At 43.0% G+C, this 576,716-nt stretch overlaps 2 protein-coding genes across 2 annotated transcripts; both read left to right on the top strand.

The window, feature by feature from the left end:
• Positions 1-120,362: 120,362 nt before the first annotated feature.
• LOC124502292 (LIM zinc-binding domain-containing Nebulette) lies at positions 120,363-481,110 on the top strand. The gene is made up of 7 exons (XM_047066887.1): positions 120,363-120,545; positions 121,796-121,890; positions 247,591-247,675; positions 312,369-312,476; positions 449,748-449,919; positions 476,324-476,430; positions 478,317-481,110. Exons 1-7 carry the CDS (start codon positions 120,477-120,479, stop codon positions 478,491-478,493), a joined length of 813 nt encoding a protein of 270 aa, XP_046922843.1. The 5' UTR covers positions 120,363-120,476; the 3' UTR covers positions 478,494-481,110.
• LOC124501166 (nebulette) lies at positions 370,837-445,759 on the top strand. Its single transcript, XM_047065157.1, has 20 exons — positions 370,837-370,910; positions 373,946-374,017; positions 380,736-380,840; positions 382,476-382,586; positions 389,177-389,287; positions 397,944-398,045; positions 399,262-399,363; positions 409,976-410,089; positions 411,679-411,780; positions 415,869-415,973; positions 417,701-417,808; positions 422,555-422,665; positions 425,282-425,392; positions 427,369-427,479; positions 432,529-432,639; positions 432,808-432,918; positions 435,899-436,003; positions 438,374-438,466; positions 443,977-444,069; positions 445,661-445,759. The coding sequence occupies exons 2-20, from the start codon at positions 373,979-373,981 to the stop codon at positions 445,757-445,759; spliced, it is 1,944 nt and encodes a 647-aa protein (XP_046921113.1). The 5' UTR covers positions 370,837-370,910; positions 373,946-373,978.
• Positions 481,111-576,716: the final 95,606 nt, after the last annotated feature.

Below are 576,716 nucleotides of genomic sequence, written 5' to 3'. Positions count from 1 at the left end.
TCTGGGCCAAGAGTCTAAGAGGGGGTGTCCTCTCTCTACCCTCTCCTTCCCCATCCCCAACCCTATCCACTCAAAGGACAGTACTCTGAGGACTTGGGAGGCCACAATATTAAGTGGTCCTGAGTCCCTGAATGACTGTCAAGCAGAGCCTACCTGTCACATTGGAATGTGACCTGAACGGGACATAAACGTTTTATTGCTTTAAACCAATGCGATTTCAGGGTTATCCGTTACATAGCATAACTTACGCTAAGCAATGCATTTGGTGAGCATGAAATTAGAGTGAAGGGATTTGGGTAGTCACAGAGAATGCTGCATTCAGATGGTGATAAATCTGATGAATTGCTCCTTCCCCACCATCGAGTTGGCTTTCCAAAAACAGTGTAGTGTACTATACGTATGTACATATTTTTTAGTGTTTATTTATTTTTGAGAGAGAACAAGAAAGAGATTGTGTGAGCTGGGGAGGGCAGAGGGAAAGGGAGACAGAGGCTCCGAAGCAGGCTCTGCGTTGTCAGGGCGGAGCCCAATGAGGGGCTCGAACTCATGAACCTTGAGATCATGACCTGAGCTGAAACCAACAGTCAGATACTTAACTGACTGAGCTACCTGGGAACCCCAGAAAAAGTGTATTTATGTTCTCAAACCTAGTGGCTCTCTCCCTGGAAAGTACTGGATAAACACTGACAACTCTTGCTCCACGGGCCTCTCATTTTTCCGATCTCCACGCCGAGGATCCTTGTTCTGCTAAACATCCTCATCATGGAGGGATCTAAGTGTGAGTCTTATCCCCCCATGTTCCCTATGCCCCAGTCAGGTGGATTAGATGTGGAGATTCTCCAAACAGCTTCTTAGCGGGGAGGTTTCAGAAGGAAGGGAATGGTCATCAGGGAGGTCAGGTGTGGCCAGGCATGTTCCCAGCAGGTCTGAGAATTTGTCATTTTATTGGAAAAATGTTCACAGTTGAGAGTGTGCTCCCAAGCCATGGAAGCGCAGAGACCTAATTCGTCAACCCGTGAATTGTGGAGAGTGAAACGTTTCTCACTGGGGAAGGCCCGTGAACCAAACTCAGGGAAGGATGGAGAAGGCAAACAGACTGCCGATTTATTATTACCGAAAGGGCCAGGCGGGGCCAAGTACTGGCAGCTTCTGGCCAATAGCAAAGGCAGGCTACGTGGAGAGTCCTATTCTCTAAGAGGAAGTTGCTTAGTGACTACAGAAATTAGAACAAGGGGGAGTTAGTTCTGCAATTCGGACGTTCGATGACTCCAGACTATGATGACCTGATGAGTCCGTCTCCACAGTGGGAGGTACACGCCATCCTGCCCAGAAGGGGAGAAGTGTCAGGTGAGAATGGCTGCCTCTCCCTGGCCCAGGCCGAGGGGCCGCTGCCAATGTTTGCCTCTGACATTCTACTTTTTAGAAAAAGATCCTATGGCTCACCGTAATCTTAGGAAGACTATGCCGGGTTAGGTTGAGCTGGGGGGTCTGGGACTCATCCCATCTTTTCAGAGCAGCGTTTGTCAAAGGGTAAGCCTCTGAATCCTTGCATCAGAATCGTGTCTGTGTGTGTGTGTGGGGGGGGGTGCTGGATACACATGCAGATTCCTGGATCTCATCCCCACAGGTGGTCTGAGTGTGGGGTTTCTGGGGACCGGGCCTGGGAATCTGAATTCTAAATCACCACACCACTTGAGTCTAACATGCGAAAAGTTTGAGGATTGTTGTTTTGGGGGTCACCTTGCCTATCTCTCATCCACTATGAGTTGATTTTAGGGTGGGTCATCTAATATCCAGGTGTTCATGGAAATCCTTGGTACTGATGGTTCTTTTGGTATCTTCATTATATCTTGGGTGAAAAACTCTATGGAGTTCTGCTAAATAGATTCTCAAGTGGTGTAATCCTATCTAATGAATACATTCATGACTCTGTTCCAGGTATACGTAGGCTTTTCATGAGTTCTGTCTTAATGAGGCTACTTTTTGTCTTGTAACCGCCCTTAGTTGATATAGCTTAACTAATTCTTTAAATTTTTTTTAATGTTTACTTATTTTTGAGAGAGAGAGACAGAGCATGAGCGGGGGAGGGGCCGAGAGTGGGGGAGACACAGAATTCGAAGCAGGCTCCGGGCTCCGAGTTGTCAGCACAGAGCCCGACGAGGGGCTTGAACTCACAAACCTCGCGATGATGACCTGAGCCGAAGCCAGACGCTTAACCAGCTGAGCCACCCAGGCGCCCCGCTTATTAATTAATTCTTATAATAAAGGAATAGGCTCTTAAACAAATGATTAGCATGTCAAATAGTACTGTACACAGGGCTGTTATTTATTTTGTTTTCCTACTGCTTAATATCGCTGATGTTAAATTGGTTAAACAAGGTGGCCATTCGGCTGAGGTGGCTCTAATGCTATGGCGACCTACTTAAGCAAACCCAAATGTAAGCCTGTAAATGCCTCAAAGTTATGAAATTGAAACCTCAGGACAGCCAATCATAAGAGATAATTAGGCTTTAAGCTACGGCCAATCAAACAATTTCCTTTCTTTGCTTCTGTCTTTTCTCTATAAGAGTCTTTTCCTTGGCTCCTGTCAGAGAAGCACTCTAACTACTTCTGTTTTGGTGCTGCCCAATTCCAATCCATTTATGCTCAATAAACTCTTTAAATTTTCCATATGCTTCCTTTCATGGTGACCACTGGAGGTGTGCACAAGCCAAGGGCCTTTCAAAGAGCTCTGATAAAACCGTTATTCATTGGCTTGTCATAGGAAGGTCATCCTAACAGAAAATCTGGGTTGTGGAAGGAGGGAATCCCCACCAGGAGCTGAGCTCAGAAAATATTATGCTGGTTTCGATGAGGGTAAATGAATTCTAATGGTTGCCTAGAAAGCAGAGACCATTTCTTTTCTTCAGTAGGATAGTTTTCTGGTTCTCCCTGCCTTTTCCCATTCCCTGAGATATCTCTGACCACCCCGGGAGGGTCCTAACTTCCCATTATCTCTTCTCTACATAATTATCCTCTGGCCCAGGCACTCAAGGGGTTAGGCTCATTTTACTGACAAAGACTCCCGGGTCAGCTACAGTCACATGAGGACACAGGAGCAATGGCAGTTCTCAACCCGATTAACCACAGGTGTGTGATCCCTGGGCCCCAGTGACAGCCTTTCTGAATGGGAGAATTTTGATTTAACATCAGATGGAAACCAACCGGCATCACTAATGACAGTTCCTACAGACGTTAGCCTCTTAATTCGCCAGGAAATGCAAACCGCAGAACATTCTTAAGGCTTTACTTTTGACCTCTTAAGACAATCATGTGATTTGAGAAGGGAGGGAGAAGTGTGAGAGTGAACTTTCTGGACAGATAATGTGGTATACTGCAAGGTGACTGCACCTTAGAAATAAAAGAAACGACGACAACAGTAACAAAAAGAAATAAAAGAAACAACAAAAAAACAAAAATAATGCTGATTTTGTGTATATTACAGTGAAAGGAGTTCTATTTTTATGTTGTATCTTGTATAAAGTTAGTAATATTAGTTGCCTTTACAGTGGGTTTTTAAAATGCTGATTTGAAATGTGTTTACCTATCCGTTGGGTTAAATTAGTCCGCATTCTGAAAGCCTGTGTGTTACGGAGGTTCACTCCTTTCTGTGTCCGTGGGGAAGGAAGTTAGACACTGACATTTTTCTGAAACATTCCCCCGCCTGATGCAAATTTCCTATTGCTAATCCCTTATGCTGATCCCTCTCCTAGGGAGTCTTGTTTAACCCCAACCTGTAAATCTTCTGGGCAAAGAATGTTGGCTGAGAAAGCATTAGGTTTAGATAGGAATTTTTGTTCCTATCTTCTGGCGAGCCGCAAGATTTTTATCAATTTGATTCATCACCGTGAAAGTGATCTCATGATAGATTGAATTTCCTCTGAATTTTTAAAGGGACAAATGAATAAATTGATCCTTTTTTTTTAATGTCGGAGAACGGTTGCCGTAGTTACTTTTTTTTTTTTCCCCCTGCATATAGCTTATGTATGTTGTGAGCTTATTCATAGCAATTCAATTTCTTTCTGTACCTTGGGGGCAGTGATACCTTCCTGATTTTGTTTTAAGATAATGATACATTTATTCTTAAAAAGTGTGTGGGAGATTAACATTTGTAGAGCCGTATTCTTGTATCATTCTCTTTTCTTTTTTATTATTATTATTATTTTTTTTTCTTTTCTTTTTTTTTTTTAAAATTTTTTTTCCCAACGTTTTTATTTATTTTTGGGACAGAGAGAGACAGAGCATGAACGGGGGAGGGGCAGAGAGAGAGGGAGACACAGAATCGGAAACAGGCTCCAGGCTCCGAGCCATCAGCCCAGAGCCTGACGCGGGGCTCGAACTCCCGGACTGGGAGATCGTGACCTGGCTGAAGTCGGACGCTTAACCGACTGCGCCACCCAGGCGCCCCTCATTCTCTTTTCTACTGTAGTTCTGCACATTGGCTTCCATTTCTTGGGACCATCTTCCAGCCTAAATCATCCTTGGAGCTATATTTTTCCTTTTTTTTTTTTTTTTTTTTGTTTCCTAAAAAGACTCTTCACTAATAACTAGGGAGATGCAAAGCAAAAACACAATGAGATACCACTCATACACATTAAGATGGCTATGAAAACAAAAACAGAAACAAAACCAGAAAATAACAAAGTTGATGAGGATGTGGAGAAAGTGGAAGCCTTTCGCAGTGCCGGAAGGAATACAAAATCGTGCGGCTGCTGTAGAAAACAGCATGGCGCTCTCTCAAAAATTAAACATTGACCCACCATATGTATCCCGAAAGAATTGAGAGCAGGGACTTGAGTGGATATTTACACACCCATCGGTGGACAAATGGATCGAAAAAAATGTGGTATAGAGATGCAATGGAATATTATTCAGCCCTAAAGAGGAAGGAAATTCCAACACATGCCATGAAATGGATGACACTTGAAGGTATGTGCTAATGAAATCAGCCCATTCACAAAAGGACAAATACTGTATGATTCTACTTATACGAGGTACCAGAGTAGTCCAATTCATAGAGACAGAAAGCAGGACATGGAATGGTGGTTGCTGGAGAGGGTGGGGGAGGGTGGTGGGAGGAATGGGGAGCCAGTGCTTCATGGGTACAGAGCCTCAACTGGCGAAGAATAGTTATGGAAATGGATGATGGTGGTGGCTTCACAACCATGGAAATACACAAAATAGCACAGAGCTGTACGCTTGAAAATGGTCGCAATGGGGGCACCTGGGTGGCTCAGTCCATTGAGCGTCCAACTTTGGCTCAGGTCATGGCCTCCCGGTTCATTGAGTTCTAGCCCCACGTCAGACTCTCTACCCTCAGCACAGAGCCTGCTTCTATGGTCCTCTGGCTCCCTCTCTCTCTGTCCCTCCCCTGCTCATTCTCTTTCTTTCTCTCTCGCTAAATAAATAAACTTAAAAAATATTAAAAAAAATAATAAAAGTGGTGCATTTTATGTCATGGAAAGGAAAGGCTTGTACACTGTGATTTTACAAAATGCAGCCTTTCCAGTGACTCTTCCATACAAGTCACAGTGGCGGACATCACTGAGACCATGTAATGACGCAAAGACTCATGGTTACCTCTTCCGTAGGGCTTGCTTTAGGCTTCACCTCCTCCAGCCCATCCAGGAAACTAAAAGGTTGGGCGATGCATGAGAACGGCTGATGCTTTGCAGGGATGCAGTGGTCCATTCTCCTTATGTGAGACCAGCGCCTGGCCCTGAACTGTGTTGGAGTCAGGGGTGATGGTATCCAAACAATCTGGCCTGCCATTTTGCCGAAACGGGGTGAAGAAAAGGGTCCAGTAGAGGGAAAGTAAACTCGTAGTTTAGACATTGTAGGGCAGGTCAGTGTTTCCCAAACTTGCCTGATCATCAGAATCATTCTGGATGATTGCAGGGCTCCGTCTCAAGCTTCTGAAATCAGAACATCCACGGGCAGCTACCTGGTTTTGTTTGGGTTTGTTTTAATCAAGTGTTTTAGGGGATTCCTAACGATCAGGAAAGTTTGGTATTATGGACTGAATATTTGTGTCATTGCAAAATTCATACGATGAAGCCCTAACCCCCAAGGTGATGGAATTTGGAGATGGGCCTTTGCGTGTAATTAGGGTTAGATGACGTCATCAAGGTGAGCCCATGATCCTATAAGTCTCTGTGTAAGAACAGACATCAGCGAGCTCGCTCTTTCTCTCACCAGGTACACACATGGAGGAAAGGCCATGTGGGCACACAGTGAGCAATGAAGCCAAGAAGAGGGTTCTCATAAGCAACTGAATCAGCTGGCACCTTGATCTTGGACTTCCAACCTCCAGAACTGTGAGGAAATCGATTTCTGTCGTTTAAGCCACCTACACTATGGTATTTTAGTATAGTAGCCCCAGCCTACGAAAATGTTTGGGAAATGCTAATGAGCAGTGAGAGTGTGGGCTTGATTACCCTATAAAAGGAGCAACAACCTGGAAAGCTTGAGGCTTATTTTTTCAGATGCGGGTTCTGTTGCTGCTCCAGAGTCCCTGTTGGAAAGAGGTAGTTGGGATGAGTCCCCCAGAATGTAAGGGGCTGCTTAGGCTGGTGAACTTTGAGGCAAAGCTCTATTACACACAGATGCTGGTAGGGTGCCTGGGTGGCTCCGTCGGTTGAGCATCCGACTTTGGAGCAGGTCATAATCTCATGGTTTGTGGGTTTGAGCCCCACATCGGGCTCTGTGCTGATGGCTCAAAACCTGGAGCCTGCTTTGGATTCTGTCTTCCTCTCTCTCTGCCCCTCCCCTGCTTGTGTTCTGTCTCTATCTCTCTCTCAAAAGTAAACATTAAAAAAAATTAAAAAAAAAACAACATAGATGCTGGTGGCTGACTGCAAGTGTGTCTTACTTAAGGGAAGGGATGAGGTTCCCGCCAAGCTGTTATGCTTATGGTGACTTCTGGAAGATGTTAAGGGTCTCCCCTGCTCCCCTAGCACCGAAGCACATCAGTTAGTTGAAGCAGTGTGTTTGGTAATACCCGTAATATAAAAAGTATCGTGCTAGGTATTGGAAGGTCCACATGAACCTGAGATAGAAACACGGGAGATAAAAAAAAATACACGAACTTCCTGTTCTCCAGAAACTTAAAAATAGCAATTCTCATCTTCGCTTTAAACTTGAAGAATTAAAATGTCTTATATTATGTTATATTTGTAGGATGCATTTTATACTTATTAAAGTAATTATGTGCAAATTGCAAGCTTCTAAAGTTCTAAGAACTGGCAGCTATTTTGTTTTTGGAAATTGAGAGGATGAGAAAGAAAAAAATAAAAACGAAGCTTTTATTTTTCCATTTCAGCTAAGCCTCAAAATTCTAGGGACAAAGACTCTAGATTTTGTAAGGTTTTCTGGATTTTCTTACGTTCAGCTCTGACTAGTCCTGTTTCGTCGGTATATTTGAGTTTATACTAGTATGTACTGGCTCTATTTTTGTTAGGCTAATTTTTTTTTCTATTTCTCAATCTTAAGAAGTTAGTTTTTTGGGGAAAAATTGTTTTCCATCAGAGACTTGGATAAGTCATTTGGCCTATGCCAAATCTGCCCTCGGAAAATTTCCTTTCCAAAGTGATTTTTTTCCCCTCACTTGGTATGTGCATCTTCTCAGTTTTTTAAGACATGATTTTTTTTGTCTGAAAGATCAGGTGAGTAAATGAGTGCATTCATTAGAATAAAAAATGTTTGCTTCTGGAGATATTCGTCACCAGGCAGGTTGGATTTGTACCTGAATATGCATTAAAAGAAATAACAGGGGTGCCTGGGTGGCTCAGTCTGTTAAATGTCTGACTCTTGATTCAGCTCAGGTCATGATCTTTTTGGTCATGGGATCAAGCTCAATGCTGGGTGCGGAGCCTGCTTAAGATTCTCTCCCTCTGCCCCTCCTCTGCTTGTGTGTGCATGCTCTCTCTCTATCCTTCAACACACACACACACACACACACACACACACACACACACGAAAAACAATAGCACTATTTTCCTGTCTCAAAGGGCAGTAAATTATATCCCTCAAAAAATTAGGAATCTCATATTATGGTCCTTGATCAGGTGTGTTCTTATAGGCTAACACAGATGAAAACATATATGTGCTTTTGGGGGAATTCTTTTGGGCAAATGAAGCAATATTTCATAAATTTTCATTTTTATGTTCAATTTATGGAGCTACTTATCACTAAGCTACTAATTAAGAATAGCTATATTTCTTTTTTTTTTTTTTTTGGGAGATACAGGTTTTTAAGAATGTTTATTTTTAAGACGAAAAGTATTCTTCTAAATTTCACATTTATAATACGGTGAATATTGATAGATATAACCCACACTAGCAAACTTTTTGAGGCTCTCATTTTTAAAGAGAATAAGGTGGTCTTGAGACTAAGAGTTTGGGAACCGCTGATCGAATTTAACCGTGACTGCAGCTCTAGAAGATGGTATCACTTCCCTAATGGAAACACCAAGGCCGGGAGCGACCTGCCCTCCGCTTCGCCATCGTTACGTGGCAGGGGCAGATTTCAAACCCCAACCTCGAGCTCAAGGTCCACGAAACCCACTCCTCTGGCAAAAGCACCACTTAGGAGTCCACTCGCCTCTCGGAGCCACGCTTCCTCGTTTGTACAGTGTACAGAGCGCTACCTCGTGGGACTGCGGGGTGATTCTGCGTCGGGTAACGAGCAAACGGTGATATTAATAACTCGTGTGAGATGAGTCACATCCCACTTTACAGAAAAGGAAGCGGGGGCTCGGAGCCGCCAAGTGCCTTACTGGGGCTTCCACATCTCGGTGGTCCAAGGTCCACGGACCACGCACTCCCCCAACCGCCATAGCCCCCGGCCTGTGTGGACGCCCCCGTCCCACTTGCCAGCTCGCCCGTACACCCCACTGCCCGCCGGCTGGGCTGCGTCTTCCCTATCTCCCAGGCCGCCGAACCTCTACTCCCGGCCACGCCGGTCCCGGGCGCCGAGGAGCCCGCTATGTTTCTTTTTAAAAAAATTTTTTTAGGGGCGCCTGGGTGGCGCAGTCGGTTAAGCGTCCGACTTCAGCCAGGTCACGATCTCGCGGTCCGTGAGTTCGAGTCCCACGTCAGGCTCTGGGCTGATGACTCAGAGCCTGGAGCCTGTTTCCGATTCTGTGTCTCCCTCTCTCTCTGCCCCTCCCCCGTTCATGCTCTGTCTCTCTCTGTCCCAAAAATAAATAAACGTTGAAAAAAAAAATTTTTTTTAGGGGCACCTGGGTGGCTCAGTCGGTTAAGCAGCCGACTTCGGCTCAGGTCACGATCTCGCGGTCTGTGAGTTCCAGCCCTGCATCGGGCTCTGTGCTGACAGCTCAGAGCCTGGAGCCTGTTTCCGATTCTGTGTCTCCCTGTCTCTGACCCTCCCCCGTTCATGCTCTGTCTCTCTGTCTCAAAAATAAATAAACGTTAAAAAAAATTTTTTTTTTAAATAAAAAATTTTTTTTAATGTTTATTAATTTTTGAGAGAGAGAGAGAGACAGAGAGCAAGCAGGGGAGGGGCAGAGAGAGAGGGAGACACAGAATCGGAAGCAGGCTCTAGGCTCTGAGCTGTCAGCACAGAGCCCGATGCAGGGCTGGAACTCACAGACCGCGAGATCGTGACCTCAGCCGAAGTCGGCTGCTTAACTGAGTCACCCAGGTGCCCCAGAATAGCTATGTTTCTTATACAACTCAACACCCCAAAAAGCAAATAACCCGTTTAAAAAATGGGCAGAAGACATGAACAGACACTTCCCCTGGAAGACATCCAGATGGCCAACAAACATATAAAAAGATGTTCATCATCACTTACCATCAGGGAAATGCAAATCAAAGCCAAGATGAGCTATCACCGCACACCTGTCAGAATGGCTAAAATTAACACCACAAGAGACAACAGGTGTTGGTGAGGACGTGGAGAAAGGGAAACATTCATGCACTGTTGGTGGGGATGCAAACTGGTGTAGCCAATGTGGAGAACAGTATGGAAGTTCCTCAAAAAGTTAAAAATTGAACTACCCTGGGGCACCTGGGTGGCTCAGATGGTTAAGCATCTGACTTCAGCTCAGGTCACGGTCTCACAGCTCGTGAGTCCAAACCTCGCATCGGGCTCTGTGCTGACAGCTCAGAATCTGGAGCCTGCTTTGGATTCTGTGTTTCCCTCTCGCTCTGTTTCTTTCTCTCTCAAAAATAAATACACATTAAAAAAAAAAAATAGGACTACCCTATGATCCAGTAATTGTACTCCTGGGTATTTACCTAAATAACACAAAAACTGTAATTCAGGGGCACCTGGGTGGCTCAGTTGGTTATGCGTCCAACGTTGGCTCAGGTCATGATCTTACGGTTCGTGGGTTTGAGCCCCGTGTCGGGGTTTGTGCTGACAGCTCAGAGCCTGGAGCCTGCTTCAAGTTCTGTGTCTTCCTCTCTCTGTCCCTCGCCTGCTTATGCTCTGTCCCTTTCTCTCTCTCAAAAAGAAATAAGCATTAAAAATGTAAAAAAACCCTCTAATTCAAAGGGACACATGCACCGCTACGTTTATAGCAGCATTATTTACAATAGCCAAGATGTGGAAGCAGCCCAAGTGTCCGGATAAATGGATAAAGACGGTGTGATATATATATATATATATATATATATATATATACACACATATATATACACATAGAATATTATTCACTCATAAAAAGAATGAAATCTTGCCATTTGCAATGACATGGGTGGAACTAGAGTATAATGCTAAGTGAAACAAGTCAGTCAGACAAAGACAAATACCATACGGTTTCACTCCTATATAGAATTTAAGAAACAAAACAAACTAGCAAAGGGGAAAAAAAGAGAGAGAAACGAAGTAACAGGCTCTTAACTACAGAGAACAAACAGATGGTTACCAGAGGGGAAGTGGGTGGGGGATGGGTGAAATAAGAGAGGGGGATTAAGGAGTGCACTTGTTGGGATGAGTACTGGGTATTATACGGAAAAGTGTTGAAATCACTATATTGTACACCTGAAACTAATACAACACTGTATGAACTAACTGGAATTAAAATAAGAACTTTAAAAAAAGGATAGCTACGTTTAATATTAAATCTATGTCATTACCAGCATTTACTGATGATACAACATCAATATTCTAAGACTTTGGCTGCCTTGTGCTTCACGTCGGTAACATTAAGGGAGTGCTGTGTAGACACTCAAGGGATTCCTGCCAACTAAGGCAAAGATGCTTGGTATCCTTGTGTTATGTGCGGTTGTGCTTTCAAATGGCTGCTGGTCATGCTTTTCAATAATAAGTTCCTGTTAGTTTGAGTGATGTCTGGTGATCGTGTTTATGGTGCACATTTTCACGACCACCATTTTTGGCCTGCGACTTTCCAGTAACTAGTCTTGAATCCACACATGGATGTGCCATTGTTCTAGTGCTGTTCATCCAACGTGTCTTTTACTGAAGTGGATAACATATCATTCTCCTAACATTTCTGTTCGCGGGGATAGGTCATTCGTGATATGCTACCGATCCATTTGTCCTTTAAATACCTTATAAAACACTAGCAAATTATACAGTTTCTGGGTTACCTTCCAGGTACAGGTGGCATTGTTTTGAAACATCAACTCATGTGATTGTTGCCTTTCCACTAGACTTCTTTTCTACTGGTAATTGGGAATGGGTGAGGTTGGGCGGGCTTTAAGATCTTTTCGCTTTGCCTCTGAAGGATGTGGTTGGGAGCCATTGCTTTAAATCAAGACTTCCGGGAATTGACTATTTGAACGTACGTTTATCATGAATGATTTTCCTATAAATCAGTGAATCTCAAGCCTGACTGCACATTAGCGTCTCCTGGGAATTATGTTTAAAATATTGATGCAGAGCCCAACTTCAGACCAATTGAACTGAAATATTGGAAGGTGGAGGCCAGGCACTGTGTCTTCTAAAGGCATCCTAGATCATTACAAGGCATCGTGAAGGTTGAGAATTCCTATAAATGAACACCTCGAGCTCCTTAGGTCTAGAAGAGGAGCAGCTACTGCCATCGTTATCCAGAAACAGAAATCTTACAGAGATGAAAACATTAAAAAAAAGCATTGTTTTAGGAGACCTCATTGGTTAAAAGGGCACTAACTGTATGACAGTAACAGTAAAGAAAACAGGTAGTTATTTATATGTAAAATCTAAGTGTGCCCTTTCAACTTATGACTTGTATTGTCAGATGCTCCCCTTAGAGGTGGAAGGAGACGAAAGTCGTGGGGGAGGGGAGAATGACAGGTGAAAGAAATGAAGCAGGCAGAGCCTGGTATCAGGAGAGGGGGGCTGTGGGGAAGAGTGACATTTGCAAGAGCAGGTGGTGAGGGTCCTGGAGACCAGCAAGGGGCAATCGGTGGGGTTGGGGCAAGTGGGGGCAATCGTGACAGAGGGGATTGGCGGCAGGCTGTGGATGAAGTCTAGCAGTGGATCACAGGCTGTGGGACATAGGGACGAGGATTTGGGGGCAGAGACGGGGCAAGAGAAGCCAAAGAAGGAACTGGAGTCAGGGGCAGGTGTCACACACCCGGCCACTGAAAGAGTTGGAGCCGCAGATCCTTGGACTGGAGGTTAAGCACAAGGGCTCCATCCCATGGAGTCGGTGGAGAGCCCAGCGCCGGGTGCACAGGCAACAGAGAGGGCTGGAGCCCGCCAAGTGGTGACGCAGAGCTAACCCCAGAAATCCTTACGTGTCCCCTCACGTGGAACATGCTTGGGACCAGAGCCTGCAGGTAACAGTATAGGGCACCTATCTTTCAGGTTCCGATTGAGCATAACCCTCCCAGAGCTCAGTCCCAGTAAAGATGGCTTCCCTGCAGGAAAGGGAGCTTCTATCAGCTTCCTCTTCTGGCCCAGGCGTTTACAAGTCCAGTTCCCACCATGATGCCCAGCGCCTGACATTAAGGAATGTGGCTTGGTCTCCTTTGCTACCCCTCTCTGAGATAGAGAGGTGCTAGGATTTCTTGAATTGAATAAATGAAATTTTGCAATTGCCTTTCTCTTTGCTTCTCTTCGCTTCTCTCCTCTTCTCCCCTCTCCTCTCCTCTCCTTTTTTAACTACTTACTTATTTTGAGAAATACAGCATGCACGCTCGAGTGGTGGGAGGGGCGGGGGGGGGGGGGAGAGAGAATCCCAAGCAGGGTCCACGCTGTCAGTGCCGAGCCCAGCGTGGGGCTCGATCCCACAAACCGTGGGCCACCAGGCACCCCTGCAATTGCCTTTCATCTCCTACTTCCTAACAGAGGAAAAGCCAAACTCATGTTAGTTAGCAGGGATTCTGCTTTGGGGTGTCCACTCACACATGACTCAGGAGCACACACGTGGGCTCATCCTGGAAATGACAGAAGGCTTAGTGATGCTGACAGTCAACCCGTGTAACTTGATGAGCCAGATTCCCTCCTGGTGGGCAGAAAAGAGTTGTAGAGGGGTGCCTGGGTGGCTCAGTCGGTTAAGCAGCCGACTTCAGCTCAGGTCATGATCTCACGGTCTGTGAGTTCGAGCCCCGAGTCAGGCTCTGTGCTGACAGCTCAGAGCCTGGAGCCTGTTTCAGATTCTGTGTCTCCCTCTCTCTGACCCTCCCCCACTCATGTTCTGTCTCTGTCTCAAAAATAAATAAACATTAAAAAAAATTAAAAAAAAAAAAAAAAGACTTGTAGAAAGAGGGGAGAGAATGGAGGTCCGTCAGCCTTTAGGGAAGCCATTCCCAAACTGGATTGTCCAAATCTCTCGGAGCGGTTTTAAAAACTCAGAGTCCGGGGCGCCTGGCTGGCTCAGTTGGTTAAGTGTCCGACCTCGGCTCAGGTCGTGATCTCGCTGTTCGGATCCTCTGTCCCCCTCTCACTCTGCTCCTCCCTTGCTCGCACTCTCTCTCTCAAAAATAAACATTTTTCACAAATGCAGATTCCGGGGCCTACCCTTTGCGATCTGGGCCGGGGCGCAGCTGATCTACTTCCATAAAGCTCCCGGGTGGTTCAGGGGCACACACAGCCAGGTCTGGGAGCCGGAAGTGCCACCAAGTGGTGGTTTTCACCGCCTCTCACCTCAGTACAGACTCCGGGAGCACAGCCTGGCTCCTTGGGTGCTGAGTTGCTGGCAGTCCCAGGCTGGGGTGACGTCAGGGCTCCCTGGGGCCCTCCAAGCATCACTGTCTTGGGAGGGCCAGCTCTGTGCTCACCCTGCTTGGGTTGGGCCGTGTGGGCATGAGCTCCTGCGGCAGCCAGCAGAATCTGCCCTTGGCAAATGCACGCAGCTCTGCTCTCAAAGGGTTCTGCTATAGCTGGCTGTTTCTCGGCACCGACTCAAGAATTCTGGCGCCCCGGAGTTTCTCCTCTGACTCTGGGGATGAATGCCCATTGCCAAGCAAGGGAGGGGCTGGTGCCGGAGGGACTTGGGGGAGAGGTCAGCCTCAGGCCTAGAATCCGAGAGAGAGAGAGAGAGAGAGAGAGAGAGAGAGAGAGAGAGAGAAACACACACACTAATTCTTTAGTACCCAGTAACATTTCAGCATGGACTAATTCACAAGAAAAGGTATTTATTCCCAGGCGAGGAAATGAGACATTGCAGATGGCCTTCAAGGATTCCAACAGGGGTGGGAAGGGCCCTTGTGCTGAACTTTCTAAGCCTAGAATGGAGGCCAGGAACGGATGGTCTCCAAGGCCTGCTTCTGCTCAGGCATCAGTTTGTCCTGTGACTATTAGTAGCGACTTGTCTCCCACTGTGTGCCAGCCACTGTCCTGGGCACCAGGGACACGCACAGTGAAGAAGACAGAGAAGGTCCAGCCCCGGCGGAGTTCACAGCCTGGTACCTGTGACTGCCGCTGCCTGAGGAAGGTGGTCCTGAGGGTGGGCCCTCCATGGGCACACCCTTGGACACTGGATGTAACTCTTGAGACAAATGTCCCTTCTTTCCTGAGTGGAAGCGGACGCCAGAGACAGACGATGTCACTCTCCCACCCCACGAGTGCAGCCATCCCTGGCCAGCTCCCGGAGTGGCCCTGCCTCCCACGGGGAGGTGGCGTTTCAGCCCAGCGGATGGGTGTGGCTGTGCCCGGAGGGCCATCTGAGTCAACGACACTGGCTCTGGGGACATAGGATCATCCCTTAGTATTGGACTTAATAAGAAAGCTGAAGGCTGGAGAGACACCCAAAGGCCTTAGAGAATGAAAACTAAGAAAAACATCTAGGAATTAAGTGCTGGGTAATGTCATACCAAAGATTTTGGCTTTGGCTTTGCAAAGTGCTTGGATTCAACGGTAAGAATCTGTCTTTGGCTTTTGTTGTGCGGGAGACTGAAACAGGCTAATTCTGGAGGTGTAAAGGGAGCCTACAAAGGGATGCCAGGAAACCTGGAAAGAAAGGAAAAGAATGGCCAATTAGTGTATTTATATGGAAGCTAATTTTCATATGAAAAAGTGAGAGATTCTTACTTAGGAAAAGGGCAGTTACTAAGGGCCTGCGGTTAGTTACCTGCGGCGCCTCCTTCCCTCTCCCACGGAAAAGGACTCCATTTCTCTTCCTCGTTCTCATTCCTGGCATGCCTTCCCTTTTACCTCTTCCCTGACTCAATTCTGCGAATGCCAGAGTCCAAAAACCAGGTATGCGGCGAGGACAAAAGCGCAGAGGCTCTGGGTGGAAGGAAGCCGCAGGGACGCGGGGACACTGCGCGGGCCTCCCCTCCCTCCCCCTCCCCGGCTGACCTGACGGGGTCGCCCCGACCTGCCCGAGAAAATGGGCCCCCCCTCCCTTCACTTGCCAAGAGCTCCAGAGAAGGAGAGGCCCCGATCGCCCCCCGATAACTTACCCCAGGTTCGATGTCCTCCTTGGCACAGATTGTTTTCTTGCTGGAATCACTCATGTGGAAGCCGGCAGTGCGTTTCCTTTTGTTCGGTCCTCACTGGAGACAGTGAGCAGCTGGCCTGGGCCCCCCCGAGGAATATCCCTTTAAACCTTGCTGGCCATTGTTAAATGGCCTCTGGGCCTTCTCTCCCTCAGACTAAGAATCCTAGCTTCTTTCCCCCATTCCTCATGGGTCCTATTTCCCAGCCCCTTTCACATCTTTGTTCTTTGAATGCTCTCAGATTTTTCTAAGATATTCCCCTTTGGAAGTTATTTGAAGGAGAGCAACAGAAGGGTCTTTAGATGTACTCGTACCGGCGGCCCGCGCACCTGACCACAAACCTTGCCGCTCCTGCTGGCTGGGTGGCTCGGGGCCCCTCAGCCTGAGGACCCAGCGGCCTGTCCAGAGGCCAGGGGGCTCACGGGTGACCGCAGGCCGGGAGCAGGAGGCCCCAGCCCGGCAGGGCTCACCCGAACCGAAAACAGGGTCTCACATTTGTAAGGCTCTCAGAGACTTGCCAGATGAACTCGTGTCCCTGTGTTGTCTCGTGTGGACTTCTCTGGGACAGAACGGGCAACTGAAGTCCTGATTGCTTGTGGTAAAAGGTCTCTTTTCTAAGAAAGGCCAGAAAAAATGAAGCTGGGAAAAGTCTGATGGTTATGTTCAGAACGCAGCTGCCTCTGGGCACGTTGCCTTCTTAGTGCGGATCTGGGTGGAGTTAGGGGGCTCTGGTGCCCCAGGGTATGAGGTTGAGGTCCTAAGGTGCGGGACTGGGGGTGAATGACTGTAGTTAGAGGGGCAGAGGTTTAAGGAGACACTAGCTCGGTAGGCTTTGGAACAAACTCTGATAGAGATAGTAGGGAGAGGCATATGTAAATAGGGAGTAGCTCAGGGGAATCAGAAGTGGGGGGAGGGGTAGGGAGAGATTAAGAGGAAGATAAAGTCTAACGTGAGGTCTGAGATGGGGGCAGGAGCAGTGAGGATACTGGCAAACTTAGCCTACGGATGGCCTGCAGGGGAGGGTAAGGAAGACTGGAGAAGCCATGCACAAACAGCTTTGCTCTGCAAGAGACCAAGGAATTAAAAAAAAAAAAAAGCTTTATTTAGAGGCTGGGGAGTCTGTCTCCCCAATACATTCACAATGGCATTAAAAAAAAGGGGTTCCCCGGGTGGCTCGGTCGTTTAAGCATCCGACTTTGGCTCAGGTCGTGATCTTGAGATTCGTGGGTTCGGGCCCCGCGTCAGGCTCTGTGCTGACAGCTCAGAGCCTGGAGCCTGCTTCGGATTCTGTGCCTCCATTTCTCTCTGTCCCTCCCCTACTTGTGTGTCTGCTCACTCTCTCTCAAAAATAAATTAACATTACCCAAAAAAGGGGGGGGGTGCCTGGGTGGCTCAGTGGGTAAAATGTCTGACTTCCGCTTGGGTTATGATCCTGTGGTCTGTGAGTTGGAGCCCCCGCATCGGGCTCTGTGCTGACAGCTCAGAGCCTGGGGCCTGCTTTGGAGTCTGTCTCCCTCTCTCTCTGCCCCTCCCCTGATCTCACTCTCTCTCTCTCTCTCTCTCAAAAATAAACATTAAAACAAATTTTTTTTTTAAAGACAAAATGTCAGGGACCACAAAGGGATGAGATATTCTTATAAAGGTCAAGTTAATACGGAGGGAAATAGTGTGGTTACTTCCTGCACCAAGGTCTCATGTTATTCCTCTTGGGACACACGGATTTCATGTAGATACTGCCTCTATTCCTAGTAGCACAGTCCTGCTGACTTACATCCATATATATGTGTGTGTGTGTGTGTATGTATGTGTGTGTATTCTCAGCTTTGGCCCCTGTATCTTTTTCTGCTGTTCTTGGTCTGACAACTTGTGAAGGATGAATATAAGCAGCCAGACACAGAGTGTTTTGTGAAGGAAAATGCATGTGGGAGGGCTCTGAAGAAAGGAAAAGAAGGGTATATATGTAGTTAGATAGTAGTTGAGGGAGAGTGGTCCACAAAGGTGCTGAGCTTTGCATGAATTAACTCACTTGGTCCTCACAACAATCCTAGAAGATAGGTATTATTATTATTATTATTATCCACTTTTTAAAAAGTTTATTTACATTAAGAGGGGAGGTGAGGCAGAGAGAGGGAGACAGAATCCAAAGCAGGCTCCGTATAGACAGTGCAGAGCCCGATGCGGGGCTTGAACCCACGAACCGTGGGATCATGACCTGAGCCAAAATCAAGAGTCGGATGCTTAACTGACTGAGCCACCCAGGTGCCCCTGTTTAATGTTTTCTTATTTATTTTTGAGACAGAGATAGAACATGATTGGGGAGGGGCAGAGGGAGAGGGAGGCACAGAATCTGAAGCAGGCTCCAGGCTCTGAGCTGTCAGCACGGAGCCCGAGGCGGGGCTCAAACCCGAGAACTGCAAGATCATGCATGACCTGAGCAGAAGTCAGATGCTTAACTGACTGAGCCACCCAGGCGCCCCTGCATTCAGGCTTTCAATACCTTAAAGGACCTTTGAATACCTTAAAGCATAAAAATGTTTCTGGAGTGGGTGGTACATCTCATTCTTGTCCTTCCACAGCAATACATTGGCACTCCAGTGAAATTTCGTTTGAATGCTATTTCGTTTCACCTCCTTAGACCCACAGGACGTTAACTCTTAGACGCTGAAAATAGCATTGCTCTCATCTCCTCAGCCATGATTTCTGAGTTCCTACCTGGTTCTGTCTTCAGCAGTGAACCATGCCTCCGTCCTCACTTGGGGCCAGTTACTTAAACACCCTGAGCATTAAAGAACCAGTCAGGTCTGTGTGGGGAGCACAGGGCACCAGAGGCGTAACCACGCCTCCAATAAACAAGACATTGGCGGGTAACAGGCGCTCTCTAAGCTAAGCTGCCAGAACCTGTTGGACCACCTCACGGATTCCCACTCTGGAAACTGCACTACGGCTTATACTTGCTTAGGGGGGCATCAGCCATGACACCAGACACGTGTTACATGTATACTTAACTATTTTAAGTGAATATTTTTATTTGTTTTATTTTATTTATTATTTATTCTGAGAGAGAGAGAGAGAGCGCAAGCAGGGGAGGGGCAGAGTAAGGGGGGGCCGGGAGAGAATTTTAAGCAGGCTCCCCACCGAGCACGGAGCCCCATGCAGGGCTCGATCTCATGACTGTGAGATCATGACTTGAGCCAAAATCAAGAGTCGGTCGCTTAGCCGACTAAGCCACCCAGGTGTCCCTTGTGCGACTGTCTTTTAATGACACCTTGACATTTCCCTCTTCCCCATTTCCCATATGCCATCCATCATTAGCGCCCTGGGTCTCCTGTTTTGGGGCTCTGCTCCCTCTCCACGCTGCCACTCCAGTCCTGGCTTCATTATCTCTCCTGTGAGTTGCTTCAGTAACACCCGAACGTATTTACCTTTCCCACTCGGACCCCTTCCATTCACAGTCCCACAGCATGTTATTGAAAACAACCATCTCTGGGCACCTGGGTGACACAGTCGGTTAAGGGACCGACTCTTGATCTCAGCTCAGTTTATGATCTCATAGTTCGTGAGTTCGAGCCCCACATCGAGCTCTGCACTGACAGCACGGAACCTACTTTGGATGCTCTGTCCCTCTCTCTCTCTGCCCCTCCCTCACTTGTGCGCGGCGCTCTCTCTCTCAAAAACAAATAAACATAAATAAATGAAATAAATAAATAAAATAACCACCTCATCACAACACTCTCCTTCAATGGCTTCCTGTTACCCTGAAAAGAAGTGCTGAGCTGGGAACCAACCTAGAGATCCCTGCACATTGGCGCCCCCTTCTGTCTCCAGCGTCGTCCTGCTGGCCCCATGCTTCTGGTGCCCAGTGCTCCCCACGGTGGTCTTCTTGGCGCCCCTTCCCATCCATTTCTGCCCATCACAGTGCCTTTCCAGAGTGGTTGCCCTCCTTGTACTATCTATTGCTCCCTCCTCTCCTCTCCTCTCCTCTCCAGATGCTCCAGTTCTCCTTCTCAGCTTGGGGGGGGTCACTTCCTCCAGGAAGCTCTCCTTGCCTTAGTCAGCATCCTCTATCTTCAGAAGTTGCAACTTTACGTGTGCTTTGCATCACACTCACATTACTCTGTATCACAGATTAGTGTAACGTCATGTCATACTTCTGTTCACTTCTTCTCAACGGTACCCTCACTCCCTAGAGGCTGGCCTAGTGTTGGGGCTAGATAAATATTTGCTGAGTGAAGTGTGCAAAGTCTTAAAAGTAGCTAGGCATTGTGTGCAAGTCTGTTAGAATGAAACTTGGCTAATTCTAAGTGTTCTTGGAACACTGTCCCGTTACAGCACTACACCGGGGTGTGGAGGGCCCTGCACCAGGAACCGGAAGCCATGGTAAAACCGGGATGTCTCCAGCTCCCTCACCTGCCCTGAGGGCCTGATGAAGAAATGTAGGCGAAGCACTTCATAGGCTAGAATGTTCTCTGGAAATTAGAAAATGCAAGATATTCTTCTGGGTCAGATTTAAGAGCTGAATCACTCCTGTTGAAGACATGTTCATAGATTATACTGAAAATTAAGGTCTACGTTGTCTTGCGTGAGTAGAAAAAACATTGGGAGCTCTTTGGACTGATGTCTCTTTTTTGTAAGTGGGAGCCAGAAATAGAACAGGAAGCTACCAATATGAGAGGTCCTCAGAAGGCCATAACTTCCCCGGATAACTCACGGTTGAGATGCAGTTTGTTCTGTTTTGTTTTTTATTTACTTTTGAGAGAGTGCAAGCGGGGGAGGGGCAGAGAGAGAGAGGGACACAGGACCCGAAGCTGGCTCTGCGCTGACAGCAGTGAGCCTGATGTGGGGCTCGAACTCACGAACCGCGAGATCATGACCTGAGCCAAAGTCAGACACTCAACTGACTGAGCCCCCCCCCCTCCCCCCCGGCACTCCTGCAGTTTGTTTCTTTCAAGTGCACGTGCTTCCAAAACCCCTCTTTCCGCTCTGTCTGGGAGCAGATGTGGAGACCCTATTTCCGGCAACTGTTCCGTGGGGCTTGGCACCCCACGTAAGGGGTGGTGATCCCTGAGGCTGGGCCACTGGGGCAACAGGACTGCTGAAGCCCGTTTCTGCAGAGAGAGCAGCTGCCCCAGCTTTGGAAGAGTGAGGGACCAATCCTTGTATGGGTTGGGGGAGGGGACACGACTAGAGTAGGGGGTGAAGGAGGACCAGAAAGCCAAGACCAACATAACCAGATGCCTTCTCTTCAGGTAGAGGTTTGGTTCTCTGATTGCTGCCTTTAATAACGTTGACATTTTAATGGCAGGGGAGAGGGTGGAGGCCGCGGGTGGGTGACTGAGTTCTCCGGTTTACTGCTGCCATTGTGGGGCTCTGGGCTATTTTCTGCAAGACTGCATGAATACAAAGCCTTCGCTGGGATGATGTCGGAAACTTAATTAAAGTAATAAGAAATAAGACATACAGCAAAGGGTGATGGTGAGGGGTGGGGGGTCGAGAAAGATCTAATTTCTTGGTTTGCACGGTGCTCTGGGGAATCATCCATTTATAAGCTGGTGGGAAAGCCCTTTTCCTGGGACGCTTTGCTTTCCCGGTATTTGTGTTGTTCTTGGAATTCTTTGGAACATAAGGAGACCGGCCCTGGATTCTGGCCACTGAACTTTAAATCTCCTCGAGTCAAATATAATTAAGACATCAAAGGGCCCAGGAGGTAAATAGTGTATGACCAATAGACTGTATAGTCTAACTTGACAAAGTTACACAGATACTAAGAACGTAACTTAGACCAAGATGAAATGTCAGTGATTGATGGGAACCAGGCTCACTGAATTCTCTTCTACGTTCCATTTCCGTGACAGTAGCTGACCTCTGGGTATCAGTTAAGTATTTAACCTCTCTTGAGTTTCCAGCCGTCCAGTTTCCCAACTAAGACAATGGAAAAGTGTTTCAATATTCTCTTAAGAAAGTGTAAGCATTATTAAAAGGATTGTTTCTGGTGTGGAAGGTTGACAGTGTTTATGTGTTGATGCAGGACTAAAGAACATTCATTCTAAGAGAGAGAGAGAGAAAAAAAATCGATCCTAGAGCACTCCATTGGCCTACTGGCCTTGGTTCATTTATCTCTGGCCTATCCCTTTGCCCTCCCCAACAGCTATCATCAGCAAAGTCCTGGTTCCCCTATCTTTGATGAGGAAAGAGGTCCTGGTTCCCCACTTTGAGAGGACAAAGTTCAACAATCCTGAGGTTAGAACATAGGCCCCTTAAAGAACTATCTTCTGAGATTTTAGAAAATAATGCAATACGCAGGACATTTTTTTGAGGAATTAAACATAATTACATATTCTTAGATGGGAACATATATGTTTTATCAGATCATTTCACAAAATCTGAGAACAAACATGTTTTCATATGTTCAACTTAAATATGAATGGGCTACCGTTGGAACAAAAGGCTTCTGATGAGAAGAAGGCAATGTTAGGGAGAAAAAAACTTTTCCTCAATCCTCTTAAGTTCTTGCTCAGGGGGCCTGCAAATTAAATCGACATAAAACAGATCAGCAAGAGAATAAAAGATGTAATTACCTACTTAGGCATGGGCATTCGCAAAGAAATGCGACTCAAGGAAGTGGTTAGATTTGGGGGGTTATGTACCTTCATGATAGGGGAGGGGGAGGGGCCAATGGACACCTCTGGGAGAACAAATGATTTTGAAAGATAAATGGGACCTTAGTAAAACAGTTGGGAGATAGTTTTGTAGTATTGTCTGCTTGGGTGTGGTACTTCTCTCTCCTAGAAGAGATTAGAGTTGCTCTCTGGGGAGGGACTTAAGACAATTGAGTTATTTTGGTGCTTTTAGGCCGATAAGGGATTTCAGGGACTCAAATGTCTTCCGGTCAAAAGCATTCTTATGCCAAAGCGGCATATTTTGGGGTGGCGTGTCCAATGTCCTCACTGATGTCCTTAACCCTGATACTAAACACTCTCGGTTCAAAGCTGTCTAACGTCTCATTTTGCTTAGCAAAATGATCTGAATCTTTCTCACAGCCCTTCTCCTGGAACTTCACCCCCACCCAGGGCTGCTCCTCAAACAGATCAGGGGGGCTCCTGCCTCTGGGACCACGCCTCCCAGATTTCCTCCTGGGAAGGCAAGGCCTTTCCCGGCACCTACCTCCGGATCCCATTCCTGTCTTTCCACTTTTTTCTTAGCTCCTCTCACATCTGATGTGTGTTTACCCGTTTGGGTGCACAGGAATGCAAGCTGCCCGGGGAAAGGGACTTTATTTCACTCACTTTTCTGGCTCTGCTGGACACAGAGTAGGTGCCCAGTAAATGGTGAGCAGGGCAGACTCGTCTGCTGTTCTTTACCGTTTGGAGGGAGAGCTAGACAAGGAAAAGATATGGAATCTATGGCACGGTTAGTGCCTGGTGGGGACAGCTGTGTCCCGAAGCGGGGGGCCTGGAAGAGGAAAAACCCTGCAGAGCACGGCAGCACGTTGGGATTGCTGTGGGGGCAGAAGGAGGGCATCTCTGGTCCTTCCACCTGTCCATCCGTTCAGATGTACCGGGTCTCTAGAACCAGACTGAGTGGAATGCCGTTCCTTACGGAGGACCCCTCAGTATGAGTGGTTGGTTGGGCTGGTTTCGTTAAATCCCGTGTAGATTCGAGTGTCGCCATTTTATCCATTTAAAAAATAACTTCTTGTTCCTGTGCTCGTCTCGTTGAACTTCTGGTGTGGTTGTTATGAAGGATGACGGTGATGTTATCCGTTGGGGGGGGGGGCTGGTGAACCCACCAGCGGTTTCCCTTCTTTCTAGAGAGCATGCACTCCTCCGTCATCCCACGGGGTATACAGCTACTAGATCATTCTCCAGCCATCTCGACCGAGGCTAGTACCTGGACTAAATTATGTCGACCGTGGGTTCATAAAGTAATTGCATGAGGGTCTTTTTTCCCTAACCTTTGTCTCTGTCCCCCTCAACATTTAGTATGGCATTTTACCCAGAAGGGGTGTTCAAAAAGGTAGATGACTTGATAACTTATCACACAAACACACAAAGAGAACAGAAAGTGGATTTTGACAACACCTACAGTCTCCGATAAGCCTTAATTAGGAGCGTTTTCCTTCCTCGAAAAATCCAGTGCCGGCCGCATACGTCTTCCAGAAGAATTGTTTCTCATTTTATCTTGGCTGAGGCCGTCCTTTAGTTGCTTGCAAATAATTTTCTTACCAAAAAGGCAAGAAGACGCGCCCTCGGAAATGCATCCCCAGCGTGAAGGACGTGGTGCGGGTTGGCGGGTGTAGCAATAACACCACAGCATTGACAACTGTGCCTTCACAATTAACGTCATGAAGGAATTATGGTTCCTGTGTGACCAAAGAGGAAACAGAGGTTTAGAGAGCCTGTGTGATTTAAATGAAAATCGGGAGCCAGAGCTGGAGAATAGCCTGGAATTCTTGCTGGGCTCCCCTGGGAGTTTTCCCTGTTGCAGGGGGAAGATCATTAACCTCTCAAGGGCCTTCTCTTGCAGATTTGGGATTGTTCTGTCGTCGCACAGGGAGGCCGCGGGCTGAAGGAGATTTATAATTGTCTTCAAGCTTTTCTAGGCTCAAGGTGCCTGGGCGAAAAGTCAGGGGCCCTGACGGTTTCCAAGTCCATGTGGCTCGAAGAGCTTTCCCAACTGGAATCCAAAACACTTTACAGATAGGGTGGAGCTGTTCATGTCCGGAATCTCCTCTGTGGAAACCCAGTGAATAGTTCTGGGGCAGTCAAGTGATGGCTTAGCCAGTACAGAGCCATTTCACCCTGTGCCCTTCTGCCAGGAAGTGAGGCAAGACTCCCCTGCCCTCGCCCTCATGGAGAAAACGGCTCCGGCCCTGAAAGCTTGGCAAACAGACCTGCGGGCTGTAGGGATCTCTCTTCTATTTGTGTTGACTTTTTATTTATCTTTTTAGATTAATTAATTTTTTTAATATATTAAATATAATTTATCGTCAAATTGGTTTCCATACAACACCCAGTGCCCATCCCGACAGGTGCCCTCCTCCATGCCCATCGCCCGCTTTCCCCTCTCCCTCATGTATTAATTTTTTAAAAGTTTATTTATTTACGAGGCAGCTGGGTGGCTCAGTGAGTTAAGCGGCCGACTTCGGCTCAGGTCACAGTCTCACGGTTCGGGGGATCGAGCCCCGCGTCGGGTGCTGTGCTGACAGCTCGGAGCCTGGAGCCTGCTTCGGGTTCTGTGTCTCCCTCTCTCCCTGCTTCTTCCCCGCTCTCTCTCTCTCTCTCTCTCAAAAAATTAAAAAAAAATTAAAAAAGAGTATTTATTTACTTAGAGAGAGAGAGGGAATGTGAGCAGGGAGGGACAGAGAGTGAAGAGAGATAGAATCCCAAGCAGGCTCCACACGGTCAGTGTGCAGAGCCTGACATGGGACTTGAACCCACAAAACCATGAGATCATGACCTGAGCTGAAATGAAGAGTCAGATGCATAACCCACTGAGCCACCCAGGCGCCCCAGGATCTCTCTTTTTAAAACAGATCGCTTTTGACCGCACTGGAGCTGCACCTGAAATCTGTGGTGCTGTGAGAAGGCGATGGCCCGCAGGTGGCATTGTGTGAGGCCGCCTGGCTGGGCCTCACGTGAGGGTTGAGCCTGTGGAGGACATTCGCCCTGTCTGGTGACTTTCCGCAGCTGTTGTGTGAAGTGAAAACCTGCTTCCACAGTCCCGTGGAAGAGGTGGAGGGGGAGACGGAGGGCAGCGGGGACAGGAGCACCCCCTGTACCAGTGTGGCAGGATTCTTTACCTCCATGCCCGGGGTTCGTTGTCGCGGTGCTTCGAAGAGTGAAGAGGTGGGCCTAAAATGAGCAGCAGGCAAAAGATTACTAGAGTATCAGATCAGAAAGAAAGAACGGCAGGCAAGCTCTCTTTATAAAAGTGAGTGCCCGTGCCTACAGGTAGGCAAGGGTCCCTGTTTTATAAGGTTTTGGTCGCCCCCCCCCCCCCCCCCCCCGCCTTTCCTTCCCTCTTGTTCCGTCTCAGGTCCTACCCTTATTTGGCTGGATGACTCTAGGTGCTGGGTTGTCCGTTCCTGATTGGCCCCATCCCATTGTCTGAGGGGTGGTCTATGGGCATATCATTCCTAGTGGGTCATATATTTTATGGTCTACTATTTATTTGTAGTTAGGTCTTTTGTCAAATTCTGGAAGGGAACCTAAGGGGGAGTCATGTTACCTTCTCAAGAGGAACCTTATGCCTGAGGGGGTTTACTCTGGTCAGACATTCCCAGCATTGTTCCAGAATAGGTGTTTTTCCCCACCCAGGGACATCAGGTCCTAATCTTTCCCTCTCTGCCTACTGAATCTTATTTTTTTAAAATATATATATAGCTATAATTTATTGTCAAGGTAGCTAACATACAGTCTATACAGTGTAGTCTTGGCTTCAGGAGTAGATTCCCATGATTCATCACTTACATATAACACCCAGTGCTCATCCCAACAAGTGCCCTCCTCAATGCCCGTCACCCATTTCCCTACCCTCTTAAGCCTTCAGTTTGTTCTCTGTATTTAAGAGTCTCTTATGGTCTACCTCCCTCTCTGTAACTTTTTTTTTTCCTTCCCTTTTCCCTTTTCTTTCCCCATGGTCTTTGGTTAAGTTTCTCAACTTCCACATATGAGTGAAAACATATGATATCTGTCTTTCTCTAACTGACTTATTTCACTTAGCATAATACCAGTTCTACCCACGTTGTTGCAGATGGTAAGATCTGAATCCTATTTTTAAAAAAAAAATTTTTTTTTTAACCTTTATTTATTTTTGGGACAGAGAGAGACAGAGCATGAATGGGGGAGGGGCAGAGAGAGAGGGAGACACAGAATCGGAAACAGGGTCCAGGTTCTGAGCCATCAGCCCAGAGCCCGACACGGGGCTCGAACCCACGGACCGCGAGATCGTGACCTGAGCTGAAGTCGGACGCTCAACCGACTGAGCCACCCAGGCGCCCCTGAATCCTATTTTTAATTATCATGCCAGGTCCTGGTTATTGTTAGCATCTTGGTGTCCTGGGTGTACCAGGTTGTCTTTCCTTCTTTCTGCCATCGTGTTTTTACTCTTTCCCCCTGATTGCATAGAAATATCTGATCCTGGAAATAGGGAATTCGAAAACTGCCCATTGTAGGGAAGGAAAAATGGTTTTCCCTCTATCCTTTGAGTTCTTGGCTGAGATCTCTGTAATAAGAGAAGATTAACAAGAAAAAACAAATGGGTTTATTAACATGTACATCTCATGTATTGGGGGTGGTACACAGGGAAAGATGGGTAACTACCTGAGGTGGGTTAGAATTCAGGCTTAAATGCCATCTTATTAGCAAAAGCGAAGGGGAGATGTAGGTCTCTTAGGGGAGAGTAATGATTTTCAGGAAAGATGAATGGGCCCATAGAGTAGATGGGAGGTATGGTAATCCCCCCATATCCACAGGGGCTATGTTTCCAGACTGCCAGATAGCACTGTTAAGAAGAAAACCACAGGCCCGAGGTGGAGTTACTTGCCCTCAGAAACAGCAAGCCAATGCTTAATTGCAGTGTAAACCTTTCCTGGAATGGGATTTTAAGCCAATCAACCTGGAATTTTCTGGTCAACACCAATGGCTTAATCTATCACATGGGCCCTCCCCATGCCTGCCCCTCCCTACCCTTAAGGGAAGGTAACCTGGCCAGAAACAATCTTTTTTTTTTTCCTTTTTCTTTTTTTCCTTTGCTAATAACTTCTTGTCCCACCCTCCTTCCTAGAGAAATCTTCTGTTTTGTACAAGTCCAAGTTCTTGGAGTTTGCTGGATGGGGTGCTGCCAGATTCATGAGTCACTTAATAAAGCCAATTCGATCTTCACGTTTACTCAGGTGAAATTTTTTAACAGTACCGAACCCTCTGTATACTGTGTTTTTTCCTTTCCACACATACCTATGATACATTTAATTTAGACACAGCAAGAGATTAACAACAATAACAAATAATGAAATTGTTGCAACCCTTGATCTCAGGGTCGTGAGTTGGGGCCCCTCATTGGGTGCCGAGACTACTTAAAATAAATAAATAAAATGAAGGACAAACAAATAATAAAATAAAACAGTCATTAGCAATACACTGTAATAAAAGTTCCATGACTGTGGTCTCTCTCTCAAAATGTTTTTGATGCTGTACCCCCCTGGTGATGATGTGAGATTAGATGCCCCTGTGATGAGGTGAATGAAGGGCATGATATGTTAGGCTACTAGTGACTATCATCTCCTTGTGGACTTGGCGTTGATTATGGATGACCAAAAATGCAGAGAAGAGGGGGGCTCTCACTCCTCTATGGTAGATTGTGACAAAGTGTCCATGTCTCGTCTCTTCTCCTGTGATAAAGGTCAGCTTTCCCTGGTTGATGCAACTGCCCAGCAGGACATTTATGACCACTGAGTTCCTTTTGGAGGGTCTGTCTCTAGGAGGATAAGGGGAGTCCGGAGAACGCCTTTACTGTATTTGTTGTTTTTCAAGTGTTGTTTTTCAAGTGTTTCACGGCGCAGAATAATCGTGTACCAAACTGGCATATTAGGGGGAGGCAGGTCCTGAGCTCCCATGGTCATATTTTGGGGCGACGTGTTGTGCTACCCTTCACCATTGAGAACCTGATCTCTGGCGGTGTTTGCGTCAATGGATCTGTTGGAACCAGCCGTCTAATGGAGAAAAGTTCACCTGCGCATTTTTGACTCCACGTTCTGGGCCATTTGGTCTCCACAGAGAATGAAATGTATGCTGTATCTTGGAACGGACGGGCTTGAAAAAATAAACGCGACACATTGGCATCAATTTTAGAAAACAATCATTTCTTTGCAAAGATGTAAACAGTAATTTAAAAAAAAAACATTAAACAATATTTCACCAGGCAGAGAGAACATTTTAAGAGGGAGGCTGCTAACGGAGTGTTTGTTATTCACGTCCAGCGCTGCTTCTGAGGAAGAGCTGAATCGGTCTGAAGAGAAAGCTCTGGTGCCTGGTGGCTCAGTCGGTTAAGCGACCGACTCATGATCTCTAGGTTCGTGGGTTCAAACCCCGTCATGGGCAGTGCAGGGCCCGCTTGGGATTCTCTCTCTTTCTGCCCCTCTCCTACTCTCTGTCTCTTTCGCACACACTCTCTCAAAATAAATAATTAAAAAATATATATATAGAGAGAAGGCCCCATCTGTAACCTCACTTAAAGCCCCGGTTTTACTCCGGGCCCAGTTGGAAGGGACAGAGTTGCCACTGTGTAACAGCTATTGCTGGTGGGAAAGAGGGAACTGGGCACTCATACCTGTGATCACCTCAAGTGGCCGATGTTGGGACACGAGTCCAGATCGACTTGCATTACCAGGCAAATGCCCCGATAAGTCAGTTATTCACCAGAAAATTCATCAGGTTTTTTTTTTTTTTTCTACCTTACCACCTCGAAGGTCCTCATAGCAGGGAATCCATAAATGCCACGTGGACCTATAAGAATGGTCTGCCACAAGGGGCGCCTGGGTGGTGCAGTCGGTTAAGCGTCCGACTTCAGCCAGGTCACGATCTCGCGGTCCGTGAGTTCGAGCCCCGCATGGGGCTCTGGGCTGATGGCTCAGAGCCTGGAGCCTGTTTCCGATTCTGTGTCTCCCTCTCTCTCTGCCCCTCCCCCGTTCATGCTCTGTCTCTCTCTGTCCCAAAAATAAATAAACGTTAAAAAAAAAAATTTAAGAATGGTCTGCCACCAGAAACTGCCCGGTGTGATGTGACAGTCCTGGATGCTTCTTGCCTCTTCTTGATTATTGCCAAGTACGTACTTGGTTTGCTAAAGTCACCCAGCCTATTTTCCTTCCAGATTGGTCACCGAGGGGGGAGCGGGGGTGAATTCCGTTGTCTGATACCCTGAATAAAGCACCACGATAGCATGATAGGGGCATATTTCACTTTTCTCTCTCTTCCCTTTGAAATAGTCAAATGCTCATCAGTGGATCAGTTGGTAAAAAGCCAACCTGATCCGGTAGTCGATTGATACTGAAAATGAACCAAGTTAACCTACTCTCCTCTCTGGGAACTGAGAGTTTTGGAAAAAATTGCCCTGTAGACATTCAGACAGTGTTGTCGTAAAGATGCGTTCTCTCATTCCTGATGGGGAATGCACAGCCCCTATCTCCCCAGGCGGAGTTAACGAGGTTTACGGGATATATATGCACGGCTGTTACTGAGCTCTGGAATGTACCGGCCCATCTACAGCACCAGAGAAATCCAGATTCTAAACACAAATGGAGACGCTGTGGGAAGTGCTGAATTTGTGGCAAAGTACGTGTCAGTCACTGGTAATGGGCCATGACCAAAGGGACCTTTCTGCCTCTTTCATCTTTACCCTGAAGATTTTTTTCCCTAATGAAAATGTGCTGGGAGGGAATAGGGTTGGGATAACAATTTCCTTTCTTTCCCTCACCTTGGCTTCGCCAGGCAACTTCTCCTTTAATATAAAGCAAGACAGAGGCGCCTGGGTGGTTCCCGCGTTTGAGCTCTGGCTTCGCATCAGGTCATGATCTGGCGGTTTGTGAGTTCGAGCCCCACAACCCGCTCGCTGCTGCCGGTATGGGGCCTGCTTGGGATCCCTCGGTTCCCCTCTCTCGGCCCCTCCCCCACTTGCACTCTCCCCAAAGTAGATAAAACATTAAAAACAAACCAACAAACAAAAAGCACGATGGGCATATGGGAGAGCTTGTAGCTTGAAGTCAGAGACAAAACCCCATCGGAGAATGCCAGCCGTCCAGCAGGGGAAATTGAAAACTGACTCCTTTCCCCACCCAGGGAACAAGGGGGCACCCCCGCAGCCCTCGCTCTTCTAAGCCCAGACCCTTGAAGCTGAAGATTTTCAAAGAAGTAGGGTGTGTCGCTGCAGCTGCCGCATCAAACAAAAGCAAACAGATTAAATTAATTTAGGCTTCAAAATCAGTCCCATTCTCTAATTCATAAAATACTTCAAACACGGCGAGAAATGTCATCTCCCAGATGATTGAGGCTAATCCACTTTATCTCTTTTTCCTCTTGCATCTGAATGCAAACTATCAAGACCCACCTCAGCAGTCAAAATAAACCCCTCACTCCAAAACGCGCCCGGGCCGTCAGCTTTGAATAAGAGTCTTCTCTGCTCTGTACCCAAAACAAACTCCCGTTTGCAACAGCCGAAGGGGGCTGTGTGCAAAAAAAAAAAAAAAAAAAAAAAAAGGAACAATGTACTCATTAGAGTCTGTTAAGTTGCCAGCACTCCGCAATTAAAAGGTATGGCCGGTGGAAACGCTGCAAAACAGCAGTTAGTGCCATTGTCTTCTCATTAACAAGATTGTTATTTTAGCTCTCCAGGTACCAGGCTTAAGAAACAAAACATTCTTGGCTCCTAAAGCACTCCGGGAAAATAAGAAGTTGTTGACAGCTGGGACTTGCAGAAAGCACCGTTTATAGTATAAATAAATTTGCACATCCTTGTGGTTGCAATAAATACACTTCCACACCCGTGCGATTGGACTAGATGCAGAAACCATTGAAAGGGACGTCAAAGTCCTTCTGGAGCAGCCGGCTCTTGTCTTACTTATGATGTCAAAACGGGTGCTGCTGAGTAATGAATGCCTCCCCTCGAGACACGGAGACTTGGAAACAGCACAGGACATGGTCTGTTGTTGACACGGAGGACGGAGCGCTAGAAGCGACCACGGAGACTTCTTCGCGCTTGGCCTCAGCGCCTCGCTGCTTGGTAATCATTTAAAAGCGATGACCCAACTCTTTGCCAATTGCCAAGTGTGAGTATTTTGTGGCAACCGGGGAATGCAGCTCTTTGATTCCTGCATTCCTCCTGGTTTCCCTGTGTGGGTGGAAAAATGGTCAAGAAGGTTCTGAAGAAACCAAATGAAGCAGTATATCTTTCCGATGCTGTCGATATACGATTTGACGTTTGACGTGCGTGTGCTTTCCTTTCACAACACAGATAACTTCCGTAGTTTTTCTTATGATTTCACTAGAAAATGCAAAGCACTGATTTCCTTTCTAGGTGAATGGCGGGGGTGAGGGGAGTCCCTTTTGAAAGACGAGGCACACGGGATTTAAAGAAAATTATAAAGGAGGGTATTTTCTGTAAGATTAAAAGTATAATTGCAGTTGCTTAAGGCTTGAACAGTTTTCCCTGCAGAAAAGTCCCCAAAGTTACTTTCTCAGTAAATGTCAGTAAATTTCTCAAAGGGCCTGGTGTTGATTTTACCCCGACCCATAAATTTTCTTCCTAAGTGCCGTCTTTTGCATTGAGACTAAGAATAAGAAGATCATTGTGCAATTTCAGTAATATGCTGGTTTACGCTTTAATGGCCAACTTGCATTTTTCAGGATTTTGCTAGATAAGTCCACACAATGCTTTGTTAATTGAAACTTGATTTTGGAAAACATGTAAATCTTGTACAAAATAAACACACACCCTTGCATTGGTTGCTTTTGATGAAAGACTCCCCAGAAAAACCCTGCGTGGAGACAGAGAAAAATAAAACCACTTTCAGCTAGAGGGAACTGGACCTCAAATACCTTGAAAATCAGATGTTTTGCTCCTCATTAAGTGAGATTCAAGAGCATTACTAAGTTCTAGCCTGACTGATTTTTCACTTTTTTTTTTTTTTTGGAAGAGAAACAAGCCTGGGCATTAAACTCATAGCAGCAATTATCATGTGCATGTGGGTTTAATTATGAAAAAAATTAAGGTTTTTACTTTTCATAATTGTCATCATCGTGATCCAATTTCCATGTTGAGCCTGGCGCTGAGTGGGAAGGAACACTCCAGCTCTCCTAGCCCTAAGCTTCCGTGGCACGCCATCCTTCTCTTTGCCTGGCATTTCTTCTCTTAGCTTCCAGTGGGACCTGCTGAAAACTGATTATTTGGAGGAACTTAGTAAAGCTCTTAAGAAGAAGGACAACTTTAGTGAGAGGTCTAAGAGAGAGGAATCCTTAAGACCCAGGACTGAAATCTACGATGGGGACATGTGATAATTCCTTTTGCTCTGACTGTAACGGCCTGCATTAGGGTAGAATATCCATGCAAACACCAGGGAGGGGTTGTTTCAATTTCCTGCAGTCTTGTGTGCGCGCGTGTGCGTTGAGAACTACAATGAATAGGATGGCCTCTCTTTAATGTCAGAGTGTTTATAACGTTGCTTTCTTCCAAAATGGATTTGACGTGGCTTAGGAAACACACAACGGGGTAAAAATCAAGAGAACAAGGTTGGAAGGAAGTACGTCTGGAGCAAGGGGTGACAAACGACTTCTGTAAAGGGCCAGATAGTACGGACTTTTGGCCCTTCTGGCCACACTGTTTCTGTCTCGACTATCAGTTCTGCTGTTGTGTCACAAAAGCAGCCATAGGAAATCGTCAAATGGATCAGTGTGTTTGTTGGAACAATAAACAGGCAGTAGGCTGGATCTGCCCATGGGCTGTAGGTTTCGGGCCCCTGGTCTAGATCCAGAGAAGGCAGAGAGAGAGGGAGAGGATCCATGCAGGGCTCGAACTCATGAACCATGAGTCACGACCCCAGCCGAAGTTGGATGCTCAACTGACTGAGCCACCCGGGTGCCCCTACAGCATGGTATTTTCAACAGCTAGCTTCAGAGCCAAGGGCACGATGATTTCAGAGCGCAGTTCAGAAAAAATTTGACGACATAAGGCACTTCATTTGGATTGCTGGCCGTCTGGGCTTGAGTCAATGTAAAATGGAGACCATTTAGCTGTAGGAATGAGCTGCATTCTTGTCTTCCAGACAGTCTGCTGTGAACACTGACTCGTTCTTCTCACACCCAGCTTCCGGCAGGTGTCAGGATTTCCCTGGAGCTACAAGGCCCTCGTTCAACCGAGGGCAATTACGTTCCTGTTCATTCTTTCAGGTTCAGGATCCATCAGGCTTTGGTCGGAGTCCCCATTCTATCATAAAGCATAAAAAGGAATCAGATGGCAATTCTTCTCATGTCTTGTTACTGCTTCACCCCCTAGAACCCACGTCTTCAGTGGTTTCTAGGTGCCAGATACTTGGCTGAGCACACTATAGGCACAAGCCCATTTTATTCTCACACCCTCTGGGGACACAGGCTACTGTTGGAATTCCTGGCTTTCAGATGAGAAAACTGAGCTCAGAGAGATAAGTAGCTTGCCCAGCATCATCATGTAGTATATAGACAAGGATAGGCTCTATCTGACTCTTAACCAAGGCCCTTAACTACCGTCTCTCTCAACAGAGCTCTCTTGACTTCCTGGATTCCCGACCTTGACATGCTTCTGGTGACTTCCTGGTCTTTACGATTTTCTGGATGCCAGGCCTTGCTTGTCTATCGTAGTTACTTATGGTTGTGGCTCTTCAGCTCCCAGAACCTTCAGCTCCCAGAACCCTTACCAGCTTCCAGAACCCTTGATGTCTCATCATAGAATCCTGCTCAGGTTTTCACCTTACTTTCTCAGATCTTGACCCTTTATTGGTTTCTACTTCTGGTTTTCCTCTAGTCCTTAACTTTCTGCATCTGGACCACCCTTTCTTGGTCACACTTGTGCCCAAGTGTGCTCCAGTGTGAACAAAGAAAGGATTTTCAGTTTCTTTACGATGCCTACAATCTTTATAGCTGTCGTCTACCTCTGGTTTTCTAAAGGCCAGATGAAGTCTTGAAGGGATATTCAACCTCGTGGTGACATGTACAACATAACATGCAGAAACAGAATATCTTTTTTTTTAATTTTTCAAAAATTTTAATGTTTATTTGTTTTTGAGAGAGAGAGAGAGAGATACACACACAGAATGCGAGCTGGGGAGGAGCAGAGAGAGGAGACACAGAATCCGAAGCAGGCTCCAGGCTCTGAGCTGTCAGCACAAAGCCCGACGTGGGGCTTGAACTCACCAACTGTGAGATCATGAACTGAGCCCAAGTCGGCCGTTTAACCGACTGAGCCGCCCAGGTGCCCCCAGAATATCTTTCTTGATGTGGCAATTCTCCTCAAATATAACATCAATGGAGACTTCATGATAATGCTGGGAGCAATTCATTGGCCTGGCCATGCCCCACAAATGGAGAATGTTAGTAATTTTCCAAGACCAGTTCTGGGCTACAAAGAATGTTATTAAACAAACCATCGGAGATATAAAGATTCCTGAAATGGCAAGTATTTTCTGTTCCCAGTGATGAAAACGAAATATGCTGTTCACATTGTAGGCATGTGTAACCTATTGGACTGTTTCAAGAACACAACGGGTTGGAATCAGTGACTAAGAGAGAACTGAGAACAAAATCCATTCATTTACCCAGGCACAGATAGGCTGAGAGAGAGCCAAGGTCAAAGCTAGGAAGATAATCTGAGGGCCAAGTCTAAAGAGAGGGGGGAACCAAAGATGGAGAATAAGCAATGACATAAAAAGCCAGAGGGCATGAAAGCTGCATGGAATGTGGCCCGAGGAAGGGGTCAGGGCAAGAAGTTAAAAATTAAGACCTTGGACAGTGGAAGCACTAAACTCTTATGTGGCATGGGGGCCAGCCAGCATGGCTGGCTTGAGCATAGAGAGCAAACATGATGACTCAGTGGCCCCTGAATGGGATGATTCACAAGTCGCGAGAGTTACTCTTTGCTATGCCAATTGATGCCTTATTCAATTCTTACAAGATCTGAAATCTCATTAAAGTAATAACTGTAGACACTTCCTGGAAGTGGAATGGCTTATGCTGAAAAATTTCCATGGAACCATACAGGTTGCACCAATTATCAACTGGTTAATGGCACATTTTTGTGACGCTGAATCTATTCTCCAAGAAGTAGAAAATTCAAATAGTCCTTTTCACACGGCCAACTTAAACTTTAAATAAGGTGGTAGCGCCCCTTTTAGGATGGCGCGTCTTAATGCAAAATGCTCAATCAGTTCACGAAAGCGGGCTAAAAAATGTCATAACCTGGTGTAAGATTTGTTAACTTTACGCAAAACACAGTAGAATCTTAAACCCTTAATGTTGGAGAACCAGGTGGTGAGATGTTGGCTTGTATATGATGGGTGTTCAGTCTTTTTATTTACCCAGGCCTGAGGAAGGAAAGAGAGAGAGAGAGAGAGAGAGAGAGAGAGAGAGAGAGAGAGAAAGCCTCCCTAAGCCCTTGAGGGGAAAACTTCTTCAGAGCAGAAGGAAGTTTGGCAAGTCTCTGAGGTCTGGAGTGAAATACAATAAAATTTGCATTTATATAGCACTCCTTATGCTCTTGCTTTATATGTGCTATCCATATTAAATAAAAACACAATTAAGAGTTAGTTCTAAAATACCAGGTCAAACATATCAAACAAAATCAGGAATGGCAATTAGTGCTAGAATACCAGAACAAACAGATGGCTATTGAGTTTGGATTTAAGAAGAGAAATGGAATGTGCCAGTTGCATATCAATAGAGGAGTAAGTCTGGAGTTTGGGCCGAGGATGGGGGGCTGGCGGTCGGGCTACAGAAAGAGCCAAGTTGGGACAGTGAGCAGGCCTGTACAGAGGAATTATTAGAAGTGCAGCTAACATCGCTGGGCGCGTACCCTGCGCTGGGTACCAGCCCTATGCTGAGCTCCCAAGGGTAATCAGACTTGAATCCTGTCGTCAAGCCACTTACAGTCCAGCTTAAAGAAAGAATGCATGTACGAGACCCCGTGGGCACCTTCACTATTTGTGGCAGCACATGATTTTAGCCCAGGTACAAAAATAAGCCCATGATACAGGTACAAAGTCCAGGTACAAAAATAAGCTTGAACTGCTCTGAAAACCAAAGAGCTTTGAACACCCAAAAGATTTTAGGACGAAGCGGAAACCTTGTGATCTACATCTATGTCGCTTGGTGTGAATATTTGTATGATTCACGGCAGAAATATTAATATGTGTGATCATGGGGTCTTCTTCCGAACTCCGTTGGGTGTGTTACATCGAATCTAATAAAGTATGGGCACTGTATCACCTTTCTAAAATCCAGAACAGTCTGAGTTCTGAAATCCATCAGACTTCGAAGGTTTTGGACAAAGGGTTAACGACCTGTCATCAAATGGTTTTGTTTTTTTTTTTTCCCCCCAGCCTCCACTTGTTCACTAGCAATTCCTATCAATTCAATATTTGGCTTTGTTCCCCAGGCTCCCGCTGAAATTGCTCTCACCGGTGCCTCTTTTTGCCAGATCCCCTAGCTTTTTGTTTGTCTTACTTCTAGATCTGGTGGCAAAGGCTTGACATCCGCTTTACTACTGGCTCTTTCCTTGACTTCATTCCGTGAGGCCCCAGGATTTACACTTCCCTGCAGCCTCTTGACCAAACCTATTTTGTTCACACCTTTCCTTAGGCCAGGCGGTGCTCCCCACAGGGTCTCATTCAAAGTAGGATCTAAGAAATAATTGTAATGAAGGAATTCCCCAAGACCTGGATCTCTGATCTTGTACTCACTATTCTCCCCGGGGAGAACTCCATTCCCAGCTGTCACCTGGGCAGAGGGGCTCTTGAATCTACACATTCTGGTCCGTCTTGTCACCGCACTTCCTTTTCCAACTGCTGTGGACACTTACTGATCTCTTTACCTAATGAATTGTCTTGCTAGCCCCTCATTTTCGAGCTTCCCCTCAAAAGTCACACACACCCTTGCGAACTTCCAAATCGGTAGAAAGTAGACTTTGGTGGAAGGAGGGAGACTTTCTTATTTATTTATTTGTTTTGGAGACGTACTACATTTATACTTATTACCGTCAGTGTGGACAAACTGATTATTTGTAAGAGGAGGAAATAGTCTGTTTCTACTCGGGTCTGTCCACTTACCCAGGCTGGAGCTGTTGGAGTCGCTGTTGACTCTGGTCTGTCCTCCAGGTCTGGTGAGTCTTGGGCCTCCCCATCTTTCCTTTGGAAGAGCATTTGTACCTGGCCTTCTTCTTCTATTTCTTCTATTTCTTCTTCTTCTTCTTCTTCTTCTTCTTCTTCTTCTTCTTCTTCTTCTATTTCTTCTTCTTCTATTTCTTCTTCTTCTTCTTCTTCTTCTTCTTCTTCTTCTTCTTAATGTTTATTTATTTTGAGAGAGAGGGAGAGGAAGGACAGAGAGAGAAGAGAGAGAATCCCAAGCAGGCTCCCTGCTATCAGAGCAGAGCCTCATGGGGCGGGGCTCCATCTCACGACCCTCAGATCGAGACCCCAGGCAGAATCAAGAGTCAGAGACTTAACCAGCTGAGCCTCCCAGGCACCCCTGTACTTGGCCTTCTGGTGTGACGTTGGCCACCTCTGTGGCTCAGGCTCCCTTCAGGTCATTTCTGAAATGGTTTCCAGAATTAGACATTCTGCCTCTTTCTCTACCAGTCTGTACAATATTCCCTGATTAAATGCATTTGCCTGCTTTCCTCATATCATTTCTTTCCTCTTCAAGTTTTGGGCTTTTTCTTGCCTCTGGGAGACCCCAGTTCACCATCCATACCTTCTTGCCAAATGTCTTTTTCACCTGGACCAATACCCGTACTCCCACCTCCCCCGCCCCCAGTCCTATCTGTCTCGGTCACCTCTCCAGTCTGGAAATCCTAGAATCTTCTTTCCCAGTCATCGTGCTGGCTCATTGCACCCCAAATCCAACTTCTGTAGGGGCTTAGGTCTATTTTGTTCTCCTAGTGCCTCGGGCAGTGCTGTAAACCGAACACTGAACTCTGATATTGTCGGTTTGGTGTTTATGGGAATGTGTGGGTGATCTGTTTTACAGGTAGAGACAAGAACTGCACACCTGGAAGGGACAGCTGTGTGTCCCATGTGTTCTGGAGCTCCGGCTGGTTCCAACTTGCTGAAGGGGCATAGCAGGGATTTCTGCTTGGTCTGGAACAAACCCTGGGGACCATAACTTGCAAAATCTGTACTAGGCAGCCTTGAGCAGAAGCTTATTTCAAATCTGACTCCTTCCCAAGGCTTTAGGGGACGTTGTGACTTCTCCAGAGAGGCGGGGTGTTTTAGAGGTTGGTCATCACAGTATAAATTTAACCTCTCTGAATTTTGGCCTGTGTATTTGTAGAGAGTGGGTTACTTTCTGTTTTGTTTTTTAAAACTTTTAACGTTCATCTTTTTAATTTCCAAGACCTCTCTTTTATTCTATGTCTGTCCTTTTCCCATAACACCTTATTTTATTTATGTATTTATGTATGATTTTATTGATTTATTAAATTACATCCAAGAGTGGATTTTATACTTGCCCTCCCATCTCTCCATCAACTCTGACAAAGCTCGAGTGAGACAAGAATATGAACAAATCGTATGGACCAGGGGTCAGCAAATTGCAGCCCCCAGGCCAAATTCGGCCTGTCGGAGAGCCTGCAAGCTAAGAATGGTTTTTACATTTTTAAATTGTTGAAAAAAATTAAACAAGGACATTTGGTCACATGTGAACATGAAATGAAATTCAAAATTCAATGTCCATAAATAAAGTTTTATCGGGACACAGCCAATAAATACTTTTTGTCTGTGGCCCATTTTTTTTGCTACCACGGCAGAGGCGAGAAGGTGTGAGGCTTGAACGGCCCGGAGGGGCGGAATATTAACTGTCTGGCCTTCGCATGGTACACTTGCCCCCCTCTGATAGGGACACACAGGCACAGAACACACAGAGGACCTTGTGATCCTTCTGCAGGCAACTGGGGCTTTGAGTTTTCCAATTGTCAGGTCCCAAAGTTGCCTGACCCCAGGGAGGGGCTAGTCAAATAAAATACAATGGGCATAGCGCCCCCTGGAGGAGGCCCGATCTGCAGCAGCCGCATGTGGTGGAAAGGCCCCTGTACTGTGAAGAGGTCTGACTGACTGAATGACTGATCACGGCCAGCTAAGACTTCCAAGGCTGAGCAACTCAGGTAGACCACCTAACTGCCCTGGGCCTCAGATCCTCAACTCTGTAAAAAGGGGGAGCGGTATCGTCCTCTCAGTGGCTCTCAAACTTCCTTTCTCTTTCCCTCCTGGCTTCCTTCTATGCCTTCTTCTGAGCAAAATCTTTTACTCAAGTGCATTCTCATACAGATGCCTAACGCATTACACAGCTGAACGCGGAGCATCTCTGCTAGAAGAGGGTACCAGCCCGAGTCCCTCAGTGGGAGACTGCACAGAAGAAACTCAAAGTCCTTCCGGCCCTTAGGGCCTCTCACTGAGAGAGCAGCCCAAACCCAAAGCTACCTCAGACTAGTTCTTTTCAGAGAGCTCGTTGGGACCCACCGAGCTCGTATGGGTCCCACATACTCTGAGACCGAGTGTTCTGGACAATCAACCAGAATTTTCCCTGGTGCCGGCTCTTCCCCTCAGGGAATCCATCATCGCCCAGATGCTGTTACCATAACAACAGCTAAAATGTACTGAGTACTTACTACTTGCGGGACACCGGACACCGGGCTAAGCCCTCGATGATGTGCCTTTTGTCATTTCATGCAGAGCACCACCCAGAGAAGTAGGTCCTAGAATTACTCCCATGTCGCGAAGGAGGAGGCAGTCCCGGAGAGGGTCTTGCACAAGCACATTGCCCCTTTTAAGGGTGCAGAGGCTGGGAATAAACCCAGGGAGTCTGACATCAAAACCCATCCCTTTAGAGGGAGTGTGGAGGCCTCATTCCTCTGGGGCTACCTTTAAATCAACAGGTGTGAAGGTTTATTTGTTGCTCACTTGCTGTGTGACTTTGGCCACGGACCTAACCTTGCTAAGCTTCATTTTCCTCAGCGGTCAAACGGGAATAATGACAGGATCAATAACACCGTGCGGATTAGTGGGATAAAACATGTAGTTAGTGCCTGGCATTACTCAGTGCTCAGTAACCATCACCTTCTTTTATTATCACTGGTTGTCGTCCACTGCCTCTCTCCTTTTCTTTTAGTCCCCGCGAACCGTTCCTCTGAACGTTGGGTTCCGAGCCTTTCCATGGTAACACAGGCTGCCTGGACCAGCTTTCAGGTCATGCCCGCACATGTCATGGAGGTCATTTTTGAAAGACCCAGTTCAAGGTTGCTTTCGTGAGGGGGGCCTAACTCTTTTCACTTGCCCTAATGGCCAAGGTAGCATCTTGTTTTATTGAACCTCTATCAATAATACCCTCATGTTCCTTGATTGTTCTCTGTGTGTGTGTCTTACCTTTTCATCCACACCACCAGCCCCACTGTGCTGGGACAGATGTTGGCTACACAGGGGCATAGAAAAATCATAGGCCTTTTACTCTGAAAGACCAGGGTTTAAATTCTGCATCTACCCTTGACTAACCGTGTTCTTACTTCCTCCTCGAAACAGGGGCAGTAATTCCTCCCTTACAAGTTACTGTGTGATTGAGGTGGTCTCCTGAAAACTCACCTGTGCCCGGCCTGCCCATAACTGCTTCCCTCTTTTTTGCACCTCCGATGGGGTTTTGCGCTCCGTAGTTGCTCTCTGAAAACCGGTTCGTCAGCTGGTAGTTAACGTTGTAAGAAGCAGGTTCAGTTTAAATATTTTTCCACCCTTCCAACCAATAGTGGAATCCGCCCCGGGGTGGCTGAAGTCAGCTTGCCCTTTTCTCCTGGGGAGTTTCATCATGAAGGCACCGCATCATGAGGTCTGTAAAGATCAAGGCAGGTCCTGTCTGGACTTTGGAATCTTTAAAATTCTTCAATAGAACTTTCTGCAGTGATGGAAATGTCTGATACTGGAGCCACTAGCCCCAGGTTACCAAGTCCTTGAAATGTGGCTGGTCCAACTGAAGAGCTGAGTGTTCATTCACTTAAATTAAAATGTCAAATAGCCGTGTGGGATTTGCGGCTTCTGTGGACCGGCCTAGAACAACTAGGGAGAGATTTCTATTTAGCTAAGCTCTCTCTGTGCAAAGCTTACACTTTTTCATTTAACCCTCAAAGCAGTCCTGTTTGGCCAATGAAGAAAGTGAATCAGCCCAGAGGGGTCAGGTGACATGCCCATGGTTTCCCCTGTGGAAACCATGGAAATGGCTGGGCAGTGGGGCACCTGGGTCACTCAGTCGGTTGGGTGCCTGACCTCAGCTCAGGTCATGATCTTGCAGCCTGTGAGTTCAAGCCCTGTGTCGGCCTCTGTGCTGACAGCTCATAGCTTGGAGCCTGGAGTCGGCTTTGGATTCTGTCTCCATCTCTCCGCCCCTTCCCTGCTCAAGCTCTCTCTCTCTCTCTCTCAAATATAAATTAAAAAGATTAAAAAAAAAAAAAAGAGAGAGACATGGCTGGGCAGGAACCAGGCATGATGCTCTCATCACTGTGAGAAGCTGTGCACAGGTGGGGCCCAGGTTGAAGACTGGATACCAGAGAGTTTCTTCCTCAGTTATCCCATGAGCATGTAGAGACCCATACATGCCTGCTGATGAAACTGAAAAGTTGGGATGCACTTACCCAGCCCTGCCTGGGAATCACGGAGCTGCTGGACCCTGAATTGCTGAATTCAAGCCACACAGCCTCAAATGGGGCTGAAATGGCCACAGAAGGACCTCGGCCACCTAATATCAAATAGATCAACAGTGAGTTTTGGCCAAGAAGAAGGTTCCAGAATGAAACCAAAGCACTGTGTTTTGGGAGGTACAGTGGGGGAGGCCTGCTGGGGGGCCCTCCCTGAAGGAGAGGTTTGGGGTTTGAAGAAATGCTGGCAGAGGACAGCAGTTCCGATTTGCCTCACCTCGCTGATTGCCAGCCTGCAGCAGGGCTCTGTCTATTGAGGTTTTGGTAACATACACACCATATTTAGAGACATAAGGCCATATTATTTGCAGTTGGGATCTTTCCTGGAGGAATCAGAACAATAAGCAGGCCCTGCAGAGTCCACGGAAATGTGCAGAGGCATCCTTTAGAGCTAAACCCACAATGGAGACGATGGGTCTCAGTTTCCCAGAAGAAAGGCACCAATCCAACAAGGCCACCTTTGAGAGAGGCTGTTGAGAATGAGACGTTTGTTGACAACCAGAATGCGTTCCCACTTGCCCGCGGGAGAAGATGATCACAGGGGCAAGGCCAAGGAGGGAGAGAATGAGAGTAGCTGAGAATCTTGCACTGAGGAAAGCCCAGAAGGTCTTGTCAGCACCCGAACAAGTATCTGAGGCTGACTCCTCAACGCAGACTCACTGTGGCAGAAATAAGCGACAGGGGGAAACTGACAGGGCCTGACATTACAATGGCTTGTAAGCCTTGCCAGTTGATGACAATGGTTTTCACTCCCCCGCCTCCCTCCCGCAGACTTGGAGATGCCTGCAGGCAGCTTGTGAGATATAAAATGTCTCTGGGTGCCTAGAGTTGAGGTCCTCCCTGATGCCTGTGGAACACACGCCTCATCAAATTAATCAGTGAATGAGCAGAACTAGAAGCAAAACGAGAAAAGTGGGGGGGCTTATTTTGCTTAGTGTAGACAGAACGGTTTTGAACCAAGATTTGTGTGAGAGAATAGGGACCCTGACCTTGGGCCATGTTCCTACCTGCAGGCCATGGAGAATAAGGTTTGAGGACACATCACCATATTCCTTGCAGCTTAGTTTTGGGGGAGAAGAGGCTTCCCTGAGGAAGATTTTTTGGAAGTGATGTGGGTCTTGTGGCCAGGACTTGGAAAACTGCTCGGGCCCTCTAGGGGGGCGGGAGGGGGTGCTGGAGGGGGATCTGGGGTGTTTGTGGTGGGATGAATCTTTTTTTTTTTTTTCACCAAGCACGTGAGTAGACTTCCTAATGGCAGAGCTCTGACACTTAGAGAAAAGAGTGTAGGTTTTTTATAAACCCAGGATGTTGGCAAGCCAATAGGTCTATGTCAGTTTAGGTTCTGACTTAAAGCAGACAAGCCTCGGGGTGCAAGTAGTTTTGTCAGAGGGAATCTCAGGAGACACAATGAAAGAGTGGGGGGAGTGAGAAAGAGAAGGGAGAAAAGGTAATGTATGTTACTGAGTGAGTTACCTCTCTGAGCAACTGGGGCCCAAGTTGCTAGGAATGCACCAAGATGGTGTATTTGGAGTCATTTCACTTAAGGTCAGGAAGCTGTGGAAATGAAACCAACTCCAACGGTTGGGGGCTGCTCCTTCGTTGTTACCTGCTGAGGTCGGCATGCTTCTGAGGCCAGAGAATGTCCTCAGGTGGAGAGATGCAGGATGCCAGGATATTCATTAAGAAGCTTAAAATGGTTTAAAACAACACACATTTATGATCTCATTGTTTCTATGAGCCAGGAATCAGGACACAGCTTAGTCTGAAGACCCTCTGCTTCACGGTCTCTCGTGAGGCTGCAGTAAAATTGTTGACCAGGGTATGGGTCTCATCTGAAGGCTCAGCTGGGGAAGAAAGCACTTCTAAACTACTGACATGATTGTGGGCAGGATTCATGTCCACGAAGGCTGTTGGACTGAGAGCCTTGGCTCTTTGCTGCCTGTTGGCTGGTTTCTGCTCAGCCTTTTTTGATGCGAGCCTCTCCAAACTGGCAGCTTACTTTTAAAGCCAGCAAGAAGGTCTTCTAACAAAATGGAAGTTAGAATGTTCTGTAACCTAATCATGGAAATGACATTTCCTCACTGTTACCATATTCTGTTGGTTAGGAGCAACTTTTTCAAGGGGAGAGGATTACAAAGGCCCCGAACACCAGTGGGTGTCCCTGGAGTTGTTCTGGGGCTGCCTCCCGCAGCCAGGGTGGGCAGAGAGAACGTGGGCAGAGAGAATGTGGGCGGAACTGACAGTATCTATTGGGGAGGGTAAGTACATTCTGGCAGAGGGGAAGGGGTATGATGAGGCAGGGGAAGGAGTGAATTATCCACACTGTAATCCTGTGTGGATAGGCCAAGCACCCCAGGGAGCCTTCAGGCCCCTGAAGGGGGGAGTCCCTCTCCCCTTGGCTGGGCAGAACAGTTCTCAGAAGCACCCTACCTGCTGGGTCTGACTAGAATTTGCACTCTGATGGAGGCTCTGCTCTCTGCCTGGTGGACTTTCTTGTGTTTCCCTACAGAACTGTCACCATGGAACCACAAAGCAACACTTGGTACAGGTAGGGCAGGGGAGGAACTGTCTTCTCAGTCAGCAGAGCTGGGACACAGAATCCCTGAATCTCGGAATGGATCACAACCCAAGACTGGCACTACCAGTCCCACGATGCCTAACCCTTTGCCCAGCTCAGTGCAAGGGGGCCTGCAGGCTGGGAATTCTCTCCCCCCCACTCTCTCCAGAACTATTACACAGAAATGAAATCTATTTCCCTGAAGCTCTGCTTGGTCTTAATTCCCCTTCAGAGAGAGTCAATTGCCTTTTTCCCAGGTCCAGCCCTTGAAGAGAGAAACCTGCTTCTTTGAATTCTTCATCTTGGCTGCTTTTTTTTTTTTTTTTTTTTAGAAAGAGTGTGAGTAGGGGAAGAGGGGCAGAGGGGGAGAGAGAGAGAGAGAGAGAGAGAGAGAGAATCTTAAACAGGCTCCATGCTCAGTGTGGAGACTGACGTGGAGCTTGATCCCACAACCCTGGGATCATGACCTGAGTTGAAATCAAGAGTTGGACACTCAACCAACTGAGCCATTCAGGTGCCCCCCATCTTGGTGAAGTTTTAAATGTGGCACTCAGAGCTGCATTTTGTGTCCTCTCTGTGGTCTGTTCAGAGCACACACTGGAAGAGTAAGGGGGAAGTCCCGCCTCCCCACAAACCACCCTTCTATTGACCTTGTCCAAGAGCCCACTTTGGCTCTCCACCCCCGTTGGCTGGCTGTCACATCCCATCATTTGAAACCTCCAGTCAATAAATGACTCAGGTTGTTTTCAGCCAGCAGCTGCTGAGTCAAACCTTCTGTCTCTGGTACCCGAGCATTTGCTTGTTTATTTTGGTTGGAGGGGAGTAAAAGGAGATTTGGCCACTTTGCACTCCCGAGGAGAGAAGGCTGGCATGATCCTGGGTTTAAGGGAGAATCGACCTCTCAGTTTTATGGTAAGATGGCCATAATGGATATAATAACAACAACTTAGAGCAGAAATGCATACTGAACTGTCCAAGGAGGGTGGACAGAAAGGACACCAATAGCAACCAACAATGACCTGTTTACATTGCTCTTCTATTCTCGTGACCTCGTTTCTTCTTCAAAACAATGTCGTGATGGAGCTGTTAATGTGCCCAATTCACAGATAGAGAAACCAACTTTCGGGGTCCCAGTGCACATAGTTATCCGATGGAAGATCTGGAACAAGAACTCTGGAATTTCGCCTCCAAATTCTGTACACACTATTCATTGCACAGTTCCGTTCTCCTTAACTATAGATGCTGTCTTCTGTAAACTATTCAGTCCTTAGCAAGTTTTTATTGAGAACCTACTGAGACAGCAGAAAGCATAGGGTATATAACAGTTGAAAGACATGTCCTCAAGGAGTTCATGACCTTCTGGAATGAGATAAAATCTAAACACCAAACCACTAAAAAAGTATGGAAAATAAGCTCAGGCTCTCTCAGACCATAAGCTTGTATGACGGTCTGTCAGTGCTATGCTAATTTGGAGATGTGCCTCTTAATCGAAGATGCTTCATGGAGGGAATTTCAATCGCTTACAATAACTCCTGAGTGATTCAGCGCAATTAAAACGTTAATATTTTTCACAGAAAGATGACAAAAACTTGAAGGGGAGTTGCAGTATCACTTATGTCCACCAGATGATGCCACTATTCAGGGGAATTCTAGAGTTTTTGCTTTGGGGATACAACTCCAGTTGTGGTAAGTTTGAGATAATGGCTAGACAGTTATTTTAGCCCTTTTCAGACATTTGTCACTTTCGCAGTGTAACTTTACACGGAGTTCACGCACATTAACAACAGAGAGTCTGAAAGGAAACAAAGGACAAGTCAAATTTCGCTTACGTAAATTTTGTGCCTTGACTCATTTTCCTAGCTGGGCCTCACTCCCTTTTAGCATTTGCTGTGTGCGAGTCAAGTGACCAAGAGATTAACAGAAGGCAGCAGAGAGCTGTTTCTGGAGACCAAGCCTGGGAGGGTAGGTCACCACGTTGGAGGTAAACTTTTCACTCTATTCGGCGTTTGCTCTCACTATATATGCAAATATATTCCCTACAGCAGATCTTGCTAAACAACAGATCTGGCCCAGTGGAAACGCCAGGATGGCCGGCCCGATGCAATTATATTCAGCATTAATGAGCTGTGGGCTCCATTCTAATGTGTAATATTTGTACATTAATGTGTAATTTTGTAATATTTGTAACATTTGATAATGAAAGAGAATAGAGCCTTTGAAGTCAAAATGTTCTGGTGTTGCTGGATTATTTTTAACCACGAACATTCATTATTTTGTTTGACAAATTGGCCTGCTTTGGAATATTAAACACCCAGTCTTTAGGGGGTGAAGGAGATAAAAGCAGTTACAACTGTTGTGCTCATTGAGAAGATTTCCCAAGAAACCCAAAGCACTTGCAAGGTTTTATTTGGCAGATCCCACCTCCGCGAACCCAGGCCTCTCTCTCTGGAGGTGGCCGTGAGAGATGTTCAGGTGCACCCTCATCTGGCCGGAGGAGGGCTTGTGGGCTTGAGGCCGGCCCGTCTATGCCCCGGGGCTCCGGGGCTCCAGGGCTCTGTGTCGTAGAGCACCCGGCCCCAGTCCGGGGACTCAGAGACCGCTGGGCACCAGACGGCTAAGACGCTGTTGGGAATGTCCTCATGGAAGGCCAGCTGGAGAGAAGAGGTGACACATGTCACCTGCAGCTCTTTCCCACAGATCTTTCTGTGATGATGAACACGTTCCGCACCTTCCTATACGGTAGCCACTAGCCCCACGTAGCTACTGAACACATGAAACGTGGCTAGTGTGACTGGGGAACTGAACTGTAAACCGCACTTAATTTTTATTCGTTTCAAAGGAGACTTAGAAAGCCCTGTGTAGTTTAATGGCTGCTATATTGAACGATGCGGTTCTAGAGCATAAATCCGTACCAGTACCCTCCACTGAGAACACATTTAGGAGAGCAGGTGTGTGCTAGTCACAGCCAAGAGCAAGCAGCTGTGAGCCCCCAAAGCCACATGGTGTTTGAGGAAGAGTTGCCCTTCTCCAGTTTGCATAAAGGTGGGGTGCAGGCCGACAGCAGCTCTGAACGGGCTCCACGTCTGGACGATGAGACAGGAGGAGAGGGCTCCTGGAGGCTTCCGGGAAAACTTTCTTTTCCCGAATCAAAGGAGGTATCTCAGAAGAAACAGCCCCACCCCCACTCTCTTCCCCGGATGTTGCCATTATCTAGATCAAATGTCTGGAATTGCAGCAGCCATGGTGTTACCGGCATGAAGATGCAGCCAGCGTGCGGAGAAATTGAACGAGAGCCCTGATGGACCAGGCTTAGAGGCTGCCCTCGTTTTGGAATTTTTTTTTTTTTTTTGGTCATGTGAGATTAAAAAATAAATCTGCTTATTGCTTAAGCCACTGAATTAGGATTCTCTGTGCTTTGAGAATCTGAGAGCAGCTGAGAGCACCCTAACAGACACTCCTCTATGTGCTTCATTGTTTATTTCTTTGTTTCTTTCTTTATCTTGTGTCTATGTTATTGATCCTGTCTTCCTTCCAGATGAGATCAGTCGGTCTCAGATTTTGCATGTCCAAGGTCATGAAGCCAGTCCTTTTTGCAAATTTGGGTGAGAGACAAATCCAGGTCTGTCTGACTCCAACATTCAAATTTGGGTGAGAGACAAATCCAGGTCTGTCTGACTCCAACATTCACGGTCTTAATTACTGTGCTGTGCTAATCTTCTGAATGGATTGCAAATCCCTCCGGTTTCAAAAGCAACGTGTAGCCTTTTGCTCCATTTCCTGCGAACGGTGTAAGTTCCTCCCTCTGTGCTCCTGATGTGGGTTGCCTTCGAGCTAGAGACGTTGCTTCCACTGGATCGGTCCTGTCTTCTGTCTGTTTAGCCATCTGTGGCCAGGACACAGGTTGGAGAGATGCCCATCCCCGTGTCCTGCCCCACTGAGGGCAGGTCTGTGGGAGGTAGGGCTGCAGGGCAGCAGCTAATGCCCCTAGTTCTCTGCAAGCTACCTGCAGACCTGACTGCCATATGAAGGTTGTGACTGAAAATTCTCAGAGTCTAGAAAGTGTTGCACGCGTAGGGAGACCGCTTCTTCAGGTCACTGTGGAGGGAGATGAGACGTGGCGGCAAATCTAAGGGATCCAGTTTCAGTGATCCTGAAAAGCATATAGGCTGGTGGCTGGATGAGTGGGAGAGGGTGGCGGCTGACCAGACCTCTCTGCTTCCGGCCTTTTTCTCTCTCCCCGGCCGATGGCAACCGTGCTGGAGCGGCTGTATCTCTGTGTGCAGAGGACTCACACACCTCCTCTCCTCCGGGCTCCAGCTAAAGGGCTCACGGCTGGGTATTTGAAAGCACTTCAAACTCCAAAGGTTGAAAGCCAATCTCAGGATTTTCTCTTCCGTTGAGTTTGGGGATGTTAACCACCGTGCTTTCCCTAAACGTTCAGGACTGTTTGAGGAAGGTGGGGGGGGGGGGAGGGAGGCATCGGGGAGCACAGTTTGGGTCAGACTTCAAGTCTCATGGCAACTCAGCTGGCTAATGCTTTGAGTGAACTGGAAAGAGAGTTGAGGCCAATACCTGCAGAATGGGGTCAGCTCGCTCCTGTGCGGGGTGCCGTGGCCCAGACCACTCCTGGGATTGGGATCCAGTCCCTGGCATGGTGGCCAGATGCTGCCTGAAAGGCCCCGGAGGGTGGCCCATCCCTGTCCCAGATTCCAGAGAGATGACCCTTGTGTCCCCTGGGCTTTTCCAGCTCTCCTAGGCTGTGTCCGTATGGGCCACCTCAGCTGAGGCCCAGGTAAAGGGGATGCGTCTCAAACCCCAAGCGCAGTCCAAGCTTCTCAGTGCAAGACTGGGAACAGTTTCTTCAACTGCGGTATCTGGAAAACAAGAATGCCTCAAGCAGAGAGTATGAGGATTAAATGGGCTAATACATGTAAAAATATTTAGTACTTAAAGCCTGGAGCATAGGAAGCGTTCAATTGTTGTTGCTGTTAAGATCACGCTTGCTTTATCCTTATAACGAGATCACCAGATACAGAAGTGAATCTGTGCATCCAGCAAAAACCCAAAGAGGATAATACATTTGTGTGTCCTTAACCGCCCACCCCCCCCCGAGGGATGTGGGAACTGTTTTCAGATGGCCTTTCTGCCCCTGATACTGGAAGAGGACCCAGCTCCCTGTTAGTTTCTGCGTTTGTGTAATCTTCTGTCTGGGTAATTGTCTCCAAACGTGCTATTTAGAATGTCTACTGTGCATTTAAAGAGTGTCTTATAATCATGGCGTACTGGAAATCACTACACTTGCCAGCAATTATCACAGAATCACAGGCTGGAAGGAACGACAGATGTCATTAAGTCCAGCCCTCAGCCCCCAGCCCCCAGCTCAGACACAGGCCCGGCCTTATCTCACAAATGGGGCTTTTCTGGGGAAATTCCTTTAACCAAACGTGACCGTGGGTCTGATCACTTCCTGAGAGAGAGAACATCCGGCCCTGTACTTAACTGCCCACAGCTTTGCTTTGGTTGAAGCCCGCATTTGCTTCCTATCCCAGACGACTTGCTTCCCGGGTCCACCCTGGTTTCCAGGCCCTGGCGCCGTGGGCCTTGCAAGGCTCACTTTCTTCAGAGGCCCAGTGGGCCCCAGGCCCGGCGCCTCTGTGCCCTGGAGCAGGCAAGATTCACGCAGCCACGGTCCCCCAGCGGAGGGGAGAGGAGCATCGTTATTTCTAAATCCTGTGACCCGGGAGGGCAAGCTTCTCGCCTTGACTTCAGGACGCAAAGGCACACTGTCAATGAGTTTAACCTCCTCCCCAGCTCGGCTTTACATGACGGCAGATTCCGGGCAACATCCATCCTCCTCCGACATCTTCCCCGGGGGCCGAGGTCCTTCATTCTTGGGGTTCATTTGAGCCGTTTCCATAGCGACAGCCACTTGTTGAGTTTTGAATCTCCCATCGAGGTCCTTGCAATTTGCCAGCTAAGCCACCGATCGCCAGGCGTGTGTGCCAGGTTAATAAGACAAAGTCTGTTTTATTTTACCCTTGCCTTTTTTGTCTGCCTTCAGCTGGGGGCAGCCTCACAAAAGAGAGGGCCTTTTGGCTTTCAGCATTCTTCGGCCTCTGCTCATTATCCCGGGCGCTATCTGGGACTGAACCAGCGTGCGGTGCGTTTCCCTGGCTGTCTCTGGGCCGCGCGCAGCAGCCATGGCAACAGGCTGGGGGCGTGGCCTCGCTCGGACCGGTCACGTGGGGCTGCTTTTCAAGCGCACGTGCGTGCGTGTTGGGGCTGACACCCCTGCGTCTGTGTGCCAAAAGTAGGGGGATCGGGAGGAACATAGTTCCATCGTGTGGCTCAGCGGCCGTTATCGAGGGCTGGGATCAAAGTGATTTTGCTTTCTTTCTAGAGAATTCGCTGTGACCCTCGGTCGGCGACCCACAGCAGAGAAGCCTGGAGCCTCGTGCACTCCCACCGCCCTGCTGTTTCCTGTGTGCACAGACGAGTCATTCTCTATCCCCCCCCCCCCCCCAGGGTGTGTTCCGTCTTACAGGTGTAAGCCAAGACCCGCGGAAGGTATTAGTGATTCAGAAGAACGCCTATCCCCGTAAGTAGAACAAAGGATGGAAGAAAGCCGATAAAGGGATCAGCAGATCAAAGCGCTCGCTCGTCGCCATCAGCCACCCCTTCTTAGTGACTCAGATGAAAATGCCTCCCGTCCTCGCCGTCTCCCGCAGCGCCTCTGCACACCTCCGTGGAATTTTTTAAGGACCGGGGCAGCTCGTTTCTCCCTGTGTTTTGCAAGTTATCTTGCAAGATTTTCTGGTTGGTTGCTGTTGAGCTTTCAGAAAAATCCCCACAGAAAAATTGTCTGATCCAAACGATTTGCTGTTTTGTGAGTGTGGCTGGAACTGCGGCGAGGACACGCAGAAGGGCGACGTTCTTCCCTTTGAGGAGCCACCGGGTGCAAGTGCAGGCTGACTCGGGCGCAGAAGGGAAAGGCTGGGCCTTCAGAAGAATGCCCGAGAGCCCTGCCTGTCTGGTTTCATCATGGGTTTTAACTGAGTGCTTGAAAAGGGAAAACAGAGGGACGTAATGATCCAGAGCCTAAGGCTTCTTGGCTGCAAACACACCAAATACTTGGACAAAGGAACACAAAAATCAGGGTGGTTTATAAAGCGGTGTTACAGCACGGATCTGTTTTCAGGCGGGCGGAAAGAAAAAGAGGGACATTATCTAAATTAAAAGGAAATGTTTCTAATTGCAAATAAGAGAATGGAAAACGTAACGACAGAATAAAGAAACCCATCAGACTGTGTCTGGAGCCAGTAAGCCCTGCCGGCAGCTTTGGCACATTATAGGCCCTGGGCTCTCTCCAGAGCCTTCAGGGCCTTTGGGAAAGTGGCTCTTAAGCAGATTGGGTTGGATGACCCACTCTGGTCTGGGGTTGTCCTCAAAGGGCCAGAGACTGCCGAAGTCTGGACTGGATTCTCAGATGGATTGTTTCGTTCTGGGGTTTCCAGGGGACTTCGATCATGAAGGAATCCTCTTGTTTGCACGTGACCCCATTCAAATTGGTTTAAGCAGTAAGGAAACATACTGATTTGCCTAACGAGAACGCCCAGATGTAAGACAGGGCTGGGCTGGTTAGACTCCGTGGTTCGGTGAGATCACCAAGGACAGGTTTCTTCCTCTCCTTCTGCTATGCCTCCAGTGGTATCAGGTTTATCCCAAGGCTGGCTTCTGTCCTGGTTGCAAGGTGGTTGCCAGCTGCCTTCAGGGCAATGTGCTTACTCATCTGTGTTCAGAAAAGAGTGAGTCTTCAAAGGCTCCCATTTTCCCAGTCCTCCCGAGGTCAACCCCCTGTTCACCAGAGGAGCTCCCTCAAGGGAAAATCTGGGTGTTGTATGCAAAAGGGACACACACGAGGGGATTGGATGCTGGTGAATCACCAATGTCCTTTCCAATTCCTGATGTCTGGGGTAGGAAAAATCCAGGGGGCACGTGTGTGGGCAAGCAGCAGAGGGTAGAGTTACATCCCGAACCCAAGGAAGCAAGTGTGGGAATGAGCTAGGAGCCTGTTGGAGTCATTTGCATAGCCAGACCTCACTTCTTCCTCCACCCATGTGCTTTCTTCTTCCTCAAAGAGGGACCAGCACAGCCTAGCAATTAGAGTGGGTGCCCCAAAATGGGCACCACCACCAGCTGTATAGCTTGGGGCAAGTGACTTAACGACTCTGGCCTTCAATTTCCTTGTCTGTAAAATGGGCACATTTTATCTAATAGTACCTCTCTCACAGGATTGTCAGGAAGTTTAAAAGAGAACACTGAAAACACATAGAACCGCGCCTGCCCCAACGTGGGTCCTCAGGAAATATTAGTTGTTATTATTCCATTAAAAAAAAAATCTGTTTTCTTGTCAGGCCCAGCATTAGACAAGGGCAGTCTTTAGATTTATTTAACTTCATGCACGCGGCTACCAGTGGTGCCCGCCCCTCAGTAGGTCTGTGCTGAATGAATGAATTCGTGGATGACGATAGCTTAGGCAGTGGCTTAAGAGACCCTAAGCCTGGGCAGAGTGTGGTTGAACTGGGCTGGCGCTGTTGAAGTGCCCTCTGGCATAAATGAGGTAACTTTTGGTTTCTGGGTTACAGTTGGCCTGTTATGAAGGTAGTTTGGCCTCTGGCGCCTCTCTACCCGGCTCTTATTTCCTGCGTCTCCCTTTGACAAAGCTGGGTCGCCTCCTCTCCGTGCTTCGCCAAACTCAAGCCCACTTCGCAGCCTTTGACCACACTCTTTCTCCGTTCAGCATGTCCTCTGACTTCCTCTTTCCATCCGAATTCCGCCATCTTGCCAGACCCACATCAGACCTGGCTCCCCTCGTGAGCCTTCCCAGGCCAGGAAGATCCCTTTCTTTTCTGAACGTCCCAGATACATAATAATGTTACCTCCTGCCACCCCCCTGGGCCCCTCTCACTTCTGCCTCAGCCTCAGAGGCAAGTTCTGTGCAAAGCGCCCCAAGTCCACAGCATCCCACCTCTGGAGCATGCCTGGGATCACCCTGCTTTTGGCCCCAGGAAGCCTCCCCTGGAGGCTCAGGGGGATTAAACCCCGAGGGGCCAAGTGAAAACCACAATGAGGTGCTATGTCACACCCACTAGGGCAGCTACAGTCAAAAAGTCAGATAACAACAGATGCTGATGACGATGTGGAGAAATCGGAACCCTCATATACTACAGGCCCGAATGTGAAATAATGCAGCTGCTGTGGAAAATAGTCTGGCAGGCTCTCGGAAAGGTTAAGCACACGGTTACCATTTGACCTGGCCCGTCTAATCCCAGGTAGGTAACCAAGAGAGATGAAAACTTCCGTCCACACAACAGCTTGCATTATTTGTAATAGCTGAAAAGTCGAACCACCCAAATGGCCATCAACTGACGAACGGAGAAACAAAACTGTGCTCTTTCCACGCGATGGAATGTTGCTTGGCAATAAAGAGAGATGAATTACTCACACATGTTATAATGTGGATGGATCTGGAAGACACTACACTAAGTGAGAGAAGCCAAACACAAAAGAGCACTTATTCTATGATCCCAGGCAATATCCAGCATAGGCAAATTCATAGAGATCGGAAATAGCTTAGTAGTTGCCTAAGGCTGGGAGAGAGGAAAGCTGTTGAGGGGAAATGAGGAATAATGCTAGTGAGTACAGGGTTTATTTTTGGAGAGACGAATATGTTTTACAATTGACCGTGGTGATGGTCGCACAAATCTGCGCATGTACTAAAAACCTTTGCCCTGGACGCTTTCAGTGAGTGAATTGCTTGACATGTAAATTATAACAACAAAGCCCAATAAAGCTGTTGTAAAAACAGGTAAGCAAACAAAAAACTTAGGGAGGCATCTTCCGCCCTGGAAGATGAGAGCTGGTGAACATATGCCTTGCCCGCCCATCCTTCAAATGGACAGTTCTGGAGGAAGGCATTCTTGGATGTTTCTAGAAGGTTTGGCCTCCAGAACCCCTCCTGTGTGTAGTAGTGGTCTTGATAATGTTTCTTGGTGTCACCTTCCAGATAAAATACCTGCACCACAAGATGTTATCTCAGGCTCTGCCTTTGGGATCATCCAAGCGAAGTCAGCATGCAATTCAGACATAAAGATGTTAAACACTATATATATACATATACATATATATATATACATATATATGTATATATATATATTCACACACACACACACACACACACACTTTCCCTTTTTTATTTCAACCAAATTGTTACGTCTTGTAGAAACAGACCATAAAGAAACTAAACAAAAAAAAAAAAAAAAGAAAAAAGAAAAGAAAAGAAAGAAAGAAAGAAAAGACAAAAGGAAACAGACCATGACTTAAAAACTGCATTAGTATTTTTCAAACCCTACACCAATGGAGAGGACCAGTGCTTACCAGCTGCTGTGTGCCAGGTACTTTACATAGATTTTCTCATATAATCCTCAAAAGAACTCTGTGAGGATCTTATTATTATTCCATCCTGCCAAAGAGGCCTTGGCTCAGCTCAGAAAGGTTAAGTTAATCAGATTTATTGAGGACGCACAGCCAGAAGGTTCACTGAGGTTACTGGGGACGCACAGGCTGGTGAGAGTGAGGATATTTATCCGGGTATGTTTGAACCTCAGTGGCATAGAGTGGATTGAAAATAATACTGGATGGTAGACCGTAGCCAAATTGATATCGTATTCTTTTCTTGGTGGTTGGTTGGTTTTTTTTTTTAAGTTTACTTTTATTTTGAGAGAGAGCAAGCAGGGGAGAGGCGGAGGGAGAGAAGGAGAGAGAATCCTGAGCAGTCTCCTCGCTGCCAGCGCAGAGCCCGACAAGGAACGCGAACTCGCAAACCGTGAGATCATGCGTGACCTGAGCTGACAGCGGGAGTTGGAGGCTTAACCAACTGAGCCACCCGGGGGGCCCTGCTTGGTGGTTTTTATTCCAGGAGCCAAATCGTATAATTTTCGTATAAAATGCTGAATGGATAATACATGGTGAGAAAGCAGTCGTGGTGTGTTGATAAATGTTTAGCAACTGGCACTCTCGGAAAAAAGGCCTATATTTAGTGGTTGCCAATTTCTGGAGTGTCAGTATTCCCACCAGGGCCGATACCAAGCTGTTGGCGCGCTTAGGAAAAGATGTGCCATTGCACGCCAGAATGCCGTATTCTTCCTTGGAGATGCACTCGACGTGTAAGTAACCCCAACGGCACAGGCGATAATGAAATGCAAACACATAGCTAGGGAGTAATAAGGCTAAGTATTTGTTGCCTTTGGTTTTAATGCAATTTATTTCATTGCAAACGTATATACTTTAATTTTTAGTAACGGTTCTGTTTAGCATCGGGCTTGCAAAATCCCTGAAAACTGAACAGCTTTCAGGGGCCAATCTGAGCCGCCTCCCCATACCTCTGGACTGTGGCCTGGATGGGAAATGAAAAGAGATGTTAGCAACGAACTTATCTTCAAAATTTCTCTCGAAGGCGGGAGGTGATTCACTCGCAGTTGTTGGACGACTCCCCGAAGCTAAACTCTCCAAGTAAATAGTAGTTAAGAAGGAATGTTTTGGATGCGGCATTGCCCCGTGGGACTCGCCTATTATTACTTATCCAATTGAACACTGTCCAGTACAGTAGGCACTAGCCACATGTTGGCTCTTTGAACACTTGAAATGTGACTAATGAATTTAGATGTAAAATTAAGTAGCTGCAGGTGGTTAACGGTTACCGCGTTGAACAGCACAGCTTACGCTTTGGTAAATAATTCTTAGTGGGTCTTTATTATGAAAGCACACGCCCGCTCCTCAGTTGCCTCACCTGCTTCTGGCTGTCTTAGCCTGTCTTTTATTGCTTTCTACTCCCAACTTGGTTCCTGTACGCCCCTCCACCGGTCTTGTTTCCATCCCTAACATGCGTACTCGGCCGATTCTCCTATCTGGCCTTCGGACGTGGTGTTCTTTCTCTCGTTCCCACGTGTGCCTCTCATGGGTTACAGACCGATGTCTCTGAGTTACTGCTCTTTTCAGTTTGGCTGGAGCTCCTGGGCAAGTCCCCCGCAGGCTTAAGTTGACTTGTCTGGGGCCCCTCAGAGGGTGCCGCGGTACCAGGGTCTGACAACCGCCATATGGGCCCTTAGGCAGGAGGGCTCCAGTGAGCATCAGCTTTCCACGGATCCACCGTAGCACTCCTGCGTGGCTGACGACGTACTCCTCCGTCAGGACTCTGACTTCGGCAGCCAGCCTCAGAGTGAGACACTGCCTGTTGTGGACAACTGGCTTTGGTGTGTCCAGTTCATGTTCTAGGTCCTTAGGAGGTAAGGCACGGCCCAAGGGGCGGGGAGTCAAGGGGGTACACCCCACGTACACTCTGCTGATTGAGACTTGCGTCATCACTCTGAAATTCTCCCGGTAAAAAGTTCTGATTGAATTAGAAATCCACCTGTATCATCATAAGGCATTTAAGTGTTGCATTTACCAATAGAAAAACGAAAGCACTAATAGTCCCGAATTCCAACCGTTGCGCGCTTTTGCCAGTTGTAAAAATAGTTTTCCGTTCTTTAAGTTCTATCCCATATTTGTGCAGAGTTCCTCACTGATGATGACTTGCAAGAATTTGAAGACATCATCCTCAAAAAGTTGGTGCTTTGGCCATCATTGGCGTAACTTGGTGTAAAAAAGTTACATTCTTGCCGGTAAGCTCAGGCTTTTGTTGAAAAACCTCAAAAAGATCTATTTGGAATTCATGCAAATTCATATTTAGTATATTCCCTAGTTATTGCCTTTTTTCTTTTTTTTTTAAAAATTTTTTTAATGTTTATTTATTTTTGAGACAGAGAGAGACAGAGCATGAACGGGGGAGGGGCAGAGAGAGAGAGGGAGACACAGAATCGGAAGCAGGCTCCAGGCTCTGAGCCATCAGCCCAGAGCCCGATGCGGGGCTCAAACTCACGGACTGCGAGATCGTGACCTGAGCTGAAGTCGGCCGCTTAACGACTGAGCCACCCAGGCGCCCGGCCTTTTTTCTTATTATAATTACATAAGGTTAAAAAGTAATAATCTTTTCCCACTAAGTACTAAATAAATGGCCCCCTCCCTCGATCTCTTCCAGTTTATCCCTGCTTTCTGAGCCAGTATTTCTTTCTCTGTGTGCCCTGACTTGAAAAAGGCTGGGCAGGGGCGCTTGGGTGGCTCCGTCGGTTGAGCGTCCGACTCCGGCTCAGGTCATGATCTCGCGGTTCGTGAGTTCAAGACCCACATCGGGCTCTGTGCTGACAGCTCAGGGGCTGGAGCCTGCTTTGGATTCTGTGTTTCCCTCTCTCTCTGCCCCTTCCCCGCTCATGCTCTCTCTCTCTCTCTCTCTCTGTCTCTCAAAAATGAATAAACGTTAAAAAAAAAAAAAAAAAGAAAAAGCCTGGGCAGCCTAGGTTATCTTCCCCCCCTTCCACTCGGCCTCTCTAAACCTGTCTCCGTGACTCATGCCCTCCTTGCTTCTGGATATTCCACAGCCTGTAGACTGGTTTCTGCCTTGCTGTGGTAGGAAGGCCATGCACTTGTGTGTGGCTCTGTTATTGTTCCGTACGTTCACATCTTTTCTTTCTGATGAGGGTGTACATTCTTGAAGTGTAGTATCTATGGGTACTTCTGGATAATTCAGTTCCTTAAAAATTCTCGACAAGAAATTACAAGATCCAAAGCTAATTCACCTAAAATGAAGAACCGGAGTTTATTTTCTTTCTATCTCCCTGTAAGGAGGTTAATGTAAAATTATCTATCTATCTATCTATCTATCTATCTAATCATCTACCAACATATTCTGGCATTTCTTGTCTGCCTTTGGTGCTTGCGTGCATTTCCACCTATTCTGCTGGGAGCACTTACTTGCCTTGGGGAGGATTAGGATTATTACACAGATGTGCAAAAAGAAAGAACAAATCAATGGTAAGTGTTTGATATCCAAAATAGGATGTTTGAGACCATGACAAATCTGTTGAAAACCAGGCTTTGAAATAGAGGAAATGTTTTCTAAGTTTCTTAAGCTCCTTTTAATGCATCAAAAGCTTGGAGACTTGAACGTTAGGCTTTTCTATAAGCCAAGGCTATGATGCATGTGGGAAGTTGGAGAAGCTGGTGCCTCTGAGGATGTTGAACAGCCCTGAGGATGTTGAATGAAGAGGCCCAGGAAGAGGAAGGCAGTGCGAGGCACCCAAGTCTGGAATCCTCTCCTCGGATCAGCGTCCTTGGATGTGGGGCTGGTTTTAGATGGGAAGAGGAGAAAGATGAAAGCTGAGGAGGCTCATCATACCCTGTTCCCCATTTATTGGTCTCGTAGAAAATGAGAAGATGTAAGATTACATTTACAGGTTTCGAGTGAACGTGAATTTTGGGGGGATACTATTCAAACTACTACACCGGCAGAGGAAAAATAAAACACTGAACATTCACCCAAAAGAGAAGGACCTAACTGAAAGGGACCCTTTCAACCCGATGAGGCTGAGACACCATGAACTGGCAAGTGTCAATTGCCTTCCCCCACCCTGGCCACTACCTAGAAGGACAGGGCGGCAGGGGGGCGGGGAGCGGGGGCAGTGAAGAAGATTAAATGGTTATAGAAAACGAACAAGGTACATTTTCTGTTTGTATCTGAGCCGTGTTAAAGTTAAAATTGCCATGTCACTATATCTGGCTAGCGACTGCTCCAAAAGGAAAGAAAAGAAACAGAAACTACCAAATCTTTAGAATCAAGGCAGGTGATCATACGCAAAAATAGTGCAGTTTGTGGAAGCACAGAATGGGAGGGGGAGGGAAGGAAATGATTACACTAGAAAACTAGGTTTAAGAGGAACAATTACAATTCATCAAAACGTACTGCTTCTTAGCCCTGAGTTTCTTGGCAACCAAGAAAAGAAAGGAAAAATGAAAGATTATAGGACCCTATTATTTAGTACGAGGAAGCATGCCATAATGCCACAAGATTAAAAAAAAATATTTTTAAAATACTGGATCTGAGAGAACTCGGTCATAAAGGGCATTTACAGACTACCATGAAACGTGATTTCTTTAATAGAAATTCTGCAGGAAGTTCAAGGACATTTTTTTTGTGTAGCATTTCTTGTATCTACACTTGATCTAGCTAATTTTAAACTCAGGGTATAGTATCAATTTGAAGTTCTGAAGGCTTTTGTGTGAAAAGCTAGAATAATACATTCTGAGTATATCAGTTTTTGGGAAGGAAGCTTTGAGAACCTAGGCATTGCATTGTCCCGTATGGTGGCCACGAGCCACACGAGATCACTTCGATTTAAATTTGAATTAACATAAAATAAAATAAAAATCCAATTCCTCTTTATACTGGTCATGTTTTGAAGACTCCATGGCCACCTATGGCTAATGGCTACTGTTTTAAACTGTGCAGAGAAATTTCCATCATTACAGAAAGATCTATCGGACAGATCCTAGAGGGATAGATTGGATGTACCTTTTGGGTAAGAGTTGTTTTGCAAACAATTCAATACTGCGATTGTTTGTGAGAAGTATGTCAAGATACAGGGTTTTGGATAAATTCAGGAAGTATTGTAGATAAAGATAAATTTAATATTTTAATAATTGTTTTATTATTTTATTTATTTATTTTTAGAGTCATTTTATTTTTGAGGGGCAGAGACAGAGCGCGAGTGGGGGAGGGGCAGAGAGAGAGGGAGACACAGAATCCAAAGCCGGCTCCGGGCTCTGAGCTGTCAGCACAGAGCCGGAGGCAGGGCCCGAACTCACCAACAGTGAGATCATGACCCGAGCTGAAGTAGGACGCTCAACCGACTGAACCACCCAGGTGCCCCTTAGTAATTATTTTAAATGTGATACTAAATAAGAATTAAATAGAATGTTTAAATAAGAGTTTTCCCTTACCTAATACCATACACAAAAATTAACTTAAAACAGATCAAAGACCAAAAAAAAAAAAATCGAAGACTTAAATGTAACATGTAAAACTATAAAATTTTTAGAAGAAAACATTGGGCAACAGCTTCATGGCATTGGATTTGACCAATGTTTTTGACTTGAAAGCAGAAGCACAGGCAAGAAGAGAAAAGAACAGGCAAATTAGACTTTCTCAAAATTAAAACCTCTTGTGTGACAAAGGACACTATCAACAGTATTGACAAAATCAACCCAAAGAATGGGAGAAACTATTTGCAAATCACTTATATGGTGTTAATATCCAGAATATATAAAGAACCCCCGACTCGACAACAACAAAGCAATCCAATTCAAAGTGGGCCAAGGACTTGAATAGACATCTCTTTTTTTTTTTTTTTGAACGTTTTATTTATTTTTGGGACAGAGAGAGACAGAGCATGAACGGGGGAGGGGCAGAGAGACAGGGAGACACAGAATCGGAAACAGGCTCCAGGCTCTGAGCCATCAGCCCAGAGCCTGACGCGGGGCTCGAACTCACGGACCGCGAGATCGTGACCTGGCTGAAGTCGGACGCTTAACCGACTGCGCCACCCAGGCGCCCCGAATAGACATCTCTTAAAAGACTATCTGCAAATGGCCAATCCGCACATGCAAAAATGCTCGGTATCTTTTCGCTTATCATTAGGAAATTGAAATCAAAACCACAGTGAGATACCACCTCACACCCATTAGGATGACTGTTGTCAAAATAACAAAAGCAATGAGAGCTGGGGACGATGCAGCGGAACTGGAACTCCCCGGCGCTTCGCTGGTGGGAATGTAAAATGGCGCCGCTGAAATTCACCCAGCTGCTGGTGGGGATGGCAGTTTCTCAAAACATTAAACATAAGATTATCATTTGATCTTGCAATTCTCCTTCCACATAAAAGATTTGAAAGCAGAGCCTCAAACAGGTATTTGAGCACCAATGTTCATAGCAACATCATTACAACAGCCGAAAGGTGGAAACAACCCAAATGTCCATTGATGGGTGAGTGGATAAACCAAATGTGTTATATACATACAACAGAATACTACTCAGCTTTAGAAAGGAATGAGACTCTGAAACATGCCATAACGTGGATGAACCTTGAACTTTATGCTCAGTGAAATAAGCCAGATGCAGAAGGACACATATTGCATGATACCTCTTACACGAGGTCCCTAGAATAGTCAAATTCATAGAACAGTGGTTACCAGGGACTGGTGGGAGGGGGAAATGGGGAATTCTTGTTGAATGGGTACAGGGTTTCAGCATGGGGTGATAAGAAAGTTCTGGAGATGGGATGGTGGTGATAACACAACAATGTGAAGGTATTTAATACCACTGAGCTGTAGATTTAAAAATTGTTAAAATGGTAAATTTTGTGTATATTTTACCACAATTTAAAAAATCTTGGGGATGCCTGAATGGCTCATTTGGAAGAGCGTGTGACTCTTGATCTTGGGGTCATGAGTTCAAACCCCATGTTGGGTATTAAGATTACTAAAAAAAAAAAAAAAAAAATTAAAAATCTTGAATAAAAAGAGAGAATCATGAAGGAACAAGCAGTCTCTCTACCGCTGGCGATGGTTGTACCCGAACGAGCCACGTGAACTGCCACAATTATCTGGGAACCAGGAGCAGCCTGACCTGTGGACAAGCCAACGTGCTGAGGATGATGAGGAAAATGGAAAAGGCCATTGTCTCTGGAGGTGCCTGTGAGACCCTGAACCAATCCTGGAACTACCCTACCTCCATGTTCCCTGATATCTAGATTTTCTTTACTCTTGAAACAAAAACACAAACTTCACACATTTCTAGGTGACTTTTAAATAGTTCACTTATAATCAACAAACTGAAAAAAATTACCATACATAAGATGGAGCTTTTTCCTTTCGCTGTACAGTTCTGTGAGTTTAAACCCATGTATAGATTCATGTTCCCACCACCACATCGGTATACAGAGTACATCCATCACCCTTCAAACTCCCGTGGGCTATACCTTTACAGTCACATCCTTTCCCTACCCCAACTACAACTATGATTTGTCTTCCATCACTATAGTTTTGTCTTTTCCAGAATGTCAAGGAAATAGAATCATACAGTATGTAACCTTTTGAGATGGACTTTTTTTCCTTCGCATAAATGTCTTTGAGATTCATCCAAGTTGTTGTTGCATATATCAATAGTTATTTTCTTTATTTCTTTTAGAGGGAGAGCGAGTGGGGGAAGAGGGGCAGAGGAAAAGAGAGAGAGAATCCAAAGCAGGCTCCATGTTCAGTGTGGAGCCTGACTTGGGGCTTGATCCTGTGACCCTGGGATCATGACCTGAGCTGAAATCAAGAGCCAGTTGCTTCCGGCCCCTGGGTGGCTCAGTCCCGTTAAGCGTCTAGCTCGGCATGTCAGTTTAGGTCATGATCTCATGGTTTGTGAGATTGAGCCCTATGTCAGGCTGTGCGTTGACGGTGTGGAGCCTGCTTGGGATTCTCTCTCCCTCTCTCTCTGCCCCTCTCTGCCCCTTGTGTGCTCTCTCTCTTAAAATAAATAAATCAATAAACTTAAAAAAAAAAAATCAGGGGCGCCTGGGTGGCTCAGTCGGTTAAGCGTCCGACTTCAGCTCAGGTCGCGATCTCGCGGTCCGCGAGTTCGAGCCCCGCGTCGGGCTCTGGGCTGATGGCTCGGAGCCTGGAGCCTGCTTCCGATTCTGTGTCTCCCTCTCTCCCTGCCCCTCCCCCATTCATGCTGTGTCTCTCTCTGTCTCAAAAATAAATAAGCGTTAAAAAAAATTTTTTTTTAAATAAAAAAAAAAGAATCAGACACTCAACCAACTGAACCACCCCGGTGCCCCTGTGTTTGCTGAAGAGTATTCCATTGTATGGATCCACCACAACTTTTCAAATCCATTTACCAGTTATTTCTGGTTTTTGGCAAGTATAATTGCTATATATTGCAAATAGAATTGCCTTAAACGTTTGTGTACAGATATTTGTGTGACCATAAATTTTCCTTTTTCTCAGACAAATACCCCCGAGGGGGCTTGCTGGATCATGTGGTAAGTGTATGTTTGAAATAGAAAGCTACCAAGCCATTTCGCAGAGGGGCTATGCCTTTTTGCATTCCCACCAGAAGAATGCCATTTGCTTCACATCCTTGTCAGCACTTGGTGTGTTACAAGTATTTTTTAAGCACCTGGCCTGGTACAAGGTGCTAGAGGTGGAAAAGTAGGCAAGACATAATTCCTGCTCTTGAGGCATTTGTGGTCAAGTTTACTAAAGCCTTCGAGCAATGACTGTCCCATGTAGCATGTTCCCCTACACATTACTAAGTTGTTCTGCTAAAGCAAAGGTGGTTGTGTGTGGAGACACAAAAGGAAAAAAGTAAAATACTTTCTAGGGAACCAGGAAAATTTTGTTGTCATAGCTATATACTCTGCTGTGAATGGCTTGACTCCAAATCATACGTTGTTGTCTTTTTTATTGTTGTTTTCGTCTTGATTGTGATGACATCCGATCATGATTTTGTAGTGGCCGCAAACAATATACCATCAATTTCAGAAATATTTTTGTTTTTGCCATTTGGAGAGCTGGTACATTCCCCACCTGCTTGGTCCAGGCGTCTCTATTACGATAAGATTGCCCCTCAGTTTAGAGTTTATTTCAAGATAATGAAGAGACATGAGTAAATACAAGAATAATCTACTACTTCCTCACGAGGGCAAACTGCTTGCGCCAATAATTAACTTGATAAATGTGAGAAATAAGCCCGCTGACCCAATCAAAGGAGGGACGTGGAGACTCCGAGCATAGTGAAGTGAGGCTTTAATCCGCATTCTTGTAAAAGCAGGTGTCTGATGGACAGGCACACTCAGGGCAGTTACAGCAGACAGTTTATCTCCTAGAGTTCAAGTCCCTCCCCTGGTTCCTCATTGGCTGAGCACTACAGAGGTAAGTCCCTCCCCTGGTTCCCCATTGGCTGAGCACTACAGAGATTGCAGCCTGACCCAGGCCTTGCCTGTGCCCATGTAAGAAGAAAAGTAGTCTGATTGCAACAAATGTACGTTTCCTGAGAAGAGGCAGAGACTCTCAGTCCCTCCTTTGTTCTTTGGCACGTGCTCATTGCGAAGTCCCCCAAATAAGCCCGCGAATCGGAGAGGGGAAGAAGAACAACCAGGAAGTGATGTGTCTAAAGGTTTGGGACTCCATTGTGGGGGTGTGGTTCCTACATATTTCCAATAGGTTGTCAACCTATCGTTAAGTAGGCAGCACAGCTTTTATTTGGTGTTTCTGAAAAGAATCATCTCCCTTACTTCTCACGATAAATATTATGAAGTTGGTATTATCTTTCAGTAAGATATTCAGAGTAGAATAAAACATACAATAGGTCAACACGTGTCTAGTCTAAATTGCTAAATTCTCTGATGTTTCTCAGAAGCTTGGCCAAAGTCCCTGTGTTCACTTGTGCTTAAGCTTTTTGGGGTTTAGTATTATCTCATTTTTCCCAAATGTTTTCTTTCAAGATATAGACCTTTATAAATGCTGACGTTTTTTTGCTAGATGGAGTTGTGGATTTCCCTTTTGGACTGAGTCAGGTATGGTGCCTCCTTTTACCACTAGGGTTAAATTCAGGCACCTCTCTTATCTTGTTTGCTCATTGTCAACTGATCGCTTTGATCATAAACAAGGGTCATCCATGGCTGATTGTAAATTAATGGTCACCATGGCTGATTGTAAATTAATGGTCACCAGCCAGAGACCAGATTCTTGGTTCAGCTCTTCCTTTCTGGAGGCTTATTTAGCAACACGTGGTTTATACTGAAAGTTTTCCTTTAGAAACTAGTAACTTTTTGTAGTATTAATAAGGCTGTTCAGATATAGGCATTGGAAACAGTTTTTGGCTTGTTTGGTTTTTTTCTGATCCTCTGAATCTCTTCTCAGGCAAAAACTAGACACTAAACGGGATGGAGAAATCACTCATTTTTCCTCCTTCCAGACTGACTGCCTGGCTCAGCCAGGGCCTTTGGAGAATGGTCCATGGTCAGGGGTAGGCTGAGCAAATGTCTCACATACTCTTCTGCTACCAGACTGAGGTGGCCCTGACCATTCTCAGGAATTCTTAGTGGTTCCCAAAGAACCTCCTGGGTGTCTGTGAGGAACTGATAAGAACTGATCTGTGGACTGATAGGAAATGCAAATTCTCTGGCCCCATCCCAACCTACTAAATTGGAACATCTGGGAGTGGGGCCCAGGGATGGTTTAACAATCTCTCTGGGTGATTCTTATGCATATTAATGTTTGACAATGACTACTTTAGAGGTATCCGGTTTCTGCAGACAAAATTGGACTCTTAGAAAATTGTAACTTGGGTGTTGGCATTATCTTCATGGGAAAACAGTGTTTAAGAAGATAGGCCCTAAAGGCAACAGTCTTAAATTTTAATCCTAGATCTCCCCCTTAATAGCTGTGTGAATGTAGGCAAGCTATTTATTCTTTCTAAGCCTCGATTTTTCATTTAAATCTCTAAAATAGGGAGAGTGAATATAAACTTTTGGACCACAAACTCAGGCCCACCAAAAATAACATTCTTTTTTTGATAACTGATCTTTATTGCTATCTTTAGACTGCACTCTACCAGCTGAAAAAGAAGCTCATATATGTTAGTTAATAAAGACTAAAAATTATTCAAGAAAGGAAATTTAATCATAGCACACTACTTGGCCATGCAGTGAAACAGTATTCCTAAAATCAAATAGTGTAAATATGAGATATTGACTTATTTTTTTACTAAATATATTTTTTTAAATGTTTATTTATTTTTGAGAGAGAGAGGGAGGGGCAGAGAGAGAGGGAGACACGGACTCCGAAGCAAGGTCTAGGCTCTGAGCCATCAGCACAGAACCCGATGCGGGGCTCAAACTCACGGACCTCGAGATCATGACCTGAGCCGAAATTGGACGCTCAACCGACTAAACCACCCAGGCGCCCCATAAAATACTGATTTAACTAAAGCCTATCATATAATTATTTTGGGAGGTTGGAGGATGGGAAAGTGGTGGTGGCAGTGTGGACAACTACATGTTCATCTATCATAACTGGAAGTCAATAGAAAAATATCTAATATCGAGAAGTCATTCTATCGCAGCATAAACATATAATTTGGTAGTAAGAAAATAAATGTAAGAATAAGCTTAAGCAGTTGCAAGTTGGGACTCAAGATTTAGGCTAGGGAAGAGCGGGAAGGAGTGGGCTAGAAGATTATTGATTTTTCTAATAATCCTTTTTAGAAAAAATTTTTTAAATGTTTATTTTTGAGGGAGAGGGAGAGAGAATAGGGGAGGGGCATAGATATAGATGGAGACACAGACTCTGAAGCAGGCTCTAGGCTCTGAGCTGTCAGCAAAGAGCCCGACGCTGGGCTGGAACTCACGAACGCAAGATCACGACTTGAGCCAAAGTTGGATGCTGAACCGACCGAGGCACCCAGGTGCCCCTTTGTTACAATTCTTCTAGGTCAAAATAAAAAAATAAATTACATCTTCATAAAGATACCCTTTTTTCTCAAATTATTTTCTTCGAGTTCCAAAAATATATTTGGAGACTGAGAATAGACTTTTTCTTGTGCATTTCTGCTGTAACACCTTTACGCTGAGGGGTGTGAGTATAGAACACTCTCATTGCTGCTACATGGGGGGGTGAGATGGAGAAAGGGGCACAAGGCTGCTATTTGTACATGTTCTACCAGATGGCGATAGAGTGGTGGCCTCTACCTCATACGGTGGCTGTGAATATTTAAGGAGATACTGCATGTAAAGTGCTTGGCATGGTTCCTGGCATGTTATAAAGATCTGATATCTGTTGTTAGTAATAATATTAATGTTATGATAAATCACCCGGGAGAGCTTACCTACAAAGAGGCTAGATTATGCTTGATCCTGCAGGTTGACAGACTGGTTATTATTTCTTTTTTGTCAGAGGTCTGGACATCTTGAATGGATGTCTACAGTGATTTTAATCCCCCTTATTAGATGCTGTAACAGATTCTAACTGGAGACTCACCCCTGGTGGCAATTAGCTCTCTTATTAAGTCCCCTGATCATTTGTTCCTTCAGGTGCTCATGGTTGAGAAAGCGGAGGTCAAAGGATCCTGAGACCCTCAGAAGATTAGAAATGCTACCGTGTATATCTCACACTCTGCCGCTGGTCCTCCCTCTCCTAGCCCTTGCCAGCATTCCATATGTCACTGTGCCCGCGACTTAGTTTATAACTCCCTTAGATAGAACTATCTGGACAAACTAGTTCTTTCTCCAGTCCTGGCTTGAAAAACGACAGTCAATTCTTTTAGCCATTTGATATGTTGAAATGTTCTTCACACTTTGCAAATACAAACTACCTATAGAGTCATTAGCAAAATGCCTCCTTTCCCCTATTTGCCCAGGTAAGTTGTATATACTTCAACCGGTACAACAGAGCATCTCTTACGTGAAATATGAGAACTCGAGAACCACGATGTACCGAGACAGGTGTGAGACGCCAGGTCCTGGTCTGATTTTACAAAACATCGTAGGCTTTGTCTCTCTTAATTCTTCTTTAATGCTGGATAGGCTTGTCACCACCTTCCTGACCATACTGGACCAAATGCGCCTGTGACCTGATTTCCCCATAGGCACAGGAACATCTTCACCCAGGTGTGGAGGACAATCTCACGCGTCCTGCGTCTTTCCAGCCTCTGGCAAATGCCTTCTTGTGAGCACGCAATTAGGCATCAACCACAGAACACTGGGGAGAGAGTAGACACCAAGAGCATTTCTCTAGCACAAAGGCAGAAACATCAGGCAGGATCGTGTTAGTGCCGTGTCGACTCCTTTGCAGAATATCCATCACTCTTGGGGCTTGGTGTAGGAGAGATGTTTCCAGATGCCGCAGAAGCAGAGCAGCCCCAGACGGGCCACGGGAGCGCAACCTGGGAGCCCATGGCAGCTTGGGCCTGGCTCAGGCTGGCCAGGCCTCTTGTTCCTGTTTTTGTTTTTCTTTCTGCTGGCATTGGGCTTTCTGGCTTGTGACTCTGTGAAGGAGGAGCTCTTTCCACGTTCGAGAGATACTAACATAAAACTGGGACATAAGCTTGAATGTATGCCCAGGAATAAACACGTGAAGGGTAGAGAAACATGCTTCAAACTGGGAAGAAATTCTCTTTTCACAAATCTGTGCGGTTGATAAAAATAAAGCAACAGAAGAAGCAGAAAATATGAGAGTGAAAACCCAGAGAGTGGGGCCCGATAGAAAATGCTGCACCTGCCAACAGTTTTAGACAGTTTGGGAGATGTTCTGATACTCTGTTTCTTGCCCTGTTCTGTTTCTGAAAACGAGTAGCCTCCCCTTTTTTGGGGGGGACATCATAGAAGACAATCGGGAAATGTAACTTGGTTATATACGTTTTCTCCTAACCCTTAGATTTATCTTACTTGTTGCAAAATAGCTAAAACTGAGAAAAGATACTTTCAATTCTGAGCTTGTAACTCCACTTGTTAGAAATTTAAGAAACACAGCAAAAGAAAAAAAATCCCATAATGACTGATAACGATATTAAATGTTATTTTTATATTTCATATATTCAAGATCATGACTTTTTAAATACATATTAAATATAAATATATATAAATAAATATGTAAAAATATAGAAAATAATGACTTTTTTTTAGCAAAACAAGTGATTAATATTCTTCAGGCCGATTTTATATGCAATGAATATGTATAATTCTAAACTAATAAAGGAATTTGCAGTGTGTGAAACGTATTGAGAGACTATAAAGGCGGGCAGAGCCCAACTTAATATTTCGTTTCAAGAATTCGTAATTTAGCTGCTTTGAACTTAGAAATGTTTCTGATGGTTGGGTGCCTGGGTGGCTCCCTCGGTGAAGCGACCGGCTTCGGCTCAGGTCATGATCTCGTGGTTCGTGGGTTCCAGCCCCCCATGGGGCTCTGTGCAGCGCGGAGCCTGCTTCAGCTTCTGTGTCTCCCTCTCTCTGCTCCTCCCCTGCTCTCTCTCTCTCTCTCTCTCTCTCAAAAATGAATACACATTAAAAAAAAAGAGAAATGTTTCTGATAGAAAGAGTGGTATCAGGCATAGATCGGTGGCTAGGCCAGTCTACAAAGGTCTATTTAGCTCATATTTTGTGGTACGAACAGGAACACGGGTATTAATTACCACTTGCAACACTTTTTTTTTTTTTTAAAGAGACAGCGTGCAGGCACACAGGGGACGCAGGGGAGGGGCAGAGAGAGAGAGAGAGAGAGAGAGAGGATCTCAAGCAAGCTCTGTGCTATCAGCACAAAACCCAGCCAGGGACTCCATCGCATGAGCCGTGAGATCATGACCCGAGGGGAAATGAAGAGTGGGACGTAGGCACACCAAACACTTACCAACATCTTTTAATGATGTCCTTTTAATGATGTCCATCTTTTAAGTCTGTCCTGAGTTTTGACTAGGCTGGCCAAGATCACCATTCCTTGGGCAGTTTTTGCAAGAATGTTCGGGGCCCCAGCAGTTCTGGCCGATGGAGGGGCAGTGTGGGGTTCACCCAGAGCTTTTAGGGGAGTAGCGCCAAGAGATTCTAGGTTTGGAGCTCTTGCCAATAGGTCCTTCTCAGGAACCTGTAAAGTGCCGGAAGGGACTGGGGCTGGTGTGGGAGGCAGACGGGGGCTGCTGGTGGTGGGGTGCGGGGTTCAGAGGGTCTGTTTCCCTTGGTGTCTGTAGCAATTAACCAGATCCTCGAGAAAATAATTTGATCTCTTCAATGACTACTTGTGGGGATTTTTATTTCTCATGAAGAGTGACATATTCGGCATCTGAACATTAGGTCAAAGCAAACTGTAATGCGCTTGTTAAAAAAAAAAATACGTAAAACGCACCCTGCCGTTTCACCAGCGCGAATTGGAACAAAATAGGGACTGTTATTCAGGAATTTTCGGCACTAGAGATAACCCACCCAGGCAAGTCAAGATAGGAGGTTTGCTGTGTCAGAATTATTAAAGCTGTGTAACTTTACCCATGAAACAAAAGATCTATTTACCCGAAAGACCATTTCTGGTGCAGTTTCAATATATCACAGAAACGAGAGTTTCAGGCATGGAGTCCTGATAAAATGGACTAAACCCACGAAGGCTTTGAAAGGGAATTTAGAGTCAAACGTGTGCAGGCCCGGGTTTCCTGTGTTGTCAAGGTAACCAGAGCCTTCTTTTTCTTGGTAACTTGAACCAGCCAAATCAGCATAGACACCTCCCGTGTCAGCAGGTCAACCACCTGCCACCGAGTTGCACGGTTTTCTGTGGGTTGCGAAGCCTAAAGGCCCGGTTTTCCTTCGTCTTCTCTACCTTCCAACCTTCTCTGGTCGGGCCTGAGTTTAGAGAGAACACTCCTCCGTCGCTTTTATGAAATTGCAAAGTGGAACTATGTCTTTAAGCTCTTTGGAAAAAAGTGCAAGTATTTAAGATATCTGCCCAGGCTACGGGGCAAGTGCCGATCCATACGCTTACCCTTTGCCCTGAAAGGACTTGAGACAAACATGTGGGAGTCCTTTTTTGGCTTCTTCCCGACTGCTATCGAAGTTGACCTAATGCAAGGCCAGGCCACGTGGTTATTACACCTGAAAGTTGAGCCTCTGGTTTTGTTTTGCGCCTCGGGAAAATTCAGATCGCAACAACGAAAAATGTTCATTAAGTGAACACGTTTGTCCAGAGCCCCCGCGTTCAGGGAGACTGCTGGGTTCCTGCGTGGGATATAGGGTTGAAGATGAGTTAGTCTCTGTGTTCAGGGTTTTGTAGACCAACGCAGCGTCTAAGACAAGGAAAACAACAACAACAACAACAAAAACAAAACCATAAATGAAGGTGGGATGTAATTAGAGTCATCAGGGAGATACGAAGACATGAAGAAAATGTGGTCTGTGCTCCAAGGAAGACTGGACAGGAATTGGACGCATGTTGCCAAGGAGGCTCGTGGAAGATGGGGTATTTGAAACAGGCTTTGACAGAATTTCCGTGATGGATTGCTTTCGAGGAGGACATTCAAAAAGTCTGGTAAAGAAGGACTCACAGGGTTGCCTGGGTGGCTCCGTCAGTTGGGCGTCGGATTTCTGCTCAGGTCATGATCTCGAGGTTGGCGGGTTCGAGCCCCGCGTCGGGCTCTGTGCTGACAGCCCAGAGCCTGGAACCTGCTTCCGATTCTGTGTCTCCGTCTCTCTCTGCCTCTCCCCCACTCGCACTCTATCTCTCTCCAAAATAAATAAATTAGAAAAAAAAATAGAAGGACTCAAGAAACAGGCAAGTTCAAAGATGTAAATGGTGAGGCGTGTAGGTTCAGGCGCCAGGCCGCCTGGGTTTAAATGGAGCTCCACTGCCTTCTGTGTGTGACCTCATGTCCTCAACCTCTCTGGGCTCCAGTCCTCTGTCTGTGAAGGGGAGGGATAACAATAGCACCTCACTGGGTAGTGGTGAGAATTAAATTATTTAAAACGTGCGAACTCTTGGAACTGTTCTGGATTCATAGTAAGCGCTTTAAAAGGGGTAGCTATCACGATTGCTTTCGCTGTGAGTGGAGTTTGGTGGGAGGTGAGGTGCTTATGAGACCACAGTGAATTGGGCCTCGTTTTGTGGCCTAAAATATAGCAGATTTAAGTTTTATTTTAATTGGATAGGCAATGGGGGAAGCACCGTCAAAGTTGGTTTTTTTTCCTTAATTTTTAATGTTTTAAAATTAATTAAAGCAGGTAAGTAACAGCACCGGCACGACAAAATATCAGGAAGCAACAGCGATGTAAAATTCCATTGTTAAACATGGGGTGTCGTTTATTTGTTGCTGTATTTCCAGCCATAGCCCCAAAGCGCTAACCGTGTTAACTTTTCCCTTCGGTGACTGAGAGTGTGAATTAATTTGATACAAAACACCTGTAGAAAGAATCACTGAATGCTAATCTTGTCCAGGTGAAGAGGAAATCGATTCAGAGACGAACAACTTGTATTTTCTCATATAAATAAAAACCATGGGGGCTATGAACGTCAAAGCCGGTGGCCTTGAACCCTTCTCTGGCATAAAGGGCTACAAGACTGTGCAATATATCATTAAAAAAAACAAGTCATTTCTTTTCCATTTTGTAATATGTTCTGGGAGATTTGACCGATGACCTATATTTCAGGAAGCATGAATGATTTCCACATCTCCGATGAGATAGGTATGTCATAAATCAATACGTGATGTAGTAAAATACTTTTTTCCCTGCCTTGACACAGCCTTGATCCCTAATTATAGGTGAGAACAAGGTAAATGTTTTTTTTTTTTTTTTAACAGCTAGCAATCTGGAAGAATTTTATTGACCCCAAATGTTTTTATTTGCCATTCTCAGTTCATAGATGCTGTTTAATCGACTGTGTCGAATTGCTAATACTCCCTCACGTTCGCTTTTGGGGGAACAATTAGTTGAGTTCTAAGAACGTTCCTGCTTCCGGTTTTCCTGACCGCTGGATACTATTTTTGTGACCTCTCCCTGGCCCTCCTTTGATCTCTGTGGGTCTGCTCCTTTCTCTCTGATCGGGAGGCCTCCGGTCTGGTTGTATCTCACCGCTAAGTCTGTTTTGGCCTGTGCCAACGGAAGCCAGCTGCCCCATGGCACTTCCCTTCAGACAAATCAGTGACTTTCAAGTGTTCTGAAACTAAGGGATAATGCTGTGAGCGACAGTTCACTGTGGGGGTGGGGGGTCCCGTGGATGCAGCTGTCTCCTCTGGAGCCATGAAAGCTGATACGGTCTCCGTTAAGGAAGCTACGTAGATTCGCGATCCGCGCCCGCTGAGGGTATCTTGGAGCTGGACAAAAAGGTGGGCTGCAGAAGAGAGAAGGGAATGATGAGCACGTTAATACTTAATTGTGGAGGAGAGGAATAATATCTTTTTCCTTCTCCCCTTCTAGATGCTCACTCAACTGGGTGTCTGTCATGAAAGGCAAATGAGCAAGAGAAAAGCACACAAATGAAGGAAATGAAGACCCCAAGACATGGTTACATCTGCGTGTTGTTATGCTAGGTTTGATGAAGAAATATCATAGGACATAGGTGAAAAAATATCATAGGACAGAGATGAGCCAAGTGTGGTGAACTGGGGAAAATTAGCAAGACCTGTATATTCGGATTCCTCTGGGCATGTTCCGTCTCAGAGGTAACGATGTTCCTCTGGTACAGGGGTGGCACCTTCTAGGAGGGTCTTATGACCTCCTTCAGGGGAAGGTTAGAGAGTCCTTCGTGCATCTGACATTTCTCAATTCCCTCAGCTTATGATAGTCAATATGCCCAGATGCCCTATTTTGGTGTGGCGTGTCCTAAACCCCGTTAACAAGAATGGTTTGATTTCTCTAAATCCAACCTGGTAAGGCATTGGAAAGTCAGATCCATTCACCCCCATCAATAGGTCTTTCCTTGTATTCTCAACCCTAAAATGAATATTTTCCCAGACTGTTCAGCTTTTTTGCAAATATATGCTGATGCCAGATGGATGTTAGGATGGGAGAGTCCTTCTTCTTTTTATTTTCTAGAGAGAGAGAGAGAGAGAGAGAGAAAGCAAGCAGGAGAGAGGGACAGAGGGAGAGAGAGGGAATCTTTAAGCAGGCTCCACACTCACTGCAGAGCCTGACACGGGGCTCAATCCCACAACCCTGGGATCGTGACCTGAGCCAAAATCAGAAGTTGGACGCTCAACCAACTGAGCCACCCAGGCTCCCTGAGTCCTTAAATTATAAGCAGTAAAGGTCGGAAGACCAGACGCACTCTTAAAATTCCGAGCAGTATGCCTGGAGTTTGGAGCAAGTTTAGACGTGTGTGGGCAATAGGAAGAAAAGGTGTTGTCATTGTTGGAAAGCACTGAAGCCCAGCAACTCAGAGGGGCAGTTTCTCTTAGCTGGGCCCCAGAAATATCTGGATGGAAGAGTTTTTTATCGACACCCCTAACAGGTGACTTTTTCATTTTGAAAATAATGATAGGGTCACAGGAAGTTGCAAAAATAGTACACGGAGTTATGTGTGGTCTCCGTCCAATTTACTCCAACGGTGACATCTTATTTAAGATGTTGCAGTATAGTATCTAGGAGACAGATGTAGTAGGTGACACTTCTTTCTTCCATTTATTTATTTATTTGTTTATTTATTTTATTTATTTAAAAAATTTTTTTTTAACGTTTATTTGTTTTTGAGACAGAGAGAGACAGAGCATGAACGGGGGAGGGTCAGAGAGAGGGAGACACAGAATCCGAAACAGGCTCCAGGCTCCGAGCTGTCAGCACAGAGCCCGACACGGGGCTCGAACCCACAGACCGCGAGATCATGACCTGAGCCGAAGTCGGCCGCTTAACCGACTGAGCCACCCAGGCGCCCCAATTTTTTAAAAATTAAAAAAAAATGTTAATTTATTTTTGAGAGAGACAGAGACAGAATGCGAGTGGGTTGGGGCAGAGAGAGAGGGAGGCACAGAATCCGAAGCCGGCTCTAGGCTCTGAGCTGTGAGCGCAGAGCCCAACGCGGGGCTCGAACTCACGAGCTGTGAGATCATGACCTGAGCTGAAGTAGGACGCTTAACCAATCGAGCGACCCAGGCGCCCCTCTCTTCACCATATTTTAAGTTTTAATAATCCATGTCAAAAACTCAGAAGCACAACATGGGAAGGAAACCGACATTTTTCTTTTTTTCTTTCTTTCTTTTTTTAAGTGAGCATTTACAGTACCCCCAGGTAATGCTCTCTGATATGCATACTTAGTTCATTTTTATGACTGTGTTCCAGAATGGGTCTTATTACTCCTTGTCGGGATAAGGAAATTGAGAATTAGAGAATAATGTGCTTGCCATAGGTCACAGTAAAAGGCAGAACGGGTCTGGGAGTGGCCTCACGGACTCCCAAACCCGCGTTCTTTCTACCTCCTCACACCGCCTCCCATGGGGAAAACCAGAGGGAGACTCTCATAGGTATATCTGAACTATTTTTATGGGCTATCAAAATTCCAATTTAAAAATGGAATTGAATGTTTGCATCTAAAAATGCCACAGCAGGGATCTCTAACCCAAGAGATGGAATTAGCTGATGAGCCATGAACTGGAGAAAGAAGAGTTGATGCATTTTGAGAAGCCACGCCACGCAGAAAACACTGTGCTGGGTAAAGCGGGTTCGACGGAAAAGGGAAGGTTCCTGCTCCGAACAATTTCTGATATCGTCAGGCCCCCGGACGAGGTTCACCGTGCATCCGTTAGGTTTACCCCCCGCCAGGCTCTGGGCTGGCACGTATTATTCCCATTTTACACATGAAGGTACATGACGTGCTTAAGGTTACCAGCTTGTGTGTTACAGAGATGCGACTGAAAGTCAGGTCCAACTGCTCCCGTCTACACCTTTTCCATTTGGACAGACCCCCTCCTACGTACTCGAGACACAAAGAATAGAAATGAAACAGTTGGGAACGACACCATGTCAAATGACACCCTTTGCCCTCCGGTGGTCCTAGGAGAGCCGAGAGGGTTCCAGTAAATGGTGAACTCCGTGGCGATTAGCTCGAGAGCAGACCCTTGTCAAAAGTTAGTATCTTTTTCTTGCAAGTTCTGTAATTTGGAGACATTACTAATTCACTCTGGCTTATCTTTTTACGGTATTCCAAATCATTGAAACTTTATGGGAAATGGTCAAGTCAAGAGAGAGTAGACTGTACTGTGGTAACAAACAATCCCAAATCTTAGTGGCCTAAAGCAACACGACGTTGTTTCTCTTCTTGAAAAACCAAACGTGGGTTAGTTGGGGGGGGGGGGGGCTCTGCTTTGTGTTGTCTTTGTCTTTACTCGGGGAAGCAGGCTTCGACAGAGGGAAAGAGAGCTATGGAAGTTCTCACGTGTCATTTCCATGGGCCATTACAAGCTATTGGGTCCCACCAAACACAGGGGCCATAGGAAGTGCAGACAGCTAGAAATATTCCGCAGGGAGAAAGAATCACTACCACAAGCCTGCAGTGAGGGGGAAGTTTCATGATGTGAAATTATGATGTATCTTGAATATCAAAGTTTCTAGCGTGATTATACTTTGGAAATCACACTTACGGAAAATAGGCTAAGATTCAGGTTAAACGTACGATGTCCGTATTTGATTTTTAAAAATTATTTTGTTTTTCATTGATCATTTTGAGTGGTTCTTAAAAATCATTTTGTTTTTCAGGGCTCCTGGGTGGCTCGGTCGGTCAGACGTCTGAGTCTTGATTTTGGTGCAGGTCATGATCTCACAGTCCGTGACTTTGAGCCCGGAGTCAGGCTCTGTGATGACAGTGCAGAGCCTGCTTGGGATTCTCTCTCTCTCCCTCTTTCTCTACCCCTCCCCTACTCGTGCTCTCTCTCTCTCAAAATAAATAAACTGAAAAAAAGTCATTTTGTTTTCAATTTGATTCTAATTTTTTTTAATTTTTTTATTTTTTTAAAATTTTCTTTTTTTGAACGTTTATTTATTTTTGGGACAGAGAGAGACAGAGCATGAACGGGGGAGGGGCAGAGAGAGAGGGAGACACAGAATCGGAAACAGGCTCCAGGCTCCGAGCCATCAGCCCAGAGCCCAACGCGGGGCTCGAACTCACGGACCGCGAGATCCTGACCTGGCTGAAGTCTGACGCTTAACCGACTGCGCCACCCAGGCGCCCCAATTTGATTCTAATTTTAAAAACTGGACCAGCTCTATACCTGCCTGTAGAGCGTAACCCACATGGAAGATAAGCCTGAGAATCAGCAAGATGGTACCTGATTGTCTTTGGGCGATTCAAAGTAACACTCATTGAAAACTTTGGATTATTAGTTCTAACTTCAAGTAAGCAGAGTAAAACTATCCTTTCCAAATGAGAATGCTACCATTCTCGGCTTTTCTAATTCCAGTTCGCAAAATCTGAACATTCCAGAACCACCTTTGAAAAATTTAAATATCTACTTTAAGAATCAGTGCTTGTCGCAAGATCGTGCGCCTTGACACGGGCGTTTTTTTACCACAGCTCTCTCTCAAGGTGTCCTGGCCAAGCAAGTGCTTCCGAATGACCTTAGTGACACTTGAGCACAGTGCGGTATTTCTTGACAAGGTAAAATGTACTTTGGAAAAGCTTATAGCTTTCCTCTGACCTGGGGGAGATGCTTTATGGCCAGAGAGGGTGAAAAGCCAAACACCTCCGAGAGGAATGTTTCCCTATGCCTGGAGACCACTTACAAAGATCACAAAGGAATCACCATTTTGGATGCAAAATTCATGTTCATTGCTTGTATTTTATTTTATTAAAAAAAATTTTTTTTAATGTTCATCTTTATTTTTGAGACAGAGAGAGACAGAGCATGAGCGGGGGAGGGGCAGAGAGAGAGAGAGAAGGAGACACAGAATCTGAAGCAGGCTCCAGGCTCTGAGCTGTTAGGATGACAGGGCCGGATGAGGGGCTCGAACTCGTCAACTGTGAGATCGTGACCTGAGCTGAAGTCGGACGCTCAACCGACTGAGCCACCCAGCTGCCCCTTATTGCTTTTAAATTAGCAATGGGCCATATGGCATTTTTTTTTTAAAGGAGAGGATACATAAATAAATAATGATCTAATGCTGAAACTCCTAACAGTTTGAGTTCTTTCAATAAGGAAAGAACAATAGCCCTGAAATAAGGAATTAGCTGAATGGAGGTAGGGAGGAGCTCTCTAGGTGAGGGAGGTTGCAATGAGATGAAGAAAGCATCCCATAGGTGGGCTTTTACGTTCACAGATCAGAACATTTCCAATCGGAAAAAAAAAAAAAAAATTTATACTTAAATCTACCCACCCAGCGAAGAGCAAAAAATTATTACTGTTTTGAGATTTCAGTTGTTTTGTAGGGAAGTGTATTAAGAATTAAATTGGGTGAAGGGGGAACGTGGGTGGCTCAGTCGGTTAAGCGTCCGACTTCGGCTCAAGTCATGATCTCACAGTTCCTGAGTTTGAGCCCCATGTCGGGCTCTGTGCTGACAGCTCAGAGCCTGGAGCCTGCCTCGGATTCTGTGTCTCCCTCTCTCTCTGCCCGTCCCCTACTCGTGCTCTGTCTCTCTCTGTCTCTCAAAAATAAATGAATGTTAAAAAAAAAAAAAGAAGAATTAAATTGGGTGAAATCTTACCTGTGAGATTCTGGGCTGGGGGAGGGTGAGGAATGCATATTTTAAGAAAATGGTGAGTTGGCCGGGTTAGAAATTTTAGATTTAGCAGCAATAATGTATTAGTAGCAAAAAATTTCTTTTAAAGTTCTCTCAACCAACGGCAGCAATTAACCAGTAGATTTCGTAGGAGAAAATGAGACTCGAAGAGTCAAAATAAAACAAACAACACAAAGCGAAACCTGCAACTGGAATGAGTTACTCTTTAAGATTTCAAAAACAGGGGAAGCGAAACTTAAACCCAATCATTCAACTTTGCAAAAGCCCCGCTCTGTGTTGGATATGCCTCAACTTGAAGACGTAAACTTCGAAATAAGACACTGGTCTAAAGCCCGTTGAGGTGAGCAGGGCAGAGCTCCCTGCATCCCACGCCGGCTACCTGCTTCCCCAGGGCCTCCTATGTCACCACCACTGTCACCGGTGCCAGGGGTTCCTAGACCCGAATGTGTACGTGCAAAGGTGGACAGCACAAAGATCGGTAAGAGAGGACAGAAGCCAGGAAACACACAGTATCCTGAAATGTAAACACCCAATCCTCTGATAAAACTTGCTGTCATTTTGTTTGAAAAGTAGAAAGACGTTGGGCATCTGTTCTCCCTGTAAGGTAGGCACGGCTCTGAAAGAAAGCCCTGGTAAGTTCCAGACAAATGAAGGCTGACAGGCATATATAGTTTGGCATGCTGTGGCTGCCAGGGGCTTGCTTCTAACGAGGGTAGATGAGCACATTTATATCGGTTATTTTTTTAAATGCCAAAACGGGGATATTTGGGATAAAAACAAAATGATAAGAGGCTAGGAGTACGGACAGGTTTACATACTTTAATGCTCCTGAATCTCCCTGGGTTTCAACTCCTAACATACACGTTTTAGTAGCAGACGTTCTAGTTCTTAAATCGGTCCTGGCTACTCTCTAATTTACGCAGCCCTCGGTTATGAAAATACATACATTTTATTTATGACTGGTGATCAATGCTTTCTCCTCTCACCGCATTTCCCGCTCTCGCCAAATACACACCGCATCGTGCTTCCTTAGAAAGTTTTTCTTTTCAACGAACCAAAGACTGAGGCAAATGTCAACTTTTTAAAAGTTTATTTATTTATTTCGAGAGTGACAGAGGCAGCACGAGTGGGGGAGGGGCAGAGAGCGAGGGAGACAGAGAATCCCAAGCAGGCTCCACATTGCCATTGCAGAGACCGATGCAGGGCTTGAACTCACAAAACTGCAAGATGACGACCTGAGTCGAAACCAAGAGTCAGGTGCTTAACCAGCCGAGCCACCCGGGATCCCAGCGAATATCAGTTCTCAGCCTGACCGCACACTCCCAATCTGCGGTTGGGGTTTTAATCCCTACTTAACAAGACGGGCTTTATTTACTTGTGTAACAGGCAAGGTCAGCAAACATTCAGGTGTTTTCTTAGTGTCACGGCAAAGTAAACGGAAAAGACAGTTTTATAGTAATGGCTACTCTTTGCTGAAAATGTCGTTGGTGACAGAACCATCACAAATGTCATGAACCCTCATCAATCCTATAGAGTGGGTATTAGGATATTTTTTAGTTTTGAGAGAGAGAGAGAGCTCAAGCAAGGGAGAGGGGCTGAGGGAGAGAGAGAAAGAATCTTAAGCAGTCTCCACGCTCAGCACAGAGCCCAACGTGGGGCTCGGTCCCATGACCCTGGGATCATGACCCGAGCGGAAATCAAGAGTTGGACACCCAACTGGCTGAGCCACCGAGGCACCCCTAAAGTAGGTATTATTAAACTCATTTTACAGGTGAGGAAACTGAGGTTGGGAGCAGCTACGTTCTTCACCTGGGGCCACTCAGCCAGGAACTAGCAGAGCCTGGATTTGAAGGCTCGGTTTTGTGAGACCTGCATCTTCCCAGCGGCCGGGTTCTACCGGGCTTCAGGGTTTCGGGTTAAGGGAAGGCAGCCGGCAGTTCGAACTTGCTGCCCTCCCTGGCGGTATCCGGGAGAGCTGCTCACCACCCTTAAATAAATAAATAGCTGTTACTCCTCCCGCCAGAGCCGGCCATATCGAGTTACTGCAAGGAACAGCTCCTTTGCAAATCCAGGCCTATAATTTGGAGATGGTCCCTGGTGACTTTTCACTGGGGGCTCCTGTTTTGGCTTGTGTTCTCTGTCCCTAGCTGTGGCTGGCCTCTTAGCTCTCGGTTTGGGAGGACCTTCTGGAACTTCTTTCCGGGACCTCTCAAGTAAATTTTGTGTTTCATCTAATTTGGTGACTACCCCCTCACCGGGTTTTAGCTTTTTTGAGGGGGATGCCAGCTTCTCTGGGTGCCGCGCAAAGTACTCCTCAACAACTGTGAGTATACCCTCGGGCCGGAAGTGGATTAACCGGGAAGCTGATGAGGCTTAATCAGGATCCCAAAGTGAATGACCCCTTGCTTCCCAAGGACATTGAGTTCGTAGGGTAGTAGTGTTAGTAAAATTAGCAAAAGGTGTTTCAATTGCCGGTGGTTAGGACTGTTGTGTCTTTCTTTTGTTTTTTAAGTTTATTTACTTATTTTGAGAGAGAACATGAGCAGCGTAGGAGTAGAGAGAGGGGGAGAGAAAGAATCCCAAGCAGGCTCTGTGCTGTCAGCAAGGAGCCTGACGTGGGGCTCGAACTCAAGAACCGTGAGTTCATGACCTGAGCCGAAGTCTGACGCACGTCCAACTCAGGTCCCCCCCTGACGCACATCCAGGGAACAGTGGGTTTCTCCTTTAAATTCTCCCTTCCCTTCCCCTCCCTTCCCCTCCCCTCCCTTCCCTCCCCTCCCCTTCCCTTCCCTTCCCTTCCCTTCCCTTCCCCTCCCCTCCCCTCCCCTCCCCTCCCTTTCCTCCTTCCAAAGAACACAGGATGTTCTCTTCAAAGAGTCTAATGTTAAGGATCAACCTAAGAATATCAACAGTGATTAATTCTGAGAGATGTGAATTAGAAGTGAGTTTCCTTGTTTTCCTTTTTATATACACAATAAAACCTTGATTTGTGAGCATAATTCGTTCCTGGAACATGCTTATAATCCAAAGCACTTGTATATCAAAGCAACTTTCAAAAACCGTTGGCTCGGTTGTGATCATGTGATGTGTGGCGTCACGGACCTCGTATTGCAAGACATCGCTCGTGTATCAAGTTAAAATTGATTAGAAATGTTTGCTCGTCTTGCGAACACTCGCAGAACAAGTCACTCGTGATCCAAGGTTTTACTGTATACTTTCTGATCTCTCTGTAAATAGAATGTATTAGCAATAAGAAAAAGAAGCACGTGAGACCCCTTCCCCCACTGCACCCACAACCGTGTGTGTGTGTGTGTGTGTGTGTGTGATTTTATTGTGGAAATCATTTTCCTTCCTTCCCTCCCTACCCTTCTCCCTCTTTTCCTTAGCATAAATGCATAAGCGCTTGCTGGCATCTTAATAACTCTCTGGGAACTTCAAAGAACGCCTTATTTCATACCTTTTAAAACTGTGTGCGAGATATAAATTTTTAATTTGAGAAAACAGAAGATAGGAGGCAATTTTCTTTGACTTTGACTTTTTGTGTGTGATTGTCAGAGATATGTAAAGGGGAGGTCCATGAGTAAACTGCCCGCTAGCAGTTGAGACCCGAACAACACGGAAGCAGAAATTAGGATCTAATTACCTGTCTACATTATTGTCATTCAAGACACGAGACTGCTGAGTTTTATAATTGTGGGGGAAATCGATTCCCTTAGTGCGTTGAGATTTTTGTGGAAGTCCACGAGACGCGGTTTGGCTGCCTGTAAGGACGCCCCCTGACTCTCTTTCACTAATGATGAGTGTGAGGCAGGTACCAGCCCTTGGTTTCACGTCCTCTGGACACAGAACTTAGGTACCAAGCAGGTGTACAAGGTGTGGATGTTTCAGTAGTTCTTTCAAAGACCAAAATATTTATGGTAAAAATGGAATGCTGTATTTAGAACATAAGCTGAATCCCTATTACAATTAACAGCTGCCATAGAAAGGTTTCTAGGATTGTCTTTATTTACTCTCTGCATCTTGGGCCGCCCCAGGCCTTCTTCTGCCCTTGCTTTGTGCCTCAGGACATTCTCATTGCAAGGTCCTTAGAGCCCTTGCTAAATGGCTCATTAACACTCCCCGGCTACTTGTTAGTGACTCCTCTGGTTTCCTTAAGGTCTCTTGGTTAGCCCTGTAACTGCACACAGTAGGCATTCAGATGGAGTTCTTTCAAATATGCATCACAATCACAAAGTCCTCTAGGTTGGACACAGGACTCTCCCCGGTGGCCCCACCCTCCCCTCCCCTGTCCCTTCCTTCAACCAGCCCCACCTCTCCGCCTGTGTCTGGTCCCCTCCCAGGTCCACTTTCTCTGTGTGCTGATGTTTTGAGAGGGGGCACTGTGCTCCCGGATTTCTGAAAGGAGCCATGCCAGCTTGCAACAAAACCAAATGCAAGCTACAGGCAGGTAAACCATTAGGCGAAACTTGACTGTGAAGCCTGTTTTTTTTCTACATTCTTGGAGCATTAGTGTGTGAATAGGAACTCCATAATGAACTATCACTTTCTTTCTTTCTTTTCTTTCTTTCCTTTCTTTTCTTTCTTTCTTTCTTTCTTTATCTTTCTTCTTTCTTTCCTTTCTTTCTTTTCTTTCTTTCTTTCTTTCTTTCTTTTCTTTCTTTCTTTCCTTTATTCTTTCTTTTCTTTCTTTCTTTCTTTCTTTCTTTCGTTCGTTCATTATCGAAATGGCCCACAATGTTAGGTTAGTTTTAGGTGTACAAGATGGTGATGTTATAGTTCCATACAGTACTTGGTGCTCGTGAAGGTCGCTGCGGTCCCCGCCTGTCACCGTGCGACGTTGTTACCGTATTATTGACCACGCCGTACTTTTCATCTCTGTGACTTATTAATTTCCAACCTGGAAATGCGTGCCTCTTACTCCCCTTCACCTATTTTGCCCACCTCTCCACCCACCTCCCCTTCTGAGAGGCTGTTTGTTTGTTCGTTTGTTTTGATTTCATACTAGCATTGACAGTCTAACTCCAGGTGACGGTCAGCAGGGAGGGCTTGGAAGATTGTGCGATTAAACGAGCTAAAATGTGGATAAACTGTCACCTGGTGCTTGGCACGCGGTTGGCCCTCCAGTAGTATTTCATTTTCTTCCTTTTGTCACGGTGGTCCGGTCACATTTGTAGCCCTGTGACAGTGCGTAGCTCTGCTCCATAAAGAATCACTTAGAACTTAATGAGCTGTCTTTCCTCCAATGCCATGGGCGGTGTCAACACAATGCTAAACATTGTGACAATTTTTGACTGAATTGAGTTAACTGACTGAATGTTTTGAAGTATTGACACAGCAGCTACAAGAGTGAGAAATGTAGTCAAGCCAGCTATTTGGTACGATGAGAAACGGCAACCGTTTCAAGAGTAAACTAGCAAAGAACAGGAGAAACCAGTGGGTGTTAGGTGGCCACAGGGCTACCGGGAAGCATTTGCCAAACGACCCGGTTTAGGGGACAGACGGGGGAAGTGGAAGTCTGAAGATGTCTCTGGATCACCTGACAAGCAGAGCAAAGCTGAGGGACCACGCGGTCTCACCCCTTTTTTACTGAAGCCTCTTTAATCGACGCCGAAGGAACGGCAGTAGAGAATGGAAAGTCTTCGCGAATGTTTGAGAAATGACAGGTGACGATTTGTTTCTTCCTTCTGTCCTTTTCAGCCACTGTCTGCCTTTAGGTCCCTTCGTCTGATGGCCCTGAGGATGGGTGTCATGCTCTCTAGTGCTGGTGGCCCACAGATGGGCTGGGGGTGGGAAATCTTTGCAAAGAAAGTTGGGGAAAGGATTGTTCTGATTGGGAAATACTTGTTCCGCAGTTCAATTTTCAGTGAATATTTTTTAAAGATTAGAAACATTGTGTTTTACAGGTACATGTGAATCTATAAGTTGTTACACAGACATATAAATAATGTATAATCAGTAATATAATTCATATTATCTCTCTGCTATATTATACATATAACATATACGGTATATATATATAGTACATATACAGTGTTATCTCTCAGATGGGCAGTGAGATAACATAGTATATATACCATGTATAATATATTGCATGTATTATATGTATAATGTGTAATGATACATGGATAATACATAATATATGGGGCAGGGAGAGAGAATTGAGTAATTTTATTATTATTATTTTTAATGTTTATTTTTGAGAGAGACAGAGACAGAGCATGAATGAGGGGTAGGGTCAATACAATAACTCTGTGTGAGGAACCTCCTCTGGCAAAAAGAGAGTTGGGAAAGGCCAACTTAGTTGACCCAAGAGACATTCAATATAACAAAATTTTACTTGAACCAAAGGACCTGGACAGGTTTGTGAGGTTGCTGTAAGAGATTCTGGTATCTCCGTGTGAGGAGACCACAGCTAGTTCACTGTCCTCACCAGGGAAGCCTAGTTCAGGTCAGACTGGATCAAGCAAATGAAGTAACTATTTTGACTGGTTTTTCGCTCCAGGACCTTCCCTCCTTCCAAGGCATTGGTAAGAGTGATCGAATCACTTTGTGCAGTCATAGACTTGAGACAGCCTATCGCTTGTGGCCTTTATTCCGATTCATTCTATGGCACACAGCTCGCGTCACAGAGAACCCGGTTGAGGGTATGAACCATTTTTTTTTCCCTTTTTCCAGTATTTTACGGTGTCTCCACAAACCCAGAGGGCCCGCTGGAGACAATAAGGGCAGCCCAGCTAAAATGCACTCCTGCCGGCGAGGATAGCTATAAATGTCAAGCTACAGGATTTTAAAGACTTACCGTAAGTAGCTCATCCCTAGCTTGTACATTTATAAGCATTATTGAGTTGGAAGATAATGACAGTCACATGTTGAGAATAGAATATGACATCCTAATGTCCACTCCTCTTCCCTGTGAGTCTCCCGAGTCCAATTACTGAAACCTAAAAATGCAGCACTTTAGTGCATGAACTACAGAGCCAGGGGGAATAATTAATACTAAGAATATTTATTTACAGGCCTCACAAAACACAGAGTAATAGGGAAAAAAAAACCATGCTCGACAAAGACATTTAATTGTACAATTTTCACTTTGAACTTTTGTTTACAAAAATGTACGTATTCCTACTGCACAAGGCCGGCCGTGTTGTTTCGCCTAATGTTAATTTTATTTCTGTGTCTTGGCATAATGAGAGAACTGTTGTCAAATCTGTTAGAAGTATAGGAACTGTGCTGGAGAATCTGGTTTTATCGGTTAAGATGTTCTCCCTACAAAGAAACACTCAAGTCCAACTCAAATGATCTTAAACAATAAAGACATTTATTGGCTCATGTAACTAGAGGGATGGTGAGATTTAGGGTCACTTAGCCTGGTGGGGCTGTTGGTTTTTTTTTAATTTTTAATGTTTATTTAGTTTTGAGAATGAGAGAGAGAGAGAGAGAGAGAGAGAGAGAGAGAGAGACAGCACAAGCAGGGGAGGGGCAGACACAAAATCCGGAGCAGGCTCCGGGTTCTGAGCCGTCAGCCCAGAGCTGGACACGGGGCTCGAACTCACGAACTGCGAGATCATGACCTGAGCCAAAGTCGGTTGCTAAACCGACTGAGCCACCCAGGCGCCCCAGGGGCTGGTTTTGTTTGGGGGAAATTCATCAGCCGGACCCTCACTTGGGTCTTGATTTAATTCTCGGGCTGCTTCCCTCATCCTGGCGAAGAGCCCCGGCAGTGCTCCTGGCTGCACACGTATAGTCATGGAGAGCAAGGAGACAGGTACCAGTTGGCACTATGTTCTGTTATAAAAAAAGAAAGAAAAAATAGCGGGAGGAAGAAGAAGGGGCGTGGAGAGAGAGAGAGAAAGAAAGAAACAAAGAATGAGCTACATAGCGACTGCCTACAGGGATGGCAGTTTGTCCTGGGTCTTAAGAAGCCTGGGCTGAGGCAGTCCATCCGGTTGGGACCCAGTGTGGCGATCCCTTCTGGACCCACGTTCTTTCCATCGTTCTGTTGCCGGGCCTGTGAGACTCATGTCTACAGTTCAGAAAACAGTCAAATCTGTCCTCTCGTTTCGGGAGAAAGACAAAACTTTCCTGAAAGCCACCCCCAACAGACCGCCACTTCTGTGCTACTGGCAGATGTTGGATCATTACCCAATGTCCATTTTTCCTTCTTCCTTATCGTCAGAACCTTGGCTTTTTTTCAGAGAGGCAATGTGGCCGTTAAAAAATACACATGTCCCCATGCTAGCTACACTATGGACAATAGCCAAATTGTGGAAAGAGCCCAAATGTCTATGACTGATAAAGGGATAAAGAAGATGTGAGATACATACGTGCGCGCGCGCACACACACACACACACACACACACAATGGAATATTACTCAGCTATCAAAAAGAATGAAATCTTGCCATTTGCAATAATGTGGATGGAGTTAGAGTGTATTATGCTAAGTGAAATAAGTCAGTCAGAGAAAGACAGATATCATATGATTTCACTCATATGTGGAATTTAAGAAAGAGAACAGATGAACATAGGGGAAGGGAAGGAAAAATGAGATAAAAACAGAGAGAAAGGCAAACCACAAGAGACTCTTAAGTCCAGAGAACAAACTGAGGGCTGCTGGCGGGGAGGCGGGCGGGGGGATGGGCTAAATGGGTGATGGGCATTAAGGAGGACACTTGTTGGGATGAGCACTGGGTGTTACATGTAAGTGATGAAGCACTAAATTCTATTCCTGAAAAAAAAAAACCAACATATCCTCAGGCTAGACTTTCCAGATTTAGCAAAAACAAACAAAAACAGGATGCCCAGCATGGGACAGACATACTTATACAAAAATTATTTGTTTATCTGCAGCTCAAGATTAGCTGAACGTCCTGTGTTTTATCTGGCAACCCTACCTTAGATTTCCTTGAAGGTAGCATGGCCGTGAAAGAGACATCTGCTAGATGGGGTTCCAGAAAAGCTTTCTGAAAAGGGACTAAACGTATCAGACACGATCCTTTTGTCCTTTGCACCTTGCCTTCCCTGCTTCATCCTGCCTGGACTTTGGACAGAATATCCAGAATGATTTTGTAGTCAGGAAATATGCCTTTTAAATGTTGCAGAGAAAATAAGGGGGGAAGCCTGGTTCCTTGAGCATCTCTGATTCTACCCCCAGATTCTTTACTATCCGAGACCAAATAAATCCCTTATTTGGTTAAGTCACTATAGTTCAGTTTGGGCTGCGTGCTTCCAAATGGAATCCTAACTGATATCAGCTACCCCTTGCAGGAAGAGTGAGGAAGAGGCTGGCTAGTGGTTCTACCAAACGACTTTGTTTTCTTGCTTCCTACACACCTAGACTACATTCCCAGCCCCCTGCAGTTAGGTGGGGCCGTATGACTGAATTCGGGCCAATGGAAAGTGAGTACAGGTCTTGTGCATAACTTCTAGGCCTGACTCATGCTCCTCCCTGTCCTATCTCTACATCAGGAGCAAGGGTCCTCAGGGAATAGTGGAGACACTGGATAAAAGCAGCCTGGACTGTTGATGACTTTGTGGACTAGACTCCTTCTACCTCATGCTGGCACTCATTGTATTGTAATGTGAGCAAAAGATAAGCTTTTCTTGGGGTAAGCTACTGAGATGTTGGGTTGCTCGCCGTCAGCCAAGTGAATGATATCTGGCCTAGGAGAGACTGCTTCAGGCCTAGAATTCCAGGCAAGAATCCCGAGATTCACTTTCATTGGTTCACACATCCGTCCACCCCTTCATCAGTGCAATGGAATGTTCTGATTGGGTTAAACGGATCCTCATGCATCCTGGAGCCGGAGCTGGGGCTGGGGCCGACTTTTCCCTGAGGCCCACGGTCAGCCAGCGTCCCAGCAGGAAACAGAGTAACTTGAGGAGAGTTTAATAAAGTGACTATTTGCAAAGATGGAGGTGTGTAGGGAATCCACACAAGAGTGCAGGACCCTGTAGCCGGTAATGTCAGCACCTTAGCACCCCCAGTCCTGAAGAGTGGGTTGGTGAATGGTTTCCAGAGCCCCGAGACAGTACCATAGATACAGATAGCGGGGAGAGGGCTGCTTGTCAAGGCTCATGACGTTAGGCACAGGGAAGCAGCCAGGCTGCACAGTGGAGCCAGAGGGGACAGCTGCCTTGGCTTTACTTTCCTGCTTTCTGATCTCCTTCGGGGCTCCCCACTGGCCAAACCAAAGTGGAAGCCCGAGGTCATCAGGGCCCGTAATGTAGTCCCTACAGGTCAGGTTCCCAGGAGAAAGGAGGGGGGAGAAGGGAGGAAAATGGGTCTGGAGGGGGCATTGTAGTGCAGGCTGTGCGTGCGAAGGGTCCACACCCAAACCAAACCTGGGCTCTGTTGGGAAGGCGAAAGAGGGTAAGGAAGCATGGGCAGCAATCTATAGTTTCTTCGTCGCTGGTCACATCTCAGGGCCTGGGGATAACTTATTATTTTTTTTTTTAGAAAGAAATCTTTTGGGCCTATGACAAGTCCATAGAAGGAATGGCTTTTGCATTTTCACGCACATGATAAATTCCAAGTTCTGGGAGATGTCGAATAACTTATTTATCAAAGCATTAGAGTTGCCAGGACAACAGAATTTAATTTAGTGGTGTTCGATTTACACATTGCTTTAATTCTTCTGTCAGGGCCATTTGTTTCGTTCTGTCTCCTTTGGTTTGGAAAGCGTTCCTGCTAAGAGCAATTATAATATCAGTAATATCCACTGCTTTATTAATATTTTTATATAATGCAATGCCTGCTTTCTTGGCCAGGACTTTTTGATCTCTTGTAATTGGTTTTATTCCAGGACATCTTGTTGCAACTGATGCTGAAGACAGTCTTAGGTTTGTACTTTTAGTACTGAATAAATTCTCGTGTTGATTCACACTTGATGGCTAATTGTGCATAATCTTAGCATTACTTTGGGGCCTGCTGATATTAATCATAACAGCCGTAGTAATGCGTTGTTAAATTGTATGTTAAGTGGTCTTGAAGATTTTCATGCGTCCCCTGTAGAAGCTTTCCTTAACTGCATGCTTATGAAATTTTTAGTGACAGTCATGCTTTCCTACACTATACTATCCCTGTGAGTTAGGTAGAGCAGGTATGATTATTACATAAAATTTTGGTAATTCTTATTATAGAACAGTCATGGGGACTCCTAGTGGCTCAGTCGGTTGAGTGTCAGACCCTTGATTTTGGCTCAGGTCGTGACCCCAGGATGCTGTTTAAAATTCTCTCTCTCACCCTCTCTCTCTCTGCCCCTCCTCCACTTTCTCAAAAACAAAACAAAACAAAACAAAAAACCAGTCCTAAATATATCTAAGTATAAGGTGAAAATAAATATCTTTGTTCTACCAGTCAAATATAACTTTGATTAATATATTGGTCTATATCCTTTCAGAATTTTCTCCAAGATTTATATATTTTTCTTCTTACAAAGATGGGATCCCACTGAGATACTGTTTTTCTGATTTTTTTTTTTTTTTTTTTTTTTACTTACATCATGAACATTTTTTCATATTAAAAAACGAACTTCAGGGGTGCCTGGGTGACTCCATCCGTTAAACATCTGACTTCAGATCAGGTCATGATCTCACGGTTCATGGGTTTGAGTCCTGCATTGGGCTCTGGGCTGACAGCTTAGAGCCTGGAGCCTGCTTCAGATTCTGTGTCTCTCTCTCCCTCTGCCCCTCCCCCACTCATGCTCTGTCTCTCTCTCCCTCTCTCTCTCTTTCTCAAAAGTAAATAAATATTTAAAAAAATTAAAAAAAACCCCATACTTCAGCAATGTCACTCTTAATAGCAGTAAACTATCCCACTACAGATATATTGTAATTTGTTACTATTCCCTTAATTTTGATTTTTGATTTTTTTTGTAATTTTTTGCTATTATCCACAGTGCCTGGAAAAAAAATACTGTGTATTCATCTTTGACCTCTAGTCCAGTTATTTTGTTTGGACAATGATCTAAAAATAGAACTGCTGGGACACATGTTAAACAAAATGTTAAAGCTTTTGATACATATTGGAGCAGATACTGTCATCATATCTTGCAAAAAGTATCTCTTCAGGGTCATCTACTAATTTGCCTTGTTTCAGTCATGAATTAGTTTTGCTTTTGTGATTTTGAATCGTAAGAGGCAGATGACACTGGTGAATTCTTGTTTTCATGTGTAGATTTAACTTGGAGTCTACAGCGAACGTTCTTTTTTTAAATTTTTTTTTAACACTTATTCATTTTTTTGAGAAACAGACACAGAGTATGAGTCGGGGAGGGGCAGAGAGAGAGAGGGAGACACAGAATCCGAAGAAGGCTCCAGGCCCTGAGCTGTCGGTGCACAGCCGGATGCAGGGCTCGAACTCACAAACTGCGAGATCATGACCTGAGCTGAAGCTGGACGCTTAACCGACCGAGCCACCCAGGCGCCCCTACAGCGAACGTTCTTAGTTGCAAGCAACAGAAACGGAATGGACCGATCAAAGCAGAAAAGTAATTTATGGAAAGGTAGCTCTTGGAATCCTCGGCAGGGCCGGGCTGGGGTAACCCTGGTGCAAAGCTAAGGCGCCGGAAAAGGTAATGCAAATGATGAAGTGGAGCTGGTCTGCCATAAAACACTGAATGTCATCGTTTCGTGGCTGCCCCTGCAGCAGCCCCTGTCGGTGCTCCACCTCAGCCCCTTGGCACCCACTACTCCTTCCAAGGTCATGGTTTCGGAAAGTCCGCGTGGCTCTCCACCTGCGGGCTTCCTCTGGCCCTGCTCTGCCCACCCCAGGCGGGGAAGGCTGGATGCTACAAGAGGATAAGTGATCTTAGGACAAAGGAGAATTGAAGAATATATTCCTCTGCTTGTGCTGACAGAACAGATACCGTGGAGCGGGTGGCTTAAGAGAAATTTACTTCCTCTCGGTTTTGGAGACTGGAGTATCCCAGATCAAGGCACAGGCTGATTCAATTCTTGGTGGGGGCTATTCTCTGGACTTGAAGACAGCTGCCTTTTGGCCGTGCTCACATGGCCTTTTCTTAAGTGTGCATGGAAAGAGAGAGAGAGAGAGAGAGTGCGCTCTGGTGTCTCTTCTTCCAAAGACACTAATCTTATAGATAAGGTCCTCACCATTATGACCTTTACCTTTAATTACTTCCTTATTCCAAATAGAGCCAGAATGGGGGTCAGGGCTTCAACACATGGATTTTGTGGAGGATTGAAACTTTCAGCCCACAGACAGGAGACATAGTCCGGATTTCTCCCCATCTCCTCGAGGTCCCCAACAGGACTGAACCTCTTGGGCTCACAGGGGTACCCTGTTCCCCGAGGCACCCTGTTTGGTTTTCTTCTGTTCTCCAACTTCTTGACCCAAGGTGCTTCCTGAGATCATGGCCCAAATAAACCACTTGTTTTCAAATTCTTTTTTTTTTTTTTTTTTTTTTTGAGAGAGAGAATGAGCACAGGAGGGGCAGAGAGAGAGAGGGAGAGAGAGGATCCCAAGCAGGCTCCACACCATCAGCGCAGAGCCCGATGAGGGGCTAGAACTCACAAACCGCAAGATCCTGACCTGAGCCAAAGTTGGATGCTCACCCGACTGAATCACTCAGGTGCCCCATGTTCTTCTTCTTCTTTTTCTTTTCTTTTCTTTCTTCTTCTTCTTTTTTTTTTTTTAAGAATACTAAATGTTCTTTAGGATGGGTCATCTGTGTATTTTTGCTGGGTTCTTCCATTTTCCCGTTATGGAAACCGGTTGCATTCAGACCTGTTGTAAAAGCCACCGTTGGCAGAGAAAATGCTGATATTATTTTCTCTTTTTATGCTTCTGTATCATTCAGCCCCGCTCTTGTGTTTCAATTACAGAGGCAGTAATACAGCATTTGCTGCCGTTCCACAAAGGTGGAAAATTATCTACTGGCCACTCATAGGCTAAAAGAGAAACGAAGTGAGAAATTCTTCTACCCAGAGAAACACCCATGGGGTTTCAGTCCACAAGTTGTAGAACTTTTTTAGGAAAGCAATTTCTCAGTTCTTTTCACACTGACTTATATAGATGATTGGGGAACCTCTAGGGAAAATACTGAGCTCAGGCTTTCTGAAGTTCTGATGTAGGAGCTCTTGGCCACCTGGGCCTGGGTGGTGACTGCAAAGAGAAGGTCTTGGGAGAGACAGATGAGTTATTGGCAAGGAGGGAACAGCATGGTACCGTCTTTCTTCCTTGTCGAGAATCTTTGACGCGAGAGAATGAGTAGTATATTAATCAATGCAGAGTTTAAAAATATACATATTTTAAAATGTGTATTCATTTTTGAGAGAGTGTGAGTGGGGGAGGGGCAGAGAGAGGGAGACACAGAATCTGAAGTAGCTTCCAGGCTCTGAGCTGTCAGCACAGAGCCTGATGTGCTCGAATCCACACGCTGAGAGACCATGAGCCGAAGTCAGATGCTTAACGGACTGAGTCACCCAGGCACCCCTAACCAATGCAGTTTTCAAAGTACCTACAGCAATGAGTTGATCCATCATACTCCAAGAGCATAGAGACTTTATCCCCAATCTTGGAGTGCTAATTTCTTTTTCTTTTCCTTTTTTCTTTTAGACAGAGAGAGAGAGAGAGAGAGAGAATACACATGAGTGGAGGAGGGACAGAGGGAGAGAAAGAGAGAGACAGAAAATTCCAAGCAGGCTCCATGCTGTCAGTGCAGAGCCCCAGGTGGGGTTTGATCCCCCTGAGCCTGGGATCGTGACCTGAGCCGAAATCCAGAGTCAGATGCTTAACTGACTGAGCCACCTCAGTGCCCCTGCGGTGCTAAGTAAAAAAAAAAAAAAAAAAAAAAAAAATTAAAAAAAATTTTATTTATTTTTGAGAGAGAGAGAGTGCGAGCCAGAGAGGGGCAGAGAGAGAGGGAGGTGCAGAATATGAAGCAGGCTCCAGGCTCTGCACTGTCAGCACCGAGCCCCATGCAGGGCTCGAACTCACGAACCACGAGATCATGACCTGAGCTGAATTTGGATGCTTCACTGAGCCACCCAGGTGCCCCTACGAGGCTGATTGTTAAAGTGAATTTGCAAATATGCTTCCAGTAAGTGCGTTGCCAAACCTGCTTACTCTGATAAGGCACCCTCATTCCTCAACCGTAGGGAGTAATTTATCCAGCTCCTGGAGCACAGAAATACTCCAGGAGCTGGATAAATTGCCCTAGGTGTACATTTGCCAATCGTACAAATTACTTATTTAAGAAAACTTTTGCAACATTTTAATGTATACTGAAGAAAACAGGTGAATCGATTCTATTCTATCCAAACCTTCGCCAATTGCTTTGAGATATGTGTTTCTAGAACGTGGGTGAATTGAGAAGACATCACAGACAATGCAACAGAAATTCTCAGGGCATCCTTTGTTACCTCACAAAGATAGCAATCACGATAAAAATCTTACATTAAAAAAACTTTTGGGGGGGCGCCTGGGTGGCTCAGTCGGTTAAGCGTCCGACTTCGGCTCGGGTCATGATCTCACGGTCCGTGGGTTTGACCCCGCGTCGGGCTCTGTGCTGACAGCTCAGAGCCTGGAGCCTGTTTCGAATTCTGTCTCCCTCTCTCTCTGCCGCTCTCCCACTCGTGCTCTGTCCCTGTCTCTCAAAAATAAACATTGAAAAAAAATTAAAATTTTTTTAATGTTTATTTTTGAGAGAGAGAGAGACAGAGCATGTGGAAATGAATAAGGATATTGTTACAGTTTCTTTTTTAAAATTTTTTAAATTAAAAAAAATTTTTTTTATGTTTTTATTTTATTTTTGAGAGAGAGAGAGACAGCATGTGAGCGGGGGAAGGGTAGAGAGAGAGGGAGACACAGAGACCGAAGCGGGCTCCAGGCTCTGAGCTGTCAGCACAGAGCCTGACGTGGGGCTTGAACTCACAGACTGCGAGATCCTGACCTGAGCCAAAGGGATGCCCAACCAACTGTGCCACCCAGGCACCCCTATTATTACAGTTTCTAAATTGCGAGATGTCGGTGGCATTTGTCACCTTTTGACATTTGTAATTTTTGGTAATTTTTTTCTTATGGAGCGTAAATACGTTCACGTCTACTTTTGTGTTTTGAAGTTTTTATTTTTATTTTTTATCTTAAAAAAAATTTTTTTTTAACATTTATTTATTTTTGAGACAGAGAGAGACAGAGCATGAACAGGGGAGGGGCAGAGAGAGAGGGAGACACAGAATCTGAAACAGGCTCCGGGCTCTGAGCTGTCAGCACAGAGTACGACACGGGGCTCGAACCCACGGACCGTGAGATCATGACCTGAACCAAAGTCGGCCGCTTAACCGACTGAGCCACCCAGGCGCCCCTCGAAGTTTTTAATTCTTTTCCCTGGAGAAGCGCTCCAGAATTATGTTGACGTTAGGACCCACAAAACCTGGGTCTTTCTATCCGTGAATAGAAATGTGCTAGTTACGCTCAAGATCAATTCTGGTGCCTCCAGGGGAGATGGTCTTCAGATTAGGTCTTTAGAATTTGGCATCTAAAAAAGCGTAAAGATGACACTCTGTTCACCCGGTCACCAAGTCAGGAAGCAACCTTCTTTTTTCCATCCCATACTTAGGGACAGAGCCCAACAGAGGTAAGGAGAACAGGCCCCTTTCTGAGAAGAAGTGGCAATTGTATCCTTTGTGAATTAGGCAGGTAGTTGAGGTCAAGCCACTTGTGTCTTGGCGCCCTGCCCTTAGCCTGCGTCCCTGTTGGTGTGGCACACAAAATTCTGCAGAAGGAGAGAACGGGCCAGCCGCTGCCAAATCTGCTTTTTTGTATCATCTTCCTGACCGTCGACTCAGCCCCTAAAATCCAGGATGACGGTCCCGGTGCGCTGGCCGCCCACACGTGGCCTCTGTTCTGATCCGTGGGTGCCACGCCCGTGCAGGGGTTCAATATTGTGCACACCCTCCTGCAAACCTCTCTGGAGTCGTAGCCGTTACGAAATCAGGCTCCGGCACCTGCTGCTTCACGGAATCAATTTTGACTAATCCCGTCAATAAGTGTAGCCAGTTGTCTTCGGTGCGGTTTCCTGGGAAACAGACCCGGAGACCCTGAGTCCCCGGGCAGACAGTTGCACCCGTAGAGCACCTGTAGAGCGGGAAAAGCACCTGTAGAGCGGCGGGGGGAGGCGGGGTGGGGCCTAGGCAGGTACCAACACACCATGGTGGTGTGAAAGAATGGATGGAACGTTCTAAGGTGCAGTTAGTAGGGTGTTTTCAAAGCGTTTGTGGCAGGCCTTCTTTGCATTGATAAAATCTCTCCGGAGTTCAAGAAAGCTTACAGGTTTTGAAAATTTCGATGATTAATTCAGGCTAATCCCTGCTAGGTGTTTGGGAACAAGTCTGATGGACAGAAAGCATTCGTTTGATGGCGAGGGAAAGAAAATGGTTGCCTTGGATTACCAAATAGCTGGATAGATTTTCAGGGCCTAATGGGGGAGGGCCCATCATACAGCAGCCTCTGGTTGATGTGCTGACGGAGGAAGAGCTCAATCACTCCACACCGGGAAAGTAGCAGGCCCCTACTACTAGGGGCCGGCAGCGGGAGGGGAGGGGATGGGGGACCGGGTGACAACCGGCAATGAGCAGGGCCCTACACGGAGGAATACAGAGGGGATCTTGGCGTAAGAATGGCCAAGGGGCACCTGGGGGGCTCAGGCGCTTAAGCGTCTGACTCTTGATTTCGGCTCAGGTCATGATCTCACGGTTCGGGAGTTCGACCCCCACATCAGCCTCCGTGCTGACGATGCAGAGCCTCTGGGGATTCTTTCTCCCTCTCTCTGCCCCTCTCCCACTTTCTCTCTCTCTCTCTCTCAAAATAAACACATAAGCAGCAACAACAACAAAAAAAAAGAACGGCCAAGAGACTTCGAGAACAGATTCCTAGTATTCAAGTTGGGATTTTAAGCAAATTCTGTTGCTCTAAACTCGCACTCTGCGTTTGCTACCAACCCTGTCGTGACTGGTGCTGCTGTAGGGAAGGATAGTGTCACCACGGCACCTGGCGGGTGGGAGAGCACTGAGGGGGGCAGCGCGAAAGAGGCAAAAGCAGGAGAGCCGGGAAAGGAATCGAGAAGAAGGGAGAATTTGAAGACTGCAGTGGACTGAGTGCGTCCCCCCTTGAATTCGTTCGCTGAAGCCTAATCCACAGTGTGGTGGTATTTGGCGGTGGGGCCTTTGGGAAATGATAAGGTCCTGAGGGTTGAGTCCTGGGGAACGGGACTAGAGTCCTTGTAAAAAAGAGCCCAGAGAGCTTCTTGCCCCTCTAGCGAGCAAGGACACCGTGAAAAGATAGTTGCCCCTGAACCGGGAAGAGGGCCCTCAGCCGAGACAGAACCTGCTAGCACCTTGATCTCGGACCTCCCAGCCTCCAGCACCGTGAGACATAGATGTTTGTTGTTAACGCACTCAATCTATGGTATTTTTATTGTAGCAGCCTGAACGGACTTAGGGAAAGAGGCGAAGTTCTGTGACTCCCGTCTCCCCTTCCAATAAGTCCCAAAGATAAGGGAAAGACCTCTGAACTTTTCCCCTGTTGAAGAATGAGCTCTAAGGACTTGGGGACATGCGAGCAGCCGACAGCTGTGCCACAGAGGGGAGAAGCCGGTGAAGGGGGTGACAACCGGGTATCAGGCTCTGCAGAAGAGCAAGGTTATGGTCCCTGCTGTCTGTGTCTTACATCGCCCCTTCTCCATCTGGGTTGCTACGTAAAAACGTGGGTCGGGGCGCCTGGGTGGCGCAGTCGGTTAAGCGTCCGACTTCAGCCAGGTCACGATCTCGCGGTGCGTGAGTTCGAGCCCCACGTCGGGCTCTGGGCTGATGGCTCGGAGCCTGGAGCCTGTTTTGTATTCTGTGTCTCCTCCTCTCTCTGCCCCTCCCCCGTTCATGCTCTGTCTCTCTCTGTCCCAAAAATAAATAAACATTGAAAATAATTTATAAAAAAAAACAACAACAAAAAAAAACGTGGGTCAATGTTGAGTTGCTGCTTTCAAAACTTAGGAGCTAATTCATCCCTACGAAGAAAAGCTTTCAGACACACTGTAGAACAGGGCTCTCGATGCTGGCTGCCCATCAGAATTACCTGTGGAGCTTTTATTTTTTTTTTTTTATTTTTTTTCAACGTTTTTTATTTATTTTTGGGACAGAGAGAGACAGAGCATGAACGGGCGAGGGGCAGAGAGAGAGGGAGACACAGAATCGGAAACAGGCTCCAGGCTCTGAGCCATCAGCCCAGAGCCCGACGTGGGGCTCGAACTCACGGACCGCAAGATCGTGACCTGGCTGAAGTCGGACGCTTAACCGACTGCGCCACCCAGGCGCCCCACCTGTGGAGCTTTTAAATATACAAATGCTAGCTGCAGATGCACACTTTCTGGTAGCAGGGCCTTGGGCATCTGTATGTTTAAACAACCTCACAGGGATTCTGATGCATAGCCAGGGCTGGGCGCCACGGCCGTAGAAAACCATTTGATAGAACTCACCCGAAGAGAAATAACCATTTTCCGCAAGTTGAAGATCAAAATTAAATATGTCATTATTTTTAGAGGAATCCGTGCCACTGTACCCTCATCATGCTTTTCGTTTGTAAGTATGAGATCCATCATCGCTGCTAACTAGCAACGTGAGAAAAGGAAAGAACATCCTAGCAAATTGCGCCTCACGGAGATGCTGCTGTGCATTTTCCTTCGCAGCAAAGCTTGAGTTTAAGGAATAAAGGGGAAAAAAAATGAGAACACGATCCTGAGCTTTTCATGCTCAATGATGTTACTCAAAGAAGGGTCAATTATGAGACTGGGTCAAAGTGACACCAGCGGGTGGCTTAGGAAAAAAAAATCATTCTCAGATCGGTTGTTTAAAAGCAGCCTGATAGGGGCGCCTGGGTGGCGCAGTCGGTTAAGCGTCCGACTTCAGCCAGGTCACGATCTCGCGGTCCGTGAGTTCGAGCCCCGCGTCGGGCTCTGGGCTGATGGCTCGGAGCCTGGAGCCTGTTTCCGATTCTGTGTCTCCCTCTCTCTCTGCCCCTCCCCCGTTCATGCTCTGTCTCTCTCTGTCGCAAAAATAAATAAACGTTGAAAAAAAAATTAAAAAAAAAGCAGCCTGATAGAGGAGAGAAGCCAAGCAGTGTCCTTGAAGCCAATGGAGAAAGAGTTCCAGAAATAAAGAGCTATCACCAGCATTCATAGTGTTAGAGTCAATGAAACAAAAAACTCGTAGCAGGGTTCAATATAGGTATAACTTCAATCGGTTGCTTGAATTTTGGCTGTGTATGGATATGGCCCTTGTGACATCAACTTCAAAAAGATGTTTGCAGAATCCCTGTAATTGATATAAAACACCACCAATATTTCTATTTGATTACAGCATATTTTGGTAATGTTGGTCTACTTAGAGCTAATAGACTAATAAATAACATGTGTGTTTTAAACTCCAGGGATAGTGAGAGGGGGGTAGGTTACGTGTTACATGGTACAAAATGATCCCAAATACTCTTGGAATTATGGTTCTGCAATTAAATGGCCCGCATTCAGTATTTAGCTAGTCACTGCAAGCACCTGTCTCAAGTCTCGGTGGCCTGGCAGGTTCATGGAGGGAATATATTCAGAGGGAATGAAAGTCCTTTCTGGTGACGGAGAATTGATTTAATTACTAGAATATATTGTATGTTTGGATATGTTGTGATTCTTAAGCTGAACACCACCCTGACAACTTGGAGATTTATGTTTTTAGAAAACCTCCGAAGTAGAGTTAATTTTATGGCTGTCACTCAAGTTGAGCCAGGTGTATTTCCTCACTTATTATCGTCTGCTTTTCTTCCTTGTGGTTTAATCCTGCTGAGTGCTGTCTCTCCAAAAATGCGAAGATCTTCCTTTCACAAAGATGGCAGTCCCTATCTGACACTCCAGGGTGACTGGAGTGGTCTGACAACGATCTTCACACGAGGAAAGAGAGGGAGCCAGGCGTAGGAGATTTCTAATTTTGTCAGTTAATAACTTGTGATATTCTAGAAGGTTCTTAGAAACGCACGTCGGTTTAGATTACTCCCTTTCCCTCCTTGCCTGTGCTCCATCAGTCTAGCCAGGTCCCATTTATCCAGGGTAGCTGTTGACCACCTGTGGAGTCCATGCCATCCCCACCTTGGTGCTTCGGGCAGGTGAACCCCATTGTTTTTCTTGGACTAAGTCATTAGCTTTCTATCTGGTTTCCCTGAAGTGAGTCTTGTAGGCCTGACCATGCTGTTCTGTAACAGTGAGGATTCCTTGGTAGCCAATGATTGAAAACCCGAACCAAAGCAGCCAATGCAGAAAAGGAATTTATGGGCTCATATAACTGAATCGCGCAGACTAGACTTGCCACGGCCTCAAAGGATGGGCACACGATTCGCTTTTTTTCCCCCCACTTTTGGCTCCTCTCCCAGGGTTGTTGGCTCATAAAATGGCTCTGTGAGACTTAGAAAAAGGTGCCCTTCCCTTAGGTAAGCAAGGTTTAAGTTAGCATGCTTGATTTCTCTAATAAGAACAGTGATTACAAAATCATTTTTGGAAAGTCACACAAGTAAAATTATTGAACACGAACTGATAATAAAATAGTAATCACTTGCAAATCAGTAACGAGAAAATTGAAATCTGGGTAATTTGATAATTTGTTGTAAAGTAGTTTACGTGTCTTGCTTTTGGTATCCATGTTACCTTGCTTCAATAACTTGTTTTCGATTAAAAAAATTGCTAGATTGGGGTGTTTTATGTAACTTTGAAGAGTTTAAATATTTAAAAACATTTTTGTTTTAAGAAGCTACTTCGTTGGGGAGAAATATAATAGCTTATCATTTTATCTTTGAATCTGTAACATTTATTTATTTTTAAAATTCTTTATGTTTATTTTATTTTTGAGACACACACACACACACACACACACACACAGAGTGCGAGTTGGGGAGGGGCAGAGAGAGAGGGAGACACGGACTCTGAAGCAGGCTCCAGGCTCTGAGCTGTCAGCACAGAGTCCGATGCTGGGCTTGAACCCACCAACTGCGAGATCATGACCTGAGCTGAAGTCAGCACTTCACCGACTGAGCCACCCAGGCACCCTACATCTGTAACATTTAAAAGTAACATGCATGAGGGGCGCGTGGGTGGCTCAGTCAGTGAAGTGTCTGACTTTGGTTCAGGTCATGATGTCACAGTTGGTGATTTTGAGCCCCACCTGGGACTCTCTGTTGTTAGCGCACAGGGTCCGTTTCAGATCCTCTGTCCCCGTGTCCCCCTCCCCCCGCGCCTGCTCACTCTCTCTCCCTCAAAAGTAAACATTAAAAAAAAAAAAGTAACATGCATGTAAAAGCTGCTAAATTTTAACAGCAGTTAATGTTTGTACTAAAGACATCCCAGAGACTACAAATAAACTGTGCTACAGTGTAAGTCACAGCCCGTGCGGAGTTCCTTACAGAATCATTTAAAGATTTAAGGGCATAATGCAGGGGAAATGTGTGATACTGTGCTTGAGTAAGCCCTCAATCAATATTAGCTGTAATTATTATCAATTCTTACTCAGACTTAGGCCGTGGAAGCCACATCTTTCCTACTTTTGTCATTCTGGCTCTCGGTGGTTGCTCTAGAATTTCTATAGAGAAGGGCTTTTGGAAAGCAATCTGGTTGGAAAGAGCTCTGTAGGACTTGGCTTGAAACAGTGTTTGCACAGCAAGCTCATCCCTTCTTCAAACTTGGATTGTAGGTTGGGGGGATGGGAGAAGCTGAGGGGGATTGCGGTGGGGACGGGGACTGCAGCTTTCCCTGCGCACTATTGGATGCCCCCTTGCTGGTCTGTGGCCATCTCACGTTTTGGGCACTGGCTCCCTGAACTCGTTGCGGTCGTCAGTAATCACTTCCTGTCCACTTCTGGCTACTGGCTGCGTTTGTTCAGATATCAGACTTCCTTGAATCCCTAGGTTTCTGCGGCTTCCAGGTCCCCGGATGCCGACCCACTGCCTACCCCATATTTCTGGCTCGTTCCTCTTTCCCAGTTCACCCTTCTGTTCTCATCTTGGTGACTGGCTTGCTGCCTCGCGAGATCATGGGCAGCTCCTCAGTGCATGTGGACACGCTCTTCATTCTATCTGGAATACCCTGTCCCCTCTTGACTGCCTAGCCAACCTCCCATACTTGAACTGCTCAGCTCTGAGTCGGTCTTGGAGATCTTCCACCCCTGGAGTAAGGTGTGCCTCTAGGGGGCTCCAATAACATGTCTTTGGGATTGAAGATGTCTGTAGATTGTTCATGTCTTATTGTTTATTCATTTATTTTGAAAGAGAGAGAGAGAGAGCGAGCGAGAACATGCGTGCGTGCACGCGCAGGGGAGGGGCAGAGGGAGAGGGAGAGGGAGAGAGAGAATCCCGAGCAGGCTCCTCACTGTGAGCACAAGCCCGATGTGGGGTCAAACTCACCACCCCTGAGATCGTGACCTGAGACAAAATCAAGAGTCAAGTGCTTAACTGACTGGAGCCACTCTGGCGTCCCTTTACGTTTTATTGTTTTTAGAGTGTGAGCACATGGAGGTCAGGAGTTTTGTCCTGTAGCTTTTTATTCCTGTGCTCATCGCTATGACTGCTGTTTGAAAAACAAAAAACAAAAACAAAAAAAACATTGGTTGAATGGCAGAATCAATGAAGCGCCTGGAAACTTCATTGTCTAGAAGAAGCCACCTATTCAGAAGTAGATTTGTTAAGAACACAGGAATGATGAGTTACCCATAAGACATCCTCTACTGCATAAGTCATTAAGAAAACAAAAACCTGGGGACCTCTTTGAGAAGAGCAATCAATAACCCTCTCCCCATAATGTGCCTGCTAAGTCTGTAACAGAGATACTCTAAAGACTTGTCTGTACAGACCTCTTACTGTCTTTCTTTCGGGGCCTCCCCCAACCCCCAGATCTCCTGTGCAATTTCCAGCTTTACGAGTTGGGGAAGTTTTCTATCATCAAATGTTTAGTGGGAAAGCATGTCAGTCCGTCAAAGGGAGGGGCTGGGAAAATGATCTTGAAGTCGATGGGATTTATTTTTTGATAAGAATGACTCAGTGTATAGAATGCCTTTAGCTAAAAACAATAATATTTTAATAATGTACCTATTGTCAAAGGCTTTGGGCATTGGGTCAAATGATTACATAATGGGATTCCAGAAGCCAGTAGCAGATGCTGGGTTCGTACTTTTCTTGTTGAACAGGCCTCTCTGACATATGCAGAATAACAACAACAAAAGTTCCAACCAATCAATAAACTCAGTTATTGTCCTGGCAATAGAATAGGATATTCCACAGATAAGAGCTTTCACTGATGGGAAAAATCTTAGGTCTGACTTCCTAACCTGGTATGCAGTTGCAACACAGAAGTTTCAGCTCTTTCCGATATTGAACAGAGGGTGAGAATTCAAACTCCAAAGTCAGATGGCCTGGGTTGACGTCCAAGTTCTTGCACAGATTACTCCTTGTCCACATACCTCATTTTTCTCATCTATGAAGTGGGTTTAATCACAGAACTACCAGTGTTCTTGGGAGGAGTATAGTCGCCAATATATGCAAAGCGCCTGACACATCACAGGCATCTGAGAAGTGCTCGCTGATGTTATGCTAGATTTAGGAATGCTTGGGGGTGGGGCCACAGGTGGGAAGTTGGCAAATGGAAGACAAACACTTGAGGATGCTCCTGAACTAAACACTGAACGTGTTTAAAAGTTGCGTCTCCCTCTCTCTATTCAAAGTAGCTGTAAGGTTTTCTCCATCAACAGAAACATTTTAAAGCCTTTGTCGATTATAAAGGGGGAAACGTTACAAACAAAAGAAATGATCAGTTAGCAGTGCCCAACTCTTTTCTGAAAACCTACCTGCTCTCAGTTTTCAGAGAGAGGGGAAAGCTGGATTCTGAGGAGGTAATTTGGAAGCATTCAGCTCTTATCACTTCCCTCCAACACTAGAATATAGCTGGTTAATAGAAAGGACGCATCTATTGCCTGGCTTTATTTACCTGCTGATTACATTTTTATTCTGTAAGTTTTAGAGCGGTTATTCTGTGTTCTAGAGTGTGTTTCAATTTCAGTAACAGTTTGGATCCTTAGATCTTTTGTTCTTAATGAATCTGTTCTTAACGATCTTGTGAGTGTTTGGTATAAGCGGATTATGACACCCAAATTGCATTAAGAGATTAATTACACTGTACAATCCACTTCTAATAATCAACAAATGGATCATCTGTACTCGTTGAGGCTTGGATGATCCTGCTTTCCAAATTCTTATTAACTAGTCAGAGAGGTTACTGGATCTAGCGTTTTTTGCTGTCTTTTCTGCCAATTGATAGAAAAGTACTGAGTGCCTGTAATGGGCCAACCTTCGTGCTGGGCTAGCAACATGAATTACCCATACTATCCCATCACTCAAAGAGTTAACAATTTAGTAGAGGACATGCTTCTTTTTGCCCTAAAGCAAAAAAGGCCTTTTGATCCCAACTATCTCAATTCTGGGATGATGTCTAGAATCTTGACAAATTTCAAAAGGGTAACTTGATTCCAGCAGTGATTTGGCATCAGCCACAGGTGAGAAGCCATGTCAGGGCAAGAGCTCTGAGCAGAGGAACAGAAGGAAAAAACTGCATGCTTTAGAAAACTCCTTTAAATATGCTAAGGCTTTGGGGTGCCTGGGTGGCTCAGACAGTTAAGCGTCTGACTTTGGCTCAGGTCATCATCTCATGGTTCGTGAGTTTGAGCCCCGCACCAGGCTCTGTGCTGACAGCATGAAGCCTGCTTGGGATTCTGTCTCTCCCTCTCTCTCTGCCTCTCTCTTGCTTGCTCTCTCTCTCAAAAATAAATAAATAAACTTAAAAAAAAAAGAAAAGAGTGAAATATGCTAAGGCTTTAATGGAAAAAGTAGAAAACACACAAGAACAAATAGGTAATGTAAGCAGAGAGATGAAACCTCTAAGATCGAATCAAAAGAAAGTGCTAGAAATGAAAAAACACTGTAACAGAAGTGAAGAATGCCTTTGAGGGGCTGGTTAGTAGACTGGATGTGGCTGAGGAAAGAATCAATGAGCTTGAAGAAATGCCCATAGCATTTTCTAAAATTGAAATTCAAGGAGAAAAAAAAAAAAAAGAATGAGAAAGATAGAACATCTAAGAACTCTGGGACAACGACAAAAGGTGTAATATAATGGAAATACCACCAGGAGAAGAGGAGGAAGAGAAAGAAACAGAAGCAATATATGAAACAATAAAAACTGAGAACGCCCCCAATTAATGTCAGACACCGAATCACAGATCCAGGAAGCTCATAAAATATCAAGTAGGATAAATACCAAAAAAAAAAAAAAAAAAAAAGAATCACATTTAGACATATCCTATTTGAATGCAGGATATCAAAGATAAAGAGAAATCTTGAAAAAAAATAAAACAAGAAGAAAAAAAAGTCCCTTACCTACAGAGGAGCAAAGAAAGGAATTGCATAGAAAGGAATCGCATAGGACTTCTCATCAGAAGCCATGCAAGAAAGAAGAGAGTGGAGTGAAATATTGAAATTGTTAAAAGAAAAAAAAAATCACCAACCTAGGATTCTGTGTCCAGTGAAATTATACTTTAAAAATGAAGGAGAAATCAAGACTTTCCTAGACAATCAGACGTGGAAGGAATTGTTGCCAGGGGATTTGCCTGGCAAAATTATTTAAAAGAGATAGTTAAAGAGAAGGAAAATGATGGATATCAGAAACTCAGATCTATGTAAAAAGAGCATTAGAGAAGGAATAAATGAAGGTAAAATAAAACATTTATTTTTTCTAATTCTTAATTGATCTAAACAGATCTAAACAGTCGGTTCAAAACAATAGTAGCAGCAATGTATTCAGTGAGCATTGTTTATGGATAAGTAAAATGAATGATAGCAAAGTTATAAGGGACAGGAGGGAAACACTGGGAAAACTCTGTTTTAAGTTGTTTGCATGTCTGTGAAGTGTTATAATATCATTTAAAAGAGGGCTTGGATTAGTTGTAAATGCATGTTGCAAACTCAGGGGCAACCACTAAAAAAAGAGTTAGACAAAGAAGTGTAACTGATATTCTAAGAGAGGAGAAAAAAATGGAATCATATAAAATGCTCAAAACACAAGGCAGAAAAGAGTGGAAGGAAAAAAGAAAGACACTAACAACAAAGGCAATGAATAGAAAACAGTTACAAATATAGTAGATACTAATCTAACTATATCAAAAAGTCTTTCTGGATTTTGTAATCAAAACCACTCCCTGCCTAGTGTTCTGGGATTTGCTTTGTTTTTTTCAACGCTTTCCATCTTATGCATCATTTTCAAAGGGTAGAATAATAGTACCAATCTAATAGTATTGTTGTAGGGTTTATGAGATAATATAGGGGTACCTGGGTAGTTTAGTTCACAAATCATCTGACTCTTGATTTTGGCTCAGGTCATGATCTCATGGTTCCTGGGATCAGCCCCTTGTCTGGCTCTGTGCTGACAACACGGAGCCTGCTTGGGATTCTTTCTCTCTCTCCCTCTCTGTCCCACCCCCACTTAGGCTCAGGCACACAGTGTCTCTCTCTCAAAATAAATTAATAAACAGACATTCAAATGAGATAATATATATTAAACGTTTAGTATAGCATCTGGCATACAGTAAACAATAAAAGCTGTCTGCTATTATTTTCCAATAGAATTAGATGTTTATTACATTTACTAAATGTTTATGAAAATGTTTATTAAGTGCCTACTCTGTGTTAAGTATAGTATAGGTGATATGGTGATACAATTTGGATTGTGTTTATTTTATTAAATAAAAATACTATACAACATGTGCACATAGAAAAATTAGAAAATACATCAAGTGTGTGTGTGTGTGTGTGTGTGTGTATGTGTGTGACAGAGAGAGAGAGAAAGAGAGAGAGCGAGAGATGAGGAAGAAAAAAGTCCTACCATTCAGCAAAAACCATTGTCGACGCCTTGGTAAACATCTTTTTAGACATTTGAATGTATGTATATAAAACACAATTTCTTTGATTTATGTATTAAAAATTTTTTTTGAGTTTATTTATTTATTTTGAGAGAGACAGAAACAGCACAAGTGGGGGAGGGGCAGAGAAAGAGGGAGACAGAGAATCCCAAGCAGGCTCTGCACCATCAGCATGGAGTCAACCAGACGTGGGGCTCAAAGTCATGAAACTGGGAGATCATGACCTGAGCCAAAATCAAGAGAAGGACACTTAACTGACTGAGTCCCCCAGACGCCCCTATAGAAGGCAATTTCTTACAGAGGCTATTGCATGCATATTTCATTATGCATGTTGTGTTTTATTTCCTCTTAAATGTTTATATTCAATATATCTGTACCAACTTTCTATGCATAGACACACTTTTAAGTTTTAAAGTGTGCATTCATTTTACCCGAAGTCTTAACAATTTAAGTCACTTTTTTGCTTTCCTTTTTCTTAAATACTAGGAATTTCAAGAGACGCAAATGGGGATTATCTTATCAGAAACGAAAGCCTCTGTAGACCCAGCTCTCTGATGTCTTAAGTGAGCTTTGTTGAGCATTCAGGCAGCGGCAGGAATAACTGAATTCTCCATTTTCAGCTGAAACGTTGAAAAGTAAAAGAAAGACAAAATGGAAGGTCTACAAAGGTCAGACACGAGCATTTTCCAAATAGCAAAATCTATTGCTTATACCGCTGGAATTTTATGAAGGCCACGTCCGTATGGGTGGGGTGGGGGGTGGGGCGAAGGGAAAGGGAGCGGGAAGAGAAGGTGAAGTTCTCTGCGCATAGCTGGGTGGTGAGCTTTGAGGAGCCCCACCCTCCTTCAGCCCTGGCCACCTGGAGTCCCACAGGATGGCGGGGAACTCTCTCTCACTCCCAGCAGGTCTCAGCCGTCTGGGAACCGGCCTCTTCACACCCTCAGGCTCTTGTCGGCAGCTGGAACCAGGGCGGTGGGGTGTTACCAGGCACATTCTTTAAACTGTGAGCGAAACAGAACAACCAACCACGCCCTGAAATCTGTCCTGCAAACTGCCCATGACTTCTCCACGGTTCCACCTTTCTCTCTAATGGAGCAAATGAAAGACCACTGGAGTGACAAGGAGAGTTGCCACTTTCAATGGCTGTCGCCGAGCCGGATGGAGCCCCCTTGCGGTGGACAAGGTGAAGGTGGGGAGAATATTAGACAGCCGTCTCAAAAACAGAGCACCCTTATGCTTTATAGAAGAGTTTTGTTACGATGATGTGTTTTTTTTTTTAATTTTTTTTTTAATTTTTTTTTTCAACGTTTTTATTTATTTTTGGGACAGAGAGAGACAGAGCATGAACGGGGGAGGGGCAGAGAGAGAGGGAGACACAGAATCGGAAACAGGCTCCAGGCTCCGAGCCATCAGCCCAGAGCCCGATGCGGGGCTCGAACTCACGGACCGCGAGATCGTGACCTGGCTGAAGTCGGACGCTTAACCGACTGCGCCACCCAGGCGCCCCACGATGATGTGTTTTGTAGACAATTGGAAAATATGGATCGAAAAGAAAATGCAAGCCCACGGTAATCCCACCTCTGTTGACATTTTAGTGTGTGCCCCCGTCCAACGTTTTCTGTGCACATTCACTTCCCTAAAAGGAACCAAAATGAAATCATAGTGAACCTTTGTTTTCACAACCTGCTCTTTCCCCCGTAACAGAATATCGGAGACATCTTTTCATGTCATTAAATCCTCTTTAACATTATGTTTTTACCTTTTCACTGTAATTTTTAAGAGGTACTCCGTTGTACTCCAACATTACATCTCTGTTTGGCTTTATTTGAGCTCTAACGCGTGTTTTTATTGGATGAAGCTCCTGGAGCAAAAGCTGGGGCTCCGATTTCTTTTTTCTTTTCTTTTCTTTCTTTTTTTTTTTTTTTTTTGTATAAGGAAGGCTCTTTCCTCCATTCGTCTCCGTGTAGTCGGTTCCATTCCTTTCATTTACCTTCTGTTACAAATGCTGCAGGACACTTACTGGCCCTGGGAGCTACCGCTAATGGGCACCAAGAGCGTGTGTAAAGGGGCGAGGTGTAGACGCCACCGGTCCCTGTTTGATGAGTCACTGTAAATGGAGGGAAAGCCACCTGCCCGCTCTTCCAGTGAGATGCCAGCCCCTTCGTGGAGCGAGGAGCCAGTGCATCAGCGCCGTGTAGTCTGGCCGCAAGGCAGACTTTGCTGCAGCACCTGCAACAGGGAAACACCTTCCGATGGGGCGCCTGAACCTCAGCCCCCTGAAAAGTGATAATCACGGCCAAGGACACACGAAAACTAAACAAAAAGCAACAAACAAAAACTGTTGGTCGCTTCAACTGCTGGCTCGGTTTTCCTTGGGGCGAGTCTTGTCTTCACCCCTGAAAAACCTGCCCAGCAATTATTTTCTCCTGGTGCGAGGCCTTCACACGGAGCTCATGACCAGCAGCTCAAGTCGATTAAGCGACTGTATTCATTTCTTGATGGAAAGCAACCCATATTCTATGTGTCCTTGACCTTGCTCTGTTGATTTTTCCAGCTCTTGATTTTTATGAACTGCACTTCTGGGCCCGGCTGACTCCAGCGCGCGCACAGACCTGCCTCCCCGGGTTTCCCCGGGCCCCTGCCCTTGGCTCTCTGTTGCGCATGCTCAGAGGTCCCTGCCCCCCGGGGCTCCCTTCTGCGCACCGCGGTGCCTTTTCTGTTGCTGTTCAAACCCCCTTTTGACCAGTGATCCCTGCACTCCCCGCTTCCATCTCTCCACACTCACACCTTTCTTTCTTCACCTTCTTTCTTCCTTCCCCACCTTCTTTCGTCTTCTTCCCTTCCTCCATGGTGACTCATTCACCTGCACCTGCGACGCCGCCTTTTTCGGGTGCCCGCACCCCGTTCTGACTGGAGATGAGCAGATCTGCTGTTTAGGATAATAATATAATCCAAATCTTATATTTATCATGTTATTATTATTATATTATGTATTACGTTTATCCAAAATATAATCATTATAATTACAAATATTTACAGTTGTAATATTATTTTTATAGAATTTAATAATTAAATTAATTTTTAACATTTGATTCTAAACACGTCTAATTATATATTATAACCATATCTTATATTTCTATTTTACAATAATGATATCATAAATATAATTATGCATACTTATAAATAGAATAATATTTTGGATAAATTAGGCTAAGTAAAATATAGTACTAAAATATCTTCCACTTGTTCCTTATTATAAAATGTAGCTACGAGAAAATGTGAAATTATGCATGTGGCTCACGTTTGCGATTCTCACTAAATTTCTGTTGGACAGCACACATACAGACCTTTGCATGGTTGCTTGGAACTTGCCGTTTTCCAATTGCTAAGAGCTGAGAGCTTTCTTTGAGGCCATTGCGGCTTCTTTATTCTTACTTACTTTTGCTTCTTAGAAATGGGAACAGCATATCTTAAAGACAAGAATAAAGTATACTTCTGTTTTAATTTATTTTAAATTTAATTTAAAAGGAAAAAAAAAAACCCCACAGCCACACCTTCTCTGTGGTCAGATTTTGGTCTATAAGGACATCTGGATTTAAAAAGTGAGCGTAGCCCCTCCCTCCTTTTTGTTTTGGAGCTTCCCTTAATATTCTCCGTAGGTCAGGCCATCAAGTGCCTGCCTGGCCACAGCCTCTGTGGAAGGGTGATTCCTTGTTCCTGTGATTCTGTGTCTCCTCCCCACTTTCCCCAGAGCCGCATAGACCTGACTTCAGGACAATGAAGAGGTGACCCAGAGATGTGAACAGACGAGTTTTTCTGAACTGGAAATAGGGAAAAAGAATAAGGCTGTTATTTATGGGAGGTGAAGATGGAAAGGGGCTGAGAGAAGCACTCGGGGCCGTGTGTGGTCATGGCCAGCCAAATTTATAAGGAGGAAATTACGAGTAAGCAGGATCTGTGAACAGGGAACCCTGTCTATGGAGAAGCACGTAAGATAGGCAAATGGGGGTGAGAAGAAGCAAGTTGGTAGTGACAGAGAGAAGCGGACGAGCGGAGATCAGCTGAATTTTCCTAACAACAGATGTCGGTGCACTCAGGCTGCTGTAACGAGAAAACCAGGGACCCGGAAGCTTACACACAACAGACGTTTATTTCTCACAATTCTGGAGGATGGGAAGTCGAAAATGAAGGCACTGGCAGAGTCGGTGTCTAGGGAGGGCCCTCTACAGGGGAGCACCCTGAGGTGTCTCTTACAAGGGCACTGAGCCCATTCATGAGGGCTCCCAAAGGCCTGGCCTCCTAATGCCATCACCTTGGGGCAGTAGGTTTCAAATATTCAATGAATATATGAATTTGGGGGGAGGTGTCAACGATCAGACCACAGGTCAGTAAAGTAAAGGTTCTTAAACTGATTCTATTATTGGATCTGATTTTTTTTTTTCTTGTGGCTTCACAAAGATTCCGTCTTTTTTTGGAGCTGAGTTGTTCAACTTTTCCTGGGTTTTTGTATGAAAGGATCATTCCTATGAGTCTGTTTTTTTTTTTTTTAACATTTTTATTCATTTTTGAGAGATAGAACACTAGTGGGGTTAGGGCAGAGAGAGAGAAACGGAGACACAGAATCTGAAGCAGCCTGCAGGCTCTGAGCTGTCAGCACAGAACCCAATGTGGGACCGGAACTCGTGAACTGCGAGATCATGACCTGAGCCAAAGTCGGATGCCTAGCCGACTGAGCCACCCAGGCGCCCCACTATGAGTCTGTTTTCACTGAATGTACTGGCGTAGCTCTCTAAAACATTATCTTCGTTTTGGATAAGTTTTAGAGTTAATATCTTCCCCCCCCAAAATAGCTTTGGTTGTCACGTATATTCCAGCCCCTCCCTGGCCCACCCTTCTGTTAGGTCCACGCAGATTTTTAATCAACCCAATCTAACCCGAGTTGTTTTTTTTTTAAACACCTAAAACAACCCTATTTTGACGGCTTCTAACCCATATAATTTCACATTACTTTCTAAAATGATTAAATTTTTATTTGCTTTTGTGTGTATTAAGAAGAAGATGATCCTTTAATTTGTCACCGAACATAATTGCAATTCTTGCCAGGCAGGTTGGAAATCTACTTTCTTTCGAAGTTCAGAATTGATGCGAATTAATGAGTCAGAGCTTTGGTGTGAAAAGCGTAAGAACTTACTACGAGGGATAGAAAAAAATGTATCTTTATTTCTGTTGCTACTGTCATCGGGCAAGTACATTTTCCTCGTGCTAGTTCTTGGTTGACTGTAAGCCAAATTGAGGTAGTAGATTAGTTAGCTCGGCTGCCATGATGCCGTGCCATGGACTGGGTGAGAAATTTGTTTCTCACAGTTCTGGAGGCGGGGAGTCTGACATCAGGGTGCCTGCATGGTGAGGGCTGTCTTCCTGGGTTGTACATGGCTGCCCTCTTGCTGTGTGCTCATGTATGGGAGGGGGGCTGGAGAGAGAGAGAGAGAGAGAAAGTAGTTGGAGGAGGCCATTGAGAGGACGTGACTGCTTATGGACCCATGAGCTGGACCCCGGCGACAAGAGAGCTCCTTACCTCCTGTCCTGTTCTCTGTTTGTATGTTTCCCACACCTTTCTTGTACTAGGGCACGTCAACTGCAAGATGTGGTCTTGACACAGGAGGGTGTCATTCTGGACTGTGTATGTGGCTGAACCTCGCTGAGGCCTCTCTATACACCTGGCAGGAGGGTGTAAAGACCTACTCATCTTGCAGCTGCAAGGTAAGTCTCGTGTGTCATGTCCATTGTTATGGCCAATCTGGAGGGTCTGCCTTTCTCTTTGATCTCTCCTGACCTTCCATGTACGAGGACCAGTTCCAGACTTCATCCTGGAAGCACCCAAGGCTGTGCGTCAACGCAAGCTCCGTGGTGTCTCTTCTTCTCGGGGCACTAATTCCATCAGGAGGGTGACCTCATCCAAACCCAATTTTCCTCCAAAGACCATTTCTGAATACTATCCCTCGGGGGTTAGAACCTCAACATGTGAAGTTTGCACCGATGTAACTCAGTTCATAGCAGGTGTTACAGGCAAATTACACTTTTAACAAACTGTAGACTTTTTTTCCTCATGTATGTTAAGCAAAGTAGTATTATTATTATTTTTAGTTTTTTAAAAAGTGTATTTATTTTGGGAGGGAGGGAGAGTGTATGTGTGTGTGTATGTGTGTGTGTGTGGGGGGGAGGGCAGAGAGAGAGAAAGAGAGAATCCCAAGCAGGCTCCACACTGTCAGTGCCGAACCCCATGCAGGGCTCGAACCCACGAACCGTGAGATCATGACCTGAGCTGAAGCTGAGGGTTACATGCTTAACCGTCTGGGCCACCCAGGCACCCCTTATTATTATTTTTAAAGTCCGTCAGGCAGGGCCTTTGCTAAGGCTGCCGGGCACCAGTGCAGGAACCGATCTAACGGGAGCCAGCAGGCGTGGGCTGCTACCTTCCACTTTCCTCAACCCTCCCTCTTCCGGGGCCGTGCCACTGTGCTCTCTGGCTGCCAGTCTGGGATCGCCAAGGCATCAGGCGTCCCGTGAGCCCTGCCGTGGTGCCACACCGCCACTGTTGTCCTTGCCACCACAGCCTGCTTCCGCCTCAGCTCGCCACTGATGCCCTGAAGTATTTTTTGATACTTTGCGAGTCTTATATAACGCAGGTTTTATTTTTGTAGCTTGATATTTATCAAGTTTGGCAGATGATTCATTCAGAAAGCAGTCTCAAGGCACATGGAAAGGGTAATAATAACTATCATCTTCCTTGTCACCTCCTCACTGATTCGTATTTAAATACGTCAAGGAGGTCAGTTTTATGTACTTATTTTTCCAGTTGTTCAATGGTTAAGCAAATATTTTACTAAGTTCTTACTGGATGCTAGACAGTGTGTATAATGTTTTATATGAGTTAATTTTTATTTGTTAAAGTAATGTAGTGTGGGGTCCCAGGATTTCCTATCTGCAGTGTCTCCGAGTCTTGTTTGGGAAGGCAAAGTCCTACCTCCTTCCATGTCTTGTCTGATGATAAGACTTCGTAGAGGGTTGTTACAGAACAATCCAAGGAAGACCTGGTAAGTTGCTAAGCTAAGGCAGCACCGGTGTCATACCGGTGGGTATGGAGACAGATTCATGAGTTCTTTTGGAGATAAAATCAACAGGGTTGAGTAACTGGACAGGGATGGTTCAGAAAAGAGGAAAGAATTTGGGTTGATTTCTGGGGTTCCGGCTGTGGAGATGTGGACGTTACTCATCACGTAGTTCTATAGAGGAGGAGAGGAAGATTCAGGGAGATTTGGAGAGAAATACGGTGACTCTGAACCACCTATACTTTTTGTATTTACATGTGAAAAATTAGCTGGAGAAGGGAGGCAATCATCTGAGGGTCGCAGGTAAAATAAGTCCTTTTATTAGGCGTGACCGTGAAGACATATTGGACTTTCGACCACTTTGCTTTGGGATGTCTCGCTTGGCGGCCACAATGATGAAGAATCGTAGCCATCTTGATTTCCAAGTGCTTCTTTTCAAGGTCCTGGAACTCACTGAGATCCTAAAGACCAAACAGAATTCGCACATAGACGGTGTATTCGTTTCCTATTGCTGCTGGGACAACACTTATCGTTGCGTTTTTAACAACACAAATTTAATATCTTACAGTTCTGTAGCTCGAAAGTCCTAAAATCAAGATGTTGCCAAGACTGTGTTCCCTCTGGAGGTTCTAGGAGAGAATCTGTTTCCTTGCATTCTCCAGCTTCTAGAGACTGCCTGCATTCTTTGCCTTGTGGCCCCTCATTCATCATCCAGGCCAGCAGGGCAGCGTCTTCAGATCTGCCTGGCCTCTGCTTCCATTGTCCCGTCTTCTTTTCTGACTCTACCCTCTTGCCTCCCTCTTACGAAGGACCCTCGTGATTACATTGGCCCACTGGGATAATCTAGGATAATCTCTATCTCAAGATCCTTAACTTAATCACATCTGCAAAGCCTCTTTTGCCATGTAAGGGGACATATTCGTAGGTTCTGCGTATGAGCACGAGGACACCTTTGAGGGCCATGGTTTGCCTACCGCAGGAGCCTACCTTCCCCATCATCCTAGGGTGCTCAGTCCCACAAAGACCAAAACAAGAATGATCCTGCTTCTCCTGCCTTTCTTTCCCCTTTGCAATTTCTAAAAGGTTTTGGGTCAAACTTAATTATGAGTTGACGTATCTACAAAAATTTTTGGTAAGTTGGGGGCTTTGGGGGGCCTGTTTGATAAGATGTGTCATCCATTAAGAAATGTTTCATTATTGTTTGAAGTTTGTTGTGGTGTCATGTTGGGAGGGGGCATCCAAGTGATGTAAATTCACTTTCAGCATGTGTATAAGAGCAGAGTAATCTCTAAAACGGGGGTGGGGGGCGTGGGGAGGGGGGAGGGGAAGGGTAATCAACCTAAACTCTCCATGTTAGCGGGTCTTGTATTCTTGGGAGGGGGTTGCCGGCTAGTTCCTACTCCTGGTAGAAAGTGTAGCGACCCCTTCCTCTGGTAGCATTTCCTGACTTCCTAGCTGAATTAGAAGTTCCTCCTCTGTTCTTCCATGATGTCTGGACAGAGCTTTAGTTTAGAGCATTTATCACGTTGCATTATAATTCATTGCTTGCTTATCTGTCCCACTAGATGTTATTATAAGTAGAGATTATGCCTTATTCCCCATTGCATCCTCTTGTGCCTAATACCTGGCTACCAATAACTGTATACTGAATGGATGAATGAAAGGAATCGTTTCTAGAATAGCTTCTGAATCTTGAATTTCCCTTTATGTTTTTATTTTATATTTCTCATTGACTTGCAGGAATACTATAATGGTAAATGAGATAATTTCTCTAAAATGTGGTAAGATCTTTGGAGAAATGCTTCATTGGGCTAAGGTTCATACACAGCTCGCAAATGAAACTGTGAGCTAAAGTTTTTTTTTTTTTTTTACCTACGAATGTTGTTGGCTGGAAAGACTTGCCTCCATGGGGAATTTGAGCCAACTGGCAAAAATGTATACAATTTTGCGTAATGTCTGACAAACGGAAGGCACATAATAAAGCTTTGTGTGGTGAGAGGATGAATAGTTAATTAATAATAAGGGCTATGCTTTATTGGCCATTACGCTTTTAACAGCGTGCCTTTTAGAAAAGTAAACAAACCAAAACAAAGCAAAACAAAACACATACTGAGTCTTGTATGTAAACCCATTATTTCCTCGTTGCTGAAGTAGAAAGCATTTCTCTTCAATTCTCATCATTGGTGTATTAGTCAGCACTTAACTGCAATAACAGTGAACTCCCCAAATTTCAATGGCTGACAGCAACAATTATTTTTTTATTCCTGGGCTTGCTACAGCTCTGCTGGGCGTGGCTGGGTTTACAGAACTCATTTGGGCTCTACTAGCTAGACGGGTTTTTGGATTCTTGGACAAAGTCAGTGAAGCAGCCACTCCCTGGGATATACTCGTCTCCTGGCTGGGCACCAGAGCTCAAGGGATGGGGGAACAGAGGTAAACTATGCAAGGTCCTTAAAGCTTCTGCTCCCTTGGCCAAAGGAAGTCGCGTGGTCAAGTGCAGAGTCACCACTGTAGAGAAATACACTATGCCTACAGGAAATGTTGCCAGGATGGAAGGGAACAAAAAGTTGTGAACTAGTAATACACTCTATCACATTCTGTGCCCGAGGTAATGTTTGTTAAAGCCACTCTTTGCCCTTTTGTGATTGCAACGGCTGGGTTAAAGCTTTTAATGTGAGGTTCAGTTTATTTACTTTAAATAACAAATGTGATTATACACTCTCCCAGTAGGTTCTATATAAATAGGCCCCAGAGGTAAAAGTAAATCGATTTGGGAAATTTAGCTAAAGAAAAAAAATTAATTTTATAAGCATATAAATGTTTTCATGAGGGTCATGATGGTTAGTCATTCTTTCTATCTATGGATGTCCAAGCCAGCAGAAAAGGATTTAATTAAAGTAGAGATGGGGGGGCATAGTTACCACAAGGAATGATTTCTTGACCAGTCAAGTGAGAAAGTCATGAAAGGGGCAAAGGTCTCCCTAGTGGATAATTAAATTATTCATCTGCTTGAAGGAGGAAGGCTGGGCCAGATGACAGGTTTCTGCCAAATCTCTTGTTTATAGTGCTTTGAATTTTGAAATAAAGAAGTCCTTTTAAGACAGATGGTATTAAAATTCTTCTTACATCAGTAAAATGACACTAAGCAACTTAAAAGCTGGCTTAATGCAGAAAATGAAAATAGTAAGAGAAACAAATGGGAAAAGTACAACTCTAAGCATTCATTGTTTACTCTTGAGAGAACAAAACATCATAGTTAAGTCCAATTTTAATGCATTCATTTGTTTTATTCATATTTTCTTTCAGAAAACATTGAATTAGTACCTACTATGTGTCAGGCATTGTGATAGGTGCTGGTTGGCTAAGAAATTGTGTAATTCATAGGTAAAAGGTCTGATAAATCAGCTCCAAATGTGACAATCACCGTCAATCTTCCTCAGAATTTTTTGCATACCATTTAAAAGAGAGAATAGGATTTTAATTTTTTATAAATATATTTTATATAAGTATATATTATTTATATTTTATTTTTATGATTTTATGTAATGATTTGCTATATGTATATCTTGTGAAAAGGTTCCCTCTACTGAATTAACACATACATCATCTCTCATATTTACATTGTTCATTTTTTAATATTTATTTATTTTTGAGAGAGAGAGAGAGGGGGCGCAAGTGGGGGAGGGGCAGAGAGAGAGGGAGACAGAATCCAAAGCAGGCTCCAGGCTCTGAGCTGTCAGCACAGAGCCCTAAGCAGGGATCGAACTCATGAACCACGAGATCATGACCTGAGCTGAAGTCAGATGCTTAACCAGCTGGGCCATGCTGGCGCCACTCATATTTACATTGCTTTTAATGAGAACAGTTCCAGTTCTACTCTCTTAGCAAATTTCAATTATACAATACAGTGTTCTCAACTGTAGGTACCATGTTATATATCTTAGATCCTGAGAGGTTATTCACCTTATAGCTGAAAGTTTGTACTCTTTTACCAACCTATTGTCTCCACCACCCAGCCCCTGGCAACCACATTTTTTACTGTTTCTATGAGTTATAGTATTTTTCCTTCCTTCCTTCCTTCCTTCCTTCCTTCCTTCCTTCCTTCCTTCCTTCCTTCCTTCCCCTCCCCTCCCCTCCCCTCTCCCCTCCCCTCCCCTTTCCCCCCTCCCCTCTCCTCTCCATTCCACATATAAGTGATACCAGGCAGTATTTATCTTTCTCTGGCTTATTTCACTTAGCATAAAATCCTCCAGGTTTATCCATGGTCTCAGGCATTTCTAATGAGCTCTGAGGTGTTTTAAAATGACAACTGATCCTCTCTGACAGCAAATTATTGTCTTCTTTGCCTTTGAGGGGGATTTGTGAGCAGGGCAAGGAGTGGTTCAAAGGCTCCTGCATCGGTGAATCTCTTTTCAGAAATTATCTCTTCTGAAAAGTCAAATAGCACAGCATCATTACGAATGATATTTCAACAACGCAGGCTGCCTAAGAGGCTCACAGATCAATACTTTTTTTTTTTCCATGAAGAGGCTGCAGCTATGATTATTGAAAAAAGGGCAGAAATATTTGTCACAGTAGTTGCTATGTGGCATTACTGAGCCTTAATCTGTGTGCTAGCAACGGAATGTGTTTGCTTATTTGTTCTACCCAACCTATGATAATCTTAGCTGACACTTATGTAGAGTTTACCACGAGGCAGGCAGATGGAAGCGGTTCAGAACTGCTGACTCACTTAATCCTCACAGTGGGAGAGTAGGAGTTGTTTTTGCAGCGCTAGGTTATCCCCATTTCGTAGGTTAGAAAACTGAGGCGTAGAGACGCTAAGCAGTAGCACAAAGTCATACGACTAGTAAATGGCGGGGTTGGGCTTTGAACTCAGGCAGTGACGCTCCGTGTTGCTGCCTTTTCCAAAGCGAGTCCAATAACCTGAGATCTGCTGAAAACTAGCCACGGATTCCTCTCCCGTTTGCTTTCATCCGACCCTCACCTCAGCCTTCAGCTCGATCTTCCGGACCTTCTGGTTAGGACCATGAGTTGGCAATTGCTTCCCTTAAGGCAGGAGAAGAACTTTTCCTGGATTCGGTGGTGTTTGATCGTAAAAACATACAGCGTACGCGCACATGCACGCACAGCAGAATGGATGATGACCGCTGATTAATCCAGAAGGGCGTGACAGGCCTAAAATGACCGCTGGTTTCCCAAGAACACATTAAAAAAAAAAAAAAAAGTGCGAGGTTGGGAGCCAGCGAGAGAAGTCGCTTCCCCAGCTGGGGTCCAAGGACCTCACACGCGCGCGCGCGCGCGCGCGCGGGGGGCCGCTTTTCTCCGAAGACTCCCCTGCGAGCGGGAGCGACACAGCCCTTGGCGCCGCGGGACGGGAGTCCCCGGGGTCCCCCGGGGGTCTCGCGGCTGCCGGGCCCGAGCGCGTGTCTGCGCGCGGCCGGGACGGCCTCCGCCCGGGGAGTCGGCTCCGCGTGGGGCGTTGGTGCGCCGCTGCCCGCGGCGCCGGGGCTGGCGGAGGAGCGCGGGCTCGAGCCCGCGCGTCCTCTGGGCACCAGGAACCCCGGCCTGCGAGCGCGGTGACCCGGCGGGGGCAGAAGCCAGAAGACCAGGCGCAGGGAGTGCGCGGGTTTGAGCCCCCCCTCCCCCACCCTCCCTTCGCGCTTCCCTCCTCCGCCGCCGCCCACCTGGCCGCCCCCGGCTGCGGCTGCGGCACCGGGCTCGCTCCCAGGCCTCGCAGTCGCAGCCCGCGGCTGTCTGCGGAGCTTTCCGGGTGTCGCCCTCCCCCTTCCCCCCCCGCCGCGCCCTCCCTCCCCGGTGCCCGACGTGCTCGTTCCCTGCCACTTGGGTCCGGGCGCGCCGGTGGGTTTGGCCTGCGCGGCGGCGGCGGCGGCGGCGGCGAGGCGGGGGAGCGAGTGAGCGCGAGGGGCGGGAGCCAGTGTCTGTGTGAGTCACCGGTACCTGGAGTGCGAGCGACGCAGAGCGAGCGGCGCGGAGCCCGAGCCGGAGCCGAGCCCGGGCCAGCGAGCGCGGCCGCCCCCCCACCCGCCCCAACCCCGGCGCCAGGCCCCGCCGCGCGCCCACCCGCGCCCCGCCGCCCTTCCCGCGCGCCGCGCGGCCGGCTCGCCAGGGGTCCGGCGCCGACTCCCGACCCCGGCGCCCGGCCGCCCGCAGCCCTCCCGCCTGCCCGGAGGCGGTGCGGGGTTCGCCGGGGGATGTCACAGCGGCTCCTCGGAGCCCCCAGCCGCTGCCGCACAGCCGCCGCCCCTGGGAACCGCGACGATGAACCCCCAGTGCGCCCGCTGCGGAAAAGTCGTGTATCCCACGGAGAAAGTCAACTGCCTGGATAAGGTGAGCGAGGGGTGCCGGGCCAACCCGGACCTGCCGGGGGCCCGGCTGCACCTGCTCCGAGAAGTTTTGGCACCTGGGATGCAAGGAGAGGAGTGGGGCTCTGTGCGCGTGTGTGTGTGTGTTTTGGCACCGGGTGAGGGCACGCAAAGGAAAAACGCCCGCAGGAGTATCCAGAGAGCACGCTTGGCGATGGTGATGTTGGAACCGGGGAGGGTTTTCGTCGGGGTGCGGGCGGCGAGGGTGCGGGGCTGCTGCGGAGAGCGCGCGGCGGAGCGCGCGCGGCCCGGGGGCCGAAGAGCCCAGGCTCGACCCCTTCGCACCGCCACTCCTGCCCCTCACCGCCCCGCACCCCACCTCACCCCCGCCCCAGCGCCTCCCGTGACGGCGGTGAGGCGGAGAGGCAAATAATAATTAATATGTCGTGGGGCGGCCGCTGCGGCATTGCTAAGAATAATCCCCGGCTCGGCGCGGCGAGCAGGATCCACGGGGGGTTAATCCACCCGGCTGGGGAATTCCAGAGGAAGTGGCTTTAGGCCCGGCCCCTGCAGCCCTGCTCCCTGTCCTTCCCGGGCGTGGATGGAGTTGAACAGCCTGGGGGAGCGAGCCCGGCGCTATCCTGAGTGACTGATCGTTGAAACCAGCCGGAGGCGGTCCCTGACAAATTTGCGTGTGCTGGTACAAATGCCTCTCGAGAGCACCCCGTCATCTCGCCAGCCCTCCCGGACTGGGTCCACCTTTCCTGCAATTTAGTAGAAGCTGGACAGGGATGGGGGGTGGGGGGGCCGAGGGTACTTGCCTAGGCCCCCTCCTGGCTCCTTCGGGTTGCCTGGTTTCCGGTGGACACACATTTATTGAGAGCCAACAAACTCCGCGTTTAGGCGCTTTGGACTGGATTCGTTTTCCTTCTGAAGCCACTACCCAGGTTCCACGTCTCCATTATTAACCAGCTTAGGATTCCATTCTGGCTGCTCCTAGGAGTGCAGTGTGGATGGAGCCCTGGCAGCTTTTGCCTCTGAATCTGTACGTTGCGGTGGGGATTCATTTCAAACTCAGTTTGCGTAGCTGTCTGCCTTATTTACATAACCGAGAGGAGGTAACCACATCGACTGTTACCTACAATCATTTTGTTGCGGTATTTTCAAGTGAGGGTGGGGACTGTGATGCACTAAAAAATCTCTCCTTTCTGTACCCGTCCCGGGAAGCGCTGGCATTGCACGAAACTTTTAAATATTTATTTATTTATTTTTCAGTATTGGCATAAAGGATGTTTCCATTGTGAGGTCTGTAAGATGGCTCTCAACATGAACAACTACAAAGGCTATGAAAAGAAGCCCTATTGTAATGCGTAAGTATTGTCAACAAGGTGTGCCAGGTGTGGTACAGCACCAGAACACAAAAGTGAGGGCATCTGCCTGTTCCGAGAGACTGACTCACTGTGTCACGCAGGTGTGGCAGGGGCCAGTTCCTGGTTTATGCCACACACGCTGGGGCCACGGACTTTGCGGAAGGTCATTGCACTCGTGTCTTTCTTAATGTGCAGGGTAATTTGTGTGGGTCTTCCAGCGGGGTCGATTTTTGAGGCTCACAGGGTTGCAGAGTGGGGGACATTTGTTAGAAGCTGAAGAACTTACACACAGCGAAAGTGTGGGCTCTGAAGTGCATGTCAGATTTCCATTTCAGTCACGTGATGTTGCCATATTGCAATTTTATATCTGAACCTAGTTGCTAGGGAAAGGAGTCTCGCTTAATCTTAGCTGAGATGGCTCCAGAGATCCTAGAGCTGAAACAGACCAAGGAATTGAGACACGGTGTTTCTGGCTGCTTAGGAGTAGGTCTGTTGGGGGAGATTAGGGAAGGCAACCTTTCTTTGGCAGGTTTTTCCGTAGGCATGCTTTTAGCCTATACTGGTGGCGGTTACCTAGCGTTTACGCAGTGCTTCCTGTGTGCCAGGCCCCGTGGTAAGCACTTTATGCCTCCTGACTCATTTACTCTTTACAGATTCTGTGACTTGGGGGTGGTGGTGGGGGGCACTGTTATCATCTCCATTTGACAGATGAAGAAATTGAGGCATTGAGAGGATAATTCTCAGGAAAGGGCTCCGATCACTCTTAGAATCTGGAAATTGGCCATTGGTTCCAAATGGCGACCTTGCTGCCCTGGGGCATGTGTCTCCCCACACCTTGAGTATTCTCCCATCCAAGAGTGTTTGTAGCACTCTTCAGAGCTCTTGGCCCTGAATTGTTGAGCCGCCTTCTTCCCCATTCCCCTGTGGGGGCCGATGGAGCCTACAGGTGGCATAGGACCCTTAGCCTTTTGGCTGGAATATGGCTGGAGATTCGTTCTCTCTAGAGTTTCGGAAATAGGTTCGGCCAGGTCTTCTGGAGATGGAGGGCCCATGGTTAACTGACAGTTCACTCGTGGGACTGTGTTTTCATAGTAAATTTTTGGTAAACAAATGTAGTGTGCTTATACCTCTCCGGTGAAGAACTTTTTTTTTTTTTTTTTATTACTCTCTTATTGCTTACTGATTGGTCCCAGCTTATTGCTTATTGACTGACTAGAAACTTTTCAAGAAATCAGAACAAGGGAGCACTGAACAGAATTCAGGACTTTTTTGGGTAAGTGAAGTTCACAGACATTGCCCAAACTCATTGATGTCTTCGGCCCTCCTGTACCATGTATCTTATGGTGATAACACGGAACAAAAAATGGGACTTCAGTGTCATAGTCTCCTGCTTTTCTTAAAGAGAGGTACGTGTGACTGGTTAAACATCAAAGGCAGCCGGCAGTACCTAGATGGGAAAGGGTCTCCTACAACCCATAAACGAGATAATTGTTCTTTAGTTTAAAGGAAAGTGAACCATTTTCCCATAACTACTCCAGCCCGTGGCCTGATTCGATTAGGCTTTATGGGCCACATCAAGATTCTTTATAGCTCCACATCCTGGAGTTCAGCCCGGTGATAACCATGCCTTCGGGTGGCCCTGATAGGCCTGGAGGAATTGGAGGAGAAAAGGAAAGACAGGAGAGAAAGAAATTGAGGAGAGAACAATTACATTTAATACGATGCGATACGGTATAACATGTATACGTATATAATTATGTGTTTACATATAGACACATACAGGTAGATAAAGAATTGAATTAGGGGGAAAAGAAATGATTAAAATAAAAGGACAGAAAAAAAAAAAGGTACAGCTGAGAGAGTCTTGGTTGCATGGGACCACTTGAAAACTCAGTGCTTACTGCTTAGTTTCGGTTCAGTCTAATTAAAAAAGAATATCAGAGGGGCGCCTGGGTGGCTCAGTCGGTTGAGTGTCCGACTCCGGCTCAGGTCATGATCTCATAGTTTGTGGGTTCGAGCCCCGCATCAGGCTCTGTCCTGACGGCTTGCTTGGAGCCTGGAGCCTGCTTCGGATTCTGTGTCTCCTCTCTCTGCCCCTCCCCCGCTCACGCTTTGTCTCACTGTTTCTCAAAAATAAATCAATGTAAAAAAATTAAAAAAAAAAAAGAATATCAGATTCTGCGGCAAGTCAAGGGTGGCTGGTTTGCAGTCTGACTTAATAGTGAACTAGTGCCCAGAACTGTTGAGATTTGGGCCCCAAAACAAAGAGCCTTGATCTGTAGATAGGAGACATCCTACTCTGTTGTCTCATAGGACGGAGTCTTATTTTAAATGCTTTAGGTATGTCTAAATCAAATGCTTACAGATTTTCTCTTTAAACTTTCTTATATAATTCAAGTGCTTTGGTATTAGGTTTAAGTGGAACTTGGGGGGGGTATCATCTCAGATTTCTTGTCGAATATTAAACCTGGTGGTCTACTTTGTTGAGCAGAGAGACAGGGGAAGACAAGAAATCTAGCTTTAGCGGGTGAATGATTCCAATTGATGGTGTCAATTTGTTTAATTTAGCTTTAAGTTCATGTCACAGCTTGATCTGCTGTGGCCAGAAATGGAACCTGTCTGCTGTGAAGGTTCCAGGCCGGAAGGCCCCTGTTCTCAATTCTTATTTTTCCAAGGGCACAGGTTGCCTTGTAAACTCGCTGGGCAGCATGGATTACCCTCTGGGGATTCTGATGCCTCTGCTCTAATTCAGGTGGTGTGTCAATGGTCTTGGCCAGAAGGGTTGCCATAATTTCTCCGGGTCAATGGTGGAAAATTGATTCTCTGAAGCATACGGTTACTGGAAAATGACACATTCTGTATCCATGTAGAGCAATATTTTATCTGTACTTAGTTTGGTTCACGAGTTGACCTGCATACATGTTGAAATGAAAATGACTATTTGTCCCCCCACAACTTGTCATTGGAAAAATTTCCATATACACAAAGTGGTTGAAAGAATAATACAATGGACATCTGTATACCTTCCACTGAAATTCCAGTATTATTAACATTTGGTCATATTTGCCCCTTATTTCTATTTAGTTATGTGTGCAGATATATTATTGTCAGACTGTTTTGTCAGTTTCATGCATCAAGGAAGGTAATTTCATACATTGATATTTCTTCCCTGAAAACTACATCATCCATGTGCTAAGAATGAGGATATTTTTTTTCTAACTTTGAAAATGTTTATTTGTTTTTGAGAAAGAGAGAGAGAGAGAGAGAGCGAGACAGACCATGAGTGGGAGAGGGAGAGGGATAGGGGCAAAGAGAGAGGGAGACACAGAATCCGAAGCAGGTTTCAGGCTCTGGAGCTGTTAGCACAGAGCCTGATGCAGGGCTTGAGCCCACAAACCACAAGATCATGACCTGAGCCGAAGTCGGATGCTTAACAGACTGAGCCACCCAGACACCCCAGAATAAGGATATTTTCTTAAACAATCATAGAACCGTTGTCACACCAAAGAAAATTAACCAAAATTTCGTAATATCTAAGATCCTGTCTACGTTTATATTTCCCTCGTCCTAAGAATGTCTTTTGTAGGGGCACCTGGGTGGCTCAGTTGGTTGGGCATCCGACTTCGGCTCAGGTCATGATCTCACAGTCCGTGGGTTCAAGCCCTGCGTCGGGCTCTGTGCTGACAGCTCAGAGCCTGGAGCCTGTTTCGGATTCGGTGTCTCCCTCTCACTCTGGTTCTCCCCCACTCAGGCTCTGTCTCTCTCTCAGGAATAAATAAACATCAAAAAAAAAAAAAAAAAAAGAATGTCTTTTGTATCTGCTTTTTTCTTTTTAAACCAGAATCCAATCAAGGTTCATACTTTACATTTAGTTGTTGTGAAAATGACAACTTTTTTGATTACTGGAGATTTAATATTCTTTAATTTCTTTTCTAGTGATTTATAAAATTTGTCAGAGTTTTCACAAAGAGGACTTATGTAGCATTTCTTGTGAAAAGAACATACCTAATTACCAAGAATATTTAAAATAAATATTAAGAATATGCTTGAAACTTGGAAAGGATAAACAGACATTTAAGATTATTTTTAGAAAACATAAAGGCTTTTTATTTTAATTGATACCTGGGGGCATTTTTTTTTTTTTTTAGTGGAATGAAGTAGTGAGAATTTTCTTCCCTTCAAATATGTTGCTTGTTTATAGTCTCATGTGTTCAGAGAAGAAACAAGTTTTCTGTTTGATTTCATGCAAAGGAGAACATGTATAAGGTATAATTTACATAATATTTAAATTTTGATCTTTTGATAGAATGATCAAAGTATATTACCCACTCGATGTAAGATTGGACTTAATACACATTTAGCTCCTAATGCAGTAGTCACACTATTAAAATATTTAAAAACAAACTCGTCTACTTAAATACATGCCACGTTTTCATAGCCTTTATGTTTCATAAGCAGGCCATGGATTCTTTGGCACATTCAGAATTTTTTTCATCATGAAACTTGCAAAGAAAAGAGGACGAGGTGATATTTTTATTGCTAAGAGATCTTGAGAAAACAACACTAAGATGATTAGACAAAAAACATACCTCATTTTTGTATGTGAATTTATATGCCAAGTTAAACTACCCAACAAGCCACACAAAGAATATAAACCCCAAGGCCATTTGACAAATAAATTATTTAACTTATGTGTAAAAGTCAAAATTGCACTTATTTTGTGTTTGTAAAAATAATACCTCATTTCTTCAAATTTTCTGAGAAATATTACTGCTTAGAAATATAGCAATGGCAGTGACAGGCCAGTTGATGTATTGGCACTAAAAGTCTAGTTATTTTAGGTCAGGGGAGGGCTCAGTTAATGATGCAATAGTTTAGCAGGACCTTGTCAATAATTTCCCCACGTCATCACTTCTGTGGGAATTTTTGAGGGGCTGAAAATTTGTCCTGATCTGCCCACATTTGATATACCTTGTGTCTGTGTCAAATGTATCTTTAAAAAATTTTTTTTATGTTTATTTATTTCTGAGAGAGAGAGACAGAGACAGAGTGTGAGCAAGGGAGGGGCAGAAAGAGAGGGAGACACAGAATCCAAAGCAGGCTCCAGGCTCCGAGCTGTCGGCACAGAGCCCGACGCGGGGCTGGAACCCACGAACCCGGAGATCATGACCCGAGCCGAAGTCGGAGGCTTAACTAGGCGCCCCCAAATGGATCTTTAAATATGGGGCCGAAAGAACACAAATATCTGTGTTCGACATGTTTCACTATCTTTCCAAATAAGAATCTCTGTTCAGCAAATAGTTTCACTTAGCATAATTTTGGGAGATGTTAAAAATAAACCAGTAGGAGCCGGGCGTCGTGTTTACTTTCGCTCTGCCTGTGCTAGCGGTCGTCTTGTGAATATTTATTGACTGTCGACAGCCTGGGAGATGCTGAGGTAGGTGACGCTCCCTGTGAGCCCCCCGGAGAGGTCAGTGCCACTCGGCCAGCCCGTCTTGAGGGTGACTATCTAGGCCAATGCTCCGCTGACTCTCACGTACCATTTCTCTGCTGGTCAGCCCTTGTTGATGCCTTTACCAAGGGGTGCTCCGAGGACACGGAAGGAAATTGAATTTAAACCTGAGAGCTTTCCACCATGTAGTTCCCTTATCTCTGTTTAGACCTCTCAACCCCGGTTCTGTAACCCTCCAAGGGCTTGAGTTATCTCAAGGGGACTTACGAAATTCTTGCTATTAAGTTGGCTTTAATTACTTAAGAACTTTTCACGAAAGGCACTGTGGTGTAATTGGAGTTTTGAAGCAAGACAGAACTGGATTTGAACCCTGGCTCCCGCATGTTCTGCCAAGCCAATCTTTTGATCTCTAAGCATCAGTTTCTTCTTCTGTAAAATGGGAATGGTACCTCTCACCCTACTGGGGCTGTGTGGGACTAAGGAGACAGTGCAGTATTTCTGGCATGCAGTGGAACTTCTGTAGACAGGACTGCTTTTATTTCTGCAGTGGAAACAAGTTTTTTGAGGGATGAAGGAGGAAAAAGAGGGTAGGGGGAGAAGAGGAAGTATATCAAAGAAATAATAGTTATGCCTGTTAAAAGGTTTATATCAATATTTTTCACACTGTGGGCTGTCATCCGTTAGAGGGTTGTATCCAGAACTTAGAGAGAGAGAGAGAGAAAGAAAGAGAGGGAGAGAATATCAGAGTGCATCTGAGTAGTGAAATGAATATTGTTTTGGCAGACATTTAAAAAATTTGTTTTGAAGTTTCTCATTTTTGAGAAAGAGAGAGGGAGAGAGAGGGAGACACAGAATCTGAAGCAGGCTCCAGGCTCCGAGCCATCAGCACAGAGCCCGACGCGGGGCTCGAACTCATGAACCGCGAGATCATGACCTGAGCCGAAGTGGGACGCTCAACCGACTGAGCCACTCAGGCGCCCCTCATTTCTTTTTTTTTTTTTTTTTTTCTAGTTGTGTGTATACAGTGTGCACTGGGTCATGATGTAAAAAATATTCTTACTGGAAATGGTGGTCAAGAAAGTTTGAGAATTACTAGTTCAGTGCCATATTCTCAGTGCCCCGCGCGTCAGAGAGCACTGAAAGCTGCCGGTCCGTGCAGCCCTGTACGCACTGAGTTCATGGATTCAGACAGCCGTGGCTTTCACGCGCTTGGTGCCAACCCCATCCTGTCCTGTCCCCTGTCACCCTTCAGGAATCGCTCAGCCGGCAGAGTCGTCACCGTCCTCTGAAGGAGCCGTGTGCTTATCTGTGTGTGCACCCTCCTCTAGCTTGGGGTGGCTCTGAGGACATCTGTCTTGCTCACTCTGCACCCCCAGAGCCTGGCACGTAGCCCTCCATAAAGATTAGCTGTCTCCGTGAGTGTGGAGGCCGTGCTGTTATCAGCGTAGCCCTGCCTTACCCCCCAGATCGGGATGCGGCCCAGCCTGCTTTCTTTCTCGGGCAGGCGGGCAGAGGTGGGGCGGGGTGAGAAGCTGGCTCGAGAGCACGTTTTGGGGAGCCTGAATGGCGGTGTGGTGGCCAGGTTGCACAGAGTCTGAATACCGAGGGCTGAAGTCTCCCCGCAGAGGCTGGCCATTGCCACGCCGTAACGAACAGGGTAGGGTTTCCCCTCGCTGCTTACGCGCTCGGTTTCCAAGCATGCCATCTTAAAAGATCCCCTAGTGACGTTCCTGTATTTTCTTCTGGATTTAATTATAGTCTGTGAAATAAGATAATAATTTCTACATAACAGGAACGCCGTAGAAATTAAATGGGGGAAATATTTGTAAGCCTCAGCACATCAAACGACACCTAACAGGTGCACAAATGTTAGTCCCTTCCCTTATTGATTTTATTTTATTAAAAAAATACATATTTTTAACATTTATTAATTTTTGAGAGACAGAGAGAGAGACAGAGCACGAGTAGCGGAGGGGCAGAGAGAGAGGGAGACACAGAATCCGAAGCAGGCTCCAGGCTCCGAGCTGTCAGCATAGCGCCCGACGCGGGGCTTGAACCCATGAACTGCGAGATCATAACCTGAGCTGCATGTGGCCGCTTAACCGACTGGGCCGCCCAGGCCCCCCAGTCCCCTGTCTTATTTATCATAAATTGAAAGTTGTCTCATGTTTCCCCCTTAAAGGGAGGAGAAAATGTCACATTGTTAAAAGTAACAGTGTCTATCTATGGGCGTTGTGGTCTGTGGGCGTTCTAGTTAGCATCAATTATAATATGCCTTGCCTGACTTCAGTTACATACTGCATAGAAAAAGATTCAACCTCTGGCTCCTTGACATAGACCTGATGCAGGAGGATGACAGGTGTTTGGTTTTTGCTTTTGTGTTTGTATTTTTGTGAAAATGGGAGGATCGAAAGTGAAGGGTGGAGACATTTTATTTGAACCGAACAAAACGGTTCCGGGCATATGCAGACCGATCTGTTTCTCAGCTACCTTATTGAACTGTGGGGGGTATCTCGTGAATGTTAGTGTCTTTTGAAATCATTGGAGAAGACCAAGTTTACACATCAGGTACTGAGTTCTGCCACACTTAAAAGTGTTTGCGCAAGGCGCCTTCCTTGTGTGGGCTCTTTATGATGATGTATTTGTTATGGAATGATGTCAGATAAGAAAAGATTTGGAGATGAAGCACAGATCTCCTAAATCACAGTGAAATGCAAGGTTAATGCAAGATATAGATGTGTGCGCTTAAAGGGGTATTGATTATGTGTCAGGGGCTTGTGTAAGGGTGCATTTCGGTATGTCTTCGTTAAACGTTTTCAGAGGAGTGCTTTACAAAGGCATTGTGGTTCCTGGGGATGTCGGGAGTGAGAGAGAACAGACATACTCCCCCCAAGACACCCCCTTCTCCAGAGCCTCAGGCCCCTCCAAGCTCCGTCTCTAGAGGAATAGAAAGTTGAATTTCTTTTCCTTTCTGTTTCTGTTCTCCTACAGTTAGTGTACCTTGGAAGCCTTAGGCTCTTTAGCAGTGTGAGAGAAGTGGGATCTAGAATAATATTTATGAGCTGAGTACCCAGAACATTTCTCAGGCTTAGTAAAAGCATTGTTATTGATTCTGAAGTTCTGCTAGTGAATAAAACATTCTGCAGCCTTTCTCCTGGAACCTAGACGTGGGGCAGAGACATAAGCAGAAAACAGGAAGTTGCCAGAAGGACCAGGTTTGAACAGCAAGGATTATTTATTCCGATGCTGGAAACCCATTATTCATTTTATCTGTAGCCGGCTGTGCATTTTTCTTTGTGGAGTCTTTGAGGGAGTCGCGTTGCGTTCAACTACTGTTTCCTTTTCCACACTCTCTGTTGACTCCTTCCCATCGAATCCTAGGCGCAGCCAGGAGAAAATTAGTTCGATGTGTGTATTTTTGAATAGCATCAGATCGATAGGTGGACTGGTGGTCTCTTATACTTCGGCGTCAGCTCAGCAGTCTAAAAAGCCACTTAGACAAAAATCCTTGATTAGATCCCCTGATGCTCATTACCCATCAAAGGCAGGTATAAGTCAACCACAGAGAGCCTGGGAGAAATGGGATGGCCGGGTACCGCAGGGGGCCAGAGATCTGGGGTGTGGAGTCAGATGACTGCCCACCAGTATCGAATTCGGTCTTTAAGTGTGACTTTGTTAGCCGTTAATGGATCAAGAGCATGAACTCCACGAAACCAGGCAACGTGCGGGAGCATCAGAAGGCAGCGTAGTCAGTGTATGCATCAGTACAGAGGGACGCCGGATGGACAGATGGATTTTTCATGATCTAGATGTCTGTGCCATCCTCTCCTGGCTACTCTTCCCCAATCCACCTGTGCCCCAGAGCCTTAAGCATCTCTGTTGTCTCCCACGCCCCCCTCCCCATCATCCCATCCCTGTGTTCATCCCCTCTGTCCTTGCCTTTGCTCAGGCTCTCTTACCATATTTGGCCATTGATCTGACCGTTGTCCCCTAACTGGTCTCCCTGTTCCAGTCTTTCTCTTTTTTGAAGGCTTTTCCTGCCACCACACTTGTCTTTTGAAACCATGGCTCTGGGCATATTACTCCCTTGCACAAACACGTCTGAATGTTCCCCATTGCCTGCAGAAAAAATAAAGTAGGTTTCTGACCGGCACCTGGGGGCTTTTTACCATCTACCTGCCTCTGCTCACATCGGTCTCCCCTCCTCCTCTCCAGTCATACTGGGCGGCTCGCCCAATGCCTTCATCAAATTTCTTCAGCTAAGTCTCAGTATCCTCATCTCTCAGATGGGTATGATATTAGATGAGGTTTAAGGATTCATTGGAATATCAAAATAATAAGGTGAGCCCAGTTTCAGGCACACAGTAAGGAGTTAATAAAAAAAAAATTTCTTCGTTAATAAACTTGCCCCATGATTTGACCCTTTACTCACACTGTTCTTAGGCCTTCCTGCTCTCCCCTCTGTTAATGTTACTGTCACCTGGGGCACCTGGGTGGCTCGGTTGGTTAAGCATCCAACTTCGGCTCAGGTCATGATCTCGCAGCTCGTGAGTTCAAGCCCCGCTGCTGTCCGTGCAGAGCCTGCTGTGGATTCTCTGTTCCCCTCTCTCTCTGCCCCTCCTCCCCCCTCTCTCAAACATAAATAAATGTTAAAAAAATAAAGTTACTTTCATCTTTAGGATGCACAGCTGCGACAGTTTTTGTGAGGCCGTCCTGAACCTTCCACTTGCTGGGCTCTCTTTGGGTGCTCATTTTGGTTTTACACCTCAATTCTGGCACTTACCCAAAGGCCTGCCCTGTACTATGGCTGTGTTGTGCTTGTCTACCTATTGGAGGCAGTGTCCTGCCGAGGGTGGACCATGGCTGTTCGCATCCTGGGTTGGAGGTGGTTTGGGGGCTGGGGAGGTAAGGTCAACTGCAAGAGCGTGACTTCCTAAAGGTATTATTTCTGGCATGTTTTTAAGGAATTGAGAATGGGTGTTGCAATGCTGCAGTGCAATTCTGACATCAGTCACCCGGAATTAGTGTCGAGTCCATAAGTTAAGGGTGCGGTCCCCAACGAGACAGATGGCAGCTGCAAGTTCAGAAGTCCCCAGGCCACCCACACTTCTGAAAACAAATAGGAGGGTGCCCGTAATGAGCTAATTAGCTAAGATGACTGAGAGAACTCAGAAAGAAAGGGGCTGTACTTAAGATTATGGTTTTATGATTGTAAAAGATACTAATCAGGACCAGCCAAATGAGCGCACACATAGGGCAAGGGTGGGGAGGGTCCTGGACACGTTTCCTTGCCCTTGCCCTGTGGAATCAGGACGTGTCTCCCTGTGGGTGCGGTGATGCGTTAACCGATTGAGAATCTCCACCGAGCTCGGTGTGCAGAGTTTCTACTGAGGTTTAATTCCACACGTGTGATGACTTGTTGACCACTTGTGATTATTCAGCCTCTTGTCCCCCTCCCCTCCCTGGAGGAGGTCCACTGATATTGCCCGACTCAAAGGCCCAACCCTCTAATCACGTGGTTTCTGGAGTGGCCAGTCCCATCTGAAGCCATCTTGTTAGCATAACTCAGGTATGGATCAAGACTGACGAATAACAAAGATATTTCCAATTACTTGGGAAATTACAACTATTTAGAGTACGTCCCAGGAAGCGGGGACAAATGCAGGTCAGATTTTTTATGATACAACAGGCGTGCTTCTCACTGTCCTTATCAGATATGCTGTTTGAACTGTTGATACGGTGTTGTTCTTTCAGTTCATGAACCTTCCGGTCTCATTATGACAAGAATGATGATCTAGAACCCACCATATCTACTTAATCAATCAACAGATGTTGGGTAAGATTTGTGAACTGTCGGGGCGCCTGGGTGGCTCAGTCGGTTAAGCGTTCAACTTCAGCTCAGGTTGTGATTTCATGGTTCGTGGGTTTGAGTCCCGCGTTGGGAGTGCTGACAGCTTAGAGCCTGGAGCCTGCTTGGGATTCTGTGTCTCCCTCTCTCTCTGCCCTTACCCCGCTGGCGTTCTGTCTCTCTTTCTCAAAAACAAACAAACATTAAAGAAAATATTTGTAGGGTCGCCTGGGTGGCTCAGCCGGTTAAACGTCCGACTTCGGCTCAGGTCATGATCTCGTGGTTTGTGAGGTCGAGCCCCGCATCGGGCTCTGTGCTGACAGCTCAGAGCCTGGAGCCTGCTTCAGATTCTGTGTCTCCCTCTCTCTCTGCCCTTCCCCCACTTGTGTGTGCTCTCTCTCTCTGTCTCTTTCTCTCTCAAAAATAAACATTACAAACAACAACAAAAAAGATTTGTAAACTGTTTGCTGAATGCACCCAGGAGGTGGGCGAGGGGACCTATTTGTGGAAGGAATCTTGATAGAATTCTCTAGATTTGTTCTTCATAAAAAAGCAAGTCTTTCCTACTAGCTAACTAGCATTTTTGAGAGCAGGAATTGTCCCAATTGCCTTAGTATACTCCAGCATCTACTGTGTGCTCAGTAAATGTCCCCTCGATAGAGCACATCGCCCAGCTGGCTCTGTCGGGACTGGTTGAGTTCCTCTGGCTGTCTGAGCAATTCAGCTCAACAGTAGGCCTCTCTGGCTGACAGAGCTGACTTGACAGGAGAGGATAGATTTCTTTCCATGAAGATCTTTGTGGCGATCCCAGCTGGACCCGGCTGTGCTTAGACTGATAACACACATGGATGGTAGCTACCGCTGGAGAGTTTAGGCAAAATATTGAAATTTATTGCTAGATTATTGGTCACTGATATGCAACTGAACAAAAGAAGACAGGAATAACATCTATGTAGGTACTTTGTAACAATCACTTTGTTATAACTCTGTTTTTGAAAGTCTTAGAAATGAACTCTGGGGCTCCCGGGTGGCTCAGTCGGTTAAGCAAGCATATGACCCTTGATTTCAGCTCATGGTCTGTGAGTTCGAGCTCTGCATCGGGCTCTGACAGCTGGAGCCTGCTTGGGATTCTCTCTCGCTCCCTCTCTCTCTCTGCCTCTCCCCCATGTGCTCTCTTTCTCTCGCTTTCTCAGAAATAAATATTAAAAAAAAGAGACGCGAACCCTGTGTTTAGATATTAGGCAATGTGCATATTTATTTGCATATCTATATATTTTTTCCTGGAAATAACAATGACTTATTTATTTGTGGAAACAAAACGTGATCAGGGATTAATGCATTAATCCCTGCTAAATGACGAGCCTTTACATTCTCTTATGGAAGAATTTAATTTTCTTTGGTGAATTTTTTCAATGCTCTGTCTCTTCTCTCAGATTTCCAGAACTTCAAAGGCAACTTATCAAGATCTGTGTTCTTCCCCCGTCCCTGTCCCCCATGCCAGCTCGCTCTCTCTCTCTCTCTCTCTCTCTCTCTGTTTAAAGTATTTTCTGTTGCCACTGACGTAGTTCTCTGATTTTCTTAACATTAAGTGCAATTCTATTTAAAAATTTCTAGATGCTTAAGGCACATAATAATTAAGGGTTATTCCTGTCAGGAATAGAAACACCATATTAGAACAGTTCTTCCTCAGAGGCTGCTAAAGAAGGAAAATCCTGTTTAGAGGGTTTGCCTCTGTGGGTTTTTTTTTTTTTTTTTTTTTAAATGGCAGTTATGTAATGTCAGGCTTAATTGGCCAGGAGTCAGGAGGCTGGCTTATTTGTGCGTCTCTTGGGTCGTATGTACCTGAGGGGTGAGTGGTCAGTGAATGCACCTGTAAATTGTACCTGGGGGCTATTTCCCAAGAAGCGTCCTGCATAACGACGGTGTCACAGATGTTGAAAGACAAGCATATTGGTTTTTCTTTATACGCTGATGGGTATATAACAGACTCTGAATGCACATGCGTGGATTGACTGTAAAAGTACATTTATTCCGAATGGGAGCAGCCCTTCATTTGACAGGAAGCCTCCTTCCTGGCATCCTTCTCTGGTGGGTTAGCAGAGATTGCGACTCGGGATTTAAAAATTAATTCCCCAGCAGGAGAAAACAGGTGGGAACATAAAAGACGTACTTGAATGGAGGAAGCGTCAAGCAATTCTCCAAAGGGACAGAGCAGAGGAGCGTTGATGACCTCATCCATCTGTACCAACGCAGAGACCCTCAAGGAGGTTCATGAGATCTGGCAGGGTCACCTGTGTGTGTGTGTGGGGGGGGGGGGCGGGGACGAGCTGATAATGAAATTCTGGCAGCGGGGAGGCTGGCTGTGCTAAAAAAGAAACATGTCTAAAAGGTGGATCCACGTATAGAAAGAAAGACACTCGAAGGTGGAAGAATGACGGAGAACATGGGATGTGGGCACCGCTACAGGCAGGTGGGAAGAGATAACCACCCAAGCTCTCTCTGCACGTTTCCACTTCGGCGCAGAGGCAAGACGCAGCGGGGAAGGGAGGTTTAATGAGCCGCTGGAGGCGGGAGAGAGTATCAGTGGATCTTTTGCTGTGCCTTTGGGTCCAGTTTCACTGTTTTCAAGTTGCTACGGACTTCACGTGGGACATAAGGAAGGACTGGCTGGTGATGTCGCGGTCGCCAGGACCTTGGAACAAGCGGTCTCTGGTGCCTCGGGGTGAAGGGAGGGGTGGCTGGTCACGCCACACGGCCGACTTCAGGAGAGCCCGGGGACTGTGTGCGAGCGGTCCTTGGCTGGCACTTGGCCTTCGTGTAGTTTACAGAGGAGAGGAAAGAAGGGATAGAGAGAAGGCTGACTCAGCGAGATAGAAGACTTGGAAAAATAAAGCTCTGATTGAAGGTGGGTTATTCCCACGAGTGAGAAAAGGGGAATGCCTCCCGAAACAAAAACCAAACCCCAAACCGAAAAGCCACATAGGGCATCCCCTGCGGGCTTTCTGAGCTCTGACGAGTACAACACACTATGTGAAAGATGGTAAAAAATGAGAATTCAAGAACGTACCGACAGTAAGAATAGGGCCAAGCAAGCCGACGGCCGGCGTGAGCAAAGGCTCGTAAGAAATTCTAAAGACAAGCAAGTCTCAAATGCACGTCTATCCCGAGACAAGAGATGAACCGTGGCTGGGGGGAGACGCGGCGATGATAAAAGAAGACAGAGAAGCAAGGAGAATTATTGGGTTGCTAGTTAGTTGTCATCCTCTCAACCAAGAAGAAGCCATTTCCAGCTAGAAAATGTTCGCAGGCGTCATCAAGGAGTTAAAGTGAACGTGCGTCATTCATCGCGGAACTGGAGAACGTTCGGGTCTCCAGGTCCAGACGGATGGCACCTCGGGGACCTGAGGATCCGTCCACCTGAAGCCCGTGATCCATGGCCCTGAACAACAAACGAGAGGGGACGTGGGGATGGGGGTGGGGGTTAAGGGAACAGACTCCGGAGCTCCGCTGGGTTACTTCGCCTCACTGTGCCTCAGTTTCCTCGTCTGTGGACAGGTGATGCTTCCTCAGTCCACCTGCGGAAGGAGGCGGCTGTGCTCTGTCTGATGACAGCAATGGTTCTTCCCGCCTCTTCCGGGGACTGGAAGGACCGAGTGAGGCAATCCGTGCAAACAGCTGACTCAGAGTTGATCGCGTGTAAGTATGAGTTATACTCGTTATTGCCTGGTCTTTTTGAGAAATTATCTGCAAAAGAGGGCTCCGTGAAAGTTCTGGAGAAGGCAAAATAGGCCTGGTTTTAGAAAGCGGAAGAAGAGACAGACTGTAGAAAGTACAGCCTAATAAATCTGACCTTAATTCCTGGCGAAAGTCTCCTGTGGGTGAGCACAGGGATGGTCTGCGGGACTCAAAGGAAAGAGCCCTCGTAGCTTCTGTATTAGTTTGCTAGGCCTGCTGTGCAAAGCCACCAGTCTGGGTGGCTTACCTAACAGAAAGAGGTGTACTGTCTGCCAGTTCTGGGGGCTAGAAGTCTGAAATTAAGGTGTCCACGGATTGGTTTTTTCTGGGGGCTCTCAGGCCTCCCTCCTTGGCTTGTAGACGGCCGCCTCCTCCCCGAGTCTTTTCACATCATTATCCCTCTGTGTGTCTCTCTATGTCCAAATTTCCCCTTTTTATGGGGACAGCGGTCATATTGGATGAGGGCCCACCCTCATGACCTCATTCTAACCCGATTGCCTCTGGAAAGACTCTGCCTCAACATAAAGTCACATTCTGAGGCACTGGGAGTTAAGCCTTCACCGAATCTTTTTTTTAGGGGGTGGGAACCCAGTTCGGCCAACCCGTAACAGGTTCACCAACAAAAGTCAAGCAAAGCAAGATCGGCCTCATTTTTCTGACGGTACAGAAGAAGGGAGATATATGCAGGGTGAAGTTTGAATTTTTAAAAAGGCATTCAATGCTGGTAATCTTCATAAAGGAATTTCTAGTGGGTGTATTCTCTTTCCCTCTCGTCTGCAGGCACTTGGTTTAATCTGCATTTGAATTACGCTCTGTTTCTTCATTTGATGAGTATGCTCTCAAGACCTCACTATTGTTTTCAAGGTTTAATCATAATCGTGTCTTCCATCCAGGACCTTTACTTTGTGACATTATATGCATTGTAAGCTTCGGAAACAATTATGGAATTGTTCTCTGATGGATTGTCCCTGCTCATAAGAATGGTGTTAAAATATTTATTGGGAAATGAATTTCAGTTTCAAATGGAAAAGGCCAGAAGAAATACGGTTTAAAACTTCATAGAAAATGACACAGTTCTTATCACTTTACTTTTAAGAAGGGGAAAAAAAAAAAAATCTCATGACCGTGACCTAGGCTGTAGTACAGCTACAAGACTCTGGTGTGGAGATTTATAATTGCAATATTCCCGCGATTTAGGATTTATATTTCAATTTCAGAATTGAATTATTAATGTTACCATGAAACTTACTCAGATGGCTTTACTTTCTTTTATTATTTCATGAAGCATGGAAGAATTTTATCTGGGTCTCGAGAGTTCGTTGAGTAGACTGACTTCTGCAGTGCTGGCATTTACACGGAAGTGTTGGGCTGCCCGAAGAAATGGTGTATACTCGCGGTGCCGGTGGATCCTGTGATAAGGCTCGTGTTGGTCCTGGTTTGTTTTCAGTGGACACGCTCTCTGGTTAGCCTGTTCTCCCAGGTGAACTTTAATACCAGATAGAAATCTTACCCCCAAATAGCATTTCTCCTCCACCCTTGCACTCCTGCCCCGGACTTTGAAAACAAATCCCAAACACACGCCTCCTGTTTCCTCCTCACAATCAGATCTTAACTTCGAATGTCTCCTAGTACTGTTGATGTTTCTGTCTTGAATTAATTTCTTGACGACTCTTTGTCCATTTATACCTGGCTGCTTTTTGCACGGTGCTTATGACACTCCTGGCAGGACGCCTGATGGAAATCTCTTTGGGCCTTATGAAAAGGACAAAACTACTTCTCCCCAGTTACACTAGCATGCCCCTCTTCCCTCCCTCTAGCCCCCCAATAAATCAATGACTCTAGATTTTTTTTTCCCCCTTCTAGTTTCTACTGGAGCTTTCTGTGTTTACCATTTGAGTGGCCAGAAATTCAGCCTTGGGGTATGATGGACATTCTTAACTTTTCTATTTCTTTTTCTTTTTTTTTTTTTTTTTAATGTTTATTCATTTTGGAGAGACAGAGACAGAGCGTGAGTGGGGGAGGGGCAGAGAGAGAGAGGGAGACACAGAATCCAAAGCAGGCTCCAGGCTCCGAGCTGTCGGCACAGAGCCTGACACGGGGCTCCAACTCACGCACCGTGAGATCACGACCTGAGCCGAAGTCGGACGCCCAACTGACTGAGCCACCCAGGCGCCCCCATTCTTAACTTTTCTAAAAGCCTTTGATCTCAAATAGGATTTCTGCCTGAAACTGTAGGGCAGTTACCTACCTGACTTTTAAGAGACAGCAAAGGCCGGTTGTCAGGCCCGCTCCACCTCTGTCCTCATCGTGCAGTGGGGCTTAATCTCTACGGAGGCACCATCTGTGAGAAGAAAAGGGGAAGTAGTGTTTAGAAAGAACAGGGCACAGCCCTCTGTTTGTGGGAGCAGTAAGGGCCACCAGTGATGCCTCTCCAAGGGGCTCAGTCTGTTCTCATCTCTCTAGAACTGGGCAGCCGGCTGTTCTCGTCTTTTCAAATGTAACCATTGTTTGAGCTGGAACAAAGCCATGATTTCCTGGGTTTTGAGTGTGAGTTTAAATTTTCTTTTTAATGTTTATTCATTTTTTTGAGAGAAAGAGCACAAGCAGGGGAGGGGCAGAGAGAGAGGGAGACACAGAATTGGGAGCAGACTCCAGGCTCTGAGCCGTCCGCACGGAGCCCTACGTTGGGGCTTGAACCCACGAATCTCGAGATCATGACCCGAGCCGAAGTCGGATGCTTAACTGACTGAGCCACCCAGGCACCCCACTGAGTGTGAATTTTAAAGTTGAACCGCTAAATTTTTACAGGCAAGATTTCAGAAGTGCTTGTGTGCTGTTTTTCAAATTGGAATGCAGTTTCAAATTATTTTAGACTTTTCTGTGAGATTCAGGTTTTGAATGAGAGTTTGGGAGGGACATTATTATTATTATTATTTTTTTCTGTCTGTTAGCTTTAAACTTCAAGTAAAAAAAATTCCTCATGGTGAACATATGAAAGAGACTCTTAGCTGTGACGATTCGTTTTATGATGTTGTTGAGGGAAATGCACATGCATCGTCTCTTTAACATTTTGAATAATGTTGGGAGTTGTGCTATTTTTTTTTTTGTACTTTTTTATATTGTGGATTTCTAAATGCACAGGTGCTATGAGACAGAGAGGAAAATTTTGTGCTATCGCTTATTTACATTAGGGCTCACTTTCTGAATTTGACTTCAGTGTTGCTTTAAAGAATATTTATGTTCTGTGTAGTATTAATAACATAAGGGCTTCTGAACTGGGAAATTGTTCTCTTCATCGTTAAGTCAATGTTTAGTAAACATTTCTCAAAGTGCAACATTTCTGAAAACCATATAGTCATGTATATGCTCATTGTGAATTTCCTATTTTGCCTGCTCCGTTTTATGTGGCCTTATTACATTATGCATCATTTAACAGATGTAAATGCAGCCCCGCATCTTACTTTTATGCTGCAAAAGACTTTTATTTTATTTCTGTGTATACTTATTTCAAGAAGTTCATTGGTAACGCGTTAGCCTCTGTAACCTTGCTGTATGGCGTAGTCGTGAGGGAACCAAGATTTGAAGTCAGACGTTTCAATTTGAGCTCTGGACTCCATTGGAAAGTCACTTCATGTCTCCAACTTTAGTTTCCTAATCTGTAAAATGAGGATGATCATAACACTGTCCCCCCCGGAGTTGTTGAGAGGTTTACATGAGACAGTGCATGTAAAGTGCTTGACCCATTATCATTGCACATTTATGAGCTAGAAGATGTGCGGTGTGGGCTAAACAATTTGGGACTAGCCGACTGGAGATCTGGGATTCAAGGCCAGAGAGAATCCACAAAGGCTGGAAAGAGAGGTTGAAACCAAGGAGACCCAGGACTTTGGTTTTAAGTACCTAAGGTGGTGTTGCTTTTCCATTGGGGTTTTCTGTTGTTTATATTGGTACAAACAAGGAAATGGGTACAGACGTTCTCCCCCCGCCCCGTGCCCCCCAAAGTCACGTTTTACTTTGGCAGAATACACAGGAAAAGGTTTGTGGTCATTGGTATTCTGGACTAGAACTTGATGCATCTATCTCTATATTTTCTCCAAACAGGAAGTTAAATTACTTCTGAGGTTCATGAGTTCAGAGTGGAGGTTCATGAGTTCTGAGGTTCATGAGTTCAGAGTAGAGTTTGGGCCTGGAACCAAGTATGTTTCCAGATGTTGGCTGGGTTAGTTAAATGTTTGGATGGAATGATATGCTTTTCCTTCTCTCTTTCGTTCGGCTTTTTCTGTTCTCGATTAATGTTGGATGTTTGTTGCCAGTGGACCCCTCTGTCCTTATAGCCTCTGTCATGAGGTGTGGCCCGGGGGCCTGGTGTGGCATTAGGGAGTGGGGGTGGGTTGATGCTTACTGGGTGCCACAGGAGTTGTTTGGATTAGTAGATTTTTTAAATGTTTATTTATTTGTTTTGAGAGAAAGAGAGCACAAGCAGGGGAGGGGCAGGGAGAGAGAGAAAGAGAGAGGGAGAATCCCAAGCAGGCTCCACACTCAGCAGAGAGGCTGACACGGGGCTTGATCTCATGACTGTGAGATCATGACCGGAGCCGAAATCAAGAGTCGGATGCTTAACCCACTGAGCCACTGAGGCGCCCCGCGATTAGTGGAGTTTGTTTCACTAAAAATTATTTTTTAATTTTTATTTAATTTGAGAGAGAGAGAGAGAGAGACAGGTAGAGAGACAGAGAGCGAGCAGGGAAGGGACAGAGAGAGAGAGAGAGAGAGAGAGAGAGAGAGGGAGACACAGAATCCGAAGCAGGCTCCAGGCTCTGACCTGTCAGCATAAAGCCTGACACAGGGCTCAAACCCATGAGCTATAAGATCATGACCTGAGCTGAAGTCAGACGCTTAGCCGACTGAGCCACCCAGGCGCCCCAGTGGATTTTAAATATGACACTAGAGTCATAACCAGAAGCTTAGTTTATAACCAGAAGCTTGGCATTGGGGGGAGAGGATGGCCAGATGAAAGAGGGTCCATCCTGGATTGCAGTTGTAGGCTCCTTGGAAGCTGAGGGGGATGGAAGTAAAATTGGGCTTGACTTTGTCTGCGTTCCTGTCAAGCCCAGTAAGGCTCATCTCTGCTGTCCCATTCTGTGAATGGTAGAATTTCAGTCCCTTCTTTGTTTATGCGTTCAGTGGTGAAATTCACTTGTTTAGTTAATATTGATTGACTGCCTACCATGACCAGACATTGTCCTAAGTATTGGGGAATACTGCAGTGAACAAAGCAGACAAAAATCTCTGCCCGCACGGAGTTTCCATTTTTAGAGGGAAGAAGTGGACAATATACACAACAAAGCAATAAGTAACATTAGAAAGTGATAAGTACTACGGAGAAAAATCAGGCAAAGAAGGGAGATAGAGTGTCAGAGGGTCAGGTGGGGATTGGAGGGTGGCTTGCAACTTAGAATAAGCTGGCCAGAGACATCGCGTTCTTACATTTGAGCAAAACTTGGGGGAGGCGAGAGAGCGAGCTCTGGGGAGACCCAGACCAAGGAAATAATACCAAGGACACACAGAGAACCCTGGGAGTGTAGGAGAGACGAGCCAGTCGGGGAGCTTGTGGCGAGCGCCAGCAGAGGTGACTGGGAGAGCTGGAGGGCAGCCAGCTAGTGGGGTGTGGGGGGTGGGGAGCAAGGGGGAGTACCGATGGGGGGCGTGAAGGGCCTTTAGGCTATTATAGGGACCCTGGAATTGGGGTAGCGGTGATTGAGCAGGTGCTGCTGGGGGCACTGAGCCACAGGAGTGACATGATGTGTGATAGGTTTTTAACAGGATCACTCTGTCTGTTGTGAAAGTAACGTACCTACTCTAAGCCAAAAAAAGGCTTTTTGTATGTGTGTGTGTGTGCGTGTGTGCCAAAGGGACGGTCACATGGAGGGTGTGCTGATAGCATCCTTAGTGTAAAACGGGAGTATATTATCATCAAATCGAAGCCCGAGTCCTCGAGGGAGTTTTATCCCCCAGGTGTAGCTAGGACACGAGGGTCTGTGGAAAGGGGCAGTACAGGGGCTTTCCGTCATCATCAGTGACTGCGTTTGACTTAAGCAGGGTGGACACATTGTGCACGTTGTTTTATTTCCTGGAAGTAAGTTGGGCCTTGACTGCTTTGGAGGGGGTTTGGAAAAATCCTGTAGACTGATGGAGTCTTGTGGATTTCCCGACAGACAACCCCATTCTTTCCCGTGCCCTCCCCCATTCCATCCTCCCCTTCCTGCCCTTCCGTGATGATCAGGGGTGAGGGCATTGCCCTAACAGACTGTATATTTCTGAGTGGTGGTCATTAATTTTCCTCAGCTTGGCTGAAGAAACCTTCCCGTCACCTCTTTTGAACGTCGAGCACCGCCTTGGCGTGAATGAGTTTGACAACAGAACCTTGTTCTGCAGCAAGAGGTTGGCTTGGTTCCACTTCCTATTAATTTTCTTGTACAATTAAGGCACCTAGGAAAATAGTTGAAGAAAGTTTCCATTTTGTGGGCTAATAATAAATGCCACAAGGTAGGTTGCCGGTATTTTGGCTTGGGTTGTGATTTTTGTACGGAAGGCGTACGAACGATGGTTACCATGAAGGTGAATTAGAAGCACATAATGACTTGTCTTTTGAACTTTGGAAATCCGGAAATCGATTTACACAGATAATTGTTCTGAAGTTTTCACATCTCACTTTCGTATTTGCCGAACATCCTCGCCAGTTTCGCTTCTTGGAGGGGCAAATGTTTGGAGACACGTTGTATATTCTCCAGCGCTCAAGACTTGAGTTCCCTCCCCCCTCACAGTCTGTAATTGTGCAGGTTTGTGGATGGAGCCAGTCTGCGGGGACTCAGCCCATCCTTTCAGTTTTAATTAGTTGTGAAATATTAGCAGGAAGGCAAAGTTATTTTACGTTGAAGTGACTTTTTTGGGAAGTGGCAAATTAAATTTTATGGTAGCAGCTGTTCGGAGTGGAATTTGTCAGAAAGTTGATGAGAAGTGAATGCTTCCAATACTCAGATATAAATCCTCAGCTTAAAAAAGGTACAAGCTGCGAATAAATGAGGGTGTTGAAATACAGAAAAATGTTTTTGTAAATACATGTTTTAAAACCTAAGCACTGTGTTTTTTTACATTACAGCCTAAGTCTTTCAAAAACAATGATTGCTCTGCTTTTGCAATGGGAGTCTTTGTTTAGTTTAGAAGCCAATAATGACATGCTAAAAAAGAAAACATAGCCTAGTAGGGAAGCTCCCTAATGGTGAGCATACTGGAGAAAGAAAGGAACAGGACCTTTGAACATGCTGTTCCTCTTCCTGGAGTACCGCCTTCCTCACCCCTACCTCCCACGGACGTAACTTTGCCTCCTTGATGACTTTCCCTCACTTGCCCGACCTCAGCTCTCAACAGGGATGTCTTCCTGACTTGGCTAGTTCTTTCTACTGTAAACTCCTACAAGCCTTATACAGTTCCTCTTAGCACTTACTTTATATTTACTTGAATAATTCTTTATTCTTCGAACTCCCTGAGATAAGACAGAGTTTCCTTATTATCTTCTGTTATTATCGTGTCATTGCTGCCTTCGTACAATGCCTGGCACACCGATAACTGTTTGTTCAGTGAAGGAGTCCATAAATGAATAGAGTTTGGGAGGCTAGAGGAAGGCTGGTCCAAAGATTTCGGCCCATGGCCTCAAGTCCAAATGCCTTTGGGGCTGGGCAGCCAAAGTAAATGAGCGGAGTAGACTTTTGAAGCAATGGGATGTGCTGGGCAAACCAGGTAGAATGTCTGGGGCGGGGCCCTGCTGAGTGGATGCTGTCTTACCTCCTTCAGTGGCGACTCCTTCTTTCTACCACAGGGATGTGGGCTTGGATGGTGGCAAATTTGAAGGACTCCCCAGGCAGATGGGCTGGGGTGGGTGGACTTAAATAGTAGAGAGAACTGGGAAGGAAGGATACTGGAGGGCATGGAGTGCCAGGAAGGTTTCTGAGCGGAGGCGAAAGATTGTCAGATCAGGAAGTGTTTAGGAAGGAAATTTTGACGGCGTGGGAAGCCTTCAAGTGGATCTGGAGACTTGTGGGTTCGCAGGCTAACGTAATAGTCCACACCGGAGCTAAGTGAGCCAGGGCCCTGGGAGAAGTGTGGTGGTGGAACCAATAATTTACTGTCTGGCAATATTTTTGCAAATACAGAGACAAACACGTATCAGAAGGATAGATTTCTGAAAATTCTGCTACTCTTCGTCAAAGCCTTTCTGGAAACAACAGAAATGGCCACTGGAAAAGGAAATCATGAGGTAAGGTCAGGTTGCTGTGGCTTGAGGATTGAGTGGGAGGTGAGAAAGGAACACCAGTGAGGGGAGACTCCTCTTTCGGAAGTTTTTCAAAATAGGAAGAAAAGAAACGAGAGCAGAGGCCGGGGCAGAGGAAACTACCAGAAAGATCCAAGGGCATGGATTTACTGTGCCAGTGAGGGTCCCTTCTTGGGAGATCATGAGAGCACAGCAGAGTGGGTGAAGGTGTCCAGCATCTGAGGTGGAGATGGCCAGTGGACGGAGAGGTCTTGCCCTGGGCCGAGGAGGCGGACGCCCAAAGAGGAGAGAGCGTGAGGTTGGGGTTTTGCTTTGGGGGGGGAGATGTGTGTTGGACGTAGTGCTGAAAGGCACTTCCATTTCCGCTTTTGTCACAGATTTTATTAGCAGGTGCTAAAGAAATATTCTTGGAAAGATTGAGGGGAAGCGTCCCTTGCTTTCCCTTCTGACTTGAAAGCTCACCAGACGCCTCAGATGCCTCCTGAAACCTTGAATAAAAGCAGCCTCAAAACTATGCCATGGAGGATGTTTCGGACCCGCGGATGTCCAGAAGCCACTGCTGTTCTGTGTGCCATCCTGCTTTGTGTAAAAGTCCCAGGCCTGTGTCCCAGAACTTTGGTACTCAGCTGCACCTGATGTGGGTCTGAAAATAATAGGTTGGTAATAAAGTAGAGTAAAATATTATGGAACCACTGCAGACATTCAGTAATGCCCTTGGAATTGGGGAATGCCTGAAGTTTGCTAGCGCTTTGTCAGTTAAAACATTTTTTTACTTTACCAGGCCCTTGCTATTTTTCCATCACGCCAAGGTCTTTTCAGACTTTCTCGTAATAAGTCAACAAATCTATTTCAAAAGTGTTTGTTACTAAGCAACGGTTACTAAGAGCGCCTGTAATTAAGATGAAAGTTCCAAGGTAACTCTGCCCAAACACAGCCCTGTTTTTCAGCATTTTCTGATAAAGCGAGTGTAGGGCGAATACAAGTGAAAGAGGACCGGTTCAATGACAGCGCCGTGCCCGACATTTCGGAACGCGTTGGCTGTCCCCTGGCTTATCTGGGACAGAGTGTTTGTGTTTTGCAAATCAGCCGGTAATTTTTCCCCGTGTGCCTGCCATGCGTGTTCCTGGTGTGAACAGGTGACTGCCCGGTGGAGGCAGGGCCCCCGCAAGGCTGTGGCTCGGCGGCCACGTGGTACCAGGCTCATGGCCCCTGCCGTGCGCACCGGGAAGAGGGAGGAGCACGGCGAGCGCCACGTGAACTCAGCTGCCTCCGCAGCTATGACTGACCTAGATTACGCAGCAAAGCAGGCGTGTTCTGCACTTTGTTTAACAGCGCACAGTGTCCTTTTCTCTTGGTGATTTGTAAAGGAAGGCTCAGATGAATTTTTTCCTATTCATCGCGCCTGGCTCATAGCAGGCACTTCACAAATGCTCCTCTCTCCCTTCCCACTCCATTCTGTTCCAGGGGCCAGGGGTGGAGGGTAGGGTTTCCATGACGACCTGTTGTTGAATGACCTCTTTTTAGACCTGTCGTTAGATGCCCAGTGGGCCCCAGTAGAGGTCTAGAGAGCCAAGCCTCACCTAATGGAAGGCTTTGCGGTAAAAGAGGAATCAGTCTGTCCCAGTCAACAAGCCATTGCTGAGTGACCCCCCCAGCTGCCTACAGACTTGCTGACCCCCTGAGGGTCTGCTGGCTGGCTGGCAGTCACTGTGAGCAGGGTGAGTGTTGGTCACCAAAGAGCGCTGGCCAGTAAGTACCTCACATTTATGATCTTGGGTAAGTCATCACCACCCAAGTTTCCTCCTTACATTGGGGACAGTAACATCTGCCTGGCTCGTATGGTAGGGTTGTGATGAGAATTAGATGAGATAGGGTATGTAAAAGTGCTAGGTAAAGCTGTATGTGAATTCATTCATTCATTCAAAAGATATTTACTAAGTGACTCCTACGTGCCAGGCACTTCCCGTTTCATAATGTATTCCATGTCAGAAAAAAGAAATAGATCTACTTAATTTTTTAAGAAGGTTTATTTATTTTAAGAGAGAGAGAGAGAGAGCATGCATGGCAGAGAGAGACAGGAGGAGAGAGAGAGAATCCCAAGCAGGCTCTGTACCATCAACACAGAGCCCGATGCAGGGCTTGAACTCAAGAACCATGAGAACATGACCTGAGCTGAAATCAAGAGTCGGACACTCAACCACCTGAGCCATCCAGGGGCCCCTACTTATTCTTTTTATTGTCCCTTTAATATTCCATAGTTTAGGGATATCAAGTAATTTATTTAACCACCCTCCAATTAAGTGAACAGTGTTGCCCGAACATCTTTATACATATATTTTTGGCGTATGTGAGAACATGCCTTTGGGAGGGGATTGTAAGAGATCTTGCCAGATTAAAAGTAGGCATATTTAATTCTTTGTTGGATACCACGAAATTCCCCCAAAAGATAATGACAACCCTCCCACTGAAATATATGTAACACCCATCTTCCTATACCCTTGCTAATACAATCTTTTACATTTTGCCAATCTGTTGGATGAGAAATAACATCTGAAGGTTGTGTTATTTTCACATCCTTGATTTATTAAGGAGCGGCTTTTCGTCTTTGTTGGCCATCTTTACTTCTTCTGTGATTAGCCTTTTCAGCTACTTCTTTATCTACTGGGAGATAGATCTTGTTCGTAATTTGAAAAGTGTTTTATATATTTAAAACATATTTGATTTTACTTACTTTTCCATTGAAATGACAGGTCCACAGTTAACTGCTATCTTTCAGAGTAGGTAAGAGGCATCCGAAGCTGAAAATAGCTAGTTACATACAGGTCACGCGGCCAATTATCGATGGGACTTGATTAGGCACTAGGCTCCTCTTGGTCCAGTCTGCTTTTCTTTGAGCACAAAGCATTATTTGGGAGGCTCAGCAGGCCCAGGAAGGTGGGTTATCTTAGTGGGGCAGGTGGAAGTCTGGAAGCAGCAAGAGAGAGGGCATTGGGTTACAGAAGGGAGGCAAGACTGAACGAGAACTTCTCCAAATGTCTGTGGCCTTTTCATCTTAGTCCGCAGGTGTTCCCTAATCCTGGGAAAACTGGAAGGGGGCTGGGGGATTGAGAGCTGCTGACCGTGTCTTTGCTCCTTAGGGGGCGATTGATGGAAAGGCCAAGGAGCCTCTGCGGGGTGCCGCTTTCCCTCCTTGCAAGGGCAATACTGCTTCTGCTGCCTTTGCGTTGCGGAGACTAGAGAATGTTATTATTCTTAATAATCACAAGAGAAACAGTACAGAGATCCTCTTATTTGAGTTTTCTACAATACCTCATTTAAATAATCGTAACTTTTGTTCTGATTGAATAATTACCGTTTCCTTCTCTGTGTAAGAGTAAACTATGATATAGTTTTTCTGAAATGGCCTAATTTTAGACTTTTCCTCCCTTCTTCTCTTGATCTGGCTTGTTATGTATGTACAATGGGACTAGGTCCTAAGATGGAAATTCTAGATTTTTTTTTTTTTTTTTTTAAGGCTGGAAGCAACTTTAGGGGCCATTTGGTTTAATTCAGCTGTTGAGCAGGTAGAGAAGCCAAGATTTTGGGAAGCGGGGTGGTTTGAGTAAAAGATTACCCAGTCTTCCAGATTAAGGATTAACACTGGGGACTCTTCAATTTTATTAGGATTTCTGGTTGTGCCATTTAACATCCTTCTGATGTTTGTCTAGTTTTTTCCTCCAGATTTCTTACCTTGAAAATGAGGGTGGTTGTACTTATTTCATTGAATTGTTGTACTAAGTATTCAATAAAGCACTTCTCATGTTTGAGTTTTAACCTCCATGTCTGCATGGTTTTGAAAGCCCCTCAGCTTCCATTGTGCATATAACATGTGCTTAGCCAACACTTACTGAATTAATGAAAGGGTAAGGTAATTGTTATGTATTTCTGTGCTTCAGCCACACACACACACACATACACACACACACACACACATTCTTAGTCTCACAGTCACCAGTGTATAACCACTTCGAGGTTATATAGGGTGTCTCCTGGTTTCAGACATGAGAATATTTGAAATATTCAGAGTAAAAAAATTCCCCCATGACCTCAAAGAATTTAGAGAAGAGGTACCATGACTTCCTTACATGGTCAATTTTGACTTTTGATCATTGATCCTGTTAGAAAACATCTTTGTCTGTTTTAGTTTCTGTTTCACAGGCTGCTATTGATTCCTGTTCTCTCTTCCTCTATGGTGAGCGCTCTGTTACGCCCCTTGGCTGGTAGTTTTCCCCTGGAGTGAGAGGTAAGGCGGCCTGTTGTGCAGAGCGCCCTCACGATCCCAGTAAGGCAAGCTGGAATCTGCAGGGTTATAGCACGTGGAGCGAGCGGTTCAGCCAATAGAAGGGGCTGGTGCAACCCAGAGTGAAGCCAGACTTGGTGTGTCTGTTTGGTTGTCGTCTCTGTAGAGAAGGTCCAGGCACATTTGAAGTCAGGTTATCTGCATATTGGGACCGCCACCCACAGGAAATGCTTAGGAATGATGGATTATATTACCAAGGAGAATGCTAAGAGAATTGCTGTTCCTACTGAATGAGGTCTTTTGTCCTGGCACAAAGCGTGATTCACAACTCCTTAGTCCTGGGCTGGCTGGGGTTGAGATGTGGGTACCAGGGGTGGGAACTGCCTTCTACCTAGGAGCATTTGGTTTTAGATCAAGAGAGAGATTTTCCAGAAGATGAGTTATGCTGAAGTGGGTGGGGCGGGCCGGGGCGGAGTACCAGAATGTGGGCTCCTTTGGCAGGGGGTGGGGGGGGAACCTTGGGGCAGGCGTTCGCAGTGGGCCTTCTACCTTCTTGGTGTCAGTGCTGTCGTCTGACCGGACGCAATTGACTTTGGGTTCAAAGTGGAGGAAAGCTTAACATACTTTAAGTCCTTTTTTGTCCTCTAATTTTCAGACTTTTCTTAAGAACGTGACGTTTTCCTCTTGTCTGTTTTTACTCAGTTCTACTCTTGTCTCTCAGATTCATTTTTCCAGCTTTTTATCGTCTTTTTGTGCTGCTTTGTCAGTGGGTGATTTTTGGTGTTCAAGGGTGGCATTTTTTTGAACTGCTACTTTAATATCAGTTCTTCTTTAATGTTGATTTTGACATAATACTAGGCATCTGGCAAAGTTGCACGAGTTTTGCCAAGAATTCCTGTATACCTTTCACCAGGGTTCTCCAGTGACATTGTAATACGTTTGTATTATCCTTTTCCTCTTTTGTCTTTTTTCCTCCCTGAATCACCGAGATGAGTGTAGACACAGTGTCTCTTTGTCCCTAAATACTTAACTCTGTGTTTCCTAAAAACAAAGGAATTCTCTTACATAAATACCATCCCGTTTTCAAAATTGGGAAACTAACGTTAATACCATCGTACTATCTAATCCACTGATCTCATTCAGATTTTCCCAGTTTAAATAATAATGTCATTTTTAGTGAAAGAAAATCTCAGATCATGCACTTTATAGAACTGTCAGGCCCTTTGGTCTTTAATTTGGAAGAGTCCATCTTCCCTTTTTTCCTTTTTTTGTGATGGTGACATATTTGAGGACTTTTCTTCTTTCCTTTTTTTTTTTTGTACAATGCCTGTTATTTTATATTTGATGTCTTCTCATGATTAGATTCAGGTTATGCATTTTTGGCAGAACTAAAATTAATATTAATTTTAAATGAATATTAGTCTTAATATTCATTTATTAAAGTAAAAAAACTAGATTTATTTAGTTATTTTAAAGTTTATTTTACTTAATTTTGAGAGAGCGAGTGAGCATGGGAGGGGCAGAGAGAGAAGGGAGAGAGAGAGAATCCCAAGCAGGCTCTGCATTGTCGGCGCAGAGCCCAGTTGTGGGGTTCGAACTCACAAACTGCGAGATCATGACCTGAGCCGAAATCGAGAATTGGATGCTTAACTGACAGAGGAGTGAGCCACCCAGGTGCCTCAAACTAGATTTATTTTTATTTTATGCTTTTATTTTACTTAAAATACTTGTTATTCTGTATATGGATCTCGTAAGTCGTATATAAAGTAAGAACAAACAGATTTTGGGTGTATGCTTTAAATAATGGCCAATAAATTCATGTGGCAAGGACTGAATTCCCATTTTTTCATTTAGTTTATGAGAGAATCACATTTCCTTCAACATTTAAATTTGCACTTGTGAATGAATATATCTGATCTTTTTAATCACTTCAAATGCCTACTGACCCAAACCTAAAGGTATTAGCAAAAAAACCACTTTACTTAAGTAATTCTTATAAATTTAAAAATTAAACTCATAAATACAGAGAGTTTCTCATCTTCCGAAGCATTCTAATACTGTTTGAGAACACCCATATTTTCACCTTGTCGTCAGTGACAAGCCTAAAATCAAGTACAATCTGGTACATTCTCAAAGATGTTGGATTCTTAAGCATTCCGTGCAGTTTAATACCTAACGTACAAAGATTATTCTGAACTCAACACAAGACTATTAATACTGTGGCTTTCACTAACTTTAGTGTATCTATATTTAATCCCAAATCTTATCAAGACACATGCTCACTGTGGGTAAAAAGAGGTATGTGAGATAGGCTGAGGTCGCCATGCAACCTGTTGAGGTGCCCGGGCCACCCTCCAGTTGTTTATCTGGCAGGGACTTGGGGTCGAGGAGGCATATCTCCAGGTTCTTTTTGAATTGCCAGTAAGTCCATTTTATGATCACTATGACAACAGGAGACTAAGCCCTTTATAGTTGCTATGACAACAGAGAGCAGTCCACACCCTTCAGATGTGATGGGATTTTCAGCCTTGATCTCCTGGGTCGATACCCTCATGTCCTTTGGCCTGATTTAGGTTGACGTACATCTGTGCCCTCATCCAGGCTGCAGCTAGTTTCCTCCCTTGCTCAATTACATTCTGCATTTCTTCAGCCCTTGGCAACATTATGTAGTCATTTTATTCCATCTGATTGGATTTTGCATCTCGTTTCAAATCTTTGGCCACAAGTCTAAAGCTTCACGTTAATGAAAATGTCTCTCTCTAATTTCTCCATGTTAGTTGGAATTATAGCCTTGAGAGTTTGGCTTAGATTCCCAGAAAGAGTTCCACTAGTGCTGTGTAACTTGATGGTGAAAATTCCTAGGCCAGCCACTGCTCTTAAGATCTGAGCGCTCTGTGCGTGTATTGTAACTAGAGACGGACAAAGTGTGATCTCCTTTGACTTTTGTGATTGGCTTGCTTTTGAACAGGCTTGAAGGCTTAATTGCAGTTGCATATAGAGACTCAAATAGGAATAGATCCTGTATAAGAATATCACAAAGTCACGGATAGAGGCCACCACTTGTTATGATGTGCTATTTACTTTTGGTAATCTAATTTCATTTTGCTTACGTACAGCGTTTGGGGTAGTGGTAGCCATTTTTTTCTTGGCAGACATTCTGTGCAATTATTACTTTTCTGGTTCTCCAACTTACCATCCATCTGTTTTTGTCATCATCTGTTGTCTCTGGTCTGGCTCGTCTCCCTCTTTGACATCTTGTTGAACCCTGAGCCTTCTTTTGGTTTATCTATAATCTGTGCATTGCTTATATTCGCTATGTTTTTTTTTTTTTTTAAACCTTGTAATCATGGTAGAGCCATAGTTGATGGCCTATTTATTTTAAAGAGATCTTCTCTCTGTCTCCCGGAGGAGCCCTTCAATTTTACCTTCTGGGCCACCACATGTTTAGCTTGGTAGGAACCCAAAGGCCATCAAGTCTCCCTACCTTACAGGGTCATTTCTTATATGTGTCCCATCTCTTGTTGGTCTTGGAAATTCCAAGCAGAAAATAGACACAGATTATGGGTGTGAGTTGGGACAATGCCATCCATTGTCTCAACGATGCAAGAGTGTCTTGGCATCTACTGTTTGAAGACGCCAGTTTGATGTTCCTTCCAACTTCGCCTTTATGATATAATCATCGTTACCCTGTAGAAGGGAGGCCTGGCAAAGACGAGCTGATTACCGTCCATTAGAAATCCTACTAGCCATCATAATGTTCCCATCATGCTCAGCTCTTCTCCACGTGCTCAGTTATGCTTTTGCTTAGGTGGCCACCTCTAGGAAGTGGCCAACGAGGCAGGAACCTCTGTGACCATCACTTTGAATGGATTTATTTTAAAGGCTGAAAAGCCAGGAGGAAATTAGCAGCAGCAGCAGCAGCAGCGGCAGTCATGGGGCACATAGCCACTGAACGGGATCATTTGGTAAACTGGACTTGTTTTTCCCCTAGTTTTTTTTTTAAAATATTTATTTAATTTTTGAGAGAGAGAGCAAGTGAGCGAATGTGTGAGCAGGTGGGGGACATAGAGAGAGGAGGACAGAGGATCCAAAGAAGGCTCTGCGATGACAGCAGAGAGCCCGACGCGGGGCTCAAACTCACGAACCATGAGATCATGACCTGACCCGAAGTCGGACGCTTAACTGACTGAGCCACCCAGGTGCCCCGCCCTCATTTTTTCAGAGTTATAAATGAACACCAAGCCTATGTGAACAATTAAGCATGAAGACTAAGCATGCAAGGATAGTGTAGTTGAATACAGCAAAGTTGTTTGGACGAATATTTACTATCTACATACTCTTATAGTGCTAATAGTGATAATAGTTATTATTTAAATCCCAGATGCCAGCTACTTTGAAAAATTGTTTCACTGAGTTCTAACCATCTTCTGAGATGAGTCTTACAATTATCTCCAGTTTTGCAAGCAGGAGGTCAAGTACGTGGGGAAAGAAAGAAGTACGTTGCAGAGAGCTGATGGTGGTAGGGTGGCCACTGAGGACGCAGGACTGTCAGTGCTGACACCAGGACGTCCCAGGCAAGCAGGGGTGTTTGGCCACCCTACTTGCACAAGAAGCCCTCATTGTGTAGACCCATCGGTGACTCTGCTCAGCATGCAGAAGCCTGGGCCGTGTGTCTCAGGCCAGGTGAATAGCCCAACAGGTATGATCCGGATGTCAGTTGGAGACATTCCTACTCCTTAGTGCAGAAGCCCTTTGTGGTATAGTTTCTTTGGCTCTTCAGGCTCATTCCCTGCGGCTGAGGGAGGCTGAGTGCAGGTAGCCTCCCCTGGACTGAGAGGTAGCCTCTCGATGCCTCCTTGTGTCAAATATTATTGTACCCAGAATCATCGCCAGCTCTTTTATTCTCTCTCTCATTCTCCACCGAGGCTGTAACTCAGGTGCCGTGTACTGAGGCCGGAGATGTCGGTTAGGTCTTAAAACAGCCCCTTGGGCAGTAAGGATGGGAAAACACCAGAGAAAGGGGTTTAGGGAGGTTGGGGAGGATGGGCGGTCCTGTTGGCAGAGGCCCTGTGGCCTCACCTCACCCAGTGGCTCCGCTCTTTTATTAGCTTTCTGCATTCAGTTTGGAAGAGGGAAATGTGTTTTCTTGAGTGAGGAATGTCCCGAGGGTGGAGTTCAGGCTGCTTTGCTCTCAGCTTGGCCTCTGGGATAAAACAGGGCCTACAGACACAGCTCTGTTTGAACTAAAATGACTCACAAGGGGTGTCCGTGGAGGAAATGAGGGAGTTCACTGGAACCTGCAGAAGGCTTGCCCTCAGTCGAGGGTGGACTGAGCTCATGGTCAAGCTGAAGGAAATAATTTTTGGTTTTTAAAAAAGGTATAAGATATTGACATGTGCGTACATAGATGGCAGTCTGAGAGGACTTCTTAAGAGGAATTCTGAAAACCGTTTTAAGCTGTAGAATCAGAGGAGCATACCTTACAGATGGAAAGGGGGCAGTGTTCTTCTGGAAAAACAAATCCTCATGTTTGCCATAATAGCGTCAGAGCTGAGCAATCACCCAGTACATGATATGATTCCAGAATGTTTCCTATCTTATTATATGTTGCAAATGCTAATGGTTAAATTTTAATTGCATTTTGCATGTGCCGATATTAAAATATTACATATACTAATATTAACATACTAATATTAAATTTTCAATTGCCGAACACACAACAGTTGGTGGGCTAGTTGGGAATATGGGAAGGGAAATGTTCCAGAAGCCTTCCAATGGATGGGAAATCACCGTAGAATGGAAACTTGTCCAAACCTGGGATAATTAGGGATTGACAGTGAAAAAGCCCTTAGAAAAGATACTTACAGCTGTTTATGATATGGGTTTACGTGGATTGAATGGTGTCTCCTACTATTTATGAGATGGGTGGGAAATTCCTGGAAAAATCGAGATGGAGGGAATTAACCCCTGCCCTCTGACTCCAGGGTTACAAAGTATTTCTAACACTGTTGCTGAAATGACCTGGAAACAAAAACACTATGGAGAAAGAATACTTTGCCCTTATCAGGTAGCTTAGAGTCTAACAGAGTAGACCGTTACTTCAGTAAGTTCAAGCTTTTTAAAAATTTTTTTCTCCTTTGGCGTGGAAAATTTGGCACGTGCTTCGAATTTGTCTCAGGTAAGTTTGCAAATCTGGAGAAAACAAAACAAAACTTGCACACAGGACAAAGGCGATCAGCAACGTTGGCTGGAGGCTCTGAGATTCAAGGACAACACCTGCGACAATCAGATATTTCTTGGAAGCCACAGCACCCAATCGGGCTCTACTCCGCTCTTATCTTGAGACCTACATTTCTTTGGAAGCTGTAGCTGTAGGATGAATATCATTGGGTCTTTACTGAAAGTCACGGCTACGTGTACCTGATGCTCACGATGGGCCCTGCACTGTTCTGAGTATTTTGCCTGTATTCACTCGTAATGCTTATGACTCTCTGAAGATGCTCTATTTTTTTCCCTCTCCTCGTTTTAAGATATGGAGGATCTGAGTGCAGAGAAGAGAATAACTCGACTTGAAGTCACACAGCTTATATCAGTAGTATCGAGACAGAATCTGGCTTGAGAACTTGTGTCCTACACACACTGCCCTGTGTACCGCCTCCCGCTAATTTCCTTTTGTTAAAAATAGTACCTGCTTCTCTTACCATGAAGATGTGACTTGTCCTGGGGCGGATGATGTGAGGACTACAGCCGTACAAACAGACTGAAGGTGTCACGGAAAAAACAGCTGGCGAGAGAATGAAGGACTCCTACCTCATTTCATATAAAAATATTTTTTATTTTTTTGAAATTTATTAAAACATTTTTTTTATGAATATAATTTATTGTCACATTGGCTTCCATATAGCACTCACTGCTCGTCCCAACAAGTGCCCTCCTCAGTGCGCATCACCCATTTTCCCCACCCCCTCATCCCCCCTCACTTTGTTCTCTGTATTTAAGAGTCTCTTATGGTTTGCCTCCCTCCCTCTCTGTTTGTAACTATTTTTTTTTTCCCTTCCCTTCCCCCCTGTGGTCTTCTGTTCAGTTTCTCAAGATCCACATATGAGTGAAAACATATGATATCTGTCCTTCTCTGACTGACTTATTTCACTTAGCATAATACCTTCCAGTTCCATCCACATTGCTCCAAAGGCCAGATTTCATTTTTTCTCACTGCCAAGTAGTATTCCCTTGTATATATAAGCCACATCTTCTTTATCCATTCATCAGTTGATGGGTATTTAGGCTCTTTCCGTAATTTGCCTGTTGTTGAAAGGGCTGCTATCATATAAAAATATTAACTCGAAATGGATCAAAGACTTAAATGTAAGAGCTGAAGTTATAAGACTGTTAGAAGAAAACAGGCATAAATCTTTGTGACCTTGGGTTAGATGGTAGCATAACTGATGAGACCAAAAGCCCTAAGCAATAGCCACAACACAATAAATCGAACTCTGTCAAAATTTGTGCTTTTACTTTTTTTTTAAGTTTATTTATTTTGGGGGAGCAAGAGAGAGCACAAACAGGGGAGGGGCAGAGACAGAGGGAGGGAGAGGGAATCCCAAGCAGGTTCTGTATTGGCAACGCAGAGCCTGACGCGGGGCTCAAACTCATGAATCGTGAGATCATGACCTGAGCTGAAATCAAGAGTCAGATGCCTAACTGACTGAGCCACTCAGGCATCCCCCCAATTTGTGTTTTAAAGGGCATACTCAAGAAAGCGAGAAGAAAACTCCAAGAATGTGAGGAAATATTTGTAAGTCATATATCTGAAAAAATTGGACATAAAGAACTGTTATAATTCAATAATAAAAACGTTAGCCAATTAAAAATGAAAAGACTTGAATAGACATTTCTCCAAGGCAGATATATAATGGCTCAATAAGCATATGAAAAGAGGCTTTGTCTTTAAGGAAATACACATCAAAACCACAATGAAATGCCATTTTACACCCACTGGAGTGTACAAAGTCAGAAATGTGGACAATAACAAGTGTTGGTGAGGATGTGGAGAAATCAGAACACTCATACATTCTGGTAGGAATGAAAAGTGTGCAGCTTCTTTGGAAAACAGTTTGGCAGTTCCTTAAGAAGTTAAACATAGACTTACCGTATGACCCAGCAATTCTGCTGATTGGCATATACCCAAGAGAATTGAAAACATAAGACTGCACAAAAAAACTCGTACATGTATGTTCATAGCAACGTTATTCACAACAGCCAAAAAGTGGAAACAGCCCATCAAAAAAAGTGCATCCATTAAAAAGTGGAAATGTCCACCAACTGATGAATTAATAAACAAAATGGCGTGTATGTATACACTAGAACATCATTTAGTCCGAAAAAGGAATGAAGTACTAAAACATGACGTAACATGAGAAACCTTGAAAACAAGCTAAATGAAAGAAACCAGACACCAAAGGTGATATACTGTGATTGCATTTATATGACATCTCCAGGACAGGCAAATCCATAGAGACAGGTTAGGCTCGGGGAAGAGGGGAGAATGGAGAGTGACTGCTGATGACAACAGGGTTTCTTTTTGGGGTGATGAAACATTCTGGAATCATATAGTGGGGATGGTTGTACAACTTTGAGATTACACTAAAAACCCCTGAATTGCATACTTTAAAAAGGTGGATTTTATGGTATCAGAATTCCCTTCCTATACAAACATACATACTTACTAAAAAAACACATAAACGAAAAAGAAAGCTGTATCTGTTCTTCTGGAAAAGCAGAAAACAAAGTTAATTGACCATTCAAAAAAATGCAACGGCTGGAAATGTTACCAACTTCATTTTGAGGACCAGAACTAAGAGAAACTGGGATCCACATCATCATCAAATGAGCTTCCCTTTTTTCTTTTTTTCCCTCTCTTTTTCTTCTCTCCCTCTCTCAAACTCAGCAGTTAGAAGAAATGAGTAGTTCAGGGGGGAGAAAAAAACGACGGTGCTTCTGTTTCAATCTTGAGGTCAGCGTTCAGTGTTATGACCTGTGAAACACTCCAGAGGTTCAAAATGTATTACAAAACAACATTTTGCAATGTTGATCCTCTCCACACTGCCTTTATTAATTTTGTGCTGTGCTGTGCTTTTTTTCTGGCTGGGTTTTTTTTTTTTTTTAATTTAGTTTTGCTACTTCCGCTTATTTATTTATTTTGACAGAGAGAATCCTCATAGTGAGTAAAGTATAGCCCCCTGAGACCTTGGATGCAGCACACTGTCATGATCTCTAGTCTGATAGTGGGCTCTTAGCACACTGTCCATTTTAATCCCAGCATGTCCTTTTTTTTAAAAAATTGAGATAGAGCTAACATATAACACTGTATTACCTTCAGATGTACAACATGATGATTGCGTATATGTATATATTGCAAAATGATCACGTCTGTAAGTTTAGTTCACTTCCATCACCACACAGAGTTTCACCTTTTTTTCTTGTGATGAGAACTTTTAAGATTTACTCTCAAAGTAACTTTCTAAATATATGAAATAGTATGTTTGATGTATGTTACATACACATCATGTATATGCATGTTACATACACATCATGTGTATGCATGTTACATACACATCATGTGTATGCATGTTACATACACATCATGTGTATGCATGTAACATACACATCATGTATATGTAGGTTACATATACATCATGTATATGTAGGTTACATATACATCATGTATATGTAGGTTACATATACATCTGGGGATATCTATGACATCCCCAGAACTGACTTACCTATGACTGGACGTTTGTACCTTTTGGCCCCCGTTCACCCCTTTCAATCTCTCCTTATCCCTGCCTCTGGCAACCACCAATCTCTTCTCTGTATCCGTGAGTTCGGTTTTTTTCAGATTCCACATGTAAGTGAGATCATGTGGTGTTGGTCTTTCTGATTTATTTCACTTGGCATAATGCCCTCAAGGTCCATCCATGCCATTGCAAATGGCAGGATTTTTAAATTTTTTATTTTATTATTATTTTTTAGTTATTTATTTATTTTTGAAAAATTTACATCCAAATTAGTTAGGATATAGTGCAGCAATGATTTCAGCAGTAGATTCCTTAATGCCCCTTACCCATTTAGCCCATCCCCCCTCCCACAACTCCTCCAGCAACCCTCTGTTCATTCTCTATATTTAAGAGACTCTTCTGTTTTGTCCCCCTCCCTGTTTTTATATTATTTTTGCTTCCCTTCCCTTATGTTCCTCTGTTTTATATCTTAAAGTCTCACGTGAGTGAAGTCATATGATATTTGTCTTTCTCTGACTAATTTCACTTAACATAATACCCTCCAGTTCTATCCACGTAGTTGCAAATGGCAAGATTTCCTTCTTGATTGCTGAGTAATACTCCATTGTATATATATATATACCACATCTTTTTTATCCATTCATCCGTTAATGGACATTTGGGCTCTTTCCATACTTTGGCTGTTGTCGATAGTGCTGCTATAACCATTGGGGTGCATGTGCCCCTTCGAAACAGCATACATGTATCCCTTGGATAAATACTTAGTAGTGCCATTGCTGGGTCGTAGGGTAGTTCTATTTTTAATTGTTTGAGGAACCTCCATACTGTTTTCCAGAGTGGCTGCACTAGTTTTCCTTCCCAGGCAGAATTTTTTTTTTTTAAGGGCTGAATAATATCCCATTAAATGTATGTACATGTTCACATTTTCTTTATCCATTCATCCCTCGATGGACAATTAGGTGGTTTCTCTGTCTTGGCTGTTGTAAATAATGCTGCAACAAAGAGGACCATTTTTTTTCTGCCCCAGTGTTATGTTCTGTACTTTCTGTACATTCTCACTTTGGTCACACCTAAAAAAAATTCTTTTTAAACAATCTTGGGCTAAATTGAGACTTGAAAATGTGTTGGTGGTGTTCTTCTGTCTCCCCCACACTGTGTTTTTGCTGCCCCATTTCCATTCTGAACTTTCTTTTCCGGATACTCATTCTTTTTATGTTCCTAGTAATTAATTACTCTCATTTTATCCCCCTTCACTCTCATTGATTCTTAGCTGTCCTACGTTCCGTCTCCTAGGATTTGGTTTAAAGACTAAATTTTATCTGATAAAGCAGCCGAGGACTATGTGTGCAGCGCATTATTTCTTCCAAATGGCAAATGTACTTCGCAATTTGAAGCAATCTCAGCATCTCTTGGGATGTCATGGGATGTTTGGTGTAGGGAGCTTCTTCCTCCTCAGCTGACACCCAAAAGGTGAGCTGATTTAATGCGCAAAACCCCGCAGCAATTACCGTAATCTGTAAGGTTGCTGGGTAATTGTGTTTACATGTTTTAGGTTTTTGTTTCCAGATGGAGAAAATGTGGCTCATCTGTGGTGTTCAAACATGGTTTCTTATCAATGGAGGGAAGAGAGGACACAAATGATGGTTGGCCGTTGGTTTTGTTCAAGAACTTAAAAAGAGGTTACTAGTTGTATATCCTTTGAATTTGGTTATAAGGTAGAGAGCATGTGCTGGGTACCCTAAGAGCAGGTCCGAGTCCTGACTGAGTCACTGACTTCTTCTTCTTCTTTTTTTTAACTTTATGCCAAACTATTTTAGTATGCATCTCTAATTAACAAAGCACCCTTATTTTATGAAAAACTACAACATAAATATTGCCCCAAATTTAGAATCCTCTGCATCCTGTGACACCAGTCCATAGTAACATTTCATTCTTTAACAAGGTTGTTTTTATGTTTGTTTATTTATTTATTTATTTATTTATTTATTTATTTACTTATTTCTTCATTTTTTAAATGTTTATCATTTTAGAGAGACTGAGCATGAGCAGGGGAGGGGCAGAGAGAGAGGGAAACACAGAATCTGAAGCAAGCTCCAGGCTCTGAGCTGTCAGCACAGAGCCTGATGCAGGGCTCGAACTCACGAACCGTGAGATCATGACTTGAGCCGAGGTCGGGCCCTTAACTGACTGAGCCACCCAGGCGCCCCTAACAAGGTTGTTTTTAAATTTTACTTTATTATTTTTTTATTTGTTGAAAATGTTTATTTATTTTGAGACAGGGAGCACACATGTGCGCACAAGTGGGGGAGGGCAGAGAGAGAGAGAGGGAGAGAGAGAATCCCAAACAGGCTTCATGCTTAGCACAGAGCCTGATTTGGGGCTCGGTCTCACAACCATGAGAACATGACCTGAGCTGAAATCAAGAGTCAGGCGCTTAACTGACCGAGCCACCCAGGTGCCCCTAGCAAGGTTTGTTTTTTTTTTTTTTAATTTTTTTAATGTTTATTTATGTTTGAGAGAGAGAGAAAGACAGAGCATGAGCAGGGGGAGGAGCAGAGAGAGAAGGAGACACAGAATCTGAAGCAGGCTCTAGGCTCTGAGCTGTCAGAGCCCGACGTGGGGCTCGAACCCACGAACCGTGAGATCATGACATGACCCGAAATCAAGAGTCGGACGCTTGACCGACTGAACCACCCAAGCGCCCCAAGGTTGTTTTTTTTTTAAATAGCTGGTCAAATTAGGAGTCAAACAAGGTACATCCATTGATATGGCTGTTTTTTTCTAGTAAGTATTTTTACATTTATAATTGTCCCCTTCCACCTTCATTCCTTTTATTGGCTGGGGAAACCAGATCATTTACACTGTAGAACGTCCCACAACTTTGGTTTGCCTAATTGCTTTTGTGTAGCATCATTTAACTTGTGCCTCTGTCCCCATATTTCTTGTAAACTCATAGTTAGAACAAGAGATCTGCTTAAATTCTGGTTTATTATTGCTATCATTTTTGTTTTCTGGCAAGAGCACTTGGTAGGTAGTGCTGTGTATTTCCCATTACATCACATTAGGAGGGACGTGATGTCTGACGCACCCATTTCACTGCTGTTAAGATTGAGCAGAAGATTTAGCCGCGTGCTTGATCCATCCTTTGTAAGTACCTCATCCGCCGCTTACTTAACGGTTTTTGCAACAACTTACCTAGGAGTTGCAAAGTGGAAACTTTCTAATTCCGTCATTATCTCTGCCTGTATTAGTTGGGAACCTTTCATATGGGTAAGATTTCCACCATCAGTTATTTGGTTATCCTGAAATATAGCTTGACGAGAAAAAGCAGGATACATTTTCGTCTTCGCCTTTTACTTATCAATTGTCAGCGTGATAATTGGGGCTGTAGCAACTTGTGCTGGCGGTTACCAGTAAACTGCTGTCTACTATTTTGCGGGTGGAGGTGGAAGGACATCTCGTCAAGTCATTACTGACCCCCAGGCTTTATAGGTTTGATGTATTTGAATCAGTTGCTGTCATTCTTTTTGATATTCATCTTGTGTCGTCTTTGGCCAGTGGAAGCTCCCTCTAATTGGCTTCTGTGTCACCCTATTAGTCTGAGTCATTAACTTCTGCACAGCAGTTTCCACCTCTTTAAGTAATTGGATTAGTTGGTCTTTAAGATTCCTTTTAGTTCTAGCTTACCTTCCAGAGAAAAGAGGCTGTACTCTAATGCTCTGCAGTAAATATCTCTTATGCTGGAAATACTCTGTTTTCTTCCTCAGTAGAGGGCACACAGTGAGTGAATTAATGCATTGGAAGATACGAAAGGTTTTTGTTTCTCTCCCTTTGATCTTTTAGCTCCCGCTTATGTGACACTGGCTCAGGACGCTTCCAGACCCTAAGCTCAGTATCTAGGTAGAAGACAAAACGAAACAAATGATATCAGCATTTCTCTGTACTTGAGGCTGTAATGAGGTTTACCAAGAAAGTCCCGTAGTTTGAAGATAGATTGGCTTGGAAATATACCAGCATTATGGTTGTTATTACTCCCATTGTGATATTTTTCTCACCTTCTATATGGGGCATCGGGCAGGAAGAATGGAGAGCGGCTGTTCATCCCTTAGCTCTGGGAAAGGGAGCGAGGAAGGGCTGAGGGCCCCCCAGTGAGCTGTTCAGGGAAGTCCAGAAGGCTGCAAAGCTGGCCAAGCCTTGCCAGGTGGCCGTAGAGAGTCCGCCCCAGTCCCTACAAGCCGGGAGCTGGAGCTCATCCATCCAGGCAGCGCCTGAACCAGATCCAGGCGACTGGGCCAAGTCCCCGAGGCTGTCCCTGGGACCAGAAGGTATAACCAGAGGGAAGCATGGATTTAAATTCCAGGGCATGCGACAAAAGCTTACCGTATCTGAGAAGAAGGAGCCGAAAATGACTTTTTATGAATGCTTGAAGGACACTGTCTTACAGTGAACCGTATATAATAAAATTTAAGAAGGGCCTGAGTTTTGTTTCTGTCTGTGTCCTGTGGAGCACATGTGACTTCAAAGGCAACTCTGTAGGGTGCAGGGAGAAAAGAGCATGCTTTTATTTCTGATTTTGGCACAGACCCTCCAAACTATTTTTGATGGCCAAGGAAAAAAAACCTTACATTCTCTCTAAATTCATTCGCGTTTGGCAGACCTACCTTTGTTTTCCTACCCTGGCAGTTTCCACTTCTTCCACCTGTGTGTTCTCCCTCCTTTGAGGCTTTATCTTGCAGGAAAAAGGCAAGGGTGATGTTAGATAATTTCAAGTGAGGCCTCCGACGGCCCAGTTCATTAATCGCCCCATCCTCGACCGTTCCTTTTTTCCCACCCTAAGTGCCTTCTGAATTTAAAGTCGTTTGCAAGACTTTAAAACCACAAAGCACCCCTTTAATAGGAGTCTGATATAAAAAGAGCTCCTGGTTTTATTTCAGTCTGATGGGACCCTTTGTTGACGAGCAGATAAAGCTTTAGCCTCATGCATGCACGCAGTGGCCGTGTGCGTGTAAGCTTCCACAGACCTGAAGATTGCATTAATTATAGAAATCGGGGACGTCACAGTTGTTTTCAATGAGTGTCTCTGCCTCCCTGACACGAGCCAGTATAATTAACATACAGTGTTATATTAGTGTCAGGTGTACAAATAGTGACTCAGCACGTGCATCCATCACCTAGTGCTCATCATGACAGGTGCCCTCCTTAATCCCCATCACCTGTTTCACCCCTGCCCTCCCCTTGGGTCACCATCAGTTTGTTCTCTACAGTTAAGAGTGTGTTTTGTGGCTTGTCTCTCTCTCTTTTTCCTTTCCTCATTTGTTTCCTTTCTTAAATTCCACATGTGAGTGAAATCAGGTGGTATTCGTCTTTCTTGGACTGACTTATTTCGCTAGCATTATACTCTCAAGCTCCACCCATGTCATTGCCAATGGCAAGATTTCAATTTTTGTTAATGGCTGAGTAGTATTCCATTGTATCCATATACCGCATCTTCTTTGTCCATTCATCTGTTGATGGACACTTGGGCTGCTTCTGTACTTTGCCTATTGTAAATAATGCTGTAATAAACATAGGGGCGCATATACCCCTTTGAATTAGTGTTTGTGTATTTTTTGGTAAATACCCAGATGTGGAATTACTGGCTCATATGGTATTTCTATTTTTAACTTTTTGAGGAACTTCCATACTGTTTTCCACAGTGGCTGTAAGTCTTCTGGCTTGTTTGGGGGCCAAGTTTCCTTTGTGGTGTCTTTGCCCTGCCTTTCCCTAGCTTCTCCTCTCTACTTGGACTTCGGTGCAGACTGATTCAGGGCAATGCAGTTTTTATTTCTTTTGGCCAATTTCTGATCATTTTTATTACTCTTCTCCAAACTCTGTATTGCCTATCCTGTTTGAAACTTTGAATCCTAATATAGGTGGGTGGTGGATTTGCCTAATTTTAAGAGTGGTTCTAATGAAGTTAATGCGATGGTTTTATTGCCAGAAGGGTCTTGTGGCTTCTCAGGAAGAAACATCACACTCTGTGTGAACCAGGAGAAAGGGCCCTGGTCTGATTATTACAGATTAGCAAGTGAAGGGCAAGGTATTATTAGCTTCGATACCTTTGGTATTAGAATTCTTTTTATCCCTGTATTAATAACTCATAATTCATTGGTCTTTTCTCTAATTGTTGTTAGTGATGTTGCTTTAAATTGTAAAGGACAATAATGCAGTAATGATAATAGTTATATCAATATGTTACAAGATTTACCCCTGTTTTCATCCTTCAGCAAAATAGAACCTTCTCTGAAGAGTTGGGTTATGAGTAGAATGAATTTATGTTGGCCTAGTAAGCAGTATTATGATCTAAAAGCATTTATCTAGGTGACAAATGTGGAAGGTATTATATGGAATTCTATAAATACCAAGAAGTATTTCATCCATTTGCATATATTTTCCATCTTCTGTGCACAAAATTGTATAAAATGGTGCTAGTGAGGGGGCACCTGGGTGGTTTGGTTGAGCATCTGACTTCAGCTCAGGTCATGATCTCGTGGTTTGTGAGTTCGAGACCCGTGTTGGGCCCTGTGCTGACAGCTCAGAGCCTAGAGCCTGCTTCAGATTCTGTGTCTCCCTCTCTCTGCCCCTCCCTGGCTCATGCTCTGTCTCTGTCCCTCTCTCTATCTCTCAAAAATGAATGAACATTTAAAAAACATTATAAAATGGTGCTAGTGAACACACACACACACACACACACACACACACACACACAGCAATTTCCCTCAAAGAGCTTACTGTTATACTCCAGTAAAGAAACAGAAAAAGAACTTATATGAAACATTTATTGAATAACACAAGGAAACTTGAACCTAAATGTTGAATTGGTTGAGGCTAGCTAGATATATATTACATGAACTCAGACAGGGAGACTATAGAGTAGATGAGTTGGAGATGCCACACCAAGAGGAAGAAGAATTTGGGCAATTTGGGTGGGGGCTGGTGAGGTGAGGAGAAGAAGCACATTAGGCACAAATAATGGCACTGGTAGGGCCAGAGAGAAGGACCGTCCGGTGAAGATTGATGGGCCGCTGGGAAGGCCAGGATGGTTTGAACTGAGGGCTTAGGCACACAAGAGTCTTAGTGAGCTTTTTGCTAGTGATTTCAGTGTATGAATGAAACTGAGGCTAGAGAACTGTGAGACTATGAAGTTTTATCTACAGATAGGAAGTAAGCAGCAGGTATACTCACACCATATCATTGCTGGCTTTGGTAGTTTAGACTGTTTGCCAAGTCAGAAGAAAACTATAAAGTTGCAAGCACTTGTATTAGCAAATACAGTGTACTTCCCTAACGTGATCCAAGGTACAAATTTGTCTTTGACTTTACGGAAGAGGATTATAATTCTGTAAGATCTATAAGCATGAAGACCTTGTCTGATTTAGCTTTATGTTTCCCAAAAGGTACATCCTAGCACATGGTGGGTTTTCATAGTTTTCACTGAATATATATACCTGAATTTAATATAGCACATCCTATGATTTTGGTCTCAAAGAGGCATTATAAATGACACTCCAGAGTACCCAGTAGAGGTGGGCCTCATTGTCCAGGGAGCTTCTTATGCATTGGTGAGGTCCCACTGCTAGCTTTTTCATGTATCTTTCTGGGTTGCTACCAGACCAGCCAAAATTATGTTATCGAAGTATCGTCTATGACTATAGTAACCGTAGTAGGTATGTGAGACTGGATTCTTGACGTTACAGAAATTATGTTACATTGGAAAGATAAGAGTATTCATTGGGGAAAAATCAGAAGATCCAAAAAGGCAATATATAAGGCAGAAGTGCTGGAGGGGTTTGTCTTTCCTGCTGCTCTCTTCTTCATTTGTCTTTTCCTTAGGAAATCCATCTGTGTCGTATTTTCAAGTGCTGTGTCTGCTGATGATACACATCGATACCTGTTTTGGATTTCATGCCTGGACACTGAGCATTTTTTCATCACCTCAAACTTCATATTGTTAAAGCCAACCAGATTGACTTCCTTTTCCTTCTTCTGCACTGTTGTTCTAATCACTGAGGCTCAGAATCATTGACTGTTTCTGTATATCCATATTTCCTTGTGTTCATCAGTTGCCACGAGCACTCTATTCTGAACTGTGAGTAGGTCAAGAGAATAGAAGATATTTTTAACCAAGCGAGCCCCAATATGCAGAGCAAATGGACAAAAGGAAAGAAAGTGATGTTCTCGAGACTCTGATGGAAGACACAGATGATAGAGTTTTGACTTAATGGTACAGAGAAAGATCTGTTTCAGGGCAAGAGAAACCCCTGCATTCCTTGGCCTGAAACATATGTTACCCGTTAACTTACTTAATGTTGGTATATCAAATTTTGATAAATAGAATTCTGCTTTAAATGTTTTAGAAAAGCTTAGGATAGACAGGAAGCCTATTATTAACTTTGTATTTTCCTATCACAGTATTTTCTGGTATACTGGTAGGTTTCCATGCAGTGTACACTGATTCTTAGCTCCACGATCACCAGGCTGTCTTGTGTGTGGCTTTAGGTTAATGGAATGAGCTGTCATGTGTGGTAGGCTCTCACTAGGGGTATTTAAGCAGAGATGGCATTACTCTTTCTGATACCAAAGACAGGAGGCTGGCCCTGGGTAGGAGATCGGACTACCTCTCTATGACCCCTTCTAAGATTAAGATTTGGGGGGCGCCTGGGTGGCTCAGTCAGTTAAGCAACTGACTTTTGGTTTCGGCTCAGTTCATGATCTCACAGATTGCGGGATGGAGCCCTGCATCGGGGCTTGGACTTCTCCCTCTCCCTCTCTCTCTGCCCCTCCTCTTCGTGCTCTCTTTTGCTGTCTCTCTCAAAATAAATAAACTGAAAAGATTTTATCATTTTATCGTGATTTATAAGAGGATTATTTAGTCATTAATTTCTACCATTATGTAATATCCTGGCAGTAGGCATGCATTGATTTTGGCTTTCTCTGTGTCACCTTGGAAGGCATGAGGTTAAATGCAAATGACATCCAAGGGGGGGGGCGCCACGATTATTGAATCGGGGGGGTGGGTGGGCTGTGATTGTTGAATTAAACTAAAATATTCTTTTGACTTTGTCACGTGGAGCTCAGTGGTAGGGGCTGAATCTTGGAAGAACTGGGCATAGCATTATCATAGCATTAAGGTGGTCCACAGACAATTAGCCGGACCAAGTTTATAAAATTACATTGTTATGAAGGCTCAGGGTATCTCTCTGTAAGGGAGGTAGAAAAGGGATAGGAAGAAATACCCTTTCCTTTGAACTGAAGCCATGCAAGACAAAAAGATAGCAGGGTGTAATTTCAGGGTGCTTGATCTATACTGTAAACAAAACAAAACAAAACAAAAAAACGTTTCAGAGCCAGGCATACTTTAGAAATTACCTCCTGGGTTTTTTAGCCATGTTTCATTTTCCCGGTCTCATACTTTAAGAGGTTCTCCCTCTACTTCATAGAGGGAGCTTGAGGTTATTCTCTGAAGCTTAAAAAGTGTGGCTCCCTTAGATCCTTTGCCAGTATCCCATCATCATCTTGAAACAAAGAACCTGGTAAACATCCACAGCTTACTCGGTGGAAAAATGCCTTTGAACCAGTTCGACCATCGAGAAGAATCTTTACAGCAGCAAACACAGAGCTGTATTGTATGTATTTAGTGCTTGCTCCAGACGTCTCTGGCATGTGTCTTTCTTCTGGAGCTCCCTCTTGAGCGAGCATTGTCCTTCTTGTGCCAAAGTTGTCCTGTCGGTGGTCCTAGGTGTTTTCTGCTATCATGAAATACTTAGGAAGAGTGCCGACTAACCAGTGTAGGAATGATGGAATGGAATGCATGGAAGAAGAAACCATAGCAATGAATAGTAATTAATTGATTCAGGCAAGAATGATCTATAGATGCTAAAATCAGTGAGTGAAAGATTGTTGGGAACAGAGTTTTCTCGAAGTGTCACCCCCTGGGCTACTCAGTTAAAAGGAAAACAGGTACCTTTACAGTGGAGAATACCTTAAACTTGTGATCAAATTCAGGCAATTTAACATCACCAAAAGGGGAACGAATTGACATCATGTACCTTCTGATTTGATCCCTGCCTGTCGCTTATGCAGCATTCCTGCCCCAAATGTTTAACCCAAATCTACTCATGAGGAAACAATCAGACAAATCCAAAAATGAGGGCTTGTTTTTTTTTTTTTTTTTTTTCTTAAAGAAATGCCGGTCGTTATAGATCGAAAGAGCTAGGGGAACTGTTTTTTGGTTGGAGGAGGCCAAAGAGATGTGACATCTAAAAGCAGTGTGTGATCTTGGGGTGCATCCTAGGTCAGGGAAACAGCTATAAAGGACATATATTGGGTCATTTGGGGATATTTGAAAATGGACTATGTATTAGGTAATAATGTTACATCAGTGTTGTTTCCTGAGTGAAATAGTTTTGCTTATGTCAAGAATGTCTTTGTTCTTAGGAGATTCATATCGAAGTATTTTTTTTTTTAATTTTTTTTTTAACGTTTATTTATTTTGGGGACAGAGAGAGACAGAGCATGAATGGGGGAGGGGCAGAGAGAGAGGGAGACACAGAATTGGAAGCAGGCTCCAGGCTCTGAGCCATCAGCCCAGAGCCTGACACGGGGCTCGAACTCACGGACCGCGAGATCGTGACCTGGCTGAAGTCGGATGCTTAACCGACTGAGCCACCCAGGCGCCCCTCATATCGAAGTATTTATGAGTTAATTGTCACGCTCCTTGCTATTAACTTTCATGTGAGTCATATAAAATATTATATATGATAATATTTGTGATCTATAACTTATAGTAAATATATAATAATATAGTATAATACACTGTATCACATATATGATGTGTATTTACCTTATGCATACATATATACAAATCATACATACATACATTTGTGTCATATATAAAGCAAATATGGCAAAATGCTGAAAATCTTTAAATCTAGGTAGAAGACATACTCATTGCACTGTTTTTGAAAACTTTCTGAGATTGGAAATTTTCAGCATAAAACGTTGAGGAGAAAATAACTTTTGTTTTTGGGAGGAGGTAGTGGAGAAAAATGTTGAGTTGTTAAGCTCATGTTTATGAGAAAATGGCATTTTATTACTGTTGAATAAAGCAGAGTTAGATGGTAACAGCCCATTGAAAACAAGTGTTCACAGCATAATTTGTTACGTGAGCTTGATTCAGAGAGTCTTGAATTCAGAAATTTTAGAGCAGAGAAATGATTGCTGTGGGATATCTCAGTCTTTCTCTTTTGTTTCCACAATATTGACTTTCTCCTGTTGTGAATCCCCAGCTCACAGGATTGTTGTAAGAATTAATGAGATAATGTATGTGCAAGTGCTTTGTAAGCTGTGAAAACAACGTCTCCAAGTTTCTTTGTGTTTAGGGTGTAACTTGTGTTGAATTGTAACACCCAGTGTTGTCTTTTATCAGTGTACGGGATATGCATTTGTGGGAAGACAAACTTGGGATCAGGGGCTTTATTAAGAGTCATTCCATAACATATGTAATTTAGAAAAATAAAGCTGCCTCCATTTAGAAGAGATTAACACAGTTCTGCCTTTTGGCATATCTAGAGCAGTGTCTAAATACGTATAACAAATATTAGCTTTTTCGGCAATGAAACAAACTTCGCTCACTCTTTATGCTCATTTAACCAGTTGTGCTTATGAAAAAATCTTTCCCCAGGGGTTGGAAAAAGAGCAAATGAGATTTAACATAAGTCGAGAGAACATTAAGTAGAGAAAAGCTAAGAGTTGCTTGCTGTGCTGTTATCTTGTGATAATTTCAATTTAGGTTTTTAAATACGCTTTTAGAATTTTATTGTTTCACTAAATAGAAAATGGAGTCAATGTATATGGAGGACTTGGAATGAATACGGAGAATGAACGCTTTGCTCCTTCAGAGGGAGGCAGGGTCAGAAGATCTATTATATGGTGATATTTTGACCCTGGCTGAGAGACGATTGCATAGAAAGAATGATGACAAGGAAGGAAATGGGGAGTGGCAAATTTTACACATTAGCTGGAGGAGACGTTCTGGTCAGTTCTTGAACTTGACCGGATTCTTCAGCTAGCATAGATAAGTCAGGTGCAGCCGTGGTCTGTACAGGTGTCATTGGTAATAGGTGTGAGGTTGCTAGATTAGCCAGGGTGACGCGAGGTGGTGATCGTTGTCAGTTGGCATTTGGGAAGATCATGATGATGAAAATTTTAAACAACAATGACCACTGAGCAACTACTATGTGCGAAGAGAGGCATTGGCTGCCTTATGTGCGTTTTCTCAGTTAAACCTCACAAAATCCCTATGAGGAAGGTATGTGCTCATAGGCTTCTCATTTTTCGGATGAGCAAGGTGGACCGAGAGAGGTTAAATAACTTGTGTAGGTCATGCACAGAGTCGTGGCAAAGTCGCTACAGGAACCCATGTTGTCTGACTCCAGAGCTCGTTTGACTACCGTGCTGTATAGTCAACTGACTCTCGAAAGTTGGTCTTGGAGAGAACCGGTGAAGATGCGGAGAGTTTTTAGAGATAAGACATGTTTCTGGCGACGACAGAGTAAAAGGGGCTGGAGTTGCTTTCTCAACTTAAACAGCTAAAAATGACCAGGGAAAATATGCGAAACAGCAGCTTTCAGACGTGAGACCAGTAGAAGGAGCACAAAACGGTAATCTTTCGGAGGAGGGAAACAAGTGGGATTGCTTCAGATCACTGCCTGGAGTACATATTGTATTTTCAGACACATAGTAGAGCCTTGCTGTCACCCTCAGTTGAGGAAACAGTTAAAAGAGGCTTCAGTCGCTAGAATTCACAGGGTGGCAAGGTCCTGGGTAGCAGAGAATGACACAGAGAGACAGCCCTTGAGGTCTGTGTGGTTTTCCGTGAACGCGTGGGAGGAAACTGCCCGAGGCCAGGGAAAGACATGGCAAAGGCTCGGGTGGAATCCACCACCCGGATCGGGAAGACGCGCTAACGTCCAGGTATCATTGGGAGTTCTCAGAAGACCACTGCCTCACTTGTGTGGCACAATTAGCCCTTAGACTAAAGACTGTTCTGGTCTTGCTTAGCAAAGCTTAAAGGCAAGCCACGGAAGGATCAAGTTATTTCCGAGTAACTTTGTTGCATCCAACACAAAGGCCAAACATATTTAATTAAAACAAAATTTTTTTAATGTTTATTTTTCAGAGAGAGGGAGAGAGAACAAACGGGGGAGGGGCAGAGAGAGGGAGACAGAGTCCGAAGCAGGCTTTGAACTGTCAGCACAGAGCCCGACGCGGGGCTCGAACTCACGAACTTCGAGATCATGACCTGTGCCAAAGTGGGACGCTTAACCGGCTGAGCCACCCAGGAGCCCCTAAATGGACCAAACATATTTAAAAGAAAACAAAAAAGCACCAGCCCCAACAAAATAAAATTCACATTGTGTGGCATCCAATCAGAAATTGCCAGGCATTCAAAGAAGCAGAAAAATGTGATCCATAATGAGGAGAAAAACAATCTACAGAAAAAGACCCAGAAATGACACAGATCCCCCTACCCCCCCACTTAAAAAGAAATGGACAAATTGAGTGATCATATTTTTATTAAAAAATATTAAATTTGTATTTAAAGACATTCCCACAAAGCTAACTCCAGACCTAGGTTCCTTCATTGGTGAATTCTACCCAGTATTTAAGGGAGAAATAGCAATTCTACATAAACCCTCAGAAAATGGTAGATAGAGGTTATGAGGTCAGTAGTATCCTAATTCCAAAACTAGACAAAGAAATTATAAGAAACGAAAATTACAGAGCAACATCCTTCATAAACACAGACATAAATGTTCTTAACCGACTTTTAGCCTATCAAATCCAACAATACATAAAAGGGATAATACATCGTGGCCAAGTAAGGGTTTAATCCCAGGAATGCAGGGTTGGTATAAAATTTAAACATCAATCAGCGTTATTCATATTAGCAGACTAAAAAAGAAAAAGCATATGTGTATCTTAACTAGACACAGAAAAAGCATTGGGCCATATCTCACATCCCTTCCCGATGAAAACTCAGCAAAATAGGAACAGAAGGGAACTTCTCCATCCTGATATGGGGCATTTGTGACAGACGTTTGTAAAGCTAACCTCTCACGTAACAGTGAAAGACTGAAAGCTTTACCCTAAGATGGGGGCAAGGCAAGGATATCCACTTTCACAACTTCTATTCAGGGTAGTGCTGGAGGTACTTGTTGATGCAATAAGGCAGGAGAAAGAAATAAAAAGCATATAGATTGGAAAAGAAAGATAGACTGTCCTTATTTATGGACAATATGATGGTCTCTGTAGGTAATCCTAAAGAATCTAAAAAAAGCTACTAGAACTAGTAAGTGAGTTTTACAGGATGGCAGGAGATAAGATCCTGCATACGGATTACATTTGACTATAGTTCTATACACAGTACTAGCAATGAGCAATTAGAACTTGAACTTGAAAAGCAATCCCATTTACAACAGCATCGAAAATTATGAAGTGCTTTGGGATCAATTGGACAAAAAAATGGGTAAGACCTCTATACTGGAAACTATAACATTCTGCCGAGAAAAATTAATTAAGGTCTAAAAAAATGGGTAGATCACAGATTGGAAGACTCAGTATTATTATGTCAGTTCTCCCCAAATTGATCGATATATTCATCATTCTCCCAGTTGAAATCCCAGCACCCTTATTGTCTTGCACAACTTGACTGCTGATCTACAAATATAATCTTGAAAAAAAAAAAGAAGGAAATTGTAACACGTATGTTGCCTGATTTCAGGATTTACTGTAAAGCTACAATAATCAAGGCCATGTGGTGGTAGCATGAAATTAGGAGACTTGAAACACAATAATTTTCCATAAAGATGCCGAGTTAACGCAATCGGGTAAGGAACATTCTCTCAACAAATGGGGCTGAAACAATGGTATAGCTGTATGCATGAAAAAAAAAAAAAGACTTCTCTCTTACTCAGACCACACAAGAATGAACTTGAAGTGGACCACAGACATAAATGTAAGACAATTAAATTTCTAGAAGAGAACGTGGAGCAAAGTTTTAGTGATCATGAGTTGGGCAGATATTGAAAAAATATGAGACAAAAAGCAGACACTATACAAAAATGGATACATCGTATCTCATGGAAATTAAAATCTTTTTTTTTCCTCAAAAGGTGCCAATAGGAAAGTGAAATGGGAGAAAATATTGCAAAATACTTATCACACAAAGGATTTGTACCCAGAATACATAAAGGAGTCCTTTTTTTCTAGTTTTGTTATTATTATTATTATTATGAAAGTATAGTTGAAATTATAAGGAACTCTTAAAAGTCAACAGTAAGAAGACAAAAACTTCATGAAGCCTGTTAAAAATGGGCACAAGAGTTGGAGAAGCATCTTTTTTCACATGGTTAGTCATTAAGTAGATGTAAATTAAAACCACAGATACACTGCTGTGCTCCTGTTACAATGCATAACATGTTACAACGCATAACATGTTTCCCCATGTTATATTCCCGTCATAAATGTTTCCCCAAAGGTTGGATACCATCCCTCCAGCAATTCTACTCCTAGTTAGACAAGAGAAATAAAGCATAGGTGTTCAACGTGTATGTATAAAGACTTGTACGCGAATGTTCATGGCTCTATAGCTTTATTTCTGATAGCCCCAACCCGGAAACAACACCAACGTCCATCAGTGTGAATGGATAAATGTGAACTGATTTTGGTATATCCATACAACGTAATACTACTCAACAATGAAAAGGAACAAAACGTCAACACGCTCAACACCGTGGATGACTCTCAAAGTAATTATACTGAGCGAGTGGGATTAGTTAGTAACACACCCAGTAACACAGTACACACAGTAACGTTCACATGTGATTCCATTTCCATCCAATTCTAGAAAAGGCACCATGATCTGTAGCGATAGAAAGTGTATTGGTGGTTCCCTGAGTTTGGGTTAGTGGAGAAGGAGGGGGAATGGAATACAAAGAAATCTGAGGAAACTGTTGAGGATGGAAATCTCCATTATCTTGATTGTGGTCATAGTTTCATGGGTATATATACGGATGGCAAAGCCCATTAATTGCACACTTGCAACATGTGCCTCATATTGTGTGCCAATTATGCTTCATTAAAGCTGTGAAAAGAACCCTAACTCCTGGCATTGGTGAGACACTGAAGTAGCACATTAACAGTTGCGGTAGTAGAAGCCTAGATATTTAGAGCAGATGAGACCGTAGAGATGCTCTTCGCCATCACCGAGAAGTGAGTGATCTGTCCAGGGTAGTCGCACACTATGTAATTAAGCCTCATCGAAATGTTACATCTCATGACTCCCCCATGAGAACATGAGCTCCAGGAAGACTGCCAAGTCCTGTCCACCTTTGTGGCTTCCACCCGGTTTGGGACAGTGTTTTGTACACGGTGATGCCTTAGTACATATATGCTGGTTAGTTGACAGAATGATGTTTCCTAGAATGAATTATAGATGAGAACCGCCTCACATTCTTGGTTTAGTGGAAAGATGCCCTCGGTGCGTGGTAGATCTTATTACAGTTTCCACTTCTAAAACGTTTTGGGGTTTCCTTTGGGCACAGAGTTGTTATACTGCCATTCGTGACACTACTGAGGCCTGGGAAAGCCTCTGAGGTAGAACGTGAATTACCGGGGTGCATATTATCGAGGGTCTTCAAGTGTCAGAGAAGCTAAACAACAGGAGCTTAAACAAGAAGGAAGGATGTTTCTCTGTCACCCAAGTCTGAGCTGATGTGGTGGCTCAGCTCTGTGAGGTCATCGGAGACCCGCCTCATTCTTGTTTTCCACCATCCGTCGGTCTTGCCTTGTCCCGACGTTTCATGGTGGCTCTCACCATGTCCACTTTCCCTGCAACAAGACGGCGTGGGGGCAGGAGAAACGTAACAGTTTCAACCATCACATCTCTGTACAGATGGTTTTGGCTGGAGCTGTTTCTTGGCCATAGCGAGCTGCAGGTGAGCTGGGCGTGAAGTCTTACAGTGGAAGAACGGAGAATAGACATCGTGGGGGTGACTGGCAGTCTTCGATACAGGGAAGGGTCTGAGGATCACAGGAAGTTCAGCCTCACAGATGACTAGAGTTCACGAAGTTCATGGTGTGGCCGTGTCACCCAGAACTTTGCTTCTTGCATCGATTCAAGGAAGGGACACAGAGGCTGTGTCACTGGAGACGTGGCTGGAGGAGGGCAGGCTGGGTCTTCGACCCCATCACTGGCCCACCCTCTTCTGTTTCGGGCTATGAATGAAGGAGCTGACCCTCCCTCCGCTCCCTCTGCTAGAGTTACTTCCTGATGGCTAATACTTTTTCCAAAAAAAAATCACAAAATGTGTCTGTGGAAGGTCGGGATGAGAGAATGGAACCTTCCCATGAGAAAACTGCTACAAGGGATACCTGAGGAAGACTGGCAGGAAATGTGTTATTAACATTTAATAACTTAGTGGCTTAGTCATTGCTAAGGATGCTATAACACTGTTTTAAAAATTAATTTCTTGGGGCGCCTGGGTGGCTCGGTCGGTGAAGCCTCAGACTCTTGATACTGGCTCAGGTCACGATCTCACAGTTCGTGAGTTTGAGCCCTGCATTGGGTTCTGCACTGACAGCGTGGAGCCTACTTGGGTTTCTCTCTCTCAATCTCTCTCTCTCTCTCTGCCCCCTCCCCTGCTCATGTGCTCTCTCTCTCTCTCAAAATAAATAAATAACCTTAAAAAATTAATGTCTCGCAATTTTGTGAAGCAGCTGATTTTAATTTTCACTTTTTTAAGTGGAAGAAACTGAGTCATGGAAGGGTATATAACGAAGCATCTCTGTGCAACGAGTGGCACAAATCAGTCCTGGAAACCCAAATTACGGATTTGCCATCCATTTCTTTGCCCACGAGGTCATGCTTCTTTTGGAGAAGATGAGAAATGATCTAAAGAAAAAGAAAGAAAATTTAAGAACTTTCTCCCCCAGCCCTGTATTCATAGAATAGACATTTCTCTGTTGATTGTCCCCGGGGGTGGCCCCCCAGAGCTCACAGGGAAGTGGACTGCCTCGTCCTCAGAGCCGTGCACGGTGCTCTTTATCTTTTACGCAGGGTGCACAGTGTTGCTTAGCAACAGTGATTCCTCCGGCCCTTACAACCGCCGCAGCCCGCGGAACTGACAATAGAGCAGAGTTGGAGAGTGAGATCCTCATTTTTCAGCGTCTTCACTGTGGTTAAGGGGGAATAAAGAAAGGAAAGGCAAACGGGATGAAAGAATCTCAACCAACAGCACAGTGTGGAAAAGCATCGGCTGATGCTGGAGAAGGGTGCCGTGCCACGCATCCTACACGTGATGAGTAGATGCTGGCCGTGAGAATTAAAAGGGAGTCACCACAGCAGCAGAGGTTAATTAGAGAAAGTAAAGAGGCGAGAGGAGGAGATGACTGTGCAGTCTAAAAATCAAAGTTTCTGACCGACTGGGTGTCTCGAGCAAGTTTATCCTCTTTCTGTTTGGGGGTCTGTCTTCCTCCCTCCCTCCCTTCCTTTCTTCCAGATTATCGGGCAAGACTTTGAAGGGAAATAGAAAGGATGGAGGGAAGCTTTTTGATTTTTTTTCCCTCCAGCTCCCTTATTGGCAGTCTTAAAGATGGGTGAAGCGGCTTCTTACTGGCTTGGAAGTGTTTAAAAAGATGTCCAGGGTGGTGACTTTCGGCGCTGACCTTGGGTTGGCTTCTTTGTGGTCCTGTGCAACAGGGCAGGGCAGCCCCGGACGCTCGGAAGCAATCTGCAGCATTTGAGGGAATTTTAATGTTAGAAATGCCCTTGTTTCCTGGTTCATATTCTTTCTCGCCCTTTCCATCATCTCATGGAGATAAAATGGAGGAGCATGTGCTGACCACTCACATGGGATATTTCAAACCTGAGAGATTACAATCTTTCATATCAAATGCAGTTACGGCCCTTTGTAGAGCAGTTTTCTGAAGTGAATCAGATGGGTTTTTCAGAGCCGAAGGAAGTCAGAGGATGAAATAAATAAAAGCAAAGAGGAAATTGGAAGGGGTGTGTGTGGGGGAAACATATGTTTTCAGATGATATTTTAAAATAGATGGAGAGCTGATGAGACAGAGATACTGAAAACCGGCTCCAGATGGTGGGAATAGAAGTGGCAAGCTGGTGTGAAGGGACAGAGCACAGGCATCAGACGGGGGGGGGGGGGGGTGGTGGGAGAAGGCGAGGGGAGAGGGGAGGCGGAGGCTGAGGGAGGCCACCATGTAGATGGGCGGGGTACTAAGAGTCGTTGAGGTTCCCCAGAAAGAAATTAGAATGATTGAATCCATACCCTTCACCTTTAGGTTAATAATTTATTCAATACGTTTCTGTCTCTGTATTAGATCTTTTTAAATGATATGTTTATGGAAAAAGGCAAACTTGTTTCACTTTGACTTCTTTGCAAAAGCTATGGCTGTAGACAAAACAACTATTCACATCATCACCGATGAGAGGCCGTGGAGGAAGAGGGCCAGAAGGGGACTCTATCAAAACTTGTTTTTTCTGTATACATTCAAATTATGGTGATACCTATGGCAGGATATTTATGCTTTCCTGTAATAGCCTTATAGAGCCCTAAATGACCTGAATTTATCTTCACCAATTGGTCGGAGGGGGAGGAATGATTGAGAGAGAGGAAATTGAGAAATAAGAAATTATTCCACGTCTGTATTAAAATATCCAGAATGGCTTCTCATTACTAAGAGAGAGAGAAAAATCCATCCACTTTCCCTTTATGTAAAATGATGCCATTTTATTTGCATGGTAATCGTTTTACATCGGTGGGTTTCCTGACTGTGAATTTGGTGCTGTATTTTCACTCAGCATTTATTGACCACCTACTGTGTGCCAGGAAGAGTTCTAGGGCTACAAAGAGGAACACATCATAGTTTTGCCTTTGTCTTTTGCGTCAGTGATGAAAATGTCTCCTTCCATATTCGCACTCTGTGTGTTTGGCTTTGTTATTACCCCAGAGGTGCCTACAGCTTGAGTTCTTTCCCTGCCATAAATCCACACCTCACTCTTGTCTCTTTTCAGCTGACCTGCCATTACTGATTTCTGCCTTTTCCAACAGCTGCTGGTGCTTAGATAATTGTTGGTATCAGCAGTTAGCTACCAGGGTTACAGAAAACATAAAGATTCAAAAGGAGATTATTTTAATGCTCATTTTATGTAGGGCCATGAATTAAAATGGCAACACTTGTCTAGTCCATTAAACAAGGAATAGAATTTGTATGCAGAAGGTGACTGCCCTCGTGTCACTAGAGTCTTTTGCATTGAGCTGCGTGTGACTATTCCATCCATAAAAAGTCCAGTGTCTTCATTTATTGTGTGGCCCTTATCATGTTTCAGGGAAATGCCCATAGCCTCACTTGTTGTGATTGACGCAGTTGCTTTTGCATGGGGTTGCTTGTCAGTTTCGTGTCAGTTTCAGAGATTGACTGAGCCTTATCTTTTCTGTTTACAGTTCTCTTGGACTTTTTCATTTGTTCTTGTTGCTTGCCATGGAAACCTTTTTGTAAATCTTTTGTTGGTGATGATGTAACCAGAACAGTACAGGCAGAGCCCCCAATGCCTGACAATACATGAAATGACTAGTTTAAGCAATACTGAAATAGAGGCAAGCCTATTGCTATAGGGAACAGAAGGGACACACTCTATTATTGGGTTCTTTTTTTTCTTTTTTGCTAAGAGGCAACAGTTGTTGTAAATTTTGTTTGGAAACAGTAAAGAATTGGCAATGTGTGGGCAAAAGTTTCCAAAGTAGTGGTATCTGAGAAGTCAAAACTCCTACAAGTGTATTTAAATGAAATATAAGCTGAGAGATCATTATTTTTTTGGTTTTAAGGACAGCTTGTAGGTTATTGATGCTGTGACTCAGAAGGGTAGAGGAACCAGTGAGGGAGCTAGGATAAAATACAGGGGCCCATAGTAGGTGAAAAGTGGTACAAGTTGAGGAAAAATAGACTGATGTGGCGAAACCAGTCTAAATCCCTGTTAAAAATAGACACTCAAAACCAAGTAGATTCAGAAATGTGTGTAAATATTACGTTGTTCTTTCTTTCTTTCTTTCTTTCTTTCTTTCTTTCTTTCTTTCTTTCTTTCTTTCGAGAGAGCGACCCCCATGAGCTGGGGAGAGGGGCAGGAGAGAGAGAGAATCTTAAGCAAGTTCCATGCTCAGTGCAGAGTCCAACATGGGGCTCTATCCCACGACCCTGGGATCATGACCTGAGCCAAAATCAAGAGTTGGATGCTTAACTGACTGAGCCACCCAGGCGCCCCAATATTATGTTTTTTGTAGATCCTTTAAAAATGTTTCAGCAACTTCTTCAGGCTAATCTAAGCTACATTTTCAGCTAAATTTTTTTTGAGGAGTAAGTTTTACATGCAAATCAGGTTATGCCCAACTCAAGCTAAAGAAATTAGCTGGTAGAGGGTGAGATTAGGGAGGAGAGAGAGCTGAAGGAAGGTGGATGGAAGGAAGGTGAGGAAGAGGGCCTTAGAATTTCCCTGGTATCTAAGTCCAAAGTAGATTTCTTTCTTTCTTTCTTTCTTTCTTTCTTTCTTTCTTTCTTTCTTTCTTTCTTTCTTTCTTTCCTCAGAATTGTTTTCATTTTCTCAATCAAAATCATAGTATTAGCAACAGGATCATTTTGACATATCGGGGTGGGGGGGGATACATTGAGATGCCTGTAGGTTCTATCCTCTTTAAAGCAAAAAGCACAGCATCAGGGTTGTGTGTAATGTGACATTTAGAGTTTTGGAGCCAGAAGATAATCTCATCTAACCTCCTCATTGTACTGGCGAGGAAGCTGCAATGTACAAGCTTAAATGATTTGTTCAGTCTATCAGTGGATTAGTAGAGACCAGAACCCAGATTTTCTTATGTTCCTGCTCTCATGTCTTATATAGTCCTGTGAGGATTGGTGTGGAAAGAGGCATGAGAAAGCCAAACTATGTCTTCCCTATCGCTTTCTCAAAAAGCTGACATTGATAGACTATCTCTGACTGAGACAGAAGGAAGTCAACCAGTGGCCAGGAGACAAACACCACTGGGGTACTCTTCTGTCCTCGAGCACAGAGTGCTCTAAATTCAATTAATATAGAAAATGCTTGAGATTTAAGAGAAAATTGCCATTCTGGTTCGAACCATACTTCCCATACTTTATCATTCTTCGTTATATGTATGTTACATACACTCTCCATAGTCTGGTTTGCTTCAAAATCCTTAAGCTCAACAATTTGAATAGCAGTTTAGTGCTTTGATTTTAAAAGGTAGACTTATGCTAATACCATGGTTTAACACCCTTAATTCAGTGTTTTCCAAAAGTTTATTGATGTAGAATTAAAACATTTTTTCTTAGGGGCACCTGGGTGGCTTAGTCGGCTGAGCATCTGACTTTGGCTCAGGTCGCGATCTTGTGGTTTGTGAATTCGAGCCCCATATTGGACTCGCGGCTATCAGCCTTCATGGCAGAGCCTCTGTCCCCCTCTCTCTGCCCCTCCCCTGCTTGTGCTATCCCAAACATAAATAAATATTAAAAAAATTTTTTTTCTTTATTTAAGGGAACTTGTAGGTGGTTTTGGTTATCGCTCCTCGTCAGTTTACCTTCCTCTGACCTTGGTCCCCTTATTGCTCCTTCTGCCCACTTTGCTTAGGCAAGATTTTCCCCAACTCAGTCCGTATCTCCTCCAAGCCAACCCATAACTTGGCCACCGGATAACTCTCTACTCTTCTTTCAGGGCAGGGATTCTGAAACTACCTGAGAATAGTCCTTGGAGTCGATATTTGGACCTCACCTCTTAGATTCCAATATAGTTGGTCAGAGATGAGGCCTTGGAACCTGTATTTTATTATTTATTTATTATTGAATTTATTCTTTAAATGTTTATTTATTTCTTTGGAGAGAGAGATAGAGACAGTGCAAGCAGGGGAAGGGCAGAGAGAGAGAGAGAGAGAGAGAGAGAGAGAGAGGGAGGAAGAGAGAGAGTCTCAAGCAGGCTCTGCACTGTTAGCACAGAGCCTGATGCGGGGCTCAAACTCACAAACCGTGAGATCATGACCTGAGCCAAAACAAAGAGTCAGATGCTTAACTGCCTGACCCACCTAGGCACCCCCAAACCTGTATTTTAAAAAGCACTCCTGGGGCACCTGGGTGGCTCAATCGGTTAAGCGTCTGACTTCGGCTCAGGTCATGATCTCACAGTTTGTGGGTTTGAGCCCTGCGTCGGGCTCTGTGCTGACAGCTCAGAGCCTTTAGGCTGCTTCAGATTCTGTGTCTCCCTTCCTCTCTGCCCCTCCTCTGCTCACACTCTGTCTCTCTCTGTCTCTGTGTCTTTCTCTCAAAAATAAATAAACATTAAAAAAAATTAAAAAAAAAGCACTCCCATTGACTTTGATGTAGGTGGTCCGTGAATCGCAGTGCTTAAATGATATCAGATTTTGAGTGCACTAATAAAAATCCTAGGGACATCTACACTTTGGATCCCTTTACCTAATGATAGGGAGCTTTTTTTCTGTGCTATTGTAGTCAATGGCTCTGTCTATGGGCCCTAGTTTTCCATTCAGCTGTACTTAAGAATAGTTAATGGGGAAGAATTCTAGTTCCCATACCGTATTGTCATCTTCCAGTTAATGAATCTAGTTTGGGGCAATCTACTCTCAGTGAGTGAGGCTTGAAGGCCAAGGGATAAAACTCATGCTGCCACCAAAGAGTGACATTGAGAAGGAACAGGTTTTAATCAGTAGCTGACTGCAGGCCTTCTTTGGACTCTTAAGAACTCTTAAGAGCAAATTAAGTTGAGTAATGATACTTAAAGTATCAAACCACAGATAAATAGAATTTTCTGTGGAAAGCTTGGAATGGAAAATAGTCTTTCACAAAAATGATAAAATGTTTTCTGGTTCTAAGGCAAAAAATAAATTATCTCTGCAAAAGAAAGCCAGTGAGAATTCTGGTGTGATTCATTGAATAGGAATAACACATCCAAGTGGAAGCTTAGAAAACCAGTTTAGGACATTAAAAAAAAATTTTTTTTTTTTCTCACAAATAGTGTAGTGATTTGTGTACAAAGCAGTAGATTTTTTGGAAATTTTTTTCTCTCTCCCTTTCCGGTGGGTGAACTTAGTAAGATGTATTTGATGAAGATAGAGATTTGTAGATTCGGGAGCTGAAGAGACCCTCCCGATCTTTTCGTCTTCCTGATTCTACCAACTCTCTTTAATTATGAAAGAAGCAACTGAAAACATTTTGACCACATGTAGATGTGTGTCCTTCTCTTGTTTCGGCTTGTTGGCAAGGGTGGCCATTTGGAAACATTTCTCCGTTTTCTTGGATTTGGTGAACTGGCTCAACACTGATGGAGTTTTCCCGCTGCTGGTGGAGGGGCTGATGGGCTTGGTGGTTCTTTCCAAGCGCTACTGGGGGAGGAGACAGAAGCAAACGGAGTGATGAAAGCCAGGTTTTCCTGCTCGTTTCTTTCTTTCTCATCTATAAAGTCTAGTCCAGCTTGCGGTCCTCTAAGAAAATGCCTCAGACACTGTAGGCCAGTAGACCCTGGTACCAGCATGCACTTTCTCCCCCCAGATACTTCTCTTCTGAGTCATCAGGACACGAGGTGAAAACAGATCAAATCTTGAAGAACCTTCATTTGCTTGTGTTAAAATGAAACAGGGTGGCCTGATTATCCGTAAATAGGAATGCTCTTAAAAACTTCTCGCCTGGGGGCCCCTGGGTGTGGCTCAGTCGGTTGAGCGTGCGACTTAAGCTCAGGTCACCATCTCGTTAAGCTCAGGTCACCATCTCGTTTGTGAGTTCGAACCCCGCATCGGGCTCTGTGCTGACAGCTCAGAGCCTGGAGCCTGCTTCAGATTCTCTGTCTTCTCCCCCTCTCTCTGCCCCTCCCATGCTCATATTCTGTCTCTCTCTCTCTCTCTCTCTCTCAATAATAACTAAACATTAAAAAAAAAACAACAAAATAAACCAAAAGAAACCTTGCCTGGTTTCCTTCCCCTTTGAAGGTGCATGAGAACCTGAGAGAAAAAAAAAAAAAAAAAAAAAAAATATATATATATATATATATATATATATATATATAATAAATTGAAAAAAAAGGCAATTTATATTCCCTCTTATTCTCTTGTCATAAACTTTTTCCACATCAGAGAGAATATAGTGTTCGTCCACTTTGGACCCTGTCCATATGGGCCGGTTACCGCAAGTTTCAGAAAGACTTTGTTGTAATATAATTTCACCAGTTGCTTGGCATGGGTCCCTGATAGACAGGCCAGGAAAACCGGTAACAGAAGCTGGTGAAAAGGCAGAGGCTTTTAATGTCTTATTCAATTCACTCTTCATAAGAGGTATCAGATGTGAAGGAGCCTGGAGCAGTTCCCAGTTTTGATGAAAGTAAAGAGAGTCAAAATAGAAAAAGAGTTAAAAAGTGCTTTGAAGAATTGGAACTATTTGTATTAGTTAGACATGCTGGGTACAGAAAGAACTACCAGGTGCGACTGTGGTGGTGGGTCATTATTGTTATTAGTTTTTAATTACGGAGACAAAGAGAAGTCTCCGAGAATTAAAAAGTGGTAAGTATTGTGCCTAGCTTGCAAAACAGCCAAAAATAGATTGACCGTGGAAATTGTAGACAAGTCAGACCAACATCAAACGTGTGGAGATACCAGGAAAAAGAAATCATCAAATAATTTATTATTATTTTTAGACGCACCTAGTAACCAACTGGGTTTTGCATAAACTCAACGGCATTAGGCTAATCTAATCAATCTGTCTTCTGTATATTGAAGGAGAGGACAGATAAATCATGGAAATACAATAGCTGTGTTCATCTGCGCTTTAATAATACGGTGCTTTCTCTTGACTGTAGTAATGGTACATGAATGAATTGCATGCATCTCACACCCATAGAGCATCTAGCATTATTCTCTCTGCCAATGAAGTGATATCAGGCATGGTAACCCATAGCGACCAGTTCTGCTCAGTGTATGTAGGGGTAACTCGATTAAGAATTAGGGAACATGATATCGACTTTGCAGATTTCACGGAGTTGCCGATACTCTGTAAAAATATGAAAGAATTCAAACTGACCTTAACAAATTGGAACACTAAAACATGCTGTAGGATTAAATTAATTACATATAAAACATCGGTAGCAAATTCAAGTTGAAGAAAAACTATCCTCTAGTAGCAGTCTAAGCATGGCATACTAAGATTCTCAGTTGGAGAGATGGAAAACATTGTTGAACTGGGGGAAAGTTTTAGAGGAACACTTGAAGGCACCTGATAGCTAATTGGATAAGGAAGTGAAGTGTTTATGTTTCGTATCGACTCTGTATTTTGAAGGCTCCCTGCTGGTCTCGTACTCTATTTCTTTGTAGTGGAAGGAACACGAGATCTAGTTAGGATCCTTAATCCTGTGTTCTTTCTTTCATTTATTAAAATGTCACAGCCACATTAAACACCCTCTGTATTTTTTTTTTTTTTTTTTTTTGAGGAAAATGAGGATCTAAGTTCAGACGTCCCACCAGGAAAATGTTATAACTGAGACATTAATCGTGAAGCACTACCTTGTTCTCTTGCTTCCAGTCAGGGGCTATTTTAGTAGGCTTGGAGAGTATGGAGGCTGGGACCTGGGCAGTAGTGGACGAATCTGAAGTGGAAATGACCTTGGGCGTGGAGGAGGGGGACATCCATGCTTAGGGTCTCGTTGAGATGATTCGTTGGGTGGTGATGGGACACTGGGAAGGAAATTGTAATTTCTCTTTTGTGAGGGTAGGTGACGAACTTGGTTTTGGTCACGTTGAGTCTGAAATGTCCGCAGGGTATCTAAGTGCGTCATCTTCACTAGCCGGTGGATATGCATATCTGAAGTTCAGTAGAGAAATGTATTCAGGCTGAAGAGTAGGAAGTGAGCAGCAGGGACCGGCAACCGTGAGCTGTGTGTTCATTCTGAGCCAGGTGGGAAATGGCTAATGACACATCGGGGCGGGGACAGGGAGGCTGTTCAACTTTCTAATTCTTAAAAAGCTGGCATGCGGCCCTGCCGACTTGGTGTAACACAAGTCAGTCAGGTGGGTAAGGAATAAAATAAAAATGGTAAGTGTGACTAATTTGTTCATTCTAGAAACATATGCTTGTAATTAAGGGGCAACAGCAAAGGTAGGAATGCATACGTACTTGCGATTCAGAAGGTAGACATTTTCTTTGCTTATGGCAAGAATCTGTGTTTGCACTCTTACCAGGCAGATGCTGCTTTGTGAGCAGTTCGCTGTGGGGACCGTGCCTCTCGAACAGCTTAAGTACCATATTGGTCTGACTGGACAGGGATTCCATTTTTTGCGGGGCTCACAGTGCCCTCGGGGGAAGATGAGGAGGTCAGCAGGGGCCAGGGTGGGTTTGAGTGACCAGCAGGACATTCAGTAGGACAGCTAGAACCCGGGGCAGAGATCTGGGCTGGAAATAAGAGTTTGAGACTCATCAGCGTGGAGGCAGTATGTACATTTGGTATCTTTGCCACGTTGTGAGGGATGATGTGTCATCGTTTTCAAGTTTAAAAGAAGGTAATGTGCTGCAAAGGATTAATTTTGAGTATTAGGGCCGTGAAAATATAATTTTTAGAAAAATGCACCCATTTTCATCTTACTTTAATTCTCACGGGCCCTCTACCTTGAGGAGCATTTGATTCCTCCAGGGAGGGGGGGAGGGCTGTCCTTGGGGCGCGTTGGCGAGTTAGGCAGTCTGTGCCCTCCTACCTCCCATTCACTGTCCTAGTCCCCGCAAGCAGCCACACTTGTGTCCCCATCCCCCTGGCCTCTCATCCTGCTTTTCCCAGGTCACCAGAACCCCACTTTTGGGTAAATTCAGCAGCTCCTCCTCATCCCCATCTGTCTTCGTCTCTCTGCCCCAAGCTCCCTGGGTCCCCCCCCCCACTCTCTGTTCTCTGGTGGGGTTCCTCTCAGCTCTCGTCCGTCTTCTGTGCTTCTCACTCTGATCTGTCCCTGAGCCGTCCCATTAGTTCCAGACCTTCCAGGGCTATCCCTAAGCCGATGATGCTCCTGTCCATTTTTGGAGTTTAGATCTCACCCCGAGTTCTCCAGCTGTGGCCTGGACAAGCCCCACGTACGTGTCTAAAGGCATAGCCCACAAGCGGCTCCAAGCCCAGGTGCCTGGGACTGGCCTTGTATCCCCCGCCACTCAGCCCTTCTTCCGTCCTTGTGCCTAGTTCTCAACCGTCAGCATCATCTGGACTCTGCTCAAGCCAGAAACCCACAGTGTCAATCCCACACACGATCTAGTCACATCCGTTTGACCTCCCTAGCACCTGTTTGTCTCAGTTTCCCCGCCCCGCCCCCCCCCCCCCCCCCCCCGCCGCCCCCACACGAGTTCAGGCTCCTTGCTCATCAGAGGGCTGTGGCATCTTGTGACATCTTGCCCGGAGGGGTTTCCGTGGGCTGCTGCTTCTGCCTCAACCTCTCCCTCTTTGTCACCTGGTTTGGAGGGGACCTGTTTTCACTTCAGACGTGACTTCTAGGAAGCCTTCCCTTAACCCTGAATGTTGGATTACTTGACTCTTTATAGAAGGGGTGGGCAGATATTTTTTATCTCACGTGCTGACCTCCGTCAGTTGGTAGTGGCTGTCTGGAGAGTTGGGGTGAGAGACTGTGAGGTAAAGTCTATCCCCCGTCGGAGGGAGTGCTGTCATCTCTTCGCCGTCAACACCGGGGCCTGATATCTGCATCCCCTTTCTTCGAGGGCCTAGAAGAGGAAATTAGTAGTAGCAGATTTTAGAGTAGTAAATCTGTTCCTGTTCACCGAATATTCCAGTTTCCTACCCCTCAGCTCGCTCCCTGGAGAGAGGATTGTACCCTCCTACCCGGCTGGACTCACGAGTGGCCATGTGACTTGCCTCAGCTGATGAAGTGAGGGCGGAGGTGATGTGTGTCACCTCTGGGCAGAAGTTTAATGAGCCCGTATGTGGTGCTCTACATCTCTTTCCTTCTGCCAGGGGGCTGACACTGTTGAGATCGAGAGTTCGGTTCCCAGCGTGAGGATGTAGAATGGGATTCGTGATGGACGGGTAGCACGAGTGAGGAAAGACAGAAAACCAACGGCCGTGGAAGACGTTGTGAGTCCTGAGCTGGTTGTTCCCACGGCATCATTTGCCTACCCTGATTGATACGCAATATCTATGTACAGTAACTGGTTTAATGGCGTTTCCTGTTTTGCAATCGGTCAGATTCGGTCCAGGAACTTCTTAGCCTATTTCAGAATGTACCAAGGGCCATTGAAGTCATTGTAAACGTGCCATTTCCGAGTAAAATGTCCACGTGAGTCTTTTTTTTCTGAGGAGGAATTATGGCAACTCGTATCTAAGATGCCTAATTGTTATAAAATCTCAGTTATGTGGAGGCCAGGACTGCAAACTAGGGCAGAGAACCCAGGAGGTCATTTCTAAGACCTCAAACAACTGAAGTATGTAGCAGTCATACATTCCAAATACCAGAGCCCCAAGACATTATTACTTTATAGGCACCAATTCAAAGATTATTTAGTCTTAGTTGCACAGGACTAACAAGCTTAGTTATCGAATTCCCCTGCCCTTAGCAGATTAAAGGCTACCAATTAAGGGAGGGTGGATTGTGAACACCACCAGAAGCAGTTATGCTAAACACTGGGAGAAGAGAAAGTCTGGAAAAAAAAAAAAAAAAAAAGAGGAGAAACCCAGAAACTTAAGAAGTAGCTTAAGAATTCCCAAGTCTCTGCCATGGGGAAGGTTTTGGGATTGTAGCAGGCGGTCCTTGTAGATACTAGCAGCCAGAGGGGGTGCAGTGATATTTTCTAGAATGAAGATGAACTTCGGTCATCAAGAAAAAAAAAAAAAGTTTAATTATGTGTTGTACCCTAACAAGGCAGGGTCCTCTTACAGTTTTTTTCTAAGTTTATTTATTTATTTTGGGAGAGACAGAGGCAGTGTGAGCTCAGGGGGAGGGGTCGAGAGAGAGAATCCCAAGCAGGCTTCGCACTGTCAGCCCGGAGCCTGTCGCCGGGCTCGAACTCATGAAACTGTGAGATCATGGCCTGAGCCGGAACTGAGGGTCAGATGCTTAACTGACTGAGCCACCCAGGCACCCCAGCAGGGCCCTTTTAGAAAAAGTAACCCTAAAAAGGACAGATGAGGTAAAAAACAGTAAGCTCTGGTTTTCAGAAAACTCATTTATTCAGTCAATAAACATGTATTGTTGACTACAATAGAAATTGCTAGTCATTGGGGACACAAAGACTGTTCACTGTGTCCTCTAGGCATTCCTAGAGAGAGAAGAATAAATGTCTGTGACACCGTGCCATGCATTTTATACAACGTGTGACGGAAGCCCGGAAGAGAGAGGCAGGCAAATTTTTGTTGAGGGAGGACGGATGCTGAACTGAGAAAGATCCCTTGGGAAAGTCATGGTTCTGCTGAGTCTGGATGGATAGTTTAGCAGATAAACCAGTTGGCTGGGATGAGTGTTGGGGGTAGGGAGGAGGGAAGATACTCCAAGCAAAGAACAGAGAGTGGGGACTGAAATGCCAAGGGGCATGAAAGCGTCTCGTGTGTTTGTGGTGAGGGAAGGGCGTGTGGGTCTAGAAGGAGAGGAGGCTGGCTGGTGAGGCGGGCTTGCCAAAGTCCTTAGCGGTGGCAGATACACGAGGTGTGACTGGACTCTAGCAAACTCGTATCAGTTCTTGGCTTATAGCTTCACCAGAAGTCTGATTTCTAATTCACACGTTCAGAGACCGATTCTCTAGGTCATCCTTCAGCCGTAAGTGTTTTAAAGAATAACTTTTTCGGGGCGCCTGGGTGGCGCAGTCGGTTAAGCGTCCGACTTCAGCCAGGTCACGATCTCGCGGTCCGTGAGTTTGAGCCCCGCGTCAGGCTCTGGGCTGATGGCTCGGAGCCTGGAGCCTGTTTCGGATTCTGTGTCTCCCTCTCTCTCTGCCCCTCCCCCGTTCATGCTCTGTCTCTCTCTGTCCCAAAAATAAATAAAAACGTTGAAAAAAAAAACTTTAAAAAAAAAAAAGAATAACTTTTTCATGTCTGAGAGGAAGCGGTGAGGCATGGACAACCTTATGGGAAGAGCATGATCCTGTTTTAGTTAAAGGGTCTTAACGCAGTCGATCGGAAATTAGAACTCTGTTACATCGTCGATTTCTCCTTGCAGAAATCGTGCAGTTTTGCGTAAACTGATATTTACTGTGGAGTATTTCTAAACACGGATACAAAAGAGGCCTGTTTTGGCCCAAATGATGAACAGCACAGGACCGAACCTTTAAATTCCCGTGAAAATTATGAAGCACACCCAGCAGTGTCTTTTGTTTACTTTCTGTATCAGTGCACCAGTAGAATACTAAATCTGCTGGGAGAAAACGTATTTACGGATTGCTTCAAAATACAGTTTATCAAAGAAATATTGGGAAGGTAGGGTGAAGGACAGGTGTAGACCATGCAGACAATCCTTAATGAAAAGGCGCAGGTTTCCTTTCAAAACTCCGCCAATGGGGGCACCTGGGTGGCTCGGTTAAGCATCTGACTTTGGCTCAGGTCATGATCTCACGACTCGTGAGTTCGAGCCCCGCGTCGGGCTCTCTGCTGTCAGCGCGGAGCCTGCTTCGGTTCCTCCGTTTCCCTCTCTCTCTGTCCCTCCCCAGCCTGTGCTTTCTCTCAGAATTTTGTCTCAAAAATAAATAAAAACATAAAAAAAAGTCCCCCAGTGTATCAAAAATATTTTTATATTTGTTCACGATATCTGTGTGACTTGTTTACCTCACAGGATAAGATGCCAATGAGGAAGGATGTGTTTGCCTTCTTTCATCCTGTTGCCTTGAGGTTCATTTGTATATTTATATTTCTGCAAAACATATTTACATAAATACTTTTATATAGTTTTATGTATAGACATAAACGAACCTCGACGACAGGATGAAGTATGTATATATGTCCATATTAGGACAAAATTTTACTTTAACAAATGTAGACTTTTTTATGCCTATGGAGAAAACTCCCTTTAATGGATTAAGTAAACAGGCATTTTACACGTTTGTTGTTTTAAAATGTCATAGCTGAAAATACACTGTTTTGAAAGTCTGACGTTTCTATAGCAATGAGAAGAGAGCTGAGGTGACTTCATAGTAGATCTGAAGTACATTCCCCTTTTGGAAGAAACAGAAGGTTTCAGGAATAGCATGTGATGCAACATAAAAAAGAAAGCGAGCCCTCCCATGAAAATCGAGCAGTTTTCGAGGGCGATCCTTTCCGATCTGTGGTCATTTGTCTTTCGAGAGTTCACGGTATCGGTTCATGGCTAGGAAGAAGCCGTTTAGGCACAGCGAGTGTGACAAGCAGTGACATCACCTTAGGATAGAGGAGATCAGATTGGCATCACCCTTTCACATTTTTCTGCACTAATCCACTGGTCTCTTTTCTAAAAAGCATTCATGTGCGACAAGGCAGCCGTGCATAAACTCCCCACCAGGCTTCCTAATGAGCTGACCGAGAATCATGACCAGACCAGGTGGTAAAGTCACGTCAAGGCTTGGCAGCAGGCAGGCTTGCTCTGTGCTGGTGTGCATGACCCCTGTGCTTTGGCTCCCGTGTTGCTGGCGATTTAACAGGAGGGGGACGGCGAGGTTACTTCATTCATTCGGTGTTTCTTGGAAGTGGAGGCCGAACGAGGCCCTGTGAATGTGTAGGGAGAGTCTTTTGCTCCGTTCAGTCTCATTTTTCACACGGAGCCTTGAGTTACCCCGTGATGTTTTATCCGTGATATCACCGTGCCGTCACGTTTATTGAATGTCTACTCAGCAGTTTGCAGTGGGAGAGAGAGGTAGTCTAGGTCGTGTCCAGAAAGCAGTGTTACTTAAAGTGTAATTGAGGAGATGAGCAGTGTGAACAGAAGGCAATGATGTAGACAACTGCAGTGAACACTCAGAGCATAAATGGATACGCTGTACAGAATCGGCCACTTGTGGTTGAATTAAAGGGGCAGAGAAATTGAAGGATGCCTCAAGGCCATTTCTCTGGATTCCAGGATTTAATTTCCTAGCTCCACCAATCTGGGAGCTCAGTGACTGTTTTATCCATCTAGTAGTTGGTTAGGGCCTGGAAACCAATGCATGGCACCCAAACACGAGGAAGTTGGTGCCAGAAATCTACACCGGAGACTTTTTACAAGATGGCAGTTGAATTCGTCATAACTCTTTGGGGACAAGTGAGAGAAACCCAGTCTGTAGTTAGTAGCTTAAGTGTGAAAGAGAACGCTGGCTCTGGAAGGGACCAGATCTGATGGAGTGATAGGAAGAGCTAAGTGACCTCTGTGCATGGAGAGCGCGCGTCTTTTTTCTAGCATCACGTTTCGGGAAGAACTCAGATTGGCTCTTTTGGGTCTCAGGTACCCCTTGAACAGATGACTACCGCAGGGAGGGGAGTGGGGTGCTGTAGTTGTGAGGAGGGGCGGGGTCCGTTCCCAGAGAAGGGGCAGGGAACCTGCCAGTATAAACAAAATAACGACACAGCTCCTTTTGGTGGCCCATTGGTGAAACCAATTGAAATAGATTCGTGCTTATCCTGGGGTCATGCTAGACTGCCCCTAGACTACTCTGATAGGTCCTTCCAACTCGGTTGGTATTCTTGTACCCTAAAGGATCTTGGAAGCTTGTATACTTGGAGGGGCTTGATGGCCTCTGGTAAGTGTTAAGGTTTCTTCTCATCACTGGGATCCTTGGTCTACGAAGCAGTCAACAAGAAAACATCCTTCCTGCATGTCCCAGGATTCCCCTTTTTAGATAAATGTATTTTCAAGTCCTTAGTGATAGGTCCAGTATGTTTTCCCTCCTGTGCTGGTTTACCAGTATAGGGTCCAGCTGGACGGTGGGCGGGGGTGAGGGAATGGCCCGTTTGCCAGAGTCAGGCTATTTAGTCTACTTTTTTACACATTTTTTTTTTTTTCAAACCTTTCTTTTTTGGGGGCGGGGGAGGAGGAATTTCAAACTTCAAATTTTAAGGTAGGGTGTAAGGAACATTTCTTTTGAGAGTCCGTTGCCAACGTGATGCCTCATCACCACCAGATATTTTAGTGTGGATTGCGCACAAACAAGGGCATTCTCCTGTAGTCCCAGGACAACCATCAAAATCTGGAAACTGATATTGATTTGTGACCGTTGTCCAATCCCCAGACCCCCTTCAAGTTTTGCCAGTTGTCCCGATAACCTCCTTTATAGCAGAAGCACCCGGGCTCGTCTCACATGTTGCATTTCCTTGTCGTGTTTCTTTTGCTTCCTTCCCCCGGGAACAAGCCCTTAGTCACCAGTCTTTCATGACACTTTTGAAGGTCAGTTAACGTTCCTCACTCTGAGTCTGGTGATGTTTCTTCACGATTATATTCAGCTTAGGCATTGGCGACAGGGACTCTGTGGACACAGCTCTGTATTCTCTTCACTGCACCCCTCCCAGGTGACGTGTATTTCGCCCCATTACCAGTGACGTTCCCTTTGATCACTTGATTAAGTTCATGTCTGTCAGGCGTCTCCCCTGTAAGGTCACCTTCTTCCCTTTGTAATTAATGCATATTTTATTGACAGTCCTTTGAGCCTAGCTCTGTATTTTAGTCCTCCTCAGACTTTTACTTTTTTCATGTATTTATTTTTATCAGTACTGACTCAGGATTTCCTGTTTCATTCAGTGGGTTGTAATCCATCACCATTGTTATTTATTTTGATCCTTCAGTTGTCCCGCACGTGGCTGGTGTGAACCCTTATAAGCACGTTTCTGTGTCCTTTTGACATGATTCTGTCATTCTTCCGGCCCTTACTGACGTTCTGGGACGTTCAGATGTTCCAGATGGGATATTTTCCCTGTCCATCTCTGGAATTGACCATTTCTCCAGGGATCCCTCTTTCAGTGAAGAACGGTATCTAGAAGTGAGGCAGTAGAGGGTGGGGGGCGCCTGGGTGGCTCAGTCGGTTAAGCGTCCGACTTCGGCTCAGGTCACGATCTCACAGCTTGTGGGTTTCGAGCCCCGCGTCGGGCTCCGTGCTGACAGCTCAGGGCCTGGAGCTGCTTCTGATTCTGCGTCTCCCTCTCTGTCTACCCCTCCTCTGCTCGCGCTCTGTCTCTCTTTCTCTCAAAAGTAAATAAACGTAAAGATAAAAATAAAACAACAACAACGACGAAGTGAAGCATTCGTACCTCAGGTACGCTTATTGCTATGGGGGTGTTGCTGCTTCTAGGCCCCTGTCAGTTGTCAGAGCTAGGAAGTATGTGTGTTTATGTGTGTGTTAAATGTCATTAATTTCTGTGTCTCTGAGCTCATACTGATATCTCCAGTTCTGATATTTTTTTCCTTTTCCATACCTGTAACTCCCTTCTCTGACGGTGAGACCCCTGCCTCCCGTCGTCTGCTGTGTATTTGTTTTTTTGACCGACAACCACCCCCGCCATCCCCGTAGGTAGCAAGTTGGCCACCACTGCAGCTGGCTGCCCCTCCCCCCACCCGGGGAGGCTCCTGTGCCAGGCCACCCTTAATGGTGGCCACACTGATTTTTGGCCACCTTAGGAAACATCATGGAAAGATTTCTTATCCTTTGGTATCCTAGCCCATGACTGCAGCTTTGTTGGGATTGGCGGACGGGACTATAAAGTAATACCTAGATGAAATTGTAACAGTAGCACATGCCCGGATGTAAGTATCTGGACAAACATCCTCCGTTGGACCAGCACCGTTGGGAGGTTACACACCGATGCACGGGAGCTGCCGTTGCTCAGACAGGTGTTCCACACCTCCTCCTGGAAGCTGCTTTTATGACTGCTTTCTGAGCCCATCCAGGGCCTCGGCCTTGTTACTCTTCAGTCGTAGCCCTCCCCAAGAGCAACGAGAGCTGCTTAGATGTCTGGGAAGATGATATTATTTGGGTTACTATTACTTGCTTACATGCTTTTCTTCCCTTCTGGACGGTGAGCCCCCAGGGAGGCTACCTTCGTCTTGTGTCGTGTCCAAGGCAATATCTGGTTGCATAATTCAGTGAATGAATCTTCTTTTTGATTCAAGCCATTTTCTCCAGCTTATGTGCCAGATTTAGCTCCAAATGACTCAGCTGTTTCCCCAAATGAAAACCACCCTCAAAGTATGACTATTTACCACAATTGACAAAAAATCCAAAGTATATATATGTCTCAGGCATTGGATACAGCATCAAAAGAGAAATTTTCACAGAGTTTGAAGCAGCCCCAAGGAGATGTCTCTAAGATTCCAAAGCGTCTATGTTCGAAGGTGGTGACATTCTTTTATTGTGTGTATAAGTTGTGGTGTTTGTTGAAAGCTCCACGTCATGACTTTATAGTCAGTTATTTTTTATATGCACCATAAACTAAATGCTGATAATAAGATCACAGCCACCAGAAATATCTCTCTTCGTTTTGTACTTCACTGATGACGATTTATGATCTGTGCTAGTGAAGACATCACAGAATGCTGTTCTCACCACTGAAATGTAATACGTGTTGTTCAAAGCAATAACAGAACAATTATTGGTATAAAATATCCATATCCTGCTCCTCCCCTGAGGATTCTACATTGTCATTGTTCAAGGCCCTGGCCGTGCCCTTCCTCATGCAAAAAGAGAAAGTTCAACGTAGAACAGGGGCAGGTCTACTCCAAGGGTGTACAGAACACAACAGTGGTCTTGTATGTCAGCGTATTTTGCTTCCTCCAAATGTTCGTGTAACTGGAATCTTTTCAAAATTAGCAACCACTGGGGCGCCTGGGTGGCTCAGTCAGTTCAACGTCTGACTTCGGTGCAGGTCCCGATCTCACTGTTCGTGGGTTCGAGGCCCGCGTTGGGCTCGGTGCTGACAGCTCGGAGCCTGGAGCCTTGCTTCGGATTCCGTGTCTCCCTCTCTCTCTTTGTCCCTCCCCTGCTCGCGCTCTATCAAAAATAAATAAGCGTTAAAAAATGTTCTTAAACTAGCAATCTTGTAGATCGCAAGAGAAGAAAATGGGAGTTGAGCATGAAGCAATGTGCAGCCCAGTACGGGTGTTTATGTGTTTGTGGAGTGGACGGGGAGTGGGCGAGTGCAGATCAGAGCCGTGGACCTTGGGAGGGAGGCTGCCCCACTTCGGTCCTGAGACTTGGGTCAGAAGTTGCTGGGCCTCCGCGTGTGTTGACATTGGGGGCCTTTTGATGGCTCCTGTCGTGCCAGGCAGTGTGGTGTGTTGGGGTGTGGAGATCGGGATGAGGTTCCAGGTCGCAACCTGCAAATTCTGGGTGCCTGCCCTTGAGCTTGAACCTTACTTTCCTGGTGTCAAAATAGGAAGCTCGCACAGAGGTGCTGAAAGGTTTAAACTAAAGCGCTCAGCGAATAAATGACGTAAATGGAGGTCTATCAAGACGTTGTCTGCCCTGCACTTCATGCTGTTTTGAAATCTCAAGATGGTGGTATTGCTTCCTTTTCACCAATACATTTTCTTTCCCAGTCCCTGTCTACTTGCCAGAGGCCAGGGCGACTTCCCCAGATTTGCCATGCCCAGTGGGGGACTGGCTGAAGTTAATAGGGAAGGTTTCACAGAGGCAGGCGAAGAGAGACACCTGGAAGGAGAGGTTGGGTTTCTGTATTTGGAGAAAAACCAAGGGGAGGTTCTAAGTGGAGGGCATTTACTATGAACTTACCATTTAGATTTGGGGGTGGGAGGAACATAGTCATTTTGATGTTTCTTTTAAGGCTGTCAGGGCTTAATGAAGTTCCTCCTAGAGCCAGAGTCACACGTGCTTCTGATGGTTGGATCAAATGACGTACCCACCCCAGTATCAGGGAGCAAACTGGAATCAACAGTGCCACCAAGTGGCAACAGGCTAATCAGCAGGTGGAAACACTAAGACAGCAACTTCTTCCAGTGCTCTGCCCAAGTGTCTTTGTTTTTTTGTTTTTTTTTTTTTCTCTCTAAAAGTATGATCAAGTGTCTTTTCCTTTGATAGATATGGAAAGAATGTTCTGGGATGTGAACCTTTCTCTGGCCTGTTGCAAAGTCTGTATAGACGATTCTTGTTCATTAAGCCATCAAAACCACTGACCGCTTGCCCAACTGAGCACGTCTTAGGAGTGATACCTCTGCATATGTGTGTTGAGGCCATTTATAAAAACAGAAATATAGGGCTGTGTGTGTTGGGATTTGAGAAGTATTTCAAGGTGCGTTGACCAGGAAGGAAGGTCCAGGAGGATAAACACTGTAGACAAGTTTAAATAGTACAGAAAATACAAATGTCTGTATTTAGGAGAGGAAAGTGTTTACATTATTGCAGTCTGCGATCTTTCCATTTTTTATTTAGAGGGTTGTCTTTTCATATTGTGACAGTGTTCACTGTGGTAATTTGGAAGGTTATTTTAAAAACAACACATTTTACTTGCGATTAAAAACTTTGTAAGTAACGCAAAATGTTAAGATTCTAAAGAAACACAGAAACCTACTTCATTCCTGTCCGTTCTTCTGTCGTGAAGACACGGGCACATTTCCGCTTATGCTGAGGTGTTCATTTTTAGGTCTGATTTTAGGGATAAGCTTCCAGCTTGGATTATTGCTTTCTCCCTTACTTCTCGTTTCTCTCTCCCATAGAATGCATTCGCTCTGCCTCCCTTCCCCTCCGCTCCCTACAAAACCTGGTTCTCAGAACAGGTTCCGTGATGAGAGCCACTGTTCTAGAGCCAGTCTCTCTGTGTCTTTTTAATGACCCTGACTCTGCAGGATGCATTTTGCTCGATATCTTGGCTGTTTGTAAGATGGCTCTTCTGAGAGCGAAAGCACTTTCTTGTGGTCAGTAATGGAATTGGGAAGCTCATAGCTGGGGCTGCCAAGAGGTCTATCAGTTGTATTGTGCCTAACGGGCGTTAACCCCAGAGGAGAGAGATCTCCTCCTCTTTCTGGGTTTGTGGGTGGGAGCGACCAGTGCTAGGGGATTTAGGAATGGGATGGAAGTGAGGACCAGAACATGAGGAAGGGGGGGTACAAAGGTGAAAGGGAAGCAATACATCAGTAGCCTAATTCTCACCATGAAAATGGCAGTGGTTTTATGTTTACTTAAAAGCAATTTAAACCTTCCCTTACCGTGCTGCCGCCATGAGGGGGATGCGTGAGGGAAGATGCTTTTATTTCTCTCCCCCACCTTTTTGAAAGAAAGTTCGAGGCCTGATTTTTTAAGTACCGTTCAGAACAAGAAGCGAGCCAGACTAACAGCTTCGTTATAACGTTAGCGTTATGATGCAGATCGCTTTTGAACTTGGGTGGCTATTATTTTCATATGTCATTTTTGGGGTGGTCAAGTGCCCACAACCCAAAAGCTACCATTTTCACCATTTTTCACAGTACAGTCCTGTGGCGTTAAGTTCCCGTGGTCTGGCAGTTTTTGCCACCGTCCATCTCTAGAACATTTCCATCTTCTCAAGTGAAACTCCCTTCCTCTTAAACGCTAACTCCCCATCCTCCCTTCCTCCTAGACGCTGGCAACCACCGTCCCGCTGTCTGTTTCTATGAAATTGACCAATTTAAGGTACTTCATATACACGGACTCCTGCACTCTTTGTCCTTATCTGACTGGCCACAATGTCATGAAGATTAATCTACGTTTGAGCATGTGCAGAATCTCCTTCCTTTTGAAGGCTCGGTCGTATTCCGTCATATGTGGACACATTTTGTTGGTGCGAATAGACGCTTGAGTTACTTCCACCTTTTGGCTACTGTGAACATGAATGGACGAGTACCTGTTGGCGTTCCTGCCTTCATTCCTCTGGCTGTGTGTCCAGACGTGGGAATGCTGGGTCTTATGGTAATTCCGCGGTTAATTTTTTGAGAAGGTGCCCTACCGTTTTCCACAGTAGCTGCCTCCCTTACATTCCCACCAGCAGTGCACAAGGGTTCCAGGTTGTCCACAGTCTCGCCGACACTTGTTATTATTATTTTTTGTAATAGCTTCACCCTAATGTGGGTGAAGTGTTATCTCACTGTGGTTTTGGCTTGCATTTTTCTAATGATTGGTGATTCTGAGCACCTTTTCGTGTGCCATTCAGCCATTTGTAGTTTTTTTTTTTTTTTTAGAGAAATGTCCATTCAAGTCCTCTGCTTATTAAAAAAATTTTTTTAAACATTTATTTATTATTGAGAGACAGAGAGAGACTGAGCATGAGCAGAGGAGGGCAAGAGAGAGGGGGAGACACAGAATCTGAAGCAGGTTCCAGGCTCTGAGCTGTCAGCGCAGAGCCCGTCACGGGGCTTGAATTCACAAATCGACAGATCATGACCTGAGCCGAAGTTGGATGCTTTACCGATTGAGACACCCAGTCCCCACCCCCCCCCCCCAATTTTTTTTTAATGTTTATTTATTTTTGAGAGGGATAGAGACAGAGTCTGGAGGCTCCGAGCTGTCAGCACAGAGCCTGATGCTTGACCTGAGCTGAAGTCGGCCGCTTAACCAACTGAGCCACCCAGGTGTCCCTTCCTCTGCTTATTTTTAAATTGGGTTGTTTGTTATTTTGTTGTTGAATTGTAGGAGTTCTTTGTATATGCTGGATATTAATTCCTCCTCAGAGAAATGATTTGCAAGTATTTTCTAAGCGTAGCTCTGTTGAAGGGAATTGATTATTTAAATGGAGGATGCCGTTGGCTGAGAAGTTCTGTCATCCTGCAATGTGACCGAATAGCTGCTTTGAGGACAAAGAAGGGTATCCTGTGGACAGGCAGTTCGTGCTGTAGAGCAGGGGCAGAAGATTACGTTTTTGGGCAACGACATCATGTTTCTAGTTGGATGGGGCTGGCCATGGTAAAACAACTTTTGCTGCCTCTTAGTGTGACCGGTTGGTTCCATGAAAACACTGCCATTGGGTGTAATGTCATGGATCGCAAATGTAACTGTGTGCGACCCAGGCAACCAAGTAATGGTGGCGCTGTCCTTAAGTCTTTTTACATCAGGGGACCGAAGAAGACAAACAGACTCTCCAATCACCGCTCTTCTGTTAATCCACTAGTGACACAGCCCGGGCAGCCACCAACCACTTTGAGAGGTGTTTTTTCCTTCGCATTGATGTGACTATTTGTTGCCAGGTCCCTTTATGGAATTGCCATTCGGATGTCATCACTGCATCTCGACGATGGGTATGCCATTCTTGGTTCAGGATAGAGAAACGTATCTTTCATATCTGATTTCCTTCTTTCTTTTCCTTCTTTTTGGGGGGTTATAGTCATAAAAGAAGAAGTCATAAAAGAGTAAATGAGAAACAACATTTTGCTAGAGATGCACTCATAGAATAGTCTCTTCACGAACAACATTCTCTGTGCAGAGGACCATATCGGTTTCTAGGAGGAAACCCATAGGGTTTATTTCTGCAATGAGCCGTCGGCCTCAGGCGTACGTCTAAGAAGACACGGGGATGCGTGGAACAGGCGTATTTACAAGTACATGCACACATGATTAAAATCATAAATGTTTATGCTGAGGGGTGTGGATTGTATGGTTCTCAGGCCTAGGCGTGGGGAGAAACCACGGAGAGGCAAGGATTTTGAGCATAGTTTTGAAAGAAGGGAATGACGTGCGTTGGTGTAAAAACAAAATTGTAGTCGTAGTAGGCCTTTTATAGCATTCTCACCTCTTTGCCTCGTTGCTGTGTGTAACAAGAATCATGGGAATCCATTAGGTGTGAGGATTTGTTTGACTTTGGGTGGGGGGACAACAGGGGAAAGAAAGTGGTAAAGTTACTGAACATAATGAACAAAGTAGGGAATGCGTAACTTCTTGAGAGGTGATGGTAGGCCTTTCCAAACTCTGGTCCCTCTTTGTGGAGGTCACACAACGTGTGCCTCTTCCTCCGAGCCTCTGTCCTGGCCCAGAGTAGGCCCTGGTAGAGCCTGCATTGTGGAACAGTCGTTGCCTCTCTCTTGACTCATTTCGGTTGAATGTAGAGTAGAGTTGACCTCACAGCTGAGCCCTGAGCTGCCGGTGGCAGTGGGCCTGGCAGTGGGCCACCGTGGCATGCCCTTCTGTCCCTTGTCTTCCCCGTAATGGCAGCCAAAGCCCCACGGCCTGCGTGGTCTCTGCACGGTGTGCCTTTCACTTGGCCTGCACCTGTTTCAGAGGATTTGTCACTGGCTTCTGATGAACGTGGCACCTCTAGCATAGAGGTGATCCCCAAAAGATGTCTACGTAGAACCTCAGAATGTCACCCTTTTTGTAATAATGGTCATTGCGGATGCAGTTAAAGTACAGTTCTTGGATAAGAGCGTCCTGGATTGGGTGGGCCCTAAACCCAATGATAAGTGTCCTTATAAGAGACAAAAAAGGAAAGGACATTCAGAGACCAGGATTCTGGGAGGTGGGGCATGGAACCGATTTTCCCTCCGAACCTCCTGAAAGAGTTGACACTGACAGGATCTTGATTTCAAACTTTGGGCATCCAGAACCATGAGAGAACAAATTTCTGTTGTTTGAAGCCACAAGGTTTGTGGTGATTTGTTATGACTGCTGTAGGAAACCAATCCGTCCAGTTTACTGGATATGTTAGCCAAGTGGTCACTAAATGAACAGAAGGACACATGGGGCTTTAGGACAGGAAGAATCCTGGAGACACCTAGATCAGTCGTTTCCAGCCCTTGCACATTGGAATCATCTGGAGAACTTTTAAAAAGGACAGGATCATTTTTAAAGAGGGTCTCTGGGGGCTAGGGTAAGGGATTAAGCATCCTGGGTGATTTTAATGCACAGCCTGGGTTCAGAACCACCGACCTCTTCCAACTGCCCCATTTTACAGACGAGGGAACGAAGGCTCAGCAAACCTGCCACGTGGGCCAGAGAAAGCTTAAAAAAAAAAAAAATCCTCTGCAAAGCATGAGAAGGAGAAAAACAACTTGTTCAAGGAGAACAGAAGGGGATGTTTGTAAAACAAGAAATTGGGGAAGCAAAGGAAAGAAATGATGGGTTTCGTAGGTGCTAGGAAAAACTCATCTGCTAATATTTTTTGGTCACCTCCCCCAACGCTGTAGTGAAAGAGTAGTTGTTCCCATAATACAAATACTTCCCTCCTTGGACATGCCTGCCAATTTAAAATGTTTATGAATTTTATTACCACCACAAATGAAGATTCTCAGTTTTTTTTTTTTTTTTTTTGGTTCCCTTAAGAAATCTGAATAGAGTCTCGATTTCTGTATGGTGAAGGAGATGAATAATTGTGTTTGCAGTCTTATTATGCTAAGTGTTTTAGTAAATAACACAGAAGATTTAATGTTCAGAGTAATTGTTTAAAAAAAAAAAAGAGTGTCTGTTGAAACAGGACCTGGGTTTCAGGGATGTGGTATTAAATCTAATCACCCCACTTACTGTATCCCTCCTTTGGAGACTCATAAAGATAAGGGCAATGGGATAATTGGGATATTATGTACTCTTTAAAACAGCATGATTTAGTCCAAGTAGGAATTGCTGGGGCTCCAAATTAATCCCCTGGGGAATAAATGAAAAATATATATGTGCTATATTATGGAGGTATATATTCTGGTGCTTTGATATCATGGAGCGTCTCACATTAATCCGTCATTAATTTTAACCGGGGCAATCTGACGGTGATTAAAGCATATCTAGATAATCAGAAGCTAAAGAAGCCCACCGAGAGATTTACTTAAATGATCTAATCAGCTTTTCTTTTCATAGAAGACACAAAACTGAGGTCCTGACAACTCGAGGGCATTAACAATCCCAGGGCACTTTTCATAAGAGTCCGGGTATTTAGCCCCAGTGTCCTGGCCAAATTCCAACTCAAGTAATGCCGTTTTGCCTCCCGAAAGTCCCCCTGCAGCTACCCGTGGATACAGTATTATTCTTCCCTTCCTGTCCCGAAGTGTGAGGCTTTGTGTGGAGGTAGGCACTGCGCGCAGCAAATCCCATGCTTCATTTCTATGCTGAGTGCCTGCCTTTTGGCTAAGCTGCCCTAAGTACATGGTAGGGGGTATTTACACGGCTTCCATCTTAAGGGGGGGAAATTGCAGAAGATTTATTCTTCTGGAAAACGTGTTTCCGTCTTTTGTAAACTGTGATACTGTGATTCATATTGTTAGATAAAATCAGATAACCATCAGCTATGGATATGTGTGTACGTTTTTATTTCCTTGCACCTTATTTTGTGCTGTAGGTTAGAACAACTACGGTGACCGGCGAGATTTCTATTCTAGCTCCCATGCCAGGTTGTGTTAAAAGTTGTAACACGAACCCTTTCTTGATTTGTTAAGAAAATGTAAATAGGGGCGCCTGGGTGGCTCAGTCGGCTAAGCGTCCGACTCTTGGTTTTGGCTCAGGTCGTGATCTCAAAGGTTTGTGAGTTTGAGCCCCGTGTCCAGCTCTGCACTGACGACACAGAGCCTGCTTGGGATTCTCTCTCTCTCTCTCTCTCTCTCTCTCTCTCTCTCTCTCTCTCTCTCCCCCTCCTCCCTTCTCCCCCTCCCCCCCCCTCTCTGCTCCTCCCCTGCTTGGGCTCTCTCTCTCTTTCAAAATAAATCAATAAACTGAGAAAAAAAAAGAATATGTAAGTAGAGATTTAAAAGTGCTCCAAAATGCAGAAAACTTAAGTGTGGAATGTTGAGATTCAGGATGCACAGGTTACTAGTCCTCTAGGGTTCATTGAAAAAATCCTGATTCGGGGAGCAAAGGGATTTATTCTTTTGGTGTGGCCAGGGGTTTTATAACAGTAAACCCGGACAGCTTGATAAACTATTCTTTTCACTTAGAGAGAGGAGTGTTTTCCTGCTGATGGGCAGAAATGCAGTGAGCAGGGAGGACTTGGTTGCTTTTCATGAACAGGACTGCTCACGGCACTGGAAAGTGGCTCTGTATCCCCTCTCTCTTGGAGGATTGGGGGAAACCAGGAGAGAACTTCTTGAGGGATTAAGGGAAACCCAGGCAGAAGACTGGGAGAAAGGTGTTTCATACAAACTGGGAAATAGTCACGACGAAAAAGATGAGCAAGTTCGTAGGGTACCAAGGGGATAACCTAAATATTTCAGGTTTTAAAGGTTGAAACTTACATAGCAAGTTAGATCACTAGCCAGGATTTAGACATTCCAGCTCCCTTCCTCATTGTTTCCTTCTTTGACTTTAGCCAGGACTAAAGGCCCGTTGCAAAACAGCAACTCAGCACAAACTCTCACTGCTCTAGAGGACATGCAGGCTTGCAGAGCTGACGGTCCCAGGGTTATCACGTTTCAGCCCTTCTCCGTCTCTCGACTCTTTTCCAGGTAGCCTCTTGCCTTGTGGTGGGAGATGGCTTCCTTTCAGCGTCAGGCTTATATCCTAGCCAGCTCAGCAGAAAGAGCTTCCCTTCCCCAGTAGTTTGAATGAAAGCTCCAAGATCATTTGGCTGGGTCTGATTTCAGTCACATGCCCATCTCTGTGGCCAGGAGGATGACTCAGACAGAAGGGGAAGGGGTAGGGGTGAGATGAGCTACACTCAAACCAGAGGGACTGGGTGCGTTCCAAAAGGAGAGCGCAAGCGGATGTCACCAGGAGGGGGAATATGGACGCTGAGCGCCAAAATGGAAACGTTTCTGACATGTGAATTATAATGCATGTATTGAACAGTGCTGATCTACACTTGTTTTGATTCTGTAAAAGAGGGTTCAACACATTTGACTGTGGGATCATGGAGCTGGTCCCCTGGTCCCATTTCCCACCTGGTAGAGAGAAGTTCACATTTTCAGTGTCCGTGCCAACTAGTCTTTCAGCTTCTACTTGACTTCCTCTAGGGATATTGTGTCTATCACCCCATAACGCAGCACATTCATTATAATATGACTTTGTGCTACCGGTCCCCCTTGAGTCTGTGCTGATGGTCCCTTCTCTGCGCTCTGGAGTTATGTGGAGTGAATTTAATCTTTCCAAGCCATAGTCTCTCAGCTCTTTTCAAATTTCCTTTTATCTCTTGGCTGGACACACCCATTTCTCTTCGTTGTTCCTTTCTCCTCCTCCTCCCCCGTTTCTGCTCTTTCTTTTTCGTAATATAAGGAAAGCTTATAGGTGCTCATTATCGGAGGGAACTCTGTCTCCCCAGATTCATGACAGTTGTGAGACGTGTAATTCATTTTTAGAAGTTTCTCAAGTTTCTTTATGAATTACAGTTTGGGGCTCAATATGAAGAGTTTGTCATGAAAGTAAAATTTAAAAATAGCACTCTCAAAACATTTATGTATCCAATTTTACAAGTAAAGTCAAATGATGTCGGAAGCATAGGCTGTTAAACTTTGTGTGTGTGTGTGTGTGTGTGTTCTAAGTATTCTATAAGATGGGGCAAGTGGGACATGATTGAAATAATTCTGGAGTGTCCTTAAATAACCCAAGAATATAAATATTCAGCCTAACTGTAAGAGAACAATGATTTTGTAGATCAGAATTAAGATTCTAAAGCACACTTGACCTAGTAAATGAACTCCTAAGAAAGGATGTCTCATTGTTCTCTCTGTGTTGCTATGTTTTCAGCACGGTAAGTCCAAGCAAAGAATATTGAAATCTTGCCTTTTTAAAGGAAATTCAGAGGCTTGAATTAATAATTCCCTGCTTACGTCAGTCATTTCTGGGTTAGTGTCATTTTCCTTTAGCTAGATATCTCAGACATTATTTGTTTGAGAAGGTGTATGTCATTCTATTTCCTGGTTTTTCTATTTTAAATCAGGTCTCATTAATCACTAAATTTTGTTGCAATTCTTAGCTTTTATTTTCATTTATAAGCACTAGCATGAACACAATTGAACAATGAATTTCTATCATCTTTGTAGGACATAACAGATGCTATTTGTTTCATTTATTTAGGTGATTTTTACTGTTTTCACAAAAAGTTCACTAGTAGCTACTTCACATACGATATGTCAGGTCTGAAGGTATGTGGAGAAGGGAATTTGTCAGTGGTGCTTCTTACAAGATAGGAAGGAGAACCCGGGTGGACTTTAGAATGAGTTATCCAAGCCTGTGAGGGTGGAAGGAGTGACCCGTGTCTTGGGGAAGATTGCCCTGCACTCTCTTCCCTTTTCCACAGAGCTTCATGCTGATGGGGAAAGACTGATGGACCCCGAGTTGGCAGAACTGTTAGTCCGCGAGTGAGACGGATTGAGGGTGAAGGTGTGGAAGGAGCCAGAGGAGGGGTAGCAAGTCACTGGGTGCAGTGGAGACGTGCAGCTGCTGGCGGGGGGACCAGAAGAGCTCCGTGTCACATGCAATTCCCGCTGAAACCCATCACCCCGCCTGTGTTAATGTTCTTACCCAGTGCAATTTCTTTTCCAGTGACTGTTCCAGGAATAACGTGCCAGATGGAGTGCGAGTATTCCCGGGTCGGGTGATAGGCTGTTACCATTCCTATTTGCTCACCAGCCCCTGGGGCTTTTCAGCTGCAGGATTAAAGGCTAATGCTAAATGACAGACGCCAAATGGGCAATCCTCATACATAGTAGGTGCTCAATAAATGCCACTGGATTTGAGTGAAGACATTAGTGGCGGATGGAGCACCTTTTGCAATAAGAAACCTGCATTAAGACGTTACCATATTTTAGAACAGTTTCTACCTACAGTTCAGAAGTAAACAGCTTCCTTCCTTCCCACGGTTTTTTCTTCATAAACAAGTATCTTCTGATAACTGCTCTGTACTCAATTCATCTTAAGCACTGTGTGTGGAAAACAATCCTATAATACTTGTTTTTCATAAAGTTGAGGCTGTGTACCTATTTTTTTGCCCCCAACACTTGGCTTTTTTTTTTCTTTTTATCATTTCAGATCCTCCCAAATGATTGTCAAATTGGAAGAAAACAGAACAACACTTTAAAAAAAATTTTTTTTTAATGTTTATTTATTTTTGAGAGAGAGACACACAGAGTGTGAGCGGGAGAGGGTCAGAGAGGGAGACACAGAATCCGAAGCAGGCTCCAGGCTCTGAGCTGTCAGCACAGCACCCAGTGCGGGGCTCGAACTCAATGAATTGTGAGATCGTGACCTGAGCCGAAGTCGACGCTCATCCGATTGAGCCACCCAGGCGCCCGAAAACAACACTTTCATTCACTCGTGTGTTAAACCGAAATTTGGGGTCAATTTGATGATTTAAACACAAAAGAAACTTGCAAGAGTTCCTTCTCTGTAAGGAAAGTATGTGCTGGTGGGTCAGATTTTTCTCTTCACTGAAAAGGGGTTTTCTTCCGGTTCCTTAAAAATCCACTTCCATGTTTGTGAGGGATCTTTTTCCAGTGTCATCAAGAAAAAAACCCCCAAAAAACACAACGAACCTTTTGATTCAGTTAAAAGTCACAATGACTCATTACTGGGTCGACTCAGACACATAGGGAGTAACTACCTACACTAAATATTTATTCCAACACATGCTCCTACTACCACTTATAAAACCCCTCGTCCCCCTCATTTTCCCCCTCTTTTTTGCCTGTTTCATTCTCAGAGATATTTTATTTCCTGCTTGCACATACTGCTTAATTTCCTTTTTCAGGCTACTTTTTTTTTCCTTTATAAATCTGTCTTTACATCTCTCTGGCATCTATCACCATAGCATCCAGTTTAATAGTATCTGAGCCAATTATTCTATCTCTAAGACACAATGGGTTGGTTTGTTAGAACAGAATTCATATTGCATTTCCAATTATGGGCCTTTATAGGTAATTGCTTAATTTTGATATGCTGGAGACATGCTTTGCAATATTTTAATTTTTTATTAAAATTTTTTTTAACGTTTATTTTTGAGAGAGAGAGAGAGAGAGAGAGAGAGACAGCAGGGGAGGGGCAGAGAGTGAGAGAGGGAGACACAGAATCCGAAGCAGGTTCCAGGCTCTGAGCTGTCAGCTCAGAGCCCGACGTGGGGTTCCAACTCACAAACTGCGAGATCATGACCTGAGACGAAGTCAGATGCTTAACTGACTGAGCCACCCAGGTACCCCTGTTTGGAATAGTTTTAGAAATTAGAAATGTATCTCCTAATATCATTACTTTTAAAACATTAGTAACACTTAATAGAGAAGCAGAATATTTTTAATGAGGAAAAGTTAATAAAAACTTTCAGTTGCCTTAAATGGTTAACAAAGCTAGAATTCTCAAGAGAATTGTGTATATTGTTAACTTTTTTTTCTTAAGTTTGGGTCAGAGCCCTATGTACTGAATGCGAAATAGTGAATTTTTCTTTTCTACATCCTTGGCCATTGTGTTTACTATTATTGTGGTGGTTGGCCTGGATTGTTTTTCTGAGAAGGAAACGCCCTTACCAGATAAAAATCAGGGCTTATCTTTGCTTTGCTGTAAAATCCCAAAATAGCATACGAGTTTTTAATGAGCGAACACAGCCATAGAAATCAGAAAGGAAATATGAATATATTTAGAAAATTCATTTGAATTCAAATTGTTTTTTGACCTCTAGTACGTATTTACATCTGTGCTAGCTTTCTATTTTAAGCAGTTGATCAGCGATGTGATTTTTAAACAACAAACAAAGCAAAACAAAATTTAAAAAAAAAACCCAAGTTAAAATAAAAAACCCAACAAACCTTTAACTCAGAGATACTTAAAAGCAATTCTGTGTGGCAGTGGGAATCAGAAGGGAAATATAACCAGCATTGAATTTTCTAGGTTTGAATAGAAAAGTGTGATAATCTGAGTCATGTTTCCATGGATTTCATTAAAGAGGCATTTCAGCTCCATGTTCCTCATTAATACTTACTTATTAAATTTAATTAAATATGTTATTCTAATGCCAGTCTTAAAGACTAAGTATCTAATGGCTGTTAGCGATTTAATACTAATTGCAAATTTGGAGCCTCAGGTATCATTCAGAGCAGAAGACACAGCCTGAGTCCTCGATGGCACGTGTGGAATGATCTGTGAGCATGGCCGTGCAGGGACATGTACGTGGGTGGGCATCTGAGGTCAGAAATGAGGCTGAAGGGTACGGAGTTGCTGGAGGGTAGCTGTGCGTGTGCGGTTGAGGGTCCTGTTTAGACGCCGGGGGTTTGCCGTGTCCTCTCTCAGTCCTTGGAACAGCTGGGCACAGATGGGAATGTCCAGGTGTCTCTGGGCCGACGTCCCTCTGGCCGTCCTGTATCTGGGGCCTTTATTTCTGTTGCTTTCAAATTTGCATCTTCGACTTCATTTCTCCTCTGCAGCTCCTCTCCTCTCCACTGTTCTAGATTCATCTCCTGGACCACAGCTTAGTCATTCTTCCCCTTCTCTGTTCCCTTGACGTGCACGTTCTTCTCAGATGCTCCGAATGCTGTACACATTGACCCCACAGCACTGTTGCCCCTGAAAGACCCCATTTCAAGTCCAGATTTTATGGCGCTGTGGTCATAGACTGCTGGGGACTTAGGCGTTGGCCACAGAAGACAAATAGCTAAATCCTTCAGCTATGGAAACAAAGCAACAAAATTCCTAACAGCTTTCCAATGCGTACACAACAGGGTCCTGTGGAAATCTTACCTTGTCCTCTTTATTTCCTTTTCCTTTTTCCCTCTCCCACGACTTGCGCCGTCTCTTACCCTGAGGTGTTGTGATAGGGGGGTTTCTTAGCTCAGTGGCTAAGAATTTGGCTGTATTGATTTGTCACATTGCACCTGCTGAAATCCTAACCAAAAAAACAAACAAACAAACAACCCCCAAAACCACCTCGGCACATGAAATAGAAGCCAGTGTGATAAGATTAAACTTCACAAAGTAGGCAGCTGCTGTGTACATGTAGAACACTACCAGAATCTTCATCACTGACTGCTTCGATATTCTTGTTTTACCTCTTTACTCCTTTTATCGGGCTTGCATCTTGTATGTCAGGAAGTCGGAAGATGAATTTCGTAACGGTCGTTTCAAGCAGCAGAAGAACACCCTTGACTCCTGTGGCCACGTGATTGCGTCCGTAGCTTACGTGAGCGGGAAGCGTGAGAATTCACAGACTATTGTCAGCCGCAGGTGCACAGCCCCTGCAAGGGAGAAGCCGATGCCGAAGAGTCACTTTGTTCAGTGGCTCAGTCCCTAGTGACCGTGAGATTGAGAAGAACCCAGGCATCCTTAGGGGCAAAAACACTGTTTAAAGGAAGAATGATACTGGCGTAATTTTTTCCTCCTTTTTACTTTCCTTTGCTTTTCTTTCTTTCATTAAGGTAATTAATTAAAATTTTTTAATGTTTATTTTTGAGAGAGAGACAGACAGATACAGTGTGAGTGGGGGAGGGGCCGAGAGCGAGGGAGACACGGAATCCGAAGCAGGCTCCAGGCTCCGAGCTGACAGCCCAACGTGGGGCTCGAACTCATGAGCTGTGAGATCGCGACCTAAGCCACAGCCGGACGCTCAACTGACTGAGCCACCCAGGCGCCCCTTCTCTTCTTTATCTAATCCGAAGTGTTCTGCTTCCTCCCAGAATCTCTGAATTTGCTTTGATGGCCACAGTGTTTGCAGTGCCGAGGTAGAGCCGGGCTTGCCCCACTTTTGGAGAAGTTTAGGTAGACGAACTTGTGAAAGTGCTGTTTATAGAACGAAGCAGATTTCACGTCATGTTAGGAGTTTCTACCTGTTAATTTATTCCTTCGCTCTCCAAATGGGTACCAAACGCCCACAAAGTACAAGGCCCCGTTTAGGAGCTGAGGATATAGCAGTTTCCTTGCTTTTGTGGAACTTGACTCTGGTGAAGGGAGACAGATTAAAACAAGGAGGTAAATCGCTCGTGTGTCACATGGCGAGGAATGCTCTGGAAACAGGCAGGGAAAGAGAGTGGCAGGTGGAGGGGTGGGCCGCTATTTTATTCAGGATGTCAGGGAGGGTCTCTAATGAGGTGACACCTGAGCAGAGACCTGATGGAAGTGAGGGCTGGGAAGATGTTTGAGGAAAGAGCGGGTATAAAGGGAGGAGGAAGAAGCACTGAATGATGAGCATAAGGGGCAAAGGAGGGGGAGGCGGAGCCTGAGAGAGAAGGCTGGACTGAAGCAGGAATCCGGTAGGATCTCTCCGGCGATTCTAAGATTCTTGACTTTCACTCTGAGTGATGGTGTCTGATTTATGTTTTAGAAGTTCGGCCTGGTTGCTATGATGAGAATGGGCTGTAGTATGGAGGCAGGGAATCTGTCACAGTAATCCAGGTGAGAAATGACAGGGTTTGCACCAGGCTCGTAATAGGGGAAGAGATTGGAAGGGGCCCTGTTCTGAATATATTGTGGTAGGGCTCCTGGGGAGCCCTCAGGATTTGCCTTTGGGATTTAGGGTATAAAAAAATGCCAAGAGTCAGATATCACTTCTTTTCTTTTCTCTTCTCTTTTCTTTTCTTTTCTTTTCTTTTCTTTTCTTTTCTTTTCTCTTTTCTCCCTTCTCTTCTCTTCTCTTCTCTTCTCTTCTCTTCTCTTCTCTTCTCTTCTCTTCTCTTCTCTTCTCTTCTGCCTGAACAGTTGGTCCGAGAGTAGTAATTTACTGAAATGGGAGGGACTGGAGGAGGCACAGGTTATCTGGGGGGGGGGGGGATTGGGAGTTTGGTGCAGGAGTTGCTAGGTTTGAGATGGCTGTGAAACCCAGAGGATGAGGTGTCAGGACGGCAGGTGAATACAAGAGTCCGGAGATCGGGGGGCAATCATGGGCTGGAGCCATGAGCGTAGAGCAGGTGTTTAAAGCCACGAGCCTGGCCGAGATCAACTCGGTGTGGGTGTTGACAGCAAATAAAGAGGTATGGTGACTGAGCCCTGAGCCATCCCAAGGTTAGGGTGATGAGAAAGTCTCCATGTATACTAAGAACGATGAGCCAGTGTATTCGTTTTCTCCAGCTGCTGTAATGAGGTACCAAAACCTGGGTGACTTAAAACAATAGAGATTCACTGTCTCACGGTTCTGGAGGCTAGAAGTCTGAAATGCAGGTTGTGTCAGCAGGGCCACGCTAACCTCCGGTGGCTCTTACCCACAATTCTTCCCTGCCTCCTCTGGCTTCTGGTCTTTTCCCACAACCTTGGCATTCCCTGTAGATGCTTAACTCCTCACACAGCCTTCTTCTCCTGTGTGTCTTCTGCTCTGTGCAGGTCTGTGACCAGATTTCCCCATTTTGCAAGGACACCTGTCGCCGTGGATCAAGGGCCACCCTAACGACCTCATCTTAGCCTGGTTAAATCTGCAAAGACCTTGTTTCCAAAAAAGGTCATATTCTCAGGTCTTGGCAGTTAGGATTTCAACATGTCTTGAGGGACACTATTCAACCCACAACAGCCGTGAGGTAGTAAGAGAAGCAAGAGAGCACGGTGATCCGGATGCTGAGTGAACAGTATGCTTCTGGCAGGCAGGAAGGATGAGCTGAGTCAGATGCTGCTAACAAAGCAAACGGGATGACGAGTGAGGACCGACCGTGGGATCGAGCCGCGTGGGGGTCGTTGGTGTGCTCGCGACGAGTGATTTCAGTTTAGTGGTTCAGGGATGAGAACTGGATTGAGGTGCAAGAGGGGACAGAAATAGAGGGGTTAGAGAAAGCAAGTGTAGACAGGTTTTCATACAGGGCTAGAGAAAAGTAAGGTGGAGAAACCAGAGTTCAAAGGATTTGTTTGTAACACAATGAGAGAAATAGTAGCATGTTGATATACCAGCATGAGTGAACCACTGGGGGGGGGGAGGAATGTGATGGGAAAAAGGGGACAATTTCTAGAGTGATGTCGCAGGGGGGGGCAAGAGGGTCGGGGATCCGATGGCCATACCGAAGCTCTGCGCAAGCCCTTCAGGCGATTGTGAGAGACGCCCAAGATTGAGAACCACTGTTCCAGGGGATCTCTGGAACCCTCTAAAATTCTTGTGTCTTGTGATGCATTTTATCCCATCGCGGAATCAGTTTTGTGTTTTTGGAGTTATTTTGAAACCAGTTGGTTTAGAAGGATGATTATTGCCCCCACCGTGAGTGAGGGGCAAGAGTGAGTCAAGATGAATTTGACCACAGCGTTGTACAGGGGGTCGAGCCACAGGCAACGGCAGCTCTCTCCCTGTGTGCTTTATTCCGAGGGCTTAATAAGCTGTATTGTCTCTTTAAACCAGAAGTCCTGCCACCCCTAGGCGCCTCTTCAGCATCGCCCGGGAGGAGATCTGGCTGGAGGTGCAGCCGCTATTTTTAGATGACCCCGCATCAGACTCCAGCAGAGTGAAGAGTGTGTTGTGGGGACTTGAAATATTTGTATTTGGCTGGGCTCAAGCACCGTATATCAAATTAATGTCCTAACACCCTGATGCCATTATAGCTAATTTTTACATATTGCGTTTACTTAAAATGTGACCTAGTATTTCCATTGAAACCCTTCCAAGGGAAAATCCCCAGTTTTGATCATCCGACGACTGTATGATTTTATTTTGTTCATTGGAAATTGTAGCTCTGGGCTAGTGCGGCCACCTTCACGTGATGGCTCGTTGGAGTCACTTTTACCCTCAAATACACGGTTTCCAATAAGAAGCACAGTCTCCGTCCTTTCTTTCTTGAGTCAGTTAAAGTTGACTTTGATTCTCCTAATGTTAGAATACTGGAAAAAGTTGAGACCGTGGAAAGAGTTTTAATTAAAGCAGCAATGGGCTTCAGCTTTAGTAAAATAACTTGCTGTGGACAGGTGTTTGGCTCGTACAGAGAATTATGCTTTACTAGCTGTAGACGTGACTTTGAAAACGTTGATTACACGTTATTTGGTAGGAGATAGGATCGTTGAGGCTGCATCTCCCCCACTCTCTGAGGTTTACATTTCTCAAGAGGACACTTCCTCCTCCCTCCTTTGAAGTAGTCAGAACGGGAGTGAATCCCCTTTCAGTTCTAGAAAGGCATTTCAGTAGTTTCTCTGATTGTGTCTAAGGACATTGAGAACAAGCCTTGCCTTTTAGTATTCTGGGATTTGCTAATTCTGTTTGTGCTCGTCAAATATTAACGTTTTCAGCCTGGAACGTGTGTTCACTCATCCAACATCCCAGACAGAAATGGGTGTCTCTGTGCCCAGCACAGGTGATATAGGGCATGAGGGGGGGGGCAGGGTCCCACGGGGCTGACAGGTCCAGCAGACAGCATTTGTGACACATCCAGTGTGATAAGAACAGTGCCGGATGCAGGCCCTGGTGCTCTGGTTGCCCAGGTGGAGGGTTTACCCCGGACTGGCTGGCGCGGCGGTCGGCGGTCAGCTCGGTCGATAGAGGGAAGCGATAGTGGAGATTTTCCAATGTGTGATCTTGAAATACTCTCTAATAACATGTGTTACAATATTTCACGTTTTATATTTAATTACTTTTATATCTATCTATTTTATCCTCACAAACACCCTACGTAGAGGCAGACCAGGAGAGAAAGTCGAGACTTAGGAGCCTTTGACCTATCCCGTTTCACACTGTTGGTGAGTGTGGGAGCCAACCCTAAAACCCAGGGCATGAGTCCTGGTTCAGATGTTTCACGCCCATAGTTAGGAACCTCTGTAGTTCGGAAATGAACCAACTCATGTTCTAGAACAGCTGACAGCTTGACAGTCATTTAGAGTATGCTTGAACTATCTTTAAGTTTCCTTGAAATTGCAAATCTGTAGACGCAACTCTGAAATAATAATAGCTTTGCAAAGTCTTAAGAAAGTTTAGGTTGAGGTTGATGTCTGAGATGACTTCGTGTTTAATGTTGCATTGATAAGCATGCTACAAAATAATGTCGGTTCTTTTAGGAGTTGTTTTTAAAATGCATTATAAAACTTTACGCACACTGTCATTGTTTTCGAAAGACTTGTACTTTTGGCTTATACTTTTCAAAAATGAACTTTTATGATAGCAGATCGCTTTTCTTTAATTTTTTTTCTTACTCCCTCTCCCCATATATATTTTAAACCTTATCTTTACAAGTGACTGAAGCTGGGGTTTTTTTTTTTTTTTTTGGTGTTTTTGAAATTATTTCCATTTGATTGCTTTCAAACTTTCAGTGCAAGTTTAAATAACAGAAAGTTTAAATAACAGAAGAATTCAGTGCCAAGTTTAGCTTAAGGCACCTTCCAAAAGTCTAGAAAAGCAAGAGTGGATCATATGCACATTCTCCTGGGACAGTGAGTATGTGCGGCTGTCAACATCAGAGGCAGAATGGAAGGAGACAAGTCTAACGTACTTGAACTAAGCCTGGGTCTTGGCCAGAATGGAAGAGCTAATGGGGCTGTAGAACTGGTAAGCAGGTCCCATAACCTCCACAGTGAATGGTATTCATTTTGATAGTAGCTGCTCTTCGTAATATTTCTGAGAAGACACACAGAACTGATTGCAGTTGACTGTAAAACTGACTTGAAGGTCGCCCTGCTTGAAGTTAATTGATGTGTCTTCCGGTAAAAATAGACTTAAAGTGGGCGCCTTCCCCTATGGTGGTGATGCTCAAGACTGATTGACTGAAGATTTTGGAGAAGCAAAATAAGCCTAGTTTTAAACATTCTTTTTATGCGTAGGAGGTCACGAATAAATTAACAGTAGAGGCATTTCTGAGAGAGACTTGGGGATTTTCATAGGCCATTAGGGGTCATCCAGCCTCTTAACAAGCCTCAGATTTGGGAACTGGCTCACAGTACCCTTTCTCTCTGGCCACGCAGAGTTAATGCAAAGATTCACATTGGACTGTTCGACCTTGCCGGGGCCTGTCCAGTGTCCCCCTGCTGTTCTCTTGAAATGTTGCTTTCTTGGGGCTCCTGAGTGGCTCAGTCGGTTAAGCATCCAACTCTTGATTTCGGCTCGGGTCATGAGCTCACGTTCTTGGCATCCAGCCCTGCGTCAGGCTCTGCGCTGATAGCATGGGGCCTGCTTGGGGTTCTCATTCTCTGCTCACCCCCTCAAATCCCCGCTTGTGTGTGTGCATGCTCTCTCTCTCAAAAAAAAAAAAAAAAAAAAAAAAAAAAAAGAATAACAACAACAACAACAACAAAAAGAAATGTTGCTTTTTTGGCCTGAATGCCCCATCTCCCCATTACTACCTACTCAGATGTGTTACCCAGTCTTACAGCAAATCCTTTCTAGGCAATTCTGCATCCAACCAGGCATCATCTCCCTTTCCTCTGGAAACCCCATATAATTTGTGCTTCTTTTTATGAAATTACTTATGTGAAAGTCTCCAGGGCTGACCTGGCACCTAGACACTCAGGGAATGTCAGCTTTCCATCCTTCCTTTTATCCTGTCTTATTCTGTGGCTTTTTTGTGTATGTGACTATTTTTTTTTTTTTACTTGTAGCAATTAATAAGTTTAATCTTTTCTACTTGTTTTAAAACACTTTCTTTAAATAAAATATATTGTATAAGCAAATGACCATAAATTAAACACATAGTGTAAAGAATCAGAACATTAACACCTGTGTACCTGCCACTGAACTTGAGAGGGGAGCCAGCAGTCATGGCACCCTCTCTGTGCCTCAACCCACTGTGGATGCTATTGCAAAATATATTTGGCCTGGGTGGCTTAAACAACAAATATATTTTTTTTTTAAAGTGTTTATTTTGAGAGAGAGAGAGAGAGAGCACACAAGTGGGGGGAGGGGCAGCGAGAGAGAGGGAGAGAGAATCCCAAGCAGGCTCTGCAGCTGTCAGCACAGAGCCCCGATGCAGGGCTCAAACTCACGAACTGTGAGATCAAGACCTGGGCCAAAACCGAGAGTCAGAAGCTTAACTGACCGAGCCCTCCAGGCCCCCCAGACAACAAACATTTCTTTCTCAGTGTTCCAGAGGCTGGGAAGTCTAAGATCAAGATTCTGGTAGATTCAGTGTCTTATGAGGGCTGCTTCTAAGTTTATAGATTATCGTCCTCTTACTGTGTCGTAACTTACTTGGTGGAAGGCATGAGGGAGTTCTCTGGGGTCTCTTTTGTAAGGGGACTGATCTCCTTCATGAGGACTCTACCCTCGTGACCTAATTACCTGCCAAAGGCCTCACCTCCTAATGCCTTGATGGGTAAGATTTCAGGATGTGAATTTTGGGAGGACGTAAACATTCAGAACATAACACACGCTCCCTGACCACATTCCTCTCCCTCCTGGAGGAATAACTGCCATTTTGAATTTTGTCTTTCTTTCTTTCTTTCTTTCTTTCTTTCTTTCTTTCTTTCTTTCTTTCCATTTATTTATTTTTGAGAGACAGAGAGACAGAGCACAAGTCGGGGAGGGGCAGAGAGAGAATGAGACACAGAATCCGAAGCGGGCTCCAGGCTCTGAGCTGTCAGCACGGAGCCCGACGTGCTGAATTTTGTGTTTATAATTTTCTTTTGTAGTTAATCTGCCTGTGGATAACTCCACACATCATGTATTTCTTGACTTTGTATCTTCTTGAACTTTATATTAATGGGATAAAATTGTGTGTGTTCTGTGACTTGCTTTACTCAACACTATACTTCTGCGGTTCATCCACGATGCCGTAGGTTGCCACACATCGCTGCCGATATTTTTGCCGTTTTGTAGACTTCCAGTGTGGAATACATCCAGGGTTTTGATACGACGGCGTGAGTGGAAATGTGGAGGAGTTTCGAGTCTACAAGTGCCTAGGAGTGAAATTACCAGGTCTGTGTGCACGTTCGACCTTTCTGGGTGTGATGCCATTTGCTTTGAGGTGGTCGTGCTGATTTCTTCCACCACCAGAAGCGTGTACTTTGTTCCTGTTGCCCCCCCACCCCCCAACCTTTCCCTAGCGCTTTTCAAGTGCCCGGAGGACCACGGCTGTCTTTGCATTTCCGGTTTTTAGCATCGAACTTTGCACAAATTCGGGAAGTTGATGGATTCAAGAGTTGAGTCAGTCTCTTTTCTCCCTCTCTGAAAATACTCTTGATTCGTTTTTCTAAACAAAAGGGAGCATCGTGTAGGAGAAAGTCCAGACCGGAATCAGGAATCTGAGTATGAGCTGGGGCCGCACAGCTTACAGCGTCATGATGGCAAAATGTTCTCTACTGTGCAAAGCAGGGAACCTTCCCTGCGTCCTGATTTGGAGATGCCTTACGCGGTGTCCAACCCGTGTCCGGCTAATACTAGCCTGCCCTATGCTTCCCGTCTAACCGAGCTCCGGTGTTAACGCAGGACGATTTGAACACGGTTCATTGGTCTGCGTTGTGATGAGTCACCCGGAGACAACTAAGCCTCAGGACAAACAAAGCATTTGTCTGTGTAGCCGTAGGGCAGCCCACAGCCAGACTGTTCTGGCCGGGTTTTAACGTGTGTGTCCCTACACAGCTACCTCGGGTCGTCTTGGATAGTTTCTTTTCATTCTCACACCGGGGCTTCCTGAACTCACTCTCTCTCTCTCTCTCTCTCTCTCTCTCTCTCTCTCTCGTGGGAATTGTGGCTACTTCCGATGCCAATGTAGTCAGAATCATCTGGGCTACGGGCTTGTCACAGAGTTGGGCTGCAGGGGCAGTTCTGTAAATGGGAGTTTGTTTGACACAAACTGCTTACTGTGTGCCAGAGCTATTTTCAGAGCACTTCACAGATGTTAATTCCTATCATCCTCCTAACAACTCGGTGAGGTGCGTATTGTTATTATTGCCACTTCGGAGATGAGGACACAGACCCAGAGGGGCTAAATAACATGCCCAAGTGACCGAGCTGGTGGCCGGTAAAGCCGGGATGCAGTTACACGTGTAACAGTTACCTTGAGCTAGTGAAGCAGGTGAGTGAACATTCGTGTATTTCACACGATCCTTGCGTGCCCTAACCTTCGTGTGTCAATATAGCATCAATACCCAAGTTGAAAGGGCTGTAACGTTGACCCCAGAGGGTCCCCACCCTAGCCCTGCTTCTTTTGGGGGCGTAAATTAACAGATTAAAAAAATTATTGCTGGTTGAACATCACCCTCTTTATAACGTCTCTTGCGGTCTAAGAGAAACCAGTACTCAGAGTTGTGATGATTTTCCCTAAAATTATGGATTTAAAAAGATTTGCTTGGGCTCTTTTCCAATTTCTTCGTCCTTAGTTTGAGATTATAACTTGTTCCAGTGCTTCTGATAAAGCTAAGAAAGCATATGGTTGTGAAACTTTTTAATAGCAGAAGCTTAAAAAACATTCTCAGTACCACTGACTCTTCCAGATAGAATGAGCTGTGGATGATTTTAAAATTAACCGGGTACATTTTCTGCTTTAGTGTAGAAGTTCATGTTCTTCTCCAAAGAAATGAGACTTCATTAGTTTGTATTTTCAGCTAGAAGTAAGAACTCTTTAAAAGCCCCTTTGTTTTATGAGGTTACCATTAAGACATCTAAATCTGTCTTAGTGTTGATATAGCACTTATCTTGCAGTGCCTGGGTAATTAACTCCCAAGTGTCATGACATTGAAATATTTGGGCATTTTTGGGTCCTGTAATTGTACCTATATGCCTTGTAGTAAATGCCACGTCATACTTTTTTTTTTTCCTTTTAAATCCGGAGTTTCAATAAAATATAATTAATTTGAATGACATTAATGGGGCTCTCAGACAGAGCATGGCATTTTCATAGTTTTTCAAAATTCTTAGAACATTTTGGGTAAATACATTTGTGCTGTGGTCCTTTTTTTTCATCTGTGGCCAAGAGAATTTAAATGTAAAATGTGAATTGGAAAGGACTTAACAAAAAAGAAGATAACAGAGATTCTTTGAATCTCTCACATTTCAAAGAAAACAGAAAAAGCTTGTTCTTTGAGCCGGGGAAAAAACAATGCCCCGACCACTGAGCACTGTCAGAGAAGGAGCCCAGCTGCCTGAGTGCATCACAGGGACCGCGTGTGACACGCCGTCGCTCCAGGCAAGGGGTTGGTTGACTTGAGGTGTCCACAACAACGCCAGCCAGCCACCCGCATGTTAGGAAACCAACCTGGAAAGTCGTAGTGAAGCGGATCTGACCCAGCTCTGCGTAACCAGAATTTTTTGTTTTTAACAAAAATTTAGTAGTAACGGCCATAAAAACAGCCGGAAAACAAACAGCAGCATAAGAAAGAGAAAATGTCAGTGGGTCCGGAAATCACCTTTGTACTATTTCCAGTTAATTAGTCACAGCACCGTATTAGGACAAGTTGATTAGAGGCTCCTTTGGAAAAATAATTTTCACAAAACTTTCCAGTTTTCTTTCCAGTTTCCTCTTTTGCCCATTTTGCCCTGACCTCCTGAGGGTTTAGGCATCTCTGTTAAGGCCCACTTTGTTGTGCACACACACAACCCTTCGTACTAGCTCAGCCCGAGTCGCAGGGACAACCGTAAAAATGAAATGCCAAACATCCATTTGCGTACCTCCTTGGGAATTATTTTAATGAGGGGCCACTGGATGAGGTTTCTAAAGAATCCAAGGGATTAGTTTATTTTTGTATTTGAAAAATGAAAACAGCTCCAGTGTCTTTCCTCTGTTAATGCTCATTACAATTGTTCTCAACAATATAAAGGAATAAAGAAAAAAAAACTGCTTGAGATTCCAATCATCCAGGAACAATCATTGTTACTATTTTTGTGTGTTTCTTTCTAGACTTTCATGAGTGTGTGAGTGCTGCACACATAGAAAACACCTAGGAGGATATTCATGATTTTATAATTGTTTTGATTTTAATTTTATTTTAGAGGGGGAGAGAGCACAAACAGGGGAGAGGGGCAAAGGGAGAGAGGGAGAGAGACTTTTAAAAAATTTTTTTCTAGTGTTTGTTTATTTTTGATAGAGAGAGAGAGAGAGAGAGAGAGTGGGGGAGGGGCAGAGAGGGAGGGAGACACAGAATCCGAAGCAGGCTCCAGGCTCTGAGCTGTTGGCACAGAGCTCGACGCGGGGCTCGAACCCATGAACTGTGAGATCATGAACTGAGCCAAAGTCAGACACTTAATCAACTGAGCCACCCAGGTGCCCGAGAGGGAGAGAATCTTAAGCAGGCTCCACGCTCGGTGCAGAGTCTGATGTGGGGCTTGATCCCACAGTCATGCCCTGAGCTGAAACCAACAGTCGGATGCTCAACTAACTGAGCCACCCAAGTACCTCGGATAGCCATGATTTTAAAAAAGAAGTCGGAGGGGTGCCTGGGTGGCTCAGTCTGTTAAGCGGCTAAATTCGGTTCAGGTCATGATCTCGTGGGTCTCGAGTTCGAGCCCCTCATCGGGCTCTCTGCCGACAGCTCCGAGCCTGGAGCCGGCTTCGGATTCTGTGTCTCCCTCTCTCGCTGCCCCTCCCCCACTCATGCTCTGTGTCTTTCTCTCTCTCAAAAATGAATAAACATTTAAAAAATTAGAGAAGAAGTGGGAAATGAGATTAACCAAGAGTCAGGTTAACACCCCATCCTCTTCTTTTTGCCTCAGCATTCTCCAAATTACATATCTTGTATCAAATATAGTCAAGATGGTGGGGGGTGAAGAACATTGTGAATTCTCTGTCTTGACCCCAGATCCTTCAGTGGGATCACCAGGAGGACTAGGCCAGGACAGATGCATCCTGGGCGTTTCCTTCTGCATTTCATGCTGGTGCCAACGTATTTGCTATGGCCCCATCTCTAATAGGACCCAAGGAGGTGGCATTTATTTACACAACAATGGGCTGAGGGGACCCTTGTTGTGAAATCTTGAACCGAGGCCTGGAATGAAGGTGCTGTTCCTGATGGCTGGTGATGTCCCTGGATTATCTACATGCTTTCAAGAAATTTCCCTTTAATCTTGGTTCTAGCGTCTCTGTGGAGTTTGCCTTACGTACAAAGAGCTTCAACGCAGATGACCAACTGATGACAAGACAGCCAGTTGGTGACTGAGTTTCCCCATGTAGGGAAGGGGTGAGTTTTCTCCTTCACATGCTTTGTGGATTCTGAGCAAGACCAGATTGGTCTCTGGGTATGTTTTTGCTGCCAGATTTTCTTGGGTCTTTGTTTTTAGCTGCCGTTATTCCTACTATGGACAGGTTGGGAAATAGCTGAATTAAGGTGGTTATTAAGGTTTCTGTCCGTGAAATGCGGACTTGACCTGTCTCGCCATTTTCTACGAGCCTTTTACATTCGTTTGCTCTTTTCTTCTTAGTGTCGGTTCGTGACACCTGTTAACGGTGGTACCTCTTCAGAACCGCTCCTAATGTGGCTTGATACCTCCTTTTCAAGCAAGCCAGCAAAACACCACTTTTCCGATTGCGCGGGTGGTCCCGTTTTTGCCTTCACCTGATGTGTGAAGTTTGCAGTGGAGTTAAATATTTAAAAACAGTTGTTATCTCGGTGTACAAATCCCTAAAGGTTATAGAATCGTTCTTTAAACACATCTTTAAACGAGTTGCTCCTCCCTTCTTCTCTTCCTTCTCCTCCCCCCTCTTCTTCTTTCTGTAAATGAGACCAGTGTTTCTATAGTGTCTTTTAAACTTAAAAAAGAACAAAGCAAAAAACAAACAAAAAAAACCCACTTCATTGCTATAGCTTCTTTTTTTAAAAAAAATTTATTTACTTTTTAATTTACATCCAGGTAAGTTAGCATATAGTGCAATAATGATTTCAGGAGTAGAATCCGGTGGTTCATCCCCTACATACAACACCCAGTGCTTGTCCCGACAAGTGTCCTCCCTAATGCCCCTTGCCCATTTAGCCCATCCCCTCCCACAACCCCTCCAGCAACCCTCAGTTGGTTCTCTATATTTAAGAGTCTCTTATGTTTTGTCTCCCTCCCGGTTTCTGTATTATTTTTGCTTCCCTTCCCTTATGTTCATCTGTTTTGTATCTTCAATTCCACGTGTGAGTGAAGTCATATATTTATCTTTCTCTGACTAATTTTGCTTACGTTGCTATAGCTTAATATATCTGCCTTTAGTTGTTATGTATGTTTTTCTAGTACTTTAGAGTTTTCCTATCATATTTACTCAGGTTTGTTAGACTGACTTCTTAGGTCATATGGGTGTGATTTCTGCACACCTCTGGTCATTTCCCCCCGTCTTACTGTTTCAAAAATCTAGCACACGCCTTGCTTTGCAGGGCTTGCGTGTATAAGGAGAGCAAAGGGACTGCAGTCAGGTTGAGGCTGACGTTCCTGGGTATTTTCCTGTCTCCGGACGCCAAGGTTGCTGCTTTGTCCTCTCTCTTTTTCTTTTTAATGCTTACCCGGTTTTAGGGGTTTGTAATCTCTGTTAAAGAAGAAGGACATTGTATTTCCTGCGTGGGTGGCTGCGGTCTGCACAGTAGATAGAGGCCAAGTCCAGGAGCAGAGTCAGTAGGCCAAGGAACGAGTCGTCAGAGCTAGGGCCCTGAAACACCACGTGACCCAAGCTGACGGGAACCCACGTGGTGGCTGTACTTGGACGTCTGCAGGAAGTAGCGTGCCTGGGACTCTTCGGGTTTTAGTGTTGAAAATCTCGCTTATCAGGAAACCCCTCAGTCCCTGGCAGAGAGGGATGGTTGGTCCCCCTAGAAGCAAAACTCTTCCGAGTAACCCGTTTCCTCACGCGATCTGAGATATGAAAAAGGAGAGAGAATTAGGATGCCATGTCATCAGGAAGCAGCCAGCCTCCGATGAAGTCAGTGGAAGCTGGTGTGTCCATTTGGGAACTCTAAAGCATTAACCTTAACATGAGTAGTAGCGTTTATTTATATATTTATTTTGAGAGAGAGAGAGAGAGGGAGAGAGAGAGAGAGAGAGAGAGAGAGAGAGAGAGAGAATCTCAAGCAGGCTCCACACCGTTAGTGCAGAGCTCCACACGGGGCTTCAGTGTATGAACTGTGAGATCATGACCTGAGCCAAAACCAAGAGCTGGACCCTCAACTGATGGAACCACCCAGGTGCGCCACTGACCTTTGATTGTCACTTTGGTTTTTGGGGATCTGACACTCTCACCATCCAGGGCTGAAGCATTTTGGAAAGGCAGTATTTTCTAGCTAGTTGAGGTTTTTTTTTTTTTTTTTTTAATTTTTTTTTTCAACGTTTATTTATTTTTGGGACAGAGAGAGACAGAGCATGAACGGGGGAGGGGCAGAGAGAGAGGGAGACACAGAATCGGAAATAGGCTCCAGGCTCTGAGCCGTCAGCCCAGAGCCTGACGCGGGGCTCGAAGTCCCGGACCGCGAGATCGTGACCTGGCTGAAGTTGGACGCTTAACCGACTGCGCCACCCAGGCGCCCCGACTAGTTGAGGTTTTATACCAATAAGAGCTAATGTTTAAAAATTAAAAAAAAAAAAACAAAACATGGAGAGGGAAAGATTTCTGTAGAAATGCCTGATTCACTTTGCCTTCCAGTGTCCTCCTTGTCCCCACTTTAGAGAAGAGGGACGTGGAAGCACAGCCTTGGCCAGCAAAGGACCAGATGATGTCGCTGCAGTAGGGAAGGGGGTGGGGGGAGCATAAGAAAAGTCACCAAGCAGCAGAGTAGGAGGAAGTGAGGGAGTAACAGGGCAGGGTGGACAGGCTGTGTGGACTGGGAAGGGCTTTTGAAGATTGTGGTATTTGATTAAAGTCTTAGGAGAATAAAAAGAATTCAGGAGGCAGATGGGAGTGAGAGGGGTAGTCGAAGCACAGGTGTAAAGGTTGCACAGATGACATCCTAGGCACCGGAGGGGTGTGGTATCCCACACAATGTCATTAGATTTGTTTCTGATTTATAAGCGATCTTCTTAGGTGCTTGGTCAGAATAAGTAAATTTACTCGGTTCTCATTCAAATACCTAACAAACTGATCGAATATCTTCTCTGAAAGTGTAAAGCAGGGGGTCCTAGACCCTGCGTGGGGTGAGTCTGATAGACAGTAGCTACCTGTACGGTGAAAAAGATACCCCCAATATGAAAAGCAATTGTGGGGCTTAATTTTGTGAGTCACCTTGGCCAGGCCACAGAACTCAGTTTTTGGTCAAACAGCAGTCTGGATGTTGCTATGAAGGCTTTATTTATTTATTTATTTATTTATTTATTTATTTATTTATTTGTTATTATTTTTTTAATATGAAATTTATTGTCAGAATGGTTTCCATACAATACTCAGGGCTCCTCCCAACAGGTGCCCTCCTCAATGCCCATGACCCAGCCTCCCCGCCCTCCCACTCCCCATCAACCCTCAGTTTATTCTCAGGTTTTCAGAGTCTCTTATGGTTTGGCTCTCTCCCTAGCTTTTTTTTTTTTTTTTTTTTTTCCTTCTCCTCCCCCATGGTCTATGAAGGCATTTTTTAGATGAGATTAACATTGAGATCAGTGGACTCTGAGTAAAGCAGATTACCCTCCATAGTGTGGGTGGGCCTCATCCAATCAGTTGAAGGCCTCAAAAGAAAGACTAGGTCTCCCAGGGAAGGAGGAATTCTGCAATATTTAACTCTTCCTTGGGTCTCCAGCCTGCTCTCCAGTCTGCAGATTTCAGACTTGGCCAATTCCTTAAAATAAATCTCTCTTTCCATGTGTGTATGTCAATCTCATATATAACCAATCTCCTGTTGATTTGTTTATCCGGAGAACCCTGACTGATTTACATCTTTACCACTTTTGTGCTTTTAAAACTCATGTGGCAGTAAATCTGTTGTGCCGTTACCTAGTTTTTTGTTCTGTTTCTGTTTTGTAAGAAATTTATCATGCTCAAGAGTGGAATGGCCCCTGAAGGAACAAGTGCACTCTGGGAGATTTTCTGAGTAGCAGCCATCGAGAGCTGTCAGGGCACGTCTGTATTTACATGTTTTGCGGCCATGTTTTCCCAGCATGTTGGGGATCTGTGACTCTCTTCGGAGGAATTTGGTATTCAGAAGTCAATAAACAAATTACATTGATCTGTAATGTGGGGCTGTCACGGTGACTGATGGGATACCAACTCTTTCAGAACAGTGCGTGAGGGGAAGACAACAGCATTGAAAGTGCCCATGCGAACGCCAAGAGATGCTGTAAGAATTCAGTGCAGGATGTTCCTCTTGGTGAAGCTGCCACAGTGGAAATTTCTGTCTTGGAAAGCTGCTGATTTTGCATCGAAATACGTTGATAATGTGACATGCAGAAGTCTCCTGTCGAGTAGATTCTGGATTCATCTGTTGTATAAATCTTCTATGGTGCTTGTGTACCCCCACAAAGGAGGGAAGCTTAAAAGCTAGATGGCAGTATCTTTGTGGGCTAGAAGCGGCCTCTTGGCAAAGTGCGGACCGCTTGAAATTTATACATCCTTTCATGGTTTATTTCAGTGGATGGCCTCTGACCACACCACTCAGGCATGTGGGGAAGGTATTACAGTCTCTCTTTACAATATGAGGAAAGGGAACCTCTTGAGATGAAGTGATTTGGTCAAGGTCACAGAATCATGTCCTCTGATTCATACAATAGTTCTTGAGGCTGCTTTGGTTCTAGATTTCCATAAAACACCAGCATATTGTTTGGGTCCTGCCATGAACTTAGCCAATGTTTACTTCATCTGTAACTTATTTGTGGGACAAAGTGGAGTATATTAAAAAATAGTTTTTTCTATGGCTTCACTGGGGAAGGTATTAAATACAAAGAGATCTGTTCTTTTTTTTTTAAGTTTTTTAAAAATTTATTTTGAGAGAGAGAGAGTGTGCACATGCTTGAGTGGGGGAGGGGCAGAGGGACAGAGAGAGAGAGAGAGAGAGAGAGAGAGAGAGAGAGAGAGAGAGAGAATCCCAAGCAGGCTCCACTCGAAGCGTGGAGCCCCACTTGGGGCTCGATCTCACGATAGTGAGATCACGGCCTGAGCCGATACCAAGAGTCAGATGCTTAACTGACTAAACCGCCCAGCGCCCCAGAGATCTGTTATTCAGTGAGCGTAAGAGAAACGTGAGTTGCATTCTTGATAGATTCTTCTTTGAAATAACTAAAGCATTGCGGAGTCCTGTAGATATTTTTTTGCCTTCTGCCCCAATCCCCTTATCAAGTGCCTGCCTGGATACCGTCCTTGGAAATAAACCTCCCAGAGAGGATGTGATCCGTTCAAGCACTGGCCAACATTTTGACAAGGGATGCCTCAGTCATCACTTTGTTCATGATTTCTCCACCCAAAATGGACGTTTCCCCCTTTAATGATTAAAAAGAAGTGGCAAATAATAAAACCTATTAAAATTAGGTTCATACAAAGATTTTACAGGTAGGAAGCAAATGGCAAGTCACATATCTGCCTTTCTTTCTTGGCCCAGGAGGATTCATTTTCTTTTTTTTTTTTTCAACGTTTTTTTTTTTTATTTATTTTTGGGACAGAGAGAGACAGAGCATGAACGGGGGAGGGGCAGAGAGAGAGGGAGACACAGCATCGGAAACAGGCTCCAGGCTCCAAGCCATCAGCCCAGAGCCTGACGCGGGGCTCGAACTCACAGAGCGCGAGATCGTGACCTGGCTGAAGTCGGAGGCTTAACCGACTGCGCCACCCAGGCGCCCCTCATTTTCTTTTTTTTTAAGAAGTTGGACATGCACAGTGTTTCTTCGTGTCTAGTGAGTTTGTGAGTACCGAGGCTAGTAGCACTTTTTGGTGGGTTTTCAGTCGTTAGCAGTTAGTGCTGCCAGGATTGTGACTCCCTTAAAGAGAAGGAACATGTGTCTTTCAACGTGCAAATGAAAATTTTCAACGAACTGTCATTTGTTTAATACGTGAGTGGCCAGATTTAATCTCTGAGCGTGAATTTTTGGGTTCTCTTAATTGGCCATAGTGTTTCCTGCAATTTAGAAACCATAAAAAGCTTACCGAATTTAAACGCATGGTTCAGAGTCCAAGGGATAATTGTAAAGAATTTTAAAGATACAGTGTCAATTTTAACAACTGATGGAAGCCGGCGATAATCCGGATGTACCGAGAGAGAAGAGCTTTATTTTCCTTTCAGCAAAATAGTCTCTAACCAGGATGTCTGTATTTCAAGCCCGTTTCACCTTTTTCTCTTCACCGGCTTCCAGTAGTGAGCTGTTCACTCGTCTATTCATTCAGTATTTTTTGGAAGCTCCTTTCCTCCCGGCAGGAAGCGGTTTGGGCCACAAGTGCTGATACAGTGGGTTGTTAAATGTGAGTTCCAAGAGTGCTGCCTTGAGTATGTGACTGGAGGGCTGGGGGGGGGGGGCGGGCAGAGAAGAGTTTGGGAATGGGGGCACTTGAACGGGACCCAGAGGGGTGGATAGGTGTTGGCCATTCAGCCATCAGGCAGAGCACATTCAAGGGAAAGCCAAGGCAAATGCATCGTGTTGGAAATCTCAGGGCTGAGGAAAGAATCTGCGAACAGTCACATGAACAAACCTATTTTCTGTTCTTCTAAACGTTGCTTTCCAATCTACCTACTTAGGCTAACGTGCTGATAAATGAGCATGTCTCTGGATGCGTTCTGAAGAATAGCAATCGTGTAAGATGTTCCTGGTGGAAGAGGGCCAAATCTGAGAAGTCCTGCAGTAAAGACAGTGTTTAAATTTTTTAAACAAATTTTTATTTATTTATTTATTTATTTATTTATTTATTTATTTATTTATTTTTTAATGCTTATTTATTTTTGAGACAGAGACAGAGTGTGAGCGGGGGAGGAGCAGAGAACGAGGGAGACACAGAATCCGAAGCAGGCTCCAGGCTCTGAGCTGTCAGCACAGAGCCCAACGTGGGGCTCGAACTCGCGAACTTTGAGATCATGACCTGAGCTAAGTCAGACGCGTGACCGCCACCCAGGCGCCCCAAAGTTCTTCATTCTCTATTGCCCGATTATATTTGATGACAGAGCAGTACCCCCCTTTTTTAAAACAACAGTTTTTTTTTTTTTTTAAACATTCCATGGAGTTTGTGTTCCATGAAGCATTGTTTAGGGAAACACAGGCCTGCAATCATGTTCTCCAACATCAGCTTTCCGTGTAAAGAAATATCTTACCTTCTTTCAAAACAGTTCTGTAGGAAGCCGCTTCAGAAGGTGGCATGCATATTGTGGTATAGACTAGTGGGTCAGGATGTGTACTGAACTCACTTGACAATTCTCTCCTCCCGGCCTGATCTTGGGCAACTATTTTTATTTATGATATTTGGTGATAATAGAAAACAAATACCTAATCATACACATACGATAACATGGTCTGATGCATCTGTGTTGAATAAATATAACGATATTGTTATCAGATACCTAATAATTAGCTGTTGGAAGACTGAAGGTTCGAGAGACCTCCGTGTTCTGACTTGGCAGATATTTTACCGAGGAGTGACAGTTACAACATTTGCAAGCCTCTCAGTAGGAAAGGTGATGATAGTAAAATATTTCCGTTTACGATATTCCCATCCGCAATTTTTTTTTGAGGAGAAAGGAAATCTAGTTTATAAATAAATTAATAAGATAATTCTTTTAATCATATATGTGGGTCTGTGTGCACAGATAGGAGTCACATGCATGTTATTTTGTTAGAGAAAATTAAATTTTGAAGAATGATCTCTCGCAGCTGTCCCTCTTACATGGGAAAGTTAAGTATTCAAGGAAAGGAGCTAATTATCTCATTCATTGTGCATAGAAAGCACACTTGAAGATCTTGGATTTTTATGATTGCAGGCTTTCAAAATTCTGACAAGGCTGCTTCTAAATTAGTCAATGTCGAGTGCTGTCTCTTTGTAGATAGACAAGTGGTTGGTGGCGTTCCATTTTATTGAAAGAAGAAAAGCATCAAAAATGGCTCTAACCATCTGTTGGATGTGAAGCATCGGACGGAAGGGTGATCATATGGAGTGAGGAGAGGGTACATCTGAGCTATGATCTCAGGAGGAAAGGGCCAGTCGGAGCTACGGTCTCAGACCCTTTTGAAGACATGTACAAGATTTACTGTATTTGGGAATAAGTACTTCGGTCAGATTTAAGTCGTTGGTAGAAGTGGTTAAGTAGGTTCCAGGAAGATACTGGTAGAAACGTATTCTTTTTTGTCTGTTTGTTTACAGAGCAGTCTCCCCCCGCCCCCACCTCCCTCTGCCCCCCACTTTTTTTCTTGGGGAAATGTTATTTTTGAACCAGAAAGCAAAGTCTTCCTCTGAGAACTTAATTAAATGGTTCAATGGAGTGAACTACTTTTACTTTTCATGTGGTGTAATTTTCTGAGTGAAAACAGAGCCTCCCTGTGAAAAGCCATTTGTTTTTGTTAATCAAAAGTAATGTGTAATGTTTATCAGGTGACAGAGCACATTGTTGCGTCAGGAGCCTGTGGTCTGCAGGAGGAATCTGGGGGCGGGGGGGGGGGTGCTGGTAAATGTTTAATACCCAGCTCTGGGGGAGAACAGAAGGCCTAATTGGCCATGGTTGCCATTTTTTGTGTGGTGAAAATATAACCACCATGCTTAATTTTAAGACACCAGCCTGGGGGCACCTGGGTGGCGCAGTCGGTTAAGCGTCCGACTTCAGCCAGGTCACGATCTCGCGGTCCGTGAGTTCGAGCCCCGCGTCAGGCTCTGGGCTGATGGCTCGGAGCCTGGAGCCTGTTTCCGATTCTGTGTCTCCCTCTCTCTCTGCCCCTCCCCCGTTCATGCTCTGTCTCTCTCTGTCCCAAAAATAAAAATAAAATCTTAAAAAAAAAAAAAAAAAAAAGACACCAGCCTGATATTACAGAACATGGGGTTGGAAAGAGATACACAAAAACGTACATTCCGTAGTTTTCCCTTATAGATACAGTAGGTGTAGGTAGCACCAAGGGCGCAGAAATAAAAGATGTAGTCATGTGATTAGGAAGTGATGAGATTTGGGTATTTAATAACTTTGTGTTTATTTATTTTGAGAGAGAGAGAGAGCAAGAGAGAGAGAGAGAGAGAGAGCGAGCAGGGGAGGGGCAGAGAGAGCAGGAGAGGGAGAGAATCCCAAGCAGGCTCTGCATTGATGGTCAGAGTCCAGCTCAGGGCTTGAACTCACAAACCGCCAGATCATGACCTGAGCTGAAACCAAGAAAGAGTTGAATGCCTAACCGACCGAGCCACCCAGGCACTCCTTAACTTTGCTGGGATTAGAATTTATTTAACTCTTAAGTTTACATCATTTAATTTTTTTCAATGGTGTATTTAGCAACCTGCCCACAAAATTCCCCAGAATTTAACAATCTGCTCTCCTAAGCCAGACTGACCTAATTCTAGTACACACACCAGTGGTGGGGCAGACTTGTGGTACTTTTCGGGATCCAACACTTCCTCGCTGTGTGGTGAGAGTACCTACCTCGTAAAGCCTTTGGGAGAATTAATTGAGATGTCGAACACAGATCCTTGGAGTAGTGCCTAACTTCATAGTAAATGCTCGGTAAATGTAAGCTATTATTAGCGTTGGATCTCTCGTAGTCAAGGGAATGCAGCATGGCTCTATATGTACGTATCCTTCCAGTTATTTTAAATTAAGTGGATTGAAGAATGAGCTGAAGGTTGGCAATAAGAGGCCGTAAACTAAATTAGTATGACCTTTTACGCTGTGTTTTTTGTTTTTAGTAAAAGCAATTTTTCCTTCAAATAAAAAATTCTCCTTTTTTAAATTTTTTTCCTCCATGGCTTTTTCCACGTAGTCTGAATCTTCCTTCAGTTCCATTGGCAAGGATGGCATGATGGCATCATCTTTATTCAGTCTTCACTATCGTAGTACTGAATCTTTGTAAGCTTTTGATTCACGGAGCATCTGTAGCTCTAGAATGAAGTTGGCAGGTTATTCAGAGTCCGGAAAAGACATCTGACTATGAAAGCTGTAACGGATATTTTGGAGTTGGGGATAGGAGGGAAAATCAGTTACTTAAAAGGTCAATAATCACTAAGGTGGTTAAAATCGGAATTATTTAATATCAACCATTACAATCTTTTCACATAATTACTAAATAACACCTCATTAAATTGAACCTCACTAATTTAGAACCCGAAAATTCAGACAGAAAGTCATTAAGGTTTGTTTTTTTAATGTTTATTTATTTATTTTTGTGAGAGCGAGGGAGAGAGAGAGAAAGCGAGGGAGTGACAGAGAGGGAGACAGAATCCCAAGTAGGCTCTGTGCTGTCGGTGCAGAGCCCGACACGGGGTTCGATCCCACAAACCATGAGATCATGACCTGAACTGAGATCAAGAGTCTGGCGCTTAACTGACGGAGCCACTCAGGCGCCCCTAAAGTTTTGTTTTTTTAATTGAGCAAAACATTCAAGTCATTTTCCTTGTCTGAATTTCCTGGATCTCATGAGTAAGCAAAATCTAGTCCAAAGTCAGAATTCTTTAATGGGGGTGCCTGGGTAGCTCAATCAGTTAAGCGTCCGACTCTTGATTTTGGCTCAGGTCACAATCCCAGGGTCATGGGATCGAGCCCCGCGTCGGGCTCTGTGCTGACAGCATGGAGCCTGCTTGGGATTGTCTCTCTCTGCCCTTCCTCCACTCATGCTCTCACTCTCTCTTTCTCTCTCAAAATGAATAAATAAACAGCTAAAAAAAAAAGTCTTCCTCCACCATTTTCTACTTTGTTCTAGTACTGGGCTGGGAGGTAAGATGCCTTTCTTACTGTGGGCCCTAGTCAGAATTTTGAAAACTAACTTTGTTAGGTCATTCTCAGCTGCTGTTGAATTTGGTGTATCTTGACTCTTCTTGTTATCATGAAAAATGTCCCGTATTATATTTTAAAAAGATGGGTTGCAGATCTGAGTGTCTGCTTGACTGAAAATGTCATGTTTTTGTCCTCAGAGTTTGACGGGGTATAAAACTGTTTTCCCTCAAAATTTTGTTAAAGAGAAGACTGATGGTGTTATAACTTCACACGCACACAAAAAACCCAACAAAACTTCATCCTTTTTTTGTGTGTTACTGGAAGCTTTCCGCTGATTTTCTTTATTTTTAGAAATCTGAAATCTCACTATGGGTACATTTTGTAGGGATATTTTTGCTTTTGGGCTGGACACTTAGTTTGTCCTTAGAGCTGAAGGTGTGAACGGTTTTTCATTTACTCTCTTCTTTGTTTCTGAACCTCCTATTAAATGGACTTGTTTACAGATTTCTTAGTTTTTCTCTCATATTGCCCATCTCTTTATTTTTTGGCGAGTTTTTTTCCTCTCTAATTTATCTTGAAGATAACTAGTTCACGTATTTATCCCATTATTGAATTTCTCTATTGGCTATTTTATTTCAACATCATTTTATTTATTTATTTATTTATTTATTTATTTATTTATTTATTTATTTGAGAGAGAGAGAGAGGCAGAGGGGCAGAGAGAGAGAGAGAGAGAGAGGGAGAGAGAGAGAAAATTCCAAGCAGGCTCCACACTCAGCACAGAGCCCGACACAGGGCTCCCTCCCACGACCCTGGGATTGTGACCTGAGCCAAAATCAAGAGTTGGATGCTCAACCAACCGAGCCGCCCGGGGGGCCCAACATCCATATATTTTTAAATTCACTTTAAAAATTTTAGGTAGAGTATAATTTGCTCTTTTTGGAGTATGGTCCTGTGAGTTTTGACATGTGTGGGTAGTTGATGGGCCACCACCATGATCAAAATACAGAACACTTCCATACTCCAAAGAATTCTCTCCTCATGTTCCTTTGTAGTCAGCTCCCCTCCCCCCCACTTCCCCGTCCATGTGAGTCATTAATTTCAAGTACATCTTTCTTTTTGAATCTTCTAGCAACTCATTGGCGTTTTTGATCCATAGCAATTTGATGTTGATGTTGCTGTAACTTGATTCTTGTAATATTCTGTGTAATACGATATAATGTTTTCCGGCATGATTTTCAGAGTCCTTACGCATGCATTGCGTTTCCTCCAGGGTTAGCTGTGTTCTCTTGTGTGCACACACAGACATACTCTCATCTTTACGTTTTTGTCCATTTCTTTCTTACCGTTGGGTTTTCTTACACAATTGGGACTCATTGGCTGTCTGTCCATTTTGATGATGGAAGAGGAGGCTGAAGGGTATAGGACGCTGGCCTGGGTCTCCGTGGCACTTGGGGGGTCTGAGTCCACAGCAGGGATTACCCTGGAGAGAGAATGGCCCCTGTGGCCTTCTGCAGGCTGGGCGTGACCAGGGCGGTCACCCCACCAGCTTCCCGGGTGCACAGATGGGGCCAGTTACGGTGGAGACTCAAAGTCCAGGAATAAACTAACAACGCAGAAACAAACATAAGCAAGGAGGGCTGTGCTCTGTGGGTTGGCTGTTTTAGAATATCCCTCCTCCCCGACGCCGGGGACATCTCATGTAGATGTCCACAGGTCACCTCATGGCCTGTCCTTCTCATCACAGGCCTTGAGACAGGATTTGTCCAGAGGTTCACCTCTCATTTTCTTCAGAGACAGGCGTAGGTGTCTGCATGGGGTAAACACCTCTCCGGAGCCCGGGGAATATGCTGTGTACAGGGAGTAAATGGAGAAGGGAAGGAGCCTGAGGAGCTGGTCCAAACGCGGTTGTCAACAGCCTAGAGTGGCCCTGGGGACATTTCCAGAGCCCCCTTTCCTTATTAATCTGACCCTGTCTGGTGACTTTCAACTAAGGTGTCTTTAATCTTCACTCTGCCGGTGCTTTTATTCTTTTAAACAACTAACACTCTGTGTGTGCGTGTGTGTGTGTGTGTGTGTGTGTGTAATATACGTATGTATGTACATTTAAAAATATTCCCAGTGCACCTGGGTGGCTCAGTAGGTCAAGTGTCCAACTCTTGATTTCAGCTCAGGTCATGATCCCAGGGGTGTGGGATCGAGCCCTCTGTCAGGCTCATGCTGACTGCGGAGCATGCTTGGGATTCTTTCCCTCTCTCTCCCTTTGCCCTTCCCCCGCTTGTGTCAGCGCGCTCTCTCTCTCTCTCTCAAAAAAAAAAAATTCCCTTGGGCTTTGGGTGGGAGGCGCTTGGTTTGCCTTTTGCGGCAACTCTGTTGAAGTTCTGTGAGTCAGACATATTGAAGCTGATATGTACAACTTTGAAGGCAATAATTATGTTTCTTTTAAGACGCCAAACTTACTTCAGGCCTTGCATAGAGTCCTTCTTTCCTTCCCATGCCATTAACCTGTGATGAAAACATTTAAAGCTGCACATTTTTCTCTTCACACTTGGTACTGGGCACAGTAGAATAATGGCCTCTTGGGTGTTAGTTCAATTATACAATCACATAGCCGGAAAAAAAGTACATTTAAAGAAGAGTTGATCTATTTTGTGGTTAGGTCGTGCCTTCAGGTACCTAGGGAAGGAATGTGGCTTGCTCAGGGAGTTGTTAGAAGAGGCAGAAGGGACAGGCGGGAACACAGCAGTTGATGATGTTATAGATGACATTGAGTTCATTTTCTTTAACACATCCTGGTGTGAAAGATCCCCATTTTGGTATGATTTCTTTTGTTTTCCCTCAGTCTGCTTATTCTGAAACCACATTAAATGAATTTAGGGTAGGGGCGCCTGGGTGGTTCAGTCGACTAAGCGTCCGACTTCGGCTCAGGTCGTGATCTCGTGGTTCATGAGTTCGAGCCCTGCGTCGAGCTCTGTGCTGACAGCTTGGAGCCTGCTTCAGATTCTGTGTCTCCCTCTCTGGCTGCCCCTCCCCTGTTCACGCTCTCTCTCTGTCTCAAAATAAATGAATAAACAGGGGCGCCTGGGTGGCGCAGTCGGTTAAGCGTCCGACTTCAGCCAGGTCACGATCTTGCGGTCCGTGAGTTCGAGCCCCGCATCGGGCTCTGTGCTGACGGCTCGGAGCCTGGAGCCTGTTTCCGATTCTGTGTCTCCCTCTCTCTCTGCCCCTCCCCCGTTCATGCTCTGTCTCTCTCTGTCCCAAAAATAAATAAACGTTGAAAAAAAAAAAAAATTAAAAAAAAAATTAAAAAAAAAAAATAAAAAAAAATAAATGAATAAACATTAAAAAAATAAGAAAATTGAATTTATTGTACACAGTTTAGAACTGAACGCATCGAAGTGTGTTGAAGAGTTCCCCTGCTCTGTAAGAATATTTCCCTAATTGCAGAGTGGAGGCCAATGCTTACGTAGATTTTAGTTTCTTGATATTACTTTAATAGCCTTGAAAAGTTAGGAAACAACGGATCTGCCAACGGTCAAAGAAGTAGAGTCTGCTGGTGGCAAGCCGATTGAGCCTGAGGTCTAGGATGTTTGGCAGTGGTTGCCTGGAGCGCTGTGTTGAGAAGAATGTTGGTTCTTTTCTGGGTCCTTAATCAGACGGAGCGGCGTGATCAGTGACGTCTGCCTTGAGCACGGAGGCAGCGTAGTGTTGGGTCTTCTTCTTACCATTGTTCATTATTAGTTCCCCAGGATTTATTTGGCTTGCGTTTGGGCCAAACATTTATCTATGAGTCTGTAACATTTTTATGGAGAATATGCAGCTGGGTGGGATATTACATTTTGAGTTGTATATAGGCCTTTTCTTAAAAACAGAATTATTTGATTCTTTTCCCCTTCTTCAGGCCTGAAGTAATTATTTTATTGTTACTGAGCACTTGAACAGGTGCTATATTTATTATTATAGGAATATAATGTGATCTTTTCTGTGTTCAAAAGGTGGTTTTCCTCTAAACCTGGTTTTTAATACTTTTCAGACTCTAAGAATGTCTTAGATACTTGAGTCCCGAATCTGCATGTATTCTTGGCCATGATCACCTGTGGCATTTGATGTTCTGGGCACAAATCACAGAGCTGTTCAGCCAGTATCAGCGACAGCCTGGGGAATAGACTGTCCTCCAAGAGCTCATATTTTTCTTAAACAACCTCTTTGTGTGTGTGTGTGTGCGCATGCGTGTGCATGTATTAATTTCTCACCTTTTATACCGTTCTTCAAAATCTAGGTGACATGTTCCAATAGCTGATAAGCACTTCACGGTGTGGGAGGTCAGGTTACCGTGTAATCCCTTTGATAATGCCTTCTTTTGTAAACACGCAGTAGAAGTTACAATGGAGTCCCGCAGAGGAAGGAAATCAAAAGGTGGCAAGTTCTTTGACCCTTCCAGCCAGCAAGAGAATTTGGTAAATTGTTAGACAGGTTATCGACTGACCTTTAGAGAGCCAGGGGTTTGCATTCTGGACCTCCTGTCAGCTCGGGCTTGTATTTCATGTGTGAGAAGCCTGCATTATCATAATCCATTTTTCGCTTTTATGTGATCTACCCGCAGCTCTCATAAGCCTCCTTTCGGAAGAGCATTCCCCATTTACTTGCTCTAATTCACTCTTTTTTTTTTTTTTTATCATAAAATTGATGTTTTGCAACCAGAGCATTATGTGTGAGTTGTTTATGGAGGTGCTTACAGGGAAGATTAGCGGAAGAATTAAGAATGAGATGATGGCCGTGGAAGGAAATTTACGTACAGACATCGCGTCGGTGACACAGGAAGATAGCAAACGGTGCATTTAAACCCCAAGATCCTGAAGAATGTCTGGAGCAGACGTGTCTTTGGCTGATGTTGAATAGTGCTCATGGTAAACTAACAAATTTTCTAGTAGGTAGAAAATGCCCAGATGGACCCCAACATGTAAAAAAGATATCTTAAAGTGTCTCTACCCATTAACTGGTGATTCCCTGCGCAGTACTCAATCTGGAATATCAGCAGAAGTAACGTAAAATTGTTGATTTACTCAGGTTACCATCGGAGTCTGAAAACATTTCATGATAACTTTTTTTTTTTTACTTATACAGTTTTACACACCGGAAAAGGTAACCCCAGTAGGGTTGTTTTTGAGAATTATTAATTGAGAATTTCCTGGGAATGTTTTTCAAGGGAAAAACTTCCAGGTTTTCTCCTCTCATGTATTATTTTGCCTTATGGCTCTTTAACGAACCAAACCTTTCCAGTGCAATGATTGTGAATTTGAAGATACTCCCTGGGGAATGGAATCTACCCGAAGACTAGGAACGTGAGCACACACACGCTTTGCCTTGGAGAACGGAGTGAGGGAGCCCAGCCCCTGGCCTTTGGATGTCCAGGCTTTCTGAGATTTGGGCTCCAGCGGGGAAGGAAGATGGCCCCGGGAAACTCTCTGATGTGTCTGGCAAAGTGTGCTCAGGCGGGAAAAGCGTTTACAAAGGAGAGGGCGCTGCTGTTTTCCATTCTTGCTGTGGCAGCCTGGTGCTGGCTTCAGTTCCGATTTTCTAGGCATTGGAGGAGGCCTTCCTTAAACAAATCTGTTAGCATTTTAGTTTTTGGGAGAACACCGCGCAACTTAGATGTAAACGCACCAGTTCAGATTTCAGTCTGAAGCTGTTCCATCTCATCCACTGCCGGGGTCCCCTACCCCTTCAGGCGTCGGGGTGCTTTGGTCCGGCCTTCACAGCTGGGCCTGGTTCGTATGTCCTCGTGTGCTTCTTCCTGTTGGTCCTTTGCCATTAGAAAGCTCTCTGGGCAGAACGCGAAGCTCTTTAAAGGGGCCCCTGGCGCTCAACGCTTTTTCTTCCTGAAGGTGGCTAGCGCTTGTTTCTGATTGAGCAGGTGACGGTTGGTCCTGGTCTGGGTTACAGTCTTTCTCTCCTTCTTCCCCCTCTCCCCCTCTTCAGCTTGCCTGTTTGCTCCCAGTTTCATTCTGTTACCATTTCTCACTACGTCCGGGTTCAAATGCAAGCATCCTCAGGGAAGCTCCGACGGAGGGAGTAGGGGTCTATATGTAATAGAGTCCGTATCCCAACAGAGAGAGTTTTCCTTTCCTTTTCTGGTTCTGCTCACTCCCTGTGGCACACGTTGGCCTCTGCTTTTTCCTGCTCGTGGGAGCGCTTGGAGGCAGGCTGGGGGTCATCAGTACGCGCTGCTCAGTCCTGCCAGTAACTCACGGCTGAACGTGCCCTGAGACGTTTTTGATGGATGAGTGCTTAGGGGGGACCGGTTGTTGAGTCGGCAGAATGCCACCCCTGTGTGGAGACATCACCAATATTATCGTCACGAATTCCATACTCCCCATGTCTGATGCATTCACTGATTTTGTGTCTCCTTGCTTGACCTAGAAATAATTGGGAAAGGGATGTTGAAACCTCTCACCACGTTGGTGGGTATGCCAGTCTTCCCCCTATCGATTTTGCACCCTGTGTGTCCATGTGCGCTCCCCTCCCCCTTTCTCTCTAAATATACATGCTCACACACATGTTTTAAACAACTGATTGAGACCGATATTGGGTACGTTTATATTTAGGATGATACGTATATTTTTCGTGCATTGAACCTTTATCACTGTAGTGTTTCCAGTCTTAATAATGCCTTTATTTCTTTATAAAATGTTTATTTCTTTATTTTGAGAGAGAGAGAGAGAGAGAGAGAGCATGAGTGAGGGAGACGCAGGAAGAGAGGGAGAGAGAGAATCCCAAGCAGACTCCGTGCTCGGAGTGGAGCCCGACTCAGGGCTTGATCTCAGGGCTGTGAGATCACAACCTGGCCTGATATCAAGAGTCAGACACTTAACCAACTGAGCCACCCAGGTGCCCCAATAATGCCTTTACTTTTAAAGTGTATTTTGTCTCAAACGGATACAGCTCTTTTATAGGAGAGCTAAAAATAGGACTCTGGGTCTTTCAGCTGGTGTTTTTAACTCATTGATATTTTTGTGATTATTGAATTGTTTCTCCCAGTGGTCAAATGTGTATTTGTCTTGTTTCTTCTGTGCTTCTTTTCTTTCTGTTCTCTTTGTTTTTTATCTTATTGAGTTAGCATTTTAGTACTTTTTAAAAATTTGATTTTCCCTTTCCATAGGACTTGACTTTGTGTATGATTTTTCATTCTTTGTGATTACCCTTAAAGTATTATCACACTTAAGGACAGCCTAAAATCCAGTAAGATCCTGACCTTTCTTATGAAGAATGGAAGGACCTTGGAATGCTTTAATTCTCAGACTACCTTCTCAATCTGATTGTCCAGTATTTTTGCTTTTTCTTTTTTTAAGCTTTTTCCTTAAAAAAAAACCCAAACCCAAATAATAGACATCGTTACTATTCCACACAATGCGTAGGTGTGCACTTACCATTTTATTTGCTTTACTGTTCCCTTTTGCATTTCAGCTTGTTCTTCTGGAGTTATTTTCTCTCTTGCTGAAGTGCATCCTTTATAAATAAATTCACAGAAGATAATCTCTCTCAGATTTATTTTAAAATGTTTTATTTTTTGAAGATATTTTCAATGATATGAAAGAATGGAGTTGTTCCGATTTGGGAGAAATACTCAAAATTGTGTTTAAACTTTCTGTCATTTCCCCACCATCCAAAACCATTATGATCATGGTCCTTGGATCTTTGGTTAAGAGTGGAGCATGAAAAGATGGCCCAAAGCAAAGTCATTAGGTCCTGATCTAATTCAGAAAGGCAGGGCTGAAAAGCCAGCTTTTAATAACGGGAAGTCCGAACGTTGGACTTTTATTTTTAAACTTTTTTTAGAGAGAGAGAGAGTGTGAGCAGAGGAGAGGGGCAGATGGAGCGAGAGAATCTTAAGCAGCCTCCATGCTCAGTGCAGAGCCTGACGTGGGACTCGATCCCACGAAGGGTCATGACCTGAGCCAAAATCAAGAGTCAGGTGCTCAACTGATTGAGCCTCCCAGATGTCCCTGAACTTCGGCCTTTTAAATGTTCTTAAGAGATAAAATGGCTTTTTCTTAAAGTAGATAATATATTAAAAATGCTAATATCATTTTTCTTTCAGGAATGATGTGTTGTTAGGAACAACGAGTCGTATGTTGGGGGTCCCCAAGAATACCCCCAGGTTTGATGATTCTTGAACAGGTCTCTTAGGACTCAACACAGAGTTATACTCATGGCTATGATTTATTACAGTGAAAAGATACAAAGCAAAATTAGCAGAGGGAAAAGACGTATGGTGCCAAGGCCAGAGGACAGCAGAAACAAGCTTCCGGAGTCCTCTCCCAGAAGAGTCACACAGGATGCACTTAATTCCCCCACCAACAAGTTGTGACAACATGTGTCAAATATTGCCAACCAGCGCAGCTCATTAGAGACTTAGTTCCTAGGACTTTCACTGGCGGCCATTCACAGAGACACCTTTTGCCTAGTAGGTACTCAAATGCCAGACTCCCAGAAGGAAAGCAAATGTTGAGCATAAACCATACTGTTTGTACAAACAGCTTAGGCACAGTGTTATCCGTTAATGGTGGTGGGAACCGTCCCCAAATCCAAGTTCTTAGAAACCGGCCAAGGACCAACCTTGTAAGCTAGCTTTTCAAACAGAGCGCTCAGGCCTGCTGTGGTAACTCTTTCCTGCACAGGGCCCATAAGGAAATGATGATGTAATAACAAATTATTTTGACACCTGAATTCTGCTCTCACACTTTCTAGTTTGAGTGGCACTTTAACGTGGTCAAGTCAACAAAAAGCTACAGAGGGAAGAATTAAGTGCTCATGAGGGAGAAGGCTCAGACAGGAGTAATTGACCCGCCGCGTGGCCTAGGATTTGGGGGAAGTGTGTGTGTGTGTGTGTGGGGGAGGCGTTGTTTGACTTTGGCAGTGAAAACGAAGATACCACATTGGTTAGAAAGAGCTGGCAGTTTTAATATTAGTGGGCTCCTCTCATGTTAGAGATTTATATCTGTTATTTAGGGCTGTCCTGCCTCAGCAGTATTGACTTTCGGACAGGACATGCCTTTGTTGGGGTGCGGGTGCTGTTCTGTGCGTTGTGGGATGTTTCCCAGCACCCTACTCACTAGATGCCAACAGTATGCACTACCCCACCACCTGCCCTAAACCAAAGGCAGTCAAAAATGTCTCCCGACCTTGCCTGTTACCAAATGTCCTGTGCGAGAACCACTGTGTTAATGCACAATTTACAATAAATAAACTCATAAAGACCTTGACTTTGCATGTCTGAGTGGCTCACTGATATCTCACGCCTACAGTAGTTTACGTATGGGAAGGTCTTTTATGTCGTTCTGCCAGCAACCTCACGAGAGAACCAGGAGTATTTTATCCTTACTATATAGATGAAGGTGATGAGGTCCTGAGGTTAAGTCACTTTGCCGTGCAGAGCAAAGAGGAAGTACTACTACTTTATTGGGTGCTTACTGTGAGCTAAACATTGTTTGAAATGCTTTACAGGTGTTCATTTTGGACTAAGCTCAAGAAGTACCATCCTAGTGTTGATTTTATAGGTGAGGAAATTGAGGCCAGAGAGGTTAAGAAACCTGCCCGAAGGCACACAGCGAGCGGGCGGAAGATCCAGGTCCAAACTCAGGAAATCTGGCTTCAGGGGTCATGGCCCCCCCCCCCCCCCGGCTCTGGATGAAAAGCGAGGTCCTGGATGTTCACATTCTCCAGAGTGTTCCGTCTTCTAACCATGTCCGTGGTGGTTGCGATTTGCTTACACTGCTTTTCTCACTCTGACCAGCTCAGTGGTTTGCATATAACTTTCCCTCTGTTTGAATCAGCTAAATCTCTCCGAGATAAAAATTGGAAGTCTTCTTTCTAGAACCTAACTTTGCTGTTTCAGATGTTGTCTTCTGTTATTATCTTGATTCTTTCTCTTTTTATTTTGATTATAGCATTTCATGGAAATCTGGGTTTGTTGCAGCTGGCAGCCTAGTTTGATACATATACTTCATCCAATTCCTGTGTACTTCAGCTAAGAGACTTCTATTTATGATGCTTAAACATTCCACAGTATTCTCCAGATCTTTCCACAGGCTGTCAATGTATTATATGCCGTATTTACACAGTTACATTTCATTTTCCAGGAAATTTATTAATGTACCAATTCATCCACACCTTCTTTTGTATTTTTTTTTTTTTGTTAACTTTTTCCTGGTTCTCTTCGAACATCCATTCCTCATGGCTTCTATCTTATATACTGACCCCTAATAGGGACAAGGAGAAAATGTTCCTCCTGTAAGCCCTGGTGAAGAGATCTACTTTCATTAAGATTTCCATTCAAGACATTTATTTTCGGAAGACTTCCTACTACCACTTGAACATAGTATTTGGAAAGAGCTAGAAATAACTCTACAGTACCACCAATGAATTTGCAAATGCTTTGCTTTGCTATTCGTATGATCCCACGAGGGACCACTGGGCCCTCAATATATTTCTACATCTGTTTTTTTTTTTTTTTTTTTGTAGCTGTGGTGTTGGGTAGGGAAGAGTTGAGGTTCTGACTTCAGAGCAGAATATTGTTGGATTAGTGCAGGTGGATGTTACTACATAGACATGGTGTTGAGAAATCCATTATGTTACTCGTGATCCCTACTAGTTTCAAATAGAAATTCCTTCTTTCCCCCAGCATTTATTATTTTGGTTAGTAACTGTAAATTGGACTTTTTCTCCCAGGTCAAATTTTAGATAATTTCTGCCTGTTATGCACCTTTAGGCAAAGCTATGGTATATACGCATGAACCCACCATTAACAGAACCTTTGAGGACTGGAAAAAAAATGCAGAATATTGCCGATGTGTTTATAGTCCTCACTGTAATCGCACGGCACTTTAGGGTGGCTGCTTTGGCCACCTGGTCGGCATAGTGCGTCTTCTAAAACAACAACAAAACAGCAGAAACTTTTCAAAAAAAATTTTTTTTTCCTGTGTAACCCTTGACCAGATAAAACTCAGTATGGGATGCCAGAGTCAGGCTTGTAAAAGTGTCATTTTATTTATATGCATGTACTTAAATTTTTTTTAATGTTTATTCTTTTTCCTTTTTTTTTTTTTTTTTTTGAGAGTGAGAGAGAGACAAGAGTATGAGTTGGGGAGGGGCAGAGAGAGGGAGACACAGAATCCGAAGCAGGCGTTAGGCTCCGGAGCTGTCGGCACAGAGTCTGATGTGGGGCTCGGACCCACGAACCGCGAGATCATGACCTGAGCCGAAGTCAGAGGCTTAACCGACTGAGCCATGCAGGCACCTCTATACGCGTATACTTTAAAGCTCAGATCTGTCGCCTCTTCTCATTGTCAAGTCAAATGATAGAGAATAATTAGATTGTTTTTGGAAATGATACCCCAGAATGAGAGGTATGTGCGGCAAGGGAGGTTTCGTTATATCCAGATAGAGCTTGTTTTTAGAACTTGTTTAGATAGAACTTGTGTGGAGGAAATGCAGGTGCACACAGAGAAGCAGTAACGGGTTGTGCACCTGCCCCTCCAACAGTTCACTGTTCCACCTCAGGATGCTGTTTAATTTAAAATTCTGCTTAGTTTTAAAATTATATTTACCTAAAAGGTCCTGTTTGATTTTTAAAAAATGTCTATTCATTTATTTTGAGAGACTGAGTGGGGGAAGAGGCAGAGAGAGAGAGGAGACAGAGAATCCCAAACACGCAAGGCTCGAACTCACCAACCTAGAGATCATGGCCTGGGCCCAAACTAAGGGTCAGACGCTTAACCCACTGAGCCCACCCCCCGCCCCCACCCAGGCGCTGTTTGATTTTTAATTAAACATAAACAGGCAGGAGCAGGTTGTCCCCCAATGTCTGTCCCCAAACGGAGGTAACTGGTCCGTTAGACCAGCAGGGTCTCAGAGGGCTAAGACACATCCGAGGGTAGACTTTCATTACAGTTTTCAAAGTAGTTAAAATAGATATGTAAAATTTTTGAATTAAACATTGCGGAATCCCTGCAGATCTCTGTGAAACTTTATTCCACAGAATGTATTTCGGGAAAAAAAAAAAAAAGCACATGTGCTAAATTGTTATTTTAGCTTTAAATGATAGCAAGGCATAGTTGCTACATTTGGAAGTCCGGTGAGGTTCAGTTGTCCAAGACTGACGTACAAATATTCCAGAACATACCGAAATCATCTATCCAGCTTCCCCTGTGAGCAGCACTGTTCAGTAGTAATCCCCAAAGGGTGTGGATGACCCAAAGGCTGTGACTCCAGGGTGCGTAGAGGGAGGAAACCTTGTGGGCTATGCCCTCTTCCCTTGAAAAGAATACTTTTTTAAAAAAGTTTATTTATTTATTTTGAGAGAGAGAGAAAAAGAGAGAGAGAGAGAAAGAGAATCCCAAGTAGTCTCCACACTGTCTACACAGAGCCGGTGGCAGGGCTTGATCTCACGACCCTGGGATCACGACCTGAGCCGAAATCAAGAGTCAGACGCTTAACCAAATGAGCCACCCAGGCGCCCTCGTACTCTAGTTTTGACCAACATTCGAAACAGACTTGACTGTCTAGGTTCGTGGTCTGGGTTAGAAGGTGGAAACCAGAAGCGAAGGAGACCGTACGAGGCTGACTGCTGTGTGGGAAAAGTGATCTCTTGATGGCCAGAAGTCCTTCGCGCACCATGATTTCCTATGATCGAGGCCACCCCAACCTTGGTAGACTTTGAAAGCACTAGCGCTTTGCATCGTGCTCTGTTAATGTCTCTGTCTACAAGGAGAGTAGGTACAGTGCCGTATAAATAGTGGGGCGGAAAGGACTTTTGAGAAACCACAGGAAGAGACGCAGGGTGGACATCACTAATGAGAGGGGCCAGGGAGGAGGCTCTTGGAGGGACAGCTCTGAGCACCACAGCTTTGGTGGTGATCGAGTCACAGCAGCTAGTGATACACGCCCCCCTCCCCCCGTGCCAGCCAAGTGTGGGCGGGGGGGGGGGGGCAGCCACGAATCAGGGTTTGTACCCTTACCCACACAGAGGGAGCAGAGGCCCCTCACTTCACCTCTAGGAGGACCTGTGTGTTTGCATATGTGTGACCATCTACTACGTAACATGGTGAAGCTTTCCTGTAGCTTGATCGCGTACTCTGGTCATATGGCCGATTGTTACTTCCCCCTCTCTCCTACCTTTCTTTCCTTCTTCCTTCTTTTCTTCCTTCCACAAATATTTACACATATTATCGAAGTCATATTAGGAGCCGGATGCCGGTAGGTGCTGAACGTGCTCTGACAAGGGGCAAGACAGCCTGTTCTCGCTACCACGGAACTTGCCTTGTACTGCGAGCTGGAGACATGTCCGTGGGAGCGTACAGATGAATGGGATGAGAATTACGATGGGAAGGACTCCTGGAAGCAGTGACGTGTAGGACGAGACCTAGGTGATGAAGAAGTGTCAGCCAGAGAAGCAGGGCGTGAGGAGGGAGGAGTATTCTGGTCCAGGAGAGCGGCGTGTGGCGAAGAGGTGGGAAAGAGAAGGGTGAGCTCCATGGGTGGAACGTGGCGAGTGAGCAGGAAGACTTCAGAGGGCGATCGTGGAACCTCAGAAGACAGGAGACTGGACTTTATTCTCAGATCAATGGGGAGACGTTGAGCGGTTTCACTCAGAGGAGTAATGTAATCATACGGGCATTTTAGAATGTTTGCTTTGGCACCCTGGCTCAGAAGGGCAAGACTGGCAAGCGTTCTGTTTCCCTGAAAGGAAATTGTGGCCTATCGGGAAAATTGCAGTGCAGATGGGAAGATGTAAACATATCTGGGGCGTATGTAGGAGATAGAATCAACGGACTTGGTGACTGATTGACTGCGTGAGGAGGCAAGATTATCTCCTAGTTTCTGGCTTGGCCAACTGGGCACTTCTAAATGAAAGAGTGGATAAGAGGGAGGTGCTTGTCTTGGAGGTGGGGTGGGGTGTCGGACAGCTGAGTTTCAGACTGGTTGAGTTTATGGTGGCTGTGGAACATACACAAGAGGAAATGCCAGGGGGTCTGAGATCTAGGACAGAACGCTGGGCTAGATTTGGGAGTAATCGGCATACACGTAGCGATTACTCACGGCTGTGAGTCACTGAGATCACCCAGGTGATCACCCAGATGTAGATCACCCTGAGAAGAACCCCGAAGGGGGAAGGGCAAACCGAGAGGAACCCACAGGAGACAGAGAAGAAACAACCAGAGGGGGAGAAGCCAGTCCGGCAGTGTGCGGTGACATAGAAACCAAGAGAGAGGACATTTCCAGATGGAGCGGTGGTGAAGCAAGAGGAAGACAGAAAGATGGCTGCTGCATGTGTCCACAGGGAAGTCCTTAGAACTTTGAGCAGAGAAGCTTCTGGAAGCAGGAGGTAGAAGCCCGAATGTGTGGTGCTGAGGAGAGAGTTGGAGAGGAGATGAGCAGGGACAGTGAGTTGAGGCCTCTCGGTAAGGAAGTTTGGCCGAAGGAGAGAAGAGAGTCTAGCTCCACAGGCTAGAATAGCGTGTGGTTAGAGGGAGAGGTAATAAAAGATAGGAGAGCCTCGAGCATGCCTGGGTGCTGATGGGAGGCAGCCAACAGAGTCGAGAAGTCGAGGTTGAGATTTCAGGGCGTGGTGGGTAACTGGTGATAGAGGGTCATGAGAATGGAGGAGGGACCCAGAATAACGATACGGAGATGGCCTTCGCCAAGGGGAGAGAGACGCCTCTTTCCACTGTGATGGGAGGGAAGGATAAAGCAACCGGGTGTCAAAGCATTGCTTTGCAACATAAGATTTTAATTATGTTCTTTTAAAATATTTCTCCACAGGCACTACCCAAAGCAGTCCTTCACCACGGTGGCAGATACACCTGAAAATCTTCGCCTGAAACAGCAGAGTGAATTGCAGAGTCAGGTAACTTCTCGAAAGCCTATTTTTGTTGCACTGGTACCAAATATTAGTCCCAAGGCCACTCTTCTGAGGTTTCGCCATTGTTCTGTTTATGCCCGGTCACCGGCTGGTGTGGAGGCTGAAGGCAGGCCTGGGAGGGCATTCTCGGTGAAAGCGCTGAAAACATCTGTTTTATTCCTGGTCTTGGATCATCCTGACGTTCCCGGTTCTGTTATTCACATGGGACTAGGGCAACTAAATGAGTTCTGGTCAGAGTAAGTGTTTCCCAACAATATTGATTTATTTGGTCCTAAATATTTAAAAACATTTTATAAATAGCTTTTCCACACCGCATATGTAGGGGAAAGAAGAGGTGTTAACTTGACCCAGTTGCAGTGCGTGTGGGGCTAACACCCTGTCTGTGTATCTCACACCAGCCACTAGCTTTGTTTTCATCCTGTCACGTTATTCCCATTTCTTTCATATGTCACACTGACAGCATGAACAAAGATTAGAACACCACAGTTGGCTCCCACTCAACCATTTTGGATGCAGACTTGCCTTCAATATGGTGAAGTACGCTGGTTAAGACTGGGGATTTAAATTCGGTACTTTCTGCAGGGACACCCCATCTCTGAGGGAACACAGGGCGCTCTCTTTCAGAGAAGTTGTCTTGCCTGCCACACTGTGGGAAGATGGGGAACAGCTACAGTGCAGCCCTTTGGTCAACCATGTAGTAAGACAACATCAAGGAGCCGAGGGAGGCGGCAGGGAGCGAAGGCTGAGTCTGGCCCCTCCCTGCTGTGGTTCATTGGTTGGGACATTGGGCCAGCCACTCTGATTCTCTGTGCTTATGTAAAGTGAGACCCGCTATCCGTCTGTCTTATCTTGTCTACCCGTCTTGGGTGGCTGCAGGTATCCAACAGGTCGTGAGGTGCGAAAGCATTTTCAAAGTTGACAGATTATGTGACCGTGAAGGCTTACTGTTTTTATGACGGTCCCCGAAAATCCTCGAGATGAAAAAAAAAGAAGCACAGAATTTGCAAAGGAAAGAGGTACCTGGCTGATACGCTTTGAAAATGCCAGTTGTGGCCATTCTAAATGACAGAGGTCGGCTCTCGGTGGTAGCAGATCTCATTATCTCTGTGCAGGTTTATGGGACCACGGGGGCGATTGTGGTTCCCTCCACCCTCTTTCTGTGGGTCTTGGGACCACTTCTCAGTCCATTTAGTTGGGGGAGATAGAACTCAAAGTAGAGTTTGCTGTCGGCTAGCAGCACCATGAAGACTTGGTTGGCAGTTAGTTTTTGGTTCTGTAAAATGCTAATTCTTGTGTGCTAAGCCATTAGTTCAAAAAATTGAGTGCTGGCCAAAGAGAGGCAGTGTCGCCGAGCCGGCAAGAACACCCCTGCTCGTTCACACTGTGGAGGGTGCCAGGACTTGGCTGTGGTCTGTGCAGATCCAATATGCCTTTCTTCTCATCAAGTTAGGATTAATTAGATAATTCTGGAGGAGTACTTCGAGCACATTGGAAAACAGAACTAAATCAAGCAATCAAATATTTGTTTCCTGCCTATTACATGTCCTTGTTCTGTGCAAAAGAATTCATAATTAGTTAATCTTCCCTTCACAGAGCTCACAGGGTATGTGAGGAAACAGGACTAATAAACCACACCCCCCCTTCCCCCCGACACCAACCCCACCAGAATGGCTATCTTTAATTTACAGTAAGGATTCCAAAAGGGAGGGATGAGTACCGGTTGGATTGGTCTCTAGTTCCCGCCAGAGGTGGGATTGGAGTGGACCCTTGAAGGTTGAGAAAGGATCGGATATGAACACCTGTCTGCTTCCTTGGAAGGCACACCGCTCCCTGTGGGTTCAGTTAGTGGTGATAGGTGCCTGAGCCGGGCCCGGGAACAAGCATTTACTGTTTTCCTGCCATGTGCCTGGTTCTGGAAATGCAAAGAAAAGGAGCTCACTGTTTTACGAAAGGCTGGTTTTATTCTCTGTCACGGAGCAACCTGCAAGCTTCAGAAGGTGCTGATAGGGTGGTGGCACAGGGCTGATAGAGGAAGGCACAAAGCACCGTGGGGTCTCAAAACAGTGGGCGGGTGAAGGCATCCGATTGTCTTTAAGATTTTGTTCCAGTGTCATCGCCGGAAAGAAATGTAGGACTTCATTGGGCCGACCGTGTGGGGAAATTCAACTCGGTTCAAGAAACACGTACTGACTCTGCACTATTGCAATGAACCGTGCGGGGCATTGGGGATGTGAAAGCCTCCTCCTCATCGTCAGCCTTGCTCTATATTCTGGGCACAGAATTTTACATGTGTTGTTCCATTTGGTCTCAAACAGCCCCACGGAACAGGTATTTATGATTACTATCCCTGTTTAGATGAAGCACTCAACCCTTAAAGAGTCAGATAACTTGTCCTTGCAAACTTGGTAAGGAGTTGAACTTGGAATAGACCTACATTTTGTGAGCCCTCGTTATCCACCCTCTTAACCAGTGTTCTGGTCCTTTGGCTCAGAGGGCACTCAGAAAAGGAGATCCGCGAGCAAATGGTTGCAGTACAAGGTTGTAGTTCAGCTTATGCAAAGGAACTTTTGCTGAGTGCAAAAGTCACGCAAAGGAAGAAATCCTCCTCCTCTTCTTTATTAGCAGCTGTATTTTTCTGGGTGACAGATGCAAATACTTCTGTAAGAGCATTTCTGCTTTTGCAAAGGCATAGAAAGGGATCTTCCCAAATGGTAACATTCATGAATGGCAGTTGATTTAATTTTAGCATTTTAAATAGTTTGCTTCTGTGGCACAGCGTTACCTTAGTGTTTGGACATCAAGAATTCTGAACAGCTCAACCGTTTGGATGGAAAATTGACTTTTAGTATTTTATTTACTTGTTTATAGTCATTTGCGATACTAAATGAGTTAAGCCTGTGCCAAATCTCAAGTTTGAAATCCTCTCTTAGAATTGTTTGGTTAAAACTAGTTCTTTTGGGGGTGCCTGGGTGGCTGTCGGTTAAGCATCCAACTTTGGCTCAGGTCATGATCTCATGGTCCATGAGTTTGAACCCCGCATCGGGCTCTGTGCTGACAGCTCAGAGCCTGGAGCCTGCTTCAGATTCTGTGTCTCCCTCTCTCTCTGCCCCTTCCCCGCTCATGCTTTGTCTCTCTCTGTCTCAAAAATAAATAAACATTAAAAAAAAAAACTAGTTCTTTTGTTTCAGTTCATTATCTTACCAAATGGGCCAAAATGGAGGAAAAACAAAAACGAAATTTTGGTTGAACCTAAACAGTTATTTATAGAGACACATTGTGATCTTCTCCCTTTTCTTCCTTCATCTTTTTGGTTCTTAGTTTCTGAGAGGGTTGTAGACACTTCCAACATCTTTTTTTTTTTCCTCCCCTGAGTGTCAAACCCTCTCAAGCTTTTTTGGGGGGATCTGTATTAGGTGTCAGATTGTCATAATAAAATGATGAGAAATATTGGAGAATAAACAAGCAAACCGTGAGTTAGCTTTTCAGAGCTGGTGGTGGCACTGCTTTCCAGGCTTTCTCCAGCTGGCATACCACTGGAGCCTCGGACGGGCAGACACTGGCTGTGGTGGACAGGGGGACAGGGACTGCCCTGGAGACAGGCAGTTGAGTTGGTGGGGAGGGAGAGGGGGAAGGACTTCCACTGTCACTTAACTCCCTTTTCATCACAGATCACAGGGTGGATGGCTTCAAAGAAAGAGCGTACATAGTGGTTCGACGCCCCCAGTGGCCCCTTCTACAAGGAGCAAAAGTCAAACTCTACTTGCAGTGGTATTAGTAACGTTACTAATAGTAATAACTATTAGTTGTTAGCATTAGTCACATGCTTGGGATGGGCATAATATCTTTGCCCTGTAGGAAAGTGAGCCGGTGTTGAAAAGCCCTGCCTTGTAAACTCAACTGGAACAAAACCCTTTGTAAGTTGCAAAATCCCTAAAGTTTAAAAACTTAAGTGACATGAGGGGGGCCTGCCTGGCTCAGTCGGTTAAGAGTCCGACTCTTGGTTTCGGCTCAGGTCACGATCTCACAATTTTGTGAGTTCGAGCCCGGCATTGGGCTTGTGCTGACAGTGTGGAGCCTGCATGGGATTCTCTGTCTCCTGCTCTCCCTGCCCCTCCCCTGCTCACACTGTCTCTGTCTCTCTCAAAATAAATAAATAAACTTAAGAAAAAAATTAAGCGATGTGAGAAGCCCCTTAGGAGAAACATTTTCTTGATGAATTATTTTCAAAGTATGTTGTAGCAAACGTGTCCTTTTTTCAGGCTGTGTAGCATACTCTTTCTGGAAGAAAGGGCACGGATGTTCTGAGTGCCCGGCCCGGGGGTCTGCGGACTTCTAAAAGCTGTGGAAAGGGTCGCTCGGTGGCATGGGCAGGGGAAGCTCCGGTAGAAGGAGGACCAAACCCCCATTCCGTCACCGCCTCTGCCCCCTCCCAGGGCCGAGTGACTGTCTCAGGAAGCCCTGGCCCTCTGTGGGGCAGAGATCTGAGAAGCACTGCTCCGAGTGGAACGTTAGTCGCACCCACTTGGTTGTTTATGTGATTGGCTTAGCTGTTTGCAATCATGCCGAAAATAATAGAGATTTTGGGCTCACTGTGTTCTTAAATGGAGTGTGTGTAATTTATGAGCGCGGGTACGATGAACGATTGAAAATGATTATGGAGAGAATACAAATCATTCTGGAACCTTTGAGTCTTCATTTTGTAATCTGTGCTGATTCTTTTTTAATCTTGCGCGTCTCTGCGGAGGCATAAAGCGCATGGCTCGGAGGGAATACAGTAGATGGGAGCAGGAAGGGTGAGAAGGGAATGTATCTTTTTCTTAATAGGGGACATAAGAGTTTAGCGTCTTTGTGGGGGAGAGGAAGACACGTGCTTGATATAAACCTCTGGACGCTCGAGGAGGTGGTCCTGTGGCACGCTTTCTCTTTCTCCAGCTTGCCCTTGGCAACTTCTGGACCTCCCCATTCTGTGGTTGCATTTCCGGAGGGCTTTTCTCTCAGTTATCTGCCGTCTAAGCGTCCAGTCAGGTGTTAAGTAACTACCTGACGCAGACCCCTCTCGGGTGACGCTGATCGAGTGTCGCCGGAGACTGACTTCCTTCAAAGCCACGAATCTCTGACTTGGGAACCCCCGTGGCTTTTGAAAGACGATTGGGGAGGTAGCTGGATAGCATCTTCCGAAGGCTTCAAATCCCCTCCCGAGGGCCCCCACCCAGCCATAAATCAGACCTGAATTTCACTGGCCACCGGGCACCATTCAAAGGCCACGTTGGGGACACTGTGGTGAGCAAAGCCCAGATAAAGTTCTCACCCTCAGGGGATCTGTGGTTTAGTCGGGGACAGGATGGTAATAAAAAACTAATCAAAGTGGGTGAAATGGCAACCGGGACAAGGCCTGCAGGGAGGGCTGTGCGTATTCTAATTATGTTTTAAAACATTTGCAGGGAGTGGGAGGCCTGAGTACCTTTCTGCAGACAAATGTGTAATGGGGTCTCCGTCTGGTCTGCTGCATCCTGCCTGGCCATAGACCCCATTTCAAAATGCGTATCAGTTTTCCTTTTTTGTTTCCATTTCCTGAACTTAGCCAACCCTCCTCTGCTCTTCGCCGGGTCCTCTTCCCATCCCTTATCTCGTCTGACAACCTCAGACTTCCGAACACCAAGACTGTCCCCCCAGATCGTTTTTGTAGGTACTTCTTGTGTTCCGCTGATCTTGGACGAGACACCTTTCATGCGGGCCTCTTCTCTGAACCTAATTTTGGCAGCTTTCTAGTTCCCATCTTCTGATTTTTCACCATTGATGCTGTATCCTGATCCCATGGCGATGCTGCCTCCTTCCCGCGACAAGCACCTTCTCCTGGATGTAAAGGTGAAAGTTCACAGGGAGAAGCTTCAGCACGTTCCCTTGCAGGGTTTCGAGGCAGCAAGAATGATGAGAGATTATGTTTCACGTATAGGAAGGGATGAATGTGGGTAAGAACTTCAAAGGAGAAATATTAATGCGGCACGTTTCTTCCAGGGAACCTAGCGTGCTGTGCAGATGTTAACTCTAACCCTGGTAATTTCCCTTAAGGCAGATTGTTTTCGTATTTTGCTTCTGGATAAAATGATGTAAGGGACAAAAATGTCAGTAGTGACAGACAGCAAAATGACCCAAGATGTTTTGATTTGCTGTGTCATGATGGGGTTTTAGAGCTTTTCATCACAGGGGCCTGGTCTTCTCCCCCTCCCCCTCCGGAAATGACCCATATTCTTTCCATCTGGTCTCGGAGTCCTGGCATCGTGGGTCTTTGGTGCCCTCCTGGCTCGTCCTGTCTTCCTTTCGATCACTCCTGCAGCTCGCGGTGGCGGATGTGAGTGCCGTACTTTGTGTGGCCAGGCTGCGCGCTATTTGTTGTGATTCTGCCGGCCAGAATCAGATTCCTGGTCCTTTAATTAGGCATTTGAATATATAGCCTATCAATTTTGTGGCTCTGGGGTCATGACTGTAACAGCTATGATGAAGTGAATATTTTAGCAATATCAAATCAACGTGTTTTCCATCTTTCTCTTGTATGAATCGTGTTCTGCCACACCACCTCGCTTTGATGGGTCCAGAGAAAGGCGAGGAGCGAACCCCATTTTGAGAAGGATAAAATACGGTCCCATGTGAAGAGGACTGTCCGTCCCTCTTTTGGCCCTGGTAGATTGTGGGAAAAGGCAGAAAAATCAGAGTCTGAAACGGGACCTCCCTGTCTGTCCTGGCTGAAGTCTCCCAGAGGGAAGATGGGGAGGCATGGTGAGTAGGTGGGGGGGGGGGGAGCAAGAAGCAGAGAAGACCACCCTACAAGACGTACGCTCCTTCCCACCTGAACAGTGAGCCTCCCCGGCATGGTGGGCACGGGGAGAACCCGGGTTTTGTCTTCCAGCATCTGGCGTGGCGTGGAAGGCGATGGAAGTCTCAGCGCACCTCGCAGGGGAAGGCCGAGGGTGCTTGCTGGGGAGGGAGCTCCCACTGCAGGGACAATGTGCCCCTGGAGCCAGGGGTGGCTTACGCAGGCAGGGAGCGGTAGTAGGACCCCCGTGAGGAGAGCCAGACTCGGCAGGCAATGCCGCCAAGCTTTTTCCGAGCCAAGGGAAGAATACACCATGATGTCACCAGCCACGGTCCTCAGTGGATGCTAATGACCAAGAGGTCGAGGAGATGCCACTGTGGCCAAAGGAGTTAGAGGGGAGAATGGGGAGTTGTGAACGTGGATTCAGGACTTCCCTCTTTCTTCACTCTGAAGTCACTGAAGCCCTCCCAGCTCACACCCGCTGCGACGGCATATTGATAGTGGAGACAGGAAGCAAGAGGAAGTCTGAATATACCTAAGCCGTTTACGTCATTGAATGGATTTCGTTTAATGGCTGGGACTAAAGTTAGTTCCTCCCATTTGAATGTGATGGGGACTCGGGAGGAATAGCAGAGCAGCTGGAGGAAGTCGACCTTTATTTTGTATCTGAGTACCTTGTACGTAAAATGATAACCTTTGGCTTTTGTGGTAAAATATAGCCCTAGACCGAGACATCTGGTTTCAAGGGGGCTCCTAGTTGGCTCAGTCGGTTAAGTGTCTGACTCTTGATCTTGGCTCAGGTCATGAGCTCACGGTTTGTGGGTTCAAGCCCCACCTCGGGCTCTGCACTGACAGTGGAGCCTGCTTGGGATTCTCTCTCTCCCTTTCTCTGTCCCTTCCCTGCTCTCTCTCTCTCTCTCTCTCTCAAAATAAATAAACTTAAAAAAAAAAAAAGACAGATCTGAGTTTGAGTCCCGCCTCTGCCACTAAGTGTGACTTTGGGTACCGCTGACCTTTGGCCTTTTCAGGACATAAAATAATGGCTTGTACTGGATGATTTTTAAAAATTCCCTCCAGTTGTAATGATCTTGACTGTAGTACAAAAGTGTTCTTCAGTCACATCTCAGGTTAGCAAAGATGAAAAGACCCTTAAAGAGAAGGATTCGCCATTCTTTTTGGTCTGCCGAAACAGTAATCGTCAGACCTTCCATGTCGTGTGACTATTCCTTTAAAAGCTCATTCCCCAGACTAGTCTCAGATATTGCCTGAAGGTCAGAGGTCTGAGAAAGTTGATGGGAAAATCAGTTTTGCTTCGGAAGATGTGTCTAATTTTGCACTAAACATGTTTAAAAATAACAGAGGACAAGAGAAGACAAAAAATAATAGCAGTCATAATATCCATCCATTGATGGCAACTAGTGACATCTTTAGTTCAGTTGCTCAGGTTTTCTATGTGGAAGTAACTAGAAGCATTAGTACACTTTTAAGAAGTGTCTTAGTTATTTTAGCTCACTTCCTTTATGCTTTGTTTTAAATTGTGTTCTTGAGTGGCTTTGATTAGGTCATAGCTTTTGGACGTTAAAAGTCGGTGTTTTCTCACTACAAGGTTATTTGCTTTTCACTACCCCATTGTCCTTTATTTATTTATTTATTTATATTTATTTTTATTTTTTGAGAGAGAGTCGGGGGAGAGAGGGAAAGAAAGTGAGTGGGGAGAGGGGCAGAGAGAGAGAGAGAGAGAGAGGGAATCATAAGCAGACTTCATGTTCAGCACGGAGCCTGACATGGGGCTCGATCCCATGACCCCAGGGATCATCACTTGAGCGGAAATCAAAAGTTGGACCCTCAACCAACTGAGCCTCCCAGGTGCTCCCCACCCCCTGTCCTTTCTAGAAGCAATTTGTTTTGCTGAGGCCTGCAGCCTTGAGTCAATTCGGTGGACTCCAGGAATCTCTCAAAGGTGAAAGATAGTGCTGCTCAGCACAGAGAAGCTCAACCTAAAGCCATTTCATTAAGTTAGTAGGCTCATGAGATTGAATATTTCTTAATCCTCAACTGATTAATACTGTTTTTTTCTTAGTAATATATTCAAAAAAATTTTTTTAAGTTTACTTTTATTTATTTTTTGAGACCGAGATAGAGAGTAAGCGGGGGAGGGGCTGAGAAAGAGGGAGACACAGGCTCCAAAGCAGGCTCTGAGCCGACAACAAAGAGCCCGACACGGGCCTCGAACCCACGAACCATGAGATCATGATGTGAGCCCAAGTCGGACGCTTAACCGACTGGGCCACCCAGGCGCCCTTGATTGTACTTTATAATGGAGTATTTCTCATTACAGTGTCTGAAGAGAACGATTAGAAGAATTTCTCTCCCTTCCTCTACCCCTTCCCGGCCTCTCTTTTGATTTTTGGTGAAGTCAAGGGTTAGAGATGATGGTAAATCAGAAATTAAGTTAACACAAATTTGATCCTAACTAGTAGGGAAAATCTGGCTTCCTTTTGACTGACATGCTGCGTTTTCATATATGTGGAATTGTTTTTACTTCAGGGGAATCTGAAATCTGCAAATAGCTACGAAGGAAGATCTAATAAGCATCTTCAGCTACAGATTTACCTTCCCAAGCACATAGTGCTTTTAGACACCAAACGACTAAATATACCAAATTTCACACTCTTACTTAAACTAAAGAAGTAAAGGATAGTGAAGCCAAGGATCATAACCGATTTTTTTAAATTTGAAATAAGTTTGACATATTTAATATTTCTACTTCTAGTATAATTTATTTGACTGTAAATTTGTATATATATATTTTTAAAAAATCTGTGTTTGACAATTGACTCAGGTGAGCTAGGAAGAGCTGGTCCCAGCTCCCTGCTTGGTTTTTCAGGCATCCACTGGATTGTTACTTGTACAAACCTGATGCGTAGGAAATAGTCTGAAGTGGTGATAGAGATTTGGGAGTTATCGGTATGTAGGTGATACAGAAAAGGATGGAAGAAGGGCATGGGGATTATAAAAGAGGGCTGAGGATTAAATCTTGGCTATTAATGGGGTGCCAATGGGTGCAGAAGAACAGGGGCCCCTGAAGGAGACCAAGGACTGTTCAGAGACATAAGAAAAGACCAGGCAGGCTTCAGACGGATAGAACTTCCATACCTAATTCATACCGTAAGTTTAAGAAATACAGTCTATAAGAAACAGTGCCCATCAAAGAAATCAGGAGTATTCATTTACTATAGCAAAGGACTGTAAGTTAATAAACGAATTTGCAATAGAGCTTATTTAAACAAATACATTCTTTTTTTTTTAAATTTTTTTTAATGTTTATTTTTGAGACAGAGAGAGGCAGAGCATGAATGGGGGAGGGTCAGAGAGAGGGAGACACAGAATCCAAAACAGGCTCTAGGCTCTGAGCTGTCAGCACAGAGCCCAACAGGGGGCTTGAACTCACGGACCGTGAAATCATGACCTGAGCTGAAGTCGGACGCTTAACTGACTGAGCCACCCAGGCGCCCCTAAGCAAATACATTCTTAATGTCTTTAAACTATGGTGGTTTTTGTTATTATATTAACTATACATACATATTATTATATATGTATTATATGTAAATATATATAATAATATGTATTGATGTGTATGCATTTTTAGATTGCATAGTTTGTGTGTGTGTTTTAATTAATTGATTATTTTTAGGTCTTTAGTACAGTTTGATTTTATTCTTTTTTTCTTTTATTTTTTATTTTTTAAAATTTACATCCAAACTAGTTAGCATATAGTGCAACAATGATTTCAGGAGTAGATTCCTTAATGCCCCTTACCCATTTAGCCCGCCCCCCCTCCCACAACCCCTCCCGTAACCCTCAGTTTGTTCTCCATATTTATGAGTCTCTTCTGTTTTGCCCCCCTCCCTGTTTTTATATTATTTTTGTTTCCCTTCCCTTATGTTCATCTGGTTTTGTCTCTTAAAGTCCTCATTTGAGTGAAGTCATATGATTTTTGTCTTTCTCTGACTAATTTCACTTAGCATAATACCCTCCAGTTCTATCCACGTAGTTGCAAATGGCAAGATTTCCTTCTTTTTGATTGACGAGTAATACTCCATTGTATATATATACCACATCTTTATCCATTCATCCATTAATGGACATTTGGGCTCTTTCCATACTTTGGCTATTGTCGATAGCCCTGCTACAAACATTGGGATGCATGTGCCCCTTTGAAACAGCATGCCTGTATCCCTTGGATAAATGCCTAGTAGTGCCATTGCTGGGTCGTAGGGTAGTTCTATTTTTAGTTTTTTGAGGAACCTCCATACTGTTTTCCAGAGTGGCTGCACCAGCTTGCATTCCCAAGATCGTAACCTATTTTTAAACAACCAATCTTAGAGCCATTATGCACTTTCTTCTTTATCTCTAGAATAGCTGTAATGCTTATAAATCATTAAAATTAAAACTAAAATAAATCTTAGCTTATGTTTTTCCTATTGCACAGAAAACATATACTTAACAAGATTTCCTTGGGATTGGATAATTGCCAAGGTTCTGAAACTTTTCATTCTAGAATATTTTACTCTCTATAGGATACCACTTAACGTGTATATAAACTGTTATATATAATATGTATAAAATGTATATGTATATTGCATATATGCATATGTATATGTATACATGCATATAACACATACATATACAATATGCATGTATTCATATACATGTATGTACATATTTTTATTACTTTTTTTTAATGCTTATTCATTTTTGAGAGGGAGAGACAGAGCACAAGTGGGGGAGGGGCAGAGAGAGAGGGAGACGCAGACTCTGAAGCAGGCTCCAGACTCTGAGCCGTCAGCACAGAACCTGATGTGGGGCTTGAACCCACGAACCGCGAGATCATGACCTGAGCCGAAGTTGGATGCTTTTCCAACTGAGCCACCCAGGTGCCCCTACATGTATATACATATGAGTATAATAGACATATATATTCATGTATATACATACATATATGCGTATATATAAACGTACGTGATAACATAGTAAAGTTAATTTGGAAAGACAATGTTCAGTAAATAGTCTCTTTGAAAACCTGAAGGGCTGAGAAAACATGAAGTGTTGTTTCTTTTGTTATCAATGGCCAAGTATGATTTAATTCACTGCTGGACACTGAAACAGCTATATCATTGCAGTCTAGGTTCCCATCATGTAAATTAGCTTTGCGGTTCCTGTGTCTTTCAGTCATTCCATATGTTTTAAGAAAGTGCTATCGTGGAAAAGTGTAGCAGAGGTAGTATTATTTCTGGAAGTGAGGTAATGAGATCTTTTGCAAAATATTGCTTATTCCAGACGACAGACCATTCATTCCACAACATAACAAGTGGAAACACAAGGAAAGCTTTTACCCATTTTGATGGGTTTTACTTACTCTATCTGTAGTTTATTAACTTAATTCTATAAATACCTGTTTCATCTTTGTCCCTTGTTTTAGATTTTAAACTAGAGTCCAGAGGTTTATTAATTTAGTGGTTATCATTTGATGACCATGCTAAACAATTATCAGGATTATATTACAGCATTTGATGATAAGGGTGATAATGCATGAAATGAAGTAGGAACAACTGTAAACAACTTTATGAAAATCAGGAGTTCATGAGAATGAAGAATTGGACACTTTCTTGAGTGGTAGACAGATGCCTTTCTCATCCTTTCTTGCCATTAACCACAAATCAAGAAAAACCATGCTATTCTTGATTTCAAACCTTTACTGGCAAAGAAGTCTCATTTAAGGACTTAACTGTATTTCCTGTAATTACTTTTTTTTTTGAAAGTTTGTTTATTTATTTTGAGAGAGAGAGAGGGAAGGCAGAGGAGGGGCGGAGAGAGAGAGGGGAGAGAGAGAATCCCAAGCAGGCTCCACACCGTCAGCATGGACAGAGCCTGACATGGGGCTTGGTTTCACGAACCGTGAGATCATGATCTGAGCCAAAATCAAGAGTCAGACACTTCATGGACTGAGCCACTCAGGCGCCCCTGTAGTTTCATTTTGTATAAAGCTGTTTCAATTACTTCTTGGTTCAGTCTGTGCTTACTGAATACCTCCTTTGGCCAGACACTGCCGGCCCTCAGGGTGTGAGGGGGTGTGGAGAGAAGCCAGCAGCCGGTGGGGGGGGGGGGAAGAGGAGTGAGTAAAGGCACAATTCCTGACTTAGAGGGTTTATTAGGTCTCCTCAAAAGATCTTCTCCCAAATTCTGTAAACTGTTACTTTTTTCTGTTTGCCATTTCACTTTCTCTTCTCTTTTTCTACTGAAATGTTTACTCCTTTGAATGGAAGCCCAGTATGACTTCCCCTTCACATGGATCAAATACCAACTGCTCTGAGAAACAATATACTGGAGAAGAAATGACCTTTTATCTGGTTTTGGAAATAGCTCTCTCTGTTTTTTGTTTCCTAGCACCCATGTCGCCCCCACCACCCCTCTTGTTTTTTAGCACCCACACCCTTTTGCAAACTATTTGTAGAGCTTGCTTCTTCTTAAAATAATGTGAATGAAAAATGTTTTTGATGGCTTCATGAGCATCGAAACCTTCTCTACTAAAATCCACTTTTTTTTTTTTGGTTGTCATCAAGAGAATTAAATCATGTCGTCAGCAATACCCAACCCTCCCGTTACCGTCCAGACTCCAGAGGAGAGGCTCCTAACCCTTTTTGGGTCAGAGGCCCCTCTGGAAATCTGATGAAAGCCATTGAACTTCTCCTTTGAATCAGGTACAAAAGCAAAAATATGCCAACTTTAGCATGTAATTGCAGGGAGTTCATGGGAGAATGAAGGCCATTGGAGTCCCAAGCTTTAGGGTGAGTGGCCAGATTGGCCAAGGGGAGGAATAGGACTGGCTGAGCTTTAGGAAGGTTCAACAGAGGCTAGAGGCTGGTCACAGAAAGATTGTGGATTTCCTGCCTTTGAAGCACAATTTTATTTTATCTTGATTGAGAGAGTAGTTGTTTGGGAAATGTGAAATGTTACTGCCTTAAAAAAAAAAAGCTATCTAGCAACAACTTTTAAGACTTAAAAATATATATATACTCGTTAATCTAGTAGTTACTCCTGGGAATCTCTACCATAGAAACAAAACCATCGACGTAGAAGGCATATGAACAGGGGTCTCTAGGACAGCATCGCCGGAAGCAGCAAAAACCAGGAAGCGTAGTGAAAGCCCATCAACAAGGTAATAGCAGAATCCATTGTGATAATCCATACCCTAGGATATCATGCAGCCATTAGAAAGAATGAAATAGAGATCTACCAGATGCCATGTAGGGATGTCCATGTGGTATTTGTTTAATGGGAAATACGGATGAAAGCATATAAATTCAAAGCCTTCCCTGTGTGCATATGTGTGCATATCTGTGTCTGAATTTGCGTATGTCTTACTAAGATGATACGTGTAGGGAGAAAAATAGGGACTAATATATAGTAGCTGTATATACACTGGGTCTTGGTACTTATCAATGGTGAGCCAAACAAAGGGGAAAGAGGTTGCAAAAATTAAAAACAAAAGTATATGATGGCATTAATGCACGTATATGTAGCTATATATGTACAGTTATATATATAACTATAATTGTATGTATATAACTATGCATATGTATGTGTGTATATGTGTATGTATATATATAAAAGTGTATATGTATATGTGTGGGTAGACATAAAAAGAAATAAAATAATGACTTAAAGGCGTATTTGCTGATATGCACTTGACATTACATTCTTTTACTTCTTTTGCACTTAGTGACACTGGAGCTTTTCATTCAGTTTGGTGGCACTTACTTGGCCGGTTTGGTCAGCCTGGGATCTCCCTACTGACATGTTAGATGAATTTCCTGTGGGTTATGGGTCTAAAGTTGTTTAGTCTTTTAACAAATGCTTGTTGGATGTCTATTTTATGTATGTACTAGGTTTTGTGCGGGAGAGTCAGAGAACTAACCCCTTTGTGTGTGTGTGTGTGTGTGTGTGCATTATATATATGTGTGCATGTATACACATGTGTAGGTGTGTTCACATGTGTATATGTGCATGTGTACATGTCGGTAGGTGTGTGTGTAAGTATGCATATGTGTGTAAGTGTGTGCATGTTTTTGTAGGTGTGTATGTGTGTGTATGTGTGTGCATGTGTATATGTTTATGTAGGTGTATATATGTGTGTGTATAGGCGTGTGTAAGTAGGCATGTATGTGTGCCTGTGCCTATGCATGTCTGTGGTGTGCAGGTGTGCATGTGTATGTGCATAAGTGTATGCTTGTGTATTTGTGGGTAGGTGTGTGTATATGTATGTGTGTATGCGTGCGTGTAGATATTGTGTCTATGTCTATGTATGTAAATGTGTGCCTCTGTTTGTGTAGGTGTGTATATGTTTGTGTGTGTGTATGTGTGTATGTGTGTATATGCGAGTGTGTGTGCATGTGTGTGTATAGATGTGTATGTTTGTGTTTATGTGTGTGCATGTGTGCATATGCTTGTGTGTGGGTGTATGTGTGTGTATATGCAGGTGTGTGGGTATGTGTATGTGTGCATGTGTGTGTGTGCACATACGTGTGGCTGTGTGCGTATGTGCGTGTATGTCTGTGTCTGCCAGTCAGGGATGGCTCATGCTGCGTTCGAGCTTCCTCCGCTCCACGTGTTACGTTCATGTTTACTCGGTTTTGGGTATGTAAGGTGGAGAGCATACGTGCTGCTCTCATGTTGGTAAGAACCTAAGAATTTGGAGTAAGGTCTTGATCTTCCCGCTTTTGCTTGGTTAAATGTCTTATTGCCTCATCCTCCAACTTTTCTTCAGAAATGCCCCAAAGACCCCGAGGGAGGATAGAACTGAAAAGATTTTAGAGGAAAAAGAAGTGTGAGGTGCTTCCTGTATGTCAGCATTTCTCAAACGTGTGGTTTCCTGTGTCACAGATAACCTGGCAAGCAGGTTGAAGACTCTCATTTATGGGCCTGGCCCCAGATCAACTAAGAGGGAGTCCAGAAATCTGTTCCCAAGTCGTTCTTACACAGGTTAATTTTGAGAACTAGTTCCATCAAATTCTGTGTCAAATAATGAGCCCTGCTGGCATTTGCCCCCCAGAATTTTACCAAGACTTTCCCCTATCTTTGAGCTCCTTTTCTGCATGGCTCTGGAAAGCTTGGCTCTTTTTCTGTGTGGAAGTCGGTTCACATTCACTGACTTCTCATCCTGGATTGACCTATGTGTGTAGGGCAGGATCCTTGGAGTTCTGTGCTGCTCTGACAGGCTTCTGAAAACTTATGCCATTGCTCTGGTTCCTGGTCAAGGGAATACAGATAAGAGGAGGGATGCTGTAATTAATTTTCAAGACATTTAGGTATTTGACTCAGCAGATGGTCTTGTAAAAAATTTTCCAGTACTGAAACAGCTTTTTATTTCATCTTTTCGTTCATTAGCGATGCCTTTATTTTAGAGAGATTTTATTTATTTATTTTCTTTTTTTTCAATATATGAAATTTATTGTCAAATTGGTTTCCATACAACACCCAGTGCTCATCCCAACAGGTGCCCTCCTCAATACCCATCATCCACCCTCCCCTCCCTCCCACCCCCCATCCACCCTCAGTTTGTTCTCAGTTTTTAAGAGTCTCTTATGTTTTGGCTCTCTCCCACTCTAACCTCTTTTTCTTTTTTTCCTTCCCCGCCCCCACGGGTTTCTGTTAAGTTTCTCAGGATCCACATAAGAGTGAAACCATATGGTATCTGTCTTTCTCTGTATGGCTTATTTCACTTAGCATCACGCTCTCCAGTTCCATCCACGTTGCTACAAAGGGCCATATTTCATTCTTTCTCATTGCCACGTAGTATTCCATTGTGTATATAAACCACAATTTCTATATCCATTCATCAGTTGATGGACATTTAGGCTCTTTCCACAATTTGGCTATTGTTGAGAGTGCTGCTATGAACATTGGGGTACAGGTGCCCCTATGGATCAGTACTCCTGTATCCCTTGGGTAAATTCCTAGCAGTGCTATTGCTGGGTCATAGGGTAGGTCTATTTTTAATTTTTTGAGGAACCTCCACACTGTTTTCCAGAGTGGCTGCACCAATTTGCATTCCCACCAACAGTGCAAGAGGGTTCCCGTTTCTCCACATCCTCTCCAGCATCTATAGTCTCTTGATTTGTTCATTTTGGCCACTCTGACTGGCGTGAGGTGATATCTGAGCATAGTTTTGATTTGTATTTCCCTGATGAGGAGCGACGTTGAGCATCTTTTCATATGCCTGTTGGCCATCCGGATGTCTTCTTTAGAGAAGTGTCTATTCATGTTTTCTGCCCATTTCTTCACTGGGTTATTTGTTTTTCGGGTGTGGAGTTTGGTGAGCTCTTTATAGATTTTGGATACTAGCCCTTTGTCCGATATGTCATTTGCAAATATCTTTTCCCATTCCGTTGGTTGCCTTTTAGTTTTGTTGGTTGTTTCCTTTGCTGTGCAGAAGCTTTTTATCTTCATAAGGTCCCAGTAATTCATTTTTGCTTTTAATTCCCTTGCCTTTGGGGATGTGTCGAGTAAGAGATTGCTACGGCCGAGGTCAGAGAGGTCTTTTCCTGCTTTCTCCTCTAGGGTTTTGATGGTTTCCTGTCTCACATTCAGGTCCTTTATCCATTTTGAGTTTATTTTTGTGAATGGTGTGAGAAAGTGGTCTAGTTTCAACCTTCTGCATGTTGCTGTCCAGTTCTCCCAGCACCATTTGTTAGAGAGACTGTCTTTTTTCCATTGGATGTTCTTTCCTGCTTTGTCAAAGATGAGTTGGCCATACGTTTGTGGGTCTAGTTCTGGGGTTTCTATTCTATTCCATTGGTCTATGTGCCTGTTTTTGTGCCAATACCATGCTGTCTTGATGATGACAGCTTTGTAGTAGAGGCTAAAGTCTGGGACTGTGATGCCTCCTGCTTTGGTCTTCTTCTTCAAAATTACTTTGGCTATTCGGGGCCTTTTGTGGTTCCATATGAATTTTAGGATTGCTAGAGAGATTTTATCAAGAGAAAACCTTTTCAGACAGCATCATCACTATCAAACATATACAATTCCATTTGGAATGTGAATCGATCAGTGTACCTTAGAAAGGGGCTTAGAATCTTTTGAAGAATCAACAATCTGATGGTCAAATTCAAATGTCTTTAATGCAACAGAGTAAGTATATACATATGAATAAGAGAAAATTACAGGTTATAGTGTATTTTGTTTTTTGTAACTACAGGAGTAAAATCAGAATGCATACATTTTTGGGAAGTCTTGATTCTTTGGACTATTTTTGGTTGGTTTATAAACATTCCTAGTAGAGACAAAAGCTGAAAATGTTTTTTAAGATATCTAAGATTTATTCCCTCTCCCATGTTTCTTCCCCAGCCCTTTTATCTGAAATGTCAAAGTAATTGAAGCAAAGGTTAGTTCATGTGATAAGAGCTATGTGACCATTTTTCTACATCGCTCATGTGATTATACCTGTATAGACAACAACCTTCGTGCTATTCAGATTAGAAAGGCCCTGAGAACCTTTTATCTCCACAGCAGGATATATACACCCCAAGTCGATGCAGGAAACCCATGACATCATCCCTCAGTCAATAATCATCGATCGAGTAGAGTTGGTTTCAGAGCTATGTATTAGATTCCACGAGGAACACAGAAGGAAGAGTCATAGTTTCTGTCTTGGGAGAACAATCTAGTGCAGAAAGTAGTTCAAATGTGCATGTTATGACCTGCATGGTACGGTAACAAGAGCCCTTTGCAACAAATACCGGGGAAACCAACATGAAAGGAATGATCGTGCGGCAGGGGAGGTGCTGGGCAGAGACATGAGTGGGCAGAGAGGCAACTGGACAGGAGCAACACAGGAGGCAGGCCCGAGCATTATCCTTCCAGCTAGTTCCATCCGGAAGGTGTCAGCAGGACTGTGTCAGCAGAGTCAGGTGGGAAACAAATCCGATGAACTGACTTTGAAAGATTGAATTTTCTGTGCCTTTATGATTTTAGAAATTCATTTGTATCATAAAGTTCAAATATCATTGAATAGATCTTTGACAAGGTAAAAATGTTCTACAGTTTAGGATAACGTGGTAGGCTTTCACGCAGTAGGTGGCAAATAAGTGCTAGGTGACTAAATTCTGGTGTTTATCTGCAGTTCCAGGACTTTTTTTTTTTTTTTCCTGCATGGAACACAAAACTCTGCTACAATTATTCATGAATAATTTTCTATGACTCATATTAGTAAGACTATTGTAAAGTAACATTTATCTAATTTTGTTTAAAAATTTTTTAATGTTTATTTTTGAGAGAGAGAGAGAGAGAGAGAGAGAGAGGTCATGATCAGGGGAGGGGCAGAGAGAGGGGGACACAGAATCTGAACCAGGCTCCAGGCACTGAGCTGTCAGCACAGAACCAGACTTGGGGCTTGGACTCAAGAACCGTGAGATCAGGGGCGCCTGGGTGGCGCAGTCGGTTAAGCGTCCGACTTCAGCCAGGTCACGATCTCGCGGTCCGTGAGTTCGAGCCCCGCGTCGGGCTCTGGGCTGATGGCTCAGAGCCTGGAGCCTGTTTCCGATGCTGTGTCTCCCTCTCTCTCTGCCCCTCCCCCGTTCATGCTCTGTATCTCTCTGTCCCAAAAATAAATAAACGTTGAAAAAAAAAATTTAAAAAAAAAGAACCGTGAGATCATGACCTGAGCTGAAGTTGGACGCTTAACCCGCTGAGCCAGCCGGGGGGGCCCCTGTAAAGTAACATTTGGAAGAACATTGTTTCATCAACATAAAAACCCCCCTCTTTCCCACATTAAAGATATTTCCCTCTCATCTAAAAAGTACTTACCTCTCTTGAGAGGTTGGCATTTATCCTGAGCTAGTACACAGTTTGAAAAACCCCCTAGGCAAACAAATCACCTTGATTACTACCTACCGAGAAAAGAGTCGGCTTTCTTTTTCTCTTGTGCCTGGTTTTTTTTGTTTTTTGTTTTTTGTTTTTTTTGTTTTTTTTTGTTTTTGTTTTTGTTTTTTTTTTTAGATCAATTCCTCTATGAGAAATGGTTATGTTAGGAAAAATCGAGAGACCGTTTGGATATTTGGTGAGTGGGTTCAGAGAATGGGTATATTACATTGCTGTCTAACCGAGCGAGGGAGCCAGTTTGTCTTTTCTGTCGGGAAACAAAACATATGACTATGAAGAAGAAACAGAAAGACTTAGTTTTGAAGGAGAGTGTTGACTTACCTACCAATGGCTTGCCGAGGAAGTTATCTGCTCACGCGAGGAGTGCAAAAAGTCAGGCATCTCCTGAATCCTGACCCCTGGGCTTCGCCAATAGTCCCCTTGTTTTTCTGGGTTTCTGTTTCCCCGGTGGATCTGTGATAATGTTGCATATCATCGCGTAAATCGCTTGCTTTGGTAGACCCTGCAGTTAAGTCCACCTGATAACTTGGAAGAGCCCGGCGAGTTCCGTGTTTGTGTGACACAGGCACCCACCCCACTTCATACGTGCCCGTCTTCCTCTTGTGACAAGTCCCCATTCTCCCTGTGGAATGTGGCAGTGCCCGCTGGCTGGCTTGGGCGGGGTGGGACCCTCTATCCAGGTGTGATGGTAGATAGACGGGCTCTTTCCTGGCAACCTTCCGTCTCTCTGACATCTTGCCTGCTACTTTCTGGAGAGAAATGGGCTCTGTAGGAGTTAACAAGAGGATTGCTTTATTGGCCGTGCACCTGTGCTTCCCGTCCTCGTTCTCTGCCCTTGGCTCTCAGTGTAGACATTCACGGCCATCTGAACACTGCCTTCCTTCTCTACCTTCACTGTTCAGCACGTCAAATTTATTCCAGATCTTTGTGAGGCCCTCGAATGGCAGAGCACCCAGAAAGACCAGAGACTTCTTTTTAAATGTTTATTTAAATGGGTGTATTTTTGAGAGAGAGTAAGAAAGCAGGGGAGGCGCAGAGAGAGAGAGAGGGAGACAGAGGATACAAAGCAGGCTCCCGCTGACAGCAGAGAGCCCGACACGGGGCTTGAACTCATGAACCACGAGATCATGACCTGAACCAAAGCTGGATGCTTAACCAACTGAGCACCCCAAGGCTAGAGATGTTTGATTTGGTGTCCTCTGCCCCGTGCAAAGCTTTTGCTGACTTACATCCGTATCGGGATGTGACTTTCTTGTGTCAGAGGCTTTCTTTCCGTTTGCAGCAAGTATTTAACCCTTCCATGTCCAAATGTGTTCAGAGCTTAGATTTAAACAGATTCTAAGCCCACTTGCTCTCTTATGCAGATATCTCACTCCCTCCTTTGCACATGCTGGTTTCTGTTTACTCCTTTACATGGGAATGGCTTCTCTTTCTGCAGAGACTTCTGTTTGTGGAAGTCCAGGATCCTGCGGCCTTGTGTAGACAGGGGAGGTGATAGGCTTTCTTTAGGCCAGGAGAAGTCATTCCTGACTGAGAACGTAAGTAAAACCAGAACCCTCCCGTCATGCGGCATTGGGTCCTCAGCTAACCCACCTGTTCCAGTGCTCCAGCTGTAGCCCAGGGCCCCCCTGCATGGCCGTTTACGGGGGCCGTGCTAGGGCTAAGCGAATACTTCATGGCAGAAGAGAATTGATCCGTTGTGGGGACCACGGCCCCCATTGTCCCCATCTGCCTGACCTTTCCCTTCCCCTCTGCCTGGTGGCCAGAGTCCTCTCTGAGTCAGAGCTTCAGCGACGATGAAGGCGGTGACACCGTCCCAGGCGGGCAGCCGGCATGTAACAATTCATGGCTGCAGTCGGAGCTTAATTTTTCCAAACCTTTCATCAGGGAGGGAAGCGCTTTATAGTAAATGACTGCATTGCTTGGAATCATCTGCTGTGTAGTCTCCATTAGATTTCTCAGTCATTATGGTTCGCATCACATGGTCTTTTCTCAAACATCAGCCTGGTGAACCAACGATGAAATTGCATTTCTTTGAATTAGAGCGCAGATTATTATGGGAGAAAAAAGACATTAAAGGGGAAGCGTTCATGTTTATGTTTGAATAGATGTGAAAAGCTTAACGGCCTCAGAGGCAGTTAAAAGAGAGCTGGTGAGGGAACAAGGAACCGTCGTCCCTCGCTGCCTGAGCCGTGTCTCTGGAGGAGTGGAGGTAAAACACGGACTTTTTCGAATCCTGACGTACAGTCAGTTTGGCGGGGACTTCTTGGAAATCTGGCTTTACCGAGAGTTCCGATTGGTGTCTCAAGGCTCTCACACACATTAGGCAATCCGTGAACGATTGTTGCCATAAGCTAAAAAAGTCTTTACTCAGGGGAGCCCCCACCCCCCTTTTTTCTTGCCCGTACACTTGGGCTTCCCTGTATTGTCATATGGTATGAGCCGGTCGTAGGACTGGGGACATTTGGGCGCTGCTGTTGGGGATGAGCGATGGGAACATAAACCTGGGAGTGAGAAGTATTGCAAGCTTGGGCTTGTTGACTTGGCTCTGACCTTGGGTGTCACCTGGCTGAAACATGCAGCGGGTTGGCTGGTTCCAAACCCTTTTGTGAGTGGGACCTGCTTCTGGGCCTGTCCTGGCCATCCTGAAATCTCACCCTGGCCACCGTCCCTTCTGACCTGTAAACTGGACAGATACGGGTCACTCAGTGGAAAGTGAAGTGATGGAATTAAGTGACTTAACTGGGACTGGCTCTGAACTCAGATTGTGCCTTTTTAAAAAAAAGATTTTTTTTTTTAACGTTTTATTTATTTCTGAAAGACCGAGAAAGACAGAGCACAAGCAGGGGAGGGGCAGAGAGAGGGAGACACAGAGTCGGAAGCAGGCTCCAGGCTCTGAGCTGTCAGCACAGAGCCTGATGCGGGGCTCGAACCCACCAACCGTGAGATCATGACCTGAGCCGAAGTCAGCCGCTTAACCAACTGAGCCACCCAGGTGCCCCGGATTGTGGCTTTTATGGGTGTCTGAGCCACATCTCAGCGTGCTCAAAGCACTTGAATATGCAGATAGGATAGTATGATTGCTGTGTGCTTTATTACACCTTCTCTTTTCCCTCACAGCCATCTGCTGGGTTATGTTTGTTGATTCTTTAAAAAAAATTTTTTTTTAATGTTTGTTTATTTTTGAGAGGGAGAGAGCACAAGCAGGGGAGGAGCAGAGAGAGAAGGAGACACAGACTCCAGGCTCCGAACTGTCAGCACAGAGCCCGACACGGGGCTTGAACTCACAAGCCATGAGATCATGATCTGAGCCAAAATCGGACGCTCAGCTGACTGAGCCACCCAGGTGCCCCTGTTCTATCGTTTCTGTTACCCTCTTTCTTCCTGCAAGTTCTTGTCGCAGTCCGGGCCCATGGTTTCCAAATGCCTGTGTTGTGAGAGCTCCAGCAAGGATGGAGGCCTTTCCCCATGGATTTGTTATCCTCACAGATTCTAGAGGAATAGACGAGTGAATGATTGTGAACAATAACGGACATCACTCAGTAAAGCGAGGTTACCGTGAGCCAGCCACGGTGCCGAGGGTGTTTGGTATAGTATCTCTTCAAGTCCTCACGATAGCTTTCTTAGGTAAGCGTGATCGTTCTCATTTTGCAGGTGAAGAAGCTGCGGTTCAGAGAGGTCATGTAAACTACTTGGGGTCACACAGCCAGTCAAGGCCCTTCCTAGTATTTGGCCTCACCTCACATCTTTCCGCGTCCAGAGCCTGAGATGTTCCTCAGCAGGCCTGACCGTTACTACAGATATATGTGTGTACCTTTTTGCGATCTCAATAGCATGTCATAGCTACGACATTTCATGTTTAAAATTCTCCAGGTTCTCTTCAGGAGGCGAAATGTTTATATCTGCATTTTTAAAAATTGTAATGTCTGGTCAATGTCTTCTTATTTTATTTTATTTATTGGTGGTGTTAGTTTGGCCCTCAGAGTGATTTTTATTGTCCCTGGAGGTTTTTAATACTTTTAATTGTTTTCACAATAACTTCTTGTTTGCCCGTCACTTATTTTCGTTCAGTTATTATTTTACCAGTTCTGCTATTTTGTTTTCTCTATTTAAATTTGTGTTGAATAAATGCTTTCTGAGCTGACTGATTTTTTACTTCTAATTCTGTGTAGGCGTATGTCTCATGCATCTATTTTTTTTAAAAGGTATTTTCGGGGCGCCTGGGTGGCTCAGTCGGTTAAGCGTCCGACTTCAGCTCAGGTCACGATCTCGCCGTCCGTGAGTTCGAGCCCCGCGTCGGGCTCTGTGCTGATAGCTCAGAGCCTGGAGCCTGTTTCAGATTCTGTGTCTCCCTCTCTCTGACCCTCCCCTGTTCATGCTCTGTCTCTCCCTGTCTCAAAAATAATAAATAAAACGTTAAAAAAAATAAAAAAAAATAAAAGGTATTTTCAATTTTTTTTAATGTTTAGTTTTTGAGAGAGAGAGACAGAGACAGAGTGTGAGTGGGGGAGAGGCAGAGAGAGAGGGAGACACAGAATCTGAAGCAGGCCCCAGGCTCCTAGCTGTCAGCACAGAGCCCGACGCGGCGCCCGAACTCATGAGCGAGATCATGACCTGAGCCGAAGTTGGACGCTTAACCGACTGAGCCACCCAGGCGCCCCTCATGCATCTAATTTTTGAACTTTTTATTTCTACTACCTATCAGAGTATTGCCATTTAACTTATTGTAAATCCACTGAAAGACGGATAAATTATTACTATTTTAAAAATATTTTTAAAGTTGGTCTGATCACAGAAAATGCTGTTATATTAGAAATTTGACATTTAGGGGCGCCTGGGTGGCCCAGTCGGTTAAGCGTCCGACTTTGGCTCAGGTCATGATCTCGCAGTTCGTGAGTTCAAGCCCCGCGTCGGGCTCTGTGCTGACAGCTCAGAGCCTGGAGCCTGTTTCAGATTCTGTGTCTCCCTCTCTCTCTCTGACCCTCCCCCATTCATGCTCTGTCTCTCTCTGTCTCAAAAATAAATAAACGTTAAAAAAATTTTTTTTTTAAACAAATTTGATATTTAGTGGAGCGATGCTTTATTTGTTGAGAAACTGGTTAAACACTTTAATACGTAGCATGTTGGAGAATCGGTTGCCCATCATAAATTCTTTGGGAGCTAACTTTTATTGTCCGAGATGTTTTCCACCTCATCACATATTTCGTCTTTCTCTTCTGAGACAACTCAGTGACCTAGAACCCCGGTTTACTCCATGACCGTTACAGGGCTCCTTCTGGGGGCTCTGAAATGTCAGAGCAGCACCAGCTGTGGTTCCTAGACTTCGCTCAGCACAGAGCTTTGTAGGAGAGACGAGAACCCAGCCGGCCCCTGAAGGGGGCAGTGGCCGTGCCCCGAGAAAGGCGAGCTCACTGCCCCGGTTGGGCAGGGTTCACCGGGGGTTTCCGCTTGTGTACAAGACCCCGTGCCTATGTGATCTTTCTCCTGGGCTCTTCCAGTGCCAACGAGCATTTAAGAACACTCTCCATGGGAAACAGAGGATATTTACGAGTGTAGTGAGAAAGAGGACACGCTTTAATGGAAGAGCAGAGGCTTTGACAAGTGGGAGGAGAGATGGTGGGGCCCAGGATCTTGCAGGTAGTGCTGGAAAAGAGGTAGATGTGTTGATTGACCCTCAGTGGACCAGTGACCCCACAGAAAATCCAGAAGTGGTAGGGCTGGTTGTAGAAGACCGGAATGGCATATGGGCTTTATCCCTAGGCACGGGGATCTATCTACATGCACTTGGGCAGGGGGGCGAGCTGCTGAAGATGACGTTTTGGCAAGATTACTCAGGCAGCAAGATGGATTGGGTGGGGAGACATGTGAAGTAGGGAGTCAAGTTAGGAAATGTTCGCTGTGATGGAAGTGCACGATCATCAGGCAGATAATCAAGGGGATGGAAAGGAAGAGAGAAACTATGAAGGAGGCACATTATGAAGCATGAGTGTACGTGAGGGGAAAAGCTGATGGGCGCTCTAGAATTTCTGTCGAAGGAGCGTCCAGTGGGCACACCCACTGGAAGAGAAGAGGTCTTTGGGCCCGGTGTAACCAGCTGACTGTTTTTACCGAGATTGCGTTGTGATTTGGTGAGGTTTTTGGTGGTGGGGGTTTGCCTAATGAGGACTGTGGTCGCTTCTCTCCACACCCCAGACCCCCCTTAGCAGTGCCACTGGGAGATATGGAGGCCAAGATGGCTGAGGCCTTTGAGGCTATAGGTCTGAGAAGCTGTGCTGCTGTCATTCCTCTGGTCAGAGAGAGATCGGTCAGGGGCCCATGATCTCTTGTCACCCCGCAAGTCCAACGTGTGAGTGAATGAAGGACTGAGAGTGAGGGGTGAGTTCACGATTAGCATTGATTTGAGGAGTTTGGCAATCATGTAAGGGGAGGTAACTTCCCTACAGGTGGACAAACCGTGACGGTCAGGAGAAATCCAGTTATTAGCAACTAAAGCTTTCTAAAGCCATGTTCCGTTGCAAGCTGGAAAGCGTGAGTTTGGAAAATAAACCATTTACAATGTGTGGTTGACTTACACAAATGTTAGAGATTACGCATGCGGAATGGCTCTCCTGTTTGAACGTTTGTTTTTCAAAATGGCCAAGGCAATGATGGATTGCACGCACATTTCAAAATTCGTTCTGGGGTTTACAGAGAAAGAAAGAGAGCAGAGGAAAGTCTCAGCACAAAAATAGTTAGGGGGGTTGGTCTGCTCTTTAGCTTTGTTTAGCTTTGCCATTCATCTTACTGTTGGGGGATGTCAGAAATACCCCTGCAAAACTGGCTGTTTTTAGGCTATCGGTATGATACTTTAAGAAGGTGCCTTATGCGGTTTAATGGCTTGGCTGGTAAAGCTGGCCTTGGTGTAATCCAACCCCCTGAGAGCCCGTGGAATGTGGAGGAGAGTGAGGGTAAATGTGGGTTTCAATCTGTCTCTATCACTTAATGCTATGTGTTCTTGGACAAATTCCTTTTTTTTTTTTTTTAACGTTTATCCATTTTTGAGAGACAGAGAGTGGGGGAGGGGCAGAGAGAGAGGGAGACACAGAATCCAGAGCAGGTTCCAGGCTCTGAGCGGTCAGCACAGAGCCCGACGCGGGCTCGAACTCATGGACCGCGAGATCATGACCTGAGCGGAAGTTGGACGCTTAACAGACTGAGCCACCCAGGCGCCCCTTGGACAAGTTTTTTGAAGTCTCATGCCCTTCATTGTAAGATGGTGATTTTTCTCTCCCTCGTCCACGGTTGCTGGGAGGTCGGCGATCATATATGGAGCCAGCAGGCCGACACACGGGCCCAGCCACACAGCAGCACCCGGCAAATGTTAGTTCACTTGCTTTTTTCCAGGGTCCTATGTGCTTTCTCTTCACTGTCCTCAAAGTGATACTGACGAGTTTTGTAAGTGGTGGCTGTTGTTCTTATTTTCGGAAGTGGCTTGGGGATTGTGACCCAGAAGGCATTGTGGGAATCACATCCTTGATCTTTGTTAGCCGGTCTCAGCTTCTAGAGAAAAGCACGGTGCTGGAACTTGGTAGGGGGAACGTGTAAAATTAAGCCAAAGACTATGGATTCAGAGCTGGGTGGAAGCACCCATGGTCCCTGACTGGTTACGTGGCTTTGGGAAGTAACTTAACCTGGGAGTCCATTTCTGCAAAAAATGTGATTACGACGCCAGCACGCATGGACTTTGTGAGGATCACACGGGATGATGTGTGTCTAAAGACACGCAACGGGGCCCAGGAAAAGGAGGCTAGATTGAGGGGAAAGTGGGAGGCCAAGGCGAGATTCTGGGGACATTAGAGGGCATATTCAGGTGTTCCCGGGCCCATTACTTCCAAAATTAAAAGAGACAATAAGGCGAAAAGAGATATCACTCGTTGATCTTTTTATAGCTTAGTGAAATTCCGATTTATAAAAACAGTGAAATTACTTATTAAATAACTTATCATGCTTGCTTGAATAATCTATGAACTTGTTAGGGGAAATACCCAAGGCACGGTGATAATTTGAGAGTGTAGAGAATCCGAATGGCGTCTCAGGAGACATCTAATAGAGTAAAGGCAAACCAGTCAGTTGCTTCTCATGACCTGCATGGTTTCTTTCAGTGAATGGCTGTCTGCCTACTTTTTTGGTGAGTTGCAGAATTAATGGAATTTTAAGGCGGTAGTAAGAGAAATAAAATAAAAACAAGTAAAGGTATTTTTGAAATCTGTAGAAACCTCTGACAACACATAAGGCATTATGAATACGGTTAAGACACATGAGCTTCTCCTGTGTATTCAATGGCTTAAGCCAAGGACAAAGTTTAAAATCATACTGTTTTGATAAACAAATCAAGCAAAAAAAAAAAAAATACGTATTCACGCTAAGAGGCACTCTGGATGGCAAAACTCAGTCTTGTGAGATGACCTAGCAGGTTGGGTATATTTCAGGTCAAGTGGACGACATCGGGAAGGAAGGAAATACATCAGATAGCTCGGGCATTTCCTGATAATCCTAAACCCTGGGCCACGACGATGCACCACGTGGCCCCGGTCCCTCGACTGATTCTGCGCTGCTCCTGCGCGAGGCCTCCGCAAGCGTCAGGCCGGTCAAGGCTCATGATGCGTGTGAGTGGCCAAGGCCCGTGAACTGGAGCGGGCTGAGCTGTTCTCCAGACCTGCTGGCAGAGATGAGTTGCGTAAAGGAAGCTGGCCCCGGAACGGGGAGTGCTCCCTGTTTAAAAACGGAGGTGCAGATTTTCTTTTCTTTTTTTTTGATAGACCGTAAAGGAAAAAGCATTAGTACCACGAGGAGAGAGTGGGTGGAGACAGCGGTGAAGAACTGCTGCTCGCAGCATCCAGCTCGTAGCCAGCCTTCTCCGCTCGCAAGTAATTATTTTCAAACCGAGCAGCATTTGCAGAGATAGCTCCCAAACAGCTGTGTCAGCTTCAGGATGTGTGGAAACGGCTCCAGAATAACCCGTAAAGTAGGGTTTGGAAATAAAAAAAAAAAAAAAAAATCCCAGGATATTGTGATGCGTGGGGGTTATTAGCAACAGTTGACGAAAAGACAGCACCGTCGAGTTGGGAGTTCATTTCGTTCCTGTGGCATCTTCCTATTCATCTTCCTGATATATTTGTCTCCTCCGTTACCATAGCGCGGCTCATTGGTATTCCTCAGCGAGCAGCGCCCATGCGAAGCCCTTCATAATTGCACCGAACCGGAGCATTTTTACTTTTTAGGCCTCGCTCAAGCGCAGGGCCCCCTTTTTCTTTTGTGTGGCAGCTTTCATTTTGCACGAAAACGACAGCTACTGTCCTGTTCTTTTTGTCTCGCCGGCGGAATGGTCCAGCCGCTACCCTCGCATCTGATGCCATAACGAGGATGTTTCCCTCCCAAGAAGGCAGAGCCTGCCTTCTTCTCCACCCCTGGGGGCTGTAAACATCATTCCCCACCCTGTGTCTGAGCTGCGGGCCCTGTCAGACCTGCGCTCCTCTTCTGAGTTACTGGAGGTGCTGTGCATGTTTTTGGGGCTAGGGTGGGGGTGGGGCGGGGAAAACCATTTGCTTTCAAGAACACTTTCCTTTTGCATTTCCCTTTGCTTCAAAGGCGAGGGGTCCCCAGGCCCCTTAATGTTTTCTCCAGCCCAAGATGGGCATTTGTGGTTGGTTGCCAGGAAAGGTGTCTGTAAATGCATTACCACTTCCTAATTACCCTTATGAGGTAACTTGGGGTAACAGTATGGCTGTAGGCTTCTTCGATTCCGGCCAATAGATTCAGTCTTCTCTTTCAAGCTGAATCTTGAAGGCAACAAGACATGGAATTAATGACATTGGAATCATCTTTGTATCTGTCGGTTACTGCGGCGATCTTAGGGGCTTGTAATAATGTATATTGTAGATACAGTTACTCTTTTTGGATCCCCTAGATTAAATCCACGGAAAGATCCCTCTAGAGATACATTAGCTGTACTTTGTCTCTAGCTTCTCTTGTAGAGTCAGTTTCAAGTTCAAATACATTCTGGCTGATAAATTGACTACACATGGAGGAACTAAAGAGAGCAATTATGTGTGACATCAAATAAATGACTCAGTGGCAAGGTATATTCTATTTAGATCAGTGCAATTCAGAACGTGAGAAAAAATGATTTAGCTGGCTGGACCGAAAGAGAGTTTAAATTCCTGGATGGAAAGAATCACTCTGCCTTTGGGGTTTGGCAATTGGAGATATGTAACACGTATTGTGTTCGCTGTGCGATGATTGTGTTGTGAGATGGTTGCTGTTGTTTATGCGGGTATTGTTTAATATGACAGTGTGCGGGTCCAATCTTAATGCATAATATATTGTGGCATTGGCTACGGTGAGGGAGGTTGATATGTGGGTGAACCCTGTTAAACCATGATAAGCCAATGTATTTTGCTCTTTAGAGAGTTAATTAGGGTGGCAGTGCCCTAGAAAAGGGAGTGGGCACCTTCTGTGGTGAATTGCAGTGCTTCCCCCCATTCCTCCCCTCCCCCTTTTAGAATTGTATGCCCACACCGTTGCCTTGTGACTTCATAGGACCTTCCATTGGAGGAAGTACTATTGCCCCATTGATGTTGGGTGTGGCCATGTGATTCATGCCTGTCAGTGGACTTTTAGCAAACATGATGTCCACAGAGATCTTCAGTGTGCCCTGGGCTTTGGCTTGGCCTCTGGTGCTCTCTGTGGGACGTGTTCTGGGTAGCTAGTGGTCTAAGGAGAATGAGACACAGGGAGATGGGACCTTCTGGAACCAAGCAGACTGTGCCAACTGGCTTGCAGATCTGTGAGCAAGAAAAAGAAATGCTGATGATTATGCAGCATAACGGTGGAAATAGCTAATAGGTGTGGCTACTAAAAAAAAAAAAAATCCCTGCTTTTGTAAGAATTTCATTTCGGTTAATAGGCTCCATTTACGTTCAGATCCTTTTTACCCTATCAAGAAATCAGGGTTGATGTTGCTCATAAGTTAGTGGTATTCCTTGGCCGCGATGCAGTGATGTCCTTTGCTGGCAAGATGTCATGACCAGAGTTTGCATGAATATATCCTCTGAAATATTAATATAATTAGACACACCTACTTAATCATGTATTTGGGGGGATTTTACATAGTTTAAAACTTTAGGCTTTTTTGATCGTTTCATAAAGAAAATTGAAGTGACTTTTAAATAACTTTGACAAACCATGTAAAAGAGTTAATAGTTAACTTTATTGTAGTTTAGGGAGGAAATAAGTGTAGTGTAGGGTATTAGGTAGTTCAGGGAAAAAAGTTCAGAGTGAGGGCAGGAGAGACAGGTCTGGAGCCGTGCTTCCCGGACCAGTGCTCTGAGACTGCACCGTGGTCGTGTCAACAAGGACCCTCTTAGGGATGCCTGGGTGGCTCAGTCCGTCGGGCATCTGACTGCAGCTCAGGTCACGATCCCACTCCATGGGTTCAGGCCCTGCATCGGGCTCTGCAGTGGCAGCTCAGGGCCTGGAGCCTGCTTCAGATTCTGTCTCCCTCGCTCTCTGCCCCTCCCCTGCTCACACTCTGTCTCTCTCTCTCTCAAAAATAAAATTAAAAAAAAAATTAAAACAAACAAAGAAACGAGGACCCTCTTAAACCTGCTGGTGGGAGTTCATGCCTCCCCTGCCCCCAGCGGGCTAGTGGACCCTGGCACTCTGTCACTAATGTCCTGGAGGAACCTTTGTCATCACTCTTAGCAGAAAGAAGATTCTGCTCCCCCATGTTCTTTTCTGAATTAAAGACTCTTAAGAGTGCATCTAGTTGGTTGTGCTGAGGTTACATTGCCTGTATCGTAGGCATGGGCGAGGCTGAGAAAGTGACTTTACAGTTCCTACCTTGGGGAAGCAAGACTTAAAACGCGAAAGATCGCCCAAACTTAGGGTTGTTTAAAAGATTCTCAATAGTCATAAAGCGTGGAAAGTGTCCATGTAAATTCCATACTATTTTATTTTATTTTTTAAAAGTTTTTTAGAGACAGAGCATGCGAGCAAGTGGTGGGGATGGACAGAAGCAGAGAGAGAGAGAGAGAGAGAGAGACAGAGAGAGAGACAGAGAATCCCAAGCAGGCACAGATCTCACCATGGGCCTCGATCTCATGACTGTGAGATCATGACCTGAATTGAAATCAAAAGTCGGACGCTTAACCAACTGAGCCACTCGGGTGCCCCACATACTACCTATTTTAAAACCAACTTTTAATTCATATTAATTAGTATAGTAATTTTTAAAAAGTGAAAATGAAGGTAATTTATCCAATTATTTTTTTTTAGAAAAATGGACATTAGTATAAAACAAATAAAAAACCCAACAGAACCTGTGACCTTATAGACTAATACTTTTCAAATGTGTACTTTTCCTTGCAATATACCCGAAAGGCAAATACCAACTAAAATTTTTCTTTTACATCAAGATCTCATTGATTTAGATTTCATTTTCTCCAAATTTATGATGATAAATTTGACTAAATTGGTTTGTTAGTTTCACAGCAAGGTAGTATTTATAACACTAAGGAAAAAAACCTCCCCATCTATTTATAGACCATTCTACTTAATTCAACATTTGTCTTTTTCATCAAGCTGGTAGCATTGTTCAATTTCCTTTAGGGCTTGACAGTCATAAATCCACCTTTAAAAATCCCCTGCATAAACTCTTTATTAAGTCAGAGACCCAATTCTCTATTTAGTGAAAGAAATGGCGTCTAGAACATTTCATTTGCTGCAGAGAAAATTGTTAAATGGGCTTGTGAGGAATATCCCACACCCCTCTATGTGTCTTAGATGTTAAATTATAGCCCCTGTGTCCCTGTAAAGCCATCAGATGTGAGAGTCTGTGTTGGAGATGCTGATTTGTCGTATGGCGCAGGGCATAGCTGGTGGAAAGCATGGGTGGGATGTACCCTCTGGGATGCCCAGATGTGTGGCAGGGAGCAGGCAGGGGAAGGAGAAGAGACAGCTGCTCGGTCCGGCAGAATCTGGAGACGATGGGGCAGTCGGGTTGGTAATCAGACAACCAGAGAGGAGCTGAGTAGTCTGGAGCAAAAAGATTATGGACCGGTGCAGTAAAAAGTGGCAGGTAGGGTCTCTGGCCAGAGATCAGTAAGCAGGTCACACTAGGGGTGAGACAGACAGAAAACTATTTTTTTGGTGAGGCTGGCTAAGCTCAATGTGGTGAGTAATTTTGACTTGCATAAATTCTCCCTCTGTATAGCGTCAGTACTGTAAGATGTATTTGGCCTAAGGATCAGTATCTTAGTTTGGGCTGCTATAATGATACCATCGACTGGGGGGGCGGGGCTTAGACAACAAAATTATTTGTTCTAATTCTGGGGGCTGGGAAGTCCAAGATCAAGGTGCTGGCAGATCTGGTGTCTGGTGGGCGCCTGCTTCCTGGTTTAAAGAGGGCTGTTTCTGGATGAGTCCTCACATGGAGAGACAAGCACTCTAGGCTCTTCTCAAAGAACACTGATCCCGTTCATGAGGGTTTCTACCCTCAGGAGCTCCAAAAAGGCCCCGCCTCTGAATACTGTCATATGAACGAACCATCATTCAACACATGAATTTTGGTGAGGTTGAGACACAACCATTCAGTCCATAGCAGTAAGTATTCTTGCATTCCAAAACGAGGGTTTTTAAATTAAATTAAATTTAATTTAATTTTATTATTTTTACATTGTTTTTTTTTCAATATATGAAATTTATTGTCACATTGGTTTCCATACAACACCCAGTGCTCATCCCAACAGGTGCCCTCCTCAATACCCATCACCCACCCTCCCCTTCCTCCCACCCCCCCATCCACCCTCAGTTTGTTCTCAGTTTTTAAGAGTCTCTTATGCTTTGGCTCTCTCCCACTCTAACCTCTTTTTCTTTTTTTCCTTCCCCGCCCCCACGGGTTTCTGTTAAGTTTCTCAGGATCCACATAAGAGTGAAAACATATGGTATCTGTCTTTCTCTGTATGGCTTATTTCACTTAGTTAGCATCACGCTTTCCAGTTCCATCCACGTTGCTACAAAGGGCCATATTTCATTCTTTCTCATTGCCACGTAGTACTCCATTGTGTATATAAACCACAATTTCTTTATCCATTCATCAGTTGATGGACATTTAGGCTCTTTCCACAATTTGGCTATTGTTGAGAGTGCTGCTATGAACATTGGGGTACAAGTGCCCCTATGGATCAGTACTCCTGTATCCCTTGGGTAAATTCCTAGCAGTGCTATTGCTGGGTCATAGGGTAGGTCTATTTTTAATTTTTTGAGGAACCTCCACACTGTTTTCCAGAGTGGCTGCACCAATTTGCATTCCCACCAACAGTGCAAGAGGGTTCCCCCAAAACGAAGGTTTTTAACTTTTTGTGTGCCATGGACCCCTTTGGCAGTTTGGTGAAGCTTATTGGTTTTATTTTATTTTATTTTATTTTATTTTATTTTATTTTATTTTATTTATTTTATTGGTTCCTTTTTAGAAAAAAAATGTTTTTCGTTGCATAAAATACAGCAGAGGACAAAGAAATAAATTATGTTGAAATAGCTATTGAAATATAGAAAAGTGAATCTGTAATAGAATAATGAGTCTTCTTTTGTTAAGGGTACTAAGCATACTTTCGAAGTAATAATGAGTATAAATAATACTTCTGGATATCTGTAGCAATTCTAATGTTTTTATGAAAATATCTCTGATTTTTAGCAATGTTAAAGACACAGGTTTTGTGAATACTTCATTGATCTTTAGTGTGAATGTTAAATTTCAGTTAGAAGTGACTGAAAATAAATCTACCTTTCTCCCACATCTGAGTTTCCTGACTCCCTGAATTCTGTCACCAGCCCATCACCCACCCCTTGTAGACCTCAGGGTAAGGACCCCCTGCTCCACAGGATTGATTGAATGTTCATTGAGCCGGTGTCCCTTCATAGAAGGGGAATCCCTGACATATAATGGTCATAAATCAAGTGTCTGTATTATAAGCGTGGTTCTGTCACTGGGCCTTCTGGTTTGTTCTATTGATCAATGTATCTGTCTCGGTGATAGTATTGCACTGTGGCTTTATGTTACTCCTGCTATCTGGGAGGGCAGACGGTCCCTTCTTTCCTGTCTTCTCAGACTTCAGAAGTGTTTGGCTTCTTTTGGTTCTTTGTTCTTCCACTTAAATGGTCAAAGTCTAAAAAATAATTTGTTGGGATTTGGGTTGGAATTGCACTGAATCCATATATCAATTTGAAGAAGACGTGACATAGTTCTTGAGTTTCTCAGGCCATGAAGGGGGTACATGTCATTTACTTGGGTTTTCACATATGGTTAATTAACACTAAGATAGGTTTTGAATAATCTTTGGAAATTATTTCCTGCAAAGAAAAGGAGGTAAAGGTGATTCAATATGTTTTTAAACTAGGTAAATTGGGGAAAATAGTTGTTTGGGAAGATTTTGATTGTCTCACGACACAGGTACTGTACTTACTAGGTGCATACCTCTCATAAACCCTCTGTTTATTTGTATTCAAGATGCTACTTTAGAAAATTGACCATATATTTAAACACATGATAAAATAATTCTGGCAGCTGAAATTCTTTTTTTTTTCTTTTTTTTTTTATTTATTTTGAGAGAGAGAGAGAGAACCAGAGAGGGGCAGAGAACGAGAATCCTAGGCAGGCCCCGCGCTAACAGCACAGAGCCCGACACGGGGCTTGAACTCACAAACCGCAAGATCGTGACCTGAGCTGAAACCAAGAGTCAGATGCCCAATAGACTGAACCACCCAGGTGGCCCTGGCAGCTGAAATTCTTAAAGTCGTTCTGTCCTTGATCACACTGAGAATTTTTAGCTTGGAACAGCTGAGAAGTTGGTCCATTTAAGTGGATGAATACATTCATTCATACAGCACATATTGAGTACCTAATGTGTGCTAGGCACTTCTCCAGGTGCTGGGGATATAGCCAAGTGAAGGAGGTGCTTGAAGGTGGTCACAATGTGTCTGGGACGTTGGTGACAAATTTGTTCACTAGATTTAGCAGCGTAGAATTTACAGGTGGCTTTGCCAAGAGTTGTTTCTGTGGTGTCGTGGGACAGAAGACTGAATAAAAGGAGACAAATAGGAGCTGTGAGTTTTTACAACTATTTGAGGAGTTGCCACTATAAAAAGGAGCAGAAAAATAGAGTTCTAGGTGATATAGTATGTTTGTATGCTAATGGCAGAGGTCCACTAGAGAGCAGAAATTTGATGATTGAAAGGAGAGGGGTTGAGTTTTTGGAGCCAAGTCCTTGACTGGGCAAAAGGGGATAGGACCTAGTGTGCAAGTGGAGGGGTTGGCCTTATCTAGGAGCCAGCACACTTAGTCCTGCTGAATCAGAGAGAAGGCAGCGTCCCACAGGCACAGATCCAGAAAGGTTGGTAAGTTTTTTGGTGGATAAATAGTGAAGCTTTCTTCTGAGGAGTACTGGTTCCACAGGGAAATCAAAAGTAAAGTCATCAACTGAAGATAACTGGCACAGAGACAGAGAAACTGATCAATGGGACAGAGCTGAGGGCTCCCAGTTGGTGAGTGGGTGTAAAATGTTGGGGAGACAGAAGAGCGTGGAAATCGTTTTCCTGACTGATGAGAAAGTAGTGGGTTTAGGACACATCGTGAGGTTGCTAGACAGAGCTGAGGGCTGCGTTGCAATGATCGTAGATTTAAGCGAGATCAGAGAGCATACCTGTGCGTTTTCCTCTGCCAGATCGGGCTTTTTGGATGCAGTGCACAGTAGGCAAAGAGCTGGATTTTTATCCGGGATCGATTTTGCTAGGAGGTTCCAATAGCGGGAAGGAGGGGAACAGTACTTGAGGGTAATTGCTGGGGAATGAAAATAATGATGGATGTAGAGTCTAAGTTACATGTGGAGGGAGCGAAGACAGTGATACACAAGAAGCAAGCAGTAGGTGGGATCGGGGGATTGGGAGCCTTGGCGAGGTCAGAGAGTCCTTGAAGTTAAAGCATTGAGAGGAATGAGTTGAAAAAAAAAAATGGGGCTGGTCATTGACTGGGAGGCTTGACCCGACCTTGGAGGTAGCACAGCTGTTGGCGACAGGCTCCAGGCTCCAGGCTCTGGCTCTGGTGGTGGGAGGCTGAGATGGATGGAGGGGAGAGGAGAGCTGGTCACGGACTGAGGACCCAGGGTATTGAATGCATTGCATGAGTGATGTTACGGTCACTGAGGACGTTGACAGAGTAGAAGTAGAGGGAGAAGTAGTGGAACCAGTGGGTAAATGAGGTGATGTGACTGGTGTGATAGTTGCAGGCAGGGTGCAGTGGGTGTGTTGTCCAGCGGCACGTACCCCCTGAAAGAGCTGGGATGGAAGAAGAATAAAAGCCTGGAAATAGCAGTGGGCAGGAATGGGGACCCTCAACCCCAGCTTCCTGGGACCCGGGAGAAAATACCCTCATCATTTGAAGGGCTTCATAGGAAGCTGTCCTTAGAAATAATCATGGTTTGAGTAGAATGAATCCTGTGTATGAATGTTTCTATAAGTTGGAGGCTGACCTGTGGAAGTACAGCTACACCAATAATGAATCTGTATATAGTATCCATCTATACAATCACAGAAACATGGTATAATACCCCAGAAAAAGTAGACTGATTTGTATCCATGATCAGCATTTTATTTTATTTTTTTAAGTTTATTTTTATTTATTTTGAGAGAGAGAGAGAGAGAAAGAGAGAGAGAGCAAGCAGAGGGAGGGTCAGAGAAAGAGGGAGACAGAATCCCAAGCTGACTCTGCCCTGTCAGCAAAGAGCCCCACATGGGGCTTGAACTCATGAACCGTGAGATCGTGACCCGAACCGGAGTCAAGAGTTGGGCACTTAACCAACTGAGCTGCCCAGGCACCCCATGATCAGCATTTTAGTCTAACCCAATACCTTAAAAATGTAGTATCAGGAATGGCTTTTAAAATTCAAATTAAGCAATGATGCTTTGGGCTTGCTGAAACAGGACTCTTTGGAGTCAACAAAATCTTTTTTGGTGGGTGAGAGGCACTAATAATTCCCCATAGTAGGATCAGATAGAAAGAGGGTCTAGTAAATATAAAGTCACTCCTTGGGGACTTCTGGGGAAGATGGCAGAGTAGGAGGACCCTAAGCTCACCTCATCTCATGGATACAATTAGAGAACACCCACATCCGTGTAAGTAACTCAGAGAATGATCCAAAGACTGGCAGAAGAAATTCTCCACAGCTGAATGTAGAGAAGAGGCCACATCAAAAATAAGTATATCTATACAAATCAGTCAAGGTATTCACAAGATAAAAGGATATAAAGTATGATACAGTAAACCTAAAATGTTGGGGGCAGGGAGAGGAGTAAAGAATGGGCTCAAACTTAAGCAACCATCAACTTAATATAGACTGCTGTATGCAGAAGATGTTTTGTACAAACCTAATTGTAACCACACATCAAAAGACAGTAATAAACATGCAAAAAAATAAAGAGAAAGGAATCCAAGGAGATCACTAAAGAAATCGAACAAACTGTGAGAGAAGAGAGCAAGAGAAGAAAGGAACAGAGCACTATAAAAACAGCCATAAAACAAGTAACAAAATAGCAATAAATACATACCCATCAATAATTACTTTGAGTGTAAATAGGCTAAATGCTCCAATCAAAAGCCATAAGGTGATAGAATGGATAAAAAAGCAAGACCCATCTAGATGCTGCCTACAAAAGACACATTTCAGACCTAAAGATACATGCAGATTGAAAGTGAAGGGATGAAAAGCATTTATCATGCAAATGAGAGTGGCAAGAAAGCCAGGGTAGCAATGCTTATATCTGACAAAATAGATTTTAAAACAAAGACTGTAACAGGAGACAAAGAAGAGCACTATATGATCATAAAGGGAACAATCCAACAAGATGATACAACAATTATAAATATTTATACACCCAACATGAGAGCACCCAAATACATAAAACAGCTAATAACAAATATATAAAGGATAATTGATAGTAATACAATAATAGTAGGGGACTTAAACACCCCAATTACATCAATAATAGATCGTCCACACAGAAAATCTTTAAGGAAACAGTGGCTTTGAATGACACATTGGACCAGATGGATCTAACAGATATATTCAGAACATTCCATCTCTCTTTTTTTTTTTTTTTTTTTGAGAGAAAGAGAGCGAGAGAGAGCAAGTGAGCACTAGGAGGGGAGGGGCAGAGGGAGAGTGAGAGAGAGAATCTTAAGCAGGTTCTACAGCCAGTGTGGGTGCAATCTCACGACCATGAGATCATGACCTGAGCCGAAATCAAGAGTTGATCACTTAACCAACGAACCACCCATATGCGCCTAGAACATTCCATCTTAGAATAGTAGAATACACATTCTTTTCAAGTGCACATGGAACATTCTCCAGAATAGATCACATACAAGGCCACAAGACAAATCTCAACAAATTCAAAAAGATTGAAGTCATACCATGTATCCTTTATAATCACGGCACTGTGAAACTAGAAAACAACCATAAGAAAAAAATCTGGAAAGAACACAAATACATGGAGGTTAAATAACATGTTACTAATAATGAATGGGTCAGCCAAGAAATCAAAAAGGTGATCAAAAAATACATGGAGAAAAATGAAAATGAAAACACAATGGTCCAAAATCCTTGGGATGTAGCAAAAGCTGTTCTAAGAGCTAAATTTATAGCAATACAGGCCTACCTCATGGAGCAAGAAAGATCTCTAATAAGCAATCTAACTTTACATGTAAAGGAGCTAGAAAAAGAACAACCAAAAACCTCAAACCGATAGAAAGAAGGAAATAATAAATATTAGAGCAAAAGTAAATAGAAACTAAAAGAATAATAGAGCAGATCAATGAAAGCTGGTTCTGCGAAAAGACCAACGATCAATGAATCTTTAGCCAGAAAGAAAGAAAGAAAAAAAAGAAAGAAGAAAAGGAAGAGGATTCAAATAAAATCAGAAATGAAAGAGGGGAAATAACAACCAGCACCATGTAAATACAAAGGATTATAAGAGAATATTATGAATAATTATATGCTAACAAATTGTACAACCTAGAAGAAATGGATACATTTATAGAAATATATAACCTCCCAAAACTGAATTAGGAAGAAACAGAAAATTTGAACAGACTAGTTATTAGCAATGAAATTGAATCAGTAATCAAAAAACTCCCAACAAACAGAAGTCCAGGACCAGATGACTTCACAGGTGAATTCAACCAAACATTTAAAGAAGACTTAATACCTAGTTTTTTCAAACTATTCCAATATATAGAAGAGGAAGGAAAGCTTTCAGGTTCATTCTGTGAGGCCAGCATTACCCTGATACCAAAGCCAGATAAAGACCCAAAAAAACCCCAGAACTACATGCTAATATCTCTGATGAACATAGGTGAAAAAATCCTCAACAAAATATTACCAAATGGAATCCAGCAATACATTAAAAAAGTACATTGACAAAGTACAACAGCCACTCATGATAAAAAAAAAACCCAACAAAGTAGGTTTAGAAAGAAAATACCTCAACATAATATAGGACATATAGTAAATACCCACAGCTAATGTCACACTCAATGGTGAAAAACTGAATGCTTTTTCCCTAAGGGAAGACAAGACCACTCTCACCACTTTTGTTTAGCATAATACTGGAAGTCCTAGCCATAGCAATTAGACAAGAAAAAGAAATAAAAGGCATCCAAATTGGTAATGAAAAAGTTAAACTTTCACTATCTGCAGATGACATGATAGATACTATGCAAACTCTCAAGACTCCACCATGAAACTACTAGAATTCAGTGAGGTTGCAGGAATGTGTTGCATTTCAATATACTAATAATGAAGCAGCAGACAGAGAAATTAAGAAAACAATTCCATTGAAAATTGCTCCAAAAATAATAAAATACCTAGGAATAAACTTACCCAAGGAGGTGAAAGACCTGTATCCTAAATACTATAAAACATTGATGAAAGAAATTGACAATGATACAAATGGAAAGACTTTCCATGCTTATGGATTAGAAGAATATATTTGTTCTCCATTTTCATTTGATTACTTTAAAATTTGTAAGTGTTGGCTAAGATATATCACAGAAAAGTAATACTTATTTAAAACATTTTTAAGTTGTTTTTTTTTTTTTTTGAGAGAGAGAGAGAGTGTGTGCGTGAGAGTGCACTAGTGGGGGAGTGGTAGAGAGAGAGGGAATCCCAAGCAGGCCCTACACTGTCAGCATGGAGCTTGATGTGGGGCCCGAACCCATGAACCATGAGATCATGACCTGCCCCGAAATCAAGAGTCAGATGTTTAACCAACTGAGCCCCTCAGGCACCCCGAAAAGTAATACTTATGATTAAAAAAAAAGGTTCTAGGTCATTTATTGTAAACTTAGGAACTGAAATTGTGAAATTGACTTGTTCATTATGATTTGATGCTACTTGTCAATCCTGTACACCTGTTCTGTGTGTTGATATATTAAGATAATTAGAGAATCGCAGAATTTATTTCTGAAGGAGATTTTGGATAAGATTTAGTTAAATCTGCCTTAAACTGTCATTTAGACTAATTAAAATCATTGCAGTCCAGCACCCTTTTTGAATGATGACTGACTGGGCTGATTATAATACTAATGTTGAATTGCCTGTTAGGCTCTAACTCAAATGTACTTTGGAAATTTTGAAAGGAAGAAAATAATTATTGAATTTCTTTCAGCTAATTATTTTGCTTAGGTCAATGATATATGTGACATTTCCATTAAGTGTTAGCCCTATTTAACACAAATTTTTTTTTTAATCTTTATTTATTTTTGAGAGAGAGAGAGAGAATGTGAGCAGGATTCTCTGCTCTGAGAGCTGTCAGCACAGAGCCCATTGCAGGGCTCGGACTCACAAACTGTGAGATCATGACCTGAGCCAAAGTCAGACGCTTAACCAACTAAGCCATCCAGGTGTCCCAGAACTGTTAGCCCTATTTAACCATTTGTATTTGTTTTTGCGTAGCCTAATCTGGTTATTACAACAGTCGAACCGAACTTTTGAATGGTTGGATTGCTTTGCATTAATTATATGTATGATATATGGAATGTATGTTATACATATATTATTATATGGATTATATATGACTCATATATATCGATTGTTTTGCATGAGTTATATATATGGTAAATATTGTGTGGTTATATTTTATTTATTTGGAAAAAGCACATATTCACAGCTACATATATATTAGAGCTTTGCAGGAGGGCAGTGAATTATGTATGATTGCCTCTGATGGGTATCCTCAATCTAGCACTTTGCTTTCTTTAATGTAGTCCATTTCCCCTTGTAGAGAAGGGTCCATTCTCCATGCTTGTAATGCCACTGGGTCAAAATATGCCAATACCCTTATCTGAAGGAATTTATACTTAAAATTTTTTTTTAAATGTTTATTTATTTTTGACAGAGAGAGAGAGAGAGAGAGCAGGGGAGGGGCAGAGAGAGAGAAGGAGACACAGAATCCGAAACAGGCTCCAGGCTCTGTGCTGTCCACGTAGAGCCCAATGCAGGACTCAAACCCACAAACCATGAGATCATGACCTGAGCCAAAGTTGTATACTTAACCGACTGAGCCACCCAGGTGCCCCCGAATTAATTTATTGCACAAATAATTTTGTAACAGCAATAATGGAAATAAAAATCTAAGATCACCTAGAGGCCCATTTTCTAAGAATCTAATAGATCAACATTTTATTTATTTATTTTCAGTCCTTTGATATATAAATGCACTTAAAGTTTTTTTTAAAAACTAAAAAAAAATGTTTATTTGTTTTGAGAGAGAGAGAGAGAGAGAGAGTAGGTAAGGGGCAGAGAGAGAGAGAGAGAGAGAGAGAGAGAGAGAGAGAGGGAGAGAGAGAATCCCAAGCAGGCTCCACACGCAGCACAAAGCCTGATGTGGGGCTCAATTTCAACAACCACGAGATCATGACCTGAGCCGAAATCAAGAGTCGGATGCTTAAATGAGCCATCCAGGCACCCAAATGCATGCTTTTTATTTTAAACCGTAATTTTATTTATTTATTTTTTTAATTTAATTTTTTTTTCAACGTTTACTTATTTTTGGGACAGAGAGAGACAGAGCATGAATGGGGGAGGGGCAGAGAGAGAGGGAGACACAGAATCGGAAACAGGCTCCAGGCTCCGAGCCATCAGCCCAGAGCCCGACGCGGGGCTCGAACTCACGGACCGCGAGATCGTGACCTGGCTGAAGTCGGACGCTTAACCGACTGCGCCACCCAGGCGCCCCTTAAACCATAATTTTAGTCATAGCTAGCATGTATCTTTTAATTCAGCGCTGTTCCCCATCATTAATATCACACGTTCAGCATAGATGAATGTTTGTAATTTTGTAATTGTAGAATGTATTTGGGAGATTTATTTATTTATTTATTTATGGTAAAATAGAAGAGCTTTGTTTACTGCTATGAACATTTCTTTCTTTCTTTCTTTCTTTCTTTCTTTCTTTCTTTCTTTCTTTCTTTCTTTCTTTCTTTCATGTTTATTTTGAGAGACAGAGACAGAGCATGAGTCGGGGAGGGGTAGAGGGAGAGGGAGACACAGGATCCGAAGCAGGCTCCAGGCTCCGAGCTGCCAGCATAGAGCCTGATGCGGGGCTCGAACTCATGAACTGTGCGATCGATCATGACCTGAGCCGCAGTCTGACGCTGAACCGACTGAGCCACCCAGGCGCCCCCTTGAACATTTCTGACTAACGGGAGTAGCAGGATTCAAGGAGAAACTTCGCTGAAGTTAGCCTAATACTTAATTAGCAGTTTAGATTGAGATTTCATGGTCATAAAGTTGATCCCTGTTCTGGTATTTAGGTGAGGATAATCTTATTAGAATGTCACAGAGCTTGATTTAAAAAAAACAACAGTTATTGAACACAGTTTTCTGTGGGTGAAGGCACCTTCTTTCCTGGACTACTTTGCCCATGAAGAGGGAGTTTCGGGCGCTGTAGAAATGTGGGACATTTTCGTTAGAGTGTAAAACCAAGACTGTGTGTGGGTAGGGGAGGTCTGCACAGGACAAACACTCAGGAATGCACGGGAGGAGATTTTCCAGGGCTTCTTGTAAAACCTTGAATGAAAGGAGTGACCTGATTTATACAGTGCCCCTAATTCTTTTTTCTAGGTTAAAAAAAGTTGAATTTGAAGTTTTGCAGGGTAAAAACTGCTTATTGTTAGAACCTGATGAAACCAAGATGTTATTGTGTGAGGTTGAAAATGGTTTAGCTCTTTGCTTTCTCTCTAGAAGTAATAGTTTTCGTTTAATATTTTATTTTGGTTTTATATGAAAAACATAAATAACTTTCTATTCCACTAGATTGTTTAGTTTTGTCCCTTGGACCTTGTCAAATAAACTGACAACTACATTGTTCAGATCGCTTGGAAACAAATAATTTTGTTATTAAGTTGAAATGGCATCATGATGGTTTGATTTAAAATGATGGTGGAAATCAGGGTAGCTTATACAAGTGTGATATTAGATTTTTACTATGTGTTCTTTGCGTGCCTGCTTTTAATATAATCTTCGCTTTTTTAAAGTTTGTGGAATTCTTTTTATAAAGTTAACTTTTTGGTGGATTTTGGAATGTTTGCCTGGAATGCTTCAATATTAGAAAGTATTTTCCCCCTCTTTATAGATTTTAATTAAAGATTAATTATTGAGCGAGCTGTTTAATATTTTTACCTTTTGATAAATGATATGGATTTACAGAACAGATAAATTAAGGTAAATTACTTTCTCTTTTAGAAAGTAATTACTGTAAAAGGATTTTAAGACCAGCTTCCTGAGGTGTTTAAAATAAGACTTGATTAGCTAAAGTGTAACTTACCAATATTTTTTAGCATCTGATACATTTAGGCATTTTCCTTGCTGTGTGTATCATTTATGGCGTTTTTCTGGAGCCTTTCGCAGCAGAGGTAAGTGCGTATGTCTCATGCATTCGTGGCTGAGCTTCCCAGTTGGCACGGACAATTTATTAATGACGCCAAGATTTGGGTTCGGTCCCCGGACAAGCCAATTACTGTAATTTCTCTCTGTGTTCTATGCGTTAGGTTGGACTAGTTTTCACTGAATGCCTATGAACATGTAGGAGCAGATATTTTGGGTACAACACTTTGCAATTTGAGCAATTTGAGAACAACTGGTATGTTTATTGCCATAGAGAATGGGAATGATTATGGAGAGGTTTCCCCCAAGTTCAGTGTTACGGTTAGCCAAAGGTTAACCAGAAAGCTGCTTTTACTTCCCTCATGATTTTTGAAAATAAGTCCAAAATACACGGGAACTAAGCCATGGTTGAAGCTTAGTGCACACTTTTGCACTAGAATAGAAGCATACTCATTGTGTTTTCATTTGGGGCTTATTATAAGCTGTTTTAAGATCATCGTTCTTACCATCTTTCATGGTTAATTCTCTAGATGATTTCGCAGACTGAATCAAAAATGTTTAGCATTCTGGGAGACCTGTAAAGATCATCTAGTTTAATTCTCTCACCTTACACGTGAAGAAATATGATTCTCAGGGAATCTGGGAAGGTCACACAGCATGTTAGATTCAGCTCCAAGGTTAGAATCCAGGTTCCTTTACCAGCTTGACCCACTCCCCCTGCCGTGTTCCCAGGGAGTGGGGCCTTTACCCACCCAGGATATCAGCTTCCAGCCTTAGCATTTGCTTTCTTCTTTATTGGAATTAGCTTACAGGTAAAGCATTCTAGTGAAATCTTCTGAGATATTACTGTGACCCGTCTTAAATTTAGAGTGTATATGCCCAAATCCATGTAAAACTTGACATTCTTACTGAAGACATGACTTTCTGGATATGAGAATTTACCCATTATTTCTTTATTCAGGCATTTCTAAACAAAACTGGGATTGAAAAATAAAATATCAAAATGACTAAAAAACCCCAAAAGATAGTAGGGAAAGATTTTTGCGGGGGAGGGGACGGTAAGAACTTTTGAGCATGTGCTTATGTGCTAAGTGATTAAAAAGTATTCAAAAGGATATAAGTGGGATGGTTGCTGATTCCTATTCTTAAGTGTTTGGGAATTTTGCATAATGCAGAAAACACCTTTTGACAGAAAGAGTGGGTATGTAAAGCTAAGTCACAGTTATCTTATTTTCCATCACTTGTGGAATTATCCCCTTTTCTGAGAATTGTTTTAAATAACATTTTAGTTCAGTTATTATTTACTTTGCTCACTTAAGTGTGGCTCTCACCAGCAGCTCAAATAGTGACATCCCAGAAAATTCTGGAAACCAGACTTCTTGCTCAAGTTTAGCTGTTCTACGCTTAATCCACAGTCATTTAGGGAAGGAGATTCCCATCTGAGCAGTTGTTAAAAAATACTTACACAATGTTTTGTGACTTTTTTTTGTTTCCTTAACTTCATGACGGATTCCCAAACCATATGCAAATGATTTTCAAGTATCCACTGTTTAGAATTATCTGAACCCCTTCTCTGTTAGTGTGTGTAATTGAGCTTTGATCACAAACAGCTGTGTTAAGTCTTAGCCGGACAGATGAAAGGTATGATACTGAGAGGAAAGTAATCTGGAAGGCTCTAAAACCCATTTAGATATTTTATATGCTAACAAAATGTATGTGAGCGTTTCAGTCAGGACCTTTTTGTTGCAAGTGCCAGAAAACTCAACACTATCTGGCATTAGGATTGTTGGCTCAGGTCCCAGGGGGGTCAGGGGTGAAAGTGGCTTTTTAGGGCAGGGCCGCTTGCGGGTGCTCAGAGGATGTCGTTCGGGGCCCAGTTTCACTCCGTCTCTCAAGTCTGTGTCTTCTGCGACAACTCCACTTTCAGGTTGGCTTACCTCATGTGGTTGCAAGATGGCTGCCACACCTTCAACCTATATCCTTGTAGGAATTTAGGGAAGAGAGGCCCCCACCAATGAGGTCACCATTTCTATCCGGCCACGATTGGATATGTGTCCGTGGCTGAACGAATCACTGAGATACGGGAATGTAGCATCCCTGCCAATTCCATGTTACATTGGCCACCTTTGGAAAGAGCTGAGTTTTCAAAAGAAAGTAAGGGTGTCGTACCAAAAGGAGTGATGGATAAGAGGCGGTCAAAGAGTAGCAGGTACTGGCCACGATACGGATCACATTTTGTGTTTTCCATCTGTAAAATAACCATTTTGTAATTCTGCACATTTATTGTGAAATGCAGGAGAATCCTTTATCTTGTAATAACGGGAAGGAGTGAGACTTACGTCAACCTTTTTTTGGGCCCGTGTCAGTATCTGAGGCGCTGTGGGCAGACCGTCCCTCCAGCAGTGAACCATTTGCCTGTTTCACAACTTTCTCAGGTCTCTATGGGGCCTATGCTCCTCTGACCCATGAGGTCTGACCTTGTACCCACGTGGTAGAGGGGGAATGAAATCACCTGTGTGCTCAAGTGGGGGATCCTCAGGGTTTTTTTTTTTTTTAGTGAGGGAGGTGTGAACACAGAAGTACAGGAGGCTTCTGAGGCTTCTGTGGGATTTGTTGAGCACAGTTCTGGTCAGACCCTGGAAAGCGTGGCATTTTGTCTGGTTAGAAGGGAGAAATAATACATTGAAAACGTGCTCGGTCTATAAGATGACTTAAAAGAATATTGGTACTTTTGTAGAAAATAACTCGAACGATTAGCTAACCAGAGCGGCAAGAAGATGCAGGTGCTGGGCCGGTGATCACCCTGCTAAGCTTCTATCCGGCGCCTTTTCTGGAGCTCAGGGTGGTGGTAGTGCCATCACGCGCTGGCCTCGAGGTATGAGAGGCTCTCTCTGCTTCAGTGACCCCTGATGACACTTCGCCGACTTACCAGTAAGCACCCTGCTTCACGATGGCCGTCTCTACTCCACCAACCGTTCTTGGGTTGAGGGAAGGCGAAGCGCTGGGGAGCATGAGGACAGGGTGGAGACCCAGGAGGGATGTGACCAGAGAATGCAGGGGCCCCCTCACCAAAGCTGCGGTGTCCGGATTTCACCCAAGGGCAGTGTAGACACATCGGTGAGTTTTCGGCTAAGGAACGAAGACCCCAGGTTTGGAGTTTTGGGAGCTCCCTTAGGATGCATATGGCAGACAGAGGCGTTGGTCGGAAGGTTCTGCAGCTGTCAGAGTGTGGCTGGAGCATGGTAGCCGTGGTGGGGCTGGGACGGAGTGGGATGGATTTGAGGTATGGAGGAAAGAAACTCATTGGCCTCTCTGGCTGGGAGTTGAGTGGAACGAGCTGGAGGAAGAGGAGGGTGAGGAAACTGGAAGCCTAGAATGAGCTTGTTAATTTTGCCTAACCATGTCGGGAGCAGGGTAGACTTACAGAGAAGGAATCGTGTACTAATTGTGCATTTTTCACTTAGAAAGGTAAAAGGGGTTGCGGTTCCAATTAGAGTATTTAATCAGAGATGAGCCTTTCCTGGGCCTGGGATTAAAAAGTCTCAAACCAGGAGAGTGTTTAGGAAGCTGGGACATTTATGGTTGGGCCAACTGCAATCTAATTTGGGGTCTATCCTTTAACTGGGGGACTGCCTAGCTGACTGCATACATTTATCATATTTAGTTCCTTAATTTCTTTTGCAGTGTTTCCCGGAGTGTTGGGAGCCTGGATTATTTAAATTTAGGAGATGCATTTTTATTTTTTTTAATTTTAATGAATTAATGAATTAATTTATTTTTTCTGTTATTATTTATTATGGTTCTAGAAGTCTTAGCCAAGACATTAAACAATGGGAAGAAACGAGTGAGTAAAACCGCATAGGAGAAGGGCCATTTATAATTGTTTTCAGATGATAAAATTATATACCTGGGTATTTGAAGAGAGCCAACTGAAAAACTATAGAAAAGAGAACTAAATTAAGATGGAAGTTTGTAAACTGATGTAGTGAAATAACAATTTTCTTAATATAAGTAACAACCCTCTAGAAAATAAAAAGGACGAAAGGTTCCTTTCATAAAAACAACAACAACAAAGGATTAAATACTTAGGAAAAAATTTAAAAGGCTGTGTTTAATCGTAGTGCTATAGGAATTATTTGTTGAGCACTTACTGTTGCCAACTGCTTAGGAAATGTATTTTTAAAAGGGTTTTATGTTTTGCCCAATGATCTAGGATTAATTTTGAAATGTGATGTATTATTTTATTCTTTTGGGGCAAATACTATTTTTCCTATTGTTTTTGAACAAATACTAGGGATAAGCAGGGAGATTTGGCTTGAGTTCCAGAGAAAATTAGAGATGTAATGATGATTCCTTGCACTGCACTGCTGAATTAAAAAATTGTACTTCAGGGGCACCTGGGTGGCTCAGTCGGTTAAGGGTCCGACTTCGAAACGTGAGTTCGAGCCCCGCATGGGGCTCTGCGCCGACAGCTCTGAGCCTGCAGCCTGCTTTGGATTCTGTGTCTCCCTCTCTCTCTGCCCCTCCCCTGCTCACACTGTCTCTCTGTCTCTCCGTCAAAAGTAAATAGATTAAAACATTTTTGAAAAAAAAAAAAAGAAATTGTACTCCATAACCTGGTACTTCACACACTTGATGTATAACGGCAAATGATAGTTGGCAGGAAACTTTGAAAGGTAGCATTCTAATGCTTTTGTTCCATTTGCCTTTTAAGCTTGCACGCTAGTTGGAGCAGACATCGCTGGTGTCACAATTTGGGCTGCTTGAATTTCAGGCAGAGGAATTGCACAGCGATTGGGTTTGGTGGAATTAGCCTTTATCTGGCTTAGGCTCCTCCTCCTTCTCTTCGTGGAGCAGGGGCAGGGGTGCGGGAGTGGGGAGGGCGCCTGCAGTGTCTCTGTCCCCTCCTGCAATCAGCCTGCTGGCTCGTTGTGTGAGCCGTTATCAATTTCAGTTGCCATGGTTTGTTACTTCTATTTGTACTATAACTAGAAATTTGATAAGGTTATGTGCCTGTCAGGTGATTTAGATGTCAGGTGTAGATGCAGGGAAGCAATTTTGACAACTCAAACATTGGTGCAAAGAGGGGGGGGGGGACAAGGATGACCCACGACAGAAGAAAGTAAAATCTCTTGCGGCCTCACTTTTCTTTCTCTTTTAACTTTAGGTCAGTACTTGAACCTCTTTAATTTGTCCCTTCTTAAGTGAATGTGACAGGGTGACTTCCGGCTTCTCTCGAAAGGGCAGGGAAATGGAGGTCTGCCTTTGGAGGGTAGATGCTGGCATTTAGGGAGCTTTGACTCTGGATGTTCTGATAAAAACATCTGGGTCTGGAAACTTTATCTTTGACTGAAGCTGAGATTAAGGTCTTAGAAGACAAGGTTTATTAATGCCAGTGTCTGTCACATAGGTGTATCATAGACAGCCTCGTATTTAAAAAAAATGTGTTCATGTGAGAATAGTTGACACTCAACGTTACGTTAGTTTCAGGTGTATAACATAGTGATTCAACTTCTCTACACGTTACGTTACGCTGACCGTAAGTGTAGCTGCTGTCTGTCGCCATAGAATGCTACTACAATATCATTGATGCAGTCCCTGTGCTGTGTCTTTCAGACCCGTGACCCTTCATCCACCTTGCTCCCACCCCGTCCCCTTCCCTGTGGCAACCACTAGTGTGTTCTCTAGATTTACAGGCCTGATTCCGCCTTTTGTTTGTTTGTTCATTTGTTTTGTCTTTTAGATGTCACATATGAGTGAACTCCTGGTGTCTGTTTTTCCCCCGCCTGGCTCATTTCACTCAGCATCATACCCTCTGCGTCTGCCTACGTTGTCGCAAATGGCAAGCTCTCGTCCATTCCATCGTATAATATACACCACGTCTTCTTGATCCATTCATGTGTTGATGGACACTCAGGTTGCTTCCGTATTTTGCTTACTGCCAATTCTGCTGCATACATCCTTTGGAATTAGTGTTTTTGTCTCCTTTGGGTAAATACTCAGGAGTGGAAGTCCTAGATCATATGGTATTTCTATTTTAAAATTTTCGAGGAACATCCATACTGGTTTCCACCGTGGTTGTACCGGTTTACATCCCCACCAACAGCACACAAGCGTTCTTTTTACTCTACATCCTTGCCAGCACTTGTTATTTCTTGTGTTTTTGATTTTGGCCATTCTGACAGGTATGAGGTGCCATCTCATTGTGGTTTCGATTTGCATTTCCCTGATGATGAGTGATGTTGAGTATCTTTCCATGGGTCTGTTGGCCATCTGGATGTCTTCTTTAGAAAAACATCTATTCAGGTCCTCTGCCCATATTTTAATCAGATTTTTTTTTTTTTTTTTTTTTTGGTGCTGAGTATTCTAAGTTCTTTATATATTTTGGATATTAGCCCCTTCTCAGATCATTTGCAGATATCTTCTCCCATTTGGTGGGTTGTCTTTTTGTTTTGTTGATGGTTTCCTAGGTCGTGCAACAGCTTTTTATTTTGACACAGACCCAATAGTTTAATTTTGAGAGAGCCTAGAGTTTTTAGTAAGCCTCAAGCATCTTTCTCCTAAGTGGAGTTAAAGGCCCAGTGCTTTGCAGCCATGTTATTGTCCTGTGTTCTGCAGTCCAGGCAGTGAGGCCATGAGTATCGCTCATTGGCTTGCCATGTTGTCTGTTGGATGAGCAGTTGGAACAATGATTTATAGATTTAAATTTCTTAGACCCCTTCAGTTTTTTTTCTTGATTGATTAAATAATATGTACCTTTGAGCTTTCCCAATATCTAAATCTCTTTACAGTCAGATATATATAGGTAGATATAGACACAGATATAGATATCTGTAGACCTCTCTCTCTCTCTCTCTCTCTCTCTCTCTCTCTCCATACATCGAGAGAGGGCTCTGCTGTGGCATCTACCTCAGCAGAACATTTCCCATTTTGCTCCTGGGAAGTTGGCCAGTAGATACCCCAGTAAAGGTTAACATGACCAAGAGTCCCTGCTGAAGTTGTGGGCAGGCTTCTAGTATTTTGCCGCTTGGTTTTGTGAAATTTATGGAATCAATGTGGGTATTCAGTGTAACTCATCTTGACAGGGGTTTCATTATACTCTGCAAGCACAATTCAAAGAAATAATGAATTTATATGCAGGGTAGTTGTGTTTGAGTTTATTTAAAGAAATGAGCCACACACAATCACTATAATAGCTCCTGCTCCTGGAGTATTAATGGTGCTGACAAAGAGAAAACTCAGACCAGATGGTTTCCAAACAGTGGAACCACCTGGCTCTTTGGCAATGGCAGCCTATCTCCGTTTCTCAAATAGCTGTACTCTCACGCACCGTGAAATGTTTAAGTGAGACGTTCGTAGGCTCAGGCAGAATGGCATTCCAGAATCAGAATTATTAAGAGACACTTGTCCATGTCGCTTCACCCTGGGTCCCCTCTCCCACTTCTATTACTTTTAGAGTCCCGTTTTTTTTCTTCTTCTTTTTACTCTTTGTAACTATAAAAGCCAGGTATTTCTAATTCTGCATTGAAAAGAAAAAAAGGATATTGCTTCTTGAGGTGCTTATTCCGGAGGGAGAAGAAAAACCTTTTGTTCTTTTGGGGAACGGACTCACTGGGACCCTGTTAGTGTTTCCGACCCAAGGGGAGTCTCTTAGGTCAGCAAGGGAGCAACGTAATTGCATCCGTAGCACCATGAAATGACGCTGTGACGTAAAACTTGGAACTTCATAAAAATACAGCCAAGATAATAATCGATGTGCAGACTTATGCAGTAGTTTTTCTAATTATAATGTTAAACTCTGGATTTTCTTGAGTTACTTTAGTGTCTGATTTTTCATGTTAAATAAGAGTTAATTTAAAAGTAAACATGTTGAATAATCTACAAAATTTTCTAAGTTAGGACTGTAAGACAGTGATCATTAAAAAAGTTTTTTTTGATGTTTATTTTGGGGAGAGACAGAGTGCGGGAGGGGGAGGAGCAGAGAGAGAGGGAGACACAGAATTCGAAGCAGGCTCCAAGCTCCGAGCTGTCAGCTCAGAGCCTGATGCAGGGCTCGAACTCACGAACCTACAAAATCATGACCTGAGTGGAAGTCGTATGCTTAACTGACTGAGCCACCCAGGTTCCCTAAGACATTTTAAAGTTTCATTTTGAAGCATCACAGTTATCTTAGTTATTTACCCATTTACCTACTAAGTATCTAATTGGTAGTGTGTACAACCATTAAAGATACAATACTGGCTAATACATGCAACATGTAAGACAATTTAAAAATTATTTGGGGCACTTGGGTGGCTCAGTCAGTTAATCGTCCAACTCTTGGTTTCGGCTCAGGTTGTGATCTCACGGTTCTTCGGATCAAGTCCCGCGTTGGGCTCCCCGCTGACAGTGTGGAGCCTGCTTGGGATTCTCTCTCTCCCTCTCTCTGCCCCTCCCTGGCCTCAAAATAAATAAATGACTTAAAAAAGGTATTTAAGATCTGGTTTACACTGTTTAAAATCTAGTCTTTCGAAAGAAATAATGGTGTATTTTCATCAAATGTGCATTTCGATCTTAGTGAAAGATTGAAGTTTACAAAATGTTTGAATTGCCATCTTGTAACATGATGTGGTAGAAGGAGCAAGGGCTTTCCGGAAGCAGATTCGGGTTTGAATCCAGACTCTACCACTCACCAGATGCTCGTGCTAGACTTGTGCCTTAATCACTACGTCACAGTTTCCTACATTAGTTAGGATTCTTGGCTGCAAGGGACAGAAAACCTAACCTTTGAACAAGGTGATCGTTTCTTTTGGGGATATTAGGCTACAAAAGTTCAAGGGCAGGAACGTGCCTGTATGGGCTTCAGGAATGGTAGGAATCAGAAATCAGATGCCACCAGGTCGAGACTCTCTTTGTGGCAGGTTAAGCTTCACCTGTTCCTGTGGATTCTGGTGGTGGCAGACGTGGCTGTAGATGGTTCCGAAGTTTTAAGTATCTTAGAGTTGTAGTTGCTAGAGGCTGAAACTCACTGTGTGCTGTGGGTTCCGGTTCCCAAATCCCCCAAACATCCTGACTTGGACGAGTTTAGGCCAGACAATTGACTACCTTTGGGCCGGTCCACGGTGGTTATGGAAGTGCCTCTTGAGAAGACACAAATGGATGGATTGAGGCATGAGACCCTTACTAAGAAGGAAGGAGGTCCGAGGTGGACACACAATGGGTTTCTACTATATTTCCTATGTGTAAAGAATGGGAAAATAGATATCGCTTTTGCAGAGTGATTTTGAAGATTCAGCGGGAGAGTCTGTCAAATGGATGATACAACGTCTCATACCTCGTAGCTTTTTATTTATTATTTTTTTAATGTTTATTTCTGGGGGGGGGGAGGGGAAAAGAGCGAGGGAGACACAGAATCCGAAGCAGGTTCCAGGCTCTGAGCTGTCAGCCAAATGTGGGGCTCAAACCCACGAACCGAAAGACCGTGACCTGAGCCGAAGCGGGACGCTCAACCGACTGAGCCACCGAGGCACCCCGATTGTAGCTCTTTGATAAGTCATAGCTGGTATTACAGAGAGGCAAGCAAACCGCATTTCTCAAAACTGACACCTGTAATCCATGTGAAACTCTCACTCCTAAGATGCCTAAGAAACCATAATGCTTTACTTCGTTCTTCAACACTGCGCATGTATTTATTTCTAATCATTTCTTCCCTATGGAAGACCTGGATTACTACTAAGTTTCTGGTCGTAGCATAGATAGGTTAATAACTTGTCAAAATTTCTAGGCAATTTATGTTTTAAAGAAAATTCTGTGCTAAGAATTTCATCTTGTAATTTGTTTTTTTTTTTTTTAATTAAAATATCTTGCCAAGATCCATGGGATTTTCTGGCTGGTGAAAGGTATCTGTCATGGAAGCTATTCTCAATGTCATTTGTGTGCACATTAAGTATAATGCATTTAGATTTATTCTCCCTCTGCATTCTTTTTGTTTGTTTGTATTTGCTGTGTTACAGTTTTTATTTTCCTTTCTTTCAGTTGTAGAAGTGAAAGCAGCATGTTTTCTTGCAGGAAAGCAGTCGGTGTTGCCCGAAGGATAATGCCATTGCAGGTGTAGGAGGGTCGTTAGGACCCATTTTAATGACATTATCAATCTGTTAGGGAGCAGGCATATGTAAGAAAAGGGAGGAATCATCTGTCACTTCCATCAGCTGTGACTCTTTGAGATTAAGGACAGGTTATTTTCACTTTCACGACTGTTCTCTGTTTGTTCAGCTGTTTACATTTGCTTGATTCTTGACTTTATCCTTATTTCTTTTCTTCACTGTAGTTTAGGTGTAGCTCTCTTTTCTGAATTACTAATTTCCTAATTGGGTTTTCTTCCTAACTGGGAATTACCCATTTCCCAATACTCTATAATTCAAAGTGTGCACGCAGGGACTGTTCCTTCTCGTAGCTTACTGTCCTTTCTTTCCTTAATTTAACCTTGCGTGATATCTTCTGGTTCAAAATAATTTCAATAATATTCTAATCTGTGTGTGAATTAGGCTGTTTATATGTAAAAATCATAATCATGTAATGGGATGAGGCTGGCTGTCTCTAAAGGATTAAGAGTTAAGAGAACACGTGTCCAGAAATCAAAATCCATCAATTGTCTGAATTATTAAATGTTATTTAAAAAGTAACATGGCAACGTAAATCAGCAGTAGTCAGGCTCTGTGAGCCAATCATTCTTCAGTAGTGCATCAGGTATTAGAATATTAATTGTTTTTTGCTCCTTTAGTACCCGAATAGTTAATTGGATGATACTTTAGTTTCCTGAAAAAGTTAATCATCACCACATACTTAATTTATTCCCCAGAGTAACGTATAACTCATAGGCAGAACTTGGTAGATTAGTTACATTTTCCTCCTGTAAAATTCCTGGTGAAAATATGCATTATGTGTATATATTTTAGGCTCTAATTTTCTTCATTAACGTGGATATGATTTTCTGGTTTGAATCAATATTTCCACCAATACTACAGTTCGGGTGACAGCGTTCCTCCCCCACCCCCGGCCTGACCCTCACCCATAGGAAATTTACACAGTTGTCTCTTTCAAAAGAGATATCCCAAGACACATTTTGAATGAAAAGTATGATAATTTTTGTCCCTTTTATGGCACTGTAAGTTCCATTGCAGATAAAGAATTCTCTAAAATTCTTTTATACAAATCTTCCGGCCTCTGCTAAGAAATATTTGGTTGGTTCCACACTCCTCTGTGTCCTTATTTACAGGACATTTTTATATCTTATGTGTACTCAGTTTGATGTTTGTCACTTTGCGTTTTCTCACTGTTGGCTGAATCGAAGGATAATGTCTGGGGAGGTGCTGGAGAGAGACTTGGGTCTCCTATTGTCTCTGTCATCTCACATTTCCTTTCTTCATCGATGAAAATGGGCATTAAAATGTGTACTTGCTAGCATTTATCTGACGATGATATAGGCAAAGCACATTTTATTTTTTTATTAAAAAAATTTTTTTTTAACATTTATTCATTTTTGAAACACAGAGAGAGACAGAGCGTGAATGGGGGAGGGGCAGAGAGAGAGGGAGACACAGAATCTGAAGCAGGCTCCAGGCTCCAAGCTGTCAGCACAGAGCCTGATGCGGGGCTTGAACTCACGGACCGCAAGATCATGACCCGAGCCGAAGTCGGCCGCCCAACCGACTGAGCCACCCAGGCGCCCCAAAGCACATTTTAATTGTTTGCTTATTTATATTCTATTTCGATCCCCAAAAGACTGAAGGGGCTCCCTAATGCAGGGGGCATGGAGCCTGGCCCCCGTGCTGAGATGTGTTCCTAGCCATTTGGCTACTTTTAGTACGTCAGCACATGCCTGTGGAAATCGAGTGCTGAGCACTCCTCACACATCGTGGCTTGGCCTTCCCAGCCTGACTCTGCTCACTTGATCCAGAAAGCCCTCAGTACAATGCCTGGGACCCTGAGAGCTCATAGATGTCAGCTTCTATTATCATCATCTCATTAATTCTCACAAAGGTGCTATTGATGCCATATTACTGTTATACTTATTTTGTACATGAGGAAACTGAGGCTCAGAGAGATTAAGTAACTAGCTTAAGGTCACACAGCTATTAAGAGACAGAACCAGGCTTTAAGAGGAGTTTGTCAAAATCCTGAGCCTGAGCTGTTAATCCATAAGCTACCCTTTAGGGTTGTAGGGGTTATGTTTTTTATGTTTTTGTTTTTGTTTTTGTTTTTGAGAGAGAGAGGGAGAGAGTACGAGATGGAGAGGGGCAGAGAGGGAGGGAGACAGAATCCAAAGCAGGCTCCAAGCTATCAGCACAGAGCCCGACGCAGGGCTCGAACTCATGAACCGCAAGGTCATGACCTGAGCCGAAGTCGGATGCTTAATCGACCGAGCCACCCAGGTGCCCCATATTTTTAACTACCTTAGCTTATTGAGAAATTAATTAAGATGTGCTTTATGTATTCTGAACATTTGCTTAGAATAAAATTTAGATTTCAATGTGTCTTAAGTGAAGGAACTCCAACTCTGATGAAGCTGGACTGTGAATACACATAAAATACTGACAGATCTGTAAATACCAGGAAGTACCTCTGTGAATACAGTAGAAGGCTAATTTGAGGCTTAGAAACCTACGAAAATTATTTTAATGCTTTTTAATCATGTTTGAAAAGGTAATTAAAAATTTAATTTTCTTTAATTAACCATAAATGTACAAATTATGAGATTAATTTATTAAAAAAATTCTCTTTTGAGCTCATTTGACTTCACATTTGTTAAAATTAACTCTGTCATTAAAAAAAACCCTTAATCAGATTTTCCTTTGTGGTCGATTCCCGTCTAGCATTGTGACATTAGCCAATTTTCTGGATTTTAGATGTAAAAAATACAAAACTAGATGGCAATCAATCACAAAATAGTTATTGAGCTTTGAATATATACTTAGCGCCAAGCAAAATGCGTTGCGCGAGAAAGCGGCATATGGCCCGTGTTCTCTAGTAGTTTACAATCTATGGAGCTATACACAATGGTACATAAATTGAGTGCTAAATTTTTCAGATCGAACTAGGAATTTTGCATGTAATGAAAAATCTTGCTACTCTCACAATCTCCCCCCTCCCCCACCTTGAAGAAATGAAAAGGATCCATCATGTCATAAAAGGCAGTCAAATTGGTCACTGGTTTCACTGTATCAGATGGACACTTTAAAAATTTTTTTTTTTAGTGTTTATTTATTTTTGAGACAGAGAGAGACAGAGCATGAATGGGAGAGGGTCAGAGAGAGAGGGAGACACAGAATCTGAAACAGGCTCCAGGCTCTGAACTGTCAGCACAGAGCCCGACGCGGGGCTGGAACTCACGGACCATGAGATCATGACCTGAGCCGAAGTCGGACGCTCAACCGACTGAGCCACCCAGGCGCCCCAATGTTTATTTATTTTTGAGACAGAGAGAGACAGAGCATGAACGGGGGAGGGTCAGAGAGAGAGGGAGACACAGAATCTGAAACAGGCTCCAGGCTCTGAACTGTCAGCACAGAGCCCGACGCGGGGCTCGAACTCATGGGCCGAGAGATCATGACCTGAGCCGAAGTCGGACGCTTAACCGACTGGGCCACCCAGGCGCCCCCTGGACACTTTTAAATGTGTGAAATAAAGGGCAGGATAACATGAAACAGTAATAAATATGCCTTTAGATTTTAGGTTTCCGTTAAACATATTCTGACAAGGTAAGCTGCTTTAAGGCTGAGTAATGTTCTCTTTTTGCTCACCCTTCACCCCTGGATTCTTCTTAGCCTTCTGGTCTATTGTGATAGGCCCGGTACTCCCTTATCCTGCTAGGATTCCTCATTAATCCATGTTTGCAATCCTTTTTGCAACATCCTTTCTCCCTCTCTCGATTTCTATTTTTCCTGCCTTTTTGCTTCTGCTCTCTCTCCTCCAATACAGTGAAGCAGCTTCATTAAGGTGAAGAAATGAGCGACAAACTTCACTTTCTGCGTATGGATGCCCACTGGCTAGGTCACTCGCCATTTATGGAAAGCCCAAGTTTGGGCACCTCAGCTTCCCCGTCAGGGGTTTTAAAACTCTGTCCCTGCTTTCTTTGAGAATGTTTTAGGGGTTCCTGGGTGGCTCAGTCGGTTAGGCATCGCCTTTGGTTCAGGTCATGATCTCGTGGTTCGTGGGTTCGAGCCCCACATAGGACTCTATGCTGACAGCTCAGAGCCTGGGGCCCAATTCGGATTCTGTGTCTTCCTCTCTCTCTGCCCCTCCCCGGCTCGCGCTCTGTCTCTCTCTGTCTCTCAGAAATAAATATTAAAAAAAACCTCTTAAAAAAAAAGAAAATGTTTTATAGTAAAAGATTTGACCAATACAAAAGAATGTACGGAGTATCCAGGTAAGTTTCAAGGCATGATAACAAAGGATCGCATGTAGATCTGCCTTCCAGCTTGAGCACGTGAACGTCAGGACCAGAGAAGCTCTCCGGACATCCTTCCGTGAGCAGATCTCACAACAACTCTGGATGGTGCCCTTAGCAAGTCCCCTTTCCTTCATTTAGCACATATGTACGTGTTCTTTGCCTCTTTTCCCTTCAACAAAACGTTTCTGAGGTTCGTGCGTATGGTTCCGTGTAGCTGTAGTTCATTTATTTTCACTCCTGGATAATACTGCGTTATATGAATAAAACCTAGATTATGTCAATTATAATTTTAATTATATTATATGAATATAATTTATTCACTCGCCTGTGCATAGATATTTAGGTTGTTTCCAATTTTTTTTGATAATACAGTTATTATGAACATGCTGGTCTCTGTCCCTAAGTGCTCCGGGCAAGGGTTTCTATGGAGATGAGAACAGCTGGGGGTGGGGCCGCTGGGATGTGGGATGTGCTCATCCTTGACTTCACTGCCGCCTCTGACGTACTCTCCGTTTAGTTCGTTGTCTGACAATTTACCAGACCGTGGCTGCACTTGGCTCCTTTCATCGGAAATGAGTCTCTGGCTTTTCGGTTGTGTGGTTACTTATACAGTTACTTGTACGGTTATAATATTAATAATTATGGCCCTTGCAGCATTCGGGGGAGAGAATTTGTATCTCAGAATTAGCAAATAATTCAACTTACATCTCCGTTCACCATTTTGCTTTTTTTTTTTTTTTTAAATGTTTTATTTATTTTTGAGAGAAAGAGAGAGAGATAGACTATGAGCAGGGGAGGGACAGAGAGAGAGAGGGAGACCCAGAATCCGAAGCAGGCTCCAGGCTCCGAGCTGTCAGCACAGAGCCCGATGCGGGGCTCGAACTCACGAGCCGTGAGATCATGACGTGAGCCAAAGTCGGACACTTAACCCCCTGTGCCACCCAGGCGCCCCACCATTTTGCTTTTAATAAGTCTTCCTTTTCAGTCATTCTGAGCCTTCTTCTTAAGCTGGGCCAGAACCACCCTGGTTTCCAGGCTCTTCCTCTGTGTGAACTTGTGAGGGGTACTTGCTGATGTCTCCAAACAGAATGTCGCTGACCATGTACGCGCTGGCAGAAATAATCATACGTAAGCCACAAAGGTCATTTTTGAAATTTAGTGGCAAGGACAAAAGTAGTGTTTCCTGGCGACCTACTGATGGCCTGTCCTTGCTTGATGCTTTTGTATGTTAACTTTAACCCTCCAGACATTGTGTAGCATATTGCTTTTTTTTTCTTTTCTTTTTCCGTTTTACAGCTGAAGATCAGGAGTGTTAGAAAAATTGAACAAACTAAGATCACAGGACAGAATTAAGGTTTAAATTCAGGTCTTTTGAGTCTTAATTTAGGGTTCTAATCTGAAGTACAGGAAGATTATCACGTGTGTGCTTATGTATATATGTGCACATACATGTAAACATAGCATGGCAATATTATGTTGCCTTCAGTGTTTGAAATGCATTTTTTAAGTTTATTTTTTTGAGAGGGGGAGGGGCAGAGAGAGAGAGAGAGAGAGAGAGAGAGAGAGAGAGAGAATCCTAAGCAGGATCCCCACTGTCGGCACAGAGCCTGATGGATGGCTTGATCCCACGAACCTTGAGATCTTTTTAAAAAAATTGTTTTTTTAATGTTTATTTATTTTTGAGAGAGAGACAGAGTGTGAGTGGGGGAGTGACAGAGAGAGAAGGAGACACAGAATCGGAAGCAGGCTCCAGGCCCCGAGCTGTCGGCACAGAGCCTGACGCAGGGCTCGAACTCATGAACTGCGAGGTCATGACCTGAGCCGAAGTCGGATGCTCAACCGACTGAGCCACCCAGGCGCCCCCAGACCTTGAGATCTTGAGCCAGATGCTTAACAAGCTGAGCTGCCCAGGCACCCCTTGAAATACAATTTTAAGTCTCTTCTGAAGAAAAATATGTCAAATCAAGTTGCCTGTTGTGTATATTTCTTACCTTTGACTTTGAGAATGCCTCTTCAGGGGCAGGTAGAGAGGCTTTGTCACTACTGGGGGGTGGCCGGGTCATGATGGGCAGCTTCAGTTTTTACAGCCTACTGATGTAGACCGTGGAGAAAGAGCATCCTTTCCCAAGGGTTCCTCCCAGGGTCCCGGATCTGGGACTCATGGGCCTGTGCTGGGCCCCTCTGTCTTCATCCCTCTTCTTTCTCTCTCTCTTCTCTCTTCCTTCTTTTTCTTAATCTTAATGGGCCAGGTGCTCTGCTAGTTTCTGGGATTAGGAAGATCTGTAAGACTTTGCCCTTGTCACTGTGTTCCTGTGCTCTAGAGTGGGGCACTATGACCCCACCTTAAGTGTAGTTCAGGGTGGGAACTACTCTAATAGGCAGGTGTAGAGCTGTGGGGCCCCAGACTGGGGGGAGGCCCGTCCTGCTCACAGAGGAGCATCACTGGCACTGAGCTTTGATGAATAAATGGATTATGCTTCCCATGGGCTCAGGGTAGGGAGGAAGAGGGAACATTCTGTCAGTGACAGAGAACCCCCGGTAGTCTTACAAGAATACTCTTCATACAGTTCTTACAAGATTTGCACAGCATGTGGTGTTGGCTGTTGGCAAAGACAGATTGTCGCCCAGCACCTGCACAGATGGGTTCAGAACTCATTTCCACCTGTGTGATCACCGAGTGACATAGCTAAGGTGCTACGTAGGGGTCTGATCATTGGCTCAGATCCCACACACAAAAAAAATCAGTTTCTGTTCTAGAATGACTTGAGTAACATTTGTAAATGTAGACTAATGGCTAATTCTTAATATATTTTGTTCGTTAGCTTATTCCTGTACAGCTGTTCTTTTTAATGTTTCATGACAAATACCGTATCATCCTTTCACATCAAGCAAAACCAACATAATGATGGCCATGCTGAGAATTTGCACAGGACCTTATTCTTCCTAAAGTTCTTTCCTGTGTTCTATCTCCGTCTCTACAGGTCTGTTAGTTAAGAAATTGCTAGAATCTCTAATCAGAGATGAGGAGACTGACTCAGAGAAGCTAGAAGACGTGCGAGGTGGTTGAGAAGTGCAGGGATGGATGAGCGTTCCAGGCTCTTGGCCGCTAAAGCAACGCTTTTCCAAGATCGAACCCCTTGTTTTTGTAAAGGATGAAACCTGGCATCGCAAATAGGAAGGACCAGAGCATAGAGGTCACAGAGGAGAAACTCACATGTTCACGTTTACTGGGAACCTTGTTGTACGTGCGTATCCGTTTTAGGCAGGGTGAGAGTCGGTTGTGTCAATCAGAAGTCTTTTGATTGTAAAAGGAGAGACAGATCAGCTCACTTAACGGATAAACCTGGTGGCTGACCAGACTTCCTCTAGGTCTCTTGCTCTGCTTGCCTCTGTATTGGCTTCGTCACTACTGGGGGGTGGCCGGGTCATGATGGGCAGCTTCAGTTTTTACAGCCTACTGAACTAGACCGTGCAGAAACAGCACCCCTTCCTCAAGGGTTCCTCCCAGGGTCCCAGATCTGGGACTCACGGGCCTGTGCTGGATTACGGGTCCAGTACGGGTCAAGCTCTGGGCTCAAGGGTGCAGCATTCTCGTTGGCAAGATGGGGTCATGTTGTGAGGGCAAAGGGGACACGTGAGATAGAAGCGAAGAATCCTCCTCCCTCTGTCCTCTGATCTCTTTTTATATCCACTTGTCTCTCAGAATCAGACTATGCGTGGCTGGCAGATCATGAGTCAGAACATTGAAAATTAGACCTAAGGGGAGAGAGAGGACGTAAGTGAATGGGAGACAAGAGAAGAGGTGACTGTGGCTGCCCGGCTCCCTGTATGCCGTAAAGGTGTCCTGGGTGGGTGGCATGTGTGTTGGGACTGACAGTATATGAGGCCTGGCTGTGGATCATACCGCCAAGAAGGATTGAACATCTTCTAAAACCCTGCAGACCAGTTACGGAGGTGATCGTGTGCTTCTCAAAGCTAGTCCCTTAATGAGACAAGCCCGAGTCAGGTGATTCTTGTGTGTCTTGTGGATGTGGGAAGGACTGTTCAATTGTGATCAACTCTATGAATCTGGAATTTAATGAGTTGTCTTTTCAGTTCTTTCTTTGGAAATCACCATTAAAAAAACAAACAAACAAAAACCCTTAAACTAATCCCAAAAAGAGTATGTGCCTTCCCTGAAACTGGTGTTAGGGGTGTCCGAATCTGGCTTACGGATTTTTCTTCTCACTTCTTCATGGCTGTCACTGTTATAGCCTTGTCATCTTTCCTACTTTATTATTTTATGACCTTGTGCTCTGTGCTTCCTTCAAGCAAAGCTGAATGGCTTCCCTGCATAGACATACAACAACGAGAACGTACGGGACTATGTATCTTCTCACGTGCTGGGGGTTTGAGGGTGAGAAGGCTAATCCCATTCAGCATTTTCCATGAAAGAAAAACCACGAGGTGTATTTGACCTTTTATTTATGGAAATAGTAAGAGTAAGGGTTGTAGTACTTTCACAAATTTAGATGAAAATACGGAGAGAAAATTAGATATTCTTAAGCTACGGGTGATGGGAGGGTCTAAATCTTTCTATTTGTTGACATTTGGGAAGTTTTTTTTTTTTTTCAAGCTTTTCTGGGAAAAGGAAATTTTTCGGTAGCCTCAAGGACAGTAATGCCTGAGAGAACTGAATATTTAAACGCAGACATGACTCAACAAAAACAGTCATTCTATACTCAACTAAGAGAACTTTTCAAATTTATACAGAAAGTTGCCCTTACAGAATCATGTTTTTATTAGCACCCTCAATGTTAGCTATTAATTGAAGTGTTGATTTAAGCCCAGTGATGATGAATGTAAAACGGGGATTGTGTGGGACATCAAAAATGCGTTTCCATATTACTTGATGTTTAGATTTTAGAGAAATAAGAATAAAGTGATAGAACCATTTCGGTCACTAACAAGCAGAATGAATATTTAACGGGTGTGACAGTTGTCGTCATTATGCTAATAATAGGAGATGGGGCTCTAGTAAGATTAAGCATTAGCTATTCCGGTCCCTTGAGGAAACTGTAAAATTCAGCTTCGCTGCGTTGTAATTAGAAAAGAAGTGTATTTAAATACCGAAAAAAAAAATCGGAGGTACCTCAGCAGAGTATGCCGGGGGCATGTGCTTGGAGCCTTTTAATCTCTAGGTGTGGCCTGTTTTATAAATATTTCCATAGCATTTATATACTTGACATTTGGTAATATCGCGTTGTATAATCATATCCATATGCTTTGCCTTACAAAATAAAATGAGACCACCGGAGCTCAGAGTGGTTTAGTGACTTGCCTAGGGTCACGCAGTCGGCGCAATTGATAGGATACAGACCAGGCAGCTGGGCCACGCTTTGCGGCCCTCTCCCTCTGCCACCTGCCGTCCGGAGGCACTGCTTCCGATTTTAGCAGCTTCTCGGGCCCTGGCCTTCCCTGAGTGGGATCTGTGGTTCCTCTGTTGACTTTTCGTTTCCTTTCTTTCACTCCCCTCCCTTCTGTTAGGTCAAGTACAAAAGAGATTTTGAAGAAAGCAAAGGGAGGGGGTTCAGCATCGTCACGGACACTCCTGAACTCCAGAGGCTGAAGAGGACTCAGGAGCAAATCAGTAACGTAGGTGACTGTTCGGTGCCTCGATCACCCTAACTCGCGTGTCTGGATGAGAGAATGAGGTTGGGACTTGGAGGTGTCCTTGTCGCTACCGTGGGCAAGCGGTTCTCAAGGTGCTCATAAGATATGCCAGGCTCAACTGGGGAACTCCTTCCGTTTGATTTCATCACGGTTACCTAGAGCCTCACACTTTAATAGCAATGACTATATTTCTGAATAGATATTTAACTTATTTCATTAAAGTGACTTGCGAAATATGTTCACTAGAGAGATCAACTTGATGACAAGAATTGTGTACTTAGAAATATAGTCATCGCTATTAAAAGAGTTGTTATAATTTAGCATCTTATGCCATTTTTAATGGTTCTCCGCTTTTGCGTTTTTCCAAAACAGGACTTTTATAGGTAAAATTATACACCTGACAGTTTTGGTTTTGGCTGCGGCTAATCAGACAAAAAATATATACACATAAGGCTAAGTATCTTGAATAATCTTATTTTGCTAATTGTGTGTATGTAAGCTTTCACACTTTAAACTAGAAATTTGTTGAAATGATGTATTCCATCGAATTTCTGAAACAAACATTTACGTATGACGTTGCTGTGGATTTGAAAGCTGTATCTCGTTAAGTAATATATTTTTCCTGACAAAGAAAATTGAGGAGAGCATCAGTTCCCAGCACATTAGGGACCAAAAGTGTTAATTCTGTACTACGTGAAGGCAGATAAATAGCTTATCTTCATTTTCATAATTCATGCCTGTGATTATGTTTCTTCCAAAGTTTCTTTGAAGTTTGTCGAAATGTATTTTTTTTTCAGAAAAAAAAATCAGTTTAGTGTTAGGTATCCAAGAGGACATACGTATGAAAATTGACAACTATGTACATGATACAGAAGTATGCACAAATCTGCAAGATTCATGCCGTGTTTCATGAGAAGTGTATCTTGTGTATTACTTCCACCGAACTTTGTGTGTTATAAACGATGTTTATAGATGTTATAAACAATGGAGCCTTAATTTCCAGGAAGTGTTTAATTAGCAGATCGTTTAAACTCGCTGATGTTTGGCCGTCATCATTATATATAACAATTTGGAGATAAAATTGTAGTATACAATTTGAGAAAGAATTTTATTTGTGAAAAAAAAACCACAATGATGTGATGTTTTGAAAAAACTTCTTTAGGGAATAACAGGAGGTGGAGGGAACACTTTGTTTTGCCATATTCCCTAAGGTTTATTCATTATTTGCTCTTTAAATGGACATTTTAGGTTTGTAAGAACTTTTTTTTTTCCTTTGAAGGTAAAAGGGATGCATTTTAAAGATTCACGTCTTTTGTCCCCTCGTTTTTCTCCCCCGTCCCGACAACCCACCAGTCGTGTATTACCACCCTCATCTTTCTTCCTCTTCCTTCTTTCTTTAAATTAAAAAGTGATTTTTGTTTTTCAAAACGTGAGTTAGGGATACGGCACTGGCAGTTACACAGAATAACGTTTCTTTCTTTGGATTATTTTTGGGGAACTTGAGAAAAAAAACAAAACAAAACCCAAAATAATGCCACACAAAACAAAGTTATATCGTAAGTCACAAACTGTCACAGAAATATATTTCAAAAAGAAGTAAACATTTCTACTCTAAGACATCCATGGGACAACTACCATAAGGATTGCAGTCAATCGAAAGGTAAGCCCTTTAATTTATATTCAAATTAAGTCAATATTCATATTTAATAAGAAAAGAACTGATCATTTCACCAACCTTTATCATTAGCAGGAATATACATTTTATTCAACACGTGGAGCTGTCTGCAGATCCATTCTTAATTACGCAAAAACCCCTTTTAACACAGGTACGTATAGGGACGTATGAATCTGTATGTATCATATACATGGCAGTATATACAAATACCATTTGGATTAAGCCTGTGATGTAGACAACACTGACTTTTAAAAGCATATAATTGAGACGACACCTAAATTTATTTTATTTTATTTTATTTGCGATTGTCTTATGTTAGCCCCTTACCAGTGTTCCAAGGAGTTCTGGTTCTTAAGTCATGGTGAGGCGTAGTCATGTTTGAATAGCAGTAAAGAATATAGATATCATAATATTACCATTAGGGATTTATTCCTGAAGAAAGGAAACTGTTAAATATACTGAGGTCTCGTGAATTTTTTATTCATTAACAAGGCTGCAACTTTATGAACTTTTTCCGTGACCTCACAGGGTTTTCCACATTACTCAAAGATCTTTTTTTTCTTTTTTTTTTTTTTCTCTAAGAAACTTGGGCTAATATGGAAGGTGGCACTTTGGTTAGCCCAATTTTCCACATTACTTTCAGATAAACCCAAATACCGAAACATGTGCGCCAAATCCAGACAGATATTTTTGACAGTGGCCTGGACTGTGTCTGTTTGGAGAGGGAAGGGGGTGAGAAAATGTCCAGACTGGTCTCCACCAGAATTTGCCTGCTTGGGGTGCTTGGATGAGCAGACTCATTCTGAAATTATAAGCCATATGACATTCAAGCTACAAGATTAATACAGGCTGATGTAGGTGGGTTATTAAGTCGAGGTCTTTGTAATCTTTATTTTTCCGTTTGCTTCATTTTCTTGTTTGTGTTTACTTTTACTTACTTGTTTTCCTTATTTTTATCTTTGAATATTGTATGGATCTTTCTAAGCTGCCTTTAATCCCTTTCAGACTAAAGAAAGTAGAAAGACATAAAACTGAATTTAATGACACCTCTTAGGTGTTTTGGGCAATGTGCTGTGGATGAATGGGCATTTTTGATTGCTTGTGTCTGTATTGGTGTTATGAAATTTTCTCAGCCACTCTGATTCATTTGTGCAGGATTTGAAATCATTTGGAAATACCCACTCAGTCTGCATCTGTTACTGAGATGTGGGATAGAACACAACCCATAAATTTGAAATTGTGTGTAATGAAAGGGGTGAACGTGGGTTTAGCCTTGACTTCTTTTTTGGGGGGGATCTGTAATGACAGCATATTGAATCTGGGAGATTTATGAAATGCTGCAATTTAAAATTCCTCTCTTATATTACCGACTTAGTATAGCTGCAGAAAGAATAAGAAAAGAGGCCAGGTTTCAGAATTTACTGAATGGTTGGAAAGAAACAGAATGGTTTCTGAAACAACAACAACAACAAAATTCCAGAAAATTCCAGAAAATGCCTAATTGTGTCCTCCCACGACCCACCAAAGTCCAGGGTAGAAATTCAGAAAGGGCAGACATGACCTGGTGGAGCTCCACATTTTCTTTACTTCTTGATATTTTAGGGAAATGTTCTTAAAAGACAACGTACAGTCTTGTATCAAAGAATACTGTGCCTTTGGACATTTTCAAAAACCGTTTTTCCTGTTGTCCTCAGACCTCTAGCTCGTGTGGGTAATTGGAAAGGTGGTTTCTGACGCTGGTGGTTACCACCTTCAGGTTTATAAGCAGTGCATTCAGGATACCTGCAGTTGGGCAGAGAATCACTGCTGACATCTAAGGGACTAGGTTGGGCCTTGAGAAGATTATTGATGTGTTTCATTCTGCCTGCTTACGCACTCATTTAAGCTGCGCTTTTAATTAGCTGAGACAGTCTATAGATAAATTGTGAAATGAAAGGGTAAAGTCCAACCCCAAGAGACTTTTAAAATCTTTGTGCTATGGATAAAATCTAGATGTTTATTTTCTAATTTACTTTAGGTAATGGAGAAATATATGGGGGGGGAAGGGACCCCCCCCCCCCCCCCCCCCCGCCAAAACCAGATGACAGGATCCTGTATTTTGCGGACTGACTGGTAAGTCTGCCGTTAGGTGATTTGTCAAGATTTGTGTCTGTCCTTGACTCACAGAGGAAATAATTTGTGTGTGTGTGTGTGTGTGTGTATGTGTGTATGCATGCAGTGTGCCTGCATGCGTTGGCTTCAGTGGGCATCTTTAAAACACCCTTTCCTTAGATCACTGGCCCATAGACAACACAGGCAATAATATTTTCACCCGCTCTATATTCCTTCCCTTCCCCCGTCAGAATCTATAGGTTTGGTTATCTTTCCTGTTTCCCAAATACCCCTTCTTACTACCATTTTCAACGTAGCGTAGCCATTCATAAAATGTTCACTTGCTTCACAAGAAAAGCTAAGATTGAAGCCTTTTTTTTAAAAAAACGTTACAGGGGTGCCTGGGTGGCTCAGTCGGTTAAGCGTCCGACTTCAGCTCAGGTCACGATCTCGTGGTCCGTGAGTTCGAGCCCCGCGTCGGACTCTGGGCTGATGGCTCAGAGCCTGGAGCCTGCTTCCGATTCTGTGTCTCCCTCTCTCTCTGCCCCTCCCCCGTTCATGCTCTGTCTCTCTCTGTCTCAAAAATAAGAATAAAACGTTAAAAAAATTTTTTAAATAAAAATAAAAAATAAAATAAAAAATAAAAAAACGTTACAAAGAGTCTCTTCTCTAATTTGATATTGAAATGTAATTATTTTTAGCTTTTTTGATACAGCTACATAATTTTTCATTGACTTCTTAGAATGCAAAATAAATTATGTGTCCATTAATAAGCTCACATGGATGCTGATGATTTAGTTCCCTGAGATTTTGTGAGTTAGCTTCAAAAATATTAGATTATTGGAGGCAAACATGGCCTAATAATTGAATAGCAGTGTCTATGGGCTATTAAAATATTTGATTCAAAGTTAGGTTGAGTGTAAGGGTGAGCAGGAGGGTAGGGATGATTATCTAGGGATCTGGTCTCTGTTTGTAATTTAAATAAATCATTTTGACAGAGACTGACTGTGGCCATGTTCAGGCTGCTGACGGTGTGAAATTGAGTTGTATGGTGGACAGAAGACAAGCAGTCAAGAGAAATCCCCAAAGGCAAAATTTGTTATGTAATTGGGTCAACTCATGCATGAGAAATGCATGCTAATTGTAAACTGGTGGCGAAATTACAGTGTAAGAGGCAATTAGGTCTTCTATGAACCTGAACAACTGATACAGAAGGATTTCTCTTTCTTTTTACATTCAGCAAACATAAAAAAGTTTCTTTTTTTAAAGGCGAGGAAGGTAAAAATCAGAAAGACATTCAGTGTTGACAGAGAGTATTTGTTAGTTTTGTTCCTTACACAAGAAGCGTAACTTTTATATGCCATGGAACATTTATCTGAAAGCTTCTGATTTTGAGTGGTAAAGTCTAATACGTTAAGTAGTTGGAGAGGAGAATCGTACGGTTTTTTTGATACAACTCATAACCAGGTTGATTAGCGTAGATGAAATAACAGAGATCGTTATTAGGTCAGTAGCTTAGATTTAAGCCCTTGGAGGCTACTATTTTCACAGAGTGAATTTATATGTCACTGTAATGGGCTGTACCTTACCTCCAACTTGTCTCAACTGGTAACTCCCATGTATTCCTGAGTAATAGTGGGTAAGTAGCATTATCTTTAAAGCAAAGATCCAATATGTCAGAGAAGGCGATAGGGCATTAACATGTATTTTCCTTATAATACCGAACACATGTATGAATGCTTTATTTGTTTCGAAACACTTTGACATACCCAGTCTAATTAGATTCTCTGAACAACCTCTCCTCAGGGAAAGTATTTCTATAAGGCACACTTAGACTTTCATGAGAAAAATGTACGGAAAATCACCTCTCGGTCCTTTCTCGTGTCCAAATCCGTGGTTTCCCTTACACCTGGTTTTGCTTTATTTTTCCACCTAGGGCAGAACTTCAAAGGTTGATCTCTTCTTTTTATCCTCCGGTTTTTAGCCACAGCCACTTAAAGAAACAAATACATCCCAGACCAGTAATTACTTGTGCATGGCAAGTACAAGGGTTGTGGCTGTAAAATGGCATTGTCTAAACGGGAGGTGGGGGAGGGCCCCCAGAGTAAAAGAATTAACACATATGACACTTTTTTTTTCTTTTTTTTTTTTGGAAACAGAGATTAACGATCCCGCAAACAATTTCTGAAGATCCTTCTTTAGTGAAATTCCTTTCCCTCATTCTTTTCTTTTCTCTTCCCCTGTGTTCAGGCCCCTTAGCCTGCCTGAGTTATTGCGGGACCTCCTAATTGGCCTTCTCTCCTTCCAGGCTCCTTCTGGAGCTTTTCCATTGTATCTTGAACACTGGCACCAGATGAGTCTTTCTAAAATATCTCTTTCATCAAGACCCTAATTATGATTCACTAAGAACTTCCCTGGGAGCTCCACTCTCCGTAGGACAAAGTCTAATCTCCGAAGCTCTTTCATTCTGACTCTCAGGGCCCTCCACGATCGGCTCCTAAATTACTTTTCCCCGTATCTTTCACTGCCTGTCAACACGGTTCTTCCGTTTCTTTTAGGCCTGACTAAGTTAGTCTGTCCTGGGCTTTTGCATGAGTCACTCCTCTCGTTTGGCACAATTTCACAGTGTCTGTAAATGATCCTGGACCCACACTCAGACCCCAGCTACCGCGATCTTTCTCCTCTCCCAATCACGACAGTGCTTTGCTCGATGGCACCATTAGCCGCACCGCTCATTTCACACATCACGTTCCACAGTTTGGTCTGAAGGAGCATTTTCACTGGTTATGTGTTTTACTTCTCTAGCTTCAGGAAGATGAAGACCATCCACGTCTTCTTCAATTTATTTTTTGCCTCTCTAAGAATGCATATCATGGTGCTTTGTACTTTACCTTTCTGGTCACATCCTTGGCCCTCCCTGCCCTCGCTTGGTTGTGGGAAGAAGTCTCTAAACTGCTCCTGCCTGCCACAGGACTGCCTCTTCTCCCTCCCGAGCCGCTCTCTTTGTGGTTTCTTGCAAGTTCCTAAAATGCACATCTGATCACGTCACTTTCTACCTTAAAATCTATCTCTTACTCCCTATTGCCTTTGGGATGAAATGCAAATACTGTAGCAGGGAATATGAGACTGTCTGTGGTTTATTGCCAGATGAGATCTCCAGCCTGGGGGTCCCTCTTGAACCCTCAGCCCTATGCACTTTACACTTCCATCTGGAAGGTTCTTTGTACCCTTTCCATATCCCTTCTACGCCCAGAGCCTACCTCTTCTTCCCTGGCCTTCCTCTTTCTCTTGGCATCCTGGCAGTCTCGTTCTGGAACTGCATGCTGAGTTATCTTCCTCCTGAACTGAACTCTATGCAGGTTCAGGCTTTTTCTCTGTCACCCCAGGGCTGAACACGGAGTCACGTTTGATAAGTGGATGCATTAACTTCTTGGCCCAACATACCTTCTTCTCAAGGCTTCTCACTGTGCCCGAGGCTATCGGCTCCCCTATGGCTTAACCAGGACTGCTTCTGTAAACACACCCATTTTGATACTTTGACCAGCGAATCCCCTCCAGTCTTGTGTGAATTTCATCGTACAGAGGAGATTATTACAAGCCGTTCTGATAGCTCTAGATCTATCTTAATCAAAGCATCTCTTTTAAGGTCTGTGCAGATACACATCAATTTCCTTCCTTAAAACTCCCAGATCTTTCCTTCATTCCGTCATTCTGTAGCACGATGAAGTTGCCTAATAAATAGTCACTTAGGAAATGACCGAATTTTTTTTTTTAACGTTTATTTATTTTTGAGAGAGGGAGGGGCAGAGAGAGAGAGGGAGACAGAGAGTCTGAAGCAGGTTCCATGCTGTGAGCTCAGAGCCTGATGGGGGGAGCTGTGAGATCATTACCTGAGCCAAAGTTAGACATTTAACTAACTGAGCCACCCGGGTGCCCCATGACTGAATTCTTTTAAGGGTATTATTTCCTCAAGTTTTTTTTTTTTTTTCTTTTTCAGAAGAGTCTGCCTTACCATCCACTTCTCAGTCTAAGCAAATCAAATCTTTCCTAGGATATGCACCACAGTAGGGTAGGGAACCAGCACATCCTTTCAACACAAAATTGCTAATGCCTGGAATAGTGCTTGACAACGTAGCAGGTGCTGAGGAAATGTATGTTGTGTACATGAATGAAGTGATAATATTTAAAATATTGACAAATTTGCACATTCTTTCTCTTGAAACCTCTCTTTGCAAGGGAGTTCATAGCTTTTTTTTTCTTCAGAGTTTATTTATTTATCTTGAGAGTGTGCGCGAGCAGGGGAGGAGTAGAGAGAGAGAGAGAGGGAGAGAGAGAATCCCAAGTGGGCTCCACGGTGTCAGCACAGAGCCTGACAAGGGGCTGGAAGTCACAAACTGTGAGATGATGACCTGGGCCGAAATCAAGAGTCGGATGCCTGACCCACTGCGCCATCCAGGTGCCCCCCAGAGAGTTCTAGCTTTGAAAGTTGCTTCAAATTTGTTGTTTGTTTTGTGTTGCTTCAGAACACCCATTTTTTTCACTTTCTCCTATTTTTACTTAAACACTCAGTGATTTCTACAGTTTTCATCGAAAGTTTATGGCAGTATTTTCTCAATAAAGCAGGAACATTTGCTTTCTAATGTGGCATTTAAGAATTTCACTGTATTAGGGGCGCCTGGGTGGCTCAGTCGGTTAAACGTCTGACTTCGGCTCAGGTCATGATCTAGCGGTTGATGAGTTCGAGCCCCACATTGGGCTCTGTGCTGACAGCTCAGAGCCTGGAGCTGCTTTGGGTTCTATGTCTCCCTCTCTGTCTATACCTCCCCCACTCATTCTCTCTCTCTCTCTGTCTTAAAAATAAACATTGAAAAAAAAAAGAATTCAGAATATCAGTGTATTAGAAATCCACCGACCACCCCTGTTTTAAAATGTCAGGCAATTTATTTTTATCTTGTCTTATCTTATCATATATTATCTCATCTTATCGTATCTTATCTTATCGTGTCTAAATATCTGATAAATGGGACTTGCATTAGACTGTCCAGGCTGCCATAACAAAATATCACAGGCTGCGTGGCTTAAATCACAGAAATTTATTTTATCACAGTTCCAGAGGCAGGAAGTTCAGGATCAAGGGCCAGCAGGATTGACTTCTGGTGACAGCTCTTGTCTTGGCTGGGAGAGCACACTTTCTTACTGTGTCCTCATATGGCCTTTTCCTACATGTATGTGTATAAGAGAAAGAGGTCTCTGGTGTCTCTTCCTCTTCTTGGAAGGACACCAGTTGAATTGGATCAGGGCCCCAGCCTTTGACCTCATTTAACCTGAATTACCTTCTTAAAATTTCCATCTCCAAAGACAGTCACACTGGGGCTTAGGGTTTCAAGATACGAGTTTTGGGGGAGGGGACACAATTCAGTCCATAATGGGGACAAATGAGAAGTGATCTGCATACATCATAGGGACTTTTGAGATAACTAAGTAATATACATTTTGTAATCATAAGCTCCTATCGTAAGTCAGCTTCTTTAGTAGAGGTGGATTACAATACCTTGTGTCATCTCAGGAAAACTTCTACATCCGGATTTAAAATTTTTTTTTTTTCTGTTTTCAAACTGAACAATTTTAACAACAACAACAAAAAAGAATTTCCTTCTGGGTCCTATTTCCGATCCTTAATTGGCCCTTGCAAGCCTCTTTATTTGTGGTTTTGAGCCACAGTCATTTATAGAAACAAAGATAGCATATAGTAGTAATTACGTTTTCCAGGTCTCAGTGGAATGATGGAGCTCAGAATGTAGATCTCACATGTCCTGTGCTGGCAGTCCGGCCTGGACAGACGTGAGGGAAAGGAGGGCAGAGGTGTGACAATAGAAAAGAAATATTTCTGTGCCACGGGGAAAGCCGAATAAGGATGAGCTTTTTAAAAAATGTTGCAATTTCCAGCACACAATACAGATTAAAAACTTACAAAGTATCTGAATTTTCCTCCAGATTTTATTATACCCTTTGGGACATACCTGCTGCGAGCACATACTGAACGTTAAAGAAGATCCGGTAGTCTTGCCTACATATTTGTGGAGTCGCCAGATGCGACCGTCGTTAATAATTATGCCACATCATTATAACTTTGGTGGATTTTTGCAGGTAGGTTTGAAACCGGTTGTTCTTCCAGCTAATAAGTGTAATAGTCGCAACTTATTAAGAGGTCATGAATCAAAGGAGACATTATAAAGAGATTTAATTAGAAGCCATTGGTAACCCAAGCCAAGTTTATACAATTAAGGGAAATTGCACCACTGGAAGTTAGAGGCAAGAATGTCTTCCTTTTTGTAAGCATATGCATATAGATATGTTCTCTAATTTGCATTTCATTTTCCTAGAAGAATTATGTCATGGAAATTGCTTTTCTTTATTTTTTGCTCGTACTTTCTACCATAGGTTCCTTTTCTTTCACTGTCGTCAGGCCTGCTCTGTAGCCTTTCTGTCTTGGGTACAGAATCGCATGCAATGCTGTTTGTAAAAGGATATGTCTACATTTCTCTTTGAAGGGCCGGTTGCTTTTGTGCAGTACCCTTAGGCTTGGTTCCAAGGACAAGAAGCAAGAAGCGATGATCACTTATTTTTTTGTTTGCTTATATTTGCGATGGATTTTTCCTCTTGTGGCTATATTAACTATAACCAAGTCAACTTTGAATTCGTTTGAATTAAGCTTTCGTGTCATGGCCTTCTGCGAACGATGATGAAAATGGCAGTTTGTTTCGGAAAGTATGAAATAGAGTATAGATGCAGAAAAAAGAATGAAAGGAGAAAAACCTTTAAAGAAATCATTCTGGTCTTAACACTTGTTATTGTCGAGAGCGAGAATTGAATTTTCCCAAACAGAGTGATTTCAATGTTCGCTTTTGTTGTGTAATTGTGATGAGCCCGTTGAGGGCAAGCAGCATTTCTTGCTCATGCTGGAATCTTCTAGAGCACGGTGCTTCAACTGTGATGAATAAGACAAGGGGGAAGTTGCTTTCATGGTTACGCTGCATATGTGTTTGTTCTTTAAACATTTGCTGTGGACCTCACGTTCACCGGGCCCCATAGATGGCGGAGAAGGTGAGAAACCACTCTGTGTATGCGTTTATACTCTTGTGAGGGTGCCTTCAGTGGCTGGCCAAGGTTTTCACCGCCGCAGGGCAGTCTTAAAAGCTGTAAGGCGAGGAAGGAAGGAAGGAAGGAATACGATAAGGTTGGGAGCACCTAGCGCCTACTTGTCAGAGTGTGGAGAGAGACAGAGACACCATTACTGAAATGCAGACTGAGGCAAGATTGGTGAAAGATTGGTATCATATTTTCAAATATGCATATTTTTGGTATCTACAAGGCCAAAAAAATCTCCAAAAGAAATCACTTTGAACACATTAACTGACTCAACAGACATTGTTGAGTGTTTACCATACGCCAGGCACTTTGCCAGAAGGCGGGGGATATAATGAGAAACGAAATAAATTTGACCCCTGACCTCATGGAGCTGGGTGTTCACCCTCTAACGGGCAAGCAGACCATGGCTGCCCAGGATGATAAATGCTCGATAGAGGGAAACCCTGTGCTGTTATCAGAGGGGTAGCCAGCCAGGTTTGGGAGGTAAAGGAATTGAAAGCTTGCCAACGTTACTTGAAAGTAGCCTTTGAAGAATTTTACAAAATCATTCTTTTTTGAATCGTGATTCGTATTGTTTGTTTGTACAGTAGATGCCATCAACTTCGCGTTAAAGTTTGCCCCTCTCCTTCCATCTGTTTTCTGTATTCCCTGTTTGCCTGTCAGTGGGTGTGTCCAGAAAATATCACGCAAAATTAATCAAGCCATAGGTTACACACAAAATGTAAAAAAAGAATGAGCATTTATAGCAGAGTATCGATTAGCTTGTTTAAAAAAATTTTTTTAATGTTTATTTTTGAGAGAGAGAAAGAGAGAGAGAAAGAGAGACAGAATGCGAGCAGGGGAGGGGCAGAGAGAGAGGGAGACACAGAATCCGAAGCAGGCTCCAGGCTCTGAGCCGTCAGCACAGAGCCCGACATGGGGCTCGAACCCACAGACCGCGAGATCATGACCTGAGCCGAAGTCGGACGCTCAACCGACTGAGCCACCCAGGTACCCCTCGATCAGCTTATTAATGTCACAGTGGCTAAGAAGATTAGTATGTAAATATTTGCATACACTTAAAAACTCAGACACATGTTCTCTCCATCTTGGTTTTCAGTACTCAAGAGGCTGAAAAGTTTTGAAAGTAAAGTGATGACCATTTTTCTTCATCTCTTTTGTACCCTCACCCTCTGTAGGGATAGTTTCGAATCAAAAACTTCTCAGGACTCGGTCCAAAATATCGACAGAACATATTGCATCTTAAAAATGTACACGTACCCGAAAAGAGCCCTACACACACGTGATGCGTATGTTTTGCATACATAGGTCGCGTGTACTGGCGTGTCTGAGGAGGGAGCTCCGCAAAGCTGATGATAAACATTGGTTAGCGCTGTTTGGTTTCCACCTTCGGTGTTGCTGGCCCAATCTGTGCCGACGACGAACCTCTGGGACGTCCCCTCAGTGCTGTGGGGTCTTTTCCTGCCAAATATCGTTCTCTTGCAAGATTAAATAGCTGAATCAGTGTGGCCTGAATCTTGATCCTGCTGAGAATATTAAGACTCCCGCAGGTTGTAATACAGATTAGCTGGTGAGAGCTCTGTTGGAAAAATAAAGTGAGTTTCCCTAAATGAATTTATCAACTGCTGGGAACCTCTTTGTGTCCTCTAGCATGAGTGTGTGTGTGCTGGCAGTTAACCATTTATTTCCCTCATTTTCCCCAAAACTCCCTCCTGCCCACGCCTGGGCATCGACTGTAAACGTTTTCATAACTTTATTGCACGTTTCTGTTTTGCCAGATAAGACATTTGGCATGTTAAAATGATTAAGTACTGTGAAGGGTAAGTCATTATTTACTGAAGGAGGAAAGCCATTTTCTCGGGAATTGTGCAGTGAATTTCACATTATTTCTATAACGAAGCGAACCACACCACTGGGTTATTTGGAGTCAGCAGATTGGCATTTTGCATTTTGATCACGGGGTTTACATTATCGGTCAAAAAATAGGGAAATATTTAAGAGGTAGGCGTAAGGGCCAAATTTATTTCCGTCACCTCCAAACTCCATTCTATTGCTATTTCTGCTTCTAGGGTTAGAGTATAACCTTTGAAGGTTCTGAATTCCACAGAGATTGTGGGGCTCCCCCTCAAATGAAACAAATAATAATAATAAAAAAATCAACACCAATACTGCTAAGATCTAGGGCACAGTACGCACGGGTAGGCTGACGATGAATAGTTGTTCGACTTTCCAATCGCAGGCTTCTGGATAAGTCGGTGGAACTCTCTTCCATTTTGAGGGGGCCCTTCCCTCGCTTGTGTACGAAGCCTGTGCTCAACTGCCTATGAGGCAGTTCAGTACTCAAGTACTCAGTACACCATCTGCTGCCTCCACTATCCCCCGTTTGTCTCCTGACACCTCGTGTGCACGCGCGTGTGATTTCCCAGTACCCACGTCTGTGACTGATTTGTTGAGGGCAGAGCATGACACAGTTGTAATACTGTTCACCTTATCGGCACTGTACTGACGTTTGCAGATCGCTCCGTAGGTTATTACTGTGATTATCACTATCAGTATTCTAAATGTGAAATGATTAGTTCAATCATGATTTTTTAAAGTGTTTATTTACTTTTTAGAGAGAGAGAGAGAGAGAGAGAGAGAGAGAGCGCGAGCGCACGCCCACGCATGGGTGGGGGAGGGGCAGAGAGAGAGGGAGACAGAGAACCCCAAGCAGGCTCCACGCTGTCAGCACGGACCCCGATGCGGGGCTTGAACTTGCGAACCCTGAGATCGTGACCTGAGCTGAAATCAAGAGTCGGATGCTTAACTGGCTGAGCCACCCAGGCGCCCCAGTTAAGTTGTTTTTTGGTGGGCATAAATGCACCAAACGCTGGGCATAGAAAATGTCCTGAGGGAGGACAGGACAAGAAGGGAGCCGTGTCCGGTTGGCAGCTTTTAGCGTGCCTTCAAACAGCCACTGTTTTGTACTTATCCCATATGAGGGTGTTAGGCTAAGTACTACCTGACCTTAATTTCTGAATACTTTGGAAGTTAGCTTGTAAAAAACTGGGGTCAGCCAGAACTGAGGTCTTCCATCCGTTAATCTGGTTTGCCTTTCTTTTTTGGATGCTTGACTCTTTGAGTCACGTTGGTGGCATTATTGAAATTTGCAGTCTTTCAGAATTAGACTTTCAAGGTACATTTTAAAAAGTAACTTTTAGGTATTAAACTGTAAATATTATCAGTGGCTTAAAAAAATTCATCCGTTCAAGTGGACAAAATAGTGATGCATTATCCTTAGTAAATGCCAATGGGATTTCCATGCCTGGGATTTTTCAGTATTAAGACTCTTTTAAATTGTGAAATGTATCACACATACAAAACAGTCCACAGAAACTTACGTAGAGTGTAAAGGATAGTAATAAAGCAGGCACCCGTGTACCCACCACCCAGCTTAAGAAATAGAAAACTTTCGGGGCGCCTGGGTGGCTCAGTCGGTTAAGCATCCGACTTCAGCTCAGGTCATGATCTCGCGGTCCATGAGTTTGAGCCCCGCGTCAGGCTCTGTGCTGACAGCTTGGAGCCTGGAGCCTGCTTCACATTCTGTGTCTCCCCCTCTCTCGGCCCCTCCCCTGCTCATGCTCTGTCTCTCTCTGTCTCAAAAATAAATAAAAACATTAAAAAAAGAAAGAAATAGAAAACTTTAGAAAATTTTGAAGGTCCCTGTGTTTTCCTTGGGTTTATACCTCATCCCCCTGAGTAGCTGCCAACAAAAGGGCTACAGGATTTCGAAACACAGAGTTTCATTGTGAAATGATGGAAAGATGATATGAAAACCCAGTTCCCATGTATGGAAACAACGTATGGATTTTGGAGAAAATCTGATTGGCTTCTTGTACCGCTAAAAGCACACACAGTCAGTGGGGTGCCTGGGTGGCTCAGCTGGTTAAGCATCTGACTTCAGCTCAGGTCATGATCTCATGGTTTGTGGGTTTGAGTCCCGAGTCGGGTTCTGGCTGACACGGAGCCTGCTTCGGATTCTGTGTCTCCCTCTCTCTCTCTCTGCCCCTCCCGTGCTCGTGCTCTGTCTCTCTCTCTCTCTCTCTCTCTCTCAAAAATACACATTTAAAAGAAAGATAAAAGAAAGAGCCAGGATTTGAGTGCAGATTTTTTCTGCCTCTCAAATACAGGATTCTCCCTTTACATCAGAATTTTGGGATCATCCCTTCTATGCGATATCTGGAGCCCTTGTGCTGTAGAGTAAATGTCAAGATAGGAATTTCTTTGTTACTGTTAATGCAGAAGTTGATTTATCCTTAAATGGCACTTTGGAGATCGCATCCTGCTATTAGGACCAAATTTAGAAGTTTCAGATTTTTTAACCCTGGGAACAGAGCTTTATCACCCATGAGTAGAGCCTCCCATTGAAATATTGGATCATGACCTGAGCCAAAATTGAGTTGGATGTTCAACCGACTGAGCCACCCAGGCACCCCGAAAAGATTTTGTAAGTAAGGGAATGACACCGGATTTTTGGGTCACTGTGTGAGTGTTGGGAGTGGCTGACGTAGGCTTGTTGTCAGCCTGGCCCTTCTCTGGGTGGGATTTCATTGTAATTGTCTCCATGGGCTCTTGGAGCCCCTTATGTCTGGCTGTTGGGCCTTGGGATGATTATGATACCAGTACTTGTAGGGGTCGGCTCTTGGAGAACAGAAGAAGAAGAAAATAATGCGTTCCGGTATCTCTATTTTTAAGCTATGCCAATAAAAACAAGAATGTAAGCAGTTTTACCGCGTGGATTTAGAACCGAATGACGAATGCTGAGCACAGGTGTCTGTATGGTATGTAAATAGGGCAGTTGTGCGTTCACGCCCCAACTGTGACACAAGCCTGGGATGGCTAGTCTCAGACACAATGTCAGGTTGGCAGGTTTGAAAGCGCAAAGCCGTATAAATATGTATGCCTTCAGCATTGCGTGCAAATGCTACATTAGTTCCGTACAAATATGGAGAGAAAAACCCCAGTTAACTGAACTGTCTACAGCGGGGGCAGTGGGGGGTGTTCTGGTCGACATCTTATTGTGTTTCAATAAAGGTTAAGCCTCAACCTTTGTTGCTTTATGATGGTGTCTCCAAAAGTCAGATGACAAACCAGACTGTAGCTAATGGAACTGCGTCTTGCTCATTGAACAGGCCAGAGATGACAGACCCTGATCCGCATAGGTCATTATATAGGGCACAGATGGTCGCGGAGGTGACCTCCAGAGTCCGTTTTATCCTCAGGACGCTGTCTGGAAGCAATATTTTCGGAAGTCCATGAGGATGCCTGTTTGAGACTGTTCACCTTTGACTACCTTTGAGTCCTAAAGTCAGGGTGCACAGGAACAAAATCCTAGTAGTTGCATGGTTTTAAATGACTTAGTTTTTTGTTTACAAGGAGTTGAGGACTGGATCCTAGTTACAAGCAAAGGAAATTAGTTTTGGGTTGTAACAAGACACACGAGTAAGAAACAAGAAATAGCTTCCTACGACATGTGGATTACAGGATAAAGCCTTAAGGCTCTTTCAACTTTTAAGATGACCTACTTAAAATTTTTTTAAATGTGTATTCATTTTTGAGAGACAGAGAGAGACAGAGTTGGAGCAGGGGAGGGGCAGAGAGAGAGGGAGATACAGAATCCGAAGCAGGCTCCAGGCTCTGAGCTGTCAGCACAGAGACCGATGTGGGGCTCGTACCCATGAACCGTGAGATCGTGACATGAGCTGAAGTCGAGCGCTCAACTGCCTGAGCCACCCAGGCGCCCATAAAATGATCTATTTTAGCAGAACATTGTATCTCAATCGTTATGCCTCTTTTCGCCTATGTCTCCAATGGGAATGATAATATTTGATGCTTATTTTCAATTGAGAGGATCAAGGACAGCCTGATGGAAAAGCCCTTTGTGTGACACAGTAGAAAGCCACCGTTAAGTAAAAATATGAAGTCAAGCTCTGTCTATGGATATAAGTACACGGAGGGGTGATTGGCGTCCCTTTTTTGGCCTCTTATAATTTTAGGAGAATGTGATTGAGACACACGGGGGAAGCAGTGTCGTCTCGCTTTGTAGACTCTGGGAATCGTGTGTGCCCTGATGTAGGGGAGGGGAGAGCGGGCGCCATCACGGGCTGCTCTGCCCTGGGCAGGTCCTCTTCAATCCCTCCAGACCACACAGCGAAAGCCAAGTGAGGCTCCCAAAATGTTATATTTTGAAATAGGGATTAATACCAGGCAAAAAGTGCCATGTTTTATGGAAGGTCCGGTTTCCTTCTACCTTAAGGTGTTCTTTTAAAAAGAATTATTTGAGATGAACTGATATTTGTGGCCCCGAAAAAGAGTCACACTAACCTTATTCGTAAGGTGGGAGAATGTTGAAGTCTGAACACACAGGATTACAAGGTTATTTTGAAGGACAGCATGTGCAATAATTAGAACAGGCAGAAATTAAACCACAATGAACAGTAATCCTGAAGAAAATTAAAACACGGAAAACACTGCATTATTTATTTGGATTCAGTGGGAACTTGCCAAGGGAGAGGCAGCTGGCTTTCTGCTCTTTGAAATGTTTGTAGACTGGAGGAGAAGCTGTCAATCAGATTTAAGCCCTCACTTAATTCTTGCTCTTAGGCCAGATCTAACCGTACAGTGAAGTAGGGAGGAGACGTGGTTAACTCCGTGACTCAGGACAGAAAAGACGTGAACCATCGTGACAAGTAGATCTGAGCTGGGACTCTGCACAGTTTCGTTATCACTGCCTGCCATTTCCTAGGCTCTGTCCTCAGCAGACCTGTGGGTCCTAGATGCTGATTTTAGAGGCAGACAAGGCCTGGGTTCGAAGGACAGCACCTCCTTTTGTTACCACTGTTGCTCTAGGAAACAGAATACTAAGGGGTTTCTGCCTCATCCATTTCCCTACATCTAAATTTCCACATCTGTAAAATGGAAATAAAAAAAATCCACAACTCGTAGGATTATTATAAGAATTGAATATTAGCTTTTATTTGTAGTTCAAACACTTAGTGCTCAGTAAGTGATAGTTTTGTTATTGTCGCGAAATAGATTGGAAACGGAAACAAGGTCGTGGCGCGAAAATGTTTGAAGAGTCACATGGTTTAGTGTCTGTAGAAATAGGAAGAGGATTTCCAGTCTTCAAACTGATGGCCATTTCTAACAATCTATTTTATTTTATTTGGACTTTCCCATAGTAACATTATTTTGATCACTATCAGTCACAGTTTTGTATAAAACATCATCATTGGGGGGTGCCTGGGTGGCTCCATTGGTTGAGTTGTCCGACTCTTGATTTCGGCTCAGGTCATGATCTCACAGTTCGTGAGTTCCAGTCCTGTGTTGGGCTCTGTGCTGACAGCGCAGAGCCTGGTTGGGATTCTGTCTCTCCCGCTCTCTCTGCCTCTCTCTCTCTCTCTCAAAATAAATAAATAAACTTAAAAAAATGAAAAAAAAATCATCATTAAAGAGGTTGCAAAATTTTTCTGGGAGCTGATGTCCATTATAGAATTTTCACTGATGAGCACAGAAGTTGATCCTTTTAATGAGAATAAGCATACTCACTTAGTGATTCTCATGTATTCAAGGTGAAAAAAAAAAATCTCATTAATGCAACTTGGCCCAACACATATTATTATAAGTTTGCAAATGAATTGTTCCCCAACTTAAGCGCGGGACCCTCTGATCTTCAGACACATCCTTAATGATGTTTTGCTTCCTCACAAACATTATGATAAACATCAAGGTTACTTAAGTGTCAGCTTTTAAATAGGATGTGGGAGATGGATGGATGATGGGGGAAGCCTATATGTCTGCTGGAATTCTGTGTTTTCACTTAAAAGGGTAGAAACTAACATTTAAATTCTGTTGCTGCTTCATTAAAGGGCACAGATTCCAGATTCAGTTTTTGATCTGAGGGAGGAGATCTGTCAGTGTCCGTGGCAATTTCCAGGCGATATAGATATTTTAAGGCACATCACTGGGGTGGGTTTGCTCGCTGGGGGTTCCCCAGTTCTGTTATCTGCGTCCTTCCGTGCAGGGCTTACTGGCTTTGATAAAAGAGAAGCCGATAATCATCTACAGCGTTAGTTAATATCAGTATTACTTGTACGCTCGCAGTTGCCATCCGTCATGTTTCGCCCCCTCTTGGAAGATCCAGAATTTCTGTTGTTTTTCATCCAGAAGTGAATTTATTTTGCAACCTTTGTTACGGATAACCAATTTGTGTGTTACGCATAATCCACATCTGAGAGAGGATTATAGATGCTTCCTCAGGGCGACTTTTATGGCACTTACCACACTGTGCCAAAGGACTGATTTAATTTCCTTTCTCCCCAGCCAGGTAGACTGTGGTTCCTTGAGCTCAGGGAATGTGGCCAGTAATATTTTTAACCTCAGCACCAGACGTAGTGCCTGGCGTGTATTAGCATCCAATAAATGTTTTCGTGAATAAATAGAATTGTGTGGCATTTTGCCTCACCGTTGCACAGACTGGAAGTTTGTTCCCAGGTTCACTTCCCCTCAAAACTCTTCATGAGGCCCTGCCCTATTTTGCCACCCTCTCAGCTCTCTTTGCCCCCTGGCAGAGATGCGTTGCGATGTCTCAAAGATTTGTCTGTTAAGAGAATATCCGGTAGGTTGTGTGGTCTGACTTCAGCAATAGATTAATTGGGAGATCACAGGGGCTGCATCTGGAAGTTGTGTACAGCACAAACATCCGTATTGCCCAGGCCGGAATTCAGTCCTGTGGCTTGCCTGACTTCAGGGGGCCAAGAAGGAAGACAAAAAGTGGGTATTGGTAGCCACAGTCAGTCCCCGTCGCATACCTTTTATCAGTAGTCGGTCCTCCTAGACTAGGCAGAAATACGGTAGTGCCTCCTTATCTGTGGGGGATGTATTTCAAGACCCCCAGTAGATGCCTGAACCCCCAGATAACACCGAACCCTACACATACTATGTTTTCTCCCATGCAGACGCACCCGTGATAAAGTTTAATGCATAAATTAGGCACAGTAAGAGGTGGACGACAGCAAATAATAACAAAAGAGAACCGCGATAATAATGGACGGCGAGACAAGTCATGTGAGTGTGGTCTTCCTCTCCTTCTCTCAAAATCCCTTATTGTACTGTACTCCCCCGCCTTCCCGGGATGGCGTGAAGATGACTGAGTGACGGTGCGAGAGGGTAAAGTGAGGTGAATGACGTAGACACCACGACACAATGTTAGGCAGCCACTGACCTTCTGATGACAAGTCAGGAGGAAGGACCATCTGCTCCCAGACCATCGGTGACGGTGAGTAACTGAACTGCTGAAAGGAAAACTGTGGGTAAGTGGGGGAGGCTACTGCAGTGCCATGCTTTGTGTGTCCGGTGAGCCTTTAAATTGCTTGTGTGTTCTCAGACGAGCAGAATTTGAGTTTCGGGGAGAAGGAGGCCCTCTGTGTGGTAGAAGTGATACTTTGGGCTGAAAACCCTTTTTCTGTCTTCTTTGTCGTGACCGTAGACCTGTCAAGTCTGCCTTAGCTAGAGAGGAGACTGACGTCCGATCGAAAATGAGTGGTGAGGGACGCCTGGGTGGCCCAGTCAATTGAGCGTCCAACTTCAGCTAGGTCATGATCTCGCGGTTTGTGGGTTCAAGCCCTGCGTCGGGCTCTGTGCTGACAGCTCAGAGCCTGGAGCCTGCTTTGGGTTCTGTGTCTCCCTCTTTCTTTGCGCCCCCTGCCCCCGACTCAAAAACAAGTAAACATTAGTCAAATAAAAAAAATAAAGTGGGCAGTGAGACCTTGTAATAATGTGATGAAAGGGTGGCAAAAGTTCAAGTGTGAAATGCAGACTTGATTTCTTTTGTTTTCAAAGTTAATGAAAAAATATTTTTTAAGTGAATTTATACTGTCACAGAAAGTACAAAAGTAAAAAAAATGGAAACTCATCAGCTGGCCATAGACTGAGCTGAGAAGACGCAGATGGTCACAAGAAAATCATCTCCTCGATACATGTCTCCCCCGGAGAAGAACGTTAGCCTGTCCCCATTTGGAAGTGGGAGCTGGGTGGAGGACAGGAGCCACCTGCCAATTGACAATGGTGTTGTGTCCAACTTTACTAAACCACAGAGCTTTATTGTATTTTCTTTCTTTCCTTTTTTTTTTTTTAACGGAGATATAAGTGATATATAACATACTAGATGTGCAGCATAATGATTTGCTATTTGTATACATTATGACATAGTAGATCTATTTACCATCCATCACTGCACATAGTTACAATTTCTTTTTCTTGTAATAAGAACTCCTAAGATCCACTCTCTTAGCAACTTTGAAATATACAGATTGGTATTGTTAACTGTAGATATTATGCCGTACATTACCTACCCGGGACTTATTTATTTTAGAACTGGAAGTCTGTACCTTTTGACCTCCTTCACCCATTTTGCTTATCCTCTAGGCTGCCTCTAGTAACCATCAGTCTGCCCTCTGTGTATTTTCGTTTATAATTTTTGAAAAGTTTGCTGGGGTGCCTGGGTGGCTCAGCCAGTTAAGTGTTCAGCTCTTGATTTCGGCTCAGGTCATGATCTCATGGACATGATCTCACAGTTGTGAGATTGAGCCCCGAGTTGGGCTCTGCATTAATAGCACAGAGCCTGCTTGGGATTCTCTCTCTCTCTCTCTCTCTCTCTCTCTCTCTCTCCCCCTTTCGCTCAAAATAAATAAACTTAAAAAAAACCTCAAGAGTGGGGCACCTGGGTGGCTCAATCAGTTAAGCATCTGACTTTGGCTGGGTCATGATCTCACAGTTCATGGGTTTGAGTCCCCATTGGGCTCTGTGCTGACAGCTCAGAGCCTGGAGCCTGCTTCAGATTCTGTGTCTCCCTTTCTCTCTGCCCGTCCCCCGCTCACACTCTGTATTTCTCTCTCAAAAAATAAATAAACATTAAAAAAATTTAAAAAACCCCAAGAGTTTACATTTATCTGCTGTGACTGCAAAAGAATCAGACATAATACAATGGTATACAGCTAAGTTTAGAGGATGTTATATTGTGAAAAATGTTTTTGAGTCATAGTCTTTGTGAACAAGCTAGTTTCTAAGGCCATTGAGTGACTTAAAAAAACTGACATTTCCTTTTGGGGTCATATGTAACAATTCATAAATTTACTCTAGAAGAGAACTTCATTCATTTCAGCCCAGGAAAGATGCATCTAAATGTAAATAAAAATTATGAATAATCTAAAGGCTTCAAATAGTCTGTGGAAATTCCCAGTTTGTGGCTACGGAATGGCAAACACAACTGAGGGAATCTAGCCTCTTCCGAAGGATTGTGCTTTTTTTTTTTTTTTTTTTTGTCATGCAAACTTGTGCATGTATTTTATGAAGTGTTAATGCAGTTAGTATCTAATGTTCTTAATTTATGCAATTGGATATTTCATAAGTGGGCTTTCTGCATGCAAGCATTTGTACACATTAATATTTATGCAAGTATTCAAATCAATGCAAGGGCATCTGTCTGAGTGTGTGATAAAAATATGCATATGCATGAACATTTGTACCAGGGGATAAGTCCCCAAAGTTAGTGATTGCTGAGGTTACAGTTTTCAACTTTTGTCCTTTTGACAGAATTTCTTTGACTAGAAAAAGCATGCAGAGAAATAGCACAGGCACTAATATTGACAAATAGAATTGTTTTATTTAAGTGTATTTAATAGATGTAAGTGACAACTGTTGAAGTGTCTTTAATCAGCAATGCAATTTTTAGAAAATAGTATTTTAGAATATATGGCAGTTGTCACAAAGAGCATTTATTCTAACACATTGCCAACACAAAGAACGTGTGGTTAGTAAGGAAATAATTTTGGTCAGAAATATTTTATTTCTTGTATGGCCAACTAATCTTTGACAAAGCAAGAAAGAATATCCAATGGAATAAGAATGGTCTCTTCAGCAAGTGATGCTGGGAACTCGGCAGCGACATGCAGAAGAATGAACCTGGACCTCTTTCTTACACCATACACAAAAATAAACTCAAAATGGATGAAATACCTAAATGTAAGACAGGAAGCCATCAAAATCCTCGAGGAGAAAGCAGGCAAAAACCTCTTTGATCATGGCCGCAGTAACTTCTTACTCAACACATCTCCAGAGGCAAGAGAAACAAAAGCAAAATGAACTATCAAAATAAAAAGCTTCTGCACAGCAAAGGAAACAATCAGCAAAACTAAAAGGCAACCAACGAAATGGGAGAAGATATTTGCAAACGACATATCAGGTAAAGGGTTAGTATCAAAATATATAAAGAACTTATCAAACTCAACACCCCAAAAACAAGTAACCCAGTGAAGAAATGGGCAAAAGACATGAATAGACACTTCTCCAAAGAAGACATCCATATGGCCAACCGACACATGAAAGAATGCTCCACATCACTCATCATCAGGGAAATACAAATCGAAACTACAATGAGATACCACCTGACACCTGTCAGAATGGCTAACATGAAAAACTCAGGCAACAACAGATTTGGTGAGGATGCGGAGAAAAAGGATCTCTTTTGTCCTGCTGGTGGGAATGCAAACTGGTGCAGCCGCTCTGGAAAACAGTATGGTGGTTCCTCAAAAAACTAAAAATAGAACTACCTTACGACCCAGCAATTGCACTACTAGGCATTTATCCACGGGATACAGGTGTGCTGTTTCAAAGGGACACATGCACCCCCATGTTTATAGCAGCACTATCAACAATAGCCAAAGTATGGAAAGAACCCAAATGTCCATCGATGGATGAATGGATAAAGACGATGTGGTATATATATATATATATATATATATATATATATATATATATACACACATATCTATATACACCATTGTGTGTATATATATATATATATATATATACACACACACATATACATATATATACATACATACATACATATATATGTGTGTGTGTGTATATATATATATATATATATATATATACTTTTTTTTTAAGGGAATCACATGTCAATTTATTAAGGTAGCTGCCCACAGAAGTGACAACATTTGCAGTATAAAAGTAGATTTTCATTTCTTAGGTTTCATTAACCCTATGATCTGGCCATGGCTGGGAGCCTACCAGGGGCAGCAGCCACTTCAAGGAGCAGACTGTGGTCCGTCACCACCTATGTTGCTATTACCCCAGCTGGGGAGAACAGGGGCCACGAAAAGAAGTGCAAGAGCAAACCCGATGATTTCAAAGGGATCCCAACAGTTCCTTCAGCCAAAATAAACCCGAGTTTAAAAATGTCTGGGGACAAGTGCTGATGTCAACAGGTATCCACTGAACACCCACTACGTGCCACACAGTGTGGCAGCCAGTAGAGCCGATGGGGCCATCTACGTGTACACAAAACCCAGCCCTGCAGGGCTCATAGCAGAAGCACCACCCTGGGGCAAGAGAAGTTAGTGAAGGAACAGCTCAAGCCCAAAGCAGGCAAGCCCCAAGCAGAGTCAGGGATGGCACTCAAGGCCAAGAGAGCTGCAGGGTCAAGGCCATATGGTGCAAAGTCTCAGCAATGGCCCTGTAGGGATCTGGGCAGAGAATGGCAGGAGCAGAGGAACACTCAGACATCTGGCTGTCTGAGGGAGGACGGTCTGCCAAGGGAGCACAGTCAGGGGCGGCTATATATGTATATATACATACACTATATATATATATATATATATATATATATATATATATATATACACACACACACAATATACAATATACAATATATATATATTGTGTATGTATACACACACACACACACACACACACACACACACACAATGGAGTATTACTCGACAATCAAAAAGAATGAAATCTTGCCATTTGCAACTACGTGGATGGAACTGGAGGGAGGGTATTATGCTAAGTGAAATTAGTCAGAGAAAGACAAAAATCATATGACTTCACTCATATGAAGACTTTAAGACACAGAACAGATGAACATAAGGGAAAGGAAGCAAAAATAATATAAAAACAGGGAGGGGAACAAAACATAAGAGACTCTTAAATATGGAGAACAAACCCCTCTACTGGAGGGGTTGTGGGAGGGGGGGATGGGCTAAATGGGTAAGGGGCTTAAGGAATCTACTCCTGAAATCGTTGCACTACATATTAATTTGGATGTGAATTAAAAAAATAAAATTAAAAAAATGAGTCACACAAAAAAGAAATATTGTATTTCTTTATTATTTCTTTACTTATTTTAGCTTGAATTTGACCTCTAGAAATAATCAGCTCAGTCAGCATGGGACTTCCTTGGCTGATCTTAGGATGCATCTAAGAAGGTAAAAGATGACAGTTGGGGTGGGGGGAGGGAAAGTTCTTATTTCAAGTCCTTCATTGTCACTGTTGATATGCTTGTCTGTGACATCTCAGGGGATTCCGGTTTCTGGAATCTTTCCCAGGCTGGAAACCCCAGTTTCTGGGTCCAGCCTCCTAGGCAAACTATGGAGCCTCCCCTAGGAGGTCAGAACATTCCCAGGGCATGCTTTGGAGCATGGGGGTTGACATTCCTCGCTGCTTGGTGATCTGCTGACCTCCACCCCATATCTTTGTTAGTCTAGAGGAAAATCTCTCCTTGATCTTGTCATGCTTCTGATTCTGCTTGGTCTATTTTTAGGTTCAACTTGCAAAGTGTCCCTCCCCCCACTTCCTTCCTTCCTTCCTTCCTTCCTTCCTTCCTTCCTTCCTTCCCTCCCATCCTCTCCTCCCCCCACACCTCCTTTTCCCTCTCCTTCCCTTCCTCTCTCCACCCCCCCTTCTCTCTCTCTCTTTCTCTTTCTCTTTGCATCCTCTGCTGAGGAATTTACAATGTACCAGCTGTTTGGAAGGGACTGAAAATCATGGTGTACCTTTGTCATGCTCCAGTAACTTCTTCCTAGTGAAAATTTTGGTTGGCTGGTCTTAAGCTGAAATGGCAGGGAGTGAGTTTTGGGTTTTTTTTTTTTTCCTTATGGAAAAGGAAAGGTTGAGAAAATTATGAACGACTTAGGTGTGAATTTGAAAGGAACTGCTTGCTCAGATATACTGTCCGTTCTCAAAGCCCCATGAGTACTTGTTTTCCATGATTAAATGAAGCGAAAATGCAGAATTTTGTTTCTGTGTGTTATATGTGGAGGGCAAGGCTATCACTGTCCACCTGACAGAGATGGCTGGTTCAAATGTTCTGGATCTCTAATGGGTATAGAGTATTGTTTGCTTTGGTTGTGTTCCAGTTATATCATTGTAGGCAAGTCCTATGGTATAGAGACTGGGGCCTGGATCACATATGCTTCTGTGAATTGGAGGAGGCTCAGAACAATTTGGAAGGAGGATTTTGTCTTTGGTCAACCTCTATGCAGAGGCCATCCATCTAGGCTCAAAGCAGAAGGGGCATCAAGTATGGAAATTTTCCAGTGGGAAGGAGTTTTGTATGCTGTGGGCATGCAGATAAAGCTAGAGTGAGCAAAGGAGGAAGGGGTACAGGAGGGAGGAAGACAGAGAAGGTAGGGCCATGATAAGAGCTGGGATTTTAGTGTAAGTATAATGGAAGCCATTAAAGGTTTTAAAGCAGGGATGTGACACAATTTGGTTTACATTTTCAAAAAGATTGCTTGGCTGATTTGTGGGAAAAAAGAATGAATTGCACGGGGCCCAGAATGAACACAGGGAATGATTATGGAGGACAGGTAAGGCATGCTCGTTGGGATGAAGCTGGTGGTAATAGAAATGGAGAAAAGAGAACAATTTCAAGTTTTATTTTGGAGCTGGGGCTCCTTCAGCTTCATGCTAAAGAATGAAATATGGAGAATAGGGAACAGAGAAAATAGAGGCATCTCCTAGACTTTTGGTTCTAGCAAATGGGTGAACGGTGTGGCCATTTAACTTAGATGAGGAAGTCAGGGAAGGAACAAGTGGAAGATAGAAATTTCTCTTTGTTGGATATGAACATCCACATGGAAGGGACCAGCAAGGTCTTGTCTCTATAACATGGAACTCATGGGAGAGAGCAGGGAAGGAGGTCTAAACTGGAGCAGGTCGTCAGCACCTAAATAGTATTTCAAACCCTGGAATTGGCTGAGGTCACCTAGAAAGTGTAGAGATGAGAAGCCCTAAACTCTCCACCTTTTGGAGGCCCAGTAGAAGGGGAGGAAGGAGACAAGGTGGGTCTAGTGAGATGACAGAGAATTAAGGTAAATTGGGGAACAGAAACCAAGGGACAAAGCATTTGTTAAAAAGGACAGCGGTCCACTGGCAAATGCTGCTGAGGGGTCACATAAAGGGAGGAGACTGCAATGCTCATTAAACCTGGCACCATCAAGGGGGTTGCTGTCGTTGGCAAGAGTAGTTTCAGTGGTGTGGCGGGGAGGAAGGTCAGGCTGGAGTTGCCAGGTGATGGCTTGGAAATAGCAAACAGAGGCAACTTATTCAAGAAGTTTTGCTGTGAAGGGCAGCAGAGACTGAAGGTGGAGGGAGATTTCAGGTCAAAATATTTTTGTTACATTTATCTTTTTTGTTGTTTGGTTTTTCCTATGAGAGCTAGTAAAGCCTATTTGAATTAGTATTGATGGGATTGACCAGTGGAGGAGGAGAAGCCAGTGACACCTGAGTGAGAGAGAGGGAGGGAGAGGGAGAGGGAGAAGGAGAGGGAGAGGCAGAGGGAGAGAGAGAGAGAGAGAGAGAGAGAGAGAGATGGTGAGATGGAATTCAAAACACAAGTGGAGAGGTCGGCTTTTGATAGGATCCAAGAACGCTTCCTCCACTGTAGTAGAGGAGGAAAGCAGAAGGTGAGTGTTGAGGTACAGGCGGGTTTGTGGTTAGTGGTGGAGGGTGGGGGCTCACAATGGGGGGTTTCTGCTTTTCCTGGATCTGTGCTTGTGGGCTCACTGCACCGTTCACCATGTTCCTCCGAATGCTTCGGAGCTGGCCCCGTACAACCCCATCTCAGCTCAGCCCCCCATCTTGGACATGTCTGAGTCCTCTTGTGGGTGTTTGCAAAAGCAGTGGCATAGCCAGGCTCAGAACGGGTCTGGGATATTCTTTTACCTAGATGCCGAGCCACGTGTGGCTCCTGAGTGCTTGAAATGTGGCTGGTGCAACGGAAGAATTGGACATTTAATTTTATTTAATTTAACTTAAAACCTGATACTGGATTCAGTTATTAGAAAACTTTTGCTATGTCTGGATCAGTATAGAAATCTGAATCTACGCCAAGTTTCTTCGTTACAATTTAGCGTCTGGATTGAGATGCGCTCTGAGTGTAAATTGTACCCTGATTTCAAAGACTTAGCTGAAAAATATGTAAATTCCCTCATGGATAGTTTTATATTGACCTCGTGTTGACATGGCAATAATTTGGATATGTTGAGTCGAACGATATTGCTAAATTAATTTCACTGGATTTAAAAAACTTTCTTTTTAAAAAGCAGCTCCTAGAAAAGTTAGTTAATAGATAGCTTACATCGTATTTCTATTGGATGGTGCTGTTTTATGGGCTGTGCCTTTAAGAAAGGCTCATGTTTTAGGTATACAGTTGGTCGTGCCTGTGTAGGAGTCGTTCATATCTCACCACGAGGAAACATGACCTGTCGGGGTTGATGCTACTTGCTTAAGGTCTTGGGGTTGCAGAACGGGGATTTGAACCCTGGCTCTCCGGCCATTTACAGGCTGTGCCCTGGACCGTTTGCCACCTGGAAGTCATTCTGTGCATTCTTTCTCTCGAGTTATTCTGTGTTTACACTAGCAGAGGATATTTACATAGACACTTAAAGGACAGAATTTGGTTTTTAACTCAAGCAATCGAAATTATGACTCTCGGGATATGGTTTTCATGTACTGTTACTGACTTGGCTTTGATTTAACCGAGGATACACAGTTTATAGTTAGGCCTCTCTCTCCTTGATTTCAAAGACTAACCGTCAGCTCCTTCTTGTTTCTTATTTACTGCTACTGACGACCACGGTTGGCTCCGGGCGCCGGACCCCCTATCTGAGTCCGTTATTCCGTATTTGATGATACGCTCCTTTTGTCTTGCCACTGGTCAGCTTTCACTAAGAATCCTCGTGAAGAAAAGATTTATTTTTTTATAGGAATAATTTAGAGTCACTGTACATTTTACACGGTGAAGCCAAAGTCTGTGATCTGCCACAGTGTTCCGTGGACATCTGAAGGTCAGGAAATCCCAGACAGACCTCATTATCCGTTCCTCTCATTCTTCTTTATTCCCTATCTTATTTGCTATGTTTGCCGCATATCTGGTGGCTGGTCAGAAACCTCTATCCTCTCCATCTTTTTTTCCCAAAACGTTTTTTTAATGTTTATTTATTTGCTTTTAGATTTTTTTTTTTTTTAACATTTATTTGTGAGAGACGGAGAGAGACAGAGCATGAGCAGGGCAGGGGCAGAGAGAGAAGGAGATACAGAATCCGAAGCAGGCTCCAGGCTCTGCGCTGTCAGCACGGAGCCCGACGCGGGGCTCGAACCCACGAACTGCGAGATCATGACCTGAGCCGAAGTCAGCACTCAGCTGGCTGAGCCGCCCAGACGCCCTCACCTCCACCGGCCCCTGCACGCAGCCATCAAGTGACATTTCAAGCCCCTCCAGCCTCACATCCCTTCTTCCCACCCACTGCTACTGCGTGTTCAGACCTTCAGCATCTCTAGCTTTTCTTCTTGCTCCAACTCATCTGGGACGTCTTTCAGGAGAGGGGCCTTTGCCTCTCATCTTTGAGTCCTGAGGTCTTAGTGGAGAGCTTGTGCTATTGACAGGGATGGTCCCGGGTTGTGTTTCTCTCTCCGTGCGTGTCTTTTCTCTCTCCCTCCTGCATACTGTTAGCAACCCTTATTCAGCATGACTCTTCAGGTGGATGGACGATCAGCAGCGATGCCGCGGGCCCTTGCCGAATGCAAGATTGCACACTATACCCACGTGCCTGCTTGGCTCACGTAGATTCCAACAAAAATCTCTCCCTGGCCACTTTCAGCTAATGAGGGATAGATTTCTTTCTTGGAGCCTAAGTCCTACAGTAATATGTCCCTGGGGAATAGAATTGGCTGGAAATCCCTAGAATATGACATCTAATACTCAACAACCTCGGGACAAACCGTGGATAATTTCCATATAGGCGTTTGCATAGGCAGGGCCCTTGGCTCATTGTTTATGAGCCAAAGCTTGCAATAGGAAATTAAAAAGAAAAGAAACGAAAAAGTAAAAAGGGGCGGTAAAGGAAGCAGCATTTCATTTAATCAAATCCCAAGTTTGTTTAAGTCGTCTTTGAAAAATTAGTCAAATTTCGTAAGGATAGCAGAAGAATCCATTACTATAAATCATGCCTACAGCTCCGTGTTACGTTACTTTAGCATTTACCTTGGGTCTCTGTCCAAACAGGATATAATTTCAGAACTGAGCCTGCAACCATCCTGCCCCTGGTGGAAAGGGAATACTTATTTCTGTCTACAGCATAGCAACAAGATGCCAGTAGCTACTCAGGCATTTTTTTTGTGTGCATCTGATGAGGAGATATTGGTGTTTTTATATGGCATATAGGATTTCATAAGAGGTATAATGGAGAGTTTAGTTAAAATGTTCTTTTCTGTTCTTTCTCATTTTACTGGTGGCCAGTGTCAGGGTGGTGGGTCCCTGTGTTACACAGGTACTAATGACCCACATCCACAGGCATCTGTCATCCTGTGGTGGCAGGCTCCCTACCGAATCAGAGTATTGTGAAAAATCTCAGAACTTTTGAAGAATGAGTGGATTTTTAAAAATTTAACGTTTATTTTTGAGAGAGAGTGAGAAAGAGACCACAAGTGGGGGTGGGGCAGAGAGAGAGGAGACACAGAATCGGAAGCAGGCTCCAGGCTCTGAGCTGTCAGCACAGAGCCCGACGCGGGGCTCGAACTCATGAACTGCGAGATCATGACCTGAGCCGAAGTCAGATGCTTAACTGACTGAGCCACCCAGGCGCCCCAAGAATGAATGGATTTTTAGCTAGAGGAAAAGTAGAAACTGCCCAAAGTGTCATCAGTTAGAGGAAGCTCTCTGCCTAGATTCTCTGACATGAATCAGTAGTCCGTATGGTAACCCCCAACTCAAAATGCTGTGCACTTGATTGTGTTTTTTTCAATTTTGTTGTTCTCTCTGGAATTCCAATAATTAGGTTCAACTTCGTTTACAAGCATCTCCTTTTCTAAGAGTGAAGGTGAAGGATTTGTCAGTAATTCATATAATAATCAGGGTGAATCAGATTGCTTTCTTCAAAGTAGGGTCAGCAAGGTCAGCCACTGTGAGAGCAGCTAACTGTGTTTGGTGGAGAGAAGAAGCCCTTTTGGAGAGTGGACATTTCGGGAAACGGCTAGGGCAGAACTGGTCAGTAGGAGAAAGTGAAGGCGTTGGGGGAGCTCTGCCCTGAGGACAGGGAAACATTGGGGTTTGCGGGCACTGAATTGTAAGAGGGGAGAGAGAAACTTCTGCTTTTTCAAAATGTTCCTAGGAGTCATCCTCTATCAATACAAGTGGTGCATCCATGTAATGGAATATTCTGCATCCGCTAAAGAAACAAGGTAGATTTATGGTTAAAAAGAAAGTACAAAACAGACTGTAGAGTATGCTCCCACTTCTGTATGTGATTTTTGAAATGTTAATATGCATATATGCATGCATTTGTTTGCATGAGGATATGCAGAGAGTATTTCTGGATGAAATACAATAAACAGTCGCTTGGCTGCCTCTGGGAAGGGAGCCTGGGGATCCGGGTCTGAGGTAGGATTTGTTTATTTGCAATTTTGGGGGTACAGTTTGATTTTTTTATGTATATTACTTTTAAGTTAAAAAAAAAAAAAAAGAAATCACTTCCAGGATTATTCTTGCCCTTAGGAAAATTGGTGTGTGGTTCCGGGAAGGAAGGGAGGAGGGGCGAGGGGGAAGCCAGGAGGAGGCAGTCATCTCTTTGTCCTTCTTTCTTCTGAGTCACAAAGCTCAGGGCTCTTGTATGCCAGACTCCTTGTTTTATTACCTCAGCTGGATTATGGTTAAATAAGCTTCTCTGGGCTGACCTGGAACTGAACTACTATTTATAATCTCTTTCTGTAGGGAAAACTCGACAGTGTTCCAGAGAGCATACGAAACTACTAAACTAAATTATCTCCGCCCATCCTCTGTCAATTTTATGTCTATTATCTTCCCAGTTTAAAAAAAAAAAAAGGACTTCAGATTTATTCTAGGAAGTTCTGCCTGTCTATTCTCACTCATCTCGGAAATGACAGAAACGCTCTATGCAGTTGTGTGCTTGCCTACCTCCGGGCTTTTGTTTGTTCCAACATACTGTTCCGCACTTTTCTTTTCCAGCTAGCTTATAATTTTTCTGAGGGAAGGTAGTGCCTTTTACTTGTTTGCATGCCTAGTAGAGGCCTCGAGGCGTTCAGTACATGTTTGTTGGATCATAAGTTAAGGTGTGGGTGTCTGAGCAGACTGGCTTACACGCACTGTAAACTATTACAGATAAAACTTTCTTGGCCCCAGACACATGGTGGAAAGCCCTTGCGTGTAGTACAGGGATTCTCCGCGTCGGCACTGTGGACTTCATGATCCCGAGCATTCTTTGTTGTTGGGTAGCGTCTCGTGCCTTATAGGAGGCATAGCAGCATCCCTGGCCCCTCCCCACTAAATACCATTATGAACCCCCCAATGGGAACACTCAAAAGTATCTGTAGATGTTGCCAAATGTCCCCCGGGGGCAAAAGTCACCCTAGCTGACAGTCGCTCATATGGAGTGATTTTGAATTTGCTCTTCAGTCTCCAAGAATTGTTCTATCTTGAGAGCAGAGTCTTCAAATCTTGGAGACCTAGGGGTGGGGTCAAAGCAGGGCTCTCCACAAGCTTTACACTGCGCTTTTGTGCTCAGTTAGAAAAGGTGGCTCCCCGGGCACCTAATTAGAAAAGGGCTGGCGAAGGAAGTGTAGGCTGGATTTCGTCTTCCATTGGCCCCTTCTGTCATTCCTGCTGGACTTTTGGATAGGAGGAGTTCCGGTGCCTAAGTTCAGAAGTCTACCTGAATTGGGAAATAACAGGTTCTTGGAGCCAGGACCCGGGTGAAAGGGTGGTAGGACAGACCGGATTGGCTTCTACGTGACATCAGCTGACTTCCACATGGCCCATCGGGAAATCTCTTCCTCATTAGATGGGTAAGGGGCTGATTATACCTCTCAGATGCTTTCGCCTAACACGTGTTTATTGAACATCTCCCACGTGTCAGGAGGAAAAATGCTCTCCTCCCCCCAACCCTTATTTCTGAATGAAGCCTTCTGCGTCTCTGCACTAGGTACGATCAGTGTATTTTATATTATTCAGAATCTTTCTTATTAATACAAAGTCTCCTTTCCCCCCCTTCCCCTGAGTGTACTCACTTTCTGAAGGACCATTTATAATTAAAAGCAAGAGGAACAGCACTCAGAGAGGTGGCTGGAATGCTCACGATGATTCTTAGCTGCGTGTCAGTGCTCCGTGAGCACACACATGCTGGGCTGCGTTCTGGAGACCCTCTTTAACTGTTCTTATATTTATAAGTTATCCTCCAATGCATTGGCGTGTCAGCTGCCAAAGCAGTTTGTAGAATCTCCTTCCCCGGAGGTCTTTAAAAATAGAACTAAATACCCATCTGTCCAGAATGGTTTCGATGCAGGCCTGCTGATGAGAAGGAATAGGCTAGATATTTCTGTCAAGGTCCGTTTCAGTCTTGAGCACTCTTAAATGGATAATCAGTTTGCTTTTTGGTGGGGGAGGGAGGGGTGTAAAGCGACGCTCTGAATTTACTGATGTAGCACTGTATGCATTCTGGCGAAATAGAACAAATGATATATTTCTCGTGCTTTTAATGTTTCTGGAGCACCTGGTGTATTTGGAATCTCGCAAGAATCCCACGAGGTAGGTGGGGCCCTTCTTTGGGTCCCTGTGGTACAGAGGAGTGAGCAAGGCACACAGATGTCCAGTTATTGGCCCCACGTCAGGGCGGGGATGCTCTTAACCTGTCAGCTCTCCAGATTCATGCTCTTTTCTCTTGACCCTCGTGCTTCTATGTGTTTATGAGTTTTGCTCTACCTTATGAGTATAAAGAAAATTGATTGGGAACCAGACATTAAAAAAAAAATTGGGGAGCCTATTTAGGGCCATTAGCTACTCTATTTCCCCTTCCAAAAAAGGGCATTTTCATGTAAAATGGTAGTAAAATTTATTGCCAACCTCACACCTGGACACACACATAACGTTCATATGTATGTATTTCTATGCATACATGTGTGGGTTTGTGTGTGCATATACAAATATAGGAGAGCGTGTGTATGTATGTATATATGTGGATATGTAAGTACAGCAGTGTGTGTCTGCTCCTGTACTGGTCAGGGTTCAGCAGAAAACAGAGCAAAGCCATGTGACAGCAAATGAAGAGACTTGACTGAAGTTTGGGGGTGGTTAAGGGAAAAGGCAAGAGATAGTGAGGCGCCCAGAGATTCAGGGGGTCATGACCCTGCTCTGGGGTGGGGTGGGGGAGCCCATGGAGAACTTGGAATCAGGGTTTTATAGTTGTGAGGATGAAGCTCCTACCAGAGGAGGGCACCACAGGAGGTTGGTGAAGGGAAGAAATACCCTCCTTCTCTCTTCTCCTACCTTCTGATCTCCTGTTCCTGGCCAGACTCCATTAGAAGAGAGCCTGCAAGGAAGCCATGAAGATGCAGTGCTCAGGGCGCCCCTCTGGGACAGACTGGGACAGAGGAGGGAGGGAGGAGCTGAGTTGGAGGCAGATAGACACTAACCAGGTGTGTGTGTGTGTGTGTGTGTGTGTGTGTGTGTGTGTATGAGAGAGAGAGAGAGAGGGAGAGAGAGTTTGTCTTTTGTCCTGTAAAATTGAAGTATGGTTGATGCACAATATCCCATTAATTTCAGCTGCACAACATAGTGATTCGACAACTCTATGGGGTGTTGCACTATGCTCCCCACAGTGTAGCTACCATTGTCACCGCACAGCAGTACTAAAATACCATTGAGCACTGTACTTACCATCCCCATGACTTATTCATTCCATAACTGGAAGCCTGTACCTTCCACTCCCCTTCCTCCATTTCCCCCGTCCTTCTCACACCTTCCCCTCTGGCAACCACCTGTTTGTTCTCTATATTTAAGAGTCTGTTTGTTTTGTTTTTTAGAGTCCACATATAAATGAAAGCATATGGTATTTGTCTTTCTCTGTTTGACTTATTTCACTTAGCATAATACTGTCTAAGTCCATCCATGTTGCCGCAGATGGCAAGATCTTATTATTTTTATGGCTGAGTAATATTCCATTATATATATAATCATATGTGTAAATCATATATAAAATGTATAATTATAACCATATATATATACACACCACATCTTCTTTGTCCATCCATCTATCAGTAGGCACTTACGTTGCTTCCATATCTTGGCTATTGTAAGTAATGGTGCAATGAACATAGGGGTGCATGTATCTTTTTGAGTAAGTGTTTTCATTTTCTTTGGGTAAATACCCAGTAGTGGAATTACTGGCTTGTATGGTATTTCTATTTTTAATTTAATTTTTTTATTATTTTTTTAAATTTTGAGAGAGACAGAAAGAGTATGAGCTGGGAGAGGGACAGAGGGAGAGGGAGAGGGAGAGGGAGAGGAGAGAGAGAGAGAGAGAGAGAGAGAGAGAGAGAGAGAGAGAGAGAATCTTAAGCAGGCTCCCCGCTCAGTGTGGAGCCTGACATGGAGTTTGATCCCACCACCCTGGGATCATGACCTGAGCTAAAATCGAGACTTGGATGCTCAACCAACTGAGCCACCCAGGTGCCCCTATTTCTAATTTTTTGAAGAACTTCCATTCTGTTTTCACAGTGGTTGTACAAATTTACATTCCTACCAATAGAGCACAAGGGTTCCCTTTTCTCCATAATCTTGCTAACACTTGTTATTTTTTGTCTTTTTGATATTAGCCATTCTGACAGGTATAAGGTGATATCTCATTGTGATTCTGATTTGTGTTTCCCTGATGATGAGTGATGTTGAACATCTTTTCATGGCCATCTGGATTTCTTCGGAAAAATAGCTGTTCAGGTCCTCTGCCCATTTTTTAATTGGATTATTTGCTTCTTTAGTGTTGAGTTGTACTACTTCTTTATATGTTTTGGATATTAACTCCTTATTGGATATATAATTTGTAAATATCTTCTCCCAGTCAGTAGGTTGCTTTTTTGTTTTGCTGATGGTTTCCTTCACTGTGCAAAAGCTTTTTATTTTGGTGTATTCCCATTAGTTTATTTTTACTTTTGTTTTCCTTGCCTGAGGAGACATCTAGAAAAATGTTGCTAAGGCTGATGTCCACGAGATTACCGCCTATTGTCTTTAAGGAGTTTTATTGTCTCAGGTCTCACATTTAGAGTTGTAATCCATTTTGAGTAAGAAAGTGGTCCAATTTCATTCTTTTGCACGTAGCTGTTTGGTTTTCCCAGGAAACCTGTTGAAGAGACTGTCTTCCAACTGTATATTCTTGCCTCCTTTGTCATAGATTAATTGACAGAATAAGCACAGATTTATTTCTGGGCTGTCTATTCTGTTTTATTGATCTTTGTGTCTGTTTTTGTGCCAGTACCATACTGTTCTGATTACAACAGTTGTGTCGTATAGTTTAAAATCTGGGATTGTGATACCTCACACTTTGTTCTTTCTCAAGATTGGTTTATTTTTCTAATTTCACCTTAGACCTGAAAACTTTGCCATGGATCAGCACTACTGTATTTTCTTTTAACAGTATAAAATACTGTTGGATAAAATCTTGACATTTGTTTCCTAAATAAAAAAAAAAAAGGCACAAATTCAGTTTCTCAGTGATTATGTCAGATTGTTCATGAAGATAGATTGAAAATCGTTTTTCTGGGGCGCCTGGGTGGCTCAGTCGGTTAAGTGGCCGACTTCGGCTCAGGTCATGATCTCGCGGTCCGCGAGTTCGAGCCCCGCGTTGGGCTCTGTGCTGACAGCTCAGAGCCTGGAGCCTGTTTCCGATTCTGTGTCTCCCTCTCTCTCTGCCCCTCCCCCGTTCACGCTCTGTCTCTCTCTGCCTTTCAAAAATGAATAAATGTTAAAAAAAATTAAAAAAAAAAGAAAATCGTTTTTCTAATATTTTGATTACCGGTTTTTACTGGGTCGTCATTATTTCTAGACATCTTTAGTGGACAGAGTTAGTAAAACACACTTTTTTAGAAACAGAAAAATATGCTACTTACAAAATAACAGCCTTGTTGGTACCAAATATAGTGAATGCAACTGGCAAAATACTAAAAAGAATTCTTTTCTGTGTGGCTATGCTACTTAAACCAATGTATCATTAGGTCCAATTATTTCAATCTGATTTTAGATTTTAGAGGTTGCTTTATATTTGTCTCTTTGAATTATTTATACATATTAGCTATATAAAATATTTACATGATTTTCCAAAATCAAAATATGAAATGAAGTATATTGGAAGAGATCTAGCTCCATTTCTTCCTTCTTGTTCATAAACATTCCATTTCTTTCATAAACATTGTTCCATTTTCTCCTTTTTATTAATTTATTTATTTGAGAGAGAGACAGAGAGACAGACAGAGAATCCCAAGCAGGCTCCGCACTGTCAGCGTAGAGCCTGATGCGGGGCTCAAATTCATGAACTGTGAGATCATGACCTGAGCAGAAATCAACAGTCAGATGCTTAACTGACTAAGCCATGAGGCCCCCCCCACCTTTTTTTTTTTATTAGTTTTGGTTTATTCCTTATGTTTTAAAAAATATGTAAGTAGCTGTGTTTATATAGCATATCCTCTTTCTCACCCAAATGGTAACATTCAGTACATACTTTCCTGTACTGGGCTTTTTTCCTTTATTGCTGTATCCTGGGGAGCACTCCATAGCAGTCTGTGGTGATCTGCCTTATGGATTAGAAAGCTCCTTTTTGTGGCTGTGCTATAGTTTACTTAACCAGTCCCTAGTTGATGGACATTTGGGTTATTTCCAGTCTTTTGCCATTATTGGTCCTGTAATGAATAGTCTTATAAATGCATCATCTCATTTTTTTTTTTACCAGTACTTTTGGGAGTTGATTTTTGTAAGAGGGACTGATGGGTCAAAGAGTAAATGCATCTGTAATTTTTCTAGATATTGCCAAGTGTACCACCATTGGAGTTGAATAGTTTTTTGCTCCCAACAGTAATATACAAGAAGGCCAATTTTTCCACAGTCTTATCATCAGAGTATGTTGTATACTTTTGGAAATCTTGCTAATTTAAAAGGTAAAAAATGCGATCTCATGTTTTAATTTGTATTTCTCTCATCATTTAGGAAAGTTGAGCATCTTTTCTAATGCCGAGGACCATTTGCATTTCTTTTCCTGTAGACTGTATGTTCAGCTTTTGTCCATATTGGGTTGCTGGTCTTTCCGTCTGAATTTTTAAAAGTTCCTTTTACTGGGGCTGTTGCTCCTTCACGATCCGTTTGCAATTACCCGCCCCCACCTCCACTAACTATGTTTTGCTTACAGTGTTTTATTTTTATGTGTAAATTTTAGATTGTTATTTATTTTTATTTTTATGTAGTCAAGTTTTTGTTTTTGTTTTTGTCTTTGTTTTCACGTAGTCATTCTTTTCCCCATTGGTTCTGGATTTTGAGTTAGGAACGGCTTCCCAGTCCCTGGTTGTAGAGTAACCCCTCCCCGTGATCTTCCATGACTTTGTATTTTACATGTCATTTAGAATTTATCTTGGTGTGGGGTTTGGGGAGTGGATCCAATGATAATTGCTTCCCGTGTCGTTCTAACATTATTTCTTAAGGCATCTTCCTTTTCCCCACTGACTGGAATGCCTTTTATCCTATGCATGTGGGTCTGTCTCTGGACTATTAATCCCATTCTATGTGTGAATGTTCTAGTAGCACACAGTTCTAATAATAGAGGCTTTATAATAGGCGTTAAAAAATCCTTTTAAAGCAAAAGTCATGGTGACAGGATTCCTGTGTTTATAAAAACACACAAAGTGTGAAATGGAAGCATTTTTAAAGATAACCCATGCATGGGCTACATTTATTATTTTAAGGGAGGCAGGGCTTACAAAGATAGTACGGCCTCACCCAATATCACCCAGAGGGTCAGCAGTGGGACCGGAATCCATATGCTCACCTAACACATTGCATGATTTTTCTCATAAAAATATGATTTTCTCAGAAAATATGGGTGACTCCTCTCTTAGCAAGAAACTAGATCCCTGTTGGATGCCTTCTCTTGCCATAAAATATTTTCTTAGTTTTGGATATTTAAAATAATTCATGATCTGGTTTATTTTTAGTGATAATATATTCATTTTAGAACCTTTGAAGAACCCTCATACTGATCCCCAGTAATACTTTCATATTTTGTTCAATTTTTTCCAGAATTTTTTATTAAAAGTTACTAATTTTTATTAATTTTTTTAATGTTTATTTATTTTTGAGAGAAAGAGAGAGACAGAACAAGCGGGGTAGGGGCAGAGAGACAGGGAGACACAGAATCCAAAGCAGCTCCAAGCTCTGAGCTGTCAGCACTGAGCCTGACGCGGGGCTCGAACTCATGAACTACAAGGTCATGACCTGAGCCCAAGTTGGATGCGTAACCACTGAGCCACCCAGGCGCCCCTGTTCCAGAATTTTTTAGTGCATAGTCTTGTGCTTTAATTTGATCATGTTAAGGGGAAACAATTTTGAGAGAAAGAAAATAATACTAAGGATTTATTAAGCGCTTACTTAAGTGTGCTGATGAAAGTGCTCTAAATACATGACCTTATTTAATTGTCATAAAACCCAACTAGGGCTGCAATCTTTGTTATTTCAATATTACTGATGAGGAACGTTTGGCTCTGAGAAGTGAAATCATTTGACCAACCACACAGAGCTGCTAAATGACGGAGCTTGTATTCTAACTCAGTATTTAACTCTAGTAGTTAGGTTTTAACCACTGTACTCATCGTGTCCTGTGTAGATTGTTTTGGATCCTATAGTTTTATTAATACGTTAGCAGAAATGTTTGTCTTTGTTTCCTCAATGATCATATTAGCTTCCATTTATAGTATCACCTGCCTTTTAACATAAATTGTTTATGCCAGGTTGTAACAGGAAGGAGTTAAAAATACTTTTCTTGCTTTTTTTTTTTCCCTTCAGATATTAATCATAAGATCTTGGCATATACACAAAGAAGTATCTTGAAAAATAAAATGGAATAATTGTTTTTTTTTTTTTTAATTGTTTGAGAGGGAGAGAGAGAGAGAGAGAGAGAGAGGGAGGGAGAGCAGAAGTGGGGGAGGGTCAGAGAGAGAGGGAGACACAGAACCTGAAGCAGGCTCCAGGCTCTGAGCTGTCAGTACAGAGCCTGACGCGGGGCTTGAACTCACGAGCTGTGAGATCATGACCTGAGCCGAAGTCGGATGCTTAACCGACTGAGCCACCCAGATGCCCCCAAAATAAAATAGAATAATTATAGAGAACGTTAGTGTGAGACAGAAAAACGCATTCATTTTGTGGACATGTTTGCTGCTCAGGCGTTTTATATGCTGTTCAGAGGGAGTTGACTTTCCTATGTTGGCTTAACATCCTCCCTGTAAGTTGGTTTATATCAAAATTGGCATTGCTACCTTGATTTTTTCCAGCCTGTCCAAGATCCAAATTGTTCCAAATTACAAGTTAGAGATGTGTGATACATAGCGATGCGTGGCCCAAGTTGTCAATAGTTTGGAGCTTGGTGTGCATTCGGAAGTAAATAAAATAGTCTACGGCCATACTACCCTTAACGCGCGCGATCTCATCTGATCTCAGAAGCTAAGCGGGGTCGGGCCCGGTTAGTACTTGGATGGGAGAAGTCAATAAAACAGCCATTTCCCGAATTGCCTCAGACTGCAAACCAGCTCCGTGGTGCACATCCCACCATTTACTTGGGTTGTGACATCAACGGATGTATCAGTAAGAGAGATGGAAACTTTACTGCCATTTTACATTTATTCCCTCGGAGAAGTAGTGGAGAGGACATTTTGAAGAGACAAATGAATTAAGTGTGTCAGGCCAGTGTGACATTACATTAGTGACCATTATAGAGGATAGTGTCAGCACAGAGCCCGATGCAGGCTTTGATCCCCCAAACCGTGAGATCATGACCTGAGCAGAAATCAAGAGTCAGACGGTTAACCGACGGAGCCACCCAAACACCCCTCTTGCTGGCAGTATTCTAAGTGCAATTGTGTGTGTTCTGGGAGGCAACAAAATGGCGGACTTTGGATTCACAAGCTGAGTTTTAACTTTGTAAAAATTGATGCTCTTATCAGCTCTGTACTAGGCGCACACGGGATTATTAGGCCAAAGCAAGATTGTTCGTGTCATCAGGTTTATAATTCAGTGCACCGAGCTTGTCTTTTGCACCATGCCATTCCTGTCAGCAGGTAAAAGTCTGAGCTGATTCCCCAGCACATTTTATATTTACTTATACATTACATGTATGTGCCGCTGTCGATCCAGAAACTAGTAAATTTTCTCTCTTGAATGTTAAGACAAAAAAAAAAATAGATGATATTCTAGAAATTTTTTCTGCAGGTCAGTGCAGTGCGAGACGCCTATGTCCTGTTTCAAATATCCTGTATCCATCTGTCACTCTAGTGGTGGAGTATAAAACAGTTTGTCATCTTACAGAGCTTCAGGTAGGGACGCATTTCATCCCTAAACAAGGTTAGAGGCTTTCAGGGAGCATTTAGAAGTTAGGTTGTTTTCTTCAGAACTGCCTGAGAAAGACTTCATAATCAGACTCTAGATATTTCTACATTTAAAATTTTTTATATTTAAAATTGATTTTCCTTCTATTTCTACCCCTCCTTTGTAGCTGTTTCAGTATGGTTACGTTTCAGGGTTGTGTAGACCAAGAAATTGGGAAGCAACAGTTCTTGCCTGTAGTTTCAGAATTCTGACATTTGGTAATCTGTGCTCATCAAACATCTTGTCAAACTAGATGACTGGTTAATTACCTTATGATTCATTATGTTTCACTTCTCAGGAAATAAAAGGCTAGCTGTTTCTGAAATAAGGGATGACTTAGTTAATAAGGATTTATCATAGAAAGACAGTCTTTCATGTATTACTATGCTGTATAACTAAGTGATAAGGTTATGATAACATTTGGAAATGAGTTTTCGTTATTGTGTTTTTAATAGAATGTTCATTTACTATCCAGATATGAATATGTTCTGTTAGCTTGCAGATCTGATTTAAAACATTAACTTAAAAATTTTCAAAGCCTGGTGCTTTATATATGTAACTGTCTAAAAAGTATTTTTCAGTGAAGTATTATTATAGTGATCGGTTCATTTATTAGATGCCTGCTGTGTACTCTAAAGAACTTTTATTAAGAAAATTTATAAAAAGGTGGGGCGTCTGGGTGGCTCAGTCTGTTAAGCGTCCAAGTTTAGCCCAGGTCATGATCTCACGGTCCGTGAGTTCAAGCCCTGCGTCAGGCTCTGTGCTGACAGCTCGGAGCCTGGAGCCTGCTTCGGATTCTGTGTCTCCCTCTCTCTCTGCCCCTTCCCGGCTCACACTCTGTCTCTCCCTCTCTCTCAAAAATAAACATAAATATATATATATATATATATATATATATATATATATATATATATATAAAGGAAATCTCGAGAGCTAGAATCATCAGTGCATATTAAATCTGTTATTAAAGTTGTCTTGATAATTTGAAATCCCCACTTCCATTATTTTTACCCTCTCATGCATTTCTTTCAAGTTTTGAACATCTTGCTGGATGTGTGGTTATCTCTTCTGGCTCAGAATCGGATTAGATTATTATTAAATTCAAAACCCACAAGAGCACATTATGTTAATAAATCTTGAAAATACAAATGAAATGGATTTTTAAAAGAAATGTAGGGACTTCCAAAATTGATGCCAGAGGAATTAGAAAAGCTGAGCAAAGCAATAACCAAGGAAAACATTGAAAAAAATTATGAAATAATTAGCTTTCTAAAAGGCTCCTGTCCCTAATATTGTCTTAGGGGTGTTTGGTTCCAAGGAATGGCTTAAGAAAAAAGGGATATATAGGCAAGATATGGGATAATATCATAGCAAACAGTTCCAACGGGAGTATTGGATGCCACGGGAATTGTGAAGCCATTAGAAAGCAAATCTCTTTAACCATCTCCTTTAGGGTCTGTGTAGTTCTTTGTCTCTGCTTTTCTTTTTAACGTTTATTTATTTTTGGGACAGAGAGAGAGCATGAACGGGGGAGGGGCAGAGAGAGAGGGAGACACAGAATCAGAAGCAGGCTCCAGGCTCTGAGCCATCAGCCCAGAGCCTGACGCGGGGCTCGAACTCACGGACCGCGAGATCGTGACCTGAGCTGAAGTCGGAGGCTTAACCGACTGAGCCACCCAGGCGCCCCTGTCTCTGCTTTTCAATATGGGATTTCTTAGCCTCCTTCTCAGCATCTGATTGCAAAACAGCCATCTGCCTGAGTCTACCTGGCCTTATAACCCCAGCAGTCACCACCCTCTGATTATCTACAACGAAATGTCTTCTCGTTCAAACTCATGAAACACATTCTTCTTAGTCAGTGGATGGCCAGTGCACTTCCTTTCCCCAAGTGCAATGGCTGCTCCTGATCTAATGAGCCATGGCTGGATAGTCAGGTCATGTGATTCACAGTCTGCTTACAAGAGCCAGGGACCCGAGCATGGTTCATGCAGGTAGGTTTATTGACATGTATGATATAGCTTTATTGTTGAGTCTGTCCTATTTTCAGGGAACAGCCATTCCAAATGTACATAAACTGGCACAGAACCCAAAAAAGGTAATAACCTTGAAAGAAAACTCAAGTTCATGAACATCAGTGGCTCTAGTCATTAACATAAATGTTCATTATTACATACATATTGTTATATAATAAAATGCTATGAAATCATATCCATTTAAAGAGTAATATACCAAAAGCAAGTAGTATTTTAACTCACGAATGCAAGGATGGTTAGATATTAGGAAATCTAGTAATATTATAAAGTTAATATACTATTGATATTAATCAAAAAGTCAAATAAGGAAAGCCACCTAATGCTGAACAAGCATTTGATAAAATTCGACAACAGTTCCCGATGCAATATTTCAAACATTTGGTGTTTATGCTTTTTGCTATTTCCAGTAAACCATGAACATTTATCATTTTTTATAACCAGACAAGAATACATAAATAGTTTTAAAAGCACCTTTGGGAAGATAATAAATTTCCTAACTTCTAACTCCTATAAGAGTGTCCTAACTCCTATAAGTTCCTAACTTTTGTAAGTTCCTAACTCCTATAAGAGTGTCTCAATAAATACTTTTTTTTTTCCAATAAATACTCTTAGTGAAGCGTTCCATTAAAACAAAGTAGTCTAGTTTTTGAGAATTGTTAAGAAAACAGAATAGAGAGAATATTTCTTTGTCCCACAGGAGACCTTGTTTGGGGAGTGGACCTTTTCCTATGTGACAGCGTTAACAATCAGCAGTGCCTTTGGAGGACGATTTGCTGTTCTTTAGGAGATGCCTTTGTAGAACTGTCTTCTTTACTTTCTCCACTATTTGCGCGTGCCTGTCTGAACTTGGACTCCTGTCTCAGAGCTGAGCCAGTGCCCTAATCTGACCACCTCACATTCCTAACTGATGGCTATACTTCACCTGAACAGCTCCACCTTAGGTTCAACGTGTGTGCCTAAGCACACTTCCCTTTCTAGGCAAACAGCTCAACACCTTAAAAAAGCCTTTCATTCTTCACGTCTTGTCTGTTGCTCTGCCTACATCTTTTTTTTTTTTTTTCTTTTGAGATAGAGAAAGAGAGTTGGGGGAGAAGGGGGCAGAGGTGGGGGGAGAGAGAGAATCTTAAGCAGGCTCCATGCTCAGTGCAGAGCCCCACGCAGGGCTCGATCCCATGACTCTGGGATCACGACCTCGGCCGAAACCAAGAGTTGGATGCCCAACCCATGAGCCACTTGGGCGTCCTTCTGCCTCCATCTTTATAGCGTCTCTCAAATCTTTACTTTTGGCAACTTCATGACCCTGGCATCCGTCTTTGTTTTTTCCATGGGCTCTTTTGCAGAAATCTTCTGATATTCTCTTTCCTTTCGTGTCAGCCCATCGGAACTAGATTAATCTTTTTTATATTGGATTTTTATGTCACTCCTCTGCTTAAAACTTCAAGATGCAACATTTCTGATTGAATTATATATAAAATTGTTGGCTTGACATTTGCAGCTGTACTGTTCTGCCTTTCATGTATTCCTTACTCCTACACTTCGTCTCTGCACACTCAACTTATTTCTCACGGGGGCTCACGTATGGCTATTCTGCTGTCTTTGCTTGTGCTCTGTCTTCCCTCTTCCCTTTTCTCACTTGTGACAAGTGGGCTCGTCTTCCTAATGTGCAGATCAAAGGCAGTGTTCCTCGATTAGAGTCTCCTTGATATTTCTGATTTCTTCCATCTTCTGAATGGTTACAGCCTTCTGTAATTCTCTGATGGCTTTAGTATACTCTTTAATTGCTTCATGGTGTGAAAGGCTAGATTTTATTCAGTGTTATATTTCTTGCAATACCTAACGTAATGATTTATATATAGTAGTTCAAATATTGATATTTTGATCCAAATACTGAATTATTTTAAAATAATATATACATGGCCAATATATGTTTGCACTTCAAACATATCAGTGCCATTGATTTACTCTTCTTATGAGCCGCAGTCTCCAAGCATTCCTTTAGGAGATGGTAATACAACTGAAAACATAAAGCAGAACTAATATAAAATAAAGTTGTGTTGGTCATGTCGTTTATTTTTAAATAGTTATTTTTATTTTCTCATGTTCGCATTCATATTTACAGAACTAAACTACTATTAGGGTGAAGAATAATAAAAGTTATTATTATAACCTTGAAAGAGAATGTGTAATTAAATTGAGGGACAAGGAACTTAGGGACACATGCTTAAGATAACAATTTTTTCCCCTTTGTGATGACATGAAAACTTTATTTTCTCATATTGAGTCAAACTGCCAAGAAACTCTTGCAACAGATTGAATGGTATGGTAAATATCTGCTTTTTAGAGCTTTGGACACTGTCATTGCTTGAAAAGCAAGCTTGAACTCCCCATGAGATCATTGTGGAGATAAATGCTTAAAAGCTTTTCAAAGCCATGCTCTTGGCTCTACTAGAATTTAATTTCCCACTGATTATGTTTATATCGACTTTGGAACACATACCCACGAATATATTCAGCATAGCTGCATCACTGATGATTTCCCATGCCTTGGGAATACATCCCTATTTTATGTGCATGTGGAACCCACTTATAGTTTCATCTATATAGGTACCTTGAGTTAATACTCTAGTTTTTAGAATAGACTATGAAAATGTCTTTGTAGTTGTTTAAAGGCCTTGTCTTTATAACAGTCCACGACATATTGATGTGTATGGGAATAGGTTTTATAAATATCTCATGCTTTATTAGCCATTCAGTCATACCTGCTTGGTTTCTGACCTGTAGTCAAAACACAAGGGGACTTTTTAAAAGTACAGTCCAGCTGTATAACATCACAGTGTTGAATACTCGCCATGGGTTTATATGGGGAGAAGATACATAAACATACAGAAGATCTTGACTCCAGTCCTGTTGATGTTACTTTAAAGCAAATTACTCAACCTTTTTGAGCTTCGGTGTGGGGATCCCGACAGGATTTGCTTTCTAAAGAGTTTATGAATATGCCATGAGACAAGATACATAAAGGCCTTACCACAGTGTCTGCTATTCAATACAGTTCCACTTTTCCCAAAACCAAAAGTGATTTGGTAAAAGAATTTGTTGATAGATGGTGTTTTTATCTTCGAACTCTGTGCCCCAGCGATTAGTAGATAAAGTTGGTAATCATACAGTCTCAGAACCTAGAAAGGCTGACCTGATTTTTAACAGATAAGAAAATAAAGGACCAAAAACTTCAAATGACACCACAGGGCAGGCCAATAGCAGAGTGGGGTTTCGAACTCAGATGGTAGACTCCTCGGGGCATGGCTGATGCTTTTTACCCTCTGCACACCGGATGTGTTTTGCCAACAATGGCTCAGCGATTCAGGTTCATTCCGTGAGGATCTGGTGGGCTTAGCGTCTCTTCTGTGCTTAGTCATTTTTGCCTGGTCAGTCGTACTGGTTTTGCCAGGGTAGAAAACAGCATAAAGTTCTGCTATCAATTCAGTGTGGAATATAATTTCAGGCATTTTTTTTTAATATAATGTAAAGGATTTGAGTAGAAGCCTCACCGTAACATAGGTCATGAGTCAGTTGTAATCTTTGCCAAGCCATGACCCCAAATACAGTCACCAATCCTGTCCCTGAAATACAAACGTCACAAAAGCCTGTAATGGACTTTAAAAGATACATTTTCGATGATGTGTTGAAAACTAGTTAGTCCTTATATCATAGATATTTAAACCTTTGAATATTTAAACAAAGATAGTTTGTTTAAACAGGACATTTGCTATTGCTGTTTTAGAAAAGTAAAAAAAAAAAAAAAAGAAATTAATACAACACTGAACTTAGAGTATAATAGAAAAGGTAAATTAAATAAAGCACTAGTTAAAGCATAAAATTGTGTGTAGTTTTCTTTGTAATAAAGTCTTCTGCAACTACCCCAGAAGATTAGATTTTATCATATAGATGATTTACCCCTTTAGAGAAACCTTTGTATTTTGAATTGGGCCACACTTAATTGATAATCAGATGATATCTTTAAAAAAAAAATGTTGTAAGGTTTGTTAAGCAAATCTAAACCTATTATAAGTTTTTTAAAACCCATGCATATGATATTTTAATGTAGGATAATACAGTTTAGCTATTAATTCTGATTAAGTTTAAATCTAAGACTTCCCTCATGATTATTTGTATAAGAGAAAGTAAATATCATAAATAATTATCAAATCAGGGGGCGAGGCGCCTGGGTGGTTCATTCAGTTAAGGGTCCAACTTCTGCTCAGGTCATGAGCTTTTTAGTGTTTTTTTAAAATTCTTATTGAGGTATCATTGACATATAACATTGTCTTTGTTTCAGGTGTCGAACGAGATGATTCAATATTTGTGTGCACTGAAATGATCACCACAATAAATCTAGTTAATATCCATCACTATACAGAGTTACAAAAAGTGTTTTTTTATGATGAAAACTTTTAAGAATTACTCTTTTAGCAAATTTCAAATGCAATACAGTATTCTCAACTACAGTTACCATGCTGTATATTATATCCCTGTGACCTATTATTTTATATCTGGAAATGTATACCTTTTGATCCCTTTTACCCATTTCACCAACCCCCCCCCCCCCCACCTGCTTCTGGTAATCACTAATAACCTGTTCTCTGTGTCTGGGAGCTTGGTGTGTATGTGGGTTTTTTGTTTTGTTTTGTTGTGTTTGTTTTTGTTAGATTCCACATATAAATGAGATCATATGGTATTTGTCTTTCTCTGGTATTTATTTCATTTAGCTTAATGCCATCAAGATTCATCCATGTTGTCTCAGATGGCAAGAATTCCTTCCTTTTTATGGCTGAAGAATGTTCCAGTGTGGGTATATATATATATTATATATATATATATATATATATATGTATATGTGTATGTATATATATATGTATATTATATATATATGTATGTGTGTGTATATACATATATACATATATATATATACACATATATATATACACATACCATATGTTCTTTATCCACTCATCTGTCAATAGACACTTAGGTAGTTTCCATATCTTGACCATTGCAATTAGTGCTGCAATGAACATGAGGGTGCAGATATCTTTCTGAGTTGGTGTTTTGTTTTGTTTTTTCAGATAAATACCCAGAAGTGGAACTGCTGGGTCATATGGTGTTTCTATTTTTATTTTTTTGAGGAAACTCCATACTGTTTAAACTGTTATGCATTGAATTGCATTAAAGAAAAACTCGTCAAATCTTTTTGGGTATCAAGGCAGTTAGGTAGAAAGGGGAGACTCTATTTAAATACAGTAAAATCTGCCTCTTACATTACTTTTCATCCCATTTCCTTCATTTGTGTGTACAGTATCTGATATGCATTTGAATTATCTTTAAGAGTAACACAAACACAGACTTTATGATTTTAGTATATGGTCATCAGTAGAGAAAAACGGCTGCTCTGATAAATTTGAAATGTTATTTCTTAGCACGATTTCATCAGCACACAGATATGGGACAGAATAGCACTGGGGCATAACTGTGTATCTTGAAATGCCTGTTTTAAAATTTGGAAGATTAGTCTCTCAGGTCTACTGGCAAACTTTGGTCCACTCACTGTGAGATACAGGCTTTTTATTGTTGTTACTCACAGTGCTTCATGTTTCTGGCTCATGTCAGCTCATCTGAGTCAGTTGTGTTCCTTCCGTGTCCTTCCTTCCTTCCTTCCTTTCTTCCTTCCTTCCTTCCTTCCTTCCTCCCCCTGGGAGAGATGGTTGTTAAATATTTTTCCAGCTTACTACTGCTTATAAATGTATCGTTATTGAATAACAATCAGGAAAGCTTATCAAATTAGGTTCTTGCCAGGTCAAGAGTGCTCCTAACGCTTTCATTATTACGTGCTTTACCATTGCTTCTGACTCCTGGGAAGTCTTGTTTTTGCCACAGGAACCCAGTTGTCCCCACACCACAAGTACTCTTCCTGTCAGCCATGACACTGTCATCAATGACAATTACTTTGAAGTTGGAAATTGAAAAAGAGGATAGAAAATAATAATAATATCACTCGCAGAAAGAAATAAGTCATTGAATGTTCTCCTGTTCCCTGTTTCCATAGATTTTACACAGATTGAAGCGATACGGACCTGGGTTGATATCTCTTAGTGTGAGAACTTGGGCAAATTATCTCTCGGGGTCCCAGTGGCTCATCTGTGAAATGGATGGTGTGAGAATTAAATGGGATTTTATAGGTGAAGCCCACAGTCATAGTGCTTGGCATCCTGTGACACACACAATGCTTTTGTGCCCTCTCCTAGTACCCAGCAGGCGGAGTTCCTACGAGTTCTTGACTTCTAAGAGTTCTTGACTGAGGGATGACACAAGTAAAATTTAAGTCCTTGGATATCACTTTATGTAACAGCATTTTTGATTCAAAGCACTTCATTGCATTTGGATATTATCGAAGATCCTAGCAGTTACAAAATATCCATTTTGCTGGTTCCATGGGTCCTTTGTAGAACAGAGGTGAGAGATACTATGTTTCCTCTCACTGCTCAAGGGCTTTTCTGTTGAGAATTTGAAATTTTAAAGTTTTTAATAGAAAAAAATCTCATTTCAGTGAGACACTTTGGTTCTTTAAATGATCCATCAGGCCTCTTTAGCAAAGGATCATTGTAACATTGCTTCATAACAATGGCTTAGGTAACTAAGCCAAGCTGGTAAACAGTTGCTGGTATATTTTAAATTAGGTTCTAGGATGGGGCGCCTGAGTGGTGCAGTCGGTTAAGCATCCGACTTCAGCCAGGTCACGATCTCTCGGTCTGTGAGTTCGAGCCCCGCGTCAGGCTCTGGGCTGATGGCTCGGAGCCTGGAGCCTGTTTCGGATTCTGTGTCTCCCTCTCTCTCTGCCCCTCCCCCGTTCATGCTCTGTCTCTCTCTGTCCCAAAAATAAATAAACGTTGAAAAAAAAAATTAAAAGAAAAAAATAAATTAGGTTCTAGGAGTTAAAAATGGGAGGACCAGTGGAAGATACTTCACTATCTGGACTTTTTTTTTTTTTTTTTTGTATTTAAGTAGAGAAAGAAAGAGTCAATATCTATTATTCACTCATATAATTATCTATTTATTAGAGAGATAATTAAAGAGTGACTATTTATCCTGAAAACTGCTGGGACCTTAAATATGTCATTCTCATTAATGAAACAAGATAGCATTTTGAAAATACACCTTCGGTGAAGTTAATTAAAACATCATTTAAAGAGTTAATTCATTATTTAGAAGAACCGTTGAAACCTTTAATACAATACATTCCCATACAGAGGACTCTGACTTAAGTAGGTCTGGAAACGAAATTAGATTGCAGTTTTTATTGCTTATTAGGATTCTGAAACCCTCCTCTTAAGAAGTTTAATGTTAAATGTATTTTTTTTCACATTTAAGGTATATACAATTAAAATGAAAAACATAGCGAATGGTTTACAATTTTTATAACATTACAGTACAGCTCATCTGAATTGGGATGAACTGCAAATATGAGATGAAAATACACTGGATTTCAAAGACTTTGTATAAAAAAATGTAAAATACCCCAGTACTTTTTATATTGATTACATGCTGAAATGAATATCATCTGGATATATTGAGTGAAATCACATATATCATTAAAAGTAACTTATGTTTCTTTTTTAATGTGGCAACCAAAATACTTAAAATTGCATATGGAGCTCACATTATAGGTCTCCTAGATGGAGCTGCTCCAGCGAATAATTTCTGATATAGTTAAAACATCATAGATAGACATTGCCCAAAGGATGCCACTTTAGGGGCAAATCAAAAGTATGCCAAGCATATTGGGGTTCGGAAGGAAAATTTCCCACACACGATTTGAGGGAAAAAAAAGGATGGAGAAAATCACCTACAGATATAGTGTATAAAATAGGATAGAAAATTTGGGCTCCTGGGTGGCTCAGTTGGTTAAACATCTGACTTTGGCTCAGGTCACGATCTCGCGATTCATGAGTTTGAGTCCCACGTCTGGCTCTGTGCTGACAGCTCAGAGCCTGGAGCCTGCTTTGGATTCTGTGTCTCCCTCTCTCTCTGCTCCGTCCCCACTCGTGCTCTGTCTCTCTCTCTCTCTCTCAAAAATAAATAAACATTAAAAAAAATAGGATAGAAAATTGATATCTATAAATTATTTGCACATTGGTAAAAATTCTTTAAAACATGCTGCTTTGTTGAAAATGTAGGTTTTATAAGCCCAAAGCATTTTTCATAGTCCAAGAAAATTCATATTTTTAACTGAACATACCAGTGAATATTGACTGTCATATGTACATTCAGTACTTGGAATAACCTCGGGACGCAATGCTTACTACGGAGCATGCCACAAAGTAGATATTCAAATATTTGATGAAGGAATATATGATTGAAATAGGAGAGATGGGTAGGGATTTTTATTGGTTTTGTTCATTGATTATTTGAAGAGATTAAAATAGTGCCTGGCCTGCAGAATGCACACAAAATTATGGGTGAAGTAAATGAATGAAGACACACACACACATATTAAACAATAAGAGAAAGTAGTAAGAAATCACCCCAGTTAATGTTAAACTAGTTCTCGCTCTTCAAAGGGTACCAGTTGTTTCCAAACATCACTATATAGCTGTTTTAGTTATACATTTACTGGGGCGCCTGGGTGGCTCAGTCGGTTAAGTGTCCGACTTCGGCTCAGGTCATGATCTCGTGGTTCACGAGTTCGAGCCCCGCATCGGGCTCTGTGCTGACAGCTCAGAGCCTGGAGCCTGCTTCAGATTCTGTGTCTCCCTCTCTCTGACCCTCCCCCGTTCATGCTCTGTCTCTCTCTGTCTCAAAAGTAAATAAACGTTAAAAAAAAATTAATTATACATTTACTTTAATTATGATTCTACTTTGATATTATATTTTGCATCATACATGAAGAAACTCCGTGGAAACAGTTGGAATAAGATGCAGGAATTAATGCTTCACAAGTTCTGAACTTGTGAGAATCACTTGTGTTGTTTTCCCTGGCTTAAAACTAGGATGAAATCACGATTTCACGATAAAACAAAGCCTTAGTGAATGTAGGTACGGTAATTGGATACTTAAGGTTTAAGTAGAAACATTGGTATGACTTGCTTAGGAAAAAGGAAGAAAAAGAGGTGCATTCCAATAATAAACTTGAAATTGTGGAGATGTGGAAATATGGAGCACCTGGGTGGCTGAGTCGGTTAAACGTCTGACTCTTGATTTTGTCTCAGGCCGTGATCTCACGGTTCGTGAGACTGAGTCCCATGTCAGGCTCTGTGCTGAGCAGGGAGACTGCTTGGGTTGTCTCTCACCCTCCCTCTCTCTCTGCCCCTCCCCTCCTCATGGTCTCTCTCTCTCTCTCTCTCTCTCTCTCTCTCTCAAAATAAATAAATAAACATTAAAAAAAGAAATGTGGAAGTATGAAATTTGTATTATAAACACCTTTAACATAAATTCCATTTAATTGGGGGTGTATATAACACAAATATATTTCCCTTAATATTTTTCTTCATTAAACTAGTAAACCTGGGAGAGATTTCTTCACTATGAATTTTCGTAAATTCCAGATACACAGAATATTTCAATTGACTCACGGTAAAATGAAGGGGTAGAAATTAAATTTGAGGCATATGAAGGGACTAGAGTGGCTGTGAAGGTGCTGTTTCTGCTGTTAATTGACCAGGAACTGTGTTCTTTGTAAACGGTTCATGCTTCAAACTGGTTTAAGCTTCTTGTGTTAAGATAAGTGATTTCCGCTTCTTGTGTTAAGATAAGTGATTTCCGCCCAGGGTCTCTCCCCTGAGGTCTCCTGTTCCTACCCTCAGCTCTTCCCACTGTATTCTCCAGTGACATTGAACTTTTGGTTCCTTCAACTCTTGTCTCTGGGTCTTTGCAAATGCTCTTTGGATACATTCCCTAAACCCCATCACTTTGCCTAATTCTGGCTTAAATATCCTCCCTAAGGAGGGATCTGTCCATTCCTTGGCTTCTACTAAATCTCCTTGTTATGATCTCATGTAACTCCCCTACTCCCCTTTTAGGAACATTATTCCACTATCTCCAAAAGGGCCAAATTGTCTAGTTTTGCGTGTGTTTATGTAAATTATTGTTCTGTTGGCTGTTTTTTAATCTACAACCCCAAAGCCTTCCCCTTTATTCCTAGGATTTAAGGATTTCCTTATTATTTCCACATTGTAATGCATGATTTCCCCCCTGAAAACATGACAAAAACAGCTTTTCTCCATAAACGACTAGGAAATCATTTACTTTACTGTGTTTTCATAAATCGTGTTCCTGCTTCGGACATGTTATAAATTAATTGGTAGAACATCTATCTCCGAAGAGTTAAAGAATTGCCAACAGTGATCCAACCCCACACTCTCTCTCTGGCTCTTGATATGGTGTTGACAGCCAAGCAAAGAGCTTCTTCAATAAATCCACTCTCATATTCAAGTTTTTCCAGATGTGAGAAATAATTAAGACTTTGCATTTATTGAAGCCTTGTATGCTTTTCAAGAGGGAACTAGCAGCTGTGGTGAATTAACTCTACTCTAGTGCATATGCATGGTGTGTGTGTGTGTGTGTGTGGTGTGAATGTACATATATACAAGTACACATGTGGCATTTGCCAATAGTCGAGCGAGATCAGACCTCAAAACAAAACAAAACAAAAAGCTAATTTCAATAAACACCCAAAATTGTTACAGCTATATTTCACAATTGAGAGAAGGGCTTTAGCCAATCAGCAGTATACCTTCTCCCTTTCTAGTTTTGCAAATGTTAAAAGAAAGCAACGAGGATGATTAAATCATTTGCATCTGTTAAAGGATATATATTTTTTTTAAATGGTGAAATCATGATTCTCATGAAACGTAAGATGAACACATTTAAGAGATTTTAACTCATTGATTAATGAGGGCATCAGCAAGAGGGTAAGACTGGGTCAAAGGTACATTTGAAGAATGCACAAATACGAGTAATACAGGGATGCTGAAATGAATTTACAAATAAATGCAAAAAGGCTCTATTGACAAGGCGATAATCAATTGCTTTTCCCCAGGACACAATTAATTTGCATTTGCATGGATAAAGCATCATTAGCATTGTTATCGGTTTTTAACATTTTATGCTGCTGTAAAGCAGTTCAAAGACAGAGAAAGGCCAAATTAGCCAGAAGGTAACACTAGATAACACAGGAGGTAATTTGTGTGAGTGTGTGCCACTTCCCAAGTCTTTCACAATTTTTCCTGACACAGCTCACACCAAATTCTAGGAAAGAGATACTTTTGGGGACAGGCAAGGTATTTATGTGGGACTCTTTGGTTCCGGTCACAAGCCACACAGGGGCCACTCACACCTCGAGCTTCTCTCAGCGGGAAGGCTTGTGCAAGTGATCGCATGATTAGCTAGATTCACTGTGGTTCATACTGAACTAATGTCTCAAGGAAGCAGTGAATTAAACCAAAGTCCTTCAGTTCACGGGATGCTTGTGTTAATGTCGACTCTGAATGAGAATAGCCCGGCCCCGTTCCCAGTCAATACGTTTAGAAGAATAGATAACTTTTGATTTTTGGCATTCCAACTACACCCAGCCCGGACATTGTGCAAAAATGGTTTGCAGCTTCCTGTTTTCCTCCTCCTCCAATACGAGTGTAGATACATAGCTCTCATTTGTGAGTAGCCTATTTGTGAAAGCAGGAATATGAATCCAAAAAAGCCGACTCTATTAAATCTTATTTTAATGGCGTAATTAGTAACGGTGACAGTTATTCAGGTTGCTTTGTGTTCTTTTGATTTCTAATTAACAAACAGTAATGAAATGGCCATTAAAAAGGAGAAGATGGTCTTAATGAATGTAAATTGTAAAAATAGAGTGGGCTAATGTTAAAACAGAGCTCTTCTCTTTTTGTAAAGAAGACAAATTGCCCAAGAGAGTTTACATGTCTTTTAAAAATTTTTTTAAATGTTTTTATTTACTTTTGAGAGAGACAGAGAGAGACAGAGCGAGTGGGGGAGGGGCAGAGAGAGAGGGAGGGACAGAATCTGAAGGAAGCTCCAGGCTCTGAACTGTCAGCACCGACTCGACTTGGGACTTGAACTCTTGAGCTGTGAGATCATGACCTGAGCTGAAGTCAGACGCTTACCTGACTGAGCCACCTTGGTGCCCAGAGAATTTACATTTCTTGTATGAAGAGACGATTTCAGACCCTCGTCTTTTAGTAAAGTTCTCTTCTGGACAGATGCCAAACAATGAGGAAATATGCGAGGCAAATGCGAAGTGACCAGGGATTCCGCCGAGAAGCAAGAACCTTCTGGGGGGATAGTCATAAAAACAAAACAAAACGAAACAAAACAGAAAACCCAGGCAACCGAAAATGAGTATCTAATGGACTGCGAACACAGGCGGACAAGTCAGATGAACCAATCCCTCTCTGACCGAACCATTCAGGGAGAATATTTTGTAATAAGACATGTTGAATTAATTCTTAAAGCGGAAAAATTCAGTTGATCTCTGTAAGTTTTCCTCCACTCAGAACTGCACCTCCATTTTAATTATGACGGATTTTCATTTGCAAGCCCCACTCATCACCGTGTTGGCGAAAAGCACGTGTCCTATCACTATAAAGAAAAGAGGAAAAAGTGAACTAAGGATGAAACGTTTGTCACATTCTGGGAGATCCTTATTGCATGTGACCAGGATACTGATAGCAGTCAAAGCACTGCATGGCCGGTGATGAAACACAAGAGTCTCCTTGGTCAGGGGCTCTGTCCCCAGAGACCTGAATCACCCATGGGACTTGGAAGTTGCCATGGAAACACATTTGCTTGCATCAAACTCTAACCAGATTCAGGACTTCTGTATTGTACCATGCAAGTTAGCTCGTATCTTTAGGCTGTGAGGCTGGACGATGCCCCTCTGGCCTTTAAAAACATATTGATGTGATAGAGTCTTACCCTTTCAAACGAGAAGACCCTTTCGTACCGAGTGCTTTTCCTGCAGCTGTGTGCCTTTGTTGGATAGTTGACAAATCTTGTGTTTGTAAGGGGCTTTGCTATTTTTAAACTGCTTTGCTTTTGTGAACTTCTGGCAATTTGGTTTTTCGCGTTAACTATGGAGAATTAGGGTGGAGAGGGATTAAAAAATTTGCCTTAGAGGGTGTGGGAGAGCCAGACCTGGGGAAGTAGAGGGCCTTGCCAGAGACAGTGTGATCCCCACATTGCTCTCATTCTGTATCAGGGCATGGAGAGAGCACTAACGTAAAAGGTAGGCAACGTAAATGAAGTACACGATAAGTAAAAGGGATTAGCGGTGTTTCAGACACTCCCTTCTTGGGGTGTCCCAAGGTGAAAACATATATTAAAACACAACATTTAACTTGGTTGAAAAAAAAGAAAAAGAGGACAATAGGGAATTTTGAAACATGATAGCTATCTATGAAGAACTTCCTTCTTATTCCCCAAGTCACGTTTGGGAGCTATTGACAACAGAGCTTTGCTGTGATAAAGTGCAAGGCTTTATTTAAAAAAAAAATTATTAAAATTTTTTTTTTAATGTTTACTCTTAGAGAGAGAGGTAGGGAGAGACATGGAGCGTGAGCAGGTTGGCGGGGGGGGGGGGGGCAGAGAGACAGAGCAGTGAGTGATCAGGGAAGGGGCAGAGAGAGGGAGACACAGAATCTGAAGCAGGCTCCAGGCTCCGAGCTGTCAGCACAGAGCCTGACGCAGGGCTCTGTCTCATGAACTGCGAGATCATGACCTGAGCCGAAGTCGGTTTCTTGACTTGTTGAGCCACCCAGGTGCTTAAAATGTTTTAAAGAAAACTACATGAATTTTATATTATAGTTACAGGTGAAAGGGAAAAAAAAGATACATGCAATCAACAGGAATAATGTATGTTGCATGCCAAAGAATCCATTGAGGAGGGAGGTCATCTAGCATGTTATAAATAATAGTTTTTTTTTTTTTTTAATTTCCTGCCTTATCTTAGCACAGAGAATGCTTTACTCATCATTGCATCCCTAGCACCAAGCACAGTGCCTGGCATGGCAGCCCTTAGTTGAATGAAAGAACAAAGCTCCAGTGAGTTCTGGTCCCGGTGTTCCATTGAATACCTCTGTGAATGAGACAGATAATTAATTTCTCTTGATCTTCATTTTGTCCTCTGTAAAAGAGCGAGCTTTTTGGGGCGCCTGGGTGGCTCAGTCGGTTGAGCATCCGACTTCGGCTCAGGTCATGATCTCACAGTCTGTGAGTTCGAGCCCCATATCGAGCTCTGTGCTGATGGCTCAGAGCCTGGAGCCTGCTTCGGATTCTGTGTCTCCTTCTCTCTCTGCCCCTTCCCTGCTCATGCTCTGTCTCTCTCTGTCTCAAAAATAAATAAAAACATTAAGAAAAAAAAAATAGCGAGCTTTTAGTAACATTGATTTCTTCAGGATCCCTGTGGCTTTAAAATTCTGACTCTAAAATCTCAAATGGAAAATTTGTGTTTACATTGCATATGGTGTTTGGTTTTGCTTTCAAAACTTCTGTGCGTAATCTCAACAAATTATTTTCTTCCAGCACAGCGGAGAGTCAATAAGAACTTATTACACGATGGGAAATGAGAAAATAGCAGCCGCTGAAGTCCACTGAAGGTAATTTGCGTGGGGAATGGATGTCACTGTGAACAACACAAGTCATCTTAAGTAGCTCTGGCAGGATGTTCTCCCTACACTTCTAGAAGTTTGTTAGCAAAGCTCATAGAAATTGCTCTTCCCCTTTTCCAAATAAAGATAATGTAATAGATCTTCTATGGAATATTAGAACAGTCTTTTGGCAGAAGACTTGAGAGAAACAGAGTTCACACATTCTGCTCCTTTACGGAACAAATCTAACACACAGAGAATTTCCTTGTCGAATTCTCTACACAGCCATGTTTAAAATAACAGAGTTGTTATTTTAAAAGTAAAGGTTTCCAAATTCATCGGTCCTGGGGGACTTCTTTTTGGCATTTTGCTAGTAAGCAGGATATGTGATGCCATTAACTTAGCCTGTATCTAAAAATCATTTCAGGGTACGCCTGGGTGGCTCAATCGGTTAAGCGTCCGACTCTTGATTTCAGCTCAGGTCATGATCTCACAGTTTGTGAGTTCGATCCCCGCATCAGACTCTGTGCTGACAGCTTGGAGCCTGCTTGGGATTCGGTCTCCTTCCCTCTTGCCACGCCCCCCCCCCCAACTTGCTTTCTGCTTCTTTCCCAAAAATAAATAAAAATAAAATTAAAAAACCAATTTGTGAAAAGACAAACAACTATTCTAGAATACAACATTTTTGTTTTTTCAGAGTAGGATAATGTTTCCCTAAGAAATACTTCACAGAAGAATGTTAGTTTTCTGGAGCTTGGGCATCATTAAAAAATAAGTAGGTAGGTAAGTAGGTAGATTAGATTAGATTAGATTAGATGAATAGGATTTCATGTTTCAGAAATGCTGGATTAAGGAGAGCTAAATAGTGTTTTTCGTTGTGGGTCTTCTTGGGAGTTTCTGATTTGTCATTATGCCATGTGGATCTCCAAGTGATAGGGGTAGAAATTAGAATACAGGTTTTTCCAAGCACATTTGTGTAAGAAAACCCCTTTCTTCTCCAGAGTATTTTGTGGAACTTTAGCCTCGTGGAAGACAATTCGAGGAATAATCTATACATGATGGCTGTTTAGGATATATTTCATGTCAGAATTTTTAGTTTAGGTAAAGCAATTTCTTGAAGAAAATTGAAAACTAGATATGATATCAAGAGAAAATAGCATTATACTTGGCTACTTAGAATAATATATTTTGAATTAAGTTGTATTTTATAATTGATTTCATTATACACCCTGAGTTTTTTTTTTTTTTATGTCCAACACTGTTATGTTATGGTTTTGTGAAACTTAATTTACCCTAGAATTTGAATAATCAAAATGATAAATTATGAGTTGTATAGAGCCTTAGGATTGCCTAAATTGACAATAAAGATTTTTTTTGAGAAATATATATATATATTTTTTTTCAACGTTTTTATTTATTTTTGGGACAGAGAGAGACAGAGCATGAACGGGGGAGGGGCAGAGAGAGAGGGAGACACAGAATCCGAAACAGGCTCCAGGCTCCGAGCCGTCAGCCCAGAGCCTGACGCGGGGCTCGAACTCGCGGACCGCGAGATCGTGACCTGGTTGAAGTCGGACGCTTAACCGACTGCGCCACCCAGGCGCCCCGAGAAATATATTTTTAATTATATAATTGATGACACCACATTATAAATACCATTATAATTTATTTTTTCCAAACTTTTCCAAGCATTGAGGAATATATAAATTGTGAATATTTAAAAAGGAATATATTGGGGCGCCTGGGTGGCGCAGTCGGTTAAGCGTTCGACTTCAGCCAGGTCACGATCTCGCGGTCCGCGAGTTCGAGCCCCGCGTCGGGCTCTGGGCTGACCGCTCAGAGCCTGGAGCCTGTTTCCGATTCTGTGTCTCCCTCTCTCTCTGCCCCTCCCCCATTCATGCTCTGTCTCTCTCTGTCCCAAAAATAAATGAACGTTGAAAAAAAAAATTTAAAAAGGAATATATTGAGGAATATATAAAAAGTGAATATTTTATAATATAAAAACTGGTGAATTTGTAAAAATTGACACAATGGGCTGAATTGGAGGAGCACGATTATTATGTTTTTGAAACAATGATGTTTCTAGAATTCTTAAATGATATATCAACCCATGTTAACTGCGACTTCTCATGTTTAATGATGTTTACAATTAAAATAATACAATAGCAATATAAGATTAACGGTCATAATTAACTCAGAATAGATTCTTTGAAGTGGTTCAAAGGGCTTTTCATAATAAATTACTAGCCTTTAATCAGCTAATTTAAAGCTAGTACTTTTTAGAGTGTGAGAAGTATGTGTTTGTCTCATAAAAAATTAACTTAGGTTAATGAAATGAGTTTGAATGATCCAGATTCACTATACCAAACGAGAGCTATGTCTGATATTCCAGTGAAAGCTTTATTTAGATGGAGTCGAGAAATCTTCGAGATAACAGGCTTTTGACTGTGCTATCTGGAGTGTTATAGCTGAGTCGTGTTCCCAGAAAAAGATCGTTAAGTCTCTTTCAAACTATTGTATGAATGCATTAAATTGGCGAAATAGAAATAAATGGTCTCTTTCGGATTCCTTTCCAAGTTTAAAGAATGTTGACTTTAAAAGGTTACAAAGCCGAATTTTGCCTGTTAAAGTGGTATTTCCACTTGGGAGGCTGGCCCTGGCCGACCTCCGCAATCCTGTTCTATCCACTCACATGCGTTTGTGATAAGGAGAGTGAAGTGTAAGCTAAATTGGGACGAGGCCTGGGCAAGGACATTTCTGCCTGAACACCGGAGACTCCAAGGTCTCAAGGGTGCTGAAGTACAGAAAAAGGGGCTGTCCTAGTGAATTAGAAAAACAAAACAAAACAAAGCACCTCTAGATGTAAAAAGTAAAAATGGGGGTCCCTGTATTTGAGGATGTAAACGATGAAGCTGAAGAGGAAAAAACAGGGGAAGAAGAAAATGAAGACACGGTGAGTAGGAAGGCATCTGCCGAGGAAGGGTATTTGTTCCTCAAAGTTGATCGTTAGAAAAAATGTCTCCTTTCCTTGTTTTTCTGGACAGGTATTCTTTAAGCCTGTGATTGAAGACCTCAGCATGGAATTGGCCAAAAAATGCACCAAACTCATTAGTGACGTAAGTGGCTTAAGTAATTTTTGTCTTCCTTTGCGCTGTGTGTATGGCACTATTATGTCACAGAATCATCGAGTTGGGGACAAAACATTGAAGTCCTCTGTTAAAACACAATTGTTTTTCAGATCATAGAAACTAAGTCCAGAAGTTTTCGCTGATTCCTTCAAGGTCACCTGTTCAGAGAATTTCTGTAGGGAGCAGGTGTCTGTGTTCCTAATCCAGAATGCTGTCCCTTATGAATTTCATTGTCACTCTGGCATGAAATCATAAAGCATTGAATTTCAGAGCACTTTCCTTGTGCGAACCCCAAAGCCTTCTTAGTTTGTACGGTGGTGTAATTTGTTTCGGGAGGATCTCTGTCTAAATGAATGGAGGTTTAGAAAACATTTTGGGGACTTTTTGAGGGCTTTGATAAATGCAATAGTTTTCTAAACTATTTCCAAACCAGGAAAACAAACCATATATATACTTGTATGTACATAGTGTGCATTTACAATTTTGGATTTATGGATTACCGAGCGGCATGTTAAGAACCGTGAACTAGATGATGATGGTATGAGTAAAAAGAAGCATTTTTCTTGTGACTCTTTTCATTAACTGAGATCAGCTTCTATTATATCTCCAGGGAATCTTAGGATTGTAGAATTATTTAACACACACGTGATTATGTATTGGCAAACCGGTAAATATGGAAGCTAGAATTCTAGAAGCCCAAGGAAAAAGGGTTGCTCACCAGGGAAGAGCATTTAGATCCTCATTAAAACGATTGTCAACTATTTGCTAGTACAGAGGTGAATAGGTGCCTGGGGCTGTAGAGAAGCGAGCCCAATACTGGCCATTTCCGAGCCCAATACTGGCCATTTCCGTGGTAGTGAATGAGCAAAGTGATCAGAATATTTGCAAATGTTTGTTTCAAAGGCGGTCAATCCAGGGAAGTGGGGTAGTGTGCCGGCAGGGTCTGGGCTGACTGGGCTCAGTTCCTCAAGGACACCATCTATTACGGTACGATTAGGTCATGGTAACGCGTCTGAAATGTTTAGTGAACTGTCTGGAACATTGTATGCACTCAAGAGATGTTAGCTGTTATTAACTCCTGAGTCTGTAAATTTATGTCTATATCCATTCTGTCCCATTTTAGATATAACTCTGACTCCCTGTGGTTGGTCAGAAAGGGCCAGAGGATGGTGGGAATCATACGACTTCCATATATTTGACGTGTAATGTAATTGGATTTTAAATGGAGTATTTCTTTGTGCTATTACTTAATAGTCCTAAGCTACTGTGTGTGAAAGTTCCTCGTAAACCGTAAGAATGATAAAATGATGACAACAACGAATCCATCAGCCTAGTTAAGATTTACTGAGTGATAGACACAGCGGCGTCTGACGTAGATTCCATCGTTTTTCTCACTTTTGAGGTGAAGAAACGAAGGCTCAGAGAGGTTCATGTCTTGCTGGGTCACACAGTTAAGCAGCGGGGACAAGGAGTAAACACAAAGCCCTTTGGGCCTTAGCTACTCTGCTGTGCTTTCTCTCACTGTGGATTTCCGTGCAAAGTTTATCTTAGTTTTACTCTTATTTATTACTCTAGTATTGCTGATAGTAATGCTACCACTGAAAACCCTAAGTTCCAGAACTCTGGAAACAGTACATCTTCCAGCATTGTTATGTTTTTTATTAAAACAGAATTGTGGATGAGCTAAATTATATAAACCGTTGGCACGGAAGTGGCAACTTCAGTTAGCAGGTGATTTTATTGGAGTTATTTTGGATGAGATAATTTCTTAGTGACTCTTTATTTATTTATTTTTGTTTTTAAAATTCTTTTTTAATGTTATTTATTTTTGAAGGAGAGAGAAGCAGAGCATGAGTGGGGCAGGAGCAGGGAGAGAGGGAGACACAGAATCCGAAGCAGGCTCCAGGCTCTGAGCTGTCGGCACGGAGCCCGACGCAGGGCTCGAACTCACGGACCGTGAGATCATGACCTGACTGAAGTTGGACGCTTAACCAACTAAGCCACCCAGGCGCCCCTATTTATTTATTTATTTATTTATTTATTTATTTATTTATAATTTTATTTTATTTTATTTTATTTATCCCTATTTATTTTTTTAAAGTTCATTTATTTGAGAAAGACAGAGACAGTGTGAGTGGGGGAGGGGCATCCCAAGCAGCCTCCTGAGCACTGTCAGCACAGAGCCCCACACAGGGGCTCGAACTCACGAAACCACAAGATCATGACCTGAGCCAAAACCAAGAGTCAGACGCCTCACTGACTGAGCCACCCAGGTGCCCCATTTTTCAGTGACTTTTAAACCAACCTGATGGTGAGGGGCATGGCTTTTATCATTTTGCAAAAGCCATAGCCATGGTATTTCACTTCCATGCAGGAGAAATCAAACACGTGGCTGTAATTTTTGTATATCATAGATCTGTGCGGCATAGCAGAATATCTTTATTACTTACATATTTAGATCATAGACTGTGGCCTAATTTATATCTGTGTACATGTTCACATTTTGTTTCAAAATAGAATTCTGTGTGTCTTAAGATACTGGCTTAATTTTTGGAATTTATATATTTACCAAGGAATCATCTGAACAGTTACTTCTTTTTTTTTTTTTTTTTCTATTTATTTTTACTTTTGAGAGGTGGGGAGGGGCAGAGAGAGAGGGAGACACAGAATCCAAATCAGGCTCCAGGCTCCAAGCTGTCAGCATAGAGCCCGGTGCGGGGCTCGAACTCACAAACTGCGAGATCACGACCTGAGCCGAAGTCTGACGCTTAACTGACTGAGCCACCCGGGTGCTCCTACTTCTTTTGCTTCTGAAACAAAAATGAAAAGAGGAGTTCGGACAATCATTTTTGAAAAACACATTTTAATGTACACTTTCTGGACCAAGCAAAAGTTCTAGTTTTTAGAAGTTTGGTTAAAAAGTAAGGTATATTACGAAACAGCCACTTCATTCACTGTGTGAATAAAGTGTGAGGCCGTTTTTCAGTTTGGTTTTTGGTTCCACCTAGTTTCTGCCTTTCACTTGCCCTGCTCATATTGTACAGTTTCCCTCTATGGAACTCACTTCCCAATCTTAAAGACACCTGGTCCTCTGAGGCCACCTCTTTTATTTTTCTGTTAACTATGTAATGCTTTTTATTTCTCCAGATATTCCCTCTCTCATTCTCTCTCTCTAGGCCTGTTAGTCAACGATCCAATGAATTCTTTGAATACGTCAAACCTGTCAAACCTGGCTATTGAGCCGTCAGAATCATTGATCTAGTGGCCTTTTGTGAGGTGGTCATAAAAAAATACTAGGTTAAAGGGGATGTTTTGGTACCTTTCTTGCAAATTAGGCAGCAAGAGTTTCTGCTGAGCGAGCGCAGCCACATCTGCACAGAGCCTGTGACTCAGTGTTTTGGTTCAAACCTTCCGAGGGTGTTCACTTGCATGGCAGCAGAAAGAACATTTTCCAGGCAACTGAGCGTTGTTTGTTGTGGGTAAATCCTTCCAGCGCTGAAAACACTAGATTCCGTGGCTACCCCTCCAGAGAGAGCCCCGACTGTGTGAAGAGAGTCTGGGACGGCAGATTTGCTTATGAGTGCCCCCCACCCCCCCTACCTCACAGTGATGGGGCCACAGTTCTTTCTTCCAGGGTTTGCTGCATTTAGCCAGTATGGTTCCATTTGAGAAAAGACTTTGTCTGTACTTTTGGTTGAGCGCCTTAACAAGGAGATATCCTCGGACATTTCTACATTTGTCACCCACGTTCAGCCATTAGCTAACCTCATACCAACAGACTGGGCTAAGTGAACAGATTTAACTCTAATTGTAGTTGAGACATGGCAGGATTCCTGGGCATGGTCAGAGCAGAAGCTAAATACTTGGGGTATCTTATTGATGATTAAGTCATCAACTTTTCCCACCTTTCCCCCCCTCAATTAGAAAGGAACTTGGATGGGGGCGCCTGAGTGCTTCAGTCGGTTGAGCATCCGACTCTTGACTGTGGCTCAGGTCATGGTCCCAGGGCTGTGGGATTGAGCCCTGCAGAAGGCTCATCACTGAACATGGAGTCTGCTTGGCATTCTCTCTCTCTCCCTCTGCTTTTGCCCCCTGCTCACTCTCTCTTCCTAAAATGAATTTAAAAAACCGGAAAGTAACTTGCACAGGATCTCGGTTATGAGTGCAAGATGGCCACGAGTAATAGGCAAACCCTAGCACAGAGGCTTAACAAATAGGTGCGGTTTTTTATTTTCACATAATGACACCTGGAGGTAAGGGTCCAGTCTTGGTACAGTGGATGTTGTCAGTCTCTCAGGTTCCTTTCCCTCTGCTTTGTCATCATTAGTTTGACGACCTTCTGATGACACCACTGCTGTTGCATCCCTGTGACGGGGGAAGGAAGAAAGTAGACGAGCAAAATGTCAAGGGATTGTGCCAGGAGGTCTCTCCCCTTTATTCCAGAGACACCAGGGACACTGCTGGGAAGACTTCTACAAATGTCCCCTGGCCAGAGCTGGGCACCGGGGGAGGCCGCTCACTTGCCAAGGGGAGGGGGCAAAACATGGCTGGTTTAGAGCAATTCATCCTGACACTCAGACAGGGGCCTGGCTACTCTCATAAATACATTTGAGTTCTGTTATTGGGACAGAAAGGGGTCGCATAGGCAATCTAGCCAATAAATGGGGCCATGGCCATATTAGGAAGTAGCTGTCGACTCAATGATTTTATTTCCCCTAGGATTTTGTGTCCCTTCTAGGTGTGGTTCCCTTTCATCTAGCTTTTTCCATGATCCCGGTATAGGAAGGCTAACAATACGTGACATTCTTTAGATAAAACTTTAAGTCATTTGCTTCTTGTCACCCATGTTGTAAAATTCACTACAAGTACAATATGAGTGTCCATAAGCAAATCATACGTGTCCGTGTGTGTGTGTGTGTGTGTGTGTGTGTGTGTGTATCTTTTCAATAAAGACCAAAGAAAGGAACGGGGATCCCACTTAAGACTGAACCATTTGCCTGCACAGCGAAGGAAGGAAGCACTTCACCCTTATCCTGTGCGCTTGTCCTGAACATTCTGCTCAGGTCAGAGCTTATCGGGAGGCCCGTAGCCATAGTGCATACCACTGCAGTGAAGAATGTGGTGGCAAAAGATAAAAATAATGAGCCAAACTTAAGCCTAATGATAGGTTCTTTTCTCTCACACTTAATTATATAACGGGGCTACTTTTTTTTTTTTCTCCTTATGATCAAAATAGCCTACTATTTATCATACTGCCATTAACGGTTTAATTACTGGTGGCTGAGGAGGGTGATTTGCAGAGACCTAAAATTATGGCTAATCTCTGAGAAGAAAAAAGGTAATTTAGTGCTCAGATAAGATAAATATGTTCCAATGTTGATTTCAGGAACAAAGCAAATGTTTAATGCGGTAGGCGTCTGATACCTGAGTCGCAGCTGTGAGACACGGTATTTTGAAATAACTTTACTTAGTATGTTCATATCTGGTCGTACCCCAGGTCAAATTACGTCCCTCACATCAGGTTGACATGTGGTAAAATCTCTAGGTAATGCTAATGTGCAAGCAGTGTTAGTCGTGTCCTTGAGGAACCAGGTAGGTATTCAACTGAACTTCACTTTTAGGTTCTAATTAGGGAGACCATGTAATGTATCATCCGACCTGGGACATGTTTTTCAGCCAAAGCGTTTACAGTGTTGGGTAGCCAAACATGACTTTATTACAGGGTGATGCAACTTGTAGCAAATTACCTTCATCCTCTCAACTAGTCATAAATTTTGCCTCGCCAGTTTTCAGATTGGGTGGCAACTGGTGTGACAGGGTGGACAGGGCCTTGTCCACAGATCCTGACTTCTTTTCAGCTCATGTGTTCATGCAGGGTCTACCTGCAGAGTGACAATTCTGGCCCCTCCTTAAGGGGAAAGGACTGACTCATTTTACTGCGGGGGGTGAGAGCACAGATGCGCGTGCTCAGCTCAGCCTCTCTGGCCTTTGTCTCGGGCACCTGCCTGCCCGTGGCATTCTGGAGTGGTCTCCTACACCAGGTGGCAAGCTTTCAGGGCTCCGTCTGCTCCTGTCGGGGGAGGGGAGGCAGCTGGGGAGGCCTGTGGGTGCTCATAAATTCGGTAAGTTTGATTTGAGCAGAATTAATCAGTAAAGGAAGCTCATTGTGGCCACAGTTTGAGCCCCTTCCTCTAATCCAGCACGGAATGATGCTAACGGGAACCTCCACTTCTTTGGCTTCTGCCGCTCCTTCTTAATTGGTTACATCCCTCCCGATGGCTACTTGTTCTAAGCCTAGAGGTAGGCAGCTAGGTTTCTGTTTGATTGTAGGCTTAACCGTGTCGTCAGGGGCTTGAAAGTAACGATAAGCTAGGACACCTGTCGAACGAAAGAGGAGTGTATGGTAATAGGCTGAGCAAGCCGGGCAGACAGGACCCACGGTCAACGGGAGTCCACCAACGTGACCCTTGATGATAACGGATGCTTACTTAAGCAACAGTCTTTCTGTCCTGTGTCTCATCACCCTTGCAGGTCTGTGTTAGATACCTGTGTATGTGATTTGGCTGGTGTCGAGCATTATTCCTCATTTGAGTATTTCCTTCAGAAAACGGGCTTTCTCAAGTAATTCTCATTCTCCTGTTCAAAAAAGGACCATTCAAATGGTTTTTCCTCTTTCTTGTCTTATGTCAGTTATTCTCTCTTTTAGATTCATTATAAAGAAGAATATAAAAAGTCTAAGGACAAGTGTACATTTGTGCCTGACACGCCCATGCTAAACCACGTAAAAAACATTGGTGCTTTTATTTCTGAGGTAAGGCACCCAAACTTTCAGAATGGCTTGCATTTTCATTTCCTGTTTGTGTAGATAAAAGTCTATGCGTTAAAATTAGAGAACAATAGTTTTGAGAGCACCACTGAATGTTGGCAATATCTATATAATCATGTAATTCTACACACAATGTCAATTAACTCTAAGGTTGACATATTTTATTATATATGTCTCTATTTTGACTCCAGCTGTTTCATACGTATGTAGGATTACTCTTGAAAAGAAAGATTTTATTCAATAGGTAGAAAGTCCTGGAAAAATTGTTTTAGAAGTTCCATTATTTTATTTCCGGAGAGGTGTATTAGATATAAATTGTTGAATATCATTTTGAAAATCAGTAAAATTTACCAGCTGATTCTATACAATGTAGTATCTTTGGTAAGTAATTTTAAATCAATTTCAACCATTTTTGAGTAGGATCAGTTCAACAGAGACACTTACGAAATCACAGAGTGAGAAATGCACTCCATTCATTTTCCAGCTGAAAAATCATATAGTCTCTTTCTGAGAGCATTTCAAGCTACAGTTTATTCTGCATTATAAAGTGCACTATTAACAATGATATCTGTGAGAAGGCATTTCTGTAGTCTGTGACTAGATCACTTAGAAAAGATAAATGTGAAACGAGGATGAGTGAAATCGTATTGTAATTGACTGACCTCTAGTGTTTCGTCAGCTATGTTGGAAAAAGATCAACATGATGTTCTTGGGATTATTTTCCCTCACGTGAAAACATTTTGCGAACTGGCAAATTTTCTTTTATTAAACACCCAATTCCAAAGAGTCGTGAGAACACGAGGTTTACACCTTGTCTACGCTTGATAAACCCACGCTCAAATCTAGCCCCGAGTGGGAGCTATAGAGTGTGGAGAAACGTGGTTTTGTTTGTTTGTGTTAGCTGTTATTTCTCCGGTGCGGAGACTCTCTTGATGTCTTCAATTCCTGATGGATTCTTTTTCCTGAAGGAGTTAACTGCAGAGCAAGGAAAAAAGGAAAAAAAAAAAAAAAGGAAGTGGACAATCTGTTGTGTTACTTTGAACCTAATCTTCCTGAGGGAGACGGTGAATGAAATGAGTCTTTCTTTTTATGAGTAATGAATGTTTGGGATCACTTAGAGATGGTGCAGATTGGAGGTGGGAAGGCACAGAAACAGCACCCTCACTGCCCCCCCCCATCTCTGCTGCAGTTGTGGTAGAAGGAGGTTAAAAACATTTGAATAAAGGAACACTGTGCATTCGGGTTCTAGACAGTACACTCTAACAACTTGTGTTTTCTGGAATAGCTCACTTGTCTCATTTTTCTCATGTTTTTCTTTGCTGATCAAACATTTGAAACTCTCAATATATACAAACAGATTTACTTTTAGAAATGTGCACGGGTTTAAATAGAAAAATAGTCATTATTTCCTTGAGCGTCTCATTTAAAGCTTTTTCCGCGATACATTGGATTTATCTCTGTTCGGAATATGTTCTTCAGCCTAGTATCTAAGGTTCAAATGGTCTTCGGGTTTTTAAATTAATTCTGTTTCTGAAGAAAGTGGCCTTTTATTCTCTTTCAATATTCACAGTGAAAAAAAAAAGTAATACTTATTTTTTTTCCCTTTTTCCCCCTCTGTAGGCAAAATACAAAGGCGCCATTAAGAAGAATCTTTCCAATTCTCTGTATAGGCAGATGCCAGCCACAATTGATAGTGTCTTTGCAAGAGAAGTTACCCAGCTTCAGAGTGAGGTGTGGTTTTCCTAAATTGTTATAATTATATATATATAAAATTGTATATATTTATTATATATATTTATTATGTTTATAATTATATATAATTTATTATATATAATTATATATATTAATCATAGACATATATGAATTTAACTTAATATAATTAGTATCTTAAAATATATTAATATTTAAAATATTTAAAATGTATATTTAAATATATTTAGCAAAAAGTTTGTTTATCTTGGGTCTCACATACTGAATGAAAATTAGAAGCTGCTCATTGATGTGCTGTCAGGAGTCACTGGTGGAGTCACAGAACATGAAAAGGACAGGCAAATTTGTCATCACCCGATGCTGTTTTTCCTAATCCCAGTCACAACTCTTAATAGAGCAAAGTTTGATCTAATTAGGACAGCTTACTTAGGTTGAAATCTTAGAGCAAATATTAAAGGGTTAATGGTTAAATTCAGAATCCACAGGCCTGTGCTTCCTCAGTTAGGCAAGTGGTTCCTAAATTTCCTTTTCCGTGGATTACGGTTTCCGTGTAGAGTACCTCAGCTGGAAGTGGCCATTTCAGTGGTTGCACGGTGCAGGGGAAATTAAAGACTGTCATCCTATAAACCCATTTTGAATCCCCCTTTTGTACATCAAGACATAAGGAATATGTAATGCATTTCATTTGTTGTATTTCTTAAAATAGAACTTCAAAATAGAGTATTTCACCCCTCTCTCACCCACTTACTGTTTCGTTTTCTTCATAGCGCAGTTTGTTTGTTTTTTTAATGTTTTAACTTCATTAATCTGTTCCTGGTTCCCTAAGTGACATGAGAGCAGGGACCTCACATGTCTTGTTCTCTGTTCTACCCCCGAGCTTAGAATATTCCTTGGCAGACAGGGGGATATTCAGTAAATACTTGTAAAATGGATTTTGTTGAACTTGTTGATTCCTTTGGTAAGGAAATGTTGCCTTTTACATAGTTCATACGTAAACTTTACGCTACATTTTAGGTTAAAAATAATCGTGAACACATAGATGTGCTTACTGTGTGTCCGGGGCCGTTCTCTGCATTTGACATATATTTGCATCACATAATCCCCATAACCGTACTCTGTGAGAGAGTCTCACTTCGGAGATGTGGAACCTGAAACAGAGGAGCTAAGGAACTTACCTGAGACCACACAGCCAATAAATGGCAAAGGCAGCGCATGAATGTGGATCCAGGGTCTGGGCTGTTAACCACACACTGTTATCACCTCTTTTTGCCACTGTTTTTCGTATTCAAAAAGTTTACTTCTTCCTTCGGAATCTTTTTAAAGTAGAGGAGAATTTAAAAATAGTCTGAAAATAAAGTGCTCTTGAAAACGACTGAACATCGTTATCTTTTGCAGAACGTTTCTAAGTACCTGATTATTACAAATTTAAATGTCTGCTGTGTACTCAGCTTAGCAGTAAGCGCACCTCAGCTGCACAACACGAGGCTAAAAATGTATGATATCAGGGTTTGGCATGGCTGACCATGACTAATGTGCCCCCTTTTTTTCCTTGCCAACATCTGATCACCTACCCACTTACCGATAATACAGACTATTCTGTAAAGCAAATCAGTACACTTGATATGTGACAAACAACAGTTATACAAGAGAGGAAGAATATTCTTTTTCAAAAAAATTATGTTTGTTTTTGAGAGAGAAAGGCAGGGTGCAAGTGGAGAGGGGCAGAGAGAGGAAGACACAGAATCTGAAGCAGGCTCCAGGCTCTGAGCTGTCAGCACAGAGCCCGACGCGGGGCTCGGGCACACGAACCACGAGATCATGACCTGAGCCGAAGTCGGACGCTTAACCGACTGAGCGCCCCAGGAATATTCTATTCTTAGTTTTATACTTGGGAAGGTAACATTGTCAGATATTTACATCTGACTACATCTGATATTTACATCTGATATTTACATCTGATATTTCACTGCTATGAAAATGTACAACTTTTCTCACCTTGTTATGGCAGAAACAGAGCTATAGTACATAAACACATGCAACATAGAGCTTAACGTGAAAGATAATCCATAGTGTATATTGTAGAATCTTTTTTTTCCCTCCAGAATAAGTTGTCACTTACATTGTTAACATGTGTTATATGCATAGCACATGTTATAGAGAGTGTGCACCCTGGGAAAGACATGTATGTGCCCCCAGCACTGCCCACTATTGTAATTAATCACTGAACTTGTGAGGAAGAAAAACCCTGGATTCTGGATAAAGCATCTATTTCAATGGAATAATGTAATGTAATAACCTGTCAGTGTGATGTAATCACATTTCTTGAGATTTGTGTAAATCAGTTTCATTGTTGTTAAAATTAAAGTTCTCAGTGCTTACCGGGTAATAAGACTGGCAAGAAAGTAAAACTATTTGACAGTGTCTGAAAAAATTAAACAACTAACCTTTTACTGTGTCCAGATAGTATCGGATTTGTGGTAGGCTAAATTAGAGTATTAGACAGATTCTGGAAGTTCATGGTGTTCTGGGTTCTAATGAAAAGTTTCCTTAAACTTAGGACACTGGATCAAAATATTATGTTAAAATCAATTTGCCGACATTGTCAGATGCTTTCATTCAAACTAGAATAAGGTGAGATTAGCTAGATTAATGCTCCTGATAGAAAACGACTAAGAGGAAGAAATACCTTTAAAAAAAAGAGAGAAAGATGTAGAGGGTTTTGGATGCCATTTTATTAGATATCCTCCCCACCCACCCCTTACAAATTTTATGAATGAAGACCACAAAGAAAGTTTCTGGAAATGCATGGACCATGCCATGGAATGGTGAGATCCTTCTCACCAGGGCTTTTTCACGCAGAGGCTCAATAATCTCTTATCACAGGAGTAATACAGTCTACTCAGGTGTCTGAACTCAGGAGATATTTGACAGCCTACATTTTATCTGTAGTGGCTACAGGGTCCTGTCTCAGGAGCCTCCGAGGTGTCTATGCTACGGGGTTAGAAGTGCCATTTACCCAGACAGTAGTTCTAAAATCTACTGGAAGTTAGAAATGTATACAGATCTCGTGTATATATGTGACATAAATATATACTATCTCATCAAATGTATAGGATAAACGTATACACTACTTTTATAAACATATTTATGTATATGTGTACAAGACTATTACACAGTGGGGCACCTGGGTGGCTCAGTCAGCTAAGCACCCAACTCTTGGTTTTGGCTCAGGTCACGATCTCACGGTTTGTGGGATCAAGCCCTGCATCGGGCTCTTGGCTAACAGTGCAGAGCCTGCTTGGAAATCTCTCTCTCTCCCCCCGTCTCTCTGCCCCTCCCTGGCGCTCTCTCTCTCTCTCTCTCTCTCAATAAATAAATAAACATTAAAAAAAAAAAAAGACTATTGCAAGTTGTCCTCCATTAGTTAGGTATCCAGTACCAAAGTGGCTTTAATTGTCAAGGTATGAAGAAAACAGTGTTAATTTAGGGAGATGCCACACCATAATGACAAATCCTACGAAATCAAATTTATCGGAAAATTGATTGGCTTGACATAATTTTCCATTAGCTACTCTAAGTATGAAAATTAATATGATAAATTAAAGTTCGGCTGCCTCCAATTTGATGTAATCTTAATTCTAAACTGGTGCTTAGTGGCAGCTATAAATGAAATGACTTTTAATGCTGCAGGGAGAAAATTACACAGCCTTTTAAAGAAAGCGTTCTTTTTAAAATTGTGCTTGATGACTCGCCATTTCTATGATAACCCACTAAGTGATCAGCTGCATTGGTTATATTTATAAAGTCACAAGTAATACAAATTAAACCAGGCACCCAGAAAAAAGGAAATAGTACGTGCTATCTCCTTTTATTTAAGAAGAAGAAACACATCTGATAAAAGTTTCTTCTTGGCCTAATAGACCTGGCCACCCATTAAACTCTTCCTCCTTTCCCCCAAAGTTATAATATAGAATGTAATGAAACTGACATAATGGTCTTTGTCGACTTAAATGGTGGTTCTTAATGGGTTTCCTGTTTAACATAACTAATTGGTGAAAATGTAAAGATATGTTCATGAGAATTAGATATCCTGATGGGTTAAGTCAATGGACAGATACTAACAAGATGAATCGTCCCTGGAATAACATGGGGTGCTGTGTGTGAGTCCTGATAATCAACTAGACATGCAAGATTGGATGTGAGAACAGAGCGGGGCAGAACCGAACAAGACTTAAGGGCATTAGTTGACAGAAATCTCAACATCGCTGTCGAAAGGAAAACATTGTCATCTATGGGTACGTGAGTAATAGCGTATAGCACGGATGAGGTCATAACCTGGCTTGGACAGTTCTAATTAGGAGAGGTCAGACCATATCTGGAACATTCTGGGCATGTTAAGAAAGAGATGGCCTAATTGTAAATTGTGCAGAGGAGGGCATTTAGGGGTATAGGGCCTCAGGGTCTTACTCTGTGCAGATGGTCTGGAGGAATGGAAGTCATTGATAGCTGTGCACCTACATTTGAAGTTCTGTCCTGAGCTAGTCTCCTGCATGGCTTCCAGGGGAAGACAGATGGGGGTTTCATTAAAGGAGGAACTTGGTATCCCAGCTTTCACGATTTAGAGACTGTGATGCCCCAGGGTGAGTTCTCTTTCATGTAGAAGTTTTCAAGAAGAACTTGGTAGGGGAGCCAGAGAGGGGATTTAAATATTAATGGTTGCAACAGGTGACTTTCTTTTTTTATGGTAAATTTCAATGATTTTATTTTTAAAAATTAGTTTTACAATTATCACTTTAATTCTCCAGACAAGTATATTATATCTAAGGTAAACAAGTGGTTAATAGTGTTTATTAAGACCCATGAGGAGTTTGAGTTCATGAGAATATTTATTTTTATTAAATTTTTTTAACGTTTATCAATTTTTGAGAGAGAGAGAGAGAGCGAGAGAGCACACGTGCACGTGAGTAGGGAAGGGGCAGAGAGAGGGAGACACAGAATCCCAAGCAGGCTCCAGGCTCTGAGCTGTCAACACAGAGCCCGATGCAGGGCTCAAACCCACGAGACGTGAGATCGTGACCTGAGTGGAAGTCAGATGCTCAATCGACTGAACCACCCAGGTGCCTCAATTTTTAGTTATTTATTTTGTATTTAAAGTTTATTTACTTTGAGAGAGAGAGAGAGAGAGCTCAGGAGCAAGTGGGAGAGGGGCAGAGAGAGAGAGAAAGAGAGAGAGAGAGAGAATCCCAGGAAGGCTGCATACTGTCAGCACAGAGCCCAACGCCGGGCTTGATCCCACGAACTGTGAGATCGTGACCTGAGCCGAAATCAAGATTTGGACACATAACTGACTGAGTCAACCAGGCACCCCATTTTTCTTAAAGTTGAGAATATTTAATAAACTCATTTATTCATGCATTCGCCAAGCATTTATTGACTTCTATACTCCATCATTCACTATGATAGACACAGGATATTAAAAGATATCTAAGAAGATATAGACATCGCTGTTAAGGAGCTTGTATTAGTAAAAAGTTTTCCTCAAGTTTAGCTGTATTCCTTTTCATTAAAAATTAGATCTTGTTTTGTTCTTGGTGAATACTCTTCTAGTTTTTCTCTTCAAATTGTCTTTATTCTCTTGTTTCAAGTTATTCTAACTCTATAAATATTTTCGTATTATAGAACTTTTAATATATATTTAAAACTAATTTTAAAATCATTCATTCATTCCTGTTTTATTTTCGTTCGTTCATTCATTGAGCAAATACTCATTCTTCCTTACTTTATGCCAGCACTATTTTGGGTTCTGAGCATTCAGTGAGCTAAGCAGTTATGTTCTAGTGAGGGAAGACCGAAAATCAGTAATTCTACAAAAAATGAGAGTAATTGAAAATTGCTAGGGAGAGACATAGGATTATAGAATAGACTAGGGGGAAGGGGCTTGTTTGTTGCCTTCTGGATCTTCCTTTTTCTAACTCTGTTGTTGAGTTTGGTTACTTCCATTTTCGAAGCAATCTTTCTCACGCCTTCTCTCCATCCCAGGAGGAAACAGATTGGAGTGATAGCAATGGATAGTGTTTTCATGATGCTCGTTTCTCTCCCAGAGGACATTATCTCAGAAATCTGCCCGCATGTTATATTTTCTCCCAAAGGTTAGGGCGTTTCATGAGGTTTATGTTATAATATAACTGTGCCTACAGAAAGTCATAACAACTAATTAAAAGATGAAAAAATTCACCTATAAATGTCTGATCATTTCCCCCCACCGTGTCAGTTGCTTTCCCAAGATTTAAACCTTGGACATTTATGACCCCCAAAGGCTCATAGATTTGGAAGGTTTCCCAAAACTGTAGCTGAGATTCAAGCGAGCTGCATATGGGTGGGAGTTTCAGCGTACGGAGTTTTGAAATCAACAGTGAAGAGTTAGAATTACAAGTCTAACCTGAAGCACTAACATTAAAGCACTGTGTATACTCTCTCATTATAGAAGCTTAGGCGACCATGTCCATCATGATGGTATTCAAAAACACAAACTTCTAGCGAAAACACTGAACTTTAACAGGTAAGAATTTAACATACCCCTGAATGAAACTAACTGATGTGTGTTTTTTAAGGTTGCCTATAAGCAGAAACATGATGCTGCGAGAGGACTCTCAGATTATGCTCATATGAAGGAGCCACCCGAGATCAAACATGCCATGGAGGTCAATAAACACCAGAGTAATGTAAGGAAGCCATCCCTCGTGATTTTCTGGGGAATTGTAGTTCACCACATGAGGGCTAATGGATATGCTGTCAAAATTTAATTATTACAGCTCTCCTATTCAAACAGGACTGTAAAATTTCTTTCTTTCTTTCTTTCTTTCTTCTTTCCTTCTTTCTTTTTCTTTCTTTTTCTTTTCCCTTCCTTCCTTCCTTCCTTCCTTCCTTCCTTCCTTCCTTCCTTCCTTCTCTCCTTCCTCCCTCCTTCCTTCCTTTCTTTCTTCTTTCTTTCTTTCTTTCTTTCTTTCTTTCTTTCTTCTTTCCTTCTTTCTTTTTCTCTTTCTTCTTTCCTTCTTTCTTTCTTTTTCTTTCTTTCTTTTTCTTCTTTCTTTCTTTTTCTTTCTTTCTTCTCTCCTCCCTCCCTCCCTCCTTTCTTTCTTTCTTTCCTTCTTCTTTCTTTCTTTCTTTCTTTCTTTCTTTCTTTCTTTCTCTTCTTTCCTTCTTTCTTTCTTTTTCTCTTTCTTCTTTCCTTCTTTCTTTTTCTTTCTTTCTTTTTCTTTTCCCTTCCTTCCTTCCTTCCTTCCTTCCTTCCTTCCTTCCTTCCTTCTCTCCTTCATCCCTTCTTTTTCTTTCTTTCTTTCTTTCTTTCTTTCTTTCTTTCTTTCTTTCTTTCAAATCTCTCAGTGTTCAGTCAGAAGTCCATCTGAATTATTCTGTCAAAAGCATAAAAACCTTGTGGAATGCCTTTAAAATGTCAGGCACTTACAGATGTTAGAAACTGTGCTTTGGACCTGTAGGGTTATTAGCATTTCCTAGAGTGCCCTTGGCTTGATGGTGAAGCTCCCATAGTTTCCAGTCTAGAATTACAGAAGAACTTGGAGAAAGGGCCCCATAAATCACTGATCCAGGGAAGAGTCACAAATGCTAGTGAGATTGTACCCTGTTTCTTTTGGAATGTATATGAAGAGCAAATTGTCAAACTCAATACCCATTGAGAACATGAAAGCAGTTAAACAAGCCCATAGAAAATGAAAATGAATTGTTTTTTAAAATGTTTATTTATTTTTGAGAGAGAGACAGAGAGAGAGAGAGAGAGCGCGCGCGCGCGCGCGCGCGCGCGTGAGTGGGGGAGGGGCAGAGAGAGAAGGGGACAGAAGATCCAAAGCGGGCTCTGTGCTAACAGCAGTGACCCCATGCGGGGCTCCAACTCGTGAACCTTTGAGACGAAGCTGGACGCTCAACTGACTGAGCCACCCAGGCACCCTGAGAATGAATTCTTTTATAAGTTAGCAGATTATACAGTTGTAAGTTAGCAGGCACATGAAAACTTTCATGTGTTTGTTCAATGACCACCACTCTCCTGGTGGCCTAGAAGAATAGTTTGTTCCTGAAATTTCAGTGGAAGCCTATTTCTCTCCCCGTTATCAGTTCTTTGCTCTCTAGAAAGAATGCAGGAACTGTGTGTTTGGGTCTTTATGGGTTAGAATCAGTTACGATAAAGGTGTCTGCCTTAGCTGGGTCAAGAAACTCCCTTTCTTTGGAAAGTACCTGATACATCTTGGTCATCTCACGTGGGCTCTGTCCCACCACTGCGTTCCTTTATTGAATGGTGCTTTGCTGACTCTGTCTCCAGAGCCCCGGCTGTTCAGTGTCTCTTTGCAGGTTGGCAACAATTATCTGATATTAAATTGTAATAGGTCAGTGCTTAAGTAAAAACTGAGTGAGGTTTTACATTTTAATTCTAATGTGTAAACATATGCCAATAACAAGACAATTTTCTAAGATGGTTTAACCTTGATAAGAGATGAGGAAGCTACGTGTCTGTAATTACCAGCAAGGCCATTTTAAGGGGATGCTTTGTAAGAACGGTTTGCTTACAGAATGAGGATCATAATCATAATAACTACCACTTAGCGAGCCCTGCTGCATGGCAGGAACTGTGCCAAGACCCTGATCATTTCCAGTTCTCGCAAAGTCCCTGCACTGCATCCCAGTTTGTAGATGAAGAAAACGAGACCAAAGAGTCAAACTCCCAAGTCCACGCTCTCCATTACGCCCTGCTACCTCCCTCTTAAAAGTCACTGGTTACCGGTCAAGATTTTACGTGAAATTTTTTTTAAATGTGGGACCAAATAGGTTATCATCAGAATTTAGATGAACAGATTCAAGGCGCTGCAGGAAAGAAGGTGGTGACGGTGGTCCGGGAGGGGCCGGACCACATTACACGGACCCTCGGGAAGCCTTTTCCAACTCTATAATTCAATGAAATTCAAATACGGAAGTTCCTTATCATAGAACCGGGGTTATTATTTTAACTGTGCCTTTTCTTTTAAAAGGTCTTTGATTGAGGGATTGAGGGAATAGAGTATAAAGGCCTTTTCTCTTCCATTCAATACTGTGTACTTATGGGAGAAGGGTGTATTTACTTACACTCCTCTGCCTTCTCGGCTCAACCTTTACATGCAAAGTTTGTACATATAATAGGATTTAGAAAGTGTTTAAGACTATTTGCTCAGATTTAAAGTGAGAATGATATTTGTATTCTACCTGTGAAGTAGTTGATATTCCCCTAGAGTCAAGGCACTCAGAATAATACATTTGTTGTCCCTAAAATATGAGATTTAAACCTAGGTCTGCAACGCCCCAAGAAAGCAGGAACTTCTCTTGGCTCGTAGGTGAGGCGACCACATCTCCACAGTAGACGACACCCTGTCTCCCATAAAGCTTCATTCCGGTCAACCTCATCTGCCCAGAACTAACTAACAGAATTACCCTTTTGTAAGGTGGAGTGCCGCTTTACGTTGTGCCCCGAAGTGACGCGATTTAATGTAAACTAAAATGTGTAGCACGTGTACATCTGATTTACTTAGAAATAATGCAAAGAGGCATCCTGGCTTGCCTTTTTATGTTTCTCCCCAAAGCAAGTGAGTTTCCACTCTCTGTTGAGAGAACCAGGACACCAGGACAGCTGTGCTTTAAGCCTTGTAATTTCTGCCTTCTTTCAGCTCAAACTTTTATTAGAACATCCACCAATGGGCTTAAGGGTGTGATCTTTCTTTCAGAAACTCTCTCTCCCTCAGGCCTTGAGAGGAGAGGGCTTCGGGGAGGGCCATCTGAATCCTCACCTCTGCGTAACTGAGAGTTTCAAGAGGAAGGCTATTCTAGGGGTGCTAGTCTCTTCTGTCACCCCCAAATTCAGTGAGCACGGAACAGGGGGGAAATCATTTGTCTGAATACCCCCCACGGTAGCACATAACAGAAAAGGAATTCAGAGTCAGACCACATGTTGCCTGGATGACCTTGGACAGGTTACTTAATATCTCCAAATCTCAGCATTTCCATCTGTAAAATGGGGCAGTGATAATCTACCTCACTGGGCTCTCACGAGTATTAAATGAGATGGTACATGTGAAGGGCTTTGCAGAAGAGCTGTTCCATAAAATATGAGTCCTCTTTGGTCCTCCTCCAATTTTAAAGGGTGATTTGAGAGGTTAGGATGATTTCATAGTCAATTTGAAATAATTAAAAGAGCTTAGATTTAGAAAAGAGCCAACTCAATATGCAATTTATTTTAAGAAGCGTTTAGTTCAGAAGGGCACGTTCAAAATATTTCTGAACCCATATAACTACCTATCTTGTTGATACTAAAATCAAGAAATTATTAAAAACAGCCAATCTAAATCCTTTCGTATCTTAAGGGATGTACCCCTGCCAAATTCTTCTAATGTAATTTAGAGGAACTGGAGGTAATCTATCCTGTTACTTTCCCCTAAAGATGGGCTCGAAATGAAAACCCCAGTAACATGATTAGTTCTCATCAATCTTATCAGAGACGTGAAACCCAATAGGTCTGAAGGAAGTCAAACAAAGTTTGAATTGCCATCTTCAGTTTTGCAAGTAATGTGGTCTGGATAGACTTGGGGTGAAATTGGAGTGATAAACTTTTCCAAAACACCATATTGGTAATCAATTCAATGTGTATTAGAAGGGAGTATTCAGCAGGGAAACAAGAGACTTAATGTCCTTTTTGAGCATGAGGTATATACTTCCTTGATGGCAATAAAAACTTATCAGGAGATACAATTTCTTTTCTTTTCCATCAGAAAGTGAAAAAGCTTAGAGATAAATCAGTAAAATGATACTGGAAAAACATTCGTGGTTCCCTGTGATTTCCTGGTGTGACTTACAATAACAGCACTTCAGGACTTAGTATTAAAATAGACACATTAGTGTTTTGTTCATCTCCAAGAGTAGTTAGTAATACCCATTCTGCCTTCTTTACAAGATTACGGTGGTGGTAAAATGAAGTCATGAGTAAGAAAATGTCTGTCAACTCTAAAATGATTTTTGTAAACAAGACAGGGATAAAAACGACAAAGATAAAGCCCCATATTCTACTCCATCTTTTAGGAAATGGAAAACTTTTCTGCCTTCTGATGAATATCAGATCCTGCATTTACTTGTACATAAAAGGTTTACATTCTCTCAAAAAAACATATGTACAATGTAATATTTTACTAGTTTTTTACGTACAGCATGCCCAGATGGAAATAAGCCTACGATGGGATTTCCAGTCCATGTGCCTATCTGATGATACCTGGGAGCTGTTCTCATGTGAGAGTTTCCGATGACAATAAAAGTATTTCTTGAGAATGACTTCACCAGCGCTTTAAGATTATCACTAAGTACAGGCCACACGACTCACTTCCGTTCTGCAGACTTAAAAGATGTCCATCCTATCTAGTCTCTTCTCACCAAGAATCATGTTACCCTTCAGCAGAGTAGCAAAGGGAATGAATGGTTCTGGGCCAGTTGGATTTGATTTATTTAAGTCTACTCAAGGGAACGTGGTGAGATAAGAAGTTCAAAAAGAAATTTTGATGGAATTAATATCTCTATTGGAGGCAACGAAGAACACATTGGACACTGCAGAAAAACATGAAGTGGAGATGGCATTCGTCGGGAGTTTCTAGAGTTAGCACCAGAACTCCGCCTCAAGTGAGCTAAGTAAAACATGAGAATTTATGGGTTTACATGATTAGACATTCAAGCTGCCTTCAAGTGTAACTGGATGCAGAGATCACAGTGTCACCGGGACTCTTCCTCTCGACCCGTCTCGTGGCTTTGCTTTCGGATGGACTCTGTCGAGGTGGTCTCAAGATGACAGCTGGCGTTTCCAAAACCAAATCGTCCCCTCAGCAGCTGATCCCAGAGAGAAAGACAGTAGGTCTTTCTCCCTCAGCCTCGGATCCATCGGTGCCTCTGGCCCTCCCTGGGTTATGTGTCTGCCCTCTTATCGATCATGGTTTCCAAGGGGATGGGGTATCTGATTGGACAGACTGTCATGTGGCTGTTTCTGTCATCAAGAAGGTAGGCTGCATTGGACAGCCCCACCAATTCACGTGGAGTGACGGAGAGGCGGTTTCCAAAGGAAAAATCCCAGGCGGATTAAAAGAAAAGGATAAATGTCCATTACAACGGAAAATGACCCAGAGACGTGGGAAAGGGCAGGGAAATAAATTTAGTGGGGGAGGGGGGGTGGGGGGGAAGATAAGAGGAAGAGATCAAGCAGGTATAGTAATAATTCTAGGTGTTCCTGAAGAAGAAACCGCAATCATTCTCTACAGATATTATTAAAAAGGTAAAGCAGTTTATCTTGGATACAGGATCAGCGTATAAGAAAATGGTCATCGTATGAGAATTCCTTTATTGCCTTGGTTGGGACCTATAGAAGGAAACAATCAAACTTCATCGAAAGGTATAATAAGAGATTTAAAGAAGTGGGGAAACACACTTTCTCCTGGGAAGAGACTGAAGTATCTCTCTTCTCCTTTTTTTCGTCCCTCCTCCGGCTTTTTTCCTCCTCTCCTATGCTCTGAGGACGCAGTAGGGAGCAACACATTACACAAAACAAGGTAAAATCAGTCGCTGGCCCTCGAGCTGGCACGCATCCTGGGCTTGATGATTTTCAGGAGCCTCCTGTTTTCTCCTTCTTCAACAGTGTTCTGTGGAACACGAGAAGTTTCTAAGATTCAAGATTCATGAGAAGACAGCCTGAAGAACGGAGACCGGTCGGTCCACTGTTCCAATACAGTTAGCACTTGGGGGTTTGAAGTCATTACGGAAATAGGGGGAAAAAACCATCTATATTCTTTGACCTTCCACTGCCAAACCTCTCTTCGGCCGCATACCGTTTTTCCTCTTCCCGGGTTCGGACAGACTGCAGAGTGGAGCCAAGACACATTGTGGACACTTGAGAAATGTCAGGCGAGCCCCCCTCAAAGCCGGGCAGCCGGCACACCACCAAGTTCAGACATCGTTGCTCACGGTGCAGCCCAGGAGCTGGTGGCCCTGCGCCTCCCCACATGAAGCCCCGTTCCCGTGGGATGTCCCCACGCACTGATATTCTGGAAGATCTGACTAGCGACCGGGCTCCCGTGCTGCTCTCCTGTGTGGCTCTGTGCCGTCCGCTTGTTTGAATCTGCAGCTCTTGTCAATCTTCATATTTGTTTGGAGTCACATATGCCGGCCTCTAATTTGCAATTTACATGGATGATGGGGCCCTATTCAGAGTACTGCTCCTGCGGCCTTTGTGCCCCTCACCTCTCTTCACGCAGTCATTAGGCTGAGCAGCATATAATTACATAACCCATGCAAAGCTTAGATTTCTGGAAGGTTGCAGCTCTTTTCAGAAAGTAAGGGTTTCCGTTTTTATCCTCATTCTTTTCTAAACAAAAAGACATTCCCCCCCCGTGGTTTTTGTATGAATGCAGTAACTTAGAAACAGTTAGTCTTGTAGGTGGGTAGTAATTTCGGTTTGTTTTCACCCGAGAGTCGGTTTTTGTTTACACAGCTTGTGTTTAAGTGAGCGCCGGCTGAGGTTGATTGGCCATCGTTGGAGCGGGAGCGTGTTGCTATTTGAAGCCAATGAAATTGGCTTAATTTTAAATCCCGAAGGATTTAAAATTCGCCCAACAGTATAACTCCGTTTCCAGCCCGTTTTCATGTTTCTTTTGCTGCCCGTGTGCACAAAACCTACCTGAATTACTTGCTAAGGTAAAGCCTGTGAAAACAGAAATAGTGAAGAAAACAGATGCTCTTGCTGAAATTACGCGAATTCTATCGAAGCTGTGTTTACTTGTTAGACAGATTCATGATTATAAACACAGTTTAAAAAAACAGTCTTGGTGGTGAGGCAAAAGCAAGCCCTTAAAAGAATAAATAGAAATGTATGTAAACATTTCACCAAAATGAAATAATATAATGCGTAGGGAGCCTATCAAAGTATTGATGCATTTTCATTTCTTGTACCTGATAATTATTTTTGAAGGAAGTAAGAAAGTACAAATGGTTTTTAACTCTACAAGACTGAAAGGAAAATAACAAGATACATTATTATTATCTAGAACACTGGCTTATGTAGATCAACAGGGGAATTCATTAGAATGCGGATTCTTGAGCCCCATTTACCGAAATTCTGTTACGTAGGGTTGGGGACGGACCTCAGGAATCTAGTTTTTGAATAAGTACCTTAGATGATCCTACTGTAGAAAATTCACAGGCAGCATTAGAAATATTTGTATTGTACCAATATAAATAATTGTGCATTTGGTGTAGATGTTCAGTTGTAAGTTTCTGTGTCTTACCTTTCTACGCCTTGAAAAAATGAAGGTGGGTCTTAAAAACGACCATTGCTGCACTCTTTGCTTTAGAACTTTAATAGAACTAATGTAATGGACAAATCAATCAGCCCCTGGTGACATTGCCAGGTAGAATTACATCTGGAAAATAGATAAATATTCCTTTAGCTTATGACCAACCTCGAGAAACAGAGAAGTGGACAGATTGGTGAGGTGTTGACCGGGGCGGGGGGCATTATACTAGTTTTGGTCTGGTCTCACTTCCTGTTTGTCAGTCGAATTCAAATCTGAATAACCACCATCACCTAAAGAAGGTTTGATAAAATTTACATATATTTTTCTCTTTAAATTTACATATATTTTTCTATTTTCCGCGCTTCAGTTTGGTTGCATCTCATGTGCATTCAGAGAATGAATGTTCCTTAATGTAATTGCTTTTATTTTTTGGACTCATTGTGATGGTAGTTGCTAGAAAATAAAACTGTCAGGAAACATGACTAGTCTTCCCACACACGGGCATTTTAAGAGTCCAGTCAGAAAAGGAAGAGAAAGCCGGAGAGGAACAGCTTCACACACCCTTACCCCAGGAAATGATTTTCTACTTTCACGTGCTGGGCTTATCCTGCATCCACTGGGGGTCAAGACTGTGTGATGGGCAAGTTAAGGCCCTTGATGAGGATATTCTGTATGTGAATATGCACATACACACGTACCCACGTTGACATGCTTATCAGAGCGGTCTATGTAAAATCCTGTAAGATTGGTTTTGTGCCAAAGTCTTGGGCTCACATTTTTTTATGTTGTATGAATCCAGTTCATATGCAGTAATGCTAGTGAGACTTAGGTATGGCAGAAAAAAGAATGTATCTATTCAAATAAAGGTTGTGCTTAAAAAAACTTTAAAAAACAGCTCATGGTCGGTGGGTTCTCTAAGATGATTTAGCACAGATAAATGATTTTATAGACATTAAGTCTGGTAGTTATATAAATTTACTAATTTCTTTTTCTTTCTTTCAATCAAAACTGCCTCTTGGATCAGATTTCTTATAGAAAAGATGTACAGGGCACCCACACGTACAGTGCGGATCTCAACAGACCAGACATCAAGATGGCAACGCAGATCTCCAAGATCATAAGCAATGTAATCTCTCTTTCTTTTTTTTTTTTTTAAATTTTTTTTTTTTTCAACGTTTATTTATTTTTGGGACAGAGAGAGACAGAGCATGAACGGGCGAGGGGCAGAGAGAGAGGGAGACACAGAATCGGAAACAGGCTCCAGGCTCTGAGCCATTAGCCCAGAGCCTGACGCGGGGCTCGAATTCCCGGACCGCGAGATCGTGACCTGGCTGAAGTCGGACGCTTAACCGACTGCGCCACCCAGGCGCCCCTGTAATCTCTCTTTCTTATCTTGAGCAGAAATGATTTCTTATTTTTTGCAGGAGACAACCTGTGGCCCTGGTAGTTGAATGGTTAATTGAATTGGTGAAATCAATCTGAATTCATGACGTCTCAATTTTTTTTTAATCTGAATCATCCACTTGACTATGTAGGTTATTCAGGTATATGCAGAAGCTGCTCAAAGTTGCCTTCACTATGGCTAATGCTGCCATACTTTCAGAGAAGTAAGTGCTGTGCTCGCATTCAGATGTCTCAGCCTGAAAGTCAACTTTGTCAGTCATCTGGTCTGATATTATCTCTCACCTTACCTTGTCCCGAAGAATATCACTTGGCCTTATTCCCATCGTGTTCCTGTTAATTGTGCAGATTCTTTTTAGCCACCATTTGCCCTTGTACATTTTCTACACATCGTGGCTGTTTTCTTATCTTCTCCAAGATATCCTTCTTGGTTAATACCATTTAACTTAAACATACCTTTGCACCTTGGTTAAAAATGATGACCTAACACAAACCAAATATTTGAATAATGTAGACTATACTCACCTGAAAAATCAATAGCTATTTCCGAAATTTAACTTCATGTTCACCAAAGAGGGCTAAATTCCTGAGATCAAGCGAGCCATACAGGCTGTCTGCCTGCAGAATTTGGGATCTCAATTATCCAGAAATTTCTTCTAATATTTTTTTTCAGGGTTTATACAGAAACACAATGATGACAATGGTGACAGGGTACCAAGATTCAAACTTGGTAATTATTTTACTACAAAAGGGTTGAGTTTATTTATATAACCACACGAAATCAATTTCTGCCCTAGCAGTCAGCATTTTATCATTTGGTGGATTGTAAGGGATGTTTTTTTGTGGACTGACCATCTATTATATTTTATTTCAGCTAATGTTAATGTAATGCTTCATTGGAAAGTAGAAATATTTAACATTCTCATATTTATTCATTTTAGGCAGAGTACAAGAAAGGGCAAGGAATAATGAATAAAGAGCCTGCTGTAATTGGAAGACCAGATTTCGAACATGCTGTGGAAGCTTCTAAACTTTCTAGTCAAGTAAGACTCGAGTGATGACTCCACAATGATTTGATTGAGAGATTTTGTTTCTAGTGGCACAGGAAAATATTTCATCTTAGATAATATCTTTAATTGCAAGACTATGCAAAGATAATGTTTCTGAAACTATTTCAGATAGGATTGCAATAATTATAAATTTCACTAAGGCATAAAAATACGTCCAATTTTAAGCATGAGACAAAGGTTTCTTTTCTCCAGGCTCAAATTCTAACCCTTTTTAATGAGGTGGGCTGTGTTGTCACATTTCCTAGGATTTCGAGAATTCAGCAATCCTGATACCAATTAGATTAGATCAATAATTAGATTGCTATCTATCTATACACACATACACACACTTTGTAACTTGGTAATAAAATATCAATTTCCGAATGCTTTTGTTTAATCACAAGATAAGAAAGAGGTGAGACAAATGAAGGAAACTTTGAAATCTTACTGAAGACCATCAAATAAGATCCGCAAAAGTATAAAGGCAGGTCATGTTTTAGGCTGAAAGTCTCGGCAGGTAAAAATTGCAGTTCTCCCCAAATGAATATATAAATGTCATGCAATTTCAATGACAAGCCAATAGAACTTTTTTTTAAGCATGGACAAACGATCTTAGAGTTTGAATGGAAAGGAAATGCCTGAGAATAGCCTTTAAAAGTATGAAAATGAAGACCAGTGAAGAACTTTAGTTGTGAGTTACCATAACATAATATAAAACCACTGAAATTAAATCAATATGGGATTAGTACAGTAAGAGATAAAATGATCAGTAGGCTAGCATAGGGAATCCTGAAATAAATTCCAATATGTATAAGAATTTAATATACGATGAAAGTGTTGGTTCAAGGCAGTGGGAAGAAGTTGTATTAGTTAATAAATGGCGCTGACATAACTGTCCATCCGTCAGAGTAAAAATAAAATTGGACCTGAATCTTAAACTACATACAAAATGAATTCCAGATGGATTAGAGATGTGAATGTAAACAATAAAATAATTTTTTAAATCTTAAAAGAAAACCCAGGAGAATATACATAGCACATAGGGATAACAGAGTTGTTCTTAGATAAGACCGGAGATCCAGAAGCTATATAAGGGAGAGTTAGGCGTATTTGACTATAGAATTAAAACTCTCTCGATGGAAAATGATAATATTTGCCAGGTCAACAATAGTAATATCAAAAGCGATTTTTATACATGTACGGTGTTTTCAACTTTGACAATACCCGTTCCTCAAGTTGGATTACATTTCAAAATGGAGAGGTGTAAATGAGGAAAACTGTGAAACCAGATAGAAGAACATGATGACATTTGCACCAATGAGAAGACCTACTGTGCTCTAGCTCAGGTGTCTCAATACTCAATATTGTAAAAATGTTAATTCTTCCAAAATTAATGTTAAAAACTCCATGCAAGGGGCGCCTGGCTGACTCACTTGGTGGAGCATGTGACTCTTGATCTCAGGGTCATGAGTTCGAGCCGCATGTTGTGGGCAGAATTTATTTTAAAAACTAAATTAAATTGGGGCACCTGGGTGGCTCAGTTGGTGAAGCATCCAACTTCGGCTCAGGTCACGATCTCGTGGTTTGTGGGTTCGAGCCCTGAGTCGGAGCCGTCAGCGCAGAGCCTGCTTGGGATTTTCTCTCTCTCTCCCTCTCTCTCTCTGCCCCCCTCACACACTCTCTCTCTCAAAATAAATAAACCTAAAAAAAAATTAAACAAGTTAGATGGTCTATAGAGAAGGAAGTGTCTGCGAAAGGCTTTTTCTAATTTTAATTTTTATTTATTTTTTAAAATTTATTTAAAAAATTTTAATTTTATTTTGGGGAGTGAGAGTGAGCGAGTGTGAACAGGTGAGATGGGCAGAGAGAGACAGGGAGAGAGAATCTTAAGCAGGCTCCATACCTTGCACAGAGCCCAATAAAGAGCCTGATCCCACGACTCTGGGATCATGACCTGAGCCAAAATCAAGAGTCAGACACCCAACTGATTGAGCTAACCATTCGCTCCTATTTTGATATTTCAGATTAAGTCACCAGAAATCCTACCATGTGATCCTCCCTGGGTTTTTAGGCAGGTTAAAAAAAAAAAAAATTCAATTCCTTTAGCAACTGTACAACCAGATACCTAAGCAGATCGTAATTTGCAAGTTACATCTTTATTTTCCCCATGACATTCTTGCTGCTCTCATAACCTCATGAGAGAAAAAGGAAAACTGGGCAGATGAATATAGAGGACTCCTGGAATGAACGCGACACGTTCCGTGTGTGTATTTTCAGGGGTGTGAACTAGAGTCGAGGGCAGAAAGTGTGGTTTCTTGTTTTCACTGACAATTCGACCATCATGTATTGTCTTGCTCCTCACCTAATGACAGATTGTAGATACAGGAGCACTCAAAGGCAAAGAAATGCCTAGAAAGGAAGTGACTTAGGAGGGCAGGAAGCAGAGGACCCCGGGGACAGGTGCAGGAGGGGGAGAGCAGATAGCACCAGGAGCACTGAGAGAGGAGGCGGAGAGGAGGTAGTGCTCGTGGCGTATTGTGGAAAGACCTGCCTGATGAAGGGGTGAGAACAAGAGAGCAGGGGGCAGAGTTCTTCCAAGTAACCAGTAAATTGACCTCTGAGGGGTTGAGCCTGGGAAAGGTGATGGAAACCCAAAACCCTTTGTTAACTTGTACAACAGCTTTGCTGCCATACTTGTGAAAGTTTCCTTTTTTAAAATTTAGTAGGCACATAAAATGATGGTCAAGTAATCAGGAGAACATGAGTTAAAAAAAAAAAATTAAAGTGACACGTCGCGTGCCAAGATAATGAGATTCGTGTATTTCCGGGTATCTCAAATGTTAGTGGGGGTAACTGTTGAAGCCATCATCTTCCAAACTTCTTTTCTTTTTTAAGATTTTTTTTAAAGTTTATTTTGAGAGAGAAAGCGAGAGAGAAAATGAGTGGAGAAGGGGCAGAGAGAGAGAGGGACAGAGGATCCGAAGCGGGCTCCAGCAGAGAGCCCAGTGTGGGGCTCGAACTCACAAACTGTGAAATCATGACCTGAGCTGAAGTCAGACGCTTAACCGACTGAGCCACCCAAACGCCCCCTTTTTCTAAAAGATTTTCTTAAGTGTATTTATTTATTTGGCGGGGGGGGGGGGGAGACAAAATCCTTTTAAGAGCAGCTGATTTGTTAATATATTCATATATCGTCTTTATTACTGGAAATTTGTCTACATGGTGAATGCAATTCTGTTAGTTTTATAACATCAAGGAAAACTTTTGTATTTATAATAACTAGTGTTTGTTCTAAAATTGCATGGGATGTATTGACAAGAATGGGTTTGAAACATAAAAAGTACATTTTAGATTGCCATTAAAATTTAATTATAAATATTGTCCTCAAATTGAATGGGGATGTTAATTGGTTTGGAGAATCTCCCATTCTGTCTTCCTGGCAAACACTCTCCCAACCAACTTCTTTACCCCCAAATTTTGGCTTCAGTGTCGCATCCTTGACTTGCCAATTTAAATTGTATTGCTCCCTCCCCTTCATTCTCAGTTCTGGTTCTTTATAGTTCTTAACACAGTCTGTATTAGTCAAAAGTGTGTGTGTGTGTGTGTGTGTGTGTGTGTGTGTGTGTGTGAAATATCTCCTTTACTACCACATAGCAGGCTTTATGGGGACAGGGTTGACATGTGTTTAATTCATCATTACAGAATAGCACAGATTGGACTTCAATAAATATACATAGACTGATTAAACAAATTTCTCTAGATCATTCACAGTTGGTACAAAGTAAGATGTTATTTTGTTATGAAAATAAGGACGGGGATATGATTTTGTGTAAAATTCAGACCTGAAAATACTATTGATTTTATGGCAAGTTCTACATAAGAATCTGGATATACTATCTTCCTTGATAGCTTTTAGTTTAATTTCATCCAAACTTGGAGAGAATTGGTGCCTATAGGTATATGGCATTGTGTTATTTGTTTACGCTTCATTTTCACTGATAATGAAGGTATACTTACCAAATTTTCTATTTTTTCCCTAACATTTGTTTCTGTGGCGATGATGAAAAGCTTTCTTTTGGAGTCTGCTTCTGCTTTTTTCTTCCTTTGTCTGGAGTCATAGGTGGGGCTGAAGTCCAGCACCCCTCGTGGTGAAGCTTTGAACTACTGGCTTTAGAAGTCAGGCTTCCGGCCATTGAAACACTGCTTTGTCTAGATGCAGTTATGAGGAATGATTTAAGTTATATTATTGTAGTTTAACAATTCCAGTGTTTTCTCCACGTGTGGGTCTCTGAAAATCTTGCTAAATCTTAACATTCCTCATCAACTTTTAGGAGTATGATCCTATATACCTTTCCTATATTAAAAGGAAAGGTTGGTAAACATCAGGATCATTAGATATGATGGTATTTATAATGTAAATAAAATCAGTCATGGGCATAAGTAACTTTTCATTTGTTTGCAAAGTAATTGACTCAGGTATAGGGGGTAACATAGATAAGGAGCCAACTCACCCAACCTAACACCTGTTTCTGAGGGAGATATTTTGTTCCATGGTTGAGTCCCCAGTTAGTCAAGGGAAAGCATCACGTCAGGAGATGTGAGTGTGCATGAAGAGACAGACACTCAGATGTGTGAAGTGTGGGTTGAAAATAGGATAGGATATTGAATGTGTATGTGTAGTGAGTGAGTGAACCAGTCAGAAGGTGACCAAGGGGCCCATTGAAACCATTGGCTCTTTTCTCACTTCATTTACATGCAACCCTTTATAGCAAGAGGTAAGAAATAGTTGGGTGTCAGTGTCTGATAAGCATGTTTTTTTTTTTATGTAATGAAGTTATTTTGCTTTGTGGTTAACTAATGAGGGAATCTCTTGTATCTTTGTTCCTTAGGCATCTTTGAATCAGATCACATGGGTACTGAAGCTTAGAGATAAATTTCACAACACTTTGCCTCTTACTACACTTATTACAAGGATAGGAGCAACAGATATATTTTAAATCACTGATCTCACACTACAGAAATAACCTGGAAAGGTTAGACAGAATTTTAAAATTCAAGTCTTAGGGTGTATAACCCAATGTGTAGCAGTGGTAGAAATCTTTAAAAATAAAGTTGTCCCGAAAGGAGTTGTGTGCAGGTTAGACTCGTAAGTCGAAGGGAGACAATTTGGTATTGAGACAATTTGTAATATATTTCTATATTTGGATTGTGAATTAAGAGTGTGAATGGATTTCAAACCTCCACGCAAACATAACCATGATTTTGTGTGAAGTATGGTCACAAATTTTGGGATCATTTGCATTACTCTGTGCTTAATTAGTAATGTCATGAGAGTACTTTATTACACTTTGTTATATTTTTAAGATATTAGACTTCTAGGGGCGCCTGGGTGGCGCAGTCGGTTAAGCGTCCGACTTCAGCCAGGTCACGATCTCGCGGTCCGTGAGTTCGAGCCCCGCGTCAGGCTCTGGGCTGATGGCTCGGAGCCTGGAGCCTGTTTCCGATTCTGTGTCTCCCTCTCTCTCTGCCCCTCCCCCGTTCATGCTCTGTCTCTCTCTGTCCCAAAAATAAAATAAACGTTGAAAAAAAATTAAAAAAAAAAAAGATATTAGACTTCTATTAAATACTTTCAGGAGAATATTGCATTAGAATGGCATTTAGTTCTGAATAGCTTATTTTATGTACCCAATTATTCCTAAGATGTGTAATTTATGCCCCTAGTTCACCCTTATTAGGACCTAAGCTATGACTAATGCTCATTACATGTGAGGCATGCAGTTTCCCATGCATATTTCGAAAGAATGTGAATTTGGGATTTCTTATTATTCTTCTCCAGAACATCAATTCTGTGATCTCTAGTATTCAGTAATGGCTACCTGATGATCATCTCTGACTCTGTCACCTAAATGTGAGTTTGTTATCCTCAGGAATATGTAAAAGCAGTGCCTAGTGTAGAGGTTAATACAGATAATGCCTCAAGAGATACTAAATGAATAGCTAGAATGCTAACAATTTCTGAAAGTAGAATCCTCTACTTAGATGGGAATTGGTATTTTTCCATTTTGAAAAGAATGGTCTTAAGGTATTGAGGTGGATATTGAAACTTAAAAATCAGGGTTCTAAGTAAACTATGCTGGATGAATGAAAAAAAAATAAAGTTCTTATCAAAATCTATCGCAAGGCTATATCAAAATTTGAGGACACCGTGGAAGGTACCTGCTCCTGCCTTTCAATGAAAGAATCCCTTCTCCATCCATGTATTGGTTCAAATGAGATAGATATTACATGCTGGACCCTGTGCTTGGGGGTAGATTTTCAAAGGTGAACAGGACAGATACAGCTCCTGCCATCACTGAGCTTACAGCCTAATGGGAAAGATCCACAGTGCAGCGGTGTGGCAGATAATGACACCAAGGTGTGATCTCTGTGACTGGGTAAAGGCGGGATGTTTCAAAAATACACCAGCAGTCTGGGACATCAGAGAGGGCTTTCAGAAAAAAAGTTCCTAATGTTCATCTGAATGATTTCTGCGCATCCTACAGGTATTAGCCTAAATGTAACTTCTTTTCATCATTATCCACAGAAACCATGGAGACTAACTACCCATGTATACTAACTACGCATCGATACTAACGTTACCTTCCGCAGTAGAGCAAATGCCATTTTTTGATTTTTTCAAATATTTGAACACAGTTACCAACTGTTCCTTCAGTCTCTTCAGTATGGCCCTCTTTAGCCCAGTGACCGGCACAGAGGAGCCATTACATAAATATTTCTTGAATGAGTGAATGAATGAACAAATGCAAGTCCAGCAGGAACTATACAGTAAAATACAGATTCAGTATAATGTTTTTATATCTATTGTTTTGCATTCCTTTCACATTCTTTATCTTCTTCATGGGCTCTAGTTCCGATCGATTTAACAGTGACTGTGGTGTGCAGGCACACGTGTGTGTGCATGTGTGTGTGTGTGTGTGTGTGTGTGTGTACTTGGAGAGTTAGAGAAATATTAGAGATCTTGTAATCTCCGACACGTCTCAAGGTTTGACTCATTGTCTCATTGTGTGAGTCATAAAAGAGAGTTTTTGCTTATCATTTTCATCATTAATTTATATATTTCTTTAATAAACATATAGGAAGTACCAAATCCATTCCAATCCATTATACCAGGCCCTAGGGATAAAAAAATGAACAAAACTTTGTTCCTGGCTCACTGTCTAATGGGAGAATAGACGTACCCAGATAATTTAAATATGTCCAAAATTAGAAAATAGTCTAATCTAGTATTAGCTAAGTGGCAAGTGTCGGTTACATCATCTCTGAGCACAGAGAAGCCATCCTGCTCTCCGCATGCCAGCACAGTTACATGAGGGACGGAGGCCACATGGAGGGAGTGAAACTTGGAAGTTTGTTCTTCCCAGGCAGAGGTATATTTCTGAAAAGCAATAATCGATTCACATTGCAATGACTCCTTTTTCCTCTACTCACTACATCGAGCCTGTGTTGAGTTCCTGCCATGAGGTCGGATGAGTTCCCACCCGAGGTTGGGGGTGGGATCAAGATACACTCTGTCCAGACTGGCTCCCGAAATCTTTCCAGTGGCAAACCTGCTCAAGTCGCAAACGTGCTTAGAATGACTTCCTACCGGCCTTAGGATGAAGCCCAAGATCCATGGCAGCTACAGAGCTCCGTAGGACCTGGACATTCCTGCTCTCCAGTCTCTAGTGTAATCTCCGTCCTCCGGCCACCCTTGTGTTCTTAAATTCCTTGATCATGCTGTGTGCCCCTCTCTCGCCTTCCACCTGCTGTTCCCTCTGGGCACACTCTATCAGCATGCCCCTTCCCCCCACCCCTCTCCCTGCTTTCCCTCACTAAGTACACTCTCTTCGCGCCTTAACTCAAATACCCTTGGTTCCTCAGACTTGAAGAGGGTCTGCCACAAAATGTGGCTCCGTGGCCTCATTGCCCTGTGCTGCTGCAGCCAGCTCACCCTCCCGGAATTTGTCTTTGCGCCTAACCATCAGCAGTGACGCCTGGATGGAATCAAGTTCATTTTTTACTGCATGTCCCCGGGGCCTCCCTCAGGGACAGGGACTTCGTGAGCACAGGAGTATAAACACACATATGCATACATACGTGCATATGTATATTAATATATATTATATCAGTCTTTGCAGTATTAAATTAAATCACGTGATTATGATAAGTACAGCCAGCGTAAATGGGGTTAGGGACGAACTCAGTTTGACTCTTGGCAAGTTTATAACGTAGCTAACGGGAGTGGAAGTGCTGGGGCGCTTAAACCACTTTTAAGTGACTGTGATTCAGTCAGATCTGCTGCTGGAAAGATTACCGACCCCCATCTTGACAGAGCGTGTCTTGATCCCACCCCCAGCCTCGGGTGGGAACTCATCCTATCTCATGGCAGGAACTCAACACAGGCTCGATGTAGTGAGGAGAGGAAAAAGGAGTCATCGCAACGTGGATCGATTATTGCTTTTCGGAACCATACCTTCGCCTGAGAAAACAAATGGCAGGTGAGAATGCCATTGGCTTCAGGTTCATTTCCAAATTTCACCCCCTCCATGCTGTGGGCAGACGGTAGGACAGGCTCTCTCTTCTCAGAGAGGATATAACCTAATTTTGCCACTTAGCTAATACGTAACTAAGATGCTTATGGTGCCCGGGGTTGGAGAATTTGAATCATTGAAGGAAAACTTGGTGCAAGCCAGGATTGCATAGGTGGATTGGTTGATGGGGTAAACAGCTACCAGAACGTTCAGGGCACTGAGGCCATCAGTTAGAATGTCTTGTTCAGTCAGGAGAGAGTGTTGGTGAATCTGGCTGAGTCAGGAGTGCCATTCATGTGGAAGACAGTTAAGAGAGTCTCCTCTCATTGTCAAGCAAATGTCCTTTAGGCACTAAAAACCTAGAGAGACAAAAGCACAGATTAGAATATGGTGACAAGTGCCCTGGAAGAGGGATGGACAAGTGCCCTGCGACGGGAGTGGAATTTAGAGGAGGACCAGGGAGGGGAAACTTTTGCTGTGGTGCCCATGACCGTGGAAAATAGCAAATGATATCTAAATTTATTTCATTGGTGATATTGTGCCTGATTTCAAGACATAAATATATATATTTCGTATAAAATCAGAGTTTTTCTTGCTTTGTAAAGTTTATTAACTAGTCTAATTAATTAGAATAAATGAGGTTTCGCCTGAATTTGTAAGGCAATGTGACTGTCAGAAAGTTATTACTAGCAAATGGAGGCACAGCAGAGAATATTTCCTGTAAGCCATCCTGGAATCTTTTCCAAATGTATTCTCACCAAGATTTTCACTAGCGGTCTCCCATAGGTACCAGACATGTGTCTTTGAGGAAGACATCACCCAATGTACACTCAATTAAAACAGATAGTGGCAGCCAGATCCAAATTGCTTCTTGATGAAAATTACTTCGAGGGGCCCCTGGCTGGCTCAGTGGGTTGAGCATCTGACTCTTGATTTCAGCTCAGGTCATGATCTCACAGTTCCTGAGATCGAGCCCCTCATGGGGCTCGGCACTGACAATGCACAGCCTGCCTGGGATTCTCTCTCACCCTCTCTCTCCGCCCCTCCCCGGCTTGTGCGCGCACGCTCTGTCTCTCAAAATAAATAAATAAACTTTGAAAAATCAGAAAGAAATTTTTCGAGGTAGGGCTTAAAGATATATGAAGGAAGATGCATTAGGACAATGTTGTAAGAGCACAATACTGTGAGAATTGTAATATTGCAAAGTTATCGTAAGAGAACAAAAGAGCGAGCTTCTGCTTTTGAGGTCTATGCCTCCTTTTCCTGGATACAGGAATCAAAGCGGGGGTGAGATTCCAATAACTAGTTTTTTGGGTTTTGTTTTTAGTAAAGGACTTGTATCTACATTTCAGGTAGTTATCATAACCTACCTTCACATATTTCTCTATCTATAGAGAAATTGATAGACTACTTTAAAAAGGAGAAAAATAATACAGAGTAAGTATTAGAGATACTTTGCTGCTGAATATAACTGTGGAGCTAAAGCAGAGGAATAAAAAATTGACATTAAATAGACCCAGGACATTTCAGAAAATGTAATCCCTAAAAATGAATTTTTGAGCAACTGGGAAATGATGAGAAAAACCATAATCTAAACCATGTCCCGTATTTGGAATAATTCCCTCAGGAAAATTCATATTCAAATTCTGGGTCTCAGGATCCATTTTCTAAATGTTATAGACTTTCATTCATCTGTGGTCTCAATTTCTAATTGATCATAGGCAATAAGAATGCAGAAATGGAAACCTGACATTTAAAAATCCTGAGATTTTAGTGTATAATTCTTGTTAATAGGATTTGAGTTCATGCCTAATTGCATTTATGATCAATGTTCAAGTAGAGGTTGTTTTTCCATAAAAAAAATTTTTATGCCTAATTAAGCTTTATAGGAGGAAAAATACCAGGAATTTAAGCTTTGTTACCATTTGTTTTTAAGGTAGCTTAGGTCTGATCTAATTAAAAATCAAATGTTTCATTTTGAAAGCTTAAAGATAAATGTGCTGTTTAATTTATCCTGTTTTCTTCTTTTATGGCAGATTAAATACAAAGAAAAATTTGATAGTGAAATGAAGGATAAGAAACATCGTTACAATCCTCTTGAAAACGCTTCTTTTAGGCAAAGTCAGCTTGTCACTGCACTGGTGAGCGATGTAAGTTATGACGTGTGATTCATAGGCAATTATTTTCAGTATCTTTAGAATCAACTGCATTGTAATTACTAATTGCTAATACTGAATCGAGATGATGCAGTTCCCAAGTATTTTAGTTGCAAACACTGAAGCATACTTTCCTGAGAGCTTTCTCGAGGAAAACGTATTATTGTAAGTTACCACTAATGGTTACTGATTACTGATTAGTTAATAAGTTAGGAATAGTATTGCTAATAAAACTATTCTATCTGTTCAAGAGTAGAACCAGATTACAGAGTTTTGCGAAATAAGCGGTATGTAGTATGTTAAATTAGTGGTTATGACAACAGTTAACTCATGTAATTGTGCCCAGGAAATTGGGCTCCTGTAACATACAACCTGGCATATGGTAGTTTATAAGAAAGAAATTTTCAGAAATTGCACTGATAACGTCTTAAACAGTGTCTTTCCTATCCCTTATGCAAACGCTGTGAAATACCTCTTCACGGGTTTGGTTTCATTTTGTGTTTTTAAAAATAATCAAGTTTCAGTTGACATGAAAAGATGCCTTAAATTTTTATTAGAATCAAGCAGAGCGTAAACACGGAAACATGGGAAAGAATGGACCACTTTGCTGTGGTTGAAGGATGCATAATACCTTTGCAAGTATTAAGATGAGGAATTGTTGAACTGTTGCTTTGTCAGATCACTGACACTTTTCAACTCTTGCCCTGTCCTTGGGACTCAGCATAGCTTATTTCCCTTGATGTTTAGTAGGTATTGTTATTTGTGCCTCTTCACTCACCTGTGTTTCGTACCAACACTTGAAATGGGTCTGTTAGGATCATTGGAATATCAGAATGGATTCTTTGTCTTACTTGTTTTTTATCTCGTGTGCGTGTAAAAATGGAAAGCAGATAGGGTTGCAATATACGTAAAGGAACCTAGAGCATAGTGCTTGAAAGCACAGGGTTTAGAATTGGATTGCTTGAATTTGAATCCTGTTCTGCCTCTTAATTCTATACCTTCATCTTTCTGTGCCTTAGTTTACTCCTCTGTAAAATGGAGATACTTAAAGTATCTACCCACAAGCGTTGTGGAAATTAAATACTACGTATAAAATGTTTGGCACAAAGTAAATGCTCAAACATTTTCTGTTATTAATATTTTAGTATTACTATTACTAATATTGTATATTTAGAATAGTTGGAAATAAAAGAAGAAGGTCTGTATTGCAATAGGATGAAAAAACACCAAAAACCCTTAAATTGCTCCAGAGCATAATTAAAATGTGGTAATTTCTAAAGAATAAAGTTACTGTTCCTTTTGAAAACAGAATGTCTATTAAAATTACCCGATTCTGTGACTGTCACCCTTTCTAAATATGTAAACAATAAAAGCAATTACCGAAATGTTTTCAAGACCCTAGCAGTAACTTTTTTAACTCATTCTGTAGTAAATGAGCACCATCTTGTGGCCGCCTGTAAACTCGCCTGTTAATTTACCACCACATGGTGTTTTTCGATGTATTGGAAATAATAATGGCGATAATGCAAAAGCATAATATTTTCTTCTCCTGGACGGTATGTTGTTCCCTGTTATTTTCATAGGTGAAGTACAAGAAAGACATTCAAAATATGCATGATCCAGTCTCGGATCTCCCAAACTTGTTCTTAGACCATGCTTTGAAAGCCAGCAAAATGCTCAGCCGAGTAAGTGGGTTTGTTTGATGGCAGCGGGGATGCCCTGTGGCCCCAGAGAGCCACGATGGCTTTGAGCCTGTTCATGAGCGTACCTGCTTCATCAGGCGTGCCTAGGCTCCACCTCTCCCTGAATTACTAACTCCTTCAAAAGTAGCGGTCTGCTTGCTTGAAGCCCACAAAAGCTGTCGCTTTACACAGGGGGTTCTCGCTAGCTCTTTAATATCGCCCGAATGCATCCTTTCCTGTTGAACAACTACACTTCAGAGTGCTTGCACGAGACTTCTTTCTGTCGTTCTTCTTCCTCTTTCTTCTTCCGCATTAGACTGAAGCCACTTGAAGGTCAGGCTTAAAGCAGGGATCTTGTATTTTTGGGGGGCCAGAGCAGCGTGTCTGGTATTCAAATGGGCCTCGGTAACATACAAGATCGTCTTAGGCTAATTTGTGTTTTCTCTGGAAATAAATCCGACATTACGTTGGCACTCTACTTTTGGTCTCGTGGAGGCTTCCACGTTTTCTTCAAAGCAGTTAGGGGGCGAGAGCGGTTTTTTTCATGCCCTAGTGAAAATGTTTGTGCACACTGCCAAGTAGTGATTCCGGCAGAACTCACCTCCTGGTTGCTGTTTCAAACACTTAAAGCGTGTGGACCCCGACTTCACCGGTTCTCATAGCTGAGGACCCCGGCTCACCTGTGCCCCATTGCCTACATCTCAGAATAGCCCCTGGTGACGATGAACTGTAATTTGACCTCAAGTTATTTCTAATAATTACGTGCTCATCCAGGCACTCAAAATTATCCAGATGTGTTGGATGTCTGCTTTGGGCCAGGTAAGATTAGGTGGAAAATATGTTGGGCAAGGAATGTGAAAATAGTTGTCTTCAGGAGATATGCTCACAGTTTAGGAATGAAAACAACAACAACAACAACAACAACAAAACTTGTAGTCCAGACCTGGTTCCCAAACTATTGAAGAATGAGATAAAGGGGCGCCTGGGTGGCTCAGCCAGTTGAGCGTCTGACTCTTGGTTTCAGCTCAGCTTACGATCTCACGGTTCATGACGTTGAGCCCCACATCTGACAGTGCAGAGCCTGCTCGGGATTCTCTCTCCCCACCTCTCTCTCCTCCTCCCTGGCTTTCTCTCTCTCTCTCCCTCTCTCTCTCTCTCACTCTCTCCAAAAATAAATAAATAAACACAAAAACATTTTTAAAGAATGAGATCTGGCTTCAGATCAGGTTTAGAAATGTCTGCGTTTGGTCTCGAAGTATTGAGAGTTCTGTTCGCTATTTTGTAGTTGTCTTTTCTCCACCACTATCCCTGACCTCCGTCTTGAGATATATTATGCATGTAAAGAATTCGTACTTGCAGAGATTTTTAAATTAATTAATTGACTTTATCATTGGTCCTCAGGAGAAAAGCAGTCTGTCCTTCTTGCTGTCTATTGGGCAGAGAACCATAGAGGACTGTCAGGTGTAGAATGAGACTCAGGTCAAGGACATTTTGTTCATGCTTCCTGTCGTTTCAGTGCTCATTCGTCCCCCTGTGCACACATTCCTGTGCTCCTTTAGTGGCTCTTTGAGATTCACATTTTCCTCCATGCCTCACGGGGACGTTTCTAAAAGTTGATACGTTGCTATTCTCTGAGCTGGCTGCTTTCTTCACGTTCAGTCTTTGCCATCCTGTTTTGATCATCGCAGCACCATTTGCCGTTGACTGTTTGGGTTAAATTTCCCGAGGATGTGAGGATTCCTGTGTAGATAAGACAACAAAAATATCATGGTAGTAATTAAAAAATTCGGTAGCTGGAAGAATACATACCACTCCTAGGCAATATTTCTTTTCAAAAATATTGACCTTTATTTTATAAGAATGGCAAAATTAAGAAATCATAGCTTACTATAAATTGTTTCTATCACCTCCTCAGCAGAGAAACCCAGCAAAGTCACATATTACATTTATTGTATATACCATTTTTAAAGTCTAAATCTTCATTCAGGTGGTGCCTTTGCCTAGATTATGGACTTTTTTTTCTCCCATAGAAAAATTGTGGCTGAATAATTACTTCGTGGGAGAAAAAGAGTTTAAGACTCAAATGCGTTACTCTGAGGTGTCTGTTTATTAAAGTTGTATGATAATGCCTTGGCTAAAATTTATTGTACATTAGAATTGCCCTCTTTTAAATTTTAATGTGAAGAGAATGGGAATTTTGCTGATTTATAAAGGCAACTTAATTTTATCAAAAGATTGAATAAGAAAGTGCTTAATAAACAGACATTCTGCCAAAATTAGTTGTCAGCTTGTTATAAATCACTGTTTTTTAAAGACCTCTAAATGTCTTTGGTATAGATCACAAATTTTGTAAAACACATAGTGTGTAGAGTAAAATTTGTCCTTATGAGTTTGAACGGCCATTCTAATTAAAGCTTCGAAGGAACATTTCCTCCCGGAAAATAGGGCTCGGGCTCTCCTATAACTTCATAAGTGAAAAATCTATAGCACGTGTTACCCTGTCGTTCCCACTAGGAGGCAACAGAGACTATTGTATAAGGCACAGCAAGTCTTGAAAATGGTTTTGCAGACCTTAGTTCAAATAGGTTTTGTTTGGTTTTTTGTTTGTTTGTTTTTTAACTCGGAGTTTCTGAAATTCCCTGTCCCTAAAACAGATCATCGGGGACAGTATTTATTAACGTTTCCTCAGTCTCTATCCACTATTGCAGACAGAGTATCCTTCGGCTTCTCTAGTTCTGGATTTTAAACCTGGTATGGAGTACATTCTAGAGTGTGAGTGACATTCAGTTGATGATGATTTTAATTATGTGTTATAAAATAACTTCTAAGAAAATTATAAAGTCTCTGAGCATGCTGTTGTCCTTCGAAATTATTTACTTTTTTTCAATTAGCAAAGGAGCCAAAATTTAGAGCTTACGCTCTTCAGTGGAGACGTAGGATGGGAACATTTTCTTGAGCTTCCTGGGGGCAGTTTACTCCCTCACTTTATTCTGGTTAGAGTGTTGGGGGAACCCATGACGTAGTGCTCTAATCGCCTGGGAGCACTTCGGGGACCCATCGCTGCGTCCCCGTGGAACATCCCTTCTCGTGCATCCTTCCATCCTTCCCATCCCTGGCTCTGGGCCTCTTCCTGTTTCACTCTCAGATCCCTGGAGCATCTGCTAAGACCTGAAAGTCACTTCTGTTCTGGCCAGCTCTTTCCCGCTCTCTTTTGAACGCAAGCTTACCTCTCCCTACATCCTGCACAAAATTGCCATTTCCCCTGAAATCCTCACCGCTTAAGGGGCAGCCAGCTTTACCTTAAGTCTCTGGAGCCTTGAGTCTTTGAGAGTTACTGTTTATCTCTAGAAGGCTTTTCCAAATAGGGTGAAATAACTGTCTGATCTTTAATGAGAGAAGTCACGAAGCAATTTCTGTCTTATCGCACGCTGTTGTATTTGGAGTCCCACGGTTGCCAAATTTGGTGTCTCTTCCAAATTCACCTTTTTGTCTGTGTCTTAATCCAATTTCTTCACCTTAAAAATTCAACCGGCTCTACCCAGACTCCTCTGTTTTTCTCGCAGGCACCACCTACCGTCTCCTTTTAGGAAAATTATTTGAATTAGTTCTCACTCTCTCATTTTCCTTATGATCCTTGCCAGTCATTCTCATGGCCGAGCCCTCCTGTACAACTTTTTTCTTTTCCTGCCCCCCCACTTTCCTTTCCTCTGTTGGTTCTTCTTTCCTTCTCGTAGATGCTGTCAAACACATTTCTGTTTGAGGATACGGGCTGGACAGATCGCCTTTATTTTGCCCACCTTGCTTGGTCACACGAGTCCCGTCACTGGCTTTAACATTGCCGCTCCCCAGTGTCTTTCACATTGTGCTGACAGCGGGCTGTCCCCTGCTTCTCTTGGGTGTCTTGCCTTGACCACCTAGAGCTGGCCTGCCCGGCCTTGTGGTTTCCCTTAGTGTGGGGAGTCCACAAGAGCAGCCAACACGATGGGTTTGCCGCTCTTGTTGCCTTGTATTTTTTAGTTTGCATTCCTAAGGATTAGTTGCTTTAATCAGTCTCTTTTATCCTGATTTTATTTTCACGTTCTCTGTTTTAGCGGGAGTATAGAAAGCTTTTTGAGGAAAACAAAGGAATGTACCATTTTGATGCGGACGCCACTGAACACTTGCACCATAAAGGCAACGCCAAGCTCCAGAGTCAGGTGCGCAACCCCTCCCCCCACCGCCTTCTGGACCCTTTAACTACCCACCGCCACAGGCCTCCCCTGAGCCGGGGCAACAGCCGAAAAGGACCTGCATCCTGAGGAAGTGAACGTTGCTTTGGAAGATCTCAAACACTATTCAGTCTCACTGGGTTGGGAAAGCTGGAACCATGTTTCGGGGGCAAAGCATTTCGTAAAGAAAGATCCTTCACACAATTTTAAACTTTTGTATCAGTTACTTAAATGATCAAATCTCCTGACGATTTCAGTTTTTATAGTGTACCGATTTGTCGTTTTCAGCTGCAGAATTCATTTTCCGGGCGCAAAGTTTATTATAATTTCTCAGCTCAATTACCAGTGTGATTAAAAATGATCTTACGTTAATGTTTCTTTCAGCGATAAGATTCTGTGTATTCCCTGAAAGAAATTTTAAAATTTCTTTTTCCACGCACACTTTAAAGTTGGTATCCGCATATTTCTTTTATTCTGAGTAGTTACAAAAGATGTCATTCTAGCATCTATTAAGATATAATTTTACATCAGTCTATTAAACGTACTCTGTGGAACATACATTCCTTAATGATTTGATACCCACCTTCATTTATTTAAAAAATGTACAAACAAAAAATTTAAAAAAATAAAAATATACAGATCAGCTCTCCTTTAAGCTTTGGAAACATACTTTTTTTTTTCTCTTTGTATTCTTATTTTCATTTAATTTCTCCCACAAAGTTTTATCCTACCATAGTATGTTACTACACTTCAAACTCTCTCATTGATCACCCTAGCTAGTTCTCCGAAACAAAAGTCGTCCTACAAATAGGAATTCAAAAAAATCTGTTACATTTCCCGCCACCACAAAGTTCTAAGTGTTGAAAAGCTGCCTTTGTATTGAAATGCCATTAAAACTGCTGTTATTATATAACTTAAGGAGCAATTTCATAAAAAAAAATTATTTACGCCTAAGGATTTTAATGAAAATACATTTCTGAAGGAAATGAATCATGATCAAAACTTTTCTGGGAATTTAATCTAAAAAGGGACACTGCTAAGAAAAAGCCAATCACTCTGACAGCTACGTATAATTCTGGTTTCTGTTATTAGGAGATGGAACTTATCGATCATTTTATAAACTAAGATAAGATGGAGATTGGTTGTAATTGAAATAAATAATTCATGACATGATATTATTAAATAATGCAGGGTGAAACTGAAAGCAATCTCATAAAAGCTCTGTGTGTGTGTTTTACTCAACGTCTATGGAAAAATTCAGTGCCCCCAGAGAACACTGCCTTCCCTTTGACAGAAAGACAAAATCGCACTATGTTTTCCTCCTTGTTCATGATTTACTCATAGACTTTTGAAGCCATCGCAGGGATCTCTGCAGCTCTGTCTCTACGTGTATAAAATGATCGTATCCATATTAACCCCTTATATATGAGATATATCTGTATATCGCAGTAATTTAAATACTTCATCCAAGTCCCAGAACTACGTTATTTAGTAGTTCTAAGTTATTTTTACTTCTTAAATATTTTTATATATTACCTGTTTACTTTTTTTGTACGTCATTAACCACAGGGGACCCACTGACCAACCCAAAGTGGCCAGAATAATGTGATTTTAGAAACTAGGATGATTAACTTTGGACATACTGATTTTACTTCGCTCTATTTGTGGAAGGGCTAATGAACTTTATGTGCTCTTTGTACTTTTTTTCAATGAAGGTTAAGTATAAAGAAGAGTATGAGAAAAATAAGGGGAAATCGATGCTTGAATTTGTTGAGACGCCATTGTATCAAGCTTCAAAGGAGGCTCAAAAGATGCATAGTGAGGTGAGTCCCTTTGATTTGCTACCAACTATTTTTTTCGTTTCTTTATTTTTAAGTATTCTCTACGCCCAACGTGGGCCTTGAACTCATGACCCTGAGATCGATAGTCACATGCTCTCCCAACTGATCGCATCCTGTGATTACAAAGTTGACATTTTCAGTTTGTGTCCAGGTAAAAAGTCTGATGAGGAGGAAAAAAAAAAAAAAAGGAAAAGAAAACGAAGGGCTGGTTGCTTTATTTGCCTTTTATTTTTCAGTGACAATAGAACATTTATTAGATACTTACTCTGTGCTAAGCAATATGATCAAACCTTTATATATGTCAACTAATCCCCTAGATTGATGATTACCCACTGAAATTAATTGTCTTCTCTGAAATTACATATCCAGGAAATGCCAATGTTTTAGGGCCTGGGAAAGTCATGAAAGATTCTCGTGTCTCTGTTAGCTTATTTAGTTGATTCCTCCCTCCCCCAAATAAACAGTGACATGGAAGTTTTAAAATATCAAGAGAAGAGAGAAGCTAAGAGTTTTTTTGTATGTATGTACTTTGTTCTCTACTTAAAATGATGCTGAGTCGTGTCCAGATATTTCCCAAATGATTTAGCTCTTTCCCAGTGAGACTTCTTTTGTTCGTGTTTTGTCCCTACATTTTGGGGGACCAGATACCAGGCACAGAAGGTTTTCTCTGCAGCCAACGTCCAGATTCTATGGGTACACCAAGTTATTACTTCAGAGGGACAGAAATAGTGGACAGTACTATCAGCCAGCTGACTGCAGCCCAGTGTTCTGGGGTGTTCCAGCTATGTGTGCTCCGTGGGCACCATCTTTTCTGTTCTCCAGTAACAAGACCGAAACAGGGAGAAAAGATAACTTCTGGACCATAGAACTCTCACAAGAATTTTGAAAACAGTTTATGTGCTGTTGGTTGGAATGTCATAATTCCTCTTCTCAGGGAAAGGGCACTCAGACATTACTGTGGCTTGTTGAATTGTCCAAGTTGTCTGATTTCGTCTTCAAGCAAGAAAGGAGAAGATCATCGCGTGTATTTTTCCTATCTTGTGACTTCTTAAGCCAATAGAGAGGAGTCTGGTCAAGAATAGTCAGGCGAATCTTTCGACTAAATTAGCTGTTGGTTTTAACTGACCTGGCGGAGCAGGTAAATTTGGTCATAGTTGAGAAGCCCTACCACAACTTAGGTTTAGGGGGATTAGCTCTTACCGGCCTGTCTTTGTCTTTGTCAGTTTGGGCTGCTGTTAACCAAGTACCACAGACTGAGGGGCTTAAACAACAGAAATGTATTTCTTACGCTTCTGGAGGCTGGAGGTCTGAGGTCAAGGTGCCGGGAGGTCGTGTTTCTAGCGAGATCCTTTTGTGGGGGGCAGATTGCTGCCTTGTTTCTGTGTCCTCGTGTAGCCGAGAGTAGACAGGGGAAGCAAGCTCTCTCGTGACTTGTAGGAGGGCGCTAACCCCATCACGAAGGCCTCCTCCTCCTCACCTCATCGATCCTGATGACTTTCCAAAGGAAAGTCCGTCCAAAGGATGGATCCTAATGCATCCATCACATCGGGGGTGGGTTTCAACATATGCATTTTGGAGTGTCGCGAACATTCAGTCCTACCACCTTCTCTGCATTTCAAGAATAGTATGTCAAGTGCTGTGATGATGCCAAGTGGGGAGCTGGAAGGCAACCTCCAGGTTGAGCCTCCGGGGCCTGTAGAGTTTATAGTCCTCGCCCGGCTCGGCTCCTTCTCCCCCATCTCTCACTCATAGTCCTGCCTCCTCCTTTAAGGAAAAGACCAGCACCTTCAAACTGGGTTTTCTGTGTTCTTCCCATCAGCCCCGGGCTGCTGTTATTTAGCTGTTTGTGCTACGTTGCCTTGCTTTATTCACAGAGGGACATGTTCCTGTTTTCCTTCTCTTTGATCCTCTCTGTACTTTTTCTTCTGAAGACCCCATTTTCCCGGCCCTTCTTCCTGCCCGTGGCTGTGGTGTTTGAACTCTGTGTCTCAGGGAAGCATATTGGGAAGACACATCCCTCGCTGCTGCCTCAGGATGTGCTTCCGTGGGTCTTGCTGTGGAGCCTGGGAATTGGATTTTAACAATATCCCGGGAGCTTCTGATGTTGGTGGTCCAGCGACCACGCTTTGAGAAACACGCACTCATGGAAGAAAACAAATAGTCCCCTCACTTAAAGTCATAAAAACCAGATGGATTAAAAAAAACAAACAACCATCCCCCCAAACATAAAGAGAATCTTCTTCTTAGAGAGTCAATGGGCAAAGTAGGCCAACTTGTTTTTCTTTGCATGAAATGCTCAGTTGATTTTTTTTCTGTTGGGGATGGACCCTCAAAAGGGAAAGATTCCCTAAGAACAGATTTCACTATGCCGATGACAGGGATTTTAAAGGCACCTTCTGCACTGGAAAAGTGCTATTGTTTCTAGAAGTCTGCTACCTTTGCCTTTACCATTGCTGTGGCTACCTAGTACAAAAGGAAAATAAAATGTTGCCAACTGAAAATGAAAATCTGTCAAATGAACTAATCGATTCCTTTTGGTTGGCTGTTTTGACATCAGGTGCAAACAGCTTTAAGGTTTAACTGTAGTAATACATTTATTATATGCTGTGGAGTTTGCTTACATTGGGGGCTGAGTGGGCCTTTTGTTAATATTGGCTTTCAATTTTCACTATTCTGATTTCCGATATTGTCGCTAGGGGGGGAATTATCTTTTGCAGAGGCTGAGACATGTTTTCCCTTTAATTATAGCCATTGGCTATTGGATTTTTAGGCTCAGCAATTATGTTTCTGCTCAGCAGGGTTTGAGGAGACAGAGAGAGAGAGAAATCTCCCAATAGAAAATATCTTGAGACCAAATTTATACTCGAAAGGCTAGAAACATAAAATATCTGAAAATTTTAGATCAGTCGATGTGAAAGATATCCAACAAAGTGGACACAGAGAGAAGCATCTGGCTTAGGGATGGTTTTTATCCTTAGAAGGTAAGCTTGTCAACGAGCTTCCTGAACCTCCTATGGGTAAAGCCAAGTGTTTATGATCTCAGGAATAGTCACTAACGTTTCTGTGACAGCCTATAATTAGGCTTCTCTCACTTTCTTCTATTCTAGGTATAGGTTTAATCAGTCGGCTTTCTAGAAGAAACCTCTAAATCTGGCTTTGGAAAGTTCTTTGTCTTCTGTTTCATAAATATAGCTCTCTTGACAAAAAGCATACTAAAGGTTTTTTTCTTCCCCCCTAGTCATGTGTTGGCCAGTTCTGGTCATAATCAACCATCCTCAATGACTTATTTCAGTAAAATATTTTTTTCATAGAAGAAAGGATTTTTGAAGTCAATTATCTGAAGTAAATAAACATACCCATATTTATATTTTTACTTTTTTTTAAAGAGACATTTTTAGTCTGGAAATGCCCTGGATTCAGCTTTATAACCGTATAATTTTGGTTAGTTCCACATAAAGAAGGGGACAATTTCTCATTGTTCTTTAATAATATCTATAGTTCCTTTAATTCAGAATGTTCTCAATGCAACTTCTTAATCACTTTGTTAAATTTAGTATTTCCAGGACGTCTATTGTGGCCTTTTCTGTGTGTGTGTGTGTGTGTGTGTGTGTGTGTGTGTGTGGTTCTACATAGGTCATTTGTTGAACCTGTTGTTCGTGACACAAATAAGGTGAGGCAACGACACGCTTCTCTTACCCTCCCTCGTGGCTTGGGAGAACTCCTTAATACAATTACCTATCTCTGCAATAAGTATATTATGAACCTGGAAATGGCTTTTCATTTTGCATTAGTAACAATCTCATGCAGAAATTTACCCTTATCATCTTTGTGATGCAATTTGAATAAAATACTTAGCTGGTAAAATACGGGCTTTTGTTTGTCCGGTAAGTATGGACATGGATGGACATGGATGGACAGTTTTGTTATTGGGAGAGATTGGTTTTATAGTCCTAACGCATGAGTTGCCGTTGGTTTTCAAACGCATCGTTCAAACGTTGGAATGGAGGGAATCTTAGCCAAAGGATGGCATAGAATGTCGAAGGGGCAAGTGGGGGTATGGATGCCTGCCCTCCACAGCACTGTGCCCATTCCCCTTTTCATTCCTTGTTGTGAACCTAGAGAACAATTTGTCAGTTTGGAGAGAAGACTCCTCACAGTGTAATTTAATTCATATCAAACCCCATAGATGGTAGAGAAATAGTCTCAATGCCAAAATCATTAAAGGAAAATGTGCACCAGCCTCCGTTACATTTTAGAGATGGTCTTTGCTGAATTCACAAAAGGATAACACTGAAAGGGGTGAGAAGAACCTCAACATTAATGCTATTGTGCTTTAAATGGCCTTCCTTGAAACCAGATTTTTTTCCCCCGTGGATGATCCACTCCCTTTAGCACGAACCAGTCACGTGATTCGCAAATAGCCAACTTTACTGGTTTTCCTCTCCAATCCAGCTGACGTCAAACAATGACACGCTAGTAAGACGTTAAGTAGCCTCACTCAGAGCGCTCTCCCAGAGGCAGTTGGTACTTAACGGTTCTCCTTTTGTTTGGTAGAATTCTAAAATTTACGGTAAAGGTGGAATCGTGTTCTTGTGGCTCTGATGACTCTGAGGGGGTAGAATTATATAAGGAAAACATCAATTTTGTTCTGGGAACTCTGGTACTAATATCTTCTCAACAGTCACTAGTATTTTCTTAAATTTAAAATTACATGGTTTTATTTAACAGAAAGTTTACAGAGAGGATTTTGAGAAGGAGATTAAAGGAAGGTCATCACTCGATTTAGACAAGACTCCAGAATTTTTACATGTTAAGTACATCACCAACCTTCTGAAAGAGGTATGATCTTGCGATTTACTATTAAATATTGTGATAGAAAGCTAAAGAAAGAACCCAGGAAGTATTTACCCGACAGTTCTCTACTGTTTAAGATGTTAATCCGTTCCCCCACTCTCACTTTAACCTTTGTTAGTAGAGTTTTTCATTTTCATTAGAAACAGGAAAGTGTGTGTTAACATTTCCACTTAAAGTTGGGGGAAAACTCACCCAGATTTCCTGGAAAAAACTTGAAAAATATTCTGATTTTGTGTTTGGTTATATCTCGGAAGATCTATAAACAGTTGGTTTTTTTCTGCAGCACCCCTGTAGCATTCTCATGACATCTGATAGCAGAAATGAGATGCTCCAAGGTGAAGGTCTGAATAAACGGCACATTATTTATGAGTGGATTGTGTTCTCAGGGGGACAAATATTTAGCATATAGACCATAGGAACTCGTGTTGATTTTTCATTTTACTCTCAGCAGGATTCTCCCCATCCCCTAACTTGGTGCATTTTGGCTCACAATTAATGGATTACCTTTGTTGAACATTAAGGGCTTCGAACCTAACAATTAAAAATATCATGCTCCTAGTCCATCCGTTTAAAAATTTATTTTTGTTTTTGTTTATTAATGCCTGAAAAGTAACTTGGAGCTCTTCCAACTCCCTGCTTAAATAGATTCTCCTTAGGGGCATCCGACTTCGGCTCAGCCAGGTCATGATCTCACCATCTTTGGGTTCGAGCCCCCATCTGGCTCTGTGCTGACGGCTCAGAGCCTGGATGGAGTCTGCTTCCGATTCTGTGTCTCCCTCTCTCTCTGCCACTCCCCCACTTGTGCTCTGTCTCTCTCTCTCTCTTTCAAAAAAAATTTTTTTTAATAGATTCTTTTCACATTAAGGGGAAGTATTAGAAACCTCCATTTCACCCTGAATTTTGAACTGAAGAAACTATTCCTGAAAGAAATATCTTAAACCAGTGAAATAAATTCAAGTACAATTACCTACATGAACTTCCTTAATAACTGACTGCCAGTTGGCCTTTACCATTGAACTGCTTTTAGAAATTTAATGTGCTTCACTGTTGCGATGTATGTGGGACTGAAATAGGTGTATAATTTATGGAAGAGTGCTTGTGCTATCCCACCTTTTCTCACTGCCAGTTCTATGAAATTTTTTGAAGTTGAAGGCTAATCAAATGGCAACTTCCTACTATTATTGTCTTCCATTTAAAGAATATGCACTATTTGTATGAAATTTTGAAAAGGAAATCTTTTTCGCATTTATATACAAATGACAGTGTAAGGTCTATTTTAAGGTCCATAAATGACTTTAATGTACATGCCATTGACTTTCTCTTTCATTTCTCTTTTTGAATGAATCTTATTTTAGATTTATTGATTCAGAACGTATGCATCAGGATAGGAAATGGCCCAGAAGACGATGATTAAAAAATCTTCTAATTCAGTTTTTTAAAAGGACTCTCAGTAGCTTAATGAAATTGTAACTTTTCTAAGTATAAGCACTTAGCTTTAAATTGTCTTCGCAGTTTTTACTTTATTATGGTTTTTACATTTATACTGCCATTCAGAATGTTCAAAATATTGTTTCATACTTCATTTCATTCTCCCAATTGCCCTTAGACATTGGTGGAAAAAGTATTTTTATTTTCATTTTGCCTGTGTGTGTGGAATCAAGGCTCAGTTACTTAAAGTCTTGTGGAGGTCACATGACCAAATAAGCGAAGCACTCTGACTTTCATCCAGATCATTGGACTCCAGAGCTCTTTCCAAAATTACATTCGGGTCATTACAATGTCTTGTAGGCTATTAGTTAAGCAGAGGACTAGCTAATTTAATTATGCTGGACAAGGAGAAAATAACATCAAATAAAGCCTAGAATTAACTGGAACATGACTTCTTATTATTAGAGGAAGCCTCATCTTTTATCTGCCAAGTTGGTCATAAGTGCGACCTAGTTGAATTGGATCAAGATATATATTGTTTTCATAATGCATTCAGTAGGAAAAAAAAAGAAATTCATTAGCAGAAAAAAAACCCCAAGTTATATATAAATATTAGTAAAGACATTTGGATCTACTTAAAATATAATGTTAAAATAGATGACACTCAAACTATGTATTATCAATCTGTAGGAAATTATTTGGTTTTATGAATCTGAATAAAGTGGGTTTTTTTTTTAAACTTTGGCTACATCAGTCCTTTTGATTTTGTAATTTTCAATTCTTTTTCAACTGTGATCTGTTGGTGGTTCATATTTTATAGACAGCTTTCAAAGAAATACTTCAAATAATTAATAAGAAGCATCCATTCCTAAGACCTTCCTCACCACTTAAAAGGGAGACATCTTTTTAAAATATGGCACCAATATGGTACCAAAATATATTGGAAGAAAGGATGAAAGGGAAATTACTGATAATACTGGAAGCCACCCTAAACATGACTAAAAGAGAAAATGAAGTCTCTGTGGGAAATAAGGAGCGTAAATACTCAAGAGTCTGATTCATTCTCTCTAGAAATATTTTCTCCTTTCTGTGATCTCTAGAAAACATGAGAAACGGTTTATCAGTAAAAGAGTGTCCCAGGAAGTGTTGAACTGTAATGTTCTTGTCTCATAGAAGGAATATAAAAAAGATTTGGAAAATGAAATAAGAGGGAAAGGAATGGAACTTAACTCAGACGTTCTTGACATTCAGCGAGCAAAACGCGCATCTGAAATGGCAAGTGAGGTGAGTATATTATTCACCAGCTGAGAATGTAGGGATTTCTCAGCTGATTTCCTTGTCTGTAAATCTTTCTCCAAGATTATAGACAGTCCACAACTTCTGTGTATGAGATGAATACGAGTAGCTATGTCCTAGTTGTCATTTCCCAGTCGATGAACTAAAAAAAAAAAAAAAGTATGTTCACCATCTCCTTTCCACGTGGCATGAGAACCATGACCGTTTCCCCACTGTAAAGAAATATACATAAACCAGACTAAATAAGAAGCCCAACTACTTTTATGAGATTTAACTTGATCTTTTAAGTAAGTGAAAGGCAGAAGGTTGGGGACGGGCGTTGTGTTCCATCAAGAATTGCAGTACAGTTCACGAGCTCTCCTGCTCCCAGCCCAGCGGAGCCCTCCAGCCCTTACCCCAGCTGCTGGGTGAGCCCACAGCAACCTCTTTGGGAAATGAAATCCGTTGCTCACTTGGCATGGAATTTGTAGGAAGGAATGGAATGCTCCTGAAGCACTCAGTGCTTTCTTTCATCCTCGTGGTATGTTACTTTGGTGTCGGGTAATGACACTCTGCACGGAGGAGAGTCTAACTCAATTGAGCAGTGAGAAATTTAAAGTTGTGTCCCCGGATGTTGGTAACCCGTGATGGCGGTGATGAGGGTGACCCCATTCGTCAGGCTGCAAATGATAGGAGCCCAACTCAAACCCGGTTAAGCGACCAAGGGAATGTTTTGGCTTATGAATAGCGAAGTTCAAGGCCAAGTCTCCTTCAGGTTGGAATTCAAATGATGTCTGTCTTCCCTCATCTCTCAGTTCTGTTATCTTCTCTATTGCTTCAACCTCGGGAGCCTGCCTCCAAGTGATGGCCCCTCCTCACAGTAGGGTGACTCACCTCTGTGCCAGTAATCTCAGTGGGAAGTGAGCATCTATTTCTTATAGTGACAGTGAAGGTCCTAGGATTGAATCTCATTGGATCCACTTGTATCCTGTGCCCACACCCATCCATCCTAATCATTGTATCTGGAGCTAGAGGAGTGTAATGTGCGGATGATCTGGTATGGTTCTCATGGTCACTCATTTGTTTAGTTAACTTCTTTGGTAGTTTAGTCGTATCATATTTTAATATAAAAGATTCAAGATTTTTATGTGTTTTTAAAAAAATGTCTACTCATCGTTGGCCATATTCATGTTCTTTAAATAAACGAAAGAAAGCACTGTGATGTCTTTGGCTAATACTGTCATCACACATTCTGAAATTAGTAATTCTGTACAGATTTTTCTGTTATGGTGACATGTGCAGTCCACATTCAGATGTAGAGCTTGTAATCACTTGTCCGTAATGCTCGGAAAGATCGTTTTAGACTCTCCATGGCAGAGTCCATCCCCATACAGTTGAATGGCATGATGGCAGAAGGAACAGCAATAAATGAGCCTTAGCATATGAAAATAGGAGTAAAAGGCCAAAAGAAGCTATGAGTTACTGAACACTTATTCTGCCCTGGACACCATGCTGTATGCTCTCTCACTGATCCTCACATGGATCCTGTATGCAGGAATTATTACGCCCATTTTGCAGACGAACAGACCAGAAATGTTAAACATTCCTTGTGTCAGACTGCAGTTGAGAGCTCTGGCCTCAAAGCCAGCCTTCTTTCCCTAGCATCAACTCTCTTAAACCTACCTCTCTATCCTCCAGCCCTTCAGACCGTTGTCAGTGAACATTCTCAGCATGTATGGTAACAACCTTCAGAGCGTCCTGTACTCTTCTTCAGTGAGAATAGAGATACAGTTCTAAGCAGCTCAGAAAATTGAGTTCTAGGTGATCATTCATAGTACGAAGTAAGCTGTATTTTCTTCTTATATATTCAGCCATCTTTTGGTATCATTGATTATAGATAGTATGTTTATCCCCAGAGTGTATGAATATTATGAAATGTAGCCTTTTTTCTCTTTTTCTTTTCTTTTTTTTTTTTTTTTTTGCAGAAAGAATACAAGAAAGACCTGGAGTCAAAAATTAAAGGGAGGGGGATGCACATTGGCACTGACACCCTTGAAATACAACATGCCAAGAAAGCTTCAGAGATAGCTAGTCAGGTTAGTGGAGAGAATGGTGCAGATGCCTTAAAACCTGTATTTTGGAATTGAACAAATCGTATTAACAACCTGATTAACACATGGAATTTCCCAAAGCTTTGTGACTGGTGTAGAAGTTTGGAATGGAAACCATTCCAAATCATCATGCTTGTTTGAAAATTTACAGTTTCTGCTTTACTCATTTCCTTTAAATATATCAAAGAAAACTTGGGGGGAAGTCATGTTAATAGAACACACACACACACACACACACACACACACACACACACCTTCTTACCTTATTCTTGTAATACAACAAATTTCACATTCGTCTAGGCTACAATAAATGTTTTCATACTATGTTTGTTTTATTTTAAAGGATAGGTCACATGCTGCCTGGTATATCTGTGTTTCCAACTCTCTGAACAGAACTTGAAAAATCACATATTGAGACTCCAACATGAAAGCGATAACCATTTCTGCATGATTTGGTTGCACATTCTTGAAATAATCCCTGTTGACCTCATCACCGTGCCTGAAATTCTTGCAGGGTTAGCATTTTGTATGAAAGTATTTTGTATTAAAGTATTCTATATCATGAATGACCACGTTCATTCATTTAATATTTTCCTCTTCATGTAATACATGTAACGACAGGATTTTAATTTAGAAGTTTTGGCTTAGATGCTATGATATGATAGATAACAGATAACACAGTGCAGGAGTCAGGCCATATGTGTATTTTTTGGAAGGAAATACCTCAGAATCAGTTCCATACCTCTTGAACTCCTCCAGCAATTTTTTTTTAATTTTATTTTTTTATTTTAGGATGGAATTTTATTTTTTTTCTTAACTATTTATTTTTTTAATATGAAATTCATTGTCAAATTGGTTTCCATACAGCACCCAGTGCTTATCCCAACAGGTGCCCTCCTTAATGCCCATCACCCACCCTCCCCTCCCTCCCACCACCCATCAACCCTCAGATTGTTCTCAGTGTTCAAGATTCTCCTATGGTTTGGCTCCCTCCCTCTCTAACTTTTCCAGCAATTTTGAGACTGTAAGGGTGTCACTGGAGGGGGTGCCTGGGTGGCTCAGTTAACTGAGTGTTCAACTCTTGGTTTTGGCAGAGGTCATGATCCCAGGGCCGTGAGATCGAGCCCTGTGTTGGGCTCCATGCGATTCTCTCTCTCTCTCTCTCTCTCTCTCTCTCTCTCTCTGTCACTCTCCCCGACTCGCACAGTAAATAAATAAGTCAGTCACTGGAGCAGAGAGTATTTGGAAAGAGATGATTTTGTGAGAAGCGTTTGTAAAGAGAATATTGGGGTGCAGGTTAAGGCATGCTGCTCACTTACCTCAAGGCTGAGCAGGGGGGTGGGAGGCGGGGCGGGTTCAGTGGAACTACCCTGAGAGCTGTAATGTGACCCTTGCAGTGACCCCAGGAAGAGCTGGCTCAGGATTGACTCCTCTCGGGAAATCTGGAGGGTAGGAGGCAGCCACTGATTAACTGCCAGGTGCTGCGTGCCCAGGGTTAGGGACTGGCCAGGGGGATGGGATGATTCTAACTGGTTTAGACAAAGCATCTGGGGATGGCGTAAGATGCTTGACCAACAGGGGTTTCATTTAGAAATGGTGGAGTTGGGGGACTGCATGCCGAACAGGCGCTTGAAAATCTTTCACTAGACCTCTCCTTCCATTCTTCTCCTGAGACATTGCCATCGTTGCAAATTTGCTGTAGAACCTTCCAGATCTATTTTTATGTGTAATAAAATAAACATACACGAGGCACACATGGACTTAAAAATCCGTAAATACCATGTGTTTTGATCTGTGCTTTGTTTTTCTCGCTTCGTATTATGGACCCTTTTCCGTGTTGCTTCATATAGTTCTACCTCATTCTTACAGGAAGATTAAGTGTTTCATAACACGGATGTGAATATGCAACCATTTACCTTTCGATGTGTCACAGGCATCGCCACGTGTAAACGACACGTGAAGTGTACTAACATGCTCTCGGTATCACGTGCCAAAACCAGAACCCTTAATGTTCCCCCAGATCTGCTTTCCTTTTCCATTCCCTTCTCAGTAAATGGCATCAGTGAGGTCTCAGAAGCCACTGAGATTCCTTTTGTGGGCAACTTTATTGACTCCACCCCCAACATGGTTTCTAAATCCATCCACTTTGCTCTGCCCTAGTCCAAGCTCTGTCTTGTTACTCATTTCGTAGATTTAATCGTACTTTTTAGTGGTGGCTTCCTTGGGCCACGTAATTAACTACCAAGAAACTACCAAATCACTACTTACAATTCTCTGCAATTTGTCTCTTTATTAGGAGAGGGCAATATCCAATTCAAGGTACTGGATTGGGGTAAGGGGGTTGGGAGTGAGGGATTCGAGGCTGGAGAAGAGGTTTCAAAATCATCCTCATGGGCCTGAGAATTGAAACCAAAAGAAAGCATCCTTGCCCTAGAGAAAACAATGTGGAAAGAACATAAATTTGTGATTTTACATTTTTACCTAAGACAGGTTTCTAAGACATACTCCTTTTATGACATGTTAGAATGTCATGTCTTCCCTTCTAATGGTATAGATTTGTTTTACTCAACCATATGCTGCTTTCAATTTCTCTGTGTACCTTAGGGCTGGATGCTAGCTATTGAGAAGAAGGGGGAAAAAGGCCTGGGGGGTCAGCTGTCCTATGATTGCCCATACATCAGGGTTGTGGTGATGTTATTATCTTTGCCATCCAAAGATCTCATTTGCGTGTAATCATAGCCATGTCCCATTTTACCCAATTGACAGGCTTTCACATTCATTTCAGCCAAACTTTGGGACTTCTCTGTAGTTCAAGGTTTAATTTTTCAAAGAAATGAATGAGGTATATATTGCTACATGAATGACTCCCAATGGTTAAACCCTCCAATACCTATGGAATTGACCATAGGACTTCCTTTAGCCAAGAGGACATTAGCAAACATGACTCAGACAGAGCCTCTAAAAGCTTTTGTGCACGGGGGCTTGCCTTTTGGAATAAAGGTGCTGTCATGTTGTTTTAAGCCTTCTAAGTTTTAGAGTGTTTTATTGTGCATTAATACATAAATGATGTCACTAGTGTCCTATGTAGTCCATGTGCTTTAGAACGCTTTTAGATTTGAACATTCATATTGCAAAATTAAGTGACATACTTCTACCCTGGGACCGTGGTGGCTGTGTATGATCAGTGCCTCAGTTTCTTTTTTAAAAAAATGTAAATGTTTATTTATTTATTTTGAGAGAGAGAGAAAGAGATCGTGAGTGGAAAGGGGCAGAGAGAGAGAGAGAGAGAGAGAGAGAGAATCCTAACCAAGCTCTGTACTTTTTTTTTTTAAAGATTTTTTTTTTTTTAACGTTTATTTATTTTTGAGACAGAGAGAGACAGAGCATGAACGGGAAGGGGCAGAGAGAGAGGGAGACACAGAACCGGAAGCAGGCTCCAGGCTCTGAGCCATCAGCCCAGAGCCTGACGTGGGGCTCGAACTCACGGACCGCGAGATTGTGACCTGAGCTGAAGTCGGACGCTTAACCGACTGAGCCACCCAGGCACCCCTCAAGCTCTGTACTTTTAATGCAGAGCCTAATGTGGGGCTCGAATTCATGAAACCGTCAGATCATGCATGACCTGAGCTGAAACCAAGAGATGGAAACTCAACCAAATGAGCCTCCCAGGCACCCCGGTGCCTCACTTTCTACATACGTTATCCTTCAAATGAAGTGCTTTGTTTCAGGGCCTTAAAGAGGCTTACTGAAAATGGGGGGCTTTTTATAGACATACTGATAATGACTTTTGTGATCTTGCAAGTTAAATACTATTACTTCAACTGTATTCAGAAAAGTGAAGTTGAGGCTCTGAGTCAGTGAAAATAGGCCAAGTTATGAATAGAAAATAGGGCAAAATATAATATTTCTCTGCGATTGAGATCTTTGTTTATACCTTTTAAAATTTAGGATATGACAAATAAGCAAGCCAACATTTATCTATACAGGGAATGTACAAATCTCGATTATGGCACATCTACAGTATGTTAACATAATAGGAAATAACTGTTTCAGAAGAAATTTAATTAGATACAGTCAATCGTTTTCTTTGAACAAAATTTTTCATTGAAGAATACATACGTACAGGAAAGTGTACAACTTGTGTACATCTTGCTCTATTTTTTATGATGAGTTTTCAAATGTGACAAGTCTCTGAGCCATGTTGTGTCTGTGTAATTATGACTGTTTTGTGAGTAACACATAATTCAGTTTAAGCTGCTCAGATAATTTATTGTTCTTAGAACCAAACAGTAGAGGAAGCCCTGGGCACGGCTTGATCTGGAGCCCAGACCATGTGATTCGGTTTTAGTTTCTATTTTCGGGTCTCAGGCGGGCTTTCTTCTGTTTGCAAAGAGGCTTTTCGCGGCTCCTGGGGTCCCCTTCTTCTCCACCCATGTCTAGAAGAAGAAGACAAACTTCTTGATATCTTGTGTAGTAAAAGAATCACCCTTATCCCTGGAGCAGTCACGAAGCACCAGGGATGGGGTCTAATGATTTATGTAAGCCCAAGAGGACCCTCAGACTTAGGCCAGTCTCACCCAACTGCATTGGGGGAGCAGTGAGTTGCCTGTTGGCCAGTCAGGGAGCTAATGGGGGGGGGTGGGGGAAAGAGGGACTGGATTCCAGAAAAGCAACCAACAATGATTCACTACAGAGCAAAAAGTGACAGTGCTACAATCATGTTTTATTGATATTCATCAGATGAATTATATATTAACCAATAATTGATCAATTTGATCATATTGAAATATAAAAACTTTCCCCTTGGCTGTGTTCTCTCTCCTAATTCAGGTTAGTAGAAAACAGCCTTCTGATTACTTGTGAATAAGTCACTCCAAGCCATGTTCCTCCCACAAGTTAAAACTCTTCCTAGTTTTGTAGAAATAAAAGAAGTAAGAGTCAAAAGCCATGATCCTGATGTCAAAATGACATCACAGTTTTCAACGGTTTTTCAAATTCGCGTGGAGCCCTCACTGCGTGTTTTATTTTCTCCAGAAAGACTATAAGAGAGATCTGGAGACTGAAATAAAAGGGAAGGGCATGCAGGTGGGCACAGACACTCCTGATATCCAGAGAGCTAAGAAGGCATCCGAAATGGCCAGCCAGGTAAGAAACAGATGGGGATACAAGGTTGACGTCAGACACAGTGAGTTGTGTGTAGAAAAAGCGTAAATGGCGTCTTCACACGTGTAGCTTTGACAGTCAGACACGCAAATATCTGCATTACGATGGAAGGTTAAGCAAAGCTCTGAAGATTATTTTCTGTTCTTTTAGAAAGAATATAAGAAAGACTTGGAAAATGAAATTAAAGGGAAAGGGATGCAAATAAGCATGGATATCCCGGACATGCTTCGAGCCAAGAGGGCATCGGAGATCTATAGCCAGGTTGGTAGGAATGCGTTCTTCTGATATTCAATCACCATATGCTTCGTGTGTCTCTAAGATTGAATGCGTTCTTCTGATATTCAATCACCATATGCTTCGTGTGTCTCTAAGATTGATATCTTTTGAGGGCATTGTATTCAAAGTCAGTGCACTCTATTATAAAGGAGCTATTGGCCAAACTTGATTAATCTCACTAACAAAAGGGACAAGTGCTGTAAATTCAATTCAATGGATGTTACTGAGTGTCCGGGCTCCCCTGTTTGAGTCCAACGACATTTTGATCTTTTTATTTTTATTTTTTGACTCTGCACACTTGAATCCAGTGCTCACATTACAGAAAGTGATTACATAATCGTTTTAATCGTTTCATAATGCATATTATCCTTAAAACAATCAGCTCCAACTAAGAGTGAATAAAACCACACAAGGTGGAAGGTGAAATAGAATATTAACTAAAAATTAAGAGAAGAACAGATTTCTTGGTAAGATTTAATTTACCAAGTGTACCTACCTGTCACATGTCCTCTAGAAAACCCTTTAGAAAAAAAAAAAAACTCTTATAGAAAAGCTGGATATGAATATGACCACAAAAGACTATATGCAATGGAAGAAGAAGTTCTTGATAAAATCTGATCCGGGCAAAAAATTCATTAGTGAATATTGTCTTTGCTATCCAATGTACAAGGAAAAGAGTGCATCCCAATGGAAAAAAAAATAATAAAAGGGGAATGAAAAATTAAAAGGGTTATAGAAAACTGACCAAGGAATTACATTTGATTAACGGGATTTATGAAGAAGATACTTTTCGACAAAATCTGACCAAATTTGTTAACATTCCAGTTAAAACGTAAGCAGTGGGTCTAAACACCTGCTGGTGCAAAAGGGGGTGTCCTGATGGCCGTCAAATGCCAGAGGACTTGTGTGCTTCGCGGCCTCCTCAGATGATACAGCTGTTGGATGGTCCTGAAGTGCGTGTTCGTCTGTCCTCAATGTTTCATGCTGGCACATGAACTTGTAGAAGTTGGCTTTAACTATATCGGCTGACTAAACTTAGAAGTAAATACGTAAAATAGGCAAATGGCCATTGGAATCAGTGGAGGAAATTTACTGTGTCTAGAATGCCAATCTCATTCATTCATTCAGAAAATACTTTCATTTACATGCAAAACTAGACCTGGTTTTGCCCTTGGGGAACTGCAGACTAATCTAATAATCAATAATCATGCAAATATTACAAAACGTGATGTATGCCACCAGGAAGTAAGGCATCAGGCGTAAAGGCTTTCCATAGGAAGTGACACCTGAACCATCAGAATTCCTGCTTTAACTTGATAGCATTGCTTTTGTGTATGTGTGACAGAAGGATACATCTAACTTCAAGGAGTTTTAATTATTTAGGATACAGTTGTAATGATGCTGTGCTGAGTCTCAATAATAATTACCTTTCTTCACAAGCCGCAGCATGCCATCATGGCTAACTTCGCTGGCTCTAGACCCAGAGTGCCTGGGTTCAAATCCTTGCTCTGACACTCCTTAGCTCGTGTCTCAGTTTCCCCATCTGTAAGAGGAGACAGTGATAGTATCTGCTTGTGGGGTTGATTCGGTGTGTTAATGAGGGTCTCGAACCAAACCTACAATGTAAAAATGCTGGTACTCAGAGAAGGTATTGGGGCTCTCAGTAGTAATACATTTACCAGACAGAAGAATTGAGATTTTTATCTCAACTACAGAAATGCTAGTACCTTTCCATTATACAAATGTCTCTTTTTCTGAAGTAGGAAGCAAAAAGCATAAATCCAGAAGCGTGAGACATAGCGGGTGGAGAGAGCCAGCTTACTTGCAGGAGCTCTAGGGGCTCCTTTGAACAGGGACCAGGCTGGTCATCAAAGAGTAGGTTTCTTCTGTGTTCTCGTCACCAATTCCAATGCATGTATGTGGAGGCTTCCCCACCCCGACGGCCAGTTCTCAGGCACCAGTCGGGTATGGGAGAATTCAGCTCATCTCTGACACCATCTACTGGAAGACAGCACCAAGTTCCATAGGTTGAGGGTTCAGTCCTACGGGACTGTCCCCCTCCCCTCTTCAGATACCAGTTGCGCGCTGTCTGTCACCTGTGCTTTTGGCCAACAGGCTATAGACCAGAGGTTCCTGGGACGCCCCCCCCCCCTCCTTGGGTCTGATTCATTTGCTAGGGCAGCTCACAGAACTCAGAAACATTTTAGTGACTAGATCAGTGGGTCATTATAAAAAGTTATGACTCAGAACAGCCAGATGGAAGAGGGCATGGGGAAAGGTCGCAGAACTTCCAAGCCCCCTCCAGGTTCATTCACCATTTCCCCCAAATCTCCAAATGTTCACCAACCCGGAAGCTCTCTGAACCCTCTCCTTCTGGGTTTTTATGGAGGCTCCATTACATAGGGCATGACTGATGAACTCATTGGCAATTGGTGACGATTCAGCCTCCAGCCCCTCTCCCATCCCCAGAGGTTGGGGGTTGGGACTGAAAGGTCCAACCCTCTAATCACAAGTTTGGTTTCCTTGGCAACCAGTCCCATACTTCAGTGTGTCCAAATACCATTTTGTTAACATAGCAAGAGATACCTTCATCACTCTCACCACAAGAAATTCTGAGAGTTTTAGGAGTTCTGTGCAAGAAATAGGGACAAAGACCATAGATATATCTTATTATAAATCACAATATCACAAGGTTCTAAACTTAGGAGTGACACAGAGGCCAAGCCCTCCAGAGGCCTTTGAATGGACTAGGGTGGGGACCATCGCCTGAGGAGAGGGGAGGCCGCTTTTCTACTCTGTTTTCTTACTCTGTTTGCTTACTCCCTTGATTTTTGCTGTCACCTCAACAACTGCTTTGAATCAACATATATGGAAGAGGCATCATTTTCTTTCTATCTCTCATGCCTGTGGGCACACACAAACGCACACACAGTTTCAGATTCATGTTAGCTGTTTCTATTTCTAGAAAAAGTATAAAGACGAAGCAGAGAAGATGCTTTCTAGCTATTCTTCAGTGGCAGATAGTCCTGAAATGCAGAGAATCAAGACAACTCAACAAAACATTAGTGCGGTGAGTAGTAATTCCTTGACAGTTGCCACCTTGAAATTTTCTTTCCGTTAGGAGGGCCTTTGTTCCTCATTGTCTGATTGTGGCATTGTTTGAATTTTCTGTCAAACATATTATCTTTACTTCTTTAACATAATAAGAGTACTTTTAAAGAACCAAAATTCGGGGTGCCTGGGTGGCTCAGTCGGTTAAGCATCTGACTTCTGCTCAGATCATGATCTCGCAGTTTGTGAGTTCGAGCCCCGCATTGGGCTCTGTGCTGACAGCTCAGAGCCTGGAGCCTGCTTTGGATTCTGTGTCTCCCTCTCTCTTTGCCCCTCCCATGCTCACGCTCTGTCTGTCAATAATAAGTAAACGTTAAAATAAAACATTTTTTAAAGAACTAAAATTCAACCAAGTAAATTTAGAGATCTAATTGGTTTTATTCAATGATTCAGGAATCAGGAGGCATCCCATCTAACAAATCAATAGAGGATGATCAGTAGAGAGGTACAAAATGTAAGGCCTTTCTAGGCCAAAGCTGCAGGACAAGGAAGTTATTAGCAAGAGAAAAGACAGGATTGCTTCAGACAAGGTCACCTTCCCTAGGAAAAGGGTGGGGGTCTATCATGCAGATTACCTGTCTAGCGCTGATCAGGAAATTCCAGGCTGATTGGTTTAAAATTCTGCTCTTGGGAGAGGCTGAAACTGCAATTAGGTTAGGTATTAAGTCTTGATGGGGTTTAACATAAGTGACTCCATTTTGGGCCTCTTGTTTGTTCTTTAATAGTACCAAATGTTCTTACAAGGTATAATTTATCATGATTGTTTTGGAATTACAAATTCAAATCTTCTTCTTTGGTACAAGCAAGAGTTCTTTTTAACTGAAATTTAAAATTTTACTTAGGAAAGAGGTCTTAATCTTCTACACAGATTTTACTTCAAAGAGGAGAATAATCATATGAAGTGATTTTCTTGCAGGTCACTGATTTAAAATGATAATGTATTTAGGGATTTACTAGTTTGTAACCAATTCTTGAACTTTCATATTTTTTATTTTCAGGGATAGGAATTAAGGGACTGGGTCTACATTTAATCATTTAATGGACATATAAATTTGAATTACAAAATTATAAACATTGACCAAACAGCCAATATTTTTATGTAGAACTAGCTCATTAGTCCTTTAGGAGTTAAGCAAATGTCTCATCAAACTGTATATTGTGTTAAGTCTGAGGGCTTTTGGAATCTTTTCTACTTTGAAATAAATTGGCAAGCTCCAAACCTCAAGGTGTGCTAGACAGGTGCCTCTGGGGCTTTCAAAGCAGGTGTGCTAATAAATGGAAAAGTCTGGCTGGAAGGGAAGATCTGGGAAAAAAGCTGTTTCCACCCTTATCTCCTGTGATTCCATGGTATTCTAGATTTTTATCTTGTGGAGGAAAACATCTCTGGGGCCTACTCTCCTACCCCCACCAGGGCCTCCTGGATTACCTAGTCTCAACAGAGGGAGCGGTTCTGTCCTCACATGCTTTTCTTACAATTATTCTATTATTCTGTAAACATTTTTTTTGTTTTGCTTTGTCTTTTAAAATATTTATTTATTTATGAGACAGAGAAAGGCAGAATACGAGCGGGGGCGGGGGGTGGGCAGAGAAAGAGAGGGAGACACAGAATCCGAAGTAGGCTCCAGGTTCTGAGCTGTCAGCACAGAGCCCAACGCAGGGCTCGAACTCACGAACCATGAGATCATGACCTGAGCTGAAGTCAGACACTTATCCGATTGAGCCACCCAGGCACCCCAGTTTGCTTTGTCTTTGAAAGGGGTGGCTGTTGGTAGGAGTGGAGAGACATGTGGGAAGGTTAATGAATAAGTGGAAGACAAGGGAAATAGAATGAGGAAACTTTGATGTTGGTGACAGAACCAGTATTTTCTTTGAAGAGAATGAAGGCATCTTTGTGTTTGGAGAGTAGCACTTGCTTAAAATTTCATGCTGTGTTTGAATTAAATGATACTGCTTAGTAAGCTTTTATAATATGCACTTTGATTTTCCTCAAACACACATGTGACATATATTCATATTTAAAGCTGGGAACTCTAGTTTGCCAACTTATATCCTTAGACCAAATAATCTGCGGCCACCTAGGGTAGCATGCATGCTCTAGAACAAGTATGAGAGGGTTACTTGGGGAATACTATGCAATATGAAACCAGAATTGGGCATTTATTGTGATAATGGATTATTTAACTGATTGATATGACCTTGGTACTTGTAAATAGAGGCTGTATTCACGTTACTTGAGAACCTGAGACATTGTCTTTCTTTTACAAGAATCTAATCTAGGACTTGAATTCTAATACGCTTATAGTTATTCTTTCCTTCTCTTATAATTAAGGTATTTTATAAGAAAGAAGTAGGAGCTGGCACGGCCATAAAAGATACTCCAGAGACTGAACGAGTGAAGAAAAATCAGCAGAATATTAGCTCAGTAAGTTCTCCATAGCATTAACTATCCTTTCCAAAAGCAAACATCAGCTAGATAAATGTTTTCAGTTCTTTGCTAAACTGGCTGCTTTTCTTTTATTCTTCGCTTTGTTAAAATGCTGTTTCATCAAATATCAAAGGTCTCAGTTTCAGAAGGAAAACTGTAGCCTTGTTCCCCTTGAACCTAAAACAGTGTTTCATCTTGATATATCATAGTGCACAAGAGATAGATCACTTTAATAGTCCAGTAATGAAATCTGGGATTAGATTTCATCTTTTGAACAGAATTTTAACTGTATTAAATTTTTCAGAGAAAAGATAAATTTCAGTACCTCTCCACAACTTGGAGGAAAGAAATTTTACCCTGTAGAATGATTAAAGGCCCTTAGCACATTGATTTGGTGGCTTAAGAGAAGGTTTCAAAGGCCCCGTTTGCCTTTTTCTTTTTCCAGCTCCCAGCAAAACAAAAACATGCACCTTCACCATGATTTGTAAAATAATTTACCCTCCAGTTACCTTTGAGCTTGGGGGGAAGGGTAGGGGAGGCAAGGAGCAAGTACTGTGATGGGTAAAAAACTTCTCCATTCAGTGCTTGACAATTTACAATGAATAATTGCTATCTTTACCAACAACAATTCTTCCATGGATATTTAGTTTCTTGTTGAGGAAGTCATAAAGTTCTTTCCTGAAATCCCCTTCTTTTCTTTTCTTTTTCTTTTTTTTTTTTTTCAGAGAGAGAGAGAGAGAGAGTGCTCATTTTCAGAGCATCTCAGTCAAATGCTCAGGGCTCCTGGGTGGCTCAGTCCTTTGGGTGTCTGACTCTTGATTTTGGCTCAGGTCATGATCCCAGGGTCTTGGGATCAAGCCCCATGTTGGGATTCGTGCTGGGCATGGAGACTGCTTGAGATTCTCTCTCTCTCTCTCTCTCTCTCTCTCTCTCTCTCTCTTCCTCTGCCCCTGTCCCTTGCTTGCACTCTCTCTCTCAAAATAAAATAAAAATAAAAATAAAAATAGTCAGGTGCTCAATGAACTGAGCCACCCAGGCACCCCTGAAATCCCTTTTGTGACCTTTCTCTTCACCTTCACTCTTAGACACAGAGCCTTTCATTAACTAATTCAAGTAGGACTGGTCTGGTTAGACTTACATATCAGTCAAGACAGTATGTGGCATTCTAGAGTATGAGTATGCGTTGGCTTTTGCAGAGCAAAAATAGAAAAGGCAAGGTAATGCTGTATTAAATCATATTTCAAAAAAATCTGCAGAATACTAGTGCAGTAAAATTTCTGTAGTCTGAATGAAGCTAGCTCCTGAAGGAGGCTTACAGAGAAGACCTTACAATGAGGGTGTTCCCATCCACCATGGCGAGAGCCTGTGTCAGGCAATGCTGGGGTCCAGCTGGAGAAGTTTGTTTGGCAGAGAAGGATGAAATGTTTGTTTCCTTCACTTTCAAATGATAATATTTGAAATGCACTCATCAGTGTACTGAGATACAGTGTTATAAATGTTCTGTGGTAGGCGATTCCATTGCCTGCAGTAAAATGACTGCCTTTTTGATTAGTTTAGAGTCGTCTGAAAAACAAAAATGTTCATCTTTAATCATGTTTAGCTTCTCACCCGAGGAAAATCGCACAGAGTAGTGCGGTTTATCATTTCTTTTTCCAGCGTCCCACTGCCTTTTCCAGCAAACAATAAATGTGTAGTTCTGTATCTCTATAAGGTTGGGCCATAAACTCCTGCTTAGTATTCAAATGGAAAGTTGCCCTTTCAAGATTAGCTAGATCTGTCAAACGAAGATATGATTCTCTAACATTTAAAGATCTCGACATTTTCCACCTCCACCGTACAAGCCTTTTAGCTATTAGCTTTCTCTGTTAAGGGGTGTTTTTGAATCTTATTTAGAGGTAGTCTTTCTTGGTGTATTCTCAATTTAACTGTTTCACATCTGAGCTAACATTGTTGTTGTTACCCACACTCAACCTACGGCTACTAGGACATGGATGATATCTTAGATATTTAGGTTACCATTTCTTTGCGACTGTCAGTGTGGATTTCAGCCTTCATCATTTAAACATTACCAAGTGATTTCTAAACCCTGTTTTGTGTAGATTTAAGTCTTCGCTAAATTTCAGCATGTGCCTCTTAAATCCAGCCTGTGTTTGCATACAAATAAATATTTAGGTGTGTCCTTTTTCTTGAATCTAATCTTCCATGAATTTTAGACATATTAAAATGCCACCAGATAGGATGGCATTACTAATCTTTTCATAAATTTAAAGAGCTCTTTCTTGTCCCATGCCTAGCAGTGTGCTGGCTTTATCATTTTTGTCTGGTTGATCTTCCTCTAAATGGATTTGAAGGAAGGGCTTTTGAATAGAATGGGTGCCAGACCCAGACTACATACAGGCTGGCTTTGTATAACGTGATTATGTGGGTACAAGACACTTCCTGACTTTTTGCCACTGGCCCTTCCATAGTGAACAGAGGTCATGGCCTCTGCTGTTAGTACGTTTCCCTCCACCTTCCTCTTTCTCTTCTTTTATTGTGGCCACTTAATTTTTTTCCTTATCCTGGATTATTTGTGTGCTCTCACTCAGATAAGCAGTCTTCCCGAAGACTCTGCCCCTAACTCGGTTTGACTTTGGACTTTAAATGCATGATAAATTGTAATTCATACATTAATGAGTAGAAACGGCCTTTCAGATAGAAAAATGATAAGTTATTATATTACTTAAGATAATTCCCAAGGTTTTTATGTGTGTGTGTGTGTGTGTGTGTGTGTGTGTGTGTATCTGCCTAATGATAAAACTTACTCTCGTAAGCGGCATTTGCTTATTGTAATTAAATAAACTCCTGTAGTATGGCTAGGTGAATAAATATGAGTTTATTTACACTTTAGGATAAAGGAATCCTAAAAGCATCACCCGCTGAAATAAAAATTTGTGTTCCCATGGAAGGAAAATTAATGTTGGCGGTGAAAAAAGTTCAACTATGTAATGGTTACAAATGCAGAATTCTTACCTTGCAAGCCTTGTGTTGAATAAAACCCGCATTGTTCTTTCAATACATTATTCAGGTGAAATACAAAGGAGAGATAAAGCAGGCAACGGCCATCTCCTATCCTCCAGAGTTAAGAGAGCCAAAGAAAACCAGGAGAACATCAGCAATGTGTGATCATGTTTCTTTAAGTACTGTTTTCTATTTTACTGGATGGCAGTAGACAATGGGGGGCCCAGCACTTACACAGGTGAAGTCCCATGATGCATTCTGTTGCTGGAGGGCCCGTTCCTGGAAGGTGGAGATAGGATTTCGCCCTTCTTTCTGTTGGGCTGGCACAACACTTCGTGCGTGCATTTATTTATCCGAGAACATGTTAACTGAATGCCTGCTCTGTTCTTGTTCTTGGGAAATTCAAAGATGAGTGAGGATTCTCAAGGCCTCTACGAGAAACAGACAGAGGCATAAATACCCATTATGCATTAAGTGCTGTAACAATAATTAGTAGTTATTGACTGTCCACGAGGCTTTTGGAGTACTTTACGTGCAGTGTGTCGTTTAATGATAAGCAAGTATTCCCTTTGCAAAGTGTTGTGGAAATGCAGAGAAGGAAGGGTATGTCCTTGAGAGAGAGAGGAAAACCCTCGGAGGAAGAGTAACATTTGAGTTGGATCTTGAAGAATTAATCACAGTTGGGGGGGTGGATGTCGTGAAGAAGTGCCTTCCTGGCAGAGCAAACTGAACCTGTTCAGAGTCCACGTTCTGTCCAAGGAGAGGAAGGTTTAGTGTGATGGGTGCATGCGATGAAAGACGGCAGAAGATGATGGTGAGAGAGAAATTGTAATTCGGGCTCTAAGGAGTCACGTCGGGAACCCCAGTGTTTCCTAAAGTATGGTTGGTATATAAATGATAGGTGCTTGGCCCATGAGCAGGCCATGATTTAGGGATTGTATTGTTTTAATGTATCTCTTTTTCGAAAGGAAAGGATAGTCGCGTTCAATTTATCAGAGACACATAACACTCCCATAAAATAACTTTATTTGAAGATAATAGTGACCTAATTTAACGGAAGACGAATACTGCAAATCACAGCACAGTTGATAGCTGGCCCGACATAAGGCAAGTGGTGTGCACACGGTAGAAATTTGGACAATACGGAATAACGGGAAGAATGTGGACCCTGGTCTCCTGGCTTGATCCCAGCTCCAGCCCTTACCTGCTGTGTAACCTTTGTAAGCCACCAACCTCTCCCAGCCTCAATTTCCTTATCTGTGACACAGGAGCCATACCATTAAGGGAGGTATTACCTGGAGAGCACTTAGCATATTTGTGAATGGATGAAAACAAGACATGAACAGTCGCCATTATCGGTTTGATTTCCCCGAACTTACATCCACCAGAAATTGGTGACGATAGTTTCTCCACATCCGTAATGCCGTTCAGCAGACTTTTCCCCTCCGAGCTCTACTCGGAGTAATCTTTCCTTATATCCTGCCATCCGTAGAGATTACACTGGATCTTTTCTCACTTTAACGCAGACACAGACACGGACACAGAATCTGCCTAAACTCTCAACTACATATCACGGCACAAAGAAAGCCGCCCGCTGAGGAAAGCTGCCACACGGAAGGGGCCTGACCCTTTGTCATTTATTTTCCAGGCTTGTCAAGCTTCTCTTCACTGGCACACTCACGGTTAAGGGTGTGCATCCCGGGTCCATTTTATCTGCAGGCCCTGAAGGTCTTGTGATGTCTTAAAAAAAAAAAAAAAAATTCCCTTACACTAAATTTAAACTCCGGAAGATCATTAAGACTGTCCCTGTGGAGTTCCTTATAATAGGATTTTAACCTCCAGTTTAACTTTTGCCTGTCAAAGATTCATTTGATGGACCTACCATTCTGTTTCTTTGTGCTGGAGGCTCATTTATTTCCCGGGGTGTTGCAGAATTGCCGGAAAACTGACCACAAATGTTGGGGCCTGATCCTCCAGCTAAGAAAGAGCACCTCAACACGGCAGGTCAGGAAAATTTCCATAAATGCGAGTCAGAGCACAGGCCTTCCCATGTGGGCACTTTGTAGATAAGGAAACTTTGAGGTTCGGGGTGTGTTTCCGTAGTGACAGCCTGTCACGAAGGGGCAGGCATGGTGCCATCCTCCTTGCCGATGAGAGGAACGTAGGATTTTTATTTTTAAATACGAAATGGTAGTTTGCTAACGTTGCCTTTGTGCTCTGAAGAAAGGAACTCACAAAAGGGATCACTTATTATTCCCGGTACCGATCACACTCGGAGGGGCCCCCGACAAATGATGCGACGCAAAGAATAACAGCCAAAGGTAGAGTTCAAAAACATTCGGGCGAGAACAAGCTTGCAGCCTGGGCTCGTGGCGATGGTGAAGTCTGCTAGCGATGCGCAGGTCCCCGCGAACTCCTAAGGACGCTTCTTTTAATCTGTTGCAGACTGTGGGTGCACCTTTCCTTCACATAACCCCACCCTGTCTCGCGCCTTGTCTGTCTCTCAGCTCCGGTACAAAGAGCCGTGCCACAAAGCCACGCCCGTGAGCGTCACGCCAGAGATGGAGAGGGTGAGGAGAAACCAGGAGCAGCTGAGTGCGGCAAGTGTTTCCTCTGTGTTAGCAAGCGTCATGCACTTTTATTCTTCACAGTGCTCTCCGAAAAGCTCGAGCCCTCTACGGATCGGATGCTCTTTTCTGCAGTCCCATGCTCAAGGGCAGGAACTTTGGTTCTCCGGTGCGATCCGGGAAGTTTGGGATTGTCTGGCTATGATTTAGCTGTGTTCGTTTAGTCAAGAAGTCTTCGTTAAGCACCCCAGCGCGCCAGGCGTGGTCCTGGTTACTGGTACACAAAGATGGGTGAGACCTAGTTCCTGTCTCCACGGGCCTCATAGGTTCGTGGGTAAATCTCTCCTTTCGGGGAAGGACCTGGAGAGAAGTGGGTGTGTTGTCAACCTGAGAAGAAGAATTTAGCTGTTAGAATAGAGCAGGAGAAGACCCGGCTTGACTGGGCTGCTAAGACATAACGTCAAGGCAGGGAACCTTGTAAATAAAATGAAAAACATTAGTCAGTCATCAATGATTTATTGCTAATAAAAGAACGAGAGTTAATAATCGTGAGATACTTCCAATATGGCATGTGTGCTGAACGCTTTCTGTGAACCCGTGAGGTCGGCGCAATTTATTTCTCTGGTTTGTAGGTGTGGGAAGCTGAGTCTTGGAGAGGTCAGAGGACATGCCAGGGACCCACAGTTTGAAGGGCCGAGCTGGGATTTGACCCCAGGTCTCCCTGGGTGCCCCTGGGGACCCCAGGTGCCCCCTGCTAGCTATTTTTCCCATTTTTTGGACCCTCTTGTGGAACTTTTACCAGTATAAACAGTAGCATTCTTCCTCCCAAACAGGTAGTTTTGAAAGACTTTACAATGTGAGTGTGAGTTCTTACAGGTAGAGGAGAAAATCAGGCTGAACACCACCTGATCCTTATAATATCCCTGGAAGGCAGTAGGAGGGAGAGATCTTTCGCTTCTTTTGAAGGTGGAAGCCCCAGGTCAGAATGAGAGTAAATGGTCCTCCAGAGGACCAATGGTCCTCCAGAATGAGAGTAAATGGCCCAGGCTGGGCTAGCAGCTTCGCTGTGGTTCTCTTGGAATGGTTCATTCCTGTGTTTCCCCCCTATATTCCCATTGCTTTTAGTGGTGGGATTTGCAGTTTGCTTTGGCATTGAACAGCAAAATCTTTATTGAAACCATCATTTATTTATTTATTTATTTAAAAAATGTATTTATTTGGGGGAGAGTGCAAGCGGGGGAGGGGCAGAGAGAGGCGGACAGAGGTTCCTGAGCGGGCTCTGCGCTGACAGGCTGACAGCAGCGAGCCCGATGTGGGGCTCGAGCCCACGAATCACACGATCGTGACCTGAGCTGAAGTCGGACGCTCAACCGACCGAGCCCCCCAGGCACCCCTTGAAACATCATTTTAAAGAAGCACAACGCCATTTTGTGCTTGCCACATCAGAAGAGTAAGGATCCAGGTGTGGACATGAACTGACCGGTTTCTGCATGTCTCCTGTGGGGACAAGTGTGGAAAGATAGGGTTAATTTTGAGGCTCATGCTCTGTGGAGTGTGTGTGTGTGTGTGTGTGTGTGTGTTGACCATTCTGCTATCTACTAAAATTCTCATTTATCCTCCGCAGGTAAAATACAAAGGAGGGGTTAAACAAGCAACTTCAATTTCTGATCCACCAGAGCTGAAGAGAGCTAAAGAAAACCAGAAGAACCTCAGCAATGTGTGACCTTAGTAACTTTTTTCCTTATGACAGCAAACGTATTCTCAACATGTCAGTGAAGAGTTGTGTTTATAAAGTTCTCAAGTTGATACTGTGCTCTCAGTTGACTGCCTGTCTAACTTGAAATGGTGTGGAGTGTTAGGTGTGGGTACAGCCAGGCATTCCGGGCTCCAGAGTTCCCAGTGACCGCCAGTTATGATTTTTGGCGACCGATTATCGTGGCTCCCTCTTGTCTGCACGCTTACAGTTGCTGTCGTTCCGCAAAGGGATGCGGCGATGGCTCCTAGCGTCTTGGCCCTTCGAATAAGCTTTCCCACCGCCTTTCTTACCTGTATGTGTTCTTGTTTGTTAGCCTGTCCAGCCCTGTCGCCCACTCCCAGCTCTCGTCGCTTTATTTTTGGACGATGACTTGGGGGATAAAATTATAAAGTGTGCAAGCCTGCACAGGTCACACGGGACAGGCCCATTTTTCAGGGCACTTGTAAAGGGGGCTGTTCGTTCTTCCTCAAGCACCAACTCCTGGCCTGTTCTTAACCCCTTTCTGTTTTTGTAATCCCTAGGTGTAGTTCAAGGAGAGCATCTTTTTTTGAAGTCATTAACATACAGATTGGGTTCTCTGTGGGTGCCTGGGTAGCTCAGTGGGTTAAGTGTCTGACTTTGGCTCAGGTTATGATCTCGCGGGTTCTTGAGTCTGAGCCCCGCGTCAGGCTCTGTGCTGACAGCTCAGAGCCTGGAGCCTGCTTCGGATTCTGTGGTCTCCCTCTCTCTCTGCCCCTCCCCTGCTCACATTGTGTCTCTCTCTCTCAAAGGTTAAAAAAAACAGTAAAAAAAATTTAGATTGGGTTCTCTGGAAGAGGAAATCTAGAAATCTATTAGGTTCAAAGAAATATTTTATTCTTCAAACCTTTAAAGTCTTTGGGGGCAGATCATAAAACAAAGGCAGGCCGTTGTTTGGCCATTTTCCTAACAAGTGTGTTTTGGAGAAGTAGGTGCCCATCTCTGCCCGATATATCTAGGGGCAAGGTTGATATAACTCCATTACTCTCAGAAAGGAACTTAGTTATTGAGAAGGAAGAATGGGGTCGTGGGAAGTGCAGCGACCAGGTTTTGGATGACCACAGTCACCTATTTAGGCATCTTTTTGAAAACCCTGCTACAGTTAATTACTAACAGACTACAACAGTATATGGGTACGAGTGCTTTTAAGCGATATCCATGAAAGACATTTCTTACCATGTTCCTTTGTGATGCAGTGCTTATGTCCGCTTTCCTGACAGTATGCCCATGTATTTGAGTGTATTCACGGTGACGTCATTCCCAGACATAGACGCCATGGGATGAATTAAAATTGATTTCAGATGCAAGCCTTTTAAATATGGCTAGCCCTCCGATACCATCCTCTTTTTTCCGTTGTGCCCTTTTCTCGGCTAGCTCTTTAAAATAGCTACTGTGAGACTCTTATGTAGGTGAATTGATTCACCGTGCTCTTTATTTTTTATTCTCCGCAATGATAGGTTTATTATAAAGGTCAGCTGGGAAGAGCCACAGCTTTAAGCGTAACTCCTGAAATGGAAAGAGTGAAGAAGAATCAAGAAAATCTTAGTTCGGCAAGTTGCTTTTTTCATTTTGGTCTGTTACAAAGGATGCGTCCTTTATTATTTACTTGCAGTCCTTTTCTTGTTGGTTTTTTTTTCCCCCCGTGAAAATAAAACGTACTCTCAAGAAGCATTTGTGATACATGCAGTAGGTCCACGTGTAATTTCAGATGATTTCCAAAAGCTGCCGTTGCGCAACTTGACGTCATCATGCAAGCCCTTCCTCGGTATTTCCAGATGTGACCAATGGTTACATTCAAAGTTTAGTTTTAAACTATATTATGCTCCTTTAAACAATGATTCATGTTATTTTAGCCAGTGTCTTTGAAAGTGGTGAAGTCTTTGATGCGTAAGTTAAATAATTGCCATTGTGCAGATGTATCCCATTGAATGTGAATTGTTAGATGTTCTCTGCAAAACAAAATCAGAAATGACTCATTACTCCAGAGTAGGGACCTAGAGGGAAAAAAATCTTTAAATGCATTGCGTATAGCATTCAGTTATTCATTAAAGGCCCGTGGTGCACATCAGTGTCTTATTTGGATTGTATGCTTTCTTCTTTTAGTAAATATCAGGGCTTCAGTTCCGAATTGCATGTATGTCCTCAGGTCCTCAATCATTGCTTTCCTCATATCATGCATAACCAGCTTCATAGATAGCAGAGTTCTGCTGGTCAGTTATCAAGAAGATAGCTCATGCCTGGGAATCAGCATTTAGGGTTTACGGTTTACAGTTCGCCAGTGGCATTTCTGTCCAGAGATGCTGACCGTATTTGACATAAATTACCTTTAAGCTGTGGCCGCTTAGAAGGAAATTAGATCTGATACTCACAGTTTCTTATTCTCCACAATGGGAAAAAAAAATAAAAGGAAATAGAGGGATGCTTGGACTTGGTAGGTATATATTCTTCAACAGTGTTATGGTGGCAAACGGGGAAATATTAGAAACAGAAAAATAAATTTAGGTTTCATTTAGTGTGGATTTTTCCTGTTTAAGTATGGTAACCACTGTTCCCGACTACACTGTTAGTGGATATCGCTCACTCAGACGTTGGTTTTCGGTTAATCGAGAGATTTAGGTGGTTTTTGCTTTAGTTTTTAAAAGTGAACTTTGAGAGCAAAATTTTAGATTGTTACCCTAGAATGACATGTAATTCACTGAACAACTTACTTGGGGAATCATTTTGAATTTGTTGTAGATGTGTCACTCATTTGGAAAGTTTGAAAACGTGGCGTAATGTTTTCTCTTACAATTGTCGTGTTGTTTAAGTACGTTCTACTGTGTCCTTTGCAGGTAAAATATACCCAGGACCATAAACAGATGAAAGGTAGACCAAGTCTGATTTTAGATACGCCTGGTCTGAGATATGTCAAGGAAGCACAAAATCATATTTCCATGGTAGGGTACAACCAGCTCCTTCTTCTCATGACTAAAACATACTAAGGAACGGCCCCACCCGGTATACAGAAGGCGTTGTTCACCATTAATCTGGATAACTAACCAGCATGAATGCAAAGCAAAACGCAGATGGGACCCTCCTTTGGAAGGGGGGGTGGGGGGTGACCGCTAACCACACTGAAATGTAATGGAAATATTTAGTCTAATAAAGTAATTTTTCTCAGTGATATTTGGGGTGTGTTTTTATTTCTAACATGACTACTCTAAATGCATTTTGTGAAAGACATTTGCTTGGACTTCTTTTCAGTTAATCTGAAGACAGAGCTTGGTATGTTTACATGTTGCAAAGAATGTAAAAATTAGGTATGTTTTTTTTTAAAGCAGTTGCCTGAGATATAATTTATTGGCCATAAGGTTTCTTCATTTAAAGTGTGCAATTCAGTGGTATATAGTAAGATTTATAGAATTGAATAACTACCACTGTAATCCAATATCAGAACATGAAAAAAAATGTGTGTTTGAACTGTGTGTGCACACACACTTTGTGTGTGTGTGTGTGTGTGTGTGTGTGTGTATATATATACACACACAAAAAAATCATGTCAATGTGTGGAAATAGAGTATCATTTTAAAACCTATTAAAAGTTAAAAAATAGCAAATTAATTTATACCTAAGTTAGTACATTTTAGGAAATCGCCAGGATTAAACAATATATATCTTTTAAACCTTCTCACCGATATACCGGTTTATATATAATTTAAAAGAGCTTCTAACCATAATGAGGAAAACCGTTGTGAAAATCTCAGCACTTGATTTCTGATGCTAGGAAGCTGACATTTCAGACACTATTTTTGGAGTAATTGGAAAAGACTCATCTGTGTGGAAAATAGTCTAGATGTAGTTGATTCTGTAACAGTTGCCGTTATGTCGAAATTGTGTGAGCTCTGTTAACAATCAGGAAATTTCAGTTGGAGTTTATGTTGTTTTTCCTTTTTTTCAGGTAAAATATCATGAAGATTTTGAAAAGACGAAGGGCAGAGGCTTTACTCCTGTTGTAGATGACCCCGTGACAGAGCGAGTGAGGAAGAACACCCAGGTTGTCAGCGATGCGGCCTACAAGGGCGTCCATCCTCACATTGTGGAGATGGACCGGAGACCTGGAATCATTGTTGGTAAGCTGACGGTTCTCAGCAGGTGTGCACGGTCAAAAAGGTGGTCCTTGTCCCTGCTGTAGAATCAGCCTCCTTGTTCATTGGACTCGTCCTCAAGTGTTGGATGTGGTGCCCAATTGAAAAGCGATGACAGGCTAAGTGTTAACTGTTTGTGCCACGTTGAATGGGATTCATGGTCCTTGTCAGCTATCATCGCAAATCTTTTGGATTATTGGACCTTCTCTGTCTTCAATAACTTGCTGGTCTTAAGAGTGTTCTTACTTCTTAAGCCAAGGAGCTGCCCAGATACCAGCCAGGAGTGATAACAAAGGCCGGACAATTGTTTTGTTTTCCTTTAGCTAACGTACTTGAGCAATGCCTTGTACTGCAGACATTGTCTACATGGGGGACAGAAATAATAGAACTGATCCCATGTAGGACCTTTTACCACAAATAGAAGTGCCAGAGAGATTCTGATGGTATTCCACAATATGAAGAGCTTATATATTTTTTTTAATTTTTTTTTTAACGTTTATTTATTTTTGAGACAGAGAGAGACAGAGCATGAACGGGGGAGGGTCAGAGAGAGGGAGACACAGAATCGGAAACAGGCTCCAGGCTCTGAGCTGTCAGCACAGACCCCGATGCGGGGCTCGAACTCACGGACCGCGAGATCATGACCTGAGCCTAAGTCGGCCGCTTAACTGACGGAGCCACCCAGGCGCCCCTGTTTTTTTTGATATTATCCCCGAGTGGGGATAACCGAGAGCTGTCTGCAAGTGCCATAAATCTGAGAGGAAGGAAACTTCTCACTATTCCTCCTAGTTCGTCTGGGCGCATGTTCGGAACAAAGTTTTGAATGGTGGCTGAGACAGCAGTGATCACACCAGAATCTAAGGCAGGGCTAGAAAGGACAGTTACTGAGTTTTCGGTACGCACAAACGACCCATGCTTCCAAATGATTGTTCTTCTTCAGAGCAGTTAGCGTCTGAATTTTTGTAGCTAGCCCAGTTCTAAAGCTCAGATAATATTTTTGGGAACCATGCAACATGCTCACCAGCAATCTCCATGTGAAGTTAGCTTCATCTTCACAAGTAAGAGCTTGCCTTTTGGAACTAGTGAAAGGCCATTTAGAGGTGAGCTGAGGGACGGAGGTGCATATCTGACAGGGTAATGTCTTCATATAAAACAACGGTACTGAAGTCAGGGCATAAGTTTGTTGAGTGATTATTAAGTGAATCTGCAAGTCTTTTCCAAGAGGGATTCCAAATAGATTGGCACGCCTTCCAGATAGCTCTGCACACCTTCCAAAGTTGATTGTTTAAAAGAATCATATTCAGTTGGGTGGATGGGTTGAGATGTTTTTGTTGAAAGTAACATGGAATTCGTTTCTTTTCTTTTCTTAAAAAATTTTTTAAAAATGTTTATTTTTGGGAGGGAGAGAAAGAGAGAGAGAGAATAAGTCGGGGAGGGGCAGAGAGAGAGGGAGACACAGAATCTGAAGCAGGCTCCGAGCTCTGAACTGTCAGCACAGAGCCTGACACGGGGCTTGAACTCACAAAGCGTGAGATCATGACCTGAGCCGAAGTTGGACGCTTAACCGACTGAGCCACCCAGGTGCCCCTAGAAATTGCTATTTTTTTCTAAATGCAACATACATGTCTCTAAATTATTCCCTTACTGGGTAATCCAGAGGTTGGTGCATTTCTTCTTTTGGGGGGGAGACTGTTTTCCACTGAGGACTTCCCTACGAAGCCCCAAAATGCAGTACATTCCACAAACGAACTTTTGAACCAGGCAGGGAGTAACTGAAGTGAGTTATTTTTAAAGTTTACTTATTTATGTCTTGAGAGAGAGAGAGAATCCCAAGCAGGCTCCACACTGTCAGTGGGGAGCCCACCGTGGGGCTTGAACTCACGAACCGTGAGCTGACCTGAGCCGAAATCAAGAGTTGGATGCTTCTACTGAGCCACCCAGGTGCCCTCAGGAGAGAAGTTTTTGTTCTTTCTTTGGTTTTCTCGGACAAAAACCTCTCAGTCACTCCCTGGGAATTACTCACATGTCCTTAATCAGCAGTTTATGTCAAACATTTTACTTCTTTGAGCATGAGTGTTGGGGGTTCAGGGATGCGGGGGGTGTCTGGTATGCATGTGTGTTGGGTGATGAGTCACAGGCTGCAGACAGAAGGACAATGAAAAAGAAACCAGGCAACTTAAATTTGCTCACAAGATTTTCTTACCAAATCCATGTGGGTGCGACTGTCCCTTCGTTCTCTGATGTCTGCAGGACCGTGGGTTTGCCTCTACGTGTTTGCTTCTTATGTACATCTTTTTCCAGACTTGCGCTTGACTCCGGTGCTGGCTTTTTAAGATTCATTCTTGATTTGTTGATTTCTTCCTTTTGGTAAAAGACCTCAAAGTTTGGCGCACAGATCCTGGCTCCATCTTCGACATTGATCCCCTGGAAGACAATATTCAGTCTAGAAGTCTCCATATGCTCTCTGGTACTGCTTACATTTTGAGTTCCTCCTCATTTACGTGGTTTTGTCCTCAAAGTGCAGCTCATCTGAGCCTTAGAGGCACCTGGTGCCAACTGTAAATTGTGAATTTTTAAAGTTGAGGATTTGAAAAACCAAAAAAAAAAAAAAAATGCCATGCTGCTTTAAAATGCCATTCATCATGCATGAAAACAAACCTCGCAAAACAGCTTTTTAATATATCGGACCTAGATTAGTTTGTCCCAGGTTCACCTAGAAAGGTGTCCAGAGCTTCCTCGTTTCTGCTTTTCATTAGTGAATGTGATTTGATAGGTTTTCTGGGCTTTCAAATGCAATTATTTGGATTGCGTTAAACTGCTAAGATATAAAGGAGATTCGTTTCTCCTTTATATAAAAGGTGGGGGAGGTGTCCTATATAGCATCATGAATGTGTTAAAATAAAATAGACTTTTTGGTACCCTTAAAATTTATCTCTGAGTTTTTGTATAATGCAGAATTTATGGCGCATGTCGCAAGTTCACTCGACTTTTAATTTAGACCGCGTGTTTCTAATTAAAAGCAAAAACTGAATGGCTTGGATATTTGGGTACAGGGATAGCATGCTTTGACATTTCAGACTTTCAGACAGTGTTGAACACACAGAAGCCTTGACAGTTATGCAGTTATTTCAAACAATATAAATAGATGTATTATATCCTTTGGGTCTGTCTCTACCCCCTGATTTATATTCTACATTTAATTACTGACATTAATAAAATGGAAAGCCCAAGGGAAAATAGGGACTCTAATACTTTTGTCCTCGGTTTGATCTACATAAGCAGCCAAGCTCTCATTAAATTTTCTGAAGATAAAGAAAAGGCAACAAATACTTACGCTTGGCGATTCTTGAAAACAATTATGTATAACCAGATGCTATGTTTGATAGAAACATTTTAGTTTGCTAGTGTTTCCTTAGTTCTTGTTAATTCCCCACCCCACCCCCATTTCTCCTTTAAAATCTACACTTAAAATGAGCATAAGTGATTGTTCAACCTTGATGCACTTGACACAGCATATGTGGAAGTTTGGTAACAGGTGGCTAGAACTTGTAATGCCTGAGCTTTGGGATTTTTATTTATAAGAGACCTGCTTTGTGTCCTTGTTACACTTTTCAGTAATTTTTTTGTTGTGGTTCTTCAAGTCACTTAATCACAAATACGAATATTTTCCTTCTGCTGTAGAAAAGGCGAGTCACTATAGGAGACATCGTTCTTGCTCTCATTCGAGCAGTACTTTTGGCACAGGTCTGGGAGACGACAAGTCAGAAATATCCGAGATTTACCCCAGCTTTTCATGCTGCAGTGAGGTAACCAGGCCATCGGACGAAGGAGGTAGTAAATTTGAATCAGTCTCAGAGAACAATAATACAGTTTTGCAAACCTGTCGTAAGTGTGCCTAACATTCTTCACCTTTGCACAAACATGTAGCCTGGGTGTGTTTGAAAATTTTAAATTCTGTTCAAAAAGTGGAGTCCTTTTCTTTTATACTACTAATTTGCATTCCTGCACGTTTGTTTTTTCCTGTCTTTCTTCACTATTTTCACCGCCAATGGATTTTTAATGACAAAAGGGTCTTGGGACCTGCTGTGTGAGTTTGTTGCATGATTGTGTGATGGAGGTACACAGCCAGAGTGGACATTTGGGTTCTGTGGAGTTTGTGTTTGATTTCCATTGAGGGAAATCAATCTTACAGTTATATTGGAACAGCTAGAAGGGGTTGCTATGAATTTGTGTGCATTTATTATTATTTTATTATTACTTTTTTTCAAGTTTACTTATTTATTTTGAGACAGAGAGAGCAAGTGCGTGCAAGTGGGGGAAGGGCAGAGAGAGAGGAGCCGAAAGCACAGAGCCCGATGTGCGGCTCTGACTCAGGAACCATGACACCTGAGTCAAAGTGGGACGCTTAACCGACTGAGCCACCCAGGCGCCCCTTGTGTGCGTTCTAACGTTGATACACATTTGCAGACAGAGTTAGATCTTGCCTAAAAGAAATCGGCTGTAGGGGCGCCTGGGTGGCTCAGTCGGTTGAGTGCCCAACTTCCGCTCAGGTCATGATCTCACAGTTCATGGGTTCGAGCCCCGCGTCGGGCTCTGTGCTGACAGCTCAGAGCCTGGAGCCTGTTTCAGATTCTGTGTCTCCCTCTCTCTCTGCCCCTTGCCTGCTCACACTCTGTCTCTCTCTCTCAAAAATAAATAAACATAAAAAGAATTAAAAACAAAAAAGAAATTGGCTGTGATACTTGAGATACGAGATTTAAAAACAAAACAAAACTGGAAAATACTGTGCATTGTTAATAATCTTCCCTGTTTTATGTAGTCATCCCTTCTCCGGTTTTCTATATCCAAACCGGCAGATTATATCTAGACCTTTTAGTTGAAATTATTTTGGATGTTCAACTAATCCTGCTGACAAAGGTCTTATTAAAAGTTAAGACCATGGAGCACCTCCATTTTAGTGCCACGGGGAAGGAGGTGAGGGGTCTGAAGCACATAAGAATAAAAAGAACCCTGAATATCCTCTTCAACCACAGAGGCCCTATTGCCGACATCCCAACGGCAGGAAATTTTGATGCTGAGCAACTTAACATGGGGGTGAGGGGCGGTTGCGGAGAAAGCAAAGTGACCAAAGACCTGATAAAACCATGAAAGCCCTTGCAATTGTATGATTGGTGTTTTTTGGTTTTTTTCATCCATTCAAATAAAGCACTTATGAGGTTAGAGTCAGTTACATCCTATACATCTTACACTGCATATTTAGACTGGCCTTAGCTGGGTCGAAAGTTTTGTTTTCTTTGATGTTTCAGTTTTACTGAGGTACAATTGACATGTGAAATTGTAAGATATCCGAAATGTCCATTGGGATGGTCTGATATGTGAGTACATTTGTGAAATGGACTCCCCCCCACCCCCCCAGCTGGTTACTTACCACATCCGTCACGTCACATAGTTACCTTGTTTGTGTGTGAGAACGTTAAAGTTCTACTTTTCGAGCAAATTTCAACGATACAATACAGTGTTGTCAACTGTCGTCACCACGTTATACGTTAGATTCTCGGAGCCTGTTCTTCATATAGCTCCAAGTTTGTACCCCCTTTCCAACCTCTCCCTGTTTTCCCCACACTCCAGCCCCCGGGCATCCACTTATGTGCTGTTTCTATGAGTTTGCCTTTCGTTTGTTTGTTTGTTTTGGTTTGGTTTTTAAGATCCCACCTTACTAGGACGTTTTTAAAGATCTCTTTTCTCTATGATTCTAATGAAATGTTTGTCAGGTACTTTTGCCGTCTTGTAGACACAACAGTCATGGGGGACCTCCCTTTTCTGTGGCTGGTTCTCTAACAAAGGGTTCAGTAACTTCTTGAGTTTTTTGATTTTGGACTTGGGGTTATTGATTTCTCCCTTTGGTGTCCTCTGTGGTTCTGGAGGTACAGAATAATGCCAATGTTTGATGAGATGAGCAAAATGCAAAGCAAATACAGGAATAAACTCGGAGCCATCGTAGTCAACTTCACTCAGTCCAGTGTTTTAGAGTTGATGCGACGTACCTTAGAGACTCTGCTTCAGCAGTGACCCTTCGACTTCACGTCTGTGCACCCAATACAGCATTCATTCATTTATTCACCAAATGTTTATTGAGTGCTCTTTTACACCAGCCAGGAGCTCAGATCTGGTGATGCATAGTGCAGTGAGCAAAAGAGATGTGCATCTGCTCTAAGGGACTCGGAGTGTGGTGGGGGACTCTGACATGAAACAGATACTGACCCACGTAATGTATAATTAAGAACAGAGAAGGGGCTTTGAGGGGGAGAGCGTGGGGGCCACAAGATGTACAACCGGGGAATTTGATCTGGCCTTGATGTCAGGGAAGCCTTCCCAGAGAAGGAGGATTTGAGCCGAAATGCAAATGCTAAATGACGTTAACTGGGCCAAGGAGGCTTTGGGAGAAAAATGTCTTTGCGAGAGAGAACGGAGCACTGAGATGGTGTGTGGGTGAGATGTTCGAATGGAGGTGTCGAGTAGGCAATCAGAGTCCAGAAGGAAGACTACACTGGAGGTAGATGTGGAAGGTGTCAGTGATGAGGACTGGGATGAGCCTGCGTAGAGAAGAATTCAGACCCCCTCCCCCAAACGTCTCCAGTCCCTCTGCACCTGCTGACTCTCCGTTCTCTGTCCCCAGGACTGCACTGTGAAAACCCACTGTTGTTGGCTTCTCTCTTCTTTCTCTTCCCAAGCCATACCTTCTCTTTTCTGATTACTTCTAGCAAAAGGACCCCATTCTATGCCAAACTGAATGAGAAAATGTCTCCATTGAAAGACAGTATACAGACATATTCTTACATTTATGCCAGAATGTAAGATTAACACTTGATTGAGAGGGCATAATTACATTTTTTAAAATGGAGGAATTTCAGACGCCATGTTAGGTGGCGGTGGGGGTTGGGGGCTGGATTTCTGACAGGAAGGTGTATCTCAGTAGCTCAACTAATGTCTTGTAAAATGCCTTTGAAAATGCCTTGTCATTCTCAGCCCCCCGTTATGGGGTCAAGGTGCTCTGCTTTTCGTGACGTTTCCTAGTTTGGAAAATGGATACTGAAGTACGAAGCAGAAGTAAAGATGTGCCAGTAAGCGTTCTGATGTACATACAAGTATGTGTAACACCGGATGTCTGTGTTAATTTGAAAAGATTTTAGAATACATGGGAACATGCTCCCAACTCCATTTATTTTAAGGGAGGCAAGACGCATTCCAGCTGTTGGCACCTTGTGTCTGTATTCAGATGATTAGTGATATACCAAACCCAATATGTTCAAAGCAATATCCCCGCCCCCCACCTTCCCCCCACAACAGTCTGCTCTTTCCCAGGTTTTCAGTTTGCTAAATGGCAACCGCACCCGTCCAGGTACTGAGGTCAAAGCCTTTGGAGTCATCCTTGACCCTTGTTGTTTATTCACACCTCCCTCCAACCCATTAGCAAATCTTATCAGCTCCACCGGGAAAAACATACGCAGAATCTGACTGCTTGGGCCCCCCTCTGCCCTCACTCCGCGTTTCCGGTGGGGCCCTCCTTGCCTCGGACCATCACGGTAGCTTCCTGACCGCTTTCCTGTTCCTGCTCTTGCCTCTCACGCCGCCAGCCCTCTGTCCTGCTCTTTCCTCCACCTGGTAGCCAGAAGGGATCTTTCCGAAAGTCCAATCACGTCATTCTTCTGCTACCATTTCATTCTGGATATAACCCAAATCCTCACCGTTGCCTGCTCTGGGCCCTGACTGCTTCCCCAAGCTCGTTTCTTTCCATTCTCGGAACACTCCTGTGGTCCCCGCTTCCCTCAAACCTTCCAAGCAAGCTCCCACCCTGTACTGTCGCCTTGTACGTAACTGCTTCCCTGCCTGGAACATTCCCTCTCATCCCCGTATTTGCTTTGGCCGAATCCCGTTTTTCTCCAGAATTCTGCTCAGAAGTCACTTTATTTGGAGACACCCTCCCTGACTCCCAGAGACAAAGTAGCACTTTTCCTGTCTGTCCCTTTTCTTCTCCTTCACTAGCACTTGGTACCATCCGAGATATTATATATCTATGTATTCGCTTGTCTGTCTCTGCCTTGCTAGAATAGAAGCCCTGCAAGAGAGATATTGGCGCTTTTGTTCACGACTCTGTCACCAGCCGTTAAGAATAAACACTCAGCAAGTATTGGGTGAATGAATGAAATGGCCACATTAATTTTTTTTTCCTGTTTCTTTTTTTTTTTTTTTTTAATTGACATACGATTGACATGTAATGTGGTAGTAGTTTCGGGTGTACAAGAAACTAAGATCTTAAAAACTAGAACTGTGTGCATAAATATACACACTATAATTATTATTATTTTTTTAAATAAAAGGCTGTTGTGGAAGGCCTTCAAGGAAATTCTCCCATTTTTGTTTGGATGATGTTTTGATATGTTTCAAGGACATTAAAGCATAGCTGAAAAATAACCTAAAATAGAAACATTCCCAGTGTTTTGTTTTGTTTTGTTTTTTTTCTCCTGATGGTGAAGGGAAGAAGCAGTACCCATGACTTCTCAGTTTCTTTGAAATTTAGGGTCCCCTTTGAAATGTGTACCCTGCTGGGCCCTGGGAAGGAGGTGCTGATTGACTCTGTAGAAGGAAGCAACTTTTATGGTCTTGACGGCTGTTTGATGAAAACCTTTGGTGTCTTTAGTTCATCATATGTATTGGTTTAAGTACCATTCTAGAAACGGAATAGAATTTTAAAACCGTACTTGTTAGTGGTAAGATGAAGAAAAAAAGACAACGTAAGTATTTGGAAACGCCAGCTTTTCTTCCATACTCGATTTTTTTTTTTTTTTTTTTTTAGATACAGATTAGGATCTTATAGGATAAAATGTGCTAAGTCCCAGCGAGATGTCCTTGGAGATTGGGTTATCTCCCTGCTGTCGAGGGTGTGTGTGTGACCGTGCTGCACTTTAGTGGACACAGCTGTGTGCCACAGGACGAGGCTTTGGACTTCACCCTGGCTGTCTCCTCCTTGAACTGAGGTCTCTGGAGATCATCTAACTTGATCAGGCACCGAGTCCGCTTGTGTAACAAGAGGGACATAGAACAAGAAGCTCTCAAAGATATTTTACACTTCCTAAGCTACTTGCCATAAATTTACATAAACTCCCCCCCCCCTTTCTTTTCTATGTATGAGAATACGTTTATGTTCTAAAATTGATCTGTTCTACTTTGTGAATTAAGTAGCTGGGCAGTTATGAGAGTCATCATTTTAGGGTTCTTCTTATGAGTCAGAGGAAATTCTGATTGTTAGGATAAAGGATTAAACAATCGGCTCATTTCCTTGAGGCAAAAGTACCTTGTTTTCGTCATTCACATTTGGTTTTCATGAGCATTAGCATAGAAGCCTTCTCCTTTAAGTTTTTATCGTTGTTTTCTTTATGTGTATCTCATGATATTTTCCCATCTAGCTTTGATTGCTGAATATTTTCCTTTTCTTATGCGATTATTTTGAGCTTTCTTACTTTTCCATCTACTTTCCAAGGTATTAAGTTACCAAAGCATTTTCATGTTACATCTCTACTGTGTTAGTTTGATTCAATAAAGGAGGCTTTTTATTTAAACTTGATCTGATTTTGTTTTGATTCTTGAATAGTATCATTTGAAATTACCTTTATTGCCTTTTGGTATCAGATTAGGTTAACTTGTTTTCATTCGACACGCAGTTCATTGAGTTGGAAATACTCTTGATGTCTCCTGCTCGGTTCACTGCAAGGTTTTCTTTGATCTCTGTGTTTGTCTTCCACACACTTGTCTGCAACGTGTATTTGCCTCCCGGTACGACTTTGTATTTCTTTGGTTTCCCCTAACTCGCAGTGTTCTGTGTTGCTGGTGTTCCTGTGTGTTTGCAGTCTTGCCCAGTGTCTACCCTTCTCAGTTTGAACTCGTGTTTCATTTTGCTTCAGGTATTTTATGTGCTTCTGTTTCCGCTGAGAGCATACAAGGGTACGGGGGTGCGACAGGAAAAGAAAGACAGAGGTACTTTTTAAAATGGACATTTTTGGTTTTCAGCCTTGTGAACTTTTTCAGTTCTGTTGTGAAGGAGTCTTGTTGGGATGACCTTGTTCTGCCTTCACTGATGGAAAACAAGCTTCTGAATTCTGTGGCCGCCCTGTCTGGGCTGTGCTTATTATAGCATTCTAGCCCGTGTCCTACGCCCTCCTGCGAGAGATGCTTCGGCCCATTCTGGAACTCTCAGTAGATTGTCTGTAGGTGTACCAAGAGGGCAGTGCACCAATTAGGGAGCCGATTGTCCTAAACCTGTGCGTGTTTTCAAGGCCCCCGTAACTCCATCTGTTTATCCACGAAACATTTATCTCCTACGTGTGGGAGACGCTAGAAACCGAAAAATTGAAGGTCTAGTTGTTACCCTCGAATAACTCACATTCGGACGAGAGAGCCAGATGCATGAAGCCATTGTATCCAGGAAGGCGTTGTGATGGACTGACACAGAGAGTTGGAATCAGCCAGGTGGGGACACGGGAAAGGAGTGTTTGGGGCCGAAAAGTAGCTTATGAGCATATGGGAAACTTGGGGTGCTCTGGTACGTCTTAAGCCCAGGGGCTGTGTGTCCAGGAAATGGGTTGAAGACCAGACCAGAGTGTGGGGAGTGCCAAGCCACAGCCTCCTCAGGGACAGGGTTCAAGTGAATATTATTTGTGGGCCCTCTCCTTGGGCTCTATCCAGCAGGAGAGTTGGAGGCTACGTAGAGGACCCGTTCTCTAGACTGGTAGGTAATTGAATCTGTGGCTTGGAAGTTTAATCCCCTCTAGGAGCTTGTCTACGGATCTAGTCTGCATTGGATGATTTAGATCCTACCAAGAGAACCGACTTCTTGGGCATCCCATGACCGGAAGGCCTTCTTCACAGTCTTGTAGAGGGGCTCATGGTGTAGAGACAGCGGTGTGGATTTTTATTTCAGATGTCACAGTGTCTCTTATTGTTGATATTCAGCATCGATGTAGAAGAGCAGAAACTCCAAAATCATAGCATCTTCCTACTCTCACGACTTCCAGACTCCAGACAAAATAGCCTACTGCTGGCTTCTTCATAGACATATCAAATCCTACGTGTGGAACCAGTGTCTAATTTCCTATCTTCCCACACAAACAGACAAACATCTGTTCTTGTCTTTGTTCACCATCTCAGCTGGTGACGCAATCATTCACAACACTAGACCAACAAAACCCGTGACGTCCTCATTACCTTTCTTCCTCTCCCACTTCGTATTCAATCCGTCTGTAAACCTGTTGACTCTGTTCACTACAGATCTGTCCCAAATCTATCCCCTCCTTGCTAGTCACGGTACCCCCTGAGCAAATCCCATCCCGGCTCCTGGAGATCTCCGAAATAGGCTCCTGATCTTTATAATTTCATTTTTGCCTCTCTTCGAGCTGACCTCTGCCCAGTGACCAATGATCCTTTAAAACCCTGCATCAGATCACATACATGTTTGCTCAAGATTCTCCAATAGCTCCAATCACACTTCAACTAAAAACCAAGATCCGTAGACTACAAGGTGTTGCACAGTCTGGTACTTCCTTGGTCATGTCTCCAGTTTCCTTTTCTGCCAGACTGCTCCAGCCACACAGACCTCCCGGCGTTAGGTGTCTTCTCACCGTGGGCTCTTTGCAATCACTGGTCCCTTTGCCTGGAACGCTCCCAAGTGTTTTGAGGTGCTTTGTGGCTTGCCTCCCTTGGTTCAGGTCTCTGATTAAATGTCAGATCATCAGAAACGCTTTCCTTGACCACTCTACCTGGAAAACTCTCAATCTACGTGCACCCATAACTCTCTATCCCTTTACCCTGCTTTATTTTTCTCTGTAACTCTTCTTTTAAGCTTTATTGATAAACAAAATTTGCACGTATTTAATATCAGAATTTTGATGAGTTTGGACATATGCATATACCCATGATACCATCACCACAATCGAGATACTAAACATATCCACCATCTCTAAAAATTTCCTTGTGTTCTTGTGTGTGTGTTGTGTGTGTGTGTGTGTATGATTGATAAGAACACTTAACATGAGAACTATCCTCTTAACATCTTTTCCAGCGCACAATACAGTATTTTTTTAATTCTTTTACTATTTACCTAACTTTATATTCATGCATTTGTATGTTAGATAATTTGTATATTACATTTTATCTTTTTTTATATAATTTATTGTCAAATTGGTTTCCATATAACATACAGTATTGTTAACTAGAGGTTCTATGTTGTACGGCAGATCTCAGAAGCTTTATACTCAGTGAGCAACAATTTCCCATTTTCCTCTCCCTCTGCCCTTGGCAACTGTCATTCTGTTTTCTGCTTTATGAATTTGACTATTTTGGATGCCTCGTATAAGTAGAATCGTGTCCTATCATTGGCTTGTTTCACTTAGTATAATGTTCTCTAGGTTCATCCATGTTGTCACAAATGGTAGGATTTCTTTCTTTTTCAAGACTGAGTGATATTCCATCGTTCCATTTCCTTCATCCATTCATCTGTCAATGGTCATTTGGGCTATATTCATTTCTTGGCTATTGTGAATAGTGCTGCAGTGAGCCAGGAGCCACAGATATCTCTTCCAGATCAGGTACATGCAGATCAAAACCACAATGTGACATGATGTCATATCTGTTAGGATGGCTATTGTCCAAAAACAAACAAACAAACAGACAGACAAAAAAACTCAAACAAACGAAAGAAGAGAAATGTTGGCGAGGATGTGGAGAAATTGGAACCCGTATACTTTGTTGGTGGCAATGTAGAATGGTACGGCCACCATGGAAGACAGCGTCGAGGTTCCTCAAAAAATTAAAAATAGAATTTCAATATGATCTAGCAATTCTGTTTCTGGGTACATAGCTATCATCCTTTTTATCATCTGATACTGTATTGCATTATGTATTAACTAATTATGTCTCCCCCAGAGTATAAACTCTATTAGAACAGAATCGTTCTGCCTGCTTTGTTCTCTATTCTGTAACTACATCTAGAAAAGTACCAACAAAACAGACACTTAATATTGTTGACACATAAATACATTCAAGTTAAAGTTTGATCTGAAATACAAAGAGACCGCTTTGTTACATGTGCTAAATCACTAAAACTTGGTATCAGTCTTTAATTTATTAAATCTAATTAGAGCTAATGTGGCTGAGGGTAACAGTGCAATAATAGCCTTTTTACTTTTACTTCTTTATTTTTTTTAAGCAGTAACGGAAGATGTTTCGCTGGACCATAACATGGTAACCTCTGTTTATTTTTTATTTTATTTATTTAATTTATTTTTAAATTTTTTTTTTTAACATTTTATTTATTTTTGAGGCAGAGAGAGACAGAGCATGAACGGGGGAGGGTCAGAGAGAGGGAGACACAGAATCGGACACAGGCTCCAGGCTCTGAGCTGTCAGCACAGAGCCCGACGCGGGGCTCGAACTCATGGACCGCGAGATTGTGACCTGAGCCGAAGTCGGACGCTTAACCGACTGAGCCACCCAGGTGCCCCGGTAACCTCTGTTTATTACAAAGCCTGAGTCAGCTGGTGACCTTTCATAACCAAGAAATCAGTAAATTATTCCTACATTAACACTTCTGTTCTCACATAAAGACCTCTCATTTCAATGTTTTATTTCACTTGTGACAACTGTCCTTAGTAAGGACTTCTGAAATTCATACCTCGTATCGCTTTCGTCTCAGTGTATTCTAGTTTATTGTTTGATCGTGAACTCCCTGGTGGCAGAGAATGAAAGGTGCCATGTAGCTTTGCTTCTTGTACACAGCGCAGGGCCACGAATGCTCGATGAATAAAGGGTGAACGAGAGGAGACAAAGTGCAAGCACAAGTCGCCCCTGTCCTAGACACAGCAAAGACCCCAGAATGCACCCTGAGTTCCGAAGGATAATAGCCATCATTACAAGTTAAATTTACCATTAAGCTGAGAACAGAAATAGTAAATGCAGGCACAACACTAAACTATTAGTATATTTTGAAAGTGATGGATATGCATCCAACCAGCGGTGTTTCAAAATCTCCTTTAATAGGAGCAGTGTCCATAACGTCACAATCCTTTGCTCGGTCTCTGCATTAATTTTTCTGTTGATCCTCTTTGTGCATTGAGGATTTACGTTTTATGCTTTATGAGTGGTATTCTACCCAAATACAACATTTGTTTTTAATGGTGAGCATAGTCTTAAAATTAGAAAGCCAGAACTACTTAGTAGGAAGTACACTCTTGATTTTGAACTCTTCGTATTTTTGTCTTTGTTTACAATAAATGTGCCAGTATTTCTAGGGAAGCCACTACTTTTGGTTTCTGACTACCGATGGGAAGCTCTAGACCCCTGAAAAAGTCCAACTCCTTCTTAGCCTGGCTTCCGTAAGGAAAATGCCTTTAACAAGAAAATTTCAGTCGCATTGTTTCCCTGTACGTGGGAGCTGCTTCCAATCTGAATTTGAGAAGTGCGCGATATCTGTCAAAAAGTGATGTTTTCCTGTCTTCGTTTAAGTGCAGGAAGATTTAAAGAGTTGATAGCTGAGATACTTCTGTGGTCAATTTCTGAGATAAATTTCTGTGATGAAACTAATCTATAGGAAAATAAATGAGTCCTTTATAATGTAAAATCCTATTGTCAGCTATTACCTGATCACATGTAGCCATCTAGCTGGTGCCTCTAGCTTGCAAAAAAGCACATATTGTAAAGTGGTAGAAACTTTTAGTTCGTTCCTGGAGAAAAAGGTTCAGGATTCTGATTGAATTTGAAGTCCTTAGAGAAAAACTCCTATTGCTGATATCAGTAGACTGGGAATGAAAGCAGCGTCACAAGTTTCCTCTTCTGAGTGTGAAGCTGGGAAAAGGATCAAGTCCTAATGAATAGCACTTGTTCCAAGATGCACATGTGTCTTTCATTGATCTGCCAAAATTAAATCAAAGGGTTCCATATGTGTGTGAAGGAGAAACATCTGACGCCGAAAGTAGCAAACAATAAAACATTAGAAATATATTTCCTGCGAAGCCTAGTTGATTGGGGAGAAAGAGAAGGTTTGATCATCAGGAAGGAGATAAATGTGGCCATAGCATATGTGTCAAATGAGAAAACTTTGGAAGAGCTTTGTAAATTGTGAAGTGATGTACGTGGAAAGGACAGAATGAGTTTTTCATGTTGAACATCAGCAGTGAAAATGGAAAGAGTAGTTTTGGGTTTTAGGGATCAAATTTAACATCCAAGTTGGATGGCGGACTGAGAAGATACACATATTTGCATATCTGTCTTAGAGATAAAACAGTTACAATGTTACCTTTGTAGTCATGCATTTCCTTTCCTGCCCCGACTTCCTATTTCATCCAGGTGCCCCACATCCTCCCGCCCCAGGCTAGTAGGTCATGGGGATTGGATCCTGACTTTTTACAGGAACCACTTAAAATTTCCACGGGCTGATGCAGCCGGGTGACGTTGTGTTGAGTCTCTGCCTTTTGTTTGGTCGTTATCTCCCGTTGCCCAAGCTCACTGTTGTGTGTTCCCTCTCTTGCGGCCAGATTCCCTACTCCTTGCCTGTTCTTATTCCAAAAATGTTCCTGATCTGCCCGTGCCACATTTTTTCAGACATTCTGGCCTTGGGTCTTTATCTTACGGCATATGTCTGACCCTTGTGTACTGAACTTGTTTACTAGTCTGTCAGATTCTTACCTAGATCCTGTCAAAATATCTTTGAAATTGCATGCCTTTGATTCCAGGGGCCTGTTCCCCATCTCCCTACTTGACTGTGACTCTTGGTACCTGCCTATTTCTTCAGCCCCAGCCGCTTACCTTAAACTGAACCTTGGGCTCCGCAAGGCCCAGACAATCCATTATGTTCATTTGCCCACATTTCCCTGTCTTCAGATCACGTCAGGGACACATTGATTCAGTTTCGTATATGTCTGTTGCTTGAAAAAATATATACTTGCTCATTCAGAAGTGTTCCCAAGCCTGAGATGTGTCTATATATGATATTTAGTGTGCCTTGTCACGAAGGGTGTCTAATATAAAACTGTATTTGGGAACTACTTGTGGACTGATGCTTTTCCCAAGGGTCAGTATTTGAATTGATTAGCGCAAGAATAAACCACATGCCTAGTCTGTTTTAAAGTCTTTAAAAATAGGTTATGTCTATTTATCTAACAGGTATTTATAGACTATCCTCTACAATAGCATAATGAGAATTTCTTTCATTGTTGAATAATGAATCTTTCTGGATGAGACTGACTTACACAATATGGATGGTAGTATTCATTGAGGAAAATTGGGATTTGCTATGAACTGACCTTTCAGTCATGGCGTAACTTGTGTCGAACACTAGATTCAGTGCCGTGGTTTACCCAAATGGAAACAGCATCCCTGGGGCGCCTGGGTGGCGCAGTCGGTTAAGCGTCCGACTTCAGCCAGGTCACGATCTCGCGGTCCGTGAGTTCGAGCCCCGCGTCGGGCTCTGGGCTGATGGCTCAGAGCCTGGAGCCTATTTCCGATTCTGTGTCTCCCTCTCTCTCTGCCCCTCCCCCGTTCATGCTCTGTCTCTCTCTGTCCCAAAAATAAATAAACGCTGAAAAAAAAAAAAATTAAAAAAAAAAAAAAAAAGAAACAGCATCCCTGTATCCCTGCTATCCTTAAGTTCTTTATTGCTTTCATCTTATCAAAGAACTGCCCCAAATTATGTATTTCTTGTCAGAAAGTTATAGATATAGACATATATCTATCTATCTATCTATCTATCTATCTATCTATCTATCTCTATATTATCTATATATCTATATACATCTATATCTATACTATATCTATCTATCTATATCTATCTATATCTATATCTATATCTATCTATCTATATATACATATATCTATATATATCTATATATATATATTTCCATACTGTGAATTCCTTTATTTCCTTTTTTGTTCTGTTTTGAGAGATAGCATGCATGTGTGTGCATAGACACAGATACATACCTTATTGATTTTGTGCCACGAGAACATTTTTAAAGACTTTGTAACTTGGGGCGAAAAGCACTTCCTTTTCCCTCAGTGACAATGCTGCTTCTACGTGTGGTTTGTGTTACAGTTACAAGTTGGGGAGTCTCTCCTGGATTTGATAGCTAAAACCGAGAAACAAATCGGAGAAGAAACACACAAGTTGATATTCAAATGTAAATGTACGAGTAAACTGGTTAGATTACTCTGAAGCAAAATAGCAGATATTCCTAACTCTAAATCTCTCTAGTTCTGTTCAAAACACATTGTGTCCTGGTTCCATTCTGCCAGAGAAGATTCACAGACTTATTTTTTCGTGACAAAAACCAGTTAGCTTTGAAATCGCGACCTACTGCTTTTCCTGGCTTGTGAGACTAAGTGTACCTGGCTGATAATGTAAAAAAATAGCTTATTTTGTGATTCTTTTTTTCCATATTTAGTGATTTTTTTTTAATGTTTATTTATTTTGGGAGGAAGAGAAAGAGAGAGGGGGGGATGAGTGGGGGAGGGGCAGAGAGAGAGGGAGACACCGAATCCGAAACAGGCTCCAGGCTCTGAGCTGTCAGCACAGACCCCGATGCGGGGCTCAAACTCAGGAGCCCTGAGATCACGCCCTGAGCTGAAGTTGGATGCTTAACGAACTGAGCCACCCAAGTGCCCCTTTTTCCAATATTTACGAACTGCAGAGCCTTAAAACAATATATTAGAAATTCTTATTTTGGGGCAACTAAGCCAAATATAGAAAAGAAGTGGTAAGATGTAAATGCATATATGCATAGCGCTAGAAAGTACATAATCTGGATGTTTCCTTTTGCGATTAATAGGTAAGTAGGAATCTTTAAATATCCGACTTATATTTGGCTAGAGCAACATTGTAAATCTATTATTTAAATTTAGAGAAGAAATGGTTAAGCAGTCTTCCGGACTTATTATATTTGCAACTGAATTCTTAGCATGACTGTAGTGCTTGTCGCCATTCTGATGCTGACTTGGGGGAGTAACAGTGTCCTTGCAGGCAGTGGCCTCCAGAAGGATTTTGAAAATTGTCAGGTGGCATCATGATGGGGGTCTTCCTTGCTCAGTGGGAGAGTGGCTGAAGTCCTATTGGGACGTGTGGCTTAAACCCAGACTTGAAATTATTCATACAGGATAAGGTGACTGAGTGACAATTGTCCTGAGTAAAATAGGATACTATTGGCAAAGGGAAGAAGAAACAAATCTCTCTCTGTCTCTCTCTCTAACACACACACACACTCCAGAGACTTATCCGATGCCAAAATGAGCCTTAAAAGAAATCTGAAAGCCATTGCTTCAGAAGTAATGCTGTTTTCTATGACTTGAGCCGGATTTTCCAAAAGTGAATGACTCATTCTCACCGTAATTTCTTGCAGCGATGTAACTAGCATCCCATCATCAACCACAGTCACCTAAACTTCCTGTGGAGTTTCTACCCTGAATCTACCACGGAAAGAGTCCGTGCCAGTGCCAGTGACCTCTGTGAACCCGACGAAGCCGACTTCCACATCTCCCCACGCACCAAACTTCTTTTTCTTTCGCCTTTCCCTCTCTGCAGTCTGCCCCACCGCAGGAGCGAGTGGTCCACTGAGGAGTCTTCCAACTCCACACAAAGCCCTCTATGCTGGAAGCTCCTGTGCTCTCCAGACCGCAGCGCCCTCTTTCACACTTCTGATTTCACAATGCTTGTTTGCACATTGATCTCACACTGTCTTGTCATTTCGTCCCTATCGTTTTGCTGTGGTACAGTCAGACGATAGAGTATAGACTGTAGGGTTCTAGGGTCAGACTGTTGGTATTTAAATACCAGCTCCACGTGGCCCTGATATTTTTTTTTTTTTTTACCAAGTTACTGCACCTCTCTAACCTTCAGATTCTTCATCTGGAAAATGTGGGCATTTTGCCACCTGTAAGGGAATGACGATTTCACCAGCTGATGCGTGTGACCCACGGAGCACAGGGCATGTTGTAGTAGGGGGACCCCAACCGGACTGAGACCAAGGGGGTTCCTGGGGAGCAGGACTTCCTCTGCTACAACTGGGCGAGTCCTGAGCAAACTGAATTAGTCCTCTAACATATAAGCCCTTCATCCAATCAAATTTTATTGTATTCATAGCGTATGTTCCTTGGAAGGCAGAGTCCTATGTTACATCTTTCCCCCATGAAGTGTCACAGGGACACATACCTAGGTGATTAAATATGTTCCCATGTATTGAATTGTTTTAAAGGGGGTTTGCAACACCTTGGAGTAATAACATTTATCTGAGAATAGGAATGAAAACAAAGATGATATCGGAGTCGAGAAGGAGAAAATTGTAGGAACCTAGCACTGGCTTGGGGGATGCTTTTTGAATCTGTAAAGACCTTTTTTGGCTGCACAGCCCCCTTTCTCTCTGAGGTCCTGTTCTGGTCAGCCTCGCAGAAGCGGGGTCGGCTTCCATTGGTTCGCCCTCCCTAGGTGGTGCCTCCTGGTGCTCGCCTTACCGGAACAGCTGGATTCTTGGATTCTTCTGCAGGGAGCTTCCTCTCGCTAAGATTTCTTCTGACGGTCTCTGGTTGCTTCTCGTGTCTCGGGCTAAACATTCGCCTCCACAAATACAAACGAGTCACGGAGGGGGAGATGTGTATTTTCTTTAGCCTGTTCCCCCTGCTGTCACAGAATACCACAGACCAGATAGCTTACAAACAACAGAAATCCGTCTCCCCCACTTCTGGAGGCTGGGCCTCTGAGATCAGGGAGCCAGCACAGTTGAGTCCGGCGAGGGGGCCCTTTTCCCAGGTTGCAGACCGGTATCTTCTGGTACCCTCACCTGATGGAAAGAGAGCTGGCTACTCTCTGGCCTCTCTTGAGGGCACGAATCCTATTCTAGAGGCTCTGCTCTCATGTCCCAGATCACCTCCCAAAGTCCCCACCTCCCAATACCATCACCTTGGGGGTTTGGATTTCAGCATACGAATCTTGGAAGCAGCCAACACAAATATTCAGTCGGTTTCAGGGGGAGAGGGCGAATTTAGGAATCGCGTAAATAGGGTCACGTGAGCCTCTAAATTTGTGTCGGGTTGGGGAGAAAGCTGATAGATAGCTCGGTGGTTCTTCACTGTGGCTGCCCATGTAAATCACTTGGAATCTTTGAAAAAATAAGACAGCGACGTTTAGTCCCTTCACTCCCACCCCACAGATTCTGATTTAATTGGTCTGGGGGACCTGGACATAACATGGTTTTAAAAGATCCCAGGTGAATTCAGTATGCGGCCAGAATGGAAACCCACCCACCGAGTAACTGATTCCCTCTCTGTCTCTGTTCCCTTTTCCTTCCCACAAGGTTCTGGCCTGGCCAGAGCTGGAAATTTAGCATAGGAAATAGCAATGATTGCTTTTATTTTTACATATGATTTCCAAAGTTTGAGCACTTGTTTTGTATCCCAGTGATGATTATGCTTGTCTTTAAAACTTGGTGATTTTAACTCAATTGTAGGTTATCTCACTTTTATGTTAAAGTCTGTTGATTCATAGCTTATTATGCCGTAAGCCGGTTTCTTAGGTACTTGTCTGTTTACAGCTTATGATTAAAAACCAACAAACAAAAACCTGGAGGCAATCTGGCTTGTTTCTGTCTTCTGCAGGGATGGGACAGAATTTTCTAGAGTGCTTAGAATTCTGTCAGATTGAAAAAAAGCATCTTGCCGCTGCATTCAGCATAAATGTTGTGGATTTAGCGCTCACTTGGGGCTTGTGGAGAGAATCAGGTGCCAGGAAGAAGTGAGGCTCTGAATTGGAACCCTGGATGGCACCTGTAAAAGCTACTTGAGCAAAAAGGTCCACATCATGGGCCTATTTTATTACCAGTCAGCTCAGCCACCTTGCTCATGGCCAAGATGAGATCTGATGAGGTTCTGGCTCCTTGTTTAATACTTACTTCAAGGCCAGCAGTATCTTCCTACTTTCTCATTTACGGTCATCGTTCATTTTAGCAACTCCCCCGTGGTTGCCCAAATCGAGATTCTTTATTCTGAAAACAAAAACATCCCACGCTTCTCTAAGTTCTTTGACACATAGTAGGTGATAAAACTGTAGTCAGCTGTTAAGAAAATAGGACAGTAATGTGATTGTATCCTCTACTCTTGATTGCAAACCTTCTGAAGGGTGATTTTCTCCTTATTCTGAATTTTTTTTTTTTAAAGTAAGCCTATGAGAAACACTCCCAAATTATTTTCTTTGCTTATGTTATGTTTAAGGTTAGCCAGCTGTTACAGACTAAATGCTTGTGTCCCTCCCCAATTCCCATGTCAAAATCCTAATCCTCAAAATGATGGTAGTAGGAGGTATGGCCTTTAAGAGGTGACTAGGTCGTGAGGGTGGATTTAGCGGCCCGGAGGGCTCCCGCAGCCCCTCTGCCATTCGAGGGCTCAGCTGAAGGAAGTAGTTCATCTATGAACCAGGAAATGGATCCTCATCACACTCTGAATCTGCCAGTGTCTTTTTTTAAAATTTTTTAAAAAATGTTTTTATTTATTATTGAGAGACAGAGAGATACAGAACATGAACGGGGGAGGGGCAGAGAGAGAGGGAGACACAGAATCGGAAACAGGCTCCAGGCTCCGAGCCATCAGCCCAGAGCCTGACGCGGGGCTCGAACTCACGGACCGCGAGATCGTGACCTGGCTGAAGTCGGACGCTTAATAAAAAATGTTTTTATTTATTATTGAGAGACAGAGAGATACAGAACATGAGCAGGGGAGGGGCCGAGAGGTGGAGAGACACAGAATCGGAAGCAGGCTCCAGGCTCCGAGCTGTCAGCACAGCGCCCGAGGCGGGGCTCGAACTCACAAACCGCGAGATCGTGACCTGGGCCAAAGTCGGACGCTTAACCGACTGAGCCACCCAGGCGCCCCTGAGTCTGCCGGTGTCTTGATCTTGGACTTCCTAGTCTCCAGAACAGTGAGAAATAACATTTGTTGTTTAAGCCGTCCAGTCTATGGTATTTTTTTGTATACCAACCCTAATGGGCTAAGGCACCGTTCTTATTTTTGTGTGTGGCGTTTGGCCATCTACTATTATGCTATTGTGATGGTGAGGCTTTCTGAACCTCTCCCCCACAGTGGGCTGGCCTCCTTTTGAATATTCTTCCCCTTTTATTATGGGCGCATATCCTTGGTTCATTTACTCTACTGCGCATGTTTACGCGTATTTCCTTATTTTTGCGACTTCAGATTTGCGAAGCTTCCAAAACATGTTTCCTCTTCCATTCTCACCCTCTGTTTTATGATCTTTGTGTCTGCATGCTTCTTTATCTTGGCTTTATCTCCTTCCGTGATAAGGAGAAACGTTAAATAGAAAATATTAGTATTGGCTGTTTGTGGAAGAACTTTACGGTGCACGAGAGGAGAGATTTTGGTTTTCTAAATACTATGAGAAATTCCAAATAGAGCCTGAAATCCTTAAAGCTTGAGTCAGCTTCCAGACCTCTGGTCAATAAATCTTACCAGTGTGAAATGAAAATTGAGTCACATTTGTGTGTTTGCTGTTGCCTTAGGATAATGAAACTATTGTTTTATGACTCTTACGCCATTGTAATAAAAAACTCGTCAACTTCAAGACTCTTGAATTGGAAGACTGTCATGGTACCTTCGCCATTATCCATCTGTATCAGTGCCGGTGGAATCTGACCCCTGGTTGAAGGAAGAGGGCACTATATGTTTTTCTCTGATAAAAAGGCCAGGTTTGTGGCGAAATGCCTAATATCTTGCTTTTGCAAAACCTTTGGAGTTCCGTATTTTCATGGAAGAATGTTACACACACACAGACTAGCTATCTTTCACCCAAGTTCTTAATAAACCCAATTTCCAAAGCCATTGTTTTAAATCTCCTATTGCTTATTTTACCTACAGTACATACAAAAGAAATCACGTACCAAAACAATAAAGAAAAGCAATGTCTGTGCCTCTTTTTAGATTGGCATGTGCTTTTAGTAAGTTGATTCCTCTGGGCTCTCAGTTATGTTTTTCATAGCTCTAATAGGAGCTTCCTAAAAACTCTTTTATTGTATCAGGTATAAGGTAGATAACAAGGTTTGATAGCCCTCGAGGAACGTGCATTAAGTAATGCAGCTGGAGAGGGAAATGGAAAGAATCGATAAAGGCATGAGGAGAAACCGTAAGAACAAGATAGATTATGTTTACCCCAAGGTTCCTCCTTCTAAACTCTCCCCTGTTCTCTCCAACCCACACAGATTTGGGGCAAATACATCACTTTCTTCTCTTGCTATATTTGACAGTGGCTACAGGTTCTCTTTGAAGGTCAGGTTTGAGCAGTCGAACAGGCATGAATACACTTGGTTTTTAAAAGCCAAAATTCGAGAACGCTGTTCAACAACACTCTTGAACTGTCAGTCCTGGGATTATGACGTACAAATTATATAAACATAAACACATTACAGCATATGAGACAGCATGTTTAAAAATATTTTTCATCATTGTCTTTTCCTAGTGGTTTTCCCCCAAAATATTTTAAGATGGTTTTGGTTAACTCTGCACATCAGAAGGTGAAGGTCAGTTTGATAGTGTAACAAAGGATAAAAGTTTTTTTTTTTTTAATTCTAAGCAAGTTTATAGGAGTTTTACGTTTAACTTTTAGAATTTACTAATAGATTAAAATAATAATTTATAAAGCACTGACTTGTTTAAAATTTTTTTTATTTTTACATTTATTTATTCTTGAGAGACAGACAGAGCACAAGTGGGGGAGGGGCAGAGAGAAAATGAGACACGGGATTGGAAGCAGGCTTCGGGTTCCGAGCTGTCAGCACAGAGCCAGATGCGGGGCTCAAACTCATAAACCGTGAGATCATGACCTGAGCCGAAGTCGGACGCCCAACCGACTGAACCACCCAGGTGCCTCAGCACTGATTTGTTTCAATGGCTAAAAACCAGTCATGGCTGCCAGTCTGGGGGTACAATTGGTGCCCTTGACTTACATATTTAACTGGAAATGCCCTAAGTATTCTGAGCCATGTCTTCAGCTCGGCAAAGGACAGATGTCCAGGGTCACTATTGCTTGGGGAGAGCAATTGTTTTTGTCACTCCTCTCCTTTCATGCCTGGCATGCCTCGAACGTAGTGGATGGTGAGAGTTGTTAAAATTTATGGAGGCTTACTAAGTGACAGGCAATGTAGTAAGCCCTGGGCACACATGAACTCACTCAGTCAATATTTGCTGAGTATCGAGGGAGTAAAGAAATGAATGGGCAGGGCATCCAACACACAGAAAAGGCTCTTCTCCTCAGCTGATTAAGTGGACTTAGATATTTTTAGGGATTTCATTATTTTTTCTTCACGAGTGAATTTTGACGATATGCCTGACTTCCTCTTGACATTAAATATTTAAATTGAGCTGCTAATGTTAAGAAGTGCGATGTTCTCAAGTATTTGATATTTAATGCTTTAATAACTTTAGAATGTTCTACAATCCAAGTAAAGGTCTTGGCAGCTTCTCTTGGCAGCTTCTCTTTGTCTCTTTGAACATCGAGACAATAAATAAACACGATCTGTAGCCACACTGTAATATGAATTAATTCAAGAACTTTTTAAAAATTTCCATTCAACTGGGGCGCCTGGGTGGCGCAGTCGGTTAAGCGTCCGACTTCAGCCAGGTCACGATCTCGCGGTCCGTGAGTTCGAGCCCCACGTCGGGCTCTGGGCTGATGGCTCGGAGCCTGGAGCCTGTTTCCGATTCTGTGTCTCCCTCTCTCTCTGCCCCTCCCCCGTTCATGCTCTGTCTCTCTCTGTCCCAAAAAATAAATAAAACCGTTGAAAAAAAAAAAATTAAAAAAAAAAATTTCCATTCAACCTAATATCACTATTGTCTGGAGAATACATTAATGATTTGTAATTTTCTGATGATTCAACTTCTTTAAAGTTTGACGTTCTCATATATCGTTAGACTGCACATGCCACTTATAAAATATTAATTATTTATAGTACCCAAGAATTATATCTGCTTTATTCTTTTATTACAAAAACTGTCCTAAATCAATCAACCTAGGGTAATTACTTTACATACTCAACCCAGTTGAGCAAAAATGGCAACCTATTATGGATTTTTATAGCACATGTTTAAGTCTTACTAATGTATCATATGATTATTCAAGATACAACGAAGGGCGTGCTACTAAAATACTCTGATTCATAGCCAGCCCCATGCTTCTGATTACAAATAATTAAATATACTTAGAAACACACACTCAAGCATCCACCTACTGAGTTTGTGGGGTTTGTATCTAGTTTCTCTGTTGGTTTCTCTAGAATTCAGTGTTCTTCAAAACAGGAATGATGTCTTTTGAATGTCCCAATTAGTGATAAGAAGAGCACACAGTGAGTGAATGTTATGTTACTATTTTCTTTTCTTTTGCTTTTTTTTTTTTGACATAGAAGGATGTTTATGAAATTCTTTACATGGTTTGATTTGTTAGGCTTTGGTAACATATTCGGCCGACTTATTTAGTCTTGACTTACAGGCAAAATAAAATGGAGAATTTATATATTCTAAATAAAGTCTTCTTTTGGGATAGACTCATTATTAACTGCTAAGCTAACCATATGCTATATTTACCATCTTTGTAAACTTGTATTCAGCTGTATGTCTTGAAATATTGAGAGCATCCATTATTTCTGTGAAAACATTTATACTCTATCATTGGTTTGCCAATCGGATTAAATTTTTAAAAATTTCTTATTTAAAAAAAATTTCTAAGTTTATTTATTTATTTATTTTGTGAAAGACAGAGAGTGTGGGAGCGGGGCACAGAGAGAGGGGGACAGAAGATCCAAGCGGGCTCTGCGCTGACAGCAGTGAGCCCGATGCGGGGCTTGAACTCACGAACTGCGAGATCATGACCTGAGCCGAAGTCGGACGCTTAACTGAGCCACCCAGGCGCCCCCAACATTTCTTCTTCTTCTTTTTTTTTTTTATTTTAGAAACTGTCTAGGGGGATTACATAGCTCAGTAAAAATGAGATTTTGTTAAAAGGTTATGGGAAATTTTTGTTTTGTACTCGTGTTGTTTGCACGGAGCATCTGCAGTCGAGTAACACAAATATTTCTAGAACATATTTTCACCGCGTGTTAAACTGATTCCCTCTGTCTGTGCTTAGTGGCCGAAATGTGTGCTAATCTAGAGATCACTATTAACATTACTACCCCAATTGCACAAGACACTGGACATGGCATTTTGTTTCAGAGGATTCTAGCAGAGCATGACGTCACTTGAGGACTTGGGAGGGGTATTTTGAGACTCGCTTTGAGGCATCTGTGTGTGTGTGTTTAATGTGCAGCACCTGTCCTTCCTGGAGCCTATCAGCAAAGCCATTCTCAAGGCTATGGGTACATGCACCAGACCAGCCTGTCATCCGTGAGGTCAATGCAGCACTCACCAAATCTAGTAAGTATCAGTTTGAAGAGTTTGTTCTTCCCTGCTCTTCCCGTTTTGTCTCCAAAATAGAAATACATATGGAATTGATTTGCATGGAATATTTTCCATTTTCACATAAAGGGTAAATGCTGACCTTGCTGTTTGTACCCTTTTGAAGAAAGCAAAAGACTTACAGAGGTAAACCACTGAGAAAGGAAAGCATGATGTGAAAACATGTAACCAGTAAAACATAAAGACTCTACCAGAACGATATCCTGATTGTGACCTCATGATGGGCATTAGCCAACTGTCATCCTCCTTCAGGTCGAGAAAGCACAAATATCGGGTCACATTAATCCAAATGGCCAGCAATCCAAATGGCCACTACAGCCCAAATGACATGGCCAGCGTATGTCTTCGAAACCTCCCATTGGAAATCTTGAAGTACTTCCTGATTGCTTCGCTAAATATGAAGTTTGGAAGCACTGTTCAAGGTCATCTAGTCACATGGGCATCTTGTGCTAAATTCTCTCCACCCTCCGGACACAGTAGCTTAACCTTAGCCCTGAGCAACAAGCGGTCCTTCTAAGCAGTTGGAATTCAGCTTTACCAGCTCTGACCTTCTTTGTGTCTCAGCCAGTTTCCTCAGTCCCTGAATTCACTGAATTTTGAGATTTTCCAACGTTCACATTAAATTCTTGGTCTGTAATGAAAACAAATATAAATTTATAAATTTAAAACTAAATTTATAAATATAAAACTAAATTTATATTCTGGATATGAACCACACGGCAGACGTGTGATGTGCAGAGATCTTCTCCCAGCTGGTACGTTCCTTTTTGTTTTGTTGGTGGTTTTCTTTGCTGCACAGGAACGTTTTAGTTTGATGTGGTCCCACACGGTTATTTTTGCTTTTGGTATCAATTCTAGATAACCATTTCCAAGACCAATGTCAAGAAGCTTCCTGCCTATGGTTTGTTTTTTTTTTCCCTAAGAGTTTTATGCTTTTAAGTCTAACATTCAAGTCTTTAACGTATTTTGGGTTAATTTTTGTGTATGGTGTAAGAGAGTGGCCCAGTTTCATTCTTTCACATGTTGTTGTCCGCTTTTCCCAGCACCATTTACTGAAGAGGCTGTCCTTTCCCGTTATGTATTCTTGGCCCCTTCATCATAAATTAATTGACCATATATGCATGGGTTTATTGCTGGGGTCCCTGTTCTGTTCCATTGATCTATGTGTTTATGTCAATACCACAGTGTTTTGATTACTATAGCTTTGTAATATAATTTAAAGTTAGAAAGTGAAAATTTTCCCTATTATGTTATGCGTACCTCAATATTCAGAACACTTGTGTACTAAATTTCTGTCGCCGGGATTCAGAAACCTACAAAGTAAGTATATTATGTGTTTTTCTTTTATTTGTGTTACGTGTTTTTAAGAGGAAGCAAAAATCCTTTGTATCTGTTTAAGAAAAATTCATTTCCTCTCCCTGACGGGGATGGGGGACAGCAACAGTGACGTGGCTCTGTCTCCACTAGGAGAGCTTTTCTCTGAAGAATGTGGAAGAGGGGAGAATCTCCATGACCTGAGGTCTCTGGGGTTATCTGTAGTTGGGGAAGGTGGCTTTACTGCTTCAAAGCTTACTTTGTTGATGGGCTGGTGATTGTAGCCAGGGCCTTTCTCTGTCCCCATTCTGGGCCCCCAAACGTTACCCTTTTTGCTAGACTGGTAAACTGGAGCCGGACACAACTGGGACGGACGCTAGGCTCAGGTGTGCACATCTCCAGAAATAAGTCCTATACTGGGGAACATTCCTCCTAGTTACCTTCCCGCGTGGGGGCTGCCTTGCCGTGATTGGCATTTGTGGCCGTAACTAGTTCGTATCCGTCACGTGACCCGCTCTTTCCTTTCTCAGAGGACCTACCGAGCCATGTACGATTACAGCGCCCAGGACGAAGACGAAGTCTCCTTCAGGGACGGCGACTACATCGTCAACGTGCAGCCCATCGACGACGGCTGGATGTACGGCACGGTGCAGAGAACTGGGAAAACGGGGATGCTCCCGGCGAATTACATCGAGTTTGTTAATTAATTATCTCCCCTTGTCTTTGAGCTTTATTCTAATGTATACTAGACCTAATCTTTTTAAAGGCTAGAAGATACTTTTAAGACAACTTGGCAGTTATTTTACAATAATCTCTCTCTACTTTGACAATTAGACACGCAGGTACCAGGAAGAGGGAATGACTTCTGGGCTGAAAACAGCAGCATTTTCAGGAATTGCTGTAAACAAAATCGTTAGGTCTGGAGACCCTGGTGCTGCTAACTGTGTTAATGGTTTCCTTTGACTGGCTTTCGAACACTGCTGGGAAATGTATTTTTGTAGACTTTAATAGAGATGTTGAGTGTCCCTTAAATGTAACAAGTCTCTGAAACTTCTTAGCTGTCACTTTGGAACCACCAGAAGCCGATTCTCTTAATTCAGTAACACGGCCAATGGTTTAAAAACAGTTAGCTTTTGAGTCATTGGGGAATTTCCAATTCAAGTGAAAATTGCCTAATATAATAAACGTAAGCAGTGGCAGAATGACAGTTTGGTTACAATTATACTGACTGGTGGCCTTAGGGACCTAGAAACTTCTACCGAACAGACATTTCCTTGTTCCCTAGGCTGACTTGGGTCTATTTATTTCTCATTTGTATCAAGGGATACCCTTCTCTCCACTTACATCCTGTGGGCCCGAGTCTATGCTTGACTGCACAGAATGTCAGGACCAAGTGATGTCACAGCTACTCCGCAAAGGGCAAAGTTTAAAGTCATCGCTGTTCTTTCCCTAGTGGCTTTTACCCTGCTGCATGTCACGTAGGTTCAAGCTCTGTAACATAGGCAGCCGCACTGCCCGTCCCTGTTATGAAAACAAAAACCGTGGCTGATAACCTCACAGCCCCTCCCTCTAGCGGCCAGCTCATCAGAAAAACATCTTTTGAAAAGTTGCTTGAGATCCTCTTGCTGTCCTGCACTCTAGTTTCGAAGGATTTACACCTTTAGGAAATAGACGTCTACTCTAGCACATAAGTGGTTTAGGTGTTTACTGAGCAACTTTCATTAACTTAATGCCGCCGTTGATTGAAAAGGAAAGAAAACGGACCAGGAGCCACTGACGACGCAGTGTACTAGAGGCGACACGCGAGCAAAAAGTCCCCCCCCTCCACACCGAGATGAGCCGGTTTCCTGTTTTGGAAAACGGCATTCAGATCTGGGAATGGAAATCTAGCCACCGAAACCGCTTAGACTTGGAAAGACTTCCCTTCCACTTTCTTCCGGTTTTTCTTTTCTAAACCACATTCAGGGGGTAAGGTGAAATTGCCAACCGAGATTTTAGGTATAGGCCCAAGAGGTTGTCCACTGAAAAAAGCAACTGTTGTCCTGTCTCGAATTTGAAATGAGAGACCTTGCAGGCTCTTTCTGGACTCACGGCCATGCCACAGCCCTTGCTGGTGGCTCACGGAGGTTCGCCTGTGGTCCACAGTCTAGATCACTGGAGAAATGAACGTCCGTCAGCGACTCTGTGTTTTTCTGATGGGCTCAGACGTGCAAGAGGGTAGTGTTTTTGGAGGTCTGGCTCTACAGACTCACTCTACAGTGACGAAGCTGGAAAAGCCAAGTCACAGAAATACGGTAAAATGTATGGATCTTGGGGATATCTCCCGTCTATAGTATATGCAAAGAAATTAACAAAACATCCTATAAAGTACCTTTTTTTTGAAGTGTTTAGGAGTCCAAAACCAAATGCTAACTCATTTATACCTTTTGAAAAGTTAGCGCATACTTTTGAAAATCGATAGTTTCATTCGATCCGGCTAAAAGAACAAATAAAACTTTGTTACACTCGAGCTGCATCTGTAAGACATTCACAGAAAAAGAAAAGACAGGAATTTGGGTAAAAAAAACTAGAGAGTCTTTTTGAGGGGGTTTCACAGATTACTACATAACCAACTGGACTGATTTTTTCTATCAGTGAAATGGTCGGTCATGATTAAATCGACCCCATTCGTGTTTTGATCGTCTCGTAGGCAAACCGACAAAGACAAGCTGAAATTGAAACATTCTTACAAAAATTTCTGTGCATTAAAACCTAGGGCAATGAACTTGCTCGATTTACTTATATTTCCCCCAGACAGTCCGCTTTTTGTGAAGTCGTTGATGACATCTGCAGACTAAGTGTGGGACGGGTACAGTTTTTGAGAAATAGCACATTTGAACAGCAGCAGACTTGACATGATGCTTATAATTTTGAGAAAATACCGTAAGGCAGCAGTTTGATGCTCCACGGTCATTCTCATCCACTAATTTCAAAATCAGAGTCATGGAATGTAGAAGTCAATAATTATTAGGGGAATAATTCTCCTAAGATTGGAAGCTTCCCATAATGTTTGCACAGCGGGATGTTTCTGCTCCCAGCCTCTAGGAATCAAGGCCTGCTCAGAATTTAACTAGAGAGCAGTTACTCTACCATAAAGACTGAGGGAGACCGAGATGTCACGTGCTCCCGACACCATAACTTGATAATGTCACTGTTATTAAAACTTGTCAGGATATCGAGCATCTCGGCAGAAATACAGGAAACATACATGTATAATACCAAAGTGCTATTTTTACAGGATCATTTTTCAAAACTACATTCTCGAACAGGGGTTCCACTTTGCACGCGCCTCCCCCCCTTCAATTTGGCGACCCGTATCTCATACATAACGCTGGCGGCGAAAGAAGGGTTGGAAAAAAAATCCGTCTTTTACAAATCAAGTTAAAGGAGACTGGGAAATGTTCAAGCACAGGGAGCATGCACTTGATTTTCTGAATCTGATGCATTCTCAAGCCTGATAAAAAGCACAAAGGAGCAGGTTGACATGTGCGTATAAGGTTCCCAAAACACAACTCCACGTGGATCCTGTCTCTCTTGAGAAAAGCAGAGCCAACAGGATAGAGGACCTCTGTTGTCAGTTTTTGTAGCAAGCGTTTTTACTAATTCTCGTTCTCTAGGGAGGATTTCTATTTCTCACCTGTGGCAAAACAAATTTCTTCACACCTTCTTGTCCTCGTTTACACATCCGCAGCGTAGCCCAGTTTAAAATTTGTATCTGGTTGTCAGATCCCCGCGTGGTCCCTGCCTGTTCCTCAGGCTTCCCCCACCTCCAGAGACCACACAGGAATTTGCCAGCACAATTTCTCCGGGCACCTTGTGTGAACATGGATGAGGTTGGACTGGCCCCTCTCTTGCCAAAGAGCTTGGTTCTTTGCTCGAAGATGATGGAGGTGTGGTGTTGGCAGGCCGCCCGCGGTCTTTCTCCCCCGTCATCTCCCCGTCGGGCTTGATGACGCTGCGGGAGGGAGGGAACCAGACTTTTCTCGAACAGTGAAGTTCAGGAGGTACATACATCTCTTTTTCAGGTGCGTCCATGTGCAGCGAAATGTTTTTAGTGAAAAGATAAAGAAAACGTGTGTGATCCTTTAATAACACATCCCCTTTATAAAGTGGATGGAGTTTATACCAAAATTATAGTATAGATATATTTTAAAAAGGTGCCTTTTTGATTGCCCTTGTTAATCCATGATGGTCTTGGAAAGAAAACCAAGCAAGCAAGCAAACTTCTAGCTATTCTATAGTAATATTTTATTATACACGACTGGTATTTTTGTGGTGGGGGAGTGAGACGCTCCTGACAGATCCGGAAGGTGGTAACCGATTGTATTTTACCTGTAAAGGTTTAGAACTTTAGAAAACACTGACTTTCCCCATCTATTTCTGAAAGGTTCTTTGTGGATTTATATATATAGTCAGGATGCATAAACATTAACTTCAGGCCTGAGACTTAAAATACCTATTGTAAGATAGAAGCATTATGTTATGAGGCTGAATTCATTGCAGAAGATGAGATTCACTTCATAAATGTCATTATACCTTAGCTATTCGCTTCTGATAATCTAAAAGTGGCTAGAGCGTGCATGTTCTGGGTAACGTGACTCCGAGGCGAGAAAGCTTCAGTTAAGCGAGGAACAACGCGAACTCAGTTAAGAATGCTAAAACGGAAGTCTCTTTCTGAAGTATTCCATGGCCCTTCGGATCCTTTCCAGGCAGCTGTCAACTGTTCATTAAAAAAAAAAAAAAAAAAAAAAAAAATCAGGACGTTGTATGATGCTTGTGTGGCCGTCGTTTCACGATGTCTAGACCGCTGGAGTCCACAAGCCTGGAAGGATCCCCAGGGCAGACTTCTCCCAGCTGTCCATATCACTTCAGTATAGCCATGGAATTCAGATGCTTTTTGTGTTTGCTACACGGTGTCCCGTTCACATAGTACACGCTTCTTTGTAATCCAGTTGCTGTAAAGAATGATTTGCTTTGAAGGTAAAGAGAAAGCCGCATCACAGTCCCATTTCTTCGGTGTCCATACAATGAATGGCGGAGCCTTTAGAGGCAGCACCAGACCTGTGGCAGGCGTGGTGTGGACATGTTGGCCTTTGACCTGTGATGGGAATCGAGAACTAAACCAATGTGCAGTTTGGATTCTGTTCGCTTCAAAAATGTGCAGTTGTGGTTGATGATTCATTTGCAAGGTTGTGCTAACTTTGAGAGCAGACGGTTTGGGTGGAAACGATGTTTTTTGAAATGAAGGGGCTTATAGAATGATACGATGTTATGAACATAATTTGGCTTTTGTTATGCAAATTAACACCAGCTATTAAAATATATTTTAGTAGAAATGCTTTAATTCATGTTTTTTTCCTCTACACTGTGAATCTTTAAGCCTTGGTGGACTAGAGCAACATCGTGCTGCCCAAAGGACTAACCTATGCAAACTAGTTCACATTTTAGTGGATGTCACAGTAATTGTGTACTAAGACATTATTTCCCCCGGGATAATGTACAACGGCACTGAAATAACACCTTAAGCCGAGCATCATGTATGTTTAGTATAGTCACTCACAAACCCTTCAAGGCTACTATAATCATTAGTAGTGGTATTTGTTGAAAAAGCAAATCGCTGATTGATCTATTAAATCTCCTTGAATGATGTCAGAACAAGAATGACAGGTGGATGTGTCGGCCATGGCTTCAATGTGGTCACTGCAGATGTTCTGTGATACAACTGTGTTCGGATGCACTCTCTTCAGGGTATTATTATTCTGTGTCTTCTTTCTGTATTTGTAAGACATTACAACGCTTTAATTTCCTATCTCTACACATTCGGTTTGCTTAAATAAATGCAGGATATAACAAAATGGTTCTACTTCTTGGTTCTCACCTTGGTCTCTTGGTGCTTGGGTCGTTGCTGCTACCCCGGGAATTAGGTTTACCGTGACAACTTACATTAAATCACACCGTAGTTATCTGCTGGCTTCAGTGCACTTCCATTAGAGAGTCATTCAAAACGTGTCTTCCTCCCCCAAATAAACACAGTTTTAAATGATAATAATCTTATGCTTTTTCCGGCTCAGTATCTGAGTTTATATCAAAGCACCAGAATAGGACAGCATTGTAGTTCACTTCTTTCAAGATTAAATTCCTCATATGTTCTCAATAGTAGAATTTTAATTTTCTTGTGTTAGCAAGATGAAAGGAACAGCTCGGAGCAAAGCACAGAAAATGCACAAATCGAGTACATGAAACAGGGAGTTGCTCTGATTTCTCAGCTAAGAACGGCTCATTTATCATAGCACATAATTGCTTTTTTTTCCCTAAATTTCCCCTAGTTGGAAAAAGTGAGTTAGTCCCTGTTTGTACCCTCCTAGGAATCTACCGGGACTAGGATCTTAGCTTTACTATATTATTTTGTAAAAGTTCCTCTTTCATGGTGCATAAACCCTCCTAATTGTAAACTGATAAACAGTATGGATGACACATTTAGAACACTGACTCACAGAATAAACAAGTCTTCCTGACCTTGAGCTTTTGTTTTTCATATTCCAAAAGTATCAAATGAATATTTGTACGATATTAATCATCCAATGTGCTGATGATATTTCAAATTACAGAACAGATTATTTATTCATTTGACGAATTTACTTTTTCTCCCTCTAAGATTTTTTTTCCCTCTGTGATAATAAATTTACTTCGTATAACCCAAGCCACAGAGTAATGAATAACTTAGCAGGATTTTTTTTTTTTCCCGAACTAAACTAATTTGGATTTAGGATATATCATGCTTATAATTTTATTAACTTAAACATCGTGACATCAGTTTTCTAGGTAATTGAGATCTACGTGACCACGAGAAGGTGACCAAAATAATTTTTTTCACAAAAATACTCGGACATAATAAATTAAAAAGTAGATAGAAGGAAAGTTTTGTTCTCTTCTTTATTGTAATCTTCTTCTCCTACACAGGGGGATTGAATAAGAGTTTTGTGGTGGCAGAAAACTGGATATGGGCCAAGTTTGAACTACTTTCTGCAGTTCTAAGCAAAATTCTCAGGGCTTTGTCTATTATATTTGTATTTGGGAGCAGCAGAATTATGAAAAACAGAATGAGAAAACAGAGTTAAAGGGTACAAAGTCAATATGAGAACAAAGGACCTAGTTACTGATTTTGTATTTATACCATGGCATTTGATCTTTAACACTTTTCTACTTTTTTTTTTTTTAATAAGTAGCAAACATGAAAGAGAATAGTAGACTGAAACAGAGAAATGCACTTGAGAGAGTAAGGAATTTTCCTGCGGCCCAAGTCTAGTTATTAGATTGTTCTTTAAATGAATTAGTTTCTGGTTCTTAGCCCAGGTTTTCCAGAGGGCCGCTATCCAAGACCACGGTGGCCCAAATTAATTTTTGTTATCTCGTGTCATCTCACCACCCTGATCACAGCTGATTGGGTCTAGGTGACCAACTCATAGGCTGCCTGGGAGCCCTGAATGGGGACTGCACAAGAACTTGGTCCAACAGGGATGGTGGTGACTGATCCTGTCCAGATCTCTCTGACAAGACCGAGTTCACGACATAGAGCAAGTTGGTTAACTGGTTGTATTACGAAAAGTTAAAAGGCGCAAAGAAGGAAGTCAGGAGTAAGCCTACGCTTTGAGTAGGCAGGAGTCATGAGTAAGTAAAGTCACGAAGTGGGGGAAATGTATTGAGAGTAGACAGAGGAAAAAGTAAAGGTCAGTAGTGACATATGGCATATGATAGAGCCATAAAGAGATGGGAAGAAACTTGATTCTTGTTAATAGGTGGTGCCCACCATTCAGGAGCCCCAAACCTTGCTGCAGAGGGTGACACTTCGTGTCACATGCCCGAGGCTCGGTCCTGCTGCCACTGTGAGGCCACCTTCTCTTACCTGGACAAGGAACAAATTTCATGAGCGATGGAAAGATATGCACGATGTCCCCCACCACGAAACACTGAATGATAGAAGTGACTGGAATGCCAATTACGTTATTACAGTTCAAACGTTCCCAGGTTGTCTGAAGTAATTTTCTTTTGTTTTCTTTTGTGATATGTTATACTCTATTTATCCTATTGAAAATCACTTTAGTTAGAAGTTGTTTCCCGGGGTCCTAGGAAGGGTGTCCATAGTTGATATCAAATGCATTTAACTGCAGCCAGTGTGTATGTGCAAAGAAGGGCTTGGAGGTTTAAGAGGAATGTTCTCGCTGATTTCTGTGTTTGGCAAAGAAGAAAGGAGTAAATGGGGCCACCTTAGAGAGAGATATTGGCACTGGTGCTCCAGGGATGAGAGCGTAGTTGTTTTCTGCAGAGCTTTCATAAATACCCAATTCAAGGTGGGTTTTGGGAGTGTAGAGTTTATCACATTCACCTAATAGAAATACCTACTTCTGGTTTTCCTCAGTGACAGCTGTTTAAGGCGGATGAAGCAGTAACTGTGATTTATACATTTAGCCTCTATTGATTTAGTGTTTATGTGCTCTAAGGAACAGAACACAGAACTTTCCTCCTATAGCTTATGAACTGGTAGGGGAGGCTGGCATTAAACGACCAAGGATACACATTTATACACTTGTATATACTTGCGTATACTTAGATAATTGCCCCATTGCACTGTAAGAGATGCTGTGAAAGGGAAGCCTAGTGTGCCCCGAGTTCTTGCAGCTGGGCAGGGGTGAGCTGTGGACCCATGGGGAGGGGGTGGGGGGCTTTCCTGAGCAGCTGCTGTGGGAACTGAGTGCTGGAAGCTATGCTGGCAATGGTCTCTGTCCATCCAAGCATTAGACGTGGGGGGATATTTTATCGCGGGCAGCTTGCAATAGAAATGCTACAGTCTCCGGCCAATTTTTAATTTAAGTAGCAATGGCAGCTTTGTAATTTTAACAAAGTGAAATTCTTTGTGGACAAAAGTCAGGGCATGCACCATGCATGAATAGAAGGTACTGCCCTTCTATTATTGTGATTAAGATTTTTTTAGGGGCGCCTGAGTGGCTCAGTCGGTTAAGCAGCCAATTCTTGGTTTTGGCTCAGGTCACGATCTCACGGTTTTGTGGGTTTGAGCCCCACATCAGGCTCTGTGCTGACAGTGCAGAGCCTGCTTGGGATTCTCTCTCTCTCCCTCTCTCTCTCTCTGCCCCGCCCCCACTCATGCTGTCTCTGTCTCAAAATAAATAAACTTAAAAAAAAAATTTTAAGATTTTTTTTTTTTACACTAACAACAAATTGAGCAGGTTGCAAAGAGTTAATTATATACGCAAAGTTGTACAGATGTGGAATACTTCACTTCCTTTTTGGACAACTGGTTATTACATAGGCTTTCCTGTGTCTTCCTCTTTGAATGTTTTTGAAAAGCATGTGTTTACTGGAGTTTATTTTCATACAGTCTGCAGCAGAACCATTGATTAAAATGCTGTTTATTCTCTCCCGTTTTAGATTTCACAGATTTGGGAGTTGTCATTTCCATCTAATATGTGATATGAGTTAGATTTGCTACATTAACCAGGCAACATAGGGAAAAATTATTCGCAATGCAAGGAAGTTGTTGGTAATTATTTATAATAAGTCCTTGCTCTGAGGTAAATCATAGCTGTGCATATGGAATTCTAGCAAGAATATTGAACCTTTGCCTCCTTTAAAAGTCAGACGGTATGTTTGTACTTTATCTTGGGTATCTTTGCCCCATTTAAATTAATGAATGATGATAGTTTGGGTGTATTTGGTTCCCTTAATCCATGCCTAATGAAAAAGCTTGTTGTGGGAGCATTCCTTGATATACACAAGTATCTCCTGGCTTCATAGACATCTTTCTTTTTGAAGGAAGTTTTTTGAGTTTTTTCTTTTTATTTATTTTGAGAGGGCGTGAGACAGCGTGAGGGGCGGGGGAGCAGAGAGAGAGGGAGAGGAACAGAATCCCAGGGGGACTCTGCACTGTTACCACAGGGTCAGACCTGGGTCTCGATCTCACGAGCCGTGAAATCATGACCTGTTCAGAAATCAAGAGTTGGACGCTTAGGCGACTGAGCCACCCGGGGCACCTTAAGAAATGTTTTGACTTTCAAGTCAGTGCCACCAAGGGATTTCTGGGCCTCTGTATCTTTTTGCTGCATTATTATTATTTTTTTTTTTCCAAGGAGGAAATTCTGATACGAGCCAACTACAGCGTTATATTTGTGTTGTAATGACACGTGGTTTCTTTTGTCTAAAACCATATTCCCACTGGTTTACATTCATTTTAGTGGGGTTGGGAGAAGAGGTGCCTGAAAACCCAATGGGATTAACTTATTTTGTGTGACCCACCCGCGAAGTCTCCTCTCAGCTGTGTCTGAGTGCCAGCCCCCAGTGGGCCAGGCAATGTGGCTCCTGTCTGCCCGCGGCCACCCTCCCCCTGGAAGAACAAGGGACAGGCACAGGGAGATGTTTTCGTTTTCTGTGATTTATGTCTTGGAACGTGGGGGAAGACGATGGGCTCCAATAATGATTTTATTTTCAAAGCAGGCAAATAAAAAAAAAAAAATGTTTATGGTAGGAGAACAATAATCATGTGCCAGCCTCTTAGTTTCATGGAAAGGTTTCATGTTTGAAACACATTGAAACATTTTCAGAACTTGGAAGGGGACTTCTGGTCTTGATATACATTACGTGATCATGACTGAGGCCCGAAAATGGTAGTTTCGTGATATATAACCCTTGGGGAGTGGACAGATTCAATTTAATTATATTTAGGCACAGATCTAGATTATGATGGAATGGGTGGATGGAGTTCTCATCTTTCAAAATTATGTCAAGTGACAGGAAGTAGAATGTCCCTGTTTATCCTTTCTCGCCTTTGCATGTCACGTCCACAAAATAATGCTGCGTGTAGTTGTGTGGCTTTCCCTTTATTTTGGAAAGCGAGATTCAGAACGCATCTGGAAAATGCTGAAAATTGGCCTCGTGTGAGTACCGGTTGGGATATGTTCTTGGAACGTAGGATGGTGTGATGGCCCAGCTTTTTTATGGATTTTTTTTTTTTTTTTTTTTTAAATCTGAGAAAGTTGTGTTCACCTGAGGGGAGCAAATAGGTTCTGCGTCCTGTTGAGTTCGGGTACTGTCGCATTCCTGAACTGGACGGGTCCTGACCTTCCACGCGTGTTCCCCTGAGACTTGGGGACTTTCAGGGGAGCAGAGGTGTTTAGTCTGACCCCCTCCCCACCCCGCCCCACCTTCAGAAAGGCATGGCATGGTTGTCTCCTTTGAAAGACCAGAAGAGCAGGGCCTGAGAAAATTGGTGACTGTCAAAACCAAATGGCATGTGGTTTGAAGGGTGGATAAATACACAGCTCCTCTGTCGTCTGTCCCCGGGTCTCTCCTGTCACACTGCTTTTCTTGAGGTACTCTCCATCTGCTTAAAACGGGGAGCAGGAGGATGAACACATATCTTCACTTGCCCCCTCTTGGTCCTTTAATGTCCCAGGAAGGGCTCTGCGGCCCGGCTGCGAGCCCCGAGGAGCGTGATCCCCGGCAGTGGCCGACTCTGATCACCCCGACCAGGCAAGGACGCTTGGAGTAGCGGAAGTGACGATGGTGTGCGGACGGTCATATCCTGCAGCTGTGAAGGAAGATCGAAGGGGACCAGGGTCTTCTGACCGATACGTGCTCCTGTTCCAAGGCCCGCCTTTCCTTCTCCCGAGAAGTAGGGTCCATTCAGCTGCCATCGGGTCCACACGCGAGCCTCTTGTACTGTGGGGTGGTTAGACCATCTGAGGATTCCCACTCAGTTGGTTTTTAAATGCCATTTCAACAAACATTTAAAAAGGGTTTGTTTTTTTTTTAATGTTTATTTTTGGGAGGGAGGGAGAAAGAGAGTGTGTGTGAGCAAGCAGGGGAGGGACTGAGAGAGAGGGAGGGAGGCAGGAGGTATTTGCTGAGAGCTGAAAGCCCGATGTGGGGCTTCAACTCAAGTGCTGAGAATCCGATGTGGGGCTTGAACTTGCGAACCATGAGATCATGACCTGAACCGAAGTCTGACAACCCACTGAGCCACCCAGGTGCCCCAACAAACATTTTTTAAATACATAATGTGTGCCCCCTGCCCCCCACCTTGCAATGGCCGCGGGTTCAGACTTGCACCAATAAGATGGGCTTGGGGCTCACTGTGACAAAGCACCCCCTTCCCAGTTGTGTGTGTTCCTGTTTTCCCCTTTCTTTTCTTTTCCTTTTCTACCCCATCCCTCTGTCTCCTGTTTCTAAAAGAATGTATTGGTTCTCTGCTTAAAAAAGGGACCCATGTCAACTGGAAACCATTCAGAAGAGTACAGAGAAGAAAAAGTGACTTACAAACTCACTATCCAAAATTATTGGTGTTCACATGCATCTTTGCAGAATCTTTTTTATACGTATGCATCTCTTTTTGACAATAACTGTCTTACAGATGATTTTATGCAATATTGTATAATGAAAATTTTTTATCCTTAAGTACGTTTTTGAAACTATCATATCGATGAATTGTTATTTGTTTAACCTTACTGGACGTTTAGGTGGTTTCCCCATTTTCATGTTGTGATTTCCATTATTACTTTCTTCAGTTAAATTGCTCAAAACAGAATGGCGGGGACAAAAGGAACCTACAGTTTTAAGGCTTTTAATAAATGTTGTTTATTGGTCACTCAGCAAGGTTTACCAATTTAGATACCAACCATGCGTGGATTGTGTCTTTTATACCTTTTCACTTCTGTAATTGTGAGTGAGGTTGAACATTTTTCTTCACATGCTCACCGGCCATTTGCAGTTCATTTCTCCTCTAACTTCCTGGTCTTCTATTTCATTGCCTGGGATATTCAGCTTTTGGTTGTTTCGTTTTGGGGTCTTTTTCTTTAACTTTTGATGTTGCTCTCCAGAAAGTTGCTAGTAATTTACATTCCTCGCAACAGTTTGTTTCATCGAACCCTTTCTGACCCAGGACGCCATTGTTTGTTTTCATTTTTGCGAGCACCCCTTTTCCTTACAGAAACCGCTTTACGTCTGGTGCATGTTAATGCCATCATTTTTACATATACAATTGTGTGTGTTAAAACCTCACAGACAGTACACAGACCAGAGAGAGAGGCAGAGAGAAGAGAAGGGGTGGGGGGAGAGGGCGTTTTCCAGGCGAGAACGGGAGAAGGGTGACGTGGAGACTGTGTCCATAAGTTTTTAAGACGGGCTAAGTCAAGGGAAGTACAAATAGAAAGGAAACAGACTGCGGAACTATCTTACTTTGCTAGGTGGCCCCTGGTGGCTTCCATGATAGGCATTAATTTTCTTATAGTTCTGGAACCTAGAAGTCCAAGATCCAGATGTGAGCAGGACCGGTTTCTTCGGAATCTTCTCAGCTTACAGATGACCCTCTTCCCCTTGTGCCTTCACGTGGTCTCCTCTCTGTGCCCGATCTGTGTCCAAATTTCCTCTTCTTGTAAGGATAGCAGCCTTACTGGATTAAGGCCCGTCCTTATCACCTCATTTAACCTAACTACTTCTTTCCTATCTCCAAATACAGTCACATTCTGAGGTACCGGGAATTAGGACTATGACGTATGAATTTGGGGGGGACCCAGGGTAGCCCGGCATGAATGAAAAAATATTTACTTGTGGGCAGCCAGACACAATCAGGTGTAGCTTGGAAGGAGCTGAGTTTACTTTTTTATTTTTATTTGGAAAGAGTTGAGTTTATTTTTTTTATCTTTATTTTTAAAAATGTATTTGAGAGAGACAGAGAGAGAAGGAATCTTAAGCAGGCTCCACGCTGTTTGAGGAGCTCGACACGGGGCTTGAACTCACGCACTGTGAGACCGTGATTTGAGCTGATATTAAGAGTTGGATAGCTTAACTGACGGAGGCACCCAGGTGCCCCAGGAGTTGAGTTTAGATAGCTTTAATAAAGGAGGGACTGTCTGAGTGCCCACAGAAGGCATCTGAAAGATGAAGAAACCAGCAACCACGAAGGCGAGGTGATTGGCCAAAAGTCACACAGCGAGTCAGTTGCAGAGCGAGGACAGGAGCCTAAGAGCTACCATTCCTTCTCTTGCGGTTCTGTTGTGTCGCACTGCCTCAGGAAGCTGGGCTCGGCAGCGAGGCTGTGCCCTGGGTCTTTCCTCTGATCCAACCCTTGGCAGTGATCTTGAGACAAGCAATCTACTGCTACACACCCTGAATCACTGCTATTTAATTACACTCTACAGAGGGATGGTTTTCTAGACAGCCCGCCTGCAGACCTCTCTCCTCTATCAGGTTCGCGTCAATGTAGCTGGATCAGTTTCCTTTTACACCCACTCTGGAACCCACCACCCGCTGTACTGGAGGAGTCTCATTACTATATTAAAGCAATATAGGGGTACAATCTCCCTGCCCTACATCCCTCACCTTTTCCCCACCTTGACAGTCTTCTAAGACCCACCCTTGTCACCTCCATGCGTACCTGGTTATGGTCACAGGATGTTGCACTGAAGCTTATATTTTCTCCCCCACATATTTTATTCCCATCGCGTTGTTGTAAGTTATTCTAGAAGCCCTATCTACCAGGAGGCGGGGGACTGAGATTGCACAACGGGATGGTCCCCTTGCATCATTCGTTATTGAATCCTCTCTCTGATTATTGTGTTAGTCACCGAGTCAGTGTTGAGCAGTGCAGAAATACAGTCCCTAATTGCCCCCAAACAATATGTCTTGCTTTCAATTTTTTTTTAATCCACCCTTTCCTGAGACAGGAAAATTTTCTACAGAGCTAGAACCATATAGCACATAAGAAAATACAACAACGTAATAAGGACACAGAGCATTCGTTTGTGTCAACACTGATGATAAACTTGTTTTCCTTGTCTAAGCTTTCCTCTCACCTTAATCAGATTGTTTCCAGGATGCCAGACTGCTGGCTGACCATGAACTTGTGGAGATGGCTTATTCTGGTGGAGGGATACCAAAGAAGAGTAGCCGTCTTGGTGGGCAGACTTATAGGGTGCAGAATGGGCCCACCTTTGGCTTCCTGGAGCCTCCCTCGCATTTCCTAAGCCTTCCTGAGTTTCTTTGTTCATGGGAGATAAGTTTTCCCTTTTAAGCATTTTCTCATGGTAGGTGCTTAATAAATGGCAACAGAGACCTCAAATGGCCTCCTGTGAGGGACACCCTTATCAATTGTTATAAAAGAGAACTCACTATGGGGCCATCGAGCAGCTGGCAGTGAAGGATTAGTGCAAATCCACATGCTCAGTAAGAACAGATTAATTGAGTGCTAATTGAGTATAAGGGAATAATGATGTTAAGACTTCCGGGTATGGGACACCTGGGTGGCTCAGTCGGTTAAGCGTCTCTTGGTTTCGGCTCAGGTCATGATCTCACAGTTTGTGAGTTCAAGCCTCATGTTGTGGGATTCCCTCTCCCTCTCTCTCTCTGTCCCTCCCCCACTCACCCTCTCTCCTCTTTGTCTCAAAATAACTATATAAACTTAAAAAAAAAGAAAAGACTTTCTGGGTATGTAAGTTAAGAGAGGACCTAGACAGAGTAAATCACGTTACTTTTAAAATATTTAGATATTTACACAAATATGTTCTAATTAAACCGATAGAGCTGGCGTATTTTCACATACGGTGTTTTGTAAATGACCATTCCCAATAGTAATTTCAGAAGAAGAGTAGTGATATATGGTGACCCTTAAAAATGCATAACTGATTGAATCACTGGTAGTTAAACACTAATAGATTTAATTACATGAAAGTGCCACAAGAGGGCAGCTGTGCACTGTTTCTGAATAGCTTTTGCTACAATGGATTAGGCTAAAATTGAATATATGAATAATCAGTGTGATAGGCAATTGTCTCTCATAAACTCCTTATTATCTAGATATAATAAAATTATTTTATTTAGAAACAAGTGAATTTTTATACCACTTAAGTCCTTATTGGAAAATAAAAGTTGACAAATGGTCATTTAATTAACATCCTACTGATTAACCATAGTTCCCACGTTTACACAGAACTTTCTGGTGATCCTACAGTGAGGTAAGAGAATGGGTGGAGTTGCTCATTAATTAGGGATATTCTGGTCCCCACGGAAGCGTATGTGTTGGAATGAAACCTGTGTCCCATGCATCAGAGCTTAACAATCCTGTGGAGTGGGACAGAAATGTCTCAGCTGCTATGTCTTCACACAGGTCCTGGAAGACGGTTTACTTCTGGCGCCTTTGGTTGCCATCCTTTGGACCCCTAGCAGTAAATATTCTGCGCGAAACCTAGGGTCTCCTGCCGGGGAAGTGGTGTGAGTTCTATGAGTGGGTTCCATCCTGGGAGTCAAGCTGGGCACTAGAATAAGGAACCCAGAGCCGAGGGGGTCCTAGGGATGCCTAATGTTCCGGGTCTGAATCACATGTAGCTTAAGGGTCTTGGGCAGTTGCATGGGGACAGAGAGAGCTCTGTCTCACCTCAGGTGTGGACTGGAGCTGTAATGGACTGTCCGGGCTTTGGCAAAGATGACTTTGGTTTTGGGAGGGCACATCTGCTTTGTGAAAATGGGTAGCTACAAAGCTTGCAGAGCCGTCGCTAAAGTGAGTGTAGATCTATCATTATTATTTAAATCATTTCAATAAACGTCCATCAGTTGTCGGCATATGGCAAGATCCAGTTCACGGTGGGTGCAAAGAAGCCACAGAGGGTCTTCTGACGAGAACTGAATTGCTCAGGGAAGATGTGGGGTGGGATGGGATGCGGTTTAAGCATGTCCATCATGGGACACCGTCTGTCCTCAGAGAGCAGGAGCTTTGGCCATGGGGTCAGTAGTTTGTGCTGCAGTGCATGCTGGTTTGACAAGTTCATGGTGATATCAGCGGAGTCTGGGAGAGGCTGCCTGAGACACGGGCACCCCGCGTGTGTGACTTCATGATGACAAAGCACAGTGGAACCAATACAAGCATCAGGAGCAGGGCAGGCCGGAGGGTGGCCTGGCGTAAAGGCTCGAGACCTGGCCGTAGGGCTGTACAACCAGAAACAACACGGCAGGTGTACGTCCTAAAGCCTCAATGCCCGTTCTGATTCAAGCCTTAGGGACAAGACTGAAGTCCAGAAGTTCGGGCTGGGTATTCAGAATGAGTAGGTGCATGAGAGAAAACAGGCAGGTGACGTGGCCCTGAAATTGAGAAACCAGGAAAACACCCGGATCAGAGAGTAAACCATGCCACCGTGAACCTGGATGTTGTTGCTGATCACAAGGCAGGAGGCCCTTTGCTTTCTGTGCTGGTTGAAGCTGTGTTCCTGGTAAGGACAGGGACATCCCCACAGCTGCTGGTTCTGTTGAGTCACAGAATTCTAACAGGGTAGAACAATCTATATATAGAGGAAGTGCAGCTCGAAATGACTAGACATGGAGAGCAAGCCGTAATTCATGCCATGAGCTCATGTCTTCAGGTACAGCCAAGCCTCCTCCCAGGGTGCTGGAGGAATTCAAATACGTAATCAGGGAGTCACCTCTGGGAATCTTTAGAAAAATCGTGGACAACAAGAGAGGAGTCAGAAAACTGATGACAAGTAAATGTCACAAGTTTTGAAAAGGGGTGGACTCCAGAAACTACAGACTAATAACTTTGGTCAACGTTTGGTCTAATAAGCAGCTGTCTTCTTATGAGCACTCTGAAAGGAATGTGTTGATGGCTAGAAGACAGGGAGTCACCAGGGACAAATCATGCCAAACGAATCTCATCTCCTTTTGTGAAAGCATTTTACTGAGCTATGAGATCAGGGAATAACATAGCTCTCGGGTTCCGTGGTTTTAGGACAACATTTGGCAAAATCTGTTAAGATATGACCGCAAATAATATGGCAAAATACACCTAGTAGGAAAGTACTTTGGATGGCTGGGACCTGTTTCAAAATTCTGTGTTTAGAGTATCCATGTAGACACAAGGAAAAAGAAAACAGAAATGAGGACTGCCTTCCGCATTAGTGATAATATCGGGAAGGATTTGTACTAAATTCAAGACCGATGAAAATGACAATTAGTAATCTATAACTAATTGCCTAAATGTAGGTAGAAAGACCCATTTTTTTTTCTCCTCTGTTTAGTCTCTGCTGTAGAAACATAGATTCTACAAAGCTAGGAAAGCAAACATGTACCTCCTCTCTATGGGAACAGATTCTAGTCACGAGCAACAAAACCTAGGAATAATTCTAGCAACAAATAAATGGACTTATAAGAAGAAAGTTATAGAACTTGGCTGAGCGATAGAAAAGAGTATGGATAAATGGTGAACCCCATTCCTGACTGGGAAAATTGAACATTGCAAATATGCTAATTCCTTCATAATTAATTATAAGTTTAATAGATCCTAACAAAATCATGAGGAATTTCTATTTTGGGACTCGACAAAAAGATTCTGTGTGCATCCAGGAAAAATAAACAGTAAGAATGGCAAAGAAAACTGTTCCTAGTGTATTCTGGAAGTTTGTGCATGATCAAGGAAACGTTACAACCTGTGGAAAATCGGGGGGTTAATTAACAAAAAAAATTCCTTTGAAAAAATAAAGATCGAGCTTTTTTTTTTTTAATGTTTATTTATTTTTGAGAGATAGACAGAGTGCAAGTGGGGAAGGGCAGAGAGACAGAGGGAGACACAGAATCTGAAGCAGACTCCAGGCTCTGAGCTGTCAGCACAGAGCTGTCAGCACAGAGCCCGATGCGGGGCTCGAACTCATGAACCTTGAGATCATGACCTGAGCCAAAGTCGGATGTTTAACCGACTAAGACACCCAGCCATCCCTTGAGGTTTTTTTTTTTTTTAAGTATTTATATACCAAGTAAACATCAGAATAAAGTTTAAAAGTTTTAACTACTAAAAGGAAGAAAATATAGATGCATATTTGATAATGTTGGAATAAGGAAGGATTGCTAAGCATATTAGAATGGAGAAATGCACATGGGAACATGAAACACAGAAAAAAGCTATTGACTTGGATGTAAACTTTTTTAAATGTCTATTTATTTTGAGAGAGAGAGAGAGAGAGAGAACAAGTAGGGGAGGGGCAGGGAGAGACAGAACCCCAAGCAGGCTCTGCACTATCAGCACGGAAACTCAGGGCTGGAACTCAAGAACTGTGAGATCATGACCTAAGCTGAGATCAAGAGACGCTTAACTGACTGAGCCACCTGAGATTATTGGAGAGATACATTTATTTGTAAGAAATAGCACAGAGAGATTTTCTATGTTCACCTTACTCAGTGCTCCCCCACAGGCATATCTTGCAAAACTGTAGTAAAAGATCCCAGCTATGATATTGACATTGATAAAGTCAGGACATGGAACATTTCTGGCACCACAAGGATTCCTCATGCTGCCCTTTCCTAGCCACACCTTCTTGTCTCCATCTGTAACCCCCAACAACCACTCAGTGGCACAGGCTTACAACGGTTTGACCATTCACACACTGAAGTCCTGTGGGTTGTTTTCAGGCTGTGGCTGTCATAAATAAAGCTACTATGAAAATTATATATAGGTTTTTGTGCAAATGTAAGGTTTCATTTCTTTGGGATAAATGTCCAAGAATGCAACTGCTGAGTCATAGATAGGATAGTTGCAGGGCTTGGTTTTACAAGACTGCCAAAACTGTTTTCCAGAAGGGAAACTTAGACATTCCGATAGATGTATAATGGTATCTTATTGTAGTTAATTTTTTTTTAAGTTTTATTTTAGAGAGAGCCTTAGTGACAGAGAGAGGCAGAGAGAGAGAGAGAGAGAGAGAGAGAGAGAATCTGAAGCACGCTCCATGCTCTGTGCAGAGCCCAATGTGGGGCTCGATTCCATGACCCTGGGATCATGACCTGAGCTGAAATCAAGGGTAGGTCGCTCAACCGACGGAGCCCCTATTCCATTGTAGTTTAAATTTGCATTTTCCGAAGGACTAATGATGTTGAACATGGTTTCATGCCATTATTTGCCATTGTTCATTTTCTTCTGTGAAATTCTTCTGTGTATGATTCCGCCCATTTTCTAGATTGTTGTTTTACTGTTGTGTCTTAAGAGTTAAAAAGAAAACCCAAACTCTGTTTTGTTTTGTTTTGTTTTTTGGTGAATTTTATATATTTTGTACAAGTCAGTAGCTTATCTTTACATTTTCTTGTAAGGACTTTTATAGAACAAGAAGTTTTTAACTTTGATGAAGTTCAATTTATCAATTTTTTATTTGAGGGGTCATGCTTTGGATGTCAAGTTTAAATTAGTTACTTCTTAGATCTTGAAGATTTTCTCCTATTTGTTTTTTCTAAATGCCATCTGTAAATAGAGATAGTTTTATATCATTTTTTTCAAAATCATTTGGCCTGTTTCCTTCTCGTGTCTTCTTGCATTGGCTAGAACTTCCATTATTATGTTGAATAAGAATCTGATCTTATAGGGAAGAATTTGGTCTTTCTCCATTAAGTATAATGTTAGCTTTAGGGTTTTTGCAGATACTTTTTTGTCAAGTTGAACACATTCCCCTTTATTCCTGTTTTTCTGAGTGTTTTACATTATGAAAGGGTGTTGAATTTTGTCATACTTTTTCTGCACCTTTTGATATGATTTTCCTTTGTCATGCTGTCTTTCTCTGGTTGTGGTAATGGGATAATTCTAGCTTCATAAAATGAATTGGGAAGTGTTACATCTTTTTTGTTGTTGTTGAAGATACAATATAAAATTGATGTTAATTATTTGCTAAATAATTATTAGGAAAAATTGACTGATTTGAACACAAATTTTAATCAAGAGTGACCATGGAGGTAGATTAAAATGATGGGTCACCACACTCTATATTGTACTTGCTGTATTTACCAAATTTATAGAGGACTTAGACCTGAAAAAGAATTCTGCTGTTGGGAAAGTAAATATTTCATGTTTATCTCACTGAATTGAAATGCTGTACCTCAGCGTTGAACTCTGTATGTTCTAGCCACGGTGGTCTTGCTGTTCCCATCTCAGAGCCTTTCTCCTTGCTCTGCGGTCTCCCTGGAGACCAGATCTTTGCATGGTTTCCTTTTAGTATCATTCAGTTCTGTTCAAATAGCTCCCTGGGGAAGACTTCCGTGACCATCCTTTCTGTGTGATCCTATCCCCACATTCCCACACCCCTGTCTTATTCTGCTTTATTTTTCTTTATAGCGGTTAACAAAGTCCTGTGTTTTTTCTCTCCTTTTCTCCTTCTTTTACTTCCCTTTATCTGTCTCTCCTATCCATCCATCCATTCATCCATCGCTCCTATCTGTTCATCAATTCACCCATCCATCCATCCATTCATCCATCTATCCTTCCATCCATCCATCCATCCATCCATTTTTTATCTTCCTATACAAATGTAGTCTTTGTGAAGGTGGGAGCATACTTTGTCTTGTTCAATAAGTTATTTCTAAAGCTTAGAACAATGCTTAGAGCATAGTAGGTGCTCAGTAAATATTTCGAACAAATGAATGGGTAATGTAATATTTCCATTTCAGTTAAAATTAATTAGCTACTAAAATTGGAAATTATAAATTGAACTATTTTTTCCTTCCATAAACATTTTTTCCCTAGATGCTGGAGATGCCATGGTGAGGAAAACAAACCTTTTCTTCAGAGATCTTGCAGACTAGCAGAAGAATCACAAAAAATAACATAAACTGGGGCGCCTGGGTGGCTTGGTCGGTTAAGCGTCTGACTTCGGCTCAGGTCATGATCTCACAGTCCGTGAGTTCGAGCCCCGCATCGGGCTCTGTGCTGACAGCTCGGAGCCTGGAGCCTGTTTCAGATTCTGTGTCTCCCTCTCTCTCTGCTCCTCCCCTGTTTATGCTCTGTCTCTCTCTGTCTCAAAAATAAATAAACGTTAAAAAAATTAAAAAAAAATAACATAAACTATATGTATACACATCCATACATAAATTACATAAAAAATATATGTAGTGACAAACTGTGTTCAGAGTCCAGAAAGGTAAGCACAGATGCTTTGAGAGCACACACTAGAAGGAGCAGATCTAGCCTGGAGTGTCAAGAAGGGCTTTCCCGAGTTGAGATCTAAAATGTTAAGGAGACGAAGGTATAGGGGAGGAGACTCGGGACAGAGGAAAGAGCATGGTTAAGGCCTCAAGGTAGGAGGAACCAGAGTGTCCACCGAAGTCCAAGAAGTACAGAGAAGGAGAGAGACTCATTAGGAAGCTAGGAAGGTTGATGGGGCCAGACCATGAGAGGCCTGGGAGCCTCAGTGATGGTGTTGGTCTTTATACAAAGAGCAGCGAAAAGTTTAAAAAATTTTTCAGCCATGACATAAGATTATTAGACTTGGGTTTTTAAAAGCCTACTCCTCCTGCTGTGTGGGGAACAAATTGGAAAGGCACAAGACTCGAGAATCTAATTAGCAGGCAATGGTCGTAACCAGGTGATGTGGTCTATACTCGGCTGGTGTCAGTGGCAAGGGAAATACGAGAGAAAGGTGACATACTTTAGTTCGCCAGCCTACTGAAAACCAAAGATACAATGCAACTATTCGAAAATTGGACAACTTTTGATATAAAGGTCATTCTGCTCTTATTATGAGAACATATTGAGGAAATAAAACAGCCTTTGCTATAAAATTTTCCACCTTCAGTAGTGGCAACAACACATTCTAGATGTGTAACCTCACATAAGTTACTTAAACCCTTTGAGCCTGTTTCCCCATTTATTCAATGTGTTTAGTCATACCGACTTCGTGGAGTTGTTGTAAGGTGTGATAGATATTGCTGGTTGCCCATAAATATCTATTATCCTTTCCTTAAAGAGTAAAATAAATGTTGGCCATCAAACACAAGAATAAACCTCCTAGGTGCTTTGCAGTTAGATGTGGTCATGTGACAACATTCTGACCAATGGGATATAAGAGAAGAATTGTGTGACAGTGTCTAAGAAGCTTCCTTAAGAGAGATCTGGCACCTTCTCTTTTCCCTTTCTCCTTTTTCTTCTCTTCCTCAATATTTCCATCTGGAAGGAATGTTTCCTCTGACCACAGAGCAAGGGCAACCCGCTAGGAATGGCAGAATTCTGAGCTGGAAGGTGCTTGATCCCTAGGAGCCCAACAAGACCCCCAAGTCTGAATATTGCTTGTCTCCTTTGTTGTTTGTTGGTTTTTCTGCAAGAGAGAGAAATCAACAGAGAAAGACTTTCCCTCTTACTGACCTTCTACCCCTGTCTTACTTGCTACATAAAGGTTAGAAGATGTTATATATATGGGATGCCCAGGACATTGTAAGCCATCCCTAAATTGTGTTTTTATATATATTTTTAATGTTTATTTACTTTTGAGAGAGAGAGAGAGAGAGAGACAAAGTGTGAGTGGGGAGAGGCAGAAAGAGAGGGAGACACAGAATCCGAAACAGGCTCTAGGCCCTGAACTGTCAGCACAGAGCCCCAGGTGGGGCTTAAACTCAGGAACAATGAGATCATGACCTGAGCTCAAGTCGGATGTTTACCCGACTAAGCCACCCGTGCCCCACCATCCCTAAATGTTTCGTCTTCCATGCCTCTCCTACCAAAAAAAAACAACAACAAAAAACCCACGCGAAAACAACAGCAACAACAAAAATAAAAACAAAACAAAAAGACAAGGAAAGAAAAACCCTTTTAATTCTGTCCTTCATTAATAGAGAATTAAATTGTATTCTTACATTTTAGCTTTGCTTAGACTCTGGCAAGCTGGAAAACATCCAGGAGAAAATGCTCAAGGAAGCGAGAGGGTCTGGAAACCACATCACAGGGGGAATGGTTAATGGTGTGCATTTGCTATTTTTGAACAAAGTGTGCTTATGACTAGGGTTTGGGAATCTCTGGCCAGCGGCATCCTGTGGTCCCATCTATTCTGCTGGGATTACAACCAGATTACCCAAGACACCGCTGGGGGCCAGAGCTGGTGCACTCAACCAGGAACTCAAAGGGCTTGGTTGGAGGTGGATTTAGAGGCTGGACCTGGTCCACATGCTCACAGACCTTGCGGGGAGCAAGGTGCAGGAGGCGCCTTGCATACAGGGCCCTGCGCTCTCCCGGGAACGCCAAGGGCTGGCCACCCAGTGCATAGATGGTGGTTTCCTCTGGCTTCCAGGGAGTCGTGGAGTCTGTGAAGGTGTCTCAGGAGAGGTGGAGGGAGGACAAGGTGCCCCATGAGGACTGCTATGTGCTTCTTCCATGAGGATCCTGGGAAATACAGTTTTGGAGGCAAAAGGACTCGTGGCTTTGAGTTTTTGAAATGTTAGAAAGTCATTTTGAGGTCTTTAACCCCGAAGCAGAGACGAAGAATGAAACAACACTGCTTCCAATTCAATCTGCTCCGTCGCCTCCTCCTGAGAGTGCCACGTGTGTTTGAACTCACTTCCAACTTAAACCTGGTGGACTTCAGAAAGGAGTTTGAGCGACAAGGCCTAAGTGGAGACATTGAACGTGCAAACAGGCGTCCATCTGAAGGAAGCACGTAGGCTACATTCCTAAGTGCGTATCTGTATCCACAGAAAAGGAAACTGTTCGGTGGGGAATCAGTCATATCAGTGGGTGTATGTTGATGTTGGCAGTAATGCTTTACCACAGGAATTGGAACTGCTGAAATGAGATTCACGAGGATTATTTTCAAATGGATGGCTTCTAGGTTTATTCGTGTGCAAGTGACCAATGACCCCAGGGACACCTGTGATGACCTTATCACCTTGAGGAGCCCTTCAAGGTTTGCGTAAATAGGCACGACATCCATCTGCACTGCGTCCCTAGGAAAGTTCTTTTCCTTCCATCCCTCTCAACACACTCACTTATGTCTTGTGATTCATCCTGAGTGACTCGCAGTTATCAGGAGTCATGACCTTCCAGCCCCGCATGCTTTCTGCTCTGAAAGCCTGCCCCTTCCCCTTGCACACATCTGTCATCGCACTTGTCACACTAGAGACTTTTGTCTGTCTTCTTGTCCGCCTTCCCTGCTAGACTTTTAGCTACTGTGGCTTCTATCACTTAATTCCGGCAATAGCCTGGCAAGATGATTGGAAATGTTTCTTGAATGGTTGAGTTAATTCTCCAACCCATGGGCTAGTTTCATAAAGCTTGAATATCCTTCACCCTCAGAGACTTTGGCTCACTGCTGGGGGAACTGATCTATGTGCAGAAAAAGCCTCACTAGCCATTCAGATGATCTGGTGAGCTCACAGTTGTTTTCACAGACCAGGAGGTTCTATGGACAGGTAGGCAGGTAAAGAGAAAGTTCCCCAAAAATGGGGCTGGATATGTGGGCCCAGGCTAGAGCTTTGTCCCCAAATTGCTGTGTGACTTGGAACAAGTCCTTTAACCTTTTTGTGCCTTTTTTTCTAAAAATATTTTTTAATGTTTATTTTTGAGAGAGAGAGAAAGAGAGAGAGAGAGAGAGAGAGAGAGAGAGAGAAAACAAGTGGGGGAGGGGCAGTGAGAAGGGAAGACACAGAATCTGAAGCAGGTTCTAGGCTCTGAGCTGTCAGCACAGAGCCCAATACGGGGCTCGAACTCATGAGCTGTGAGATCATAACCTGAGCCAAAGTCTACTTTGAGCTTAACCTACTGAGCCACCCAGGCGCCCCTGTGCCTTTCTTTCTAGGCTCCCTGTCAGTGGGACTCTCATAGTGTCCTAAGAAGTCAGCAAGGCCACACTCAGGTAGCTGTGTAGATTCTTACAGGATAGTGCAGGTGTTGAGGGTGACATCTTTTTTCTCTGGCCTCATGTGGAGGAACCCCATTTGGAGGAACCCACTGGAGGATGACTTCCAGTGTTTCCTTGCCCCCTCTTATCCCCTACAGGGGAAGAGGAGAGATTTCTCTCACTGGGAGAAGAAACAGCATGCTTGGCTTCGGCCTTTCTTTTGGGGTCAGTCTTCTTTCAGGGGGCATGAATTCTGGCATGCCCTCCATACTCTCACCCGGTCCTCACCCAAGACGCTCCCTTGCACAGGAAACCTGGGACAGTCACTGCTGCTCCTGACTAAGTGGGTGCTATGGACTGAAAGTCTGTGTTCCCCCCAAATTCATATGTTGAAGCTTTAGTCCCTATTGTGATGGAATTTGGAGGTGTGGCCATTAGGAGATGATTAGTGTTAAATTAGGTCATGGGGGGGTAGCCTCCACGATGGGATTAATGCCCTTATAAAAAGAGGAAGAAACGTGAGAGATTTCTGTCTGCGTGATCACACCAATGAGAGGCCCTAAAAGATGTAACCAGGAAGAGAGTCCTCACCAAGAACCCGACCGGGCTGGCACCCTGATCTCGGACTACCAGCCTGCAGAACAGTGAGAAATTGTGCGGGGTTGTGTGAGAGCCCCCTAAGCTGATGAAAATGGTGGGTGAGTGTGGCAGACAGAAGGGCAAAAGGAAGCTTTTTTAGTTACAGCCCTATAACTCTATGCCCAACCACCCTTATCAGTAATAAAGCCAATATTTGATCTCAATCCGCTGGACTTCCGTGCCTTGTTTCTCAATAAGAAAGGAAGAAAAGAATATTATGTACAGACATCCTAAACACCACAGGGAGTTGTTAGGCCCAGCTTTGTAAGCAAGTGTGGTCAAACTCCCTTGGGTTCGAATTCCTGAGCCAGGGTTTTCCAGAATTTCTAGTCTAGGCTCTAAACCCCACTGCCTCTGCTGTCTTGGCCAAGTCCAGTGGCTTTTCTGGCCCTAGATTTCTTCAACAGTGAAATGCAAGATGTTGGACTAGTTGATCTTTCTCGAAGCTTATGATTCCTTGATTGTCATCTACACAAAGAAGCTTCCAGATGGACAGGGAGCCCTGTCCTTCTTCCTGCTTCCTCGGAATGTGGAAGAAGTAGCTGGAGCCTCAGCAGCCAAGAAGGAGCAAGAAACCACATTAACGATGGAAGCCATACACAAAGGTTGGCAGAAAGATAGAAGGGGGTGCCTGGATGGCTCAGTCCGTTAAGCGTCTGACTCTCGGTTTCTGCTCAGGTCATGATCCCATGGTTTCACGAGTTTGAGCTTCGCGCTGGGCTCCGCCCTGGCAGCGTAGAGCCCGCTTGGGCTTCTCTCTCACACACTATCTATGACCCTCCCCCACTTGCGCTGTCTCTCTCTCTCTAAATAAATCAATACACGTTAAAAAAATATTAGAAAAGAAAAGAAAGAAAGAAGCATCCTGGGTCGTCAGTGACATGGGAGAACGGCCACATAAACGCTAAACTGCCTGGCTCCAGATTTCTTTATGCAAAAAAGACACGAAGGTCACTGCTATTTCTGGTCTTTGTCGCCAGTAGTTGAATGAAGTTTCTATTTGGCTTTCTCTTGTAAAGGATAAATCCTTCAACAGGATGGAGAGTCTAAACAGAATGGTATGGTCCACAGAGCTCGTCTTTAGAAGAGAAGGGTTTAATTCACATCCAGAAATCTGTGTCCAGAGAGGTCAGAGAAAATTAAATGTTCCTTTACTTTTGGCCACCAGTGGCATTGTAGAACTGGACTTGCCGAGTCTCGGTTGACCCCAGCCATCAGTTACACATTTCAACCAGCCCAACCTGAATGTTTTTTTCAGACATCCCTAATAGTTAACAACTGTGGATCCGGACGAAACCTGTTGGCCAAAAATTCTTGCAGGCTGACAAAATGTACTGGTCCCTGCCAAACATGAAATAACACTTAGTCATTTTAAGCGAACACTATAAAGCTTTGCAGTCAGTACCTCCTGTGTTTTGCACCCTTATGAAGGAAGTAGTGACAGGAAAATAGATACGCAGCTAAATCAAGCAAGCGACATCCCTCTCGAAGCATCTTGAGACGCTTTTACAAAGCTCCTGGAGGTAATAAAGGCAAGGCTTTCCATGGACAGGGCTGCAAATGTTTCTTCCACACTGCTACTGACGGTAACCGTGGCACGGTGGGCAGATGTCTGCACTTGGAAGTGGGAGGCGTGGATTTGAACTTCAGTTTTTCCAAGTAACTCCACGACTCTGGACAAGCCATTTGGCTTGTGAGCCTCTGTTTCCTTAAATACAGAATTGGGATATTAATGTTATCTTACAAAGCTCCTGTCGGGACTAAGTAATATTACAGAGGAGATAACTGGCCAAGAGCCCAATGGAGAGGAAGGTGCTATTTACTAAACATCATATTGAATCTGAGTCTGTGTCACCAGCTTGGCTGTCTGGAATCGAGAAGTGTATCCCAGAGCATTTGAGTTATTGGTTAGGAATATTAAAGTGGAGTCAGACTCCACCAAGACTTCTGATGTTCAAATGAATTAAACTCTTGTTCTTAGTGGCGAACAGAAGTTACCGACAAGAGTTTGAGCAATGTGACCCGGGTCGGCTCTGGGGACCACTTGCCGACAGCTCCAGTTGGGGTGTGTGTGGCTAACAGTGTGAAGGACGGGATCGGAATTAACTATAAAGTTTGACAAGTTTAATAACGAGCAAAAGGGTGTAATTCATTTAGGGAGGGAAGGCCCCGCGTTGGGGGGGCTGGCTCTCCGGAGACCAGCTGGGAGGAGTGTTTGAGGTGACTGTGGTCCCCTCAGCGGGGACTGTAGTAGCTCCTGCGGCCAAGAGCAGCCACCAGAAGGGCTCCCGAGTCAGACCCCCTGCTTTTCGACCCAGGTGCTGGCCCTGCTTCTGGTGCCTGCGCAGGAACGCGTGTGAGGGCCTGAGAAGTTCCAGACGGAAACAACAGCTCCCCAGGAACAATGCACCCTTGTCCCTCGCCCATGCAGGTGCTCTCATTTGATCCTTAAAACAACTATTTCATGCAGCCAGGGAAGGTCGTCTTGTCACCTTTTTAAGGGTCTATGATGGGACTCGGAGACCACCGCGCTCAGTCAATGGCCGTTGTTGATGTTGATGAGAAAGGGGGGTGGACCTGGAATTCTTCTGCCTGGAAATGAGGGCATTCCTGTGACTAAGTCATGCTCTTTAAGGACATGTGGAAGAAGCCGGCCAGCTGCTTTCTCTCTTTTCTGAGGACAAACCGAGAGGAAATTGGTTTCAGCTACATGTGGGATCTGTGCATTCATTCTGAAGTGAGTGTCCTCTTTAAAAGGAAAAATAAATAAATAAATAAATAAATAAAACAGGGAGCCTCAATAAAATAATTTAAGTAATGGCAGCCGTGACACGTTCAAGCAAGAGCTGACGCGATATGTATGTTTCCGTCACGGGCAACTCAGGTGAGGACATTTTTAAACTGGGGGCATTTTCATCTACCCCTTGGCTTGTTCCCCCAGATCCTGGCGAATTCCAGGGCCTGGCGTCCTGGCTGTATAGCCCCTGCCTTTGGGGAAGGAGGCCATCGACAAGGCTGCAGGGCTTTCTCTTAAGGTGATGATTCCCGGGGACGTCAGAGCACTTGTGGCCGCAACGAACACCTGTGACCTGACGCTCAGCTGGAAACTCAGACAGCAAGTCAAAGGCCCCTGGTCCATAATTCAATAACCTCATTCGTTTGCATCGCTCTTGCTTTTTCTCGGGCCTCTGGTCTCTGCAGCCTGCGGTCCTCTGTCCTCATCCTCTCCCTTTTCTTCTACCTTTGCCAGTTTGCTCAAATGGTTCCCCGTGCTCCCCTGAACCCAAGATCAGTGCCTTCGAACGTTAATCCTCGGGGGAACTGGTTCAGAGTCTGAATCAGCAGGTCTGCATGGGGCCTAAAGCTCAGTATTTCTAGCAAGGTCCCCGGTGGTGCTGATGCTGCCGGTCGTTGAGCCATATTTTTTTGTTGCAAAGCTCTGCAGTGCCCCCTGCTGAGGAGGAGAACTTGTTTCCCTGCCCTGTACCCTCCTGGCCAGTCCACAGGGCATGACACCGAGGCTCTTCTGTGACAGGAATATAGGAACAGCGTTAGACAAAACCAGATCAATGAAAACATTCCTTCTGAGATGTGTTAGCACCAAAGAAAGTGGAGGAACATCTCGTCTTGGGAAACCTTCAAAATTCCCTCCCTCTCTTGTACAGTGTTGACCTTGGGCTCACCTAGAGATAAGTGCAGGGAAGGAAATTCCCACCAGAAGTTTCTTTGAGCCATTGCATTGTGGAACCCAGGGAAGAATGATGGATGGGACTGAAACCCAAGCAACCAAATCATTGCTTGGTCCTCCTGAGTTTTGGTTTTGGGGTTTTGTTTTGTCTTGTTGAGCCAAATGCCAAAAATTCTAAATCACATATTTGAATAGTTCTGCAGTTTCAAAGCAAAGCTCCAGAAGGGGGGACCTTCCGTAGACCCACAGACTTCATCATTATAATGATTGTCCTATTCTATGTGCAACGGGCCAAGAGCATCTTCAAAGGCCTTTTACCGAAAATGCATTTTCCCCCTGAAACATTCATTTAAACAATTCAGCCACCCACCCCGGGCTCACGATAAATTATTTAGATAATCGCTCTAATTCTCTGCTTCCGTTTCCTAATGTAGATCTGGACTTTGCCTATAGATTTATTGCCAGCTTCACGTTTTTCAGGGAGCAAGAATTACTGAAGGGTTGATGGTTTCATCGAGCTTTACTGCTGAGGCATTAGAAATAACGCCGCATCCTCATATCCTACGGTTAGAATCTCTTATGCGAGTCTGATTATTAGATGTAGCAGAGATGTCTCATGGGGGAGTGGTTGGTGAGGGAAAGAAATCTCTAAAATCCCTGGATAAGAGTTACTGTATGGAGCTCTAAATATTATTGTTATTGAATATTGCATTTCAATTAGGCTGTCACGTTTAATTTTTCCAAAAAAGCAATATAATATGTAAGTACATTTTTTAGTAACTTGCTAAATGTGATTCATAAGGAATGTTTCCTTCAGTATGGCTCGATGCCTAATAAATGCTTACTAAATACAGCTGGGATCGTCCCTGAAGATGTTCTGACTCTGGAAAAACTCCTTTTCTTTCTCTTCGGCTTTGATGTGACGGTCGCTGGAGGCAGTGTCGTTGGCTGCACCGGGAGAAGGAGAGCCGCCCAGAGCCAGCGCGAGGCTGATACCCAAATGTGGCACTAGGAGCCCACATTTTAAAAATCCTGGTGGCATCTTAGATCTCTAAGTGAGAGAAATAAGAAATGTAACTGAACCTCAAGGACATCAAAACCCAAAGCATTTGGTAGAATTATGGGCGAAGGAAAAGAGAGAAACCATGCCTTTTAGCAACTGTGTAGGGAATCCGAATGAGGCCGCAATACATCGATCCAGCCCGATTCTATCTTGTCACAAAACAGTCGTGCGAAGTAGGTGGGTAAGTGTGCCAGCTTTATGTTCTTTCTAACTTCCCATGGTGCCTCCCTGAAACACACAAGCCAGGATTTCTGCGCAGGAAGGCGGAGGGCCTTCTAAACTCTCAACCTCAAAGCTGTTTGAACAGCTACTTTACAAAAATAAACAAAGGCTTTACGAAACTTGATTTCTTATTAAAACCAACACCCTGTAGAAACCGTGTCACTACCAGTTCTGTTCTGAAGGCCTCAGAGTCCTTCCTTGGACTGTTTATTACCAACCTAGCAATCAGTGCCCGAAAGTTTTCTTTTGCCTTCAGTGACTTCCACCCGGTGGGTATTGCAACACTCTGGCTGGTGAAGCTGAACTTTTCCAGGCTCGTCAAATTTCTTGTGCTGGGAAAGCAAAGCAGACAGTTGGCTTCTAAAATATTCCATCATGCCACAAGTATTTTCTAGATGGCTGGCCTGGGTTGGAATCCTGTAGAAGGATTCCATCCTCACTCCATTATCTAAATTGTTTAATTTGAGTGACACTCAATACAGCACTGGGGCGATCATTTGTCTTCTTATTTAGCTATTGATGATCTGCGGATGTTTTCATGCAGCTGAAAAGGCTGGGCTGTTTCTTTGCAATTCCTCCTGCTACCATTGCCACGAGCAGCTGTCGCTTTGGAATTGGATAGCGATACTAGACTTTGATTTCAACTTTGCTCCTTGGCCTGGTGGTCTCCCTTCCAGCTTTTGCTTCCGTTCACCCAACTGCCTAACCCAGAAAACTGGGCACCCTTCTTGACTTGGCCTTCTCTTTTTCTGGTGTCTAACGATCCACGTAGAGAACCTAGTTATTTCTTTCCCTGACCACATCTTACTTATGCCATTTCCCTCCCATGACTATGGCCCTGGGGACGAAGCCCAGTCATCTTAAGGCCTATCACCATCGACTCACCTCTCCAGCCTCGTGTGTCCCCACTCCCTTCCCTCAGCTCCGTCCTCCTGCTGCACTATACTGCTTCCAGGGTCTCAGACATGCCATACTCTCTCCACAGGCCTCCAACTGTAGTGTTCTTTTTGTCTTGAACGTGCCCTCTTTCTTCTCTTGGCTGACTTGTACAAATCCACTAGGCCTTGCGTTAGGTAATATCCCTGCCTTGAGGTGTGCCCTTGCACCCAAACATATCTCCTCCAACATACAGCCAGGCAGCCCAGTGGCAGGGCCAAGTTTTCACCCACGTGTGTCTGAGCCTAAAGTCGTTGTTTCATCCACTATGTCATTCCCCCACCCAAAAGAAGTACAGCCTTCGTCTTTGTCCTCTGTGGAGCTTGCCCAAGGAGGATGGAAGCAATTTTGACGGCTGGCAGGGCCTTTTTCTCAGTTTATTATCTTCTAGGTCAATGATCATACGATCTTCCGTTCGAATACAATTTAACAGAATCCTTCTGTTCTTTCTTAGGCTTGCTCTTACTCATGGTAACCCCCGCATCGAACATATCTGGAAAGGGCGGCATTCACAGATTTCCCTATAAACTCGTCAAGCCGAAAACTCAGTAGCCAGGCCCTTCCCATTGGGATTCCTGAGCCCTTTCCGATCCAATCCTGTTAGATGAATCTATATATTATGACATATAGGTAACCAATGAGTCGGGCCCACTGTTTATGGATAGGTTGGTGTCATGGACAGGTTAGTGTTTCCCAAACCAGTGTCCTAAAGAATTGTTATCATCTCAAGCACTATTTCATGAAAAGAACATCTCTGGTCAAATGTATCTGGCAAGATGCTACCCTGTAAATACCTCTACACTTCTCTAGGTGGGGTTTATAACACTTAAAGATTTTAAGTGTGTGTCTCAAGATGAGACAGCTGGTTAGTGAGGAAGCTGAGAGAGAACCATGTGTTTTGTGGCTGTCACTGCAGCCATTTATACAGATTAGGCCACCCTAGGCCTGAATCTTCCAGGCTGTAGACTATAGACATTTAGAAGATACAGTCACCCTTCCAGAGCCCAGGAGTCTAGGTCAGGCAAGACAGACACTGTGGCAGATAAAGCCAGTCACTTAAAACATAAAAGTCTGGTGAACAGAGAAAGATCACCTGGCATCCAGTCTCTGGATAATGATTCTTGATATCAAATTAAGTTCCCTGGCTAAGACTCTGTTGCGAAATAGAATTACTTTGAGTTTTCCTCAGCTGTGTTCTCAAAGTAATCACATTTAAAAGAAGACACAATGAACCAGACACCCATCTCATAGGATGGTACATTGAGATCTGAAAATCGATTTCCTTTCCCTATAACCCATTCCTGCCATCTCACGCTTGGCAGACAGATGCTGTGCATTAAGTAGCTATTTCCTGGAGCGTGGTTTGCATTACCCAGACATCTTGCTCCCTCACTAAATGTCAGGACTGTACCGTACTTTGAAACACTGTTAACTCCAGCCAATTTGATTATATAGTACGTTAAGGTGGTAAACAAAGAGTATGTGCTTCCAACCGTTATAAAATGTGGACTTATCGACATATAGATATCACAAGGAAGCACTGGCTATGTTAAAAATAATGGAAAACACAGTTTTGCAAATGCGTTGTCGCTACAATTCACAATTTAGCGAAATGTCTTTGATGTAGCTCTACAATCTAGTCAAAAGGAGATTTAGAAATCTGAAGAGGAGGGATTCATACAGTCTAGTGAGAGCAGTTACATTTTTGCTGTCAGGGTTAGGTTGTCCCATACTGAGATGAGGGGCTTGGGGCAAACGAGAACCATTGACTTGACACAATGTAGGAGTGGATGGATCATGCCGAAATGTAGGACAAACGTGTACAGACATTGCAGGTAAGGAGGTAAAAGTTTTGCTTTTATAAACACATTATGATTCCACTATGTCCTAGATTCTGAGAGACACATACAGATAAATTAGATGAACATTTTTTTTCCTCGAAGAATTTATTTCTAGTAGCAGTGAGACCACGGGCACATAATAAAGGGTAGGCGGTGGGGGACACTGGATGGGTGACATTTGGACACGGAGGCGCTCAATCTCAAGGAGCAAGGCTGCGAAGTTCCTACGTTTCTTTCATCATTATGTCCGTTGCACTCCTTTGGGTCTTACTTTTGGAGCCTCAAGATTTCTCCTTGATTTCTCTTGTCTTATCCATAATCCCATGAATACCTTTATCCTCCTCTTTCTGGAGTCTGAACTGGTTCTCGGTTCTGTCTTCCACTTCAGTATTTTGCTTGGATGCCATCTGAAGTCTGTGGTTTTCTCTCTTAGGTTGTGAGCACTTTGGGGACAAAAGATTCATCTTATTTGCTTTTGAGTCTCAGATCCTAGCCCACGGTGGTTATTAATGACTGTTCGCTGAGCGAAACACGATAGTTCTGTATGTAACCGTAGTACCACCATTTTGCCTATTGAACTTCTCTCCTGATAGTTAGCTCAGGCAAAGTGAACATTTCACAGCACCATTCTCAGGATTGCATTGTTATTGAATGTTAGAGTTGAAAGAAGACTGATCACCTAATGAGGAAATCAAGAAATTACAATTACAGACTGATATTCCTCCTGAATGTAAATGAGAAAACCTTTAACCAAATGTTAGCAAATAGAATTCGGCAACATCTAAAAAGATAACGCATCGTGTTTATGGGCGGAGTTGTGTCCCTTTACCAAATTCATATGTTGAAGTCATAACACCCAGTACCTTAGAAGGTGACTGTATCTGGAGATAGGGTCTTTAAAGAAATAATTAGGTTGCAATACGGTCATTAAGGGAACCCTAATGCAGTGTTACCTTTGTCCTGATAAGATGAGATTTGGACACAGACATCCACAGAGAGATGACAACGTGATGACTCAGGAAGAAGACGGCTGTGTGCAATCCAAGAAGAGAGGCCAGGAACAGATCCTTCCCTCATGGTCCACAGAAGAAATCACACCCGCTGACACCTTGATCTGGGCCAGATGTGGGTCTCCAAAACTGTGAGGAAATAAACTTTAGTTGCTTAAGCCACCTAGCCTGCAGCCCTAAAAAACCAATATGCACTCTAACCGAGAATTAACGGAAGAAAGAAAAAAATTATATGATTATTAAATAGACTTAAAAAAGGCATGTGAAAAATTCGACGCCTATTTATAATTACACACTTTCAGCAAACTAGAAATAGAAGGAAATGTTCTCAATCTGGAAAAGGGAGCTCACAAAACATTTGAAAGGGAAACTTCAAAAAAACAAACCCTTGGGAAGATGTAAAATAACAACTAGAATGAACAAATTCTCAGCATACGAGGTCAATATGCAAAAATCAAATATATTTCTCTAAGTGGTAACAAGCCCTTGGAAAATTAGATTTTAAAAATCATTTGCAAGAGCATAAATCTTAAAGTTCTTGAAGATAAATTTAACAAAACTGCAAAATTGCCTTACTGAAAACCATGAAATATTGCTGTTTGTCGGTTGGGCAACAATATTTGTGAATGCATCCCTTTGCCCTGATTTCATCAATAAATGCAACACCTTCAAAATATAGCATTTTGGGGTCAAAATTTACAAGCTGATCTAAAAATTTATATGGAAATGCAAAGGACCTAGGATAATCAGAACAATCTTGCAAACTAACAAAGTTGGGGGACTTGATTTAAAGTCTTGATTTCAAGGCTTTAAAATTATGGCAACAAAGACATTATGCCAATGGCATCAGACTAGAGTCTAGAAATTGTCCTACTCTCATGTGGCCAGTGGGTTTTGACAGAGGTGCCAATGCACTTCAAAGGGGAAGTATGCTGAACAACTGGATAAACTGGGTAAATTGATGGATGAATTTTAAAAGGTGGCGTCTGTGACCCAGACAAGTTAAATTACTCAAAGGCACACAGATGAGCCATGACTCCTAATCTGGTGGTTTGGAGTTCTTTTTTTCTTTCTTTTCTTTTCTTTTCTTTTCTTTTCTTTTCTTTTCTTTTCTTTCTAATGTTAATTAATTTATTTATTTTGAGAGAGAGAGGGTACGAGCAGGGGAGGGGCAGAGAGAAGGAGAGAGAGACTCCCACAAGCTCCTTGCTGTCAGCACAGAGCCTGACTTGGGGCTTGAACCCATGAACCATGAGATCGTGACCTGAGCTGAAATCGAGAGTTGGACAACTAACTGACTGAGCCACCCAGGCGTCCCAGTTTGGAGTGGTTTCTATGCCCACAATGCTGCTTTTGACAGTATGGTGGTACATTTGTCTTTAGTTTGTATATAATGTAGCCCGAATTTATGTGGCTAGGTAATTTTTCCAGTATGTTTCTGGTATCTATCTCATTACAAGGGAGTATTGAAATTTAACAATAGGTGTGCTCCCAGAATGGTACACACCTAGCTGGCCACATGGGCTAGAGTCTGATTTAATCAAAAGTCCTAACAGTGGGGTCTTGTCTCTCAAGGGTTGTCTTTCCCCGGCACTATCTTAATGCTGCTAGTACGTATCTTTTCTCATTTTCTTTTTTGAGTGATTTTCTTTTTTCACGATGCTCCTTAAATTAGCAATTAAAAAGAATACCCTTCAACAAACTCTCAGTTTCTCTTATTTTGATAGTTAATGAGTCATAATTGGATTAAGGTAGAATTGAGTATTGAGGCAGGGTGGAAAAGAACTGACAGTTTCAGGTCAGAAAACCCTGGTGTCTGCACATTGCCAATTTTTATATTTTCTGACAGCTTGCGTCCGTGAGATAGGAGATTTTTATTTCCCGAATCTGGTTTGGATAGCTTTTAAAAATACTTTAAAAGAAGTATGAGGTATAAACCCGTGTAAATATGACCAAGCATAGGGAAATACTGATGACAGCAAATGTTTGTGAAGGTAGGCAGGATGGGGTTGGCCGATGGGTTTTAGAAAGCAGCAAAAATTCCAGATTCTTGGGCTTGATGGGTTCATGCCCTACAGCTGCCCAGATGTGGGTTCCGACATGTCAGAGAGATATCTTATGGAATCCTCCTTCTGTGTGGATTATAGCACTTCTGATACATTGGGGCTGTATAATAGTTGCAGTTGCAATTTCATAGGAAAATAATATTTTAGATATGGGAAAGAACTTTCAGATCTCGTTACCAAGCCAAGTACAGAATATAGACAAAGTAACTAAAGCTTAGACAAGTTCATTGACTTGATCAGGCTAACGCAGCCGGGGTAACAATTCCACGGAAGGAGTCCAGTGTCCTGATGCCATGGGCGAGGCTACTGCCATTATACCCTGTCCCCTGACAACTTCCATTTTCTCTCCCCAGCACACAGGCAGCTTTAATGATATAAAAGAACGTTAAATGGGACTTTTCCGGTCTTGGATTTTTAGCTGAGAATAACACACACTGAAGACCAGTGTTGGCAATTTCATCTGCAGAATTTGCTAATAAGGTGACTAAGAGGTGGTCAGACACTTCTTAGTGGTGTGGCCCTTAGGTGGGAGAAGAACCATCATTTGAGTACCTTCCATACAGGGTATAACGACACCCGGCCACCACAGCCCCTAAACTCTTTTGTCTCTTTCCTTTTTTTTTTTTAAACTTCTCTGACCCCAGCCCTAGAGCAACCACAAGTAGCTCCTGAGTAGGGGAGGACATTGAGGGAGGAGAAAAAAAAAATTCTACTCCAGGGTTTTGAATGTGGACGAGGTATAAGCTGTGGGGAAGGGGGAAGCTACCGATGAGATGGAAAATGAAACATTTTAATACCTGATTATGGGTCATTTATTGATTTATTTCTTAAGACCCAGAAGACCTAGAAAAAAAGTTATGGGTGTTTCCAACCTCAGCGCGGGAAAGGGAGAGCCACCCGAGCAGCTTAAAGAAGACAAAGGAGAAAAAGTTGCTTCCTGCTCGTGCATAACTGAGCCCAGCTGGTCCACGACATTGGTTAAACTCTTCTGGGGGTTTACACGCTCTTGAAGTGTTTATCCAAAACTCAGCTGATTCACACTTGACTGGGGGTGGTTTCCTAATTTGGGGGTCGTTTAGAGGTTACAGGGAGATGGTTTCACCTACCTTCTTGGAGGCCACATAGGGCTACCCTCATTGCAGTGTGACCAATGAGGCCACTATGAAAGAAAATGAATTCCTGACTCGGTCTTCTGGAGTATGTTGAGTTCAGTTTGTTAGGCAATTACGCTTGAGGAAAAGTCTTGGTCATTGATTAGGTGGTGTGGTTTCCAAGTGGGAAGGGGTGCGCCTATCTGTTGGAATTGCACTTCTCAATTTGTGTAAACCTAGGATTCTAGTAGTTTCTTAAGTCATCAAAATGTCTACAAGTATGCTTATGTGGTAAAGAAGATATAACAAACAAGAAGACCCTTCATGAAGTGAAACATTATGTTAGAGCTCTAAGACTGCATAAAAAACTGGTTGCTTCTAGTTAATTCCATGAAACAATAAAACCTTTAAATCTGACATCATCTGACACTGGTACAATCTCTAAAGTCTGATTCTCTGCTTTAAGTTTTTACTCTATTATTTTTAGTTTTGGGGAAAGTGTATTTTTAGCTTTCAAAAAAATGCAATGATTGCACAAATTCTTTTCACCCCTGGTAATTTGGTTGGCAGCCTTTCTATCTGTGTTTATGTAGATGGTGGGAACATAGCTTTCTGATGAATTACTCTCTTCTCCATTTGATAAAGGGCTTTAAAACATATTATCATTCTTTCTCCAAATAGAAGCGGGTCATGATTTCCCCTACATTGTTCCCTCAGAAAGATGAAGTCTTTTCCATGAGCTATGCAGATAGGACGACTGGCTTCAAGTGCAATCAGCAGTGCTGTATCCTTTCCCGTTGTTTCAGAAATCAACTTGTGGCTCTAACCAGTTGTAAAGCTAGGGTTCAGGGCCAAGCTTGGCTCCCTAAGGCACTGTCTTACTTCCTCACTATGCTGAATAGTTTCTGGCGGCCCATCCAGACTCATTTTCTACTCCCTTTCTGTCCGAGAAGGCTAGATTGTTCAAACTATATAGACTGGTCCCTTCGATCCCTGGCTTCTCATGGGGTCTGCACAGTGGGGAGCAGCAGCAGGAGATTGGAGGGAGAAGGAGAGTGAGGCTGAGGTATGTATTCTCATGCCTCCCTCCAAGAACGGTCACCAACAGTGGGCCACATCGCATCCGCAGACGGAGGGCACAGCTGCTACCCCGTGGCCCTTTATGTCTGCCTGTTCAACACTGCTCTTTCCTCCTACCCTTTCAAGTCTAGGGATGGTGATACACTGCTATAACTAGTCCTGGCTCAGGGCATTGTCCCTTGTGGGTTCCTGCCTCTGCCCTTACCTTGTAAGTCAGCCCTTGGTTATGCTCTCCTCAAAATACCCAATTTGAGAGGGCTATCTTTTCTTTCTACTGGGACTCGACTACATTTTCTTTTTAACACCTCCTCATGAAGAAACTAACAACATCATTCCAATCCTCCAGTGACTTACGTTGTCATTTAGTCAAAACCTTCTTGAGGGGCGCCTGGGTGGCGCAGTCGGTTAAGCGTCCGACTTCAGCCAGGTCACGATCTCGCAGTCTGTGAGTTCGAGCCCCGCGTCGGGCTCTGGGCTGATGGCTCAGAGCCTGGAGCCTGTTTCCGATTCTGTGTCTCCCTCTCTCTCTGCCCCTCCCCCGTTCATGCTCTGTCTCTCTCTGTCCCAAAAATAAATAAACGTTGAAAAAAAAAAAAAAAAAGAAAAAAAAAAAAACCTTCTTGAACTTCTTTTTGTATCCCTGTGTCACTTTCAATAATCTTCTATTACAGACTTTTGATTGTGAACGGTTGCAGAGCAAAGATCTATATTTCTATTAGCACCCCATAGACCATGAGTTTTTCCCGTCCAGAAATATCTGTGTGTCCTCATCACTTGGTAAAAAGCTTTTCTAATATACAGACTTTTTCTTTTTTTTTTTTAATTTTTTTTTCAACATTTATTTATTTTTGGGACAGAGAGAGACAGAGCATGAACGGGGGAGGGGCAGAGAGAGAGGGAGACACAGAATCGGAAACAGGCTCCAAGCTCTGAGCCATCAGCCCAGAGCCCGACGCGGGGCTCGAACTCATGGACCGCGAGATCGTGACCTGGCTGAAGTCGGACGCTTAACCGACTGCGCCACCCAGGCGCCCCTATACAGACTTTTTCTAATATCCAACATACTTATCCAACCTTTTCTAACATTTCCCAACATACATTTGATAAAATGCATATGAAGATGAAAAAGCAAAATGGGAATCATGAGTTGTTTACTATATTTTTCTATAGCAATTATTTTAATGGGGATCAGTATAACATATCCATGAGTTGATATAATCAACTCTGTCAATAATATGGAATTTAGGGCTGCAGACATAAGCCTGTTGGTGAGACATTTTGAAGAAAGGAAACCATATTGAGGTCAGCATTTGTTCCAGTATTTTGTCAATGTCATTTGCTTCACAAAGTGGAAAATGAACTTTGTGACCAGAGAGACCTGGGTTCAGGTCCCAGTTCTGCTACTTGTGACCTGATGACCTTGGGAAATGATCTCTTTCCCACGGGATTATTTTGAAAACTTGCACTATCATTTTTTCCCCTCTCCAGAAGCAGATTAGGAGCTCAATCAATATTATTAACTTAGTAAATATTAGTTTATTTTCAGACCTATTAGTCTATTTTTTCAGACCAAATAAACCACAAAGGCCAAGAAATGTAACCCAAGCAATGAAGAACACACAGCAACTAAAGAGCCTTAGGGATCAGTAGTCATAGCAGTAAAGCGAAAACCAGTTCTGGGTTTTTAATTGGCTCTCCAATGTGGCTTCCGGTGATTTATTGAAGGTAAGAAGCTTCTCTGAGAGCTGGAAAGTCTAAAAGCACATCTGTTGAGGCTAGACATTCTGTTGCTTGGCTCAGGAACTAAAATCCTGTGATTCATGCTCTCACAACCAAAAATTTCAAATGTAACTTGTTATTTCTAATACTTGATAAAGCTTAGGCAATAGCACATTTATTTAGCCAAAGTGGCACAGTTAAGTGTCTTAGAATCATAGATCCACCACAGAAATGAGAAAGAGGAGGCCTTCTGTCTGGTCAGAGAGCTAGTTGGTGGCAATGACATGACTTGAACCATATCTCCATTCTCTTATCTAGTGCTGTTTTTAGCCCATTGTTATTTATTTATGTGGTTTTTTTTGTTTTTGTTTTTTTTGCCAGGGAAGAATGATATTGAAAAATGCACTTACAATTCTTGGCACAGGTGGTTTTAAGAGCTGTGATGCCCTTCTTTCTGTCAGCTTGGGAAAGCTGGATGTATTAAAATGAAACCATTTATCTTATGGCTTGACAGGTATGGAGAGTAATGGATTTGTAGAATACCAAAATAGCCAATCGGTTCCATTAGTTCAGGGAAGCAATTGGGAGCCTTAGGGAAGCCATTAGCTCAAAGGTTCATTTAACTGAGTGAGCCAGTTTATTCTAAAAAGCTGCATCATTTATCCTGGGTGGATTGTGTCCAGCTAGGAGAATGTGCCTTAGGATTTGCCAGGAACTGCTTCATTCCATTCGGTTCAGTGGACTTCTCTTTTAGCTCCCATCCCCATCACATAATTGACTGTATTAAAAAAAATTTTTTTTTTTCAACGTTTATTTATTTTTGGGACAGAGAGAGACAGAGCATGAACGGGGGAGGGGCAGAGAGAGAGGGAGACACAGAATCGGAAACAGGCTCCAGGCTCTGAGCCATCAGCCCAGAGCCCGACGCGGGGCTCGAACCCACGGACCGCGAGATCGGGGCTCGAACCCACGGACCGCGAGATCGTGACCTGGCTGAAGTCGGACGCTTAACCGACTGCGCCACCCAGGCGCCCCTAATTGACTGTATTAAGATGTGTGGAGAAGTGGACATAGCCAGAGGAAATGGAACCATCTGGCTGCTGTCTTCTTACTTAGCAGATGCTCAATAAATGTACTTTGAACCAAGATGAGGAATGGTGGCTTTACTTTCTGAATGTGTGATTTTGTGCTGACCTGGAAAACCCAAGTGATATCGACAAACTCTCAGCCAAGCTCTGCCTAGAATGGTAAAGTTGGATTTATTTTGAGGCCGGAATGAGACCGAAAAGAGAAAACATTTTAGAGCAAATAAAGTTAGGTTTGCTTTACAGTGTTTACTTCCTGGAAACTAAGGATGTTGATTTTATTATTATTTTTGGGGGAGGGTCTCTCTATTTCCACGTCTATGGTAATTAACAAAATAGTCACACTGATAAAAAAATATCCTGCAGGTCAACAGTCATGACTTTACTCATTAATTAATTTTAGGGATTCCTCACTAAAAGAGTGTGTGGTCTTGAACGGGTAATTGAAAGCATCCAGCTTGGTTTCTATGTGTATTCATTACTGTAGCATCGATATATTGAAGTCACCATCTTGTCAATGAATTTCACGATCACAGCCTTTTCAGAAACATGCTATAGAGGATGTTGTTTTGATTTTTCCTCCCAATGAAAGTATCCTAACAGTTTGAGAATAACACCAATAATGATCAATTCCTATGGATAGAAATTAATGAAGAAAATGATTGTCTGGCCTCCCATTGCAGTTACTATGTTGGGTAACAAATTACCTGGAAGCTTAGAGACAGAAAGCAATCATTTTATTATGTTAATATATTCTGTTGGTTTGGTAGCTGGAAGGAGCCTATGGGAACAGGTTGTCTCTGCTCCATAATATCTGGGACTTCGGTTGGGAAGATTCAATGGCTGGGGAGCTGGAATTATCTGAAGGCTCATTTACTCACATGACTGACAATTAATGTTGCTGTCAACCAGGATCTCCACCGGGACTCTTGGATGGAACATTGATTCTCCACGTGGCTGTTTGAACTTCCTCACAGCGCAGTGCCTGTTTCCAGCAGCGAGTGCCCCACGGGAACCAGGCAGAAGCTGTATCATTTAAATCTGGCCTCTGAGGTCACATTGTTACTTCAGCCTTCATAATAAGCCTGCCCAAATTCAAGGGGTGACCATATAGACCCCGCCTCTCAATGTGAAGAGTGTCAAAGTCACAATGAAAGAGGCCATCTTAGGAAGGTGCCATCTTCCACATCTTCCTTTAGGAGGAAGGAGGTATGCTGAACCGTGTCTCTGTGTTCCATGCTTTCCCCATGGCCTCGTGGCCTGGTCTGGCTGCGTCGTCACATTTTACAGAGTGTGTGATTCGCTAAGCACCCCACACCTCACTTATTGAAAGGAAACCCTGATTTTCCTTTTTCCTAATCCCTTTCCTGAGGATTGCATGAGAAATTTTTACGCCTCGCAGAGTCTACTTTGCCTTGAAAAGAAAATAAGGAAATAAAGATGTTATTAAAAATGTATTTCTGGGACAAAAAAGGTAGAAAATACAGCTCTTACAGACCTAAGATTGGTAAACAAAACATGCCAGGGTCTAAACATTTTTGCAGTTTTACTAAAGTGTATCTGAAATACAGTGAACTGCGCATATTGGAAGTATACGGTTTGTTCTTTTTTCTAACAAACATATATACACATGAAACCATCACCTTCATCAAGGTAACGAAAATATTTATCACCTCCCCACAAATTTTTACACTTCTTCCCTTCCTCCTTACTGGTGGTTTTGTAGATCTTCTTTGGAGAAAGATCTATTCAAATCTCTTGCCAATTAAAAAACTCTTTGTCTTTTTAATTTTTGAATTTTAAGAGTTGTTTATGTATTCAGGATACAAGTTCTTTACCAGATATATGATTTTCCCATATTTTCTTGCATATCGTGCATTGCCTTTTCACTTTCTTGATCACGTGCTTTGAAGCACACAATATTTTAATTTTGATGAAGCCCAGTTCATCTGGATTTTTCTTATGTCATTTGTGCTTTTGGTGTTGTGTCTAAGAAGTCATAGACTTACACATCCAAAGATTGTGTCGGTCAGAGATTTGCAGCTGTTTCCTTCTAATGGTTTTGTGGTTTTATATTTAACATTTTAGGTCTCTGATCCATAGAGGTGGTGTAAGGTAAGGGTCCAAGGTCATTCTTTTGCAGATGGATATTCAGTTGTCTCAGACATTTGCTGAAAACACTCCTCTCTTTCCAGTTGCATTGTCTTGTCACCCTTCTCCAAAACCAATTGGCCATATGTGTAAGGGTTTATTTCTGGACTTTTGGTTCTATTCCTTTGGTCTATAGTCTGTCTTTATGCCAATACCACACAGTTGTGAGTACTGGAGATTTTAGTCAGTTTTGAAATAGGAAAGTATGAGTCCTCCAACCTTGTTCTTCTTTTTCAAGATTGTTTCAACTCTTCTGGTTTTCTTGAACTTCCATATGCATTTTAGGATCAGTGGGTCTGATTTCTGGAGAAAAAAGGTGGTAGTTTTATAGGGATTATGTTAAATCCGCAGATTAATTTGGGGAATATTGCCATTTTAATAATCCATGAGCTGGGCTGTGGACTAAATTGTGTCCATAAGTAGGAGTCAAACTCACCCTCTCTCTCTCCAAGTTAGTGAGCTTTGCACTTATCACAGCAGCTTGCTGATTTACTGATATATTTAGTTATTCAGAAAAATGTGAAAGAATTTAGTCTGTGCAGAACTGAAGCACACTAATCCTCTGGGAGCTCGCAGTGGGCCAAAAGAGACCCCTGTAGGAGATGACTGTGGTAAGCACCCTAAGAGAGAAATATTCAGTCTATTCAGAAAAACAGTTCATAACGGGTCATTATGAATACCAGTCACCTGGCTAGGCAGTGGAGACACCAAAAGGAATATGACACGGGCCCCTCTGTGGACAGATCAGCTTCTGGCTTAGTGAGAAGAACAGATATGTAGATATATCCTACTAATGTGATGCATTTGATGATTGATATATTAGGGACATGGAAAATGAAGCATTATTAGTGACACAAAGGAGGGACGCTTATCCCAGCTTGGAATTCACAGAGGTGGATTGGTGAGGGCACTGGGCTGCAGAAAGGGGCTTTATTTCAAGATATTATCTCCCCCAACGGTTAGGAGGGCTGGAGAAGCACATGAAGGTGACGTTTCCCAAGCGACAACAGTCAAGAATTTTGGTCTATTGAGGTAACTTTCAACCACGCGACATCACCGCAAGACATAAATGCCATTAATGCAAATCTACTACAACCGCCATGGGAGCCAGGAATGCTTGCTTGTCTTTGGAAACTCCACCTATCAAGAAGAAGTCGTGCTTCTGTAAGCGGGATATCTCTGCTGTCACCTGCAATTTATAAGCAAACTCAGAAGCGCCACATAGCCTGGTTCCCCACATGGCTCACACCTGAATTGCGTGCGAATGATACATTACACAAGCAATTCACAAATGAATTGCTTAGGTGCAAATGATATATTACACAGTGAAAAAGATTCTATTTAGAGTGATCTGTTGGGAAATACTTCTCAACTTTGGGCTTACATTGCAATTGCCTGGATGTTCATTAAAAATTCTTAGGTCTGGTGCATGTTCCAGAGATTCCGATCTAATTGGTTTAGGGTACAGATTTGACATCAAGATCTTTAAAAGCTGTCAACTGATGCTGGTTCACAGCTGAGACTGTAAACTAAGGTGTGATGGTTAAGTTTATATGTCAAGTTCACCGTGCCATGGGGTGTGCAGATGTTTGGTCAAATGTTGTTCTGGGCTTGTCTGTGGCTGGTTTTGGATTAGAGTAACATTTGAGTTGGTAGACTGAGTAAAGCAGATTGCCTTCCTTAATGTGAGTGGCCCTCAACCATTCAGTTGAAGGCCTGAATAGAACAAAAGACCTGACCCTCCCTCCAGCCAGAGAGAGTACCTCCTGTCTGAATGTATTCACTGGGACATCAGCATTTTGTCTGCCTTCAGACTTGAACTGAAACATCAAGTCTTCCTGGGTCTTGAGCCTGCTGGCTTTTGGACTAGAATTTACACCATTGGTTCTCCTACGTCTCCAGCTCCCTGACCGCGGATCTTGGAACATCTCAGTCTCCATAATCATGTGATCCAATTTCTGATAATAAATCTCTCTCTCTCTCTCTCTCTCTCTCACACACACACACACACACATCTCATTTATTACATAATATGGAATATAAAGAATATATAAAAAAATATACGTATTTGGTTCTGTCTCTGTGAAGAACTGTAACACACAGGATTTAGCATCTAGCGTCCCGCCAGATCCAACACTGATGTGCCTTTAGGGTAGATTTCAGACCTTCCAGAATAATGAGGTGTCATTCTCATAGTCTTCTGAGTTCTCAGCGTTGATCCTGAACGGGAAGAATGGTATGGAAGAATGTGGGATGGTAAAGGTGGGGATCACAGACAATGAGAGAGTGGCGGCTCAACCTCTGTCACTGTTATGATGAATGACAGAAATCCTGGTGCAGGAGGTATTTGGGGGCCATGAACACACCTGATAATAAAGGGATACCGCACGTCCGTCTGCATGTGGCATGTGCTCATTGGCATTAGGACGCGAGAGAACTGGCTTGGAAAAATGTTGAAAGATTAAGCAAGTTAATTCTTCAAAAGCATACCCTTGGGCAGAGGTCCTGTGATATCTGAGCGGCTGTAGTGATGGGTAGACGTATGCTGAAAGATCATAAAGGATCCTTGAGATTAAAATGAAGGTATCTAAGCAAAGAATGAAGGGGAAACCGTGCTGAGCCTAAGTAAGTGAAATCAGATCTGTCTGCGGCAACGTGCTGCTTTGCAATTTGCGGGGGAGACGCAGCAGCAAAGTCCACGTAATCAGCACGTGGCTGTTACCCAGTTACTACTGGGAGAGACATAAAGTGTGGCGTGCAAATTAGCTCAGCCTGCTCATTGCTAATGCTGCAAAAGCTATTGACCTGTGTGCAGCATAGATTTTTACTCTCGAGCAGGGAGTGATTTGGTCGAGGTTGTCAGAGACGATGTTCATAAACCATTTGCCATCTTCCGATGAGAGGGTTTGCATTAGTTACACTGGAAATGTAAATGATTTGTGTTTTGTTGTTTTCCAGATGATGGAACAATTGCAGCATATGAAAGATTTGGCTCATTCTGCCTGGTGCACTGAACACACACACACACACACACGCACACACACAAGCTCTTTCTATGATAATTTACAGCTTATTTGTGTGTATGGGAGAGGTCGGTGGGGAGAAGGACATAACTGAAAACCAACCATTTCATACTTTGGATGCCAAACCTGTTAAAAACCGAAATGTTTTCTCAGTGAGCGATGTGACAGCTGATACTAGATGAAGTCAGTTTTCCAGACCAGGGGTCAGCCATCCAAATAGTGTGAAGAAGCTCTCTGAAGTTCATATGGGGCCGAGAGGACTTGGCTTTCTACGCTTCGAGCAGTCCATGGAAAGTGCTTTCTCCAGCTATCAATATTTCACAAAATTAAAAAAAAATATTTATCATGCCTATGCTACTGCCCAGGCTGGTTTTTACTTCTTATGATCCTTTTATCCTTTCATATATTTTCTCTTGAATATTTCTTTCCCAGGCAGGTATATTTATATGTCAGACAGAAAGTCAAGGGTAAATGAGTTCATTTTCAAAAGTCCTGTTGGATTACTTTTGAATTTATTAAAACACTTCTGTAGCGATCTTTATAATGAGAAACTCTGAGTTTCATATATTTTTTGCTGCCAAAATATTTTTTTGGCATTACAGAAATTTCGGTATGAAATCTACACCAATCATTAGGTTTCCGTCTGTGGTACATGGTAATGTACGAAAAGCCGGTCGGTCGACTGGAAATTTAACTAACTGGGGCAATTGCAACATGGGACACTTAACTCCTTAAGCAGGATATACGTCTATGAAACACAAGAGAAAAACACTGGCATTGTCCAGAAAACTGCCTGCACACATTTCCAAAGACAATTTCTTACTCCATTTTTCCATGTTGATTTATGTCATTGGATCTCGTATGCAAATTTTTGCATGCTAAATCATGAAAACATGTCCAAGTCACCCAGCAGATGTACATGGATTGTTCTATCATGCCCGTCTTAGTTTGCTTGCGCTGCCAAAACCATATATCATTTGCTGGGTAGCTTACATACCAGAGATTCATTTCTCAAAGTTCTGGAAGCAGGAAGCCCAAGACCAAGGTGCTGGCAGATCTGGTGTCTGGCGAGGTCCCCATTTCTGGTTTGTACCTGGCTGTCGACCCCTCATAGCCTCACATGGCGGAGAGCGGAGAGAGGCAGCAAACCCTTTTGTGTCTCCTCTAACAAGGGCCCCCTCGTGGCCTAGTTGCCTCCCAAAGGCCCCATCTCCAAATATCATCACACTGGGGATTGGAGTTTTGACAGACAAATTTTGGGAAGGTTGCATTCAGTCCATAGGAACCTTTCTCTCTTTAGCTTTTTCTCTTCACAAACACACACACACACACACACACACACACACACACACTTCATTATCTATTCAGGTTAAGGAGGTCAGATAAATCACGTACATTATCTTTTCACTCTCTCCAAAGACCCCATTTAAATGATACTAAAGAGACAAAAGGGGATAAACCTACAGGGACAGAGCGAACTGACTGGAGAGGGTCTGAGTCAGAGCAGTTTAGATGGAAAGCTGAAGGGGGAGAGAAACCAGCAGAGCAAAGTCAGAGCCCTCGCGGCAGGCAGTGGGGGCAGTAAGGAGACCGCCAGACCCCCATGTGTTGTTCTAGAGCGTCCCAGAGGCATCAGGTTCAGAGACGCCAGATATGACGCGAGGGAGTACAGATCCCCAGTTCTCGATTCCCGGTTCCCCTTTCCCATTTGCAGCTTCTTGGCAACCAGGCATCTAGTCTTAGGCTGGAGGAGTGTCCTGACCTCCACATTTTGGTGTCTGGAAGCACCACAGGCTCCTGGCTCCCGGTGCCCCTGCCCCTCGATAAATCCCAGCAATCAGCACTCTCTGGGTTCAGGCACAGATCTGCCAATGAGTCTTTTACTGTTGCGTTAGAATCAGTAGAAAGAATAACGAATCATCAAAGGACCACCGGTATAACCACAAAACAGCTTTATCACTTATGACTCTTCTGGTATATTTGTTCAAGATATTTTCAAGAAATACATATTAGGAATACAGAGATCCAGAGATCCTTCTGATCTCGTTTTTTCCCCCCATCTCTGTCCTGGAGGTAACTCTCCTGAGTTTTGTGTTGCTCGTTACTATGCATCTTTTTATATCAGTGATAAATACGCATCTATTGATAAACGATGAAAATAGTGTTCTGCATGTTTTCACATTTTTTTTACATAAACGGTGCTATTCAGCCACTAGCCTTTTGCTACTCACCTTTTTCACTTTGCATTTATTTTTTTTTAATTTTTTTTAATGTTTATTTACTTTTGAGACAGAGAGAGACAGAGCATGAACAGGGGAGGGGCAGAGAGAGAGGGAGACACAGAATCGGAAACAGGCTCCAGGCTCTGAGCCGTCAGCACAGAGCCCGATGCGGGGCTCGAACTCACGGACCGTGAGATCATGACCTGAGCCGAAGTCGGACGCTTAACCGACCAAGCCACCCAGGCGCCCCCACTTTGCATTTAAAAAATCTATTTGGAGAAAGTAGATGTAATTGGTTCATTCTGGATATGCCACAAATTATTTATTTTCTGCTACTCTTTCCAAATTTTAAACATTACCACCAATGCCGCAATGAATACGCTGTGCAGGTGTAAAAGCATTTGCTCAGAGTAGCTTCTAGAAGGGACCACTGCTGGGGCGAAGGTGTGCACATATTCATTTCTACTAAATATGGCCAATATGACCAGACTGTTCTTTTACAGTTAATCTTAAGCTTTAATTTGAATTTCCTTTGTTATTAGCGAGAGTGAGCATCTTTCGACTTGCTTTGTCATTCAAATTTCTTCCATAAATCGACTGTTCATGTCTTTGGCAGAGTGATCAGTTTGGTTTTCTTTTCTTAAAGGCTTTAGGAATTGAAAAACTTATTTAAAACATGTTTATTTTGAGAGAGAGAGAGAGGGAGAGAGGGAGAGAGAGGGGATGTGCACGTGAGTGGAAAAGGGGCAGAGAGAGAGGAAGAGAGAGAGAGAAGCCGAAGCAGGCTCCACACTGTCAGTGCAGAGGCTGATGCAGATCCCCACCTCGTGACCCGGAGATCATGACCTGAGCCGAGATCAAGAGTTGGATCCTTAAGCGACTGTGCCACCCACGTGACCCGGAAAAGTTACTTTAATTAATATTGAATTAAAATATTTATAACACAAGGTGTTAGGATTTCTAAAAAAACAGTATTTTGTCACTATTTTATTGGACACGTGCTTAACATGTGTTGACTTTTATTAACGGCCTTTTCTGAATCTGAGATAACATTTTTGTCCTTAATTTTAAAGTGGGATTGGTTAACAGCGAATTTTCTTGAATTCCTGGGATGAATCCACATTCATTTTGCTACTTTTTAGAAGACGTATTCCTAGCGTTTTCTTTAGGATTTTTGTACCAATGCGTTTGATCTCAATTTTTCCTTTTCGTGTCTGGTCTTTGTCTGTTTAGATCATCAGGGTGTATCAGCCTCATAAAGTCCGCGTGGCCAGTGAGGAGAAAGGAGTTAGTGCAGCCACACCGTTACTCTTTCTCCCAGGGAAAGAAGATGGGAGGTGGCTGGATCCTTTAAAATCTTTGTAAACATGCTAATAACTGCATATCCTGGGAGACGGACTGATGATATTTGCCAGGTGGGGAGTTCCTTATTTTTAAAGCGCTCTTAACAAAATGCCCCTGGTTGATGGTAAAGAAACCTGTCATCTATGGATTTGTGAGACATAAGGAATGTACATAAACGTGGAACTCGATAGTTCTGGGGTGTAAATGGAGATGTTTCATGACCTAAATGCTCCCTGCTGAGTCATGTAATAGTGTAGGTTTTACCTTAGAGACGCCTCGTTATTGCTCTGGGCCAGAGAAGTGGGTCTCAGGACCTCTCAGGAGGTCTAAGACACTTCTCTTCTTAATTGCTTCTTTCTTTCAAATTATTAGTAAAGACTGATGCCGGGTAAGGGCTTTCTTTTCTGACACAGCTTGTGTAAAATAAGAATTATTTATTCCTTATACACAGTGGAGTTTAACGGTAAGACTGGTTTATGATTTTTTTTTGTCGTGTTTTTTAACTTTAAATTTAACCTTAAATTTCTTTAGTGGTTATTGTTGTATTTATAGGGTTTTTTTTTGTTTGTTTGTTTCTTCTTGAGAATTGGAAGATATATAGATTCTAAGAAGTTATTCTCATTAAAATTTTATAATTAATTTGTGTAAAATTTTCAAAGTGCCCTCTTTTGACTTTTAGCTCTTATTTGATCGACTTGATACCCATTTTGGTTGCGAATAATGTTTATTTCTGTCCCCTTTTTCTTCCCCACCAGTCTTGCAGGAGGTGTATTTTTAATTAGTTTTTTTAAGAATCAGATTTTAATTATTTTGATGTTTTATGTTTTTTTTATTTCATTAAAATCTGTTCTTGTCTTTAATATTTGTTTTCTTCTACTTAAAAAAATTTTTTTTAATGTTTATTTATTTCTGGGAGAGAGAGAGAGACAGACAGATGGACAGGCAGGGTGCGAGCAAGGGAGGGACAGAGAGAGAGGGAGACACAGAACTCGAAGCAGGCTCCAGGCTCCAGGCTCTGGGCACAGGGTCCCATGTGGGGCTTGAACTTGAGAAACTGCAAGATCATGACCAGAGCTAAAGTCAGACGCTCAACCAAATGAGCCACCCAGACACCCCTTCTACTTTCTTTACTTAAACATGTTTGTTATTTTTCTAGCTTCTTGTAGTCAACACTTTCTCTCTTTCTCTCTTTCTCTCTTTCTTTCTTCTTTCTTTCTTTCTTTCTTTCTTTCTTTCTTTCTTTCTTTCTCCTTTTTATTAGCTGACCTTAGTACTAAGAATTTTTCAATATGAACATGTTAGCTGAATCCCACCATTTTGGCCATGTAGTATATAATTGTCATTTACTCCTAAATTAATGGCAGTTTCCACTATGAGTTCCTCTTGAAGAACGACTTATTTATAAATGTACTTTTAAATGCCTACTTTCTGTGTTGATATCTATTTTACTTTTATTTCTAAATTAATTTTATTTTACGACAATGTAGTCCCTATGGTACAAATTATTATTTAGAGCAAAATTAATAACCACTGGCATGCAGATTTGTTCCTCTCTAGTCTTGTTTACCTGAATCATCTGACACTTTCTGAGATATGTAGAAGTTGGGATGCTTTGTGGTTATAAGGAAAAAAACCTGGCTCAGTGAATGAGGACCTTTATTATCATATTAAAAATAAATCCATAGGCAAGGTGCTTCCAAGGTTTAATAGGTCAGTCATCATCAAGAAACTTTATGGAGCTCTTTGGGTACTCTAAGCATAATTAAATCCTTCCTTGCCCTGTTCCATAAATTTTCATCTGCAAATGATAGAGCAGAAAGTTAGAAATTGCTTCCTGCCATGCATCTTTTAAAGGAAGCTAAAGATGTGCTTCAGGATACAAGAGAGGAAACCAAAACAGAGGAAGCATAGGGCTTCTGGAAATAATAAATCCAACCCAGAGGATTAGCAAAGAGAAGTCCCCAAATGGCAGGGTGCAGCAAGCCTGGGAAAGAACCAGTCCAATTTGGAGCAGGAGAGTGGACAGCTGCTCCAAAACAAAGGCCAAGGTTGAGAAAGGGGTGTGTTGCTTATAAGAGCACCGACAAATTATTTGGAAAAAAAAATGAAGAGTAACTGGACTAAGATTTTTTGTTAAATGAAAAGCTGCTATGAACTCTAGGAAAAATTAAAAACAATAAGGAAAATGTAATTATTGGTGTTGTAGGGAAAATATGACATACATATGTATTAACATAAATGAATAGCAAATAATGATTTATTTAAATTAAAATAGTGATATAATTACAATAGAAACATGGGTCAGGGATGGTATATTAGTAGAGGAAAAAACAGAAAGCTTTATCACAGTGGCAAATTAATAATGCCTGGCATTTTAAAAATTAAGAGGCAAAAATAAAGCATGATATGTAGAAAAACAGAGCTTACCACAGAAGAAATAGTTTAGGAAGTAAAAATAAAATCACATTTGAGAACTAGGCATAGGGGTGATGAGAGACGGACAGAAGTCATTGTAAGACTTCAGAACTTTTGGTTCTTTTTCTCCTTGGTTCATGAGACTAAATCATGTAAATAAAAATTTTGAATAAATTTTATCATGTAAATTGAAAAAGAATGATAGTGTATCTTTCAGACCAACAGTGCTACTCACAGTCATGACCTGATTGGCTGACTAGCATATTAAATTAGGAGCAAATGTAATCCGGAAGAGAGAGCAGGGAGTAATTCAATGAACTACCAGTAATTAATTTCACTTTCTAGTGAAATATCAACCCTGAAGGCAGTTGTAATCTATTTTATGAAGAGACTAGACTTACTTGGTACAAGTTGATAAACAACCTATTTTTCACTGGTCTTTCATTTATCCCTCTGATGTCCGGGTTAGATGTGTCATAAGAACCAGTCTTCTCTGAGTAAATCTCTTCCCTTTCCATTTTTCCTCTTCCTTTCCTTCCCCACTCTCTCGCCTTCCTTCCTTCCTTCCTTTGCTCCTTCTCAGCCTCTTCCTCTTCTTTCCCTCTTCATTCTCTTTCTGCTAACTCTTTCCCTCCGTTTTCTTTTTCTTTGTTAAATGAGTGCTGTGTGCATCCGTGTTTCTCTTTGACTCTTTTTTTTTTTTGGGACAGAGAGAGACAGAGCATGAACGGGGGAGGGGCAGAGAGAGAGGGAGACACAGAATCGGAAACAGGCTCCAGGCTCTGAGCCATCAGCCCAGAGCCCGACGCGGGGCTCGAACTCACGGACCGCGAGATCGTGACCTGGCTGAAGTCGGACGCTTAACCGACTGCGCCACCCAGGCGCCCCTCTCTTTGACTCTTGAAACCTCCTGAATAAGTCCGTGAAAAATACTTTAATGAACAAACTGGACTTAATAAAAGTAAAGCTATAGAATAAATTAATTTTTTTTAATGATAGTCTTTGATGTGATATCTTTGATGGTCTTGTAGCTTTTTCAGTAACTTTCATGTACTCATGAAAGTCTTACGTCCAGAGTTTTTAGTTTACTCAGCTATACTAGAAAAAAAAATGAACCTCCCGTGTATCTTGAATCTTTTCCCTCCCTTCTCAGCTTCCATTCGGCTGTAGGATTAGAAGCCTACAGTAAGGAAAGGACTGTGGTTATACATTTCAACTATTACTCCTGGGTCATTCATTTCTTGATCTCTACTCTGCTGGCCCCGGGTCCTCCAGAATTGGATAAAAGGGCTGAAAGAGGGGAGAGAGAAAGAATGCTGAAGTCTTGGATGGCTGGTGTCTGCATCTTTTTGTTGGTTCTCCAATGCTCTCAGTCCTAGCAAACATCCTAGGTCTGGCTTTTCCTCTCATGGCAAGCTTTTCCTTTTCCTGTGAGAGGACGCTATCTCCCCTGCTGGCTTCAGAACAAGTTGCTACATTATGAGCTGCCTATAGAGAAGACCACGTGGCAAAGAGCTGAGGCCCACCCCCTCCTACAGCTAACAGTCAGAAAGAAACCAAAGCCCTCAATATGACACTCAAAGAAAACCAGATGCTGCTCACAACCACGTGAGATTGGAAATGGTCCTTCCCCAGTCGAGCCCTGGATGAGACAACAATCCCATCGAGCACCTCAATTGCAGCCTTGCAGAGGACCCAGCTAAGTTATACCCGGAGTCCTGACTGACAGAAACTGGGTTGTTTTAAAAGTTTGTGATCCTAGTTTTCACAGCAGTAGATGGCTAATAACTAATACAGATTTTTTTTTTCAGAAATCCTCCCACTGGGGACTTGTGACCTGAAATTTCCTGACATACGCTGACTAATATCTTGTTACTTACTCTCCTGAGACTCACCCCTCTCAGCCTCTTTCTATTGGGATCACCTCATTCCTTGGCAGATCTCTCGGACAGTGTCCCTTTCAAGATAAATCAGGCTGACTTCTGCGGGGTCTCCTCTTTTCCACAAGTGAATTTATCACTTTTTTGCTTTCACTATATCCTCTCTATTTACTGTGCTAGCAGGAAACTCCAGCAAGTTTCTTATCTGCAAAATTTCTCAAAGTAAGCATCAGGCAGCAGTCTCTGTGTTTCTAAACTCAAGGAAACATATCAGGTTCTTTCAAGATATCTGTCTTCCCGCTGTTCCAGGCCCCTCAATAGAAAACGACCCTTGTATTTGTGAGGCTTGGCAAGCATCTAGTTAAAAGACGTTCTCGTCCTAGAAAGCATCCCTATGGTCTATAAATGGTTTTCTGGAAGCCTTCCTCACTTGGCTTGAGGTGGGGACAGGGGAGCTAAGATCACTAGACTTAAAAACAAACAAACCAACCCTCTTAGCATGCTTGGTATTGATCATCCTCCCCCCCTTTTTTTTTATAATATGTGAACTCCTAACTTTGTGTTCTCAGCATCAAGGCTTCAGTCAAAATTCTGCGTTGGCAAAGATAGAGCTTCTTACTGAACACCTTGCTGGTGTCTTTATCTTTTTATTTTACGAATGTTCATTTTTCCTTGCATCATCATTGTGTATCTGTTGGGGGGGGCGGCATAGAAGTGTTATCTTAAAAAAGGACAAGTGTGTAAACAAAGAAGCTGTTGTTGCTAAGGGAACAGCCTTCCTTTTAACCTTCATTGAGGGAAGTTACCAACGTCACTTTCCAAACACAGAGGAAAGAGAAACAGCCGGTCCAAATTGCTGAGCGCAGGGTCTTGAAAGGTAATTGCACTAAAGGATAAGCAGATTCCAAGCAAGAGGAGGAATAGCAAATGTTCTACCCCCTGCCTTCTGCACCATGCAGGCTGGATTGATACCACGTGCACGTAGAGCTGTCCCTAGACTAAAAGTTAATTGTATGCTTTCTTGCAGTGTTGCATGAGTCCTTCTCATCTAGGCCCTACTACTGTCCATTTTTCGAATGGAAAATGTGCCTTGCTGCTTTTTTAAGTAATATTCCCATGACCCAAGTGGGCACAAATGGTCCTCTAGAAATTCTAGGAGTTGTTTCTAGACAGAAACACGAACTGTGACCTGGTGTTGGGAAGACTTACACGAGTGGTGCTCACACACTCACCGTCCTTGAGTTCAGTCACTTGTCATTGATTTGGTGATTTCAAAAGGTCCATTCTGGGCCTGAGGTGGAATCAAAACTGGGCCTGTTGCCAACTGTGCGGCCTAACTATTATAATGTCCCAAATTATCCATACGGCCGTATCCTGGGGTTTGCTATGCTACTATCTGGCAGCCACTGTGTCCATTAACAGAGAGGGTAGAAGCCATTCTAGAAACAGACATTCCAGGTGACACGCCTGGTCTTTTTACATAAATAAAACTGAGTGTTTTTAGATTTTTCTTTTTGGTCATTTGCTTGAGTGTTAACATTCACAAGTTCACGTCCCAAACCTGGGAAGTTTGGGAGTATCACGTCCCATGATAAATCCTGGCCCACGGGCTCCGATAACATTGGCCTCATTGCTTATAGCATGGGAAATGCATATGGGAATGCATATGGTGGCTCAGTCAGTTGAGCGTCCAACTTCAGCTCAGGTCATGATCTCACAGTTCGTGAGTTCAAGCCCCACATCGGGCTTGCTGCTGTCAGCCTATCAGCGTAGAGCCTGCTTTGGATCCTCTGTTCCCCTCTCTCTACCCCTCACCGGCTTGTGCTCTCCCCCAAATAAACAAATATTAAAAAAAAATTAAGGGGCGCCTGGGTGGCGCAGTCGGTTAAGCGTCCGACTTCAGCCAGGTCACGATCTCGCGGTCCGTGAGTTCGAGCCCCGCGTCGGGCTCCGGGCTGATGGCTCGGAGCCTGGAGCCTGTTTCCGATTCTGTGTCTCCCTCTCTCTCTGCCCCTCCCCCGTTCATGCTCTGTCTCTCTGTCCCAAAAATAAATAAAAAACGTTGAAAAAAAAATTTAAAAAAAAAAAATTAAGATGCCAGAGATCTCATCATAACCTTTGAATTTATTTGATTTTTAAGCATTTTAAACAAAATGACCTCTATTTTGACCATAGAGGTCAAGTTCAGTGTTACAGTACGTTCCCAGCGTGTTCTCTCTATGTTCTCAACTTTTCTCCTCTATTCAAATCGCGCCTTCTTTTTCGTTATTATTTTACAGAGAATCCAGAAGTTGAAGAAAAGCGAAGCGATTTTTGCCTTGGTACAAACTGTCCTGCGAATGTTCCTTCTGGTTTCTCTTCATTTTTTGTTTCCCTCCCTCTGAGTTTTTCTTTGTATGTAGTTGATTAATGTAGTTGACCGCTAATCAGTATAAACAGCCAGGGGAGTAGAGATATTACTAAATTATACTAAATTATAAATGATCTTTAAGATTCCAAGAAGCAATCACTTTTAGGGCTGTATCTGTTATCACAGTGTTGACAACCTTGATATTAAGATTTTAATATCCGGTAGGATAATGAAATTTCTACGCAACACAGATTTTCTCTGTCTTTGCACTGTAATAACTAAATATAGCTTCAGGTTGGAGAATGGTAATATTTTCTTGGCCTCTTTTCATACAAACGTTCTTAAGAGAGGTTTTTTTTTTTTTTCTTCCAAGCCATAGGAGTTCTTAGACACGAGGATAAAGTAACAAAGGAGCGGTACTTATCTGAGAAGAAAAAAAATGGTGTTCTCTTAGCCTTCCAGTTGGTCCTCTGCTCTAAGTAGATAGGCTGCAGGTTATGCTTGGGCTCTTGTCTCTCATCAGAGGTTGACAGGAACAATGACAGGAATCGAGGGGAAGAAAGTGCCTTTGTAGAGGTGGCACGAGAGAAAGGCTGCCAGGGAAGCTTGCTGATAAGATTGTTTCACGGGAATGTAAAGTCACTATCACAGGATCTCAAATATGTGTGAATTACTGCAATTGCTAACGCCCAGAGGGGAAGCGACCCTCATTCCATTCATCTTGCTCAAGCTCTCTGTGCAACTCTCCTACGATTCAGAGTATTTTTTAACAAGTGTTTGTTTCCTTTATGTTGTTGTACTTGACAATTAGAATTGAAACAAGAAGCCGACTCTTGTAGACCTTATTGGTGTTGGTGGCTGGCACAATTTTTACATTCTGAAAATTATTCTCTTGGGGTGCCTGATGGGGTGCCCTGAATACCATACTTCCTGATGTTATTCGTTACACATTATTACTGGTATCCGTTAATGCTGTGTTCAGAGCACCAAAATGGGCCCTCCTAATTTCCAACTCACATTTGCTGGCGTCTAGATGCCATAGACACCGCTCCTATGCGCCAGTCTTGTTTCGTGACTTCTGTGAGTCAGAGACCCGATCATCTCTTCTCTTGACTTTCCAAAGAGTGTAGCATGCCTCTGTATGCAAAAGCTACTGGTTGAATAAAGGGAAAATGAAAGGAAATCTCCATTCTGGAGAAACATACTGTCTGGGTAACACGTGATGATTTTTTCACCTATGAGTCTTGGGTTGTTTTCCTTGCTTCCACATGGTCTGTTTCACGATAACTATCTGAACATAAAGGTCCCAAACAGAAGTGACTCAAACACAGAGGAAGTCACTCTAACCCCAACATGCTGTAAAACACCAAGATCTTTAAATAAATGAACGAGAAACAATGAACACTTTGCCGAAGTCCTATTGATAAAGCTCCTAATAGTGAATACTTTCTGTGTTACATGCATAGTGTCTGTGCTCCCTCACTGCAGCCCTGAGAGGCAGTCTAGGATCTGAAAGGTTGAATAGTTTGCCTAAGACTGTGCAGTTAGTAAGGGTAGAGCTGGGGTGCGAATCCACGAGCACTCAGTCCAGAACCTGTGCTCAACCTGCCTCACGAACTGTCTGGAAAACCCTGGAGTCAGGGTCCATCCTCAGAAATCTCATCAGGCATGAGGCGGCCTCTGGGTGTGGTTGGTTCTTTCCAGCAGCAGGTTGGAGGCACAGCTGTACTGGGATTTGGTCTCCACTTCTGGTCCCCTCCTGTTGGCACAGAATGCTGTCCTAAGAGGAAGGGAACCGCTTAGGGTTATTAGGTCAGTCACAGAATGGCAGCTTGTCATCTCAGGTCAAGAAGAATAGATTTAAGATATCAAATTTTAAAAAACCTAATTAAGACTATGAGAAATAGAAGGAAAAAAAAATCCTAAAAACTCAAGGGCTCATAAGCTGTTCCATAGACATCTCTTTACAGGTGATGGCAGAATAAGGCTGTTATACTTAGTACAAGTTCTTTTGGAAGTGAATTTAGAAACTGAGTCTTTTGGAAGTGAATTTAGAAACCGAAGCTTGGTGCACCAGAAAGGAGAGCTGAAATTCATGAGGGCAGCACAAGCTTGGGAACGTCCCAATAGCCAGCATCGTTAAACACAGCCGACTTCCTTTCTTTAGACAGGAACATTAAGTGGAATGGCCTATATTGCTTCAGTCTGAACTTTCGAAAATCCTTTCGAGGCCTGAGCGATTAGGGAACAGTCAGATTGAGAAGGTTCATTAGTTAGGGAGCAGCTGGGGTAAAAGGTACCCAGGAACTGAGGAGCAGAGTGTGCGGCTTTAAAGGAAATAAAAAAGAATTTTTATGAAATGATACTAGGAAGGTTAGAGAATATGAAAACGGAGCTGCAAATGAGAAGTGCCATCAGAGGAATGATGCAAAGAGACATCAGAGAAAAAGAGAGGGCCAACGTAGTGTATGGTTTTCTGTGGATTCTTAATTATTTGGTACCTCTTAGCAATTAGGAGCCATTAGCATAAGTAAAATAGAATGGAACAAAGAGGATGGAAGACAGAACACTGGTGTCCCAAGTCTGTTCTCTCTGGCAAGCCGTACCCTGTTCTGCAACCGTCCTCAACTGTGGAACCGTGTGGTGAAGTTCAGGTTAACTCCGCTCATAAATTGTCTTTACCAAATGATCTTTGTAAAACCCAGGGTAGTGTTTCATCCTATTTATTGAAGATTTTCTCTATCTGAAATGCTCATACCTTCAGAGCAAGATGGTAAGATCCAGGCCTACCTATACTGAGAATCTGTAAAGTCAGCATGTTGAATTTTGAGATTGGAAATCAAAACCCAGGGGCGCCTGGGTGGCGCAGTCGGTTAAGCGTCCGACTTCAGCCAGGTGACGATCTCGCGGTCCGTGAGTTCGAGCCCCGCGTCGGGCTCTGGGCTGATGGCTCAGAGCCTGGAGCCTGTTTCCGATTCTGTGTCTCCCTCTCTCTCTGCCCCTCCCCCGTTCATGCTCTGTCTCTCTCTGTCCCAAAAATAAAAATAAAAACGTTGAAAAAAAAAATTAAAAAAAAAAAAAGAAATCAAAACCCAAGCAAAGACTCATATGATTTTATTTTATGGCATCTTTATTCAACGTAACATCCTGTCATGAATTTATATGCCTTCCTGATGGAGAAACACAAGTATACTAACACTGACCACTTTTATAGAGTTTCACATTTTAAAACGTGCGGTGCCCTTCAGTGGAAAATATGGCTATTTTTATAACTACTGATTCAAAGTGTTATTGAAACTGGTATTCTTTTATTCGTTTTTGCCTATTTTGTAATACATGATGTGGGGTTTTATTATTATTATTTTTTTTGAGCATAAAGGAAAGGGAAATAAAATGGAACATTACCTGGACTAGGTTTCAGCGAGAGCAGTTGCTTACCATTTTGAAATTCCTCATTTCCAAACCCTAAGAGGGCTATTTTAAAATAAGGACATTATACGAAAGTGCAGGAAAAGGGCCAAGTTATAAAAAAAAATCTTTTAAAAACATGCTTAGTAGCTTAAAAAGGTGGAGTTCAAGAGCAGAAATCAGTGACTTGGGGGGCTGTGATCGTTGAAGAAAAAGGACTTTCAAAAATCAGATGAGAATTATCCAGAGCTATGGCTCTCTAAAGGCAGGCATCAGCGGCTTCCACAGGCACTTCTCAACTGGAAACCCGTTTCCTCAGGAGGCCGGATGTTTCACTGCCGGGAAGGAATTGTTCTTTAACTAGTTGAGCCCAAATTTGCCACGTGCAATGTACATTTTCTGCCCTTAGTTGTATTTCTTGTGTCAGCAGAAGTCTTCCTGTTTCCTACCCAGGCCTTCTAGTAAGTTCCCTTGGTCCCCAGTCGACATCCTGAGTTACCCAAGGCAGTGGCCTTCCAATTTGCTTTGATTCAGACTCAGAGGAAAAGTATATATATTTTACATTACAACCCACAACACACCCCCATAGCCTAAATAAATATTTCAGGAAATAATACACTTAATATAAACATATTTATCTGATATTTTCTTTTTCTTTTTCTTTTTTTTTTTTATTTTATTTTATTTTTTTTTAATTTTTTTTTTCAACGTTTATTTTTATTTTTGGGACAGAGAGAGACAGAGCATGAACGGGGGAGGGGCAGAGAGAGAGGGAGACACAGAATCGGAAACAGGCTCCAGGCTCTGAGCCATCAGCCCAGAGCCCGACGCGGGGCTCGAACTCACGGACCGCGAGATCGTGACCTGGCTGAAGTCGGACGCTTAACCGACTGCGCCACCCAGGCGCCCTTTTTTTCTTTTTAAAAAGAATATATTTTTTAAATTAGAGACAGAGAGAGAGAGAATGAGTGGGGAGAGGCACAGAAGGGCAGAGAGAGAGAGAGAGAGAGAGAGAGAGAGTCTTTTTTTTTTTTCAACATTTATTTATTTTTGGGACAGAGAGAGACAGAGCATGAACGGGGGAGGGGCAGAGAGAGAGGGAGACACAGAATCGGAAACAGGCTCCAGGCTCCGAGCCGTCAGCCCAGAGCCTGACGCGGGGCTCGAACTCACGGACCGCGAGATCGTGACCTGGCTGAAGTCGGATGCTTAACCGACTGCGCCACCCAGGCGCCCCGAGAGAGAGAGAGAGAGAGAGAGAGAGAGAGAGTCTTAAGCAGGCTCCGTGTTCAGCGTAGAATCCGACGCGGGGCTCAATCCTCCGGGACTGTGACCGGAGCTGAAATCAAGAGTGAGACACTCAACTGACTGAGCCACCCGGGTGTCCCTGATATTTTCAATTTTTTTCGATTTCATTAAAAAATAAGACCCATTAGATTGTTCACAACCCACTTATGACTCACAACACTTGTTTAGGGAGGCACTGCCCTCCGCGTTCTTGCTTTATTCCCACAGCCAGGACACGACTGAAGCCTAAGACTGACTTTGAAGGCAAAATCCACCACCCGTCTTCACTGTGCACCTAACCTTGCCGAGGGGAGATGAATTGGTTTATCTTTTATTGATATCTCCTAGGCCTTTGTGAGTATGGGTCTGAATGAAAGCATATGAATTTCTGGAGTAGGATTGGGTCAAGCAGATGATGCCCAGAAACAGAGTGAGAGCTTGAAATAGCAGCTCATGCTTCTGAACTTGTGCTCTGAAGTGGTAATTACAGTCTCAGAGCCCACAGTTTAAGAACTAATACTCCCCCTTCCTTGTGGGCATCATTACCACATGTCCAACCTCAAGGATAGAACAACTGCTTTTGGGATAAGAGTCCCACTGGGGGTCAGAGTTACCCACAAAGTCAAGTTCAGTGACTGGTCTTCAAAATATGGAGCCAAGGGTGGTAGTTGTCATCCCAGAAGTCCACGGATCAGGAAGTGGCTGATACTCCTGGTGGTTTCATTATACTAAAACAGGTGAAATTGCTTGAAGAGCTTCTCCGCGCTTAACTGTGGCTCCAATCAGTGCACATTTAATGAAAGGCACACAAATTAATTAGTGCAAACTGTAAATGCTGAGTAAGCTGAAAGTAAAGGGGTAAAGAAGGCGACTACTATGTTTTTTTTTTGTTTTGTTTTTTAGAAACAGGAAAGTTGCTTTCATGAGAAATAGCTTTGGGAATGACAAATGTTAGGTAAAGAAAAAAGGAATATCAGTTCTTTTCACACGTAGAGTGATTATGTTTAAAACTCACAGTTGAAAATAAAACCTAGGTCGCTTATGAAGATTGTTGAGTTGGGCAAGATTTCCACGTATTGTGTGTGATGAACTATTAACATCAAATAGAATGCTGTTGAAAAGTGTCCAATTAGTTTTGAACCTGTTGTAAAGTGCAGAAACATTTCTGATTTTTTATGTTTAGGCTTAAAAAAAGCAGGAAAGAGATCACAGTTTGCTGGAACTAGAAGGGATTTTATATAATATCTAGTTTATCCCTTTTGGCACTGAGGAAGCACAAATCATTTTTGAAAGAGAAAGGAAGAAGCAAAGACACACTTATGGGCCAAATCAGAACAGAAACAGCATCTTTAATGTCCAACAACTTTTCCAAGTTGCCTTGGACATTTCATTGCTTTCTCATAGACTCATTTTTATCTCCTACTCCTCTTCCCTTCCCCTTTCTCCTCTTCCTCCTCCTCGTCCATTTTTAACAATTTCACTGTTCATTAAATAGCTTATCTAGCAGGTTGGCCATACGTCCTAACTTGCCTGACACAATCGTTGCCCTGGGTCCACCCAGATTTTGTCCAAATTCTTTGAAACATAGTTTTTTTCTTATTAATAGCTGCATTGATATGGTTCTTAATTATTATTATTAATTTTACTATTAGTAGTTACATTTAAAATTAGGCTAGAAGCTGAGAGACCTTTGTTTTATCCTTCTATCTTCTGCTACAATCTCATCCCACATCGTGTTAAAAGCATGGATGGAGAGTCTACCTTCCAACAGAGATAGAAAGTATAAAGCAAAAAATTCAAAGAGAAATTAAGAAGCTGAATAATGCAAGAACTGAACTGAAAAATTCGCTAGAGGGGTCCAACAATAGATAAATCAAAGTACCTACAGAGTGTACATACACACACACACACACACACACACACACACAAAACACACAAAGGAATCAAAGCATATCAATACAAAAATCAACAAAACATAAAGGAAGATAGCAAGAAAAGAAAGGACAGACAAAATAACTACAAGAATAACAGAAAACAACTAACAAGTAAGCAACAGTAAATCCTCTCTCTATATAAATACTTTAAATATAAATGGATTAAATTCTCCACTCGAAAGAAATAAAATGGCTGGGTGGATTAAAACATCACCGATCTATATGCCCTCTACAAGACACTCACTTTAGATTTAAGGACATACATAGGATAAAAGTGAAGGGATAGAAACAGATATGCCATGCAAGTGCTAACCGAAAGGGTGGGTATACTTACATCAAATAAAGTAGACTTTCCAGAAACTATCAGAGAGACAAAAAAATTCCATAATGACAAAAGGGTCAGTTTACCAGCAAGATGTAACAAACATAAATCCAGATGCACCCGACATCAGAGTAGCTAAATATATAATATGTCAAGCATTAAGAGAAGTAAAGGGAGAAGCAGGAAATAACACAATAATAGTAGATTTCAACTCTTCACTTTTAACAATGGATAGAACGTTCAGACAGAAGGCTAGTAAGAAAACACAGGACTTGAACAAAACTACAGACCACTTGGAACTAACAGACATATAGTAGATTCCACCCAACAACAGCAAAATGCATATTCTTCTCAAGAACATGTGAATGTTTCTCAAGGATGGATTGCATGTTGCATCACAAAACAAGACTCAATAAATTTCAGCTGACTAAAATTATACCAACCATCTTTTCTGACCACACTGGAATGAAACTGGAAATTAGTAGCAGAAATAAAATCGGAAACTTTACAAAAATGTGAGATTAACACATTCTTGAGTCATCACTAGGTCAGAGAAGAAATAAAAGGGGAAATTAGAAAATGCCAGGAGACAAACCCCCCTCTCCCCCAAATACAACACACCAAAACTATGGGATGTGGCAGAAGTGGTTCTAAGAGGGAAATTCATAGCAATAAACACATAAACTAAAAAAGAAAAAAAGACCTCAAGTAAAGGAAGGAGCTAAAACAAGGAAAATGAACCAACACCAAAGTTAGCAGAAGTAAGAAAATAACAAAGATTAGATCAGGAATACATTAAATAGAAAATAAAAAAAAAAAAACAACAGAAAAAAATCAATAGAACTCCCATATCATTCCACTTCTGGGTATATATCCAAAAGCACTAAAATCAGGATCTGATTATTCACAATGGCTAAAATGTGGAAGAACCTAAATGTTTGCCAGATGGATTCACACTAAAATGTGATATATACATATATAATGAAATACTACTCAGTCTTTAAAAAGAAGAAATATTGGAATAAACAATATTTCCAGGTTTCTCCATAAATCTCTCCTTAAGCTAACTTAAAAATCAAACATGCCTGTATTTTCCACTAACACTTTAGTATGGAAGCATGAAAGGAGGCAAAAAATTCCTTGAAGAAGGGGAAGATTTCTAAGAGAACGGGAGTTAAAGGGAAGGGCGATTTATGGAGAGAGGGGAGGTAGAGAATACCTTCATCTGATTCTTGACCTTTCTCATGAGTTCTTGGGGCTTTTGGGTTCTTGAGGCTCTGGGTTCTTGAGGCTTGTGCCTAAGTGAACTCAACTTTGAGCAGAAACCTCCAAAGGGGAGGGCATTTTTTCCTTCTTAGTATTTACTTTAGCCATGGTAAATACCTTTTAAATTAGTCCAAGGACTTAGAAATCTAAAATAGATTGCAGAGTTTAGTGAAGCAATTACTGACTCTGAATTGATTGTTAAAGGTAGGGGCAGGAGAGCTAGGAAAATCTGAACACTTCCCGAGCTAACTCGCTCTAATTTATATAGCCTTCTGTGTTTGCATACACACACCACTGGAATCGAAGTTTTTACTGTTCTGATTTATAGATGAAGATACTAAGGATTAGAGAGGTTAAGTCACCTGCTTCATAAATTTCTGAGTTGGTGTTTGAACTCAGGTCTTCAGATTTGAAAGACTTTTTTTCACTACTGCGTACTGATTTATTCTTAAATGTCTCTCAGTATCAACCAAGTAAATTTCAAAATACTTGGCCATTCCTAACCAGGAAACATTGGTGTAAGATGAATATTTTTGGGACGTGCTGTATGCTATGTTCTCTTCTTGGGTATGATATCTTATGAGAAATCCTACAATACAGGACTATATGACTTACTTTCAACCAGTGTTTTGCATCCAAACAATGGCCCACTATTGTTTCTTAGAACTCAGTTTGGGTTCTTGTGGGTTTAAAGAATAATGGCTGTAATATGAATTGCTTATATTTATTTGTACCTTTTCTCTTACTTTTCAAGGGTTAATTTGTTCCTGAAAAACCCCTCTAAAGTAAATGCTCAAGTCAAATTTATAATCGTCATTAATTTAAATGGAAAAACTTTTAAAGCATCCTTGGGCCCCCAAATTAGTATCCATTTATAGTAACTCAAACCTGAAATGTATCAAATGGACCTGATTGTATGAACAGCTAGCATTAACGATTGTGGCATCACAGGCAGTGGACTTTGTGATGATTCTATAATATAATAAATATATTAATATAATATAATATAATATAATATAATATAATATAATAAATATAATAATATCTTCTAGGCTTGCTCATCCAGCTCTTGTGTAGTTGGCTTATGTAATAAATGGTATGCAGCATGTGAGATGCTCGGACAACGCTTAGAAAAATTGCAAATATATGATACGCTATGTCTTTACAATTATAGATTTAATTTAAAAAAGAACCAGACATGGGGCACCTGGGTGGCTCAGTCGGTTAAGCGTTGGACCTCGGCTCAGGTCATAGTATCACGTTTGTGGGTTCTAGCCCCGCGCCGGGCTCTGTGCTGACAGCTCAGAGCCTGGAGCCTGCTTTGGATTCTGGGTCTTCCTTTCTTTCTGCCTCTCCCCTGCTGGCACTGTCTATCTCTCTCTCTCAAAAATAAATAAACATTAAAAAAAAAATTAAAAGAGAACCAAACAGAACAGTAGAGGCCAAAGAAATCAATGAAAGCAAGGCACCCATTGCATGAGATTCTCACGACTACACAATGAGCAAACCACGAGCCTCCTGGAAAAAAGAACCAGATGCTACATGTGGCAACAATACAAGTGTCAGGGTGACAAGAGGTGACGCTTGGTTTACTGTGCCAGCGGCTTGCCGTGCGAAATCTAAATTCGCCCTTGCACTTGGGAGGAAATGTGCTGCAGTGACACGTGGGTGTGAGGCCAACCTCCTCTCCTAATTACTTTCTTGTAACCCAGATGGATTTCTCCTGGAGTACCGTCACGATGCCACCCGGCTGGCACGGCGATTCTAGCCATTTTCTCATTTGGTCTTTCCAGTAACTCTGAGATGACAGTGTCAGGGCTTTCCGCTGAATTTTCTAACTCCAAGTTCGGCCCCGTTCATTTAGTCTTTTGGGCTCATTGTCTTAGGTTCTGAACTCTCTGGCACCCTCCACCCCTCCTCCCCCCAGCCAGAGACTCTGAAGTCTGGCCTTTAGATCCTTGAAAACTCTCATTTATTTTGAGCATTAACATAAAGGCACGATCGGGGGCATCGTGAAGAGAGCTAGGGCTCTGGAGCTGGGTGGCCGGGTTTCTTCAGCTGCAAAGTGAAATAATAATAGGATTCAACTTAGAGAGCTGTTGGGAGATGAGAGTGAATGGATGAAAAGCCCCTGCAAGAGTGCCCGGCAGATAACAGACCAGACGTGTAGCCGGTAGCCATCGCTCTCAGCTATCACAGTACAATCTGACAGGTACTGAGCACGATCAGTGAGCCAGGACATGCCCTGGGAGGCACACCTACATACCCCCACACGGGCTCCTTCCCTGCTCGAGCTTCCTGCCCATGGTGGAGACAATCACGCGTGGACGAGAGTCGCTTGAGAGCTTTTATTCGGCGTTTATTTTTAAACAGCTTTATTGAGGTATAGTCGACATACGATAAACTGCGGACGTTTGAAGGGCACAATTTGGTACATCTGGGTATACGTCTGTGCCCATGAAACCATCACTACCTTCCAGACAAGGAACATACCCATAATCCCCCAAAGTTTTCTCATGCTTTCAAACTCCCTCCCTCTCCCCACTCCTATCCGTCTTCTTGGGTATCCATCGTTATGCTTCTTGTCCCTGTAGACTAGTCATCTTTCAGAATTTTACTCAGCATCATTATCTTGAGATTCATGTACATTGCTGTGTGTGGTGTGCCACGAGTTCATTCCTTTTTACTGGGGAGTGGAAGTATTGCATCGTAGGGATCTGTCACATCTCATTTATTCACCTACTTGCTGATGGAAGTTTTTGACTATTACAGATAAAGTTGCTACAAATTTGTTTAAATTTTTTTTAAACGTTTATTTATTTTTGACACAGAGAGAGAAAGACAGAGCATGAGCGCGGGAGGGGCAGAAAGAGAGGGGGACACAGAATCCGAAGCAGGCTCCAGGCTCTGAGCTATCAGCCCGGAGCCCGATGCAGGGCTGGAACTCACAGACCGTGAGCTCCGTGACCCGGACTGAAGTCGGACACTCAACCGACTGAGCCACCCAGGCGCCCCAAGTTGCTACAAATTTTTAAAAATAAAACATTTGAAGTGTACAAGTTAATGCGTCTTAGATGTATACACCTGTCTGTATACACTGCCACGGTCAAGATACAGAACGTTTCTAGGACCCTCAAAGGTGTCCTCATGACTGCCTGCAGTGGGCGATCACTCATCTGTCATCTGTCACTATACATGAGTTTGCATGCTCAAGGATTTGATATAAATGGAATCACAGAGCATGTATGCTTTTGTGCTTATCTTCTATTTAGTGTTATGATTTAAAAATTTGCCCTTATGACTGTATTTTCCAGTATTCTCTTCCATTTTATTGCTGAGTAGTATTCCACTGAATGTAATTCCATGATTTGTGTGTTCATTGAACGGATGTTTGTGTTATTTCCAGTTTCACGCTATTATAAATAGCTACCAAGGATATTGTCCTACAACTCTGGGCCGACTTAACAATTTCATCTTATAAATTCTATAAAGGACTAAGCCCACACAGAAGCTGCTTGGTTACTGCTGAGTGTAGTTTCTTCTGAACTATGTTTTCCATCTTATGAGCCCTGTGAATTTGTAGCTAGTTATATTTTTCACGTTGCTTTTGTCTCTAGAATGCTGGGAGGTAATCTTGGAGGCTAGGTGTAGCAATCGTTCAAGATGATATTGTGTGAATATTTTGTGTGCCTTGACTTATCTTACCTCCTATTTTTATTTATTTATACTCTCATCTCTAATTTTACCATCATTTTATCGTTAAATTATTGTTACATTGTATATTTTTCAAATGGAGGTAGAGTACAGATCAAGGCATTAAATCTGGCATGATTTGAAAGACACTAGAAAAGCTCAATCTGCTCTCCAACAGCTCTCCTATCCAGCTGTCAGGAATACTTGAAATCTTCCATTAGAGATTCGTTCCTTTGCATTAAGAGGTATCTCCTATTAAGAGAAAATCCTCAGAAGAAAAAGACGACACCTTAATCTTGGGTTACAGAAAAGCAAATTCGTTTATCTGAACTTTTCCAAGTGGACAGCTGGAGGTTGGGGAGGATGAGAGGGAAGACAGAACAGGAAAATAAGAAGTCACTATATAATGAAAAGTGCAAAGGTGTTAGAAAAGAATTGAAGACACTAGAAAGGAAGCCACATTTTTTTTTTTTTAATTTCACTCATCTCTTTGCTTAGAAGTAAGAATTTTATTTCTACTTACTTATCTATTTTTTGGCTTTTTGGGGAAGGAAGCTTCACAGGGTGAGAATTAAGTTAAGTCACAATGGCAACTGATGTTTCTTTGCTGAACTACCTGAAAAGCTTTGATTACTACTGAAGAATCACAATAGGATAAAAATACATGTAAAGGGTCCCGATTTAAAGTCACCCAGTTCAGAGTGGAAATCATTTACTTGTATTTCATTCTCTGTGGTACTGAAACTGACATGGTATTAGCTGAAGCTGGGGCAGGCAAAATATCGAGTGCCATGGAGGGAAAATTCTATTTTTGTGCTACAAAGAAGTAGGTGCCAGCTACAATGGGCAATCATGAATCCACACCCCAAAATCAATAAACTCAGAAAGCAGTCAATGTGGTGCCTGAAAGCAATTCTACAAAGGAGAATGAGAGAGAGACTCCCCGCCCCCAAACGAATCAACTACACAAACCCGCGCTAACGTGAATGAAAAAGTAGATGTCAGAAACAGTACTAAGTGCTGGGAAGGGCGATTCAGACAGCAGGAGAAAAAACAGAAAAGCAAGCAGCTGAATTGTAGGTGAGAGCACCTGGCTGTTACACAGTCCTTGCTGATGAAAGTCTTGTTGATGGAAACAAAATTCCTTGATATCAAGATCTTGCAAACACGTTCCCTTTATAGATGCAAGTCTAATGTCGTTCCATGGCTTGGTAGATCGAAGCGAAATGACTCAAAAGACTTGTATTTGATTAAAAGTTCATCTCTGTAGCCACCGGGAGAGAAGGCAATTAGGCAATCCTCCCTTCTAGACAGCAGGCTAAGGAAGGGGAAAGTAAACAGCAGTGGCTTATTGGTAAGTTTTCTGCATGAAGTGAAGTTTCTATCATCACTCAGTACTGACTCCTGATCTCAAGTGGGAGGTGGCATTTCCTTTTAGAGCCGAGCTATAAATACCCCGGGTAAGGAAATTCAACTACAAACCATACGAGGTATAAACAGATGTACATTACGGCATTTTCTATGGAAGGGAACTTGCAGGATAGTTTAATTGTATCACTCCCACAGTGTGGGAGTCTGAAAGGATTACAGTAAAGTGCTTCATGAATATTTATTAAAGTGGTAAATAAGGATGGCTAGATGGCTCCCCACATCTCAACGCAGCAATATCCCTGGAGAAGGAAAATAATGTTGGAAATTGTGAAGTTATTGCCCCACGTGTCAGAGAAACAGATTCCTCACAAATGGCACAGTCATACTGAATCGTAGCTCTTCTCCCCCAAATCACCATTGTATTTTACTACCCACTCCATTCTCATCTGGTCACTGCTACTCACTTTCTCTGTCTGTGGAGCCCTCCCCCCACCACCAGCCCCCGCAGTTTCCCTTCCTTAGACCCGCAGGTGGGGGGCTACGTTATACAGGGGTTGAGCTTTGCAAAGCATGCCTCAGATCTCCAGGGTGCCTGGGATTCATTTAACAGAAAGTCGGTTATTTGAGGCCTTTCTATCTGCAATTGAAAGTCATTCCTCCCAGGTCACGATCTCGCGGTCTGTGAGTTCGAGCCCCGCGTCAGGCTCTGGGCTGATGGCTCGGAGCCTGGAGCCTGTTTCCGATTCTGTGTCTCCCTCTCTCTCTGCCCCTCCCCTGTTCATGCTCTGTCTCTCTCTGTCCCAAAAATAAATAAACGTTGAAAAAAAAAATTAAAAAAAAGAAAGTCATTCCTCTTACGGTCTGGGCTCTTTTTGGAGCTTAGAGGTTCCCTCCTTTGCTTTCTCCAGTGCCTCAGAGCCTCATCTGGTCCACACACCCTGCACCTTCTACGGTTCCCTCGGAAAACCTTATTTCATTACTTGTCAATCAGGCGCTGAGGTGTTACGGGATATAACCAACACTTAATCGTTTATAAGATCTCTTACTGTTTCGGTACAAAGGCATCTATATATTTTATATGCTTTGTTAGGCTCCTTGGGAGCTGTTCTGGGTAGCAGGGGCCTTATCAAAGTCCCAACATACCAACATTTGTAAATTGCAGTAATTTCTTCTATATTCATGGATTCTACTTAATTTTTTTTTTTTTTTTTAATTTCAAGAGTCACAGTTTTAAATACCTTTATCTTAGACTTCCCATTTTGCCCTATATGCTAGGAGGAGGACATTGAAGATAAGCAACATTGTCCTGCTGATAAGTCCCAAGGTTTAATTTTGAGGACTGATTTATCCTTCTTTCCCAGGTCAAAGCTAAGATCAGCATGCTCTTCTAAATCGAATTCATGGGTTGACACTTCCTGACTGGAGTCTTTTCCAATCCATTTAAAAATTTTTTTTCAACGTTTTTTATCTATTTTGGGGACAGAGAGAGACAGAGCATGAACGGGGGAGGGGCAGAGAGAGAGGGAGACACAGAATCGGAAACAGGCTCCAGGCTCTGAGCCATCAGCCCAGAGCCTGACGCGGGGCTTGAACTCACGGACCGCGAGATCGTGACCTGAGCTGAAGTCGGACGCTTAACCGACTGTGCCACCCAGGCGCCCCAGCCAATCCATTTTAAACTTATGCTTAAAGGCCAAAGATGGCAATATTATTGTTTCTCGAAAGGAAAGAATAATGGAAAGGAGGAATGTCTTATGTTTTGTGCGACAGCTTAGCTAACATTCTGTGGTAATTGCCACACTCACTCACTCATGGAGGCCTTATTAAATGCTCATTGGATTTGAACTACACTGAACTCAGGTCTAGATTTGAGTAATCAGAATTTCACTTTCCCAGCTACGCTGTGTGATTTTTGAAATCAGAGTGTTTTCCTGGCCACGTCTCTGCCAAATAATGTAGCAATCAAGGTTTTGGGGTCATGTTTTTGTTCCCAAATCTTCTCAGTATATTAGTCTCATCAAGTAAATGTCATTTACTCGATAGGCTCATATCTGGACTTTAATTATTAGAAGTGGGGCTTCTCTGGCACCTTCCCCCACTCCACAAAAGCTCTTGGAGTCCAGAAGAAAGTTATTTGCACACCTCCAGGCTGCAATACGAGTTCCTCAAAGGCCGCAGTCGTAGCTTGTCTCCACATCATCTTGAGGAGACGTGACTGGTTAACACTGTTTACACTCTCTGGTCGATGTTGTTGTGTGTATTTGACTGGGGTGTCTAATAGGACTCTAAACAATTTATGTCATTTTGCATTTCCCATGGTTAAGGTTTCCCAGCCCAGAGAGGCAATATTTGCAGCAGTGCGGTTTTCCTTTAGGGGCATCGACCTTTGTTTCATGAAGATAGTGTTGTCTCAGTATTTAGGTTCATCTTCAGGAATCCGGCGGGAAGTTTGAAAACAGCGCTTGCTGAATTTCACCCATGCTGTCTTGTGCTTCTCTTTGTAGCACATTATAAGATAGGAGACACGTTGGGTAGGTCAAGAGATTTTGACTCTTCTTATGCTCTATTTAGCAGCACACAGCTATTTGGTGTATCACTGGAGACCAAAGCTACACCTCGTTTCAGAAGATATTGACATTTTAATGGACCCATAGCATATCTATCTATCTATCTATCTATCTATCGTCTATCTGTCATCATCTAGTATCTATTTATTTTCCAAATCCATACTGACAGCTCTTGTCCTGGTTGAAGATGAACAATAATAACATTTTGAGCGGAGACAATAATAAGGAAAAACTCCCAAAGTACAAACTTGGGACACCTGGGTGGCTCAGTCAGTTAAGCGTCCGACTCTTGATTTCGGCGCAGGTCATGATCTCACAGCTCCGTGAGTTCGATCCCCGCATTGGGCTCTGTGCTGACAGTGCCCAGGCTGCTTGGGATTCTTTCTCCCTCTTTCTCTGCCCCCCCACTCCTCTCAAAATAAATAAATAAACATCTACGAAATGTAAAAAATTAATTCAGTTGTAAATTCTGAAAGGTTCGTAAAGATGCACCTTCCTGCTTCGGTTTCTGTTTTCCATTAATTTGAGAAGGACCCTGTACTGGGATAATGGAATGAGGGAGGGGGTCGTGGCTGGAGGAGGCATTGATGACATTCAGCTCCTTCAGTGGCCCTTCGCAGTTTTGAGTGATGGGAATTCCTAGAAAACCAGAGCATACCCATGTTCAAATATCACTACTCCAATTTACCTGAAAGCTAAATATAAATTTAAAATTGTTATGCCTTTGTTACTGTGCATAACAGCATCACTGCCCCCTTTAACACATTGAAATTTGGGAGCTGAATTAATGTCTCTACTCATCAATTTCTCATCTTAATAAGGGTGGTCAGATTTAGCAAACAACTATACAGGGCACCCAGTTCAATTTGAATTTCAGATATAGAATGGATAGTTTTTGAGTTTAAGTATATTTCATGTAATATGTTCACAAATATTGCATGGGGCATACTTTATACTAAGGTATTGTTGTGTATCTGAAAAGTCAAGTGTGAATGTAATTTTCTGACCACTTTAATCTTCATGTAATCAAGTAATCCAATCAAAACCAGTCTCCACTCCCTCTTCTCCTGGTCACCCTCCGATTCTGAAATTTTGAATGAACAAAGGATTACTTAGAGCATCATGCCGAGAATCCCACGAATTCTGTATTATTAGCATCTGCAAATAGCGGTAGAGGTCTTTTAAAAAAGAGAGATATAAAAAAGGAAATCTGACTTTTAACTACAGCAATTCATATCTACAACCCTCTCCCAGTTCACCCTAACTCAAGTCGTTAGCACACGATATTTTGCAGGTGGATGGGCCAGCTGTTGTTATCAGGATTCAGGTGGGGATAGAAGGACATTTACAATTTTTATATCAGTGCTTTTGCAAACCCAGATAAGTAAATATGTAGCAGCAGGTGATGCAAAGAACCAAGGAAAGAGTTGAAAACAGACAGAATCTCATCATTTAAGCAAATGTAAACTGCACAATCTAGTCTGTGGTGTAAAATTCCAGAATATAGTGCCTACCATTTGCTTTTCCCCAGGCGGGATATTTTATATCTTTAGAATGCAGATATGTGAGGTTTATATTACCATACGGTGTCTTTGCAAATGGGCCATCCGGGCCACTCGGAGGTAGCAATGTGTCCACCAAAATGGTCAAATTACTAAATTATCCTCCTGATTCCCACATTCAGCCTCATTTTCTGAGTCATAAGTTAGAAGATCACAGCCACTACTTTTGAAGTTTCCACTGTTAAGTGTCCAGACCGGAGGTACTCAGGACTGTACCTCCTACCAAAATGCAGTCTATAATTACTTCAGAGATACCACTCAGGCCCTGCTCGTCTTCCATCAGAGGCCTGGGATGTTATTGTGTTTTGAACTTGAAGGCTAATGACTAAATCCCCTGGCGGAGCTGCTTGGGACCCATGGTAAAATTAAACCGTCGTGTTGTAATACCTCTGGAACTGGGTTCAACTTCTAACATCTGTTTAATGATGCATTCTTTTTGAAAAGTTGCTCATTTGAAGTCTTTTCCAAAAGCAATAAAAATCTCTTTCAATTTCACTCTCCACTCAGAGTGAAGCAATTTTTTTCCCCCTTTCAAAACCAAGTCTAATCTTTCCAAAGAGCCTGTGGAGGTCCGGAAATAGTTCCCGTGGAGTTTCAGTTTGTTCAACCAGGACTCTGGGGGGCAGGGTGAGTACAATGGTGGAACTTTCCAAATGAGTTGTTGGCCGAGATGCTTTGATGTCCATGTACACTTGAGCAGGACAAGTGAATGATTCTGTTCTCACGGCCATTCGTAGTTGGATTACCTCTGGGACGTGAGCAGAACCTCAGGGAAGGTCTGAGAGGTAAAAGCCTTATTAAGTGTCGTGTGCATGCTATAAAGCCTTCGTTCACCTCCCATTAGCTACCAAATAATGTACCAGTGCCTTAGCCTGACTTGAAGACCTCTGAGGATGTTCCGAGTTGGTCCACAAAGACATTTCAAGAAGGCCCTTCATTGTTAAGGGTTGCTCTGTACATAGCAGGGTGTTTAGCATTCATGGTCTTCTTGTCACTGTGACAACCACATGTTTCCAAATGCTTCCCTGGAGTTGGTAATGTCCCTAGACAGAACGACCCTTTCAGATTATGGCCTCAGTTTACCATTTCCACCTATTATTCCACTGGGTGGTCCTATGCTTTAGACGTCATATTTACTACTTGCTGCCGTGAAGATTAAAGGGCATATCTTTCTCCACCTTATATTATAATTACGTATTTATATGCGCATTTTTTTCAAACTAGACTTTATTCGCCACATGGACAGAGCCTATATTTTCTGTTTTGGATTAATGAAGGAATGAAATAATGAGCATTTTAGATTTTTTCTTTACCTAAAGAATGCTGATTCATTTGTTTCATTTTAATAGGCTGATGGGGATTTGGGATTTACCTTTAAGCTTATTTAGCAAGTCACTTTTTTTCGCGTAAGCCGTCAGCTTCCGGTTACTTTGGCATTGATGGACAGTCATGAGTAGAATCATCTATTCTTTGTTCTATTATTCATTTTCATATTCAGGACACAATGTGTTGAATAGCCAGTGGTCACCTGGGCGATGACAAATCGAAGGTAAAAACAGACAGATTAAAAATTAGAGGGAGCCAAAACATAAGAGATTCTTAGAAACTGAGAACAAACTGAGGGTTGATGGGGGGTGGGAGGGAGGGGAGGGTGAGTGATGGGCATTGAGGAGGGCACCTGTTGGGATGAGCACTGGGTGTTGTATGGAAACCAATTTGACAAATAATTTCATATTAAAAAAAATTAGAAGCTAAAATCCATAAACCTACCCTTTCTTTCTTTGGAAAAAATCTGGATCGTGGGGAGTTCTGTCACTTTGACCTGAAGGCTAGCAGACTCAAATAGCTTCAAGAGAGGCAGGGAGGCCCAGAAATGCAGCTCCTTCATGGAAAAAAAACAAAAACAAAAACAAAAACAAAAACAAAAACAAAAACAACAACCTTTGTCATTATTCCTTAAGCGGTCAACCTTTACAACCGGGCTTATCACAGTTGACAGAAAGTTGGAGGAGAAATATTTTCAAATTCTCTTGGGCCCTGAGACTGGACAGCAGGTAGACTACTCCGTGGCAAAGGAGCTGAAAGTTTGAGTGACGAATTATCTTTGTAGAACATAAAACAGGGCGCATTTCTGTCATCTGTCTATCTACACTCACTCCATGTCTGCAGTGCTCATTTTCCTCTTCTTTATTAGGAAGGGGGAAGTGTAGAAAGTCACAGGGTTCTGGTTCAAGGGGAAGGGAATTAAGTGGTGAAATTAGCCTTAGACATGCCCTAGGGCTTATGGGAAATCTTGCTGGAAAAAATTTTTATAGCTTTGATGGTCAAGCTTAATTAAGCTGATTTCATGTTTATATGAAACCCACATAATGAGGTGAAACTTTCAAAGAAGTGCCAAACTTTGACCAGGCCATAAACCTGTTTTACCAGCTTCTTCATTCGCTAACTTAAATGAATAGAAAGAAAACCAACATTCTTTCTGTTTGCTCCTGGCAATTTGGTCTGCCCGAGCTCAGATCTCCACAGATCGGTGGTGAAGGCGATACTTCCTTGTTTGTTATACCTTCCCCACTGGTTTGTACTCTGTGCCATGGATGGAGATAATGTGTGAGCCAGAGCAAAGCGAGGACACAGCAAAGGGTGTAAGACATGTGTTATGTAATGACATGTAGGCTATTTAAAATGAAGGTCATGACTTTCCAATGCGGAAGTTTAGAAACAATGGGTTAAGAGTTTGCGTAAGTCCTGCCCCAACCTGATCTCATTACAACAAATCATTATGCCAGATTGACTCGTTTATGATCCTGAAACGTAATGAGCCTGGATGGATGGATGGTCTCCCGTTAATCTTATGGTCGTTACATGTCAGCATTACTCTGAAGCAGAGTTTCTCAACCTTAACACTAGGGAGACTTACTGGGCTGGATAATTTTTGGTGTGTGTGTGTGGGGGGGGCTGTCCTGTGCATTATGGGATGTTTAACGTCATCCCTGGCATCTACCACTGGATAGAGTGGAAACCTCTCTTCTACTCCCTGTGAAGTGTTGACAATCAAAAATGTCTCCACACATTGTCAAATGTCCAGGAGGTGGCTGGTGGGCAAAACCCACTGCTTTGAGGTATATGGCCCTTAAGAAGCCTTTGCTAAATAGAATGAGAGCCTTAGAGAAGTTACAAAATCTACCTCTGCGGTGTAAAGATCTGTATAATTAGCCACCATTCACTGTCTTCCCTGCCACGGCCAACATTTAGGTAGAAGTTAGTACAAAACAACAAAGAATACTCAGTCATCACTTTTTTGAAGCGGTAACAGCCCCTAAGGGGGATACTGACCAAAGTCAAGTGAATAATAAACCATTACATTGAAATTTGAATATAGAGTAGGTTCCATTCACAGATGGGCGTGTGCTGTGAGCTGAATAGCACGTATCAGCAAGTCCTCGAACAAAGGTCACAGCCGAACAGATGCGGGACACTGAAGGTTTGTTTCTGTGTGTGGCTGTCACACAGCTCATCCAAGATTGTATAATAAATTATGAACGGGTCACAGATATTTTGAGGGTCAGAGCCTCCAAAAGATAAGGAAATTCTCATGCTTATTTGTTTGTTTCTCTCTTGGCCACTTCCTAAGAGGATGTAAGGTTTGTTTGTTTTTTTTTATAATAAAAGCATAATTTATAAATTTATAATTTTTTGACTTTTCCTACTCTCCCTAGGGAAACTCATCCAAGCTTGTGACTTCAACAATCACTTCTACGTCACGACTGATTTTTCTTCTGTATCCGAAATTCTTTTTTTATTGAGATATAATCCACACATCATAAATCGCACGTAAATTCCCAAACATAAATGACACACTTTTAAAGCGTATAGTTCAGTGGGCTTTAGCATATTTACAAGACTGTGCAGTGATCGCCGCTATCTAATTTCACAATGGTTTCATCACCCCCAAAAGAAACCGGTGCCCATTAGCAGCCTTTCCTCAATCCCTTCTGCCTAAGCTCCTGGCAACCGCTATTCTACTTTGTGTCTCTGTAGATTTTTCTGTTCTGGACACTTCCTCTAAATAGAATCTAACTATATGTGGCTGCTATGGTCTGAATGTTTGTGGCCTTTTAAAAATCATGTGTAGAAACCCAACCCCAGGCTGATGGTATTTGAAGGTGGGACCTTTGGGAGGTGAACAGGTCACAAGGGTGGGGCTCTTGTGAATGGGGTCCCATTCCAGAGGGACCCCAGGGAGCTCCCCTGTCCCTTCTACCACGCGAGGACAAAGCTAGAACTCAGTCATCTAGGAAGTGGGCTTTCACCAGACACTGAATCTGCCAGTGACTTGATCTTGGACTTCCCAGGTTTTAGAACCACACGAAATAAATAGTTGTTGTTTATAAACTACCTACTTTATGATACTTTGTGACATCAGCCTGAACAGACTAAGCGAGTGACCTTTTGTGTCTGGTTTCTTTGACTCAACACTGTATTTTCAAGGTGCATTCTGAGCTCAAGACCTATTTCTCCAAGCATTTGTTTCACTGACCTGCCTAAGCTTTACCCTGCTTGGATATAACTGCATACATCGCTTGGCCCTCAAACTAGTCCTGTTCTCAGTCACTGGTGCCCAGGCACCCAAAACATAGGCCTGGAGACTCTGTCACAGGAATCTTTTTTTCCTCACTGACAATATCCAACCGATTAACAAGCCTCATTCATTGATAGTGTCAGTGCCTTACTTCAGATTCCCCCTACTCCTCCCTCGACTGATTTATTGGCCCCATAGCCAGATATTTTGTTGTCAGGATCACCACCTCCATCCATGACCTATAACCCTTCTGCAGTGAACTTCCGACGGTCCCTCGCTTAAATTCCTCAGTGGTTGCCCTCGGCCCTCTGGCACTAGGCTAACCACCTCAGCATGGCAGACCAGGACTCTTCCGATTTGGCCCTTTCTACTTCTCCAATCTGTTCCCTCACTTCCGCCCCCACCCAACCTTTGACCCACATTTTGGCTATGACACACCTTGTGCGCTTTCTCGAATGCCCTGCGTCTTTTACCTCCATCTTGGTCTTAGCATATGCTGTTTCTTTGATCTGGGATGATCGGTAGCTTCCCTTTTTTAGGAAGTTTTCTCTCATGTCCACCGCCCTCAGGCCGCACGGGAGCTCTTCTCCCAGGGAGCCCCCAGGGCTACCATAACGAAATACCACAGAGTGGGTGGCTTAAACATAGGAATTTATTTTATGACAATCCTGGAGGCTAGAAATCCAAGATCAAGGTTGGGTGGGTTGGTTTCTTCTGAGGCCTCTCCTTGGCTTGTAGATAGGCGTCATTCCCACTGTGTTCCCACATGGCCATCCTGGTCTGTGTGGTCTGTGTCCTGATGTCTTCTCACAAGAACACCAGTCACATTGGATTAGGGCCAGCTGAATGACCCTGTTTTACTGTAATTATATCTTTAAAGGCCCTATCTCCAAATAGAGTCACGTGCTGAGGCACTAAGAACAAGTAAGTTTTCAATATATGAATTTTGGGGAGATACAATTCAGCCCATAGCAGCCTTCCATTTTTCCTTTGCCAACACCCTAGTCCTTAAATAGAGTCATGATAAATATGAGAATAAATGAAAGGGTATAAGAGTAAAGATCATGGGGAAGAAAGTGATCAGGAGGAAGGAGGAAATAGGGAGAAGACAAGAAAGGTATACATAAGAAATAATACCAGAAACCCAAGGTAATGATGTTGCTGAATCTTCACATTGAATTTAGTGCTGGGCTCAATTCTGACTTCCTGAGGCCCGAGGAATAAAGGAAAACATTAAGAATTACATTATACACTACAAGAGATTAATTTAACTATCAAGACTTAATAAAATTTAAAGAGATACATATATTTTATAATTTTAAATTTCCTCCTTATCTTTGAGGATACTCATTTCTACCATTTCCTTTTGGATTTTTGGATGGTGTTTAAATTTAGAGAGCTAGAAAAACTCTGTGTTCTAGGATTTTTAAAGTTAGTCATAACACTTAATTTCGGTTATTTACTTGGCCAGGTGGGAGAATAAAAATAAGTGGTATTTAATGTAATTCAGTATAATTCATTTCTAAAAACAACTTTATTATGCTTAATATAAGCAGGATTGTCGCCACATTTTCCGTTTCCACCCTCAGTATGATTAAATCCTCCCACTGAGGATTTAACATTGACATTTGAAGGGAATTGATAGAAAACTAGATCTGATGCGAAACAATTCTTTAGCCTGTGCTTTGTTTTCAGGAAAGAGCCCCTCTATAAGGTTGCGTCTGATTGAAGAGCTCGGCAAAGATCTTTGATTTTGAGTGCCATTGACAATGGGCACCACAGACCCTTCAAAGTGGTCTCGTGTGACACCTAACCCATCCAGCGCTAAGCTTTTTCCTCCAGCAGATGTGGAGGCTGGACCGGGATCTTTAAGGACACAAGTCTAGTTCCGTCATTGTCAAATTTTATGGATCTGACATCACTATCAATCATTATTGCCAACACTAATTGAAGAATTAACACATGCCCTGGCTGTGCTGAGTGAGCACTTTATGTGCATTACTTCATATGACGCTGATCGCAAAATGAGGTAGGTGCTATGATACTTTTGCAGATCAGATGACAGGGGTTTAGAGAATCACTAACTTACAGCTGGTAAATTGAGATGCTTCCAACTGAATGCTGGTCCTGTGGTTTTGTAGTTTGGTTATAAGCTCTAACCATTGTGTATTACCACCCAGCTTTTTTTAGAAAAAAATTTTTAGTATTTATTTATTTTGAGAGAGAGAAAGAGAGAGAGAGAGAGAGAGAGAGCATGAGCAGGGGAGGGGCAGAGAGAGAGGGAGACACAGAATCTGAAGCAGGCTTCAGGCTCTGAGCTGTCAGCTCAGAACCCGACGTGGGGCTCAAACCCACAAACTGACTAGCCGAAGCCAGCCGCTCAACTGACTACCCACCCATGTGCCCCTACCACCCAGCTTTAAGCATTTGCTTAGTACTGGGCTTTAGACAGGGCTTGTTAAAGCAGAGTCTTGTAAAGTGTGTCGCATCTACCAGGGTGGGGAAAGGATCTGCAATGACAGAACTTTTGAGGTCCGGATGTCAAAGGCCTCCTGAAACACATCTGAGGTCCAAGTTGAGATCAGTCGGCTTGCTGCAGAAGGGAGATTCACGGAGGATCTGTGAAGCATCCCGGTCAGAGGGAGTGGGGAGTCAACTACTATGGAGTTTGGGCTTGTGCCAACTGCTTCTAAGAAGGAGCTGTTATGGGTTGAACTGTGTCCCACCAAAAGATATGTTGATATGTTAACCCCTAGGACTTCAGAATGTTACCGTATTTGGAAATAGATTTTTTTTTTTTTGCAGGAGAAAATCAAATTAAAATTAAGTCATTAGGGTGAAGCCAAATCCAACATGACTGGTGTCCATATAACAAGGGGAAATTTGGACATGCGTGGATGGAAGACGAGATGAAGACACACAGAAGACAGCCAGTGACCGGAGTGAAGCATCTACAGACCAAGGAATTGCCAAGGGTTGCTGGCAAACACCAGAAGCTAGAAGAGGCAAGAGCACAGCTCTGGTGAAACCCAGTAGCCTCCAGAACTGTAAGAGAATAAACATCTGGTGCTTTATTTTCTTAAAAATTTTAAGCTTATTTATTTATTTTGAGAGAGACAGAGAGAGAGAGAGAGAGAGAGCCAGCAGGGGAGGGGCAGAGACAGAGGGAGAATGCCAAGCAGACTCTGAGATGTCAGCACACGGAGCCTGACGTGAAGCTCGAACTCACAACCTGCGAGATCATGACCTGAGCCGAAACCAAGAGTCAGACACTTAACCGACTGAGCCACCCAGGCGCCTCTAAATGTCTGTTGCTTTCAGCCCTGAATCTGTGGGACTTTGTTACAGCAGCTCTCGGAGACTAGCGCAGGGGTTGAAGGAGCCGAGCTCAGTTTGGGATTGTTGTTACTGAGCAACTTTGTTAGCAAAGTGAACTTTGCTCAGAGGATGGGAGCAAGAAGGGGGAGCTGGGAATGTTAATCGTGAGAAAGTACTGGTCATTTAAAACAATTCTTAAAAATTTTTTAAAGTTTTTTTTTAAGTTTTTATTTTAATTCTAATTAGCATAGAGTGTTATATCAGTTCCAGGGGTACAACAAAGTGATTCAACAATCCCATACATCACTACGTGCCCATCACAAGTGCATTCCTTAATCCCCGTCACATATTTAACCCATCCCCCATCCACCTCCCCTCTGGTAACCATCAGTTTGTTCTCTATAGTTAAGAGTCTCTTTCTTGGTTTCTTTCTCTCTCTCTTCCTCTTTGCTCATTTGTTTTGTTTCTTAAATTCCATATGTGAGTAAAATCATATGGCATTTGCCTTTCTCTGACTTATTTCACTTAGCATGATACTTTCTGGCTCTATCCACATTGCATATGGCAAGATTTCATCCTTTTTTATGGTTGCGTAATATTGCCTTGTGTATAGAAACCACATCTTCTTTATCCATTCATCAGTTGATGGACACTTGGGCTGTTTCCATAATTTGGCTACTGTCGATAATGCTGCTATAACCATCAGGTGCATGTAACTCTTCGAGTTAGTGCTTTTGTATTCTTCGGGTAAATCCCAGCAGTGCAATTGTTGGATTGTGGAGTAATTCTATTTTTAACTTTCTGAGGAAACTCCATACTGTTTTCCACAGTGGCTGCACCAGTTTTCATTCCAACCAATGGCGCATGAATGTTCTTTTTTCTCTGTATCCTTGCCAACAACTGTTTTTTTTCTTGTGTCATTGATTGTAGCCATTCACACAGGTGTGAGGTGATATCTCATTGTAGTTTTGATTTCAATTTCCCTGATGGTAAGTGATGATGAATATCTTTTCATGTGTCTCCTGGACGTTTGGATGTCTTCTTGGGAGAGATGTCTGTTCGTGTCTTCTGCCCATTTTTAATTGGAGTATTTGTTTCTTGGGTGTTCAGTTTTTTAAGTTCTTTATATATTTTGGAGACTAACCCTTTATCAGGTTATTTGGATGCTAACTCTTATCATTTGCAAATATCGTCTCCCATCCCATAAGCTGCCTTTTAGTTTTGTTGAGTATTTCCTTCAGTGTGCAGAAGCTTTTTCTTTTGATGCAGTCCTAATAGTTTATTTTTGCTTTTGCCTCCCTTGCCTCAGGAGACCTATGTAGAAAATAGTGGCTATGGCTGATGTCAAAGAGGTTACTGCCTGTGTTCTCTTCTAGGATTTTTAGGTCTCACATGTAGGTCTTTAATCCATTTGGAATTTATTTTTGTAAAGCACTGATCATTTAGAAGAAAGAATTGTTGGCCATTTTGCAGCTGTTTTGTGGCTTTGCATAGGTTTTGTCAGAAATATTGATGATATTCTACTAGGAAAATTCCAGTCCTATAGGAGCCCCAACAGGGCTGATTTTCACTTTTTCAGGTTTTATCTTAAAAGTGGTTGGGGCGCCTGGGTGGCGCAGTCGGTTAAGTGTCCGACTTCAGCCAGGTCACGATCTCGCGGTCCGTGAGTTCGAGCCCCGCGTCGGGCTCTGGGCTGATGGCTCAGAGCCTGGAGCCTGTTTCAGATTCTGTGTCTCCCTCTCTCTCTGCCCCTCCCCCGTTCATGCTCTGTCTCTCTCTGTCCCAAAAATAAATAAACGTTGAAAAAAAAATTTTAAAGTGGTATATTCATGAATTACTCATTTATATTTCCTGTTCTCAATGAATCTTTTAAGTCGTGTTCTTAAAAACATCTATATTCCAAGTGTTCTTAAACATTTCTCTACCTGAGTTACAGAATGAGTCTAAATTCAAATCGCTGCAAATGGTAATATAAAGTTTCCTTTTAATGTAATTTCAGCTAAAGAGAAATCTGGAAGACACATTAGCACAGTGGTCTCAGGTGTGGCAAAAATTGTGAAGGTAGAGCCCCAATGACTGAAGCTTGAGAACAATTATGTGACAGGATTGCTTACAGGTTTCTACTGCTTTGAAATTTGTTTTAATGTTCATTTATTTATTTTTGAGACAGAGAGACAGAGAGAGAGTGTGAGCCAGCAAGGGGAAGAAAGGGAGTGAGACAGAGCATCCCGAGCAAGCTCCGTGCTGTCAGCACAGAGCCAGATGCTGGGCTCGAACTCATGAGTCCGGAGATCACGACCTGATCTGAAACCCAGAGTAGGGCGCTTAACCGACTGAGCCACCCAGGCGCCCCACTCCTGTTTTGAAATACAAAGAAAAACTGGATTTTTATCATACAAATTCATTTTCAACTTTTGAGAACATATATATATATATTATATATATATATATAATATATATATATATATAAACCCTTCTACTTGTTTAGGTGGAGATTATAAGGATAGAGAACAAGGACAGAAAAATCACAAGCGACACCACTTACGAGAACAGGAATTAATTCTTTCCAGAACGTTAACTTTGTTTACATACACTCAACATAAAAACCTGGCTTTTCTTCCCTTTTCTTTTTTTAACTTTGTTATAAATTTGTGATTTGGTCTTGGGCTAAAACAACCTTGTCTTGGGCAAGAAACTTCATTTTAGGCGAAACATGACGTAAAATAAGTTATGTTAACCTAGATAAATGACCAGTTTTCCTTCTGACTCAGTGATAGATTTCTTTTTAATTCTAAGTTTCCTGGAAGAACCAAAACATTCCTTTTGTGCTTTATACTGCAATGTGAAGCAACTATAATATGAAGTCATTTCTCTCCTAAACTCAGCTGCTGAGCTTGGTTGCAAGGGTGGGACGTGAGAATGTCCCCTTTGTTAAAGACTGAAGTCTCTTGACGAGAGTCACGTAGGACAAGGTGCAAGGAGATTGGGAAGACAGTTGTCGAAAGGGCGGCAGGCCCAAGACTCAAGTAATCATCTAGGGCTGGCCCAGCAAGGAAAGGAGTCCTAAATTATGATGACAAACTATGAGCAGGCACCGATGGGGCACACACATTCAGGGAGGCAGAAATTGCATGCACTTGATTCTTCTGATTTTTTCCTTAATTTTTCTTACAACCTCTTGATATCATTAGTTACGCCCTTGAATCTGGAAGCTTAGGTGTCATCAACCACAGGTAAGTTCTGACTTGGAATGAATCAGATTTGTCTTCATCCCTCACATGCTCTAACCGTTATGTTACGTTTCTAATTTCAAATGGAGCTCAGTGATTAATTAATTTTTTTCATTGTTTTAGTGGGGCACAATTTGCATACAGTTTAATCTCACCTTTCCGGCAAATCAGCGCAAGCAAAGAAGCGTTTCTCGAGAAATCTCGAATAGTCGCGAGTTTCTTTGTTCCTTTGTAGTCAATCCTTCCCCAGCCTCTGGCAATCACTGCTTTGCCTTCTGTGCCTCAAATTTTGCGTTTTCCACTCGTGTAAATTGAATCACACAGTACAGCCTTTTGAATCTGGCTTTGCTTTCACTTAGCCTATTGCATTTTGGGCTTATGCATGTTTCGACAGGGTTCAAGAGTGAGAAAAAGAGTACGGCTGAGTAGTGTGTCAGTGTGTATGTCCACGGTTTGTTTACCCGCTCGGCAGGTGGAGGACATTTGGCTTTTGGCAATTATAAATAAAACTTCTAAAAATACTCTTGTGCAGTTTTTTTGAGTGAACATACATATTCATGTTATTTATTAATTGTTAATATGAAATACACTTAAGTCGATTAAAAGCAGCAGAGACTCTGAGTTATTGAAGAATCTGTAACAGCTTAGTTGGGAAAATGAGAAGCAGATAAGTGACCACCTTGGGGAGCAGGGAGACCAGAGAATGTAATCAATTCAGCTTGTATTTCTTAGTTGACAACTGGGCCTGCAAGCATTTATTTTGGTAAAACAGAATTTTGGAAGTATACTCTTAAGTCAAAGCAAAGGGAAGTGTCTGGGCAGGCGAAGGGAGGCCCTAGAGCAAAACGTCTTGTGCAAAGAAGGCAACCACATGGTTTGGCAAAATACATTTTATTTAACGAATCCTCATCACTGCCTGATGAGAGGATATGAGGTCAACTTAAGCAACCCTGCCCATCTCTCAATATCTGTCGCTATGTAACTCAGACAAGTTCGAAGCTGATTGGTTTGAAAGAGCTGTAAGCGTGGACCCCAAGAAGATGGGTGTAAAATGATTCTAGCCAGTTGATACTAGGATGATTTGTTTGATGATGTTACAATAAGTTGTCATGGTAGCCATGTTTTCATCCAACTGGACCCCATTGTCAACTGCACTGGTCTCAGACTAGTAGTCATGATTCCAATGCCCAGAGTAAGAAACCTCAGTGAACCAGATCCCTACATATAACAGTTCTTTAAGATGTGCTTTCACTCTTTTCTCTATTTTCTTGGGTTTCCAGGCAGTCTTCTTTAGTTTCTTTTCATATGTCAATGCCTACATAGTCACTTGTGATTCACTGAAAGCCGAGGAACACATTACTCATAGCCTTTCTTTGAGACCAAAGGCAGAGGAAAGATTACTTCGAATTATGGTAGAGCAAGTCTGAACCTTTTGTTTTTCCTATCAGCTACAAAGCGTAGACTGGAGCCACTGTCCTGAGTTCAAACCCTATGTGGTGATTACTTGTTTACTAGGTACCAACACGATAGGTTTATTTCCTTTCTCGGTGAGTGTTTTTGCTCCTAAGAAAATGTGTTTGCTATCAATTGAATCTTGCGTCTTCAAGTTGCTTTGTCAACTGGCCTGTAATTTGCTTCCTTAGCTTTACCTCCAGGCGTTTGTTTGCTCTCTCAGTTTGCCTCTGAGGAAGCTGAAACGGATGCCCGTTGTCTTGCCATGCCAGGATCTCTTCGAACATCTGTCCAGTCATCTGATCATCTCCTTCCTCCTCCCACTCACAAAATCCCACAGAGACAAATCTTGCCCAGGTTTGCACATATGGTTGATGCTCACAGCTTGGAAGTGTCCAAGCTACTTAAGATTGATTTTCACTCTCATGCAACCTCATTGTTTTGCCCAGAGATGAAAGCAAGGTGTTAGAAATCCCCACATTTCCGGGTTGTTAGGTCACCTAAGCATTAGTTCAACCCTAGCTGCTCCATTTTGAGTAGAGGAGTATTGCATGAAGGAGGACAGTTCAAAAATATCCACCTTAAAATTTTAGAGGGCCCAAAATGTACTTTGGGTGCCTGGTTTCAAAATTTCCTTTGAACTTTTAAAATTCCATTTTAGGGGATTGTGTGGTTACCAAGTCATTTCTAAAAACAACCAGAAAAGTAGTTCACGGAACTATCCAATTGGGAAAAACAAGTGCATGCATTTTGGACATGCAGGCCCCCAGTTGGATGGAAGTTTTAAGGCGGAGTTGTTCAGGAAGATGCTGACGCATTTTGCACACTCTCTGTAGCCACTGGAACTGTGACCGATCCTTTGACTCCACCCGGCTTGTTACGGCAATATTTGGAGGGAGGCTTAACTAGGAATTGTGAAAAAAGATAAAAGGATTTCTTTGGGAATGATGGAACTCCACTTTTTGTATCTCCGAGGGCCCATCTAACATGCTTTCTGGTCCATAGAATTTTTCCAGTAAATTGATTTGAAACAGAATTAACTTATGGGATGAGAATAGTTCACCACACAGTTAACTACAGAACGGTTATGCTGTGAACCCGACATAATGCCTATAACGTTCTGATAGGAACTTCTAAGCTCCTCAGCCAAGCAGGGCTGGTGAATTCTTGTACTGTTTCTTACGTGATCCATATACTCCTGATTCTGGTCTGAAGGGTCCTGCTTCAGACTCTGCTTAGGTCATTCTGTATCACAACTGACTGGTGTACATATATAGATATAAAAATAAGTACTTTGAAGATTTTGAAAGATATTCAGAAGCTGCAGTCTATACTTCTGCCAAAACCAACCCCCCCCCCCCCCCCACGAAGCCAAAGTTCACCGTCAATACAGAATTTTACCATTGCTTTCCAAGGGGTTTGCTCTCCATCCACCATTCTGCAAAAACATTCACTGCTGTTATTTATCACCCCAGAGACGGTGTCGTCCCTGATGTGATGGTATTGATCGTATTGCAGCTCTTCTCTGCTTATCTGTGTCTCTTACTCAAAGGCATCGTGAACTTAACTTACTTGGTAGTGATGGGAACCATGTTCTTAATTTTTCTTCTTTTGTTGGGAAGAATAACTTGAACCCGAAGACCAAGATGAAAACATTCTCTGTAGTGCAGGCAGTCATTGTGTGATGCTTCCCTGTAACACTACACCATCCTCTACACTTCCTACTTGCCCTCATTCCACACCTCCACTAAGTGGGCAACACCACATTCTTAGAAATGGCCGCTGTTTTCTCTTCCAAATGTATAAGACAGAATCCCAGCAGAGAAGAATACGCTGGCATGGGGAGGTGGCATTTGTAGCTGGATTTTTCCCCCCAGATGCCTATGAAAATACTCATAATACCAATTACAGAAAGTAAAATGTTACACAAAACTTCTGGGCTGGCAAAGCATAGGACTCTTAAAAACTGAGAACAAACTGAGGGTTGATGGGGGGTGGAGGGAGGGGAGGGTGGGTGATGGGTATTGCGGAGGGAACATTTTGGGATGAGCACTGGGTGTTGTATGGAAACCAGTTGGACAATAAATTTCATATATTTAAAAAAAAAAGGAAAATAAATAAATAAATATATAAACATAAAAAAAATAAAAACTTAAAGAATTAAAAAAAAAAAACCAACTTCCGGGCAGGCAGAGAGAAGAAGCCATCGTAAGGGCTTTTCTTTCTTTGTATAAGTTTCAGAAACACGGAACATAATGATGATTTTATCAACATGTTCTTTCTCGATAGTCCTCACGGATTGATATTCTGACTGGTTGGTGTGGAGTTTTGACCCTAACGTAACCCTCGGGTTCCTGCTATTTTTCTGTGGAGTCATCTTTCAAGTCTATGCTATGTCTATGCTTTCCTGTCCAATGTTTCCACTTTCCACTCACACCACGCACACAGCTGCGAGCATCCCAATGTGCTTTGAGTGGCAGTCTCCTCCTTCCCCTAACCCCCCATGGGCCTTTACTGGGCCCCACGCCCTTAGGCAGCTGTAGAAGCCCAGCAGACATGGTGTCCAATGTTACCTCACAGGGGAGCTATGTCCAAACCCAGCGGGTCAGAAGGGAGACATTCACACCCATTTTTTCAGTCAGAAGACCTTAAGTGAACAGTTCAACATTTACCCTCATAAGTAGGGCATCTGTAAAACACGGTGACAGAATTTATGACGGGAAATACGAGGAAAAAGTCGACAACTTTGGTGCCAGAGTGAGGAGGTTTCTTCACACGCAAGGGGGGGTGGGGCGCTTTTCTACGCTCTTGTCATGCTTTCGAAGTGTTTTTGGGTTCTCGATGGGCTGCAAACAAAATCACAAGCTAAGTGTTTTGGCGAGAGCAAGGGGCCAGATGGAATTCAAGAGTTTTAGTGTCTTTTCATAATTTTTTTCAATAACTTATTTGATCCTGAGCAACTTCCTGTGAGATTCATTTTCCCCAGAATTGTAACTGGGGCACTTATTTGAAAGGCAGATTGCTTTCTCTGTTAAAGAAGTTGGAAATACATCATATGGCTTTTAGATGTGTTTTAAATGGCTGGGGTTTTGTTTTGCTTTGTTTTGTTTTGTTCTGTTCTGTTTGTTTTTTACTGGTTTTGCTCCGCGTTGGCCCTGCTGTGTGGGATCTATGGGTCTTCATGGCATTGCATCATCTTTTCTCTCAGAGCTGCCCCTCCCTTTCCATTTAACACCTCTCCTCCTCTGTGCCAATCTTTTCTGCAGTGATGTGTATCGAGGTTTAAGGACTCTTCAAGTACATCAATCATATATTCATATCGTTCCCTCCCTTGATAAGGTGAGAGTGTTAGCAAATAGGCACTCATTCATGAAATTGATTTTTAAATAATAATGGTGTGAACCCACTAGTTAAAGTGTCCAAGATAATCAGAGCTCTCATGAGTACTCCCAATTTGACTTGAGTTTATTGTGACCGACACAGTGCTCACATATAAGCATCACCTTAATTTCAGCCACAGTGAAGAAGAAACTTGTATCCCTTCTTCTCAGGTCACTTTTCTCTGGGAATGAAATCAGGATGACAAGAATCACAAATACGTGTCTTTAGGTCCCCCTCCATCCACCCTGCCCACGGCACCCCCTTAAATTCCTCCAAAGGAGTTAATTCATGGGAAGTGTTTCTACATGCTCTGAGTACAATTCTTCTTGCCCGGTGGCAGAATGATTTGCCCCCTCATTGCAGGATTTGCTGGCCATTCCTGGTGCAGGAAACAGCTCCCCCTGCATTCAGTGATGCTCCCCCTGCGTTCAGTGATGCTCGCCATATCCGTTGTCAGGAGGGCGGTCTTCTCTGGAGGAGTGAGGGCAGTCATTCTTGACTGCTGAGTCTTAAACTCTCCATGCAACAAACGTTTAAATTTTATTCCTATAATTTATACTTTTGCCCATGAATCTATGGGGGGAGGGGGTTCAAAGGCTGTCTGTACCCCAGGACTTCTACTGTGCTCAGAATGGTTCTTTCTTTCCATAACTCTCACTCAATGTGAAATTTTCTTCACCTTGCTAACTTCAGGAAATATCTTGGTTCATCTTGTACACCATCTTCTAAATATCCCATCCTGCCAATTCTCTGCTCATTCCTGAATCCAAAGGTGGATATAACTTAGATTAATTTGGCAATTCTACTATGGATAAAGAAGCTTCATCCAAGTTGTTGCCTTAGTTTCACTCTGCTTTTTAACAGGGAAATCTGGCATGTCTGTGTCAATGCTTGGCTTGGGTGGTCTCTTAGCTGAAACCTGCCCTCACGGGAATGTAGCTGAATATTCTGGCCTGTGGAAAGATGTACAGTGATTTCTGCCGAGGTGGAATCTGGGAATCACCTGGGAGTTTCTAACATTCACCCAGGACGGAGAAATCCTGGGCTAGGCAGAAAGGGTCTGCTGAGTTGGGTAAGAAAAAAGTGTGGTTTTGAAAGAAAGCCATATTTTATAAATATTTTTTTAACTTTCGTTTATTTTTGAGAGACACAGAGAGACAGAGCATGAGCAGGGAGCAGAGAGGGAGGGAAACACAGAATCCAAAGCAGGCTCCAGGCTCCGAGCTGTCAGCACAGAGCCCGACGCGGGGCTCAAACTCAGGAACTGTGAGATCATGACCTGACCCAAAGTCGGATGCTTAATGGACCGAGTCACCCAGGTGCTCCAAGAAAGGCACGTTTTAATGAATATAGCCTGTTCATAAGGAAGGTGAGTGCTGTGGGGCACTTGTGAGGTCCTTGAATTTGTTTCCCAGAGCTGTGTGACAAAGTATCACGTTTCCTCTCAAGACCCAAGGGAAGGGTCTGTCTCCAGGCTTCCCTCCTCACTTCTGGTAGTTTCTTGGCTTGCAGTAGCGTAATTTTGATCTTCACATGGTGCACATGTCTTTTATAATGGCATCAGTTATAGGAAGAGGGGTCCTTCCTACTCCATTATAGGTTTATCTTAACTAATTACATCCACAATGATGTAATTAACTTTCAAATAAGGTCACAGCTGAGGTACTGGATGTTAGGACTTGGGCATAAGAATTTTGGGGGGACAGAATTCAATCCCTAATAGTCCTTTTCCTGCTCTATGCCTGGATGGAGAGCCAGTTTAAGACAGAGGTCAGACCAAGATATAGCTCCTGCCATTGCTGGGACAGAAGTATCATTTGCTCTGTTTGCTTTATGTAGACGTGACCTAGATGTGCTATTTAGACATTCTGAATTTCTGACATTCTCCCAGGCAGACATGGCTTCGGAACAAAAGACAGATCTTCAAGATACATTCATTGTACAACTAAGGGACTGTCTAAAGGTATCCAACCTCAGAGTGGTAGCTAAAAATGAGAGAAGAACAACACAAAAACAATTTTAAAAGGAGTGTTACTTGTGTTATGTGCTAACATTTGGGAACAAAATTGGATTAGGGCAGACGCTTCTAATTCAGGATTGCAAAACACGAGAAGGATTTTGCCCTTGGATCAGTGTCTATTTTGACCATAATTATGATTTGGGATACAGGATGTTAATGGAGCTCTGTGTTCTAGTGCTTGAAAGGAACAAATCTCCTGTGCACAATTATTTCTTTTAGGTCACTTCTATCTTGATGATCAGACTCGAAAATGAACAAGGCTTGTGGTACTGACCATGTTAAGCAAAGGACTCAGGAGACAAAGGAATCCACAGACTGAATTTTTCAACTTGCCATAACTGACAAGGGGGAAAATCCCGTTTCTAAAAGTGGGTTTGGGAGAACATTTTTATAATCCTGCTCTACTTCTACACGTAAATGAGTCTGTGTATTCAAAGGTGGAGCTTTCTTTTTTTAAATCAATCAATCAATTATTCATTCATCCATCCGTCCATCCATTCATGCATTCATTTTAATTTGCATCCAGTTAGTTAGCATATAGTGCAGTAATGATTAGTGGTTCATCCCCTACACAGAACAACACCCAGTGCTCATCCTAACAAGTGCCTTCCTCAATGCCCCTCGCTCATTTAGCCAATGCCCCCACCCCAAACCCCTCCAGCTTGTTCTCTGTATTTAAGGGTCTTCGTATGTTTTGTCCCCCCTCCCTGTTTTTACATTAGTTTTACATCCCTTCCTTTATGTTCATCTGTTTTGTATCTTAAATTCCACATATGAGTAGAGTTATATGATATTTGTCTTTCTCTGACTGAATATGATTTCACTTAGCATAATATGCTCTAGTTCCATCCATGTCATTGCAAATGGCAAGATTTCCTTCTTTTAGATTGCCGAGTAATACTCCATTGTATATATACCACATCTTCTTTATCCATTCATCCATCGATGGACATTTGGGCTCTTTCCATCCTTTGGCTATTGTTGATGGTGCTGCTATAAATATGGGGGTGCATGTGTCCCTTCGAAACAGCACACCTGTATCCCTTGGATAAATACCTAGTAGTGCAATTGCTGGGTCATAGGGTAGTTCGATTTTTAATTTTTTGAGGAAACTCTGTACTGTTTTCCAGAGTGGCTGCAAAGGTGGGGCTTTCTTATAATCACATTGTACTATCTCCTGCTGTTTGGAGAAGGAGAAGACCTTTCCTTGGGGCCTGACTGTGGTGTGGAAAAGAGTCTGGGCCAGGACTTGGGTGCTGTGCTCAGAGACAAGTGCCTCATGGGATACAGTGGCGAAACTTCCATCTTAGAGGAGGTGTATGGGGAGACTTTCCTCAACATGACGTTGGTTCATATGATTAAATCCCTCTTATGTTAATTAAATCACCAGTGGATGGAGGTTGTGACTTTAATTGTGGTCTCTCTGGCAGATTCATTATGAAAGATAATGGTTTCGGGTCTGATGACAAATGTGTGGCATGCTATTATCTCCTGCTTTTCTTTCTCACACGATTACAAGTGTCATTTGAGAATTGTATTGTAGATATATTTCTACTTCTTATTTGTAACACTGTCTAAAATCAGAATGCTTATTTGTTTGGGGTTTATTGCTATTAAACCGTCCTTTCACCTAAGGAGGGAAGATGGCACCATGAATTATACACCATAAAAAAATTCATTAACAGACTACGGAATAAACACGTGGAAGGAGGTGGGGAGAGACATAAGCAGACATTCTTGTTTTCTCCTTGACAAAACTCCAGACTTGGCCCATGGAGTGCTTCCTGAGCTGGGCCTCGAGTACCGCACCAACTCATCTGTTCCCACGGCCCCGGCCTCTCACCCAACACACCCCAGGCAAACTGCTCTCCTTTTGGGGTCTTCAAACAGGCTGAGGAGGCCCGACAAATAAACTCTAAACATGGTGGAATGGATCGATGAATGAGGATGTAGAAAGGGAGGGAGAAGGAAAGGGAAAAAATGAGAATAAATGGGTTTCCCCCATCGTGATTTTAAAGTTGGTGGAAACTCTCAAATTCCCAAAGAACTGTAGTTAGAATCCAGTAAGGAAATAGTTACCATATATAACTATCTACTTGGGCCACTTCACGCAACTTGTCTGGAAATTTTATATTAGGCACTGTGTGTTTTGAGTGGAGCTTTCACAGATGAATTACGGCACAATAAAAACACTTTCCTTTGGATTGTGAAAGAAAAGAAAGGAGCCTAAAAAATGATTATGCTAGGTAAATCTCCAGTATTTTTTGTCTCATCGAATAAGCTATCAAGTCTCTGTTATTACCCTTTGTGACTTTCAAGACAGTTTATGCTTTGCTGTACTTACTACTAAACAATTCGTATTTCTCATGGTGGTCCGACCACACACCCTTAACTACATTTATTTATGGAATTTTGAGTGCCTAGACTCATTATCTAGACGTTGGACCAATTTCCTTCCATAATATTTCCTTTGTTTATGTTACTGTTCCAGACTGGAAAACCAGTTCCTATTAAGTTTTCTACTCAGCCTTCACAATCTAGCTCTGTCACACTTCCTTCACAAAGCCATCTTATTTAACTCAAGAGTGGTTCCTCCATATTTGAAACTCCTGTTGCATTTATGGTTTTATACCATTTATGGATTAAAAAAATTATTTACCCGGGGTAGTTTGCCCTCCATAGACGAAAGCATTTGGGGACTGGAGCGTATCTACTCCCTCTCACGCATACATCATTCTGCCTCGGCAAGCACATGGTAGGTGCTCATTAATTATCAGAGGGTTTGTTAATTGACAGAATTGCTGCTGTGAGAACATGAAGAGCAGAGGCTTCTTTGCTGTGGTTGTGAGTTGGAGGAAGCCAAGATGTTAGCCATAAATGTATGAACCAAAAGGGCTGGTCAATCATGAAAGCTGAGACAGAAGAGAGTTCCCCCTCACGTCAGTGCTGTGATATCCAAACACCATCCAGGAGAGAGGAGGTTTCAGTGATAATAAACTGACATCGTGGCTTCACTGGCAGAGCTCTTCCTGTAGTTGGTGAGAGGGTGTTGAAGCACCTTTCACCAGGAGATACCTTTGAAGATCACCTCGCTCCTGTGTTCTGCTTGCGTGCTCTCCGTGAAACCCTCTAATAACTTGGCTTCCCATATGCTTGCTTCTCATTATATAACAATAAATAGGCATTTCGTCTCTGTGAACTTGATTAAGGCAAGTTTGCCTCTAAGGGGTGACAGAACTAATTCCAATGTGTTCAGTAAAATCAGGTGTTTTAACCTTCAAGCCAGATACCGGACCCTGGGGTGCGTGAATTCATCAAGGTAAATGTAACCTTGCGGGAACTTTCTGAGCAGCTGGCCGTAACATTTGAAATGTGAAAAGAATGTCTCCGTATAGTAATTTTCCCCGGCATCTTGTAATATTTTCTTTGAATAGAGGAAGGAGCATTCATTCCTTTGCACAGCAGCAAAGAAGAAATCCCAATCTAGACTTCTTTACAGGGGAGACAGGACTGTGTGTGTGTGTGTGTGTGTGTGTGTGTGAATGTGTGCACAAGTTCTCCTACTTGTGCTATGTCTTCTGCTCTTTTTCTTTTAGGCCAGCTTTCCTGAGCTGCAAAATTTCCTTAAAGAAGAAAGTGGGGAGAACAAACAAATCCTCAACCCATGATGAATTTAGACTTCTGTAGGATTTCCAAAAGTCAACTCAAACTCATACGAGAATCTGTCACCTATTCTTGAAATTCAGAAATAATTTTTAAAATTACTTAAACTGGGGGTGTCTGAATGGCTCAGTCGGTTAAGTGTCCGACTTCAGCTCAGGTCATGATGTCACGGTTCATGAGTTCTAGCCCCACGTTGGGCTCTGTGCTGACAGCTCAGAGCCTGGAGCCTGCTTTGGATTCTGTGTCTCCCTCTCTCTCTGCTCTTCCTCTGCTCATGCTCTGTCTCCCTGTTTCTCAAAAAAAAATTTTTTTTAATTTAAAATTACTTAGACTAATTTTCCTGATACAAAGTTAATTGCACACATATTAGGAGCATAAGGTAGCTGTGATAGATGAATTGTAGTCAACATTGGCAAAAAGATTCTGCAGCTCTCATTTCTTGAACGATTCTTTGCTCTTACTTCTTCTTTTTTAAAATATTTATTTTTGAGAGAGAGAGAGAGAGAGAGAGAGACGGAGCATGAGCGGGGGAGGGGCAGAGAGAGAGGGAGACACAGAATCCAAAACAGGTTCCAGGCTCTGAGCTGTCAGCACAGAACCTGACGCGGGGCTCGAACTCACAGACTGCGAGATCATGACTTGAGCTGAAGTTGGACTCTTAACCGATTAAGCCGCCCAGGTGCCCCTCTTTGCTCTTACTTCTATTGCTGCCACCTATCCAAATCCAGTGCAGTGAGTAGACTCAGCAAATTCAAACAGCAGGAGATCCAAAAAGTATATATTTGAGAACCGTTATGCTGTACTGGATGAAAATTAAAGTGAGACTAATAGTAAGTTTACCATCACATATGCTGTTTAACTTTCTTTTCGACTTAGAGAACAGATTTTGCCATATTAGTGTTATTCCTTTTCTTTACTGAACTTACAAAAAGCTAGAATTTGGGGTGCCTGGGTGGCTTCATTGGTTGAGCATCTCTTGATCTCAATTTAAGTCTTGACACCAGGATAGTGAGTTTAAGCCCCATGTTGGGCTCCACATTGGGCATGAAGCCTACTTAAAAAAAAAAAGCTGGAATTCTAAACCCCACATTCAACCAAAACAGAATTATTGTCTCATTACATAATCGATGAGAAGCTTCTGTGAAGAAAAAGGGTACTTCAGATGCCAGTCGTACAGAAAGATCAGTGATTCTGGAGCATTTACTCTATCGGTATGTTGGCCTGTGCCTCTGTGCGTTGCCAATATGGTTGAGAAATGATTGTCATATGCTATTGCAGGGTATTATTCTAGTAATCTCTGAGAACGAGAGACTCAATTTCTTTTAGACCAAAACTAATTTAAATCTACTTTCATTTTAAGAAGATACAGAGAGTACGAAGAAAGAAAGGTGTGAGTGACTCCTGCCACCAGGGGAGTACCAATCCTACCATAGATAGGCAACCTTGCTTCATTTGCAGCGTTCGCCATCTTATTTTATGCTTGTTTGTATGTGTTATTTCATGTAAGCATAAGAATGAATACAAACGTAAATAACCACTCCTCAGAGCAAAGAATCTACATCAAAGTGCTTAAGATATCTTTGAGGAGCACCCATGGCCAGGAGGAATGAGCATTCACAAAGCCAAGTGGAAAAAGCAAGAGCTTCTGATGAGTGCGGAGTTTCATGGACAAAGGGTAGGCGTCCTTGGGGAAGCATGAAGTGGCTTTCCAGAGGTCAGAAATGTGGATTTCTCCAACAGACAGTCTTCAAGTTGTTGAAGATACAGGTAGGCAAACTGACTTGTTCTGAAAGAAAAGTATGAACATTAAAAAATATTTTTAGGAAGATACTACTAAATCTTGAGAGAGAAACAGAAAAGGTCTAATATTTGTTATTTCTTCTCAAAAGGCAGGTTTCAGGGGCCTAATGTTGACTGTCTCTCCTGGGTGAGTACAGGCACAAGACAGTTTAGGTGAAACCCCATTCTGGAAAGTGAGTGAGAGGAAGAAGGTGACATGAAGTGAGGTAAACTGAGGGAGGTCACCAGGGCCAGCCCAGGGACTGTTTAGAATGGGGAGAGGGAGTGGTTAAAAGAAACATGTCCAGGTTTCATCTGGACCAATGCTGGTCTCTAAAAAGATAAGATCCTGACATGGGATATGGCAGCTGGTGCTCGGGGGGGCTGGGGAAGAGTGTCAGTCAGTTGGGTGTGTGTGTATCCGCGTAGGAGGGATCCATACAATTTATTAGGATTCTTGCCTATAGCACAAGGAGTACATTTGAGACGATTCAATGACTCTACAGGAACCCAGGGTCAAAGTCACGCTGACTGGAGTTTGGGATAGGCTGCTCTAATAGTTTAGGCAGAACCCTTGTCAGATGGAGTTGGACAAAAAGAAAAGTTACC

This window comes from Lynx rufus, unplaced genomic scaffold, assembly GCF_022079265.1.
Source record: "Lynx rufus isolate CCGP_SWC_20201006 ecotype Redwood Valley unplaced genomic scaffold, mLynRuf1.p SCAF_7, whole genome shotgun sequence".
NCBI classification, from domain to species: domain Eukaryota; kingdom Metazoa; phylum Chordata; class Mammalia; order Carnivora; family Felidae; genus Lynx; species Lynx rufus.
Note: the sequence above shows the minus strand (reverse complement) of the source record. Positions and strands in the feature narration are given on the sequence as shown.

Bases quoted from the DNA above. Each gene is read 5' to 3' on its own strand.
- LOC124501166 (XM_047065157.1), top strand. From the start codon at position 373,979: ATGGAATTGGCCAAAAAATGCACCAAACTCATTAGTGAC. The intron at 425,393-427,368 runs GTGAGTATATTA...TTTTTTTTGCAG, and splicing joins CATCTGAAATGGCAAGTGAG to AAAGAATACAAGAAAGACCT. The intron at 438,467-443,976 runs GTAAGTTCTCCA...TCTGTCTCTCAG, and splicing joins ATCAGCAGAATATTAGCTCA to CTCCGGTACAAAGAGCCGTG.
- LOC124502292 (XM_047066887.1), top strand. From the start codon at position 120,477: ATGAACCCCCAGTGCGCCCGCTGCGGAAAAGTCGTGTATCCCACGGAG. The intron at 312,477-449,747 runs GTAGGTGACTGT...CCTTTTTTTCAG, and splicing joins CTCAGGAGCAAATCAGTAAC to GTAAAATATCATGAAGATTT. The intron at 449,920-476,323 runs GTAAGCTGACGG...TTTAATGTGCAG, and splicing joins GAGACCTGGAATCATTGTTG to CACCTGTCCTTCCTGGAGCC.